This window comes from Gnatocerus cornutus, chromosome 8 (assembly GCF_029298725.1).
Source record: "Gnatocerus cornutus isolate USDA-ARS CGAHR chromosome 8, icGnaCorn1.1, whole genome shotgun sequence".
Lineage (NCBI taxonomy): Eukaryota > Metazoa > Arthropoda > Insecta > Coleoptera > Tenebrionidae > Gnatocerus > Gnatocerus cornutus.
The window spans coordinates 16377827-16926007 of record NC_142240.1 but is presented as its reverse complement, the minus strand read 5'-3'; the positions used below and the strand labels follow the sequence as shown (position 1 = coordinate 16926007).

At 36.3% G+C, this 548181-nt stretch overlaps 91 protein-coding genes, 4 long non-coding RNA genes and 2 pseudogenes across 126 annotated transcripts in view; 48 read left to right on the top strand and 49 right to left on the bottom strand.

Moving 5' to 3' along the window:
* LOC148170514 (uncharacterized) overlaps nt 1-36496 on the bottom strand; it is a 51951-nt gene extending 15455 nt beyond the window's left edge. The window contains exon 1 of the mRNA XM_088043075.1: nt 36210-36496. The gene's annotated coding sequence lies outside the window, so the exon portion shown is untranslated. The remainder of the gene's footprint in view (nt 1-36209) is intronic.
* A 21443-nt stretch (nt 36497-57939) lies between these two features.
* On the bottom strand, nt 57940-164605 carry Yip1d1 (Yip1 domain-containing 1). The gene is made up of 7 exons (XM_088043344.1): nt 164424-164605; nt 160713-160811; nt 157467-157639; nt 156979-157013; nt 63050-63160; nt 58269-58450; nt 57940-58217 (listed from the first exon to the last, which is right to left on the bottom strand). Exons 2-7 carry the CDS (start codon nt 160808-160810, stop codon nt 58055-58057), a joined length of 762 nt encoding a protein of 253 aa, XP_087899470.1. The 5' UTR covers nt 160811; nt 164424-164605; the 3' UTR covers nt 57940-58054.
* kek1 (leucine-rich repeat, immunoglobulin-like domain-containing kekkon 1 protein) lies at nt 125268-128334 on the top strand. Its single transcript, XM_088043767.1, has one exon. It carries the CDS (start codon nt 125656-125658, stop codon nt 127630-127632), a length of 1977 nt encoding a protein of 658 aa, XP_087899893.1. The 5' UTR covers nt 125268-125655; the 3' UTR covers nt 127633-128334.
* Nucleotides 138387-140505, top strand: LOC148170512 (UDP-glycosyltransferase UGT5-like). Its single transcript, XM_088043238.1, has 3 exons — nt 138387-139455; nt 139510-139729; nt 139779-140505. The coding sequence occupies exons 1-3, from the start codon at nt 138420-138422 to the stop codon at nt 140089-140091; spliced, it is 1569 nt and encodes a 522-aa protein (XP_087899364.1). The 5' UTR covers nt 138387-138419; the 3' UTR covers nt 140092-140505.
* Nucleotides 164606-167025: 2420 nt separating the features above from the next.
* LOC148170510 (uncharacterized) lies at nt 167026-169260 on the bottom strand. The gene is made up of 2 exons (XM_088043993.1): nt 169078-169260; nt 167026-169024 (listed from the first exon to the last, which is right to left on the bottom strand). Exons 1-2 carry the CDS (start codon nt 169258-169260, stop codon nt 167450-167452), a joined length of 1758 nt encoding a protein of 585 aa, XP_087900119.1. The 3' UTR covers nt 167026-167449.
* A 54-nt stretch (nt 169261-169314) lies between these two features.
* LOC148170509 (esterase AGAP003155) lies at nt 169315-170413 on the top strand. Its single transcript, XM_088043994.1, has 5 exons — nt 169315-169384; nt 169438-169684; nt 169733-169930; nt 169980-170120; nt 170167-170413. Exons 2-5 carry the CDS (start codon nt 169444-169446, stop codon nt 170322-170324), a joined length of 738 nt encoding a protein of 245 aa, XP_087900120.1. The 5' UTR covers nt 169315-169384; nt 169438-169443; the 3' UTR covers nt 170325-170413.
* Nucleotides 170414-170443: 30 nt separating this feature from the next.
* On the top strand, nt 170444-172001 carry Pop2 (CCR4-NOT transcription complex subunit Pop2). The gene is made up of 4 exons (XM_088043991.1): nt 170444-170965; nt 171011-171237; nt 171284-171560; nt 171609-172001. The coding sequence occupies exons 1-4, from the start codon at nt 170858-170860 to the stop codon at nt 171876-171878; spliced, it is 882 nt and encodes a 293-aa protein (XP_087900117.1). The 5' UTR covers nt 170444-170857; the 3' UTR covers nt 171879-172001.
* A 176-nt stretch (nt 172002-172177) lies between these two features.
* LOC148170507 (heat shock 70 kDa protein cognate 4-like) lies at nt 172178-174452 on the top strand. 3 transcript variants are annotated; one of them, XM_088043988.1, is made up of 3 exons: nt 172178-172270; nt 172453-172664; nt 172713-174452. In XM_088043988.1, exons 2-3 carry the CDS (start codon nt 172460-172462, stop codon nt 174350-174352), a joined length of 1845 nt encoding a protein of 614 aa, XP_087900114.1. In that variant the 5' UTR covers nt 172178-172270; nt 172453-172459; the 3' UTR covers nt 174353-174452. The 3 variants fall into 3 exon arrangements, with proteins under 3 accessions (XP_087900114.1, XP_087900113.1, XP_087900115.1); XM_088043987.1 differs by having other exon boundaries at nt 172241-172332; XM_088043989.1 differs by having other exon boundaries at nt 172244-172332; nt 172443-172664.
* Nucleotides 174431-179837, bottom strand: LOC148170506 (UDP-glucosyltransferase 2-like). Its single transcript, XM_088043992.1, has 6 exons — nt 179740-179837; nt 179577-179685; nt 176713-177013; nt 176292-176665; nt 174970-175405; nt 174431-174925 (listed from the first exon to the last, which is right to left on the bottom strand). Exons 1-6 carry the CDS (start codon nt 179748-179750, stop codon nt 174450-174452), a joined length of 1707 nt encoding a protein of 568 aa, XP_087900118.1. The 5' UTR covers nt 179751-179837; the 3' UTR covers nt 174431-174449.
* A 994-nt stretch (nt 179838-180831) lies between these two features.
* Nucleotides 180832-186342, top strand: LOC148170505 (arylsulfatase J-like). Its single transcript, XM_088043990.1, has 7 exons — nt 180832-181087; nt 184517-184676; nt 184726-184802; nt 184848-184994; nt 185043-185304; nt 185351-186031; nt 186080-186342. Exons 1-7 carry the CDS (start codon nt 180971-180973, stop codon nt 186307-186309), a joined length of 1674 nt encoding a protein of 557 aa, XP_087900116.1. The 5' UTR covers nt 180832-180970; the 3' UTR covers nt 186310-186342.
* Nucleotides 186343-208032: 21690 nt separating this feature from the next.
* Nucleotides 208033-231850, bottom strand: LOC148170504 (cholecystokinin receptor type A-like). The gene is made up of 9 exons (XM_088043241.1): nt 231783-231850; nt 214403-214672; nt 214237-214351; nt 213990-214190; nt 213757-213939; nt 208698-209137; nt 208418-208653; nt 208207-208367; nt 208033-208160 (listed from the first exon to the last, which is right to left on the bottom strand). The coding sequence occupies exons 2-9, from the start codon at nt 214661-214663 to the stop codon at nt 208126-208128; spliced, it is 1632 nt and encodes a 543-aa protein (XP_087899367.1). The 5' UTR covers nt 214664-214672; nt 231783-231850; the 3' UTR covers nt 208033-208125.
* Nucleotides 231851-236912: 5062 nt separating this feature from the next.
* ND-39 (NADH:ubiquinone oxidoreductase subunit 39) lies at nt 236913-238493 on the top strand. Its single transcript, XM_088043068.1, has 5 exons — nt 236913-236986; nt 237139-237338; nt 237385-237812; nt 237856-238017; nt 238066-238493. The coding sequence occupies exons 1-5, from the start codon at nt 236932-236934 to the stop codon at nt 238430-238432; spliced, it is 1212 nt and encodes a 403-aa protein (XP_087899194.1). The 5' UTR covers nt 236913-236931; the 3' UTR covers nt 238433-238493.
* A 193-nt stretch (nt 238494-238686) lies between these two features.
* Nucleotides 238687-239031, bottom strand: LOC148170502 (uncharacterized). Its single transcript, XR_015770548.1, has 2 exons — nt 238901-239031; nt 238687-238842 (listed from the first exon to the last, which is right to left on the bottom strand). It is a non-coding gene; the product is annotated as an uncharacterized LOC148170502 (long non-coding RNA).
* A 699-nt stretch (nt 239032-239730) lies between these two features.
* LOC148170501 (uncharacterized) lies at nt 239731-245286 on the bottom strand. Its single transcript, XM_088043067.1, has 4 exons — nt 244917-245286; nt 244693-244870; nt 244085-244129; nt 239731-243971 (listed from the first exon to the last, which is right to left on the bottom strand). The coding sequence occupies exons 1-4, from the start codon at nt 245159-245161 to the stop codon at nt 239742-239744; spliced, it is 4698 nt and encodes a 1565-aa protein (XP_087899193.1). The 5' UTR covers nt 245162-245286; the 3' UTR covers nt 239731-239741.
* A 2002-nt stretch (nt 245287-247288) lies between these two features.
* LOC148170500 (uncharacterized) lies at nt 247289-247974 on the top strand. Its single transcript, XM_088044291.1, has 4 exons — nt 247289-247334; nt 247386-247444; nt 247488-247917; nt 247965-247974. Exons 1-4 carry the CDS (start codon nt 247330-247332, stop codon nt 247972-247974), a joined length of 504 nt encoding a protein of 167 aa, XP_087900417.1. The 5' UTR covers nt 247289-247329.
* Nucleotides 247975-247984: 10 nt separating this feature from the next.
* LOC148170499 (uncharacterized) lies at nt 247985-248544 on the top strand. The gene is made up of 2 exons (XM_088043981.1): nt 247985-248223; nt 248267-248544. The coding sequence occupies exons 1-2, from the start codon at nt 247991-247993 to the stop codon at nt 248487-248489; spliced, it is 456 nt and encodes a 151-aa protein (XP_087900107.1). The 5' UTR covers nt 247985-247990; the 3' UTR covers nt 248490-248544.
* On the top strand, nt 248456-248789 carry LOC148170498 (uncharacterized). Its single transcript, XR_015770635.1, has 2 exons — nt 248456-248678; nt 248726-248789. It is a non-coding gene; the product is annotated as an uncharacterized LOC148170498 (long non-coding RNA).
* An 11196-nt stretch (nt 248790-259985) lies between these two features.
* Nucleotides 259986-261736, bottom strand: LOC148170497 (cytochrome P450 6a8-like). Its single transcript, XM_088043186.1, has 3 exons — nt 260689-261736; nt 260390-260641; nt 259986-260341 (listed from the first exon to the last, which is right to left on the bottom strand). The coding sequence occupies exons 1-3, from the start codon at nt 261716-261718 to the stop codon at nt 260178-260180; spliced, it is 1446 nt and encodes a 481-aa protein (XP_087899312.1). The 5' UTR covers nt 261719-261736; the 3' UTR covers nt 259986-260177.
* On the top strand, nt 261479-263774 carry TAF1C-like (TATA box-binding protein-associated factor RNA polymerase I subunit C-like). Of its 2 annotated transcripts, none has more exons than XM_088043182.1 (4): nt 261479-261597; nt 261675-262101; nt 262150-262507; nt 262557-263774. In XM_088043182.1, the coding sequence occupies exons 2-4, from the start codon at nt 262048-262050 to the stop codon at nt 263747-263749; spliced, it is 1605 nt and encodes a 534-aa protein (XP_087899308.1). In that variant the 5' UTR covers nt 261479-261597; nt 261675-262047; the 3' UTR covers nt 263750-263774. The 2 variants fall into 2 exon arrangements, with proteins under 2 accessions (XP_087899308.1, XP_087899307.1); XM_088043181.1 differs by having other exon boundaries at nt 261479-261612.
* Noa36 (zinc finger protein 330 homolog Noa36) lies at nt 263768-266226 on the top strand. The gene is made up of 4 exons (XM_088043187.1): nt 263768-264011; nt 264060-264210; nt 265524-265920; nt 265973-266226. Exons 1-4 carry the CDS (start codon nt 263872-263874, stop codon nt 266191-266193), a joined length of 909 nt encoding a protein of 302 aa, XP_087899313.1. The 5' UTR covers nt 263768-263871; the 3' UTR covers nt 266194-266226.
* LOC148170495 (uncharacterized) lies at nt 264371-265485 on the bottom strand. Its single transcript, XM_088043509.1, has 4 exons — nt 265383-265485; nt 265160-265197; nt 265023-265127; nt 264371-264973 (listed from the first exon to the last, which is right to left on the bottom strand). Exons 1-4 carry the CDS (start codon nt 265483-265485, stop codon nt 264371-264373), a joined length of 849 nt encoding a protein of 282 aa, XP_087899635.1.
* Nucleotides 266227-266389: 163 nt separating the features above from the next.
* LOC148170493 (uncharacterized) lies at nt 266390-271431 on the bottom strand. 2 transcript variants are annotated; one of them, XM_088043179.1, is made up of 5 exons: nt 271340-271431; nt 268026-271073; nt 267845-267985; nt 266802-267794; nt 266390-266750 (listed from the first exon to the last, which is right to left on the bottom strand). In XM_088043179.1, the coding sequence occupies exons 2-5, from the start codon at nt 271063-271065 to the stop codon at nt 266635-266637; spliced, it is 4290 nt and encodes a 1429-aa protein (XP_087899305.1). In that variant the 5' UTR covers nt 271066-271073; nt 271340-271431; the 3' UTR covers nt 266390-266634. The 2 variants fall into 2 exon arrangements, with proteins under 2 accessions (XP_087899305.1, XP_087899306.1); XM_088043180.1 differs by having other exon boundaries at nt 267845-267973.
* A 257-nt stretch (nt 271432-271688) lies between these two features.
* On the top strand, nt 271689-272987 carry eIF3f1 (eukaryotic translation initiation factor 3 subunit f1). Its single transcript, XM_088043188.1, has 3 exons — nt 271689-271867; nt 272179-272636; nt 272684-272987. The coding sequence occupies exons 1-3, from the start codon at nt 271759-271761 to the stop codon at nt 272951-272953; spliced, it is 837 nt and encodes a 278-aa protein (XP_087899314.1). The 5' UTR covers nt 271689-271758; the 3' UTR covers nt 272954-272987.
* LOC148170491 (protein croquemort-like) lies at nt 272965-277910 on the bottom strand. Of its 3 annotated transcripts, none has more exons than XM_088043184.1 (8): nt 277727-277910; nt 277302-277413; nt 274618-275058; nt 274359-274568; nt 274101-274312; nt 273659-273826; nt 273405-273602; nt 272965-273352 (listed from the first exon to the last, which is right to left on the bottom strand). In XM_088043184.1, the coding sequence occupies exons 2-8, from the start codon at nt 277368-277370 to the stop codon at nt 273109-273111; spliced, it is 1542 nt and encodes a 513-aa protein (XP_087899310.1). In that variant the 5' UTR covers nt 277371-277413; nt 277727-277910; the 3' UTR covers nt 272965-273108. The 3 variants fall into 3 exon arrangements, with proteins under 3 accessions (XP_087899310.1, XP_087899309.1, XP_087899311.1); XM_088043183.1 differs by having other exon boundaries at nt 277302-277398; XM_088043185.1 differs by lacking the exon at nt 277302-277413.
* A 350-nt stretch (nt 277911-278260) lies between these two features.
* Nucleotides 278261-279504, top strand: LOC148170490 (ubiquitin carboxyl-terminal hydrolase-like). The gene is made up of 6 exons (XM_088043191.1): nt 278261-278425; nt 278481-278492; nt 278544-278806; nt 278855-279011; nt 279055-279186; nt 279235-279504. Exons 1-6 carry the CDS (start codon nt 278393-278395, stop codon nt 279319-279321), a joined length of 684 nt encoding a protein of 227 aa, XP_087899317.1. The 5' UTR covers nt 278261-278392; the 3' UTR covers nt 279322-279504.
* A 226-nt stretch (nt 279505-279730) lies between these two features.
* On the bottom strand, nt 279731-280790 carry RpL27A (ribosomal protein L27A). The gene is made up of 4 exons (XM_088043192.1): nt 280690-280790; nt 280454-280517; nt 280046-280296; nt 279731-279893 (listed from the first exon to the last, which is right to left on the bottom strand). The coding sequence occupies exons 1-4, from the start codon at nt 280690-280692 to the stop codon at nt 279765-279767; spliced, it is 447 nt and encodes a 148-aa protein (XP_087899318.1). The 5' UTR covers nt 280693-280790; the 3' UTR covers nt 279731-279764.
* A 98-nt stretch (nt 280791-280888) lies between these two features.
* Sf3a2 (splicing factor 3a subunit 2) lies at nt 280889-281947 on the top strand. Its single transcript, XM_088043190.1, has 2 exons — nt 280889-280993; nt 281043-281947. The coding sequence occupies exon 2, from the start codon at nt 281053-281055 to the stop codon at nt 281866-281868; it is 816 nt and encodes a 271-aa protein (XP_087899316.1). The 5' UTR covers nt 280889-280993; nt 281043-281052; the 3' UTR covers nt 281869-281947.
* On the bottom strand, nt 281923-282784 carry LOC148170487 (uncharacterized; annotated as a pseudogene). The gene is made up of 2 exons (XR_015770559.1): nt 282723-282784; nt 281923-282676 (listed from the first exon to the last, which is right to left on the bottom strand). The product of XR_015770559.1 is annotated as an uncharacterized LOC148170487 (transcript).
* A 136-nt stretch (nt 282785-282920) lies between these two features.
* Nucleotides 282921-284669, bottom strand: LOC148170486 (cytochrome P450 306a1-like). The gene is made up of 6 exons (XM_088044290.1): nt 284573-284669; nt 284211-284523; nt 284029-284171; nt 283793-283980; nt 283159-283748; nt 282921-283115 (listed from the first exon to the last, which is right to left on the bottom strand). The coding sequence occupies exons 2-6, from the start codon at nt 284521-284523 to the stop codon at nt 282940-282942; spliced, it is 1410 nt and encodes a 469-aa protein (XP_087900416.1). The 5' UTR covers nt 284573-284669; the 3' UTR covers nt 282921-282939.
* Nucleotides 284670-284926: 257 nt separating this feature from the next.
* On the bottom strand, nt 284927-286124 carry LOC148170485 (alpha-tocopherol transfer protein-like). Its single transcript, XM_088043811.1, has 6 exons — nt 285931-286124; nt 285725-285884; nt 285430-285676; nt 285273-285383; nt 285123-285225; nt 284927-285075 (listed from the first exon to the last, which is right to left on the bottom strand). The coding sequence occupies exons 1-6, from the start codon at nt 286073-286075 to the stop codon at nt 284927-284929; spliced, it is 915 nt and encodes a 304-aa protein (XP_087899937.1). The 5' UTR covers nt 286076-286124.
* A 630-nt stretch (nt 286125-286754) lies between these two features.
* Nucleotides 286755-288217, top strand: LOC148170484 (lumican-like). The gene is made up of 2 exons (XM_088043810.1): nt 286755-286947; nt 286995-288217. Exon 2 carries the CDS (start codon nt 287045-287047, stop codon nt 288194-288196), a length of 1152 nt encoding a protein of 383 aa, XP_087899936.1. The 5' UTR covers nt 286755-286947; nt 286995-287044; the 3' UTR covers nt 288197-288217.
* A 937-nt stretch (nt 288218-289154) lies between these two features.
* FucT6 (alpha-(1,6)-fucosyltransferase 8) lies at nt 289155-292073 on the top strand. 5 transcript variants are annotated; one of them, XM_088043283.1, is made up of 6 exons: nt 289155-289207; nt 289263-289747; nt 289794-290241; nt 290294-290766; nt 290818-291145; nt 291193-292073. In XM_088043283.1, the coding sequence occupies exons 2-6, from the start codon at nt 289515-289517 to the stop codon at nt 291526-291528; spliced, it is 1818 nt and encodes a 605-aa protein (XP_087899409.1). In that variant the 5' UTR covers nt 289155-289207; nt 289263-289514; the 3' UTR covers nt 291529-292073. The 5 variants fall into 5 exon arrangements, with proteins under 5 accessions (XP_087899409.1, XP_087899410.1, XP_087899412.1 ...); XM_088043284.1 differs by having other exon boundaries at nt 289155-289331; nt 289390-289747; XM_088043286.1 differs by having other exon boundaries at nt 289155-289747; nt 290294-290480; nt 290529-290766.
* Nucleotides 292074-292146: 73 nt separating this feature from the next.
* Nucleotides 292147-296010, top strand: PolG1 (DNA polymerase gamma, catalytic subunit tam). 3 transcript variants are annotated; one of them, XM_088043281.1, is made up of 5 exons: nt 292147-292226; nt 292284-293007; nt 293059-293790; nt 293841-295808; nt 295921-296010. In XM_088043281.1, coding segments are annotated over exons 2-5 (3324 nt in total). In that variant the 5' UTR covers nt 292147-292226; nt 292284-292384; the 3' UTR covers nt 295922-296010. The 3 variants fall into 3 exon arrangements, with proteins under 3 accessions (XP_087899407.1, XP_087899405.1, XP_087899406.1); XM_088043279.1 differs by lacking the exon at nt 295921-296010 and having other exon boundaries at nt 293841-295889; XM_088043280.1 differs by lacking the exons at nt 292147-292226; nt 295921-296010 and having other exon boundaries at nt 292277-293007; nt 293841-295889.
* Nucleotides 292181-296407, top strand: LOC148170481 (putative RNA-binding protein EIF1AD). Of its 3 annotated transcripts, none has more exons than XM_088043298.1 (2): nt 292181-292226; nt 295921-296407. In XM_088043298.1, exon 2 carries the CDS (start codon nt 295922-295924, stop codon nt 296366-296368), a length of 447 nt encoding a protein of 148 aa, XP_087899424.1. In that variant the 5' UTR covers nt 292181-292226; nt 295921; the 3' UTR covers nt 296369-296407. The 3 variants fall into 3 exon arrangements, with proteins under 3 accessions (XP_087899424.1, XP_087899423.1, XP_087899425.1); XM_088043297.1 differs by having other exon boundaries at nt 292192-292283; nt 295921-296404; XM_088043299.1 differs by lacking the exon at nt 292181-292226 and adding an exon at nt 295720-295808.
* Dbp21E2 (putative ATP-dependent RNA helicase Dbp21E2) lies at nt 296369-297950 on the bottom strand. The gene is made up of 2 exons (XM_088043287.1): nt 296537-297950; nt 296369-296490 (listed from the first exon to the last, which is right to left on the bottom strand). Exons 1-2 carry the CDS (start codon nt 297872-297874, stop codon nt 296392-296394), a joined length of 1437 nt encoding a protein of 478 aa, XP_087899413.1. The 5' UTR covers nt 297875-297950; the 3' UTR covers nt 296369-296391.
* Nucleotides 297951-298337: 387 nt separating this feature from the next.
* LOC148170479 (lipase 1-like) lies at nt 298338-300061 on the top strand. Its single transcript, XM_088043289.1, has 7 exons — nt 298338-298711; nt 298759-298936; nt 298981-299095; nt 299137-299380; nt 299418-299552; nt 299601-299831; nt 299878-300061. Exons 1-7 carry the CDS (start codon nt 298553-298555, stop codon nt 300031-300033), a joined length of 1218 nt encoding a protein of 405 aa, XP_087899415.1. The 5' UTR covers nt 298338-298552; the 3' UTR covers nt 300034-300061.
* LOC148170478 (uncharacterized) lies at nt 300042-301038 on the bottom strand. Its single transcript, XM_088043295.1, has 4 exons — nt 300938-301038; nt 300719-300886; nt 300548-300670; nt 300042-300500 (listed from the first exon to the last, which is right to left on the bottom strand). The coding sequence occupies exons 1-4, from the start codon at nt 300999-301001 to the stop codon at nt 300370-300372; spliced, it is 486 nt and encodes a 161-aa protein (XP_087899421.1). The 5' UTR covers nt 301002-301038; the 3' UTR covers nt 300042-300369.
* A 248-nt stretch (nt 301039-301286) lies between these two features.
* On the top strand, nt 301287-302142 carry LOC148170477 (uncharacterized). The gene is made up of 4 exons (XM_088043294.1): nt 301287-301508; nt 301554-301672; nt 301717-301912; nt 301973-302142. Exons 1-4 carry the CDS (start codon nt 301379-301381, stop codon nt 302089-302091), a joined length of 564 nt encoding a protein of 187 aa, XP_087899420.1. The 5' UTR covers nt 301287-301378; the 3' UTR covers nt 302092-302142.
* On the bottom strand, nt 302013-302829 carry LOC148170476 (uncharacterized). The gene is made up of 2 exons (XM_088043300.1): nt 302534-302829; nt 302013-302487 (listed from the first exon to the last, which is right to left on the bottom strand). The coding sequence occupies exons 1-2, from the start codon at nt 302601-302603 to the stop codon at nt 302147-302149; spliced, it is 411 nt and encodes a 136-aa protein (XP_087899426.1). The 5' UTR covers nt 302604-302829; the 3' UTR covers nt 302013-302146.
* A 572-nt stretch (nt 302830-303401) lies between these two features.
* LOC148170475 (uncharacterized) lies at nt 303402-303654 on the top strand. Its single transcript, XR_015770564.1, has 2 exons — nt 303402-303491; nt 303541-303654. It is a non-coding gene; the product is annotated as an uncharacterized LOC148170475 (long non-coding RNA).
* Tbp (TATA binding protein) lies at nt 303651-305054 on the bottom strand. The gene is made up of 4 exons (XM_088043292.1): nt 304785-305054; nt 304510-304736; nt 304312-304454; nt 303651-304255 (listed from the first exon to the last, which is right to left on the bottom strand). Exons 1-4 carry the CDS (start codon nt 304828-304830, stop codon nt 303736-303738), a joined length of 936 nt encoding a protein of 311 aa, XP_087899418.1. The 5' UTR covers nt 304831-305054; the 3' UTR covers nt 303651-303735.
* A 40-nt stretch (nt 305055-305094) lies between these two features.
* On the top strand, nt 305095-306009 carry Bka (FCF1 rRNA-processing protein Bka). Its single transcript, XM_088043293.1, has 2 exons — nt 305095-305324; nt 305370-306009. Exons 1-2 carry the CDS (start codon nt 305322-305324, stop codon nt 305976-305978), a joined length of 612 nt encoding a protein of 203 aa, XP_087899419.1. The 5' UTR covers nt 305095-305321; the 3' UTR covers nt 305979-306009.
* Tbcc (Tubulin-binding cofactor C) lies at nt 305980-306968 on the bottom strand. The gene has a single exon (XM_088043290.1). The coding sequence runs from the start codon at nt 306966-306968 to the stop codon at nt 306003-306005; it is 966 nt and encodes a 321-aa protein (XP_087899416.1). The 3' UTR covers nt 305980-306002.
* Nucleotides 306969-306984: 16 nt separating this feature from the next.
* On the bottom strand, nt 306985-307278 carry LOC148170471 (uncharacterized). The gene is made up of 2 exons (XM_088043302.1): nt 307174-307278; nt 306985-307125 (listed from the first exon to the last, which is right to left on the bottom strand). The coding sequence occupies exons 1-2, from the start codon at nt 307276-307278 to the stop codon at nt 306985-306987; spliced, it is 246 nt and encodes an 81-aa protein (XP_087899428.1).
* LOC148170470 (uncharacterized) lies at nt 307278-307679 on the bottom strand. Its single transcript, XM_088043301.1, has 2 exons — nt 307459-307679; nt 307278-307408 (listed from the first exon to the last, which is right to left on the bottom strand). Exons 1-2 carry the CDS (start codon nt 307586-307588, stop codon nt 307278-307280), a joined length of 261 nt encoding a protein of 86 aa, XP_087899427.1. The 5' UTR covers nt 307589-307679.
* Nucleotides 307680-308068: 389 nt separating this feature from the next.
* On the top strand, nt 308069-309169 carry LOC148170469 (uncharacterized). The gene is made up of 2 exons (XM_088043291.1): nt 308069-308154; nt 308207-309169. Exons 1-2 carry the CDS (start codon nt 308084-308086, stop codon nt 309090-309092), a joined length of 957 nt encoding a protein of 318 aa, XP_087899417.1. The 5' UTR covers nt 308069-308083; the 3' UTR covers nt 309093-309169.
* A 184-nt stretch (nt 309170-309353) lies between these two features.
* Nucleotides 309354-311163, top strand: LOC148170468 (lipase member J-like). The gene is made up of 7 exons (XM_088043849.1): nt 309354-309640; nt 309692-309869; nt 309913-310027; nt 310072-310303; nt 310361-310498; nt 310545-310775; nt 310825-311163. Exons 1-7 carry the CDS (start codon nt 309476-309478, stop codon nt 310990-310992), a joined length of 1227 nt encoding a protein of 408 aa, XP_087899975.1. The 5' UTR covers nt 309354-309475; the 3' UTR covers nt 310993-311163.
* Nucleotides 311164-311189: 26 nt separating this feature from the next.
* Nucleotides 311190-313042, top strand: LOC148170467 (cytochrome P450 306a1-like). The gene is made up of 6 exons (XM_088043847.1): nt 311190-311313; nt 311364-311679; nt 311721-311863; nt 311912-312099; nt 312150-312739; nt 312783-313042. Exons 2-6 carry the CDS (start codon nt 311364-311366, stop codon nt 312956-312958), a joined length of 1413 nt encoding a protein of 470 aa, XP_087899973.1. The 5' UTR covers nt 311190-311313; the 3' UTR covers nt 312959-313042.
* A 155-nt stretch (nt 313043-313197) lies between these two features.
* Nucleotides 313198-314952, top strand: LOC148170466 (cytochrome P450 306a1-like). Its single transcript, XM_088043022.1, has 6 exons — nt 313198-313285; nt 313334-313646; nt 313692-313837; nt 313888-314075; nt 314130-314707; nt 314751-314952. Exons 2-6 carry the CDS (start codon nt 313334-313336, stop codon nt 314924-314926), a joined length of 1401 nt encoding a protein of 466 aa, XP_087899148.1. The 5' UTR covers nt 313198-313285; the 3' UTR covers nt 314927-314952.
* Nucleotides 314953-314976: 24 nt separating this feature from the next.
* LOC148170465 (cytochrome P450 2J3-like) lies at nt 314977-316607 on the bottom strand (annotated as a pseudogene). Its single transcript, XR_015770651.1, has 6 exons — nt 316263-316607; nt 316057-316214; nt 316015-316019; nt 315843-315983; nt 315191-315798; nt 314977-315146 (listed from the first exon to the last, which is right to left on the bottom strand). The product of XR_015770651.1 is annotated as a cytochrome P450 2J3-like (transcript).
* A 13060-nt stretch (nt 316608-329667) lies between these two features.
* Nucleotides 329668-332216, top strand: Non1 (nucleolar GTP-binding protein 1). Its single transcript, XM_088044095.1, has 3 exons — nt 329668-329842; nt 329898-331628; nt 331975-332216. Exons 1-3 carry the CDS (start codon nt 329795-329797, stop codon nt 332128-332130), a joined length of 1935 nt encoding a protein of 644 aa, XP_087900221.1. The 5' UTR covers nt 329668-329794; the 3' UTR covers nt 332131-332216.
* A 304-nt stretch (nt 332217-332520) lies between these two features.
* Cyp40 (Cyclophilin 40) lies at nt 332521-335287 on the top strand. The gene is made up of 6 exons (XM_088044096.1): nt 332521-332774; nt 332828-332965; nt 333761-333867; nt 334003-334191; nt 334239-334607; nt 334656-335287. The coding sequence occupies exons 1-6, from the start codon at nt 332666-332668 to the stop codon at nt 334872-334874; spliced, it is 1131 nt and encodes a 376-aa protein (XP_087900222.1). The 5' UTR covers nt 332521-332665; the 3' UTR covers nt 334875-335287.
* LOC148170463 (uncharacterized) lies at nt 332972-333754 on the top strand. Its single transcript, XM_088044099.1, has 2 exons — nt 332972-333461; nt 333508-333754. Exons 1-2 carry the CDS (start codon nt 333023-333025, stop codon nt 333693-333695), a joined length of 627 nt encoding a protein of 208 aa, XP_087900225.1. The 5' UTR covers nt 332972-333022; the 3' UTR covers nt 333696-333754.
* A 35-nt stretch (nt 335288-335322) lies between the features above and the next one.
* On the bottom strand, nt 335323-339072 carry Cep97 (centrosomal protein 97kDa). 2 transcript variants are annotated; one of them, XM_088044094.1, is made up of 13 exons: nt 338751-339072; nt 338546-338697; nt 338240-338500; nt 337997-338193; nt 337854-337937; nt 337610-337806; nt 337494-337562; nt 337275-337448; nt 336946-337228; nt 336614-336898; nt 336206-336563; nt 335730-335792; nt 335323-335681 (listed from the first exon to the last, which is right to left on the bottom strand). In XM_088044094.1, exons 1-13 carry the CDS (start codon nt 338752-338754, stop codon nt 335550-335552), a joined length of 2259 nt encoding a protein of 752 aa, XP_087900220.1. In that variant the 5' UTR covers nt 338755-339072; the 3' UTR covers nt 335323-335549. The 2 variants fall into 2 exon arrangements, with proteins under 2 accessions (XP_087900220.1, XP_087900219.1); XM_088044093.1 differs by having other exon boundaries at nt 335323-335792.
* Nucleotides 339073-339155: 83 nt separating this feature from the next.
* Nucleotides 339156-343455, top strand: Mob2 (MOB kinase activator 2). Of its 2 annotated transcripts, none has more exons than XM_088044098.1 (6): nt 339156-339558; nt 339885-340051; nt 342078-342174; nt 342222-342346; nt 342393-342719; nt 342766-343455. In XM_088044098.1, the coding sequence occupies exons 1-6, from the start codon at nt 339554-339556 to the stop codon at nt 342783-342785; spliced, it is 741 nt and encodes a 246-aa protein (XP_087900224.1). In that variant the 5' UTR covers nt 339156-339553; the 3' UTR covers nt 342786-343455. The 2 variants fall into 2 exon arrangements, with proteins under 2 accessions (XP_087900224.1, XP_087900223.1); XM_088044097.1 differs by lacking the exon at nt 339156-339558 and adding an exon at nt 339726-339835.
* Nucleotides 343456-343561: 106 nt separating this feature from the next.
* LOC148170459 (uncharacterized) lies at nt 343562-345081 on the bottom strand. The gene is made up of 5 exons (XM_088043545.1): nt 344963-345081; nt 344520-344919; nt 344328-344469; nt 344056-344279; nt 343562-344012 (listed from the first exon to the last, which is right to left on the bottom strand). Exons 1-5 carry the CDS (start codon nt 345051-345053, stop codon nt 343562-343564), a joined length of 1308 nt encoding a protein of 435 aa, XP_087899671.1. The 5' UTR covers nt 345054-345081.
* A 427-nt stretch (nt 345082-345508) lies between these two features.
* On the bottom strand, nt 345509-348576 carry Hip14 (palmitoyltransferase Hip14). The gene is made up of 6 exons (XM_088043776.1): nt 348126-348576; nt 347539-348078; nt 347324-347491; nt 346913-347275; nt 346459-346866; nt 345509-346410 (listed from the first exon to the last, which is right to left on the bottom strand). Exons 1-6 carry the CDS (start codon nt 348273-348275, stop codon nt 346165-346167), a joined length of 1875 nt encoding a protein of 624 aa, XP_087899902.1. The 5' UTR covers nt 348276-348576; the 3' UTR covers nt 345509-346164.
* A 1401-nt stretch (nt 348577-349977) lies between these two features.
* On the top strand, nt 349978-353367 carry Sardh (Sarcosine dehydrogenase). The gene is made up of 7 exons (XM_088043675.1): nt 349978-350329; nt 350376-350629; nt 350738-351461; nt 351511-351776; nt 351905-352102; nt 352150-352398; nt 352441-353367. The coding sequence occupies exons 1-7, from the start codon at nt 350215-350217 to the stop codon at nt 353305-353307; spliced, it is 2673 nt and encodes an 890-aa protein (XP_087899801.1). The 5' UTR covers nt 349978-350214; the 3' UTR covers nt 353308-353367.
* LOC148170456 (trypsin-1-like) lies at nt 353313-354293 on the bottom strand (the record flags this gene model as incomplete). The annotated part of the gene is made up of 3 exons (XM_088044288.1): nt 353313-353369; nt 353516-354047; nt 354097-354293. Coding segments are annotated over 3 exons (786 nt in total), but the record flags the coding sequence as incomplete, so codon positions are not given.
* A 49-nt stretch (nt 354294-354342) lies between these two features.
* Nucleotides 354343-355268, bottom strand: LOC148170455 (trypsin-1-like). Its single transcript, XM_088044287.1, has 3 exons — nt 355264-355268; nt 355025-355213; nt 354343-354978 (listed from the first exon to the last, which is right to left on the bottom strand). Exons 1-3 carry the CDS (start codon nt 355266-355268, stop codon nt 354432-354434), a joined length of 741 nt encoding a protein of 246 aa, XP_087900413.1. The 3' UTR covers nt 354343-354431.
* LOC148170454 (trypsin 3A1-like) lies at nt 355265-356384 on the bottom strand. Its single transcript, XM_088044286.1, has 5 exons — nt 356339-356384; nt 356139-356292; nt 355546-356088; nt 355477-355486; nt 355265-355396 (listed from the first exon to the last, which is right to left on the bottom strand). Exons 1-5 carry the CDS (start codon nt 356382-356384, stop codon nt 355265-355267), a joined length of 885 nt encoding a protein of 294 aa, XP_087900412.1.
* Nucleotides 356385-356564: 180 nt separating this feature from the next.
* LOC148170453 (uncharacterized) lies at nt 356565-357493 on the bottom strand. Its single transcript, XM_088043986.1, has 3 exons — nt 357479-357493; nt 357289-357432; nt 356565-357245 (listed from the first exon to the last, which is right to left on the bottom strand). The coding sequence occupies exons 1-3, from the start codon at nt 357491-357493 to the stop codon at nt 356565-356567; spliced, it is 840 nt and encodes a 279-aa protein (XP_087900112.1).
* Nucleotides 357494-359058: 1565 nt separating this feature from the next.
* LOC148170452 (cubilin-like) lies at nt 359059-373137 on the bottom strand. The gene is made up of 47 exons (XM_088043418.1): nt 373058-373137; nt 372879-373005; nt 372672-372833; nt 372350-372630; nt 372154-372298; nt 371965-372106; nt 371816-371916; nt 371642-371768; nt 371264-371596; nt 371047-371219; nt 370829-371000; nt 370591-370778; nt 370191-370544; nt 369986-370142; nt 369753-369940; nt 369181-369700; nt 368946-369132; nt 368557-368899; nt 368362-368512; nt 368116-368318; nt 367561-368068; nt 367153-367508; nt 366764-367109; nt 366367-366717; nt 366141-366322; nt 365895-366093; nt 365473-365844; nt 365336-365424; nt 365185-365289; nt 365009-365140; nt 364753-364964; nt 364529-364704; nt 364257-364481; nt 364067-364210; nt 363673-364023; nt 362943-363623; nt 362572-362897; nt 362345-362522; nt 362111-362299; nt 361702-362064; nt 360636-360847; nt 360424-360592; nt 360158-360375; nt 360034-360114; nt 359355-359985; nt 359221-359312; nt 359059-359169 (listed from the first exon to the last, which is right to left on the bottom strand). Exons 1-47 carry the CDS (start codon nt 373135-373137, stop codon nt 359059-359061), a joined length of 11133 nt encoding a protein of 3710 aa, XP_087899544.1.
* Nucleotides 373138-374289: 1152 nt separating this feature from the next.
* LOC148170451 (cubilin-like) lies at nt 374290-386545 on the bottom strand. 2 transcript variants are annotated; one of them, XM_088042992.1, is made up of 42 exons: nt 386446-386545; nt 386295-386395; nt 386121-386247; nt 385743-386075; nt 385515-385693; nt 385297-385468; nt 385060-385247; nt 384663-385016; nt 384458-384614; nt 384226-384413; nt 384014-384176; nt 383603-383962; nt 383368-383554; nt 382976-383318; nt 382772-382928; nt 381985-382728; nt 381577-381932; nt 381191-381533; nt 380795-381145; nt 380568-380749; nt 380322-380520; nt 379899-380270; nt 379762-379850; nt 379611-379715; nt 379436-379567; nt 379180-379391; nt 378956-379131; nt 378684-378908; nt 378494-378637; nt 378106-378450; nt 377376-378059; nt 377005-377330; nt 376776-376956; nt 376542-376730; nt 376130-376495; nt 375885-376087; nt 375671-375839; nt 375406-375623; nt 375280-375360; nt 374604-375228; nt 374464-374555; nt 374290-374410 (listed from the first exon to the last, which is right to left on the bottom strand). In XM_088042992.1, the coding sequence occupies exons 1-42, from the start codon at nt 386528-386530 to the stop codon at nt 374300-374302; spliced, it is 10314 nt and encodes a 3437-aa protein (XP_087899118.1). In that variant the 5' UTR covers nt 386531-386545; the 3' UTR covers nt 374290-374299. The 2 variants fall into 2 exon arrangements, with proteins under 2 accessions (XP_087899118.1, XP_087899119.1); XM_088042993.1 differs by having other exon boundaries at nt 379899-380520; nt 386446-386530.
* A 1307-nt stretch (nt 386546-387852) lies between these two features.
* Dhc62B (Dynein heavy chain at 62B) lies at nt 387853-399680 on the bottom strand. Its single transcript, XM_088043923.1, has 2 exons — nt 394704-399680; nt 387853-394656 (listed from the first exon to the last, which is right to left on the bottom strand). The coding sequence occupies exons 1-2, from the start codon at nt 399678-399680 to the stop codon at nt 387853-387855; spliced, it is 11781 nt and encodes a 3926-aa protein (XP_087900049.1).
* Nucleotides 399681-401922: 2242 nt separating this feature from the next.
* On the bottom strand, nt 401923-402594 carry LOC148170449 (uncharacterized). Its single transcript, XM_088043858.1, has 2 exons — nt 402100-402594; nt 401923-402050 (listed from the first exon to the last, which is right to left on the bottom strand). Exons 1-2 carry the CDS (start codon nt 402586-402588, stop codon nt 402003-402005), a joined length of 537 nt encoding a protein of 178 aa, XP_087899984.1. The 5' UTR covers nt 402589-402594; the 3' UTR covers nt 401923-402002.
* A 37-nt stretch (nt 402595-402631) lies between these two features.
* LOC148170448 (uncharacterized) lies at nt 402632-402979 on the bottom strand. The gene is made up of 2 exons (XR_015770617.1): nt 402792-402979; nt 402632-402724 (listed from the first exon to the last, which is right to left on the bottom strand). It is a non-coding gene; the product is annotated as an uncharacterized LOC148170448 (long non-coding RNA).
* A 1163-nt stretch (nt 402980-404142) lies between these two features.
* On the bottom strand, nt 404143-406258 carry LOC148170447 (uncharacterized). The gene is made up of 4 exons (XM_088043379.1): nt 405719-406258; nt 404641-405471; nt 404447-404587; nt 404143-404394 (listed from the first exon to the last, which is right to left on the bottom strand). The coding sequence occupies exons 1-4, from the start codon at nt 405743-405745 to the stop codon at nt 404296-404298; spliced, it is 1098 nt and encodes a 365-aa protein (XP_087899505.1). The 5' UTR covers nt 405746-406258; the 3' UTR covers nt 404143-404295.
* A 4803-nt stretch (nt 406259-411061) lies between these two features.
* On the top strand, nt 411062-412167 carry Dnz1 (DNZDHHC/NEW1 zinc finger protein 11). The gene is made up of 4 exons (XM_088043359.1): nt 411062-411269; nt 411322-411467; nt 411514-411790; nt 411836-412167. Exons 1-4 carry the CDS (start codon nt 411157-411159, stop codon nt 412095-412097), a joined length of 798 nt encoding a protein of 265 aa, XP_087899485.1. The 5' UTR covers nt 411062-411156; the 3' UTR covers nt 412098-412167.
* Nucleotides 412168-412279: 112 nt separating this feature from the next.
* Nucleotides 412280-415908, bottom strand: Tnpo-SR (transportin 3). The gene is made up of 6 exons (XM_088043358.1): nt 415628-415908; nt 415219-415574; nt 414209-415120; nt 413622-414154; nt 412747-413572; nt 412280-412388 (listed from the first exon to the last, which is right to left on the bottom strand). The coding sequence occupies exons 1-6, from the start codon at nt 415754-415756 to the stop codon at nt 412328-412330; spliced, it is 2817 nt and encodes a 938-aa protein (XP_087899484.1). The 5' UTR covers nt 415757-415908; the 3' UTR covers nt 412280-412327.
* A 169-nt stretch (nt 415909-416077) lies between these two features.
* On the top strand, nt 416078-417956 carry LOC148170444 (serine/threonine-protein kinase 33-like). The gene is made up of 7 exons (XM_088043954.1): nt 416078-416364; nt 416413-416589; nt 416637-416874; nt 416914-417078; nt 417311-417648; nt 417691-417806; nt 417859-417956. Exons 1-7 carry the CDS (start codon nt 416275-416277, stop codon nt 417911-417913), a joined length of 1179 nt encoding a protein of 392 aa, XP_087900080.1. The 5' UTR covers nt 416078-416274; the 3' UTR covers nt 417914-417956.
* On the bottom strand, nt 417954-421342 carry Bacc (nuclear regulator Bacchus). The gene is made up of 3 exons (XM_088043951.1): nt 421100-421342; nt 419162-419321; nt 417954-419112 (listed from the first exon to the last, which is right to left on the bottom strand). The coding sequence occupies exons 1-3, from the start codon at nt 421202-421204 to the stop codon at nt 419051-419053; spliced, it is 327 nt and encodes a 108-aa protein (XP_087900077.1). The 5' UTR covers nt 421205-421342; the 3' UTR covers nt 417954-419050.
* Nucleotides 421343-421991: 649 nt separating this feature from the next.
* On the top strand, nt 421992-422643 carry RpL36A (ribosomal protein L36A). The gene is made up of 3 exons (XM_088043952.1): nt 421992-422085; nt 422250-422423; nt 422468-422643. The coding sequence occupies exons 1-3, from the start codon at nt 422083-422085 to the stop codon at nt 422603-422605; spliced, it is 315 nt and encodes a 104-aa protein (XP_087900078.1). The 5' UTR covers nt 421992-422082; the 3' UTR covers nt 422606-422643.
* On the bottom strand, nt 422627-423388 carry CCDC53 (Coiled-coil domain containing 53). Its single transcript, XM_088043950.1, has 4 exons — nt 423297-423388; nt 423068-423232; nt 422759-423003; nt 422627-422711 (listed from the first exon to the last, which is right to left on the bottom strand). The coding sequence occupies exons 1-4, from the start codon at nt 423345-423347 to the stop codon at nt 422672-422674; spliced, it is 501 nt and encodes a 166-aa protein (XP_087900076.1). The 5' UTR covers nt 423348-423388; the 3' UTR covers nt 422627-422671.
* Nucleotides 423389-423641: 253 nt separating this feature from the next.
* Nucleotides 423642-425248, bottom strand: LOC148170440 (uncharacterized). Its single transcript, XM_088043949.1, has 3 exons — nt 425137-425248; nt 424530-424586; nt 423642-424474 (listed from the first exon to the last, which is right to left on the bottom strand). The coding sequence occupies exons 1-3, from the start codon at nt 425246-425248 to the stop codon at nt 424032-424034; spliced, it is 612 nt and encodes a 203-aa protein (XP_087900075.1). The 3' UTR covers nt 423642-424031.
* Nucleotides 425249-425331: 83 nt separating this feature from the next.
* LOC148170439 (embryonic polarity protein dorsal-like) lies at nt 425332-430430 on the bottom strand. Of its 6 annotated transcripts, none has more exons than XM_088043943.1 (6): nt 430339-430429; nt 430171-430239; nt 427568-427654; nt 427018-427509; nt 426733-426968; nt 425332-426685 (listed from the first exon to the last, which is right to left on the bottom strand). In XM_088043943.1, the coding sequence occupies exons 2-6, from the start codon at nt 430187-430189 to the stop codon at nt 425345-425347; spliced, it is 2175 nt and encodes a 724-aa protein (XP_087900069.1). In that variant the 5' UTR covers nt 430190-430239; nt 430339-430429; the 3' UTR covers nt 425332-425344. The 6 variants fall into 6 exon arrangements, with proteins under 6 accessions (XP_087900069.1, XP_087900070.1, XP_087900073.1 ...); XM_088043944.1 differs by having other exon boundaries at nt 427568-427627; XM_088043947.1 differs by lacking the exon at nt 430171-430239 and adding an exon at nt 427715-427833 and having other exon boundaries at nt 430339-430426.
* Nucleotides 430431-431953: 1523 nt separating this feature from the next.
* On the top strand, nt 431954-434346 carry LOC148170438 (uncharacterized). The gene is made up of 6 exons (XM_088043863.1): nt 431954-432202; nt 432709-432919; nt 433149-433292; nt 433341-433532; nt 433907-434037; nt 434086-434346. The coding sequence occupies exons 1-6, from the start codon at nt 431958-431960 to the stop codon at nt 434339-434341; spliced, it is 1179 nt and encodes a 392-aa protein (XP_087899989.1). The 5' UTR covers nt 431954-431957; the 3' UTR covers nt 434342-434346.
* Nucleotides 434347-434728: 382 nt separating this feature from the next.
* Nucleotides 434729-441215, bottom strand: LOC148170437 (apoptosis-resistant E3 ubiquitin protein ligase 1). Of its 2 annotated transcripts, none has more exons than XM_088043010.1 (10): nt 440896-441215; nt 438432-438794; nt 438243-438382; nt 437747-438193; nt 437482-437698; nt 436855-437066; nt 436454-436805; nt 435795-436405; nt 435470-435741; nt 434729-435421 (listed from the first exon to the last, which is right to left on the bottom strand). In XM_088043010.1, the coding sequence occupies exons 1-10, from the start codon at nt 441077-441079 to the stop codon at nt 435319-435321; spliced, it is 2901 nt and encodes a 966-aa protein (XP_087899136.1). In that variant the 5' UTR covers nt 441080-441215; the 3' UTR covers nt 434729-435318. The 2 variants fall into 2 exon arrangements, with proteins under 2 accessions (XP_087899136.1, XP_087899137.1); XM_088043011.1 differs by having other exon boundaries at nt 435470-435732.
* Nucleotides 441216-441219: 4 nt separating this feature from the next.
* On the top strand, nt 441220-442747 carry IFT57 (intraflagellar transport 57). The gene is made up of 5 exons (XM_088043012.1): nt 441220-441436; nt 441485-441647; nt 441698-441813; nt 441859-442460; nt 442511-442747. The coding sequence occupies exons 1-5, from the start codon at nt 441312-441314 to the stop codon at nt 442669-442671; spliced, it is 1167 nt and encodes a 388-aa protein (XP_087899138.1). The 5' UTR covers nt 441220-441311; the 3' UTR covers nt 442672-442747.
* A 368-nt stretch (nt 442748-443115) lies between these two features.
* Plc21C (Phospholipase C at 21C) lies at nt 443116-451894 on the top strand. Its single transcript, XM_088043996.1, has 12 exons — nt 443116-443591; nt 445048-445194; nt 445240-445511; nt 445559-445744; nt 445793-446167; nt 446223-446482; nt 447145-447326; nt 447385-447598; nt 447650-448179; nt 448227-448963; nt 449367-449874; nt 450004-451894. Exons 1-12 carry the CDS (start codon nt 443469-443471, stop codon nt 450076-450078), a joined length of 3609 nt encoding a protein of 1202 aa, XP_087900122.1. The 5' UTR covers nt 443116-443468; the 3' UTR covers nt 450079-451894.
* Nucleotides 451895-451923: 29 nt separating this feature from the next.
* PCB (Pyruvate carboxylase) lies at nt 451924-457767 on the bottom strand. 2 transcript variants are annotated; one of them, XM_088043997.1, is made up of 10 exons: nt 457656-457767; nt 455751-456235; nt 455604-455698; nt 455032-455559; nt 454499-454991; nt 454265-454297; nt 453761-454158; nt 453454-453713; nt 453024-453409; nt 451924-452974 (listed from the first exon to the last, which is right to left on the bottom strand). In XM_088043997.1, the coding sequence occupies exons 2-10, from the start codon at nt 456232-456234 to the stop codon at nt 452082-452084; spliced, it is 3570 nt and encodes a 1189-aa protein (XP_087900123.1). In that variant the 5' UTR covers nt 456235; nt 457656-457767; the 3' UTR covers nt 451924-452081. The 2 variants fall into 2 exon arrangements, with proteins under 2 accessions (XP_087900123.1, XP_087900124.1); XM_088043998.1 differs by lacking the exon at nt 454265-454297.
* Nucleotides 457768-458407: 640 nt separating this feature from the next.
* On the top strand, nt 458408-460584 carry LOC148170433 (acid phosphatase type 7). The gene is made up of 4 exons (XM_088043881.1): nt 458408-458855; nt 458907-459112; nt 459163-459260; nt 459725-460584. The coding sequence occupies exons 1-4, from the start codon at nt 458561-458563 to the stop codon at nt 460464-460466; spliced, it is 1341 nt and encodes a 446-aa protein (XP_087900007.1). The 5' UTR covers nt 458408-458560; the 3' UTR covers nt 460467-460584.
* LOC148170432 (nose resistant to fluoxetine protein 6-like) lies at nt 460525-463313 on the bottom strand. Its single transcript, XM_088043886.1, has 11 exons — nt 462980-463313; nt 462703-462932; nt 462435-462652; nt 462107-462395; nt 461902-462065; nt 461689-461857; nt 461452-461645; nt 461075-461406; nt 460889-461031; nt 460736-460844; nt 460525-460691 (listed from the first exon to the last, which is right to left on the bottom strand). Exons 1-11 carry the CDS (start codon nt 463170-463172, stop codon nt 460624-460626), a joined length of 2109 nt encoding a protein of 702 aa, XP_087900012.1. The 5' UTR covers nt 463173-463313; the 3' UTR covers nt 460525-460623.
* Nucleotides 463314-463804: 491 nt separating this feature from the next.
* Nucleotides 463805-466729, bottom strand: LOC148170431 (BBSome complex member BBS7-like). The gene is made up of 13 exons (XM_088043885.1): nt 466604-466729; nt 466442-466565; nt 466281-466395; nt 466106-466235; nt 465878-466065; nt 465644-465830; nt 465391-465587; nt 465227-465344; nt 465036-465188; nt 464624-464991; nt 464466-464575; nt 464193-464423; nt 463805-464091 (listed from the first exon to the last, which is right to left on the bottom strand). Exons 1-13 carry the CDS (start codon nt 466703-466705, stop codon nt 463949-463951), a joined length of 2166 nt encoding a protein of 721 aa, XP_087900011.1. The 5' UTR covers nt 466706-466729; the 3' UTR covers nt 463805-463948.
* Nucleotides 466730-466818: 89 nt separating this feature from the next.
* On the top strand, nt 466819-470639 carry LOC148170430 (uncharacterized). Of its 3 annotated transcripts, none has more exons than XM_088043880.1 (2): nt 466819-467011; nt 467225-470639. In XM_088043880.1, exon 2 carries the CDS (start codon nt 467228-467230, stop codon nt 470588-470590), a length of 3363 nt encoding a protein of 1120 aa, XP_087900006.1. In that variant the 5' UTR covers nt 466819-467011; nt 467225-467227; the 3' UTR covers nt 470591-470639. The 3 variants fall into 3 exon arrangements, with proteins under 3 accessions (XP_087900006.1, XP_087900005.1, XP_087900004.1); XM_088043879.1 differs by having other exon boundaries at nt 466819-467015; XM_088043878.1 differs by having other exon boundaries at nt 466819-467160.
* Nucleotides 470640-470658: 19 nt separating this feature from the next.
* Nucleotides 470659-474606, top strand: LOC148170429 (uncharacterized). Its single transcript, XM_088043887.1, has 2 exons — nt 470659-470840; nt 471072-474606. The coding sequence occupies exon 2, from the start codon at nt 471083-471085 to the stop codon at nt 474482-474484; it is 3402 nt and encodes a 1133-aa protein (XP_087900013.1). The 5' UTR covers nt 470659-470840; nt 471072-471082; the 3' UTR covers nt 474485-474606.
* LOC148170428 (toll-interacting protein-like) lies at nt 474448-475919 on the bottom strand. 2 transcript variants are annotated; one of them, XM_088043883.1, is made up of 4 exons: nt 475684-475919; nt 475540-475605; nt 475205-475500; nt 474448-475158 (listed from the first exon to the last, which is right to left on the bottom strand). In XM_088043883.1, exons 2-4 carry the CDS (start codon nt 475582-475584, stop codon nt 474696-474698), a joined length of 804 nt encoding a protein of 267 aa, XP_087900009.1. In that variant the 5' UTR covers nt 475585-475605; nt 475684-475919; the 3' UTR covers nt 474448-474695. The 2 variants fall into 2 exon arrangements, with proteins under 2 accessions (XP_087900009.1, XP_087900008.1); XM_088043882.1 differs by having other exon boundaries at nt 475746-475919.
* Nucleotides 475920-477363: 1444 nt separating this feature from the next.
* LOC148170427 (mediator of RNA polymerase II transcription subunit 25-like) lies at nt 477364-480743 on the top strand. The gene is made up of 10 exons (XM_088044450.1): nt 477364-477569; nt 477759-477929; nt 477979-478198; nt 478248-478899; nt 478945-479129; nt 479176-479345; nt 479396-479558; nt 479608-480339; nt 480387-480506; nt 480554-480743. The coding sequence occupies exons 1-10, from the start codon at nt 477448-477450 to the stop codon at nt 480692-480694; spliced, it is 2676 nt and encodes an 891-aa protein (XP_087900576.1). The 5' UTR covers nt 477364-477447; the 3' UTR covers nt 480695-480743.
* Nucleotides 480720-481821, bottom strand: Vps2 (vacuolar protein sorting 2). The gene is made up of 3 exons (XM_088044448.1): nt 481522-481821; nt 481162-481472; nt 480720-481114 (listed from the first exon to the last, which is right to left on the bottom strand). Exons 1-3 carry the CDS (start codon nt 481687-481689, stop codon nt 480907-480909), a joined length of 687 nt encoding a protein of 228 aa, XP_087900574.1. The 5' UTR covers nt 481690-481821; the 3' UTR covers nt 480720-480906.
* Nucleotides 481822-482144: 323 nt separating this feature from the next.
* On the top strand, nt 482145-485114 carry LOC148170425 (V-type proton ATPase catalytic subunit A). The gene is made up of 5 exons (XM_088044447.1): nt 482145-482254; nt 482700-482791; nt 482846-483186; nt 483233-483370; nt 483429-485114. The coding sequence occupies exons 2-5, from the start codon at nt 482716-482718 to the stop codon at nt 484716-484718; spliced, it is 1845 nt and encodes a 614-aa protein (XP_087900573.1). The 5' UTR covers nt 482145-482254; nt 482700-482715; the 3' UTR covers nt 484719-485114.
* Nucleotides 485115-485228: 114 nt separating this feature from the next.
* Nucleotides 485229-486688, top strand: LOC148170424 (uncharacterized). Its single transcript, XM_088043082.1, has 3 exons — nt 485229-485433; nt 485478-486261; nt 486309-486688. Exons 1-3 carry the CDS (start codon nt 485329-485331, stop codon nt 486653-486655), a joined length of 1236 nt encoding a protein of 411 aa, XP_087899208.1. The 5' UTR covers nt 485229-485328; the 3' UTR covers nt 486656-486688.
* On the bottom strand, nt 486640-488497 carry Sas10 (UTP3 small subunit processome component Sas10). Its single transcript, XM_088043081.1, has 7 exons — nt 488207-488497; nt 488037-488154; nt 487707-487988; nt 487528-487660; nt 487365-487482; nt 486962-487317; nt 486640-486914 (listed from the first exon to the last, which is right to left on the bottom strand). Exons 1-7 carry the CDS (start codon nt 488218-488220, stop codon nt 486685-486687), a joined length of 1251 nt encoding a protein of 416 aa, XP_087899207.1. The 5' UTR covers nt 488221-488497; the 3' UTR covers nt 486640-486684.
* On the top strand, nt 488474-491137 carry LOC148170422 (uncharacterized). 2 transcript variants are annotated; one of them, XM_088043080.1, is made up of 11 exons: nt 488474-488492; nt 488545-488669; nt 488718-488815; nt 488860-489155; nt 489211-489481; nt 489530-489862; nt 489908-490180; nt 490229-490280; nt 490407-490476; nt 490524-490629; nt 490682-491137. In XM_088043080.1, exons 2-11 carry the CDS (start codon nt 488571-488573, stop codon nt 491067-491069), a joined length of 1986 nt encoding a protein of 661 aa, XP_087899206.1. In that variant the 5' UTR covers nt 488474-488492; nt 488545-488570; the 3' UTR covers nt 491070-491137. The 2 variants fall into 2 exon arrangements, with proteins under 2 accessions (XP_087899206.1, XP_087899205.1); XM_088043079.1 differs by having other exon boundaries at nt 488483-488669.
* Nucleotides 491138-491351: 214 nt separating this feature from the next.
* Nucleotides 491352-492390, top strand: LOC148170421 (uncharacterized). The gene is made up of 4 exons (XM_088044284.1): nt 491352-491504; nt 491573-491718; nt 491784-492239; nt 492299-492390. The coding sequence occupies exons 1-4, from the start codon at nt 491352-491354 to the stop codon at nt 492309-492311; spliced, it is 768 nt and encodes a 255-aa protein (XP_087900410.1). The 3' UTR covers nt 492312-492390.
* LOC148170420 (maltase 1-like) lies at nt 492377-497177 on the top strand. The gene is made up of 5 exons (XM_088043276.1): nt 492377-492491; nt 495374-495813; nt 495857-495982; nt 496026-497050; nt 497093-497177. The coding sequence occupies exons 1-5, from the start codon at nt 492446-492448 to the stop codon at nt 497163-497165; spliced, it is 1710 nt and encodes a 569-aa protein (XP_087899402.1). The 5' UTR covers nt 492377-492445; the 3' UTR covers nt 497166-497177.
* A 103-nt stretch (nt 497178-497280) lies between these two features.
* LOC148170419 (maltase 2-like) lies at nt 497281-499338 on the top strand. Its single transcript, XM_088043277.1, has 4 exons — nt 497281-497792; nt 497838-497963; nt 498008-499032; nt 499082-499338. Exons 1-4 carry the CDS (start codon nt 497310-497312, stop codon nt 499143-499145), a joined length of 1698 nt encoding a protein of 565 aa, XP_087899403.1. The 5' UTR covers nt 497281-497309; the 3' UTR covers nt 499146-499338.
* A 42968-nt stretch (nt 499339-542306) lies between these two features.
* The window catches only part of Cph (BCL11 transcription factor chronophage), a 20760-nt gene continuing 14885 nt past the window's right edge, over nt 542307-548181 (bottom strand). For both annotated transcript variants that reach the window (XM_088043304.1, XM_088043305.1), the window contains exon 3: nt 542307-545157. In XM_088043304.1, coding sequence (XP_087899430.1) covers nt 543215-545157 — 1943 coding nt within the window. In that variant the 3' untranslated portion in view covers nt 542307-543214. The remainder of the gene's footprint in view (nt 545158-548181) is intronic.

The following is a 548181-nucleotide window of genomic DNA, read 5'->3' as shown; positions in this document are numbered from 1 at the left end:
TCAAAACATTTTTACTTTTGGGACAAACTAAAAAATGTCAAAATTCTATAAAAAAAAGTAAGTTTGGTTTAGTCGGCGCTACAGCGATAAAATTTGGAGAGATTGCTATTCCTGACCCATTTAATAAATGTGCCAAATTTTAAAGTTTTTAGGCAACAGTAGCACATTTTAAAAATTTTTATTTTTACGACAGACGCACAAGTTTCCAAATTCAAAATAAAAATTTGTATCTCTGATTGTGTTAAAGCCATAGCAATGAAATTTAAGCACGTTGGTACTCTTGACTCATTTATTAACTGTACCTAATTTCAAAATTCTGGGGCAAGAGACTTTAAAAAAAATTATTTTTAGAACAAACCAAAAAGTTAAAAGAAAAGGTATTGTTGGTTATGTTGGCGCTACAGCAATGAAATTTGGGGAAGTTGTTTTTTTTGACCCATTTATTAATTGTGCCAAATTTCAAAAATCTGGAGCAACAGACGCGGCTTTTAGATTTTTTTATTTTTAGAACGGACCCAGAAATTCAAAAGTTAAAATAAAATTAGTGTTTGTAAATCCCGAAGATTCTTATCACTTCTTAATTGTTCCTTAGATACTCAAGATTTTCATTTTCTCCTTTGTAGATCTTTTATCATCTTGAACATTATTTGAATTTATTAATTTTTTTCTAACACTAATATGTTATACTGTTTCTATGGTGCATAAGAACTCACCCTTTATATTGCTCTTAAAATACGCTTTTTTTTATAAAGTACGTCGTCAATGGCAACGTATCTTATAGAGTTATAAAATACGATTCAAAAATTCACTTTATTCATTTTGCTTACATTTTTCATAAAAGTTAAAAGTACACTAATTGAAATTTTGACCGACGTTGTTAGAACTACCACATTTCTCCCGTAACATCGTTATGTTTTCAGCTTCTTCTGCAAATATTTCATTCACAGTTGCTCTTGTAATAGCCGTTTCATTCTTAAACTCTCTTCCAGCATATTCTTCTACTTCGACTACTTCATTCCCAATGGCGCTCGTAGTATTAGATGTTCCATTCCCAAAAACTTGTCTAGATATCTTTAATCTTTCTCCCAGCGACTCTTCAATATAAGATTCTGCTACTTTTGCAGATTCCCATCCTCCATGTCTCTTCAAGGACGTAATATCTCCCCCTACATTGTAAATTTTATTATATGTTCTGAATAATAAACTGACTACTCACCAGCATTAACAAAAAGAGTCGCCGAAGTGCGGCGAAAACAATGTCCAGTGTAACTCGATGGATTTTCTAGTTTAAGATATGTTGCGATTTTCTTAGGAATTGCCCCAAAGGTGTTGATTCCCACACATTGGCAGCTGCACTTTCCCTTATTGTAAGAAAAATCTTGTAGGTGATTATAGGTGTAGATATAACGTCTATATAATTCCATGGGATTAACCCCAAAACCTTCACTAACAATGGTGAATCGTCGTTCCTTATGGGTTTTAGAATCCGGAATAATGACATTTATTGTGTCACCACAATCATGTACGTCACTGAATTCTATAGCGGCCAATTCGGCTTTTCTACAGGCTCCAGCAACTCCGAAGATCAGTGCAACCTGAAAAATTTCATAAAATTTATGTCTAAGTATAATTTATTCCTTACTTTGACAAATAAATATTCTCCTTCATCCGCTTGTTGTAAAAATGTTCTAATTTCCTCTTGTGTCAAGACCTTGGACTTTTTACTGCGATAACCAACATTTAAATTTTTTAAGAAAGGAACTAAACTTGTCAATTTCTATGTTGTCTTTGGCTTTGAGCCTTGAGTGTAGCCTTGAGCATGGAATACTCTGGCCACAATAAGGCTGGTGACAACTTTTGCGACTAAAAAGTAAATGTGTTAGTTTTTCAAAAATGTTCCATTTCTATTTACGCACTTACCCTCATATCCAGGAATGTCAAAATGACATCTTCCGTTACTTCCGTGATGCCATTCTTATTTTTCCAGTCATGAAATGAATGATACACTTTCTCGTAGGCGCCGAAATTCCTTACCTTTTTCCTTAATTTTTTGAGGAACACTCTCGCACATTTTAACGATGCAAATTGTTTTTTTCACAATTTGTTTACTGTTACTATAGGAAACCTACCACCGCACCCTTTACCACCACACTTTGACACATTTTGCTACAACTAAGAATTTTTTAATCAAAGAAGATTTTTCATAAAACAAGCATTAGTGTTAGAAAAAATCTTGAAGACAACTCGTGTTTTATAGTTAAAAAATCTCGTTCTATAAAATCCTCGCTCGCCCCGCTCGCTCGGATTTTAACTACGAACTCGATTTTTAAACTCTCTATAAAACACTAGTTGTCTTAATAGCTATTTTTGACGTTTCATTTTTAAAACATTACTTCTAAAATTCAACAAAACTGAATCTCAGAATTATTAAAGTTGAAATACAGTCTACAAAGAAAATTTAGAAAAATCTCATCTGTTTGCGCGTGAGAATTCCATTTGGGTCTTTTGCAGTGCAAGCAAAAGAAATGCAATACATTGTACTGCAAGACTAATGTAGCAATAAACCCTTCCGTAAGTAAACCATCGATCAATCAACAATCCCAACCATTCGAGTTTGAACGTCAGTCACTTGTCTGTGCTTTTCGAAAAGCATTCTAAGCATTTTCAGGTTAAATGGTCTCGAGGATTCCTGTTGGTTAATTGTGAACCGAAATAAAAGGAAACAGGCGTCCGAAATTCTTCGCCTGTCGATTTTTAATTGAAAAATTTCCCAGGACCGTAAATTAACTTCTGCAGGTAGCATCAGATGGAAACACGGTCGATTAGGCGTTAGCTTACAATAACCGTTTCGACGATAGGTCGCCCGAATACTGAATAAATTAATCTGTTTGCTGTGTCAAGCAAACTGTTCGACACCAAACATTGCCACAACAATCGTCGTGACAATGGCGAGAATTGCGTAGGGTGTGGTCGTTAATGATATATCGCATCAAGATCGTATGGTCGAACTTTGCTTCCGGAAGTGCAATAAACGCTCGTTTGAATGCCGATAGGGACATCCGATGTCCTAAACTTAAATTAGTTCAGACTCTAAAGACTTTATCTCTCTTACGCAAAAATTCAATAATGAGCTTTAAATTTAACGAAGCGCAGAAATCATCGAATTAAAAATGCGTGTGGTGGCAATTTACGTCCCTCATAACCTTCGCTCGGCTAATTAGAAAACAGGAGAGCGCCATGATCGCAACTACCACAGGAATAAACTCAAGTTTTACGTCCTGCACTAAGGCAGCTTTTATGGCTTTATATCCGTATATCACTTTACTTTCAATAAAAAAAGGGTAAAAACGTCCTCTCCGGGCTGCGATACAATGTCGGCAAATCTTGCTCCAATTTGATTTAATTGCCACACCACGTTTCAAAGCAACCGGAATTTTGGTGATAACCGCAACCGGCATATTGACTGATGAAAACTTTTCATGATTCAATTGCGAGGAATAACGAAATGAAAAGTGCTCTTGTTGCAGCAGTATCTCTGCAATATTTTATATTTGATAGCGTCTCGTCAACATTTCCCCTTGGGCCTATGTGCGAAATTGGAGTCGGCGCGGTTTGAAATAAAAAGGAGAGAAAGTTAGGGTCTTGTTTGCATTCTAAAGTGGACTCGTTTGTCCCTTAGGATTTTCTGATTTACAAATAGAATAAATTTTCGAAAAAGTTTGGCGCAGGGCCGTATTATCCCGTTTCTTTCATTGTTTCCAAAACAATGCTTAGCTTTATTGCTTCAATAAAATCAGATGGGACTCTCAGTTCGCTCTCAACAGATTTCCTTTCAATTGGTGCCATCGCACTTTTGATCATTTTTGTTACAATTACGACCTGGACAGGTTTAAGGAAAATTCAAGGGAATTCTGATCACGGCCGAAATTGATTCAATTTATGAAGGATTTCCTTCTCACTATTGTCAGGAGACGTGTTTTATTGAAGCAAAATCGCGTGCGCTGGGTTAAAGCAGCTTTTTTAATACGGATCCATCATTACTTAATATAGAGTTCCCGAAAGAAAAACACAATGCTCTATTTACTCCACAAAGCTCCTCTGGTATTTACAAACACGAGTGGTAAATAATTCTCCCAACACAAAACTTCCAAACTTAACAACGTTCAGTTATTGCATTTTTCAACCGGATGTGCATTTTATGCATCGCTGTCCTTCGCCCCAATAAAAATATTGTTCTGAACGTACACTCTCAAATCAAAAACTGGAAATTTATTGTAAATTGGGATTCCATGTCATTTGTTCGAAAGAATTTGCACGCTTGAAATTAATTTAGCTCCGCGTGCAACTTATAAAAATTTAATTTACACTTTAGGAAATATCTATGACAACATGACATTGAAAATTTTGTAAAAACAAACAGTTTAAGGCAAAATACTCGGATAAATTAAATGCTTTAATGTTTACTCCAAAAAATCCTTTACTGTGTGCTTCAAAGTTTGATATTTCTAGAACGAAACAACACAATTCGATGGTAATTTTTATATTACTCTTTTTGAGATCCATTTTAAATTCTTTTTGTTGTCGCGCGGCATTGTGTTACAGTTAATTGTGTTTCAAATTTTAAAGGGATGGACCTGATTGAGATGGATCCGGACTGAAAATTCGTTTATAGGAAAGGGTGGGCGCGTCAAAATGCATTATGTCTAAAAGGCTTAACAATAATGAGCCAAGTAAACAGAAAAATAGAAAAGATTTATTAAAATGATATTAAATTCCTGTGTTTTATTTCAATTACATTTTCAACACGCAACGAAATTTATAAAAGTTTTCGCTTTTGGCACTAAATATCAGAGTAGCATAAATACAAGAAGAAAGCAAAATGTATATTAAAGCAATAAAAGAAAATTTATTAAATTTCATTTTCAGGAAGTATAAAAAATTCTATACAGTCACATTTAAACATTTTGCAGTCTCTTATGAAACGTTGATAAATATTAAAGTTTGAATATATGCATAACTGTACTTTAAACTTGTATTTAAAATTTAAACACTTAATAAAATGAAAGTATTTTCAAAGCCTTTAATTTTCTAAGATAAAATCTTTATTTCATATTTTAAAATTTTGAGTTTTGGTACAGTTATTAAGGACTTTAGAAGTAAAAACATTCCCAAATTTCTTTGTAATATCTTAAAAACTAACAAAAACGCGAATTTTAATAAAAAAACGTTGAAAATATATTTGGCTACTTCTAAAAGAAAAATTGCTTGATCTAAAAATGTAAGCACTTTAGAAACAATAACTTACCCAAATTTTACCTATAAAAAGTTTAAAATTCTTGATTCGTCCTAAAATACAATTTTTCCTTATTTGTATCTTAAACATTCCCAAGTTGCTATGGAAACAAAGCTATTCTAACATTCCGTATCGAAGTGGATATTCTAGCACTGAAAACGAATTGGAAAATAGCGAAAATAGCTCTGTTACAAGAACAAATTAGGAAAAATAATATAAAAACCTCGTTCATAAGGCCATTTAGGCACTCATCCATTATAAAACTCGCGGCCTTGCCGCTCGTTTTATAAACTTGGAATCGTGCCTAAAAAATTGCCTTATGAAACTCGGTGTTTTAATATACTATTCTCAAATCTTTATTTCTTGTTATAAAATTGTGTATTTTGGCACATTTATTAAAAACTTTAGTATTTATGCCCCCAAATTTCGTTGCAATATGCTTAAAACTAACAAAGATACAGATTTTAATAAAAATTAAATTTTAATAAAAAGACACATTTGGGTCCTCCTAAAAAAAATTCTAAAATCTTAATTTTTGGTTCTAAAATTTTGCACTTTAGCCCAATTAATGATCACTTTAGAAATAGTAACTTCCCCAATTTTTATTGACATAATTTAAAAACCAACAAAAATACGAATTTTAATAAGAAAAAGTTGAAAATATTTGGCTCCTAAAAAAATAAAATTCTATTTTTTGGTCTACAATTTTGAATTCTGGCGCAGTTAATGAACACTTTAGATAGTAATTTTCCCAAATTTTTACAAATTTTAACTAAAAAAGTCTAAAATTCTTGGTTCGTCCTAAAATACAATATTCTAAAATCTTTATTTCTTGTTGTAAAATTGTGTATATTGGCACATTTATTGAGGACTTTAGAAGTGGTAATCGCTCTAAATTTCATTGCAATATCTTTAAACAAATATACAGATTTTAATAAAAAAAACCTTGAAAATATTTCAATTTTAACTTTGTTTTTTGTTCTAAAATTTTGCACTATAGCACAGTTAATGAACACTTCAGAAACAGTAACTTTCTCCACTTTCATTATCATACCTTAAAAACTAACAAAGATACGAACTTTGCCTAAAAAAATTGGGTCTAAAATAACAAACAAAATGTCAATTTATGAAATTAAGTCAACACATATTTTTGTATTTTTTCTACCTAAATCCATAAAATTAAAGAAACTACAAATTTTTAAAATCCTCTAAAAATGGTGGATGCGCCGGGCCACTTCCACCTGATTAAAAAAAATATGGCGACTTCAAGGTTCAGTTTCGTGGAGCGTTGGCAATTTCCAGAAATCGTAGGAAGGAAAAATTGCTTCCTCAAAGTTTTCAATAAAGCCAACACCGCTTCTGTTGTGAAAAACCTTCAGAAATGTAAATAAAGTTTGGTCGATTTTCAACAATAACTCCCGTTTTGATTCAGAAAAAACGCAAAATGGTATAGACCTGGATACCTAACACCCCCATAATTTGTGGCTAAATTAAATAGTTTCGTAGTCGTAGCATAGTTCCTAGAATTCGCGCAATTAAAGCACCGCAGGCAAAAATCTCGTTTCCGTGTCTTAATCCCCTCTTCGCTCCGTTTATTAATAAATATGCTTTGAAGAGTAAAATTGAAATCTGCTCGTAAAAGTGGGTCGAATTGAATATTTTTTTCTGCTTTTGGCCTAACAATGGCTGGGAATTGATCGAGGCTGACCGGAGTAGGGGAGCATTTCCAATTCAAACGATGTCTGGTTCAATGAATAGCCACACAACAGAGAATGATTGCGTTTGGCCACGTTTTTTACATTTTACATTTATTTTCGTTTGTTTAGTGTCTACACGATCCGTACAAGCAAATTTGTACTTCTTCCTCACGTGGCGCAATTGCGGTAGTACACGAAATATAATTTGTCCATAGAAAGGTAGATAATTTTAACTTTATTAAGCAAAAGGAGCACAAAGTGTGACGTTTTAAGCTTTTGGTGAGACACACAGATACATCAGTGCTTAAAATAATGGCTCAGCCGTTCATTACACGGGATTAAGGAGCTGCAGAGGATTTGAAACGGGAATTTTCCCCGTTTTACATAACGTATTAAATATTTCTCGTTTCACGTAATTACTTAATCAAGTGCAAAGTCGGGGACAACAGATGTCGCTCGGAGAAAAACTAATGCACGCTGTGAGAAAATACGACGAAATAATAAAACTTTCACAAAAGCAAAAATCCGTTCTAATAATCCCGCCGGGATTTCAAGAGATTATGACCTCGTGCTCATCTAATAGGGTAAAAGGATTAGCGACAGAATTCTTTCAAACTTTAAGTTGTTGTAAGGCGAAACTTTACCGCAACAAAATGTTTGTATCATCCCCAAACTTCTCGCAGTAAATTAAAATTAATCAGATTCAAATCCACTTTTGATCGTCCGTTTTCTCGTTACTTTTTTCCACGAATAATGGAGTGAAAATATCACAATATGGTGCTGAAACTTTTATCAAGAAGTGAAGAGGTTAAAGTTATTCATCAATCTTTCTCGAACAGAGATCATTGATTTAATTCAGCTTCGGTCGAAGCCATTTCCGCGGAAATTTATCGCACTGCGCTTCAGAATTTTTAGTTTTTAAATTAACAATAAAGGGCACGTCACTCCATGATTGGCACCGTTGCAAAGTATCAGATTTTCCCGAATAAAACCCAACGACGGTTCAAAGCTTGTGGAGACCTCCTCATCAAATATTCACAATAACTGCTGTAGAACCAGGTAGAAAAGACCCAATCTAGAATGGTAAAGCAGCTCTCACGTTATGTTGTCGTGACCAACACAGAGCGACCCTACAAAAATTTGATAGGATAAATCACATTTTCACACAGTGGTTGATAGGAAAACCTTTTGTGCGTGCTACCATAGTGGAAAAAAACTTGTTGTTTGCCACAGAATCATCGTGTGATGTGGCAAATTCAGAGACAGTTTAGAGATAATCGTGCTGCACGTGTAAAGCTCATTATTCCACAAATTGTATCATGGGATCAAACATGGAGCTGCATTGAGCTCATGTGAGATTGTGTCATACATACTAACCGACTCAAATATCAGACTTATTTTATGTTTCTAAATATTGATCCCAAATACCCGGAAGCTCAGCTGGGAGCTGTTAATCGAACGCGTTATCAATCAACTTATTTGTAATACGAGGATAATTGATAATAGCACCTTCCAGGAAAGCACCGAGAATAGCCTTAACTACTTCCAACTTCTACTATCAAGCTGCTTCGAATTTGTAAGAAAATCCTCCCAGATAATTCAGCTCATTTATTTTGACTTTGCGCCGCCATGGAAACCGGAATTGATTTGTGGCTTTATCACTAAATACCAAATTATTGTTGCCGGTCTTCCCAAAATTAGGAACATTGCGCATTCGCTGCCCAGTGATAAAAAATGACATTCTTTTAAAACCAAGTGCGCAAAAGTGACATTAAAATGCCTAAAAGTGATCAAAAGGTGGGTAAAAAAATGTCGCTTTGATAGAAATTCAAATTGAAAGTGAGTAATCGTTTAATACTTTTTTGTTGTTTTTTTTTATTTCCAACCGTTGAATTCGCACCCCAATGCAGAGCGAAAATTCTGTCAAGATTCTAAAAGAAGCACCAGTAGTATCAGATCTGCAACTTAAATTATATATCTGTAAATTTTGCGTTTTGCTGCGCCTGTGGAAAAAATCTTGTACGCTAGATGTTACAAATTGCCATTTCGTTACTTGTTGCAAAAATAGCAATTGTGTCCGATTGTAATTTGGTTTTACGATATTGTTGAGCGTCCATAAAGTTGCTGTTTATGGACGGCACCTGTAATAATAAAGCAAAACGGCCGCTTGTTAGGGTCAAATAATTATAAATAAACGTCAAAATACAATTTACCTCCTGTATGCGTTGGAAAATTGTTCATATACATTTCTGGACTGAGTAAGAAAACACTTTTAACGGATTTTTCAAAAAATGCGTCTAAACAGAGTTTATATGAGGTATTCCATACCAAATCGACTACTTTGACTACGACACTTTTCAATATAACTGAAAATTTTTCATCTTTTCTATGAAATACAGTTCTTAGATTTTTTTTAATCTTTTTTACCCACCTCAAAAAAATTTATGAATTTTTTTAAAAAAATATTTTTTTTATTTTCAAATATTAATAACTTTTTCAGAAATTACTTATTGGGACATTTCATTTTTAAATTTGTGTTTTGAAATGTACTTTTCAGAAAAACAGAATAAAAAGTTAAAATATTATTTTCTCGCCGTTTTTTATTTTTTATTTTTTATTTTACTTTCTCAAAAAATACTTCAATTAATTCTGCGATTATTCCCGCATATCCGAGAATGAGCCGATTGTTTTTTTCAATTTTATCTATTTTTGTATTTAAATAAAAACAAAAATTTTAAAGTTTTTATTTTTGTTTCTTCTAAAAGGTTTGTTTATACATATACAATTTAAATATTGAAAAAGTAAAAGTCCTGAAAAATCTATAAATACTATTATCAACAGAACTGTTAAATTGTGTAGAAAATTCAAGTCAAATAAGAATTCTCAGAATAAAAAAAAAATAGATATTCAGAAAGTCTAAAATGGACCAAATCAAAAAAGAGGAGAAACTGAAAATTTGTTTATTACCTAAATTTTTGGAGATTGCAAATAATTTAAACGATTGAATTTCAATTCATTGGAGAATCAAAAAAACGAATATCAGAAGATTCTAGGGAGAATGTAGATAAAGAAAAGTGTTGCGACAATAAGAACCTACAAAAAATTTAAAGTTCTCTTACACAGAATATACTCGTAGGTATGTAGAAATTACCAGAAAAAAATCTAAAGATTTCAATGAAAACTAAAGAATTTAAAACATTTAAAAATGCAGAAGAGGAATTAATGTGAGAAGAATATAAAAGAATGAAGTAAACAAAAATTTAAACAGAACTTAAAAAAAAATAAAAAAAAAATAATAACAAATCTCCATATAACCAAAAGACCCGAAAGAAATCAAAAAAGTATTTAGAGAGAATTTAAAAAAAATCTGAAATAAACATGCAGAAAATCTAGAAAATCCAAACAAACCAGAAAAAAAAGAATCCCAAACTAAGATTTAAAATTGACTTCAAACTAACATGCCAATGGCGACTATAAATAATTTCATTTTTGCCTTTTCGCTTTATTAAAGAGCCCAATACTGTCTCATAACCCAACCTTGATTTATACTCTTGTTTGTTTATATTTGTTCTCTTTTAGAACTTTGATATTTGTTATAATCTAAAAATCGTTGGATAACTTTGGATCTTCTAGCACCTTAATAAACGCCGGTTTAAAGAAGCTAAACTGTGAGTTAAATATTTAAGATCTTGTTAAAGTGGCATGTGACCGTTTTTCGTTTATATGCAACACTAATTTAATTTCAATTAAATTTAAATTATTATATAAACCGGCCATTGATTTTTGGAGTCAACTAAGCACTTTAGGAGCCGGTTAACAGAAGTTAAATTAAATCTTTAATTTCGATTAAATACTTAATGTTAAGGTGACATATGATCGCTTTTCGCCCAAACAAAATTATTAGTCAGATTAACTTAATTTCAATAAAATTATTCTGTAAATCAGTCCTAGATCCCACAGATTTAACTTTTACTTTCTGATGTTCAATTATATGTTTTTGCCATTTGGCTGAACATTTCGAGAATGCAATGTCAGTTCGTGAAATGGCGGGAAATGTTAGTTTGAAGTGACAGTTTGGACTTATGAATTCTCGAACCGTATATGTACAATTTGGAAATAATGTGTGAAACTGTAAACTTGGCGTCATTTATTTCCTGAAGTCTGACACAATGTGCATGTCAGCAAGGAAGTAAAGCCACAAATATTTAGTCGTAGTAAATTAATAATTCGGTTTCTGCCTCATGAAGTTGCAACTTTGTTTCTCAAACGATCAATTCATTGCACGTCGGAATATTGCAGTTCTTGCGACATACCTGCATACGATCCGTCAAGAGTGGTAACCGCATCATCGATTTTCCCCCTAGCTCGGTATTAATTGAGATACTTTTGAAAGCAACGTAGACAAAGACTGAATAGTTTTTTGCGTGAGACGGCGCATTTCCAATTTTCCGGTGCTTCAAAGTTCCACGAAAGATCAGCTGCGAGTGGAAACGAATCTCCGAAATTTCCATTTTAAAAGTTGGTATTAGGATGCAAAATCTCCGAACCTGGAGCCGTTTGTCTTGGTCGGATTCAAAAAGATATGATATCTCTCTATTTGCACGACAGACATACGATATAGGCGGAATAATTCAGAGGCGGAATTTTAACCTGGAGCACCATCGAAAAGTCATGAAACCGTAACGGCAGAAGGAATTTATTGTTTGTTCAAAACCGGTAACCTGACTGCCACTTGTGCGTTTAAATCAGAACAGTAATAACCTGCTTGTCACTGGCACATGCTCTTGTGAAATCAACCTTTAAGATTAACGTCAAAGCTCTATAAGAGAAACAGCGAAGCTCTATTAAAATACGTCCCATTGTGCAATTGGTATTGACGTTGCTGTTATTGGTTAGCATTTCAACTCCTCCATCATATTCAGTCTGCTAATTGCGGACAGAAGGTTCTCTCAAAAACGAGCGGCTTGATTGATGTAATAATTAAACTCATCCAATAAAGAGATTCGATGAAAATATGCACGTTCTTTGCTCTTTTAATGAAGGTATCGGGTAATCACAGCGTTACGAGACTCTGTAATGATAACAAAAGCGATATCGATTTGGTATAAAGATACGTGTATAAAAGACACATTACAACGTAATGCACTCCGCAAGTTTAGGCATAAACTGCTCTAGAGCTCCACAACATATTCCCAGGGCTCACATCTTAGTTAGTAACCGGGAACCGGAACTTACTTGGTTACTTCGAAAGTGTGTGCCTAATTGTTGCAAATCGTCGAAAACAACTGTTCCCAAAACGGCTTCGTAAAGGATCAAGTCCCAACGCCGTTTTTATTCCTATTAATTAATTTTAATTGCGGACACAGAGTAACGATACTGAGCAAAAGCGAAACTCGCTTGACAAATGATGTAGCACCCATAAATCATCTCAAGTTTTATCTAAATTTTTCATCCTTGTTATCAAACGCTATATAACACCAGTTCGGGTTTACGTCCACAGGCAACTCACAGTAATAATTAAACCGTTTGCGAAAGAGACCCTCCAACTCTCTCGCTTCCTCCCTAAACTTTTCTTACAATGCCTCAAACAAAAAGTAATTTTGCGATCAATATTTGCTTGTAATTATTTAAATAACTTGCAAGATGAAGAAGACGCCGCGGGAATATTAAATTTTCGAAAGAATTGCGAATTACAACTTTCCTTAACTAGGTATTAACCTTTTCGCTTTAGTTTTTATTTCATTTAAATGAAGCTAGGAGAGTGTGAAAAGCGGCTTCAAAAGCACGTTCTGTTATAGACATGTCGTACCACGTTCAGAGTAATGAGTTCGATACAAACGAACACAAAGTCCAGTCAAACGGTTTTGATATGAGGAAATTCCCGGAAAGTCCGGGGGCAAGTCAGAGCTCGCGATTTGATTTTTACCAAAGGGAACGAGTCAACTGTATATGCAATTGCGGAGTTCAAATAGTTACCGAAAGTTTTAATCAAAATTAGAGGAAAATGAAACGAAAAATACGCGAAATTTTTAAAATAGCTTTATTTTCATTCTGATTTTTTTGACTCTTGACGGTTCAGATTCTTTGATCTTCTGGTTTACATATTCGTTTTAACATTATTGAATTAAGACAAAAATGACTTTTGATTTAACTCTCACTTATAAAAAATTCCAGCAGGAATTTGGTTTGATTCAAATTTTCACAAGCAAATTGTAACTTATTTCTCATGTTGTTATTGTTTTAGGAGTCCTATCGCTAGAAAGACTTTACATGTCCAGAATCTTCGATCTCTCAGCTTTCAGATTCTCAGATCCTCCTTACATTCAGAGATTCTAAGTTTTTCCGAGTTTTTAAGCTTATAAATTGTAAATACCTCAGTTTTCAGTCATGTTGTAGCAACCGCTTAGTTAGAAACGGTCGGTTGAGATTCTGGAGGCATCAGAAAATATTGGGACCCTTAAAAAACAAATACTAATATTTTAAGAATTGGATTTGTGTTGTTTATATTCTATTCAGATTCTTTAGATTTCGACTCTGAAATTCTTTACCATTTCCCTTTAGATTCTGTAAATATTTTGTGTTTAAAGTATTTATAGAATTCCCAGTTTCTTAAGGTTATATTGCTTACGCTATTGTTGTGTAGTCATTCCTCTTTCAATAGGCTAAATTATCCAAACTACCCCCATCATAAATTAAAAATTCTTGTCTGGCTACCTAGTTTACATTTGGCTGTTTCCCCGGATTACAGGAGGCCTTTGATTTACAAGCGTCCCCATCATTTTAACAATGGTACAAATTATGGTGGGTGGCTACCTCTTAAACGAAGTTAAATAGGTTTATGGAGGCCATATAACCTTATTCCACTGGGAATACAATATATTTTTTAGATTTTTTGGATTCTTCTTTTATGCACTTCCATCACGTTGGCTTTAGTTTTTTTTTAGTTTTCGTTTAGCTTAATTTTCTCTTATTTATTCTCGATTTTGCGTAACATTTCTAAAGGTGCTCAAATTCTTAGCGATTTTTCTTTTAATCGTCTTTCCTTACTTTCTTCTGATTTTCTGTGGATTCTTTTTAAATTCAGTTGAAATTTTATTTAGTTTTTTCTCTAAATTCCTTTGTACAGCAATTTTTTTTAGATTCTCTTGAATTTAGCCCAATTCTCTGCAGATTTGACAGATTTTCTTTGATATGTTTTTATTTACCAAAATATTATTATAAATACAGGGTGTCCCAATACTCGCGCCCCAGGGAGCAAGGGAGGGTGCCGACAGCAATACAGATGGTAAATTTCAAAACAAAAATTGACTAAGTTTAATAGTATTCGAGAACTGATAAAAAGTTAACAACCAATCCCAAAAGCTTATTCGAGAAGTGGAGTAAATGGCCGTCCCAATTTCCTAGACAACGAGAGACTAATGCTTAACTGACCAATGGATGATAGTATGTGTCCATAGTTACCAATTTTCAAATTCTAATCAGCTTCAGGATTGGCTACAGTTTTTTTGTCTTATCTCGGTTATTTTTTGAGTTAAAAAAATATGGTTTCCAAATTTTGGTTCAGAATTATTGCCTTCATAAGCCCTTTTTCTCTGGGGCGCGAGTTCTGGGACACCCTGTATTTGTTATTTCTTCTTGAATTTTTCCAGATTCAGTGGATTTGCCTTACATACTTTAGATTCTTCTTATATTTGCTTAGATCAATTAAAATTTTTTTTGGATGTTTAAGAGATTTGCAAAATTTTGTTTGAATTTTCCTCAAATTTTTTTCTCGAGTTTCTCTGGATTGAAACGATTTTCTATGATTTTGTTTGTTAGATTTTTTTAAACTGTCCGCTCTATTTTTTATTGATTCTCTACATTTTTTTAGGTTTAGGTCAATTTTTTTTAGATGCTCCAAATTATCTTCAGATTTCTCCAATTCTATTTAAACTTTACAGATTCTATTAAAAGTGCATAAGTTCTTTTTAAATGATTCTGCGTACATTTTTATAAAAAATTCTTCTTAATTTTTTCATTTTAGAGTAGATAAATTATCTATAACTGTATAGATTTCCATTATATTTTCCAGGTTTACTTCAGTACTTCGATTTCTTTCAGATTTTTTTTATCATCTCTGAATTCTCGATAATTTTTTTTAGATTCCCTCTAAATTCCTTTTACAATTTCGATAAAGTCTCCTTAGATTTTTCAGAGTTTTTCTAGACCTTTAAATTTGTAAATTGTCTTTGAACCGTCTTATTTTTGCACAAATTTGTCTTTTAGATTAGGTTTAATTTGTTTTTTTTGTATTTTTGATAACTTTGACTTATAACGTATTATTGTTAAATAAAACTGAAAAGTTAAGAAACTATGAGACTCCATGTCAGTTCATCTTTCAATAGATTAAAGATAATTCAATGTAATGTAATGATTCCAGAAAGACTAAAGTGAAAAAATGTTTAAAAAAAATAATTTGAAAAAATCTAGAAAATCCTCAGACCTCAGAGACATGCTAATTATGAGTTAAAAATTCAAACCAACAGAATGAAGCTAATACAAGGTATGAAAATCAGAAAATTGGTAAGACCAATTAATGTACAAAATTAAGTTTAAAATTTTAGACTTGTGGTTTTAGGCTCTGAGAATCAAAAATCAAAAGATTAAAATTTACAACTTAAATCCAAAGAAATCTAAAATTTTCAAAGTATCGATAACTTGAGAAGCTAGATTGTAAAAATTTTACGACCAAAAACCACTTATCCAAAAATAGAACTCCAAAACTACAAACCAGACAACCTGAGATTTATGTAGGAAATCTATAAATAGATAAAAATTTCTGATCAATTTAACGCATCCATCATTTTTGGTATTTTCAAATATCTTTTCCGAATCCGTTGACGCAGATAACTCTTAAAAAATCGCTCTTCTCCTTAATTCAGCTTTATTATTGAGTATAGATTTCTTTTATTTTTCAGAGGTACGTTAAATTTGATTTATGGCTGTTTTACTACACCGTTCATAAAATTCAAAATGAGAGACAGATATAAAATCGTATCCATTAACTTTATTGACAATTATGATCAATACCGTCTGCAGTATTTGAATTTTATTTCCGTCCAATCATTTTTACATTTCACTAATTTAAGTGGACAAAATAACTCGAAAAACCTTTCACTTCATCCAATAACTCGCCCGATTAAGTTTTTAAATAAATTAATGTTCTTTGAGGCGAAGTGCACCTTTACTGCTCAGATACTTGAAGAGAAGAGACAGCCTGTTTATAACCAACAAGGGCAATATCGAATTTCATCAAGAGTTATTAAATATTGGAGTAATTACAAAAGTTTCGTCAAAGGGAAGACACTGCAGGTTCGACTGTAAAAATGTAATTATCAGGAACGTGGAGATAGATAATTCAATGAATAGAGCGAAACGCAAAACGGTCAATACAAACATGTTTCAGTTGCAGCGGAAAATAATAATTCTATCCCATTCTGACCATTCAGCGCAATAAAATTTAATATCCAATTCCGTCTGCACAGGTATGAAAAAACAAAATTTCAATTTGAGAGAAGACGTGGAAATACAACGTAAATTATCCTGTCAAAAATTTATTGAAATATCAAGTGGTCCGGTGAGAAATCAAACCCGTATTGGAACCGGGTCAATTTATTGATTGATAATATTTTTATCTTGATTTAGTGGTTGTTCAGTCTAGTCTTTTGGGTGGGAAACGTAACGCGTGCATTTGTTATGGAATTAATGCGGGGCAGTTAATTCTGTTTGAGTGAAATAAACAAATCTAGTTTTGTAGTGACCTAATCTAACCGCATGTGTCCGATAAATATCATCCTAGTTGAGCTGATTTGAATCGGTTTACATAAATTACAACACTTTGTTGAGACCCCCTTTCCAATATCGAGTTTAATACTACTTGGTCTCGACACTTACAATATCCACTTCACAATTCAATTAATCTGATAAATCAAGACCCTTGTGCACAACTCGCACTTTAATTAAATATCATAATACTACCGGAGATGGAAAATGAAATTTGTTTAATGTAAAGTGTTGGCGCAAGGTGTACATTTTAGCCCTTACGCAGCTCTCGAAACGATAGCCTGCTAATTGTACATTTTGCCGATAGCATAATAAATTCAGATAATGAACAAACTTATTATGTTTAAAGTGGAAGGATATAAAATTTGACAGTCACCCCACAAATTTATACGTTTAATTTCCGCCGAAGAATTTTTAAAACTTTCCAAATAAAGCGCTGTTAGAAACATCAAATTAGGTAAAAATTATATGTCTATAAATTGAGGTAATAATGTCGCGGACTAGAAAGCAAAGTTTTAAATAGTTTAATTCGACTGAATTATGTAGATGCCCTCGTAAAAGTCCTAAATTTAAAAGATTCCCCACTTTGTCTCATTTAACAAAGATAAGAACGTTACTTAGGAAACAAGGAGTAAGCAGATGAAACATTAAAAACGCTTCTGAATTACAATCTAATATTTTATTCATGTGAAATTTTTCTTTTAGGCGTACTTAGCCGTACATGCAGTGTTTGCCGCTTTATATATTCATAGCTTTTTTAATTTATGGGCAGTCCCCTTTATAATTTCTATGGAATCGCCCCAAAGTACTCGGCAGCTTCTCCCACTTCACCCAATTTATTATCAATAAATCACGAACCGTGTCCAACTTAATCAAAGCCGTATTTCGTACATTTCGGCTTTGTTTTTATTGTGAGAACATTCCTCCTCGTCGCAACTCCAACAAAAAGAAAACTGCACTCCACAATGGTGGCAAACTTTGATGCATATGCGAGGGAGCGTAATAAAGTAGAATACAAGAAGATGAAACACAATCCATTTCCCAGCCAACGTCTTGTTTAAGAGCTTGTTATAATTGTTCGAGATATTTTCGGATAAAAACTCGGAACAAAACAAGACCTCATTACGACAAGAGCAAAATATCCAGCGTAATATCGCTGGCTTCGCGTTCAAGGAGAGAATACTTGCTCGCTAAGCTGCTTTTAGACGATTAGTCGCAAAAATTAAATCAATAGTGCTCACATTCAAACCACTAGCCATGTAAATACATTCTTAGGAATCTTTTATTTTTAAAATAAATACACACAAAGAATAAAAATACAACAAATCGACATGATTTTAGACCCTCAAAGTAACAACTTGGAAAAACTCATAGCAGGAAATCCTAAAATCTAAAATATCTGAGAAACTAGGAAAAAGCGAAATTGTTTTAAAGTGATACATCACAGAAGCTGTTAAAAAATGTGTAATGTAAAAATAACCTTTTTCGAACAATCTATTTTGTGACCTCTTTCTCAGCTTGATTTATTTATATATTTTTCAGTTTCACAATTTGATTATCGACAATTTTTGGATTTTAAATTTAAGTTCGCAAGTTCCTAAAAAGCCTATGTAATAATTTTGTAGAAAAATTCAAAATTATGCTAATGACAATCTATCAAACATCTAAAAAAATCTGGATATACTTAGAAGAGAAAAATCTATAAAAAACGCAAAGCAAAAATTTACACAATCTAAAAATATTCATAAAAAGTCAAAAAGATTACAAAAAAAATAGAAATTAAAAAAATCCAAAGAAGCATCTAGAAAATTCAAGCATAACCGGAGAAGAATCAGATTAAGAAAAGTATAAAGCCCCAATAAAGTTATTTATGTTATAAATACAAAATTTAGGTCTTTGTGGATGAGCCATATAATTATTAAGTCAATAAATAGAGCGAGTCTACATTTATCTACGAATTACATACTTTATTCTCGATCCCAATACAGAAAGTAAAATTGTATTTCAACATTAATTTATTGATAGTTATGTGACACTGACAAGCGGCCGTTTTACTTTATCAAAACAGACGCCGTGAATAAAGAACTACTTTATGGACGCTAAACGATATTGTTAAATATAAATGATTATAAGAAGTTATAAAAAAACACAAAAAGATTCAACAAAATCAAACCGGAATAAAGAGACTCTAAACAAAATCGAAAGAAAATAAAAACACTACCCAGAGAAAATCATTATAAAATAAAATAAAAATTCTAAAAAATTTAAACAGAATTTGAATCCAGAGAATGGATTAAATTGTTGTAAAAAGAACTAAAAGCTCTAAAGACAATCTAACACAAATCGTAAAAAAAATCGAATGAAAATTGATTGCATTTGCGAAAAATCATTAAGAATTATCTACAATTTAAAGAATTGAAAGAAAACTGAATAATAATTTTGCTCAATCTAGAAAAATGTATAAAAACAATGAAAAATCAATAAAATTTAATCACATCTAAAATGTCTAGAGTCTCTAACATAAAAATTTTAAGGTCTTGAAGAATTCTGCATTTATTAGATTGAAGTTTTTAGGATAACTAAAAAAAATCTAAAAAAATCAAAAAATCTAAAAATCAAAGAAAATCGAAACAATTTAATTATTCAAAAATATAAAATGTAAATAATGAAAAGTGATAATTTGCGAAAATTTAAATCTAAAGAATTAAAATCTAGAAAAATTAGATAGTATTTAAAGTGAATAGAATCGAGAAAGAAAATAAATACATATAAATAAAAAAAACTTCAGTATAGAAAGTAAAATCAACAGAAAAGAAAGAAAATTTAAACAGAACTAGAAATTTAGGAAAAACCAAAAAGTAATAGAAGAGCTGGAAGGCTTTGAATATGACCAATCAGGGAACAATTTGCATGTTACAAAAATTTGAATCAGAGTTACTGAAGGAAATTTTTTGTTTGATGTCAAACTGATAGTTCTTATTTTTTATCAGTGGCGTACTTGTTCCATTTTTGTGGACATCACAAATCAAGTTCATCAAAACGAAAATGTGTTGAGTACAATAAAGGCAACATTGTTGCGTCGTTTACAATTATATGTTCAACAAGATGGTGGCCATTTTGAACATCTATTGTAGTGTTGCTTTATTGTCTGTTTTTTGAATAAAATTGCGTTGTTTTTCCCTTTTATTGAAGCCACTGATTTAAAACTTCAAATGTGACGGAAAAGTGACAAATATTCGTTTGGTCCGAAAGCTTGGATATCTGTAAAATTGAAAAATTATTTGAAGCCATTCTATTGGTCAATTTTAAAGCCTTGTAGCTTTTTAACTAAAACGAAAAAAATAAAATTAATTGCGGATTCCAAGACAGTTTGCCTTCCTTAATTACCGATTAGTCTATGGCCGTAACGTTACCTAACACCCTGTATACTAGAAAAAGTCTAAAAATTTAAAATATGGAAATAAGAAAAACAAAAAAATATATCAGGACTACTTAAATCTGAACTTTGAATATTAAAACTCATTGCGTATTACAAAGTCTGAAAGTTTGAAAGTTTCTAAAAAATTGGATCTCCTCATTTAAGATCCTAAAAGACCCTAAAGAAAATTTGGAGATTGAAGGTAAAAACATAAGACGAAAGTTTTCAAAATTAAATATTTCAGCTAATAGTGTCTAGATCCAGAAAATTGAAAATTTACAGTTCTAAGAAACTAAAAAATTTGCAAAATATGTAAATTCAAAAGTCCATATTTAAACACTCCAAATTTTGACGCGAGTATTAATATAAAATCCCCAAAGGCCATACCATAATTTTTGCAGAATTAAACCTGCATCCAAATGCGCACATTTCACATTACTGGTCAACTAGTAAATGTGCATAATTAGATCATGCATTCTAATGTGGCCATCTTTTAAAATTACAAATCATCGTAACGTAATTTTATTACTCTACTCATTTACCACATACTTAATTAACAACTCCCTCGAGCCGTTAAACAAATATAGATTTTTTCCTACTTTTTCTCTGACAAATATTTATTGAAGCAAATTGAAGTATTCTGTTGACACGATTTTAAAACGGTGTCGATTGAAAATTTTTCCAAAGGTTACATGTTTACGAATTTGGTTAATTGAAATGACTCTTGTCAATAAAATAAATTCTAGATAGATGTAAAAAGTCGACACGACCAACGTTTCATGCATATTTAAAACGTGTGGCAAACAAACTAAATTTCCCTGTTTAGGGAGGGCGTTTTATCTCCCAAAAATCCCAGAACGTTCATTTTGATTTCAATGTAAGATTACGACCGTGTGACCTACTTTAAAGCGTGTCTATATTTATCCATTAATTTGCATTAAGCTTAGACTTAATGAATTTCCAATTAAGGGAAGCACAAAATGTTTTCCAGCAACAGGCGAAAATGCTGATGACCGTATTTGTCTTCAATTTGTTGAGCTTATGATGAAACTATAAGAGAATCCTGATTAATCGATTGTGTCTGTACCGCCTCTGAGTACTAAAGAGGTTGACATATTGTAAGCACATTTAGATGGATACAGCAAGGTGTTGAGTTTTGGTCCGGTTAGTAGTTGCTTTGTTCCGGTAATTTCCGGGCAACCTTGTTGCAACAACTGATGAATTCTAAACAAAACGTGGAATCATAAGGGTCTAAACGAGAGTCATTTGTAACTAGCTTCGACAAATTTCCGCCGTAAATTATCCGGTTTAGAAAAGTTCTTATAATGAAGCCCTAAAATTTAATTTCGATGCCCGGAAAAAATTCATGACTGCTCCGGTCGTGTGTGGTTAAATATTCCAACTTACATTAATTGCCTGTGTCCCAACCCCATAAACTAGTCGAAAACCACAGGCAAAATTGTATTATTAATTGTTATTTCGCCAAAAACCATTACCGCGTTAATTTAACGTGACTTCTCTCATCACGAAACGAATAAAATCCTTTAATTAAACAATAAAAAAAGTTAAAACGACCCCTGTGATTCCCGATTTGATTCGCTAATTGCCTAGTGACTCACATAAACAAAACCAGTCATTTGATCAAAAAGACTAATTCGAGTAATTGGATGACCAACAGATACATTAATAGCAAATACTCTCTGCATTAAACAATTGATATCGTAATTAGCTACGTTACGTCAAGCCAAAAGGTTTGTTTAATTAAATCGATTGGAAATAAATAGCCGCCTGGAGAGCAATATTTCAGGCGTTGTCGAGTGTGAGACGCATTAAGAAACAATAAATCGTTTAGAAGTTAGTAATGTAAATAAATTGAGTAAGAAATATGGCTGCTTCAAAAAAAGTACTTATCAAAACTTTTCAATTTTCTTTTATGATCAAAGTAAAAGCTTTTCAGTGTTAAACACAGTACATTGTGTCAAAGAAAATCATTAAATTTTTATCCAAACTTTCGTAATTCCGACGCTGCCAAAGGGTTGACACAACCCCGCTTTGTTTAAACAAAAAACCCGAATACGATCCACACATAAATAAACTCCCCCGATCGATAAAACAGGGACCCTGAGATTTCCCATTAAGATGTTGGTTGGTGCACACAGAATACAAGTCGTCAGCTCCAGGATTAGACGATAAAGACCCTAAGTGAGGTATTATGATGATCAAATATTTTCGACGTACGACTTTGAGTCCTTTGTGAATAACAGATCATTTCATGTTATCGAAATATCTGCTCAAAAATGTAAAGTTTGCTTGACTCTAAACGTCGAACATTTCCGCTCAAAATATTTCGAGCAATTTGCTCGCACGAAATGGGAGAGTAATGTTGTTTTAGATTACGTTCCTCGAGTTACCAAGAGACTAGAAATCTCAAACAAATAACTGTGTGTACTCATGCTGGCATTCCCCACGTGTGTATATTTAAGTTGAGGCGGAAAACGTGAGAAACTTGGAGATGCAACGCAATTAATGACGAACTAAGCGAGGAAATGGCGGAAACATCGTCTAGTCTTATTTTCAATTTTATTTTTCAAACTAATTCAAAAAAAGGGCTCGAAGTTTGTAAAGCAAACTGAAACCACTAAGTAATTACAAGTTACAAACTAATTTGCACAGTTTTCCATTGCAGTTACATACAATATAGGAAGCTGAAACCATATGAAACTAATTCTACAGTTTGTCGATATTATGTATAACGTCACGTTAAATTGAATTTAAAGTTGTTGGAATTACTAATAAATACGTTCTATTACTCCTCGTAATTTAGTTAGTACTAAACAAGATTGTTTAAATCAATTATACAATTTAGAACCTTGCTATAACAAAAAACTAAATTTGTTTTAGTTAAATGTCGATGTAAAAAAAAGTACATTAAATTAAGGTACATTTTTTCATGTTTATTTACACGGGCATCACACCGAATATATTACATATTCAAACATTAGTTTGTATTTGCAGTATTTTGCAGAGTTGTAGTTTTAACCGGCACGTTTACAAATCCAGAGGAATTGATAGCTGATAACTATCGAATTTATTATTACAAGAGCTTAAGCGTTTAATTTTGCTATTTTGATAAATTAACCCAGCGCATCCACCATTTTCACCTAAAAATATTTGAATTTTTTACAAATATGTACTTCGATATTTGTTTTATGGTTTACACAATAATAATAATAAGAGTCTTCAGATTATCTTCTCAGTAATTCAAACACTAAATATCTACAAGAATCTGGAAATTCTACGGGAGATCTAGAGACTTTAAAGAATGAATTCAAATCAAAACATCCAAAGTTTTCAGAAAATCTGGAAAATCTAGATAAATATTTACATTTTTCAAAATACTGAACATTTTTATGAAGACAAGAAAACTTGGAATTATTGAAATTTCGAAACGAGAATATCTAACATTTTGTATTTTTTGGAAAACTAAAATTATTAGGTATTTCAATTTATTATTCGTATCAGGAGAAAGTTTAGATCAATCAGAACATCCCACGATTTATTTTTTTATAATCAAATACTAACAGTTTAAAACATCAAAAACTTTTTAATTAATTAAAGCAAATCTGCAATCCAGAGAGCCAAATAAACTAAATATTTTCATTTTAAGCGTAAATTTTTTGAACGGACAAAAAGTGTCAAAACATAGAGAAAATGGAAAAAAAATCAATAATACGATGACACAGAATTTAAACATTTTAATGCAACAGAATTTGAAAAATGCGATGTATTTTCATTTTTGGTAGAAAAAAATCGTAATTTCTGGAAACGACCAATTTTTAAGTATTTCCACAAAGCTCCGCCTGCAACGCCGAATTTTAATTGAAAACAATCAAAAATGCAATTGAAAGAGAAATTCAAAGACAAGATGTATACAGAAAACATAGAAAATATAAATTAAAATCAAAATTCTAAATTAAATTCAAGACCAAATTTAGACGGTCTAGGAAAGAATCCAAAGAAAATTCAAGATCAAGAAAAAAATGTTGCAAAGTCTAGAAATAGATATTTAGAAAATTGAAGCTCAAATCTAAAAAGAGGATCTATTGAAATTTGACCAAATCCTATTAAGATAAATCTATTAGGTATATAAATCTGAACACAAAAAATTATAAAAAATGTTGGAAACCAAAGTCAGAGACTAAAATTTAAAGTAGTTTATGGTAATTTTAAATAACATTTTTAAAAATGGCTACATTTAATTATATTTATAATGTAAAGTTTTTTCTGAATTCAAGAGTCTAGGAAGACCGCAATAGAATCCAAAAAAAAGAATTGTTGGAGAGAATTTTAACAAGTTCTGAAAATTGGAAGTGTAATAGACAATTATTGTGCTTGAGAGAAGTTCATATCTAAAAATTATTAAAAATGATCTTAAAACGTCTCCATAACTCTAACTTTAGATTCTCTCAAAATTGATCAAAAAGTGAAGGAAATGTAAATTTCAAAATATAGAAATACAAATTTAAACACCTAAAAACACGAAAATCGGAAAACTATACATTTTTTAGAGCAAACAATTTTTATTCCAGAAAATCTGGAAAATCTAGTCATTCAAGGAAATATGGCCAAGACGTTTCTCTAGCATTTTGATCAAACTTCGAACAAAGATTGTCTAGAAGTTCAATAAATTAAAATTGATCAATTTTTGAGAAAATGGTATTTAAAGTAGACTAAAAAGTGTCTAAAAAGATTAGTTTTCTCTCTTAGTGTTTGCGTGATTTGATTAAAATTCAAGAATCAAAATGTAGGGAATGAAAGGTTAAATCGCACAACTGAAACGCTGAGTAACTGAGATTCAGTGAGCCAAAAGCGCCTTTGATTACCAACAAAAAAGAAAGTCTTAGAATCCGAAAGCTTTCACATTAAGTACCAAAAAGCTAAAAAACAATCTAAATAAGACAAAAAAAAAGAAACTAAAAATTTAAATAATTCTCCCGGCGCATCCACCATTTTATCTTAATACAACAAAAACTGTAACTTTATCCCGATCCCAGTTTAACATCATTCACAAATTCCGGGCAACCGGAGACGTAACGAATTTAATTTTTTCCATTTATATGAGTAGTCTAGAATAGATTACATTTCCGAATTACATTTCGTCGTTTGCCAGCTAAATATTTTATCTCTTTGTACCTGCAAACACTAATAAAATAAGTTGACAAACTTTCCGAATTAAAGCTGTCAAGTCTCAAATTTACAGCGGACGCTTATTAGACTCATGACTGCATGATATGTAGTTCTAAATTTCAACATAATATTATAAAAGTTGTGACAGGCGATGCATGTCGTGATTTTTAAACAAAATACGAAACGTGAATTGCTGTTTGCACTACAAATAGTGTCAGCTTGTACATTATTCTGCGGAGATTCGTATAAGCGTAACGAAATAGTTTATGATGCACATACATCGCGTCGCCACCTGCATCACTTGTGTACCAACCTCTTGGGAATTTTTATACTCTCTCTACGCGCTAATGGTATAAATAAAGTATTTATGGAAAATGTGTGTTCTATTGACAGGGTTTAATGGAAATGCGCGCAGTGTCGCTTTCGGTAATTTATTGTTTGTTTATTTAGGGGAAAAATCAAATGAAATTAAGTTAAAGAAAATCTCGCGCTGGCAAGAATCCAATCGTCCACGTGAAAAACGGCACTGACCAAGGATAAAATTAGTGATGCCACTCCAGAATTCCCTTCGATTTCCGATGCATGTAACATCGTAATTCAGTTCACCGCAATTATTTGTCAGTATTAATTAATTTGTAGCACAAATGAGAATACCACCAGGTGCTGTTTGTATCGAAAACACGTCAAATTCTATCCCGGCCACGCATCATGATAAATTCCGTTTCTTTTTTATCGCCCAAGTTTTTCGATGATTTTTTCCTTGCGAATTTAAATCCGAATCGTTTATCATCGAGTGGAGGACGTGCTTGACCCTAAAGTCGAGTGTAGGTATCGATTTCACTGTCTATTTTGAATCGTGAGTGAGTGTGTATGTGATAATGATGCGCTCTCGCGGTTTTGAGTGTGGTTAGTGTCCCTTAGAGTCCCGTATCACCTTCTATTATATCGTCACGTCAACGGCTTCTGTGTTCTCTGCATGGTTGCGTCCAGCTTATGCCCTCAACAATGTAACGTTACCACCGTCCGAACAAGCCACTTTCAATGGTTTCATTATCAAATATCTGCTGACCAAAACTATGTGCGTTCGAAGCGATATCTAATATAGATAACCGACATAATTAACGATTCATATTTCATTCAAGTGCGATTGAGTTGCCTCCATTTCTGGTCCTCCGAAATTCGAAATTTCATTACAAATTTAGGAGTTGCAGCTAACTTTTATAACGATTAGCTAAAATGATTAGGCACTTTCTTTTCAAAACAATTTACTGCCACAATAAATTAGGTCTCTTTTAAAGTTAATAGCTTTTGAGCTTAAATCCTAATAAAATTTCTTTTGATTCCGAAGTTTTCTACAAAATATGCTTTTTAGAGAGGGAAAAATAAGAAAAATTTGGAATCCCTAAACAAGCCTGAAAAAGACAAAACTTAATCTTGTACATATAAATAGGGCAAAAAGAAACCCGAATTTGGGCTTGATCGATATAGAAAGAGCTTTTAATGGAGTTTCACGTGGGAAGTTATGGCAAAGTTGGACAGCAAACAGGAAATTTCAAAGTTGAAATGAAATACAGCATGAAGAGCATTTGGAATAACGGGACTAGAAAATCAACCCAAAATTATACGTTTTACTCGAAACTATAGGGAATTCTACGAACTGTGCTTAAATATTTTAAAAATGTCTAAAAACTCTGAACTTTTTAAATATCGATAAACTTTTGAGGAGAGGTGAATTTATTAGAGGGCGAAGGGCCCCTGCCCGCAAGGTCTCAACTGTAAGTTTTAATTCAAAGCAATAAAAAACGGAAATGTAAGAAATATTGAGAATCTAAAAAGAAAAATCACTTACTTAAATAAATTAGAACAACTAATCATAAAAACAAGATGAGTATGACCAAAACGAATGGCAATCAAAATCTCGAGAAATTTCGGGTGTAATTACAAACGTATGTATTAAATGTGCCAATATTTTAAATCCCCAAAAAGAATCTAAAAAAGTTAAAAATATACTAGAAAGAATCAAGAGAAAATAAAAATCACAATCTACAAAAAAATCTCAAAAATGTAAATAGAAAATATACAGTATGTCCCCGGATTGAGTTCACAAGAGGGAAAAAAAGTTTATTTTTCATTTTACAAAAAAATGACAAAGGAATAACATTTTTTACTTATTTCAAAACAGATAAATCTGCAATTAAAATTTCAAAATTATTGGTTTGTACTCTTAAAATTATTTTTTTTATTATTTTTATTTATTAAATTTGTAATCGTATTTAAATAATAGCAGGCTGTGGATTCACGTTAAAGATTAAAGAAAAATTTACCTAATAATGTGTAAGCATTAAAAAATTGGAAAAGAAATGCAATTGCATTCTTAACAATAATTAAGAAAATTCGAAACAGTCTTAAAGAATTACGAGTTAGAATTGAACTATGTGCTAAAACAGGTAACTGGTCAATCAAATAGTGGAAATTGGTTTGAGTTAAAGAACAAATTTCATTCCTTTGACATTTTTTGCAAAATTAAAAATAAAAAAGTTCCTCCATATTTTGTTTTTTTTCGATTTTAAGAACACAGCTTGATAATATTAAAGTTTTAATTAAAGATTTATTTAATTTAAATTAAGCAAAAAATATTATTCCTTTGTCATTTTTTTGTAAAATGAAATATAACGTTTTTTTCCTCTTGTGAACTCAATCCGGGCACGTACTGTATATATTTTTTCCCTTTTTGACCGCCTCTTTTGGTCAATATCTAGTTTATTGCTAAAGCAAATTTGCGCTACTGTGGCTAATGTTTCGAAAAATTTCACACAAAATTTAAAACTGTGCTAATTTTTTACGTGGGTCAACAAATAACTGAGTTATGGTCAATTAAATTTCGGGTTGTTGCCAAAACGCTAATATTACGGAAAATCTTGGAAACTCCGACAGATAATGAGACGCTTTTCACTAATATTTTTCTTGTATTTTGTTTGCAGTTTGCTGTAGTTTACTAATAACCCGTTTTTACATTGTCTGGAATTCGAAAATTAGAATTTTTCAGAAACAATTTAAGCTCAAACAATGTAAATCTATATCGGTCGAAATCTAGCTTCTTTTTGAAGTAACTTATTATGTCTCGTTTTAAGCAGAATTTTGCACAGATTCCAATTCCGTGCTCGAAATACACATACGTTTTTATTTTCGGCCTAAAGAAATTCAAGATAAATATACAAAATATGGAAATAATCTAGAAAAAATCTAAACTGAATTCGGAAAAATGTAGAAAATTCAAGGAAAATGAAGACCTGGGTATATATCTAAAAAATCGGAAGAAAACTTTAAGCAAATCTAAGAGGAATTTTAAGAATAAACACCAAGAAAAAGAAAAATTAAAGATGTTAGAAAAAAACTAAAAAGAGCTCAGAGAGGATTTATACGCAATCTGGAGAGAAAATCAGTATAAAATCTAAGAAGAATCTAAGTAATTGAAACTAAATTTCATAAAAAGCTGTCTCGTATCAAAAGAGAAAGTTTATTGAAATTTGAAAAAATAAATAAAAAACAATCTAAAATAAATGGAAAAAGTAATTATAGATACTTAATTATAGATCAGACCAATCAAAATTAGCAAAACATGAAGAATCGATAAAAAATAGACGAAATTTAATAAAAATTTAATAAATATCCAAAAAGAATTCAGAAAATCTAGATAAAGCAGATATATGTATTTTAAAGTGCATTTCATGTATAAAATCAAAAGCAAAATCTAAGAAAAATAAAAAATAATACGAAGAAATGTTGCAAATCCAAAAAAAAAATTATTGAAAAGGTTATAGAAGTTCTAGAAGACATAAAAAGAGACGAATAAGCAAATTTTCAAAATTTAATAAAAATGTAGAAAGATGACTTAAAATTACTTTAAAATAATCATAAAAAATAATAATAAACAAATTAAAAAAAAGAACGTAAAAAGGATCTGGAATAAACACAAAAAATTTAAAGAATCCAAAAAACAGAAGAATCTAAAAAAATCAAAAACAATTTATCTCTAAACCAAATAAGAAAATCAAAAGTAAAAGTAAGTCTATATAATCTTAAGGAAATTAAAAAAAACTCAAGAAAACGTAAAAAATTGAAGTAGCATCTACAGGCTCTTTAAAATACATATTTATGAAAATTTTGAAATTAACTGTATCCATTTTTCTAAACTGCCCCTGGTCTTAATCACCCTTAACCCGTCTCTGCCTATAAATCTTACTAATCCTATTAGAATGTAAAAATGACTAAAATCCTAACTATCACATAAAAAAACAATAAAATCGCCTAATGTGAGAGCTTTCAAAAGCATATTTTTATATTTTATTCATTCTAACCTAGATGGAACTAGAAGGTCGCTTCACTTGGTTTCTAATCCTAGCTCTATAAAGCTCAAGCACTTCCATTTCCGTCCATCGCATTCATTTTTTCAACATTTACTCAGACAAATTATTCATCTCCATCGTCCTAAAATAATTTTTTTCATCATTTGAATTTCATAAATCCCCTTTCACGAAAACATGGACAAGTCATCAATATTCATTTCAAATTTAATAGACACATGTCTGTCGCTAATTTGCACGGGTTCCTTTGAAACGAAAATCGGCACAAAAAAACGGATATTAAAGGAGAAACTAAAATATTCCAACCATCATTCTATTTTTACGATGCGAAATAATACATATCTTGATAAATCGCAGCCATGTGCGAAGCTAAAAAACTCCTTCCATTGTGAAAAAGAAGTATATTTACATGAAAAATTCTAGCTGAAGGTGTCGTTTCTATTGATGAATGTATTCGTCTTGAGCCGCGCGTTAGAAAGTTTTTCAATAGCGTTAGTATTGAGAAATATTTTTAAAACCGGGACGGATTGTAGCGTTTGTACCTGAAAGTGGCTCATTACGAGTTCCGAAAACTGTTGGAAGAACGAAGAAAATAAAAAGTCTTGTAGTTGTTAATTTGTTGAACTAAGTTTAAAAGAAAATCAATACTGGAGTTGATTATTTCTGCCCCAGCTCAAACGTTTTGCTACGTTTTGTGCAAATTATGAAACAAAGCAGAGAGAATTGAATATGTTTTAGTTATTTAAATAGCTTGGATGTACGTGCAGTTTGAATCTTTCGAATTGGTCACTTGGGATTTCTAATGTCGGCCCTTGATCCCTTTATTAAAATTTAACGCAGTCTGTTATGGATGTGGCACGCAAACGGAAGACGCATCAAAAGTTCTTCAGGTGAAATCCAATATTATAGAACGAGTATCCACTTCCACTAAGTGATTTTTATATTTGGCTGAGGAATATTTCCCGTCATTTCATTAATATTCATTCAAAGTATGCGGGATCGCGTTTCTTTTCGCCAATAATAAAATAAAACAGCACCGAAAATCTTCCGTAGGTGTTTGGGAAGCGGGGAATCGATAAGAGAGATAAATACGATAAATTGGACTTGCGTTTCGTTTTATTAGTAAAAGTTATAAAGTAATGATATATGGCGTTTGGGGTTAAAACAAATATCCCTTATGAATAGAGACACAGGATTAAACTTTCAGATGACTGCCAAGTTGTAGATTTATGGTTTTAATGACCAGGATTATACCGCCCGGTTCTTGTTTGGTTGGCCCTCGACAGCCCCGTTTTTAATTTAATTATTTAATACAAAAATTCGGTTCACATACACACGAACCATTTGTCACACCGGCTCGGGATCTCATAAATCTATACAAAGAAAAACACACTTAATCGCTCCCGTGTTAACAACAATCTGATTAGGGGATTTACGGATTTTTCATTTGCAAGGGAATTAACAATTTGTCACCCCGACATTCACATCATAATTCTGTTAAAGAAACCAAAACGAAACGAATTGACGGACTAAAAACTTCCTCCTCGAGCCCTTAATAAGACTCCAGAGCAAAATTAAAGTAGATTATACAAAATGTCTTGTTCGCCACGTGACAATTACAGCGACGTGAACGTGGAAAATTCATATCGAACGTGCACATACCTCGGAAATGAAACGATTTTTCCGCCCCTCCCAGTTTCTTAAAATTCTCATTTGGCGAGATAAGCAAGTAAGAAGAAAAGTTTAGTCTGTACGTACAATGTGTTCTCTTCTAAATTTAATAGAATAACTCTATAACCGTAAAGTTCCCCGAAAGATGTTTACGCTCCCTTTGAACAAACTCAAGGAATTTGCCCAAATATGTTAACCAGCGAATTTGTAAAAGTTGGAAGCTTCACGATAATTGCGCCAGATTAACAATGTTGAGATTGTAGTATGATTAGTTTTATTTCCTTTCTGCGAATTTAAAAGTCGGATGAGCCAGATCTTAATATCAAAGTCCAGAAACGTTATTGTAGAAATTCAGTCAGTGTTTATTTTACTAACAAGCAAAGCGAGTTTTCGAGCTAACAAGGGAAATTTTCATTTTACTAAGAGGCAATCGATGCAATATTTGCGCACTTTGTATCATGTACGAGTAATTATTTTCATGCTCGTTAAGCTGATTCAAAACAAGCGGATATTTATAGAGGAGGAAGAGAGATTTTACGTCTGTCCATTAGTATTATTACACTTCTAAATTATATTATTCAGTGCATTATTAATCGGAAAAGGGTTTTCCACAGATGAAACGCTACTAATCAAATTACAAGTTTCTCTTCATCGCAGCTCCAAAAAATCACGACCCCAAAAGTATAATTTAATCAGACGAGTTCTTTAAAGGTCGCTGTTTTCATTGATGCAAAAGTCGAAGTTTTTTTTTTGCACATTTTAAAAGGAGCCATATAAATTGGAATTTGGCAGAATTAATAAACGTGTTAAAAATAATACCGTCTCCAAATTTTATTTGTGTATTCCAAAAATTTCTAAAAAATTTGTTTCTGCTACTAAAATTTTTAAAATTGGCACAGTTAATAAACTTGTTAAAACTAATAATGCATCCAAATTTCATTTGAGTATTTTTAAAATTAGCGAAAATACATTTGGAATTTTGCAAAGTTAATAAGTGTGTTAAAAATAGTAATATCTTCAAATTTCTTTTTCGAATTCTAAAAATTAGCAAAGATATGAAATTTAATTTTGAATATTGGAAACTTTTAGTTTGTCCTAAAGTTAAAAATTTTTAAAAAATTCGTTTTTACTCCTAAAATGTTGGGATTTAGCACGATTAATAAACCCGTTCAAACTAATAATGCCTCCAAATTTCATTCGTATATTCTTAAAATTAGTAAAAATACAGATTTTAAGATTGAATTTTAGAAATTTTTGGTTCGTTCTAAAATAAAAAAATTCTAATAAATCTGTTTCTGGTCCTAAAATTTTAGAATTTTGCAAAATTAATAAGCGTGTTAAATGTAGTAATGCCTAGAAATTTTATTCTCGAATTCCAAAAATTAGCAAAAATATGAAATTTAATTTTGAATATTGGAAACTTTTAGTTGGTCCTAAAGTTAAAAATTTCTAAAAAATTCGTTTTTATTCCTAAAATGTTGGGATTTAGCACGATTAATCCTGTTCAAACTTGTAATGCCTCCAAACTTTATTCGTATATTCCTAAAATTAGCAAAAATACAGATTTTAAAATTGAATTCTAAAGATTTTTGGTTCGTCCTGTAATCATTTTTTATAATAAATCTGTTTCTGGCCCAAAAATTTTAGAATTTTGCAAAGTTAATAAACGTGTTAAAAGTAGTAATGCCTCTAAATTTTATTCTCAAATTCCAAAAATTAGCAAAAATATGAAATAAAAATGTATTTTGTAAATTTTTGGTTTGTCCTAAAAAAATCCGAACAATCTGTTTCTGGTTATAAAATTTTAAAATTGGGGAGAGTTAATAAGCACATCAAAAATAATAATGCCTCCAAAGTTCATTCGTGTATTTCTAAAACTAGCGAAAATACAGAATTTCATATAGGATATTTGAAATCCTAATCTAAAGTTCTAAAATAAAAATTCTAAAACATCTGCTTCTGGTCCTAATATATTAGAATTCGATAAAGTTAATAAACGTGTCAAAAGTAATAATTCCTCTAAATTTCATTCGTGTATTCTTAAAATTAGGCAAAATACAGAATTTAATAGAGAATATTGAAAATTTTTGATTCGTCCAAAAATAAAAAAATTCCGATAAATCAGTTTCTAGCCTTTAAATTTTGAAATTTGGCCAAGTTAATGAGCGTGCCTAAAGTAGTAATGCCTCCAAATTTCTTTCTTATATTCCTAAAATTAGAAGAAATTGAAAATTGAATCTTGAATATTGTAAATTTTTGGTTTGTTCTAAAATATATTTTTTTAATTGATCTGTTTCTGGTTCTTAAACTTTAGAGAATGTTTCAAATACTAAAAATAGTGATAATAAAATAGCATCGAAAGACTAACAATTCTAGCGAATAGAAAAGACCTTAAAGATCTTGTTTTGTAATAATTTAATCAGCACCAGACCAGTACGTATCTTCGTGGCAACATTGCTAACAATTTCACTACCACATTATCTCTAATTAGCTGTAAAATCCACAAAGCAAGTTTCACGACTTTTCTTTCCAAACTCAGAAACAGATATTGAACTGCCCTTGGTGAACTTATGCAAAGTTTTGAGTTTGTAGTTTAGTTCAGTAGCCATAGCTCAGTTTTCTCGACATATGCTAAGAACACGAGAACAGAAATTACAGGATTGTTGCACAGTTTGATAGCACAGTGGTTTATAAAAGATGATCGCTTTTTATCCTTCCTGAATCAATAAAAATTTATGTGGACATGGCTCGGAACAAATTTATTTAAATCGACGAACGATAGGTCGTCAAATGTATCTCCCATTTTTTATTACTTGAGGTTTCAATAAAAAATAACGACAAGAATTTAAACAAACAAGATAAATGTGGTCTCTGAAACCAATTTTTCACTTTCGGTAAAGTTAAAATTGAAAAGCAATCAATTTTAGTACAAAAAAGTATGTTAATTTAAATTTGTTTCTTTGTACTACCGAATAATACTAATAAAAGAGCGAAATTTACCACAATACTCATTTTTGATTAATTTGTAATTTAGTCGTTTCAATTTTATGCGGTTAAAAATATAATTGCGCGAAAATTGATTCATTTTTTATGTATTCTGTTTATTCATTGGAATTTCAAAGGGGGCTTTTGAAGAGGGAATTGACACTAAGATTCTTGAGAAGTTTGCATAGAATATGAAACTTTGATGTGTTATTTTATGGACGCAACTTCAAGCTCTAATAACGTCCACATTGCTGGACGTGTTGATATTAAAGTAAACATGAAATTTATGAGCTTTACAGAACTATTGACTAAATGTAAGCACCACAAATAAAATATAAAACAGTAATGAACGAAGTACTAAAACATGCAAATAGCTCAGAGCAATTCAGTTTGTTAGCAAAATGAAAATTCGTGCAAAATTTTTCATCTTTATAATAATATAAAAGAAAAGATATTGCGAGCTACCTAATCTCGTATTAATTAATCTGATTACTTTTTAAAAACGAAAATGACTTTTTCCTCCGCTCTTTTGTTTATTAAATCCAGCCGTGTTAATCCCCATTTGATTTAATAACGTTGAAACTTCGAAATGAGAACAAGTAAATTTATTAAAGATTTGTAATCCAACGTTCCAAACAACTGGTGCCAGCCCGAAATAAAACTGTAAAAAACGTCTCGAAATTTCTACTTGAACAAGTCCGACGTCTCTAAGATATTGAATCGTACAACAAATTAAATTTCATGTGACCCGATAGAAAATTCAAAAGCAGCCAAAACAAAATTTTTAACAACTGACTGAACAAATCCGGAAATAGCCTGGAATACAAATTGCGGCGCAAAAGCGATCTTGTAAGCAAGAAGCATTCACGCGCTTTCAGAGGAGACAACAGCTTTTCTTGCATCTTAATGAAATTTTATCATTTTTGTTCCTTTAATGTGGATATTTTGTTTCTCGTTGGAAACAAGCGAGTAATTTAATAGTCGGAAAAATTAAGTGGTCGCAGATGCGAGTGCAAATTTCATATTTTTCGATCAGGAACGGGGAAGTACCGACCCTAGAGTGTTCATTTTATAGCGTCATCAAAAGGCTTCATCAGATGGCGTGACCAGAATAACTGTAATCTCTAAAGTCGGGGTAAAAAATTGAGATTTTTTTTTAATCCGAGTTGACAACGGAAATTGCACTTCGATATTCGTTGGGACAATATAACGCCGGATTTATTGATGGGCCCGTTGCCTTGACAAATTGCAGATTTATCGATAATAAAGCGAAGTGCAGCGACAAGTGGAGACAATGGATTTTGGCGAAAATGCAAAATTTTTGATGCCACCTCGCTAAATCGTTTATAATAGCCATTGATTTCAAGAGCGCTTAACTTTTATAATCCGAGCTCTGTCATTAAACGTGCAATCTAAGCACGGCTAATTTATCATCACACGCTTATGCACCTTTCATTCGTAAAAACAGACAGATTTCGCTTCCATCTCTTGATTAAATTACCAAGATTGCCCGTTGACAGCCACTTTTTGAATCATCCCAGCTCCGTTTAAATCAAGTTAATTGCCAACGCAATAAAATTTTATAACCTCTCTCTGGAAAAAATCCCGAAACTGTGCCATCATTATTTATTCACGATGCGTTGGTAGTAAAGAAACTTTCGTCCGTTGTATTGAAAGTTTGCTTGTAAAAACTTTTTTATGATATATTGTTTTTGATACCAGATAAATAGCATTTGTTGGCCAAGTTTACAAACAATTATCGCAAAACTCACCTGAATTATTTATCAACGCTCCGTTTCATTTCCGGTAAAAACTGTCAAAACGCACAATTGTCCATTTGTTATGAAACATGGATTTTGTGGAAACCAAGATCGCGGTAGCTTCAATGCTACCAATAAACTGAGTCGACGCCGTGCTTCTGACGGAGATCGACGACGCCGAGCGTCCAAGGCGCCGGTGCAGTAAGCCGTACATTTTCAAATCGCATGGAAGGGAATTAATTAAGCCACCGATTGGAAGTTTTACAATTATTACTACGGTTATTATTATAACAAGATGAGCTTTCGGTTATCCGATGTTCTGGGCGTGCTATTTTTCCCCGGCACCGATTTCATGTTCAAACAATGTGAGCCAAGAAAATATCTCAAAAATTCCGTTATAAATATAGACGTCCATTTATAATATTCTGTCGAGTGTCACCACTGCATTTCAGCGTTTCTGATACAAGCGACAAAAAGTCTCGTTTGATTAGTGGAACGGTAAAACTTCTTCAATCGTGGGCTCGACAAAAACCAGTTCGAAAGTGCAAAGGACATTGTTGGCTTGAGTGACAAAGTTGGTCTTTGTTGATTACGCAAATCTACTTGTGAAACGTTTTATTGCGTTTGGACAAAGGTTCTAGTTCGGTATATTGTGTTACTAGGACCAGAAGTGGACTTTGTGGGTGGATAATTTCAAAAGCAATCCGACGAGGGAATCTTAAATTTAATTGTTATATCATAAAGAGCCGAAAATTTCGGAAAATATGAACATACTTATGTATTTTATAAGATTTTACCTTTGAGGAAATTTGGGCTCTTTGAAACCTCACCGTATTTATCCTTTGTATTCTGCATATTTCCACAAATAAATGCAATTTTTTTTATTATGTTATTATAAGTTCGTCTTTTTCTTACAAAAATCATCTATCCGAAATTTTGATCGGCTATAACTCAGTTATTTGTTGTCGGCTCTGCATTTAAATCCCAGATTTGAAATCTGCGCTAAATTTTGAGTAAAATATGTTATCATAACGCAATTCTGCGTACACTAATGTATAACAACTCAAGTTGATACATCAGTCGAAAGAGGAGCTCAAAATCTATCTACTGGCCAAATTTAAGATCGATCTGATAAATAATTTACACGCTATGGCCAAAAATAAAAAAAATTAAAAATTTTCATCGTTTGAGTGGGAATTTTTTGTCGCAAAAAATCGACTATCGAATTTTGAGAACATTTTCTAACGTAAAATGAGATGAGAAAAAGAATGGCGTAAACCGCATCTCAATATCTCAAATAGTTTCCGAGATATTTAACTTTAAAAATTAGGAAAAATGAAAATCAACTTTCCGAAACTTTGATTGGCCATACCTCAGTTATTTGTTGTCGGATCTAAATTTAAATCCTAGATTTAGAATCTGCGGAAAATTCTGCGTATACTGATGTATAACAACTTAAGTTTACTCTAAAAAATAAGCGAGATATTGATATCAGAAATTTGGCATAGTTTGTCATAAATTTTTGCGAAAATTTGCAAATTTTGACTTTTGAAAAATCAAAGAACTATTTCTTATGTAAAAAATCGTGGGAAAAACGATGGCGCAAACCGCATCTCAATATCTGAAATAGTTTCCGAGATATCGAACACGAATTGTTTTGAACGTTCAAAAACTTGGCCCTCTGGAGACAACCTAAAAATTCAAACGGCCATAACTCAGTTATTTCTTGACCAAAATTCAAAAATTCTCATGTTTTTGGATTCAGCGTGACATTCTAAGTAAAATGAGACCCAAATTTGTTGAGTTTGCTTAATAAATAAACAAGGCATTGGCCAAAAACTATTTTGAAAACGTCATTTTAGGGTGATTTTCAATCAATGTTTTCAAAATGAAAACGACGTTTCATTGCTTTGAATTATATATTAATCGAAAGAGGAGCTCAAAATCTATTTACTGGCCAAATTCGAGATCGATGGGACAAATAGGTTACAAGCTATGACCAAAAATTAAAAAAATGAAAAATTTTCATCGGAAATGTCGGAATTTTTTTTTGCGAAAAATCGACTATTGAATTTTGGGCTTTTGAGAACAGTTTCTAACGTAAAATGAGCCGAGAAAAAGAATGGCGCAAACCGCATCTCAATATTTCAAATAGTTTCCGAGATATTTAACTTTAAGAATTAGGAAAAATCATGAAAAATAAAAATCAAGTATCCGAAACTTTGATCGGCCATAACTCAGTTATTTGATGTCAGATCTGAAGATTTAGAATCTGCGGAAAATTCTGCGTACAATGATGTATAATAACTCAAGTTTATTCCAAAAAACAAGCGAGATATAGATACCAGAAATTTGGCATAGTTTTAGTCATGAATTTTCAAAAAACACCTTTTGACTTTTGAAAAATCTAAGATCTATTTGTAATGTAAAAAGTTGCGAAAAAAACGATGGCGCAAATTGTATCTCAATATTTCTAATATTTTCTGAGATATTGAGCACGAAGTAGCGTACAAATAATGGTCATCTTTCCGAAATTCGACATCTTATTGGTTATCATTAAATTCGTTGTACAAAATAGTATGGGCCGATTTACATAACAATTTAATTGAAATTAAGTTAATTTTGCAACTAATTTAGCAATTACGGACATTTGATTGACAAATTATTAACATAGAAGTTTAAATTTTGCATCTGTAAGCCACGCCTAGTATTAAATTTTTGGAAAGTAAACGTTTTTTTAAACGAATAAAATTAAAAAACAAAGTACTTACAAATTGCTAAAAATAACTTAAAAATCACACACTTTTGAATTAGAAAATGACCAAAAAATTTTACATTCCTCCTTTTACTTCTTTACTCAAAATTATTTTAATTTCTTAGAATAGAAATTTTCTCAACGCTTGAATTTTATTTGCAGATTTAATTTCTACTTCCCGTTGCTTTTTCCAATTTTTGTTTAAATTACTAATAATTTTTAGACTTATTGTTGTCTTAAGTTATAATTAGAAATTTTATTTTTAGTGTGACGCATCCACCATTTTCACTTATTTAAAAAAAAATTATTTCGGTATTTTAAATTTATGACCGTTGCCCTGGACTTATTGTTGTCTTAAGTTATAATTAGAAATTTTATTTTTAGTGTGGCGCATCCACCATTTTCACTTATTTAAAAAAAAAATTATTTCGGTATTTTAAATTTATGACCGTTGCCCTAGAATTCCTAAAACACAAAATAGGCACATTTCACATAACAGATGGAACAGAGGAAATCGGCAAATTTTATTTAAAGTGTGGTTTGTTCTAACAACTTTTTTTCCATTAACCCAATTTCGGTTTCAGTCTTCAAAGAAATAAAAATATTAATTTATGTTATTTTATAAAATCGAAGCTATCAGAAAGAATTTTAAATTATTTAGAATTTGACGCATCCACCATTTTGCTATCGTCTAGACATTAGCTACATAGTTTGACTCTAATTTACAAAAAAATAAAAATGTAATGTATGTAAAAATTTGCATACAAATAAATAATTATATTGAAGGTGTGAAAATTTTGCGCGCGTGTTAATTGCAAATTTTTGTCCGTTGTCCTGGAATTTCTAAAACACTGAAAATCCTCCGGGAATCTGCGGAGCGTCAAAAACCCTTGATATATTAACATTTCAGTTTGATTCTAGCATGAAACGTTCACGTAAACAGGACGAGTTCGAGAGCTGAAATGGCGATACGATATTTCTATTGAAAGTTAGATCTTTTCATCGCTGATAGAACTTTCGGACATAAAAAGAACCAACATCTTTTACGTCAAATAAAAACAACTTAATAGTTCGACTGTGTTTAGTTTGGTAATCGAGAGTTTAACAAAAACCACAGTAACGTGATCCCGCAATATTTTACGTCTAAAAGAATTACACTTCCTGAAGGAATATCCTAAATACGAGCGCTTCCAGCTATTGTGCAAATACCGCTCAATGAACGAACGACTCTCTCTCCCTCATAGAATCTTCAGGTTACTGCGACAAGTTAGCAAGAGATTTTGTCTCGAAAGATTAAAAACTCCCAGATTAGCGATCTATAAATAAAAGCGCGAAAAAGCACCGAGCTTTTAGAAAATCTCATCACAAATTTCCTTTCGACTAAACATTGCTTCCTCGCACGGAAATCAGAATGAATGTATTTTTTCGATCGTCTTCAATGATATTTCATGTGTGACTTAACTTCACGCCTACAGAATATGACGTTTAAATCTGAAAAATATGGACGGACTCTTACCGGAATGAAAACAACAACATTTCCGGCGGAAGCGCCATCAAAAAACGGGCGTTTACCCAAATTGTTACTGCGAATTTTAAGGTTTCGGTGTCGTTAACTATCATAAATTCCCCCAAATTTCTTCGAACGCGTATAATGTGATTCACCATCCAATAAAAGCGAAGCGTTTTTAAAAGAGGCTGCAATTTTACTGATAGTAACTTCATTTGCGTGGCATAAATAGGGCACAGTGGTCAGTTTTTTACACAACTGCTCGAGCGCAAAGTTAATATTTATTCATTAAAGAAACCGAACTAATTACAAGTTAAAACAAAGCAATAACAGCTGGAAATAACTGCCCTCAGTGGTGCCGGAATCCGTTATTTTTTAAGGGCGAAAAGAAGGTTTATGGAGATAATTACGTTCAACGACTATTTTAGGCAAAATCAAACCAGAAAGTTCCAATCCGTGCCATGTTAACACTGATGCAAATACGCTCCCAACATTGTGTCCGCAAAGTTGCGAGTGCTATAAAATTTCCTTCGCTTTCAGATTTATCCAAAATATGACGGAAAATTAAGTAGCAAACATAGACTTAAATTTACAATCCGTTCACAATTTAACGTGTAAAGTGAAATTTCCCAGCCGGAATTTAAACATCACGGGCTTTCAAACTTAGTTTCGGAAAGCTCGAACTTGTTTGTAAATACAGCGAGACTTACTTTTTTGCATACGTGCAAATTTGAGATCAAGCTTTGATTGAAATCTGCAGATTTTACGACGGCTGCTTTTATTAGAACTTGACCTGACCCATTTTCCTGCAAACACAAAGTTTTAGACTCTTCCAATTAAACTACTGAGGGCGTTAAATTACGAAATATTGCTGCAACCGCCGGAGTTTTTATTTACTTTTTCCGGATTCCGGTCAGACAAACTCGCTAAGTTTATACCTGTTTTTAAAAATGGTGGATGCGCCGGGTTACTCCCATCTTTATATTTTCGAAAGAACATAAAATCGTTGACATCTTTGCCAAAAAAGTTAGTTTGGATCGCGTTTCAGCTCCTTGTTGCCGCTACAAATTGGATATCGCAGATTCTTGCCAAACATTCGGTTTGCAGGAAAATCGAAAACCCGTTTATTTATAACAAAATCAGAAGACTCATTTTTCTTCGGGCTTTCGGGGTAATACGTGACGATTTGAAACTTCGTTAATGTTTAACTTCAGACTCCATTAATTTCCTTATAAATGTAAGTAGATGTTAAAGTCGTCTAAGAAAGTTTAGAACTGTTTCCTCGCCAGGCTGTTCTATTTCGAGATTTCATTGTTTCTGACACAGTCACGCTAAATAATCCCTGAAATGGTTTCAACTTGGGAAAAATTATTATTTCTATCATGTGCATATCTGCATTGCTATTCCAAGTTTGGCAGAGAAGCGTTCTGCTCTCGATTAACTCAAGACGAGATAAACTGACTCAAAGGTAATAATATTGTTCCTATTAACAAGACGCTGTCAAATCCGGATTAGATTTCAGATTGCAAAGCAGATAAAATTAGATTTGCTTTTATTAAATTATGGAAGTAACACGGATTTATTTCTAGACTTATTGATTCGAGGCAGTGGAAAGTACAAAGAGTAGTTGCAGGACAGCAGGAAATTACCTCCTGTCAGAATATCTCCGTAAATAGAGCTCAAGTAGATACAATTCCATTAACAGCATGCAACGAACAATTTGTTTTATTTTTATCTCGTTAACGGATAACACTACCACGTTATTGTCTCCATATTTGCAAGCTATTACTTTAATGTCAGAGAATTAGAGCGTCCGGGGAAATGGTAGAATTATAGTCTACTACAGAGATCCTTAGACCGATACAAACTAATGAATTTATCCGCTATCCCGTTCAAATATAGAGGTTATCGCTATTAGTATCGTATAACATAAAACGAAACATCAAACAATTTACAGAAACTAGCACTAGTTCAAACAGTCTAAACGTCAGAAGTTTCTGATAGAGAAAGCTAATTTAATTTACGGCATAATTTTATTTTGAGTTATTTAATCCAATAATAGTCAGCAGTGGGAGTTAATTAAATCTCACGCCAGGTTCATACATTTGTCTGCGTTGGATCGATAAATAAGAGGTTTTTATTTAAAAATAAACATTTTTAACTTTTGATAAACACGCTCAAAATTGCAATTTTCCAAATGCTCAAAACTTCAAAGCAATGAACGAAAATAGCATTATATTATTGAAAAATATGCGAAAATATGCAAAACGTTTAATTCTTACTTTTGAAGTTTTGAATATTGGTTTTTTTATATGGGCCTAAAACTTTCGTAATTTATTCTCTAATCCTGATTGTTCGGAGTTCAGAGCCTGTTGATGTTTTCAATTAAAATTTTATTCTTTAGATTCTTCGGATCCTTCATGTTCTTTATCCCTTTACTTTAACTTCTTCAAATATTTGCTTGTTTTTTTTATGGATAAGTTTGAGATTTTTTTTTACATTACTGGTCTGCTTTCTGATCACCTTAGATTTTTTAAATTCGCACAAAAAATAAACGAGATATTGATGTCAGAACTTTGACATAGTTTTAGTCTTATCATGAATTTTCGCGAAAAACTGCCACTTTCGACTTTTTGAAAATATAAAAATTATTTTTTACGTAAAAAATCGCGAAAAGAACGTTGGCGCAAACGGTTTCCCAATATTTCTAATAGTTTTCGAAATATTGAGCACAGATTGTTTCAAACCTTCAAAAATTTGGATCTCTGGCGAATATCCAAAAATTCAAACGGCCATAGCCAAGTTATTTGTTAACGAAAATTAAAACATCTTGTGGATTTGGATTCAGTGTAATATTCTGCGTAAAATGAGACCCAAATTTGTTGAGTTTGCTTAATAAATAAACGAGGAATTGGTCAACAACTGTTTTGAAGAGTTCATTTTGGGGTGATTTTTAATCACTGTGTTCAATGTGAAAACGATGTTTAGTACTTTTCTGTATATATCAATCGAAAGAAGAGCTCAAAATCTATCTACTGACCAAATTTAAGATCGATCGGACAAACAGTTTACGAGTTATGGCCAGAAATCAAAAAATTGAAAATTTTTTATTGATTGAGTCGGTTTTTTTTCCGAAAAATTGACTATTGCATTTTGGGCTTTAGAGAACATTTTCTAACGTAAAATGTACCGAGAAAAACAATGGAGCAAACCGCATCTCAATATCTCTAATAGTTTTCGCGATATTTAACTTTAAAAATTAGGAAAAATAAAAATCAACTTTCTAAAACTTTGATCGGCCATAACTTCATTAATTGTCGGATTTGAATTTAAATTCATTCTGCGTACACTGATATATAATAACTCAAGTTTACTCGAAAAACTAAGCAAGATATAGATCAGAAATTTGGCATAGGTTTAGTCATGAATTTTCGCAAAAAACTGCAACTTTTGACTTTGGAAAATCTAAAAACTATTTTTATTGATAAAATCGCGAGAAAAACGATGGCTTAAACCGCATCGCAATATCTGTAATAGTTTCCGAGATATTTAGCACGAATTATGTGAAACCTTCAAAAATTTGACCCTGTGAGAACTACCTAAAAATTCCTAAAAAAAACCTAAAAAATTGCCCAAAATGAGCCAAAATTTGTTGAGTTTGCTTAATAAATAAACAAGTTATTGGCCAAAAATTGTTTTGAAAAAGTCATTTTAGGGTGATTTTCAATCACTGTGTTCAATCTGAAAAGGAGGTTTGAAATTTTTATGTTTACATCAGTCAAAAGAGGAGCTCAAAATCTATCAATTGGCCAAACTTGAGATTGATCGGATAATTAGTTTACGAGTTACAGCCAAAAATAAAAAAATTAAAAATTTTTCATCGTTTAAGTAGGATTTTTTTTGCGAAAAATCGATTATCAAATTTTGGGCTTTTGAAAACTTTTTCTAACTTAAAATTAGCCGAGAAAAACGATGACGCAACCGTATCTCAATATCTGCAACAGTTTCCGAGATATTTAAATCCAAAAATTAGGAAAAATTTGGAAAAATGAAAATCAACTATCCGAAACTTTGATCGGCCATAACTCAGTTATTTGCCGTCGGATCTAAATTTCAATCTCAGATTTGAAATCTGTGGACAATTCTACGTGAAATGGGCCATAATAACGCAAAATTACTCTAAAAACAAGCGAAGTATCAATTTCACAACTTGACATAGTTTTAAACGTATTTTTTTGGATTTTGGGAAAAAAATCGGAGTAAAATTTTTAATAATAAAATACTTTAACAGGATTAAACCAATGTTGAGTACCTATTAATATCGTTATTTTTTTATTTTCCATCCCTTGATTTCCTCGAAAAACCGAAAAATAAATGTTCGCATCAATGACAGGAAGAATTCGAGCCACAGCTTCGCCCCCTTTCAATTTTTGCACCCTTAAATGTTCATCAAACTTCCTTTAGTTGAAATTTGATCCGTTTCGGAGTGTAATTGACGGAATAGAAGTAGCGTCGGATGTACAGTACGAGATAAGACAGAAATTAAACTAATGGAAGGTTTCCTTTAAATGCATAATTAAACAGTACGATTTTCTTAATAATTTCTCAAAGGTTCTTGAAGGTATTCAGAGATTCGGTTTAATCAGTAAAGTTGTGTCAGAATCCGGCCGTGGGCCAAAGCACCGTAAATATTTCCTTGGCGTTTTCTTCCAAGCTCTCGTTGAGCTCGGCCGTTTGTAGACGCAAACTGCGAAAAACTTTATGACAAAATGCTGGTATTAATGACTTATGTCAGCGAAAGCAAAATTTAATAAAGCGCATACAACCCGAGCTTTCGGCTTAGCGAACTTTTCTGTTAATAAAGCCGAGCTTAATATTTGACGCTAATGATTGCTATGGTTCTGTAGCCAAACTACCATCCTAAATTTGTTTTCCGTCTCTTTCTCCAACATTTCATTTGCATAAATGCGTTCCAAAACCAAAAATATCGTATGGATGGCGCTTATTTAAAGCCAGCACGTTTCGTTTTGGTTTCATACGACCTCGCGTTTAATTACTGTTGTGCCCTTAGGTGGTGCACGAGGTAAATTTAGCGTCATTATATTTTAGTTCGGAGTCTCTTCGGCGATGATAAATCCCCGAGTGGCTCATACAACACCGCAATATGGAATTTCGAAATTGGGGAGGATCTTTGATGACTCTTAATCTCTGCGTTTAACATGAATAAATTGCATTTTTGTGACTGTAGGCGCGGAAAGAACATCCGGATTTATCTTCATTTTTATTGTCGAGTTTATCGCTGCAAACGTAGCAAACTCGAGCTTTCATATTCGGTGAGCCATTTGTAACAGCAAAACCTTTTATCGAAATATACAGTGACCGTTGTGTAGTCCACCGAACAAGCATAAAGGACCAGGAAAACCACTCATTTTTCCTTTGCCAACGGGCGCAAGGATTACCGAGCTTTTTCCGAACACTGCTGAGACAAAAACAAGACTCTATTTGTAAACACCACAGCTGCAAATTGCCGTCGAGGCGCCCCAGAAACAGACGACATCTCAACATTTTTTTCACACTCAAAATTCATGTGTTAATTCTGTTGAGGGTGGAAAAACTGTCAGACTGAGCTTTGTAGCTACTGTTGTCGCTTAATTTTTAATCAAAAGATAGACCCTTGCACCCACATTCCACTTTAGGGCGTGGTATAAATCCAGAACCCTATCTACCGCTACAAATCCTTCAAAGGTGCTCGGATTATTGTTGTTTGCTACCGAAATGAGCAATAGAACAAAGTTCTAATTCAGGAGCGGCTTGAATTATTACTCCGCCGATTGACAGCGAGCGGGAAAAATTATAAAGTCCTTAAACCGCTTTCCGTTATCTGACAGACTTACCGCGATATTTCCACACATGACAACAAAACTTTGAAAGAAAACCCTTTCCGCATCACATCCAAGCATTTTTACGACAATGCGACGACTCAACATTTTTCTGCCATAAATATTCGAACCATTAAAATCCAAAACTGCGCCTCGAGGCAAATCGAATGACTACACTTAATATCCAAAATCGATTTTCTAGAAAAGAGGACGTTATCAGGATAGAGGAAACAAAAACTTCCCTAGAATTTATTATGTTCTCGCGATAAAAGCCTTCACGGTAAATACATATTCAGATGTGATCTGTATCGTCGAGAACGTGGAATATTATCTGCCAGATAAACGAAATTAGTATAATACGAGATTCAAATAGTATCTAACGAACGGAAAAAGACACTGCGAAATGAGGTCGATACGAGAAGACCGAAATTCCATTTTGATATGACGTGTCAAATTTAATTTAGCTTTCCGAACAAAATTTTGATTTCCCGCATCTATTATTAAAAATTTATTCGCGCCGCATTGTGCGAACGTGCGCTTTAGGTTAAAGAATAATATTTTCAAAGTTTCATAAATAATATTTGCGGCGGTTTGCTGTATTTGACAATGTCGTTAAAATGCATTGTGGATCCACGAAGGAAAATCAAGTGCTTGTCAATAAAATAGACTAGGATCCAATTAACAAATTTTTGGAAATCAAAATAATGTGCGTTAAATTAATTTATATAATAATAATAATAATAATAATAATAATGTTCCGCTTAACAGCTCCACGTTCCGGGCGGATTTCAAATTATATCTAAAATTTGATCCACATTTTTACGCATGAATTGACGAGTCGTAAGCTAAATTTAACTAGGGAATTGTTATTAGAAATTATGAGAAGGCCGAAAGAATTGAATACATAAAATTTAAATAGTTTTCACAATCTGTATCTGTTTTATAATCTATAGCTCTAGTTTAAGTTTTGATTTCGTTTCTTAAATGTTTTCCACAATTTCTTTTTTTATTGTCTATTTTAGATTTTTTAGCTTACCATTAATTGCTAGAATTTTTAATTCGTTGCTTTTTCTTATTTTTAAGATATGTACTAGAACAAAAGATTTTCAAAACTTTAATTTTTTAAACCAAAAATTTTCGTCATCTTCCTGCACTAAAATTCGTAACTTTGACAACTTTAGTGCTGTAGCTACGAAATTTGAAGAAGTTATTATTTTTGAGTCGTGTATTGACACTGCCAAATTAGAAACTTGTAGACAAAAAGACAAACATTTTAGACAATTTTATTTCGAAGACGAAGCAAAAACGTTCGACCTTCTTCATTTAAATTCGTAATTTTGATAATGTTTTTGCTACAGCAATAAAATTTGGAGAAGTTACTATCTTTAAGTCTGCCAAATTTCAAAATTGTAGCGTAAAAAACAAAAATTTTAAAAATTTTATTTAGAAAACGGAGCAAAAATTTTCGATTTTCTTCTAATGAATTTTAATAAATTCGTTTGTCAATTTTTGTGCCACACCTATAAAAATTAAAGAAGTTACTATGTATGAGTAGTGCATTAACTCTGCCAAACTACAAAATTGTAGAGCAAAAAAAATATTAGAAATTTTTATTTAGAAAACGAAGCAAAAAGTTTCGATCTTCTTCATTAAAATTCGTAATTTTAGCGATCTTTTAGCTATAGCAATAAAATTTCGGAAAATTATTACTAATAAGTCAACTAGTTATTTTGGCAAACTACAAAGTTGTAGAGCAAAAAACAAACATTTTAGAAATATTTATTCTGAAGACGAAGCAAAAATTTTCGATTTTCTTCATTAAAAATCGTAATTTTGGCAATTTTTGTGCCACAGCATTAAAAATTGGGAAAGTTACTACTTATAAGCCATGTATTAATGCTGCTAAATTACAAAAGTGTACAGCAAAAAAACAAAAATTTTAGAAATTTTTTTATTAAAAATGAAAAAAAATTCGATTTTCTTCATTAAAATTCGTAATTTTGACAATTTTGATGCTACACCAATGAAATTTAAGCAAGTTGTTCGTTGTGTATTAGCTATGCCAAATGTTAAACTTGTAGCCCAAAAAAAAAAATTTAAAAATCATATTTCGAAAACAAAGCAAAAATTTTCGACTTTCTTCACTAAAATTCATAATTTTTGGCAATTTTTGAGCAACAGCAATGAAAATTAAGGAAGTTACTTTTTATAAGTCGTGTATTAATTTGATCAATTCTCAAATTTGTAGGGCAAATAACAAAAATTCTAGAAATTTGTATTTAGAAGACGAAACAAAAATTTTCGATTTTCTTCATTAAAATTCGTAATTTTGGCAATTTTTGTGTTATAGCAATAAAAATTAGAAAAATTACTGTCTATAAGTCATGTATTAATTCAGTCAAATTACAAAATTGTACAGCAAAAGACAAAAATTTTAGAAATTTTTATTTTGAAAATGAAGCTAAAATTTTCGACCTTTTTCATTAAAATTCGTAATTTCGACGTTTTTCAGTTACAGCAACAAAATTTTGGGTAGTTACTACTTATAAGCCATCTATTAATTCAACCAAATTGCAAAATTGTAAGACAAAAAACTAAAATTTTTATTTTAAAGACAAAACGAAAATTTTCGGCCTTATACATTAAAATTCGCAATTTTAACAATTTTTGAGCTACACCAATAAAAATTGAGGAGGTTACTATCTATAAGTCATGTATTAACTTTGCAAAATTCCAAACCTGTAGACCAAAAAGCAAACATTTTAGAAATTTTTATTTTGAAACAAAGCTGAGAGATCCAAAATCTCTATAAATTCCAAAGAGTTTTCAGAATCAGATAATAAAAGAAGAATCCAAACAAACAGAATTAAAGATATAAAACACAAGAAAAAAGTACCAACTATTTTTTATAAATGTATTCTGTTACTTCTTCTATTCGATGTTGTCTTCATCAGATTGTGAGATTAAACAATTTTCTTCTTCTTTTTTCTTTTTACTGGTCTAAACGGTCCACCACAATCTCGTTGCAGTTTCCGTTTCTATTTCATTAAATGCGTGCTCGCATTGTTTTGACTCCCTGCAAAATTGGTGGATGCGCCGGTTCCACTTGTCATCCTGGTGATAAATTCTCCAAAAAACACTCCCTGTTCGTTTATTAACGGCAATAGAACAATTCCGTCTTAAAATGAAGGAACAAGTCCTGACAATTCCCTACTTGAGACTTTGTTGAACGATAATAGTCTTGGAAGGAGCCATCAAGAGCCCAATAACGTCAAAATTTTACGCTCACGTGCCATGTCAAAATCATTAGTGAATACGACGTCTGATAATATGTAATATACGATATTTTCGACAGGTCTAGAGCACAAGACGCTTGTCAAACCTCCATGTACCACGTCCCGTTATCTCAGTCGTATTAATCGAGTGAACAATCAAGTCATGTCATCATAGCACTCACTGTAATCAATAGAATCTCAACAATACATAATCAGACATGTCGAGGGAGTCGCATGTCTTCATGGTTGAGTTTGCTATCGATCAGTTTTTGGCAGATATCTATTGTGAAAAATGTTTCTTTCCAACAGTAAACACGATAAATTTTTTATTATTTGGAGTAATGAAATATAAATGGGGCCACGTTGCTGTATTGATACACTTAATTATGTATTTGAAAAGAGATTAAAAATGTACATGCAGTAAAAGCGACTCGTTGGAGTGTAAGCTTTATCCGTTGGTAACCTTTGACCGGTCCAATCGGTAGAGTGTTATCATTTTCGCTTCCGTCGGCCCTCTAATATTTCAGTCAAGTTGTGTTTCTTGTTGTTAGAGATTCCCTGGCGTGTAAACAATCCCAGCAGCGAGATACACACCACATTAGACTACCAAATTATTGTCGAAAGCTGAAGTTAGATAACACAACCCGAGAAGAGACGAATGTTACGGTAAACCGAAAGCGAAGAATAAAAACGCGCTTAAAGTATAATTACTAATTTTTCCGAAGAAATAGTTCCACTTTCGTAAAAAGTCTTATGTAAGACAATCAAAAACAAAGCGAGTTGAAGATTGCCTTCCGAGTCGTACGCTCTGATAAAGTAATAAGGACAGACCGTCCTAAGGGCATTCCCTTTAATATAAACAGCAATAAGGAGACGAATCTATTTGTTAGAAGCGAGCCCGAGATACGAATCGTATATGAAAGTTAAAAACCGCTTCCGAGGAATTGCAGTTGAATTTTAACAATTCTGATTATCTAGAATTTTAATAGCGAAAACCCGTGTCGCACGACGCTTCATTTAAAACTTGGATAATTACTTTCCGATTCAGACAAGAAATTTTCAATTAAAATCCAAGATTTCGTGGATTTATTGTTTCTAATCTCCACAAATATTTAGCCAATAATCGGGGCCTCCACGACGAATTACAATATGAATAAAAGTATAATTGAGGTTGTATTCAATATTGAAGAGCTTTATTCGGATTGAAAGTTTCAACAAAACCGACACGAAATTCGATGAATATTCATATAAGGCCCAAGCGTTGTTTAAATTGGCATTATAGTAAATTAATATTGATTTTTAAGCCCTCGAAAAACATCTGACTAATCTTCCTAGTTTTCCAAAGGAAAAAAACAAAAATTAGAACGTGCCTGCCAATTTCGGTGCAAAATTATGCTTAATTTTAAACCGGCACTTTAATAAAAGTCGACGCACAATTGGAGGACATAAGCTCGCTCAAAACTGGTAATCTTTTTCTGTAAAGCGAAGATAACTTAATATCCTTCAGTCCGGGAGTAATCAAGCAACGTATAATAGCTTTTCTCTTTTTTTTCTTTGATCGGAAAATATCCATTATCAAAGCGCAACGGATAATAACAAATAAAATGGAGCACTGAACGCTTACTCGCCGCAGTTCGTTCAAAATTTCATGTGCACTTTTAGACCACTTACCAGCTCGTCATTTTTTTATGCATTTTGCGAACAATCCATTTATCGAAATATAGAAATAATAGAAAATATTGTGAGCCAATAACCTAGTCAACACATTTTGGAAAGCCAGTTTTGTTTAAAAAAGTCGAATTTTATGTTTTTTGACCGCCTCTCTTAAAATATTTGTCCTACCAATCTGAACTTTAATCAAATGATAGAATTCGTGCTGCTATTATAATTGGTAGTTAACTCAAAAGGAAGTTAAACACGTTATTATCTCTTATCAGGTCCTACATTTTCTCAAAAAACTCCAACTTTCGACTTTTAGAAAATCTAAGAAATAGTTTTTATCTAAAAAATCGCGACAAAAACGATGGCGCAAAGCGTTTCTTAATTTTTGTCATAGTTTCCGAAATATTGAGCACGAATTGTTTCAAACCTTCAAAAATTTGGCTCTTTGGCGACAACCCAAAAATTCAAACGGCCATAACTCAGTTATTTGTTGACGAAATTAAAAAATTCTTCCGGTTTTGAATTCAGCGTAACATTCTGCATTAAATGAGCCTAACGGCCAGTTTCATAATCTAATTTAAAAGCTCCTTTAGCTTAAAGGGACTTTTAACTCAAAAATTTTGTTTCATAATCTTAAATGTTCCTTTAAATCCTCCTTTAACTTAAAGGACCGACATCGACCATTTAGCTGCTAAAAGGCGCCTTTAAAGCAATTCTAACCTCAAAAACTGCTCACATTTGTGCGTTCGGATCTACTAATTCTTTGATACATCTACATAAAGTGACTTTTTAGTTAATACAAATTAAACATTTAATATTTATAATTTCTAGAACCAACCGGTTGCACACTTCATTAAACTTTTTTAAAAATGTATTAAATAGAAAATGCCGCTTCCTTCAACTTTTTGTCTTTATTGGCTGACCATCAAACAAATCTAAAAGATCCGATCTACGATGAGATATTTTCATAAAATTTTGGTCTCACATAACGAAAATCGTTGTGAAAAGTATGAAATTTGTTCGTCTTGCTGTTTATAAGATAATCGGAATACTAAAACTAGCCTCAAATAGCTAAAAACATCCCTTGCATTTTTGCTACAAATGTTGAAGTACCAAAAATTAAAAACAGGTGCCATAAATTTATTATTCCAACACTACATACAAGTTCAAACCTGTACTTAGTAGCTATGTAAAAAAAAATTCACTTACTACTATCCATACTCAAACAGAATTTTCAAAGTTCCCGGTTGATTATGCGAACATTAACACGAAACTCCCTATTTTTAGTGAAGTTTAGAATGTGATTTCCCCTAAAAGCGCTTTTAGTTAAAAATTCGTCTGTCACTGTTTATGAAACAGCGGGCCGCTTTAAAGGAGCTGTTAGCGTAAAGGTACCTTTTGTTAAAGGCGCTTTTAAGGCCCGATTATGAAACTGGCCCTAAATAAGTTGAGTTTCCTTAATAAATAAACAAGGAATTGGCCAAAAACTGTTTCGAAGAGGCCATTTTGGAAAGATTTTCAATCGCTGTTTTCAAGGTGAAAACGACGTTTATTACCTTTGTGTTATACAAAAATCGAAAGAGAAGCTCGAGATCTATCTACTGACCAAATTTCAGATCCATCGGACAAATAGTTTACGAGTTATGGCCAAAAATAAAAAAACTGGAAATTTTTCATCGTTTGGGTCAGAATTTTTTTCGAGAAAAATAGACTGTCGAATTTTGGGCTTTTGATAACATTTTCTAGCGTAAAAAAAGCCGAGAAAAAGAATGGCGCAAACCGCATCTCAATATCTCAAATAGTTTCCGAGATATTTAACTTTAAAAATTAGGAAAAATGAGGAAAAATGAAAATCAACTTTCCAAAACTTTGATCGGCCATACCTCAGTTTTTTGTCGTCGGATCTGAATTTAAATCCCAGATTTGGAATCTGCGGAAAATTCTGCATACACTGATGTATAATAACTTAAATTTACTCTAAAAAATAAGCGAGATATCGATACCAGAAATTTGCCATAGTTTCAGTCATGAATTTTTGCGAAAATTTGCAAATTTCGACTGTAGAAAAATCAAAGAACCATTTCTAATGTAAAAAATCGCCAGAAAAACGATGGCGCAAACCGCATCTCAATATCTGAAACAGTTTCCGAGATATCGAGCATGAATTGTTTTAAACCTTCAAAAATTTGGCCATCTGGCGACAACCCTAAATTTCAAACGGCCATAACTCGGTTATTTATTGACAAATTTTAAAAAATTATCATATTTTTGGATTCAGCGTGAAATTCTGCGTAAAATGAGACCAAATTTGTTGAGTTTGCTTAATAAATAAACGAGGTATTGGCCAAAAACTGTTTTGAAAACATCATTTTAGGGTGATTTTTAATCAATGTTTTCAAAATGAAAACGACGTTTAATAGATTGAATTACACATCAGTCGAAAGAGGAGCTCGAAATCTATCTACTGGCCAAATTTGAGATCTATCGGACAAATACTTTACGAGTTATGGCCAAAAATTAAAAAAAATGAAAAATTTTCATCGTTTGAGTCGCAATTTTTTTTCGCGAAAAATCGACTATCGAATTTTGGGCTTTTAAGCACTTTTTCTAACGTAAAATGAGCCGAGAAAAACGATGGCGCAAACCGCATCTCAATATCTCTAATAGTTTCCGAGATATTTAACTTTGAAAATTGGGAAAAATGAGAAAAAATGAAAATCAACTATCCGAAACTTTGATCGGCCATAACTCGGTTATTTGCAGTCGTATCTGAATTTAAATCCCAGATTTGAAATCTGCGTAAAATTCTGCGTACACTGGTGTATAATAACTCAAGTTTACTCTAAAAAATAAGCGAGATATCGGTATGAGAAGTTTGGCCATAGTTTTAGTCATGAATTTTTGCGAAAATTTGCAACTTTCGACTATTGGAAAATCTAAAGGCTATTTCTAATGTAAAAAATCGCGAGAAAAACGATGCCGCAAACCGCGTTCCAATATCTCAAATAGTTTTCGAGATATTGAGCATGAATTGTTTGGAACCTTCAAAAATTTGGCCATCTGGCGACAACCCAAAATTTCAAACGGCCATAACTCGGTTATTTATTGACAAATTTTAAAAAAATTTCATAGTTTTGGATTCAGCGTGAAATTCTGCGTAAAATGAGACCAAATTTGTTGAGTTTGCTTAATAAATAAACGAGGTATTGGCCAAAAACTGTTTTGAAAACATCATTTTAGGGTGATTTTCAATCAATGTTTTCAAAATGAAAATGACGTTTAATAGCATTGAAGTATATATCAGTCGAAAGAGGAGCTTAAAATCTATCTACTGGCCAAATTTGAGATCTATAGGACAAATAGTTTGCGAGTTATGGCCAAAAATTAAAAAAAATGAAAAATTTTCATCGTTTGAGTCGCAATTTTTTTTCGCGAAAAATCGACTATCGAAATTTGGGTTTTTAAGCACTTTTTCTAATAACGTAAAATGAGCCGAGAAAAACGATGGCGCAAACCGCATCTCAATATCTCTAATAGTTTCCGAGATATTTAACTTTAAAAATTAGGAAAAATGAGAAAAAATGAAAATCAACTATCCGAAACTTTGATCGGCCATAACTCAGTTATTTGTTGTCGGATTTGAATTTAAATCCCAGATTTGGAATCTGCGAAAAATTCTGCGTACAATGATGTATAATAACTCAAGTTTATTCCAAAAAACAAGCGAGATATAGATATCAGAAATTTGGCATAGTTTTAGTTTCATGAATTTTCAAAAAACAATGCACCTTTTGACTTTTGAAAAATCTAAGATCTATTTGTAATGTAAAAAGTTGCGAAAAAAACGATGGCGGAAATTGTATCTCAATATTTCTAATATTTTCCGAGATATTGAGCACGAAGTAGCGTGCAAATAATGGTCATCTTTCCGAAATTCGAAATCTTATTGGTTATCATTAAATTCGTTGTACAAAATAGTATGGGCCGATTTACATAACAATTTAATTGAAATTAAGTTAATTTTGCAACTAATTTAGCAATTGCAGACATTTGATTGGCGGAAAAACGGCCACATATTCATGATGCAAATTAGTAACATAGAAGTTTAAATTTTGCATCTGTAAGCCACGCCTAGTATTAAATTTTTGGAAAGTAAAAGTTTTTTTAATCGAATAAAATTAAAAAACAAAGTACTTACAAATTGTTAAAAATAACTTAAAAATCACACATTTTTGAATTAGAAAATGACCAAAAAAATTTACATTCCTCCTTTTACTTCTTCTGGACTCAAAATTATTTTAATTTCTTAGAATAGAAATTTTCTTAACGCTTGAATTTTATTTGCAGATTTAATATCTACTTCCCGTTGTACTGAAAAAATTTGAGATCGATCGGACAAATAGTTTGCAAGCTGTGGCCAAAAATAAAAAAATAAAAAAATTTATCGAAATTTTTTTTCGCGAAAAATCGACTATCAAATTTTAGACTTTTGAGGACATTTCCTAACGTAAAATGAGCCGAGAAAAATAATGGCGCAAACCGCATCTCAATATCTCAAATAGTTTCCGAGATATTTAACTTTAAAAATTACGAAAAATGAGGAAAAATGGAAATCAACTTTCCGAAACTTTGATCGGCCATAACTCAGTTATTTGTTGTCGGATCTGAATTTAAATCCCAGATTTGGAATCGCCGCAAAATTCTGCGTAAAATAAGCTATAATAACGCAACTTTAAAAGCGATATTAATTTCACAACTATGACATAGTTTTAAGACGGTTTGACACGATCACTTTTCTCAAATTTTTACGAATACAAATTTGAGATTTTTTTTTTAAACTGACGTTCAAGATCTGTCACAAAATTTGCAATGCAAAAATTTTTTTTGCTGTTTGCGGTTTGGGGGTTTATTCTCTTCACTTGACGCAAAATTGTAGTTTTTTGATAAAGCTTGCGTTTCTAAATAATTTTACTGAACAGAATGAAAGATAAAAATTTTGCAGCAACTAAAAAAACCTAAAAAAAATCTTTGAATGCAGCAGACCTGCTAGAGCAAAACAAACTTGAGATTTGGAATTACCACTTCTCCAGTTCAATTGTTTTCCGAAATTTGTGGACTAGTGTAATTTAGAATGTCTTTCCATACAGCGGCCGTCGAACTGTTCCAATGTTTCATGTCCGCTTCATTAACAATGAAAAGACTGCACAACTAACAACTCTGGACGCCAACAAACAGAAGCCACTTCATTAGCAGTAAGAACATAAAACCGAAAATCAAACTCTGTTCTAAATAATGTAAATCACTCTCTGAATCTATGTTAACATTTTAACGAGCAATTCTTCGAGTTCATTTCCATCGACGGAAATCGTAAATACCCGATTTTCTCGCGTCAGCAATCAAGTACTTAAAAAATGCTTCCTCGAGAAAATCACTACTAAGTGCCAGATAACAACAATGGAAAGAACTTACCTTTCAGCATCTGACGTTAATAGGACCATTGACATGATTCGAGCTGGCCTCCAAAAAGTTGATGTGGCAGCAGAACGTAATGTTGCATAAGCGGTTCGTTATAAGATAAATGCGAAACGAAATTCGGAGGGGACAACAGCTTTACAAAAAAAATCAGATGATTGATGCGAGGTAAAGTTCAGTCATTTATCTCGACTAATTTTTGTTTTGGAAACATGTAGAATGCACCAAGAGCGTGTTAGCAAATTGACTACATAATTCGATAAGTCAGGATTGTAATTGGTCGTTTGTGGCTTATAATGCAAGCTGCACATTCATAATCGGGGATTTATAACGTTCTGTCGGTAAATTTAATCAGGGTCTGTTCAAGTCACGCATCTCATCCGCTCTTGTAAATAAACTCGGCTAAGTAAACTTAAGAAGCCCTCAAAGGTCTGCTTCTTAAAATAACAACCACTGAGAGTTGTTAGATGGTCCAGGGAAGACGAAATTGACGTTAACAGTAGCATAACGGTGTGTACACGAGGAGACATAAATTTTATTTACATACCTGGCGTATGGAGACTTACGAGAAGTGAGAGTTATGGTTTTCGAACGGTAAATTCTAACATATTCTCGAGAGATTAAAATCGTTAAAAGAGTTTAAATACCAGAAACTTGAATTGTTTAAAATCTGAGCCAACAACGAAGTGCGCAGCACAAACGACAAAAATAACCTTTGCATTGCATATTTTATGAGCTGAGTTACGTGTACAAAACTTTCGCACAATATTTGCATTATGCGGTTTTGTAAAATCATTAATAAAACACGACATTTAATTTTTCAGTGTGCGCTCACGTAAAAAATTTCTTAGTTTTGGAATCTCAGTCATTACACAGCTAAAAATATTCCTGACTTTAAAGAACAAACAAGAAAAAAAAACAAACCCACGTTATATCAACAAATTATTTTATTGATTTACATAAGCGCCGAAGTGCGAAAACACTTTCGCTTCTTCCCTTTTGATATTTTTCTGCCTTCGAGGTTACTTTTCCCATTGATAAAACGAGTATGATCAGTTTCTGTTATTGTTGTTTATCTGTAAACAGTGGAAAACCATTAAGTGAATGTGCGTTAAAAATTCATGCTACTCTCGTCTGCGTGTCTTCGCGAAATTACCTGAAAAGAAACGACTTGGAGTTAAGAGAATAAAAATTCTGTCATTCTGTTCTTTAATAAAGACTTTATAATCACAGGTGCGGGTACCTGAAACATTTAATTGTAACTCAAATATTGGTTTTTGTGGGTTTATAACGAGAGCCGCCGAGGATTAAAAAATCGTAATCAAAGCGAAAACCCCGTAAAGTAGGGCACAGGGGTAAAGCACCAAGGGTTGTTGATGATCCATTGCCAGAGCAGTGACAAACAATTTCGAGGCTGAAAGACTACACCACAAAATCGCCACGCTGGTCAACACAATACCGATGTAGCCTCTGCAAAAACAACGTAGATTAGAAAAGCTCTTTGGAAATGCCGAAACTTACTGTAAGCTCAGGATTACGTTCACTCCAGAGAGGCCAACCATGGGAAGGAGGCAGTAACCCAACACCGTCACGACAGTGCCTATGGTGACACCTTGAGCTGACATGAGGCTCAACAATGCCCACATGGACAAACAGCCTAATACTCCGATGCCGTAGATGTAGCTGAAGTGGACTTTGCCTGACTGCAACAAAAACAAACTCCTTTCATTTCGGAAATGGAGCAGCGCGGCTTGTAATCATCTCTCATTTTATATTGTCACTATGCTTGTGGGTCAAAAGACTTAAAATTGGGCTCTCGTTCCTTTATGTTAGTCATGCATAATAATATCGCCTAAAACCAGTAAAGGCGCACAAATACTTATCTAATATTTATATCTTCATTACGGAACATATTTGAACGCGTTACAAAGACTGCATAGACGCTTACATAAGAAAATTAACTTAATATTTTACTAATGTGTTTGAGCAATTAACAGCTTCTATTTAGTTATAACAACGCTGTGTCTAACAACCTCTTAACAAGTTTCGCGAGAATATTTAACTAGCTTCGCACTTACATGTCACAATAACTTTGAAACCGAACCACCATTTTTTCCCCCATAAACTCTTCGAGGCTTTATGGTCCAGCATGAATATAATCAATTTTGTAGTGACTATTTAAATTTATATTTATTCGCTTTGAACATCCACTTACGGTTACGACAGTCCCGTGCTATATATTACTTCATTTTACAGCTTTAATAAAAACTTACGCTGAAACAGACATAATACAATACAAAGCTCTTTTGTTGATCAAGTGGAAACGTTACCAACTTGTCTCATATTTTACTCGATCGCTCGAGCTTTGTGATCAATTTTTTTTTTAATCCGCCACTGTCTTATTAGCCCGTTTCCAAAACATTGTTTCCGTGACATGTTCAACAGGTTCGCAATCTTTTGTCGTGTATTAAAATATCGATCATTAAATTCTTTGTCGCGTGTTCAAAATTCCATCATCGAGATTGTTAAAGTTTGGGTGAAACCGCCGAACTATCACGTGTATTATATTATTACGAATGCCTTTGATGCAAATAGGCTCAAAGCAACAATGTTGTTGCATTATCCAAATATTTGAGTTCGTCCAATTTGCAAACCTCTTTAAAAGTCTTGTAATTTCCAATATTTTCCGTTTTATGTTGTGTTGGAATATATCGTTATAAACGAGACGACTTAACAAACTCCGATCGTAACTAAATAAAAATAAAAATCTCTTAACGGGCGCGTTCCTTGAAGCACTGAAGTTTAAGTTAGCAACTTTCAAAAAACGTCAACTTTTACGAACACAAATTCAATTAACGGCGTAAAGTATGAATATGCCAGACGGACGAAAAAATCAATGTAGGGGAGAGGGGGGCATAGTGGGGTACTTAACATTCAATTAGCGAGGCATGTTAAAATAATAGAAATTAACAATTTTTTTTACTAAATATCAGAGACTAATGTGTTGCGGATGATTTTTGTTGTACTTTTTTTGATTACCACAAAAAACTTACGACATGTGAGCATTATTTTAAAAAATGGGATTTGCCCCGCACATAGGGGTAAAGTGGGGTACCCTATGGGGAAATCAAATTCTTGAATAACTGTGTACCTACTTAGAAAAAGTAACATTTTAAAATTACTTAGGCATCAATGCATATGGCACATAAATGAGCAGGTTCATCATATTTAGCCACTACAATTGTATGACCAGATTTGAAAAAAACTTGCTCCCTATCCTCGCGAATTTTTTAACGAAAACACTGAATTTCACATTTTGTTTTATAAAACATATAGGTTTTTACATTTTGTTTTATAAAACACACGTGGTTAACTGTCAACTAACAACCAATCAAAACACGCTATTCGACTTTTTTCACGGCGTTTGATTTGAGTAGCAGGAGTGTTACCCCGCTATGCCCCGGTACCCCACTATGCCCTTCTCTCCCCTACATTTAAAACTAATATATTCTACGGTGTATTTAACAGGACCCTCTCCAAACTTTTATTTTATTCTCCCGGAATTTATTACATTAACTTAAGGTAGCGTCCAACTTTATTTGTATTTATCCCAAATTAAAGTGATCACCAAAAAAAAAATCATTCAAAAGTGATTAATTAGACGCTCCGCTTTGAATGTAAGTAAATATAATGAGATACCGAGACTTTCCACTCCAGTTATTAGTTCATTAAATTGATTTTTGATTTCCGGCGACGTGACGCTTTTCATTAGCGGAAGTGGCATAAGAGTGAACCGGAGCAGAAATAAATTCGCGGTGAAAACTAACAATTTAAACGTAAAAAAAAGATAATTTCCGCTACAAAATTTACAGTGTTTTGACAACGTTTCATCTTGTTTACCGAATGTGTTTATTTGTCGGCTTCCCTCGTATCGATTAAACGTTTGCTTCCAAGTTACGAATTAGCACTGATACTATTCGAAAAACCACCGAAAACTTGCTTAATTCACAATTATCGTAATCGATATCCAGCGAGACGAAAACTGATCAAAGTTTCACAGTTTGTAAAGAAACCGCCCGCTTAAAAAACACAACATGTATTCTGTCCTCCCCCATCGCATTTTTTGTATCACAAATGAGAGAGCAAGTGGATAACAAAATTATATGACATTTCCTATATTGCTGTATTTTGTCACAAAGGTTTCCTCCAGCCAGCGCAACAGAACGTTCGATTTTTTATCTAAGTGAAAAACTCCTCCCTTAAGGTTGAATTTATTAAAAAAGACATTTTTGAGTAAGTTCTGCACGTAGTCCTCTGGGTTAAACCATTTCTCCTTTATTAGTTGGTTCTTTAAAACGCACCGAGAAGTCACCCTTTTGCGCCCTAATGGACTCACTCTGGAGCGAATTATGCGGAGGGATGAAATACAGTGGTTAATAAATAAGGCGTTTGTCATTCAACCCCTTACGTCAATAACTCAGTTTCGGTGGAAACAAACGTTCGCAGGAGCGACGAAAAATCCATTAGCAAGGTTGTTGCGAGGATATTAAAAATTCCGGTTGATTTTAAACCCACTTTCATTACGCAAACGTGTTTCTAAAAAATCTTCTTACTTGAAAAAATTCCAGACTGCTCGAACTTCACGCACAATACGTTGAATTCAATTCTCATAGCAACAATGCGTGAATCGTAAGAAATTTCTGTCTGTCGCAATGCTTTCACCCTATCCGCTAATATACGTTTACTGACTGCCGACAGCACCGAAACCGAATACAATATGAAAATTTAAATATTAGATATTCAATACGCACCGTCGTTTAGCATATTTCAAGAGCTTCGACTTGTCACCCAACAAATGCTTGTAACTCCATCAGATCGTGTAATGGCTTTGTTGCAGTATGTCGTCTTGAGACAACAGTTAAATAAAAATTTTCGGAGCTTTAACCAAACGCGTCCGTAAAATGGCTAATCCCATCCGTTATTACGCTTCTTTATATTTGAAGAGTTTCCAAGTATCTCTCAACGGACTGAATAAATCAGCGTTGAACGCATTTCCCGCGTATTAATCAGATTTTTTTAGTATTATGAATGTAATAACTAAAAAACTCCCATTGTGCGTTCAGCGCACGCCATGCAAATCGTATTATAAATAACAATATTTCCTTTAACAAGGAATGATTAATCACTGATAACAAACATTTGATGTTTAAACCGAGCAATGACACCCAATTCCCCTTTAAAAAGAAACGATATCGTTTTGATTCCCGCGGGAACAAAACTGCGTCTGGAGCAACAATAACAACACTTCGTTTAATTTGATTTCGCCAATAATCGACTATCACGGACGATTACCCTTATTAGTTTTAGTATAATAGAGAGCCAGTGATTCCATGATGGTTCAACAAAAAGTCGCTGGCCAGGTACGGCAGGTTTAATTTAATTCTTTTTTTTCTGGGTCGAAATTAAATTTGCTGGTCAGCGCGTTAATGAAGTGAACACATGGGGAAATTATGACGACATTCAATATTTCATAATTGCGTTCGACACCTGCGGCCGAAATCTTCAATCAAATTACAATTAAGCGAGCACTGTTTTAGTTTTGTGAAAGCTTAGCCCGGCGCATCCACCATTTGTGAAAACACGTACTGGCAATTCTGGAGAATTCTGAAATAATAGCACTGCGACATTAAGATTCAAATCAGGTTAAATTTCAATCAAAATATGAATTCAGCGACACAATAAACTCCGGGAACCAATATTTTATTCCGGTGATTAATATGAAAGACATTATGCAAAATGAAACTCCATCTAATTCAGTCGCGAGCTTTTTTGATCGTTGAATAAATAAAGTTTTCTTCGAGTTATTGTTCCCGGAAAGAACGCGCATAGGAAAATGCAGTTCGCGTCTTAAACTCTCGCGACTAATTAAAAATAATGTAGTACCTCCGTAGATGAGGCGTAAAAGTTTATTACAGGCGAAGAACAATGCATTTTCCTGTGCTTATACAATTCGGTGGGTTCACACTACATCATTTAACATTATTTCCCACCCAACTGATGGGGCTGAAATAAAAATGATTTATTTCCCGAGAGCATTTCATAAAAGAGGAATTTGAGCAATTCTCGCTTGTAAAAAATATCGTCAATTTAATATCTTCACCGTTTAATTAAGTCGAACACCTGCAACTGTGGACTCGTCCGACAAAAATATCACACAGATCGAATGAGGGGGACATTGATACCGATAAATTATTCAACAATGAGTCTCTATCAACAAAAAAGTGTTAAAAATTTGTACTCACCAAAAGAAGAAATCCTCCGAAAGCCAAACAGAACACTAGAGGTCCCGCTAAGTCAGTATCCTGTAAAGCTGCGACTTCAGGAGTGTGGAAAGGATTCAGCACAGTGAGAGTCTGAAACAAACTCCTGTATAAACCTGGAGCTTTGGGGTGTTACTACTCGTCAGAAGAGGGCGCCCGGAAAATCAATATCTCGTGTTAAAATGGAATAAAGCCGCATGACTATTAATCAAAGAATAGCAATTAACTTGCTTGACACTAATCAACCGTCCGATTATTAAAATTGATTTAATGCCACATTTTGCGCTTTTATCCTGCGCCATTATCCTAAAATACTTCGGGTCATACACGATTTAAATAAAGGAGCGAATCTGACTGTAAAAACTATACTCGAAATTTTTTTTTACCCTCCACTTAAAGTTTAAAATCCCAACTCTGTTCGCCTCCGGTTAAATTACGAGGACGCGCTTCAAACTAAAAATTCCATCTTATGCTGTCTGGAGAACTCAGCTTCAAAGTTTGCGATAAAATGCGAAATACGGCCACCGTCTGATAAAATTAATTGCGATTACTTCTCACCTCGTTTATAGAACCAATATTGGTCCTGAAATAAGAACGGTTGAATTTTGAATATAAACTGCCGCATTTCCCGGAGCAAGAATAATCAAACATTGGAAATAACTAGATGAGTGGATTTCCACAAAACAACAAACACAATAATCTTGTCGTGTTGTGACAAAAATGGAAAGTAGCTCCTGATCAATTTTAATATGTTGATATAAGCGAGAAGATGGTTGATTTCAGTGGATTTAAGGATGAAAAATATATTCATCTGCGATCTACATAAAATCAAACTGGATGAATTATTCAGAAATCTATTACATCGCAAACTTGTTAAAACATATTTGAATTTCAGTCCAATTTTTCGGTGTTTAAAGCATCCTACATAATACATGTTTCAGACCGTTGCATTTCAAATAGAAATGAAGCAAATCAACTTAAATTCGCACCTTCGCGAAATTTATAATTATAATTCCCTGATGTGATTGTGTCTCCTGTCATTTTCACCCTGAAACTACCCTGTTATGCAGCTAGTTGGAATTTAGAACAAGTAACCGTTTACGGTCTTGACAACTTAAAACATTACATCAAGAAATATGAAGCTGAAACGTCGGGTGTATAACAGCTATTGAATTTATTCTTTTCATGTTGAAATAGTTGCAGCTACATGTCGTTCCGTTGGAATTTTACGAAGGAAATGAATTTGTAGAAACTGGAATTGTTGGAAAACATATTTGTTAGAATACGGCTTCCGGGAACTACGAAAGACAAACTCGGAGCTAAAATGGTGGATGTAACAAGAGACAAATGGCTTAATTATTTTTGTGTAATTTTCATAGTTTAAATCCGTCTTTTGTGTAATAATTCTTTATCCACGACCACTTACTTACTAGCTTTTATAATAATGAAATTAGTTGGCTCTGATTGGCTAAAAGCCATTTATTGTCGGAATTTTGGTAAAGTTCCACCCACTTTTTGAACCAATAGAGTTCTAGTTGAAAGTCTGATTCACTCAACATTTTTCTATTCTGTTAGAAGACGCATTAGAAGACGAAGCAGCATTAAAAAGGACGAAAATCTCACAATTAACCATACTACAAAGGTTTTTCAAAAAGGGCAAAGTGAGCGACAAAAAGAAATGTCAATTTACATGTTAACAATCATTCCATTCTATAATTTTTGTGTAATTTACTTTTAACTAACCTCCGTACCTTCGTAAGTAAACAAGTTGAAAATGTTTGCACGTGTTTCATCCTTTGTAAAATTAAATTAGTAAGAGAATTTAAGGATTTTTATTTTTCTTTTTAATTAATTTTGTAGATTTTGCACAAAACACACCGACATAATTATAAATCGTCATAATCACAATCGTAAATAAAGCTAGTATTACACTCACCCGTTATGGATCTTATTCACTTTGTTGTTTTTTTCCACGCGCTCGTGTCACAAACATCAAGCTTGTGAATAATGAGCCTCATAACATGCTCGTGTAATTATATACTATTATTAAGGAGTACAATAATCACTACTAACCTATTGCCATATAAAAAGGTCATAAGATAATTCGTCTCGGCAAAATTAGATCAAGCATTTAACATTTGCGACGGGTAAATTATAAATGTTTACTCGTCAAATAGTCTATTTATATAATGTATTTCCGTTATTGTACAAATATTAATTATGCAATAAACTTTATTTAATTATTTAATGTCCAAATTATTAATTAGTAATCAATAAGGTGTTCTAAATATAACAATAATTTACAAAAAAAGTCAAAAATAGCAAATGTGTTTCAATTGTTCGCACAATTGCTTGTCAAAACTATGAAATTGATCCAATAATAAACGTCCTTTGTTAACAGTAGACGCTTGAATGACATTTCACGTTCTAAAAAAATGTCCCCAAATAAAAACCTAATATAAATAATGCCTATATTATCTACGATTGTTTAAAAAAAAGGTTTTTAGAACATATTTTAGTGTAAAAATGTGTCTATTGCACACAGCTAAGTCAAATTAGCTTAAAAGTTGTCATTTAAGCGTTGATCATTTCTAATTACGTTTCATACAATTTATAAATGGAGAACAATCGTTGATAAAACTCTTTAAACTTTTTAAGCGTGTGTATAAAAATAATTTTTCCTTTAAACCATTAACAGCAAGCTTGAACTCTGTTGAGATTTCCGATTTTCACAACTAATAAATGAAAATAATAACATAATTAAAGTTTTCAATTAATTATTTTCAATTAATACAAAACCGCCCTGCAGCTATTTCGTTTCATTTTCCTGATAAACAATAACATAAATTAAAATTAATAATATTGTTATTAATTAAACCCCAAAATTGCCAAAGACAGCTACTTTTACTTTACAGTACATTACAGTAAAATCTCTCTTGAACGAACAGCAACAGTGTTTCCGCTTATGAGAACATAAACGTAAAATCAATTAAGTACAAAGCTTAGCATCAACCAGCACTGTAAAATATGATTCGGCAAAAATAAAGTGAAAATTATGGCTTATGGCCCTAAATTTACCAAAAACAAAATTTCCAAAAAACTACAAAAACCGCAAATTTCTAACTTTCACTTCTTACTGGTTTTCAAAGCACTTCAAAAATTAAGTATTCCAAAAACAGTTTTGTTTAAATAAATGGAGTATTCAAAAAAGCGCTCGCTAAACCAAATTAAAATTTTAATTTTAACAAAATAATTTAAAAAAAATGCCTTCCATTAGACAATCCACAATGTCATGAAGTCATTACTCACCACGCATAAATTCAATTTCACCGTAAATATAAGTTATTATTTATCACAACACTTTTAAGCAAATAATTTTAAACAATTCTGCACTGTAAAGCCAACATACCTCTTGCACGATTAGTGTTAAACTGAGGAAAACTCATATAAAGACGTTTTTTGCCACTTAGGTAATTTCGATGATTTGGAGTGACGTTTTCATTTGAAATGAGCTAACAATTGAGTAACGCACAAGCTTTTCAGCAGAATAAATTAAATATTTTTTTCTCAGAAAAAAAGGTTATGTTATGAACCGCAAAAATTGGTCAACACTTCAAACTCATTGTGAACTATTAACTCCTTTCCGATTCAAGCGTTATAAAAATAATTTGACATTTCCGTGCCAAAAAAACTGTCGGTTTAAGAAAAAATTTGCTGCTTACCACCGATAGTCAGTTTACGTCGCGACGCCTAGAAAATGTATTTTTTGTATTTTTTTGATTTTTTGTGGAAAAAATTTTATTGCAAAAAAATTGGAGAAAAAAAAACTGCCTTATGAAATTAGTTTCCAAACTCATGATGTCACGATTGACACCAAACTGTCAACAACTTCAATCAAAATGACAGGTAATTGGCTTCAGATTGCAACAAATGTCTTACCTCTGGCATCTCTGTTGCTTCAACGGCGTTAATTAATAGTTTTTGGTGTCCACAAACAAAAATTAGTCGAGTAGAATGTGACAATTTGGTGTAAACCTAGTTTTCAAATGTCACGTCATGAGTTTGAAAATTAACTTAACAAAACCGCGTTTTTCCCTCAAATTGTAAACACAATTTGCATAAATTTATAATAAAAACAGGCAAAATTTTAATAGAGATATTAAAAATAATAAATTCTTGTTGGTGCAGAAATACTGTTCTTATTAATAGTTAGTTGAAAAGTATGCAGTAACAATAAGTTAGTAGCAATGTTGTCTAATTCCTGCATTCACCGCAAGTATGCAACTCCCTTGAAAATTGGAAAGCCCAGTGCAGTGTAACATAACGTAAATGCATAATCCGCGTAAGTTGGAGGTCCCAAGTTTGTTATGATCAGTGTTCCAAACACGTCTGGAGCAGCGCAAACTTCATGTGGTCGAAAAAGTTTAACAGTGCAAATGTGACGAACACGTCTTGTACGCTGGACAATTCGCGTGTCCTCTTCCTCTTTCAGAATTCTAATACCAATTTCTGGAAAATCCTTCCAAGTTTGAGAGACCGCGCAGGATGTGCTGAATGGTGCATAAGAGTGTCGAGAGTACAGACCGTGACTGGAATAAAAAATCGGGCTATTCAAGCTGGCCCCGTGCAAACAGGAAGGCAATAACATAGTGGTCACCCGAAATGAGCTACTTGTCCAGAATCATTCGAATCGAATAATATCCTTGTCGTGAAATAACCGCAAAAGATATAAAATATGTAACTGGAGTAGAATACTAATACTTTGGGATACACGATATCGGTTTGCGTGCCTACTGCGTCAGGAAAAACTGCAAAGTCGGAATGCCAACAAAGGAAAATAAAAAGGAACCAAAATCGAATAATTAAGCGGGAATAAATCAATTGGGGCCATTATTCTTTCGCAGGAAATAAAACAGGGGAGCTGATGGGTGGATTTAGCGAGGTGTAAACATAAAAACAATGGAGTGGTAAATCTCAATTTGCCCACGTCATGAGTTCATATTCAGAATCTATCGGAATTTTTAATACAGCGCAATTACTTTCATATCCGCAAAAATCGCTCGGTACGACACAAAGGCAGATTAAAAGATAATGATGTTTCATCGTACATCATATGAGGGAAAATGCGGAACGAGCTTGACGCCCAAGGGCCTGTCAAGACATGTTTTCGTAAGTGACACGCATAAATACTGTCAGTAGTTATGAGACTTACAACCCCCGTAAATCTCGACCCAGAATTTTGCTTTCACGGTGCCTTCATTCTTACCCTTTCGAATAATCCATAATTTCAATTATGGGACGTTGTAATATCATCTCACAATTGAATAATAACACTGAGATTTATTTCAAGCTTCAATTCTTATTAAATTGCTAATATTGCCTATAACGTTTTATAGCCTAGCCGTTGGTGAAGCTGTCATCGTCTCGATTTATCCTCCTTTTTTAAAACAAACGCTCGAAAAGATAATAAACTTTAAATTTCCCTATCATAAAAGGAAAATCCATCTCTAGAAGAGAAAATGAGTTGCATTTGCCTGCAGATGTCTTATTAAACTGAATAAAATCCAGGGTAAGTGGATAGTTCTCCTTGCTTTTTTTCATAAACGAATTATGTCAGCATGTCATGTTTGGGAGCGGTTTTATTAACAAAAGAACGAAGAGTATGGAAGTCCAATCATTATGGTAATTACGCCAAGTAATGCTCCATTTTCGTCGTTTTTGCTTTTTTGTCGCGGCAGTTGATGAGAAATAATTACAAGAATAGAACTTAAAGTTTGCCCATCAAGACCTAACTTCATGAGATAGTTGCAAAACTACCACTCAAAAGAGTTTGAAATTACCGCAGTATATTATTAAGTGCATTCTTCTGAATAATTGACTAGAAGTGTTGCTGTAGCAATGTCCAACTAAAATTTTATAGATTGTGGGAAAGATTTGGCGTGAATAATGGCGCACATAACTCTATGTTATCATAATAACCAACCAAAAACATAAATATGAAACATACATATAACGTAATAATAGAAGACATTTAAACACTTTAAAAAAAAACCTAGAGAATGAGAAAGTTGAGGGTGCATTAAAAGCTCTAGAGACAATTTACACAAGTAATCCTTGTAAGCCTAGAAAATACAAGAATTCAAAAACCTCCAACTTACGAAAATTTTGGATTTTACATTTTCCCATTTTGCTCGTCAAACTGTCAGTTTTGCGTTCCTAATTCCAGTTCATAATAATTCATAATTTTGACGATCCAAATTTTCACAAAATCTCAAAAATTTACTTTTCCATTGTGCCAATTTTTTTTACCTGTATTTGCGAATACAAGAAGTGAAAAATCTTTTTATTGATCAAAACTTGAGAGCATAAACATTCCTGAAAATATGCAAAGCTGAAGAATTTGAAAACTAAAATGCTGGGAAAGTACCAAAAAGCAAAACTCCAAACAACGAGATTTTGAGAATAAGCAAAATTCCAAGATTTCGATCATTTTCACCTATATTAATTTATTATTAATTTTATAATTGCAAGAATATCAAATTTCTTTAAATTTTGTCATCTCAAATTACGAAAATATGAAAGATTTAGCATTCGAAAAAGTCATAGACTCAAAGAATACAAAATTCTCAAATTACAATCCAAAAGATCCAAAAATTCAAAAGATTTTTATATTTGAAGAAATAAAAAAAATTTAAGGAATTCAGGAGTTTTTATGGCAGAAGAAGAAACTGAACAATCTAAAAAATTAGAATATCTAAAAACTCCAAAAATTTTCATAAAGATCCTAAAGCATCCAAGGGATGTATTAAAAAAATAAAGAAAAACCAAAGAAAAAGAAATTTAACTTTCCAAGAACAAAATTTAACGAAATAATAAGTTTATCCAAAAAAATTTAGAAAATTGTATACAAAAAAAAAATACAGGGCGACCCAAAAGCAGTATAAAAAATACAGGGTGATTTTAAAATAAAGGCAAAAAGTCTTTACAAAATGAACAAAAAAAATCTACTTATAGTAAAGTTGTTCTAAAAACTTTATACAATCGAAAGATTTCGAATTTCTATCTGTCATAGTTCCGGCGATCCAAAGATATAAGTTTTAAAACAGGATTCTGATGTAAAAAAGCATGAGCAAATGGATGGTAAAAACCGCATGCTTCGCTCTATATTAGTTTCGGAGATATCGATGTTTATACATTCAAAAACTTAAAATTCACTATCCGCCACTCTAAACGCTCGTCAATCGCTTATTTATTGACGTACGTAAATATAACGCTCAGTTTCGGAATCTGCTTAAAATTCAGCATAAATTGAGCACCACTAATTTAAGATTGCTCCGTAAATAAGCGAGATCTTGACCGAATTAGATTTAGAAAGATTTGAGCCAAATCATCAGAAAAAGAAGAAGAGAAAATGTATTATTTAGGAAAATTAAAGTATCTGAAAAGATAAAAGAATATGTATGTATATGTCAAATAGTCCTCAAATTATTCTATTAGATTTTCCGGTTTATTTCTGACCCAAAAGTTCCACTGTCAATTTATTACCTGAGACTTGTTACGCAACCTACATAATGTCATAGAGAAATCCAAATCGGATAATAAAGTGTAGGCTATTATTAAGCTATTCTGTCCAATTGCTTAAAATAGAAACCCATCAAGTTTAGAAATGAATGATAACAATAGTGTGGAAATGCAGCGAAATGAATTTTCCGCCTCCAGGGAACTCGGAGCAAATAAATTGACTTATGACATCGTCCATTGACATGCTAATTGAAACAGTTCACTAACAATAATTATTATTATTACAACGATCTACTAATGTCGAACTCGCTTCCCATTTGCTCCGTCCAGAGGGTTGCGACTGTCATCAAGATTCTTATCAACTATCACCGCTGGTTATAATCAACAAAAACATCCCTAAAGCGTCCTAACAATGCATTTAATGATTTTGGTCCTTTTATATCCATTATATGCATTATTCAAAAAAGACAATTTGTCACGGTATTATTACCAGAATTTCGTTTCGATTGTCATTAATGATAGCGCTAATTTTTACGTTCAGAAGTGAGCTCCATTTGGAAATGGTTTTAATTACCTTTTGTCCCATAACTGCGACTGTTTGCAGATGTTCCTCGTTGTTTATCGTTGTTATTAAAACTGTTCATATTATGTACTTAAATCTTTCGACTATTGCTGGAATTATTCCCTGTTCAAAATCCTGTGTAGACATATCTGAAGTAATCCCCGCGAGGCATTCTGTGATATTCAGCACGTTCTGCTAAAATCGTGGCGATAAAATTAAGGATATGATCGTAAATATGCTTTAAACGTTGAAGACGTTATGTTTCTAGCCTCGGAAACGCCGACTTAATGGGCGGTGATAAATACAATAGTAAACTAAAGAAAAAACCGGAAGAATTTTACTTTAACTAAACCAAACGCCTAGAATAATTATCCGGTTTTTGCTGAAGAAACTTAAAAATTCCCCAAGGAAGTGAATCCGCGTTTCAGTTCTTTTTGTAGAAGTTTTGATGAGCCCGCATTAATTAATGCGTGTAATTTGATTCGGATGATCAAAAATTTGACGCTCTTTATAAAAGTTGAACACTTTGCCCGAGAATAAATAGTAAAGTAATCTACAACTCCAGCTTTCGTTTGTGGCGCAATTTAAAAAGCAACTTGAAAGCATCGTCAATGATTCTTTTTAATATCCGCCTAGGAAAGCTCAGGTCGAGATTTATAGAGCAGCTTCAGAATCAGAAATGTCAGTAATAAAAGAATGTATTGCTTTCTGACGGAACCGTGATGCCGTGGTAAAAGCTCTGATTGACGTATGTTTTCGTTCCGCCGTAAATTCACCGGCGATTGCTACCACTTTCGTAAATTTCCTTCAAAAATAATATCGGCCGCTCGTTATCGAAATTAAAACGGGAGAATAAATAGTGGAAGTTTTGCTCGAGAAAAATTGAAGTCGTTTATGTGGGTTACAGCGCTGCTTGTGTTTGTTCAAGTGATTACATTATCGATTTTTACACAAAATTGCATTCTTTGGTCCTTGAGGAGCTATTAATCCTGAGATGACCCAAATCAGTTGCAAATGCGATCGGAAAACTTGGCGAATTTATTTATGGAAAACCCACAGAAATTAGACGCGGAATTTAACACTAAAACGCTCTAGGATTTTCGCTCATTAGTTGCTCGAAGAAAAATTGGGGACTGAAATCTCAAGAGGACGATCTCGAGCTTTTTGCGGGAAATAAACCAATTAAATGCTTTTCCCATTTCGATATTATACGACCTTATCACCGCATGAAACTGAAAGTCGCTGTACGCTTCCAATACCAATAAAAAGATAACATTCACTAACAATTTTCACAGATGGTGGTAGCAGCTTTATGACACAATTTTAAACATAAAATCCATTACTACAAAAAAACGTTTGGAATTTAAATATTTTTATTTCATACACAACGGTGTAACAATTTGGGACACGTCGCTGATTGTTAAATAATTCAATCATAGAAATATAATAAATAGTCAGCATTTTCCAACGCGCATCTAAATTATCCCGTTTGAAACTATCAATTAAATCAGTTATGAATTTCACATTTATCGGTGTTGAATAATGAAACTGCGTCCAACGAAATGTAAATATTTAATTAGTTCGGCATACTTCAATTTTACAAAAAATTCCCGTTGAAACTTCGCAGCCGGCACTTTCACTCGTCGAAAATAGCACTCCTCATTAGTGTTATTTTTACCCCAAGTGTTCTTCTTCTTACCCTTTCCTCCCTGTCCGTATTTAGAGAACAAACATAAATAATTCCCGCTCACAAATATCTCTGTATAAATAACGTCATATTAAATTATAAAATCGATGTAATTAGAATCACGTTTCAGCATCGCAACTCGGATAACATATTCATACAGCAGTCACATGAAATCCCTCAAGGTTCCAAACTTTAACCCATCAACGTAGCAGGAGGGTAAATCCGCCAATTTCAACTTTGTATTTGTTGCGCTCCTCTCCTATTCGATTTCTGCATGTTAATAGGAGCAATCTCTTCTAATTGCGTCAGGACAAAGAAACGCGAGTTTTTTAATTTAAGAGGATTCTTCACTAGTTGGGGTCAATAGAAAATGCTTTTAGAGCTCTCCTGAAGAAATTATTAATCGAATAGTGACGAGGGATGACAGAGCGCAGGGTTCCAACACTAACATAAAACATTAACGCCCACTCGTTCTAATTAGACGAAGAAAATTCGAAACAGAAAAAGGAGTTCGGGACACAAATTGTCAACTGATCTGAAATCGCTCAAAATACACATTTTTTCGAGTATCAAAAGCTTTGTAACCAGAATGTTATTTATTTATGCATAAGACGAAAAAACAACCCTCGTGATGTGGGTGGAATTTCGCACTGACAGAGTCGACCTTCCAACCCAATTTTACACCCTCTCGAGCTTTTCTAAATTTATGTCTATTTAATTTAGTAACCAGACTCTTTTGAATTTTTTTACCAAAGCCACAGATTTCTCTGTAGTTTGGATATTATTTTCAAGTAATCCAGCGGTAATCAAATCTCTTGTTTTCTCTTGATTGTCAGCATTGTGTTTGCACTTTATAAAAAAATGTAAAAAACTGAGACTAATTAATTTTTTATGGAGCTCTGAATAATAATATCCTATTAAAAACAGTCGTAAACAACGATAAAGATTAGCACTAGTTTGGAGGCTTAAAAAATGATGATTGGGCGCCTCAAACCGCCCGTCTGTTGTGATAAAATCCCTCGTTCGGTAAAAAATTCCTGCGGCGAAATGAAGCAATAATTGGCGCTGAATCATATAAAACGTTCAAAAACCGGTGGTTTTACGAAAATTGAATTTTCGTGATTCCGTTTTTTTTTGCCTCAAGCCTGACTTCAATATTTATTTTGCGAGGATAAACCAGTAGAGCCAGTTAGCAGCGTTTCACTAACATTTACATCGAAAATATTTTTACCGATTCGAAATTTTATGTGATCATTTAATCGTGTTTTAGTGTGTCGAATAAATTTTGAGAAAAACGGCGTTAAAGTCTTTTATCTTCGTAGACCTCCCGTCTTAAATTTTTAACAGTATCCTAAAGTTTGAGACGGTTTTCTGGAGCTGGAATAACAAGAATTATATTGCCACCCCCACTGTAATAAAGCTTAATATATAGTCTTAGGGTGAAGAATAATAAATAAATCTTGTATCGAACATGAAAAGGGAAAAGATACTAAACTGGCACTTAGCGAGACGAAGGGTGAGAGATAAATAAAAATCCTGACAGAGTTAATACAATCCTTACTTTGTAGCATAAAACAAACCGGAGCTGATAAGAACTTCCAGAAATAAACACGGAGAAAACAGTGACGACTGAATTAACTAATTTAGTTAAAATAAAAACATGATTTATAACATTACAGTTAATTACAGAGAATGCACGCTATGAAACTGTCAGCACATGTAAATTTGATAAATAAATAAACATCGTACGGTTAAATTACACGCATGTTTAGAGGGTAATTAGGCGGAAGATTTGTTGAAAAATCCATAGTCGGTCAACCATATAGATTTGCGCTTCTGAAAATTAAATTTTCCACATGGCAGCTTCGTTCTTGAGGAATTTAATAAAGGCTCCACGAAAGAACGAAATTTAATAGTCTTAATTGCTGTAATAGAACTAACTGATTGTTTCACGATAAAAATTACAGGTTTATAGATTACAGGTTGCTTACAAAGAATTCCAACAAAGGAAAAAGTTCTCAATTATCGCACGAAAACACACAATAAGCCAATTTAGTGTCGAGTTTTCAAAATTAATAATAAAATTCAATTATTTTGTAACAAAACAAACGTAGTATTTGGAGTTTTCAAAGCAAATTTATTTATTTTAAACTAAATGAGATTCATTGTTTTATCGTGATGAAATAGAAATGAATATAAAAAATTAATACAGAAATACGTGCATTACAAACGTGGTGCTCGAATAAAAAATTCTAATTTTATTACTCTCATATTATTTTAATCAAATTTCTCCCCTAATTATCCAAAATTGGCAACAGGAAGTTTAAAGATTATTAAAAATTCAGAGAATCTTTCGAGATTCTGAAAATGAGTTTTCGAAAAAGCGAATTTCTAAACTCATAAAATTTTAAGCTAGAGCTACTTAAAGTTAACCAATCATAAACGTAATAATTACAAGTCCACCAATCACAATCAGAATTTTTGCGAAAAAACTTATGTTCGTAAATAAGTAAGAATTTATATTTGAAATTAAAAATAAAACGGTAGTGAGTTGTTAACTTTAAATGATTCTAGTTTAAAATCTAATGAGTTTAGATTTTTTTGTAAATTCGCTGTTATAATGCAAGATCGAATATATTGTTTGCGAGTTTTGGAACACCTGTAAAAAATACCGTAATCTTCGTATATAAAAATTAGCGTTTTAGCACGTTTTTGACTTCACATTTAAATTCGACGTTCGTTTACGGTACAAAAATTTTATATTCTTTCGCCAAAACTTAATATTAAAATAAAGTTGGATTTATATTTTACAGGCTTTAGTTTGTATATTATATATTTTGCATATCAAAATATGTATATTATAAAGAAAATTGCAAACATTAAATAGTAAACTCGGCTACTACTTGTATAAAACTGTATTCAGAATTTTTATAGCCACAAGTTATAATAGCTTATAGGTATTTTTCAACTTTTAAAAATCATTAAAAATTTAAAAAAAAAGAAAAATTAAAAAATATAACACGGCTACGCCTCGGTTTGTATACTATTTTATTCACAATAATGCCCAAAAATTGAAAAGGCTCATTTTCAATCTTTCTAAGCTCAAAAATATTTGAAAAAATTAAAATTAAGACATTAATAATTATTTTTTAATGCCTGTCTGTAAATCTCGAAAAAGAAAATTAGTCTTATGCTCGAAATGCCTTTTGGAGTCAAAAAATCAATAAAAATAAATTCTAACTAATCGAAATAGCAAGGTGTGTACAGAATTGCCTGTTTAAACATTTAAATAATCCAAATTTGTTGTCTGGAAACAGAAAAGCCTCTTATTATTCCGAAAACGGCTTAAATTCAACCAACTACGTTGTATAAAAACAATTACAGAATTCCTTGGAAAACCGAAAAATTAAGAAAAAATCAACATTTAAAAAATCCAAAAATAAAAAAAAATAATCAGGTTGGCCCAAAAAGTCTGACAAAGAACCCAGAAAATACAAAGAATAGTTATTACCATCTTTTTGAAATTTTTAAATAACCTAGTGCATCTAAAATGTAAAAAAAGTTATATTGCATATTTTGGAAAAATGTGATGCAGAATATGGCAATATTTCCGTGCAATTTGTGGCATATTTTCCGCTCTTTGGTCGTCTCGCGTGACAAAGAGCTAATTTAGCAATGAACACCTTCGCACTGCACTGCTAGCCATTAACATTTCATTATTTCAGTGCAGATAAAAAGGCAATAAAATTGTAGTCGCGACTGATCTATCTCTGTAATAATGTGAATTCGGGCGACACTTTACTGCGAAAGTTCTCCACAATGAATTGAAACTAAAATTTCGTTGAGTTGGAATGATACAGTAGAAACTATGGCAAAAAGTTAGGGTGGAAAGCCGGCATGTAAAATTTAATGAACACACCCATCTAACGTTGTAAGTTGGGCATGAGAGCATAATGTAGTGCTTAATATTACACAGGCCTCAGTAAATGGGACAGTTTCATTACCGCACCGCTATCACAATGATAACTGCGTTATTAACTAGAGAACCAGATAGATATGTAGACCTTTCGACATGAAGCTTATACCAACGCCAAATTGGGACCGCCAAGATAAGGACCAATTCATAAGTTGTTCCCAAATGAACTTTATGTCCCTCTGCTGATGTTATCTTATCTGTTTCTTGCGGCATTCGGGTGTACAGTTTAGCCAACTTTAACACCTTTCTTCTTTCATTGTTTCTAGTTTTTTTCTGAAAACATTACCCGGCGATTGTTGGTATAAATCACACGTATCGCGCCACAACCCTTCGTGGACTGCGTTAATCTAAAATACATGTTTTCCTGTAACATAACCGTCATCTTGATTGCACTTACATGGAAATATCGCAGTAAAAAGAAAAAAGCCCAGAGCACCACAGCTGTTTAATACACTTTCCAATATTTATGTTAATTCCCCCACTTCCACCCTTAACACTTGTTTAAAACAACCTAAATTACAAGGGGAGCAGAAATTAATTTTTGTAACAATATTGCGCTATAAATTGGCTCGGTATATTCGCTTCTTATCACTCGAAATAAATTACACCGAGCCGGTTGACTCTTTTTGTGGATATGTTAATTTATTGTTGCTGCAATATTTTACATTCAAGTCTCACCGGGTTACCTTAATTACTGAAATATGTAAATGGACATATTTGAATATGAAATAACTCCGCAATTTATAGAATTGTCTGTTTAGTTGACTGCGGCCGGATGCACATATGACTCGGTATGTTTTACGGTCGCGTGCGACGATTTCCGTCTTAGTTTGCTTCACTGTTCTAAGAATAATTCCACCAGCAAAAAGAAGGCATTTTAGCGCAAAACCGGTTAAAATTCACGAGACGTGGATGTATCGCATAAATCATGTCGGTGGAGACAAATAACATGCAACTTCATTTTTTTAAAAACAAGACTCGGAACGAATCGATAGCTAACGCACCTGCAAAGACAATGGAAATTTGTAAGAAGACTGGAGAAATCGTGGCGATGAAAGATAATGTTGGCCCGGCGCATCCACCATTTTTCATCCGAATAAAATTGGACACAGACTTTAAGTGTTTAATTCGGTTCGGTATCGAGGAAAAAAGTTCGGACTTGAGTGTATTTCAAAGTAATTTAAATTAGAGTGGTAAGAGACAGTTAAATTGATCACTGAACCAAAACTATGCGCAAATCATTAATTACAGACTGCAATTTGCTCTTTTGTCGTTTGGAAACTATTCGCCGCCTTTATTGAATCTCAGTCATTATTTCAGGCGGCTTACTGTCAGCTTTAACTTAATGGTTTGAGACTTGCCAGGCTTCCGCTCCGCTACTTAAACAGACAAGTCCTAAATATGCACTTTTCGAAATTATCGAACAAAGTGGTATAAAACGTTTATTAGATAAACAACGAGTATGGCAAGAGAAGCTTGGAGTAGTTCTGTTAAAGTTTCCGATCGGGATCAGTCTACATCTTAGTAAAATCCCTTGTTCAATTTAGTCGTGAAATCCTTAAATTCCCTTGGCATGCAGACTTCATTCGGGAGAACCATTCTTAGTAAAATATCTCTAAACCCACACTAATAAAAAATTGCCTGCGTCGGCAAAATATTAATCGGAAGCTATCGGTGCGATTTTTCTCCGCGTAAAGTGTGTATAAAACCAGGAAACACTTCATTAGAAAAGTAGCGGGGAGTTTAATTTGGCGAGGTCAGACCAACTCGCAAACTTAATGGCTCCAAACCAAAAGGAAGTTAATCAATAAAACCTTTAACTCGACTTTCCCATTTCCTAGCAGGATCCGCCGCCTGAAAGTGCTCTCGTTGACAATAACACAGCTTCATAATGTGAAGCGAGAACTTTCGTTTGCGAATTATTGAATTACAAATCGCAAAGCGCTGCTTTCAGAATTTAAGGGAGGCATTTAGAGTGGAATATGGAGGAAACTCAAAGAACGACAGAGTACAATTACAATTTAATATGCCAGCGCCAGATGATGGAATTTTAACATACAGCCACTCTTCACGTGCAAATTTAATTTCACCAACAACTGCAGGATTTCCAAGCTTTTTCTTACGCGCCCCAATTTTCGGTCAGGTTAAATCTGTCGATAAAACGGGCGAAATTTTTTTCAAACTCAATTACACTTGTATTCATGACTAACATTACGTGTTTGGATAACACACTAGATTAACACGTGGAGACCTGACAAGGGTTTGTAATTAATGGCGTGTAATATTGCTGAAGACTCGTACACCACATGCTTCGAATTACCTTAACGAACAGTTCATCACCTCGAATGTTCAGTCCTTTGGGATAAAATGTCGCATCAAACCGAACAAAACGGAAGCGCTGACAAAGGAATAAACCATAATTAAGAAAGCTCATCGTCATTCTGTTATGCTCATGAATTAAATATTTCTGAATACATAAAGCAACTGATTTCTTTTATGAATTCCACCTTGTTTGGAACTTCACAAAAGAAGAATACTAAAGTAAAGCTGCTTTTAGCCACCCAGCATTCATCGACTCTACTTACATTATCATTTTATTGCATACAACAACCAAAGAGATTTACAGAGGAAATTCGGTATGATAAATTACGAATAAACGAAAACAATAAAAGAATTCTAAATTACTACGACCAAAAAAGAACATAACTTTTCCATAATCGCTATATAAAGTTTTAATTGGCATTTTAAATTCAAAATGAATTTAGACAGTTTGACAGGAATTGAAGTTGAAGGTAAACAATTGTTTTGTACTTTCATTTTAAACAATTTATCGACTTTTGACAGATTAGATTTCACGCATTTTCGCGCCGATTTCTCAAATTCCAACTGCTGAATCTGCGTAAAAAGAGAGTATATTCGTGATTTCGTGATAAAAATAATTATCAAAACTGTCACTTAAAGTATTTAAGTATTTATCGTTAAATCTTGCATTTTGCTGCAATTCTATTTATTCTATTTTTTTTCTTTTTGTAAATATTTAGTCTTCTATTTCTGTTTTTAGTTCGCAATTATTAAGAAGGAAATTTAAATTTTAGTTTTTTAATTTTAAAAGCTGTAGAATTCAAAGTATCCAAGCTCTTAAATTAATGAATTCTAAAACATTTAAAATAAAAAAATGGAAAAAACGGGCAATAGTAAAAATATAAAAGTCTAAAAAAAATGCAAAACACCAAAAAGTAAAAGAGGTAGAAAGAAGTTAAAGTATCCAAAGGTCCAAAGAATAAAAAAGGTCTAAATAATTCAGAGTCTAAACGACTTGAAAAGATTCCATGGCACTTAAAAAGGATCAGGAAAATCTTAACCAGGATCTAGTATCTGAGACATTTCCGACACCTTATAAACGATTTAAAGAATCTTAGACGTTCTAAGAATGTTCAAAAGTCCTCACTGGAAACATATGTGGCAAAATCGAAACTAAAAACTTCCAAAATAATCCGATAAACCTAGAAAATAAATTTGAAATTAAAAAATGCAAAGATTAGGAAAACTTAAAATGCAACTCGCTAGACTTAGATAGAAAGATAAACTCTCTAAAGGATTTTAATTTTCTATATCTATTTTGATCTCTTTCCCAGATTACAGAATCCACATTTGACATAAAAGTGTGTAAAAGTGACCAATCAGTGCGTAAAAACATGTCACTTTAGCAGGACTGCAAATTTTAAGTAAGCAATCGTTTTGTTAGATATTCGCGCCGATTTCTCAAATTCCAACCGTTAAATCTGCCTAAAACTCAAAATTTTCATGTCTTCGTAATTTCGTGATATTAAAAATAATTGTCAGAAATGTCACAAGTATTTATCGCTAAATTTTGCGTTTTGCTGCAATTGGGGAAAAAATGTCTATTTTTACATCCCCTTATTTGCACGGCGTCCCACATAACGTTAAAATAAACAATTACATTTAAATTTGAACAAGAACTTAGAAAAACAATTACAGTGGTCTTACAGCTAATTGTCGCCTTTGTAACCGCCCATAAAAGCGAGCGGTTGTCACTTCAAAGGGCTTAAATCAACAGTAACAAACTTCTGAATTGTCCTCCAAAAGTACGTTGTGTACAAACTAAGAGAAGTGTAAAGAAAAATCACCAAAATAATGAATAATGTCACTTCACGGCAAATTATTCCATAGCAAATATTTTATGGTTTCCATGTGTATCCAGAACCGTTCTTGCTTTATGAGGGGTAAACAGAAGTGTTGACTCACACAGTATATTACAATGGATGGATAAAATCCCCACTAAGCGGGTGCAAGTGGCACGTGTCGTTTCGGGGATGAAATCGATTGATTAGAGGGCATAATCACAATGAATTCAAATGGTAATGTTGGGGAGCAAAAGCAATTATAGGAGAAATGTAAAAAAATCTTCAGAGGATCATTATTTTGGTAAGTGAAGTGCGACACTTAAAAATGTCTCCTGACTCAAAATCTCAATCAATATATAAAATACTGCAGTGGATATTTAAATAATTGACTACGGTCTATGTTGGAAAAATTAGCGGAACTAAAAATATACAATATTTTTGTACTGAAAACTGCTTTTAATATTTCATGGTGGCCGCACATATTCGCACGAGTCTGTTTAAATTTTTATTATATTTTTTACGTTTTGCAGCAAGACAAAGCAACACGTACAAAGTCTCCAGTGTCTTCTATTCATATTTTCCTTTTAAACCGTACTGTAATGCAGAGTCCTTCAGACGCAAATAATGCACTTGCATGGAAATAGCAAAGACTCGTTCCTGTTAGAAACCGCGTTAACTTCATAATTTCGCAGTAAAAGTCGCCTTTCCAAAGTATTTTTCTCAAATTGAAGTGCGGTGTTTGACGAGTTTTAATCCCTTGTAAAGTTCACGTATCGGATTTTCTAGATTAAATGAAAATATTGGACGGGTAGAGCATCACAATTTGTTGAAATGAGCAACGAGAGTAATTTGTAACCCTCAGAGAAACAGCTTTAAGAGCAGGACAAAGGAAGCGGCAGGAAAAGCGCGATTTATTCTCGTCGCATTCGTCGTTTTTTATGTTTAGTAACGCAAAAATCTATGCTAACAGAATGCGCATCTACTTGTAATGCCACAGAAATAGTGGAAGTTGATGGTTGCCAATTGTTGGGGCATTCTAGAATGTGGGGAGCAGCGTTAACCGCTAAGCCTCAGTTCGCTCTCACCCTAACCAAGCATCCCCTTTACAAGAGGGAGACCAGCTGAGTGATTCACTTAACGAAATGGTCGAGCCCTTCATGTACATATCTTTCGTTTTCATCCCTTAATCATAGCACTTCCCCGGCTTGTATACACATATATCAATTTTTACCCAAAGTTTCATGAATTTAAATTTAAATTGGACGCGTCACAAACAGTGAAATATGCAACCGACATTCATTAATAATGGAAAAACCGATAACTTTTTCGGGGCAATAAAAGTTTATAGGGAAGCAAATTAAAATTCGTCTCCCAGTTTAATTCGCTTGTTTAAGTTTTTAAAAAGCGCGAGATTTATGTTCTTGTCTGATTCGCTAAATGGTCTGGAGAAAAAGTCGTGTTCGAAGAGCACATTTTACAACACGAATTATTTTATTCGGATATTTAATGGCTGTTCAGAACTTCGTAATAAGTTTTAATTCTTTGAGCAAAGGAACTTTTCGTGTCACTTCTTTCCCGAAAACAAATAATTTCACAGAAAAATTATGTAACGAAATTACTCCATAATTTAAGGCAAAAAACTTGGACCTTTTCGACAAAGAAACACTTTGAGCAGACTGTTCGACAGCCTGTAACTTAATAAAAAAGCAGTCGTAGGTCCGATTTATAGCGAAGCTTTTTCCAAGAGCTCGTGATTTTATTAAGCACGTCCTTTCGATAATTGCTGATGTCGACATTGTTATTAAAGAATTTTGATCTAACATCACTCACTCGCTGTTCAAGAGGACCAAATTTCCGTTTCTTGCTGCTCTATTTTTGTGCACAAACCAAATTCCAGTGTCCTGATTTACATTTACCACAGATTCACGATACGTCGCCGCTACTCCATTGTGAAAACACAACACACAGGAATTCTATAGAGCAACTTTTAACTTTTATTATAGTTTGCTAATTAAAATGTGTTCCAGATAGAGAAAAGTTTTCATTCAGCTTGGGGACAAAAATCGACGCTGATAAATTTACATCAGATGTGAAAATGTGGAGAGGAAATTTACACTCAGATTTTGATCTCTTTCTCAGGCCACAAAATCCACAAATTTTCCGGAAATTCTAGGATTTTCAGTCCTCAAGTTTTCAAGTTACTAAACTTACATTATTCTCCAGAACAATAACATGTTTCTGGGATTAAATTAGACAAAATTTCTAACCATAATCTTCGCCTAAAACCAAAAACCAAATATTTTCAACTTTTTTTTAATTAAAATTCGTATACCTAATTATTAATTTTTAAGCTATGTCAATAAAATTTAGGAAAGTTACTGTATTTAAAGTCATCATTACTTGTGCCAAAGTAAAAAATTTTAGAACAAAAAATAGAGATTTTAGAAAATTTCATTTTAGAACGATTCAAATATTTTCAAATTTTTGTTATTAAAATTTGTATTTTTGTTAGTTTTCAAGTTATAAGAGTAAGATTTGGTAAAGATACTATTTCTTAACTGTTTATAGACTGAGCCAAAGTACAACATTTTAGAATGAAAAATAGAGATTTGGAAAATTTCATTTTAGAACGAAACAAATATTTTCAACTTTTTGTTATTAGAATCCGTATTTTTGTTGGTTTTTAAGTTTTGTTAGTAAAATATGGGCAAGTTACTATTTCAAAAGTGTTTATTACTTGTGAAAAAATGCAAAATTCTAGAACAAAAAATACAGACTTTTATTTTATTTTATTCCAAGACCAACCAAATATTTTCAACCTTTTATCATTAAAATTTGTATTTTTGTTAATTTTTAAGTTATAGAGTAAAACTCAGTGAGATTACTATTTTTAAATTGTTCATTAGTTATGCTGAACTATAAGATTTTCGAACTAAAACAACAGTTTTTATAAAAAAAAATTTTAGAACGAACCAAATATTTTCAACATTTTGTTTATAAAATTCGTATTTTTGTTGGTTTTCAAGTTATGTCAATGGAATTTTAGGAAGTTACTACTTCAAAAGTGTTTATTACCTGTGCAAATATGCAAAATTTTAGAACAACAAATAGAGATTTTAGAAAATTTCATTTTCGAACCAACCAAATATTTTCAAATATTTGTTATGAAAATTTGTATTTTTGTTAGTTTTTAAGTTATAAAAGTGAAATATGGTGGAGTTTCTATTTCTGTAGTGTTCATCAACTAGGCCAAAGTACAAAATTTTAGAACCAAAAATTTAGATTTTAGAAAATTTCTTTTTAGAACGGACCAAATATTTTCAACTTTTGTTACTAAAATTCGAATTTTTGTTAGTTTTTAAGTAATTGAAGTGAAATTTGGTGAAGTTACTATTTCTAAAGTGTTCATCAACTGGGCCAACGTACAAAACTTTAGACCAAAAAATATAAATTTTAGAAAATTTCTTTTTAGAACGGACCAAATATTTTCAATGTTTTGTTAATAAAATTCGTATTTTTGTTAGTTTTTTAAGTTATAAAAGTGAAATTTAGCGAAGTTGCTATCTCTAAAGAGCTCATTGCCTATGCCAAAGTACAAGGTTTAGAACAAAAAATAGAGATTTTAGAAAACTTTCATAATTGAACGAATTTGTATTTTTGTTAGTTTTTGAGTTATAACAACAAAATTTGGGAAAATTACTTCCTTAAAAATGTGTATCAACTGAGCCAAAGTGCAAACTTTTACAACAAGAAATAGAGATTTTAGAAAATTAGCCGAAAATTTTTGACTCGGTATTTAGAACTTTAGGAATTTTGAACAAAATATTGTAAAAACTAAAAATTAAACAACCTAAAAAGCGTGTATGAAATATAATTGCAAATGTTAATTTTTCGCTCCCCGTATTCAATTCAATACATAAGCAAAGTTTCCAAAAAACCGCTTAATTGCCCCTCGCCGCAAATTGGTCGCTGTTTTTAATTATAAGCAATTAGTTTAGCAATGTTTCAATTTAAATCTTTGTTCGGAATAACCGTTAATTGGAAAGCGTAGTTTGTCCACAACAGTAATATAATTATATTACCGCTAAATCAATGTAAAATTTATAAACATTTGGATATAGTTCCCGATATGAGTTCGCATCATGAAATCAACTCTCCTTGTATTAATATAAAATGAGATGCAGAAGCTATCCGAACTCGAACCGATATTCTAAATTTTTCTCGACTTTTGTTATGAGTAGCACGTTCCTGCCATGTCGCAGGATTAAAAACAATAATCGAAGATAGGTCGAGAATCTTCCGAAAGAATGAACACTATGTGAAAATGAGAAAAGACAAAAAATAAAACAATATCTCGAGCAGTACGTTTCAGTTTTATCTTTACCATTATTTTTGATATACATCAATGATCTGTAACAAATGGAAGCGAACAGAAAATCAATACCAAATCGCTGATAGCTGCTGGATTGACATTCACAACAGCGCTGGCCATTTAATATGAGAAAAAAATACGGAAATACACCACTCTGAGAGTGTTTTATCCATCAACAGTTGTTCGTGGTTTTTATTACAGCTATATTGAATTAACGAGTTTTGGATGGAAGACACGTTACAGGTGGTAACACAACTTTACCGACACTTTTTTGAGATGTTGAGTTGCTCAAGTATCGATAAAAATAAAACGGATTCACTCAGACGACGGATTTTTCTCAGATTAATCGCAGAGTGTGTTTACTTCTTTAAGTATGCACGGTGAGAGCCCTTTAAATCCGGCACCAGCAGTAACGGAAGAGAAAAACATCAATAAAATGGAAATACAACACAATGCTTGGCCCGTCTCAGATTTTAGAACCTAAATTGTTATTTACCGTACCCCTGCTTCTGCGCGGGTTTTCGCTATGAGCTTTTCGCGAGAGTACTGTACATGATATTTCAAACAGTTGTGGGAGAAAAATTTAATTTCACAGTTCAAAAGCACGTTTTCTTGCATAAATAAAATCGATTGATCTTGTCTATGTGCAAGTTTTTATGCATGGCCATGGGCTGCTTTTATATTTAAACTTAATTTAGGGCTGAACTCGGGGCGTTTTTATTGACAAAGGCGTCTCGTGGAATTTTATTAATGCAGTTTAAAAGTTTTTGGTCTTTAGAAGTTGGCTTTTAAGAGGTGATTTTGAAATTTGGGGTATTATTTGTGGAGGGCCTAAATCTCGCGCGTTTGATACGTCGGATTTTAAAAGATTTAGATAGTTGTGTAGATCAGGCCATCGAAATTGAAAGTGAGGGAATCCGGTCGTTTTGGTGGATTAAAGCAAAGATTTTGGAGTGAGCACGATCGCGATGTGGCCCTCTTTTAAAGATATCTCGTTATTTATGCGTCGAAGGAAAAATCTACTACGTGAATATATTTGCTACAGATAAACGCTCGTGTAGTATTAAGGAAGTAATTTATTATTCTTTCAATGATTCGTTTAATCTCGGTGTGGGTCTTGGTCGATTTGATGAGCAAACTTAATATCTTGCAATAAAGTTTGTGACTAGAGGGAGGATGCTACTGTATATTGTGTGTGTTTGGAGGTCAGCCGCAGGTCAAGCCTCTCCGGTGTCCTGCCATAATTGCTGGGAGCCACAGGAGAGCAAATACTCTCAATAAACTAACATGCAGAGACAAGACACAAATGAGTAAGTAAACTATTAGACTGATTCCGAACTTGGTATCATAGACGGATAATGTACGGCCAGACTGTAATCGATATTTGCGCACAGGGTCGCATTGCCATCAATTTCCGTTATGTAGAGCAGAGGATATTCTACCATCTTAAAGTTAAAGCCGGATAAGACTTATACTTATTGGCGACTTGAGAACTTGAACAGGAAATATCGTAGATAGACATTAGTTTCAGACAATTCTCCAATGTTGCCTTAATTTTATTTTAAATAAATATTGGAAACGGGAGCCTCATTATGCGCATTGCTTCTACTCTACAACGCGAGTTTCTGTTTTATCAATTTGTCCGTCGTTTATGTGTTTAAAAGTTCTACTTCCTTTGAATTCGTCGAAAAATTGCTCGTCTGTTAAAAGGCACAACCAGTGTCAAATTTTGAAAAAATCGATTTTTTTGCAGATTTCGATAATCTATAACCTTTAAAAATAACATACAAGAATTTCATATAAATATTTTAAATAGTTTTTGAGTTACAGCTGTTAGTACATATAATAAACTGTTAACAGTACGATGACCCTCCAGTTTTTCGATCGTATAAAAAATGTAAATTTGGCGGGCCAAAAATTTTTAAACTCCGCCATGTTGTCAAATTTCTCCACTATCAAGGGTCATCATACGCCAAATATTTTATTTAATTTTATTTCAACCTATTTGAAGGCCGCAATCACTGCAGCAGTGGAGGGCCTTTTTTAGTGACTTGGGAGATACTTAATAACTCGACCAGAATTAAATATTTTGATCAGAAAATTTCAATTTTTATTAATTATTTATGTAAAAATATATCCTCCAAATTTGAAAACATTTAATGTAGTAGTTTTCTTTAAAAAAATCCTAAAAATCATCATTTTTTTAAGTGGTCAAACTAGTTGTGCCCCTTAAACCAAAATCCTTATACTCTCTATTTTTCCAATTCCCTCACATTTGTAAGTGCATTTATGTATTTCATCTTCTTCAGATAGTAATTTTATTTTAAATAAATATTGGAAACGGGAGCCTCATTATGCGCATTGCTTGTACTCTACAACGCGAGTTTCTGTTTTATCAATTTGTCCGTCGTTCTGTATTTCTTTCCATGCCTGTTTCGAGCACCTTATCGCTCTCATTTGCGTAATAATATCGTATTTTAGCTCGTAAAGGCGTTAAGAAACAACTTTACGTTCTAAACCTCTGACTCTGTTAAGCCCCGTCCTCTCTATTCAGAACCGCGGAAAGAAAAAAATCGCACCAAAAACTGTCAACAATGTAATAAAACTCCTTGTGATCCCGCAAGTTTTTAATAATAAAATTCTTAGATAATTGCGACAGTGCCTTTTCATAATTAGTTTTCGTCGAAAACAAACATTCCAGACATATAAATTATTTCTAATTAAATTGAGACGACGGTAAGCTCGTTCGGAGCGGAGTGAATTAATCCGAGCTTATCACATTCTTTAAACGTCGTTTTGGACTAGAGGATATGTTGAAAAGCTCTTTCAATCCAAGCGTACACAAATGTTGATCTTTTCGTGAAGATTTAAGGTTGTTTCTGAATAGATGCAACGTTTGAGAAATTGGCCAACTGACTCGTTATCAAATTATTCCGCGGTTAATGCAATTAAATCGGGAGGGTTGAAAAAAAATCCAATTCCAAATCCAAATCCAAATTCCTAATTCTATCAATTTTCGTTCTAGCGTAATCAAATTTGGATACGATAAATACTTAAAATTAATATTCCTATTAACATTAATCCCCCTATTATATGACTTATTTGACAATGACAATGACAATTTTAAACCATTTATTACTGTACCAAATTGCAAAGTTATAGAGCGGAAGACAAAAATTTTAGGAATTTTTATTTTCAAGATAAGTCAAAAATCTTCAACAATTTCCTATAAAATTCCTAATCCTGTCAATTTCCGTTCTAAAATAATAAAATTTGAGGACGTTACTAATTTTAAATCATGTATTAACTGTACCAAATTTGCAAAATTATAGAGCAGAAGACAAAAATTTTAGAAATTTTTATTTTCAAGATAAGTCAAAAATCTTCAACAATTTCCTATAAAATTCCTGATTCTGTCAATTTTCGTTCTAAAGCATTGAAATTTGGAGCCATTACTAATTTTAAACCATTTATTAACTGTACTAAATTGCAAAATTATTGAGCAAAAGACAAAAATTTTATACTTTTTTTCCAGATGAGTCAAAAATCTCCAACATTTTTCAATAAAATTCCTAATTCTGTCAATTTTTATCCTAGAGCAATAAAATTTATGGACGTTACTAATTTTAAACCATTTATTAACTGTACCTTATTACTAATTTTAAACCATTTATTAACTGTATCAAATTGCAAAGTTATAGAGCGAAAGACAAAAATTTTAGGAATTTTTATTTTCAAGATAAGTCAAAAATCTTCAACAATTTCCTATAAAATTCCTAATCCTGTCAATTTCCGTTCTAAAATAATAAAATTTGAGGACGTTAATAATTTTAAATCATGTATTAACAGTACTAAATTTGCAAAATTATAGAGCAGAAGACAAAAATTTTAGGAATTTTTATTTTCAAGATAAGTCAAAAATCTTCAACAATTTCCTATAAAATTCCTAATTCTGTCAATTTCCGCTTTAAAGTAATAAAATTTAAGGACGTTACTAATTTTAAACTATGTATTAACTGTACCAAATTTGCAAAATTATAGAGCAAAAAATAGAAGTTTTAGAAATTTTTACTTTCAAAAGAAGCCAAAAATCTCCGACATTTTTTTTTTAAATTCTTGATTCTGTCAATTTTCATCCTAGAGCAATAAAATTTATGGACGTTACTAATTTTAAACCATTTATTAACTGTACCAAATTTCAAAATTATTGAGCGAAAGACAAAAATTTTAGACTTTTTTTCCATATGAGTCAAAAATCTCCAACATTTTTCAATAAAATTCCTAATTCTGTCAATTTGCGTCCTAGAGCAATAAAATTTATAGAAGTTACTAATTTTTAACCATTTTTTAACTGTACCAAATTGTAAAATTATAAAGCAAAAGATACAACTTTAAAAAAATATTTCTAATTAAATTGAGACAACGGTAAGCTCGTTCGGAGCGGAGTGAATTAATCTGAGCTTATCACATTCTTTAAACGTCGTTTTAGACTAGAGGATATGTTGAAAAGCTCTCCAGATCCGAGCGTACACAGATGTTGATCTTTTCGTGAAGATTTAAGGTTGTACCTGAATAGATGCAACGCTTGGAAAGTTGGCCAAGTGGCCAACTGTTGAAAGCTCGTTATCAAATTATTCCGCGGTTAATGCAATTAAATCAGGAGGGTTGAAAAAGAAAATCCGAAGAAAGCAATTCTTTCAGTGAGAGGTTTGTTTAGAAATTGTGGCCGATAAATCATGAGAGGGCGTATGTTTATAAAGCCGCTCAACACACAATCAGCTTGACCTATTACGTACATAAAATGCCTGTGTAATCCTTTTAGGTAATGCAATCTAACCTAAGTAAGAGGGTGTAAGGTAGTGACGGTGTGATAAGCGAGCTCAACTAAACATTGAGCCCTTGATGAATGGGGAACTGGGCAGGCTTTCACTGTAAGCTCCGCTTGCACACTTTGTCACCTCGTGCTTTATGTCTTTGATGGATGGCTTCACACTGAACACAGCTGTTTTCTTCGACGCCTCTATTAATGTCATTTTTATTGGGTATTCAACGAATTTTCTTTAAATTTTTCACACAAAATTTAGACATGACGTGACGATAATTGATCGTGAAAACCTACAATCGACACTAATCGATTCAAAATTAAGACAGTCGCGCTTCCATTTTTACTACCTCATGAAATTTTCATACCAACAAGCGTCAGCTGGCTAAAATTGCTAATCAGCCGAGCAGAAGACGATAATAAATAAATACAGGGCGTGGAATGATCAATCGATTGCTTTATATCTCACACATTGAAAAGTTTTTGCTCGTATTCTTGAATTTGACAAATGGTTTCAATAACTTTCTCGACCCGAAACGTGTATTGGAACTCATAGCAAAAACGTCCATATCTCCGAATACATTTCTCTTGTCATGTTGCTTGACTTTCCAGTGATTTATTTTCTTATTGTTCATTGTTTTATTATTATTTCGCACAACCTCCAAGATCAAAGCTGAGACGAGGAATTTTAAATCTGTCCCGGCGCATCCACCAATTTTACAAGCAATTATTTAATGAACTAATTTTTCGTCCACTTCAACCTAATGTAAAATACTGAGCGTTAAATTTATCGGTTTTCACATACGCGGCGCCGAAAACAATTTAGAAATCTGTATGAATAATGTATTATAAAAGCAAAATAAATATGCACTTTCGAGGAAATTGATCTTACTTATTTCTTTTTGATTTGTGCGCTCTAAGCTCTACATACGACATTTCAGGTCAATTTGATCCTCAGAATGCTTCTAATCTTCCGATTCATCATGTTGTTTAAGTCTTTGAGATTCTTCAGATTTTGGTTAATTGTTTATCCTTGAGCTTTCTTAAATTCTTTGGGTTTCTTAACTTTTTAGAATAAAATAAAAGTGATTCCTAATTCTGTCAATTTTCGTTCTGGAGTAATAAAATTTGAGGAAGTTACTACTTTTAAACTATTTATTAACTGTAAAAAATTGCAAAATTATAGAGCAAAAGATAAAAGTTTTAGAAATTTTTATTTTCAAGAAGTCAAAAATCTCAAAATTCTGTTAATGTTCGACCTAGAGCAATGAAATTTGCGGAGTTTACTACATTTGAACCATTAATTAGTTATTAACTGTACCAAATTGCAAAATTCTAAAGCAAAAAATCCAAATTGTAGAAATATTTATTTTCCAAATAAGTCAATGATCTTCATCATTTTTCTATAAAATTCCTAATTCTGTCAATTTTCGTTCTAGAGCAATAAAATTTAGGGAGGTTACTACTTTGAAACCATTTATTAACTGCACCAAATAGCAAAATTATAGAGCGGATGACATTAACTTTAGAAATTTTTGTTTTCCAAATAGAAGTCAAAAATGTTCTACATTTTCCTATAAAATTCCTAATTCTGTCAATTTTCGTTCTAGAGAAATAAAATTTGGAAAGATTACGACTGTTAAACCATTTATTAACTGTACCAGATTGCAATATTATAGAGCAAAAAATCCAAATTTTAGAAATTTTTATTTTCCAGATGAGTCAGAAATCTCCAACACTTTTCAATAAAATTCCTAATCCGGTCAATTTTCGTTCTAGAGCAATAAAATTGGTTAAGGTTACTAATTTTAAACCAGTTATTAACTGTAGCAAATTGCACAATTATAGAGCGGACGACACAAATTTTTGAAATTTTTATTTTCCCGATAAGTCAACATTTTCCAATAAAATTTCTAATTCTAACAATTTTCGTTCTAGAGTAATAAAATTTTAAAAGGTTACTAATTTTAAACCATTTATTAACTGCACCAAATTACAAAATTATAGAGCAAAAAACGCAAATTTTAGAAATTTTTATTTTTAATATAAGTCAAAAATCTTCAACATTTTTCTAAAAAATTCCTAATTCTGCCAATTTTCGTTCTAGAGCAATACAATTTGGGGAAGTTACTACTTTTAAACGGTTTGTCAACTGTACCAAATTTGCAAAATTATAGATAGTAAAACACAAATTTTAGAAATTTTTGTTTCCAAACGCGCCGAAAATCTGTTTGTTGTTCCAATCAAATTCTTAATTCTGTCAATTTTCGTTATAGAGCAACACAATTTCTGGAGGTTATTACTTTTAAATCATTTATTAACTGTACCAAATTGCAAAATTATAAAAAAAGATACCTACAACTTTAAAAAAATATATTTTTAGGAAAAACCAAAAACCTCTATTAAATCTATCTTCAATAAAATTTCAATTTTTTTTAATATGGAAAATGTGAAGCTCTAACTTTTACTGTTAGCATATTTTCGATCTTCCCGGAAATACTCTAAGCAAATATGAGCATTTATAGCGCTGCAGCTTTCACAATATGCAGTTCAAATAGCTCCCCATTTAAGCCCTAGAATCAAAGAGAATTATAATAAAGTAGGATAGAACCGCGTTACGAAACTGTCCGTGGTTTCATTTAGCTTCACAGTTCCTCCCGATTATTATCATTTGTCCGTTAAGAACTTTGAAACATACCTAAGTTGAAACAAAATGAAATTTAGTGGCTTAAATGAAAACTCTGGAATGCCCGCAGGACTCTCTCGTTATTAATTTAAAATGACCAAGCGCTCTTTTGCCTCGAAATAGTTCATCGACTACAATTGCGTTCGCTCAAAATGATAAGTCGGTCACTCGTGGAAAACATTGGAAATCTGGCTCTTCTTCTAAGAAAGTTGTTACTTTATTTATTTTTTGGTGGAGGATCCTGAGAGCAGGGGCGGAGTGATGTGTATCGTGGATAAATAGATCAGCAATCTAGTGAAGCTAATAACATCAGTGCCGACGAAAGTCCAATAAAGCTAATTCAGTTTGGCTGGCAATGCCCAAGGGTTAGCGAAGCAATCGCTCGAAACAACGTTTCACAAAAATACTTTCTATTACTTAAAATAATGGCAAAATGAACGAGGATCGTTATCTTGGTTTTTTGGTCAAAGAGAGACATGTGCGAAGCACAAAAATAAATCTAAACTAACTGCAATGAATGAAATAGTCTCAACAACGCTTCAGACTCGTAGAGCTGTTTAAATATTGAGCGCTTCCGCTAGTCCGCTACAGTGCGCATTATTCAAATCTTTATGAAGCAGAAACGGTTTTTATACGCTGTCATCGAAAATGACAATTTGTGTTTGACTAAGAACAAAATCATGAAATCTGCACTAAATAGTAAAAAAGCTAAATATAGACCTATCTTCGTAGACGTAAATATAAAAACAACGAAAGAAAAGACTTTTCAGGCCATCGCTTTCTAATTTCCCTCGATCCATCGGATCTCGGGAAATATTAACTCTAGACCTATATTACCAAGTTTCTTTTAAAATTCTGTAATTAGAGAAATTTTAATAGAAAATAAGAAAATTTTGGTGCGTTATTAGTCTAGAGCCACTTCACAATTGTGCCAAATTTCAATATTTTGGGAAAAAACAAAATTTTTTTTGCCGTCATACCAAATTTTTTTATAAATTCTGAAAATTTTGAAAGTTTCATCTAAAAATAACAACATTTTGAGGTGTTACTAATCTAGAGTTTTTTACAATTGTGCCAAATTACAAAATTTTAAGAAAACAATTATTTTTAGACATTTTTTTGTTGTCCTCAAACTAAATATTTTGAAATTCTTGTTCAAATTCTGTAAGTTTTTAAGGTTTAATGTGAAAATAACAAAATGTTTAAGAATTAGAGACAAATAACAATTGTGACAATTTACAAAATTTTGGGATCAAAAAGAAAAATTTTAAAACTGTTTTATTTTCAGGAAAACTGGAATTTTAGAAGTTGTCAAGCAAAAATAAGGAAATTTTGGAGTGTTTACTATTCGAAAGTCTCTTTACAATTGTGCCAAATTATAAAATTTTGAGAAAAGAAAGAAAAGTTTTAGAATTTTGATTTTCAAGATAAATAATTACTTCAAAATTTCTTTTTAAATTCTGCAATTTTGAAAGTTTTTATGTGAAAATAACGAAATTTTAGGGCATTACAACTCTAAACTCAATTAACAATTGTGCCAAATTACAAAATTCTGGAACAAGAAAGAAAAATTTTATCCTGACGCAAATAAAATATTTCTAAATTTATTTTCAAATACTGTAATCGTAAAATTTTTGACGTGAAAAAAAAAAGAAATTTTAAAGCGTTACTAGTCTAGAGCCACTTCACAATTGTGCCAAATTACAAACATTTGAAATGAAAACATTTTATACATTGACTAAAAAATTTTTTTCTTCGGTATACCAAAAGAAGCAAAATTTGTAAACGTTTGTTATCCTCAAGCAAACTGAATATTTCAAAGTTTCTGTTTCAATTCTGTAATTTTCGAGGTGTGTAAAAATAACAAAATTTTGAAGTGTTAACAATCCAGAGTGCCAAATTACAAAATTTTGAGAAAAGAAGGAGAAATTGTAGTCGTTTTTTATCCTCGGGAAAACCAAATATTTCCAAATTTCTTGTCAAATTCTGTAATTTTGGAAGTTTTCAACATGCAATATGAAAAAATATGTACAGTACTCTGGCGAAAAGCTCACTCACAAGCAGCTGTTTATTTCGTTACAATATTAAGAAATAATAGGAAACTAAATTTAAGGAAATATACCTAGTTTACCAGGTACAATAGAATGAATGAGTATAGAAACAGAGTCAAGACAACAAAGTTCTCGTAGTGAAGGAACCATTTAACTAACAAGAAGCTAAAACATTTATTTTGTTATTTATTAAGCCCGTCGGTGCCGCTCCTGTATTCCACATAATGCTCCAGGTGTGTATACAATGTTGTATTAACACCTGTAGATTCCAGAAGCATTCCTGAAGTAGTTTAGCGTGAAAATGAAAGGAAAAATGGGTGTGATTTCAATCAGTTCGTTGACGTAATAGTGGGAGGAACCATCTGGGAGACAGCAAATGGAATGAAACATAATATTTATGATTAATGGTGAAAATTCATGGAGATAAGTTACCGAGGCGGCATTATAATCGGAAAACTTGAGCAATTCACCTTATTATCCGCGTATGATATTCGCAAGCATTTACGTTGGTTACCGGTGATGGCTTGAGTCGGCATAACGATGTTTCATTGTTGTACTAATGTCGGTTGTAGAACCGTATGTTGGTTAGGTGTCGAGTAAACAGAGATACCATCAGTCCACAGATTAGAGATATGAATAATTTCGCAACAATTAATGAAGTGCGGTTGTTAGCGAAAGCTCTCAAAGCTCTTTATGAGCTAGCCTGGCAGGGATTTAACTTAAAGTCGGCGCTATTATTGTTTCAGCGACGTCCATTCATCACCATTTTGATATGCATATGACACGGCTATCTATGTTATGCAAATTTGTTCTTGCAGATTGCAATCTTCTTTCTTTTATACTCCCATTAGCATCGTATCTTGATATAAATACGTGCATCCTGTTTGCTTTATGAGAACACCCTCAACTATTTTCTTAAACGATTGTATAAATAATTGAAGCCGCATTAACTCACACAATAACCCTCATTTATATAATGGTCGTTTTATTCGACGCTTTGCCTCGTTACAAAGCTATAAAAACGTCGCATGCCATTACTTTTTAAATTAAGTAGCGGGAGCAGGTAGCAAAAATACCACCAATCAAATACAAAACGGTTCAATTTAACAAACAATTAACATTTCACATTGAAATTGCGACATTAACAGCATCCCTCTCCTTTCGGAATGAGTGGAGGAAAACCACCAATGTTGTAGAGACTAGCGACCCCAATTTTCTGCCCCGTTGTGTAACAAAGTGATGACGAGGATTCGTATCGAACGGAAGCACTCGACTTTTACAACAACGACAGAAAACCAAACAGAACGATAAGGGCCTAAGCCTATCACGTGGATTAAAAAACACTTCAATGACCAATTCGGTTTCTCAACAAAAATTGAGAGCCAAACCAAAATGGATAAATTAACGGCTTTCATAAATTGTCGCCAACTTTTCACTGCTAAAGGGTCAAAATATTTATGAGGAGGATTTCAAAAACATGCAGCAGGAAAGCGTTGAATCCTTTGATTTATTTACCTTTGAGGCTTTGGATTCTCTGAATATTTCACATTCTTGTTGATTCTTCGGATTTTCGATTCGTAACACGAAACTTTTACACAAAGTATAGTTTTCAAGATTTTGAAATTATTTTTTGTTTTCCATTTTAATCGTTTTCACATTTTCAGGTTTTATTTCTTGAGATCTTTGGTATTCCTTTAGATCCTAAGAACTCTCTGTCCCAAACTGTAAAGCTTGAGATTATCCTTTAGATATTTCCCATTATTTAAACGTTTTTGAAACTAAAAATTTCTCTTATCCGTGGAATATTCTTCAGATTCTATACTTAAATTTCTTTTATTTTCTTCGTTTCTTCAGTTTCTTCGTATTCTCGAGTCTTTCAAATTTTTCAAAATGTTTGACAACTTTCACATCTGTCAAATTTTCAAATCCTTTTAAGTCTAACTTCTCAACTCTTGAGATAAAATAAAAATCTCTAGATTGAAGAATCTATGTTACAAATCCGTCAAATCCAAAATTCAGCTAATTCTTGCAATAATTTTGATTCTTTAGGATGTTTAAATTGGTTTAAATTTTTCAGTAATATTTTTAGATGCTTTGATTCCATTCCATCCATTCAAAAACTGTTTTTTATTTTTATAAAAAACGTCAAATTTTCTCAACATTTTTGAATTTCATAACACTTTTAGATTCTTCAGTTATTTATCATTTTGATCTTCTAAAGTTCTCCAGTCTCACCAAATTTTCAAATTTAGATTCCTGAGATCCTTCAAATCCCTCATATTCTTCAAATATCCTTTAGGTCCAGCAGCACTTAAAATTATTCAAGTTTTTTAAATCCTTTAGCTTCAAATTTGAAACATTCCTTAAATATTTAAGATTACTTTTAATCTTTTTTAATTCCTTTATTATCCTTCAACTTTATAGAATTGTTTCAGTTTTTAGAGTCCCTCTAGATCCACTTTAGATTCTTCACATATTTTCTTTTTTCTAGTTTTAAGTTCTTTGTGTTTTCAAGTCCTTCTAATTTTTCAATATTGTTAATATCATTTAAATTCGTGAAATTGTCAAACTCTTATTATTTATTATGTAAAATATATATTATAAAAATTCTGCTAATTTTGCAATCCATTTGATTCTTTAAAATTCGGAATTATGTTTTTAGATGCTTTATTACTTCCATTCTTGTGCTTTATGTCCTGCAAATTCGTCATATTCTTCAAATATCCTTTCGATCCTGCAGGTGCTTAAAAATTTTAAAGTTTTTCAGATTATTTAAATACTCAAATACTCTAAAATTCTCTACAAATTAAAATAATAAACCCGCAAATTAAACAAATGTATACAAAAGTTAACGCATATGCATTTTTCATAAAACGCGCTGTTTATTTATTCTATTCACAACGTGTTTGTTTTGCTGATTTGGAGATATTTGCAGCTATGAAAGCAAAAACCACAAAACATTGATTTTCCTATTAAAAATCACCAATAAAACAATACAATAAAATTATTGTGTGTGCATGCAGCTAACAATTAACAGCGCACCGAGAAAATATGACTTGAAATTCAAACAGATCGTCGCCGTTCCTATAATGACGTATAGCACAGACGTAATTTTTCACCCAGATCCCGTCGTGCCATTTGTCGACGTCGCTGCACTATTTTTAAAAAGATGTTTTATTCTCAAAAGAAAATACACTATAATATATTCCATGTCATTTTCAGGAAGTTTCAGCCCGAAAATAATGATGCAAACTGGGTTTCCGTACACATTTTCAATAGTCGTAGTTGAACAAATGCCCCTATTAATTTTAATAAAAACGGAACATTCAAGATAAGAAAATTTACACTAACTGAAATGTCTCTATTCATCTTGTTGTAATTAAGACTTGTGACAATTCAAATGTCTCTTGTGACCTAGATTTCAAATTCTGAGTACCTGTAGATAGCGGAGAGTATAGATTTCTAGGGCAAACTCAGAGAACTGTTAATTTCGTGTTGGAATGGGAAAAATTGTTCGCACGCACGCGTTTTTTGAATAAATCCTTCGCACAAATTATGAAATAAACACGTATTTTTCAGGCGTTAACATTGCGCTAATTTAATAGCGTTCGGTTAAAATATGAGGTTTTACAATATCAATTTAGCCTCATTTATATGCAAAGTGACCGCTGTTGGGTTGCGTATTAAGGGTTCCCTTTATGCTCTTGTAGTTTTACTATCCCTTTGTGTATTTTATGCGCTCTTTTACAAGCTCGCTTGTAAAATATAATATCTCTTGACATTTGTCCCTGATCTCGCAAAAACAATTTTCAGCCGTAATAGTTGTTATGATTGAATAAGCGTGATAAATCGTTCCTCGGTAAATGTAATTAGGTCGAATTAGGAAGTTTGTGCAAAATTACCAACTGATCGTTACTATCCCATTAATATACATGAAAACGGATGATAAATTTAATTATCATCCATTCCAATTACGTAGCACTAGGCTGACTTTGATTGACGTCAATCAGTAGGCACCAATTGTTCTCCAACTATCAATAAATAAATTTACCGTGCTCAACAATGAGTACGTCCCTGTCACATCAACATGGGATTTCATGAATGAAGACGATCGAGTGATCCACTAGACAATATGTGCAAAAAACGTTTCCATCACATTACGGTCGGTTCACCTCATACATAAATACCCAACATCAAGAATTAATTTGGAGGAACCATCAAGTTTATATAACTTTTTAAGCAACATGTTTGTAGCCCCTTTAGCTGTGTCCTGATTTATCGAAAGAGTGGCCATTCCACAGCGTGAAAATGACCACAGAAGAAAGTTAACTTCTTTAGCAGGCGAGGTAACGGCGTGCGAAATGAGATACTCCATTTCAGAACTACGCGGACGTTGGACTTTATCTTTTAAAGAAAGTGACTACTACCCTTCGTAATGGATCGGAAATAGTCCTGTTTGAATATCTTCAACCTGAACGGATGTTATTAACATGGTCCCGGGTCTATATCGCTTCTATTCAAGCAGTATTTTATGCGTACCGCCCGAATTCCCATAACAAAAACGAAATAAATAAATCGAGCGCCACGAAACACATGTGCTGCATTTAACTAACGATTGTAACTAATGTAGCTTGCGCGACTAATAATGTGTTACTCTGCAAACTTTATTTTCGTCATTAACAAATTGGAAACTATCCGCTTTGAAATCTGTCCCTGAAGGTTTGGAATGGACGCGGTCTTAATATGTTACCGAAGCGCAAAACGACAAAAAACACGCCACAATACAACACAAAAGTCCCCGCATTTGTCAAAATTGCGCTCCAACTTTTGACAGAATCCAATCGCAACTTTTAACGAAAGAACCCCAACAATCGAGGGAAATTTACAATCAATACGTGAAGGAAATGTAAGCTCGAAAATAATTCAAATTAAATCGAGAAACGCCGCCGTATTTCACGACGCAACCATTAATACAAGCGTGAACTGCTATTTTCGAAAAGTCTATCGCACTGAACTATTCTCAATTTGAAGGTACACTCGTTTGAACCCTAACAGGATTCAAATGGCAGAACGCCATACAATTTCACGGACTGCGGATCACATGAACTTGTGCAGTTTAAATGCGACATCGACGATAACCTCAAAACCGCTAAATGTATATTAATGTGAAATATTTTATTCAAACGCGGACTGCATAACAAGATCTGCACCAAAACGGACCCGTTTGCCATGCCGCTCGCAAATATTTAAGTACCCAAAGTGTTTAGTCTCTTTTTTGTTTAAATTTCCGCAAAAAACTCAAGTCATCACTTGATGTTTTATACACTAGAATATAACGATATTTTGAGAGATTTGTACTATTTTTATCTTCAATCGATTAATCGAACATTTTTTGTCTGTCTGGAACTTTCCCAACGAGTGACATTTTTATCGATACCTAAAAATTATACCGCCACTTCCTGTGTTTGTGTAGTAAAATCACAGTGACGGACGTACGGAAATTTTACCAAATTGTTCATGAATATTTAAAAACCGACGTTTTTGTGTGATAAGTTTTAGTCTCATTTCCAATTGTTGAAAATTTGACTTTGCACCTACAGAAAGCCCACTGGAGTTTTTTTAAGTGTCTTTTATAATAAATATAATAAATTAGGTATACTGTGAATAAAACGTTGTACGTACTTCCCAGCGAGTAATTGTGCGTAAATAACTATTGAAAATTTAGCAATCTATAAAACATTTAAGAAATATTTTTTGCTTTAAAAAAAATTCAAATCGATTCCTCAAAGAAACAAATTCAAATTTGAGCTAACTGTACACACTCCCTAAAGTCGGGGCTTCAATAGCAAACGCAATCAAAAGACCCCAATGCACTGATTTAGAGGGGCCAGTTTAAAAATAAAAATTTGCTAGAAGTAAACATTTCCTTCAATATGTCAAGATTTCTAATCAGCTCTTGAAGTGTGAAGATCAAGATATTGTTATTTATAAACCTGTCGCTTGAACTCGCGTTACAAAAATTCTAAAATTTGTGTTACAACTGGCCGAGATACAGATTTAAATAAATATAAAATATAGAAAATTTGCGAACCATCCCTAAAATAAAATTTTATAAAATTGTTAGTTTCCGCTCTAAAATTGTGTAATTTGGGACAGTTAGAAAGCACGTCCAAAATAGTAACCTCCCCAAATTTCATCAAATTCGCGTTAGAACTAGCTGATTTACAGCTTGCAATCCAAAATCTTAAAACTTTTTAACTATTCCAAAAATAAAAAATTCTAAAATTTGTGTCCTTTGCTCTAAATTTTATAATTTGGGACAGTTAAAAAGAAGATCAAAAATAGTAATTTTGCCAAATATCTTTCTACTTACAGTAGGTACAGCTGTCCGAAATGCAGGTTTCAATGAAAAATGTTGAAAATTTGCAAATCATTCCCGAAAAAAAGTTGTTTAAAATTGTTATTTTCTCTCCCAACATTTTGTAATTCGAGACGGTTGAAAAGCACGTCCAAAAAAGAAATTTCATCAGATGCGCGTTAGAACTAGCCGACTTACAGATCTAAATCCAAAAACTAGAAAATTTTTAGTTTATTTCAAAAATAAAAAATTCTAAAATTTATATTTTATAATAAATTGTATTGTGAATAAAACGTTGTATGCACCTCTCTGTACGTAAACAACTATTGGCAATTTAACAAGTTTTTTAAAACATTTAAGAAATATTTTTGGCTATAAAAAAATTCAAAACAGTTCCTCAAAGAAACTAATTCAAATTTGAACTGGCCGTACACACTCCCTCAAAATATCAAAATACCCCAATGCACTGATTTAGAGGAACCACTTTATAATAAAATGAAAATTTGCTACAAGTAAACATTCCATTCATACGTTAAGATTTCTAATCAGCTCTTGAAGTATGAAGATCAAGATATTTTTATTTATAAACCTGTCGCTAAAACTCGCATTTGAAACGTGACCAAAGCGATAGTTTCCACGTCAGCTTTTGTAATCTTCGCCGTACAGACCCTTGAGGTGAAATATCATGAAATTAAACGACTCTAAATATTTATTCCATAAATAAAGAAAAGTAGTCACAATACTCCGAGATAAACTTCATTCGTATTCTTTGTGTTCAGCGATTACAGCTTGCATTTCACTGCGATAAAAACTTGTGTTTATCCCCTGAGCAAGGGTTATCAACCCTCCGTATGCGCACAAACGCCCCATGGGACATTCAAGACAATTGGCATATTCTCTGGGATCGTATCTACTAATCTAGGGTCGATCGTCAGGCAAACATAAATTGAAACAGAGTTGTAGGTGGATTTTTTAGGCATCTAACTCTACTTTCATTGGATTTCGTTAATTTTTCGTGTTGTGGAGAGGTGCGCTTTGTGGGGATTAAATCTAAATTTCAAAGGGTAAACATTAAACCACAGAACTGTGTAAATATTTGCGTGGATAAACTGTGCGTTCGTCATATTTAAGTAAAGATAAAATCGTCGGTGATCTTTTCAAGTATCGAATTAATGGCAGTTGGACTGAAATATTTATGAAAAGCTGGTGATACTATAAAAGCAACCATCACTAAGTAAACAAAAAGAAACTATCGATTCTTGGATACGGCGAAAATCCGAAAAGCTTCTTAAATATAATTTCGTTGGCGAGCTCCGAAAGTTGTCGAATTTTTAATTTCTCAAGTATTATCGTTGCGCGTTTAGTGCCTACACGAACATTTAAGAGATCCTCCAGGAACAGTAAAATAATCATCAAACACAGCTCACAACTATACGCCAAGTCCCAGACATCCTGCAGGAAGTGTGGGAAGACGTGCCTTAGAAACACATTGCGAATAATGTACACAGTGTGCCGCAAAGGTGCACGACAGTTGTATTATACTCTAAATGCCTGATTACAGGGAATTACTAAAGAACCACTATAATTAATTCCGTTTCAATAAAACTAATATCCAAGTAAATCAGTAAAGTTTGGTTCAATTTTAAGGTGCTTTGTAACCCTCCTGCTTATAGATGCTTAGAAAATAAGGATATCAGATCGGGAATTGGGGGGAGGTTAGTTAAGCCTGTAAGTGCTTCTCGTTTGAAGCACTTTTCATTCAGATTCCACATCCTAACAGCCCCATCGTTCGATGTTACAAGCAGCTTGTACGTGCAACGAATTTTGATTACCTACAAATATTCTATTGACAACGTTTATATCGGCGCGGAATGTTAATGTCTTGGGAAAAATGAGCAATAATTATGTAATTCTGCGGATAATTGGGAAAGAGCCCTCTTACGAATGGTGGAGGCGCCTTGAAATAAAAAGACGGCTTCTAACAAGCGCTTGTGCCAAAGTTGCGAAATCAAAGTCTCAATAGTTTCGTGTCGAAGGTGTATTTTATAAATGGCACCTTAATGAGTCCTTTCAAGCTCGGACTGTAAATAAATTGAATCGAGAGTCGTTGACGAGAGACTCGTTTAATTCTATAGAAACGGTAGAAACATGAATATGACATAAGTGCGTAATAAGGAGCGATCTTCGAGGGCATAATCCTGAACACAACCAGGGACGCACATAACAGTTCGTAACAGCCGCAGTGGGTTTTTGCGGTAAAGGCTGCGGCAAACGAGCAAGTAATGTTCACGCTGCGCATCTCAGTCGAAGAACTGTGAGCCACTAATGTGATATTTATGAGTCTTTATCGGATACAGGAGGCCGAGCGCTTCCCTGGATATGTACTATTATTATACATTGCGAGTTCTATCTCTATGCCCTTTTCATTTCCAACACTCTTTCCTCACGACCAGAAAACTCATCCTCGATAATACACCGTTTTCGTTTCGGTGCTCACTTCTTCAGACCATAAAAAATACACACGAGATAAATCACACCGGAAAATTACCGAAAAGTTTAAAAGCCTATGCTTAAATAATGGAAAAGACACTTTACATATCTGCGAAACAATGTGACGACTCGTTGTATATACGAGAGGGGCATTATGCAGAAACACAAGGGTCGTGTATCACTTTTATGTTGGCCAAACTGAACCTAAAGTATATACTAGAGCAGCCATGCGTGTAAAGTATGTAAATAGGCAGATCTGCAACCTCGCATGTTAGATGAAATATGGGGACCTTGATTTAAAAACAAATATATCTACCAAATATGTTAATACCTCCCGGAACCATTTCAATTAAGCGAACTTTCACCGGATAACGCTCCCCAATAGACGAATTTTGGATCTCATTTCCCGAATAAATCAGCGCCGTTGTTTTCCAGTTTAGTGACGATCCCACTCCAAATTCTTATTTACTAAAGAGCGAATTTTATGAACTGTGCCACTTTTACCGATAACTTTATATTTCCATTTTAGTTGAATCCTTTATACATATTTTATTACAATGAAAACTGAGGTTTTCGTCTCATTTTGAGCTCCTAAACTGAGATCTATTATCCAAAAAATTGGAACAAACATAATGAAAGAATGAAACGAGTTGTTTATACTGTTTTTGCTAATTTGTATATTAATTGCAATCTAGAAATGGCTATTAGAGGCAAATTAGAGATATTTTTTGCAACGTTTCCTCTATTTTCTAAGAATTCAACTTAGTCGCGATTAGGTACCAGATTTGGCAACTACAAGTAAAAAAGTTGCTCTGGAATTTAACAATTGAGCAAATTCTTGATTTTTCCATCCAATAGACAAAACCCAACAAAAAAGTTACGCAGCAAATCCACAGCTCGACTTCATTTTTTTTGTCGCAAATTTTATCGCATTCGCATTAAAACTACTAAAATTACAGTTTGTTCGTTCATTCTCAAATCAACATTTTTGAAATTTGTCTAGTCTTTACACATAAAATCTGGTAATTTGGTTCAGTTAATAAGCAATTCAAAAATTGTATAATCCAAAAAAATGTATCCTGTTAGTAATACTGAAAAATTGCCGAAAAAATAAAAAATTTGCTCAACCCATCAAAAATTTTAAAATTTTATGCAGAGATTTGATTTACCGAGAGAAATTAATTCTAAAATTTGTATCTTCTGTTCTTAAATTTTGTAATTTGGGACAGTTAAAAAACACGTCCAAAATAGTAACCTCCCCAAATTTCATTATATTTGCGTTAAAATTAGCCGACTTACAGCTTGCAATCCAAAATTTTGAAAAATTTCGGTTATTTCCAAAAATTCAAATTTGTATCTTCTATTCTAAAATTTTCTACTTTGGTAGGTATAGATAAAAAAAAGACCAAAAATAGTAACCTCTCCAAATTTCAATCCAGTCGCTTTAGAACTGGCCGAATTTCAAATTTCAATAAAAAATGTTGAAAATTTGAGCATCATTTCCGAAATAAAAATCTTTAAAATTGTTATTTTCTGTCGCAGAGTTTTGTAATTTAAAACAATTAAAAAGCACGTCTAAAATAGTAACCTCTTCAAATTTCATCCCTTTCGCGTTAGAACTAGCCCACTCACAGCTTAAAATCCAAAAATTTCAAAATTTTCGATTTAATAAAAAAAATTCTAAAACTTGTGTCCTTTGCTCTAAAAATAATAATTTAGAACCTTTAAAAAGCAGGTCAAAAATAGTATCTTTGCGAAAATTCGTTCTATTCGCGTTACAACTAGCTGAAATACAGATTTAAATAAAAAATGTTGAAATTTGCGAATCATTTCCGTAATCAAATTCTCTAAAATTGTTATTTTCTGTCCTAAAATTTGTAATGTGGGACAGTCAAAAAACACATCCAAAATAGTAACCTTCTCAAATTTCATCACATTCGTGTTAGAACTAGCCGATTTACAACTTAAAATCTAAAATTTTGAAAATTTCCGGTCAATTCCAAAAAAAAATTGTATCTTCTGTTCTAAAATTTTGTAATTTGGTGCAGATAAAAAGCAAGCCAAAAATAGTAATCTCCCCAAAATTTCATCAGATTCGCGTTAAAACTAGCCGACTTACAACTTAAAATCCAAAAACCAAATCCAAATGTCTCGGTTCAATCTAAAATAAAAATTCTAAAACTTATGTCCTTTGCTCTAAAATTTTATAATTTGGGACGGTTAAAAAATAGGTCAGAAATAGTATCTTTGCCAAATTTCGTTCTATTCGCGTTACAACTAGCCGAAATACAAATTTAAATAAAAAATGTTGAAAATTTCCGAAATAAAATTCGCTAAAATTGTTATTTTCTGTCCTAAAATTTTGTAATTATAGACAGAAAGCACATTCTAAAATAGTAACCTCCCCAAATTTCATCACATTCGCGTCAGAACAGCTTGAAATCCAAAAACTAGAAAATTTTTAGTTCATTTCAAAAATATAAAATTCTAAAATTTGTGTTTTGTAATGAATTGCATTGAGAATAAAACGTTGTACATTCAAAAAATAAAAATTCGAAAATTTTTGTCCTTTGCTCTAAAATTTTATAATTAAAAAACAGGTCAAAAATAGTAACTTTGCCATATTTCTTTCAATTCGCGTTACAACTGGCCGAAATACAGGTTTCAATAAAAAATTGAAGAAAAAGAATTTATTTTCTACTCTAAAATTTTGTAATTTTGACAGTTGCATGTTCAATATAGTAAGTAACCTGCCAAAATTTTATCACATTTGTTATTATTTTTTAGCACATCTTTAGCACATATTGGTTTCCCCAAAAATAAAAATTTCTAAAAGTCGCCTTTTTTATTTTAGAATTTTGTAGTTAGGTAAACATATTAAATAAAAACTGAATAAAAAATTTGAGCGTTTAGATTTATAGTTAATAAATTTCTTTTTTTAGTTATAGGGCTTTCAAATCCGATTTTTTTAGCTCTAAAGATCTTAGTCCAATTTTAAGTTTTAGGTTTTAATTTGCCAAGATTTCAAACTTTCTAAAATCGTGCGACAGACGAATTTTTACAATACTGCCTAATTAGATTGTCACTATAAATAAACAAATAAAAAATAATTAAAAATAAGAAATATTGAAAGTACAAAATCCAATAATCTAAGCAACTCTCTTAAAATCTAAAATGTGTCTCATGTTCAAATTCTTGGGTACTCAATTTTGAAATTTTGAAAAGCATAAAAAAAAACTTCCGAACGATATAAAGATTTTCAAGATTGCATATTTGTGCATACGATGTAGCATAAATATTTTCTTAGCTTCGCCTGCATTTTTGCCACTTTTAAACATCACAGCCCGGAAAGTTGTCTACAGCAGACGCGAAGTATAATAGTCCGAGCAAGTGAACTTTATCGACGCGCGACGTCCTCATCTCTGCTACAGTCTGATAAATTTTTACGGTTCTCGGCAGGAAAAAATTACCGTAAGAAAATTCGTCTTGTGTTGTTGACATGACTTCACCGTTGAAAATCTCCCTCCTCAAATCAACTTTTCCCAATTTCCCACTAAACGCTTTAATTAGCGGAATATTTCTTTTTGATTAAATCGTAAAGTTTCATTTCTTTGAGCCCACGCAGTCCAGGTAAAAGCCCACGAAAAAGAGTGCAATTTCTTCCCAGCTGGATAGTAAAGCAAGAACGCTCAAGTTTCCGTTTACAAGTAAATCATATTTCGTGATAAATTTCACGAAGTGGTAAAAAGAAATAACGTGGGGCTGCTCGCGTGAGAAACGCAACTATGGCACCAACGGTCAATAATAGAACTAATCCAGCACGACAACGCACAATCAATCTCAACTCTCAACTCATTTCACAGGTCATACATTCTCAAATTCGAGAGGCACACGTTGGAAAACTATATTTACATGTTGTCACGTTGCAATAAACAGATTTACATATCGACCGGAGTTTTTTTAGTTTTAGCTGCACAACGGCGTCGCGGCGCATTATAAAACTTAAAAAACACAAAGTTAAAAGCACCATTTAGTTACAGTAATGCCAACACAAACGAGCCACGTGTAATATACTCAATCATAATTTGAGCGAACGTTGCAACAGGAACGGACTTAATAAAAATTGATCTGGGGCTGCTAATGACAAATGGACGCGGATAAATCAAAAAGTAACCAACCTGAGGCTTTTTTACCTGAGATACCCACAAATTGATAAATGCGACAATTGAACAGTCACCTCAATGTTATTAGTTCAACCATTGATCGACCCGGTTCGATTAATTCTTATTGTTAAATTAAGTGTGGCTTTACTACGAAATATCTTCATCAGATAAGTGGCGTCAAATTATTTAAGAGACATGAGATAAAAGGAAGCCATTTGTTGTGGTCTTTGGTGTCCTCGGATTCTTTATTGATTTGCTGAACGGCAATAAAGTATAGCCGACAAAATTTTAGTGGTTCAACTTTCGCAATTTTACGCACCAAATGGGGATTTATCCGACTAGCATTGCGTAATATCGTGGGAATAAATTACAGTTTTAAAAATAGTGTTTCAAAAATGATATTGAAATAATTAATGTAACGCTTTTGGAACCTTTGTTAAAGAAGCAAATGAACAAAATTTCACAAACTGTCAGCCTTTGTTCATAACAAATCTTCTGTATGAGACTGACGCTTAAAAAAATTCCAATTATACTCTGCTCGGCTAAACATTAACAATATGAATAATTCTCCAAAGTTTACATTTTGATTACAAAATTGTGGAGAAATGTTTTGTATTCTCGCTAAAACTAGTTGATATAATTAATTCTTCTTTCGAAACCGTACAGGTAATTTCATAAATGCATTATGCAACAGGGTTCTACAAAACTCTTCAAAAGTAAACAAGACAGTTAGAATCGATACATTCAAAGGAAATTATATGTGGAGAATAACGACGATAACAAAATGCAGAGCTGGATATTGATTCGCTGATTTACAAAAGGAAGATCAAAAATACTAGTTCGGAGCATATGAATAATGAGGTAAGAGGAAATAAGGAGTTACACTTTTCAATTTGTAGGCGCAAATACGTTTTAGCACTCAAGTGACTTTCAGACAATATCAACAGTCTGAGCTCTCAAAAGTGAACAGAAATTTCTATCTTTATAACGACATCAAATTTCCAAAATTTCGGAACTTTAATGTTGTAACAATGCAATTCTGAGACAAAAAACAACAAAATTACAACATTGTGAATATAACAACCACTTTTAGAAATTTTATAATTACATGTAACTGTAGCAATTTTGTAATATTTGTACTAAATTGTAGCAAGTTAAAACAAAAAAAAAATATATTTTTTATAACACAAATTTCCAAAATTTGCAATCCCTGCAATCCCAAAAATTTTAATTATACAGGGAATTTTATAAATGGTAGTATGTATTTTCAAGTACCCACCAATTGTGCCCAATTTTAATACTAAAATTTAAGAAAATATCGAAATATCCCTAAAATTAAAATTTTCGTAAAAATGGTGGAGGCGCCGTGTTATCATTTTTCCTGAAAGCAGTCGAATTTTTCAGATTCCATAATAATAAGTATGCCAAAGGTTTTGCTTCGTCTTTAAAATGAAAATTTCACCAAAATTACCAAAATAACGAATTTTAGTGAAAGATGGCGGAAAATTTTCCTTTTACACAAAATTAAAATTTTTAAAATTTTAGTATTTTGCTCTAAGATTTTGCAACTTGGTAGAGTTAATACATGGCTCAAAAATAGTATCTTCCCCAAATTTCATAGCTGAAGCACTAAAATTATCAAAATTGCAAATTTTAGTGAAAAATGTCGGAAATTGTTACTTTTTCTTAAAAAATTTCTAAAATCTGTATCTTTCGCTCTACAATTTTGAAATTTAGTAGAGTTAATACACGACTCAAAAGTAGTAACTGCCCCAAATTTCAAACCGGTAGCAGTAAAATTACGAATGTGAGTGGAAAATGTCGTAAATTCTTGCTTCTTCTTAAAAATGAAAATTTCTTAAATCTGTGTCTTTCGCTTTACAATTTTACAATTTGATAGAGTCAATACACGACTCAAAAATAGTAACTTCTCCAAATTTTATAGCTGTAGCATTAAAATTAGCAAAATTACGAATTTTAGAGCAGGATATCGAAAATTTTCGGTTCTTAAAAATTAAAATTTCTAAAATCGATGTCTTTTGACCTACAATTTTGTAATTTGGTAAAATCAATACATGACTCAAATGTAGTAACTTCCCCAAATTTCATAGCTGTAACACCAAAATTAGCAAAATTACGAATTTTGGTGGAGGAAGTCGGAAATTTTTGCTTCTTCATAAAAATAAAAATTTCAAACATAATTGTTTTGCTCTAAAAATTGGAATTTAATAGAATCAATACACGACTCAAAAATAGTAACTTCTTCAAATTTTATAGCCGTAGTATCCAAATTACCAAAAATACGAATTTTAGTGGAGGAAATCTGACATTTTTGCTTCTTCTTAAAAATGAAAATTTCTAAAATTGGTGTCTATCGACCTACAATTTTGCAATTTGGTAGAAAAAATACACGACTCAAAAGTAGTAACGTCCCCAAATTTCGTAGATGTAGCACCAAAATTACCAAAATTTCGAATTTTTGTGGAGGATCTCGGAATTTTTCGGATTCCGATGTCAAAATACAGTAAAAACAAACAAAAATAATATTAGATTTAAAAAACTGCAAGAAAAGAGAAAACTCTGTAATTTTTGCCCTGTCGGCCGTGCTTCCATAAAATAACCTCTAAAGCCCCAAACTTGGCATGTAAACCTCTCAAAAAAATATTAAAAAAAAATACGTCCCCACAATACATAAAAACAGTCTAAAACAAAACGTCACGACGTATGAGACGAAGCAAGAAAATAAAATAAACTGGCTTTCATGCTACAGCTGGAAGTAGATAAATAACGAATGAAGAAAAAATACAGAGTTAGTGCAGACTCCAGACGCGACTCTAAAAGAAACGAAAATAAATGATGGCGACCAAATAAAGCAGGACTATTGAGTGTTTGCAGGAGCAAATAAAACAATAACAAGAAAAACTATATCAGCAATTCGTCGTAGGAAACCTCCTGGTAAAATTTATCATTCTGTCAATGTTTATCTCGACAATAAAATTATTTCCACCTGTTAAAAAATTCAAGAACCATCAACGCCGTCCTCATTAAAATGTCAACCGCCATCAATCTGCTACGACGATCGACGGTGTCTGTCACACTAAACCGCTTACTTTAGAATTTGATGAAGATAAAATTGCGAGTTAAAGTGTGCGATGTGCAGGTATGTTCTAGGAGAAATCAACACCTTTAGACGAGCCGGTCCTGTATTCCAAAAAAACTTTGAAACTCACATGTGTTTATGCAAGTTGAGCTATAACTTTATTTAATATCCGCTTGTGAGCGTCCATGTCGCATTAGAAGTCCACATTTTATACAGAAAGTCTGTTTCGTTTGGTGGAAAAAGCGTCGGATTAAAAAGTTGCAGATTTAATTCGGACGAAAATATTAAGATCATTCACCTCATCTTGAATGCGCAAATGTTTACTTGAAAGCTCTTGTATTATATTTCGATTTGATGACGTAACGAAATTGAATTTCTTAAAGCCTTTGCCTTTATATTTTAAGAAGATGGAACGAGTTTCCTAATAGCACTTGGAGCCGGTAATCCCTTCCAATAAAAATTTAAATGCCTCTGAATAGAAGTGAAATTTGAAAACAATAATTATAAAGGATATAATGTTGGGTAATTACGTGGGTGCGGAATCGCGATAAATGGTGTATTGTTGTTCGACTCGGCGACAAAATTCTTAAAAGAGGATCGACAATAAGATGCCTGCATATAATGGAGATATAAGTATCGTTATTAATTCCGTATCGCGTGTAGCAGGGAAAGCACTCGCTTGTGCTTCACGCCTCGTAAAGTCGGGACAAAGAACCGAACTCGACATGCTATAGTCAAAGGCTTACTTTATGCCATTATTTCACTACAGAAATGTATAGGGCATACTAATCGCAAAACAATCCATTCAAAATGAGAAAATAGCGGTTTTTTCCTTGTCGCTTCTCTGCTAAAACGATAAATTCACCCCAATACATCAACCGAAATGTGAAAAGATACCGAGAGAAAGAGTGGTTCTTCTAAATCTAAGCAACTTTATCTACGTGACAGTCTCACGGGGCCCCCGACAAGCAGTGTTAGTTAATTCAATATTTTCTCCCAGACTGCGATTCCGAATTGCGCAATACAACATAAATAGATTTTCGGGTAAACCAAGAAAGGGAGTTTAATTAAATTCCTGCATTTTCCTGCGACATATGAAAAGTCCTTTTATAAACATCGCAAACAAAAAAAAAACAAAACATGAGTCAATAATTGACAAGAACGGAAAGTGGATACGATGCTTTCTGGGGGCATTTTCTGTTCTTCTCAATAGCAGGAAAAATAAAAGCATTTTATTCCTCCGCCATACGTACAAATTCCGCCCTTGGGAACCGTGAAAACATGGCCGATAATCAACAATTAGCCACTAATTTCGAGGGGAAGCTATTTTGCGTTGCCGGAAAACGAAGTCGAGTCTCCGGAGTCTCCGGAGGTTCGGTCCGTCCGAGGACGAAGTAGGCTTGCAAAAACTTGTCGTCGCAAAAAGACGAGCTTACATATGCAGCTTATGCCACTAATGAGATAACGCATGAGCAAATAGCTCCCTATAATTGGATATTATCCCAGAGTCGTGGGGTAAGCCCTAGAGATTTGTACCCTAACTGGCTTAACAACCCGAAAAGCACCGAATCATTAGAACGTAGCCTCCACATATTGAATAAAACGTAATAAACGTTGAAAAACATCTTTATTTTCAGTGGTGAAAAAATCGAACGTTGTTTCGTAAAGCAATTTCATCGCAGCTCTGAAAAATGTCGTGAATGAATCGAATGTTTCCGCAAGCTTTGTTCTTGTCTATTGGGAAGCAGGATATCATAAATTGAAATCAACATATATAGGATTTATATAAGTACTGAAAGTCAAGAGTAACAAATCTCTCTGGCGTGGATTCGAGAGAAGGCGTTGCTTCGGTTTGGCTGACAGACGCCGCAGTTTCACCAACCCTCGTGTACTTCGAGGTGACATTTCATTTATAAGAGTCTGATTCCAACGTCAAATATCAGCAGGAACAAACTGTCTCTGACTCAACACTCTCTTGAATTCAAAACTGGGGGACAGTTATAAAGATTTCACATATTGCTTTCACGAGTGAACCCCCTCATTGTTAAACAGACAGTTGGTAATTACGGCAACAGCGCGCTTTCCCGATCGCGGATGAACAAACACATCACGAAGTATTGGATAAATGTCACAAACAAATTCCTCTTCTGGGAAAGTGTGTAGAATTAATATCATTCGGATAAATTCGTAAATCTCCACACAAAGCTGCCAGTACTGCAGATTAATTACAACCCACATGGATAAACACTAAATCTATATTAGTAATTTCTAATTAGAACACAATTTCATTGTTGCAATTAAATTATTCATAAACAGGCACGAATGGTGGAAATTATGTGCTTTGATGAACGAGAACCTTCTTCGCCAACGGTATATAGAGAAGTCGCGCCAAATCTAGATGCCAAAAGTGCGAAATTCAAACTGACTGCTTCATAAACACGTAAGAAATATACCGGAAACTGTATCGTCACGAGGAAACAAAATTGAAGTCGACTGAATCTCCTACAGTGGAGAGTTGGAAGCTTCTCAACTGACAATACAACAGCAGCGGTTAGAATATTTAGGTTTTCCACTTCCCAAATTCTGAAATTTCTAGATTCATAGAATCTCAGCCTTGAAATCCAGAACCTAAATACACAAGTGACTCACATTTAAATCGGCGCTAATCGATCTTAAATTTCCTAAAATTTAATATTTGTAGCACTAAAATTACCAAAATTACGAATTTTAATTAAGAACTTAAAAATTAAAATTTCTAAAATATCTGTCTTTCACTCTACAATTTTGCAACTTCGTAAAGTCAATAGATGACTTAAAAATAACAACTTTCCTAAATTTCATAGCTGTAGCACTGAAACTACCAAAATTAAAAATTTTAATGGAAAATGTCAAATTTTTGCTTCTACATATTAAAAATAAAAATTTCTAAAATTTGAGTTTTTCGCACTACAATTTTACATTTGTAGACTCAATACACGACTCAAAAACATTAACTTCCCCAAATTTCATACCTGTAGCATCAAAATTACCAAAATCACGAATTTTATTGGAAGACGTCACAAATTTTTGCTTGCTCTTAAAAATACAAATTTCTTAAATCTGTGTCTTTCGGTCTATAATTTTGCAATTTGGCACAGTTAATACACGACACAAGAATAATGACTTCCCCGAATTTCATAGCTGTAGCACGAAAATCACCAAAATTACGAATTTTATTGGAGGATGACAGAAATGTTTGCTTCTTCACAAAATAAAAATTTCTAAAATTTGAGTTTTTTGCTCTACAATTTTGCAACTTAGTAAAGTTAATACACGACTCTAAAGTAGTAACCTCCTGAAATTTCATAGCTGTAACATCAAAATTACCAAAATTACAAATTTTAGTGGAAGATATCGAAAATTTTTGCTTCATCTAAAAAAAATAATTCTAAAATCTGTACTTTTTGCTCTAAATTTTTTAATTTCATAGAATTAATACACGACTCAAAAGTATTAACTTCTCCAATTTTATAGCGCTAGCACTAAAATTACCAAAATCACGAATTTTATGGGAAGTCGTCACAAATTTTTGCTTGATCTTAAAAATAAAAATTTCTTAAATCTGTGTCTTTCGGTCTATAATTTTGCAATTTGGCACAGTTAATACACGACGCAAGAATAATGACTTCCCCGAATTTCATAGCTGTAGCACGAAAATCACCAAAATTACGAATTTTATTGGAGGATGACAGAAATGTTTGCTTCTTCACAAAATAAAAATTTCTAAAATTTGAGTTTTTGGCTCTACAATTTTGCAACTTAGTGAAGTTAATACACGACTCTAAAGTAGTAACCTCCTAAAACTTCATAGCTGTAACACCAAAATTACAAATTTTAGTGGAGGATATCGAAAATTTTTGCTCCATCTAAAAAAAAAATCTAAAATCTGTCCTTTTTGCTCTACAATTTTTCAATTTGATAGAGTTAATACACGACTCAAAAGTAGTAACTTCTCCAATTTTCATAGCTCTAGCACTAAAATTGCCAAAATTACGAATTTTAGTGAAGTATGTTGGACATTTCTGCTTCTTTTTAAAAATAAAAATTTCTAAAATCTTTGTCTTTTGACCTACAATTAGTAGAATTAATACAAAACATAAAAGGAGCAAATTCCAAAATTTTCATAGCTGTAGCACCAAAAGTACCAAAATTTCCAATTTTAGTGAAGAATGTCAGAAATTTTTGCTTGGTCTTAAAAATAAAAATTTCACAAATCTATGTGTTTGGCTCTACAATTTCGCAATTTAGTAACGTTAATAAACAACTCAAAAATAGTAACTTTTCCAAATTTCATAGCTGTAGCACTAAAAATATTTCTTCCATGAGACCTCAAAATAAATTGTTTCTAATCCATCACTGCGCATATTACTAAAACTTATAGAGGCAATAAAAAATCCATCTTTATGCCGTTGATAGATTATCTTAGTTAAATCTGCAAATCTAAGCATAACATAATATTTCATTCAAATTGAAGAAGGTCAAGTCAAAGAACGGCAAAATAATGTTATAATCTCACATTCTTGCATGTTAAAACAATCTGATTCAGATTTTATTATAAATAGCCATTATCGTGGCTCGGAATGGATGAATACTCGAATATTCCCAAGATAAAAAATAACAAAACAAAGCAGAACAACGTCGTTAAATATGTTTCTAGTAAAAACCAGTTGCTTCGCCCCAATCAATACCGCTATGAAAAATTACTAGTGCAAGTAATAAATTTCCCCCAAATCATTCCCAAGCCGCGACTAACTCCCCAATAAACGTGCGAATTCAAGCTTTTGTCGAGCATAATGAGGGAAAGGGATACAAATTAGGTACCTTGTACTACGAAACATTGTAAGACGATCAGGGTATTATTTCGAATTGAATAGAGTCGAAAACCTGTTCTACTTTATAAATCAGTTTCGAAGTAATTACGGCAAGCCAATTCGTGATCCTCTATAAAAATAATTTATTTTATTTATACTCACTCCACAATTTCCGTCGTCAATAAAATACGAGCTTACCTGCAACGGAAAAAAATTAAGATAAGTAAAACGAAGAACGATATAATTAATGGAAGACGCTGACAAGGACGAGTTGGAAAAAAGTTCGGGTCGCAAGCATTGATTTCTCAAATTAATTATTAAAATGGGACACCAAATAAAGCAATAATGATGTGTTACTGATTATTATATTAATGCTTTAATGATCGTTTTAGATACTTCCTTAAGTTCCTTTCTTCGAAATTTTCGGTCTGATTGTACCGATAACGATCAAAATACTGCGGACTAATTAAATTCAAACAACAATACAAAAATTTTGATTCAGTTCCTGCACTTGTTGCCATTTGCAGTAATTTCGAATGAGATAAACACCAAACTGTAATTATGCAAATGCCCCAACATCAATATCAGGCCAATAGGTTTCATCAACTAATTATAGCCGATAAGCAACCACTGAAAATACAATATACAGAGTGATTCTTAAACCAACTAACAACGTGAAGACTTCGTTAAAATCACAATAACACCAAAATCCAGACCAGAAAATTTCGTTTTATTTGGTGGCGACCTTCGTTACCTTCGTGCCTTTAGGCGACCATCGATTTGTTTACGTTCGCATTTGAATTTTTGTTTCGTAAACGAACAATCATTTTTTCCATGACAATATCAGAAGAGTTGTAAAGTCACTTGAGCTTAATATTTCCGATAAACTGGAATTGTTTGAACTGTACTCGACGTCGAAAAGTACGAAAAACCGCAAATTTATTATTAAAAGTCGTCGAGGTAAAAAAACGTAAAAGATTAGTTTTCTTTGATGTGCAACCCAAGTCGAACCATGACATCATAAAATAGCTTTCCCGAACTGTACCACTTCCCACTCCTTTCCCGTTGTAATGTCACAATTTAAATATTTAGAGCGGTATGAGCGCTTTACCGATTCAGGGCAAAAATGTGGGAACCAAAGGCCTGGAGCATAATAATACGTCGTGCTTGTGACGTTTTTCGCGTTTGATTTTGGAATATAAAAAAGCGAATTCCAGTTTAATTGATCTGAAGAACTATTACTGGTTAGAAATAGAGCAAAATAAAATGGAGCCCGCTCCCTGTAAAAAATGATTTAGCCCAATCCCGTATTTTCCAAAATGGACAGTACTCGTTTGATTTCCGATATTCCGATTCGAGCTCCGGTCGCTCCGGAAGTCGCTACTTCGCCAGGTGCAGTTTTAGTTAAAAATCTCGTTCTAAACATAGCTCGATTTTCTAATCCTATTGGTTGAAAGTGGGCTTAAGCCGCTTCAATTATTTCATGCAGGGTGTGCTTTTTGGAGCTTAGTAAGCGCACAGTGCATGCTGTGCTAGCAAATGTCTCCAATCTCATTTGGCGACTGGTTGTGATTGGAGGGGTTGGTTTGGGGCTCATCAGTGCATTTCAAGCGTGCTTCACTGGATTTCAACCCGGAGAATTCGCCCCCACGGTTATGGGATGTTGCGAGAGCGCGATATGTGATGTGCTTATGGTTTAATACCGTGTGGAATAGACGGTTCCAACATTATTTACATTCAATCACGGAATGAGTCGGTGAAGGTGGGACAGGAAGTGACGTCCGATGTCTTATTATCGCATCTTCGTCGCTGAACAAAGCGAGGAGTTGCCGGCGTCATGCTTTGTAAATCTACTGTCATTAATTTTTGTGCAACATGCTCTGGAGAAAATCAGTTATTTAGACGTTTCAATCTGTTATTTAAGTTTAATTGCACGAAAAGTTCTTTTACCAGGAAACAGGGCATAAAATAAGGAACAGGAAGTAGTTTTGTTTAGTCGCGTATTGTGTACATACGACACTCACTGATAAAGTCGCCGGCGAGGTTAAATTTTACGACAAATTTTTCAATTTATAAATCAATACTTGGAGTTATTGAATTATAGAATACCCAGCGAGCAATAATACTGCGGATTAAAAACACAACCAAAACAAACTAATTTCGTTGTTAAAATTTCTCTTAAGTAAGATAAATTACGGCGTTGCGTGTGATGATTTGATTACAGTAATTCAAAGTACTCAAAGGCCATTCATCTTTTAATACCACGATCAATAGTCTCGTATCATTCATGCCGGAGGATAAAAATCGAAAAGCAGCCGCTATTACCACAGTTATTAAATTTTACGAGTGTGGCATAAAGAATCTCGGACGCTTATGTATATGGGGTTGCCTACAACATAAAATTGGATCTCCTCCTCATAAAGAAGCTCGAAGACGAGCCAAGAACCACAGTTACGTTGTCAGGTTGTTATTGTTAAAACAGAGAGATCACGTCTACTGCAAGTTTGGCTAACATATCATATTACATGTAATTCCATTAGATCCGAACACGTAAAACTTTCAAAACAAGTTAAGAATTCGGAAGAGTTCAGGAAGAGGAAGTATGTGGTGACGTCACCAGGGCACATTTATCATATTTACAAGACATTCTCTAGAGGAACAACGGTTTTAAACGTCATCCAGGGATGAGACTTAAACCGCGTATTTTGATTGGGGTCGAATAATGTTTCGAAAAGTGCTGTCAGTCACGTAAGCTCTCTGAAAATTTAATAATTGCATCCCTTGCCGACAATCATCCCTACTATGATAGCATTGTTCCACAGATAACAATGCTCATAAATCTATAACTGTAACGATCTGTTCCGGATTTCAATGTCCCACTTCCTACATATTGAATTTTTCGCTAAACCACCCTCGTTCTAACGCGCTGTTTCAATTATATTGTTCACTGGCGATTGACCACACCACATGAGTTTTACTACACTGTGTCAGCGACTCGCTAATTCAAAGGTACAATTCGATTATTGCAATAATGCACGCACTTTCAACCCTGTTAACAAACTAACAGCGTCGTGGTCTCTTCGACAATGGGAACACAAACGGCTAGTTTGCACCACCAGAAATGCATTTGATCAAATATTATTATTCATATCCGACTACAAATTACTCATTCTTCAAATATTTCACGCATAATCATCGATCAGATCATAATTATAGATAAAATAGTATGTAAACTAAACCATTTTTTAATTTGGTCAAATCATTTCTATATTCTTTTATCTGACAGATTTCAGAAAATTAAGTATTGCGAAATATTAATGTATTCGAAATAAATGGGGCCCTCAAAAAAATCTTTACCCTAATTGGTTCAACTTTTTCCGACTCGCTTTGTGAACCAAAGTAAAATTTTAATTAGAAATAAAATAATGAAAAAGTTACCTTAAGTTATTACGAAAAATGACCAAATGCCCATTGGACAAAATATCCACAATATCAAAGTCAGTTTCACCCGTAAACAAATCACTTTTTTAACTTTTTAACTTTAGGATTATCACAACACGTTTGAAGAAACCACTGGCAAAAAATATAAATTATAATTCAAAATAATCCAAATTTAAACAATTTGACACTGTAATACCAACATTTCTCTATAACTATTACTGCTAAACTGACGGGAACTCAGATAAAGACATTTTTTGCCACTTGTTTATTAGCGTTTTTAGTTCCAACTTCCAACGTTTCGATGGCCTGGACTGAAATAAAAATTTCGATAATTTGAGTTTTTCGACCTAAAATTTTGCATTTTGGTCGAGTCAATACACGCTCAAAAATGGTAACTTCCCCAAATTTTATAGCTGTATCATCAAAATTACCAAAACTACGAATTTTGGTGGAGAATGTCGGAATGTTCTTCTTAAAAATGAAAATTTCTAAAATCTGTGTTTTTCGACCTACAATTTTGCTACTTGGTAGAGTCAATACACGACTCAAAAGTAGTAACTTTCGTAAATTTCATAGCTGTAGTACTAAAATTAACAAAATTACAAGTTTTGGTGGAAGATGTTGGAAATTTTTGCTTCTTTATAAAAATTAAAATTTCTAAAATTTGAGTTTTTTGCTCTACAATTTTGCAATTGGATAGAGTCAATAATAGTAACTTCTTAATTTATTTTTAGGTTATCAAAATCTCAATTTCTCTGGACTTTTTAGAATGTTCTTACAATCTTTCAGATAATATCTATTAATAGTTTAATTAGGACTAAGTGTATTATTATTCAGATTCTAAGATTTTGATGCCATGAATTTCCGCATTTTTTAACCGAATCGAACAACTTTGAAACCTAAGCCACAAAAGTTTATTGAATCGGGACATTTCAGGTTCCAGCATGTTTGTGTCAGTAGAAGCTAGAACTTGTTAGTTCATGTCCGGACCCAGCAAACGTAAATTTTCCAAATGCAGTGGTATTGATCCAACTTCAAGTCTGGTTTTTCTGTCGTTCGATTGAAATCAATCGAATTACTTCTAGTTCAATTTTGAATTTAATCAGCCACACTTCAGTTGAGTGATGTATAATAAACCGCTCATTTTCATCGGTAAATGTACTCTACAATAGTATACATAAATAATCATCCCCTTTAAAATGTCAGCCACCTCAGTCGGAGCACGTCAAATCAGAGTTTAATAAACTCAATTTATTTAGCTCCTGTTTTTTATTTGAAATAAATTTTAATTTCGCTCAAGTTGTTGCAAACAAAGCAAGGAAAAAGCACTCCAGAGACGAAGAATTTCCTTATTTTAATTAAAATAATTAATTTACGGCAAATAATAACATCCCTTTGTTTCACATTTTCGTAATCAATCACTTCATCAGCGGAATAATAACGCAATTTTTCAATGTAATTCCTGGCAGTGGTTCAGTTAATTTGACGATCGTAAGGTGTGCAGATCGAAAGGGGCAGTCTTAATACAGATTTAAGATCATTGTTTCTTCGGCAATCCATAAATTAATTCTGGGAAAAAGTCCAGACGAAGGAACAAAGAAAAGCTTAATCGTGAGTGATGTTTTCCGCGGATTTTTCAAGTCAATCATTGCGAATAATCATGTTACATTCCGTTGAGAAATCAACTTCCCCTTGCATTATTAAATTTCCGAGGTCTTTTAAATACTAAATCAATTAGGGAGCTCGTCAGGCTAGAAAATTTCATAAAGAACCGGTCCACTCCACACATGGCTTGGAGGTTCAACCCATGTCGAGCTTTTCCCCGAAGCACCACACACCATCAACTCTTCACTAACAGCACCTCTTAATTAAAGGCTCTCGATAAGTGAATCAACTTCATTTAAATACGACGCCATTCAGAATATTAATCAGCAGTGGCTGAATAAAAAGATGAAACGAGAGTTTGAAAGTAATTATAAGTTGGACACACGCCACTTTAAAAATTGGATTTTGCATAAACGTAATTTAAGAGGTACTTAAGTTGCGGTTTGGGAGACTAAATATTTACAAAGAAAAATCCGAGTTGCATCGTATTGATCATACAGTTAAGTGACGAGGCGATGATGATAATATAATAATCCTCACAGGAAACTTTGCGAAAAATATGTATTCCGGTAGCTCATTTTAATGTTAACGTAATCCGGCACCTTGTACTTAGGAAACAAGGTTAGCCAGTTTGATGACTTTTGTCGAGTTATAAAAGAATTTTCGAATACGTGATGCGCTGGAGGAAGATTTAAAAATTCTGAAGCACTGCGAGACTAAACCAAATCAAAATGCGACAAAACGACAAAAGTAAGCGGACACGGTCTTATTTCGTTTACAATTTGCCGGTTGATGGCTCACACACCTGCTGAACACAAACGATTATTTTTTTCATTTCCATCTTCACTCGATTGCGTGTCTCTTAAACCTTGGATAATCACGCTTCTTGCTTGACTTAAACGCGAAAATAACGTAATCGCCGGGGTCAAAGTTTCCGCTACTTTTTCTGCTTCTGTAACGCAATGCTGCTTCTGCATATCGATTTCTTCGACAGCTTTCTAGTTACGCAACCCGAAAGCTCGTGGTCGCGCGTCTTACCAAATAAAAACTTCATACTTGATAAACCTGCCGGTATTGTGCGCTAAACATATTTTTGAACATATGGTCGTGAATATAAAGAGCGCTTCCAACCGCAAAACCTGGCAATTTTGCGCTCAAATGAATTCGGGGCTTCATTGGAACAATCAGATTTAAAACTATTCAAATTTAAAAATGTATGCGCTGTGAGAGTTTCCACGTTCTTTTCAGTGCGCAAATACCGAAATCTCTTCACAGCTATTTGTCATGTCATGTTTTATCAATGTTATCACAAAGTCAAATAAAGTTATTGTTTCATTGACCCACAAAACTTGCGAAAGAAGCATAAAACCGAAATTTCATTAGTTTTACATCTCCTGTCGTTCGTTGGATTATAACACCAAACTCGGGCGAGGCAAAGTGGCAAACTTACGAATCGGTACTTGTTACTTCACCGATTACCGAAATCCTCTCTCTTCGATTTGGTAATCTATTTCGGCATTAAACTATTAAACCGATCGCTTTTACTATTGCTAGCCAAAATCCCGCCGACTACAAACTTCTCGAACTGTCTAAACTCGAAGAAGATGACACACAGAAAATTAAATGGAAAGCTTTCGTCTGGCACTTTCACAATCTCGGCGTTTGAATTAATTTCTGGAATATTTTTTCCACTCCCGTTGTTTCACTGACATGAAAAAACCTCGGCATGGCCACAATGTGATCTCAAGACGTGTGACAAAGGTCTCTCTAACGAGTGGATGTTATTAGTAGACCGTACTTCCTTCGGGTTTTTCAAGCGAAACCGCATCTGAAAGATTGCTATTGTTACTGCGATTACCTCAGCGGTGTATTACGGTCTTCAACGAACGGATGTTTGACAAACAATCAGCCAGATCGGATTGGAAACGAGAATACTTTAATTTTACCGAATTAAACAATACAAGAACTCGTTTTTGGTGAAATCTGGCTTGAGCTCCGTTCGGTCGAATCCCCCATTTTTCTCCGTCCTGAATAATCGATGGGTTTTTTATTGGATGTGCCGGGGGGTTAGTTAGTAAATAACTACTCCGAGCTTCTAATGGTGCGGTTGAAAAGATGAATGAGTTGAAACATTGCGAGAAGGAGAAAAGGTAAATAATTAACTTGAATGGCGGTCGCTGTGGGTCTTTTATAAATTCTCTTTGCATCGCCCTCCGGAAGCACAGGTAGAATACCTTCTGGCTCGGGTTTGTTTGCCGTTTCCAAATTGTATTAGGCCGACACTTTTAAAATCGATGCAATGGAAAAAATCGAATCGAGTTTTCCTTCGTAAATAATTCCGGACCGTTATCAAGCCAGTTCACAAGAAGTATCCTCCTGGAACGGATGTATTGTACACCACTTGTTTTATAAAAGAGAAAAACTGTATTCTCGCGTTATGAGATAAGCGCATGCCACTGAAAAGCTAAAAACACGGGTCAGGGAAGCAGATGTTGGAAGGTCGGCATTTGCAACGTCTGGACACAACGCTGATGCGCCTCGTTTCACACAAATGCGACTCCTATTTTGCAATATAGCGCAGATTCGGCCCTGCACATATTTAAAAGTATATTGAAACCCGCACTGGTGGAAATTAGCACACCGCGAATATCAGCCAAGAAATATGCTGAATATATTCCAAATTGCTCCATTATAAAAGTCATCAGTGCGTGCCTAACGCGGCTCCACATTTTAGCGACCTGCCTAGCGAACCGACAGAATCTTCGAATGTATTCCGCTTTAATCTTTAAATAAATGCAAGTTCGATCAACTGCGCATTGACGTATCCACTTCCTGCTTAATTAACAAACTTTTCCCTCCAATATTTCATAAACATTCTGCGTTAATTTCGTTTTAATTGCATCGAATTAACCTTGTGAAAAACGAAGATGAATGGAAACACCGACACCTACAAGAATGCTTTCTGATCATTAAAACAGCGCGCCAGGTTTACAACGTTGTCATTCCAGCGTTAAGATTTCCGTTTCCTTTCGGATAAATACCTCCTCGTATGCGTGCAGGACCGGCTCGGCCACCACTTTTCCACAAATCAAAGAACAAGTGAAATGCAATTAAGCTAAATCATTCATCAAAGTCGGAGCGGAGTGCGTTCAGAGCAAAGAAAAAGTTTTACTTCGTTTTAAACTCTTAATTAATAACATCTGTTCGCGCAGACAAAGACAATAACTAATGTGAAGCCACGAGTGCATGGCGGAATGAAAGGAGAAATTGCATTTGTTTGATGCGTTTGCTTAGCCAGACGAAAAAACAATTGGAACGGCAACATTCTATTTTTAACGCAAAAATTTCTGGGCTAACTCTAACTCAAGAAATTTATTGGATCAAATCTTGGTGTTGGCAAAAATTATCAAAAATACAATTTATTCCCAAACACCAAATTTCGTCAAAAATATCCTGACGCGCGTTTCGATAGCAATTTTAATTTTTGATAATTTTAGGTCAAGAGTTAGTAGTGTTAATATTGAATTTACGTTTACGTTTTGCGTTAAAATTGACAACATTAATGACCATTAAAATATAAATGAGACAGACACCTCCAAACCCGCCTAAATTTTAGACGAGTTTAAATCCGGCCCACTCTCCAAGTTAAAGTGAATATAAAATAGACAATTGTGTCATAAAAATTGCATTGAATTTACAGTCAATACCACTTCCCCAGTCACTTTAAATTTCCCTTGGTTTAAAGCCGAATGTAAATATTTACCTTCGATTTTGATATTTATTACGGTAAAGAGTGGTTTAATCTGTATTGATTATTTTAAGTGCCTTTTTGCCCTAATAAGTCTCGCGTTGTTATACTGTTATTGTTTCCACGATAGCTGAAATTAACCCCATGTTGGAAATAATAGTTTCTTCATATAAAACTTGGGGAAAAGCTGCTTGACGTAAAATAAACCGTCCTGAATCACTTAAGTTTTGTGATAAGAACTCTGTGCACGAAATAATCTAATACAATTAACCCAAAAATAGCTCATCCATAATAACAGTAATTCAGGCCAGAAATACAAGCATGAACGGAAAGAAAATGTAAATTCTAGTTTTCGTAGTAAAAATTGAAAATCCGGCCCTGTGTCGTGAGTAAAATAGCCAAATACCTCCGACACAACAAAGGCCCGTTCGGTGTCCTGTGCATTGAAGAAATAAATTAGTGAGAACTGGTATAGTAACGGCACGACAAAATAAAATCCCTTAAAGTATTGAATGGTGTCAAAAGCGTTACCTTGAAACTTTTCTAATTGGACATTTCACACAACAATTCTTTGTTGATAAAGCGACAGCAGGTATGAAATTCGACCGTGACCGTTCATTCTTGGAGATACTTAGCGTAAATCCTCCGGCAGCGCGTTGTGTCAGTTCCACGAAAGTTCCCGGCAATAAAATTTGTGTGGTCGTGGCAAATTGTTTTCGGAAAGTGAGGATGATTCGTGGTTTTGATTAAGTTTTAAAGATGTTATTAATGAGAGCATGTTGTAGGGGCAAAGCAAAAATCAGTACGGTGATGCGGTGGTTACTTGTGAACCAGTGCGCAACGCCGAGATGGTGACGGGGCCGGAGGCGTGAGGTGAGGGTGCGAGACAACGAGGAAGGAGTAGATAGCCCTCTCATTCAGTCAACGTTCGGCGTCCGTGATGTACGCGCTAAGGGATGGCATTCGCGCACCCATGGGGCTAACCACTTAATTAGTGCTGTCGACGCGTCTATGAACAATTTCTTCGCGATGGTGACAGTGATGGTACTCAAGTTCGACCCTTTGCGGTTGTTGGTGGCATTGTTGGTGTTTGTTCCTTGTGGCGGGTTAGGGGGCAACTGCCCTTCGCCGTGCACCTGTAAATGGAAAGGTGGCAAACAAACGGTTGAATGTATGGAAAGAGGACTCATCACTATTCCCGAGAGTGTCGATCCAGAGACGCAAGTATTGGATTTGTCGGGAAATAATTTGCAGATCCTCCCGCGGGAAACTTTCGTCAGATCAGGTCTGCTTAACCTCCAACGTGTGTTCTTAAGACGGTGCAGGATAGGTCAAATTGATGATCTCGCATTCAGGGGACTGACGAATCTAATAGAACTCGACTTATCGCATAATCTGCTAACGGCCGTACCTTCGGGAACTTTTAGGGATGTACCTTTCTTACGCGACTTGGTCCTTTCCCATAATCCGATCCAAAAAATTGATAGTCACGCATTCAAAACGATTCCTGGACTTATTAAACTAGACCTCTCTGACTGCGAAATCCAAGTAATAGCATCCAAGGCCTTCGAAGGAATTGAAATGTTGGAATCACTCAAGCTCAACGGAAATCGTCTCTCCGAATTAAGACTTCGCACGGTGGAGACTCTCAATCGCCTTCACGGAATCGAAATGCACGATAACCCCTGGCATTGTGATTGCCGTTTAAGAGCCGTCAAAGAATGGCTCGTTACCAATAACATCCCTTATCCGATAGCCCCCATCTGCAGCGGAGGTCCGGAAAGAGTCATCGACAAGACTTTTACAGAACTTCACATCGACGACTTTGCCTGCAAACCCGAAATTCTCCCAGTCAACCGCTACATTGAAGCGACTTCCGGACTAAACGCTACGATTTTATGTCGGGCGAACGCCATCCCGGTCGCCAACATAAATTGGTACTGGAACGGTCGCCCATTACTCAACAACTCAGCTTTCAGCTCTCACCAAAAAATCCACGTCTTCGAGGAAGGCAAACAAGAAAAACGCAGCGTCCTAGTGCTAACCAACGTCCAAGAGATTAACTCGAGTGAATTTTATTGTGTCGCGGAGAACCGCGCCGGTAACGCAGAAGCTAACTTCACCCTTCACGTATCGATGCGCGCCGCCGGCATTACCACCCTCGGCAGCGGCCAAATCGTCGGTCTAAGTGTCGCCCTTGTCATCCTAATCATCTTCATACTCTTCGTAATTTTCGTGCTCCTAGTCCGCTTGAGACGGATCCCATTCTCCGAAAGCAAAACCTCGGGTCAAATTGAAGTCGTTACTGTGGTCAACGGCACATCCAAAGTCTCCACAGTCCCCGCCGACGAAACCTCCACTTTTAACGAACACAATAAACCAACGGAGCTAAATTTCTGCAATCCCGTGCAGAAACCGCCTCGAATGAGCGAGGTTTCTTACACGACGGCGAACTACAACGGCAACGGCAGCGTCATGCCCGCTTCCTGTTTCGTCTCGCCGTCATCAGCCTCCGGGAACAATCCCGACCTAATTAACGACACCAAAACGTCGGAGGATTGTTATTCAGTCGAAATTCCTGAAAGACCCGCCAGCGGCGAGTACAGTCGAAACGCCGACTCTTTATATCCTTCGGGGCTGTGGGAGCACGGCGACGCCGACTACTCGAGACAGTTAAATTTCTACGACGATAAAACACCCATCATGGACGGAATGAGCGGAGGTGGGTCCGTCGAAGAACTAGCTTTCCGCAACGCTCAAGGATATCCTGCAGATTACGGTCTTCCTATAGCCGAACAGAAACCTTTGACGGTGGTAGCGACGGCTGCACAACAAATAAACCTACCAACGAACGCAAAAACATTAAGGGTGTGGCAGAAGGGAGGTGTGCCCGTTTTACCTCCGGTGACGGCACTCAAACGGGCGCTGACTCACAGCAGAAACTCGCCTGATGAAGGGTATCAAGAAGGATGCGGTACTGACGTTTAAGAGTGTGCGTACTTTCTTACCAAAGACTGTTTGTTCCTAATTACCCCGTTTGTGGGGCGCAGCTGAGACTGTTTGTACATAAACTTCTTTTCTTTTTTACCACTGTGCTGTGAAGTACACCGGAAAAGGGAGATTTAGATAAGTTTGTATTTCCGTATGTGATATTTATTGTTTCGTAGCGAAACTTGTAAATACTGTGTATAGAGATACTGTAGATAATGTTGTTTATGGCGTTATGAATTTCTAGGTTAAGTATAACACGCTCAAAAGACTGAACATTTATAATTAATAATTGCAAAATCGTCTAATTATCGGTTCTCTGATTCAACACTGATAATTATAATTTTATACGTAATCTAAAGAAACTATCAATCGAAGCGCCAACATTATCACCCTTGGCTTATCAATGGAACTAGGAAAATAGACCCAGTATTTATTTCAATTGTAACTCTTGTGTTTATCTTAAATGTATCATTGTCAGCTGCTAGTGATTTTTATGTAAAAATAGACAGTAAACATGTAAAAATGTCTTGTTGTTTGCAACAAAGGTGTAATGTTAAACAATATATTACAATGTTATACCCTAAATTAACGGTACCTAATATCAATTAACAATAATTCAGTATTCTTAATGTTACCAAGATGTATATAAATGTCAACTGAAAAGGTGCGAAATTTTTGGTAATAAACAACTTAAGGATGCCACTGCATTTTATTTCCGGTGAATTTCTCACAGCATAATATTTGTACCCGAATCAATTTATACGAGTTTTTCACGGGAAACAGGATATCGGCGCCTCAAACGACGCACAGGATATGAAAACCGTGTGTCAGTCCAAGTTCGTGTACAGAGGGACTAAAAGAAAAACGCCCATTATTGCACTGGTCGGCAGGATACGTGTTTTTGCGGAATATTGATATCCTTAGCCGTTGGTCATTTTGCAACGGGATTGCCGACCAGAGTAATAATTTATCGTTTCATCCTGTGTGACGTTGCGACTATTTTTGCACTTTCCCACCACAATTTCACTTGTTTTCTTAAAACCGCGGGGATAATTACTTCGACCTTCGTATTAATTCACAACAGTCTTAATTTTAATGAAAATTTCGGGTATTACCATTCAAATACTGCATGTTTATTCAATTTTAATTAATTTAATTCCGACAGAATTCTAATTCAGGAAGTAAAGTTCTGGTCAAATATATGAAAGAGAAGAAGCGTCGTAACACTAATTACAAGAAGAGGTAATGAGAATCTTAACGGAGCCGTCATTTGAGAACTCGGGATTAGTTTTTTTAGTGCCTTGTGTGTAAGATTTTATTTTTTCGACGTGGAATTAAAGAAAGTTTACGTCCTTCCAATTAAAGCCAACTGGCCATCCGAACTTGGTTTTTAAATGGTTTCATTGTCCAAAGTTTGAGACTAATGCAATTTGACGCAGGAAATAAGAGGTAAAAATAACGTGTCCTGCCCACAAAAACAATTATAAAAAACTTAAGATCTCCACGTTCCATTCAAATACACATTGTATTTACTTTCGTCGCGGATGGTTTGCTGGGAACAATAAATCGGATGGTATAAGTTTCGCTGTCTGCTCGAAATAAAAACTTGCCTCGATTTTTATTTTATTTTTCAGAAATTCAGTGTCACGTCTGATTGAGATTCTCTGACAATGGATCAGACCCAAAGATGTTGCATTTTTAAAAATCCACCCACATTAAAATCGTTAGTTGTAGGTCAGAGCGGCCCATGTTGGTGCAATCAATAGTCTCGTGTTAAATAACGGCGTTTGCTAAATAATTTAGCTTCATAAATACTTACATCGATCGTGTAGGAATTAAATTAGAAATCCATAATGTAAACTCGGTTTTACAGTCGCAGCAGGAAGTAAATTAAACCGACCATTACGACGGACATTATTTTTCGATATTCCGTCGAATCCTCGGCTCGTGAATAAAACATGTGATAAAAAACTCAAAGTTCTTTGCACCCCGAAAATGAATCGCTTTAATTGTTTTAGTACTAACTGTACCGTAAATTTGATTTGAAACTTTTGCATAACGAGGGTGTAACAAGCCGTCGTGAGTGGCGCACGTGCTACTTCAAAACTTTCAACGACCTGACCAACAGTTATGTCACCCTAAACGTGATAATAATGATAAATATGTTTTTCACGCAACTTTGAAATATGCTTTTTTAAGTACACTTGGCACTAAGAACAGACTGTGCGTATTTCACAGACGTATTACTGGTTGCGTCTCAAGGAACATAAATAACAGGTATTTAGGAAGGCAAAATTCCACGATCAATCATGTTGCGTCAAATATTCTTTTTGTTTCGGAACGTTTGCATGTGTGGACTTTGGACAGTTATGAAAGGGTTAATGTCGCGAAACGTGAAATTACGAAATTCATAAAAAATGCACGTTTTCAAGATGAAACTTTTTATCTAGCTTGGTTCAAAGCGCATAGTCCAAATTTAAAATTGGACCTAGACCTGTGAAATTTGTTATATCAAATAGCGGAATTATTATAGCTCGAAAACGCGCTCATGTTAATATGCCAACTTTGATATTAGTGTATATGTAGGTATGTACCATTTGGTGCAACAGAATTTTAATTTTAGATAACGTTAGTTAATTTTCAGTCGAATCGCGAAAATAAATTTATCATTGCCAAAAATATATTGAGTTTGATGCAATATTTCAGTAATAAATACAAGAAAACATGTTATGGCTTTTATTAGTTCAGAAAATTTACATTGTAACTGCTCATAAAGGTCAGTTTTATTTTTATCGTATTGATTGTGTGCACTGCTAGTTTTCCATGGGTAAAATGGGGAAAATAATTTATCCACAAAATTAACTTTTAAATCGAATTCCTCCCACACTTATGAACTGTTTTAACTAATATTTTTTCCACTAGTGGATTAAAAAAACCGTTTTATCCACATCACGGAAAATACATTTAGTGTGACATTTAAATGTAACCTTTTTAATTTTAATAATTTGAACTTGTAATTCCGGATAAAACATTATATTGCAATCGTGTTTTATCCACTTAAGAATATTAAACTCTCGAACTAAGATCTCGCCTTTAAACATTCTTGTGTGGATCAAAAATTGTCTAAGACACTTATACAATAAAAAACTATAATCTTCAATACTTATAGAGTCTCAAAATTAGAGCAATTGTTAGATAAAAAAGATCAAAGGCTGAATTTAGAATTTAGAAAATAGTTTAATTAAATGTCAGGAACAGACGAGTTTTGTATTAAATTTTCGCGGAAGTCAAAATATTCTAAATCTGGCATTTAAATTTCACAAATCGACACGTAAAGTTGACAATAGGTACGGTAAGGATTAAAGAAGTGTCAAAAAAATTCAATTTCTTTGCATTTATAATTTATATTAGTAGTAAAATATTGCTTATATGACGAGTTTGTAAAAATAAAATACTGAAAAACTAGCAAATAGAAAATTTTTAGAATTAGAGGATAGGTACAAGTAAATTTTTTTTTCTGTTTCAGTTTCTAGTTTGCAGTTTAAATTCGATAGAAGAGTAGTTTTTAAATTTAAATTCTAAGATCTATGATGAAGTTGAGTATCCACCAAAAGCTAAAAATACGAAACTCTTGAAACTTCAAAGATTGAATTTAGGCTGCTAAATTCGAAGTATCCGAATCTCCGAAATAAAATTTCTACAACATTAGAACACAAAAAAACAGCAATAATAGGAATATGAAAGAAATCCTAAGAAAGTGCAATATACCAAACAGTATAAGGGAGGGAAAGGAGTTTAAGTATCCCAAGGGCCCAAAGAATGAAAAAGGTCTAAATAATTCAAAGAGTTTAAACGACTCGAAAAGATTCCGTGGCACTTAAAAAGATTCAGCAAAATCTTGAGCAGGATATAACATCTAAACATTTCCGACATCCATAAAGGATTTAAAGAGTCCTGAACGTTGTAATAATTTTCAAAAAGTCCTGATTGAAGACAAATTTGAGAAAATCGAAACTAAAAATGGGGATGAACTTAGAGAATCGGAAGTATGCACCACAGATTTGACGCATCTAAAGAAAACAGGAAAACAGAATGCAGAAATAGTGAAACATTTAGAATTCAAATATGTAGATAGATTTAGGTAAAAAGATAGATTCTAATACATTATTTTATTCTACAATAATGTAAATATTTTGATTGTCATTTTAATTTGGAAATGACATTTTTTTAGAACCAAGTGCGTAAAAGTGACATAAGATTGCTGTAATAAATTTATTTAACTTTGGAATATTATTATAGTTACTTTACTTTGTCAAAAGAATTTTGAAAAATAAAAACTAACGTTTACGCCCTTTAAAATCGTTGATTTCTACAGTACGTAAAAGTGATCATTCGAGTGCGTAAAAGTATGTTACTTTGACAGGAATTGAAATTGTGACTAAGCCATCGTTTTGTACCCCCATTTATCGATGATTTATCGCCTTTTGTTAGATTTCACGCATATTCGCGCCGATTTCTCAAATTAAAATTGTCGAATCTGCATAAAAATTCAAGATTTTTCTGATTATTTAATCACCGCACCCCAAAACAGTTTAAAAATTCAAAAATAATTGTCACTTGAAGTATTTATCGTCAGTTTTCGAATTTTTCCGCGATTGTAGAAAAAATCTTGTTTGTCACTTGTGCAAAACGGATGTTTCGCACACGACGTGTAGTAATACTTTTGTAGATTTTGAAATACCTGTACGAAAACCTCATCAGTGTAATTGCAAGGTATGAGGCCGCCCCTGTCCAAAAATGGATTAAACGCGAACTACCTGAAATCCCGTCGCTCTTTTAATGGCAATTCAATATTTGACCAAGTAAACATAGCCCTCACTTGGAGTAAATGAAGTGAAAATTAGAAATATAAAACAGAAGCTGGAAAATTTGTAAATTTCAGGCATATAATCAGAAAGGGTCCGTCGACAGAAGTGAGATATATTAACAAATTTAGAAATCGGAACGAATTCATTAGATAAATTGGGGTGCGGCACTTGGGATCGCGTCCATTACCAAGTCCATAATCGGGTTATTATCTACAATTGGGCCCATTATAAATTTATAATCTAAAGCAGACTTTAAGCCCGTTGAATGTAGTGAAAATAGGTAGCAAATTCCAGGTAATGGCTCATTATTTAGTTCAGATGGTGTACGTCCCTAATCTATATCTAAATTGTGATTTGTGGTGACGTTAGCCAGGTCAATAACAGTCCGGCGAGCTGAATAGAACGAGCAGGATCGTGACTAGAATGACTAGCAAGTGCGCTAACTGCGATCTATCTATCAAAAGTTTATCCTGGTCGATAATGTAATTTCCAACAGACCGGAAACGGATACAAACGGCATATTTACCGAGATGGTGAGGACCGGCCCATCTTCCTATTGTTCCATAATTTTCGCGTTTCATTTATGAAAAGAAAACGGGTTAATCCAGTGATGGGACAGGATAATGGCTGACAGCGTAAACCCTAATTAATGGACGACAACGATGGATAGAAAGATAACTTACAGTTCCAAATCCTTTGCGCACAATGAGATACGACGTTAATTTGCATACGTTTAGATTTTAGTCCGATTTAATACAATAAAGCGACTGCTTTCACTATTCAAATTGAATTGAATTTATATGCACATCCGACACGAAAAAACCAAACATCCTGTAGAATTAATCCCAAATACCTCAAAGGCGAATTTAAAAATTCTACTTCCGCTCATTTTTTCCGTCGTTACCGAAGATTTCTTGCTCGTGTACATGCGGGCTCAGATACACAGTTTAAATGAGCAGAAAAAGTAAGCCATTCTTCCATCATTCCTCTTTTGTTGCTAAAGATCTTTTTACTCACATCGCCCGCCTGGAATACAAATATTCCACAAGGAACAAGCTACACTTTAAATTAGAACTTTTGTTTTTTGTTAACTAGATATATTTACCGAAATTTATGGAGGAAACTTTCTCTATAACTCCTAAAAATTGCATCTTTTATTACAATTTCGTTAACTCAAGTTCCTCAAACTTTAATACAACTTTACAACACGAAGTTGACTACAAGAATATGTAAAATTACAAAAAGCAGCGAACATTAGTCATCGCTAATTAAATTAAAAACTGTTTCCAGAAACTCGGGGTGAAGAGCCAAGGACAATATGTTATTGCATTGTGAATCATGATGATGACGAATGCGAGTAACATGTCCTACCAAAACGCATAAATATTGGGGGTTGAAATCAGGCTTAACTTGATTTATGAATAAATGGAGGGTGCTCCACTTAGTAAGCTTTCGTGACAAGTTTTAGAAATTGCCGTAAAAAATTGCTTTCTGGTCAAATATAATAGAAATTTCGCCTCAAAAGCGACGAATTATCGACCCAAATTAACTAATCGTCGTACATTCAGATTAATAAAATACTTCCGCTCTTATAAATAGTTCCGTTCAAAGAGGTCTTTGTGGGCTAAAAACGTAATGACTTTCCTATAAAAGCTTGTTTAAAAAATTATAGCTTGCAATTTAGTGAATTTTCGCGTAAGCGGTACACTCTGTTAGTACAAAATGTTTCCATTAAGTGTAATTATACTATTTTAGCGCTTCTGCCTCGAGTATATAAACCCCAAACTCTCTTCGCAACATAAGCTCTTCTATTAGACGCAGAATAGTGTTCCAATAAAAAGACGAGCAATTAAAATGATATTATCAAGGGATTACACAAATAACACCCACACAGAGACAAAAGACGCAAAGTGCAGTCGTCGATTCAGAAAAAATTGAATCAACATCGCCGCTCCCCAATTTAAAACTCTAATTTCCCGAATCTGTTCAGTCCAATTCTGGATCAAGTCCAATTAACCAAGACTATCAAATGATTTAGCACCTCGGCAGTTCATGACGTGCCGCATTCCCAAATCGATTGTTGCAGATCCCGAAAAACTGCAGGTTAATAGACTAAATTTAGTTCCGATCAAATATGCAACGCTGTGTGCTCAAAAGGCCAGAATATTTCCGCCCGACATTTTTGCTCAATTACCGACCCTTCGATGTTTGCCAACAAAGGAGATTTTTCTCTACATCTGTCATGTATTTATTCCGAACAGATACACACGTAAAGAACTAAAGAATTGATCCTTTTATCAAATTAGATAATTATGTTCTAAACCATCCGAATCAGGAACTGCTCATAACTCAAGGCGGTGTTCACCAATAATGAAGATGCAATCAAGAATCACGAAGATAATATTGATATTCATTTCTGAGCTGACTACCAACGTGGAGGTTTCGTCTAATGGAGCTTCAAATTTCTTCGCCCAGAATTTCGCTCGCTTTGTGCCAAGTTTTTGTGACACAACAAAGTAATTAAATAGAATTTAAACGCGTGTAACTGTTATTTTCATAATCTAATTTACCCCGTACGATTACGAAAGTTTTAAACAGAGCACACGTATCATCGCATTGTGGAGGTGCTTACAACTCTAAAACAAACTCCAGTTGACGAGGGCTCCGGTTTACTCAAATTTACTAATATTCTGTCACTGCGGCAAAATGCACAATTTCAAAGTGTCAATTTAAAATTTTACCCCAAAATCAAGATTAAAACCTGTCTGTTATACAATCTATTTATTGTTTGATACGGCCGCCAAAATTAAAAGGTTTCACCTTCAAATCAATTTTATTATTTCAATACGACACTCTCCAATCAGATTATCTCAGATCGAATTAAAATTGATTGTGTGTATGTTACTTTAATTTCAAGTTTCTAAATCTGAGATTTTTAATAATCTTTGTTATTATAGGATCTTATCTTAATCCGCGTTGGGGCATTAGTATTCATTGCAAAATGTCTTCCTACAATGCAATATCAAAGTTTCATTCATTAGTCATTCATTGTGCGACTTTGTAGTTTGGACTTTGATCGCAACTTCCTACCTGAGTGGTAAATTTTTTACCACGTTTTAATAAAAACTCGAAGGTTTATTTTTTGAGCCCCGTGTTATAAGAAGAGATTTATTAATTATTCATTGAGTTATTTCGCATTTACGTAGTCTGCGATAGCTGATGAAAACGTCACTGCGAATTTAACGTCGCAATATCGGAATATATTCATGTATTGCTAAGTGTATTATTTACTTTCTTTCCTGACTAGTAGATGTTTATTATACACAGGTATTTTATATTTCAAAGGAAAATGATACGGAAATAAGTAAAATAGAAAATGCAGTTAAATATGAAAGGAGTAGATAAACCAAGGGAGGAATAATGAATGAGAGCTTAAGCGGATTACGCCGGACAAAGAAAGTTTCACGCGAAAGTGGTAATTAATGTAAGCTGCAATACAAATAAGTGCAGCAAAAAGTTCTAGTAATGGTTCTATTTTTGTCGGCAATGATAATAATCTAATCTACGCATTCTAAGTTTTGTAAATAAATTTATGAGGCATTTTAATTCTTAATTTTTTTTTCAATTCCAAAGAAATCAATCAATTCCTATCAAATTGTAAAAAAATTCAGAAAGCCCGAAGTAGCTAAGAGTTTTAGGGACCCACGATGGCGCAACCGCATCTCTATATCTGAAATAGTTTCCGAGATATCGAGCACGAATTGTTTTAAACCTTCAAAAATTTGGCCCTCTGGCGACAACCCAAAAATTCAAACGGCCATAACTCAGTTATTTGTTGACAAAAATTCAGAAATTCTCATGTTTTTAGATTCAGCGTGACATTCTGCGTATAATGAGACCCAAATTTGTTGAGTTTGCTTAACAAATAAACGAGGCATTGGCCAAAAACTGTTTTGGAACCGTCATTTTAGGGTGATTTTCAATCAATGTTTTCAAAATGAAATCGACGTTTAGTAGCCTTGAATTATACATCAGTTGAAAGAGGAGCTCGAAATCTATCTACTGGCCAAATTTGAGATCGATCGGACAAATAGTTTACAAGCTATGGCCAAAAATAAAAAAAATGAAAAATTTTCATCGATTGAGTCGGAATTTTTTTTCGCGAAAAATCGACTATCGAATTTTGGGCTTTTGAGAAAATTTTCTAACGTAAAATGAGCCGAGAAAAACAATGACGTAAACCGCATCTCAATATCTCAAATAGTTTTCGAGATATTTAACTTTAAAAATAACGAAAAATGAGGAAAAATAAAAATCAACTTTCCGAAACTTTGATCGGCCATAACTCAGTTATTTGTTGTCAGGTCTGAATTTAAATCCCAGATTTGGAATCTGCGGAAAATTCTGCGTACACTGATGTATAATAACTTAAGTTTACTCTAAAAATAAGCGAGATATCGATGTCAGAAATTTGGCATAGTTTTAGTCACGAATTTTTACGAAAAATTGCAACTTTCGACTGTAGAAAAATCAAAGAACTATTTCTTATATAAAAAATCGCGAAAAAAACGATGGTGCAAACCGCATCGCAATATGTGTAATAGTTTCCGAGATATTGAACACGGATTGTTTCGAACTTTGGAATTGGAGAAAATGTACTAATATTTCTTTTAATTCTGCCCTGTTATGGACACTTGCTTCTTATTCCCAAAATAATTAAATTTGTGTACTAAATTCTCCCACAACTTGTTTGTTATTTCTAAACATTTGTTGTTTCTGTTGTCTTTTTTCTTTGTTATTTCCCTATTGTACGTTGTCTTTTGTTCATTTATTTACATCGTCTTGTCCTTCGCTTTTCTTATACACCGCTTATAACTTTTTTTGTTTTCTTTCTTTCTACTTAAAGCCTTCTACTGATGTCGCATTCTGCTCATTCTCTTATCTTCTCCATTTGTTTTTTAGCTATTTTGTATTGTCTTAGTTCTCCGTATTTCTAGACAAAATTCAAGTCTTCTATTTCTCATAATTTCACCTTCAAATCCTGTAGGATATTTTCTAATCCTCGTCATTTCCTCGTATTTTTTTACCTTCTGTCTGTATTCATTACCAAACAATGTGTTCCATTTTTCTTCTTCCATCTTTTAACTTTTCCATTCTTTTAGATCTTTTTTGCAGAAATGCGTTAAACTAGACCTGTTTTTTTTAAGATGTTATCTCTATAAATATCAATAAACAAAATTAATAACACCTGTTTACGTGACAAAAGAAACCTTTTAGAAACTTGCATCACTAATTGTTTGACCCTTATCTTGCTATTATTTTTATATTTCTCCATGAAACTAAATTAACTACAAAATATTTTCAAGTGCGTGTATTGTTTCACCCCATTAGGCACAAATTGGGAAAATCACAATCAAATTAATTTAAGACAATCGCAATTAAAATCAAATGATTGGTAATTAAAGCCACTTGAGATTAATCTGTACGTCAATTGTGCAGGTGTTAGGATAAAAACGCCTCGTCCGTTTGTTGCTATAGAGATTTGTTTGACCAACAATAATAATCCACGCCCTTTTGACTCCGAAATTTTAAACATACGCTTTTCCTCTAGTAATTTTCTTAGCATCCAACAAAAAAAAAACAGAAAAATCTCCGAACTCTTCCATCTGAGGAATTACACAATGTGTGTCAAAAATGCAATCTCCGTTCAAAAGAATGGAAAAAAACAATCCACTTCATTTCGCAATATTGATTCTTTCCCTAAAATTCAAGTTTATACATGACAATAGGTACGTGTGCCATGTGAACAAATCATGACCACTTGAAATAGCGACAAGTACCACTCGAATGTTTCGAATGTCACAACATTCAATATAAAAACGCGACAATAATCGATGATATTCACACTATTCAAAGATGTTTGCTTTGTTCCTGTTGTGCACACTCGTGTCGGTGAGCCACAGTGCCCGAATTCTTGGTGTCTTCATGACACCAAGCTACAGCCATCAAGTTGTGTTCCAACCAATTTGGAAAGAACTCTCTCTTCGTGGCCATGAAGTAACAGTGCTAACACCAAATCCACTCAACGATCCAACGTTGACGAATCTCACAGAAATTGATTTGAGCTTCAGTTACAAGACATGGGACAACTACAGTATCGCCACTTTGGGGGCGAAGGAACACTCCTCGTCTGAAGAAATCAAGAAGTTGTCAGAAGCGTACTTCGCCGTATCCGAGGTCCAACTCAACCACCCAGAAGTTCAAAATTTGTTGAAAAACAACACAAAGTATGAGTTTGATCTCATCATGGTGGAGTTCTTGTGGCCCATGATGTACGCTTTCAAAGACGTGTTCAAGTGTCCAATGGTCGGAATTTCGTCTCTACCTTTAACAGCGACAGCAAACGAGGCTATTGGTAATCCGAGCAACCCAGCGTTGGAACCGGAGTTCACTCTACCATTCTCCACGAATCTTTCGTTCAAGGAAAGAGTCATCAGCTCGGTTTTTAAATTGCTGTTCAAAGTTGGTGCTCAAGTGAGTTTGCGACCCAAGATGAACAAAATGGTCCGAAAAATTTTCGGGGAAGTTAGGAAATTAGAAGAAATCGCGCAAGATGTTAGTTTGGTGTTAGTGAACTCCAATCTTGCTCTTCAGAACGTGAAACCTCTAGTACCCGCTTATGTTGAACTCTCAGGAATTCATATCAAAGAACCAAAACCGTTACCTAAGGATTTGAAGACCTACATGGACACTTCGAAAGAAGGAGTGATCTACTTCAGTCTTGGATCCAACATCAGAAGCGATATGTTGCCGGAGGAGCAATACAACAAGTTCATGAATGTCTTCGCGCAACTCCCTTATAAAGTCTTGTGGAAGTTCGAGAACGAAAATATGCCCAACAAAGCGAAGAATGTTGAGATAAGGAAGTGGTTACCACAACAAGATGTTCTAGGTAAGAAGTTTTAGCTTCTGGTAGTAAAGATAGTGTTGACCCATTTTTTTGCAGATCATCCCAATACAAAACTCTTCATAACTCAAGGTGGTCTTCAGTCCCTCGATGAAGGCATTCGCTCAGAAGTACCAATTTTGACGATTCCATTCTTCGCCGATCAAAGATACAACAGTCACCACTTGGCCGAGAGTGGCAGCTCTCTCTCGATAGATTTCCACTCCTTCATGGAGGAAGAACTTAAAGAGAAGATCATTCAACTCATCACAAATCCATCGTAAGTTAATCGAGTTAAAACGCAACCAAATCTAACAGTGCTTTTAAAGGTACAAAGAGAAAGTCTCGAAGCTCTCAAAAATCGCAAGCGATCAACCAATGCCAGCGTTGGAGAAAGCAGTCTGGTGGATTGAATACGTTATAAGACACGACGGCGCCGATCATTTAAGATACCCAGGAATTGACATGCCCTTCTATCAATATTTCCTCCTTGATGTGATTGCTTTTCTTGCTGGCACGTCGGGACTACTGGTCTATATTCTTCGAAGAATTTACAAACACATCATCTTGACGTATAAAGTCTTCAGCAACCTTCTGGCGTCCCTCAGCAACAAAATCTCCACAAAAAGCCATGTAGAATAAGCGGCGAAATTCATCTCATATTTATTAACCTCGTAGGTTAGGTTTTTATACGAAAATAAAAGTTTGCATCAAATTATAGCCGTGGTTTGTAGAAAAATGTAATTAAAAAAATTCCGGCATAATTGAAATTGCGGGGGCATAAAAGAATTCGGGAGACGTCTGATTTATTGAATGAAGGGTCTTGAAATACATAGATAAAGCTATATGGTGGATAGAACAAGTTATACGTATAAAGGAGCAAGCCACTTGAAGATCCTGCCTGAGGATATGCCATTCCAACGATGGTCCCGACAGAGATGATTTTATTTTTTACGGTTTTATTAGTCGCGATCGGATGGAGACAGACGGGCATTGCATAAATTCTTAAAAATGTTAGTGGTATTATTTTAAAGAAAATACAATTGTGCTACATTGTCTGTGACTTTTATTGCCCTTTCCGTGAATCTCGGTGTAATAATTGCAAATATTTGTAAAAGCCAGCATTTGGAATAATGGGTAACACAACAGCTGTTGCAAGTTCTGTGCAGATTTTTATTACAATAAATTCGCACCGACATCCTCCATTTATTACATAATGTAATTTGAGCTTGTGTTCGATGTTCACAAGCTTTACACTCCATCAAAGTTTTGAAAGAAAATATTACATTAGGAAATTTATAGCATTCAGGTAGTAAACGCACGAGTGTTGCGACAGAAATTCTACAGATTCACCCTTGCTTCGAGTTAATCAACAGCAAAGTTTCGTTGTTTAGGAGAAATATCGTTTTACAAAACTGGCGCACGATTTTGCCCCCAGCGAAAACAATAACAAATTAAGAGGGAGCAGCACATGCTAATAAGATTGGAAGCAAGCAATTAGGAGTGTCAGGAGTGGTCGTGTTTGGGGTAAAAATGTAAATGTCTCGTGTATGGTTGTCAAGTCGTGATTTGCGATGAGGCTCGTATTTCTCGTCGTGTTAAGACAACGTTGGGGGTTTGTACAAGGTCCTGGATATAAATCTAAAGGGGTGGTGGCTCGACAATGCGGGAAGAGAATTGATTTCGAGTGAGATCGGAATGCTTAGATGCGATCTGATATATCGCTTCGCCATATCGCAGACATTTACAACAACCCTCATATTGTTGGATTCATTATTAAACATGAGAAATGCTTATTAGAGTTTCAAGTGGAGCACTTTAATTTCTATCAGCGTATAAAAAAACGAATCAAATTTGGCGGATGCGACGTGGCTTTCAATAAATTCAAGAATGAACGTCATGTTTACGTAATTTTTTTCACTCTGATGGTAGAGATGTCAGCGTGGCTTAGGTCGATTTGGGCACTTTCAATTGATTGAATGGTTTGGCAAGCGGTAGTCCGCGATTTCTATTGAGAGGGTCTTTGATTTATTTTCTTATCCATATTCAGTAGATATGCGTTCTAGCGCCGACATTTCGTGTTGATGGTGACGCAAACCGAAGACTTTTTTTCAAACGAAATCCTTTGCATGCGCCCTTTAAGTCAATCCCATTTATTCTGATGGGGCCACAATCCCCAGTTCGCACCTTTTCTAATCACACCACAGTCGTTTCCATTTTACGATCTTCAACCTCAAAACTAAAATAACAACTCGAGATCATAAATTATAGCGCTTATAAGCTAGACAAAAGTGCGCAGTAAAAGAACTTCCATCAATCTGAAAAGAAATCTCTGTGCAAGTATCGCTTACGAACCACTCTTTTAAAATTTTTATTCTCTCCATTATCCGTTATCCTTCAACAATAAAGTATTGTTTATTAGACTACCACATCCTAATGGACCTAATTTACAACCCCCTTGTTACGAATCGTTCATCACAAGACTAAAAAATTACACTATTAAACTCTTCCACATGCAACAATGCTAAATTATTCCGCATGAAAATGTGGCGACAGCAACGGATTCAATAATACCATAAAACCGAATGTATAGTTCAAAACAAACACTACAAATCAAAATAATTTTTATGGAAATTTATTTACACTGGTATCTATGAGAAAAAACGCCAGCCAATTATCCAGCAGTGTTTTTTGCTTGCGGGATCAACTAGGGATTTGTTGGTAATTAACAACCGTCAGAATTATGAGCAGAAATTAGACACTATGTTGCGGTCTTCTAAAATGAATAGAACCGCGAAAAAGTTTGGAAATTGAAATCAAGCTTTGTAATTAACACTGCCCAAATTAACCAGAATCGAGCCAGTGATGCCTGAAATCGCATTATCTCTTAAGGCGACAAAAATGTAACAAAGAACAAATTAAAAAGTTTCTTCTTCGGCGTTTTAATAAAGTTTTTGGCACTATTTGGCTCAGGGAAAATCAACTCATTACTCCTCCATTATGTGAAGAAAAATGAAACACTCGACGTACTTTTCACTTGAAAGTTGAGGGCATGGGAATGAATGTGGAGATCAGCGCCGATGATCATTAATCAAAATTTAGATACAATGTCAAAGTTATTAAGTCAATGAAAACCATTTGTTAGAGAAAAACGATTAGAGGTAATAAATAACTTATAAGATCCATTAGCAGAAAACGAAAATTAATAGAGCTTAGCTTGCAATGGTGGGAAGATTATTGGGGCAAACACGAATTCGCAATCAATTAATTGTGGCCGAAGCTTGCATATTTTTGTAGAGGTGTTAGATCGAATGTATAAAACTCGATCCAGATCGTCGGGAGCAAACTGGGGGCTTGAGCGCGAACAGAGTAATGTAGCGAGTAAAACTGATGGGTGAATTTCAAGTTTCCTACATCTTAATGCAACGAATTCATCACGTGTGCTATGCTCGACTATTATTACGCCCCCAACCCTACCGCCCCCATCATACGAGACGGCTTAACCGATTCATCCCTAATTTTCCACGAATACACAGTTGAAATTGAATCGCGGATGTTTTATATGCAAAGCCCGACTTTCCAGGACTATACTAGAGCTTTTCCAAAATTAGAGAAAGAAATGGGGGATTAGTTGTCGCGTATTGCATTCTTACTAGCTCCAATTTCACGCGGCCTGGCCATTTGCCACTTCAATTTATTAGATCGCACTGCACGTCACCATTTTTACATCAACGGCTCTGCTGAACTCGTTAATCACCTGCGTCCAAAAAGGAAAAAACCCCGAGCTTGTTGCAGAAAAACAGCTTGCTCGAGAATAAAACTGTTTCGATTGGCCGAGACGACCGTGGAAATCCATTTGCATGTCGCGGAAATCTCCAAGAAATGAACTCGGAGACTCATTTAGGCCAGATCATATCACTGCTGTGTTCTATGCTTTATCTGCTTCTGAAGTAGCTCGGGAAAAATTAATTTGTGACCCGCTTTGTTTCCAAAAAGTACAAAAATAGAGGATAATTTATTGGTACCCCATCAAGCCGGCAAATGATAAAGAAAAGGGAAGAGGGTGGACAATGTGGTTGGCATTCGAGACACGAGCCTGGAGTGAGATTTATATCGCCTTTGGTTACTGCTTTTGTCGCTAGAGGTGCTCTATTTTATCGCCTCTAGTATTAAACAGGCAATACAATCTCTCGCCGCCCAACTCGCACAGATCAACAATATAGTGGTCGGCACAAACCTTATCTACAACCAAGACTGATGCTCGACCATATATACCAGATGTTCACTGGATGTTATTACACAACGTGCAACCAACCCCTATTACTGAAGGTTATCGCAAGAAATAAGACTGATGGCAGACAGGAAGATTGCTGCATAAATAATGCGCTCCCTTCACTTCAAATTATACACTCCCATCTGACAAACCAATCAACCCAATAAATGAGCGATTTTCAACCCACCAAAACATTTTTTCATTATGTCGACTACTTCCGAACTGAAATTAAATTTCTCTCCCACAAGAAAATTAAGAAATGCGTTTGCCTATAAGATTTTCCCCCTTGCGTTGCATAATGATAAACGCACCCTAATTTTTTATTATTTCTTATTTTTTTATGAAAAATTTGGTGCTTTAGCTCTGTCTGGAATTATTTTAAGAAAAGTTTATGCCACTAATAAGCAGTATTATTAGACGGAAAATTAAAAACGCGCCATAATTGCAGTTTCTGAAGATTTACCACAAGATGTTTTGATAAATCTATATAATTCTTTGGAAAACAGAATTATTTAGTTAATTGAAAAACCGGGTTATATTTAAAGTTGTTAAATTTAAAAGTAAATAAAAGTAAAAGCAGTTAGTTCTATCATTTTTCAACGACCGAAAATTTTTTGACTCTTATTCAATATGAAATGCACCTATTTTTGTAATTTTTAATGTGTAATATTATTTTAGTAATACAATTATTGCAGCAAAATTAAAATCCCAAATACCCGCATGTAAGTTTTAAAATAATAAAAATTATGACTTCGTGTATCAATTTGCAACGGACTGTATAATTACTATTATAAAATACACCCTCCTTCCCTCCCCCTTTTTAAAGTTTGAGAAAGAAAAAATTAATCACCCCCTGCTAAAACCGTCCAGGGACAACTTTCGCCACTTGTCACCGCCCTAATGGATTAGTGGCCGAGATGTACATACACATCCCCTCGGACAAAACTGACACTAGAATGAAACTCTCTCGCATCCATTTTCCACCCTTTAACGGCGCTTTGACAAAAACTAAAATAAACAGAAACTTGTACGTGTCATCGCGTATTGATCTTTGTCCGTCAATTTATTTATATTAGCGCGATTCATTCTACCTTTTAACGATTCTGTTTGTTGATCAATCCGTTAGTGCCATTCGATATTTTCATTTTTCATTTTTGCATCAAAGGGCTGTGTGGAAATTTCAAGTGGTGTCGGTGATTTAATTTGGAGCGAAGCCTCCTCGTCTCTTCTTAAAAGTATAAAATCATTTAGTCTTAAACAGAGATAATTTGCATGATGATTACGCAACCTTTGGGAGTATTTTTATTTCCGGGAGCGCAAAAGGAAATTACCTTTATAACGATGATCATAGTCTGTGTGGCCAAATTAGAGTTATCTTGTTGGATAATGTGAATAATAATTATACACGATCTTTTATTACCCCAAAGTGGCAGTGTCGGTGGTGCTTTTAATTTTCTCGGTTTCAATCTATCTCTCATAATTGAATCCAGTAATTTCGACAATTTCTAAAGAGAATAAATATATATTCGTTAATTTAACTTGTCTAAAAGTGAATTTAACTAAGTAATGGTTCAAGGGACACTGACAAGATTGTGTTGAACTTTACGTCCAAGTTCGGGAAAATTGCTCATCAACTTTCGGATAATTCTTCGTCACACTCAAGCACCTGCTTGCGCATCACAATGAGTTCATTATATTCATCTTGTGACAAACCTCTTTTTTTATTAATTACCTGCAGAGTACACTCGTGCGGGAAAGTAACTTTTTCGAAGTCATTAATTATTTCGCGATTGAGCAATGACGTATCGCGAAATGGTAATCCAAAGTCCTCTTCCATTCAGACGCGTTTCGTGAACTCGACTTACCGAGTGAAATATCGGCAAAGTTTGGTTAAAACGCCGGACATGGCAGCGAAGTGCTTTCGGTTCGGAGAAGGGGGGAAAACGGATATACAGACGCCGCTAAAAGGACGCTCGAGACGCTCATGGTTCAAACGAGATGCCTAATTCCAAAGGCGATAGGTCTCCGTCGCACACGAAACGAGCACAATAAATATACATTTTTTATCTAGCTCGAACGGGCCTAAACAAGACGCTCCAGATCTATTTCTCCCCTTTACAAGTCGCACGGCTCGGAATGAACTTCCATTAAATGTCTGATGAAGCACGAGAACATACGAGGAGCGAAAGGTATAAATCTAAGTAACTGAATGAACTTTGAAACAAAACAAGAACTTTATTTTTCATTCGGCCTCTCCAAACGATGAGTTATTAGGCCTAGGCCTACGTTTATTACAAAGGTTTGCGTTTCCATTAGCTGATCGCACGCTTGGAATTAAAGGGACATTCAAAAACACGAATTAGGCCGCTGAGCGATTAACGCGTTTTACCGAAGATTCGGATGTGGAAACGCTTTTTTCTTCAAGCGTGATCAACAACATCCCATTATTTCGCTTTTTAACAGTGGTTACATTATATTGATAATAATAGTTATTTGTGGTATAAGTGGGTCCATTGTATATCAAATTGCAAAATTGTAGAGCCAAGAACACAAATTTTAGAAATATTCGTTTTGAACTCCAAGCAAAACTTTCCGACATCCATCAGTAAAACTTGTAATATTGGCTATTTTAGAGCTACAGCTACGCAATTTGGAGAAGTTACTACTTTTGTGTCGTATATTAACTCTACCAAGTTGTAAGATTGTAAAGCAAAAAACTCAAATTTTCGGAATTTTCATTTTAAAGACGAACCAAACATTTTCGACATTTTTCACTAAAATTCGTAATTTTGATAATTTTGGTACTGTAGCTATGAAATTTGAAGAAGTTACTATTTTTTTGTCGTGTAGTTTGGTAATTTTGATGCTACAACTATGAAATTTGGGGAAGTGACTACTTTTGAGTCGTCAATTAATTCTACTAAGTTGTAAGATTGCAGAGCAAAAAACTCAAGTTTTAGAAATTTTTATTTTTAAGACAAAGCAAAAATTGCCGACATTCTTCACAAAAATGTGTAATTTTAGTAATTTTAGTGCTACAGCTGTGAAATTTGGGGACGTTACTACTTTTGGGTCGTGTATTGACTCCACCAAATTGCAAAATTGTAGAGCAAAAAACTAAAATTTTAAAAATTTTCATTTTTAATAAAAAGCAAAAATTTCCGACATTTTCCAGTAAAATTCGCAATTTTGGTAATTTTGGTGCTATAACTATAAAATTTGGGGAAGTGACTACTTTTGAGTTGTCTATTAACTCCATTAAGTTGTAAGATTGCAGAGCAAAAAACTCAAATTTTGTAAATTTTTATTTTTAAAACAAAGCAAAAATTTCCGACATTCTTCACAAAAATTCGTAATTTTAGTAATTTTAGTGCTACAGCTATGAAATTTGGGGAAGTTACTACTTTTGAGTCGTGTATTGACTCCACCAAATTGCAAAATTCTAGAACAAAAAACCAAAATTTTAGAAATTTTTATTTTTAAGAAGAAGCAAAAATTTCCGACATTTTCCAGTAAAATTCGCAATTTTGGTAATTTTAGCGCTACAACTATGAAATTTAGGGAAGTGACTACTTTTGAGTCGTCTACCAAGTTGTAAAATTGCAGAGAGGAAAATTCAAGTTTAAGAAATTTTAATTTTTATTCAGACGAAGCAAAAATTTCCTAGATCTGTCACTAAAATTCGTAATTTTGGTAATTTTGGTGCCACATCTATAAAATTTGAGGAAGTGACTACTTTTAATTTAATGATCAATTATCTCAACCACATTGCAAAATTGTAAAGCAAAAGTGTAAAATTTTAGAAAATTTTATTTTTAAAGCGAAGTAAAAATTTCTGATATCCTTCACTTGAATTTTAGAAATATTCAAGAAATGACACTTTTTTTTGATTAACTAAAAAATCTATCCAATAAACAACAGTTTTGGACATTCAACCAATGAATGATGATAAGTTACGTTCTAACTGGTTGTCCGGGAGCGTTTTTTATTATAAAAACTTCTTTGATAACGAATTCTTTTTTTAGTTTTAATCTGATTTCAATCAAATTCCAAATTTCCGAAAAGTGTCTATTTTGCTGTAAAAGTTCGTAATTCGACACGACTAATAAACATGTTAAAAATTGCAAATTGAAAGTGAAGGTATTTACAATTTTTTTAAGATCTTCAAAATTTACAACAATAAAAGCAAGCATTCAAAACACTCAAACGACACAAAATGTAATCGAATCTAAGCATCAATAATAAATCAAAAATAAGAAAGAATCCACTTCATCAAATAATTCAATAGACCGCTACACACAAATTTTTTTTTTAATTTATCGTCTGAAAAGTGTTGAAATCAGTCTACAAAGCACCAAAATAGAAGAATTTCTAAAATGTCAGCAAAACTTTGAAAGGCCATACACATCGGCAGCTCTGTTATCTTGTAGAGTAAAAAAAACAGATTTTAGAATTTTTTATTTTTAAGTTTCTGCCCGAATAACAACTCACGCAAGATTTAGAGCTTACCTACAAGAGTAGGTTTAACACCTCGAATAAGTAATCTCCAATAAATCCACGTATGACATACAACGTTTTATCCAATATGTGGCAATTTCCAATTAAATTCAAATTAAAAATTCAAACTGAAAATGCTTGAAGAAAAACTAGTATATGCTACTCATAACAATGTGATATGTAGAGTTCGGACAAAATATTCAGCCTAATTCGGTCCTAGGCACATCACAGCGCGATCGAACCCCCACCTTATCAATACCTTATTATGATAGGGAGATCTAGGCGGAGCAAGACAATAGTGGTAAAGAGTGAGGGTGATCTAAGCGATAACCGAATATTTTGTCCAAACTCTAGTGATATGTTAGTATTTTACTCGTGCTTGAAATTTTTGAAAAAAAATCATTGGCATAATAAAGAAGTAGGTAGGTAAGCTGGTCGTAAGCCAGATAAGAAGTTGTAGACCAGCCAAGTAAATTTAAAGTAATACAATGTTAGCATATAGTAATTTAGCAGTTATAAGAACGTCTATATGTAAATAAGACGGAAATGGTAAAACTTGAGTTGTCGGAACTGGTGTGTTTCCTCTAGAGAGGTCGGTGTCAGTCTTATCAGCAAGGCTGCCACACGCACACTTTACAAGCCCACATTTCCCTATCATACCGCTAGGGACAAGTCTTGTATTCGTATGCTCAAAACACCGCCTCTCATGACGGTCTGTACTTTCTAATTTAACTTGTTCTTCCAACTCGGACTAGTTGAGTCTTGACTGTAATTATTATTAGTTCAAATGGTGCCGTTCCGGAAACACCACTCCCTATAGACAATGACGTGTTTACCACGACATCTTTTATTAATGGGCGCAATCTAGTGTAATAAGATAGTAACCCTGTTAATTAACTAACAACAGAACCAATCTCGACTAATAAAATGGAGCGCTGGTGGCTCGCTGTCATCGCAAAGTTTCAATAATTTAAACCGGCATGGTCGGTGTGTTTAGAAGATTAAAGCGCATATAATAATTCTTTGCGCGCTATAAATTTGTAAGAATTATTTTTATTTCTTTGGATTATAGCTACAGGCGCTGTTAATAGAACTTCTGACGCACTTTCTTCATAACTCAAAGTAATGGGGGGATTGAGGCACAAACGACCCTCGCAAAAGTACACCGTTTCAAACCTCATATCTAATATTTCCCCGGCTTTGTTTTTTTGCCCCTGCAATCAATTGCAAAGTTAATTCGGAAAATATCGCTGAAACTTGACTTGTACCTATATTAACATTATGTAGCCTAGTTTTTGATATCGTTCCGGCGCCGGCTGGCAAAGAAATTGTGACAAATGGCATTTAGAGAAACAGTTTGTTCCCTCTCAACTTTTCTCAATGTTGCGCGTGTTGGTGGCCATTTAAAACCGCGCAAACTTCTCGAACACCGTCTGGCGAAAATCGGATTACCTGTCACGCAGATCATTTCTCAGTTTTATGTTTCCAAAATTACATAATTTCTTTGGTAATCGTTAGTGGAAATTCTTCCATATAAGATTTCGCATTGAGGTCAATTATGCGGGGGCTTATCAAGCTATCGTTAATCTCATGAGGGAGCTGTAGGTATTACTACCCTAAAGTTTGGAACTCAAGGGTATATTTAGCATACGTGCAAGTCAACCAAGAAGCTTAAAGCTACACCGCCTCATTCTCATCAAACTCTTTACGCCGCGAAGATAAGTTATGGGAGATTGTTCTTGTAATTGCGAAACTTGCTGGAGTTGATGGAAGATAGATCAGGTTTCTCCACTTCATAGATCAATAAAATGAATAAAAATATCCTCCATCAACTTCGCCGCGAGAGACGGATAATGTGTTAATAATTGATCGACAACTTCAATTATTCTTATTTAATAATTTCCTGGCAAATAAACAATATTTTTAATTTCCTCCAAGTTATTCATTACCGAAATTGGAACTTGAAGCTTTAAGCTATCAGAACATTGAGTTGAATCAATCTTTCACTCTCACTGCGAAGCTTCGAAAGAATTGTTGCCTCACGTACAGAACAACCTTAATCGAATATTTCCGTTAGTATGATCACGAAAGATTTGTAGTTTAGCTGACACCAAAAGTTGAAAGTCGTGTCTCTGATTTATAAGCGAGACAAGATAATCCTAAAAATATTTTTTTATTGTTCCAACTACCTTCGTTGATGAAGATTCAAAGACGAAATTCGTTCGATAACGCGACAAATTGTACGTTTCCAATTCCGCGTTTTTTAATATCGTCGTCACAAAACAATGAAGACGTTTTTCGGAAGAACTGTCATTGTTTATTAGCAATTCGGAGGCAATTTGAGCACATTTCCCGAAAATCTAGGTTATGCGAATCATTTTTCTTGTACACATTTTTCTTAGGGGCTATATTTCAAGTTGAAACGAACACAACACTTGGGTCGCGTTTCAGCTTGAAAAATGTTGCTAGTGTCATTTATTGTTCATGGCGAATTTTCTCTACGACGTTGCCCGTAATAAGATCTCCGGTCTTCACTTATGCCCGAATGATTATTTATTGCTGTGATTAAACATTAATAGTAGTTCGTCCTGTTTCAACTAAAATTCCAAAGGATTTCCTCAAATTTAATTACATCCTGGATCAAGTTTCGCGTGCACAACTCTTCAGATCAACACGCTAAGCAGATGACAGCAATGTACGACAGCTGGTTGTAGTAACACGGTGGTAATTGCACGTGTCTGGTCGACCTAATAACGCAAATACCCCGTGGTAATTTTCAATTTTTCTTCGCGTGATGGAGCACAGGGGCGTCGTAAGACTTCTTAATGGATTAAGAAAGTTTTCAGGAATTAGCGCCAATAAGCTGTCTTTAATTTTTACATAAATCGAGGTATAACTGGGCAATCTTCGTAATTTTTCAATGCTGAGTTTAATTTATTTTTAATTAAGGAAAACGGTGTGTATGGCACTGTGCCAGCAGCGGCTTCGTAGTTGGAAATTGAAGCGATTCAGGAAAGCTAAAGAACACTTTGAAGGGTCTCCACCTCCAATCCAAAGTTTAGTAATTACTGCAGTGTAGAACAGTTTTTATTAGGCAGCTGTGTCAAATAGACGACCGCCTACCGAATTAGTTGATTCCTTCGATTAGTTTAGTGACATTTTCTTGCTGCCGGATTCCTACCTCGTCATGCTTCAACAGACACCAGAAATTGGGGAATTTTACCTCACCACCAAAGAACTCTTCTTGCTGTTTTCACTGTTCAAACACCGACAATTTAATACAACCTCCACTCACATTCTAACGTGATAGCAAACCAGCATGTTTAGTTCATAATATATGCAATATGTGACATATTGCGATGAGCTCACGCACTAGATACATCCCCTAATTGACTTCCAGATCTTGAACTCGATCTGCATGAAACACTAGCTGTTTCCATAATTACAGCACGAGTACTGACATTCAGATGGGTGATAAAATCAGTTTTAGTGATTACAGACAACGACAATATTCTGTCTTATAATGTGAACACTGCAAAGTCATTACATTCTCACCCATTTGCAAATTGAAAAGCTCAAAATACACGACAACTCCAACAAGAGATAATTGAGCAGGTCACACTTTGACTCTATTTACTATTACAATAAGCTCTTTTGAATCTAGATGAAATACAGAAAACAATTCTGCTCAAAATAATATTAACTACTCCTATTTTTATAGTCTCAATTTAATTGAACTCAATTTTAAATTGAATTAAAAAAGCTTTTATCACGTTTATCAATAATTATGCTAAAATTAACAGAAGACTAATGAATGCTTTTATCACTTTTATCGATATTTGGACTTAAATTAAGATCCTTTTATAAGTAATATAATGTAAACATAGTTTAACTATCAAATAGCTGCGAGAAATCGACCGAAAAAAGTTTACATAGTTTTAGTCATCAAGTTTTTCTCCAAAAGATCAAATTCTCGCACTCTGAAAAACCTAAGAACGAATTCTTAGCTAAAAATTCCGAGAAAAACGATAGCCAAAGCAGTTTCTTTCAATCTGTCGTATATTAACGCAAGTTTACTCCAAGAAAAAAAGCGAGATATCGATTTCAGAACTTGGCCATAGTTTTAGTCATAAATTTTCGCGAAAAACTGCAACTTTCGACTTTTGGAAAATCTAAGAACTATTTCTTACCTAAAAAAACGCGAGGAAAATGATGGCGCAAACCGCATCTCAATATCTGAAATAGTTTCCAAGATATCGAGCACGAATTGTTTTGAACCGTCAAAAATTTGGCCCTCTGGCGACAACCCGAAATTTCAAACGGCCATAACTCGGTTATTTATTGACAAATATTAAAAAATTATCATGTTTTTGGATTCAGCATGAAATTCTGCGTAAAATGAGACCCAAATTTGTTAAGTTTGCTTAATAAATAAACGAGGTATTGGCCAAAACTGTTTTGAAAACATCATTTTAAGGTAATTTTCAATCAATGTTTTCAAAATGAAAACGACGTTTAATAGCATTGAATTATACATCGGTCGAAAGAGGAGCTCAAAATCTATCTAGTGGCCAAATTAGAGATCGATCGGACAAATAGTTTACAAGTTATGGCCAAAAATAAAAAAAATGAAAAATTTTCATCGTTTGAGTCGTAATTTTTTTTCGCGAAAAATCGACTATCGAATTTTGGGCTTTTAAGCACTTTTTCTAGAGTAAAATGAGCCGAGAAAAACGATGGCGCAAACCGCATCTCAATATCTCGAATAGTTTCCGAGATATTTAACTTTGAAAATTGGGAAAAATAAGAAAAAATGAAAATCAACTATCCAAAACTTTGATTGGCCATAACTAAGTTATCTGTTGTCGTATCTGAATTTAAATCCCAGATTTGAAATCTGCGTAAAATTCTGCGTACACTGATGTATAATAACTTAAGTTTACTCTAAAAAATAAGCGAGATATCGATATCAGACGTTTGGCCACAGTTTTAGTCATGAATTTTTGCGAAAATTTGCAAATTTCGAATGTAGAAAAATCAAAGAATTATTTCTTATGTAAAAAATCGCGAGAAAAACGATGGCGCAAACCGCATTTCAATATCTGAAATAGTTTCCGAGATATCGAGCACGAATTGTTTTAAACCTTCAAAAATTTGGCCCTCTGGCGACAACCCGAAATTTCAAACGGCCATAACTCGGTTGTTTATTGACAAATATTAAAAAATTATCATGTTTTTGGATTCAGCGTGACATTCTGCGTAAAATGAGACCCAAATTTGTTGAGTTTGCTTAATATATAAACGAGACATTGGCCAAAAACTGTTTTGAAAACGTCATTTTAAGGTGATTTTCAATCAATGTTTTCAAAATGAAAACGACGTTTAATAGCTTTGAATTATACATCAGTCGAAAGAGGAGCTCAAAATCTATCTAGTGGCCAAATTAGAGATCTATCGGACAAATAGTTTACAAGTTATGGCCAAAAATAAAAAAAATGAAAAATTTTCATCGTTTGAGTCGTAATTTTTTTTCGCGAAAAATCGACTATCGAATTTTGAACTTTTGAGAACATTTTCTTACGTAAAATAAGCCAAGAAAAAGAATGGCGCAAACCGCATCTCAATATCTCAAATAGTTTCCGAGATATTTAACTTTAAAAATTACGAAAAATGAGGAAAAATGAAAATCAACTTTCCGAAACTTTGATCGGCCATACCTGAGTTATTTGTTGTCGGATCTGAATTTAAATCCTAGATTTGGAATCTGCGAAAAATTCTGCGTACACTGATGTACAATAACTTAAGTTTACTCTAAAAAATAAGCGAGATATCGATATCAGAAATTTGGCATAGTTTTAGTCATGAATTTTCGCGAAAATTGCAACTTTAGACTTTTGGAAAATCTAAGAACGAATTCTTAAAAACGATGACTAAAACTGTTTTTCTATTCCTGTAATAGTTTCCGAGATATTAAGCTTTAAAAAATTGAAAAATTAAAATAAACTCTCCGAAACTTTTATCGGCCAAAACTCAGTTATTTGTCGCACGTGGATTTGGAACTCAAATTTAGAATCTGCGTAAAATTCTACGAAAAATGTGCCCCAATAACGCAGGTTTGCTCCAAAACTAAACTAGAAGTCGACCGAAGAAGGTTTAAAGAGTTTTAGACATCAAATTTTCGACTTCCGGAAAATCTAAGAACGAATTCTTAGCAAACAAAACGCGAGAAAAACGATGGTACTGCTATAACGTATTTCCGTTCGAAGTGCAACTCTACATAAAAAAACAACATTGGATAGAAAATTAACTAAAAACCAATACAATAAAAAACAAACAACGGCGGCAGGGAATGTGGAAACCAAACTAATAACTGTCAAATAATTAAAATTTCCCGTCTGGGTTAATCCGACTGGAATCTAAAAATACATCATTTAACCTCGCATTGTTTAAAAAGCAATGATGGATGTAAATATAAAACAAAAAAGCCATGCCAATTAAGAATGCATTCTATCAAAAAACTGAACAAAATCAAAGTAATGGATATCCAAAATCGAATTGAATTTTATTGTACCATCGGCAGAAACTCTGGTTTGTTATTTTTATTTAAAAAAAGTCTAAAAAAAAGCAGATCACTATTTATTGATGGCATGGTTAAACAATGCCATGTAAAATCCGGTACATCAAAAAGAGAGACAGAAATCAGAGACATCAAAAACTGCAAAAAAAAACTGAACTGGCTATACACATTCATAAAAAGTTAAAGGGGTGAAATGCTAACAGAAAAAAGAAATGCAAGACGGAAAAACTCTCATTCTAGAAAAAACTTGGAGAACAAAAACTTCAGCAAACTTGAAAAAAACAGATGAAATGATGAAGAATGTTGAAGTGTGTTAATGTTAACTTTAGATTATTCGGATTCTCCAGTTCAGTGTTGTAATTCTCCAAATTCCGGAAGCCGTTCCGACAGACCCTGAAGATTCTATCACAGATATTTACTAGAAACTTTTGTAGGCTAAAATTTTTTAGATTCTGTAAATTCCTCCGAACGAATTCTTTCAAGTCTTCTAATTTGTCATATCTTTACGATTCTTAAGGTTCTTTAGATTCTTTAGAGGTTTGGAGTTTCATATTTCATGTTTTTTACATACTTTAAACCTTTTCGGTCCTGTCAACAATTTTTTCTGTGATATTTTAAGTATCAAATTTTTTAATTATTTATAAAACGAACCTATTTAGACAAAGTTTCCTAAAGAACTAAAGCTTTGAATTTCCTCAATTTCCACATTTTCAATTTAACTATCCTTGAAGAACTTAAAAGTCTTTATAGTTTCAAAATTCCTGGCCCTGCGTGAAGTTAAAAATTGCTTGCTTTCAGAAGCGTTCAGACTCCCTTCATATTAATTAATTTTTTCCGAGTCTAGACATGACAAAAAATGACCTAATTATCCATTTTCATCAAATGAAATCCGACTGATGAGCATTATAGAAGTACACGCTTAAATCTCAGGTGAACAATGAAGAAGCGTGTAAATCAGTACGAACAGCCAAAGTTATCTAATAACAATCTTAATTAATATCGGCGGATGTGATCTAATATTAGAGGTAAGACGACAAAAAGATGAACCATCTCCGTGCGTCATGTGTATCAGATATCAATAAAAATAATAAGAAAAGTAGGCGATAAAAAATTAAAAAGTATAAATAGACAGGCTAATCTTTTACTTTAAAGAGCGCTCTTGCATTGGCATTGGAAAACAGATCAATATAAAGTGTATAATTAAAAAGCGACACAGATGTAAGCAGGGTAGTGTTATCGCAACAAATAGACACTTTCACGCAATTTTTGCGAAATTTGAATATTCAAATTTTCCAAAGTTCCGAACATCAATTTCACTTTTTACTGTCGTACGAAGGAAATATCGTGCACGTATCCAAAGGTAATTTCTGGGTCAGCACGTAAAGTTAAATTTTAAAAACATTTACGAGGAAGAAATAAAAGTTTAGTCTCGTAGGCAGGCAGCAGAATGCTTCTACGTATCCGATTTGAATACGACAAAAGAGCATTAGATAAGAGGTGGCTTTCAGAATTTTCTGATGTATTTATATAGTGCGGAAGATTTCACGGGGACTCTTAAGGGCGAAAAAATTTGAATTCCGTCTGTTACTTTCAAATCAACAGAGAAAACCAAAAACGAAGGAAGTTAAGACTTTGATAAAGCAAACAAAAGCTTAAATGTTTCCCAGGAGGAGCGGTGTAAAACTACAACGCTCTCTTTAGAAACAGTGAACAACAACAGCGGCTGAACAACCTGTTTAAGAAATATAATAAAAACAAGAGAGCCAACACGCGATTTACTAATTGTATTAAAATATTCCGTTCGCTCGCACAAATTAAAGCGACGCCAGAAAATCGGGTTTTTTACTTCTTTTTTGAAATCATTGTTCGGAGGCAGCACCACCTTCATGAGGATTTTAAAACGTCATCGGATTTCCGCGATTGCTCGGAGTGTGCTGTTTGTTTTGCATATTTTATTAATCGCTTGGCACGAGGAAGGCCAGAAACGTGACGAATTTCGGATAAACTGTTATAATAAAAGGCAAAAAGCGACGAGAATCGCAAAAACTTCCCAATTTTTTCTCGTTATAGCCAAGGGGAGCTCCCAACTTTCCGATATTAAAGCGGCTACCAATCAATATTTTCCGTTGCTATTAATTTTCTCTATCTTGGCTTATTCAAAAAGAAATCCGTGGAAACTTACCTTTTGTACGATGAACTCGGGATTAATTCCCAGCTCTGAAAAAGAAATAAATACTCTAGTTGAAACGAAATTTTTCCAAAACCAATAACACCAACAGACTAAATATATTACTTGTTAGATAATAACGCACGTCAACGACATAAACCCGGCTTTGAATTAAGCAGGATTTGATGCTTGGCAAAATTAGAATAAACATGGATCTGGTATTAGCGGATACCGAATTTGCTCTTCGTAAAAATGAATCACCGGATTTACATTATTTTCCAATAATTACGTGTTTCTTTGTAAAACATTTTTACATTTTAATGAGTTTTTTCCTATGAACGAGTAAAGTGATTTATATTTGGGGAAATTTTAATTTCCCGTCCGATTTAAGATGGTAATGAAAAAAGTTGTCGTGGACATGACTAGAAATTCTCTTGTCTCCCTCGACGGAGTAAATACCGATAAGTTTTTATTCGCGTTTCCGATAGCTCATAAAAACTCACCCTCAAGTAACGGAGGTTCATCCTCAAACTCTCCTGCTGTACCACCAAAACGTGTTTCTTGTCCGGAACCTGAGTACATTTCACCCCCATAAGACCCCGGATTCAAGTACGGATTTGCTTCGTAAATATTACCACCAGCCACGTTAGCCTTCTCTTCAAACGATTGGAAATTCCTGGAACAAAAATCAAAACCCAACTTAACAAAAGTAACTTCAGTGTTGTTATCCAACAACTCTATTTGGCGAACCCGAAAGCTCCCTCAAGCTCTGATTTTAAGTCACAAAGCGTACACTGCAAAGTTACGATACTAGTTTTCAGCTACATTTCATTTGGCGATAGAATTAATTCCGGAGTGCTACCAACCAAACAAAACAACGGTGTGATTAACAAAAAAACAAAGAAATCAAACACGAGCTTTCAGGCGGCTTCGGCAATAATTATAAAATCAGCTACAAAGCTTTACCAATTTCAAAAGCTCAGGACGTGTGCTTTTTAGTAATGAGAGAATTCCCATTGTTTTCATGAGTGCAAAAATCATGTTACTGCCCAGAAAATCGGGAAAATGAATAAATATGAATTTGGAATTAAGTTTTACCAATGGATGACAATAAATTCATAAAACGTAAAGTTTATATTAACTGAATTTAAATAAAAGTATTACACTGTCCTGCAGTGATGTCATAAATTGCAATGGATTTTTTATTTTTCAATCCCATTTAAAAGCAGTAAAAAATTAGCCCAGCGCATCCACCATTTTTATGCCTCTGACAGTAAAAAACCGCAATATAATACCAAAAAAGTTTGGTAAAATCGAAAACAAAACTCAAAATAATTGTGTCTTTTTAGATTTTTTAATCTGCCTCTTCTAATTAATTTCACAAAATTTCTGCAGTTAGTATCCATACATTTCTGAAGAGATTCTAGAGATTTTGGTAAATGTATAGAATTTCTAAAGAATGCAACACTAAAAATAATCCTAAAAAATCGAAATAGTCAAAGTTTACAAAATTAGGGTCGGTTTACAGAAACTAAATTAAATTATTAAATATGAAACATCGTTTTAAAGTGACATGTGATCGTTTCTCCGCCAATCAAATGTCACCAATCGTCAAATTAGTTGCAAAATTAACTTAATTTCAATTTTTGTGTAAACCGGTCTCTAGTGTTAGAAATTCTTCCGCAAAATCCTTAGAGTCAAAACAACTTCGCAATTCAAAGCAGTCTTTCTGTAAAATTCTGAATATCCTAAAGTACCTTGCTGAATCCCATAGAACCACAAACAACTGTGGCAATTCTAAAAAAATCTCATAAAATCCTATAGAAACTAAAAACATCCAAGACAGTCCATAAAATCAATAATCGATTAACAAAAATCGCAAAACACAATTAGCTTGTAAAAACTCAAAATTCCGTGAATTCCCCATTTTCAAAATCGCCTGTTTTCCGGAAATCTTCCAAATTAATTCCCCAAAATTCCAGCAGCCCCATCCTAATTCCATAAACTTCACATTTGCGAAAGAAATTCAGGCCGCACCGCGCCGAAGGAATTTCGTCTTGAATCTTCGCATTTTAGTAGAATCTTAACGATCCCCCGGATTTGTATAACTGTTTTAGGGTTGGCACCTTCAGTTTTAGCAGCCCACATTAAAAAATAACGACTTGTTGATAATGCCAGCGATAAAATAATAATAAAAGATGATAATTAATTTTAATCTCGGTGAGTTTTGTGGAGATATAACTCTCCAGCAAAAAATACAATTTATCTGCTTCTTGAAGATCCGAGAGAATGTTAATTTATGTTTCTTCATTCCGTGTTTACAACTCGACGTAAAATTTATTATTTAGTTTTATGGATGTGACAACTAAAGACGTGTTTATTTAAATGCTGGGAGGTGGGAAAAAAATTCACGTCGTGTTTATAATGGGTGTCTCATTTGCGCCCCGCTCCGTAATTTTTAGGGTTAGTATCGCACAACATAAACTAGTTTCATCTGCGTTAAACATATTATAAACTTTATAGTCTCTAAAATTTTGGCTACACATTCACCGTCATACCCGACATCATGCATAAATAAAAACGCCAAATTTAAGCATGCATAATTAAATGATCCATTTTGTCGTAAATTCCCTTCAATGCATGTCAACGCCTATTTTTCTTAATTAAATGACATGGCTAAGACGTCGACTATTTCGACGCCCACACATTTTCCAATTGATGTCAACTTGCACGTCCAAACAAATTAATATAAACATTCGAAGTGTCTGAAAGTTCCGGAATGGAAATACCGGAACAAAAGTTTGCTATCTTCATTTTTGTCGTGGAGTTTTTATGTTTAGAGGCCACATCATGGAAGTTGACACAATATTGAATAACTTTGGCGGTATCGGAAGGAAATCATTAAATTCGAGGCACAAGTTTACGGCGCTTTTTACTAATTTCAAAGTAATAAAAGTTAAATGCAGATACGACGGTTTTACTAGCATTGACCCGGCGCATCCACCATTTCGAATTTTGCATTTTTAGTTTTGATGGATCGCTCTTCCATTCTCTGATTAAAAATCCGGCTAAGATGAATTTGTAAAGTTCTAAAGTTGTGCTCCGAGTCAAATTACGTAAATTACTCCTCAACAAGCTCGTAAAGGGCCCAATCTTCACGTATAAATTAATTTGTAATTTTAAATATCCACGTATCCGGGCAAACTCCAGATATTGATTACTTTGTGATTAAGGAAAGGGAAATTAATAGCTTTTTACTGTCGAGCACTTGCCGAAACGAAATGTGATATATAAAGGAGATGGATAATTTTCGAAGGAGCGCCGTCATCTTAAAGCTACAAAATTCTAACACTTTAGCATCAATCCTCCACCTATAGTAATATAAGAGATGGCTGTAAAATGTCAGCTATCAAAAAACCCTTGGCACGACTGTTTTTTCAATATCCCCTTTGATCGTGAAACGTCAATGATTTTGAGGCCGCCAAGTGAAATTCTCATACCTTCTAAGGATTAAGAGGCGAGTTGATCACGATAAGAAAACCCAATTAGACGATACAAACGGCCTGTGTCTTGCTAAGTGGAGGAAGATTATATTGCTCTGCTATAATGTGGGAAATGAAGCGAATTACGAGGGTTAATCCGGAAAATACAGACGTTGAAAAAATTCTATTGATTTATAGTACGGGACACGTTAATCATCTTGTCACAGCAACAATTTATGATCCGAAAACATTGAAATGGGTACTCACAGCTCTTGTTGGAAGTCCTGTTGAGGCGGCATTTCAAAATTAAAAGAAGCATCGGTTTGACTGAAATAGTCCTGATTTCCGTAGTTCGGCGTCGCCATTCTGGAAAAAAATATAAAAGCATTCATACCAAACAATAAATCATTGTGTCCGAGAATAAAACAACATAAAAACCAAAAAATATTTCAAATGAGCGTCAGGTGCTAATTTCGATTAATTTCGTCGAGTGTAAAAATTGCCTTTTAAGAGATTACTCGTTTATCGACTAACACGCCACGACATTTATACATTAAAAGTAACGTTAAGAAGATCGAGCGTCATCCATCCACGTGGTAAATTTAATGAAATTAATCATTCATGGCTGCACAATTATCAGTAATTAGAACAAACGCGTATTGCTCGTGGCAGAACATGAATACAGTATTAAGCACTTCGTATTGATCTTGAGGTTTATTTCTTTTTACCGACGCTAATTCGATCAATATCTCATTAAATCAATGCGTGACGTTTAAAGGAAAGATCAACAAATATTTACTTCAATTAAAAATTGATTTAGTTATTAATTCAAACAACATGAATTTTGTATCGAGAACGCTGATCTGTGTTGGATTTTTTGCCCTAATTAAAAACGTTGGACGTTTTATGAAATTAGGGCCGTTCCGCTCCTGTATTTTAATTAGAGGAAAAGGTCCGTATTAGAAAATCTATACAATGCCCTATTGTACTCAAATTCCTAAAGTTTGTGCATATTAGATAAGATTAAATAATTTCTTCAGGTCGTTCATTCTTTTATTCCGGTTTTTCATTTTGCCCGGATCAGTCGACTTAGGATAAATTGGACAACTTATGGGAAATGTTGCTAAAATCGCACACGAAAGTTGTAAAGAAATAAACCCAAAAAATACGTCAATAATTTTTTTTTGGATTAGTAATAACAAACTTTTTCAGAAGAATCTGCGGATCCTGGATATCCTAGAATCCCAGTGAAAATACCATTCTATAGACAAAAATCGGCAGAATTCTCGAGACTTACTGAAAACTTCGTGAACATCAATCGAAACTCCAGAAAATTCTACGAAATCCAAACAAACTGAAAAGAATAGAAGAGAATCTCAGAAAATCTTACTAAATGTCAAGGAATTTTCACAGGAAAAAAAATAGACGCACGTTAAAAAATCTAACTAATGAAACTATGGTAAATGTGGTTATTATACAGCAGTTCCACACGAACTGAACCTGACACATTAAAAAATAAAACACCTTGCAGAAACATAATTTTGTTAAAAATCGAATATATAAATCTTAAATTAACCAAAATCATGAATGGTTGAATTGTTTGGTTCTTCATACTTTAAATAACCACCTTCTTTTAACTACACTTTCGTTCATCTATTTCAATTAAATTTTTCGCTTCACTTATTTTTTTCACTCAAAATATAAATTCCAAGAATTTAAAATTAGTGGACAAATCAATTTGAACTATTTACTTAACACATCAGATACTGAATACATAAAAAAGTAATTTCATAATTTGTTTTTGAATCAAAACTTTTTTAAGAAAATTTGTCACACCCGTGACAATATTTTAACAAAAGTTGGCAAAACTGGTTGAAATTTGTGGAGTTAAAAATTGATAATTTGTATACAAAGTAACAAATTGATAACGCAGTTTTTACACTAATTAAAGTTAAAATGAAAATAAATGTCACGGGTGTGACAATTGTTAGATCGGACTTTCCAAATTTGATGATTTAAGGCTTAAACATGTACACACAGTTGGTTTTAACAACTCCTATTATAATGCTCACATGTTAAAGAAACTCTGGATAGTATGGGAGGCACAAATAAACGTATCGTTCACAGAAAGGTAATCAACAATTCTGCTAAGGATTTCTTCTTGAAAGCAAAAAATCAATTAATAATATAAATATTTTGTATACTGGTGAATTCAAAGTCAAAATATCTGAATCAACTAAGTAAAAATATTGAAGCAATCAATAACAAATATCCAACAAAATCTCATATTTTGTCCAAATAAAGAAGTTAGTTTAGGGTGGATGTAGGTATGTCTAGCGGATATAAGTACACTCGACGAATTTGTGAAACCGAAACTGGGGGCTGTGGGCGCTTCCCCTGTGTAAAATATAACTTACTTTGTTCAAAATGTTACAAGCATTAATAAAATTAGTCTTTCTGCTACATTATTTTCATTTTTTAGCAACGTTTATTTAACAAGTTTTGCTTTGTCACGCCCGTTACAAATGTATGTCACACCCGTTACAGTTTTCTAAAAAATACAGTCCACAATTGAATTGGTTATTCTAATTGCAAAGAGGCTATAAAATGTGTGCCTATAGTTCATATATTTGTGTACTAAAAGAGAAGGAATCTGACTTTTGTGATTCGCAGAAATATAGAAAAATGTTATTAAAAACAATAAATTTACTTTGTACGCGTCACACCCGTGACACCACAAATTAATTTGCTGCTCTATTATCTGCAATCGTAACTTAACAAATTTTATTTGGATAATTTGCAGCACTTTAACCTACCTGATAACAATGTACTTCTGCTTGAAAAAGCTCTTAGTCGTAAATAAATTAAAAAACTGTTGTCATTTTGTCACACCCGTGACATATGGAATTGCTGTATACTTCAACAGAATAAAAGTTTCGAAAAATTTTTCGAAAATTTTCTATTGCTTGTTCTAAAATTTTGCACTTTAGCCCAGTTAATAAACACTTTAGAGGTATTAATCTCCCCAAATGTCATTGTAATATCTTAAAAACTAACAAAGATACAAATTTTAATAAAAAAAAATTAAATTCTTCGTTCGTTCTAAAATAAAATTTTCTAAAATCTCTCTTTTTTATTCTAAAATTTGACACTTTGGCACAGATAATAAACACTTTATAGATAGTAACTTCCCCAAATTTCATTGCCATAGTTTAAAAACTAACAAAGATACAAATTTTAATAAAAAAAACATTGAAAATATTTGGTCCCTCATAAAATAAAATGTTCTAAAATTTTTTATTCTAAACTTTTGCACTTTGGCAAACGTAATGAACACTTTAGAAATAGTAACTTCCCAAATTTTATTGTTCTAGCTAAAAAACTAACAAAGATACGAATTTTAACTAAACAAGTCTTAATCCTCTAAATGGAACCTTTTTACAGCGTATGAATCTGAAAAACTGAAATTTAGATAAAAACATATATAATAAATTAATTGACGTATAATACTGCAAAATCAGAAAAGTTTAAAGCGCGTGCCGACATCTCCAGGCAGAGACCGGAACCGGCGAGCTGTCCAATTTAGGCGCATCTCCCCTACCCAAATTATGCACTCATCGACCTTTCGTTATTTACCTGCCGGCAGACAATATTTGTGAACGTGGCTCGCCGTCGAATAAAAATAACCTCTCGCAAATACTACAAGAATTCGGGGTAAAAATTACACGAAGATAAGTTATCGAATAAATCTTGTTTGACTTATCTTTCGTACAAATCAAAAACTGCCCGTTTGCCCGCAATTTCGTATTCTGTAACACGCATGGTATCCTGCACGCTGCCATATAAATATCCACAGGCAGCAGGAATTGTACTACGCAAACGCGAGAGCAGGAATGTAGCGCTTAATAACCAAAGTAACCTAACAAAAGTTGCAGCAGGTAAAATGACAGCAGGAATGTGAAAATTGAAAGTACAGACCTGTTTACTAGAGTAAGGGTGAAGGGAAATTATGTGGGGCGCTTCGTTTTAAATAACTGTGGAATCACTGACACAATTTGTTGTTTATGTACTTCCACGTTGGAGGAACTTAACGAGGTCGACGTCACTAGATAATGTCAAGAATGGATTGTTATTTTAAAGTATTCATTACTGCAGGAAAGTGATGGGATAGAAATAAAACAAGCTCTTAAATTATTCCAAAGATGCCGACTATCTAATTAAATTGTCACAGGAATCAACCAGTCATTGTACAAAACAAACCTGTTTTTCTTGCACTTTTTATTTCGGAAACGTTACAATGTTACAATTTCAGAAATGTAATAGCTGTGGCTCGATAATTGCCGCAATGAAGTGGATTTTTATTTTGCATTGCTGTCGTGTTTACAGTCAATTCATTTTCAGCTCGTTATAAACTCAATTACACAATTTAAAGCAGTTGATTTTAATATCAGAGCACGAGGCGGATTTTCATGATGAAAAATTCAAAGTTCCTCTGATTTTTACACCGAATTAGTGTGGTTCGAGTTAATTATTACAGTCAATACGACCATTGATAGCGGTTCAAAGTATAGTAGGCAGCTTTTACCATGGCGTACCTGACTTTTAGAGTCGAATATTATCTTATTGCACTCATAATGTGGAGGGTGTAAACAGGCTATTGTGTCCGAAAATTCAAATTTACGACATCTTCAACTAGGTAGAAAAATGTGGACCCGTGCCTCTTCTAGGTATTAGCGCGGGGGCTCAAGATGATTGTTGATCCCTTCAGCGTGTTTTTTTTTAATTACGTTGATAAGCTTTTAATTTTTGTTTATTAATTTAAATTTTAAATAAGTTAAAAAAATCGAGGTCTATCAAGTTTTCAAAATATTACAATGAGAACGAAAAAATTAGCATCATTTTAATGTTGGAACGTGTATTTTACATAATTATAAAGAATTTTTGAATCACTTTTTGACATGGCAATGTAAAGCAACCTTTATTGTCATTGTGACTGACATACAAAAAGTAAATGTCTGACCCTTGCTGTGCCGTTTATAAATTTTAAGGTTATAAAGACAAAGGATAGTTTACAATTTTTAAACATCAATCAATTTGATGTGCGAAATTTTAATTTCGCGATAGTAATTCAAAATTTAATATCAACAATATGTTTCTGAATTTGCAAAATAAATTATAAACATTCGTTTCCTTCTCATTGTTTTTTCCCAGAACGGTACCATTTGCACCCGTATTTGACATACGCAAAATTAGATTTCTATCGCAATCCAATTTTGCTGTTTAATTAATCCACAAATAGGTACTTTCCAGAATCTTTTGTAAGAAGTCTGTTAAACTATTTGTTCTTAATTCTTTAATTTTTAGAAAAACTGGGGACTTTAAGTCGAACATTAAAATGTCGTTAAACTAAAAGGTTTTTTTAAACAATCTATTTGAAGTGGTAATATGTATAAAGACGACCGGTAAGTATGAAAAATCATTTTGATGTTAACTGTTTGACGAATTTTGTTCACTTTGTTTTCTTTACAACCTATTTCATGATGTGGCAACCTTGGTTAGATCAATCTAATGAAGAAGTTTAAAAAATTGATGTCTCTCGGTTTTTTCAAATTAATAAACAAAAATTAAAAATTTAATAACGTTTTTAAAAGAAAATATTGAAGGGATCAATAATAATCATCTTAATACCTGGAAGAGGCACGGGTAAACCTTTTTCTACCTACTTGAAGATGTCGTAAATTTTAATTTTCGGACACAATAGCCTGTTTACACCCTTCACATTATGAGTGCAATAAGATAATATTCGACTCTAAAAGTCAGGTACGCCATGGTAAAAGCGTTCTACTATAAATACGCGCATTTTTGCAAATTTCTAATTAGTTATTGTAGAATCTACGGAATTTAAAAAAAAATAATAAAAACGTTATTGGGATTAAATCAGAAAAAATCATTTAAGGGTTTAAATAAAATATTGCATATCAAATGCGAATTGTAAATGTTTATTCACAGGAAGAAATTAGCCCATGCGCCCTGTGAGCTCAAGGGCTAAACTTTTCTTCTCACGAATAAACATTTAGGTAGGTATATGTATAATTCGCTTGTACAAATATCTGTTAGCTACATCCAACAATAACAGAGAAAATAGCTATTCGTTTCTAATTAAGTATCTACCCATGAATGTATTTTTGTGATATTTACCTAACTAAAGTAGAAAATTTTGTGAATTTAAAAAAAAAGAGAGCAAAGAAAATCGAAAGAATTCTCGCATCTTTTTTGTGTAAAATTTCCTTCTTTTTATTCAAACGTTAAAAACAACGACTTTGTCCATTAAAAACGCAGTAAATTCCGCCTCATTGTTGACGCAGTGCTAGATAAAAACTCTCCCTTAGTGGGAATTTTACCACCATTCCGTCGCGTTTTATATGGATAGTACGTTTAACGCTGATCATTAGCAATGATAGCACCGTTCCATTATATTAAATGGTTGTTTTCACATATGCAAGTCATCGGAACGTCCTTACATAGCGACTATGACCCCAGGGAGCAATCTGAAATAAAATGTGGAAGCAGTGAAAGGGAGTGTTCCTAACAGTTTATTTTTAAAAAATACTGACAAATTAAAGTTTTGACATAAAATAGTACGACAAATTCAGACTGTTCAGATCTTTCATTTAACTAAAGACGAGTGTCGATGTGAACGGAATACAGTATTGAAGCAGATTAATACTGAAGTACATGCGACACTAAATATAAAAATAAAAAATGTACAAAAGAGCGAAGCACGAAGACAAAAAAGCGAACACTGTATTGCTAAACGGAGCGATCTACTAAGCTTTCTTACATGATTGCATTTTGATATTTCATTATGATTCTAAGGTTACAATGAGTGTTTTTTGTCAAACGATTTTTATCACAGTTCTGCTACTCCGCAAGCTGTTAAAAACGCAGCTATCACGAAAACGATCTCCAATTTCAGACACTCAGTTACAATTCAGCTACCTACATTACAAATTTATATACTTTTTGTGTTTCTTATTGTGAGCTGAAAGATCCGAAGATGTAGTAAACCTCCTATCACAAATAGTACAAGAGTACGGCTTCTCCCCTGTGTGTATCCTTATATGGACTTTAAGCGACGAAGACTGCGTGAACCGTTTTCCACACGTGAAGCAAGTGTACGGTTTCTCCCCAGTATGTGTCCGCATGTGTTTTTGTAAATATTGATGTCTTGTGAATTGTCTATCGCAAACGGGGCAAGTCGACAGATTTTCCCCAGTGTGAGTCCTCGTGTGCTCTTGCAAATATGCAGCTGTGGTGAATTTCTTGTCGCACGTGACACACGTGAACTTCTCCCCAGTGTGTTTCATCATATGCGTTTGCAACTCGGAAGCATAATTACAAATTTTGTCGCATATCGCACACTTGTACGGCTGCTTTCCGGTGTGCTCCCTCATGTGGACTGTTAATTGGGACGAATGCGTAAATTTCGCGTCGCAAACTTTACAGCCCACTTTTTCCCCAGTGTGTTTACGCATGTGGACGTTTAGATGAGACGACTGCGTGAAAGACTTGGAGCAAATGTTACAAGTGTAGGGTCTTTCCCCCGTGTGTGTCTTAATATGCGAATTGAGGATATAAGTACTCGCGAATTTTTTCCCGCAAGTTACACAATTGAAGGGTTTTTCCCCGGTGTGGGTCCGCATGTGGACTTTTAAATCTGCCGCGGTCAAGCATCTCCGATCGCAGCAAGTGCAAGCGTACGGTTTTTCCCCCGTGTGCGACTTCATATGCATTGTGAGCTCGCCTTTAATAGTGAACCTCTTGCTACAAACGGCGCATTGAAATGGTTTTTCCCCGGTATGTCTCCGGATGTGTTCCCGCAAATGGGATGAATGGTAAAAGCGCTTTTCGCAGTATTTACACTCAAAGGGTTTTTCCCCGGTGTGGGTCCGCATATGTATCCGCAAATTCGCGTTTTTCCGGTAGTTTTTACCGCAGACAGTACAAGTAAACGGTTTGATATCAACCCCTTCTTGGTCTGTGGACGTGGGAGTTGGGGGGCGCACTTGCACCCCCGTCGTACGCTTGATAACCTGACGCGGTTGAATCTGAATCTGTTGGATTTGCGAAAGCTGAACCGTTTGGATTTGAATTTGATTTATTGGTGCTAGTTGGGGCTGAGTCGGAGCCTCGTGGACTTCCTGATTTATTATAACTATCCCTGGGGAAGCTGAGTCTGGGCTAGCGGTATTCGACCTCGCCACCTCAACCAGAGTGTCGTTTTTCGCCAAATCTTCGTCGTTATCAAGGAAGTGTTTCAAGTGGAGATACTCCGCGTTTTGGGGCTCTTCCACACTGATAGGAATCTCATCATGGTTTGTTGTGGTGATGGTAAAATCGAATTTCGTCGGTGTTGTAAGTTGCCTAGTTCCTAACGTTTTATCGTCTTGAAGATGAGTTATGTACCGATGGAGCGTGTGGTCTGATTGAAGACAAATGTTCCGAAAATCGTACGCCACACGGAGGCGGTCTATGCAAGTCGCGCATATCAACGAAGGAAGACCTTCTTTCTGCCACATCTATGAAAGAACATGCAAAATAACCACAGAAAAGGTGTAAAAGACGAACTTACAACTTCCGAAACGCACGACAACAATTTGTCGCAAAATTTTATAGAATCATTATCTTGGGCACTTGTGGGTGTTAATGAACAATCAATGCGAAGACATGCTCTACAGCAGTCCGCGACATTTATTATGTTTTCCATTGTGATTCCATCGGAATTTCTGTCTTGGAAAGTGATTTGGTCTGACATGGAATCAAAATAATTTATAACCTTAACACTTGCGGATTACAAATGTCAAAACTTGTTTGGTAACAATCGCAATGCCAACCTAGAAATCCTAGGGGAAACAGTAAGGGGTACCAATCCAAATCTGGTTATTCTCAAAAGAGGTTAGATCCGCTAATTTTTGTAATAATATAATTTTAGGGCGAAATGACCGACCCAGACAAGTCTTGCACATGCACCCAGACCATGCCAAGTGAAAAACTGAAGATTCTCGCTATACATGGCTACAGACAAAACGCCGAAACTTTCCGCCAAAAAACTGGCTCTTTTCGGAAAATGTTACACAAGTGGGCGCAATTTACCTACATAACAGCCCCCCATAAAGTCATTTTAATAGACGACATTAACCAAATTGATGACATTGATATTGGTCAAAGCAAAGATGATGGTTAGGTAATGTTTCTTTGTGTAACAAGAACTATAACAGAGTTTTTAGAACAGTATGGTTGGTTTTTCAACCGCGACGACCACACGTTTCGTGGCATACGGAAAGGGGGCCCTGCTATTGGTTTTGAGGACAGTGTAAAATTAATTGAGGACGTTTTTGAGAAAGAGGGGCCTTTTGATGGAGTTTTCGGGTTCTCACAAGGGGCGTGCTTTGTGGGACTGTTGTGCGATTTACAACAAAGGGGATGTTGGTTAGAAAATTCGTCTTAAAACGTTGTTACAATTTTTTATTGCAGTGTTGAAGGCTAAATTTGATTTTGCCATAATGGTGGCGGGATTTAAATCAGGGAGTTTACCCCACATGAAGTACTTTGGGGAGCCAGTAAACTTACCATCCCTCCATGTCTTTGGGGAGACAGACAAGATCATTCCAACTGGTAAACTCAAAACTTTCTTGAGTTGTTTGTGAAGTTAGTGTTGCAGAAATGAGTGAAGCACTATCTGAAGGTTTTGTCGAGCCTGAAGTGGTGAAGCACCAAGGGGGACATTACGTCCCCGCGTCAGCTCCACAGAAGCATCCATACCAGAGTTTTCTGAAAGCGAGATATCAGAACAAAATCAATAATATACAAGACGAATAAAAACTAGACCGTTATGAAGTTAATACAATTGTTATAATAACGTTATTATTACCTAATTTGTGATAATAAAAACAGCTCGTTTTTAATAACTTGGTTTCAAACTGGCGCACTTCACACTGGTTTTCTAGGGATTTTCGCCCGTAGATTCCCGTCGGTAAAACAGTTCTCCCGCGTAGCGACAACGTCATCGATTGTTTTGTTACGCGGTTTGACACATGTAGCAAAAAATGAAGTTCTATACGTCTCTTTGTACAAAACTCGCATAATTCCACAATTAAACTAATTAAAAAGACACGTTTTTAATTAAGTTTACAGGTAACACTAGTAGTCTGGCTTTACCGGTGGAGTCTGCCACAAAACGCCAAGTTTGTTAGGTTATATTCCCAGTTTTTTAAAAAATTGTTGGTTGTTACTCCCCTACAACTCCCCAGACGATACTTGAAGAGATTCCGAGGGGTGTTGGCCCCCATGATCGTCACCATCGCCAGTAAACTTCAATCTAGTAATAGGCAAACACGGAAGGAAGAAGTGAGATGCCAGCTGCTGTAGGTGGCATTAATCATTCAACAGCGAACGAAGAATGCGGAATTCGGGATGTCTGGGCACACAATTTGGAAGAGGAATTCAGAACGATCAGACAGGTGCGTGATACTTGTAGTTTTGTTGGTTTAATTCTGTTGTTATAGATTGTCCAGAAATACCATTATGTGGCTATGGATACTGAGTTCCCGGGGGTCGTAGCGCGCCCCATTGGGGAATTTAAAAGTTCAGCGGACTACCAGTATCAGATGTTAAGATGTAACGTAGATTTACTAAGAATTATTCAATTGGGGCTCACATTTCTGGATGATAATGGAAAGACGCCTGGAGGTTCTTACACAACATGGCAGTTTAATTTCAAGTTTAATTTACAGTAAGTCTTACCAAAATGAGGGAATTGGAATCACTCTGTGTTTTAGAGAGGACATGTACGCCCAAGACAGTATAGATCTGCTCACAAATTCAGGAATCCAGTTCAAGAAACACGAAGATGAAGGCATAGAGCCTTTAGACTTCGCTGAGCTGCTAATGACATCAGGAATTGTCCTCATGGACAACATAAAATGGTTGTCTTTTCACTCTGGCTACGATTTTGGGTATCTAATTAAATTACTGACGGATAACCACCTGCCTCAGGATGAAAACGAGTTTTTTGAGCTCCTCAGATTGTATTTTCCTGCCATCTACGACGTAAAAGTACGTTTGTATTGTTTATACCGACAGGTTGTAACGTCTCACTTTTAGTACCTAATGAAGTCTTGTAAAAACTTGAAAGGTGGTCTCCAGGAAGTTGCAGAGCAACTAGACTTGGAGAGAATAGGTCCCCAGCATCAAGCAGGCTCAGATTCTTTGCTAACAGGAATGGCTTTCTTTAAAATGAAGGAAATGTTCTTTGAGGACACCATAGATGATACGAAATTTTCGGGACATTTGTACGGTTTAGGCACGTCGTTTGCTGTTAATGGAACTTCCAACAATTACGCGTCAGATAATGGAGAAAATACCAACTCATGAAATTCTGCTTTTTTTATTTTACTTATTGATCAGAAGTATGTAAATAAGATCGGCTGGCTTCTCTTTGTATTGTTTTATAATAATTTGCCACGATATTATTTAGTAAGAAAAACAGTTTAATAATGAGCGTATTATTTCAAAGTTTTGTAAATATTACCAAGTTTGGGGATTTTGATATTTGTCACCAATTCTCTCCGAATAAAGTAAAAAGTTACTTTAATTGTTGCCAACCGCGCAACAAAAAACTACTGCGTATTTTTCTTTTATCTTATTTTTACGGGTGTTGTTATCAGTTTTCTAGTAGAATACAGCATTTCGCAATATTTTTCTTGTGCTTTTTAAGTCTTTCATGTGGAGTCAACACAGCCTTACATCAAACCCAGCAATTTGAGGTTAGGAATGTGTCAAGTGGAAAAACAAATAGTTATTTTTTCGGCATAAATTCAACTATTTAGTAAGTACAATTGGGTTTATTTAGCTTGTCATTTACGTAACGCCACCTCAGTGTGATTGTCTAATTGATTTTCCCCTCATTGGGGGCTTCATCTCCTTTAAGTAAACTAGTTTTTCCCAGAGCTACAATGAGCGAAATCGTCGTCGGGATCGACTTGGGCACGACGAACTCTTGCGTCTGTGTTCACATGGGCAACAAACTAAAAATCTTGGAGAACAAGGAAGGAGGAAGGATAACTCCTTCTTTCGTGTTCTTCACTGACCAAAACGTCGCCATTGTGGGGCAATACGCCAAACGCATGGCCGACTCCAAGCCCGAGTACGGAATCTATGGTACCCCCTTTCTATAAAAACTACCTAATAATCATCTTTCCCTTCCAGAGATCAAGCGACTCGTCGGTCGAAACTTCGATGACCCCTACGTGAAAAACAACCTCAATTACCTTCCTTTTCAAGTAAAAAATATAAACAACGAACCCTTGGTGGTCGTCCAAACCAAGACCCAAATAATCAAGAAACGACCCCAAGATTTGTGTGCTTTAATTTTAGAGAAAATCAAGACGGACGTTCAGGCTAAACTGGGGCAGAACGTGAACAAAGCTGTGATTACTGTGCCTGCTTATTTTACTATAGCGCAACGAGAGGCTACTTTAGCCGCCGCCAAACAAGCGGGTTTCAGCGTGTTGAAGTTGCTTAACGAGCCGACAGCGGCGGCATTAAGCTACTACTATGAACAATCCCCAGTTTCTGAAGAAGAAACGTACTCTCTTGTGTACGATTTAGGGGGTGGTACGTTTGATGTGGCGATTTTACGACGAAGAGGGTTGAATATTGATATCGTGGGGGTTGACGGGGAAACCCATCTTGGAGGACACGACTTGGATAACAAGTTAGTCGAGTATTGTTGTCAGGTGCTCATAGAAAAGTACAATTACAATCCAAAGAACGATCGGCGCAGTATGAGGCGATTGAACAACGAATGCGAAGAAGCGAAGAAGATTCTCTCGGTGGTCGATGAAACTAACGTTATTTTAAACGCGATGTTGGCGGAACCCAATACTGTGGAAATCCCCATCACCAGAGTGAAATTCGAAGACATGGCGACGACTTTCTTTCAACAAACCATCGAGATCGTGGATCGCTGCTTGAAAAAAGTTAATCTAACGAAAGATGATATCTGTGAAGTCATTTTAGCTGGGGGCTCCACACGAATTCCAAAGGTTCAGACGTTGTTGAGCTCTTACTTCAACGGCAAAGAACTGACGAAATTTGTGAACCCCGACGAATGCGTGGCTGAAGGTGCTGCAATTCAAGCCGCCATGCTTTCAGCAGATGCCCAACAAGCCATCACCAAAATGAAAGTAACAGATGTCACCGCGTTATCTTTGGGGATTAGTAATTTCGTTGATGTAATGACGTTTTTAATTCAGCGAAATACTCCGATTCCTGTTAGCAACACAACGAAAAGAATCACAGTTTATAACAACCAGACTAACATGACATTTGATGTTTACGAAGGGGAGCGTTTGGATGCGAAGAAGAATCATTATTTGGGGGTTTTAGAAATAACGGATTTGTCTCCGGCGCCTCCAGGAAAATGCACGGTTTCAGTGACCATGAGCATCGACGATAACGGGATTCTTACAGTCAGTGCAACGGAAACGGTAAGCAATAAGACGAAGGATTTGAAGATTGCTTATACGAGGGGTACTAGGAGTGAAACAGAAGTCACCAATGTTGTGGTAGACGCAAGAGAAAACAAAACTGAAGATGAGAGATTCTCTCGGTTCGCTGATGTTAAAGGACATCTGATCAAGTACTGTGTCCGAGCGATGTATAATTTTGAAAAGAAAGGTCTTACGATAACGTTCAAAGAGGCGTACGATAAGTGTGCCGTTGTCGCCAAGGTTTTGAAGAACATGGACTTAGAAAAGGAGCAAGAAGTGCGCAAGCTGCAAAAAGAGGTCTTTGATATGTGCAAACAAGTCCAACAGAAGTACGAATTTGTCGACATGCCCTAGGAGATAAAACAATTTCTGTTAATATATCATTTATTTTTTACATTCTGTTCATATAAGATTATTTCTTAAGTACTCAATTATATTATGTAATATTTTATCACTTCTCTGGTTTTTCTGTGCGCCCCCGGAGCAACCATCTCGTTGATATTACTCCAACGGTTGTAACAACCCCAATAGTACCTAGAATATCAAGCAGATACAGCTCGTACCATCGGAGATCCATCCCTGAAAACCTCAAGTGTTGTCCTGTCTTGTACTTCAACACGTGTTCAATCCAATACATCGCCAACTCCATGGGTTTTACAACGCGGTCGTGGTACAACTCCGACCTCATCTTCACAGTTTCTTTGTACTTTGGATCCTCCAGCATTCTAGTAATCGCTCCGTAAAGATTCTTTTCGGATAATTGAGAATAAGGGAGAGTCAACGCGAACCCCAAACGCTCTGCTTTCGCTAGGTTCATCTTCTGGTCACCAAAAATGGGAATCCCGAGGATTGGAACAGCAAAATGTACAGCTTCGGTGGTACTGAGCAAACCCCCATGACTGACAAAAAGCTTGAGGTTTCTGTGGGCTATAATTGCACGTTAAAGTGATTTGGAAGTTGAGATGTTTTACCGAGAATTTCGTTTTGGGGTAACCACTCGGCGGCCATTACGTTTTGGGGTAAATCAGCAGAAGGTGCGTCACACTTCCAGACTACTCTCTGTTCTAATCTCGCGAAAACTCGAACGATTTCTTGAAGAACGTCGCGTTTTAAATTCGAAGTTTTTAAGTTGGTTCCCATGCTGAAATAAATAACCTCTTTAGTAGCCCCGTCTAAAAAGTCTTGTAGTTTTTGTGGCAAAAGCCCTGTAGTGATGTGAAAGCCCCCTATCTCCACCATTCCAGGGACTAGCGGAAAAGGGTCTGAAATACTGTAGTGTGACCCTAGCAGCATTAAACTAGCATTGTACATGACATCCTCCAGGTCCATAGTCTTCGGAAAATACTTCTTAAGGAGTCTATCGTGTTTTGGAAACGTAACGTAGTGTTTATACAGGGTCCGGCAACACTTGTGTCCACCCCCAAAATCATCTTTAATTTTAAAGATAAAACTTTCAAAATTTGCAAACGCTCACAGTTAACAAAGCTCTAGAAGCTGACGCCAAAATTTGTTTTTTATCACTGATAGTTTTGGCGTCGCGACGCTTTGAAAATGTAATTTTTAGTTAATTGTGAAAGTTTGTGATATCAACCCCTAATTTAATTTTTTTTCAATATAAATATATTTAAAATATCTTAGTTGTTATATTAGATTTAATGCAAATTGTCTTCAAAATTTGAGAAAAAAATGCTGTTTTATCAAGTTAGTTTTCAATTTCATTACGTCAAAATTGGGAACTACGTTTACACCCATCTGTCAACATCTTGTGTCACAAATGACACCTATTCTTTAGCTCGCTTTAGATTGTAACAAAAGTCTTACTTGGTGAAATTGTCGCTTTTTCGATGTTAATTAACGATTTGTGGTGTCCATAAAGTGCAACATGCCCGTGTTAATCAAAATTAGCCTTTATAAAAGTGAATGAAGTGACTTGTGAAATTTTGGTGTAAACGTAGTTTGCCACTGTGCCGTCATAATTTTGAAAACTAACTTGATAAAGCAGCGTTTTTTTCGCAAATTTTAAACACAATTTGTATTAGATTAAAACAAAAATTCAAATATTTTTGTTACAGTTATGTCGAAAAAAATTTGAATTCGCGAATATTTCCGCAAAAACTCAAAAATCGCTAAAAATTAGGCTTCTTGGGCGTCGCGACGCTAAACAAACCGTGATAAAAAACAATTTTTTTTGTCAGCTTCTAGAGCTTCGTCAACTGTGAGCGTATGCAAATTTTCAAAATTTTGTCTTTAAAATTAAAGACGATTTTGGGGGTGGACACAAGTGTTGCCGGACCCTGTATAGAGCATCAAAAAGGTAAACCACCGCGTTTTTCGCTCTTTCGCCCAACGACATGCTCGTTGAAAACGGAAGTTTCGTAATGGGCATATAAGAGGGTAGATTTGGGTTCCCCATCAAGTTATTATTCCACTCTGATGGTCCTATTGAACTAAACAGTACCAAAGGAGCTCCAAAATGTCGCGCAAAACCCATTAAAGCCTCACAAAAGAACTGTTCAACGATGACAAGGTCAAAAGTTGCATCAGAATGCAACAAATTTTGCACATTAGGTTCCTTCAAGACTTCCTCAGTGATGGCCAGTCCTGATTTCTGAGTTCCCATCAAAGTCGTGGTCGCAGGAAGATTCTCACTTTTGAACATATCAATGTCTGGGAGCAAAAGATAAAGTTTTATGACCTGAAAAGCATTCGCTTACCTTTGTAAAGTTTTAGAGGACCCTTTGCGAAGATTGTCTTGTAATTGCTGTGGTTTATTGAAGGGGCGTATGGACTTATGACGGTGACTTTGTGGTGTCTTTTGGCGAGTTCTAACATCAGTTTTTCTCCGAGAAAAAACTGGCTGTAACCTGGAGCTGGGAAGACTCCCAAAATGTGGGCGCAGTTTGTTGAGGAAATTATAAATAGCAGGAAAAGAAGAAAAAGTGGTCTGCGGGACATGGCCAGGAATGAAATTGCAATTGTTGTTTGGTTATGTTTATCTTTTTTGATAGGGGAAATCTGGAAGAAATAGTAAATAAAATAAATAAATGAGATTATAAATTAATAAAATACGTCACTGATTCGTGTAATCTTCAATTTTTTGATGGATGCTTTTTAAAGGGTGTTTGGAGTTTAGGCTACCAATTCAAAAATCTAAAATTTTTTGTTCTAAAATTTTGTAATTTAGTGGAGTCAATACACGACTCAAAAGTAATAACTTCCCGAAATTTCATACCTGTAGCATCAAAATTACTAAATTACGAATTTTAGTGGAGGATGTGGGAATTCTTTGCTTGGTTTTGAAAATGAAAATTTTAAAAATTTGGGTCTTTGGGTCTACAATTTTGCAATTTGATACAGTTAATAAACGACTCCAAACTAGTAACTTCCCTAAATTTCATAACTGTAGCACTAAAAATATTTCTTTTCTGAGACCTAAAAATAAATTGTTTCTAATCCATCACTGTGAATATTACAAATTTTTAAACAGGTTTCTAAATCTAATTATTCAGTTGATTTCTTTCTTATTTACGGCACAATCTGTTACTTATTAGTGCTCATTTCACGCAGAATCCAAAACTCAGCGACATTTTCACGTACGTCAATAAAGAACCGAAGTAATAGCGTTTAAATTTGTGAATAGTGAATTTTTAGTTCATATATGTAAAAACCTCGATAACTCCAAAACTAAGACGCGGTTTTCACCATCGTTTTTCTCGCGCTGTTTTAGATAAGAATACGAATTCGAAAATTTAAAAAAAATAAGATAAGAACTGGTATAATTGTATAATTTTAGACCCGCATTGTTAAAGTTTTTTTGCCCTTTGCTTTGAGAATTTCTTTACCTAACTACCAATAAATTCTTCAGTTAAGTGCCGTCTTTCGTCCGGACATGATTGTCTCATATTCGTGACGGATTATCGCAGTTTTTCTGTGGCCCAAACGGCACTAATTTTAGTGTTGTTTTTGACGGTGTGCAACGAGTTGGTGAGTTGACATTCTCTGTTTACGTTTTTACCTAAATTGTTTATTTAATGAGCTTCGCCTCGATTAAAAATATCATGATTCGTAAAGGAAAATACCACTTTTCTTAACACGTCAACAGAATGTTATTATACGCGAGTATAATACAAGATTTTATCCAAAGAATTTGTTGGCGTCAGATAAAACATTACACGAACTGGTAGAAGTGACCAATTTTTGGCATTTAAAATGCCAGAATGCCCGCATTGTTGTCATGTAAATGTGACATTACTTTATAGCTCTAGAGAAATTATAGCGTACTTTACCTGTCTCAAATGAATGAGTAAAAGCACTTTATTAGTGCATTTTGCATAAGAGTTATATTTCTATTATTGTATTATTATATGTACATCTCCATTTGGGTAGAACTTTTTTTCTTTTTTGGCTCATAAAATGAAATGTTTCATGATGGCGACATCATGTTCACTCCTGTCGCTCGCAGCAGAACACGTTGTAAAATTCTTACAGCTTTTTTTTTGTCAAGCACTTTTAAATATTTTTGTTGTAAAGTTGGTCCAATGAAATGTATTGTATATTTTTAATTTTTTGCTAAACATAGGACATAATTAAATTTATTTTTTTTAGGCAATTAAATTTTATTTTTATTTGTTTATTTGGGTCTCATTTTATATGCACTGGGCGAGTAAAAGGTTTTATGTTTTTTGTATTTTTGCTGCAAATGTATGCAAAAATGAGAATTTCAACAAAATATTTGGGGGAGGTTTTTGACGACTCAAATTTTGCGCAGTAATAAAAATAGTGAAATTTTTTCATGTTTATGATTTTATTATTAGAGCCTCGGTTTCTCTTATTCTAGTTCTTCGACTAAAAAAAGCCAAATATTCCCAACAGTGAGAACCTGATTATTTTGGATCCGTTGCCACATTTTGAATTAATTAATTCTTTTGATTCCTTTTTCTTATCGAATTCAGAGATCTTTAATTAATAGTTTTAAAATTATTTAAAAATGCAAAATGTGTCTATAAAATATGGAGAGAATCACCACGAAACTCGAATATCAATTTTTCCTAAAATCCTGTTCACTAACGAGCATACCTTAAATTTCCGAACTTTGAAATGCGCCAAAGAAGTGTGAAATTCAATGTAAATTTAATTGAAAATAAACTTTAAGTGAAATAAGTCATGCAAGAACTGAATTTCATTACGCCACGTAAATTTATTAAAAATATTGCATCCTTTGTGCTTGTCACGCAAGAAATTACTGCAAAACAAATTATTTCTTTCTATAGGAGCTGTAATAGGCTACCGGACCGTTTTTTTTTTATTTCAAAAAATAAATCTGTCCAGTCTGAAAACATTAAAAATCAGTGTCCATTTTTTTTGTGCACTTTATTTATACCAAAAAAAATTATTTAAAAAATAGATAGTTTCAAACACGCGCCTTGGTGACGTAACAACTTCTTAGTCGACGCCTATTGGGTGTAGGTAATGCCGAGGTCATTGGTGAAAACGATGAAGTTGAGTTTGAATTGAGGTTATGAATGCATAAAATGTGTGTGCAGAACGTGAATTGCTGTAGTTTTTGTATCTTTCTTACTTTAGGGCTGCAATAATCGAAAAGCGAAAATGGACAGATGACGTTCGGTGCAGATGATTCCTGAGCTGACTTATGAAAACAAAACTTCTGATTGGTTGACGCAAGTGTGCTATAAATCGGAAACCAGTTAGGAATTATAACGATTACTCTATCTCACTCTCACCAATGCAACATTCCGTTGACGTATGCGTTTTCTCAATTCATATGCATAGAAAGGAGTTATGACGTAGTCACTAAAGACTTATTTAAACTAACAGCGCGAAGCTGGATTTCAAACGAATATTTAGCTAATAATTCCGACCTTTGGAGAACAAAAAATCTGTTTGGTAATTGATTCATGTGTATACGTAACTCATAAGCATAATAAAGTGCATCGATTTTTCTGGTGTCCGGTAGCCTATTTGTCCATGATATTGAAACCACCTTGTTTCCAGCCAACTTGAAGCTGTATACATTACAATATTTTTCTCCGAAGACAAACAACTTAAATTACACTGGTAATTAAAAATGTACCGCATCGTCTCCGCTAAAATAATCTTATAATTATTTTTCTATTAAACTTGAGAGTTTTCAAGTTTTTTTATACGCGTCACGTAAATTCAGTGAAAATCTTCTGTGCCATTGAAACGGTTCAACACATCATATAAATTCAGCACGACTGTGCCCAGAGTGCTTTTTCGCAAGCTGGGGAGTGGAAAGTATCAGATTTGATTTTGTGTTTTTCTTAAAACTGACGAATTGACCTTATCTCTGATTGATTTATTATGCATTATTGTAAATTAAAAGCAAACAATTCAATGAGAATTTACGTTAATTTCAGCAAGGTTTTACCACGAAGTGTAATTTTTAATTTAGGAAAACAATGCAGCTCTGATCGGCTATTTCCCCACGAAATAAAACAAAATGATATCTTTAGATAATAATCTCCTTTACCACAGCTGTACCGCGCGATTTTAATCTCCGTTGTTGTCTTCTTAAAATAAATCAACTTAAATTACACTATAAAAACGGTTTGCATGTTGGATAAGTTATAACCTTCATTTCTTCACATAATTAGGAATTTCCTAATTGAACCGTTTACTCATGTTACTGTAACACATTCGTTTCATGGCTCCTGACTTCTTCAGTCTCCTCTTTCATGGAAATTATCATAACCCGGCTACAATACCTTTAAATTTGGATGAAATCATTAGATGCTGTTTCGAAACAATAAAAAACTTGTTTATCTTGAATGGAATGTCCGCAAATCAACGAACTTCATAGGCAGTTGAACATGGTAACGAAGTTGACCGTGGCTGATTCTCACTTTAATTGATCATCAGATAAAGGTGTATAAATTAAGCTGAAGTTTTATTTGTGGACTTAGTCCCGGTCTGGTCACTTGAGGATAAACAATGTCGAGATCGCAGTGGCTTTTTATTATCGGCTGTGTTTTGTTTTGTGATCTTTGGAAAAAGGACCAATGTGCCACAGGACAACCAAATATTGTGTTTATTGTCGCCGATGACTTGGTAAGAAAACACGAATTTTCCCGGAAGCTGTTTATTTGCTACGCAAACAGAGATGAATTACTAGGTAGCATTGTAAAGCGATTTTTTGTTGCGATGATGGAAATCAGGTTTTTTGTAAACATTGTATTCGAGATATTAAATGACAAGTTTTCGAGTCTTCGGTGCCCAAGGTTAAAAACAGACATTTTGTGTAAGCTTTGCAAGTTGTTTCTTACCTCCAGGAAATTTTCACTCAAGTTAACTTTACGACTTGTTCGTTTCAAAATTTATACAATACTATCAGGTATCTTACAAGTACTCATTAAATAAAATTAATTTCTTCATATGTGGTTTATAAAATTTCTTGTGAATATTTCAAAACAATAAGTTAATGTTAATTGTTTTAATAAAATAGAAAACTTGTGTTATGATGCGCTATCTAAAATGTTCATCGGTAGTTTTATCTGCCCATTAAAAATATTATTTCATGTCCGAGTTCGAAAAATCCCAAATTTATTAGCATTAATTCAAATCGTTTTTTACCTTGTTGAATTTCTAATTAATTTTAATCAGTGTAAATTGGGCATTTAATTACGTCAAATATTAATGACGTAACGAAGTGTCCAACCGTGAAAAGTAATAACAATAACATTAATTTGGAATAATTTTCATAGAAATAATAATAAATTATTAATTGGAATTCATGTTAAAAATAAAGTGATCAATATTCATTGAAATAATTATTATGATTCTCTTTTCAAAGAATATTTATTTTAATGAATAATTACACATCTGACTTTTATTAATCCGAAAAGAAGTTTTTTAAGCTTTGACATTTTTAAAAGCTTAAATTTTAAAGAAGGTTTTGACTAAAAATATTCAATATTGATTAAAAACAGAATTTACAAATTTATATTTTTTAAAGGTCGTGATTTATAATAGTTTGAAATTTAAACAATGAAACAATGAATTTTTATGTGTTGTAGTTTTGAAGATTTGAAGCATTAAAAATTTGACAAATAAAAATTGTAATATCTTAAAAACTAACAAAGATACAATTTTTTATAAAATAAAATCGTTGGAAATATTTGGTTCTTTGTAAATGAAAATTTTCTAAAATCACTATTTTTGGTTCTCAAATTTTGCACTTTGGCACAACTAATGAACACTGTAGAAATAGTAACGTAGCCAAATTTCATTGTCGTAGCTTAGAAACTGACAAAGTTACGAATTTTAATAAAAAGAAGTTTAAAATTCTTGGTTCGTCCTAAAATATATTTTTTTTAAATCTTCATTTCTTGTTTTAAAATGTTGTACTTTGGCACAGCTAATGAACACTTTATATATAATAACCTCTCCAAATTTCATTATCACAGCTTAAAAAATAGCAAAGGTATGAATTTTAATAAAAAAAAATTAAATTCTGGTTTTGTCCTTAAATAAAATTTGTTAAATTTTTTATTTTTTGCTCTAATATTAGTACTTTGGCACAGTTAATGACATTTTAGTAATGGTTTTATCTCAAAATTTTATTGTCATAACTTGAAAACTAACAAAAATATGAATTTGTAGAAAAATTTCTTTATATTTGTTATAGTTCTGGAAATAACTAGGTTCAAAAATCTAAAAAAATTCTTGAAAACCAGAAACTTTTTGATTCTGCTCGAAATTCAGCGTAAAATGAGTTAGTACGGAACTTAAATTTTCAAAAACTTTTATTAAAATATGGTATTTAATGCGGCACTGTTGCACATCTAAAAGCTTTTTATTGGTGTCAAATTTTAAACCAGAAAAATTAAAAAAAATAATTTTTAACACAAACACAAAATTGCTAAATTTCTCTTTAACTCCATAACTCATTAGTCATTACATCAGTCAATAAGGTTTTAATACTTTCGAAATGGGAAGTTATTACAAAGTAGAAAGACCTCCTGACTCCGAATCTGAAGTCCATTTTGCTTTATCAGGTCTTGATTCAAAGATTTTTTTGAAACATATTTTTTTTATTTTATTTATTATCTTTAGTTTTTCTTAAAAATGCTCGAGACTCTCTTGGAAGCCAATTTATTAGGCTTTCCAGCGACCTATTAAAATTTTCGCTAGGGTCAGTAGTTCTCATAATATTTTTGAAAAATTGATTTCACGTCCCAAAAATCGCAGTTTTTAAGGATTTTTATGTGCTATATTGCAAGAATTATTGTATCAAATTTTAATTACTACAAAGATTGAGATTAAATTTTTTTTAAATGTCAATAATTTTTCGACGATTTCATTTAAATATTAATGCGATTGCTTACAGAATAGTAATTTCTAAACATAATGTTCGCTGTTATAAAAAGAAACGAACTAGCAAAAAACCCAATTTTATTTAAGTGAGATAAAATTCGCAGTAGTTTAATACAAGTAGGATAGCATTAAATTCAAACTTTAAGTATTTGAAATTTACAAAAAAACGTAAATGAACTTTTCGCGACGATACCGTGTAAAATAAACAGAACTTTCCGACATTACCGAAAACTCGAGCACGTCTGCAAGGACATTAAAATCGGAGACGAAAAGTATAACTTATGAAGTTTCACAATGAAAGAAATATATTCCGGACTGGGAACTTCCCTCTACTTCATCGAATGAAGCGCTCCGAAAAAATATGAGACAATCATGACGAAGTAGCTGCTAATAATAATAATTACAAATAAAAATAATTTGAGCCATCCCAAGTGATATAGACACTAAATCACAGTTTCGTGCGCTTTATATCTTCCTTCCTCAAACAATACTTTCGTGATGGCAATCTTCACGGAAGTGCAAGCTGCTGAACGTTTAAACACTTCTTTATTCTTTAACCTTAACCTCGTCTACGGTTTTGAACAAGGAAGAAATTCAGATAAAACAATCTTGAGCATTGTATTGTGTTCACGCGAGGAGGGAACGAGTCATAAATCAAACCTCTTTAGAATCCTGACGAGTTTAAGCTGAAATTTGCTCTAATTAGGTTGAAGTTAGATGACATTGCGTTATTTTTTGGTACAACGGTTGTGATAAATCATTAGGAAAGTTTTCACATAAATATAGATGCGGGAATAATTGTTTTAATTTGGATGTTTCCCGAAAAGGGTTGTTTTGAAGGGGGAATTGTAACAAATGGGTTTTATATTCTGTTATGAAACAGGCTTTATGGGTCCTCGGTGAAGCGAAAAATACGAACAATTTCTGTTTGAAGACGATAACCATCGACCCACATTCTTTTTTTTTGTCAATCTAACTCGTTTGAGACGGGTTCAAGTTTTAATTAGTTTTTTGCAATAGAGATATACCTGAATTAGCGTAAATCTGTCATCAACTAACAGTCTTGACGTCGGTGAGGTCAATGTTAAGCCAATTATCTTTTTGTACACAAAAGTCCGAATTTAATGAGACTCCAAACATCTTTTTTAATTGGGACTTTTTTAGGGATGGAATGACGTGGGATTTCATGGCAGTAATCAAATCCCCACTCCGAACATCGACGCTCTTGCTTACAACGGCATTATTCTTAACAGTCACTACTCGCAGTCCTTCGGGACTCCCTCAAGAGCCGCTCTTTTAACAGGGAAATACCCCATGAAGTTAGGTTGGTATTGTAGAGTTGTAATTGTTTGAAATTGCGGGAAATTTTCAAGGGATGCAAGGACCCTCAATCACGCCAGGGGAATCCCGGAGTTTACCCGAGGGAAAGCTCATTTCCGAGTATTTCAAAGTATGTAACTTTTTTGCAATAAACCGTACCAATCGCATGTGTTAGGAAATGGGGTATTCCACCCACCTCATCGGGAAATGGAATCTCGGCCACTCTCGATGGAACGACACTCCAACCTCGCGAGGCTTTGACCACTTCTTAGGTTTCTACAACGGTTTCACCAGTTACTACGACTACGTTACAAACTGGAAGGTTGATTTTTATCTTTCGCCGCTCTGATGATCACAGTTCTGGTTTTAGTTAAATGGTAAAGAGTACAGTGGGTTCGACCTCCGTCGCGACACTTTACCTTCATGGAACGACGCCGGAAAGTACGCCACTGACCTTTTTACGGACCACGCAGTTGAAACAATACAAAAGCACAACGTCAATACGCCTCTTTTCATGATGATTGCCCACTTGGCTGTTCACAGAGGCAACGAAGGAAAATGGTTAGAGGCGCCTCAAGAGACTATAAATAAATTCAAACATATTCGAGATCCCAACCGACGGACCTATGCAGGTTGGATTTATTCGGGGATCTTCTTATCTAAATTAACATTTTCCAGCTATGGTTTCCAAATTGGACGACAGTGTCGGTGCCGTGTTTGAAGCTTTAGACGCTAAAAACATGCTACAAAACACTGTAATCGTTTTCATTTCGGATAACGGCGCCCCCACAGTTGGCCCAACTCATAACTGGGGCTCCAATTACCCGCTTCGTGGTATAAAAGACACTTTATTCGAAGGAGGTGTTCGAACAGTGGCGTGCATTTACAGTCCACTCTTAGTACAATCATCACGTGTCTCCACTGATCTTATTCACATAACTGATTGGTTACCAACTCTCTTTACAGCCGCAGGGGGGGATTTAGGGGTTTTAGACCCCGAACTCGACGGAATCGACCAATGGTCTAGTATGGTCTACGACTTACCCTCAGCAAGAAACGACGTCCCCATCAACATCGACGAGAAAACAAGAAACGCAGCGTTGAGATTCTCCTACTGGAAGTTAATAGTCGGTACCAGCGAAAACGGTACTTACAACGAGTACTTCGGCGCCCCTCTTAACGAAGACATTGAGCCCCAATCCTACAACACCTCTGCAATCAACGACAGTCCAGTTGGTCGCATCGCTAAAAAAATCAACTACAATCCTCTCACCGACACCGATTTTGAGGGTCTTCGCACGGTTGCCACCTTAAAATGTTTAGACGCGAAAGCCAAGAGGAATCCTTGTGATCCTGCAAGTTCGTATTGTGCGGTGGTTACTTAGAATATGCTTATGAGATTTTCAGGTGGGGCTGTATGCTTGTACAACATTCCGAACGACCCTTGCGAGGAAAATGACTTGGCGAAGTTCTTCCCGAGCGTTGTACGAAGAATTAAACGGACTTTGGTCGATTATAGACAGGGGTTGGTCCCTCAGATTGAGACGATGAGTGATATTGATAATGCTGATCCGAAGCTTTATCAGTATGTTTGGAATCCTTGGCGCGATTGCGCCGATTCTAGTTGCACTAGTTAGGGAGATAAATAAAGAGTTTTTTTACTAATGAAATGGTGTTTTTTTGACTGAGAATAAATATAAAAAAATTACCTGCCTTTTTACTGATTTTTCATTTGTTTTTTTTTTATTTGAAAATATAAAAATGAGGTAAAGTTTCGATATTTTTTAAGTATTCGAAATTTTTTTTTTTTAGTGATTTACTATTTCCAAATTTGGTGTTTTTAGGAAACAGTCGGAAAAGAACAAGCTGACTAAATTTTACAGTTACCGACTGTGAAATACTAAAATTATAGTTGTCAAAGTGAGACTGTATTTTTTTTACGACTTTTAAATTTCAAAATTTGTAAAATCTGTGTTATTTCGTCTACAATTTTAAAACTTGGCGCCCTGAAGAAACAGTTGAAGAGTAATAAATTGACCAAATTTTACAATTATCGGCAAAGAGGTACTCAAATTATGGCACTCAGAGTAGCACTGTCGAACTTCAAATGACTTTTTCATTAAGATTCAACGGCTGAATTGCAAGAAAACAGCAGAATTCTGTACGAAATCATCAAAATTCTTAGAGAAAACCGCATATTTCGATGCAAAACGACGATTTCTCGCCGATTTTCGTTGTTTTCTGGGTTGAATTCGCAAAGAAGAGCACGAAGTCTACAAAATCATCACTTTTTATCAAGATTCAACGGCTGAATTGCACGAAAACAGCAGAATTCTGCACGAAATCATCAAAATTCTTACAGAAAACCGCATATTTCGATGCAAAACGACGATTTCTCGCTGATTTTCGTTGTTTTCTGGGTTGAATTCGCAAAGAAGAGCACGAAATCTACAAAATCATCACTTTTTACCAAGATTCAACGGGTGAATTGCAAGAAAACAGCAGAATTCTGCACGAAATCATCAAAATTCTTAGTGAAAACCACATATTTCGATGCAAAACGACGATTTCTCGCTGATTTTCGTTGTTTTCTGGCTTGAATTCGCAAAGAAGAGTACGAAATCTACAAAATCATCACTTTTTACCAAGATTCAACGGCTGAATTGCAAGAAAACAGTAGAATTCTGCACGAAATCATCAAAATTCTTAGAGAAAACCGCATATTTCGATACAAAACGACGATTTCTCGCCGATTTTCGTTGTTTTCTGGGTTGAATTCGCAAAGAAGAGCACGAAATCTACAAAATCATCACTTTTTACCAAGATTCAACGGGTGAATTGCAAGAAAACAGCAGAATTCTGCACGAAATCATCAAAATTGTTAGAGAAAACCGCATATTTCGATGCAAAACGACGATTTCTCGCCGATTTTCGTTGTTTTCTGGGTTGAATTCGCAAAGAAGAGCACGAAATCTACAAAATCATCACTTTTCATCAAGATAGCCAAATAACATAGATTTTACAAATTTTGAATTTTGAAATTTGCCGCTCTGAAGAAACATTCGAAAAGTAACAACCTGACCAAATTTTACAATTATCGGCAAAGAGGTACTCAAATTATGGCACTCAGAGTAGCACTGTCGAACTTCAAATGACTTTTTCATTTGAAAAATTTTTATTTGAGTTTATTGGTTTATTATTTTCAAATTTGGCGCTTTTAGAAAACGGTTGGAAAGGAACAACCTGTCAAAAAATTACAGTTATCGACGGAAAAATGCTAAAATTATGGTAGTCCGAGGTTTTCAATGTCTTTCAAATTTCAAAAATTTGTAAAATTTGGGTTAATTGGTTTACAATTTTGAAATTAGGCGTTCTGAAGAGACATTTGAAGAGTAACAACTTGACCAAATTTTACAATTATCGGCAGAGAGGTACTAAAATGATGGCACTCAGAGTAGACTTTTATATTTCAGAAATTTATAAAATTTCTGTTGATTGGTCTATTATTTTTAAATTTGGCGTTTTTATAAAACAGTTTAAAAAGAACAACCTGTTTAAATTTTTCAATGATTGACTGAGAAGTACTAAAATTATCATACTCAGAGTGTGACTATCGATTTTTCAACTTGTTTCAAATTTCTACATCTATAAAAATCTGTGTTAATTGGTCCACAATTTTTAAACTTGGCGCTTTAAAAAAACAGTTAAAGAAAAATAACCTGACTTAATTTTACAATTATCGACTGAGAGGTACTGAAATTATGACTTTTACATTTTAAAATTTATAAAATCTGTGTTTATTGTTTATTAAATTTAGCGCTTTTAGGAAACAGTTGAAAAGGAACAACCTCTCTAAATTTTACAACTATCGACTGGTCGATACTAAAATTATGGCACTCTATATCTATCTTTACTATTTGTTGTCAACATCCAATAAATAAACTACAGTTCTGGACATCTCTCCAATGAATGAAAATCTTTAAATAAATATTTCAAATATTTAACCATTAAGTTTTATAATTTTGTAATTGGGCATGGATAATTTCACTAGTTAATAATTTTTGGACGAAATTTGTTATGGAGCAGTAGATGAATTACTTTCTGATTCTAATTTTAGAACAGAAGAGTTTTGAGGCTTCATAGTTTCCTGAAGTAGCTATTAAATCTACAGGAAATGAAAAACTGAAACGAGATTCTTGAGTAGCTTCCCTTTTAACATCCCCTTTTATCTGAAGTCGCTTGAATTTAGCTTGTTTTGATTGTAAAATTACAAAATAAATAAAACAGAAAATTAAAATAGAGCACATTCTTCTACAATACGAATTCCATACTCCTTTGAGAAAACTCGCCCTCCTGCTGCACTAAGCATATTTGAGTTGTAAGCCGCTCAAACTGCACCACAAAACTATTTGGTTAACAGACTTCACCACAGGCCAGTGGAGATCGTTTCAGCACTAGTCCAATAACATATACAAAATTGAACCCTCAAAAGACTTTTTTTCTTTATCATAAGAACTCTATTTTAATAATCCCAGCATAAACATAAACCCTCCTTTATTTTAAACAGGCATTTTCCATGCTCCATTACAGAAAGTTACGGCGCCGGTACATTGCAAATAAACCGAGCGAACAACCATACAAAAGTTTGATGCCGATTGCATTAAAATGCAGCTGGGTCGTTTGAAATTTGTCAGAAAGTTTGAAGTCAGAAACACACATTTCGGAGGCACTTCCAGCTTTTACATCTATAAATTTCAATAGAGTGGTCTTTCCTTTTCAGATGCCTGTTTTTTACATAAATATCCAGAGATTTTCGTGTCGAATTATGCCTTTTACATCCGCCAAGGAGGTTTAATCAAGATTTAATGCGTATTATCCCATATTTCATTCAACTGGATTTGAATACAATCGTAAATTGATCACACCGTTGAATTATCGGTTGTTGGTTCTACGTGTTTAAAAGCGGAACGTTCGTTTTCGTTTATTGTTGTAACAACTGGAGTAATGGTTAGTTTGGCACAACTCGCATTATGGAAATGACAGAATTGTAAATGCTTTGGGGTTGAGTTGGTTGTTTTATCCAACATTACTGCAGCAAAGGATTCATTTCCTTCAAACACTTGTTTACGGTTGTTAGAAAATTAACGGATTTTGAGATTAGATTAGATAAGATTAATGGCCTTCATGGAAAAACCTCGCGAAGAAATAAACATTGTGTAGCAAACAAATGTAAGCAGGAATCGGAAGCAGTTTTTGTGCTTTTAGTGCGTGAAAGAGGTTTTCGTCGAGTAACTCAAAAGCTGTAATTTTAAAGAAGCTACAGAACCTAAAAAATCTTAAAGAAAGGATACAAAAAATCAGAAGGATATTAAAGATTCATTTATTATTCCGTTTTAAATAAAACTAGAAAAAAATTTAAAACTTTCTGGGTATTAAATTCCCAACCTACTTTTACCTCTACTAAATTAAATCCGCTTGTTTTTGCTCCCCATAATGGAAAACCTTACCAATAAGAAAATTTCGCGGAATTCATGAAAAATAGACATTAATCATCCAATCCAGCTTGGGTCGCACTTTTTGCGCCAAGTGGCTCGGACTAGACGTCCCCAATAAAAAACGCCCCTAACTTCATTTAAAGCAGTGAGTTTGATTAAAGTGGACACCCCTGAAAATATCATATTTTAAGATTTACGTATGTAGCGCGTGAAAAACAATTTAGAAAAGCTTTCAGTTTTAGTATTGGAAATGTAGCAAATTTGGTTTGGAAGACAATAGACGCGCATATCGAACATTCAATTCCAGCTAAAAAACGTGCTATTCTTATGAATAGCTCGAACTAGAACTGCGTTTCGTGCGATGTTTATCGTTTTTAGGATTTTTCGTAACCGATTTCCATGACAGTTGTTGGTATTGTTAGATTAGATCGACACCTACATAAAAAGTGTTTTAATCCAGAGCCGCTTTTGAAATTGTTTCAATAACGTCGAGTTTACTGCGGCCGCAGCCGAGATAAAGAAATACATTTTTGGGGTAAGATTTTATGTCGGTCGTTTTGACACCCCAAGTGTTGCCGACGGTTCAAAACGGAAGCTAATGCAGACCGCCTTTGAGTAAAATTTTCATTTCGCTTGCTAACAGGTAATTTACAGAGAAAGAAGCATCAGCTTCATAAATAAACTCGTGTGTTTTATTCAGACTCTGAAACAGGAAACAAATTCTCCTCTAATTCCGCACTAAATAAATTGAGTTGTGTACTATATTTCCGCGTACGTGAGCCGCAGAAATCTTTCCCCGTTGATTGAGAGCTTTGAATTCACTCTAGATGTGGCTGTGTAGGTTGACCTAATAAACAAAGGGAGCAGATTGCGCGCGTGTAATAAAACAAGGTTTTTTAACGTCAAAGAAAATAGATTATTTCTTTTGACCGGCAATTTATCCAATTTTTATATTAAGCGGGTAATAAATCCCAGAGATAAAAGGGCAGTCGCTGGTTTGTGGCCAGAATAAAATCATTTATAAAATCACCAGAACAACAAATTTTAGTGTCTGGGAAAATCGTTTAAGCGATCCAATATTGGAAATCTCGAAACGAAACTAAATCTTTCTGTCTCGGTTTTGGAGCAGTTTGTCCAGAACCGGACAAATTAAAATTTAAATATGAAACTTAACGAGTTTTTTAATGTTCGCACATTGTGATGTTCCATGCATAATTCAAAGTAAACATGGCAAAAAAATTCTTTATGATTCTAATTTGGCGGGTCGGTTTTCAATCTAGTTTTTTGCATACAGGAAAATCAATTACTAAAAACGGTTTTAATGGGTTAAGTGTTTGAACAAACAGGCTGCGTGGGAATGGTGGATGCGCCGGGAAAATTGGAATACATTAAGTGCTATTTTACTGAATTTTTAGGACATGAAAGAACTTTTTCCACTGGTGTGGTTTAGGTACATCTAATTATAAAAAGGCAGAGATGCGTGTCCTTTGATGTTTATTAAAACAAGCGTTTTCAGTTTGAATTGGGGTGGTTTCCGGTCGTGTCTTGGTCATTATTGTGGATTACACAATGGTATTGATTAAATTAGAACAGAATTACTTTCTTTTTGTGTGGGGAATTTTTCGCTGTTAGTTTTAATCAATCGTCACAGCAACGTCATTCTTTGATTCGCGTTTTTGTTGTTGGCAGACCAAAGTTTAATCAAACACAATTTCAATGAGTTATTCCACATGTTGTCGATAATAAATTACTAATTCTGGGTCTGATTCTTTGAAAAGTCTAAGAATATTTAAAATTTGGTTAGAATATTTATAAATTTAACGAGATTTAATGGGAAATATGCACAGAGAATCTAAAAAAATGATTGAATTGTCTTAAAATAAAATTTTCTAAAATCTTTATTTTTTGTTCTAAAATTTTGTACTTTGATACAGTTAATGAACATTTTAGAACTAGTAACTTCTTAAAATTTCATTGTCATAACTTGAAAACTAACAAAAATATGAATTTTATTATAAAAAAGTTTAAAATTCTTAGTTCATCCTAAAGCGAAATTTTCTAAAATCTCTATTTTTTGTTCTAAAATTTTGCACTTTGGCACAAATAATAACCGCTTTAGAAATAATAACTTCTCTAAATTCCATCCTAAAATCTTAAAAATCAACAAAAAACAAATTTTAATAAAAAAATGCTGTAAATATTTGGTTCCCCCTAAAATGAAATTTTCTAAAATCCTATTTTTTTGTTTTAAAATTTTGTACTTAGGCACATCTAATAAGCATTTTAAAACTTACAACTTCTCAAAATTTCATTGTTATAGCTTAAAAACTGACAAAAATATGAATTTTATTATAAAAAAGTTTAAAACTCTTGGTTTGTTCTAAAATAAAATTTTCTAAAATCTTAATTTTTAGGTCAAAAATTTTGTACCTTGTCACATTTAATGAACATTTTAGAAATAGTAACTTCTCGAAATTTCATTGTCATAGCTTAAAAACCAACAAAGATGCGAATTTTAATAAAATAAATGTTAAAATTCTTGGTTCGTCCTAAAATAAAAATTTTTAAAATCTCTAATTTTTGTTCTAAAATTTTGCACTTTGGCAAAGTTAATGAACATTTTGAGGATAGTAACCTCCTTAAATTTCATTGTAATGTCTTAAAAACTAACAAAGACACGAATTTTAATGAAAAGAAGTTTAAAATTCTTGCTTTGTCCTAGAATAAAATTTTCTAAAATCTCTATTTTTAGTTCTAAAACTTTGTACTTTGGCACAGTTAATAAACATTTTAGAACTAGTAACTTCTTAAAATTTCATTGTCATAACTTGAAAACTAACAAAAATATGAATTTTATTATAAAAAAGTTTAAAATTCTTAGTTCATCCTAAAGCGAAATTTTCTAAAATCTCTATTTTTTGTTCTAAAATTTTGCACTTCGGCACAAATAATAACCGCTTTAGAAATAATAACTTCCCTAAATTCCATCCTAAAAAAACAAATTTTAATAAAAAAATGCTGTAAATATTTGGTTCCCCCTAAAATGAAATTTTCTAAAATCCTAATTTTTTGTTTTAAAATTTTGTACTTAGGCACAGCTAATAAGCATTTTAAAACTTACAATTTCTCAAAATTTCATTGTTATAGCTTAAAAACTGACAAAAATATGAATTTTATTATAAAAAAGTTTAAAACTCTTGGTTTGTTCTAAAATAAAATTTTCTAAAATCTCAATTTTTAGGTCAAAAATTTTGTACCTTGTCACATTTAATGAACATTTTAGAAATAGTAACTTCTCGAAATTTCATTGTCATAGCTTAAAAACCAACAAAGATGCGAATTTTAATAAAATAAATGTTAAAATTCTTGGTTCGTCCTAAAATAAAAATTTTTAAAATCTCTAATTTTTGTTCTAAAATTTTGCACTTTGGCAAAGTTAATGAACATTTTGAGGATAGTAACCTCCTTAAATTTCATTGTAATGTCTTAAAAACTAACAAAGATACGAATTTTAATGAAAAGAAGTTTAAAATTCTTGCTTTGTCCTAGAATAAAATTTTCTAAAATCTCTATTTTTAGTTCTAAAACTTTGTACTTTGGCACAGTTAATGAGCATTTTAAAAATATTAAGTTCTAAAAATTTCATTGTCATAACTTGAAAACTAACAAAAATATGAATTTTATTATAAAAAAGTTTTAAACTTTTGTTTCGTCCTATAATAAAATTTTAATCTTCATTTTTAATCTTTATTTTTTGATTTAAAATTTTCTACTTTGGCACAGTTATTGAACACTTTAGAAGTAGTATTCTCCCCAAATTTTATAGTCATAGAAGATTAATGAAACTCATTTTTTTAATATTCTATTTCGACTGTCTTCTAATAAAATTAAAATCGGGCACCAGAGAAGATAGTAAATAACAGCGCTCGAAACAACATTATCTTTTTGGTAAAAATCCACCAGCGAGTTCGATTTCCTGTAACTAAAAACTGACCCCATTCTTCTTGAAACATAACTTCCAATCCAGTGATACACTAATCCGATGAGTAATATTCCCCATTCCAACGAACAAGCAACATTGTTGATTTCCGGAAATCTCCGACAATGTTGTAACCAAAACACGCACTCAAACCGGTAAACAACGTAATTTTGATCAAACAAGCTTGCTTTTATAGCAGATTTTGCTTGAGGATTATTTCTTTCATTTTGAGAATCTCGCGTGCATTGTTCGAGTTAAAATATCCTGTTCCTGTTATTAAAGAAGAAACCGAGTCATACTTAAAACGGTCATGAATTTCAACATCAAGCCAAGTATACAGCTCTCTTGAGGAAACTCTCCGGAGATACTAATGTATGGAAAGAAATACGTTTCATGTTTCAAGGAAGTGCCAGAGAACCTGGATAAAGTATGAAAGAAAATAACTATTTACGTCTCACGGAATGTAAAATAGAAAGATGGCTAATCCTTCGAATCAATTCTGAGCCACATATTTAGGTCATTTCAGAAGAGCTAGTGGACATGAGAAAGCGGAATTTTGCTTAGGCAACAGGTGCGTTCTCACAAAAACAGTTTCTTCCAAACCCCTAAACAAATTTAAAATGAAACAAGTCGGGTTTTTGCTTTCATTAAACACGTTTTGACAAATAACTTTTTTCGTTTCGAGAATATGAAAGATGCAAACCGTCGTTTCAAAGTTTTTACGTTGATCACAGTGGAAATGTTTTTGCTCGTAAAACTTTTGGCTTTGTAATGCTAAATTATAAGGAGGTTTTTGTAAAATTTAAATGAAGACAAATGTAAAAACAGTATTCGTAAAGTTTGCTTTTAATATTTAATGATATAAAACTCACTTATTTTGACGCCTTCGGCTGGGTTTAATAAATTACCTCAATTTCTAAATTGAAGAATTAAACATTTGCGCTCATTTCTTGATTAGGTGTCACAACGTGATTTTTCAAACTTCAGTTAATTTAGTTTAAAGAGTCATTTATATGCAAGAAACGCCACTGGTTCAATAAAGCTCCCACGTTTCAGCGTTTCAGCTGAAACAAGATATGCAAAAAATGTGGTTGTTTGGAGGTTGTAAACACCGCTGATTACAGAGAATCAGCAAAATGTGCGACAGATCTGTCGAGATTAATTTAATAGTTTTCCGCGGATTTGGGTCAAAGTTCACCTTTGAAATTTGATGAGAGTTTCTAGCGATTCGACTCAAATTAATCAGTTTATCGTAATATTATATAGATTCCATTCATATTCAAGGGCTTCGGGAAGATCCGGGATCAATCGAGGCGTTTCTACTGTAAGTTTGTCAAATTTTATCCGGAGCATTTTTCCGGAGATTCCCGGAAATTTATAATAACGCCGACTTCATACAAACTGCAATTTTATCAATAAATTGCGCGATAAGTCATTTGAAACTCGGGAATTCGTTCCCGGTGACCGAGTTTCTATTTCTAATTCCGAGATCACAAATTTTCGCAGTCAAGTGCAATCTCGGCTTTCCGTGATTGTAGGTGAGATTTAAGGACACGATTGAGTTCCTCGTGGAACTCTGCGTGATATAACGCCACATTTTCCACGATTGAATCGCAGCTACTTCAATGAATATGCATTTCGTTAATAATGAAATACGAAACTGTTCAGAATCAACGTCCGGAAGCTGTCGAAACGTAAAATCCGCCACTCACCTGTCGATGCCCATATTTTACTCATGTTGCAAAGCCCGCAAATCAGCTTGGGTTTAATCGAAATTTATTGCAGGTTTTAAACGGCTAATCCGTTGTTTTGCCCGTGCGGAATACTTAACGAAAGAGGGACATTCTTGATAATTCGAGAATTAACAATCCGGGGAAGTTCGACGTTTACGGAAATTTATCAGGCTTGACCTGGTCCCTTGCGATCAACCTGAGACTTTAGAGAGACGGTTATCTTGCGTGAACGTACCGGGGTTAAATATAAAGAGCAAAATGAGGGTTAAAGAGAATTACGAAATAAAAAGGTATCGAGAGCTCTCGCACGCTCGCAAAGAAGAATATTTTTTCAGATTTATTGTTTATCACCCCTGCGCGTGCACGTTATAAATATTCATCGGATTTTAAAACTAACATGTTTTCTTACTTACAACGACAGCGTAATAAAAGTTATCAATAAAACTCTTGAAGTGAGACAATTTCGAACACGATTCGGTTCCCACGTGGAACATTTTCTGTGTATAAGAAATTAAATCGAACTTCTAAGGCTCCGTTCTATTGCAATTTCCTCTGTATTTATAACCTATTTCTCCTTGGAAAGAGCACTTCTAAAATGAATGATATTTCTTTGGAAAATCGATCCGGCACACGTAGCCACGAATAACTTTATAAAAGTGACAAGGGTTTTTGATCCACAATGAGAATCGGACGATTTTATACGATACGTTGGAATATCTTCTTGCATGTGGTGACGACTAGATCTGACACTTCGAATTATATTCTGGCTTAATCTGCATCACTTCAGACTTCAGACAATCTCTGTTAAATTTTTTATTTAAAAAATTCAGGTTTAAGCAATCTTGAGGCTCAAAGGAAAATCGAGAAATAGACGAAATTAAAAAAGCCATAAATTTGGAAGACGAAGGGTTGAGCAGGAAAATCTGCAAGAATCGCAATCTAGTCCTGGAAAATCTGAAAACGTGCAAATCTGCTGTAAAATTTAGAGCAAATGAAAAATGTCAGATCCTGCGGTAGCCGCTTTCGTTGGAACCTCTGCATGCGATAATTGTTTCGAATAAACTCTGGGAGCGCATCCCAGGAAATGGCTTCTATAAAATTCCATTTGGAGAAAAAAACGAAGTGATACAGTAAGGTTCAAAAGTCTTGCATACCCAACCAAAAACCAAATATCTTCAACTGTAAAAAACAAGTTTAAATTCATATCTTTGTTAGTTTTGTTAGTACTTTTAAAGTGTTCAATCAATGTGTCAGTGTACAAAATTTTATAATAAAAAATAAAGATTTTAGAAAAATTTATTTTACGACGGACCAAAAGTTTTAAACTTTTTTTATTAAAATTCATTGTTAGTTTTTAAGCTATGCCAATAAAATTTGAGGAGGTTACTATTTATAAAGTATTCATTACTTGTGCCAAGGTGCAAAATTTTAGAACAAAAAAATAGAGATTTTAGAAAATTTAATTTTAGAACGAACCAAGAATTTTAACATTTTTTTTATTAAAATTCATATCTTTGTTGGTTTTTAAGATATGACAATAATTTGGGGAGGTTATTATTTTTAACGTGTTCATTAGCTGTGTTAAGGTGCAAAATTGTAAAAGAACAAATAGAGATTTTAGAAAATTTAATTTTAGGACGAACCAAGAATTTTAACATTTTTTTTATTCACATTTGTATCTTTGTTAGTTTTTAGAATATTGCAATGAAATTCGTGGAAGTTACTATTTCTAAAGTGTTCATTAATTGTGGTAAAGTGCAAAACTTTAGAACAAATATTAGCGATTTTAGAAAATTTCATTTTAGGACGAACCAAATATTTTCAATGTCTTTATTATTAAAATTTGCATTTTTGTTAGTTTTTAAGATACTACAAGAAAATTTTGGAAGGTTACTATCCTTGAGCTGTTCATTAACTGTGCCAAACTGCAAAATTTTAGAAGAAAAATTGGAGATTTTAAAAAATTTTATTTTAGGAGGAACCAAGAATTTTAACATTTTTTTATTAAAATTTGTATCTTTGTTAGTTTTTAGGCTATGACAATAAAATTTGGAGACCTTACAATTTCTAAAGTGTTTATTAACTGTGCTAAAGGGCAACATTTTAAAACAGAAAAAAGAAATTAAAAAAAAAATCATTTTGGGAAGAACCAAATATTTTCAACGTTTTTTTAATAAAATTTGCATGTTTGTTAGTTTTGAAGATATTACAATGAAATTTGGGGAGGTTACTAACCTTGAGATGTTCATTAACTGTGCCAAAGTGCAAAATTTTAGAACAAAAATTACAAATTTTAGAAAATTTTATTTTGGGAGGAACCAAGAATTTTAACTTTTTTTAAATAAAACTTGTATCTTTGTTAGTTTTTAAGATATTGCAATGAAATTTGGAGTAGTTACTATTTCTAAAGCGTTCATTAATTGTGCTAAAGTGCAAAATTTTAAAACAGAAAATAGAGATTTTAGAAAATTTCATTTTAGGAGGAACCAAATATTTTCAAACTTTTTTAATAAAATTTGTATCTTTTTTGTTTTTTAAGATATCACAATGAAATGTGGGGAAATTACTACTTCTAAAGTGTTCAATAACTGTGCCAACTTGCAAAATTTTTAAACAAGAAATAGAGATTTTAGTTTAAAGAACTAAAGACTTTCGAAAAAGCTTGGTAAACTTTCGTTTTATTAAATGAGTTTAAAAGTACACTTATGCCCATATTCAAAATTTAACATTTATCATACTTATAAGGAGGTGCAAGATTTTTGAACGAGAATGTATTTGTAGTTGTGATTGATCCCAAAAGTGGGACACAGATCGAATATTTCATAACTCTAATAGAAACGCAGGAGTTTGATGTTCCCGAATAAATACCCGATTCTTTTTTGGGATATTTGCATGAAAAAAGTTAATATAGCAGTTATTGGGAGCGATCAAAGTAATATGTAAAGTCAACAAACAAAATATTTGAAAAAAGTGCTCCATCGCATCCACGAGTTCAACTCGTTTTAATTTCTTTGTTGTGGTCTTAATAAATTGAAGTGAACTAAACAAACAGACCATTTGCGGTGAACCGAAACTTCTACTAGTAAATCAATAAATAAATGCAACAGAATGAAGTGAACGTGTTTGAACTTCAGCGAAGTAAATACTAAGTTGGAAATTGAATTCGGAACACAAAATGAAGTTGATTTTTTGAAGTAAAACTGCAATCGCTTCTGATAATATTACGTGAAGTAATTCAATTTTTGCATTCGCGTGGGAATGTTTGTACACGTTTACATAACAATCGTGTTAGTTCCGTTACTACAGGAAAATCTCTGTCTGAAACTTACACGACTGCGTTTCAAATAATCTCCATAAAGAGATTGGAACTAATTTAGCACACTAAACTTTGGAAAAAGTCGCAGCGCTGCAAGAACCGAGTCTGTGAAATGCAATCTTGAAGATGACATCGCATAGAAATTTACACAATTTGACTATTGTAAGCTGACACGGCAATTGGAAGCCATGTGTGCTTTATAACAATTACTGTAGCTGTAGAGATAGTAATTTTCAGAGCTTTGGAAGGAGAGGGCAAATGTCAGATAAGCAGCTTTGGGGGTGTTTCAGAAGGGGAAATGGTGTGGATACATTACGTAAAGGGTTTACTCTTCCTGTTTATAGCCCCACAGTTTCTAGAAGCTTGAATTTATTACTTAACGATTATTTTTACAGCTTGTATGCACCGCGGATTGGGGTAATATGGAAATATGCCGCTCCTCCTGTTTTATGTCGTGTCATTCTAATTACATTTACGATCCTCACAGAATGTTACCCCTAAATTTCAATTTTATGCAAAACAACACTTCTTGTCTCAATAAATGAAAGCACCGGACAAGTCATTGAGCCACACGTGATTTTATTATCCCCAAAAGAAAAATAATAACAGCAGCAATTTAATTACACCCGAGGGTCTTACAAGAGTTCAATTCTCTTGATGATGGGCAGAGTTCAAAGAGCTGTCCCTGGCAGAACGATGCAATTTAAAACGCAATTAAAAAGTCTATGCTTTCAACCGTAATTAAATTAAAGCTTTGCGTGTGACGAAATTGTTCCAAATACCAAATTTACTTTGAAGTTTTTATAAAACAACGTGTGATTGTTAACGGTGCTAATGAAAGTTAATTATTAAACTGTAGCAAACTTAAGTTGCGAGTTTGAACTTGCTAACGAAGGTTTGGGGTTTGCGTAATGTCATGTAAATATGACTTGACGTGCTTAAGCGATCGTTAAGTAATTTGAACTTTTAGAAGTGCTAATTGTTTACTGAGCCGAATTTAAAACTCAAGATACAGCAAGTAAATTCCAATCATTGATCACGAACGGATTATACTATTAACTTGGACACTTGAACTTCACCATTGACTTAACTGAGATATTTATATTTGCAGAGTTGTGCAAATTGGATTAACAGAATTGCGTGCGGTCTAAATTAATTAAACAGTTTATAGTGAAAAAATGGTGGGTGCGCCGGGAAATTTTCCAAACTATCGATTCGTTATATTGACGAACGTAGGCTGAATTTTCTCGAAATTACAGACAATAATTTACTACAGCTTTATGAAGCGCGGAAGTTGTAATTACTCCAAAGGCGAGATTTAATTAAACTTGGTGAGGTATCGTTTAATTTGCTTTTTTTGAACGTGTATATTTTATTGCCTGGGAATATTACTCGTTAGGCTGCAACTTTGATTTAAATGGATTAAGAAAGTTTTTATTTCAACCAGAGATCCGACATAAATAAAACGCTTATCATTAAAACTTTTATCGTTTCGACTTCCGAAGCAACAAGATAAGAATTTCATGTCTAATAAAAAGTTACGAGAGCTCTTCGCGTAATTGTTAACTACACGATTAAATTATGGCCACTTAAAATTTGAGCTGGGAAATTACAACACGAATGCGGCCATTGTGTGTTTTAAATCGAAAAAGTAAATTTAATTAAGTACTTAAAATTAATGAAAAGTCTTGTTTTGTTCTTAAATTGGATTCAAGCGCTGAGTTTCTTGTTTTTTTAGCCACAAGTAACTTACGCGGTTACAAAATATGTGAATGTGGAGTGTTTTTAAAAAAGTTCTTTCGCACAAAGGAAATATTTGTTTTGAAGTTGTTATAGTTCTGTTTCGATTTGCCTTTTTAATGGTGTAAAATTGCAACATCGTATCCATTAAAAATTTATAAAAGTTCTAGCGGGATGGGATTTATGACAGTCACGTTTTGTTCAGAAATAAGTGCTTTGTAAATAATAAAGTACCACTTTTTTTCAAGAAAAATGCGAAATGAAAGTGAAAACGCAAACACTATGTAGTTAACAAGGGTTCGGGTGGTCTGTCTAAAGTGAAAATTATTCGATTAGGTCGAGAGTAAATGGATTCGTAACTTTCAATTTCAAGTTGTTCGTAGTTTCCAAAACGCTCTTTTAATTGTACATTATTGAAGTGTTGAGATTGTGTTGATCCTTAGGTTCGCTTTAGTTTTATGAGTCTCCTTGAGTATGGTCTTCAAAAGCTTGAAGGTTCTTGAAGTTTATCGGATTTCTTGAAGTCGAGTCATTCAATTTATTGGTGCTTTAAAGTGAATCTATCTTAAAAATGTGCAACTTTTATATTGTTGCTTTTTTGTGTTCTCTATTCATGGTACGTTTTATCAAATGCATTTCGATTTTTTTGGTTTTTTTTATTTACATTTTTTGTTCACGTCCAAAGCCTTTTTTCATTTTCGCAACTTTTTTAGTGCAGTCAATAAACAATAAATTCCACAATTTTTTTTGTTTAATTGTTGAAACTGCCAATCTTACAAAAGTTAATAAATAAATTTTGAATTTGAGTTTATGCCAATTATAAAAATTTATAAAATTCTTTCTTATTGTTCTAGAATTCTGTAATTTAGTACACTCAATTGGCGCATCAAAATTAATGAATCCACCAAGTTTCGTTGCTTTAACGTTAGAAATATAGGATTTACAAAATTTATTAGAAAATTTTGAGTTTAAGATCATCTTCCAAATGGAAATTTCTAAAATTGTTACTTCTAGTTCTAAAATTACAAAATTTTGCACACTTAAGCGACTTTCAAATAATGAATCCACTAAATTTCACTGCTTTGTCGTTAAAAGTGTCTACATTAAGAAATTCCAAATTTTGTGTTTGCCTTACTAATAAAACATTCTAAATTTTTTTTTCTTATTTTAGAATGTTGTAATTTAGTGCCTCCAATATAAACGCTCCTAAAATAATAAATCTACCAAAATTTTATTGTTGTAATGTCAAAACTGTCAAACTTACATAATTTAATAAAAAAAAAATTGAAATTAAAATTGCCCCAATAACAAAAAATTTCAAATTTCGTTCCTCTTGGTTTAAAGTTCTGTAATTTGCTACACTCAATAAGCGCGTTCAAAATAATAAATTTTTTAAATTTTATCACATTAACGTTAAAATTGTTGGATTTACAGAAATAAATAGAAAATTTAGAATTTAACATTTGTTTTTCCAAATGAAAATTTCTAAAAATCTTAGTTCTTGAACTAACATTCTGGAATTTAGTACACGAATTAAGAGTCTTTAAGCTAATAAATCTGCCAAATTTTATTGCTGCAATAAATAATGCCAAACTCCCAGTAATAAATAAAAATTTTTGAGTTTGTCTCGATACTAAAATTTTTAAAATTTCTTGTTCTAATGTTCCATAATTGAGTAAATTCAATAAGCGTCTCCGAAGTAATAAATGTCTTAAATTACATTACATTATCGCTAAAACTATTGGATTTACAGACTTTAATAGAAACTTTCAAATAAAAAATGTAAAAATTCTTATTTCTGATTTTAATAAATCTCCAATTTACTACACTGTATAAAAAGTAATAAATCCGCCAAATTTTATTACTTTCACCCCAAAACTGTCCAAATTTTCCTGACTTTTCTTTATAAAACTTTAATTTGATTTCTCTGATCTTTTCTTTCTCTCGATTCTTTGAACCATTTTCAAATTTCGTTTTTATCTGTCTTGATATTTGATATTATGAATTTATTATAAAAGATAAGCTTTTTAACTTTGTTCATTCTACGATAATGAAGTTTTAAAGAGAACTGCGGCATCTACATAAGAACAACATGGTAAAGTGGAGAAACCGCGTAAACTCTTTGTTTGTTTCGCCTTGAAATTATAATTAGCAATCAGCTCTGAAAAAACCGCCATTGACTCCCTTTTTATACTTCACTCAACAATTCGTCATTTTCTTTCCTCGCGATTACATCCCCATAAAATAATTCATTTACCGCTTTTAAGGCTCGAAGAACGAGAAGAAAGAGAACTGACAGGATATCGATTCCTTATTATGGAAATCACGTTTACCTTCGGAGTCATTTCTCAAATCTGCGGACTAAACCAAACAATATTAAAGCGTCAGGATTTGTAATTTGTCTAGGAAAGTGACATTTTAGGAGATCTGTTATTTCCGAGATTAGTGCGTTATTGTGTTAGTAGAGCAATTTCAACCTCTTGGAATTGTTGATTTAGGACTGCGTGAAAAGTTGTTTTGAATTAAAATTCATCGCCACAAGCTGGTGGGAAGGCTTTGATCAATTCTGCAATACTTAATAATTGAAGTTATTGATTTCGAAGAGGCACAATGGCGAAGCGGAACCGGAAACGCTGATAATGTGAAGTTGTGCAAATGAATCATGTTTGTTGTTCCTAATTTGCGTCATTTTTGTTCCAAAACAGGGAAGCAACCCCATTTGTTACGGGGGTCAGGATTAATTATTAGATAATTAGTTAAAGGACGCCCTAACTCTCAATTTATAGTTTCAGTACAGCAACTACAAGTCCCATAAATAGATGCTCTATCCTAAACCTTTCTACTTTTTTTTTCGGGGTTTATTTTGCCTGCCGGGTCATAAAACATCTGATTAATGAGAGCACCTGCTTCCTAGTAATTAGAAATATTAATCTGTTGTGTAACAGTAATCAGGTGGTCATTTTTCTTCAGGAAGATTTAAGTCCGTAAATAAATTCACTGGCGTCTGGAAAAACGTGATGACGGGAAGTTTAATAAAAGATATGTTTCGGAAGTGTGCAAACCACTTAACTGGGTATTATAGAGACAAAAATTAATTTCAGAACGGTCCCATTATTGCCGACATGCGTCGTTAATAAAGGTCGGTTATTGGAAATTCTTGTCTATATTTAGTCTTTTGACAAATCCAACGTTTCCACGATTTATTGTAATACCCAAAGTACGATCCTGTAAGAGGATCAGACTCGTTAGATAAATATTTAATAATCGTTTGTTTATTAGCCGATTTCGGTGAAATCAGATTTCAATTAGTGCAATTCGCGCAATTGCACACAATTAAAGCCCTCAAATATATGGATACAGATAAAATCGATAAACCGCTAAAATATAGCCATAAAGGTTGGGTAAAATTGCTTGATAGTGATAAACTATCTGTGTAATTTCCTGATGTAATGTGAGCTATTTGCTCGGTAAAATAATCTCTCATCAGGAATATCCGTGGATCAAACATAAAGCCGTGACATAATAAAGTTAATGAGCTAAAAGTGCTTCCTCTTCTACCTGTTTAATTAAATTTTTACGCCGTCAAACCGATGATGAATAACGCAAAATGAGAATTACGCAGCTTTCGAGTCTCATTTGAGATATAGCTCACAAATAACCATAAAGCGAAAGAGAACCATCAGCATTTTTTCCCATTAAAGTCAGAGTGCTCCTGCGTTTTGACTAATAATGGCTAATCAATACTCCATCCGGAAAATGCAAGCTATTTAAACTTTATAAGAGGATGAGAGTGTTCGTCACGAACTAAGACAGATTCTTTCAACAGTTTATTAGGTTCGATAGGATAATCGTTGATTAAACATTACATTTACTTACTGAGTAAAGATGAGGAAAGCCTTGTTACGCAGAAAATTTCACTAGGACACACAACATAACTACTGCAATAAAAAAATATAAACATCTCTTACATCAGTCTTTAAAACATCAATTCCGTCTTAATTTTAATTAAAGAGGTACTGAATAGGAAGTGGCGATGTGCATGTTGTTCCTGAAGTAAAAATATGAAGTGGAAATTAGTTAGATAAATTATTATTCTAAGCTCGCGAAATTCGATGATGTTGAAATTTTTAGGAAGCTTTGAGTTACAATAAAGTTCTCGAGGTCATATTTTCATATTTTAAGACTCTTATCAATTTTCTGAATAAGTAAAAACTAAAATTGTTAGATACATTTACGAAATTGAAAGATCAGGATTTAGAAATATTCTTTCATATTTTTCGTTATAGAGTTTTTGAATGCTTTATATCTAATTATTGTAGATTTTCCGGTTTTCCAGTTAAACATACTCTTCAACAATATTTTAAAATTTTAGATTTGACATATTGTTATTAGAGTTTCAGTCCCTCAAATTCCAAATCATTTTAGATTCATATGTTCTACATTTTTCAGATTTTTGCTGTCTTTCGAATTCCTTACATTCTTTCAGCAAACTATTGCAATTTTTAAATTTTATTGCATTACAAAATTTTATTTTTAACAGTCAACAAATTTTGGAAAAAGTTTTGAAAAAAAAACTAGAGAAGTGGAAAGTCATGTCTGAAGCGGAAATATGATGATGATTAATATATTTAATGATTTCAAATCTGAAGTCTGTTTTCCATTAGGTCCGGATTCAGAAATATTCTTGAAAAATGATTTTTTGATTTTACTGTACAAAAAATTATTTTGTTCAGTTTTTCATAAGTTTTGGTATTATTCTATATTGTTTTACTCGCTAGGGTTAACCGTTCCCATAATATTTTTTAAAACTGAACTTATATTCCACTTCTCTCTTTGGAAAGATTGAAGACTCGTTTTTTGGGGCACTATCAAATGCATTGCTATCTATTGCTATCGTTTAGAAGTTGCGGGACAAAAAACATTGAACACTTTTTCAAAAAATTCAAAATTTTTTTGGAAATTTTATGAAAAAATCAATGCCATTGCTTGCAAAAACATAATTTCTAGACATGTATTAAGTTCTAAAATAACTTTAATGCTAACGCAGGCCAGAATAATACGTTGTAGAAAACTTTTTGTTGATGAAGAGTTCTTAATTTGCTTATAGACCGACAAAATTAGAGGGTGGAAATCTTTGAAAGAAATTGTTCAGAATTTTCTGGGAACTCATTAGGTAACTATTTAACACAAATACTCGCCAACCTGTGGGAAAGCACAAAATGGGGAGGTGGATTTTAGTGAAATTGTTTTTTTACTTGAACTTTTTTTTATCTAGATTTAGATACGAAAACGTCTTTAAATTTCTTTGGAATAAACAAAACTCGATCAACGACTTTTTAGCAGTTGCTGCATAATATTTATCTCTACAATTCTGTGGGCATTCAAATTAAAATTTTACAAAATCTTTGAAGTTAACAAAATGTGTGTTATTTCTAAAAGCACTTCATATTCTTTGTCATGTAACTTTTAAATTGCCAGAGATAATAACGTGTTTAACACCACGTTAGGAAACAGAAATCCCAGCCTTTAAAATTACGTATAACATTAAAAAATCAAAGTATCAATTTGGCAGTTATGTTCAAAAAATTACCAAAAAGTTTTTAAGAACCGCTTGTTTTTCAATATTTTCATCCATTTTTCTCAAATTTTTTGGCAAAAGCTGACTCTCCAGGAGACGTTTATAGTTCGATGAAAAGCTTATTTAATTACCTTTTCAACAATGCACTTATACGGTTTCATGATTTTGCAAGTTGTAAAGTAAAACTAAGAAAAAATAGAAGTGAACGCGATGTTCTCCAATGTACTTTTTAAATATCTTGAATTAGTCTATTCAGTTCACTTTCCACTTCTTCAGTACAAATATTCTCCAAAAATTGTTAACTACAAACCTAATTTATCAAATTTCGTAGAATTTTGGATATCAGAGTCTAATTCCAGGATCTTAGACCATGAAATTTTGAAAAACTTGAGAATTACGAAATAGTCGAATAGACGACAAGACTTAACTACAAGAGAATATTGAATTCTAAAATTTTAATTTTTTTTTTCGTAGATTCGTCTTGAATTTTTACATTTTTAAATTCCATTCTCACGTTATAAGATTGTCTGATTTTTAAATAATTAACTTTTAAAATTAATCAGTTTAGATTCTAAAATGTGTTGATCCCTTCGAGATTGTCGCCTTTGTATTTTTCATCTAAGAAAATTGAGAACTTGAGAAATCTGAGAACGTGTTTAAAAATTTAAAATTTCACAGAGAATCTATAAGTTTAAAAGAACACAAAAAATTGTCTCCCAACTTGGCAGCTGCCAAGTGCCAATTCACCTCATTCCCATATTTTGGTTTCGAAGTAAATTTTGCATGAAACCAATTTAATTCAGTTCGTAAAGCAATTAAAGTCCACTATTCCCACTCAATTTTTGATATGTCAGTGCATCGTAACCGTAAAATCAAATATTTTTCTTCAGTAATTGCAGGTAAACGAAGTCAGTACTGCGGCGGATAATTTCATAAATGAAAAATGAACGCTCCACATTCTTACAATTTCTTTATGACATGAAAATTCGATAAACCAAGCTCAAGTTTCTTTTTGTTCTCTCCGACGGTTTTCCATTGCGGCACTAAATTTCCCCAAAATGAGAACTTATTAAAACTTGCAATACCCTATGATCGGTTATAAGGCGGAAGGCACGCTCGGAATTGCAAATCAATGAAGCTTCTGCTGCTGAGGTAGAGTAAAATTCGGTAAACAATAAGCAGCTAAATGAGTTTCTCGCCGCTATTTCAAAGCACACAATTTTTCAGGAACAAAATGCACTGCAATGCAAACTTATCTAAAATCCTCGCAAACTCAGGATATTTACATTCCTGCGAGTCATTGATAAAGAAGTTTACATTGAGTTTAGAAGAAGTCTTATTATTAACGATACATTATAAACACGATTTGGTCTTTGTACTTGAATATTTTGAGCAAAGCGTTTTTCACCACCATCACGTATTGCTTAATTTTGGCACCTTGTCACTCTAAGAATACAGTTGGTTCTGTGAGGCTACCAAAGAATGCGAATTTGGAGGTCGCACCCATGTGATTCTATACCGAAAGGTTTCGTCGTCAGGATCAGCTGCAACAACTTGAGCAAGTCGACTTCCACTCGTTGATGAAGACACACATGCGCACTCTGAGCCGCTGCTAAACACGATCTTCGGCTTCTAGAACGACTACTTCTGTGGAGGGGCGAGCTAGTTAAAGTAGACAAAAAAACGGACTTACCAGAGCGTCCAAGAATACTCTGCCGCCCGATGTAGATAGTTGACTCGTTGCAAGACACGTCGGAGTTGTTTTGGACGACTTTATGAATCCCGTTCATTTGGGTGGTCTTCGTCCTGGTGCGGAGCGAGTCGGAGTTGACACAAACGCAGCAGTAGCACACGCTAACACGACTTATCAGACTCTTCTTCATTTTAAAGTGTTGGTTTCTTACCTGTACCAATTGAAGACGGCGAGGAACGCCTGTCGGAACTTCCGATTCATGAAGCAATACGTGATGGGGTTGCAACACGAGCTGATGTACGCCAAAAGCTGCACCAGCGAGATTCCCGTGGACCCAACGTACAGATAAACATCTTCAGGGTAAAATAAATACCACGTGTTTAAAATGTGGAGAGGCGCCCAACAGATGAAGAATTCCGCGACCACCACAAAGAGCATCCGGATGACCTACACTCAGTTTTAACACTCCTTCAAACGTTGAACTAACTCACCTTCTTTTTCGCTTCAATGCTTTTATCCATGTAGTTCGACCTGATGGCGTGTCTTGTAAAGTGGTAAGTTGTCTCATCTACAGACGACGTGGCGTAACTACCATCCGAAGGACACAGTCCGTTGTACGAACAGTGCTCTGAAGACGGCGTGGTAAGTTCACACCTCGGCACTAAAGTCGTTTTCGTTGTACTTTTACAAGCGTAACCTTTTTTGATCGTTGAAGGTAATCGTACTTGAACGATACTTTTTTTGAACCACATTTTCATAGTTCCCGTTTTTGTCGCTTTTTTGGCACGGGATGGTGTCTTCTGGGAAGGAGGAACAAGACGGTTTGTTGGTCTCAATAAGTTTATGTTTGCCGGCTCCGATTTACTTTGGGCGTTGGAAGATTTGTCCGCGTCGCCGTTGAGAGTCGGAGAACTATTCGAACGCTGAATCACTGAAAAAAATTATTTTTGGTTCGGAAATTATAGCACAGTGGTCTCAATGGTCTAAAAAGTTGGTCAAAACTCGAAAAATAATTATTTCAAAAAATTAATAAAAGTGACTATATTTTGCGTAGAAATATTCAGTGCATCTTAAAATAATTAAGGTCCCAAAAGGCCCTAAAAGGCCGCGAAAGTTACAAATGTTTGTGGTTTTGAGAATAAAAGTTTTAATGAATCATGAAGAATAAAGTAAGTAAATCCTAACGGTAAATTTCAGTTTCGAAGCAACTATGCATCGGTCTCACTCGTCTCACTTCTGAGGAGGTAAAGTTTGGCGTATGGTCAAATGGAGGGTCAGATCATAAAATAGTAAATAAACCATAAATCTAACGGAGAAGAAATGCAGAATTAGTTTGAAAGTTCTTTGCACAAATATTTCACAAACAAAAAAGGGACACATTTTTTAAAACAAATGTTTTTTATAAATAAGTTTTGCTCACATAATAAGCAAAATTAGTTTCAGGTGTACGATCAAAAGGAATTTGAAATAGTAATAAAACTTATAAAAACAAATAATATAATGAAAAAAAAAAACAAAAAAACTACAAAACCAAAAAAAAATCTACTAAAACAGAAAGAAAATACAAAGAAAAAAATAAAAATATACAGAAAAAAACATGAAATGTTTACTCAAACATAAAAACAAAAAGAAAAAACAAAAAATATGTGAAAAGCCCATTAAAGGCATTTCTTTACCATTTCGGGTAACATACATGACATATAAAAGTCTTTTAGTTTGATTAACATTACATCACAAAATTCTTCATCCTTGAAAATAATATCATATAAACACCCCTTTGGAGTCCAAACTATGAAAAAACAGTATCTTCTTCTCGTAACTAGTAATTGTCTTTGGACTTGATAAAAATACTGATGGTTTTTGTTTAGTGAAATCGTGTTTGTTCCAGCGATCAAACAAAATTTTATTTGTGCGCCTCCGTCACTTTTCATGAGATTTGTGATACTAATTTGCGGCAAGAAAATCACCTTTTGAATGTCTAGGCAATCAAACGTGACATTTCGAATAGTTGGTTTTATTTTACAAGTTGGCATCGCTGCATAAATGTCAATTGTGTCAATTTGTGTGTCGATTTGGAGACCAATGACCTTCGAAAATAATAAAAGTAAATTAATTAAGTAAAAGTACCACAGAAATTTGCTGAAACACATTTGAATTTAAATTAATCTGCCATCGTTTGATTAGAATGAGATGCTACCAACCTATTTTCCATCTGATGAAATTCCCCTAAATGAGGGAATGACGTTTCAAATTCAAACCAAAAGTCAAAATAAATAACTATTAATAATTGTCGGCGCACAAAATTTCGTGTTTGACACGGCTAGAAAATGTTTTGGAAATACTCGGAAATTGCAATCCTCGCCCTCCGGGCTCGGATTTCAATACTTTCCTTGCATTTCCAAAAGACCATCTTCTAGCCTAGTGAAACAAATAACTATTTTTTGCAACAATTCTTTCCTGCGGTGTCAAATTTTCGAGCCTATTGTCGCCTATCAGCCCATCTGGTGAGACTGCCAAAAATGGATTGTTCTGACATATGAAGAGTCCACCCGGGAGAAATTTTGTTTCATGTGGGGGTGAATCTCTACAGTGAATGTCCAGGTTCAGATTTTTTTATTGTTCTGGACAACATCCTTTCTCCTTTTCTTCTAATAACTTATACGCGCAAGCCACAGCTTTGGGTTCGTTTTCAATGCCCCAAAACGTGTATTTGTTACCCAAAAATTTGATTTCTATTATTCATGCTGCCACCTTCGCTCTACTTGTACTTGGTCGTAGTTTACAAATTCTACCAAAATTACTAGCCTCAGTCTTTGTTCTCGTTTACAGTGCCACAAAACACTGTTTCTTTGATCCGTCGTGGCCAATGAAATATTTAAAACTTTTTCCGGTGTTTTCCGCAAGTCATTTAAAAATTTTATCTACTTTTCCTCAAAATTAAATCTTTTTAATACCCAAAAAGGTAGAATTATAGTTTTCGATCCACGCCGTGCAATAACGAGATTTGTGGGGCCCTTAAGGGTCGTCTTTGCCTGAGGCGAAATAAAAAGACAGACATCATTCCGAAATCGCTAAAATTTCAAAAGTTTAACCAAACTACAGCCGCCCTAATTAATAAATTGACTTTTTTCTTGCGCCAATCGATTTGTTTTGAAAATGTGTAGCGTTGTTACTAAGTCAAATTTTAATAAAGAAAAATATAACTTTCTAAAATCGAAAAAAAATATTTATAAAACCAGGATATAAATCTCATAGGGTAACGTCACTACAACTTTTTGTGCTCTTTCAAACACAAAAAACCGCATTTAAATAGCTCTTTTCGTTTTCGTGCAATTTTGTACGAACTTTTACATTGAAACACCCTATCTTCAAATATGGATAGTTCAACCTTAAGACTTATATTTTTGTAATTATATAAAAGTTGAGAATTATTAAAAAAACAACTCGTTATTTTTTGCTGAAACGGCAGCATATTTTCCATAATTCGAAAATATTTCTTAAGAAACAAAAAAGGTTCGAATAGATTCCACCTACAATTGCATCTTGTTGTCTTATCTATTCTTTACAAAGGATTTTCATTTTTAGGTGTCCACTTCATTGTACTCAAAATAAAAGTAATATTCCGCCCCATTTTGAGTAAATGTTCAGTATGATCCAAGTTAATTTCAGATCAACGTGAAAATTTGCATTATACATATTGTAGTATGGTTTTCAATTATACAGGGTAATAAAAAAAGGCACCCATGCTTAGTGTGCAATACTGTTTCCATTTTTTTTAATTGTTTAAACTCATTTGGGTTAATTAATTTCCATCTCTAAGTTTTGTCTTCGTAAGCTCTAGATTTTAAAATTTTTGATTTGTTTTTTTGTTGAATTATTTAGGTTTCTGTTAAACTCTCAAATGTTTTCTAGAATTCTTAAAAATTTTCTAAGGTTTTCTAAGATTTTTTTTATCAATTTTAAGGTTTTTGTAAGAATATTGAATGCGTGGGCTCCTAGGAATCTTCTCCTACGTTCTCAGTTTTTACGATTTACCTATTTTTTTTAGAATTATCTTAGAAGAAAAAGATGGTTTAAAATGCAAATAACGAAAAATAGCCTAAAAACTCGTGCATTGGTGTTTTAATAAGATTTTTGTCAAAACTTGTTTTTAAGATACTATTCTTAAACTTTTAAAAGTGATTTCACTTGTGTCAAAAGTCCCCAAAGATCCCATGTATGCTAAAAAAGGGCAAAATTTTCGGTTTTTTGGCTTGTTATTAAAAGTATAGCTCAAATAAAAATTAGATTACAACATTATCTACAAAAATGGTCATTATACTTTTTTCTTAACGATCATCATTCCTAAAATATCGCCGTTCTAAAAGTTGAAGAATTTACATTCTATCTGATTTCCATAAAAAATGCAACACCTAGAAGCAGTAATCAGATTTCGATGAAATTTGCAGAAAAGCTTTATTTGAGCATAAAATTGAAAAAATTAAAATTTCATTAAGATATTTTAACTAGTTATGTTTTCCTGAGGGCTTGTTGCTTCTTGATAGAGTACTACTTTTAGGTGTGTTTTTATTGCAAAAAAACAATTTTTAACAGTTGTATTGACACTTTTGTTTATTATGAACAAATAGAACCTTTGTATAAATTTCACCACAAATCACCCCGTTCTTTTTTATAGAAATCAGTATATTTGTGTGCATATCATGTAGAATGTAAATCCTTCAACTTTTAGAACAGCGATATCTTAAGAATGGTAATTCTGAAAAAAAGTACTAAAACCATTTTTGTAGGTAATTTTATGATCTACAATTTTTGTCTGGGCTATATTCTTGATAAAACTTACCGTTTTTAAGACAAATCAAAAAAAACAAAATTTTTGATTTTTTACCTTAAATAACTTTTTTAGCACACAGGGAATCCATGGGGACTTTTGGCACTTTATTTCTACTAGTGTACCCGAGTTCTGTATCAAAATTCAGCTCTGTCGGAATTTTTGTTATTTGATCACTATTTTAAATAAAAATTAAATGTAAAAGATTTTGTTTATATTGTTTATTATAGATATTTTTGTTTTTATTCTTATAATATTTATTTTTATAATATGAAATTTAAACAAAATTTTGAATTCAACAAAAATTCAAAGCCATTGTGTTCAGTAAAATTTTTGCAGTATTACATATTTAGAATTCATTTTGATGTTTTCCGCCATTTTAAAGATGCCATTTTAAAAAGCTTTTTAAAAAGAAAACTCGAAAACCTTATACTACGAATTTTTGAAATTGAATCAAATTTGTAGTTTTGTCCAACTTTTCATACAATTGGGACCACTGTGATTTGGTCGGCAAATGGCGCACCGAGCTAAAAACTGCGCGAATTTTATGATCGCCGAGTGGGAACAATAATTACAAATTTAACAACCGTGTGGTGCAGCACCGGGAATAAAATACAAAAGTAATGGTCGGAAATTCACAGATTTATTAACGAGGATAGATAAGATTAGAATTATGGCATGCACCTCCAGACTCCTGAATTTTGGCTGAAATTTTTACTCACTCTGTTGCTGAAAAGACGAGTTGTGCTGAATTTCCCTGCGGAGACCTTTCCAGAGTTTCGTCATAATTAGCGAATATGCAAGACTCATAATCAAAACTGGTATTAGCAGCAGCGTTGCATCCAGAAACAAGTTGAAAACTTGTTCGCTGCTCTTGCTAGGCCACTCCTCTCTACATTTATGCCCTGTAAAAAATACTGTGAACGTGTAAAGTTTCATAAACTTCAAATTTTACCTCGTCCTTTCATGGCTTTTAACGAAGAAACAGCTAATACTGGCGCGCTCCAGAATAAGCTCGCCAGCCAAACTACTGCTATCATTTTATAAGCGTGGAACTGAGTCTGCCAACGACGGGACTTTAGCGGTCTGCAAATTGCAAAGTAACGCTCCAAGGAGATTGCTACTAAAGTCCAGACGCCGACTGACACAGAGACGGCTGAAAAAAGCAAATCAAGTTTGATCATTTTTTGCGAATAAATTACCTTGAAAGTACGGGATGAGTTTGCACATTGTTGCTCCGAAAATGAAGTTACGTAAAACTTGCCCGACGAGAGTGAAGGGCATGCAGAAGACGCCGAGGAGCAAATCGGACACCGCCTATAGAATAAAAATTTCCATCGCACGAAATTCTTTCGCTCGTCAACTTACCAGATTCAGGAGGTAAACATTCGTGACAGTCCTCATCCTCTTATTCCTCATCAAAGTAACGAGTACCAACGAATTTCCGACAATCGACAGCACGAAAATGATGACATAAAGGGGTATGATGAGCTGACTTTCAAAGACTCCAGAAGTCGATGTGACGACAGTCCGATTAAAATTTTCGGTTAAATTGTAAATATCAGACGTCGAAGGTTGAACAGTCATAAACTCGAATGCATTATTTGTTAAGTTCATTTCCAGTGACATTTTCCTCACCTGAAATGAAAATGGAGCGATAGAAAAAAATCGGGTGGGTGTGCTTAAATGATTATTTATTTGCAACGTCGGGGGTTGACGGTTTGTGGCGTTGGCAATAGATGTTGAAGGCGACTAAACTGACGGGAATAAATTCCTGGCAATCAGAAACTAGCGCTGAATGGGACGATGTTAGTTGTTTTAATGGATGGCAACTTTCTCTTCATTTCCATAAAAGCTCGTTTTTTGTACAAGTAGATAAAACATAATATAGATTTCCGGAGAGCACGAAAACATAAACCGTCTCGGAAAGTTCGTAAAATATACAGAATTATTATGTTCCGTACACTTCCTTTCCTGCGAGGGAACTTTGTTATAAATTTTGCTAGCCTAAAAAAAAGATAACTGAATTAGAAAGAAGAGCCTCGTCTTAGACAGGAAATATTGGAAAATTTTAACAAAACTGAGTTAAAAATCGCTTACTACGGTCTTTAGTAGGTGGTAATTTATCAAATCTCTTCCACAACATGCAACAGCTTGTTTCGAAAGTTCGATCATTACATTCTTTTATTCTTTGAGCGAAAGCGATAAACACAGGAACTTCGGTACCCCCATAAAAAATTATAGTAAGATAACAAGTTTCTTGTGAAATAATGAAATGTTGACGGAAATCCTCCCAAGTGATTTTTCATGACCCACTAGAACCTGAAATTCCTATTTCACTAAAGTCTGCTTTTTATTCGATTCAATTTTACCTTGATTTATCGTAAAAGAACCTTTTTTAAATTTTCATGGGGTATTAAACTCTCGATCACTTTTTGATGGTTATTACACCAATTGTTTCGGGTAAAACGGTCGAAAAAACGCTTTTATGCGAAGAGAGACATTCATTAATGGTAAAACTAGTTCTAGTCTGAAAGGTCTGACGCTTCTGAAACGGCAGATGTTCCTTGAAAGTTTACATTTGAATGCACCTGACGAGTTCAGACTTTATAAATTAACTTGTCAAACGACGATATCTTATGACCTACATAAATAAATCAGCATGATATGACGACACAATGTCGCGAAATGAGGGTCTAAATCACACACGATTGTATCTCAAAAATCGAATATATCTTACTTCCCGGAGATAAGAGTATGCAAAATGAATCATGTTTCTTACAGAGTCTGAATTGAATTCCGGCAGCATAAAAGAGTCTATATGATCAAAAATCGAGGGCTTTTTACGTGAATTAAATTTTAGATGACAACGTTTTTAATTAAGGGTGAACTTGCAGGACTAAAAACCCGGTATTCCGGTAAGTGAGATTTGATGTTGGGAAACGATCGAACAATAAAAATTCTACGTGAAAGTGCTGTTCAATCTCCAACACAATGTTTAAGCTCGCTTCTTCACTAAGTTTCTTAATTCCTCTCTGGATTTTGTTGTTTTATTAATTTCCGCAAATTAGTCTGATGCTATTATCCGGAGTTTGCCAAACCAGTTGCAGTGTTAATTCAGTGGCAGACCAATTTCACGTTCAGTTCACGTTCATGCACTCCTCAGATCCAATTTTTTACATTATGAAATGGAATGGGTTTCACTATCGGCATCTGAGTACGTGTCCTGCAATATCCTTTTTTCTGTGGTAATTAAATGCATTGATAAACCTCTGCATCAAATTACAGGAATTGTTTTTATTTTCGTTATTATTGCCATAATATTGATAACTATGCAAAAGATTAAAATTTCTGGATGCTTCTTGTTTATTTTGTTGTTTTATTAATCTCCGCAAATTGCTCTGATGGCATTATCTGAAGTTTCACGGAAGCCCCAACTTGCAATAAAAGTTCCCCAAACCAGCTCGCTTAATGACAGCCCAGTTTGAGTTTCAGTCCACGTCCCCAAATGCAGTTCTCAGATCGAATTTTTCTTCCATTTCCGAATTGAGTGGGTTTCAGTATTGTAATATCAGAACGTGTTCAGCATTTTTGTTGTGTTAATATACGCAAATAAAATCACAGCAGTGCATTCTTTGTGGTTATAAATGATAGATCAAAGCTAATTTCGGAGCTTTGTAATTCCACCCACATTTGATTGTTTTAATAAGCACACATACAAATGAGGTTTGATACAGATAATAAAAAGAACACGCCGCATTTCCAATCGATCCTCAGAATTCAATACGAGCATTAAATACACAATTAATTTATTCTTTGGACGTGCTAAATCACGGTAAATACCTGTTTTAATTTATCAGGAGATAATGTGGAAAAAGGTACGGTTACTGTTCCCGGAAGCGATTACTCGACTAAAAATAGTCCTAGTCCTGTGGGATTGGATATATAAACCTTACGATGTTGGCTTAGCCGTAAAATGTAAACGGCTTCAGTGTGAGTTTCCTCTCATTCACGAATAGCGAAAATCGTTTTCGCGATATGGCGCATCCACCATTTTTCACGCATCTAGTGGACAAAAAACAGCGGCGTGCGAGGTCGTTTTTTATCGTAACTAGCTACATTTATCGCCCCTTGAGGAAAATTAAGGACGGTAATATCTGCCTACGTATTTATGTTACCTTTTGAGGAAATATCAAAGCTGTTCAAAGAAGATAAAAGTCTCCACTTTTCAATGTGTTCCTTTGCAGATTTAATCGTCTTATATTGAAACGTTAATTTATATTCATCTAGCTGTTACGTGGGATTAAGCGCCTTTTTGTCAAGTTTGCACCGAGTTTCCAACTTCGAATATTTACGTCGTAATAACACTAGTTTAGCTTAATGGCTCTTCCCCATAAATGGAAATTTTCGGAAATCGATTTATGGCTGTTCAGTTCTTGTGTTTGCACCGCCCGACGTGTTGTTTTATATTAAAAATTAAGGGCTTCATTTGCATTTTAGATTTTGGAAGGGACAGCTTATGGCCGATGTTTTGATGTCAAAAAAGAATTAACAATTCAAATTCATGAATTTCGCCGCAAAGTTTTTTTAGTTATCGGAAATGTAGTTTCGGACTGTTTACATTTAATGATCAAACAGTGGCGGCGCTGTTAGGACTTCAGGGAGTATGCCGCCCCGGAGCGCTGGGGTTTAGAATAAAGAGCTTGACATGTAAAGGTTTAACGTCTAAAACTTGTTCGTGAGAGAAAACAAGTTTCAGGACTTGACCCTACTGAATTCTGAGACATTAGACGGGGATATTAGAGGATTTTGTTTTTGTTTACATGTCACAAACAGAAACGTCACAGGAATTGCAATATGGGGGCATCAACCAGTCGTGGAAAAAAAATTGTAGCAGCTCCACACCTTTTTCTCAACTCTTTGTTTTATTGACAAATCTGTCTCGCGTTTAACGCAAAAATGGTTTTTCAAACGAAGCACAAGAAGCGCTGGACCGATTAATCGAAAACGAAAATGTCACCTCAGATAGAACGAGGTAGTTCTAACTTTTATTTCCTTTTACGTACTCTGCAGAGTCTTGCAATGTTAAAATCATCTAAGAGTTGATTATCTTGTTTTTTCTTTGTGTTTGATTTTTATCCCTCGCTTTGGTAATTCGTGTTGGGACTTAAATTACTTCGTTATCTCGACTACATTTCAAAAAAGATAACGTCCACTTTGTTTAATTGCAACGTTCGTTTAGAGTAATTGAGATAACTCGTTTTAATTAGCGAAAAAACATTGCGCACTGCATCAACTATCGACGTGCTCTAAATTTCCCGACTGGTCACTGAACCGGGAAAAAATCTCGTGACTGAAAATCGCGATTTCAATCCTCGTTTAAACTAGTTGACCTCATGCCAAGATGTAAAAACTGGCGGATTCCCACGTGCCAATTCGCGAAATCGATTTGTCTGCACATCCCCGGCTTAAATAGGCGAACGGGGAATAAAACCATAAGAATATAAACGAAATGGGAAAAGCATCTAATCGACACTGAATCGTTTATTGTACAACACTGCCGCGAGATCAAAACCCCAATCGAGGCAAGAAAGCGCCCCAAAAAGTGGATTTAACGGTGAAAAATTACTCACAATCTTGTCATTTTAATTCAACTTAGGAAGTTTTCACAACGAAAGCATCGATAAACTGTCGTCGGTGTTCCTGGATGCATTCACACGCAAAAAGTGCATTTCGTGAGCTTGGGGATTTTCAGTCTGTTGAAAAATGCATGACATGGGATTTACTTGTTTAGCGGAAAATATTGAACACGTGGACACGTGCTGAAACATACGGTGCATGTCATTTCCATCAGTAAATTCTTCTGGGTCAAAACGTGATTCTTAGTCCGGCGCATCCACCATTTTTACCCGAAATAGAAATCGTATTTTAAGGATTTTTAATTCCGTAACTTTCCGTTTGACGTGCAAATGTTCCGGCTCAAAACGTGATTCTTATCTCCAAAAAGACAATTTTTATGTGGCAACAATGAAATTTTAGGGGCAGTAAAATTGGCACCCCGAGGGAGTTGGGGATAAAATACAGCCGCGCGACACAATGACGCGATTAATGGTTTTCCGCTAACAATTAAAACTGCAATGTGGCATTTTATCCGATTAGTTCAATTAAACGATATGACCCCAAAATAACAGATTTTGAAACAGATAACACGGTTTAAAGCTCCGAAGAAGAGATTTATATTCCAAAGCAGAGTTTGTTCGAAATTGAAAATTTATTGAAGTTCAAGGTGACAGATTAAAAAATCGATCAACTTTGTTTCATTCCGTTCAATTACTCGAAATAAGTCTAGACTCGTTTCGAATATTTACGAGCGAAAGTAAAATTAGACCTTTTTTGTGGTAAATAAAAATCACGCGCTGCCATAAAATTTCAGGATGGATTATAAACCGCCGCTTTATGGCATGTGGAAAACAAGCTGAAACTTCATTAAATTTATAGCAAAATACAAATCTGTGCAACTGTGGAATGCTTCTTTCAATTTTAATTGAAATCTCCCTTTGAGGATTTTTTGTGCGAGCGTCGATATTTTATGAAAACTGACGCCCAGAGAAGTGTAAGATTTTCTTTTGAGCTAATTTCCTTTCAAACTTAATTGGGTGAGATTTATGAAATGCGCTCGTGTTCATTTTATTTGAGCATTCAGAGACGTTTCATAAACAACCGACTAGACAGTTTACAAAGAGCGGTATTACGGTTTTTACCTACTCTTTAAAAAACAATCTTTCACTTCCTGTCATCTACAGACCCACATTACTGTCGCCCCAGTTTCAAAAGGTTTTTTCGTATTGACCGAATTCCTTATGTTATCTCATGTTTGCAATCAAAGTAATATTTCAGATTCTTTTTACTACCAATTTATGAAGATCGTGAGCTTCCTCTGGCGTAATCATGTGTAAAAAAAGTCACGTCTTTGGGTCCTTCGGGCAACCGGAGCTTCAGTAAATAATAAATTTCTCTGTTGTCCACCTTCCGGGTATTTTGCGTAGGGAAAAATGCTCGAAATGAGACACGTGCTTAGTATTGCCAAACTCTGAAAGTGTTTATAATTCATTTCGCACCCTTTCGGGTGTAACGAACAAGGCCAATTAGCTGGAAATCCATGTCAAAGGTCACAATTTTTTCGTGAACCTAGGCCAAGTTCCAAGAGGTTGAATGGAATTTAATTTCCCGTCGTAATTGGCCCTGCGATTTGTAACGTCCCTCCACGAGACTAAATTATTGGGATAGTTAGAAATTCATCACCAAATCCAGCCAATTTACAAGGTAAGCCATAAATACTTTTTGGGGTCTCATCTCTGACATTTCATTTTAAATTCCCTACAAAAGAGACTTTCTCATATCCACACGAAAATGCGTTTAATGAGAAGAAAAGCGAGTTGCCGAATATCGAATCTATTGAAGTAAGCAAGTTTTGATAAGGCACCGTCAAAGGTTTTTTTATAAGTCATCTTTTACAAAAAACTTTAACGTTATTACAGTAAACGATGCGTATGGGAAAAACCGTGCTTTATGATAAAAGGGTGATAAAAAATAAATATTTACGTTGGCATTAAAATTCAGTGATCTTCTAACGGAATTCCAGCAGATGCTGGACGTAATTCATGCAAATAAACTTTAGTTTTTAAAGGTGCAAGCATTATGATTAAAATCAGAATAAAAGACAGTAATTACGGCTCTTATCGTCTTGTCCCTTTGTTTCGTGTTTTGAGAAAGACATAAATAAAAGGCTCAAAGCGAAAGATGTTTTGAATTTAATTTAAAAGTGAATGGAAGGAAATTGGGCAAAGTTTTGTGTATTCACATCCAAAAATTAAGTTAGCATGCCGGCAGCGTTTGCGAATTTATTTATCGGGCTTTGTTTAAAGAGGTGTTGACCTGAACTTGCCTAGAAACTAGCATTTCAGAATTCTAAACCAGTTATGCTAAAATAAACAACCAAAAGTTTATAATATTATAGAAGTATTAAATATCAAAACTCGGGTAGTGAAGATTTTGTTTTTAATTTAAACCAAGTGATCAAGGCAACGCTTTCCTGTGCTAGAGTAAAGCCGAAAATTTTAATTAAATAAAAGTTGAAACAAAAAAAATCAAATCCTGTTAACCGGTGTAAATTAGCCCGGCGCATCCGCCATTTTGTTCACCTCCTATTCGAATTGATTGTACAATTTTAATAAGAGTCTTACGTCTCTCTCCGTTTGTTGAGAAAAATTACTTCAATAAGAGCGATTTCTAGCTGGAGTCGTTTTGTCAGCCTGTGCATTACTTCTAATGAAAAAATGTAATTTTATATGAGTAATTCCATGTGAAGAATATTTTTTTATATAACGTATTTCAACGAAGCGTTGCTACGTATTGTTATATAAATTCCTTGTAAATAATTTTGGCTAGAATGCTTTAGATTGTAATTTACTGACTATTAAAATATCGCATTTTTCGCATTCATGGACAAGAAAATATAAAATAAAGAAATGTCTGCAAAGAAATAAAATTTAAAAACTGTGCCTTCTACATAACAACTAGCTTACTTTGTAGATTTAATAAACATGTTCAAACTAGTATACTGACTAAATTTTATTGAAATACCATGAAAAAAATAAAAATTGTTTTTGTACAGAACAACTCGCTTACAAAAATTTCTAAAAACTCTTCAGTTTTCAAATTTAGTGGATTTGGAGAACGTTTTGATACTAGTAAATTAAATATCTAAATTTTATTGCCATAGGACGAAAATTACCAGAATAAGAAATTTTTATTTTAAAAGTTAAAGTATTTTAAGCTTGTCTAAAAAATAAAAATTTCTAAAAACTGTCTTTTTTACATTATAATTTCCTAATTTGTTCAAACTAGTAAGATATAGATATGCAAGATATCGACCTCAGAACTTTGACGTAGTTTAATACCTTTTGTTTACATGAGTTGAAAGAGGAGCTCAGTTATTTGCTGTCCAATCTGAATTTAAATCGCAGATTTGAAATCTGCGGAAAATTCTGCGTAGACTAATAACTAATAATAATTTAAGATTACTCAAAAAATTAAGCGAGATATCGATATCAGAATTTTGGCGTAAAACTCCAACTTTTGACTTTTGAAAAATTTAAAAACTATTTCTTATGTAAAATTTCTTTTAGAGTACAACTTGCGTACTTTGCAGATTTAATAAACATGTTCAAACTAAAAAACTGCCTTAATTTTGTTGAAAAACCGTTAAAATTGCAAGATTGAAAAATTTTGATTTCAAAAATGGAAAATTTTAGTTCGTCTAAAAAATAAAAATTTTAAAAAATCATTTCTTCTACACTAAATCTTTCTAATTTGGTAGATTTAAAAAACATGTTTATACTAGCAAAATATCTAAATTTGATCGCCATAGAACGAAAATTACCAGAATAAGAAATTTTTCCTACAAAGCTGGAAATTTTTAGTTCGTTTTTAGAATTTTAAAAACAACCTAAAATTTTTCCTCGTTTTGTTAAATTCCTTTTTTAAGCCAAGTGATTAAGGTAATGCTTTCCTGTGTAAAGCCAAAAAAATTAATTAAATAAAAGTTGGAAAAACACGCAAATTCCGTTAACCAATGTAAATTAGCCCAGCGCATCCACCATTTTAGTTCGTCTCCAATTCGAATTGATTGTACAATTTTAATAAGAGTATTACGTTTCTCCCCCTTTGTTAGGAAAAATGACTTGAATATAAGCTCTTTGCATTAAACTTAATGAAAAATTCTACTTTTCTTAAATAAGAGAAATGTCTTTTTGAATAACCCGTGCAGTTAATTTTCCATATTGATCCAGTGGCTGCACGCAGCTGCTAACAATCCTCTGTTAGTTTAATCCCCACACTTGAATAGACACAACTTGTAACAAATTATGCAAACATTCTGTTAATAACCATAACTTGAATTTCTAAATAACGTATCTGAGACTCGTTGGAATCGTTTAGCTACTTAACTTCTCAATTAATTTTCCTAACATTGACGCCGGATTTTAACGTTACACTAAGAGCTCCCTGATGCATTCAATACAACTCTAATAAAACCCACTCATTTATAGCCTCTAGAATTCTAATTATGCGCTGTTATTCTCTCTCAAGTCATTTTGCCGCCATATACTCTCAATTTCATTAACTGAATACGTTGTGTATGGCAAGCTCTCAGACTTTAATTAAACCGTGTAAAAATAAACGAAGGACAATAAAGAACTCTAATTTCAGGTGTAAAAGTGGAGACAATGACCTACATTGTGTCTATACAATACCAGTCAAAATTACATACTTTTTTTCATTTCGACTCAAGCGTTTTAACTTTACACTTGAAAGATTCTGGGGAAAATGACAACGTCTTTTATCCCGTCACAACTTTCTCAGCGTGGGTGGCGTTACGACCGTTAATTCCAACAAAGCTAATCTTCTTTTCAAATCAAATTTCGGGGGCGCGGATAACGATTTTATTACAAAAGGAATCGGACACTTTGAAAACATATTGATAGTTTTGGGGCGAAAACAATTACATAAAGTTATCCCTGAAAGTGTTTCTATTGATCCCGAATCCAGAACTAGCAACAAGTGCAATATTTGATTAGTCAAAGTGCGAACTGAGTTTAAAATTTCTGCTGCCTTCGCAGATGTCGCTCATGGATCATTAGAGCAACATGTAATTATTTTTAGGCAACTTTATGGATTACTAACTCGGGAAAACGTGATGTTTCAACACGAGATATTGCGTTCCAAGCCGTTTTTTTTCGGACACGAAACTTTGATTGTACGGAATTAGGGCGTTCCACGAAAAATTTAAACATTTGTTATAAATTTTACAATTGTGTTCATTATTTTACGACAAAACCGCATCAGCAGGCACAATAAAATCCCCCGGCAGCTGTTGCCATCGAACACTTTATTCTCTGTACTTTTAGCCCTCGATTTAAAGCGGAACCGTTTTACGATCGCCCAGCGCATAAAAATTAATCTGAATAAAGCTTAGATTGTATTAATTGAGGACGAAATGTTTATCCCGAGCTGCAGGTAAGCGGCTTAATTTTAACGTGATTGCTATAAAACGAGGGAGTTTCAAATTAAAACAGTTAACTGTGTCCACGAAGAATGTAAGGAAAAAGTGGGTAATAAACTTGACAATGTAGTTAAATGAGAGAAGTTTTAACGGGATATAACTAATTTTCTTCTTACAGAATGAGTCATTTATTATGTAGCACGCAATCAGACTGCAGTTATTGAATATTAATACTTCTAAAGTAGTTGCTTAATTTCCATTTTGTTGCGAGAAAATTTGCATGGAAGCGAAGAGAAACTGCTTTGAAAGTGAAACATGCGAATTTTATACAGCTATCGCCGCATCCACCATTCAAGCCAAAATGTGAGCCGATTGTATTTATAGTTTGTCACTGTCAAGATCGAGTATCTTCACTTGTTGGAATATGTTGGTTTAGGATCCCGAAACTCAGTCAGACGGAACTATTTTAATTTTTCTATCGAATACAAATAGTAGCTGAACGAGCGAGGGGGAATATTCATGATTTACCGTTAATTCAGAGGCTGTGATAAAGAACGAAATTATGGATAAACACGAGGTAATTTCGATGCTGTGTCAAAGGAAATAAAGCGAATTTATTTCAATGTAGCGAGTCTGTTGACTATTTTATTGCCCATCAAACACAGTAATGAGAGAGTTGCATAAAACGACGCTTTCTAGTGCCATTGCTGTTAATTCTCCGGTGATAACGTTTTGATCAGAGATTTTAGAGGGTGATTATTGAAGAGGTAAAACTGAACCTCTGCATTTGTAATTAGGTGGATAATCACAGTCTAGACTAAATTATGATGTTGCTACTTGACAATGTACGTCTTCCAATTATTGTACCTGAAGATCACAATTTGTGATTAAAGCTCGGATTATAGGCAAATTGCATTGTTTTGCAATTTTGCATATTTCTCAGGTGCATAGCTGTTAAAACCGGATTAGTTTAATGCGTGGTATAATTAATCCAGTCAAACAATAGATTGGCCGAACAAACTAGAAGTGATTGTTTTTTAAACTCCGGAAACAACAGAGCTGCGGAAACAATTTTCCTTAGACAATATCGCAGTGCAGTTTGTCAAAAAATATTAATTTTTTAGTTTTTAGGCCACTAAATTAAATGGGTCGTTTGCGTAGGACGGCATTTTTGGGGGTGTTTGTAACAGTTAATTAATTTTAACTCGTAATTGTAAATTAATTACTTATTATATTTGTCAACGACAGTAAAAGCAAGAGTGGGCTGGAAAATTACAGCACACTAATTAGTAGGTACTCCTATTAATTTTACTATGGTAAAAAAATAATGCATGAAATGTTTTGTGTGCATATTTTGTCAAATGTCACTGCATTTAAATTTTATAAATTTTAATAAGAGCTTTATTTATTATTAAAAATAATGAGAATTAAATATTTTAATGCTTTTAGTGTCAATTTATAGGAGTTTTAAACATAAATAAGTAATGGAAATCGAAAGAATCCAAGCCTGCAAATATCCTACAAGTTTAAAATTTGTAGGCTTTAAATTTCACAGTGTAAAATATCCTTTTTTTTTTGAAAAATTTGTTTAAATACCGCGATTTAAAAGCAATATTAAAATATGCACTGTTTTTGACACTTTTGTATTGATAAAGGACATGTTCGGGCATTTTTAACATAGTGTTTGCAATTTTATATTCACTTTAGCACAATATAAAATGTAAACACAAACTATTTCACAGGCCATTTTAATTTTCAGAATTTACAAATGACTAGAACTTGATTTTTTCAAATGGAACCTCTTGTAAATTTTAAGTGTAATGAATTTAGTTTTAAATTCTCATCATTTTTGTCTTAATGTTTAAATGGATAGAATAGTCATTGGTTGATTCATCCAAAAATGGAACAAAATACAGGGAGTTGCATTTGAAATTTTTGAGTTTTGTTTCTGTCAAATAATTTGACATTGTCAAACTAAAAATTTTGTGGAAATTTTAAAGACAAATTTTCTGAAATCCGTTATGTTTGAATCGTATTCCATATATTGCGAAAAGTTCTCTAATGAAAAATTAATCACACCACGTTCTCTTGCTTCCCTTTTTTTACATTTCAAGACAGTTCCCATCAAACAACCTAAAGTACCAAATAAAATAACTAAATTTGGCAGCTGTCAAAGTGAATTGGAATTCCAAAAGTAACTGAGGATAAATTATTTGATCGCTCGATATAAAAATTACAAAGTTAACAGGCATTTCCGGTACAACTAACAGCCACCGGAGGAAGTTGATATTAAAACCATAAGTTGATTGATAAGAATAATCCATCTTGCTAAAATTTCAAACGTCAATTATTACCCTTCCCCACTTTTAGTCGTGGTAACATTGAGACTGTACAGAACGAATTATAAAAAGAAGCTTTTCTCTGTAAAAATTCAACATTTGACCTTTTTTTCAAAGAAAATTTCAGTTAACAAAAGCAATATTATCGTTACCTTTTGAATCATTACTTTCCTGATGTAGCGACAATCTCCTCAACCCCCTCCCTCTTTAAAAATTACTCATTTCCGCAACGCGATATTTAATTATTCCAGTAGAGGAAGGTATTAAAATCTAGTTTATTTACTTCAGTCCTTTTGCCTCCTTTTGTTTGCTGAGTTAAAGCTCCAGAGGTGGTGGTAAATATAAAAAGGTTAAAAGTGTCCGCTTGTATAAAGTGAATTTTTAGTGGAGTTTTTGCCTTTAGAACATGTGGATAAATGAGTCTACAAATCTTATGCCTTGGTGCTTTTAAAGGTCGTAACGAGCGTAACAAACAGGATATCTAAGATCTTGAATATTTTGCAATATAAATATTTTCATGCTATTTACTGGAAACTTTTTGTAACTCTGACATCTTTGTTAAAAGACTACTTTTCTATCTCTTCAAGTTTTCTCCATTATTGATGAAAACTCTTCCAAGCCCATTTCACAAATTTATAGTCTTATAACCTCTCGAAGCATTTATAGACTATCGATTTCCCTACTTGAAGTACGCGCTCTCAAAGAAGAAATTACTGCCGCAGAACGAAAAATTCTACAGTATTATAGACTCATTTCACGCGATACACTATTCGTGCATCAAAATGCCAAATAAAACGAATCAACTAATCATGAATTTGCATGAAGCACTGAACGGCCAGAAGGGCTTAAATTACTATTGTTAAGACAGAGAATGCGTTGTTAAGCTCTGGGATTCCCTGGATTTACTTCCCTTTTGCCTACAAAGCCCACCCCAACCAAATCAGTGAAATATTCCTTTTATCGAACAACAAAAGCTTTTAGTTTTAATTTGAGCGCTTTCATCTTGTTCGGTAAATATTTTAGCGGCGTGACAGAAACTCTAAACTGTCTCATTTTTATAAATGTAATTGTGGTTACCTCTAAATTGAATTGAAATGTTCCCATTGATTGTCATCAATTCCAAACGCCAATCGCAGCTTCTGTTGATAATTGCAAGATTATCGGGCTGTCTACTTTAATTAATTCGCTGCAGCAAACACTTTCGACAGGTGAATTTGTGCTAATATACTCACATTTGCTTTTCATCATGCGAATAAACAAATTTTAACTCAATATTTTACTAACAAACTTCAGGTTTTATCAAAACATTTCAAAGGATGGAAAAGCGAGGCTGTCATTAACAACATTTACAAATTCACGCCTGAAACTTGGTCTCAATTAATCACCAATTTTTGATGTTGATTAAATTAGGGTAAAATAATTTGCATTTAAATTACCGAAGTTAAACGTTCAAGGTGGCAACAACCCCAGCTTGTTTTCTTGTAGTAAATTTGTAAAATCCGTCGATATTTCATTTCCGATCTTTGTAAAAAATTCTTTTAATTTTCAAACTCAACCTCAAGCATGTTTATCTTTCTCACACACGGGAATTTATATTATAAAACATGAATAAAAAGCGGCACTTCATCTCAAGTTTTTTCACCGAGATAAAATTTGCGATCGTACAGGGAATAAAATTGATAAGTTTTGAGGGCTGACGTAATTGCATTTCCCAAAAATGATAAATTTAAGTGGCACCAAACGGGGAATAAATTGTTGCTTGATTTGGCTGAGTCATTTTTATAGAGAGAAAATTTAATCAAGCGACTTTTCATTTGCTAATGCGTCTGTTGCTACGTCTGGAAAACTGTTATTCGTTGCGTTATCTGTATAATTATCCAGAAATTATATCAGTTGAAGTATCAGAACGTATTTTTCCATCATCAAAGGACGTTATTCAACGTGAAGTGAAATCAGAAAACGCTGTGTCACACACATTCAGCACGCATGAAATGAAATGGGCCCTCATTGTAATGTGCTTACAGTTTGTAAATTCGAGTTCTTGCAGCGTTTATTGGAAAACAGGCTTCACTCACTGAATCTTGAAGAATTTCCGACTTGTCGGATCTAATTAGTATTTCCTAGCACAACATTTGACATGTAATGAATTTCGCCTCGAGCGCAAGTTTTTTCATCGATAATCCCCGAGCCATCGGTAATCTTACCCTCCTCTTTATTTTGACTGCCGAATTTGACTGGAAACGCACCTGCGTCGAAAAACAATTAGAAATATTAATCTATTTTCAGTGAGGAAATCTGTTTAGACGTGGAATTTTCTTTCGCATTCGGAAGTGACGGATGAAATATATCCGGAACGCGCTGGCTTTCCATCATGAAAGGCGAAAGTGCGTAAATAAGTTCTGTGTTAAACGACACGTGCCGTCAAAGAAACGCCAGTCAGGTATTTGGAAATGGTGGATGCGCCGGGATAAATATTTCGTTTTGGACTAATTCACCCGACTTAATAATTCACCACGGAAGATAGAGCATATCTATACCAAACCAAAGTTGTGAAAGTGCTTCCTCGGAGTTAACTCGCGCTAATATCTCCACAATTGCGTAATACACTTCTTGTGGAAAGTCAGTGATGAACACATCCGCACTGTAAAACGTCTGATGTTATTATTGTGGGAGAAAATCGAGGGTAAACGCTTGGCTAAACGTGCTAATATGAAACCTCGCTTTAGAAATTCCGCGTGACACTTTATCACTGCGGAAAAAGAAAATTATTGCTTTGAAGTTGGGCAAAAGTGTATAGTTTTAACGCGTCGAATTCCTATTTCATGGCTGTCAAACTGAAATCGTTACCTGAGAATTTTGGGATTAGCAACATTGTGCGGATTATCTCGAAATAACGCTTCACAGTTTTGTAGATGAGGAAGTGCCATTTCATTACACGGGAAGATTAAATCGAGTTCTGTTGAATGAAATGTATTTACGACAGCATTTCGTTTTTATCCGAATTTTATCTTAATCTCTACATTTTGTATTCGCAACGGTGTTTCAATTTTGTTTGAATTCTTGCTGAATTTTTATAGCGTGCGCTTGCAATGAATATCACAACATTTTCTTTGGATTTTTTGGTATTTGTTTTTAATAACGGCAATGAAAAGAAGATTTACTCGGCAACATCTGTTAGCAACAGCAATTGTCGGTTTTAACTGTAACTTTAAACATCCGAAGTTGATTTTTCCAATGTACAGATTAGTTTTTAATTAATTCCGCGCCGGGCTGTGGCAAGTGAAGTTGTGCCAGCACCTGAATCTCATCGAAATCTGCTCCGACAGTCCTGTTTTATTTTCTTCTCGCTGAAAGCATTATTTAAGCTAATTAAGTTAGACAAACTGAAGATGAACCAGCAATTACATGAGAAAAGTTTGTTACTTTCAAAGTGTTTACTGAATAATTCCATTAGTCTGCTGGCACAATTTACTAAATTAATTAAGATTTAATTGACAGATACTTAAATGTAAGTTTTCATAGCAACAATAAAAAACCACCAAGACTGTAAAAACGTGTCTCACCTTAATTAATGCCGAACAGTCATCGCTCAAAGTGATGAATCGCACGCAACCAAACAGAAAATTGCTTCTGTGGATCTATGGAAATAAAGCTTAGAATATCCAGAAACGTTTTTCTTGAAAGTTGGATCAGACTTAATCGGTGATTTATAAGTTTAAGGTTGTGACTGACAGGTTAACTTTCCCAATAAACTGAAGAGAGTCAATGAATTCTTAATTGTGACTTTCAAAGCTTTAGATCGTGTGACAAACAAATTCCAGACACGTAGTTTCGACCAGAGACGAATATTAATTGTCGACGTCGAACCACCACAAGAGTCGTCGTCCTTTGTTTTAAACATTGTGGTCAAATCCTGAGGTGATATTGATGCCCACAACTCGTAACGGAGAAATAAAGACACTTTTTGTCATGTTAAATATGAAGCTTAATTCTTTTACCCTCATTATGGAAGTCCAAAGCAAAAACCATGTCGGCGCCAAACTTTCTAAGTGCTTTAATTGGAGGCGGTTTGGCATCAAATCCGATTTTGTGGAGTAATTTTTTGTTGTCCACATCTCAATTAAAGATTCAAGCTTAATCGAGCAGAAAAAGCTAATTTCGCCCCAACAGTAAAATAAACTAAAAATCTACAACTTTTTTTACCACCCCGCCTAAATTGCTTTTTGATGTGTTGTATTAATCTCGACGGAATCTGCTTCTTCGGTCTCGGAGGAGTCCGAACTACAGCCCCAATTAAACCGAATAAATCAGAAACTTTTTCTGACGCCATGAATGGAGTGTTCTTTTAAGAGACCCGTGTTGAACGTAACATTCTTTCGGAAATTGATTAAGCCTGACCCGGTCTCTTTCGTACTCGAAAACGCTCTTAAATGTTGCATGAAAAACCAATAAACACGTCGATTTGATAAAGTTACTAAAAACACTCAAATATTTTTGAGATGCTTCTTGACAAACAAAACGTAGATTCTTCGATATGTAAATATTGATTCTAACTTGATGAATCAGAGGATCGAAAACAGCAACTTGTTTGTTCTAGATTTTATGAATATTTTGCATTAAAATAACGCTGCGATTGTTTGTAATTAATTATTCATTGATGGTTGCACCACACCGGATGCACTGAACATACATAAATATTATTTACATTATTTGATGTGAAAACAAAAATTGAATTTATTACGCTTGATAAAGCGATTTTGTGGAAAGGGCTAATTATAACAAGCAGTTTTGATAAGGGCGACAGTGAAGGGCTTTGCTTATAGCGAAAGGATGTTATCTTGGGGTTCGTGGAAATGCACCATTTGACAAGTTCAACCATGTTAATTGGGTCTTGGAATCCTTCACGTGAATGACTGTAATCAGTATTTAGACTAATTTTCCGTAGTTTTTAACAGCTCCATCCTCTGGAGACTTAATTAGAAGCTAAGAAAAATGTAACAAAAGCCCTACAAATGTAATAATTTAGGCTTTGCTGCTCCAACTTCATTACATGACGAAATTGACACAGAAAAATGGAGAGAACTCCTTTTAGTATCCAATAAAAAATTTTATTTTTAATGTTTAATACTGCACCCACCCTTAAAAATAATATAAATGTGGAAACCCGACAGAACATGCATCTCCCACGCAAACAATTTGTCACGTAAGAAACACGTTATTTTATCCAAAAACAAACAGTCTGTCTCTGAAAGTGATAAGACAGGATCATAAATCGCCCCTAAACCCCTTGCATTATTTTTAGAAGCATGCACTTCATTGCAATAACAGAAAAAGACTTCACACTTACGTTATTTTCGTGTTTACGAGTCGGAAAAAACTGGCACAAGTTTAGTTTTTTTTATTCGCACTTCACCCCGTTCATGGTTGAGCGTCTCGTTTTCAGAAATCGCTGAAATGTTTCACGACATGCGGCTTTCAGGATACTGAAGGAGAGCGGTCGCAGATTCAAAAGTTTGTTGACATGCGCTTCTTATTGTTCACTAGTTGAATAAATCGAATCTTTCTGAGATTTACTACGATGAAAGGGTTAATTATAATGCGAGATTATATCCAGTCACAAGTTGACGTCTTTCCGAAAATTAAGTTTAGCCTCTCTTTGGGCGGATACACAAATTAACTAAGCGAGATTTTAGTTGAAAAACTAGCTGAATTCGGTTAATTCTAGAGTAATTCAGTTATTTCAGAATTTACTGGTAATTTCACATCTCTGCATTCTTTTTGATCGAAGTTTTTTGGGTCAGTTACCATCGTGTTGAAATTATTCTCTTCTCTCGCGTTTCGTCGTAATTTAAAGTCGATTTGCTCGTTATATTGCTCTAGAGTTGACACTTCTAAAGCTCGTTCCAGATATCTGAGATGATGGTAAAAAATTTTATCTTCTTGCTGGAGCTGCTTTTAAAACTAATTTTTGAACCAGTGCGTTCTAAATCGACTTTTTTCAAAGTCTCTGCTGGAAGTAATGGCTGGATCATTTGATAATCTTTGACTAATTTTCGCAATTTTTGTGCACATTCATCGCGTCTCGCCCCTAAAGCATCACATTTTATCGAATTTATTTGAAGGCGGTTTTCCTCCGAATGATTCGCACCCAAACAATAATGGTTCTACGCTAACTCCGACATTTTTGTTGCCACTGTAATTCATTTTGGGGAGGTTACTACTTTTAAATCGTTCATTAATTATTATTGTCATTCATTAATGACAAAATCGTAATCCCAAAGACACAAATTTAAAAAAAAAATATTCTTTAAATGCACCAAAAAAAATCCACTTTTTTTACAAAAATTCTTAACTCCGAAATTTTTGGTGCCACAGTAACTAAATTTGAGGAGGTTACTATTTTTAAGTCGTTTGTTGACTCTACTAATTCCCACAATTGTAAACCAAAAGACACAAATTTTAGAATTTTTAATTTTTTTATCGCACCAAAAAAATTCAACTTTTTTACAAAAATTCATAAATCCGACATTTTTTGTGCTACCGTAACTAAATTTGGGGAGGTTACTACTTTTAAGTCGTTTAATAATTCTATCAAATGCTAAAATTGTAAACCAAAAGACACAAATTTTAGAATTTTTCATTCTTTGAATACACAAAAAAATTCAACCTTTTTTACAAAAATTCGTAACTCCGACATTTTTGGTGCTATAGTAACTAAATTTTGGAAAGTTATTATTTTTACGTCGTTTATTAATTCTACCAAATGGTAAAAGTGTAAACCAAAAGACACAAATCTATACGTAATTTTTCCTGCAGAGATAAGTAACTGACAAGTTTCTTAGTAATTATGAACCTATTACGACCAATCACAAAACCGTATTTTAAATTTGCCGCCTACAAAAATTCTCTGCAGGAAAAATGTTGTTTAGTTATGGTATTAAAAACACGAAATTTCCTCAACTGTCGACGTCTTTCACTTGGAAATTAATTGAAAAAAAAAATACACATCCGATAATTCGAGCTCCCATAATTTCGCTCGCTTTGAAATAAATCACTCGTGTTAATTAGCAATCAGAATGGACTGTGATGACTCTCATTAAACCTTCCATCTCCTAGAGCTCAACTTACTGAATTATTCGACAATTCTAATCCCAAAAGATTTCGTATAAAACATCTTTTCCTCTAATTGGAGTTCAAAATTTTCACTTTCAAAAATTAGGGGCGCACAATTGCAAATAGCTTCTGTTTAAAATTAAAGCTAAAGTACACTTAATTCCTCGCATTGTTTCCATTTAAGTTCATTAAGAATTTTCAGGTTTTTCAGTAGGTAAATACTAATTAGAAATGCGCATCGTTGCGTTGTATCGTGTTCAATTGATCGGCCCCTTGATGTTTTACCGAGTTCCTAATTATAATTTTAAATAAAGTTCCAGCGAAGAGACTGCCTCCGATCTAAAGTCAAGTCAGATGCTAAAAGAGGTAATGTTTCAAATAAAAAAGCGTGGAGTTTTTAAATCAATGTTAATGAAGGATGTTCTTGATAAGCAAAACTTTAGCTTTTTGCTGAAATTTTTATGAAGGCTAAAGCATAAATTAACGATGAAGTCATTAAGTGGAAGCCGCTTGTTAATTTTCTCAGTCGATTCGTTTGCAGGAAAATCAGATTTTTCACAGCACATCTGCACTTCCGTCACCTGTCTATTTTCGTATGCACACCTCTGGGAAATTTTTAAGAAAATGTCGAGATTACACATGCATCACGTTCTTCGCATTTATTTCCTGGAGCACGTAGAGAAAAATGAACCAACAGAACATTTTCTTTTAATTCAATTTCTATCGACTCACATTTCTCTTCGGATCGTTATGGGAAAAACTAATAAATTAACTCAAAGGGTTCGATTTCACGAAACTTTCTCATTAGATGCTTTTCTTTGGTTGCAATGGTAAAGTTTAATAGCTTTCATGAAGATGGATCGCAATTTGAAGAAACCAAACATTTTTTACTTTTTTTCAAAAATTTATAACTCCGACATTTTTGGTGCTACTGTAACGAAATTTGGAGAGGTTACTATTTTTGAGCTCTTTATTAATCCCTCAAAATGGCAAAATTTTATAAGACACATTTTAGAAATTTTAACTTTTTGGACGAACGTAAAAATTTCAACTTTTTTTACAAAAATTCATAACTACGATATTCTTCGTGCCACCGTAACTAAAATGTAAGAGGTTACTATTTTTAAGTCGTTTATTAATTCTACTAAATGTGAAAATTGTAAACCAAAAGACACATTTTAGAATTTTTTATTCTTTGAACGCACCAAAAAATGTCAACTTTTTTTACAAAATTTCGTATCTCCGACATTTTTGGTGCCACCGTAACTAAATTTGGGGAGGTTACTACTAATAAGTTGTTTATTAATTCAGGTAAATGCGAAAACTGTAAACCAGAAAACACAAATTTTAGAATTTTTCATTTTCTGAATACAAAAAAAACAACTTTTTCTACAAAAATCTGTAACTCCGGGTTTTTTGCTGCTATGGTAACTTAAATTTAGGAAGTTACTATATTTGAGTTGTTTATTAATTCCGCCAAATGCCAAAATTGTATACCAAAAGAGACAGATATTCAAATTTTTTATTCTTTGAACAAACCAAAAATTTTCAACTTTATTACTGGAGCAACTGGAGGAAAATGAACCATCAAAAACATTTTCTTTTAATTCAATTTCAATTGACTAACATTTCTCTTCGGATCGTTATTGGAAAAACTAATAAATTACCTCAAAGGGTACGATTTCACGAAACTTTCTCATTAGATGCTTTTCTTTGGATACAATGGTAAAGTTTAATACCTTTCATGAATATGGATCGCAATTTGCATATTAATACAAGAATTTTGGTTTGTCTTTCCCGAAACTTCCGGTGTTGTGTATTGTTTAACATCGTGTACCAATTATAAGCCTCTCAAAGTGTGAAGTTTGATAACTTACTCAGATTACACTGTCAAAGGACGAGTCATTTAGGAATGTCATCGGCCGTGGACACAGTTATTAACTCGAGGATGGAATAATTTCGAAATGTTCGCTAATTTACATATTTTATAGAATTTCAAAGAGTTTTTAAGTTGTCTGGAATACTTTTAATCACTCCCTTGATCTCCAGAAGCCGTATCAAACTAACTTTGCGGAGAAACAAAAATTAAAGTTAACACGTGTATTAGAGAAGTTCCCGCTTCTTAGAAACAGTTTTAAAAATAGAAGGAAATACAACTCTGAAGTTTGCTAGACAGAAATCGATAACAAACTCTTACGAAGATAAAGCAAATATTTGAAATTAAAACATAATGTTTGACTCTCGTTCAACGACTTATTTCCAGTATTTGTATTATTACGGAAACGTGACTTTGGTAAAATTGCTTGTTAACATGTAGTAAACTAATGTACACATTTTCCCTTGTTCCATTCTAATTAATTAATTATTTAGGGTTGCGCGAACATAAATGAAACCCACCAAAATTATTGGGGTTACTTTCAACAGATCCGTTATCACGGCGAAAATTACTCAGAAAGATACTTTGTGAACACAAAAGAAGAAATTTGATAAATTATAAAAGTATAATTCATCTCCAACACTTAAGAAAGAAAACCATTTTTATTTCCATTCATTTCCAGGACCAATCAATACTGAAACACTCGTATTTTTTATCGCATCTATAACTCCAACAAGTTTTTTCCTCAATTGTCATTTGGCGAAAACTCACGACTAGCACGTCCTTAATTCCCTTTCTTTTGTGCCTCACAAATATTTTCACCGTTGTTGCTAAATTACTTTCGTGCTGCTTTAAACTTCGAATCCACGGTTTTTATTTGCACTAAGAACCGATTTTCGTATAAAACAGGTGTCTGGGTTCTTGGATAATTTCAATGAGACGATTGAGGGAAACACGAGTGGTTGCCAAGCGTAACGTCTTTCAATTCGAAGAAACTTTCGCGAAAGTTAAATCTCATAATTTCGTTCCATTCAAGGTGCGCTGGCCATTGACGAGAAATATTTTAACACAAATAGTTACAATGAATTACAAATTTTGGGGAAAATTGCCGCTTGTAAACACGAACGGGATTACATAATGAAACGATGTCGTAAAAAGTTATTGTCTATGTTGGATATACCCGGCGACTACCCAGAATTGTTATTTATGACATTACAATGTAAACTTTAATTTCTGTTTTTATAATTTCTTGCATCATAAAACTCAAAAAAAAAGTGCTTCATTTTTAATGAGCCTGTAGCACAATTTTGGACTTCGATAACCATTAAACTTATATTAAATCTCTAATTAGTTTGTTTACTAGATCCAACAATGACTATTTTACTGTAAATCATTTAATTATTTGTATTATTTGAATCAAAAATAAACTTTTTTGAATTTCAAAAAAAACGGCGACATCTATTGGTGTCAATATCAAACCCCACTAAATGACTTCTGACAGAGCCAAATGTCAACAACGTCAAAAATGGCTGCGGTCGTATTTACAGGTGCCCAAGCACTAAGTAAGTAGTTAAAAACACTCAAAACCGTTTATAAACACCACGAGCCCTCTTCGTTTTCATTTCCTGCACCATAATAACGGCACCTTTCTCCTCATCCTTCATTTCCAGACGTCAATCATTACATAACATAACCTCAAAATCTCCTTTTTCAGAGCAACAAACTGGAATAATCGGAATCGCGTACATCCGCACATCGAACTACAGCACGGAAAGTAACTCCTACAACTTGGCGGCGTTAAAAAGGGGCACAGGAGGTCGCAGCAGTTTCAATGGAGTCGTGGCGACAGTGTTTGGGGCTTCGGGCTTCGTTGGACGTTATGTTTGTAACAAATTGGGCAAAATTGGCTCACAGGTAATTGATTCAAGTCCATAACTTGATCTAAGTCAATTCGCTTTAGATGATAATCCCATATCGTGGCGATGCCTATGATGTTATGCGCCTGAAAGTCTGTGGAGACTTGGGGCAAGTTTATTTCCATCCCTATAATTTGAGAGACGAAGAATCGATAGAGAAAGTCGTGCGGTACTCCAACGTTGTTATTAATTTAGTGGGGCGGGATTGGCAAACGAGGAATTTTAATTTTGATGATGTTCATGTGAAAGGGGCACAGACTTTGGCTAGACTTTCTAAAAAGGCAGGAGTTGAGAGGTTTATACATGTATCGGCACTGAACGCTGCTGAAAGACCTCCTCCTGTTATTTTAAAGAATGGATCACAATGGTTAGCTAGTAAATGGAGAGGAGAACAAGCTGTCTTGAAGGAGTTCCCTGAGGCTACAATTATCAGGCCTTCTGATGTTTATGGACAAGAAGACAGATTTCTAAGGTAGTGGTCCAAGTCTTAGGTTGCTGCTCACTGGAAATTTTAGGTACTACGCCCACATTTGGAGGCGCCAGGGCCAATGGATGCCTCTCTGGAAAAATGGCGATGCCACGATCAAACAACCAGTATTCGTCTCTGACTTAGCCGCTGGAATTATCGCTGCCATCAAAGATCCTGACACTGCAGGAAAAGTCTACCAAGCTGTTGGGTAAGTTTCACTACACTCAAATTTGTTGCTACAGTTTTTTTTTTGTAGTCCCAAACGCTACCAGTTATCAGAATTAGTAGATTGGTTCTACAGACTCATGCGAAGAGACAAAGAATGGGGCTACTGGCGATACGACATGCGTTTCGACCCTCTTTTCCAAATAAGAGTCACTTTAACCGAAGCTTTACGTGTTGCCTGGCCTATTGGAAACCTCCATTGGGAGAGAGTGGAAAGAGAACACGTCACTGATGACGTTCATAATGATATCCCAACACTGGAAGACTTGGGAGTGCATTTGACACAGATGGAAGATCAAGTACCGTGGGAACTCAAACCTTGGATTTACGGGGCGTACCAAGGAATTGATGTGGATGAGCCCTACACTGAGCCCGCGCCACCCAAAGTTGTGGCGTAGATTGTATATAACTAAACTGTAAATTATTTGAAAGGTTGAATAAATTCACTGGTACTGTAAAGTCGCACTTGCAGGTACAAATGAAAAAGTCGCCTGGCGCATCCACCATTTTTATAATTTGGTAAAATTACGTTTTTGGGTCTTTTAATTTGCGCGGATGCTTTCTGTTCTCTTTTGTCTTTAAAAGCAATAACTTTTAACTGTATTTTTTCTACTTTTTGTGACAGACAACCAGCAAGACACAACTACACAACTTTCAGGTAAGAAAATTTTATTTTTTTTACAGAAGCAAATTGATAATTCTTCAACGAACAGCAGTCGTGGCGCCCAAAAAGCAAATTATTCTGTTTCTCTTCTCCAGTATGCAACAGCAACATCATTGTTCACTCTTAAACACAATAATGGCCTTCCTGAAAGAATAACAATCCTAGCTGAATACGTCTCATGAATTACTTATCAACAGAATACCTGAGCTGATAACTTTTTGTAACTTTTTCTTCCACCATGACAGCGCGGATTTTCATCCCCAAAACTTCTTCCCATCTAAGCGAAGAAGAACCAGGAGGAGGTCGTTCATTCAAGACATCAATTTGCACCATCTTATGTTGCAATTATAAAAGTTCTATAAACAAACCAAATAGTTTCATTTGAAAAACCGGTTTACCGAAATTAGTCGATTATCGAAGCCCTTATGACTGCGCGAACAAAAATTACGCAGGTGTCTTATGCTTGGGCTCTAGAATTTACATTAGATCACGAAACACGCAGTATTATATAAATAAAAAAGAGTAAAAACTAGAAGTTATGTGGGAATAAACAATAAATAATTACTACGTTCACTGTAGCCCGTTTTTTGTTGTCGAACCCTCAACACCGCGTCACTCTTTTTTTTCAAACCAATGCCAAAATTGGTACTTTAATGTGTAATGATACTAGCGAGAAATTGTTTCGCCGCGTTTCAGTTATTGATTTTTTACCTTCGCTGAAAAGTTCTTGCGGTTAATTCTTAAACTGTTGTGTAAGAAAAAAACACAAAAAAAAAATATGGAAATTATAGTATATTGTATAACAAGTGTTGAAAATGGAAGATCTCACCCGAGTTTGCAGAGCTTAAGCAAACGAGTGTGAAATTGAATTTTCAACACATGTTGTACACGATATTTTTCCGACAACCACAAAACACACAGATATTTATTTTTTTAATTATATTTATAGAGGTCGTCAGAAAAGAGCATTTTATAAATTTTTCAAAAAACAAAGAACTCAAAAAAGAGCCCACAAAACTTGTAGCTATTATGCAACGCACGGATTATGAAACAATTTCCAAGCCTCGACTTTTGAAATAGTCTAACATTTTTTTCTGTTCACTACTATCAAAAGATTTCTTTGCGTTTCTCCGGGCGTAACATATCACATTTTTTTGTTCATTGTCGCTGATTGTTATATCTGCATTCTTTTCACACAAATATTTCACGTTTATAAATACACCAATTTCGCAACCCAAATGCAGAGGAGTTTGACCAGACTCATTACGAGCGTCAATGTTTATCTCCTGTTCCAACAAGAAATCTATCGTTTGAAAATTCTGATGTTTCGACTGTAGCGCAAAGTGCAAGGCACTGTTTCCGGCATTGTCTAAAATCCGGAAATCGGCTCTGTGATTCCGACAATATTCCAGTTTTGAGGACGATCCGATTTTACATGCCAAATGCGCTGGTGTCATTCCTTGGTGGTTCGGACAATTGGGATCAAAACCTTTTTCAGCCAATATTTTTAGAATTCCATAACGTTGTTGCTTTCTAAAGCCGCCAAATTCTTCGCAAAATTTCACCGCAAAGTGGTATAGAGTGTTACCTTGTCGGTCCCGAGCCTCCAAATTAGCATCATTAAGCATTAGATATTTGAAGCTTTCAGTACAATTTTTAGTCGCTAAATGCAAAGCTGTTACTCCTTTATCATTCTGTGCGTTGACATTCACACCATTTGTCAACAACAATTTCGTCATCTCTACTGGATCATTAAAATACCTCATGCAATGCAAAGGAGTATTTTCATGATTGTCCACGATTGTGGCATCCGCGGAATTTTCCAACAAATAACTCGCGCTTTGGACGAAATCTTTAGACGCCGCGAGATGCAGCGCGGTTTTTCCGTCATCATTCTGTGCGTTTATGCTTACTCCGTTTGTTATTAACAATTGTGTTATCATCACCTCTTCACGTTTTGCTTCCATTGCTTTATGAAGAGTAGAATTTTTCTCGTTATCAACACCATTGATATTGCTTTCAGAGTTTGTTAATATTTGCAGATTTTCAAAGTTACTTTTTACGCAAGCTAAATGTAAGGCAGTTTCACCTTTGTCGTTAGTTCCATCGATTGGAATTCCGAATTGTTTTATTCTCTTTAGAGCGATTCTTGCCTTTCCACTTGCTAGTTGGTGTAAGATTGAGTTACCACCACTGCATTTTGCTCCATTTTGGATCAAAGTTTCAAACATATCGTAACATCCATAGTAGCAAGCATAATCAAGAGGATTTAAATTACCGTCTTTATCATTCTGGTAGACGCTGTTCATATCTTTGATATTTTCTATTATTTTTTGGACAACCACAACGTTTCCTTTTCTTTCTTTGGAATAATCGTCGTTTCTGCATCCTCTGATAGCGATATGTAATACATTCTGTTGGAAAAAATACGGAGATAATCGAGTAGTTGCACGTGCCAAGTCTGGGTTTTGATCCATAAATAACGAAAATAAATTGCAATGACCGAAACCTGCACAGTACAACGGCATATGGGTACAACTGATCTTCTTATCATCTCTTATTTTTAAAATTTGATCACATGTCAAAAGATTGTCTGCAAGACACTTCTCTAATAACTGAAGACAGCCCCGCTTAATTGAGTAATCGAAGCAATCAAACCGAAATAGATTGTCTTGTTGATACAAGTTTCCTTCTTTTCCTGCCAATAAATCAATCACTTCTAAAGCCGAACTTGATCCTCGTTCTAACCAGAAGTGGTCTATATTCTTAGGGAAAAGATTTGAACTGTTACCATACGTACAAGCGACATGCAAAGCCGTCCGACCACCTTCGTCTACTTCATGAAACTTTGTCTCTACGTCAGTTGAAATCTTCTCCACGTTTCCATAAATAACAGCCAAATGGAGAGAATTCTGTTCAGCCAACATAATGTCGAAAAACCGCCGCAAACTATCGTACTTTCGAGAAAAAAACGTGTCTTCTAAAACGACGAGTTTTTCTTTGTTTTTCGCCAACCACACACAAGCGAAGTACTCAGCAAAAGTTTGATGCATGAAAATAGGATGGAAATCAAAACTGAACGACCTAAAAACTCGAGTTATTATGCCGTACTTATCACCATTCGTTTGAAGTCCAGTCAAAAAACCCTCACTTTCGCTTGTAGTCAAACCGAGTTTCGCATAGTCGTCAGAATCCAGACACATCATTAGTCCCGGATTTTCGTACTGCTCTAAATCTCTTTCGAAATTCATCCCGAGCTGACTCTCTAAACTTTCATCAATGCCAAGTTTACTAAACTTGAATCGTTTCTTCCCTGAGAAAAACAATTTGTACATGCGTGTCAATACGAACATGTTTTTCTCTTCAACGCCGTCGTTGTGGAGGAGGATTTCAGTCAAAATGTACAATTGAAGAGGAATTCCGAGGAGTTTTTGACTGTTGGCAATATCAACACTCGCAAAAACTGCAGTGACGACGTTTTCTATTTCTTCTTCGTTGAATTTAGCTGCGAGCTTGTCGTGGATGTACCGCGTTTGTTCTTCTTTCGTCAATTCTTTAATTTCAATCGGGAGGACATCGAGGGTTTCGCGTAGCTTTTCTTGGAGGTTTTCGCGAGATGTCAACCAAATCTTGAAGCCATTTTCCGTCAGGTGCTGCACAAATTTTATTACCAGAGGGACGTGTTTACTGTCTACTTCGTCTAATCCGTCTAAAAAAATCTCAACCAGTTTGTGTTTTATCAACATTTCTTTAACTTTAGTGGTTAAAGCGTCGTTTTCTTTTCCTCCCTCGAGCTTCAGAAGTGTCTCAGGATCAAAGTGTCGATCTGTGGTAAAAAAGCAGTTACAATTAATCAATCTCACAAAGATAGTCCAAGACTCTGAAGGACAACTGTTATTTAAAGACCGCAAAAGTGTTGATTTTCCCATGCCAGGCGGTGCGCAAAACACGTTTAACTTATCCTTGAAATGGTGAAAAATGTTCTTTTCTTCAATGACGTGCGCAGATTGTTCAACGCTTCTGGGAACATGGAATTTTGGTAGTTGTTCCCCCGGTTCACCAATTAGATAATCTTTTTGAGACATTTCAAACAGTTGTTGCGTCTTGATGTGCGTTGAAATCTCTTCATCGACACCAAGGAGTTGTTTCAAAAGAACCGCTCCTCTGCCTTGGAGTGACACTTTAAAAGTGTTCGTGATGGGGTGGTGGATACCTTTGGCCATCAAATCCGACACGTTTTCAAAAATATCCCAATCGTCGAAGTCCTCTCTCGTCATTTTTCCAATCAAGATAATTTTTTTCTGTCGAAGATCCTTCTTCAGCAGTTTTAGAACCGCGCGCACTGTTGATTCATGGGTGTTTTCCACTTTTACAACGAGTGGAACTTTATCCAAAAACCATAACAGTTTCGAAGTGTCGGTTTTGGTCAGAGCGAAATTCTTTGCACAGTCTCCGAAATCGCTCGTTTCTTCGATGTCCCAGATGGAGTTGACTATGTCCCCGTTTTCTACTAGTGTCATTTCAAACTTCATGATCTCTTCTTTAAGATATTCCGTTTTCGGGTTGATTTTCTCGTTTGAAAGAGACTTAATAAAAGGGGAGAACGCTAGTTCGGTTAATTTCGCAATGAAATCGTGTTTGGTCAACACGTAGTTCTGAGACCACCATTTGTTCATGTAGTATGTTAAAGTACCATAAATGTCGCATTGGAGGAGATTGGCCAACATTTTTTTTAACTTGAATTCAACAGTGCGCACGTTGTCTTGTTGTGCGAAGAGGTAAATTTTCTTTTCTGCCGACTTGAACTGATAAATATTGTCCACGCTTCTTTCAGTGCCTAGTAAAATATCTTTGTATTCCAAGTCAGAACAATGTTCAAAGGCAATTCCGTCTGATATAACTGAATTATTTTCCAAATTAACTTTGTTGTTCGTAAAAAGAATATAAGTCGCATCATCGTCTTGAAGGCCAGGAATCGATTTAAAATATTTCTTAAGAAGATAATTTTTATTCATTTCAAAATCTTCTTTTTTCAAGACTTTCACGTTATCTTTGTGTTTTATTTGAAACATAAATCTCTTATTCCTTCCATTTTTTAATGTGATTAGAAATTCTAGGTCGTCAAAATCGCCACAGTCTTTATTATTTGAAGTCATTTCGAAGTTTTGAACATCATCGTTGATACTCAAAGTTAAGGCATAAAAAGCAGACAGGAGTTTTTCATATTCTTTACCAGAATCGACGGTTTCAGTCCGTTTAACGTACTTGCGAAACTAAAAGAAAAAAACTAGAACTAATAGAAAGAAAAAAAGTGGAAATGGTGCGGCGAAAAATATTTTAAAGCATCAGGAAGTAAAAAATCTGTATAAAATGTTCTAAAACTCACTTTTGAGGTCTTGGGTAAGACTGGTGAAGGCACTTTTTTCTGCATCTGGTGAAAAATATACAAAAAAAAATAAAATTAATAAACTTTGAAATTGAATTAAAACAAGCATTCATTACACGAACACCAACATTTTTAGCCAATCAAATTTGACTTGAATATAGCGAAAGCACTGATCACATTGAAACCACTTTTCCCATTCTTTGTTCTGACGGCCGGTGACGTATTATTGTCTTTGTAGAACGGGTAAAAAATTAATCTATTGATCTACTAATAAAACCTCATTAGAGCTACTAAAATTAAGTCGGAATTTTAGCTTCCAAAAAACTAAAAACCACCATAATAATCATTACTGTTTACACAGCTAAATTTTTGAGAAAATAGCGTTCAAAGTTTGTACCAGTTACTTTTGGCCGTCACTGTATAATAAAAAAATTCTCGTAAATCTTATAATATTTGTTTCATAATAAAATTCAATGAGGGCAAAAAGTGGTCCTCAATTCGAGCCAATTTTTCCCTTGCACAGAGATTAATTATGTAATATTTAATTAGAGGATTTTTTCTACATAAATTTACTGCCTTATTATTCAGTATAACAGAGAAAGACTTACATCTTTCTCTTTAGACATGTCCACATTCTCCATCAGCAAAGACATTTGTGGGTTGGATGAAGAAACAACGTAAATTTCTAATGCTACCAACTCCACATTCTGTTGGGGAAACCCAGCAATGGTAGTCCCAACTTCAGTAACTTTAGCTTTTACCTCAACGACACTACCTTGAAAAATACTACAATAAATGTAAAAAATATTGCACAATAATTTGTTATAGTTACATGCTTGAAAACTCGCTCTGTGGCATATTTACTAAACTTGTAAACTCCCCTTGTCTCAAGACTAGAAAACATTCCTTCCTTCTAATTCCAACAGTGTGCACTTCAGCTCTTATCCAAAGAGAAGAACCTAATGGAGCCTTATTTAAGTCTTGAAGACTTGTGAACTCATATTTAAGATTGTTAGGCCGCTCTCTAATTGCTTCAGGTTCTCTTCCCCCGGTATTTTTCTTTGGCGTTGCATGCATTGTTCCACAATGAAGTAAAATAATTCTATAAGAAAAAACACTTCAAAATTTGACGGCATGAACATGCCAATTGAGGTTAGAGTAGTAATCGTAATTAAACGTCAGAATTCTACCACCAACCTTTTAGTTATGTATTGCTGATTGCATATAACCTTTTTTTTAATTAGCGGTACATTTTATAATATTATTTATAACTAATTACAATTTTACAATAATCCTGTTTATAACTGAATTTTATTTTTTTTTGGTTTAAAAATGGTTTATAATTAAAATTTATTTTTCTTGTGGGGAATTTTTATAGGCGCCAAATTCAAAATAAACTTCGAAATTAATGTAAGTCAAAGATCTTACATTAAAATGTAATCAAAACACCAATTTATAGCTGTTTATTTAAGAAGGATATTAAATAATTCTTGATGAACGAGGACGTTATTTGCTAAGTTACTTGCTAGTTTTTTATGAATTACTTAATATTCGTAGTAAATACAAAGCTTTATCGAAACATGTACGAAGGTGGCAATGCCCAACAGTTCTGCAAATTTCCAATTTTTGACTTAAGTTTTGAACGCGATGAAACAGCGAGGAAAGCATTTCCCAAGAGATTTTATGTTAAAGTTAATATAAATAAATGGAAAGCTTTCATTTCCGAAAATACATTGAATATTATGCATTAAGGGCAGCTATGCTATTATGAAACAGTAACTATGTTATTATGAATTATTTGTATCATCACTAATATGATGGACTTTACATGTAACCATAGAAACGTATTAGGTACAACTTAATGTTCATGTTTCGATAAAAACTTAAAATATTACGTTCATTCACGACCATGTTCAAGAACTGAAAACTTCTTGTAATTCGTTTAACTTAATTTACACTAATAACAATAATTGAATAAATGATTTTCCCTAATTTGATCATTAGAGTTCGGACAAAATATTCGGTTATCGCTTAGATCACCCTCAACTCTTTCCCACTATTGTCTTGCTCCGCCTAGATCTCCCTATTATAATAAAGTATTAATAAGGTGGGGGTTCGATCGCGCTATGATGTGCCCAGGACCGAATTAGGCTGAATATTTTGTCCGAACTCTTTTGATCATGTCGTTGAAGTTAGCAACCTCCCATAAAGACAATGAATCCTTTGGAGTAAAATACACAAAAAGAGGATAGTCAAAGGGGGTTGTAGTGTCGCCCTTTTTCACCGTTACCGTAAAAATGTAGCATCTACCCCGGTGGCAGTATCCCCAAAAGTAGAGAAAAATTCACTGATAAATCTCCCATTTTGAGTATGTCTCCACTAACCGTCAGAGGGTTGTAATCTCGCCCCATTTTGATTCACTCTCTGAAAATTTAAAAAATCGAAAATGTACCCTAATGGCTTTAATTCCAAAAAATATAGCAAAATTTACTGATAAATCTCCTATATCAAGTATGCCTCCACCAGTTGTCAGAGGGTTGTAATCTCGCTTTTCTTTAGTTTACCCTTTGTAAATTTGAAAATTAAAAAATGTACCCCAATGGTATTAGTGTCAAAAATTAGAAAAAAAATCCTAATTAACCTAACAAAGCGCTTCATTGGTTTCCACTCAATTTTTATATGTCGCTCTTGGTAGTGGGAGCTTGACTCCAACCCTTTGAGTAAAAATTGAAAATTTTCCTGTAGTGACTCTTCTTGTAAATGCTTGTTGTAGTGGTATGCAAACTAAGTAATGAAGTGAAAGCAACGGCACAAAACATTGTTCATGAGGTGCGAAAAGTCAAGCTAGAAACTGGTTGAAACTTTGGAGAAAACACTCTTTTATTTATTTTCGTTTGAATTTATTTTTGGAAGTCACTTGAATAAGATATGGAGTTATTTAAAATGTACAATTTTTCCTTTAACCTTTACGAGAAGATTAAAGAAACGATTAAACTTAAAACTGGAAACACGTTTTTCCACGACCTTGTCTATTTAATAAAGCTGAAAACTTCTTATAATTCACTTAAAATGATTTACACTAATAGTAGTAAATTATTGAATAATTGATTGATATTCATTTGCTTAGTTTGATCGTTATGAGTCGATGAAAAAGACCGATTAACCTGAGAAAAGCCATTAAATAACTGACCGTTTATCCTTCGAACAGAATAAGTTTAGAAGCGCAAAGAAGTCGACGTGCTGCAATGACGTAAGAGACTTTAAACCTTCTTTTTTATTTTCTTATGACCAACTTTAACAGAGCCAACGCATCCAAAAAAACTAAAAATTTTGGAATAGAAATAACTGACTATCCTAAAGGTAAATCTCACGTCGTTTAACACACACTGAGTTGTCCTTGCAGAAGACACATTAGAATATCTTCGTTACTTTTCTTTCGACATTTACAAAAATAAGTTTCTCCACTTCTTGGTGATTGGGAATCTTCAAATTAATCTGTTAGTCGTTTTGCCACAAGTGTACTTATTTATGAAGAATTTTGACGGACATTACTTATTACGTTATGGTCCCAGTACCTTTCTACTCGTTTTCGTACGTCTCCGTGCACGTTTCCGAGAAGTTACATGTAGTTTTCAGGCGATTTTAAGCTTCGCAAATATTTTGAAATTGGGTGATTATCTATTGCAATGTCTCATAGAATTAAAAATATGGATGCCGAGAAGTAAGACCGGTAAACTAACACAAAAGATACGGGAAGAATCGACACTTCTGAAGTATTCTCTCTTTATTAATTGTTTCTGCTCGATTATTAGTGGCTTCATTTTCTTCATTCCGTCGGAAGCTGATGAAGAAGTGTACATCGCGTACGTTCTGTTGAAAGATTTTATTAATCCTCAATGGAAAAACATGGTGGCGATTATTTTTGGCGTTTGTTGTGCGTTTGCAATTTGTGTCAGCCTCGGCACTTTGTATGAGGTGATATACTACATGTCTCACTTGAAACATCAGTATCAAATTATGATGAGTCTTTTGGAAGGTATAGATTTTGATACTGCTGATGACGTGTACTGCAGAGAGCTTCAGGAGGAAATTAAAACAACACTTATGATTGTGGTGACACGACACAACCAGCTCCTTAAGTATCTAACAAATTATGAACTCTCTTAAAAACGACATTTTCAGAATCTTAAATCAAACTCTCAAAAAATTTTGGAGTTTTATGGCATCTTACATGCTTCTTGGCTTGTTCTTCACAATCTGTTTGATTTTTTTCATCTTAAAATTTAAAGGATTATATATTATATCTTTAAGACTTGTTCCTCTGTGTTTGACCAGTGTGTCTGCAGAAGCTCTCATAATACTTTACGGACAACGATTTGAAGATGTTGTAAGTGTTTGTGTGTAAAGCAACCGCCACGTTTAAGAAACTTTATCGCAGACAGGTGAAATGTTCCACACTTTTTACTTATTGAAATGGTACAAATGGAACAAAGAAAATAAACAAACATATGTAATCATTCTAGCGAATTTAATGCGACCTGTTCGTATGAGAGTAACAGAAAATGTTGCTCTTAATCTCGCATTGGGAATCAAAGTAAGGCAGATAAAATAGTTTCAACTAAATTTATGATGTTTTTATAGATTGCTCAAACCGTTTACTCTATGGTTTCGGTACTTTTACAAATGCAAAATTAATAACCGGCACCTCCACCATTTTTAAATATGCTATGTAATATGTACTATAAAATAATTAATTATTTATTGTAACAAATATGTAAAATTAACTATCGCATATTTTCAAGAAATTGCACTGTTTTAAATTAGATTTAGATTATTTCTGATCTGCATCTTTGTTAACACTTGCTGTTGCAAATATGTCACAGTTAAACGTTCAAGAAAAATATCTTGAAACACTCTATGCACAATCGACATTTCAACACGTTAAATAATCTCATTTATAGCTGGTTCGTTTTGACCACATTTCTCTTTACGGTGTTGAACCTTCTGATCATTTTAGATGTTGTTATTAAGAACGCTTCATTGGTTACCACTCAATTTTTATACGTCGCTTTTGGTAGTTGGAGCTTGACTCTTTGGGTAAAAATTGAAAATTTTCCTGTAGTGACTCTTCTTGTAAATGCTTGTTGTTGTGGTATGCCAACTAAGTAATGAAGTGAAAGCAACGGCACAAAACATTGTTCATGAGGTGCGAAAAGTCAAGCTAGAAACTGGTTAAAACTTTGGAGAAGTAGTAAAAGACCTGCAACCATCGTTCAGTGCAGCTAGATTTTTTTCGATTGACAAAACGACAATTTGACAAAGTTTTTAATTATTATACTTCAGCTAAAATCAAAATAAAATAAACACTCTTGTATTTATTTTTGTTTGAATTTGTTTTTGGAAGTCACTTATATGAAATGGAGTTATTTAAAAATGTACAATTTTTTAAATAACCTTTTTGGCCTCATGAATTGTAAACGTCAAATTACCATTCAATTGACATCTTTGGAAACATTATATTTACAAGCGCCCTGGACGTTTACACACGCCGTGCGGTAAAAATTGCCCAAATCGTCTGCTCTTCAGATGCGTTTATAAATTAAAATCACTTCACCATAATGAAGATTGATCACCAAAGTGGAATCTACCTAAATTATTATCTCAATTAAGACAATATTTCTATTTTTAAAGTCATGTTAAAACTTTTTTTATACAGCGCCATCTTGTGTACTTTTTGTGCACCAACTACAAAATTGACAGAATTGACAGATGATAAAATTTATAAATGTCAGATGTGACAGTCCTCATGAATTTTGAAAAACCCAATTATTTAAATTAAAATTTTTCGGCCAAAAAGTTTAATACAACTCTTATGCGTTAACCACTTTACAGCGCTTAATCATTAAAGCACTCCGGCTACGCCGTCGTGCTTCAAACTGATTTCGCGCTGTAAAATGTAAGTTACCGCACGCTCTGTAAATAACTATTACGAGAAGATTAAAGAAACGATTAAACTTAAAACTGGAAACGGACGTTTATCCACGACCTTGTCTATTTAATAAAACTGAAAACTTCTTATAATTCACTTAAAATGATTTACACTAATAGTAGTAAATTATTGAATAATTGATTGATATTCATTTGCCTAGTTTGATCGTTATGAATCGATAAAAGAGACCGATTAACCTGAAAAAAGCCATCAAAATAACCGACAGTTTATCCTTCGAACAGATTAAGTTTTGAAGCGCAAAGAAGTCGACGTGCTACAATGACGTAAGAAACTATAAACCTTCTTTATTATTTTTTATGACCAACTTTAACAGAGCCAACGCATCCAAAAAAACTAAATATTTTGGAATAAAAATAACTGACCATCCTAAAGGTAAATCTCACGTCGTTTAACACACACTGAGTTGTCCTTGCAGAAGACACATTAGAATATCTTCGTAACTTTTCTTTCGACATTTACAAAAATAATATTCATAATATTCATGAAGAACTTTGACCGATATTACTTCTTACGTTATGGTCCGAGTACCTTTCTAGTTGTTTTCGTACGTCTCTGTGCACGTTTCTAAGAAGTTACATGTAGTTTTCAGGCGATTTTTAGCTTCGCATATGTTCTGAAATTCGATGATTATCTATTGCAAAGTCTCATAGAATTAAAAATATGGATGCCGAGAGGTAAGACGGGTAAACTATCACAAGAGCTACGGAGAGAATCGACGTTTATGAAGTATTCTTTGATTTTTAATTGTTTCTGGGCGATTATTAGTGGTTTTATTGTCTATCTTCTAACAAAAGCTGATGAAGAAGTGTACATCATGTACGTTCTGTTGAAAGATTTTATTAATCCTCAATGGAAAAACATCGTGACGATAATTTTTGGCGTTTGTTGTGCTTTGGCAATTTGTGTCAGTCTCGGCACTTTGAATTAGACGATCTACGTTGTGTTTCACATAAAAACTCAGTATCAAGTTATGATGAGTCTTCTGGAAGGTATAGATTTTGATACATCTGATGACGTATACTGCAAGGAGCTTCAGGAGAAAATTAAGATAGCTCTTGTGGTGATACGACACAACCAAATGCTTAAGTATCACGAATATTATAAACTCTCGTAAAAAGATTTTTTTCAGAACCTTAAATCACATTCTCAAAAAATTTTGGATTGTTATAGCATCTTATTTACTTCTTGGCTTGTTTTTCACAATCTGTTTGATTTTTTTCACCTTAAAATTTAAAGGATTATATATTATATCTTTGAGGCTTCAACAGAAGCTTAATAATATCCATAATGCTTTATGGACAACGATTTGAAGATATTGTAAGTTTATTAGTGCAAAGTAGTTTAAAAGTATTAGTATAAGAAACTTTATTGTAGACATATGAAATGTTTCACACTTTTTATTTATTGAAATGGTACAAATGGAACACAGCAAATAAACAAACGTATCTAATCATTCTTGCGAATTTAATGCGATCAGTTCGTATGACAATAACAGAAGATGTTGCTATTAATTACGATTTGGCAATCAAAGTAAGGCAGATAAATGCTTTTAGCAAGAATTATAATATTTTTGTAGTTTGCTAAAACCGTTTACTCTACGGTTTCGGTACTTATTCAAATGCAAAACTAAAAAGGTTTTACCCGGCACCTCCACCATTTTTAAATATACTATGTAATACTAAAAATAATCAATTGTTGTAACAAATATGCAAAATTAACTATTGCATACTTTCAAGTAATTGCACTGTTTTAAATTTTTTTAGATCTGCATCTTTGTTAACAATTCCTGTTGCCAATATTTCACAGTTAAACGTTCAAGAAAAATACTTTAAAAAATTCCACACCCTACACTCCAACACTTTAAATAATCTAGTCGTTTTGATCACATTTCTCTTTACGATGTTCAATAGTCTGATGATTTTAAATGTTGTTAATAAGCATGTTTTATTGGTTTCCATTCAATTTTTATACGTTGTTCTTGGTAGTGGCAACTTGACTCCAACTCTTTCGGTAAAAATTAAAGATTTTCCAGTAGTGACACTGTTTGTAGATGTTTGTTTTAGTAATATGTCAACTAAGTGATGAAGTAAAAGCAACGGCACAAAACATTGTTCATGAGGTACGAAAAGTGAAACTAGAAACATGTTGAAACTTTGAACGATTAGTAAAAGTCTGGCAACCATCGTTGAGTGTAGCTAGATTTTTTTCGATTAATTGAACGCCGATTTTTAGCATGTTGGAGTATTTGACAAAGTTTTTGGTTATTAAATATAATTTAGCTGAAATCAAAATAAAAGATAACTCTTTTATTTATTCTCATTTGAATTTGGTTTTGGAAGTCACTTAAATAGTGGAGTTATTGGGAAAAATTCTTCAAAAAACCTTTACCAGAAGATTAAAGCAACGATTAAATTTAAAACTTGAAATATTACATTTATCCACGATGATGTCCATTTAATATAACTGAAAACTTTTTGTAATCCACTTAATTTAATTTATACTAATAACAACAATTATTGAATAATTGAATGATATTTATTTGCCTAGTTTGATCGTTATAAATCGATCAAAGAGTCCGATTAACCTAAGAAAACGCATTAAATAACCGACCGTTTACCCTATGAACAGATTAAGTTTAGAAGCGCAAAGAAGTCGACGTGCTACAATGACGTAAGAAACTTGAAACATTTTATTTTTTCATCACTTACTTTAATAGAGCCAACGCTAAAAAATTTGGAATAGAAATAACTGATTATCCTAAAGGTAAATCTCACGTTGTTTAACACGCACTGAAATGTAATTGCAGAAGACACATTAAAATATCTGCGTTACTTTTCTTTTGACATTTACCAAAATAAGATTCTCCACTTCTTGGTGATAAAGAATCTCCAAATTTGTCTGTTAATCGTCATGCTACAAGTGAACTTATTCATGAAGAATTTTGACGCTGTCATGTGGCTTTCAGGTAATTGTAAGCTGCGCTAATATTCTGAAATTTGATGATTATCTATTGCAACGTCTCATGGAATTAAAAGTATGGATGCCGACAAATAAGACCGGTAAACTGGCACAAGAGATACAGGAAGAATCGACGCTTCTGACGATTTTAATGTTTTTGAATTGTTTCTGCGGGGTTATAAGTGGCTTCATTTTTTTCATTCCGACGGAAGCTGATGAAGAAGTGTACATAGTGTACGTTCTGTTGAAAGATTTTATTAATCCTCAATGGAAAAACCTGACGTGGATTATTTTTGGAGCTTGTTGTACTTTTGCAGTTTGTGTCAGTCTCGGCACTTTGTATCGCATGATATACCACATGTCTCACTTTAAAACTCAGTTTCAAATTATGTTGAGTCTTTTAGAAGTTATGGATTTTGATACAACAAACATTTTAAACAAGACTTAAGATTTTTGTGATACGACACAACCAACTCCTTAAGTTTCTCAAATATTATAAACTCTCATAAAAATATTTTTTTCAGAATCTCAAATCAAACCATCAAAACATTTTGGAGTTTTATGACATTTTACTTACTTCTTGGCTTGTTCTTCACAATATGTTTGATTTTTTTATCTTAAAATTTAAAGGATTAATTATTATATCTTTGAGACTTGTTCCCCTGTGCTTGATCAGTGTGTTTGGGGAAACTCTAATAATGATTTGTGCACAACGATTTGAAGATGTTGTAAGTTTATCAGTGTAAAGTAGCCGCCAAGTGTAAGAAACTTATTGTAGACAAATGAAATATTCCACACTTTTTATTTATTGAAATGGTACAAATGGAACAAAGAAAATAAACAAACGTATGTAATCATTCTTGCAAATTTAATCCGACCAGTTCGTATGAGAATAACAGAAGATGTTGCTCTTAATTTCGAATTGGGACTCAAAGTAAGGCAGATAAAATGCTTTCAGCAAGATTTATTATGTTTTTGTAGTTTACTAAAACCGTTTGCTCTACGGTTTCTGTACTTATACAAATGCAAAAATAATCAAAAGGTTCTACCCGGCACCTCCACCATTTTTAAATATGATATGTCATACCAAAAATGATTCTTAATTGTAGTAATTATGCAAAATTAACTGTTGCATACTTTCAAGTATTGCACCGTTTTAGATTAGATTTAGATTATTTCAGATCTGCATCTTTGTTAACACTTCTTGCTGCAAATCTTTCACAGTTAAAATATTTAAGAAAAATACCTTAAAACACTCCACACACTCCAACACTTTAAATAATTTTTATAGCTGGGTCGTTTTGACTACATTTCTTTTTAACGGTGTTAAACGGACTAATCAATTTAAATGTTGTTATTAAGAATACTTTATTGGTTTCGACTCTATTTTTATATGTTGCTGTTGGTAGTGGCAGCTTGAGTCCAACTCTGAGGGTAAAAATTGGAACTTTTCTAGTAGTGACATTTCTTGTAGATGTTTGTTTTAGTGATGTGTCAACTAAGTGCTGAACTAGAAACAACAGCACAAAAATTTTCCATGAGGTACGAAACTTGGAGCTAGAAACTTGTAGAAACTTTGGAAAATTAGTAAAAAACCTGCCAATCATCGTTCAGTGCCGTTAGATTTTTTTCGATTGATAGAACGACGATTTAGAGTATTTGACGAAGCTTTTTGTTATTATACTTCAGCTGAAATTAAAATAAAATAAAAATACTCCTTTATTTATTCTCATTTGAATTTGGGTTTGAAAGTCACTCGAATATGAAATAGAGTTATTGAAAAATGTGCAATTCTTCAAAAACTTTTACAAGAAGATTTAAGGAACAATTAAATTTAAAACTTGAAACATTACGTTTATCCACGACATTGTCCATTTAATAAAACTGAAAACCTTCGTGTAATCTACCTAGCATAATTTACACTAATAGCAGTAAATTATTGAATAAATGATTGATATTCATTTGCTTAGTTTGATCGTTATGCGTCGTTGAAATAGACCGATTAACCTGAGAAAAGCCATTAAATAACCGACAGTTTACCCTTCGAACAGATTAAGTTTAGAAGCGCAAAAAAGTCGACGTGCTGCAATGACGTAAGAGACATTAAACCTTTTTTTTTATTTTCTTATGACCAACTTTTACAGAGCCAACGCATCCAAAAAAACTAAAAATTTTGGAATAGAAATAACTGACTATCCTAAAGGTAAATCTCACGTCGTTTAACACACACTGAGTTGTCCTTGCAGAAGACACATTAGAATATCTTCGTTACTTTTCTTTCGACATTTACAAAAATAAGATTCTCCATTTCTTGGTGATTTGGAATCTCCAAACTAATCTGTTAGTCGTCATACTACAAGTGTACTTATTCATGAAGAATTTTGACGGACATTACTTTTTACAATATGGTCCCATTACCTTTCTGCTCGTTTTCGTACGTCTCCGTGCACGTTTCCAAGAAGTTACATGTAGTTTTCAGGCGATTTTTAGCTTCGCATATGTTCTGAAATTCGATGATTATCTATTGCAAAGTCTCATAGAATTAAAAATATGGATGCCGAGAGGTAAGATCGGTAAACTAACACAAGAGATACTGGAAGAATCGACGCTTCTGAAGTATTCTTTTTTTTTTAATTATTTCTGCGGGGTTATTAGTGGTTTTATTTTCTTTCTTCCGACGAAATCTGATGAAGACGTGTACATCGTGTACGTTCTGTTGAAAGATTTTATAAATCCTCAATGGAAAAACATCGTGGCGATTATTTTTGGCGTTTGTTGTGCTTTTGTAATTTGTGTCAGCCTCGGCACTTTGTATCGGACGATCTACGTTGTGTTTCACATAAAAATTCAGTATCAAATTATGATGAGTCTTCTGGAAGGTATAGATTTTGATACATCTGATGACGTGTACTGCAAGGAGCTTCAGGAGAAAATTAAAATAGCTCTTAAAATTGTGGTGTTACGACACAACCAAATCCTTAAGTATCTCTAATATTATAAACTCTCGTAAAAATATTTTTTTCAGAACCTCAAATCACCTTATCAAAAAATTTTGGATTGTTATGGCATCTTACATACTTTTTGGCTTGTTCTTCTCAATCTGTTTGATTTTTTTCACCTTAAAATTCAAAGGATTATATATTATATCTTTGAGACTTGTTCCCCTGGGCTTGACCAGTGTGTCAACAGAAGCTATCATGATGCTTTATGGACAACGATTTGAAGATATTGTAAGTTTATTAGTGCAAAGTAGTTTAAAAGTATTAGTATAAGAAACTTTATTGTAGACATATGAAATGTTTCACACTTTTTATTTATTGAAATGGTACAAATGGAACACAGCAAATAAACAAACGTATCTAATCATTCTTGCGAATTTAATACGACCTGTTCGTATGAGAATAACAGAAGATGTTGCTGTTAATTACGATTTGGCAATCAAAGTAAGGCAGATAAATGCTTTTAGCAAGAATTATAATATTTTTGTAGTTTGCTAAAACCGTTTACTCTACGGTTTCGGTACTTAATCAAATGCAAAACTAAAAAGGTTTTACCCGGCACCTCCACCATTTTTAAATATACTATGTAATACTAAAAATAATCAATTGTTGTAACAAATATGCAAAATTAACTATTGCATACTTTCAAGTAATTGCACTGTTTTAGATTATTTCAGATCTGCATCTTTGTTAACACTTCTTGCTGCAAATCTTGTACAGTTAAAATATTTAAAAAAAATACCTTAAAACACTCCACACACACTCCAACACTTTAAACAATTTTTATAGCTGGGTCATTTTGACTACATTTCTTTTTAACGGTGTTAAATAGTCTGATCAATTTAGATGTTGTCATTAAGAATACTTCATACGTTGTTGTTGGTAGTGGCAGCTTGAGTCCAACTCTGAGGGTAAAAATTGGAACTTTTCTAGTAGTGACATTTCTTGTAGATGTTTGTTTTAGTGATGTGTCAACTAAGTGCTGAACTAAAAACAACAGCACAAAAATTTTCCATGAGGTACGAAACTTGGAGCTAGAAACTTGTAGAAACTTTGGAAAATTAGTAAAAGACCTGCCAATCATCGTTCAGTGCCGTTAGATTTTTTCGATTGATAGAACGACGATTTAGGGTATTTGACGAAGCTTTTTGTTATTATAATTCAGCTGTAATTAAAATAAAATTAAAATACTCCTTTATTTATTCTCATTTGAATTTGGGTTTGGAAGTCATTCGAATATGAAATGTAGTTATTGAAAAATTTGCAATTCTTCAAAAAACTTTTACAAGAAGATTTAAGGAACAATTAAATTTAAAACTTGAAACATTTCGTTTATCCACGACTTTGTCCATTTAATAAAACTAAAAACTTCTTGTAATCTAATTGGCATAATTTACACTAATAGCAGTAAATTATTGAATAATTGATTGATATTCATTTGCTTGGTTTGATCGTTAAAAGTCGATGGAAGAGATCGATTAACCTGAGAAAACCCATTAAATAACCGACAGTTTATCCTTCGAACAGATTAAGTTTAGAAGCGCAAAGAAGTCGACGTGCTGCAATGTCGTAAGAGACTTTAAACCTTCTTTTTTATTTTCTTATGACCAACTTTAACAGAGCCAACGCATCTAAAAAAACTAAAAATTTTGGAATAGAAATAACTGACTATCCTAAAGGTAAATCTCACGTCGTTTAACACACACTGAGTTGTCCTTGCAGAAGACACATTAGAATATATTCGTTACTTTTCTTTCGACATTTACAAAAATAAGATTCTCCACTTCTTGGTGATTGGGAATCTCCAAACTAATCTGTTAGTCGTCATGCTACAAATGTACTTATTCATGAAGAATTTTGACCGACATTACTTCTTACGTTATGGTCCGAGTACCTTTCTACTTGTTTTTGTACGTCTCCGTGCACGTTTCCAAGAAGTTACAGGTAGTTTTCAGGCAATTTTAAGCTTTGCAAATATTCTAAAATTGGATGATTATCTATTGCAACGTCTCATAGAATTGAAAGTATGGATGCCGAGAGGTAAGACGAGTAAACTAACACAAGAGCTACGGAAAGAATCGACGCTTCTGAAGTATTCTTTGATTTTTAATTGTTTCTGGGCGATTATTAGTGGCTTCATTTTCTTCTTTCCAACGAAAGCTGATGAAGAAGTGTACATCGCGTACGTTCTGTTGAAAGATTTTATTAATCCTCAATGGAAAAACATCGTAGCGATTATTTTTGGCGTTTGTTGTGCTTTTGCAATTTGTGTCAGTTTCGGCACTTTGTATAGGGTGATATACTACTTGTCTCATTTGAAAAATCAGTATCAAATTATGATGAGTCTTCTGGAAGGTATAGATTTTGATAGTGCTGATGACGTGTACTGTAGGGAGCTTCAGGAAGAAATTAAAACAACACTTAAGATTGTGGTGATACGACACAATCAACTCCTTAAGTATCTCGAATATTATAAACTTTTTTAAAAACAATATTTTCAGAATCTTAAATCAAACCGTCAAAAAAATTTGGATATTTATGATATCTTACTTATTTCTTGGCTTGTTCTTCACAATCTGTTTGATTTTTTTCATCTTAAAATTTAAAGGATTATATATCATATTTTTGAGACTTGTTCCTCTGTGTTTGACCAGTGTGTCTGCTGAAGCTCTCATAATGCTTTACGGACAACGATTTGAAGATGTTGTAAGTTTATTAGTGTAAAATAGCCGCCTCGTTTAAAAAACTTTATCGTAGACAAAAGAAATGTTCCACACTTTTTATTTATTGAAATGGTACAAATGGAACAAAGAAAATAAACAAACGTATGTAATCATTCTTGCGAATTTAATGCGACCAGTTCGTATGAGAATAACAGAAGATGTTGCTGCTAATTACGATTTGGGAATCAAAGTAAGGCAGACAAAATGCTTTTAGCAAGATTTATAATGTTTTTGTAGTTTGCTAAAACCGTGTCCTCTATGGTTTCGGTACTTATAAAAATGCAAAACTAATTAGGTTCAACCCGGCACCTCCACCATTTGTAATACTAGAAATAATTCCTAATTGAGACAAATATGAAAAATTAATTATTGCATATTTTTAAGTAATTGCACTGTTTTTGATTAGATTTAGATTATTTCTGATCTGCATCTTTGGTAACACTTGCTGCTGCAAATATTTCACAATTAAACGTTCAAGAAAAATCCCTTAAAACACTTCACACACACTCCACACTCCAACAGATTTAATCAATGTAGAAAATCAATTTAAATTAAACAGATAAAAATATTTGACCTTTGTTTTAACCACAACTCGTTTTATCGTGTCAAGATTTTAGCTCATCATCGATATGGTAGAGTACCGCTTAAACTGAAATCAAAAATGTTCTTCTATACTTTATTTTTATTGTTTCTAAGTGCAGCTACATCCTCGTCTGCACTTAAGTGTAAGTACAGTTTGTCTTATTTTAAAGTACGTAAATACAAAGTAAAATTTAGCTTGGTGCAATTTCGATCGCGAAATTCCGGCGAATGCTATCCGCGCTGGAAAAAAAACTAATGGAAGTGACATTTACATCGTCCAAGCTTATGTTGCTGAAAGAGGTATAATCGTGGGCGAAGTATCTTCAGATTCTCTTACGGATGTTTACGTGGAGTACGACGGAGCTGCACATGTCACCCAAGAAATTAAGGTATTTGAACAATTTCAATTTCGTATTCTTTGAGCTGTTAAATTTAGATTTTATGTGGAGAATTAAACGAATTTACATGGCTTGGTACTACGACTTCAACGTTTCTAACTGATCTTGAAGGGAGACGGCCAGTGATCGGGGATTTCAAGGTGAATTCTGTTCTTGAATTACTTATTTTAAAATTAGTTATATGGTTTTAGAAATAACAACAGTTCTTTACATTGCCCGGATTTATTACCAAGGAGATGTATATGTCGGAAAAGTGCCAACGGAGCGAACTCTTGTTGGTAGTTTTGTGGGTTTAGACAATAATAGAGAGCTCATCATAGTCGATGCTGATTATTACGAAATTTTGGTTTTTAATCCCTAATTGTCTTTTTTTTTATTAAACAAACAAGTTTTTGTGACTCTGCAGACAATTTTATTATTTATTTACACTTTTTCAACATCCATCCACACGCCACCATCAGCAAACAAAGACACAGACTCTGTTGCAAACTTCAACGGTTTTTTACACTTCTCGTTCAGCGTAAACTTGTATTTTTTTAACAGAAAAATAAGACTGACTTTCATGGCCACTAGCCCAAATCGCATACCTGTCAATAAAACATAGATTAATGCATAGGAAAGTTTGAAAAATTTACCGAAACAATTTCTGGGGCCCTCGCCGAAAGGAATGTGAGCATATTTCGGTCTAAGCCTACAATTCTCTTCATTGAAGCGGTCAGGATCAAACTTGTACGGATCAGGATAATATTCCTCGTCGTAATGGATTCCCATGATAGATACTACGACTCGCATTCCTTTTTCTAGTGTTACATTGTCACCCGGAATTTTATAGCGTTTTGTGCACTGCCTGGTTATGAATGGTATAACAGGATATTTCCTCATGGTTTCTACAACAAGAATTTATCAAAAGGAAGTAAATAGTGACAATAAGAACCATTGAGCACTTGATCCATGTACTTCATCTCCTGAAGCCCTTCATAAGTTACTTTACCACGATGCCATTCTAAAGTCTCATAAACTTCTTTTCTGAGTCTCTCTTGAATAGCTGGATTGTCTACAAGCTCGTATAACGCCCACATCAGTACAGTCGAAGGATTTTCAACAGCGGGAATAAACAAGGCGAAACATTGCGCAATCACTTCTTGAAGCTTCAACTTGGAATGTAACAGTAATTGCATGTAGTCACTGCTGTTTTCTTTGTTTCTAATACATTTTCCAAAAACGTCACTAAAAAAGTCGGAGGTTTCTTTAGGAACAGCTCTGATTTTCAACATTCTTGCTTCTTCCGGAAAGTTTGCGGCAAAGGTGATCTGTGACAATCTCAAACGATTGAAAATTGAGAACTGTTTACCAAAACGCCGGAAAGGAGAGTTTTCATTTTTTAAAGTGTTACATTTCAAATTAAAACCACAAGATCCGATAACGTCGGTGTTGAAACACGCGAAGATCTCACGAGTATCAAACGGCTGGTGACTCTTGGACAAGGTTTCCATTTTCTCCTCCAAGGCTTCTCCACAAGTGACTATGAGAGGAAACATCTCTTTTATTCTTCCGGAAGAAAAAAATGGACTCAATGGGACTCTGATGTTCCGCCATCTTGTACCACCTAGAGTAAAGAAGTGGGTGCCAATAGGATCGTCTTTTTCGTTGTAGTACAGTCCACGCTCAGTGAAATATTTAAAGTCTTTGACTAAGATGTCTTGAACGCATTGTAAATTTACCAGAAGGTGGATGGGACGAGTGAAGAAATACACACCACCATAGCGACATTTTCTCTTCTTTAGTTCGTCGTAGAGGTGTTTTATAACAACTCCTATTGGATCGTTTGGTGATAATGGATTCTGTAAGTTACCAAATGGTATCGTTGGCTCCACAAAAGGGACGCCTCTTCGTCGCCAATATGTAAATCTCCATTTGTAGTAAAGAATGAGAACTACGAACAAGATCACGCTGATAACAAACATCTGAAAGAAATTAAACTATACAACTGGTTTTAAAAGGTGAAAATGAAACAAACATTCTTAAAAACCGATTAATCAACAGGAAATAATAAATATTCTAATTGCTAGGTGAGTATGCAATTGTAACCTAACGACTTGTTTACTCTTAACAATGAGAGTGAATATTTACATTTCCATTTTATTTTGTAAAGAACAAGGTTGCATATTTATATTGATCGATTTAGGATTTTTTTTTATTTACTACGAATTTGAATTACGCGCTTAGTGATAGGATGGTTGCATAACATCAGCTGTCACACGTTCAAAAAGTTAGGTTAGAGCAAATTCAAAAAATGAAAGTGGACGATGATTTGTGCCCCCATTATTTAGATCTAAACTTCAGCACAGTAAGTAACCTCCGTTGGTTTAGCTCCCATTTATTTTCACAATTTTAGAATTTTTTCAACAATGAGGACACCAAATCCAACATCCAACTTCCGTACCCAATTTCCAAGCCCATGAAATACTCGCAAACAGACATAATTAAAGAATTTAACGACAAATTAGAGGAGTATAACAGTGAACTGGGGCTCCTTCACAAAGACTTTGGTGCTGTGAGAAGCAGAATAGATCAAACTTTTAGTGGCTCACACGCTACAATAACAAGGGGGCTGCTGAATGTGTGCAATTTGGAGAGAAAGGAGGCTCCATTCGCTTGTGATTATAATCCGTATTTTTCAATGGGGCGCCTTGAACACCTCAGATTTGGTGGTCATAATTATTTAGTCACACCAGACATCAAAAATAATTTATGTAAGTTCCACTGCGGAGTTTAATTACTTATTCTCTTACGTACTTCTAGATGCTACGGACCTGTCAAACCCTTTAAAACCTCAAAAGTTACAAAGCGAGAAAGCCTCGACGGTAATCACAGGAATGTCGTCATGCAACACCAATGGAAACACATTTCTCTTACTTAAACACTCCAATGACTTAACTCTGCTCAAATTTACAAGCATTGACGACCTTACTCAAGTTGCTCTAACGAAAAAGTTTAAAAGAGACATTCTTGAAGCAAAAATTAATGAAACTACTTTGGGGGTAATTCTACCTGACCTAAAACTCAGACTTTACGACATTGAAACTAGACAAAAAACTTGTATTGATAAAGTTGTTCATTTTGAGTTTATCGACACCAATAGTGTCGCAATTTTAAATAAGAAACTTCGAATTTCTGATCAACGTTCTGAAAATGAAAAAGTATTGGATCTGGATTTGAGCCCTTGCGATTATTTATGTTCTCTAAAAACGGCCGGGAATGTCTTATATTTGGCCACGCGCCATCATTTGATCAGAACGGACCTCAGATTTTTCAAGACTGTGGAATTCTGTAGTCATTTAATGAAGTCTTCGCCTTGTTTCATGGATTTAGATGGGAATTATTTGTGCCTGGCGTCTCAGAGTGTTAAAGAAAAAGTCGTCTTCAGTGGAGATCCCATCGGGAGCTTACCTACACACGTACCGAGTGTTTTAGATACTTTAAATCGATGCAGACTAAAGAAGGATCTTCTTTTGAAGAGAAATCTTGGAGAGCGGTTACGAATGTCTGTTGGAGGAGTCAAACTCATTGGGGATGGTGGTAAAACGACCCTTTACACAGCGAATAGTTTGGGTGATATTTTTAAACAAGAAGTCAGCGGGTTTTCAAGTGAGGAGACTCCAATTGAGGCTTTGTATTCATGGATAAACATTTTACCGAGTAGTCCGAGGCCTCTGCACTTGACCAACGTCGTGAACGCAAGCGAGATAAAATTCTCTTTTAACAAACGAATTGAAGAGAAACATTTAACCAAATTCACGCAGAAACCGAAGAAAATTGGTTACTTTTTCAACCACTTTAAAAATCGTTACCAGAAAGACAACATGGGGGAGTTGGCCACGAATTTCCTCTCAATTTGGGACCAAGAGGAGGAAGACCGCGAAGATGTGATCGTCCCAGAGGTTGCTCCTCTTGACAAAGTCAATGATTGGATAGACTCTCAATATTTTTTCTGAATAAAACCGAAAACTTCTCTTTCAATATTCAAATTTACCGCCACGCTGCCAACGCAATTGAGGTTATGTTCAGTAAGTGTCAACCTCAAACCTCATGACAGTTTCTCCGTGACAGCTTGAAAATGCCAAAAAAGAAAACGGGACAACGAAAGAAAGCTGAAAAGCAGAAACTCCGACAGAAGGAAATTCGAACTGCCAAAGACAACGTGAGTTTGGCTCAGCATCCTTGCAATGTTACGATGGAATGTGAAAAATGTCATCGGTGAGTGCTTTTTGGATGTTTCTCTGAATTTTATTTTGGCGGTTTTAGGAAACAGAGGAGTAGAGCGTTTTGCTACTTTTGTCAGAGTGTGCAGAGATTGCCGGTGTGTGCTCAATGCGGCAAGGTGAAGTGCATGCTGAAGACAGGAGACTGTGTGGTCAAGCATCCTGGAGTTTTTACCACAGGGATTGGGATGGTGGTAAGAACACCATGCGGCTTTGGAGTTTGAAATATGTTGGTAGCACTGATTGCACCAACACATCAGTATTAGAAATAAGTAGAAACAAGTATAAGCTGATTAACTTTATTCAATTTCCAATTGTAATTACATTCCAAATGCTACAATGTTAGCCTGAAGACTAATAAGAGCAAGTAGGAATCTTGCTCAAAGCAAACTCAACATTAGCAATGCTCCTGCTGCCACAAGCCTTGATGGCCTGTACTTGGACTTCCTTGTTGTGGTTACTGATCTTCACCTCATCATTGATTACATGAAGAACTTCATCCATTTTATCCTTGATGTTGGCCACAGCTCCTTCCAAGCAGTGTGGTTTCCTACCACACACAATAATATTCTTCTCTTCTTCATAAATGGCGTTCCAGACATATTCCACCAAATCCATTCTTTGTTTGGAGAGAACATTTACACTTCCACTTCCTTGTTGGTCCACACATTTCACCAACTCATCAGAGTGCAATTGTTTCAAATGAGCGTAGATATGGTCCCTGGAACCACGACATCTGTGAGTTAGAGCTTGATCAGCTTTGAGTTTCGCCTGGACTTTGTCGGTTTTCTTCTCAATTTCCTCCAATCCACGTTGCTTGGTTTTAAGAGCTACTTCATCGACTTCGTTGGACATCCTCGAATGTTTCCCGAAAGCTTCGTCAATGCGGCGGGTGGTTTCGTCACGGAGGAGTTTCAGTTGGAATTCGGCGTCTTCCACGGAGGCAGAAGAGCTCACCTAGAGGGAAAGAAAACGGTGTTAAATACACAAAAAAGTAGAGACTTACTTGAATGGTAGCGAGAGCTGCTAAGGCGAAGGCGATGAAGAATTTCATTTTGTTGTTGCTTGAGTTGTTCAGGAGATGAGAACACGATTGAGTTTGGTTTCGGTTCTGTTTCACGCGGCTTTTATAGTCGAGGAAACGCCACTTGGTCTTAGATGCAGATTATGATAATCCAACACTTAAAATAATTAATAAATTTTTCTAATCGATAATATTATGTTATCGCTTATTTAAATTATAGTACGATTAGGTGCAGATTAATTACATATTAATTGTAATCAAATAATTCGATAACTAACTGCAGGTCGTAAATAATTAACTTTTTATTATACAGTATTATGGTGCGTAATTTTTAGAGATTACATGAATCAACGGAATTTCCATGCTCTTTGAAATAAGAAGTATGTTTGTAACACTGCTTCTTTTGGAATTGGAGGACAAAAGCAGTCAACTGTTGCCAACCCATTCAGTATCAAAAATTTTATAATGAAGCCGTTTTTTCAGGGCGCGATCTGCGACTTCTGCGAAGCGTGGGTATGCCACGGCCGCAAGTGTCTTCAGTCCCACGCGTGCACGTGTCCTCTGCAAGACGCAGTCTGCATCGAATGTCAACGCGGGGTCTGGGACCACGGCGGACGCCTCTTCAAATGTTCGTTCTGTGACAGTTTCCTCTGTGAAGACGACCAATTTGAGCACCAAGCCTCATGTCAAGTCCTCGAATCGGAGAACTACAAGTGCCAGTCGTGCAATAAGTTGGGACAGTATTCTTGTCTCAGATGCAAGACGTGTTATTGCGAGGACCATGTGAGGCGGAAAGGATTCAAATATGATAAGAATAAGGCGATTCCATGTCCGAAGTGTGGATATGAAACGTCGCAAACGAAGGATCTTAGCATGTCGAGTGAGTCGAGTTGGAAAAATTACTGGGATTTGGTACAAAAATACTTTTTTAGCGAGAAGCCACAAGTTTGGACGACAGGGACAAGCCGCGTATGATGATGACGACGATGATTATTATGGTGGAGAAGCGGGTGGATATGCGTATTATGGAGCTGACGACTCTGATGATGACGAAGATGACGACGACGACGACGATGATGACGATGATGATGAAGAGGAATCGGAAGACAGCAGTGAAGACTCGGAGAAAGAAAATGAGGAGAAACAATCGTAAACCATTTTTTCAATAAAGTTTCATTTAAAGTCATTTTTTTATCACCGTGACGAATTTCAGTTTTAGTTATTCCCCAAATGTCGACCAAATTAAGTTGGTATGACAGATACAATTGTGATTAAGGAGCCTTGAAGTTTAGAAATCTGTTGGTAACCCTGACAGTTCGGCATTAAAATCATAAAAGTAAAAATTCCCCTTTATAAAAAGGTAACCTAAATTTATTAAGTTTTTTCTTTCGTAGTAATGCAGCTACACATTCATAAATTATTAAACAAATTACCTACTTATCACTATTACAATATTTACATCACAAAAACCAGAAATAAATAAAAAATGTTACAACCAGGATCGAGATAATTTACATTGAGTTGCTTAGTGTTTTTTTGTTAAAAATTGTTACACCTATGAATACATTAGTAATCAAACTAAAACATATTTACATTAGTCTGACGTTGTTATTGCAGGATCCGTGCTTTTTTCTGACGTGCTTGAACTGGTTGCTGCCTTCACCACAGTGGGGCTCATAACTCGTGCAAAGACTTGCCGACCTTGAACACCTGAAAATCCGTGAATTTAAAACAATTTTTCAACATCTCCCAGAAAATTACCTCTTCCCTGTCCGTGTGCTTGAGCTAGTGGTATGACCTTGACGCCTTGCAAAGCCTTGATATTTATAGCAGTTCCTTGAAACCCGGCCGGTAATAAAATCTGTTGTGCCACAATTTGACCCCCTTGTCCTTGACTTGCTAAAACCACCCGCTGCGTGTTGGCTGCCGTGGAGGTCTGTAACCGAACCGGATGTCCTTCCAAGACGATATGTCCTTGAGTCATACTTTGGTTGGGCGCAGTTTTCACCCCCGAGCTGAAAACGACTTGTTGCGGCGTCTGGACTTTTAACTGCGGTGCCAACACGACATTCTGTTGATTTATTATATTTAAATTTTGCGGGGTGCTTTGTTGGGTGGTTGGTAGTGCTTTTACGGCGTTCTGCAAGACCAACGAGCCGCCGCTGGTGTTTGGTTGCGTTTGTAGGATGACGTTTTGGCCTTGGATGTTTTGGATCGTCGTTCCTTTACTCGCCAACAGCACCGGTTTGCCTCCTATATGCGTTAAATTCAGATTAGCAGCATTGACCATTCGTATCGTGTTAGCATTTGCTGCCAACGTCATCGGTTTTGATGTTAACGAGATGTTTTTAGCGGATGTTAATTTAACTTGACTCTGCTGACTCATGAAGATCTTCGGTTGAACGATTTTTTGACCATCGGACGTTATAAGTTTGGCATTGATGAGTTGCTGAGTGAGTTTCTGAGGGAACTTGTTGGCATTAACAGCCTGTGGTTGAATTTTATTAGCGGTGACGCGCGCTACTGGTTTCGCGTTGGTGGTCGTCATTGTCGTACTAACTGCAAGAGTGGCCGTTGTTGTTGTCGTCGTTGTGGTTGTCGCCGTAGCAACAACAAGTTTCGGTTGGCTCGTTATTATGATGTTGTTTTGAGAGGCCACTGCGAATTGGGCGATCGGACTTTGTTTCGAGGTTCCTGTGAGTTGGATGATGTTGGTGGGGCCGCCTTTCGCACCGGAAACGCGCAAAGTCGTACCTGAAAATTAAAATAAAAAAACGGACAAAAGCAGAACTAAATATTTATACCTTGAGGCAGCGATCCGTGTTGTTTCTGATGCGCCAATAAACTCTCCACTGAAATGACTTGTCCAGCGGCGTTCGTCAAGACTTTAGCCACCACAGGGCTCTGTGGCGTCAACCCGGCTTTGGCACCGTCTGCAAAACGACCTATTAAACAAACTTAAATCACGCCCACTTCAAAACGTACCAATCGTAACTTGTTTAGCTTGTTGTTGACTAACCAACTGTTTCTGCAACGCTTTCTGCTTCAAAATAATCTGCTGTTGTTGTTGAGGATTAAGAACTGTGGCTTGAGGGAGAATCTTCTGTTTGATTGTCTGTAAAATCTGCTGTTGTTGAGCAGGAGTTAAAGTCGCCTGTGTCTTAATTTGTATTTGCTCCGACAGAGCTCCGCCTATTTTGGTTGGCTCCGCCTGCGTCACTCCTCTTACCAACGTGACGTTCTTTATATTTTGCAATTGTTGAGGTGTGATGCTTTGGATGAACTGCGGTTGGCTTGTTTTTATCTCTGTCTTTTCTTCGTTTTTATGTTGATTGCTTTGTTGTTTTTGTTTGGCTTGTAAAGTTTGAAGAAGCTGTTGAGCAACTACTTGTGATTGGTTAAATTGTTTCGGAGGCGTGGCTCTCTGTTCTTGAATTTGTTTAATAACAGCGTTACTTGAAGGAATTATAAGGGATTTCCCTTGAGTGGGTGATATTATCTTCACTAAGCCTTTGGGCTTTGCAACAGTGCTCTGTTTTACCGTCGGACTAGACGTGGCGACTCTGCTTTGCACGATGGCTTGTAGAGCGTCGGTAATTTCTTTTTCCTCCGCAGTGGACGTCTTTTCCTGATTTGTAATAAGCAGAGAATTGGTTTTTGGCGTGACATTTTCCCCGGTCTTAATTTTATTGAAGCTCTTCTTCTCTTCGTTTTTGATTACTTTATTGGCGACTTTATCAGACTTGGGTTTGGGCTTGGGCGTCGCTTTCTTCGTTGCAGCTTTCTTTGACTTGTTCAAACCTTGGTACTGTTGATGAATCCGTTCGAAATCTTCTTCGCTTCGATTTCTGTGCAAATATATCCATATTTTCCTTTTGGGATCGTATTTCACGCACGGGTCAAATTGCGTGTGCATCCGATCCAAAGCTCCACTTACCACAGATTGCAAGACATTATCCGGGGCTGTGCTAGAAATATACTGCGAACTTTTCAAAAGCTCGCAGATATCAGCACGTGTCCCCTCGCCATTGGGTAATCGCGCGGTGGCGTCTCGAACCAATGACAATATCGTTACGAAATTCGGCCTATCAGCGTTAAGCATAGTGTGACCTCGAGCTTTTGTGTTACCAACTGAAGCATTGTAAATACCCTTCAAAGGTCCCACGACACTCTCGTACCCGTTGCAACGGTACGTGAACGCTTTGTGAGGATTGTCGTATCGTTTCCGTTCTTGTTCCCGGAAATCTTTGATTTCGTCACAAGTGGCTTTGCGGACGGTCCAATTGGTCGGACAACGAGGTGGGGGAGGAGTTTGCGATCGGTCTGATAGTTCCACGTCGATTTCTTCTTTGTCTTTTTCCTTGGTTTTTCCATCGCTTCGGTGCTCCAACCAGTAGTTACAAAGTGGTGCCAAGAGAGCGTCTGAATCGCGCCCTGCACCGATCCACTGGTACATATCTAGGGAAATTTTGTACTCCATGTATGGTACGAAATCATCGGGTTGTTCCGGGGAATTCCCGCAGAGGAAATTCACCGCACTCTTGAGCAAACTAATCCAATTGTCTGAGAAGCTATACCAGTCGTTTAAGGGGCTTATCGGGTTTTCCTGCCACGATTTTAATCGTTCTTCTAATGTTACGAGACTCATCCGATGCTCGTTCGTTGAACAGATTATGTCTCTTACTAAAGATAAGAAGTTTGAGTGGGTTTCTTGCATTAGTTCAGGTTTGTTGTTCAATTCTAGAATGTCTATATCTGAACTGTCCAAATCAATGGGGATATCCATCATATCAATGACCTCCAGATCTGAAATAGTAACCGGAGTGACTTTCCCGTATTGCGGAAAAGTGCTTTTTATCACGGGGGCTGTGGGCACTTCAACTTTCGGCGCCGTAAACAACTCCGTTTTAACTTCACTCTTTTTCTTTACGTTTCTGTTCGTTTTCACTTTTTTCACGTGATTTACGCTTACAAAAGAGTCCGAATCTGACTCGAGCTCAGAGTTGGAACTGTGGGCGAAGCTCGGGGATTGCGTGCTTAATCGGACTTCTTTCTTCTTCTTCCTTACTTTTTCCGTGTGATGCTTGGGAGTAAACGTAAGATTCTTAATGTAAGGCAACTGTGTCCTATTTACAATGTCTGATAAAGTGAGACTTTTCGTATTAAATTCGGGGTTATTCCAATGATCGACTTTCCGGCGCTTATGCTCCGAAATTAAACTCTTGTACGTGTCGTCAGTGATGTAAAACGGATTACGCAATGGAGTTATGAATCTCTCCAAGTCAAGTCCGGGTTTTGCTGATACTGTCGACGTGAAAACATCAGAGGAGTGGCTGTTGCGGATGCTGTTGAGATGTCGACGTTGTTTCCTCGACAGCGGGACAGGGGGGCCCTCCGGGTAGTTCTCATCCGGGGAACAGTAACTGTCGTCCGTTTTCGCTTGGATTGAGCTTAGGATTTGAAAGTACCGCCTTTTCGTGCGATGAACTATGTAATTTAGATTGGGGTCATGGATTTTCTCTACTTTCGGTTCCACTCCTGGAGGGAGATTGTTCACTTGACTGACTAACTTCTTCTGAGATTCCAGCACGTCCTGTTTTAGCTTCTCCCTGAATTTCTTGTATCTATAAACAGCTTCCTTCTTCTGCGCCTTTTGGATGAACCTTCGCATGTTGGCAATGTCTGGGCGGAAATAACCAGCTTTGAGGTCTTCGTGAAACTTCTCCAGGGGGCTTCCAAACCGGAAGGTTTCACAATCAAAGAGCTTCTGTAACGTCTTGTTCTTCTCTTCATCATCGTTCTCTGGGAAATTGGGCAGGAAAGTTTGCAGGTGTTGCTTGTTGATTTCCGATAACGAGTTCCACGTCTCTCCTGAGAGGACGGAAAGAAAGATGTCTTTTCTTTCACAGAGACCTTGAGGTAATTGAAGTTTAGTTCCGTGTATTTCAGCAGTTTCCATGCCATCGTCGTCTGAGGATTCCGTTGTGTAATCTGAAGAGGTGTCATCTGTGGTGTCTGAGTCCATTTTCGGGCCTAAAATCAAACACGAATGAGCCTCATTAGGGTGTTTGACCTCTGCATTTTTCCCTCGATTTCGAGGTTATTTTGGGTTATGATTGGCGAGATTGACTTTACGACGGTCGAGAGCCCCCAAAATGAGGCACGCTAAACCTAACACCCAAGCAAATTATCTACAATGACAATCTAGTAGTGTCGCTTGTCAATAATAAACAAATGAATTCGAATCGTAAATACGCGGGGGAGGGGTGAGTCCCACAATTTCTGGCTTGAATACTCACCAGCGTTTTAAGTTTTATCCAGAAATATCCAGGATGCACTCACTACAAGCTGGTATAAATCCGGCACGCCTGCATTGCGGATATACCAAAACAACGCATACACACAGCCAGTGGTGGGCCGCGAAACCATTTTGATGCGAGCCATCAATACTAAAAGTCAAACTTGGAGGTGCCGATTTTGCATCAAACACAAATGTAAATATTACAAGCAGCACACCAATCGAAACATTGAAGATTTTCAGTGGTTCCGTGCGAAAACCCGGAAAAAAACGACAAAATTTCGACGATTTATTAACGAAACAAAACGGAGAATTTCACAGATTTGAACGGAATGTAGGGAAATTCAGCTAGGTGATATTGGCAGACATGAATTTTGACAGCTACGCGCATGGCAAATCGTTACTCGTTCACACGTCAAAATGGCGCTTAATTTGCACGTGAGAATCCATCCGGTAGTGCTTTTCCAGATCGTGGATGCTTATGAAAGGAGGAACGCCGACTCCCATCGAGTCATCGGAACTCTGCTTGGTGAGTTTGGCCATTTTTTCGTGATTGAGACCCACCGAAACAAGCGACAGAACCTAACCTAGAAACGTCAAAACTGAACTCCGTTTGAAGTTTTCTTCTGAAGTCTTTGGGGCACGCCGATCTCTCCTCGGTTATTCGCCTTATTTTGCTGCATTTATACATTCAGAACGTGTTTATGATTATAATTTTATAGTCATAAAAAGCATATGTTGAGTGGACCTAACCTTAAATGTCAACTTGGAAACTCTCACTATAAATACATAATTGTTTAAACTTTTTCTTTGTTGAAATAACTAAACTTTCATCTTCAGGCAATGTCGACAAAGGCATCGTCGAAGTCATCAACTGCTTCTGCGTCCCCCACAAAGAAACGGTTGACCAAGTTGAAGCTGAACTGAACTACGCCATGGACGTGCATGATCTGAATCGTCGTGTGAACTCCAACGAGAGCATAGTGGGCTGGTGGGCAACAGGCCATGAAGTAACCAACCATAGCTCAGTCATCCACGAGTACTACGCCCGTGAATGCAATAATCCCGTTCACGTGACTCTGGATACTAGTCTGCAAGGGAGCCGCATGGGGCTCAAAGCCTACGTGTGTGTCTCCTTGGGAGTCCCGAACGGGAAACAAGGTTGCATGTTCACGTCGATACCGATAGATGTGACTTGTTATGATCCTGAGATCTTTGGATTGCAGTTGTGTCAGAAGACTATTGGCACAGGAGGAGGAAGATCGAGGAATGTACACCCTATGTTAGATTTAGCTCAAGTAAGTTGAAGAAAGGGGTTGTCGGTTTGTCTTAACGCCAGTTATAGGTGTCAGAAGCTGGGACTAAGATGGGGGTATTGCTTGATCAAGTCCTGCAGTACGTCGAGGACGTATTGGCGGGGAAAGTCCAACCTAATAATGCCGTGGGAAGAGCTCTTCTGGATCTAATCAACTCCGTTCCTCACATGACCAACGAACAGTTCTCGGAAATGTTCAATAGCAACGTAAAAGACTTACTGATGGTCATTACATTATCACAGTTGATTAAGACGCAGTTACAACTTAACGAGAAACTTACTTTGTTAACATCAGTGTAATTTTAACTAAATTATATGAAAACATTTTTTTAGATTTATTTTTAAGATATTTACAATGCCCGCACGTAAAAATGGTCAAGTAGCAATATATCACAGCACAATCACTTACAATTATTGCTAAACACTCCGACAGGTGGCGCTATTGAAACAGAGTATTAAAAATTGTCTTGGTTTAGCAAACACTCTTGGTCACTACCTTTCCAGTATTTCTTCCACGTAAGAATACCAAAAGTTATAAAGAGGAGACACCCCAGACCCAAAAGTCCAAACCCTGTATACTGACCAACCGCTGGTAAAAGAATTAGTAATTTTGCTTGATTAAGCAGCTCCTGGTTGATGGTAGCGTACTGCTTGAACCACAGCACGGGAAAGAAGTGGGTTTTAATCCCTTTCAACAACCTAAAATCAACAGTTTTTCATACTACATGTTACTTCAACCGTGATAAATTACTTTATTCGATCGATCTCCTCAACTCTCAGACTTAATTGAGCCGCAACTCGGGCTTCTAGGGGAATCCCAGTGGTGGGTTCCAAGGCAACTACAATTTCGTGTTCTGTTTTGTTAGGAACCATCCCATCAATGGCGTCTCGGAACGATGGATCAGCTAAATAAAAATGAGGCTGGGAAAAGAAGGCTGGGGCGCCGAATCTACAACAATTTGTTTTAAAAAAAAACTCAATAGATGTGACATGTGGTAAAGTTACTTGCACTGCGAGACGTTTCGAACTCCGGTTGGAAGAACTTCCCCAGGACTGAAACAGGACATTTCTGGATAAGCTGTGCCATTGTCCAGCGTTCTTCGGTCTGCTACGTATTTGTTGCCTTCTACACCAAACATTTCTTCATTTCCTTCTCTGACTAGAGTTATTGTGCTAAAATAAGGAAAAAGAAATTAACGAACTAGTTTTGAATAAAGGGAGCGGGAAAAACTCTTGTAGGGGCGCGAAATTTGAACACTCAACTTTGGATAATCAATTGTAAGATAAAACATATCTAGACAAGCAGAGCTTACTAAAATCAAACAGTAGCTCAATAACACAATTGATTTTCTCTTATCTTTCCCCCTGTGCGTATAGGTATAAATAACAATTAAATTTTTGTACAATTATCACTAGAATCACCGCGTATGATATAATTAAACACCACCTGCAGACATCCGGAGCAAAAATTCGAACATTCTCATCGTCTCCAACGGGGTACCACAGCTCTCCGCTCGTACCATTAACTCTCCCACATTCACCTCCGTAATATTCAGTATGGCTTTCGTAATTCCAAGCGGTGAATCTTCCCAACTTCCTCATGTCGTCGGTACCATCAAACATGTTGTAGGTACCATCATAATCAACAGATCCATTTCGCTAAAAAAAGATTGAAATAACTGCGAAAAACGATAAAATTCCTCACCTCTGCGAACCAGCCGAATTTCGTGAACGGGATCTTGAGATGTCTCAAGTGCAAGTGTTGTAGCAAATCCAACATGGGGTCTTCATAACCGTCGAAAATGAACTCTCTTGCTGTTTTTGTAACTGTTAAATTCACTCGCTTCTCTTCGAGGAAAAAGTTGACTCCCATTTTCACAATTGGGTGCTTGAACTTGACCATATTCCCCACAACCTACCACGCGTTGATTAAATTTAAAAATTTGATAACAGGGAGAACTTACGACAAGAATCGGATTTATGGTTGTTATCAAGTCATCTAAAGACCCCGTCGTTTTCTCCGGGGCAAAGTGCCAGATTCTTTGCGTTTGGTAAGTCAGAGTGCGATTGTCGTTAAAAACCACGTTTTTCCGGTAATGTTTTTCGTGAAAGCTATAAGGACCCATTTGGTTGAAGCTCGGTTTCGCCGTCCAATTGGACTTGATGACTTCTTCGGAGTTGTTCCAATTCCAGAGATAGAAGTCTATGTACATAGGGATGGGGGTTTCCACCCACATTTTGTATTCGGTCGTGTCTTTAGAGCCTAAATTTAGTTGGTTGTCCTTTATCGCTGCCACGATGGTGCTGGTAAAGATAGCGAGGACTAGACCGATGATTACGAAGGCTACGGCGAAGCCGAACAGGGTCCATTTTTGACATTTAGGCGTACAACAAGGCATCGTTTTCTAAAAATTAAACAATTTTACACTGGAATTGGAACTAAATTACTGATGAGCATTATAGCGGCTGGTTCTTGTCATGCACTTATCAACATTATTATCACTGCAACATTTTTAAAACTTTGTCCACGAGATGTTAGTCATTGAATATATCTAATTATAGTCATTAGTCATTTGCATTTCATGAATAATTGAGAAAACAACACGAACTTCGTGGTCAAGACATCTATCTGAAAAACTTGATAAGAAAATTGTTACTCGTATTTTTTATCTACTCAAGTTAAATGTTGTAGTTTAGGTAATTTTATATTCACAAATAAAATTAAGATAAACTATAAAAACAAATACCCCGAAGAAGACAGAATTCAACTAAATTAGGTCAGTAATTTTTAAACAAAATTTTACTTACTGTTCAGTTGAAGAAACGAAAAACTAAAAAGTCCTAAGTTAGTCTCTCTATATTTAATTCCAATTGTTACTGCGTGTATTGTAGGAGTATTTTTTTTTAATAAAGACAATGCACACTCTTCAACCTATCACAATATTCTAAAACTGTATTACTCAAGTGGCCTTTAAGAACATGCCTATCTTCTTTTTTATAATATGGCACGAGAAATGATTGATTTATCAGACAATGAATTTAAGCAGTTTAATAAGCATTATTAGGGAGGTTTTCTAGTTTGTTTATGCCCGATCTCAAAAACGTTAAATTAAAAAAAAATAAGGAGATAAATGTGAAACGAAAAACAAAGAAACTTAACAATGTATGAACAAAGAATAATAAAAATACAAAAACAAACAAAAGAACATACAAAAAATCGAGAAGGAATAAAAAAAACTTGGAACAATTTTAGTCGCAATAACATAATAATTAAATAATTAAACGTATTTTAGTCATGTCAAATAAATAATGAATGCTTGACCACGGAAGCTGAGAGTCCCAAAATAATCTGATAAGAAACGTCTAGTTATAGCTGGTATCAAAAAGAAAATTTAAAAAAGCGACAACATTGTACTTGCTTTATCGATAAAAGATAAAATAGTATCAGACAGTATAATTTAAATTTTTACGAAAACCTCATGTGTAAAATCGTGCCATTGTCAATGAAGAAATAGCTATAAAACTAGAGACAGAAATGATTCATTTTATCACAAGACGAGCTATTGTCCATCGAGTCAAAAGATGACAACACACTGTGATAAAAGATGTGTGTTTTCCACGAGATTTTGTTTTAATTTTCGAATTTAAAATCCAAGTGAACCGAAATTATTGACAGATAGACGAAAATATTCGTGTTATTTAGCCAACAAAGCATAATGTTATGCAGACGTTAGTAAAAGCATGTTACTATTATATTAGTATGCCATTACATAGTAGCTTACGATAAAAAAACAAACATGTTTTTATAATTTTTGAATTATAATTCTACATACAGGTGTCAAAACAAACAAACGCTCGCATTTAATTTTAAAAATAAATTATTCGTTGTATTGCAATATGTGCAAGGACTTATAGTTTTTGAGTTACAAGCATTTGAAATTGACTAATCATAACGCATTTTCCTTGATGTATCGCTCATTTCATATTCCCTGGAAAAAACTTGCATTGCATGTAAAAATTTTTAGCTAACAAGGCAACCAAATATTACATCATAGTTCATTATGCAAAGGTGTGCTCGTATATTTTGCAGTATTAAAATTAAGCGTTCTGGGACACCTGTATAGGTAGTACAGTGCCGGTCAAAAGTCTTGGGCGCTATTTTTTCAAAAATTTAGTTGTGTAAATCTGGATGTCAATCATTAAGTCGTCAAAATGATTGTTATGGTAGGTTTACAATGACATTAATAAAACAGATAAACAAATTGACAATCGGCACCTTTAATTATTGCCTATTTAATCTTAGTAGATCCTATAACATCCTAACAGTAGTACAATAAAGTAGTTTTTAGCCCACTCTACAATGACGAAAAAATTGTAGCAGTTATTTTTGGCCGCCAGTGTATTACATTTTGGAAATGTAAATAAATCTAGTCCAATAATTCTACCAAATTTCGATTTAATGGTATTCTAGAATTGGGTGTCATTCTAAGAAATAATTATTTTGTTATTGATTGTAACAAAGAAATGACGATAATGGCAAGACAGTTCCCAGAATTGAAGCAAGTCATGACATCATGACAGTTTGTCATGGCACTCTGGAGTAGAGTTTTTCCATTATATTTAAAGACATCACAAACACAATTTTTACTTTATTGAGGATGGGAATGGTTTCATGGTATGTTGTATCACCCTGGACATTCAATAATGGGTCCTCCATATTAATGGTTTGTAATTTCCAAGGAAAACTGTAAAAATTAATCCTGTTTTGATGAAATAATTGTAGATCAAGGTTAAAATTAAGCAAAGGCGAGAGTGAAATAGGAATTACAAACTTTTTAAATTTAATATCGACTTCTTCATTAAAAAACAAACTCAAGGTTAAAGTCTGAATCATAAATCGATGTTTGACATACACATAATTACAATTAATCTGTTGTTATTCTGTTGTTATCACTAACGAGCTCCTGATAGATAACATGAGTAGCATTGGCCAGTTGAAAATTTCATGATTAAAAAATTCTGACATAACCTCATTTGATAAAATTTGCAAATTGCGCGTCAATTAATAATTACCTTTAAGTGGGAAGTGTATCACAGAACGTTCACATCAAAAACTATCAAGTAGTAACAAAAAACAAAATCATCACAGCACAAACAATTGTATTCTGTACATAACACGTTACAAGCAAAAGTCCAAAACAAACGCAAGATTCGAACATATGGGAATTCGAACATGCGCAATCGCATTTCGAAAAGTTGTTTCCCAATTAAAGAGAGAGAAGAATTTCCTTACATCGAAAGAGAAATGTTCAAAAATTGCTTTTAATTAAATAATATAAAACTGCAAAGAATGTCGAGGTTTTAAAAACCAGGAAAATCAAAATTTGGGGTCGGGTATGGCGCTCCAACTGGCCAGAAAATCAATGAAAAAAATTTCCCAGCAGTACCAAAAGTGGGATCTATTTGAATTTAATACAACTAGGAATACTAACTAGACAGTGAATCTTATTATAAAAAACGGTACATAGGAAAAGAAAACGTTTAATTGGCTGTTTTACAAAAACAAAACTTGCTTATTGCTCTCATTGGGTGTCGCCACCCCTCCTCTACGATTTTTATTTTTCCAATAATCAAAACGGCGTTTGCGCTAAGTTTGAAGTAACCTAAAATTCGACGTAAACGCCGGTTAAACTGCTGATTCATTAAATTTACGTTAGTAATAAAAAGTGCGATAAAAACATGTCTTTACTGCCTTTGGAAGCCAATCCTGATGTAAGTCACAGTTTAAATATACATAATACGATAAGATTTTGCATTTTTTTTGTAGGTCATGAATAAGGTTCGTATAAGGAAAAATTCGCATCGTGTTTCCGAAATTTCAAAATTTTAGCTCCTCCACTTGTTAGGAGTGCCAAAGAAATGGAATCTAGTTGATGTCTACGGCTTAGATGACGATTCTTTGGCGTATATCCCCAAGCCAGTGGCGGCGTTAATTCTATTATGCCCAGGTTCTGAACAGTTTCATAAGCACGCGGAGGCGCAACTAGAAGGAGACCAAGTTATTGATTCTGATTTATTTTTCATGAGGCAATGCGTTACAAACACTTGTGGGACAGTGGCGTTGATTCACTCTGTGGCAAATAACATAGAAAAGTATGCAGTCTCGCTGGTTTATTGTGAAAATGACGTTATTTCTTCCAGGCTTGGTCTTCAGGATGGACCATTTAAAAAACTCCTAGGAGAGATTAAAGAACTGACACCGGAAGAAAAAGGTCTTAGACTCTTCAAAGCGGGAGAGAATGAGGCGTTTAATTTAATAACCGCACATCAACAGTTATCAATGGAAGGACAAACTGAGGTTGAAAAGTAGTTTTTGTTTCGTTTTCTTATTTTTTTTTCAGGTGAATCCCAACGACCAAGTCAACAATCACTTCCTAGCTTTGGTAGAGAAAAACGGAAGTCTGTATGAACTAAACGGATCTAAAGAAATTCCTATCAATCATGGGCCAACAACTGCTGAAGGCTTCCTAGAAGTACAATCTAACTTTTATTGTTCTCTAAGTCTAATTTTTGTCTTGTAGGATGCCGCAAAGATCTGTCGCGACTTCATTTCCAGAGATGCCGAAAACGTGAATTTCACTGTGTTGGCACTAGCTGCAGAAAACTAAACTTTCTATTATCAACAAACTTCATTATTGTATCTGGAAGAGCTCCAAGCTTGGACCAAATTTTAAGTAGTGGCGATCAAAATTACTCTGCATGGCTTTAAATGTGCCTTGCTTTCATTGTGATATTTTTCACTTATGCGCACAATTTTCTATGTGGCACTGAAATAAAACAGTGGAGCAAGATTTGTTTTTTTGATGTTCAAAACCCCAAAAGCAAAAAACCAACTTCTGCGCATTGAAATCTTATTCAAATTTTCCCGCTTTGTTTTTTGTGTTAACATCAAATTCCCTAGCAAAGACAACGTGAAGTTTGGATCAATATGACATGTAATTTAATGCGAACTGTCTCTAATTCCTACACTAATTATCAAAAAAAGTGAGAAGGGTTTTAAAGTAAGTAAACGCCAAGTAAATTATAAAATTTATTTTCTTAATCTTACAAATCAAGCTGACAAGACGCAAGCTCCTCCAACAGCTTTGATTTTCTCTTCAGCTGACTTTGAAAAGAACTTGGCTTTAACGATAACGGGTTGGTCGGGAAGACGCCCTTTACCCAACAATTTGTAATACCCCTAGAAAAACAGATTATTACTTCTAAATAAAAATAATTATATCATTATATTAAATAATTAAATCAGTAGTCAACAATCAACAAAAAAATCAGACCGCCCGTTGACGTCTCATCATAACTGCAGTAAAGAAATTAAACTCAAGAAAGACTTACAGCTTTGACAATGTCAATAACAGGTGCTTTGCCTTCTGGATGGTCTTTATATTTTAGTCTCGTTTGATCACTAACGAGAGTCCACAACTTGTCTAGGTTAATAGCGGGGGACCACTTTGTATTTCTACGCAAATGGTAGTTCCTCATACCCAACTTTCCAAAGTATCCAGGATGGTACTTATCAAAGTTAATTCGGTGATGGTGCATACCACCGGCATTACCACGACCTCCAGGATGCTTCCTATGTTTACCTGAAAAAAGAAACTTGAAATTTCACTCTCTAATCTTGAATAAAACGAAAAATTAAAAGAAGCTCAGATTCTTACAATAATCAAGGTATATCATACCGCCCGTAAACGTATCATCATTGAAATAGCAGAAAACTCATTAGAAGTGGTGTGTACTCACCAATGCGACCATGGCCGTGGCTCACGTGGCCCCTCAACTTTCTTGTCTTCTTTCTGTGGGTCGACTAAAACATAACCTTACATTAGTGTAAACATTGACTAAAATGGTAAAATATGAGTTAAAATATTTGATGTATTGCAACGTTTTTTAGGATGTGTTAAATTCAAGTGGTTACAGTAACCGATGGCCGAGATTTTTCATAAAAACATGTAAAAATAAACGGACGATGCACTCACCATGTTGAAAAGAACTTGTCAAAATTGAAAAGGTAATAGGTGGCGTGCGCGACGATTTAGTGGGATTTTACAAGGATGCCAACATGTTATTAACATCTACAAAGACATTAATTAAAATTTAATGATCCTAACAGTCTTCTTAGAAATTGTTGTTGTGCTTCTATTAAACGTTACACGGTGAAGCTCTCATCTAACAATCAAGTAATTTCGCCATTTATGCAAAGTGAGTTGGTAACAACTAAATCACTAACTTAAACGTCAAACGTCAAATTTGTGTCCATCGTCAACGATCGTCAAGAAAAAGGTTAGATTTTGTTTTGCTTTTCGCCGGTGTTGTTACAGTATTTTTTTAGGCCCGAAACGATGGATTTCCAGAACCGCCCAGGCGGTAAAACCGGAGGCGGCGGCGTGGCCTCCTGGTCCGAAACCAACCGAGACCGCCGCGAGCGTCTTCGCCAACTGGCCCTCGAGACCATCGATCTCCAAAAGGATCCGTACTTTATGAAAAACCACTTGGGCTCGTACGAATGTAAACTTTGTCTTACTCTTCACAACAATGAAGGAAGTTATCTCGCCCACACTCAGGGCAAAAAGCATCAAGCCAATTTGGCTCGTCGCGCCGCCAAAGAAGCGAAAGACGCACCAACACTGTTACAACCAGAAAAGCCACGCGTTGAACCGAAGAAATTCGTTAAAATTGGAAGGCCTGGATACCGGGTGACGAAGCAAAGAGATCCAGAAACAGGACAACAAAGTCTGTTGTTCCAGATTGATTATCCGGAAATTACTGATAATGTTATGCCAAGACACAGATTTATGTCGGCGTATGAACAGAAAATTGAACCTCCAGACCGTAAATGGCAGTATTTACTTTTTGCGGCGGAGCCTTATGAAACTATAGCATTTAAAGTTCCAAGTAGAGAGGTTGAAAAGATGGATAATAAGTTCTGGACGCATTGGAATAGAGATACTAAACAGTTTTTCCTGCAATTTGCATTCAAGAATGAAGCAAAGAAACCAACGACGATCATCGCAAGACCTGGGAATATGATGGGCGGAGTGCCACCGCCCCCGATGATTCCAGTACCGCCCCCGCCGAGGCCACCAATGTTCAATGCGATTCCACCTCCGCCCCCGTTGATGGGGGCCGTATTGCCCGTTCCTCCCCCACCCCATTAATTTTTCTGAATTATTATAAGTATGATTTGTAAGAACATAAAAATAATTAACAACAATAATAAAGATTTATTATTTCTCACTTCTTTGCAATAATTTATACGCTACCAATATTGTGGGCGGCTCCATCTTCACATTTTCCGTATTTTCAAGAGTCTTTTCAACGGCGCGTTCAAATCCCAAGTCTCTGGAAATCCTCTGGGAAATCGGAGAAGTAAAAATTCCATAAATAGCTTCAGGCACCGGCTGCAAATCCAAAGTGTTTCCATCCACACTCTTCTTTACATTGATTCCATTTCTCAAGTTCTGAGCGACATCAAGAGAGATCTCTGACAGCCTCTTTGCAATCCCTTTTTTCCGATAATTCGGTAAAGTCCCCAAGAATAAAAGTTCCATAACGCAATTAATTCCGCAATGTTCGAAAATATCACACACGCTGTCTGTTTCGACTACAAATTCGATGATTTTTCGCGCCTTTTCGTTTTTAAAAATAGATCGGAATTGTTCAAAAAATGGCTGAGATTTGATCTGGAACCGCTCAATGGTGAAGAAAGAAGAAATTAGTTGATAAATACCAGAAACTTGTTGATAGCCACCCCAACCACTCTATCCGTGTTTCTATCGACCGCTATTATAGAAACTCCGTCTTTTATTGCTGAAAGGGAAAGTTGGTCGAGTTCTTCTTGTGCTTCAGAGTCATCTGGAACTCCAAGAGCTCGAGACACGTTTCCAGAAGTAAAAAGAGTTTGTCTAGTAACTCTACAAGCTTGTTCTACGTATTTAGAGCTGAGTTTTTCATAAACGATTGTTCCTAAAGAGACAGAAATTAGACAAGTTGAAGCAAAGTTGACGCTTACCATCTTCGCTTGTGGATAAAATATTGTCGTTCATTTTTAATTAACTTCTCGGAAGTAGTTTCAACTTTTCGATTCAAACTCGTGATGATTTAATTTACTCGACTTGGGGAATAACACTGAAAGATTATTTTATCTCTTAATTATTATTAATAGATTGTTTTGAGTAAAACCCGTGATTTGCAGAGAGGCAACATTTTTATTTATTTAACAATTTTATCTAAATCTTCACAAACATCAAACGTTGGTCTTTTGGTGTCAAAGTTAGTCCACAAACACCTTCCAAATCTATCGTTTCCCCTTCTTTCCCGTGAATTTCAAAACTTGTAAGAACAGTGGTGACAAACAAGACTACCATCATTTTGGCCAACTCTTCACCAACGCACATTCTCTTTCCTGAAACCACCAAATTAAAGAAGCTCCTCTGAATAATTTTTACCTGTTTGAAACGGAAGGAAGTGTTTAGGTTTATAGAATCTCCCTTCAGAGTTCAAAAATCTTTCAGGTTCGAACTCTTCAGGACGGTCCCATGTTTTCGGATCCATGTGAATTGACCACAAAAGTGGCATAATCATTGTGCCTTTAGGAATGATAAATTCATCAATTTTCACGTCTTTTAGTGCACAATGAGGGAAACCCAGCGGAACCAGAGTTCGTATTCGCATAACTTCAGAAATCGTGGCGTTTATATATGGTAAACTCGCTAAATCCTCCAGTTCAACGGGTTTTCCTTGAAGTACTTCCCGCAGTTCTTCACGGACTTTTTCTTTAACGTTTTTATAAGCAGCTAGGTATAAAAAGATCCAAGAAATCGTGTTCGTTGTAGTGTCAATTCCGGCTCCAAAAAGGTCAATAATGAGAGCGCAGAGTTGGTCTTGGTTACATTTAGTTCTTTCAAAGAAGCTTTCAATAAATCGGAAATTCTTTGTGTCACCTTTACTTTGTTCGATAATATCGTTGGTAGTATTATGCAAAGTGTTCTGCGCCTCATATAGAAAATTGAGCAATTTCTTGTACCTTGGTAGGAACCTACAAGTATAATGAGTGCTAGTTTGATTGATTGATTTAGTTACCTTAAAAATGGTAGAAAATTCAAAGGTCCTGATATCGCAAGAAGGGCTGAGCCGTCATGAATCAGACGTAGTAATTTTTGAAATGTTTGATCGCTTCTTTGGTAGGATTTCCCCATGAAAAGGACACTGACCACGGAAGCCACACTATAGTCTAGTAATTCCATGAAGTTATCATTTTCATTTATACTCTACAAAAATTAAGATTCAACTCAGAGTTAGTTTACAAGAAAGACTACTTGAGCAAAATCACGAGCGCTCTTTGTTATTGTTTCTTGCACAATCTTCCTGTTCGTAGATTTAACAGCTCCACTTTCTCTAAGAAAATGAGCAACAAATTTGCGTTGTTCTGACCAAAAATCGCCTTGGGTACACAAAATTCCTAGAAGGAAAATGAGATTGTTTTATAGTTTTTTTTTACCTTTTCCTTTTGATATAATGTCTAAAAGGAACAGAGGGGCTCTTCCTGCGCAGTCTTCTTTAATTAACAATCTGTTTAGAATAGTAGCGTCTGAGACTACGACAGTAGGGAGACTTCCGAGCTGCAAAAAGAAAATTGGTCCGAATTTTTGTGCCAGTTTTGTGAGGGAAATGTGAGGGTTTCGGGGATCCAACCAGAGGAGGGAGCCCAAAATTGGAATATTCCATGGTCCTGGAGGCGAACGGGTTTTCCCACGAAAAATAATAAAGAGAATCAAACTTAGAAGTATGGGGACGACGAGATACAAGATCATCTACAAAAGAACAAAATTTTAAAAAATTAATTTAGTGCGATGTTTTTACTTTTAAGTGTAAATTACAAATAATGCAAGTAAAAACAAACAACTTTATTCGATTCCAAGGCGAAGAACTTTAATCTATTGAACTTCTATTATATAAATTGAAATATTCAAGTTGTTAATTTTGTAGAATAACCTGCTTATAATTATATAAAAGTGCTGCAATTTCCACGTAAACAACTTTGCTTACCTTGTTTGTTTACAACAAACAATATCAAAAGCAAAGACACAAATATTTGCGTACCCTGAAATAATCATGTGTCTATCACAGTCCAACTTCTAATTTTATCGAAATTTAACAAGGACATTACAATATCAGGGTCAATAAACGTGCAACAAACTATTTATTTAAATAATTCTAATCAAGATTCAATTTTATAAAGTGTCCCAAGAACCCAAGAATCTCTTCTTTGTTGAGTTTTTCGGGTCGCAAACTCTCATTCGTTCTTAACACATCCAATTCGTCGAACCTTTTCTGGTAAACCGCAAGTTTGAGCTTTAATGTTTCTTAAAAAAACCTGTTAATTTGAGTTTGGGGAAATTACAGATTTTACCGTTCATTTCGTACAGGGATGGACCTGTCCCTCCGTAATCTCTAGGAAGAAGATCGTCGGATAAGAGTTGTTTTACTACCGAAGTGTCGCTACAACAGTGGATCTAAAAACGAGATTCTACATCTAAATAATTCCAGACCATGAACTTACTCGTTTAAAGATCTTGGGCTTAAGCGCGGACTTCAAGATTGATAGTACTTTGGAGAGGAAAGAAGGGCTGTTGATGATGTAAATCGCTTTGGACCGTATTGAGTAGACTTTCTAGAATTGAATTGCTTGTAACTATAAAAAAATAGTGATTTTTTACCTCGAAAATGACCAAACTCTTCACAATCAACGTCGGGGTCAACTTCTTAACATCACCTAAAGAAATATTTGTCATGTCGAAGATCAAGATTTCTCCAGCGGAAAAACAGTCCTCGTACAATCTAACTTCAGTTAAATTCGTCGAGTGAACAACAAGTTCTCGTGGTCCGAATTCATTTCCAGGATTCACTTTTATAATAAACACTCTGTGGATTGAGTCTAGGGCTTTTGGAATGACACATAAGTACCTTAAAATTGAAATTACTGGAAAAAGTCGTCGTTGCATTTTTAATTACACTGATTCCATCACTGCTTGCATTAGAGAGGTTTTCGGGTTGCTTCTTTCAAAAAAGTCGTTGAACAACCCTCTGACGGTATAATACATATCGATTTTCTTCTTCGTTTTCTCAACACTGAGTTTGTTTAAGAGTAGAAAATTCTTGATTTGTACCTCGGCTGGATTTCCACGTAAATAAACACGTTGGAGGGAATGGAAACTTACCCATTACTTCAGGAAGGTGAGGTTGGCTCCGGACCCATTCTTGTATCGATTGGACTATTTCATCTCCTTCGGCTTCTGTTTTATTATACTCCGCGAAAGCTTTCTCGAAAGCGTTTTCCTGTAGTTCGAAAATATTTGGATTCATTTAGACACAAAGTTGGTGTAAAGCGACTCAGTAATTGACCTAAATGGTGACTACTTATTTCATAGTTTACTTTATGTTATGGGCTGTTACCGAATTTAATTACGCCACTAAAAAGAGATTTACTGTAAGCAAGATAGTGCGGTGTTGAGATTTACGAGGACAACATACCTGAAGGAAATAGGAAACTTTATTGAGCTTTTTGGATGTTGGCATCCAGTTCTTGCACGCTGAGGTACCCTTTGTACAACGCAAATGCGATAAACGCGGTGGAAAGTAACATCCAGATTACTACCAAGTGTACTTTGCGTATAACTCGAAGTTTCTTAAAGATGGTAAATATTTTGCATTTTAATGACATTGTCATCAAATATTGACACAGTTTTATAAGCCGCGATCAAACTGCGTACAAAATTTCAGGGGTGGTGAACACGAGAAAAAAGTTTTTAGATCCAGAATAGTCCAGTGATGTCATCATTGCGAGACAATAAAAAAGCTTCAATGTTAGCAAACTTTTCCATTGATGATATTTATGCACTTCTTTATTTTATCGATTCTCTTGCACCTGCTGGTGAGAAAAACAAGCTGACAACTAATTTTCCGCGGTGAAAATATTTCTTGTCTTTAAAGACTCTTAGGCTCTTCGTCAGAGCTCAATCTTCTTAGGATTTCTCCAGGCTTTTGGCTCTCCCGACAATTTTGCGGTTCTTTTAATCCGAAAATGGTGCGTCATTTCTACTCAGTAACAATTACTGGAGTAACAAAAAGAAAATATCCAATAAAACCGCGATAACAATTCGCGCTTGTATCCATCGCTTCGCAGTTTCTTTAACACGCTCAATAATTAGAAGACTTTCATAACACTTTTGGGCAAGGTATGTAACAATAATCCGAATAATTTATTAGTAAAAATCTATTTTAGACCGTGTTTGTTCGCACTCAACATCACCTTGAACTTTGATTAATCTGGCCATGATAACCAAACTGTTAATCGTAGCTCTGCTAAAAGAAATCGTCTGCTTTTGTGAAGAAGCACACATTGTTGTTTGCGACGACATTATAGACATTAAGAACAATGACACCACTTCTTGGAGGCACGTCCAAATCGGTTCTTCAGGGTACAGGAGTGATGCACTGAACCAGGTTTTACAAAGATCAATTTTCTTCGAGTTATCAAAGACTAAATCTTTGACTATTATAAACAGACTGAGTAGATTGGACACTCCTTTTTTGTCAATCGGACCAGATGGTATTCTGTTAAAATATTTAAATCTTTACAACAACGATATTATTGAAATTGCTGATTACACTTTCGATCGTTTCCCAAGGTTGAGAGAAGTTTATTTAGAGAATAACAATATTCAACATTTAGGGCAAGGAATTTTCAGGAATGGGAATTTGGAAGTTGTTAATTTGTCGCGGAATCGCTTAAGATCTATTACTTCAGGTTTCTACAACAGTAAGATTGATTGCATTTTGTTGAATCACAACAGAATTACCTACATAAAAAACGAAGCGTTCCCCACAAACTTGAAGCAATTGGAGATTAATGATAATCTCATTGAAACTTTAGAGAGTCGTGTCTTTAGCAATTTACCCGAATTGCAGGAACTGTACCTGGAAAATAACAGACTCACTACTTTTCCAAACATTCTCGACTTGAAAAAAATCCAGTATCTGCATTTGGCTCATAACAATCTAAAAGAAGTTAATCACTCCTTCGTACAACACCCCGATTTACAATTCATCGATTTGAGCTCAAATTCTTTGAAAAACGTAACGATTGATGCGTTTTCTTCACTTACGACACCTCCTATAGTGGTACTCAGCTTCAACAGACTCACTAATGTTGCAATTGAACATCCTGAGAAGAAAACAGATCTTGTTCTTTACGGAAATCCTTGGAATTGCGACTGCTTGTTTAACTTAGAGAAGACGTTGAAGAAGTACAATCATATGAAGAGTTGCGAAGTTCGTTTCTTTGATAAGGGAGAGATACCTTTGTGCATTGAAAATGGAAAATGTGGGGTCATTCCAATTAGAAGCAGTGATATTGAGAATTTCCACAAAAGTGTCCGGAGTTACGAAGACAAAATCTATAAGCTTTGTAATTTTCGTTTATAAATATACTTTTTGTCTTCGTTATTTTGTTATTGTATTCTTCTTTTTCGTTTTAAAACATTTTTATTAAGTATTAAGTCAAGTGTCTTTTCTATTGTACAACTTATTATATAATTTTGCTCAACTTTAATTTTATTTTAAAAACTTTTAAGTTTAAAACTGTATAATGTCTTTAAGGATCAAAATATCCGAGCATCTTTTTGCTAGCAAATTGTGGTTTTATTTGAAATATTTAAGAAACTTGGACGTATGTATGTTAAACCTTTATACATTGTATTTCTAAAAAGCATATAAACTTAAAATATAATGTAAAATATTCCAAAAAACAGTGAATTAAAAATTTCAATGCAATGCCTCTGCGCACTTCGTTTATTTCTTAACTCTTCATCTGTCAAATGTCAAATGGTGGTTTTGAATGGAGTTTTTTAGCTTTTGTCGGCCGTCCAGACTATTTCAGTGGTTGCATTAGGTATTTTGAGGGATTTTAAACAAAAATAAACAATGGAATTTGGTTTCTGAATATACAGCTACAATTAGCTGCATTCTGTGTGGTGTGTCTAACTTTGTTACGCTATTGGCTACTTAAATTTCTCCGCTAGTTCTCATTGGTCGCCGTATGACCTTGCATGACAGACCAATCTTATTTCGGAAATTGCAATCTAAACTAAAATTGTTTCTTTCTTTTACAATTAGGACAAAGTAAAAAGGTTCCAGAATCTGGGAGAGGCATTTTCATTCCATAAATATTTATGGAGGAACAGTGGTGTTTGAAAATGAGACCTTCTAATTCTAACCCTTAAGAGCAGATACAATAAAGTCGACTTTTTTTTATGAAACTGCAGTAGGAGAGTGGTTTAAAAGTCAACGCTTCTTGTGACGTCGCATTATTGCACCCTATTTATGCACAGAAAATGGGCATTATTTGCTGTGAATCCGGCCCTGTCTCCTTTTAAATGTCAAATGTCAAGTGTATAATGGGTTGCCTACCTCGCCCGCATTCCAACAATAAACTTTGTTGTCTTTCCTGCCAGGTTATCACTATTATCAGTGTTAATTAATCTTGTTGTAGTCGTTAACAGTCCCAGAAGTGAAGACATGTGAAAATCAGATGGAACTCCCCGTCGTGCTCCCATGATTCGTAAATCAAACTTAATGTCCCATTTCCTGTGACCACTTTGAAATGCATTCCTTATCAGGCACACATCAGAAGTATCCTTGATGATAATGCCAGTAGTCTTCTAATCTTGTGGTGTACCTCAACGCCGATAAGCGAAGGAAATGTGGCAGTGACCAAACATAACCTTACAATCAAAATTGGACAATGAGCGCGATATTAAGACAAATACACGCTGTGGGATGGCACAGGATCCTGATCGCGTTTCTTTTCATCTGGTTGGTGATTCTTGTATTCACCGCTTTTCCCATGTTGGGGACCCACATGTCGTCTTCTGATGGCAGGACTTCAGAGAGGCTCACTAGGGCTCTGGCGGATTTGGAGGCTTTGAGGAGGCAAAACACGGAATTACAGGAGATATTTAGAGATATTAACTTAGAGTGAGTTACTTTTAACAACTTCAGAGTACTGAAACTTGTATTGTAGCTCTTTGAAAGGGGACCAGAAGGAGGCAATTGAAAACTTTCAGTACCGCCTAACCAAAGCTGAGCACAGTTACACCAAGAGTCAAGTTGGTTACATCAGTCCTAAAGAAGAGCCCAACACTCAATATGAGCTTTTGAGGCGCAGAATTCACACAAACACCAAAGAATTTTGGTACTTTATACATTCAGGGTTGTTAGACATACATAAAAAGGTCCATGAAGCAGCTCCCGAGGTTGCGAATTCTATACAGTATTTGTTGACTTTGGGGGCTGAGCACAAGAGATCTCTGATTCACGATATAGAAGAGTTGAGTGAGGTGGACGGGTATGCAACTTGGAGGGAAAAAGAAGCCAATGACTTGAGCGAGCTTGTACAGAAAAGGTTTCAATATTTACAAAATCCAGCTGACTGTAAAACTGCCAGAAAACTAGTTTGCAGTTTGAACAAAGTAAAAACTGCCCAACTTCAATTTTTTATTACTAAAGAAAAATCGTTTTAAGGGTTGCGGGTACGGCTGCCAACTACACCACGCAGTCTACTGTCTTATGGTCGCTTATGGTACCCAACGCACGCTTATTTTAAAATCCAGAGGTTGGCGCTACCATAAAGGTGGATGGGACGAAGTCTTCAAGCCCGTGAGTGACACCTGTAAAGATCCCTCTGGAGAAAGCGCAAGCAACTGGCCAGGTCGTACCAACAGTTTGAATTGTCTTGAAGTAACTAAAATTGTTACAGGTCACAGCGACACACAAGTCCTTACTCTTCCAATAATAGACTCGTTATCACCACGTCCTCCATTTTTACCCTTAGCAATACCTGAAGACTTAGCCCCACGTTTGACGCGGTTGCATGGAGACCCCATAGTGTGGTGGGTTGGTCAAATTTTAAAATATCTCGTAAGACCCCAGGTGAAGACAGCGGCGGCAATTCAAGAGACGATGACGCGAATGGGGTTCAAGAGGCCTATCGTTGGGTAAGGCGTAAATTCTCTGTTTTAATCAGCAGTTTCACGTTTTTTTTGTAGAGTCCACGTGCGCAGAACCGATAAAGTTGGTACGGAGGCGGCTTACCACGGCATCGAGGAGTACATGACCGCAGTAGACGAATATTACAAACAATTAGAACTGAAGGAGTCAGTTGATAAAAGACGAATTTATTTAGCTACAGATGACCCAAAAGTAATCGTGGACGCTCGGAATAAATATCCACAGTACGAAATCATCGCAGATCCAGGGATTTCAAAAACTGCGGCGATTTCGTCGAGGTATTCCGACTCGTCTCTTTTTGGGATCATCAATGATATTCACATGTTGGCAATGAGCGACTTTTTGGTCTGCACGTTTTCTTCTCAGGTAATTTTAAGTTTGTTTAGTGTGGTGATGTAATTTTTTTTTGGCAGGTTTGCCGCGTGGCCTACGAAATCATGCAAACGTATTACCCGGACGCCTCCGCTCGCTTCAGGTCTTTAGACGATATTTATTATTATGGGGGTCAAAATGCTCATAACACCATCGCCGTGCTTCCCCACGAGCCGAAGAAAACCGGCGAAATGAGTATAATGCCTGGTGATCTCATCGGTGTGGCGGGGAACCACTGGAACGGCTTCAGTAAGGGCCGGAATCTAAGAACTAATCAAATTGCTCTATATCCTAGTTTTAAAGTAAAAGATAAAATCGAAACGGCCAAATTTCCCACATATGTCGAAGTGGACAAACGTGACGCTGAGGAACAATAATTAAATGTGATAGATTTTATCTGTTGTTGATTTTGTGTGGAAGTTGGCAGGTGCAGTAGCAGTGTACTAGTCTTATTTTTATAATTTCAAGTTTCATATGTTTAGTTGTGATATTGGCATTTAATGCCTTGGAGCACATTTAACGTAGTGAAGTTTGCTCATTTGAACGTGCAACTAAGAAAGGCGAGTGCAATACAATAACAACACTAACGAGCTTAACAGAGGTTTTGTTGTATATAATGACGTAATATTATTTATATATTTTATGGTGTTACAAAAACGGCTACATTTTATCAAAAGACATACCAACTAGGCTATGATATGTTTTAGGCACCTTGTGCCTAAACAGTGTTCATTTTGCTTTTATTGTGAAGTGTCACATCAATATCATAAGAATTTATTTTAAACGACAGTAGAATGATGTAAAATGTATATAGATATAGTGGAAGGATGTGTTGTTTTTGGGGACTACAAAGTACTCGTTAAAAACGCCACACTTGTCGCGCCGTTATTAGATTCTTTGTAATAAAATATTTTCACAAAGACTTCTTATTTATTCATAACGTAATGCGCAAAAACTGGACGGTTATTTAAAAATAAAAACTTTTGAATTTTTTAGAAATGTGAGGTTATGTAACGTGAAATTGATACCTGTCAAAACATAACCCAAATGTCAATACGTCGATTGAAAAACCAACGTGAGTCTTTTAAAACCGTTTAAATTTCCAGAGAGTTCTCATAAATCTCATTTGCAGGTGAGTTGGACCACTTCTTACTTCTTTTTTCTCACCGTACTCTCCTCTATGACTTTGTAACCATAACCTAAAAACTTGCACGTGAATTTCGTAAAATCGCGATGTTTTCACGAACTTCTCACCTATTTCACCGCAAAAACTTACACGTTACTAGTGCCAACCATGAATATAAACAAGTCCTTCAAAAAATCTACGCCCCCAATCCTAACAAAGTGCGTTTATCTATCAAAAAACCGCCCCCGAAGTCGTCAACCTTCGAACTGAATTTGGGTCCCCGTGTCAACAATCTCAACATTCAGATGTTGTCACCAAAGATGTACGAACAAGTGTTTTCGAATGTAAATGGGGAAAGGTGCGATCCTAGTGTTTTGGAAGAGTGTCGGAAAGTTCTAGAGAAGCATAACATGGCGAAAATTAAAGACTACATGAAAGATGTGGAATTTAAACTTCCGCCTCTAGAAGGGAAGAACATTGAGGAGCATTTTCTAACCATCGGCAACAGGCAACTGAAACCGTACCGAGATTTAGTGGAGGCGCTCCTAAAAGAAATGCCTAAAGCACCAGACAAGTGGCTCATGCAACAGGGGTGGACTCGATACGCTCCAGGGTTGGAACCAGAACCTGTGGCGTATCCCTTGGAAGAAGTGCTCGTTTTTGATGTGGAAGTCTGCGTGAAAACGGGGAAAGCGCCCACTCTCGCCACGGCCGTCAGCGATAAGGCATGGTATGATATTTAAGATACCCAATGAAAGACTCTAAAACTGGTAATCTGTAGGTACGGTTGGGTAAGCCAAACCCTGATCGACGGTACCAGCAAGCCGGTAACAACCCACCAATACTCCATGAGTCAACTTATCCCCATTGAAAGCACCCCCGGTGACTCTAGTCTCAAGTTAACCCCCCACATGAAAAAGCCCAAAGTCGTAATCGGTCACAATGTCTCGTACGATCGTACGAGAATCAAAGAACAGTACTGGTTACGACAGACAGGGACTCGTTTCATAGACACCATGAGCCTTCACGTTTGTGTCAGTGGCTTGACAAGTTACCAAAGAGCAGTTCTTAAGTCTGGAAAAGAAGACGAAGAAGATGAGAACTGGACAAAGTATAGTTCTCTCAACAGTTTAGACGCGGTGCATCAACTCTATTGCGGCAAAGAATTATCGAAAAAGACCAGAGATCTATTTGTTGAGGGATCCTTGAGCGATGTCGTTAACGAATTTCAAAATGCAATGAAGTACTGTTGTGATGACGTTAAAGCGACTTATGATGTCTTAAAAGTTTTGTTTCCGTTGTTTTTGGAGCGGTTTCCGCATCCGGTTACGTTAGCAGGGATGTTGGAATTGAGTACCGCTTATTTACCCATTAACAGCAATTGGAATCGTTACGTAGATAACTCTGAGCAAGCTTATGAGGATTTAGATATGGAAAGACAAGTTTTGTTGGCTCGGAGGGCCGATCAAGCCTGCCAGCTTTTGCACGACGAGAAATACAAAGAGGATCTATGGTTAGTACGGTTTTACCTGCGACCTCTCAATGTACGCTCTTTTTTAACAGGCTATGGGACCAAGACTGGGAAGTGAAGAATCTCAAATTGAAGAAAAAGTCTTCTGTTAAAAAACCGGACGAACCCACCTTACCGGAAGAAATCGAAGAAGATGCGCTTGAAAAAAAATTCTGTTACTTAAAGAACACTCAGGATTTAGTATCCAAAGTGAATCGCCACCTTCCGGGGTACCCGAATTGGTACCGGAAACTGTGTACAAAACCGGACTCGTCCCCAGAATGGGTCCCCGGTCCCCACCTCATTAGCACTTCCATGCAGATAACTCCGAAACTTCTCTCCTTAACATGGGAGGGTTACCCTCTACACTTCGTTCGAAACAAGGGTTGGGGTTTTTTGGTACCATTCACCGACGACTTGGCGAGTACTGCTAAACTTCCCTTGAAACAACTCCTGGAAAGGTGTCCACTTCTCGTCGACAAACCCAAAGAAGGGAAGGCTAACATGGCCAACATTTCGCGTATAGTTGATGACCACTTAATGCGCAAGGAGTTTTACTCACGACTGAAAAAAGACAAAACTGGAGGCCACTATCAAGGCTCCGGTATCTGGTGCAACGTTGAAATCGAAGACTGCTGCTTTTTCATGAAACTCCCCCACAAAAACGGCCCATCGAAGAACGTCGGTAATCCTCTAGCTCGCGACTTCTTGAATAAATTCTCCGAGAACGTGTTAGCAGGTGACACGGAGAGCGCCGAAATGGTACTGTCCATCGCAAGAACGTTATCTTATTGGCGCAACAACCGCGATCGTATCTTAGACCAGATGGTAGTTTGGTTGGACGAAAACCACCTCCCCAAAGACTTACACAACGGTGTTCAATACGGCGCTATCATTCCTCAAGTTGTCGTCTGTGGTACTTTAACACGCCGCGCTGTGGAACGGACATGGATGACTGCCTCCAACGCCCAGAAAGACCGTCTTGGGTCCGAGTTGCGGGCGATGGTACAAGCACCTCCTGGGTATAATTTAGTCGGTGCAGATGTCGATTCGCAGGAGTTATGGATCGCTTCAGTGATCGGTGACGCGGATCATGCGAAGATGCACGGAGCTACTCCGTTTGGTTGGATGACTCTGAGTGGTAACAAAGCTGATGGTACTGATATGCACAGTATGACAGCTAAGGCAGTGGGAATTTCACGCGACCACGCCAAAGTCATAAATTACGCGAGGATTTACGGAGCTGGGCAGAACTTCGCCGAAACTCTTCTCCGACAGTTTAACCCATCAATGTCCGAGTCAGAAGCTCGTTCTAAAGCGACGAAGATGTTCGCGTTGACGAAAGGCAAACGCATTTATTATTTGAAACCGGAGTTTACCATTGACTTCGCTGATCAAGCGTACACAAAGTGGCAAGCGATGGAAATCGCCAAAGCACATGGGAAACATGTCAACGACATGTTTGTGAGCCCCAGTTGGGTTGGTGGTACCGAATCTGCGATGTTCAATCGATTAGAAGCTATCGCCAATAGTAAAAATCCATGCACCCCCTTTTTAAACGGTTGTTTAAGCAGAGCCTTGCAACCCACAACCGAAGATCGGTACTTACCAACGAGAATTAACTGGGTTGTTCAGAGTGGGGCGGTGGACTTCTTACATTTAATGTTAGTTTCGATGAAATGGATTATGGGAAATAACGCTCGGTTTTCTTTGAGTTTTCATGATGAAGTGAGATATTTAGTTCCAGAGAAGTTTAAGTATCAAGCGGCGCTTGCTATGCATGTTACGAATCTCTTGACAAGGACGTTCTGTTCTGTTAGATTGGGTATCAATGATCTGCCACAGTCCGTCGCGTTTTTCTCGACAGTTGAGGTTGATACTGTGTTGAGAAAAGACGCGAAACAGGACTGTGCAACCCCTTCGAATCCTCATGGGTTAGAAAAAGGGTATAATGTGCCCAACGGGGAGTCTCTTGATGTTTACGAGGCTGTGGAGAGAGCGGGAGGGAAATTTAGTTATTGGTACGAACAGTTAAGAGATTAATTTGTTAATAAACGTTTTAATAAAATTACTTGTTTTATTTCTATTCCTTCAATCTTCATAAACTCTTTTATAAACCGAATTCTTTTTTAGAATGTCCCGCAAGACCAAGAGAAAGCACGTCTTCAAGGAAGTCCTCGAAGACGACATGTCTCTCCCTGCGGACAACCAAACCATCGTCCGAATTTTGAGCACAAAAGGCAATAATCTCCATGAAGTCCTCGCCCCTGATCAGTCCACCTTTCTGGTATCTATGCCCACGAAGTTCCGTAAAAACGTCTGGGTGAAGCGCGGGAACTACGTTCTGGTCGAACCCATAGAAGAAGGCGACAAAGTCAAAGCCGAGATTGTAAGAATACTAACAAACGAACACATCAAGTACTTTAAAGAAGATAAAGTGTGGCCCTCTGAGTTTGAAGAGCGCAAGAAAGAGAGTGATGATGACGATTTGCTTGTGAACACAAACAGACTTCACTTAGCTGTGAGCAGTGATGAGACAAGTGAGAGTAGTGATGAAGACAGTGATGGAAATAAAACGTAATTTGTACTTGAATAAAATTATATTTACATAGCTTGTCGCATTCCTTTCATTATCTTCTTTTGGACGATGTTGGTAATGTTGCCATCGACGTTAGGAAGAGGCTGGTTTTTCCGAATCGACAACTAAAACAAAAAGTGAGTTTCGCGTCTTACGTGGTATTGAAATCACCTCAATTTGTTGTACCAATCGGATTTCTTCAGGCCCTGAGATGAAATTCGTCGCTTTGCAAGTAAGGGAGCTGCCTAATCTCCCTACCCTCCCAATTCTGTGCAGATAATCGGCAGAATACAGAGGGAAATCGTAATTTAAAACGTGTTCTACTTGTGTCGTATCCAATCCTCTGGACCCCACATCCGTGGACGATAAAATTTTCGTTTCGCCTTTGATGAAGTTGTTCCATTGTTCAACTCGAATTGCATGATTCATATCGCCGTTGATGTTAGAACAAGGCACTCCGTTCTCTCTTAAGAACATCGCCAGCCAATTACTGGTTTCATTGCGGTTACTAAAGACCAACATTGGGTGTTTATTGTTCTTCGCGATTAGTAACAGAGATGAAGGTTTGGCGGATCTGGTAAGTCTCATGAATTTCTGTGTGATTTTAAGTAAAGGTTTGTGGAGTCTGGGTGACACCAACTGGTGTAAAGTCGGTTCAATCGGTTTCAGCGACTCTGGAAGATTCTTAGGTAATGTCGCTGAAACTAAGACAATCTTAGATTGTGATACTCGTCTATACAACGATGAGACTCTGTCGTTGAAGCTGTCGTCTACCAAAGTGTCGGCTTCATCTAAAACCGTGAACAGGACTTGATTCAATTTGTAGACTCCCACAGTGCTCAGCTTTCCAATAGCTCCAGGAGTCCCTACTAAAATATCAATCTCGCCGAACTCCGGATCCATCATTAGTTTTTTCGTGCGCCCCCCAACAATTACCTTCACGTTTAAATCCACAGCTTTTGCGAGGGACTCCGCAACTTCCCCAACTTGATACGCTAATTCTCTGTTTGGTACCAAAATCAGCGCCCTGGGGCTGTTCAATTCTGTCGTTTTATTATCAATGAGACTCTGAATGATGGGTAATAAATAAGAAATCGTCTTTCCGCAGCCTGTCTCAGCAGCTAAAAGCAAGTGTTTGTCGCGGCTCATCAACGGAATCACCTTCGCTTGGAAATCGGTGGCTTTTTCAATCCCACGTTGTTGTAAAGCCCCAACTAGTCTACTATCAAGATTAAGTAAGTTAAATGGAACCATTTCCTCAATTTTCTCCGGGAGCGGGTGCACTGTGAAAGCATCCCCTTTGGATTTGGAGTGGTTCCAACCCTTGGATATCAACGGTATATCATCGAGGTTGCTGTAGATCATATTCGCGTAGTGATTCAAACGGGGGCGTTTCGAACTTATGATACATTTAGCTTCCACCTGTTTTAATTTGGGGAGGCCGGAGAGGAACCGAATTTGGTGTTGGCAAAGGAGTTTAGATAAGTGCCTTGTTACGCGGAGGGTCATTTTTGGGGACTTACATTGGCAGTGGAAAAAGATGCTTTTGTGATAAACCTAACCTCAATTAACCTCAAAATTTGACGTTTACAGAAATTTATGACAAAGTTAGGGATATTTCGTTTTCCCCCAGATTACGTTGGTAATTTATGGCGTCAAAAAATTCAAATATTTGTAAAATTTGTGCAACTTTGGTTTTCACGGAACTAACTGATCAAACCTGGTTAATGTCGTACCATTTAACTGATCGCCTTTATCAATTCCATTAGTTCAAAATGTTTGGGGATTTGGGTGCTTTTCAGAGTATTATAAACACTAAACGTGCTTATTAATCTACATTTTTTGTTCAGTAGCTCGAAAAAGACACTCTGGTTAAGTTTAAAACACCCTGTATCTCATATCTGGTTTGATGGCCGAGATTCTAAAAAACTTTCAAAAATGGTGGATGCGCCAAATTTTGTATCGCTCCCATTTACGAGAATTATTTGGTTCCACCCAAAAATCTAATCTCTTCAAGTGTTTACCCAAATCTGGATCAAAAATAACGATAATCTGACACTGATAACAAAACTATTAGTTCTTTAATTGCACATTTTCTGCAAGAGAAAGCCGTGACCTTAAAATCTTTGACATGCATTTCCAATCTTACCACTCGTCTCTATTCTTACTTTACTCATTACACTAACAATGGTGAGTCGAAAATATCTAACGGGTACTTTTCTAGCCATTTTGGCCCTTTTTCTCATAAAAGTGACCCCTAAAAACTCGTGCACTTCTTTCTTCGATTATTTTTTGATCAACTTTGGCGGGAACTGTTTCTACAACCCTGACGTGGATCTAAGTGTGGTATGTAGTAAATTCGATATAAAACCCATTTTAATTTGTGATTTTAGCCCGAGATTATAAAAAAATATGCGACAATACCGGAAACATACAGTGTCACCACTGAAGACGGCTACATTCTCACAATTTTTAGAATCCCCACATCGAATCCTGTGGGGGTGGTGCTACTACAGCCCCCAATGTCAGCAGGGGCGATCACGTGGCTTTCAGATGGAGCGCAATCTCTAGGTTCAGTTAATTTTTTTTATTTTTTTTTTTAACTTTTGTTTCAGCTATTTCTTTATGGAACGAAGGCTATGATGTTTGGTTGAACAACCATCGAGGAACTTCATATTCTCGTAAACATCTCAATTTATCAGAGACGGATCCAAAGTTTTGGGATTACAGGTAAAAACAGACCTTGATCTTCAGTTTTGAAATACTTTTAGTTTTCATGAAATGGCGCTCTATGACCTCGACGCCCAATTCGAACTAATTCACAAAAAAACTAATTCACGAGTCATTTTTATCGGTTATTCGATGTCTTCCACTGTTGGACTAACATATGCGGCGGTAAAACCCGAAAATTCGAAGAAGTACGTGAAGAGTTATATTCTCATTGCTCCGGTGGTCCACATGAAGAGTTTTTCTAGTCCCTTTAAGTACATTTTTTACTTGATGGCACCGTTCGAAGTAATTTTACTTTAACCAAGTTTTTTAATTTGTACAGAGTGTTTTTAGGATGGGAGAGTTTTTTACGTTTGAAGCTATGCGGTGGTTAGGTCAGTTTATAAATCTAGCACCAATGTTAATGAACATTGCTGGGTCTATTGTGATGGGGTGGACTTTAGGTGAAATGGATCCGGTAAAAATCAAATGATATTTGTTTTGGTACAGCGTTTATTGCTTTCAGGTACTTTTTCCTTACATTTTTGCCCATCATGGGCGTGGAATTACCAACAAAATGTTGTACCATTACGGCCAGATTTTTTTTAATCAAAGTGGATTCAATATGTATGATTATGGAGCGACTGTGAATTCTAAAATTTACGGGTCAGAGTGGCCTCCTATTTATCCACTGCATAATATTATCAGCCCCATTTATTTTATTTATGGTACATGTGACTATTTAGCGTCTCCTCTCGTACGTTTTACAAACGACATGAATTTTTTCTATGATTGTTTTTTAGGATGTGGACTCATTATGTGATGTGCTACCTCAAAAAGAACTCGGGAAGATTCAGTTAGCTAATTTCAATCATATAGATTTCGTTTTTGGCAAGCGAAGGAAAATATCGTACAAAACGATACACCAAATTTTGAAATATGTGGAAATAAAGACATAGAAACGAGACAATGTTTAAATATTTTATTGTATTCTTTGCCATTACCTGACGACACTTCATTTAGTCTGATGATTAATTAAATGCAAATGTAAATCGATTAAGAAGTCAGTGAAAGTAAAATTAACTTGTAACAAAAAATCTTCAAGTCAATAAGTTGTTTACTTTATAGAAACTCGTCCATAAAATAAGACATCGAGTGCTACTTCTAAATTAAACGAATGAAAGGTAAGTACTCTCACCTACTACCTACCTACACGACTACTTTTAAAACGGATTTTTAAAGATTATTTCTACTAGGTACAAAACTCTTAATCTACTTTTACACTAAAGTTAAAATTAAATCAGATGATGTTCATGTTCAAGACCACTTTGATGATGTTTCTCATGCACCTGTTTGTGCTGCTTTCGCTCGTGCTTCTTTTTCTCGTCATGCTCGTGTTTTTTCCCATGCAAATGTTTATTACCACCTTCAAATTCGAAATGAAGATCTCTTACGAACGAAAAGAAATATTACCTTTATGTGAATGTCTCGCTGCAGGATGACCTCTATTACTGGAAGACTCCTCTGAGCCAGAATTCTCAGAAGAGGTGCTCAATTCAGTAGTGGTAGTACTGCTTTCAGAGTTTTGCCCACACCCTGGATTAAAAAAAAAGATTTTTTCGGGAGTTTAAAGCGACAATTTACCGGAATTCTGTCCGTTTTGAGATTGTGTCCCAGATCCGCTCTGAGAGAACGGATTAAAGAAGTTGCCACTTGAAATGTACTGCTGAAATCCCTCCACAAATCGCTGAAACAGAGAACTGATTTCTGGGGGCCAAAAAATCTCCGACCCGGGCTTAGATGACGAAGGATCTACAACAATTCAATCAAAAAGTGGTTTTTAATAAGTTAAGAAGCGCAGACCATTCTGAGCCAGGGAAGAGGCGCTAAAAATAGCGAAAAAGCAAACAACAGTTTGTACAATCATTTTTCTACTGTTGCAAACAATTAAAGTTGCGTGACTTATAACCAACAATTTTGGAATTCAAAGCGTTCGCGTTATTTGAGTTATCTGCTAATTTTGTTATTCTAGAGGTGACACTCATTTCAAGAATTTTAAGAGTGAATTTCCGTCCGTTATCTGCAATATCTCCTATCCTTGAAATTGTGGCCATACTTTTCTTGGGAGTAATACAAAAATATTGATAAAAGGAAAATTTTCCAAGATACTTCAAATGTAGCGCCTGACAGTTAAATCGACCAATCGCAGGCCCGGTTTTCGTCTAGCCTGGATCAGAACGAAACTCCCTAGATTCGAATCGAATCAACAACGTCGTTAAAAAGAAGTGTCACAAAAAGTAAACAATGTCTGCAGAATTTTCTCAAATAGTTGAGTGCATTAGTGAAAATATTTGTAATGAGATATTCTCATTCACAGGAAGTTTGAATGAGCTCACAAGTAGCGCGTCGTCCTTGGAAATCTACAATCCTCAAGGTACTACTGCTCTGCCCATCCTTTCAACTTTTTGTGTGTTTTTAGACCCTACATTACAAAAAATGTATAGTAATCTAGAACCCACTTTGGAGAAACACATTTCTGATGTACATGTGGTGCTGCGGAATCATTTGGATAAAGTGCAGGAAAAAGAAAATGATATTGTAAGTTAGTCCTGTACTGGCAGTCTGTGAGTGTTTGTTTGTAGGTAAAATTAAAAACACAGCGTCAAAAGGCGGAAACTAAGATTGGGAATCAAGAGAAATCCATTCAGAGACTTCAGAAGGAATGTGAATTGTATGAGCAAAAGTTGGCTGAATTGCAAAAGAGTAAGGATTGTGTTAAAGCTTGTAAAGTGCTAACAGGGTCAAACTTTGTCTTGAAAAAAGACAGGACATTGGGATGTATCCTTTTACGCAAAATTTTAAGAGTCCAGCTTAATGCAGATCCTTATAAAAGAACAGATATCAAAACAAGACAGACTTATGAAGTTTTTGAGTATAATAATAAAATAGTAAATCCAAATGATATAACAACGGCAGTGTGGAATCTTGTGGAAAATTTTGTAACAGAAGACAAATGATTGGCCCTTAAAATAAAGTGTTTTTCTATAATACATAACTTTTTATTTAAACTATTCACTCAGTTTTCTTAACTTTAACAGGCCTTCTAATCTGATATGAATGGAGAACACTTGCACTTGTAACAACACTAAAACTAACAATAAACAAAGCTACAATCACCATAGCCAACAACAGTCCCTGGATAAACACATTATAAGTTATAAACAAAATTCCTTGTGATGCTAAAACGCCTGAATAAGTGAGTAACATTGCCATGGGCATCAAAGTTGCAGCTGTAACAAGTGGAAGAAGCGTTACCGTCGCTAGAATGACACAAGTCATGGATAACATGGGCCTTTGCACTGACCATTTCACAAAGAGTCTCCAGATTTCTTGAACAAATGTTTTTACTTTTTCTGAAATTAATTAGTGAGAAGGTGGGGCTATAATTTTACTACTTACCAGGCAAGAATTGCATGTCTGTGGAGATTCTGTGGTTTAGAATGTCCTGTTTAGTTTGAAGTGAGTTCATAGTTCTAGGATTTGATAATTTATCAAGAGAGAAAATGGAGTTTGTACTTGGTGTGATTGTTTAAGATTTCGGAAAGAATTCAAATAAACTGAGTCACATTTCTGAGTGGGAACAGTTTGTTTTAGCTCAACATTTCTCTCTGGGGGTACATTTTAAGGTTGTACACTCACTTGACAAATGAGATTGAGGTCCTAGATAAAGAAGCAAAATAGATAGACCACTCTCTTACACTTATTGTAACCATATGACTTTTACCGCCATCTATGAGATTGACGCAGACATTTAGTGACCCAGCCGCGACACGAACCACTAATGCAATGAGGTTGTTGTCGTAACTTATTTATTGTTTTGGGGTTTGTTAATTTTTTGAAATAAAATACAATATCGATTTAGAATTGTATTTACAGCACAAGATACATCCTGGAAATAATAAAATCTGTACAATTATCAGTAACATCACACTACTCTTCACACATGTTCAATGAAAAAATATCGATAAAACACCTTTTAAAGCACTAAGCAACACTAATTCAACGAAATTTGTAGTCACCGGTACCAAACAACAGTTCAAATAAAGAAAACATAGGCTGACATGACACTTTAACTTGTGAATTTGCAGAACTTGTAAAATTTTCAACGGTTGAACTTGATGCTCGAGCACACGTGCTTGAAACTATGACTTGTGGCGGCACCTATGCGATTGAATTTGAAATAATTGCAAAATTTATTTATGCGTCAATCTCAGAGAGGGAGCTCCGAAACGTGGTTTCAATTGGTTCATAAGAGTGACCACCCCACGATTGAGGTTATGTAGAAATGTCAAATGCGATATGTATTTTTAAAAATGAGGAATTGAAGTCTTCAAGTGGGCCCCAAATGTTCTTGGATGTACGCTGTGTCCATTTATTAGTCTTCTTTTAATTTTTTTTTCTTAAAGGTGCAGCCTTTACGTTTTCTGAGGTTATGTCGCATTCAAATTATCAAGGATTACTGGATTTGTAGTTGGATTGAGTTAGAAATGTCAAATCGATAGAAATGGGGCACCCCAAGATTAAAATCGTTTATTAACAGTAAAAAAGTCGTTCCTTAAAACTATGGGCCAAAAACTAAATAAGACAAATGCAAAACAATTTTACTGCTTCTTGAAGCTTTTCAAAATTGGATAAATATTATCAAACGCTTCATAAATCTCCTGCCTTACTTTAGCTCCCGTTAAGACAACCTTCCCAGAGACAAAAATCAATAATACTATTCTAGGTTTGACCATTCTGTAAATGAGACCGGGAAACAGTTCAGGTTCATAAGAGCTGAAAGAACTGTGGGTCAGAACAAGCCCCTCCAATCGAATAGGGAACTTGACATCGCAACTGCCCACCATGTTCTGTATTTTAAAATCTAAGAACTTTGCCGGGAACCCCAACTTTTGAATGATTCTAGCGTATTTCCGCGCAGCTAATCTAGAATCGTCTTCACTTTTAGCCCCAGTGCAGACCATTTTTCCGGATGAGAAAATAAGCGCGGTGGTTCTGGGTTCTCGAATTCTCATGATGACGGCTGCGAAACGTTTTGGGTTGTATTCGGCGTTACGTGCATGGAGAGCGATTTTTTTCAAGTCAAGTTTGCAGCTGAGATTCACTGTTGACACAATATTCCTAAAAAATGAATGGATTTATATAAAATCGTTATTTTTTTTAATTTGCAATCTTACTGTAGCTGGGGTACAATATTAGGATCTGCCGAATGTGGCGTCATTGGCGTCAGAGGCGAGGGGGTAGCGGGCCCCATTGAAGGAGTAGTCGCAGCTCCACTTGTGCCCCCTAAATTGACCATGGGGGACATCATAGTATGTTGCTAAAATTACACGTCAAGTCATGTTGCTATTTTTTTTAACTCTCTTATAAATTACCGGTGTTTGTGATTGTATGCTTGTAATGGGCAGTGCAAATCCTGGAACATATTTAGTGTGGGGCATGGAGATCCCCATTCCCAACCCCAACGTTGGAGTCAGTGCCCCCATTGGAGCCAAAGGGGGCACTTGCTGTGCTTGCGCTGTTGTGACTGGTTGCTGTTGCTGCTGTTGAAGAGCGTTAGGTAAAATAAGTTGATCTTCTTCAGGCTGATGCAGTGGGGTACCTAGTAATCGCTTTTTAGCAATAATCTAAGTTTGTATTCTAAACTTACCAATGCTGGGGATACTAAACCCGGGACTTGGTAGCATTTGATCCATGTTGAATGGGGGTAATGCGAAACGGTTCTTTCAAATGAAAAATTTTGTATTACACTATGCACATGATGGGGATAAAACCTGCAATAACCAAAGGAACTGTATTCCTTGGTCCGGCAGTGTAGGCGTAACGACTTTAAGGCTAAATTAATTGTTTACTTCTCACAACAAATTAACTTTTGCTGATAAGCTAGTTATCAGTTCTACCAATTAGTACCAACGTGCTAACCGTAAAATTCCCAAGAGTTTCTATGAACGGGATTAAAAAACAGTGCTCAGTTACAATAAACGGAACTATTACTCCAATATTACCTTATTTTTCTCGATAATAAATCAGGGCTAATTGGAATTTTTATGCGCCGATTAAACCCAGAATTTTATTAATTAATGTCTTAATTCCAATACCAACCTAAGGCATGTAATTTCCTAGTGACGAGTCAACACACCTAACCTCAAAGTGGTCAAGTATTTAGCGAGGTGCTTCAAGATTTAAAATGGTTCGTTTATTTCTCTTATTTTCTTATTTACAACTTATTTTATAGGGAAAAACTAAAAAGACGAGAAAGATTGCGCAAAAGCGCTTCGCTAAAATGAAAACCATGATCAGTCTGAGCGATCCCCGCATCAAAGCAGCCCACCGTCAGCCCCCTAGAAAGAAAAAACCGGAGGACCCCCACGCGGTGAAAGTGCACGAGGCGCCTCAAGCCAGTTCCGCCCTTTTCTTCCAGTACAACACACAATTGGGACCGCCTTACCACATTTTGGTTGATACAAATTTTATAAACTTTTCTATCAAGAACAAACTGGATATAATTCAGAACATGATGGACTGTTTATATGCGAAATGTATTCCGTATATTACCGACTGTGTTTTGGGGGAACTTGAGAAGTTGGGGCAGAAATACAAAGTTGCGCTGAGGATTATAAAGGACCCAAGATTTGAACGGATTCATTGTATGCATAAAGGGACGTACGCGGACGATTGTTTAGTTCAGAGAGTGACTCAACACAAGTGTTACATAGTGGCGACAAACGACAAAGACTTGAAAAGAAGGATCAGGAAGATTCCGGGAGTTCCAATAATGTATGTGGCACAACACAGATATACCATAGAAAGGATGCCAGACGCGTATGGGGCTCCAAAAACATGAATAAAACTGTTACAAACTCTATTTCTATAAATCCCAAGTTTCTACATTTTTAAGCAGTGCCCAATTGGGAGACTTTTTCTCAACATTCAACCAATTGAAGTCGTCCACACACTTCCAATTATTCGTTTCCTTATCCAATCCAGACTCTTTAAAATCTTTATCAATGTTACTATAGTTGAGATTGTATGGTGCTAAGAAAATATTGTGACAATCCTCCATGATGGCCCTACTGGTGACATGAAGGTAAATATTCACGTTTTCAGAAGCATGCAGACGCAGCTGTTGACACGCTATGACAAGAGTACAATTTTTACAGTTTTCTGCGAAGATTGAAGTCGAGACAGGTCCCGTAAAAACGTAGCAATTCGTCAAAAAATTCAAGTGTAAAGTGGAAGGACTCCCTAGAATTTTAACCTTGCAATTCTCCAAACTCTCAACAGTCACATCCTTCTTAAAGATATCTTCTCCTGTAATTTCCAGAGTTTCCCCCATTTTATTAGAAAACCCGCAGATTTGTTTGGGGGCGAACGCGGTCTTTTGGAAATCAACTTCATCATCTGTGGGTTTCTTCTCACATTTTTTGACCTTGTTCTTATTTTTGAACCCAAATTTCTTTTTTGGCAACAACTGTTCTTCTGTTTCCTTAAGTTTAGTGGTGAGTTCTTGTAAACTTTCGTGACACTTCTTTACGTCGTATGTTCGGAGGAAAATGTTGGAATTTGCTACGTATTTTTGGAGAAGAAGAATATCTTTGGAGATGTTGTTTAAGTGCTCAGGAAGAAGTTGTTTATCCACATCGCGTAATTGAAGAAATGCGTTTTCGATTTCGGTGCGTTTTTTGGTGAAGGTTTCCTCAAAGTATCCTAATTTTTCGTTATCAGCGGCTAAGTTATCTTTATCTTGTTTGCGTTTTTGTAATTCTAGTTTTCTTTCAATGTCTCGTTTTGTTATTAGGCTAATTTTGTCCATCCCGCTCTCCATGACTTCCATTTTTTGACAGTTAGTTTTACTTCTTGATTGCTTTATCTATGCCTTCTTTGTCTAAACGGTACAAGGGTTGATTTGAGTTGGCAGCTGCCTGCAGCACATTGACGAATTGTTCCTTTTTCTTGAGTGTTTCTAAGCGGGGCTCTAAACCGGGCAAATCCTACAAAAAACAAATTAGGGCTTGAGTTCTAAAATTTAAGAAATTTACTTTTCTTAATTTCTCTTCATTGGGGGACACTGCTACAAGTACACTATAACCTAAAGCTGAAGCGCCAACGAGCCACAACACAGACTTAATTAATTTTTGGGCCATTAACTCTGCTTGGTGTTCCAATAAGCGTCATCAATTTGACGCACTTTGCAATCTGAATTTATAGTCTCTCCGATGTTATAATAGTACTCCAACAATGACGGATAGTTATCGTGCAGATATTTTCTATATTCTGTAAAAAACGCAATTATTTGAACGGAAAAACCCCAATTTGACACTCACCTCGTCTCGTGTTGACACCGTACCAAATGCCGTAACTAACAGCAAACAAAACTCCCTCAGCAACAAACAAAATTGCTGCTCCACGTTTTATCCACTTTCTTGAACTCGGTTTGGGATTTTTTATTAACATTGCACCGAAAAACTAAATTTAGAAAACATGTGTGACGGGAGACAAAAGTGCCAAATGTCACAATTTTGAGGTTATCGCACTGGACAACCTAAGAAAAAAAAATCCCAAGTTTAGTGAAGGTCACGCAGTTGATCAGCTGATCTAGGTCACAAAGTGTCCATTCTTCGCGTTTATCTTTAAAAAGGGCCAAACAGTGTTGAAAATCGGCGAATTTTGAGTTTGATGGAACATTTTGGTTGCGATTTCAAAAATTTTTTGTCTTGCTGCGAATTTCAAGGGCGCGATCGAAAAAAACGGAAAATTTCAACTGTTTTTCTAGTGTCGGTAGTTCCGTCATCAGCAGTTTTTTCGTTTGACGTTTTGGATTTGTCACGTGGGACATTTCCACCAATGACGTTGCTTCAACTGTGAAACAGGGCTACCAACCTACTTTTAAATTTTAAAGTTTTTTTTTTAATATTACGTCCAAATACTGGATGTTTGAAAAAACTCGACATGGTTAATTCGTGTTGTGCCTTCAACTGCACCCAGCGCTCGAAAAAAGGGAGCGGAATATCATTCCATTCGTGAGTGCGGCATTTTTATTAAATCCCTTTAGACTAATTTAGAAAATTCTAGTTTCCCTAAGAACGAAGAACTGAGAAGAAAATGGGTCATTGCGACAAGAAGAGAAAATTTTGTCCCCACAGTTGCAACAACGATCTGCAGCCTTCATTTTCAAAAATCCGATTTTTGCTACAATTTCGGACAAAAAAAATTACGCGCGGGTTGCGTTCCATCAATTTTTAATTTCGTACCACAAGCCGCAGCACGATCAAGAAAGCGGATTTTTAAAGTTGACACCAACGCACAAACTGAAGAAGTAAAAAATGTTGAAAACTCTTCTAGAGTTGAAGAAGCAACACATTTGAACGTCAAAACGTCCTGTAAAAATACTCAGACAAGTTCACCACCCAATATAGACCCTCCTTGTGAATTAAGAGCACGGAATGAAGAAATTTCGATTCAATCTGCAAGAAAACCACAAGAACTACCCCCTAAAGTCGAACGAATATATTGCCAAATAGACGCTTCAACCCTTCAGCTGCCACGAGTGAATTTCATTTTCGTAGATCCCATTGTTAACTATGGCACAAGATCCCGCCGGACTTTTTATTTCGGCGATTTTAGAGAGACAGACTTGCAGAACCCCGAAAAAGTCAGAAATATGTGGCTATCAGCGAAAAGAACTATCGAGAAACAGAAACGCAAAATAAAATTTCTACAGAGTCGCACGTATAAATTAGAAAGAAAATTTAATAAGTTACAAGACAAAATGCAAGTTTTGAAAAATTCAAGAAAACCTGCAGCTGGAGATTTGGCTAAACCGAAGATTTTAAAAAGTAAATCGGAACACTCTTACGCACTCGTCCGACGCGCCAGAAGTTCCAAAAAGAAATTGAATAAGTCAGCCGCGCAGAATTGCAAAGACAGATCGGACCATTCTTATGCTCTCCTGGAGTAATTTATTTTGCGATTGGCATTTGTATACGCTTTTGAATAAATATAAATTCGTTTTTTAATTATATTTTTCCAAAATTATGTTGTATTTGATTACCCCCGCAATCCCACAATAAGAATCGGAAGTATCCCACGTCAGCTCTTGCTAATTAAAACAGACAATGGTTAATGGTAAATTTGCGTGTAGTACTCATGCATATCCTAAAACATCGTTCTGTAAAATGCATTTTCCCTGTTTGCCTTGAATGAGTACTTTATACTTCGCTCAGTTAATTCTCAGGCAATGTTCAACACGTTTTACGATAACCTTCTTGGACGTTATCTTACTAAAAATGATGAGTGAACAATAGTCTATTTAGTAAAATAAAATCCTACAGTAGCTTCAACATGTTTGGCACCGAGAAATCTGTTTCTGTGTTCATATTTTTAGCTCTAATTTTACCATTTTTAGTTAATATAACACCAAAGAATGGCTGTGCGTCTTATTTCGACTACTTGTTAGTAAATTTCGGTGGAAACTGTTCTAATAATCCTGACGTATACTCAAGTGTTGTAAGTATCGCTCTGTTATCTCAACTTGGGTTTTGATTGCTAAAATTCTAGCCGCTGATAATTGAAAAACATGCGAAAACTCCTCAAATTTATGATGTGGTGACTGAAGATGGTTACGTCTTACAAATGTTTCGAATCCACCGAGAGAATCCCATCGGTGTCATTCTCTTACAGCCTCCAGTCTCAACGGGTTCGATGGCTTGGCTGTCGGACGGAGACCAATCTTTGGGTTAGTTCTCCCAAATAAGTTTTTCTCTGATTCTTCTTTTTAGCGTTTGAGTTGTGGAGGAAAGGCTACGATGTTTGGTTGAGTAACCATCGAGGAACCACATACTCCCAAAGACATGTTAAATTGTCCGAGGAAGACCCCCAGTTTTGGAATTACGGGTACTTTAAACACACTTAAAACGTCTGTAATTCCGCATTTTTAGTTTCCACGAAGTCGCAGTGTATGATCTCGAAGCTCAATTTAACTTAATAGCGAAAGAAACGAAGTCAAAAATTGTTTTTATTGGGTATTCTATGGCTTCCACTGCTGCTTTAGTTTATGCTTCGCTTCAACCAGAGCGCGCTCAGGCGTTTGTTCAGAGTTTCGTTTTGATGGCCCCATTGGCTGCTTCGGAACATATTTCGAGTCCTTTCAAGTATATTTTTCCCATAATGGTAGGACAGTAAATTCTTACATGGAATGGAAATAAGTACGTTAATTTTTTTATACAGAATTTTCTTAAAATGGGGGAAGGAGAGTTTCCAACTGGGGAAATTGTAAGGTGGTTAGGGCGAGTCACTGTAGTTCCTTACGTTGCTAACATTATAACTTCATTGCTCATGGGGTGGACACTCACAGAAATGGACCCAGTAAGATCACATATTTTTTATAATTACTCCTTAATGATTTGTCAAGGTGTTGTATCCATACATTTTTGCCCATCATGGACGCGGGATGTCGAACCAGATAATGAGGCATTACGGACAGATTTTTAGCAATAAAACCCATTTTATTATGTACGACTATGGAGAAAAAATAAACCAACAGAAGTACGGAACTTCGTATCCTCCACCTTATCCTTTACAGAACATCAGAAGCCCCATTTATGTAGTTTTCGGAGAAAAAGATCGGGTGACTTCACCACTGGTGAGTTTTTAACGGTAACCATTTTTAGAAATTGACTCTTCGTCCGTAGGATATAAAAAAGTTATGTGAAGAACTGCTACCGAAAGATACAGTTGCTGGAGTGTTTGCTATTGAAAATTATAATCACGTTGATTTCATGTTTAGTAAACACAGAAGAAATAAAACGTATTCAACGGTGTTCAAAATTGTAGATCAAATTCAAAATCAAAAGCCGTGACGGAGTGGGGTCATTATAAAAGATTGTAGGCAAATGAGGCTGTTGGCGTTACTGCATTACTTCATAATAGACGAGTTGACTACAGTCTTTTATTATGATTCTATTATTATCACATTTGAGGATGATTATCTAGAAATTATCATTAGTTAAGTAGGAGAATGCGCGCATGTAAATAACAGAAAATGAATAAACTTTATCGAAAAAACATGTCTTTGAATTGACCTTGTTATGATTTGCGGTTAGTAAATTGAGTGGTGCTTGTATAGTTTTTATACCAATGCTTCTTTGAGCTTTTCGTGTTGTTTGTTGTAACTCGTCAAGGTAAAAAGGTATTTAGATTTTTTTAGAAAATACTTTTTATATTGTTGTAGATGACCTCATATCTCATTATCTTAACAGTCCTCACTCTCTTCCTCTTTTATATTTTTCGGAAGAAAAACCTTTTACCGCCTCCTGGTCCCTGGAACGTTCCAATCGTCGGCTCCCTTTTGTGGTTAGACCCGCAAAAACCCCACATCTCCCTTTCAAAATTAGCACAGAAGTTTGGACCAATTTACTTTTTGCAACTAGGAAAGCTCCCCACTGTTGTTATCTCAGATGCCACTATCTTAAAAAGATTGCTGACTAAAGAGGAATGCGCAGGAAGGCCGCCTCTGTTCCTCCCGGACCTTTTAATAAAAGGAAAAGGTAAAAATGAACATTACAGAACAAACTCATTTTTTCCCTAGGAATTTTATTCACTCAAGGCGATTTATGGTCAAACCAGCGAAAGTTGGTCACTCATTTTATTAAAGAAAGTGGAACTGGGAAGGTTACTAACAGAATAAAGATGCAAGAAGCCATAGAAGAGAGGGCTTGTGATTTTGTTCAAGTATTAAATCTCGGAAACTCACTCCAAGTTGAATCTTAATTTTTGTAGAGTTTGAACGAAAATGAAAATTTTTTGGAACTACTAGATCATAGCGTAGCTTCCGTTTTCAGCGCCCTTTTCATGGGAAAAACTTATCAAAGAGACGATCAAACATGGCAGAAATTGCTACGTTTTATTCACGAATCCTCAGCACTTATTGGAATTGCGGGTCCAATGAATTTTCTTCCGTTTTTAAGGTAATTTCACTAGTTTTCTTAATCTCATTAAGTACTCATTAAATTTATAGGTTCGTACCAACGTATAAAAAATTGCTCGGTGTTCTTTTTAAGGCAAAAGACACTCTGTATGATACAGCCAGCAGAATTATTAACGAAAGTAAAGATGGTTCTGAACATTTCCGATTTATGGAAACTTTCCTAGAAAGAACAAAATATGACCAAGACCAACTACGCACTCTCATTGTTGATCTTTTGGCTGCCGGAATTGACAGTACAACGAACACAATTAGTTGGATCTTTTTATACCTAGCTGAGCATAGGAACGTTCAAGAAAAAGTACGCGAAGAACTACTTGAGGTACTTCAAGGAAAATCTTTCGAATTTGAGGATTTAGAAAGTTTACCTTATACAAAAGCCACGATTTTCGAAGTTATGCGAATTCGAACCGTTGTTCCTTTGGGTCTTCCTCTATGCACGCTAAAAGACGTGGAAATTGATGAATTTGTGATTCCTAACGGGACCATGATTATACCTCTTTTGTGGTCAATCCACATGGATCCGAAAAAATGGGATCGTCCTGAAGAGTTTGAACCTGAAAGATTTTTGACTCCTGAAGGGAAGTTCAGTGTACCTAAACAGTTTCTTCCGTTTCAGACAGGTAAAACGTGATCAGGATGAGCTCCTTTGACTTGATCTTTTAGGAAGAAGAAAGTGTCTTGGTGAGGACCTGGCTAAAATCATAATACCGTTGTTTGTCGTCGCTGTTCTGACGAGTTTTGAAATACAAGGGAAAAAGGGAGAGGCGATAGACTTGGAAGGCTTTTGTGGACTAACTTTAGCCCCAAAACGTCAAGATTTAGTGTTTGTAAAGATATAGATATAAAAGTCTGTAATTGAAATAGTTGTATAATGGTTGAGGAGAATAAATTTTACGCAAATAAACTTAAGAACTACCGAAATACTTTTGATAATCCGTCCGAACTACTTGCAACATTGATATTGATATGTGATCCTTCTTATGTTCTGCGGTTGGTAAATTGAGCTCGCATGACTAATTTAGAAAACGCATATATCAGTTTCGTAGGTTTTCGTGGTAACAAAAAAGATAAAGAAGTAATTTATATGTATGTTTTTGTATAATCAAGACAGTGCCAGTGGTTTGAACACATTATATCATTCAGTACTTTCTTTAAATATTTTTTAGGTAAATGTGTTATTTTTAGACTTCTTGTTGTAAATTAATTCATTTTAGATGGCGTTGTATCTTGTCTTCATAACACTTTTCACTTTCTTTCTCTTATATATTTTTCGCGAGAAAAGCCGCCTACCTCCAGGACCATGGAATGTCCCAATTTTGGGCTCCCTTTTTAGACTACACCCCCAAAACCCCCACATTTCTCTTGCAAAACTGGCCCAGAAATTCGGACCAATTTTCTCCATGAAACTTGGGACGATTTCCACTGTTGTGGTTTCAGACGCCACTATTTTAAAAAGACTGTTAACAAAAAAAGAGTGCGCAGGAAGAGCCCCTATGTTCCTCCTAGATATTGTAACGAACGGAAAAGGTGAAAAAATATGAACTCTCTAGAAGGTCTTCATTTTTCTTTTAGGAATTTTGTTCACTCAAGGCGATTTCTGGTCAAAACAACGCAAGTTTGTTGTTGATTTTCTTAGAGAAAGTAGAGCGGATGGTAAGATTACGAGCAGAAGGATTGTGCAAGAAACAATAAAAGAGAGCGCCCGGGATCTAGTTCAAGTATAGTATTTCTTGTACACTGACTTCGAGTTGAACTTTGAATTATTTAGAGTATACATGAAAATGGAAACATCTTAGAATTACTCGATCATAGTGTGGCTTCTGTGGTCAGCGTCCTTTTCATGGGAAAATCTTACCAAAGATACGATCAAACGTGGCAAAAATTAATACGTCTCATTCATGAAGGATCCGGTCTTATTGAATTAGCCGCACCTTTGAATTTTCTCCCATTCTTAAGGTGATTTTACTATATTTGTTATCAATTTAGCGCACTTATTTACTGAATTTGTAGGTTTTTACCAAGGTTTAAAAAATTGCTCGGGCTTCTATTGGAGTCCCAGAATGCTTTGAAAGATACAGCCAAGAAAATTATCAACGAAAGTAAGCCCTTCGGGTTTATGGAAACTTTTCTGGAAAGAACAAAATATGACGAAGACCAACTAGGCGCTCTCATTGTTGATCTTTTTGCTGCGAGTTTAAACACGACAACGACCTCTCTTTATTGGATTTTTTTATACCTAGCGGCGCATCGAAATGTTCAAGAAAAAGTACGCGAAGAAGTACTCAAGGTGCTTCAAGGAAAGTCTTTCGAATTGGAGGATTTAGAGAGTTTACCTTACACCAACGCCACGATTTCCGAAATTATGAGAATACGAACTGTGGTTCCGTTGGGTCATCCTCAGTGCGCACTAAAAGACGTGGAATTAGATGAGTTTCTGATACCCAAAGGGACCATGATCATGCCTCTTCTGTGGTTAATCCATATGGACCCGAAAACGTGGGAACGCCCTGAAGAGTTTCGTCCTGAAAGATTTTTGAACCCTGCAGGGACGTTTTATAGACCTGAGCAGTTCCTTCCTTTTCAGACAGGTAAGAAATGATCAAGAAAAACTTTTGTGATTTGGGGTTTCAGGAAAAAGAACGTGCGTTGGTGAAGAGTTAGCCAACATGATGATAGTTTTGTTCGTCGCCACTGTTCTTACAAGTTTTGAAATCCAGGGAAAAAAAGGAAAGACGATAGACTTGGAGGGTGTTTGTGGGCTCACTTTGGCCCCAAAGCGTCAAGATCTGGTGTTTGTAAAAATCTAAGAAAAACACGGAAAAGTCTTCAGAAATGATTTATTTTTATTCCCTTTCCATTATAGTTTCCTGAAAACAACTTCTTGTGGCTTCGGCACTAAAGTTATCCCACATTCCCCTGAAAAGTTAACAGGTGCACAGCTTTCAATCTTAAAATTTTGCACCAAGTTAGTCACGAGCAAAAATACGCTTAATTTTGCCAATTCTTCGCCTATTCACACCCGTTTACCTAAAAATATCCATAATTTCATTACTTATACTGTTTTATTTTACCAGTTTGAAAAGGTAGAAACGACTCGTGTTGAGAAAATTTGCCATCCACAAGAAACCTCTCGGGACGAAACTCTTCTGGATCTTTCCACACGGCAGGATGCATGTGAATAGCCCACAATAGCGGCATGATCATCGTATCTTTTGGAATTGTATAATTCATAATGTAGAAGTCTTTTAAAACGTATCTGGGAGTCCCCAAAGGAACGATAGTGTTAAATCTAGCAATTTCAGCAAGTGTGGCTTCAGTGTACGGTAATTGTGCCAAGTCATCAAATTCAGGTTTCCTGTTATGTACAACAACGCGAATTTCATCACGAACCTTGTCTTGGACTTCTTGGTACTGAGCTAGATGCAAAATTATCCAAGAAATTGAAGTAATCGTTGTTTCAGTGCTCGCACCAAATAAGTCGGCTAAAACCATTTGGAGTTGCCCCTGAGTGTAAACTTCTGGGTTTGTTTTCATTTGTTGAAAGAACTCTTGGACTAAAGAAGTATTCTCATTGTCACACAACTCTGCACTTTCTTCAATAAGTCTGTTTTCGATGAACAAAAAGTCTTGTTTTGATCGTTCAATTAAAGATACAGTTTTGTTAAACGATGGTAAAAATCTGCAAAAATGTAAAAAAAGGTGTTCGGTTTAAAAGGCGTTTACCGTAGAAATGGGAGAAAATTTATGGCTCCTCCAAGAGTACATTGCCTTGCCACTTTGTTTACTTCATGGACTAACAGGTCAAAGTCGTTGTCATTGTTAGTTTTCCCCAAGAAAAGGGCCCCAGAAAAACTACTTATGTAACTACTATTGCAGGTAATGGGTCAAACTTAACTTCATCTCCAATTTCCTATAAACGATAATAATTTAAAGTTACGTATAATGTATGTCTTACAGAAAGGAACTCATCGATATAATAATTAAGCTGAGTCTCCAGAATCTTCCGTTTCGAGTCTATTTTAGTGACTGATCGTAAAAAGTTACTAACAAATTTGCGTTGATCTTTCCATAAATCTTCAGAAACATAAGTTAAACCTAAATTGATATAAATTATAATGGATTAAAACCATAATTTAAATTCACCTTTTCCTCTACAGACGTACTCTAAGAGAAACAGTGGTGGCCGCCCCAACGCCTCGTCTTTCATTAAAACTTTTTTTAATAATTTACCATCTGAAATTACCACAGTGTTCATTATTCCAAATTTTACCATAAAAATTGGGCCGTATTTTTGGGACAGTTTCGTTAAGCTCAAGTAGGGTTTCTGTGGGTCCAGCAATGGTAAGCAGCCTAGAATTGGGAAATTCCATGGTCTGGGGGGTAGATTTGTGTTTTCTCTCTTTGAATAGAAGTAAAAGAGAATTGGCAGAACTATTGCTATCAGAAACAACGTGAGCATTGCACTAAATTTACTAAAAGGAGTTTGGTTTAGGTGTACGCTTATCACACCGTCAGTGATTTAAACAAAATAATTTTGTTGATAAAAAATTTAATGTATTGGTCACGTTTTTGGCAAATCATAACAAGACAATATGCATAAGGTATTTTTCATTTTTTGTTTATTTGAAACAAACAGCTATCTACCCAGACATAATTTATAATATACTTATTAGGGTATTTTTATTTACAATAAGTATTAAAGGTCAATAGTTTATTTACTCAAATAAAATTATAAATTTTTGCAAAAATTTGCAAATTTCGATTGTAGAAAAATCAAAGAACTATTTTTTATGTAAAAAATCGCGAGAAAAACGATGGCGCAAACCGCATCTCAATATCAGAAATAGTTTCCTAGATATCGAGCACGAATTGTTTTGAACCTTCAAAAATTTGGCCCTCTGGCGACAACCCAAAATTTTAAACGGTCATAAGTCAGTTATTTGTTAACAAAAATTAAAAAATTATCATATTTTTGAATTCAGCGTAAAATTCTGCGTAAGACGAGACCCAAATTTGTTGAGTTTCCTTAATAAACAAACGAGGGATTGGCCAAAAACTGTTTTGGAAACATCATTTTAGGATGATTTTCAATCAATGTTTTTAAAATGAAAACGATGTTTAATAGCATTGAATTATACATCGGTCGAAAGAGGAGCTCAAAATCTATCTACTGGCCAAATTTCAGATCTATCGGACAAATAGTTTACGAGTTATAGCCAAAAATAAAAAAAATGAAAAATTTTCATCGTTTGAGTCGTAATTTTATTTCGCGAAAAATTGACTATCAAATTTTGGGCTTTTGAGAACAGTTTCTAACGTAAAATGAGCCGAGAAAAAGAATGGCGCAAACCGATCTCAATATCTTAAATAGTTCCCGAGATATTTAACTTTAAAAATTAAGAAAAATGAGAAAACATGAAAATCAACTTTCCGAAATTTTGATCGGCCATAACTCAGTTATTTGTTGTCGAATCGGAATTTAAATCTGATATTTAGAATCTGCGGAAAATTCTGCGTACACTGATGTATAATAACTCAAGTTTACTCTGAAAAATAAGCGAGATATCGATATCAAAAATTTGCCATAGTTTTAGTCATGAATTTTTGCGAAAATTTGCAAATTTCGATTGTAGAAAAATCAAAGAACTATTTCTTATGTAAAAAATCGCGAGAAAAACGATGGTGCAAACCGCATCTCAATATCTGAAATAGTTTCCGAGATATCGAGCACGAATTGTTTTGAACCTTCAAAAATTTGGCCCTCTGGCGACAACCCAAAACTTTAAGCGGCCATAACTCAGTTATTTGTTAACAAAAATTAAAAAATTATTATTTTTTTAAATTCAGCATAAAATTCTGCGTAAAATGAGACCCAAATTTGTTGAGTTTGCTTGATAAATAAACGAGGTATTGGCCAAAAACTGTTTTGGAAACATCATTTTAAGGTGATTTTCAATCAATGTATTTAAAATGAAAATGACGTTTAATAGCATTGAATTATACATCGGTCGAAAGAGGAGCTCAAAATCTATCTACTGGTCAAATTTGAGATCGATCGGACAAATAGTTTACTAGCTTTGGCCAAATATAAAAAAATTGAAAAATTTTCATCGTTTGAGTCGCATTTTTTTTCGCGAAAAAACGACTATCGAATTTTGGGCTTTTGAGAACATTTTCTGACGTAAAATGAGCCGAGAAAAACGATGGCGCAAACCGCATCTCAATATCTCGAATAGTTTCCGAGATATTTAACTTTGAAAATTGGGAAAAATGAGAAAAAATGAAAATCAACTATCCGAAACTTTGATCGGCTATAACCCAGTTATTTGTTGTCGGATCTGAATTTAAATCTCAGATTTGGAATCTGCGTCAAATTCTGCGTTCACTGATGTATAATAACTCAAGTTTACTCTAAAAAATAAGCGAGATATCGATATGAGAAATTTGGTATAATTTTAATCATGAATTTTCGCAAAAATTTGCAAATTTCGACTATTGGAAAATCTAAAAACGATTTCTTATGTAAAAAATCTCGAGAAAAACGATGCCGCAAACCACATTCCAATATCTGTAATAGTTTCCGAGATATCGAGCATTAGTTGTTTCGAACCTTCGAAAATGTGACCCTCTGGCGACAACCCAAAATTTCAAACGGCCATAACTCGGTTATTTATTGACAAATTTTAAAAAATTATCATATTTTTGGATTCAGCGTGAAATTCTGCGTAAAATGAGACCCAAATTTGTTGAGTTTGCTTAATAAATAAACGAGGTATTGGCCAAAAACTGTTTTGAAAACATCATTTTAGGGTGATTTTCAATCAATGTTTTCAAAATGAAAATGACGTTTAATAGCATTGAATTTACATCAGTCGAAAGAGGAGCTTAAAATCTATCTTCTGGCTAAATTTGAGATCTATAGGACAAATAGTTTGCGAGTTATGGCCAAAAATTAAAAAAAATGAAAAATTTTCATCGTTTGAGTCGCAATTTTTTTTCGCGAAAAATCGACTATCGAATTTTGGGCTTTTAAGCACTTTTTCTAACGTAAAATGAGCCGAGAAAAACGATGGCGCGAACCGCATCTCAATATCTCGAATAGTTTCCGAGATATTTAACTTTGAAAATTGGGAAAAATGAGAAAAAATGAAAATCAACTATCCGAAACTTTGATCGGCTATAACCCAGTTATTTGTTGTCGGATCTGAATTTAAATCTCAGATTTGGAATCTGCGTCAAATTCTGCGTTCACTGATGTATAATTACTCAAGTTTACTCTAAAAAATAAGCGAAATATCGATATGAGAAATTTGGTATAATTTTAATCATGAATTTTCGCAAAAATTTGCAAATTTCGACTATTGGAAAATCTAAAAACGATTTCTTATATAAAAAATCGCGAGAAAAACGATGGCGCAAACCGCATTCCAATATCTGTAATAGTTTCCGAGATATCGAGCTTGAATTGTTTCGAACCTTCGAAAATGTGACCCTCTGGCGACAACCCAAAATTTCAAACGGCCATAACTCGGTTATTTATTGACAAATTTTAAAAAATTATCATATTTTTGGATTCAGCGTGAAATTCTGCGTAAAATGAGACCCAAATTTGTTGAGTTTGCTTAATAAATAAACGAGGTATTGGCCAAAAACTGTTTTGAAAACATCATTTTAGGGTGATTTTCAATCAATGTTTTCAAAATGAAAATGACGTTTAATAGCATTGAATTATACATCAGTCGAAAGAGGAGCTTCAAATCTATCTACTGGCCAAATTTGAGATCTATAGGACAAATAGTTTGCGAGTTATGGCCAAAAATAAAAAAAAATGAAAAATTTTCATCGTTTGAGTCGCAATTTTTTTTCGCGAAAAATCGACTATCGAATTTTGGGCTTTTAAGCACTTTTTCTGACGTAAAATGAGCCGACAAAAACGATGGCGCAAACCGCATCTCAATATCTCGAATAGTTTCCGAGATATTTAAATTTGAAAATTGGGAAAAATGAGAAAAAATGAAAATCAACTATCCGAAACTTTGATCGGCTATAACTCAGTTATTTGTTGTCGGATCTGAATTTAAATCCCAGATTTGGAATCTGCGTAAAATTCTGCGTTCACTGATGTATAATAACTCAAGTTTACTCTAAAAAATAAGCGAGATATCGATATGAGAAATTTGGTATAATTTTAATCATGAATTTTCGCAAAAATTTGCAAATTTCGACTATTGGAAAATCTAAAAACGATTTCTTATGTAAAAAATCGCGAGAAAAACGATGCCGCAAACCGCATTCCAATATCTGTAATAGTTTCCGAGATATCGAGCATGAGTTGTTTCGAACCTTCGAAAATGTGACCCTCTGGCGACAACCCAAAATTTCAAACGGCCATAACTCGGTTATTTATTGACAAATTTTAAAAAATTATCATATTTTTGGATTCAGCGTGAAATTCTGCGTAAAATGAGACCCAAATTTGTTGAGTTTGCTTAATAAATAAACGAGGTATTGGCCAAAAACTGTTTTGAAAACATCATTTTAGGGTGATTTTCAATCAATGTTTTCAAAATGAAAATGACGTTTAATAGCATTGAATTATACATCAGTCGAAAGAGGAGCTTAAAATCTATCTTCTGGCTAAATTTGAGATCTATAGGACAAATAGTTTGCGAGTTATGGCCAAAAATTAAAAAAAATGAAAAATTTTCATCGTTTGAGTCGCAATTTTTTTTCGCGAAAAATCGACTATCGAATTTTGGGCTTTTAAGCACTTTTTCTGACGTAAAATGAGCCGACAAAAACGATGGCGCAAACCGCATCTCAATATCTCGAATAGTTTCCGAGATATTTAAATTTGAAAATTGGGAAAAATGAGAAAAAATGAAAATCAACTATCCGAAACTTTGATCGGCTATAACTCAGTTATTTGTTGTCGGATCTGAATTTAAATCCCAGATTTGGAATCTGCGTAAAATTCTGCGTTCACTGATGTATAATAACTCAAGTTTACTCTAAAAAATAAGCGAGATATCGATATGAGAAATTTGGTATAATTTTAATCATGAATTTTCGCAAAAATTTGCAAATTTCGACTATTGGAAAATCTAAAAACGATTTCTTATATAAAAAATCGCGAGAAAAACGATGCCGCAAACCGCATTCCAATATCTGTAATAGTTTCCGAGATATCGAGCTTGAATTGTTTCGAACCTTCGAAAATGTGACCCTCTGGCGACAACCCAAAATTTCAAACGGCCATAACTCGGTTATTTATTGACAAATTTTAAAAAGTTATCATATTTTTGGATTCAGCGTGAAATTCTGCGTAAAATGAGACCCAAATTTGTTGAGTTTGCTTAATAAATAAACGAGGTATTGGCCAAAAACTGTTTTGAAAACATCATTTTAGGGTGATTTTCAATCAATGTTTTCAAAATGAAAATGACGTTTAATAGCATTGAATTATACATCAGTCGAAAGAGGAGCTTAAAATCTATCTACTGGCTAAATTTGAGATCTATAGGACAAATAGTTTGCGAGTTATGGCCAAAAATTAAAAAAAATGAAAAATTTTCATCGTTTGAGTCGCAATTTTTTTTCGCGAAAAATCGACTATCGAATTGTGGACTTTTAAGCACTTTTTCTGACGTAAAATGAGCCGAGAAAAACGATGGCGCAAACCGCATCTCAATATCTCGAATAGTTTCCGAGATATTTAACTTTGAAAATTGGGAAAAATGAGAAAAAATGAAAATCAACTATCCGAAACTTTGATCGGCTATAACTCAGTTATTTGTTGTCGGATCTGAATTTAAATCCCAGATTTGGAATCTGCGTAAAATTCTGCGTTCACTGATATATAACAACTCAAGTTTACTCTAAAAAATAAGCGAGATATCGATATGAGAAATTTGGTATAATTTTAATCATGAATTTTCGCAAAAATTTGCAAATTTCGACTATTGGAAAATCTAAAAACGATTTCTTATGTAAAAAATCGCGAGAAAAACGATGCCGCAAACCGCATTCCAATATCTGTAATAGTTTCCGAGATATCGAGCATTAGTTGTTTCGAACCTTCGAAAATGTGACCCTCTGGCGACAACCCAAAATTTCAAACGGCCATAACTCGGTTATTTATTGACAAATTTTAAAAAATTATCATATTTTTGGATTCAGCGTGAAATTCTGCGTAAAATGAGACCCAAATTTGTTGAGTTTGCTTAATAAATAAACGAGGTATTGGCCAAAAACTGTTTTGAAAACATCATTTTAGGGTGATTTTCAATCAAAGTTTTCAAAATGAAAATGACGTTTAATAGCATTGAATTATACATCAGTCGAAAGAGGAGCTTAAAATCTATCTTCTGGCTAAATTTGAGATCTATAGGACAAATAGTTTGCGAGTTATGGCCAAAAATTAAAAAAAATGAAAAATTTTCATCGTTTGAGTCGCAATTTTTTTTCGCGAAAAATCGACTATCGAATTGTGGACTTTTAAGCACTTTTTCTAACGTAAAATGAGCCGAGAAAAACGATGGCGCAAACCGCATCTCAATATCTCGAATAGTTTCCGAGATATTTAACTTTGAAAATTGGGAAAAATGAGAAAAAATGAAAATCAACTATCCGAAACTTTGATCGGCTATAACTCAGTTATTTGTTGTCGGATCTGAATTTAAATCCCAGATTTGGAATCTGCGTAAAATTCTGCGTTCACTGATATATAACAACTCAAGTTTACTCTAAAAAATAAGCGAGATATCGATATGAGAAATTTGGTATAATTTTAATCATGAATTTTCGCAAAAATTTGCAAATTTCGACTATTGGAAAATCTAAAAACGATTTCTTATGTAAAAAATCGCGAGAAAAACGATGCCGCAAACCGCATTCCAATATCTGTAATAGTTTCCGAGATATCGAGCATGAGTTGTTTCGAACCTTCGAAAATGTGACCCTCTGGCGACAACCCAAAATTTCAAACGGCCATAACTCGGTTATTTATTGACAAATTTTAAAAAGTTATCATATTTTTGGATTCAGCGTGAAATTCTGCGTAAAATGAGACCCAAATTTGTTGAGTTTGCTTAATAAATAAACGAGGTATTGGCCAAAAACTGTTTTGAAAACATCATTTTAGGGTGATTTTCAATCAATGTTTTCAAAATGAAAATGACGTTTAATAGCATTGAATTATACATCAGTCGAAAGAGGAGCTTAAAATCTATCTTCTGGCTAAATTTGAGATCTATAGGACAAATAGTTTGCGAGTTATGGCCAAAAATTAAAAAAAATGAAAAATTTTCATCGTTTGAGTCGCAATTTTTTTTCGCGAAAAATCGACTATCGAATTTTGGGCTTTTAAGCACTTTTTCTAACGTAAAATGAGCCGAGAAAAACGATGGCGCGAACCCCATCTCAATATCTCGAATAGTTTCCGAGATATTTAACTTTGAAAATTGGGAAAAATGAGAAAAAATGAAAATCAACTATCCGAAACTTTGATCGGCTATAACCCAGTTATTTGTTGTCGGATCTGAATTTAAATCTCAGATTTGGAATCTGCGTCAAATTCTGCGTTCACTGATGTATAATTACTCAAGTTTACTCTAAAAAATAAGCGAAATATCGATATGAGAAATTTGGTATAATTTTAATCATGGATTTTCGCAAAAATTTGCAAATTTCGACTATTGGAAAATCTAAAAACGATTTCTTATGTAAAAAATCTCGAGAAAAACGATGCCGCAAACCACATTCCAATATCTGTAATAGTTTCCGAGATATCGAGCATTAGTTGTTTCGAACCTTCGAAAATGTGACCCTCTGGCGACAACCCAAAATTTCAAACGGCCATAACTCGGTTATTTATTGACAAATTTTAAAAAATTATCATATTTTTGGATTCAGCGTGAAATTCTGCGTAAAATGAGACCCAAATTTGTTGAGTTTGCTTAATAAATAAACGAGGTATTGGCCAAAAACTGTTTTGAAAACATCATTTTAGGGTGATTTTCAATCAATGTTTTCAAAATGAAAATGACGTTTAATAGCATTGAATTATACATCAGTCGAAAGAGGAGCTTAAAATCTATCTACTGGCTAAATTTGAGATCTATTGGACAAATAGTTTGCGAGTTATGGCCAAAAATTAAAAAAAATGAAAAATTTTCATCGTTTGAGTCGCAATTTTTTTTCGCGAAAAATCGACTATCGAATTGTGGACTTTTAAGCACTTTTTCTAACGTAAAATGAGCCGAGAAAAACGATGGCGCAAACCGCATCTCAATATCTCGAATAGTTTCCGAGATATTTAACTTTGAAAATTGGGAAAAATGAGAAAAAATGAAAATCAACTATCCGAAACTTTGATCGGCTATAACTCAGTTATTTGTTGTCGGATCTGAATTTAAATTTCAGATTTGGAATCTGCGTAAAATTCTGCGTTCACTGATGTATAATAACTCAAGTTTACTCTAAAAAATAAGCGAGATATCGATATGAGAAATTTGGTATAATTTTAATCATGAATTTTCGCAAAAATTTGCAAATTTCGACTATTGGAAAATCTAAAAACGATTTCTTATGTAAAAAATCGCGAGAAAAACGATGGCGCAAACCGCATTCCAATATCTGTAATAGTTTCCGAGATATCGAGCATGAGTTGTTTCGAACCTTCGAAAATGTGACCCTCTGGCGACAACCCAAAATTTCAAACGGCCATAACTCGGTTATTTATTGACAAATTTTAAAAAGTTATCATATTTTTGGATTCAGCGTGAAATTCTGCGTAAAATGAGACCCAAATTTGTTGAGTTTGCTTAATAAATAAACGAGGTATTGGCCAAAAACTGTTTTGAAAACATCATTTTAGGGTGATTTTCAATCAATGTTTTCAAAATGAAAATGACGTTTAATAGCATTGAATTATATATCAGTCGAAAGAGGAGCTTAAAATCTATCTACTGGCTAAATTTGAGATCTATAGGACAAATAGTTTGCGAGTTATGGCCAAAAATTAAAAAAAATGAAAAATTTTCATCGTTTGAGTCGCAATTTTTTTTCGCGAAAAATCGACTATCGAATTGTGGACTTTTAAGCACTTTTTCTAACGTAAAATGAGCCGAGAAAAACGATGGCGCAAACCGCATCTCAATATCTCGAATAGTTTCCGAGATATTTAACTTTGAAAATTGGGAAAAATGAGAAAAAATGAAAATCAACTATCCGAAACTTTGATCGGCTATAACTCAGTTATTTGTTGTCGGATCTGAATTTAAATCTCAGATTTGGAATCTGCGTAAAATTCTGCGTTCACTGATGTATAATAACTCAAGTTTACTCTAAAAAATAAGCGAGATATCGATATGAGAAATTTGGTATAATTTTAATCATGAATTTTCGCAAAAATTTGCAAATTTCGACTATTGGAAAATCTAAAAACGATTTCTTATGTAAAAAATCTCGAGAAAAACGATGCCGCAAACCGCATTCCAATATCTGTAATAGTTTCCGAGATATCGAGCATGAGTTGTTTCGAACCTTCGAAAATGTGACCCTCTGGCGACAACCTAAAATTTCAAACGGCCATAACTCGGTTATTTATTGACAAATTTTAAAAAATTATCATATTTTTGGATTCAGCGTGAAATTCTGCGTAAAATGAGACCCAAATTTGTTGAGTTTGCTTAATAAATAAACGAGGTATTGGCCAAAAACTGTTTTGAAAACATCATTTTAGGGTGATTTTCAATCAATGTTTTCAAAATGAAAATGACGTTTAATAGCATTGAATTATACATCAGTCGAAAGAGGAGCTTAAAATCTATCTACTGGCTAAATTTGAGATCTATAGGACAAATAGTTTGCGAGTTATGGCCAAAAATTAAAAAAAATGAAAAATTTTCATCGTTTGAGTCGCAATTTTTTTTCGCGAAAAATCGACTATCGAATTGTGGACTTTTAAGCACTTTTTCTAACGTAAAATGAGCCGAGAAAAACGATGGCGCAAACCGCATCTCAATATCTCGAATAGTTTCCGAGATATTTAACTTTGAAAATTGGGAAAAATGAGAAAAAATGAAAATCAACTATCCGAAACTTTGATCGGCTATAACTCAGTTATTTGTTGTCGGATCTGAATTTAAATCTCAGATTTGGAATCTGCGTAAAATTCTGCGTTCACTGATGTATAATAACTCAAGTTTACTCTAAAAAATAAGCGAGATATCGATATGAGAAATTTGGTATAATTTTAATCATGAATTTTCGCAAAAATTTGCAAATTTCGACTATTGGAAAATCTAAAAACGATTTCTTATGTAAAAAATCTCGAGAAAAACGATGCCGCAAACCACATTCCAATATCTGTAATAGTTTCCGAGATATCGAGCATTAGTTGTTTCGAACCTTCGAAAATGTGACCCTCTGGCGACAACCCAAAATTTCAAACGGCCATAACTCGGTTATTTATTGACAAATTTTAAAAAATTATCATATTTTTGGATTCAGCGTGAAATTCTGCGTAAAATGAGACCCAAATTTGTTGAGTTTGCTTAATAAATAAACGAGGTATTGGCCAAAAACTGTTTTGAAAACATCATTTTAGGGTGATTTTCAATCAATGTTTTCAAAATGAAAATGACGTTTAATAGCATTGAATTATACATCAGTCGAAAGAGGAGCTTAAAATCTATCTACTGGCTAAATTTGAGATCTATTGGACAAATAGTTTGCGAGTTATGGCCAAAAATTAAAAAAAATGAAAAATTTTCATCGTTTGAGTCGCAATTTTTTTTCGCGAAAAATCGACTATCGAATTGTGGACTTTTAAGCACTTTTTCTAACGTAAAATGAGCCGAGAAAAACGATGGCGCAAACCGCATCTCAATATCTCGAGTAGTTTCCGAGATATTTAACTTTGAAAATTGGTAAAAATGAGAAAAAATGAAAATCAACTATCCGAAACTTTGATCGGCTATAACTCAGTTATTTGTTGTCGGATCTGAATTTAAATCCCAGATTTGGAATCTGCGTAAAATTCTGCGTTCACTGATGTATAATAACTCAAGTTTACTCTAAAAAATAAGCGAGATATCGATATGAGAAATTTGGCATAATTTTAATCATGAATTTTCGCGAAAATTTGCAAATTTCGACTATTGGAAAATCTAAAAACGATTTCTTATGTAAAAAATCGCGAGAAAAACGATGGCGCAAACCGCACTCCAATATCTGTAATAGTTTCCGAGATATCGAGCATGAGTTGTTTCGAACCTTCGAAAATGTGACCCTCTGGCGACAACCTAAAATTTCAAACGGCCATAACTCGGTTATTTATTGACAAATTTTAAAAAATTATCATATTTTTGGATTCAGCGTGAAATTCTGCGTAAAATGAGACCCAAATTTGTTGAGTTTGCTTAATAAATAAACGAGGTATTGGCCAAAAACTGTTTTGAAAACATCATTTTAGGGTGATTTTCAATCAATGTTTTCAAAATGAAAATGACGTTTAATAGCATTGAATTATACATCAGTCGAAAGAGGAGCTTAAAATCTATCTACTGGCTAAATTTGAGATCTATAGGACAAATAGTTTGCGAGTTATGGCCAAAAATTAAAAAAAATGAAAAATTTTCATCGTTTGAGTCGCAATTTTTTTTCGCGAAAAATCGACTATCGAATTGTGGACTTTTAAGCACTTTTTCTAACGTAAAATGAGCCGAGAAAAACGATGGCGCAAACCGCATCTCAATATCTCGAGTAGTTTCCGAGATATTTAACTTTGAAAATTGGTAAAAATGAGAAAAAATGAAAATCAACTATCCGAAACTTTGATCGGCTATAACTCAGTTATTTGTTGTCGGATCTGAATTTAAATCCCAGATTTGGAATCTGCGTAAAATTCTGCGTTCACTGATGTATAATAACTCAAGTTTACTCTAAAAAATAAGCGAGATATCGATATGAGAAATTTGGCATAATTTTAATCATGAATTTTCGCGAAAATTTGCAAATTTCGACTATTGGAAAATCTAAAAACGATTTCTTATGTAAAAAATCGCGAGAAAAACGATGGCGCAAACCGCACTCCAATATCTGTAATAGTTTCAGAGATATCGAGCATGAATTGTTTCGAACCTTCGAAAATGTGACCCTCTAGCGACAACCCAAAATTTCAAACGGCCATAACTCGGTTATTTATTGACAAATTTTAAAAAAATAATTATTTTATTGGATTCAGCGTGAAATTCTGCGTAAAATGAGACCCAAATTTGTTGAGTTTGCTTAATAAATAAACGAGGTATTGGCTTAAAAACTGTTTTGAAAACATCATTTTAGGGTGATTTTCAATCAATGTTTTCAAAATGAAAATGACGTTTAATAGCATTGAATTATACATCAGTCCAAAGAGAAGTTTAAAATCTATCTACTGGCCAAATCTGAGACCTATAGGACAAATAGTTTGCGAGTTATGGCCAAAAATTAAAAAAAATTAAAAATTTTCATCGTTTGAGTCGCAATTTTTTTTCGCGAAAAATCGACTATTGAATTTTGGGCTTTTGAGTACATTTTCTAACGTAAAATGAGCCAAGAAAAAGAATGGCGCAAACCGCATCTCAATATCTCAAATAGTTTCCGAGATATTTATCTTTAAAAATTACGAAAAACGACTATAACTACCCGAAATTTTTCCGAAAAACGTAAACGCGACTCCGAAAGAGATAACATACCCCATCGCGAGATCCATCCTCTTTCAAATTCCGTCACCAGAAGGAAAGAAATCCTACCTTGTGAGATCCAACGTCGCCATCATCTTCGAACACGGACTTACTGCAATAGAAATTTTTTATTAGAATTTTGAACCAACATTTTCAAACTAGCAGTTAACTTACCCTTTAATCCTGATCCCTGAGCAGTATCGTCATGCACGCTCCTACCACTGCATCCCCCTCTAGGAACCAGAAATCACTCACACGACTTTAATTTAATTTAAGACACTTTTAAATTATTTCGCGCACTAAAATTACTTCGGTACTGTTTTGCAAAACTCGACTTTGAATTTGAACCCGTAGAAGTTTTTGGTCATACACATTAAAATCAATTTTGATTAACCGTGTAGCACGTCTTTCTTGATCAAAACTTGGAGCACAAGTAAATTGATGATGGGTTTATGGGCTTTTTTAAATAACGATTAGAAAAAACTATTCCTAATTTATGTGTAACTTGTCTGTCCTTCCACTAATTAGTTGATATATAATTTTGATTACATGAATTCTTAAAGGTTAACACGGTGACGAAATAAAACGACCTTTTTTCAAAGACAAATCAGTATTTCAATTTTTTTTTTTTTGGCCAAAACTCATAACCTATTTGTCCTATCGATATTTTATTGAACAAAGGTAGGTGGAGTTAAACCAAAGTTACGAAATTCCGACTATAATCACAATGTCGTTTTTATGAGTTTTTAGGTAGGTATTAATAATTATAAACCAGAGCAACCGGCATCGCTACTTTTGCCACATGTGAAGTGGACAACTAGTATTAGTGATTTAATTTTTGTCACTAAAACATTTCACACGTGTTGTCAACCTAACCTTACTTATTCCATTTCCCGAAGTTGTGCAATTAGTTGAAGTTTACGGTGCTTTTAATTAAAAATCTCCAAAATGGCACTGTACAACTTTAAGAAAATAGCCGTGGTGCCGTCCTCCAAGGTAAAAAACTTTCAATTCCTGTTTCTTTTGCTAATCGTCTGTTTCCATTCACCAGGACTTCATTGATATTATTCTATCAAAAACCCAACGCAAAACCCCGACAGTTGTCCACAAGCAATATAAAATTACGAGAATACGGAATTTCTACCTCCGTAAAATTAAATTCTCCCAGCAAAGTTTCCACGATCGCTTGACTCAGATTTTAACTGAATTTCCAAAATTGGATGATGTTCATCCTTTTTATGCAGATCTCATGAATGTTTTGTATGATAAGGACCATTACAAGCTGGCTTTGGGTCAGATTAACACTGCTAAGCATTTAATAGATAATGTTGCTAAAGAATATGTGAGATTGATGAAGTATGGCGATTCTTTGTATCGTTGTAAACAATTGAAACGGGCGGCTTTAGGGCGAATGGCCACGATAATGAAAAGACAAGCATCAAATCTCACGTATTTGGAACAAGTCCGCCAGCATTTAGCACGTTTACCGTCAATTGATCCATATACCAGGACTATCATCATTTGCGGTTTTCCAAACGTGGGAAAATCGTCGTTTATGAATAAAATTACAAGAGCCGATGTTGAGGTTCAGCCTTACGCTTTCACAACAAAGTCACTCTATGTTGGCCACATGGATTACAAGTATTTGAGATGGCAGGTGATTGATACTCCTGGGATTCTGGATCATCCTTTGGAAGAGCGCAATGTTATTGAAATGCAAGCTGTTACAGCACTTGCACATCTGCGAGCTTGTGTTTTGTATTTTATAGACCCTTCAGAGCAATGTGGTCACGTTCTGGAGGAACAAGTCAGGTTGTTTGAGTCAATTAAGCCTTTATTTGCGAATAAGCCTCTCATCGTTGTCGCCAACAAATCAGATATTGTTCAGATCGCTGATTTACCACCTGAAAAACAAGAAGTGGTGAAACCTCTAACCGAAGATGAAATTGCAATGATGGAAATGTCCACCGTTAACGACACAGGCGTCATGGAAGTTAAACAACAAGCTTGCGAAAAACTGCTCGGTTTTCGCGTGGATCAAAAAATGCGCTCAAAGAAAGTCGATGGTTTGTTGAATCGTGTCCACGTCGCCGTTCCCAAGCCCCGCGACGGTAAAACACGGCCCCCTTGTATCCCCGAGGCCGTTCTTGAAAAACGCGAAGCTAAAGAATCCCGCAAACGCAAACTCGAACGTGATATTGAGATGGAAGAAGGTGACGACTACGTCCTCGATCTCAAGAAAACCTACGTGGAAATCCCTGAAGAAGAGCGCCATGATATCATCCCCGAAATCTGGGAAGGCCACAACGTCGCCGATTATATCGATCCCGACATCTTCGCCAAACTCGAAGCTCTGGAGCGCGAAGAAGAAATCCACGAACAAGCTGGAATGTACGTTATTCCGAAAATTGAGCTCACGGAGACTATGCGCGAGATTCGCGCTTTGGCATTGCAGATTAGGCACAAGAAAGCGATCATTAAAGATGAAGCTAGAGTTAATAAGCAGAGTAGGAAACCGGTCATGCCCAGGACTACAAGACCGAAGGCTAGGTCCAGATCTGTGACGAAACTAAGAGCTGACATGGAAGAACTAGGAGTGGATATGAGTGGTTCTAAAGATGCACACTTCACTAAGACGAACGGAAGGAACAAGAGCGCCGAACCGGCGAGGAAGAGGATGAAGAAGGACGTGGAGAAAGGCGAGAGCAGCACTGTGGCGACAAGAGTTACGGGGGCTTTAGTGAAGAAGTCGAGGAACGAGATGGGGGTCAAGGATCCTGCTGTAAGTTAAAGATGAGACACGATTCGCCGGAAAAGATTTTTATTCGAAGAAAATTGCTCTTGAAAACGAAAACCAACAATGTATTCTAAAACACCCCCTTTTTCAAAAGAAGTCAAATTTTAATTCATCGTAGGTTGCATTAATTACATTTTGAAAATTTATGTTTCAATAATTGCATATTTTTAATTTTTTTAATTTTTGACTTTTTTTGAAAAAGAAGGTGCCCTAGAATACATTGTAGGTTTTCGTTGTCATGAACAATTTTTTTCGAGTAAAATTTTCTTCCGCCGAACTGTGGAGAGTTGTGTGTTCGGATTTGTCGGTTTTACTAACACGTTAATTTCAGATGAGGAAGAAATTGGCGCAGATCGCACACAGAGCCATCGCGAAGAAAGTCAAGAAGTACGGGCTCAAAGGGGAAGCGGATCGCTTCATTGGGAACAAAATGCCAAAACATCTTTTTACTGGGAAGCGTGGAATTGGGAAAACAGATCGTCGTTAAAATTCATTGCGTTTTGTTTGATACTAATTTATTGGGATTATGTAAAGCGTTGTTTTCATTTATTATAATATACAGTGTGAATAATGTATGTTCTACCCCACTTCCCAGATTTTAGTGTTGTTTGAGTGCTAGGTACAGTCTGCTCTAAAAACTATAAGTAAAAGTCATGTAAGGTCATTCAAAACCGTCATGTAATTGCCATTAATAATAACCACGTTATCACCAAAGCAATTATTTGTAGGCATGTGCAGTATGCATGTAAACTCCCGTTGCACCGGCTCAGTACACATTTCCTCCTGTTTTGATCGAGTTTGAAACTCCTTGTTTGTTCGTTTAAATTTTCCCGCCCGCGCCCAGTCAAACTCCCGCCCTATACCATAAAAAAAACCAAAATCCCTAACGCTTATCACTAACATTAAAAATGTCAAAGCAGAAAGTGTCAAAAATAGAATGTGCATTTTCAATGAATGTTGCTGATTAAAATGTGATTAGTGATAAAACACCTTTTTTCGTGCAATGTACACAACACCGGTCGATGCAATTAACAATGTTTGAAAAATTCGTGGAAATGAACAGTACAAACCACCATGATGTCGAGGAGAACCCGGTCGTATTTTTCGATATTAAATTTGGGGCGGCAAAAGGTCCACACCTCCGCAATCCCAAAACCATAACTTAAGCTCAAGTTTTTTTGCAGCTGGTAGAGTCGTGATCCAATTATTCAACGATAAAGTCCCAAAAACCGCGGAAAACTTTCGGGCGCTTTGTACTGGCGAAAAGGGGATCAGCCAGCATGGAACGCGGCTACATTACAAAAATTCGAGGTTCCACAGAGGTAAGTTGGCTGAATTGTCTCACTGACATTTCCGATCGTTTCAAAATTTGCTGTAACATGTCGTGCTGTAACTGCTCAGCTTGTTTTCAAGAATGTTTTCCTCAAGACCACGACTCTCTTGATAAGTGGCGGAAAGACTTTCGTAATTTACGAAAGCAATGGTCAGACTACTTGGCTTGTGGCCCCACTTCAAATACATGTCGCTGTTGTTGTTGTTGTGACGACGAACCGAAGTTAGTAAAAGGCAGATTTGGGCTAGCGTGGGTCTCTGAAACCCCCAATAAGAAAAGCTGCACCCCTTGTGGGTGGCAGATTGAAATCTGTGACACCCCTTCACGGGTTGAACACCAGTGCAGGAAAATGGAGCAATGGGCTAATCGCCCCCCTATTAACAAAAAGTGTCGCCCCAAATCTGTACCAAAGTGTTGTATGACTGAGCCCCCTTGCCTTAGGATAATACCGTGTCAAGTCGAACAAGAGAATTGTTGCTCTAGTGGTAACACCTACTTTGTGTTTTCATAAAATAACAAATTTTCATCCAGAATGCAAATGCAGTGATAAGGCTGTAGCAACAGATAATCAAAACATAGACGCACCTCAAGATAACAAAGAAAAACATCAAGATAACATTGATGGCGTGAGTGATATTTTAAAGCCGAATGATCAAACGCCGGAGCCTAAGACAGCTGCACCTAGAAATCGCTCGCGAGGGAGACGGGGCAGAAGATAAATTTATTTGATTTAACTTTTATAAATAAATGTAAACGAAGAATGTTTGTAGTTTCTTTTTTACAGTCGTTTCCATGTTCATGGTCCAAGGAGGTGACATCACCAAGAAGGACGGGGGAGGAGGAGAGAGCATTTACGGGGAAAAATTTGACGATGAAAATTTCACAGTTCTGGTAAACAAATACAAAAGAAAAAAATGATAATTACAGACTGACCTTCCTTTGATTCGTAATGATAGTTCGTCGTAATTATTGTTTTTTTTTTGCATTGTAATCGTTAAATTACCTCGTTTTACTTTATTTTTTTAGCATGACCGCGAAGGCGTCTTGGGCATGGCTAATAAGGGCCCCAATTCTAACAACTCACAGTTTTACATCACCACAGTCCCTTGTCCGCATTTAGACGGGATAAACGTTGCATTTGGAATAGTGAAAAAAGGCTTAAATATAATTGTAGAGATGTCAGATATGCCTCTAGATGGCGACGTTCCGACTGAAGTACAGCCCCAAAAACATTCAATCATTATTCTGACTCGTTTTTTTAGCCAATTGTGATAGAAAATTCTGGTGAATTGCTACCAGGAGAGAACTGGTGTATAGAAGAGAACGATGGAACTGAAGACGTATTCCCTCCGTGGCCCAACGACTGGGATCTCAACAAAGAACAGAGGCAAATGGAAAACGCAATAAATAAAATCAAAGATTCCGGGAATTATTTTTTTAACAGGAAGAATTTTGTGGACGCAGAGCGGAAATATGTGAAAACATTGAGGTACATAGACTGGTTTATAGGTCTCAATAAAGCGGAAAATAGAAGTAGAGTAGGAGAGATAAGGATAAACACGTTGTTAAATCTAGCTGCAGTTAGATTGAAAAAAAATAAACACAGTGATGTTATTGATTTATGTAGTCAGGTACGTTGTGGCCTCTGCTATGGTTGAAGTGTACACTATTTTTTCCAGGTCATAGACAAAGATTCGAAAAATGTGAAGGCTTTTTACCGACGAGCCCAAGCCCGATTGGCACTTAAAGACTACGACAAAGCTCTGAAAGACTTGCAAGTCGCGATTATCCTGGAACCAAATGACTACAACATCCAGGCAGTATTAAGCATGGCCAGGAAAAAGAAACTCAATTACCTGCAGCTGGAAAAGCAAATTTACGGGAACTTGTTCAAGTAATTCTTACAGTTGATGTCACGTGATGTTACCTTTTGTACATTTCCAACATTGTTACTTTAAGCTGTTGCAATAGTCTAGTTTACAACTTTAGTTTTCAAGTTTTCCCTGCACTGAAACTTTGTGATTGTGAATGTAAAGAATTCCATCTCAGTATTTTCTAAAGGTCCAAAATATTTGCCAGGAGTGGAATTGATCTCATTATTTTTGACGGTATCTAAATTAGCAATAATTCGATTGCATTTGTGACAATTTCAAAATTTGGGTACTTAAGAATGTCAGTGCGTTTTATTAGAGAACGACGGTATTAAGAAGCGTTTGATCAAAAGTTTGTAACGACTGAAAAGCTCAAATATTTTTTTAGTTAAGTTTGTATTTTCATTACTATTCTGTTATTTAATAAATTCTACAATGTGCGAGCGTGTGATTCGTGTCCCAAGCAAAATCAAAGTGAACACATCTCAACATTTATTAAAGCTTACAAATTGCATCACTCCAAAGAGGTGTTGTTAACTAAATTTGTACTTTTTGCACAGAAGAAAAGCTCGGTACGAAAGCTAACTGTGATTGTGTAATAATTAAAGCTAAATTCTGTGAAAGTAAAACCTATTACATAGTTGCACATTGTTAATATACACACCAAGACAATTTCGTTCTAAATAAATAATAACAAAAACGTTAATTCGACTGAATCTCTTGATTTTTTGCCGTGTCCGTCACGGTAATTTCCGTTGTCGATTCTCCAAAACAATCCGCTTTTGTTTCGGAAACGGTTTTTATAACCCCATCCACTAAATTGTCGGCGTATTGCTGCAACTCTGTGTTTACGGGGTGCGCGTCCTTTTTGCGCTGACTTACCGGCAGGGGCAGTGAAGAGGGTCGCGTTTGCTTCTGGAAAGGGAAAACTTTCCCCGCTTCACCCTAAATAAAAAGTGTAACGTATTGATTACAAATAGTCCAGACAAAATAGACACGAAATTTTCAAAAGAAAATTTTCAATTTATCGAGAGAAATCGAGAGGACCGGGGAAAAACTTTTGTTGCAAATTTGATAAGGTACAATTTTTATAATGATACAATTATAAATTTACAATTTACAATTACAATTTTTATAATAGGTGCTTTTGCCGTTGGAATCATCCGTTACGAGATATTTGCAAAGAATTGTTTTCTTTGACATTTACCACCGCGTAACTTTTTTAGCAGCACACCTATCGATTGGAACTTTTGACAATTTGTTCAGAACAACAAAATCAAAGTCCAAAAAATCAGCATTATGCGAATTATTCCGAGGTTCATATTTATTTTGCCTGGACTAAAACTAATTTTTCTTACTTGCGGCGTGTGCACTGCGACAATTTCAGTCTGAGTAGCAATGCCGTTCTCCAGAAGCGGCGGGTTTATAGAAGCTGCCTGACTAAAAACCGTCATAACTTTGATGATATCTTGCATCGAACTCTGCAGTTGTTGAATCTGATTCTGGAGCACCGAGCATGTTTTAGCTAGTTCTTTAACAACTTCCGCGTTGTCCGCCGACAAACTTGTCATGTTAATATTACTGGGTTGACTCCCGCTCGGTTGCAGCGCCGACATTTGCTTCCAGAGAGCGCTGATTGCCTCAGTTTGCAACATTTGGATTTTCCGTTCACTTTCCAGGGCGGCTTTCGTCGTCTCCATGTCACTCGTGAGTTGCCTGGAACTTAACAGATAAGAAATCTTCTGTTAATTTATCGTGGGAGTTACTGTATGTATTGACTAGCTCGTTGTGCTTGTAACGTCCTGAAAACCTCTTGAACTTCCTTGTTCCTGTTCCTGGTAAAGTAACCCCTCCAGATCTTCTGAATGCAGACGGCGGCTTGCTCCACTTTGTCTTCCGCGCTGCTGTTGCTGACGACCTCGGCGTCTTTCTGGTGGCGTTTTTCCTCCGCCCGCATTTGAATCATTTGGAGTTTAGAGACGCACACTTCGGATTCGTCGTCGCTGCTCACCGATTTTCGAAGAATTGAGGCTTTGTTGCAGTTTTCTTTGCTGTTAATTAAACTTGAAGGGTTTGTCGTAGTTTCAATTTTCCTTACTTTGAATTGTTTTGGTTGGTGACGACCCTCCGCGTCCTCGCCGGTGATGAAGAGTTGCTCTTCTTCCCGTCACTTCCCGTGGGTGTCTTATTCCTGGGCAAATTCCTCGCCATCTTCGGCGACCTCGTCATTTGGGGTAGTCTGTTTTTGTTATTTGTGACAAGATTTGAAGTGACTGGCTTCCCCACGATGGGAGCTGGACGGTAATCGGGGCTCATCAAGGATTCTGGGACCGGCATCATCTTCGACAGAGCTTGAAGGGGGCTATTCACGGGCTCCTCATCTACAAGTCTCTTTAAGTCCACTCATCGAAACCAATTAGAATTTACCTAAACACTTCTCAAATTGAGGATCTGGGATTTTCGAGGGTGTCACACTCTGCCGAAGAATCGTGGGGTCCAAACTCTGGGTCATAATACTTGAGTTTTCCATGAGGTTGGCGCTTCCGTAGCAACTCGAGGACATGCGATCCGGGGATTTTAGCTTACTGTTGATGCGAGACGCTAGAATAAGAAGTTAGATTTTGTTGGGTGATTGGGCGTACCCACAATTTAGCCTTGGGGAGTGTTTGGCCCCGTGCAGCTTCTTCCTGGTTGAAGGTGACGGATTTGGGGATTCTGCAAACAAAACTGTAACGACTCCCAAGGGATCATTACCGAATTACCGATTGATTGTTCTCTGAGTTGTTGTTGGTGGTGCTGCGCTTTGCTTAAAATAAGGCGCAGTTTTCTGTCTTCTTCAGTTTCTAGCGCTTCGCCTGTTAAAGGGCAAACGCTCGCTAGGTACTGGGCGAGATCCTTTTGATCACCAACTCTGAAATGGCGCCCCCGTCCCTGCGAGTAGAGCCACTCTGCCCTCAGACTAAAACAATGACATTTACAGTGAGATCACGACAATTCTGACAATACCTCTCGATTGCGTCAACGACGTAGCCGTCAATGGTTTTAATGTTCAAGCACCAGTTAATTACAAACGGACGGTAGTCGAAGCCACTGTTTTATTAAGGAAAAACATGAAATTAGTTACTTTAAAAGTCGCGCTGAAAGGATACATGTTGCTGTTACCAAAAATAACGCAAGGATTGTTAGCAATGGAGATGCTGGTCAGATTGGTAAGATTAACTAACTGGGAGATTTCATTCAGATCTTCAATGTTATTATTCGCTAGTGTTAGAGTAGTTAGACTAACAGGTAGAAAACGCTCACTTTGTCTTAAATGATTAATCTTATTATTATGCAGAAAAAGCTCCTGAAAATTATGATAAGCACCCATGAAAGCAACACCCAAATCATACCTTCAAGTTCTTTAAAAACGACAAGTCGCTCACATGAGTAATGTTATTCTCAGACAGATCTAGATGCTCTAAATTAACATTAGTATTCAAGTGTTCTATAGTCTTTATGCTATTTCCAGCCAAGCAAAGCCACCTCAAGTTAACCAACTCCTTTAGCCCTTCTATGGTAAGAATCCCATTGTGAGCAAGATTTAAAGTATTTAACGAATGGAGCCGGCATACTCCATACATACGCAAGAGCTGGTTTCTGACTGCAGAAAGCTACAAAGACTCATTCAAAAACCATCCTCAACCACAAGATTCTACCTTTTGTAACCGCAGAAATGAGTCAATATTATCGAGACGCTGAAGCTCGTTATCATCGAGTATCAAAGTTGTGCATTGAGTCTCCTGGGGGGTGCATTTATTGAGTTTTTTGAGCTTCTTGTTTGACAAGTCCAGGGTGTCTGATCCTTCCTCTGGAAGACAAAACGAAACTCAACAATAAAATTAAACGTTGCACATCACGTACCCATTTAAATCAAATCGTTGGCATTGTCCAAAATCGAGTTTTATTTAAAAATCATCATGGAATTTTGACAAGTTTGACAACTCGGGTTATGTGTTCTAACAACAGGACGCTGGTCAAACCTTCAGGATGTCCAATCAAGCACTGATTTTAAGTCCGTCGACAATTAAACATTCAATGAAACATGTGAGGTGAAACACGAAGGGGTACACTTTCAATTTTGCGAGTTTTTAACGTGGAAGGTCGTGATTTCGTCCTTTGGATAGTCGTGCCTGACAGTTGACAAGACGCGTCAGAATGGCCAACGTTGGAGAATTTTTTAATTAAAATATTTTAGTCTTGCAGCACTGCCCGTTTGTGTATTTATTTCCGGGGGCTTTCAGGCGGTGTTTGTGTTGTTCGTTTTTTAATTACGCGTTGTATTGTGAGTTGAAATAGTTTTATAAGTGTCAGTTTCGTGGCGTGTGGTTGGTAACAATGACGCCCAATAAATATGGAGTTATTTGCAAATCAAGAAAATGACTTAGTTTTTCTCAAATGATTAAAGTTTGTTGATGGACGCGGTCTAAAGTACGCATGGTGCAGCACCTCGTCCGTTTCGTGGAGTTTGGTGCAATATAAACGTCCCTCCAACGTGTATTAGTGTTGACATTTGTTATTTGGTCTCGGAAGACCGAAGAAAATCCATCTGATTGTGGTGCAATTTCTGCTTAGATTTAAAAATTACTTGTTGGTTTAAAAGTGGCATTACATTCTTCAAACTGGAGCGTCTACCGGAATATCTTCGCGATACCGTGGACTGGTTTATGGGGTGAGTAATGAGCAAACATTTTAACTAGATAAATCTGGAAAACGACTCTGATTTCAATTACGTCTTTACGACCCTCAGTTCTAATTAAAATTGATATGTCTCTAACAATGCGTTTATGAGGTTTCGCATTTACGACATCGAATCTCATTAAAACTGAACTTGACATGTAATTCGCCCTTGTAATGTGGCTAGGTCGGGTGGTAGGTAAGGCCAAGACCGTGGAAAATGTTCGGGTTTTGCCCCTAGAAGCTGAACAAACTATTACCTGTTTTTGCAGGTACTTAACAGTGGTAACCACAAAGGTAATTTTGAAATTTTCTTTTTAGGAAAGCAAGACGAAAGGAAAAAGAAGGCAATGATTCTTCGTCGTCAAGCGACTCCAAATTGTACCTAGAAGCCACAGTACTTGAACGAAAACTTCCAGAAATGGACATAAGATTGTTAGTTGATTTGCCTGCAGGACTAGACTATAATGAATGGCTAGCATCACATAGTAAGTAAAAACAAGTTGAAATTGGGCAACCAAGGACATCTTATCACAGAGGTTTCTCAATCTTGTTTTCTAAATTTCTCGGGAAGAACAAAACCAAATGAAACCACTTCAATGCTAAATGAATCATTCTTATCAGGACGCAAGCCTAAACGAATTTCATAAATCATAATTAATGACCGGTTCTTTTGTTTCTACTTATAATTTCAAGTATGGGAAGATAATGCTTGTTTTTCTGTAGTACGTTTGGACCACTTCAAATTTTTCTCAGCCACTCCACTGCAGTTTTACACAGCTGTGCAAACAGTCAAGTTTTATTACAAATGTTCCACTTTAACATTGAATTTCCGCACACTTTTGAAACTTCGAGATGTTATCAAAACCGCTCCAACACCTGATTTTTGTCGTGATTCATTCTATGACTAAGCTGCGAAAAAACAATTCGTTGATTATTTACAGTCATTGGAGCGATCATTCAATTTATTTCGATTTTAGATGTCACTGCGAAACTAATGGATCTGCCACCAAGCAATTTCAACATTACTGGGAATCATAATACTCTTAAGCGATGTCATAACATCTCTTTAATTGGAGAAAAATCGCCTTACAACGTCAGATTATGTCTCGATCGATGTCTCTTCTAGTCTATTCCGGGAAAACAAATTGATTTTCTTTTATTAGAGTGTATATATTGAAAATGATGCCTCACTGGCGGAGCTAAAAATGGAAACCCCCAGAAAAATAATTGTGAAAAATCCAAGCGCAGGTGTCAATCATTTTTCTTACGTGATTAAGTTTTATCGATACGAAAATATGCGTGGACGTGCTAAAGGTCATTTATTTTTGTTCGATATTTCTTATAATCAGCACGACTCCAATTATTATCGAAATCTAATTGTTCATTCTAATGGGATACCACGAAGTTTGCGTCATTTTTTATGGAGACATCTTTTCATATTATATAATGATTGCTAATTATTGCGCAACTGATATTGGACCTGCAAAAACTTGACTTTAATTCGATTTTAATTGATTTTTCTTATCCATCACTGTCCGGAAGTCGACACAAATAACGTGAAAATTTTGCGAGTAATGTAAACAAACTTGACCCAATTTCTGGACGATTGTTTTCTTCTGTCTATTCTCATGCAAAAATATGGAAAACTAGTTGAACAAGGTTGTATAGATTAAGGAAATTACTACGATTGACGTACGAAAATGTGTGAAAATTTTTGTTTGTTAGAGCGCCTGGAAACTCGTTTCTGGAATGAAGGGTCCCACGTGTCCTATTCCTGTTTTATCCTGTATGTAGCATTAATTTTGACAAATGTGGGCTCTTTGGGGGGATTTTTATTATGTAGACAGTCTGTGTTTTTGTGCAAATTGCATAGATAAGTTTTATTTTTTATTTTACTTCTTAAAAATCGCTACACCTGACTTCCCCTGATTTTCTTGTGATTTCGTCCAACTTCCTCTTATTTCCTTGTGATTTCGTAAAATTTCCTCCGATTTGCTTGTGATTTCGTCTTACCTCTTCTTTTTTTTCCCCTGATTTCTTAGTGATTACTAACGATTTCCCCTGTATTCCTAAGCCTAAAACACCAACTTTCCAGGGAAATTAACCCCTCGTTTTCGATTATTGTCAAGAAGTTTTTATACATCTGATATACAGGCTGTGTTGTTGCAGATGAACTCGGAAAATCAGCCCTAAAAATTCGATTTTTTTTATTTCTAATATTTTTGTTGCGACAAAATGGTGATAAGATTGTTCTGAAATTAAGTCTATAGCATAAAACAACCTGACAAAACTAACGCGTAAAAAGATTTCGTAATTTACGCAATAAAATTAATCTATTCATGAATCTGTTTTGCTTTCTTGGTAGCGTGAATCATAAACGTAGCTTATTACTTTAGGAACGTCATGTATATTTATACATCTATAATAAAAAAAGGAAAACATTCGGCGGGAAATTTTCATCATTTCCTAAAATAAAAAACTTCCCACTCAATTTGAACTGTTCTTTTGCAGCAATGGCCCTATTTGATCACGTGAATTTAGTATATGGTACTGTTAGTGAATTTTGCACTCAAAGTGGTTGTCCCGACATGACAGGTCCTGGTCAAAGGTAAATTTTCTAAAAATGAAAAGAAAATCGCTGAACTTGTATTTTAGGACCTACTTATGGTTCGACGAAAAAGGAAAAAAAACAAAAGTAGCCGCTCCACAATATATAGATTACGTAATGACGTTTATTCAGAAAACAATAACTGATGAAAATATTTTTCCTACAAAATATGGTGAGTTGTTAGTTTAATTCGAGCATGTATTGATTTTCGTCCGCAGCAAACGAATTTCCCTCATCATTCGAGTCAATAGTACGGAAAATAGTCCGTTTGTTATTCCATGTTGTGGCCCACTTATACTCGGCACATTTCAAAGAAGTAGTAATGTTAGGTTTACATGCCCATTTAAACCTGACGTTTGCACATCTGACGGCGCTCCAACATCGTTTCTCTCTGATAGAACCTAAAGAAACGGAAGTACTGAAAGATTTGGAAATTGCGCTTAGATTAACAGAAGACAGTAGTCAAGAATCGGCGAATAACAATGATAGGGGAGGCGAGACGTCCACAGATAGCGACGCAAAGACACATTTAGACGATACAGCAAGTAAGTGATCAATCAACGAAAAAACAAAAAGTAAGAGAGTTTCTAGGTGGGGACAATAAGTCGTAGTTTGCCGTGGTGGTAGGTTCGAGTTTTCGAATATGAGATTGTGATGTAAAACGACGCCCCAAACAACATACTTTGAACCACTTAGCTCATGTGATTATGACACAATAGTGACTTCTTTTTATTTTATTATTTCGTTTTTAGTGCGCATTTTATTTATTGTTTTATCTCTTTATTTATGTCAATTGATGCATGACGACATGCGTTTTCTATACTTATACGCTTGAGTTTCTGGTTAGAGTCAAAAGTTGAACGTAGATTCTATTCGTGAAACAATTTCTGTAGAAATTGAAGAAACAATAATTAAAATTAATAAAAATAGGCTGTACTTAAAAGAAGCACTGACCTTCTTCCTGAGGTTCTTTCGTTTTTTGCTTTCACGTTATGGCTAAGATTCCACAATGAATTTGAGATAAATGTTCATTGACAAATTGTCGGGTTTTATATGATACTCGACCATTATGCACAGTCGAAATTTTTATCCTTTTTTTCTTCATTATGTGATCTATAAAGAGGCATTTCAATTTATTTTCTGTACAGTGTTAAAATTGTTCCTGAAGCTGATTGTATATAATATATAAAATTTTAGTTTGTTATTTATTAGATTCTGTAATGGCTATAGAACATAGCATTTGTTGAAAATGATAAATAATAAATCACCTAATGTTACATATTTCCAAGTTTTTGTGTCGTTTCTCAAGACCCGGCGCATCCACCATTTTTATTATTAAAACAACACAAAATGTATTTTCAATATATATAGTTAATGTATTCTAGTTTCAGCATTCACACTTCTTATTCTTATCACAACCGCAACTTTCTTCATTACCATTTTTCTTATACGTACACAGTCTGATGGCCCTAAACACCACCGCAATCTCCCTACAGAAATAACCGAACGCTTCCGCTATCGGATCGCACAAATCCCTCACAGAAGTCGCAATATTATAGTAGAAAATTAGAACTGGTTGTATCACCCCATTGAAAAACGTCGTCAAAAAAGGTTTTAAAAAGTAGTCCGACCCCATCTGAAGAATCCCCACAACCAGCGGCCGGATTATACTATACAAAAGAAACTTAAATAACTGTAGAATGAAAGAAACACAGAAAGAGACAACGATGTGAATCGAGGCGAAGAACTCCGCCCAAAATCTGGTCGTATAACGCTCAGTTTTTTCAGCGATGATCTCGCTCTTTAGAACCGGAGGAGTGTCAGTGGTGTGGAAATATCTAGAAGATTAAGTTGACAACGAATCGTGGTGGAGTAACTTACTGGGCGTTGCCGTGATCGAAGTAATAAAAATCCACTCTGGCATTACCATCGCTGTCGTAGAAGATGTTTCTTTGGATTCTACTCGTGATGGGTTCGTTTTTGGACATGGAAATCATTTGTTCGGGGTTGGTTTTACATTTCTCGATGGGGTTGCGGATGGTGTTAGTGGCCACTGTTGTGGAGACTGGTTTAGGGATGCCTTCCACCAGGTCGAAGACGACGCGCTGCGGAACAGAATAACAAGAGTTGGTTTGGAGTTAATTGGGGGGCACCTTTGGTGCGCCTAGGTCGTCCACTTGCCCGCAGATGTTGATTTTGTAGAGGTCGCAAGGCACCGACCGCGGTTTTTTCATTTTGAGTTCGGAGGATTTTTCTTTCAGCCAGTGAATGACGCTGCGTCTTTTAACAGGGGCGCTTTTAGGAGTTGAGTAACAAACTACGGAAAATCCAGTAAAAGTACCCACGTTCGACCAAACTTACTCTTCGAGTGGGTTGGAGTAACGTGTTGCGCACAGAGACATTCCGGGGGTAAAATGAACCGAGTGTGGTCGCAACACGACCGGTCATAGTCTTCAAAAGACCCCATATCAGCAACGAGGGAATTTCTAGCGCTGGTAGCTTGTGTTTCTACACTTTTGGAAACCGCCGTTGGCTTGTCTGTGTATCGTCCACGGCGACTCGACATGGATGTGTGGCGGCTTCTTGGAATTACCACTGAACTGTGCGAGTCTTCGTTGTCCGCGTCACTACCATGAGATATTCTAGGTGTGCTTGTCCCCATCAAATCAAGAACAGTTTGGATTTCATTCTTGATCTGGGTTACGGATCTGGGTTTTGAATAGGAAGAAGTTTCACTTTCTTGATCTAAAAACGAAAACTGCATTTGGAGGAGCGAGGAGGGACTTACATTGATGGACTGCAGCAGGTAAAGATTCAGAGTGGACGTTAACACCTTTGTTGGTGGTGCTTAAATCCTCACTGGTACTGTCATCCACCATTCTAAAAACTTATTGTAAAGGGTATAAAGTAAATTCCATAATGTGGTAAGAATGTAGTTGTCAAAAGTGACAACGGGTGTATAATTTTAAACAATTTCAAGTTGGTTGCGTCGAAGTAGTTGCGATTTGATTGGTGTTGCTATGACGCAACTCCATCAGTCTCACAAGGGGACTATTAAAGATGGGAATCACGGATCTTTTTAATTTTTAAATATGTTGTAAGGGACGATCTCCTTAGTATGTACCTGAAAGGATTTTACGCGACGGGCTCTGGTTCTTAAGATATGGGGGTTTAAAATTTAAGAACATTTTAAAACTAGAGCCCGTGGCGTAAAATCCGTAAAATCTACAGCATATACATTTTTTTTGTAAGTCTGTGATTCCCATCTTTGATAGTCCCTTTGTCAGTTTCTTGAAAAACGTAAAAATTCGGTAGGATTTATCAAAACACGAGCTCAGTTGCAATTAATGTAATAATTACATATAAAATATAACAGTACAATATACAATTCAATGCAAAATAGTGCTTAAATATAATAGTATCGTAAAACGTGACGTTTCATTTTCACTTGAAGCTTACACACAGAGCAAGCAAGCACCAAGCACATCATACGAAAATACTTCTTTTTGATAAAAGAAAAGATAAAGGCAAGTTTTTGCTATCCTACGTAAAATCAGAACAGTAGCAAAAGCCAGTATTGTTAGAATTTTGATTTTGAACTGCAACATCCGAACTATATATGTACAGTCTAAAACACACAGACATTGCTTGGAAGGACACGAAAGTATTAAAAAATAAATGATCAAGTTTTACCAACTCTCGTGATTGGTAGCTTGCCGGTACCGATCATGCCACAACCGTAAATACACTGATTTAGAATGGTGTGAAAACCGCTAATCTACGGAACTGGAAGTGGTTACACTTATAAATTTAGGTGCACTTACTCTGAGCTAAGTACGTTCCCAATTATTGACTAGACGTGACATCTGAAAAATTGCTCAACAATTATTGTACTTGATCATTTAACTGTGTCGCTAATACGTATTTACAATTAAAATATATACACTATTTGAAACTGGAAAGGAATGTTTGTCGCCTAGAGAGCTAACTTTACACGTATTGGAAATTCTCTTTGTTCTTCAACAGAGGTTGGTGTTCGATATTCTTGTCCAACTCGTAACTCGTCAACCAATCCTTGTTCTCTGGTTTGAATAACCCGAAACACGTGCAATCGAAAAATTCGAGAAGATTCTTCACCGGTCCTTTGGAGAAGGGACTTTTACCCCCGTTGCTCAAGATGTAAGTGTAGCGACCACGATTCATGCGTTCGTTGGTGGTCATTCCCAGACACGATATCTGAAATGTTCTTCTTTACACTGAGAAATAAACAGTACAAAATCTTACTTGATACAACTGACATATGAGCAACATGAAGACCCACACGCAATGGAAGAGAGTGTTCGCAGCCACCCATGCGACCCACGTGTCGCACTGACCAATGGACAACACAAACTTCCAGTAGCCTTCAGAAGTGGTGACATTGCAGGTGCTTTGGTTTTGCCAGAACTTCACGGAGCCGTACAACATCTGACAACACATCATAACTAAACTGGCTAAGAACCCAATAAAGTACTTGTGGTTTTTAGCGCCTATGCAGTTTGCAACCCATGGACAGTGATGGTCGAACCTTGCAACACAAGTATTGCATACTGAGCAATGTTTGGACCTCAGTGGTCGTCGGACGAGGCATGAAGAACAGAACGTTGAGGGTTCGAAGCCGCCGGAGCCTTGTTCTGCTAATTCGATTATAGTCTGGAATTGATTTGATTAGATGTGAATTGGGTTTGGGGGTACCAACCCGAAATCTTAATTGTTGTGATGCTGATATGACGCCAGCGTCCCCCAGCCATGATTTTAGGAAACAGTACCAGAGGATACCTGAACTGCTGAGGAAGACGCCGGTTGTTAATATGCCGGTGACTGGCATGATGTAAATGAACCATGTGAAGTACATCCATAGTTTTGTTGATAAATAAATACTTAGAGGTAGAAGTGCCATTAGTCTATCGTCGTATAAAATTTGACCGGCGTAATGTAACACTATGTATAAGCAGACTAACATAAAGAGCTTGATTAAGATTATTAAATTTGTGCCTAGAATAGAACCGGCGATGTAAAACGCCATGAAAGGTGTTCCAACCATGCACCACCAACGCAATCGCTGGAAAAGAAGTTTCAGGTGATGACAAAACAAACTTGAGAACCTCACCTTGTCTTTTGTAATTTTATTTAAAATATTCCTAGAATGGCCGTTGTGTACAGCCTCTTTGATCCTTTCAGCGACTTTCGTCCCTATCCAGATCGCCCCTAATTGGGTTTGTAGCATCGACAGCGGCGTGTCTCCTCGATGATTAGGTACATTTAAACTGGCTTGTCCCTGCAAAAGACCATCACCACCTTGTCCCCCATCTAATTTCCCTCTACCTGAAGTATAAGTGTGGATATTGCTGAAGTATTTCTAGCTAATATGGCCCAATGTAAAGCAGTGTTCCCTTGCTGATCCGTTATATTCGGGGAGGCCCCCAACGTCAATAACAACCTTGTAGGATCCAAACTACAGATTTTCCAACAAGACCACATTAGAGGTGTCATCCCTGCTCTATCAGCTAAATCAGGACTAATTCCTCTTGCTATAAAATAAGCTACGAGTGCGGTGTGCCCAAACTGCGCCGCTAAATGAATACACGAGCATCCTTCAGCGTCTCTAAGTGTAGGATCAGTGCCAGCATTCATTAAAATAACTACAGCATCTAAATGCCCTTGCCGCGTGGCCCAATGAAGGGGCGTCGCGCTAAGTTCGCCCCCGACCGCATCTACTTCAGCTCCTCTTTCAATGAAGAACTTGATGATATCTTTGCGGTTGTTGATAGCCGCCCAGTGGAGGAGTGTAACAGTTTCACTGTCTCTTTGGTTGACATCATAGCCAGCGTCCACCAGCTCTTTCACTCTTGCAAAAGCACCATACTGAGAACAAGACGTTAAGCACTAATTTTACAAAAGTCGAGACTCACCTGAGTGGCTTTAACTATGTCAAAACCGCTGTAATCGTGCTCAATCGCTGGAACCGCAGGTTCTTTGGAGATTAAACTGTGGCAATCACGTTCTGTCCCCACACAACCTCCAGCACTTGCAGCTGCGGCCCCGCAAGCGTTCTGGTACATTTTTAATAGAACTTTTTGGGAATTCTCTCATCAAGTTTGACAGGTGAATGACGGCAAAACATCAAAGCTTGCAGGTTAAGTTTTCGGGCTGGTGAAGTGACGAGATTGGGGACATTTTTCGCAGTTTTGTGACTTGAAATCGGTAATTTAACCAACAAGGGGCAAAAATTAACGAAATGTGGTTGATTAAGATGTTTAATAATGGTGAATATTTAAACGCCCACGGCTAAACTCATTCGAACTGGGGGGAATTCGGAGTAATGCAAAAGAAGACTTCAGTTTCTATCGACATAAATAATAGAAGATAACATTTGTGTTTTACTGGTTGCCTAGTATATTAGCAATCTATAGTAAAGAGAATAGTTTTATAAAAAATATATAATGCGTTAGATATTTTTTTTGTTTTATAAATAACCGCAGTTTTAAAAATCTACTGACAAAAAAGTGTAGAGACTAATAAGTTGCTCTATTTTGTTTTGACGTAGAAGCTTCATAATCTAAAGGATCTAAAGACCCTAATTAATTCACTAGTTTACAAGGTTTTATATCCCACGATAAAAAGGGTTAAATCTAGAAGAAGCAGAATTCAAAACTGAAAACAAAAAAAAAATTATTAAAATATCACTTCACTTATACAGGGTGTCTCTCTTAATTGACTAAAAGCTCATATCTCGGTTTATTTTTGGAGAAAAATTTTGAATTTTAGCACAATCATAGAAGGCCATATGGTGCATCTTTTAAGACTACTACGCTTACTGTAAGTTGCAAACTCAGCCTACTGCGATTTTTTGAATAGGGGGGTTTTTCAATATTTTGCTTCGCATCAGATATATGGATTAAAGTTATTAAAAAAAGTTGCTTTTAATCAAATTCTTCGTGATAAAATTATACCCAATGGATTTTTGTGATCACAGTGGGCCCCCGCACCAGAAAATTATAATTTAATCTAGGGATACAAAAAAAAAATTAATTTGTAAACTAGTGCTTTTTCTGATACTTTTATGGCGATTAAAATTGGTACTAATTACTCTGGTTTTAAATGTGTTCTAGAAAGGAAAATTTAGAAAACAGCTTCTGATTTTATTGTATATTTTTGGCTTTACAGTTATAATAATTAAATTTATCAAGAATTGATAAAAAAGTCATAAAATAAGTTACATATTGGAATTAATAAAACGAGTTCTTAGTGCCTTTTAGAATTAATTTTTGACCAAAACAAGTTAATTTTTATGAGGGCGTGGGGTGCTTATTTTAATAATAACTCCAATTAAGTAATATCTCATATTAACACACAATAGAACTACATATATTTATTTATAGACTTTAGTGATAAAATTTGATTGATGTAAACAATCTTGCAATTATTTCTTTGTTTTGTTTTTTTCTTGTTAATTAGATAGACCATGATTTATATTTAACTTCAAATGATTACCTAAGTAATTTAACCTTTAATGTACCAAGCAGTCCCACATCCATTTGATTAGATTAAGCATCGTAAACAGCGATAACGTCACATTAATTTGAATGTTTCTACATTCTTTCATAACTCGTGTCCAAAAAAAAACTTCTTTGGTACGAAATCTACATGTGACTGATAATAATAAACAACAAAACAATTAAGCAGCAATGTTGGCAATAATTGTGATAGGAAAAATAGTTCTTCAGTCCCCAAACTGATACTCTTCTAGAAGTAATAACAACCGCTTGAGTTACCTCCTATCAGTCATCACGATAAGCTCAATATAAACACAGTAAGCAAACAAGTCGTGAGATTTCGTCCAAATATACGAAGTATTTTAAAGCGTCACGAGCGATAATGGACAATTAATAGTTTGAACAAATAACTTAGGGTCAGAGTTACGAGAATAAACACTTCTAATCACAGTCAATTTATCCAGCGCAGGACGCACACCATTTCGATGAACTTGTAAACGCGAACATGTTGAGACTAACCGGTTGCAATGTCTTGAAATCAAAATCTCTCAAACTCCAGCAAGTGTTAAAATACAGCACTGAAAACAATCTTCCTCAACAAGCAGATGTTGTGATAATTGGTGAGTAAGAGAGCTTTAACTAAGAATCGAACTAATGAGTGGTAAGGCGGCGGCGTCGCCGGTTGTAGTCTCTTGTACCATCTTTCCAAAAGAGGCGTCAGTGCGCTTTTGCTGGAAAAAGCCAAAATTACGAGCGGGACGACATGGCACACCAGTGCTCTGTGTTGGAGGTTGAGGCCCAACGAAACCGACGTCAGACTCCTCAATTCCACGAGGGATCTTTTGATTAATTTGGAGGAGGAGACGGGGTTGAACACCGGGTGGATTAGCCATGGGGGCCTTTTCATCGCCAAAACAGAGGTAAATTATCAATATTTTTGGGTTCAGAGTCTATTTAATGTGAAGTTTATTGACTTGCGATAAGAGTTCCGTTCGAAGGCCAAGCACAAATTAATTTTCTCCCTTTAGGATCGAGTCGAAGAATACAAACGCCTGCACACCTTCGGCCACTATCTAAACATCGAAAGTCACGTCATTTCGTCCAAAGAAGCCTCCAAGCTTTCCCCCATGCTTGACCCGACAAAATTCAAAGCCGCTTTGTACTCTCCAGGTGATGGTCATACTGATCCCACAATGTACTGTGCTGCGTTGATAAAAGGAGCCACCACAAGAGGAGCTAAAGTTATTGAAAACTGTGATGTTACGAAAATCTTGGTGGATTCATCCTCGACTGTTAAAAGAGTCGAAGGAATCGAAACAGACAAAGGAAGTATAAAAACAAGTTGTGTGGTCAATGCCGCTGGAGTTTGGGCGAGGAACATCACTCAGCTTGTCGGTTTAGACGTCCCTGTGGTGCCCATGAAGCATGCTTACATTGTTACTGATACGATACCCGAAGCCAAGAACACGCCGAATATTCGCGACCATGATGGGTCGGTTTATATGAGAATGCAAGGAGAGACTGTCTATCTAGGAGGGTACGAACAAAACCCGGAAATTATCAAAGACATGCCGAAAGACTTCCAATTTAGTTTGTTTGATCTGGATATGAATATCTTCGAGGTGCATATAAAGAACGCGATGGACATAGCACCGGTTTTTGGACAAGTTCCCATCAAATCCAACATTTGTGGGGCGGAGAGCTTCACGCCAGATCACAAACCCATCATGGGTGAAGACCCCAAACTCAAAGGTTTGTGTTTTTTCCAGCGCAACCCTCAACTTACGGGGATATTTTCCAGGTTTTTACTACTCCTGCGGTTATAATTCCTTGGGAATCAACTTGAGTGGAGGCTGTGCTGAACAATTAGCCATCTGGATCACTCAAGGGCGTCCGGATATTCCCATGTACAACTACGATATACGAAGATTCACGCCGACTCAAAGAACGGACAAAGCGTGGTACACTGAAACTAGTCAAGAATGTTACGCTAAGAATTACAGTGTTGTTTATCCACACGATCAGCCGTTAGCTGGACGAAACCACAAAATTGATCCTTTCCATGAGGTGAGAGGTCGTTTTGTTGTTATCACTGCATTTTAAAGACGTCTTGTTTACTTCTTCGGGGTTAAAGTTCCGTGATAGACGTAAATAATCGTGATCAAAGGTGATGCAAAACAAAATTACATTTTTAGGCTCTCGTGGCCAGCGGCGCCGTGATGGAGCAAGCTCAAGGTTGGGAGCGACCTGGTTACTTCATCAAAGACCGGACAGCCCCCGTCAGAGGTTACGATTGGGGTGGTTATTATGATCACGTCGACAACTCCGATAAAAGATACGAAAAAGAACTAGAAGGAGATCTCACTTTTGGTTTTTCAAAACACCACGATCTTGTTCGTAGTCTCATTCTTTTAATTCAAATCTAAGTCGTTCTTTATAGATTGGGGAAGAAGCGGCGGCTGCAAGAAACAACGTGGCTCTCTTCGATCTCTCTTACTTCACCAAATTGTATTTAACAGGTCCTGATGCTGAAGAAGCTGCCGACTGGTTGTTTACCGCCGACACAGATAAAGAACCAGGGCGTGTGGTGTACACCTGTGCGCTTAACAGTAAAGGAGGAGTGGAGGCTGATGTTACTGTCACTCCTCTGCAAGAAGGGAAAGGCACCCTCGTTGGACCAATCCTCAAGGTAGTTTAAATTAACTTTGAACTCAACTAACGTTTTGTGCAGGGTAAGGGTTACTACATCGTAGCCGGAGGAGCTTCAGGTTACCAAACCGTTTCTCACTTCCGGAAAGAAATGAACAAGAAGAAGTTCAAGGCGGTCATCACTGACATCACCGACAAACTAGGAGTCCTTTCGATTCAAGGCCCTAAAAGTCGGGAACTTGTTCAATCCATCACTGAAACTCCAATAACCGACGAGAAGTTCCCTCCAGGCATGTCTCACATTATTAAAGTCAGCGGCTACGACTGCCGAGCCATGAGAGTCAGTTTTATAGGAGAACTGGGCTATGAACTTCACATTCCCTTCAGCGGTTGCGTCCCTGTCTACAACAAAGTTATAGACGCTGGTCGCGGTTTCGAACTGAAACACGCAGGCTTCCGCGCTTTGTACTCTTGCAGTCTTGAGAAAGGGTACCACCTTTGGAACTGCGATCTTAGGATGAATGATAATCCCGTGGAAGCCAACTTACAAATGATTTGTCGTAAAGATGGTCAATACTTAGGCAAACAACACGTGGAGAAGATGAAGGCGAATGGAGTGAAGAAACGACGAGTTTTCTTCACTTTACAAGATCGCGTGCCTGTTCACGGTTTGGAAACTATTTGGAGAGACGATACCATCGTGGGTTACCTACGAAGAGGTGGTTACGGTTACACTTTGGATTGTAGCATTGGTACTGGATATGTGGAGCACCCCAAAGGACAAGTTCTCACCGATGAGTTTCTGAAGAGTGGAAATTATGAGATTGAAGTGTTGAACAAGAGGTATCCTGCCACTTTGTATCTTAGGAGTCCATTTGATCCGAAAGGAATGAGATTGTTGGGGCAGTATGAACAACAGTTTGAGGAGCAATCGCATTTTGAAGACTGATGTGTTCAATAATTATTTTTGTTGTTTTCTAAGTTGATGAATAAAAGACTATTTTCTTTATACTAACAACTCACTAAGAGTTAAAAGCGAAACGAAAACAATGATGACTCAATGTGAGAGTAAAAAGTGATAAAAAAGATCTAATCGGTGGCGGTGGCGTGACACTGATAAAGTGTTTTGTTTAATGCTTTTATTAAAGACCGGTAACATCTTCTATGAAATCTAAAGCTAGACTAATATTAGTGTAAATATCTGGCCGCGCCCCGTCCCCACACCCCCACCCAAAGGAGAAAATCCCTGCGAGCACCCCATCAATCTGTAAAGCCCCCCCAAAATCATAAGTACATTGCCCGATCCCTCCTTCAAGAACTCCAGCGCAAAACATTCCATCTTTAAGAAGAGTTTTATACGCTTCCTCACAAAAAGCGCGTTCAACGATTTGCACAGTAGCACCCTGCAAAACGGAGGATTTTTCACGAGAACCGTAACTTAAAACGCCCCATCCACTTATAGTACCGTTGGTACCAGGAGACCACCATGTTGTTCTTGTAGGAAGGGCTATTTGAGCTGCAGAGAAACCAAATTCTATGTTTGTTTCAAGTTCGATAACGGCAACATCATAGTTTCGGTGCTCTGTGGAGTAGTTTGGGTGGTTGTAATATTTTTTTACTGGAAGGAGTTGACCACCTTCTTCAAGGGTTGTGGTACCGGCGCGGATCTTGAGAAGTTCTTCAGCGGCTCTGTTAAAGGTATTAGAATAGGTGGTAAGAATAACAAAAGGGGACGTACTCTATTAAACACTCGGCTGTGGCAAGGACGAATTTTGGGGCTATAATAACACCGGCGCAGAGTTGGGCTTCGCGATATTCTACAGCTACTTGGTATGGGACTTGGTCGATGGTAATGTTGTGTCCACCGATGATTCGGGCATCTGGAGTTGCTAAGAAGAAGATTTTTGAAGTGTAAAAGAGCACACTCACCAAGTGTTAAAGACAAAAGCGACACGAAGATGAGGACCCGCATTGTCAAAGAAAGTTACACAAACAATCAATTTTATTGTATTTTACTACAGTACTAGTAAAAACTGATAACAAAGATCTAATCGGTGGTGATAAAAGTGACAATCACTGTTTGGTGATGCTCTGAATGAAGTCCAAAACCACCGAAACGTTTGTATAAACCCCTGGATATCCTGGGGTTCCACACCCACTTCCAAAAGAGACGATTCCAGCTAGAATCCCATCGATTTGTAGAGGACCTCCAGAGTCAGAACTGCAAGAATCAACACCACCTCCATTTACTCCAGCACAGAACATGCGTTCTGTAATTATATCACCGTACGCTTTAACACAAGATTTTTGCTCGATTGTTTCAACAACAGCACCCTGTAGATTAACGGGTAGTTGTTGATCCTCATAATGAAGGAGCCCCCATCCACTTATAAGAGCTTTGGTACCGGGAGCCCACACTGTATTCTTCTTCGGTAGCGCAATCTGAGCGATGGAAAAACCTAAATCTAATGGCGTTTCTAGTTCCAAGACAGAAACATCGTAATCTATGGTCTGTTCGCTAAATTCGGGATGGTTGTTGATTTTTTTTACGTTGAGGACTTCACCACCAAGTTCGCGCGTTGCGGTACCAGCGCGGATTGTAACGTTTCTTTCACTTATTCTGTAAGATTTAGTTAGGACAGAAAGTTAAATGAAATTAATTTTACTGTTGGAAACAATGCGCTGCGCTGACTATGAAAGTTGGAGATATAATGGAGCCCCCACAATCATGACCACCATTTATTTCTATAGAGACTTGGTAAGGGACCTTCTCAATGGGGATGTCGTCACCACCAACGATTCGGCCATCCTGGTTGAAACCTGAAGTAGCTACAAGAATTATGCTAGTTGTAAGTCAAACTCACCAAAAACTCTGGTTGTTAAAGAAAGGAAGAGGAGTACAAACATCATTGTGTCATCGAATTTGGGGATTTGGACAAGGCAACGATAAGACAGTGTCTTGGAGTGCACAGTTCCGTCCTTCTATTTGTTGTTTTTAAGGAGATAACATTAATACCACTTAGAACGTAGATATGTTTCTATTTCTTTTATTGGAAACCTATTAAAAATCTAGATAAGGGACTTGGTATTAACCAAGTGTTAAAGACAAAAGCGATACAAGCGAACTACTGTATTAGTAAAAACTGATTACAAAGATCTAATCGGTGGTCATAAATGTAATAATTACTGCTTGGTGATGGTCTGAATGAAGTCCAAAACCATCGAAACATTTGTATGAACTCCTGGATAAATAAAGGTCCCACACCCATCTCCCAAAGAGATGATTCCTGCTAGAATACCATCAATTTGTAGAGGACCTCCGGAGTCACCAGTACAAGCATCGACACCACCTTCTTTTAATCCAGCACAGAACAAACGTTCTGTAATATCACTACCGTACGTTTCAACACAATACTGTTGATCGAATGTTTCAACAACAGCAGACTGTAGATTAACGGGTAGTTGCAGATCGTAAATATCAAGAAGCCCCCATCCACTTATAACCGCTTTGGTACCTGGAGGCCACACTGTACTCATTTTCGGTAGCGCAATCTGAGCGATGGAAAGACCGAAATCTAGTGGCGTTTCTAGTTCCAAGACTGAAACATCGTAATCTATAATGTCTTCGCTGAAGTCGGGATGGTTGTTGATTTTTTTTACTTTGACGACTGTACCACCAGCTTCGCGTGTTGTGGTACCAGCACGGACTGTAACGTTTGTTTCGCTTATTCTGTAAAACTAAGTTAGGACAGAAAATTCATTGAAAGAAGTTAATTATACTGGTAGAAACAATGAGCTGCGCTGACTATAAAGTTAGGAGATATGATGGAGCCTCCACAATGATGATCACCATTTATTTCTATAGAGACTTGGTAAGGAATCTTCTCAATGGAGATGTCGGCACCACCAACAATTCGACCATCGTGGTTAAAACCTGAAGCAGCTCCAAGAATATTTGTGTTAATTGTAAAAAAACTCACCAAAAACCAGAGATGTTAAAGAAAGGAAGACGAGTAAAAGCATCATTGTGGGATGACGATCAGTGTCTTGAAGTACTCATTTCCGTTCTTCAATTTGTTATTATTAAGAGATAACATTAATACCACTTAGAACGTAGATATGTTTTTATTTCTGAGAGCCCATTAAAAATCTAGATAAAACATCTTAACAATTGTAAAATTCCCTCAATTTATCTAAAGATTCCAACTATGGTTTCTTCGGATGAACCGGTTTCGTAATCCCGACGTACCCCAAAACCTCAATCGGTCTAATTCCTGGTATCGTCTCTTTAACTTTAGTTAGTTCCGTCTGTATCCTCCTGGCTTCAGCCGCTGCCGCTTGTTCCATCAACTCCGGGGGAGCATTCAACGCCGCTTCTTCAGCCGCTTGGAGCGCCTCTGTGTAATTCGACATGGTCTCAGCTTTCACGAGCTTTTCAACAGCATCCGTTAACTCAGTCGTAAAATCTGTTTCTAATTTCGCCGCAATTTCGATTCGACTCGCACTGGTTTCGGCCATCCGCTCTGCTGTTCCTTTAGATAATTGCATTGTGTGTTTGGTTTTGAGAGGAGATAGTGCTGGATCTGCTTGGAGGCCTTGTGGGGAATCTCTTCTTTTGCAAAGCTCTTTTTCGACTTCGCGGTCAAACCATTCCATGAGACTTTCTTGGGTTGCTTTAGCGGCTTGTGGGTTCTGTTGATCCATTTCGGTCAGAGACTGTCGCATTAAATACTGGTTTGCGGAACTTCCAGGAGTGTTTCGTGGCGATCGGGATTTTCTCCTGGCAGCTTCGGCACCCTGCGGCGTCCATGCAAGCTCCGGCTGCCAACCCGCCGCGCCGAAAGGATCCTGTTCGAAGACTTCTTGCCCAGCAATAGTCGCGGCAAACTTCAACTACTTTTAGTGCTTGAAACAAGAAATTTTAACTTACTTGCGGGTAATCCAGAGGCCCGAACGATTCTATCATTCTGTGTAAAGTCTCATCGTCTATGTAAATTTGTTGTCTGTTAGTTCCGGAGATGTCAGTTTCTCGAGTTGGAGTTGGAGATTTTGACGGATACGGTGGTCTGTAACGCTGTTTTACGTTGGTATTTCAATTGTTTTTGAAACCAGAAGCTTACATGGTTGGGGTTCATCTTGGAATGATTTGAAATGTGGAAGATTTTGTGCTTAACCGAAAAATTTTGGACGAAGTTGTCAAATGACAAGCACCTACTTTTGGGTATTAAATGAAACACTTTGATAACAGCATTTTTTATTTATTTCAGGCGGGAATTGAAGGACCAATGGCTTTGAATCTCTTCGCGATCTGTTCTTCTTTTTATCTTGCACATTTAGGTCTACGGTTTAATTCTCGAATAATTTTCCATTTATTTACTTACCGATTGCTTTATTTTGGTCCTGTATTAAAAATTAAAAACAAAGTAGCAAAACCTCCAAATTTCAGTGTTTGAGGATAAAAACTGACGAAGTTACGGATCGAAATAGTTAACTAAATAGCCTTTGGATATCAGTAGGTCTTTATTTTTTGTGGGTCTCGCTTTTTGTGATCCGCCTAGTCATAATATCAACAATTGATAGCTACAAATTTGAAAAAAAAAGCGAAACTGTGTGAAAATTTATAAAAATTCAATTTGTTGCTCTAAAACTTTGGAATTTAGCACAGTAGATAAACAAATGAAAAGAAGTAAAACCCCCAAATTTTACTGTTTTAGGAGTAAAACTAGTTAAATTACGGAATTTTATACAAGTGTCTCAGAACTCGCGCCCCAGAGAGCAAGGGAGGCTGCCGACAGCAATGCAGATGGTAAATTTCAAAACAAAAATTGACTAAGTTTAATAGTATTTAAGAACTGATAAAAAGTTAACAACCAATCCCGAAAGCTTATTCGAGAAGTGGAGTAAAAGGCCCTCCCAATTTCCCAGGCAACGAGAGTCTAATGTTTAACTGACCAATGGATGATAGTGTGTGTCCATAGTTACCAATTTTCAAATTCTGTTCAGCTTCGGGATTGGCTACAGCTTTTTTGTCTTATCTCGGTTATTTTTTGAGTTAAAAAATTTTGGTTTCAAAATTTTGGTTCAGAATTGTTGTCTTCATAAGCCCTGTCTCCTGGGGCGCGAGTTCTGGGACACTCTGTATAAAACAGTAGAAATTTTTCGTTCGCCTTCCAAACAAAAATTAAAAAAAAAATCTAATTCTTGCTCTAAAATTTTGAGATTTAGCACAGTTGATAAACAAGTGAAAAGTAGTAATATCTCCAAATTTTACAGTTTTAAGAGTAAAATTAGTAAAATTACGGAATTTAATGAAAAATAGTAGAAATTTTTGGTTCGTCTTCAAAACAACAATTCCAAAAAAAATTCAATTTTTGCTCTAAAATTTTGGAATAGAATGGAAAACCTCTAAATTTCACAGTTTTAGGAGTAAAATTAGGAAAGTTACCGAATTTATTATAAAAAAGTAAAAATTTTTTGCTCGTCTTAAAAACAAAAATTTCTAAAAACATCTAATTTGACCCTACAATTTTGAAATTTAGCACAGTTGATGAACAAGCGAAAAGTAGTAAAACCTTCAAATTTTACTAAATTAGGAATAAAACTAGTGAAAAATAGAACTAGTGAAATGAGTGATTTAATAGAAAATTCAATATTAAAATCTTAAAGCATTTTGTGTAAGAAATATTATTACTATCGCGGATTATTTAGCCACAGCTTGGAATGAAGCCATCCATCCTGTTCCCCCGTTGTCCATAGATGACTGGTACTTAACCAGAAGGTGCAAGCTTGAATACAAGACCGCTGGGTTGCTCTACAAAAATAAAATTGATAAAAAACGAAGCGACATGAAACTCAATCTTACATTTTTGCAGAAGATATGTTCATTTCCTTCCGAACTCTCGTAGGTTGTCACTTTGACGTAGTTCTGTTCACAATCGTCTTGGATATCGAAAACTAAACAAAGACGTGTAAAATGTAGAAAAATTACCGTTTTACCTGTAAATTTAAGGGCGAGTCTCATCCCAATAGGCACTCGCACGTCCCATTCACAAGGAGTGCGGTTTTTGTAAGCCATGGGGTACAAAGGACTAGTGAAGATCCCTTTATAATCATACAGGACGCCCCCACAGCCCTTTCCTTTATCTGAAGCAGTATATACCAAATCAGCTTCAACATCAAACCGGGCCTTTATATTCCACAGATGTATCCACAACGTATTTCCACTCGAAAATACAGGATTTGGTAACACCATTTCACAAAGTCGCAACAAAACAGGTCCTTTTTCTAAACCATCTCGGATTTCCATTCCTGCATTCGCACAATTCTCGGATCTATACATGATAAACTGCAGAAAAGCAACAGCAATTGTATAGTTTTCTGGGACTGTGACGGAAAGATAACAATCATGATGTGTAGGTATGACTTCTGAGATATGCCCTTGCAAGGACGTGTAATTTCTGTTACAACCAACGGTGTGATACTGCAGTTTGAAACCTTTACCGCGGTTTTTCTCGTCGTTTCCACTTGAAAATTTGATTAAAAACGCATTACTGTTACTGTAGTAATCAAAAGGCTTCTCGGATTTACCGCAGAATTGATGAGTGCTTACCAAGGACGTATCGTAACGCTAAAAGTCAGATTGTTATCAAAATGAAAAATTGATATCAAACGTTACGTAAAAATTTGTTTTTCTATTATTGTTGCCTGATAAAGTGAGCAACGGCCCATAGCCATCCTCCAGAATGTGGTTTCCATGCTAAAAACAGACATTAGATAAAAACACTCCATTACAATAATACCTTCTCGTCCATGATTTCCAGTCTGTCTTCACCGCAAATATTCGAGATTCGATGATCACCTTCATTTAGATCAAAATCGATAAATCGTACGACAAATTTAGTACTGTCTTTGAACACCCATGAGCATCTTAAATCGCTCGGGTACTGATTGGGGTAATCGGGAGAAACCAAAGTTTGAACTTCGTCGGTGGCGTTGAGGAACACCGGACCACATCGAGCTTAGATAATAAACATGATGAAAGTGTTGTTTTAGGTGCGGAACTTACGAGGTTGTATCTTCAACCTCACTTGGAAGGCTTTATTAGTGGTTCCTCTCGTGTACAATCTGATTCCTAACAAATTCCTGGACGATAAAAGTTCTCGTCCGAAATTTTTACCACTAATACCACAGAAGCTGTCAATAGTTTCGGCAAAGCCAGGATGACCATTTATGATCTAAAAAAATTGTATTATCGTTTCTTATGATACTTTTAAGTACCTCTAAGGATGCGCAGCTACAATTGTGATGTGTTTGATTGAAACCGCACGTTTCTGGTAGGTTCAGTTCATCAAAATGTACTCTAATGGTGGTGGCGAGCGGGGACTGAACCGCCCAAACACAACCCATGTCTGCTAAGTCGGGGGCTCTTATCACCGTGTCTGTCATATTGTTTTCAATTTGAATGTTTCCACCACAACCTTCTGCAGGACCTAAAACGACAATTATTACAAATGTTTTATTTTAATTTGACTTTTTCAAAAATACAATTTATTCCCAAACACCAAATTTCGTCAAAAAAAGGTAACGCGCGTTTCGATAGCAATGCTACCATCATCAGAGGGATGATTAAACTAAAAACTAACAAATAAATCTTTGGCGCAGGTAGAAGGGAGTAGAGGGAGGAGGACGGAATGGGGCCGTTGTCTAAGTTCATTATTACATTTTTGTTCCTAAATATTTCTTCGCCATTTTATGTTGAGGACAATAATGGGAGTCTGTAGTGATGTAGCGAAGAGTACTGGTTCTTTCCTATAAACATCAAACTTTAACCTATCCTTATTTTTTATTACAATTGTGTCTAAAAATAGAAACTTTCCGTCTTTCTATATTTTGCAAGTAAATTGAATCGTTGGATAAGGTTTATTTTTATTAAAAAGTCATAAAGTCATCAATATTTGACTTGTTTGTATGAAAATGACAAAAATGTCGTCCACATACCTAATCCAGATTTTTGGAAAATATTCAAGCTCAGATTCAAGATTCTTTTCAAAACGGCTCATGAAAAGGTCAGCAATGAATGGAGACAATGAATGACGAAAAAGAAATTCCCGAAAAATTAAAAAATGTTTTGTTTCATGCAAAGATCTGTGAGTTGAATATATTCCTTGACAATCCCCGGGTTGAAATTGTTTTCAACTAGGAGTTCTTCCAACCAGAGTAGTGTTTGTGGAACGGGGACACTTGGAAATAGAGAATTTACATCGAATGAAACTAATAATTCACCTTCTTGCAGCGGTTCGTTTTTGATTTTATTAATTATATATTTTTGATTTATTTGACCTACCATCGGTGAAATCAATTAAAGCTGTGAATCCTTCTTGTGGCACTGTCCTATCCACTTTTAGCATAATGAGCGCCGCTCCATTTTCTACGGTAATGACGGGTGGATGGTCGTTTAAACTACCACACAAATTTACTAAACGAGAAGAGCTAAGACTTTCATATCCACTGAAAATTTCTAGAGAGCCATACTGACACCAACTATCGTAAATCATGTCGAATTTTTGAAATTTGATGACGATTTGTTTCTTAGGTGGTGCAGTTATGTTCCAAATGCAGTTCATGTAACCGTAATATAATGCATTTCCTTCAAAGCCCAACGGTGGAGTTGTTATCATCGTTGGAGAACTAATTTGTTTACCACAATCTGAAAGAAACTTTTATAACTGCGCTCTACATTTAATGGTGCTTACTATCCAGCTGGTACGACAACTTAAACCCAGTTTTTTGTACCCCTTTGTCATTTTGAAAGCGAAGTTTTATTTCGTTGAGTAAGCGAAAATTTAACGGAATTTTTGAACCACAAAAAATATGCTCAGATGTGGGGAGAAAATTGTCTCTTCTGATGATGGTGAGATTGTCGTATTTACAATTACTTCCACCTGAGAAATGTCATGTAAGGTTTATATAAGAAGTGATAAACTTACTTCCTTCGAGATCAAAACTATAGATTTTCAAATTAATGTATTCATAAATAGAATCAGTTGTAATTTTGTACAAGCAGTTCATATTTTTCGGATACTTTCCGGGAAAATTGGGACTTACAATGAAACGTTCTGTTTTGTCAGCAAAATACTGGCCGCCACAATTCCATTCCCATTGTGCCTACGAAATTATATTACAAAAATAGTAGTTTGTGTACTAAATTTTTTACTCTAAATCCTTTGCCTATAATTTTGTCGTTGCTTCTAAATAACACCTTCAAGCGAGTGCTTGTCGAGTTGATAGCACCAGGAAGTTCTCTCCCACATTTTTTACCCAAAGACACCCATTCGTCGTGTTTCCAATCCCAAATCTCCACGTAATCATTTTCGCAATTATCGCTCTCCTCTATTTGAAATCTCGTTGTGAAAACAAGTCCGATGTGATAACCTCCGTCGCTTCTAAGTTCCCATAGACACTCTGCGTTGTTCGGGTAGTCATCAGGAAACGAAGGAGTCTCTATTATCCTCGTGCGGTCGTGGAAGATTCCACCACATCCTGCAAACTCGCGTTAACTTACTCTAGTAACGGAATTTTCATTACCTTGTATTTTCGGTTCGTATTTGAGACTGAAGCCTTTAGAATTTGAGTCATTGTCAAACTTGTATTCGATCCACAAAGTGTTAGTTTGGGATGTTAACGCACTAGGTTTGTTTGATTGGCAGTACCGGTCGATTTTTGGGCTCTTTGGGCTTCCTCCGTTATAAACATCTAAGTAACTTTTCTCGCAATTGTCGCCCAGGTTCAGATCTTCAAAGGTCAAAAGAACTCTTTGTTCTGCGGGTAATTTGAGAAACCATGAACACTCCATCGATTTCGAGTACTTATTCGGATAGCCGGGGCTCTTAATAGAACCCGTTTCACTGCTTAGAATACCTCCACATTGGTACGTATTAAACGAAATTGTATAGTTGATGGTATGTCTCTTAAGGAATTCAATAAGCGACACTTTTAAATGCGAGAACGGAGACCTAATGATTGTGGTACTTGGTACACACTCTACCACGCAAATAGGTCCTTCTGCTTCATCCGATTCTATTTTAATACTACCCGGATAGGTTAGACACCCAGTTTTTATGCGAGTTGCATTAGTAGTCATGGTAAGTATCATTACAAAAGTAGTACCCAGAGCCTCTTTATCTCGTATATAAGTACAGTAAAAAGGAAACGCTGCGTTTGGTTGACTGATCAAACCACTATCTTCATTCAAATCGCCTTCACAATCTAAAAACTCAATTTTTTAGTACTAGAAATAGTACCTTCAAAACCCTACATGAAGGTTCATCCGACGTGAATCTTAGTTTAAAACCACGTCCACCGTTCCCGTGGTTCCAGTAGAATAGAAAAGCATGATTCTGCATTGACTCAATTTTCTTATCTTTGTTTGAATTAACAGTCCTATGAATGAACCCTATAAACCGTCTCTCGTTGGAAAATATAAGACCGTCCGGCGATAGGGGAGAATCGTAACTATTTTTTATATCGAAGTCTTCCACTGTGAAAGTTATGCGTCGACCTCGTGGTACTTCAATAAACCAACTACATCTTTGGAAGATTGTATGAGGCGCTGGGTAACCGGGAGATTGAATAGTGCCTTCAGAGGCCTCGATGGTACCACCACATACTAAAATACTGTTAGATGGTGAAAATCGAGATGAAGAACTCACCATTCCTGCTTGCGTTGAACTTCAAAGAAAACCCATTGAATCTTTTCTTCTCTTTGCTTGTTTGGAAGTTCACTAAGACTTCGTTACCTTTAGATTGGATGGGGTTGGGTACTTGTTTCCCACAGAAGGTACCCAATGAAGATACTACAAGTGGAGAGTTGTAATGGCGGAAACACAAAGAGACGGTTACCTCCGTTGCCAAAATTGTTCGGTTCGTAAATCGACACATGATCGACTAGCGTACAATTCTCAGACTGTTGCAAATCAATCTTATCAAATTTTATTTCGATGGTATAATCAATTGGGGCTATTAAGTGCCAAGTACAGTTAACACCAACTGGGAATCGCGATGGGACGTTGAAAAACGGCGACTCGGTCTCTCCTTGCGTGTCATGGATCGTACCCCCACAATTCCCTGAAATGGTACCTTGAAATACCAAGTAAATCGGAAACGGCACTCACCAAACGTTACTCGCGCTTTGAATCCGTTACTAGGTTCATTAAGCTGAGTGAAGAATCTTACGAGCATCATGTTGTCTGTCGTAAACTGAGAGTTTGGTTTTTTCCCGCAAAAAGTACCTACTAATTTAGAGTAAATCGTGGCACCATCGCGAATTTGAACAAACTCGTTCGGACACCTACAACTCTTGAGATAAAGAAGAAAAAGTACAAAACCTAGTTTTTACTCTTTTTCTTTAGTTTTTATATCAAATCTATCGAGAAAATCGATTCTGATTATATCTCCAGGTGGTCCACGAACCCTCCAAAGACACTCCACGTGTGGGGGTGGTATCAAAGGGTAATTAGGAGAAGTAACCACTGTGGTATTCTCAAATTGAGTTAAAATAATGTCGCCACCACAAAGATAAGAGATTTCGCGGTACCGCAGTTTGAAGTTCTAGAAAACATGTGAGATGAAACTTACGATCTTAAATTACTCACAGCTAAAGAAAATGCTCCGAAATATTTAATATAAGCGTTGTTGCTGGTGGTTTTAAAAACTTGAGGTAGTTCGTTCCCGCAGTATTTACCATGGCCTAAAATCGGGGAATCGGGGAATTTGCCGTTTCGTAGCTAAAACACGACGGTCATAAAGGTAAATCTAATGTTAACAGTACCAATAAATAGTTGTTGCAACGTTTATCGCTGTCGTGGGGAATATCAAATTCGAGAAATTTTATTTCGATTGTTTTTCCAGGTCCGACAGTGATGTTCCATTGACACTAAAATTTCTTCTGAAAACGAACTTTAAACTTGAACAGAACTTACCGAAATTGAGTATCGTCCAGCGCTACCTTTTCTAGTGATGTTGTTGTGAATTATATAGTCCGAAGGTGCAGTTAGAGTTCCTCCACACGCTATAATTAAAAATTTTAGTATGGAGGTTTTGAAAAAGACAGTTTTACCGTCACTGATGACGGCCGAAAATCCTGTTTTATTCCCATATGTATCACTCTTAAATACAATCTTCATCATATTTGAAGTATGTGTGACAACTCTTGTCTCATTGTCGCGGCAAAACTTTCGCACGGTAGTCCAATCTTCATTTAGTTTTTTCTCAAAGACTTCAATGTAGTCTCCATAACACGAAATTCCATGCGATGGCGACAAATCTACCTCTTTGAGATTGAAAACAAGGTGGTTCATAGGAATCGTCGTTAGAACCCATTGGCAGTCAAGATTTTTATCGTACCCGTTGGGGAAACCGGGTGATTGAATTTCAGTTTGATTCATTAAAACATGAAGATCTATCGGTTCTGGGTTTCCGCATGTAATCTCTAAAATCTCATTGTCAGTTGGAAAAAGTAAATTTCTAAAGAAGTATTACTTGGCGTTTGTTTTAAAATCGGAAATGTCTGTTGCCCGATTTCTATCCAGTCAAGAATGAATCTCGCGGAGATTCTCGACGAACTATATCCGCTAAACTTGATGAAGAGAACATTGGTGGCGCTTTTGATAGCGTCGGGTAGGTAGCTACCGCAGTACTCTTTGATTAAAGGAGCTTCATCGTTAGCTCCATCGTAGATCTATGAATAAATCAGAGAAATTCTAACTAATTAAATTAGTCACTTACATAAAGGGCCGCAAAGCAGATTTCTTCTCCGTTTTCAAGAACCATGTCTTTGAAGGTTAACATTATCCGTTTTCCGTGGCTCACTGTAATGGTCCAAAAGAATTCCCCGTAGAGAGGATATCCTAGTTTGTAAAGAGGTGACACGATTCTCCCAGAAGGTCCAGTTAACTGATTGTCATGATCTACAACTAAAATTAAAGACAAGAAGACGTAAAAATGACAGTACTTAAGTGGTACTCCGCACGAAACCCTTTAGAAGTGATACCAGAAAGATCGCCTTCCACGCTACTCGTTTTCAAGAAAATCCACAAACTACCAACATTGGTAATGTTAGTTGGTTCTTCATCACCACAAAAAGTACCCAAGAGTTTTCCAGTTCCGTTATTTTGTCTAATTTCGAGATAGTCAGTATTACAATGATCCGACTGGAGTAAACCAAAGTCGCTGAAACTTAAAGTTACATGGTTCCCCTCTGTGATGGCTAGGGTCCATTCGCACTCTGTATCCATGGGATACATTCTGGGGTACCCAGGAGACGCAAACGCACCCATTAATGATGTTAAAATACCACCACAATCTGAATTACTTTATTAAAATATGGCCCCACTTTTCAAAGTACTTACGAGAATCAAAAACTGAGTATGTCGCGAAGAAAGCAGAGGACGATTTTATAAAGACATGCAGGGCTGAACCATCACTGGTGAGAGTGGGCGGCATTTGAGGGCCACAAGATGAAAACAAAAGAGGCGAGCTAGAAGAGTCCCCATTATAAATTCTGAGAGATTTTACCAAATCATTGTTTGGATCACAATGATTCAGTAGATCCAAATGAGTTATGGTCAAAGACACATGTTTGCTTGGATCTTTAGAAATGATGGTCCAAGAGCAGTTTATTTCTTCATATTCTAGATAATTAGGATCCAGTCTTATAATGCCAGAGCCATCTGTTTCGATGAGAGCTCCGCATTTCTAAAAACAAGTTAGTTCAAGCAAACACACGTTTTTCACGTACTTGGCGATATTTCGCGACAAAACCTTTGGCAACGGTATCAGTTCTGGTCACCATTTCAATAAACATTTGGTTGGTGGTACTTAAGATGGTTCCATAGGGTGAATTTTTACCACAAACTTTTGCTAAAAGGGGAAATTTAACCGAGGGACCATCGTAGACTTTAACGTAGCTGTTATTATTAGCGAAGCAGTTAACATTGTCGTCCTCAAACAAGTCAATGTCTTCAAAGTTCAAAGCAATAAAGTGTCCTTCTGTTATTTGAATTTCGTAACCACAGGTGTCATTGACGTCGTAATTTTGAGGGTAATTTGGAGACATGATGGTGGCTCTATCTGCTATATATTTTCCTCCACACTCTGAAAAAGTTACAAAGAGATTTAATGAAAAATGCGTTTTGTCATGTTTTACTTGTCGACTTGGAGGTGTAGTTCGCTCTGAATCCCAGCCCTTGCATGGACTGATCAGCTCTAAACTCGATGTACATGACGTTCCCTGAACTCCTCAAAGTCACTGGTTTGTTCTGATGGCAGATAGTGGCGATTTCGGGATACGTGTCGTCTTCACCATTGTAAAGTCGTATGTAATCGAAATAACAGTTGGCAGATTCTTCTAATTCCAACTGAGGAAAAGTGATCTCGATGTGTTGACCGTAATCAATCATAATTTTCCAGTTACAAACGACGGAAGGAGGGTAAGCACGTGGATAATTAGGAGACTCGATAGTACCATTAGGGTGGGTGAGTACTTCGCCACAACCTTCAATTTGCCACTCAAGACGAAAACCATTGCCGTGTATTAAGTCATCGGTAACAAAACGGATTTTAGTACGGTTCGAGTTAAGAGTGATTAGAAGTGGCAATTCCGCGCCGCAATATCTTCCGTGTTTCTGAAATTCGTTCTTGCGTTCGTATAAGATCTAGAAACAAAGAAGTTCATTGCTGATGGGTGAAAAGTCTTTCGTACTTCGACGAAGGTATTAAGACACTTGTTGGAATCGGACTGTTTTAAGTCAGCTCTTTCTAAATCAAAATGGGAAAACGAGATGTTTATCTTATTTCCCGCAGACACTTCAATTTGCCAGTTGCAATTCATGGCGTTTGGATACAAATTGGGGAAGTTAGGGCTCTCTATAACTCCACCGAAACCCCTCAAAGTGTTGTTACAAACTACAAAAAGTAGTTATTGTTGGATTTGTCCACTTCCACTTACTTGTGGTGTATTGCAAGTGGAAGCCTCGACCATTCCAACTATTATCTGATCGGAACTTGACGGTAATACTGTTAGACAGTACGAAACGAGGACGACTGAAGGAACAGAACCGTCCCACTGACTTCGCGTTTAAATTTATACCATCCAAAATCTACAAAAGTTAAATTGTTGAACGAAAAACCAAAAAGAACTCACCTCAACATAATCGATTTTACATTGCAGGTCTTTCTCTAAATCTAAATCTAAGAAGGCTCCTTTGATTAAAGAACCAGCACTAATGGTAATTTTCCACGTGCATTCAGTGTTAACAGAGTACGGCTCTGGGTAATTTGGGGAGATTATAGAGCCTGTGGGGCTACTAAGCGAACCACCACAACCCGTCGCTGTAGCTTCCCATGTGATACTGAAACCACGCTCCGATTTATCCTCATTAGATCGGAAATAAATGTATATTTTATTAGTGTGAGATGGTATAAATTTGGGGATGGTAGTGCCACAAAATCGCCCAATTAATGGTGAGTCCGAACTCCCTCCATTTCTAGAAAAATATTTTTAAAGAGAATTGTATTAAAAGACTTTGGTACCGTATTTCCAGCCAGTCGTAGCTGCAAGGTGAAAATTGTTCAAGCCGGAAACCGAGAACTTTTAACAAAATTTGATGGCCAAGTGGAGCTTTAATGGTCCAGATACAATCAAGATTTGCCGGATAACGATTTGGAAATTCTGGTGATGTTAAAGCTCCACCTTCGGAATGGTAGTTTCCCCCACAACCTATAAAAAACTTAATAATTTTGTTACAACCTCACGTTATAGTCATACTGTTGGATTTTGGGATGGTACTGTAAGATGCCAGAAATCCAGTGAGATTTTGACTCCTTTCACTGAAAAATGTGACTGTGACTAGACTCGATGTGCTTGAAAGCCGTGGTGGAGTCGCACCACAGAACTTCCCAATTGATGTCCCCATTCCAGTTTCTGTGTTGTTATCAAAAACTTCAACGTAATCATACAAGCAATTTAAACTTTTTTGGACATGGAAGTTTGTCCAAATTAATTGAATTATATGTTTTGGAGGAGCTGCAATGATCCACTTGCAAGTTGTGCCAGGAAGGTACATCTCAGGGTAGTTTGGAGTAGAGAAAGTTCCAGTGGCGTCTTTCATTATTCCTCCACAACCTGTAGTCTCCGTGGTGTAGTTTGCTTTAAAACCTCGCTTTTCGCTATCATGATCAGTTTCGAATTTAAGGTACAAATAGTTATAATTTGATACAATTAAAGGTGGGAAAGTACGACAGTATCTACCCACGAGAGTTGAGTTTTCATCGTGACCATCTCTAATCTAAAAAAATGTGAGAACTACGTTTTGTTTTTTTGATTAGATTTTTTCTTACTTCGAGGAAGTCATATATACAGTCAGGAAGAGAACCTGTCTCCAAATCAAAATCTACAATTTTTAGTTTGATGATGGTTCCCAGAGGTTGTGCTATTTCGAAGATGCAATGTAAAGACTTTCCATATTTTAGAGGGTATCCTGGAGAGTTGAATGCTCCGGAAGAATCGGTGAATTTGCCTCCACACACTACAATACGCTCTTTATTTATGTTTAGTGAAAATTAAAAGCAACCTGTTTCGTATTTTAGCACGAATCCACCCTCATTATTATTCAAGTCAGTTTTCAAAACCACCAACAATTGGTTATCGTCAGTGATATAGGGCGGCGGTATGGTACTACCACAGTACCTTCCGATTAACAACGCGTCCACTGTACTGCCGGCATAAATCTAAAATACGCGATTTTGAAACCATTGGTGCACATTTGGAAATGTTACCGCGACATAGTCAAAATGGCACATTTCGGATGACTCCAGAGCAAATGATAAGAACGTGAGTTTGATTCTGGAGTTTTCGGGAAGCTGGATTTTGTATTCGCACTGTATATTATTGGGGTAGTTTGCATTGAATGACGGTGAACGAATTTCGCCGTTGGTTTGGGTATAGACACCACCACAACCTGGCATTCCTTCTACGACCGAGTATGTTATTTGGAAACCGGGGTAGTTTAGAGTGGCGTCTGAGTGGAAGTGGACCAGAACCTCAGAGCCTTGAGAAAATAACGGCGTTGGGTGAGAAGTGTTGCAAAATTTGGCGAAGACAGGATCTGAGTTCTGCGTCCCTGTAATAAACTGAAGAAAACGTCTTGGTTTTTTATTATGCGACAGCAATAATCACCTCTAAGTAGTCGGCATTACAGTCCGAGTTACTCCCAATCATCAGCGTGAAGAAATGGAAGAGAAACCGTTTGCCGGCTTGAGTTTGCAGTGGCCAGTAGCAATCTCTACTGTTGGGATAATTACCGGGAGACCCAGGATAGTGAATAGTTCCATGCGTTGTTACATAATTCAGTACCTCACCGCAATCTGGAAACCTATTTTAACACGAAAATTCAAAAACTTTCCGGTTTAATTACAAGGGGTTCTTGAAGTCCATGTTAAATTAAAACCAGACGAACCCAGAGAGACGGCAGACTCGAATCTTAGGTAAACTACATTACTAGATGAAATTATAGTACCGCCATTTGGTAAGTCACTACCACAGAAGCTACCAATGGAAGGCGACATCGTGTTTACACCATCATGAATCTGAAATCGTTTCTAACATTCGTAGTCTAACACTTTTCATTCTTACTTTTAACCAATTAGATTTACATCTGACATTAAACGTTGTAAATGTAATGTTAAGAATTTTAGTCTCATTCGTCTCTATAGTCCACGCGCAACTTAACAAATTCCCGTAGTTTTGGTCATTAACTTCGGGGAAAGTCAACGTGCCATTTTCACTAATCAGTTTTCCACCACAAACTGAAAAAATGTTTAATCGTAAAAACAAAGTGTTCCAATTTTACCTTGTCTTTCACTCTCGCAGTGGAATCCTGTGAAACCCTCAGGACACACGCACTGGTAGTACATTCCTAAAATTGATCTACAAGTACCACCATTTTGACATAAACTGGGAGTACACAGATCTCGAAAAGAACTGCAGTTGCGACCTGTATACATGGGGTAACAGTTGCAGGTGTAATTGTTGGTACCGTTGAGCCTACAGGTACCATGCCAACAAGGATTTGGGTTGCAAGAGTTAACAGAAGGAATGTTAGTTTGGGTGCAACCTGCAGGACCGATGCCGTCACCGGCATAACCGGAGGGGCAAATGCATTCCACGGATGTGGCGCTAATTCCTAAAATTTCTTCTTGCTGTTAAGGTAGAGAATTGACAGTCATACTTGTGTTGCTTTTACACGTGGCTAGAGGATGACAATTCCCGTTGTTCACACCACACACCCCTGAATACGAGCAAATTTTTCCGTCACCTGTGTAACCAGAGGGACAACTTCCGCACATCCTGGACCCCTGTGAAACTACTTTAAGACGAAAAACAACATCAAATTTATTGTTACAAGAGTGTTGATGCATTGGACCATGGGGTTGGTGCTGCACCCTCCATTGGAAGTCGTGCATTCGTCTACATCTATGCAGTGGTACCCATTTCCACTATACCCTAAAAATTTTTGTTCTAATTCTTTAGCGTCTATTTATTTATTAATACCTTGAGGGCAGCTGCCGCAGTTAAAAGTACCCGGGAGATTTATGCAGGGAACTGGGGGATTCACCGAACATGGAGGTTCGTTCATGGTACATTCATTAACGTCGGTGTTACAAATTGGATTTGTTCCATCGGTCGTCCATCCCTACAAAACGACACCATAAATTGCCCAATGAAATAAAGAGGACGTACTTGGTCACAGATGCATTTGTACCCAACCTCGTTGAATTGGGCTACGCAAGTCCCATGACCACAAAGTTCTGCGCTGGAGCCTAATTTGCAGTCATTTGCGCGTGCCGTGCAATGAACACCGAACCAACCACGAGGGCACTTGCATCTGAAGGAAAATAGTTAAAAATCGCTCTGATATGTACATACAAAGTTATACTCGTATGATCCAGGTGTGTTGGTACAAGTAGCTCCATTCTGACACCCCAAATCTGTTCCTGCAAATCGAGCACACTCATCCACGTCTTTGTCGCAATTTGCGCCTTCCCACTGTGGAGGACACTGACAAGCAAAGCTGTTGAACGAATCCAGACAAGTAGCCCCGTTTTTACAAGGGTTACTTGAGCACTCATCTACTGTTAAAAGTGATGTTAATGTTCGAATGGTTTTCTGTAAACCGTTGACTTTCCGGGTAAGTAATATAATGCGTCGCTCTACGGACTAAACTTCAGTTAACAAGTACTTCGAGGAAAGATTCTTACTAATGAACCAACGGCAATGTTTGTACTGTTCGAATAACCGATTTTATTAACTTTAAGTAACAAACCACCCTCATCTATGAGATGTTCGAGTTTTGAGATTTTCGTAAAAGAACTCGCGAAGTTTGTTTGGTACGTCTTAAATTCTTGCAGCGCGTTGTTGGACTAAAATAATTGTACAGTTTTAAGCCTGCATGTCTGTTGTCTTACTATTTTCGTTGATTGCAGAATGTCTATTCCATTAACGTGCACTCCTTTTCCAGGAGCTATAAAACTGATATTTTTATTTTCTGCGGAGTAGAAAAGCAAATGACCATCTTGAGCGACAATTCTTGGTCTAGACGAACGGAGAAATTAAATACTCCTAATAATGATGGAAAAGTACTTACTGGTATGACTGACTGTGAAGATACTGCGAGTACACAACATTAAAAAACGTGTAAAACGAAAGTATCTTAATTAAAGTCATCGCAGTTTATTGGAAGGATCATTTTTAGAAATGAATTGTTTTCAAGTGGTACTTGCCAGGCATACATTTGGCGTCGGAGTTTCGGGGGGCGTACCACTTATCGTATTTTAATAATTAACATGAATTTGATATGAAAAATTATTGGAATCGAACACGTTAATAAATGCCAAATTAAAACTAACTTTTATAGAAAACGCACTAATAAAATGGTCTTTATTCACTCATTTGAGGCAGATAAAGTACTCTATTAGGTGTACTTTCTAGAGATCATAAAGACAACAACGCAGACATAGTTTTCTAAATAGTAAAAATTTGTCACTGCTGTCTCTTCTATCAATTCTTTTAGTGTAAAATCTAGTATTACATTCGAGTGTAAGGGCAAATTATTCACGACAAAAATCAGTTATTTTCGAGATCGTAGATCAAGAGTGTAAGATTTTTGGAGTGAATAATTTGCTTCCTTACACTCTTTTACATCGTGTTTCAAAAAGATTTTCATCTAGTCACCTCTGATTTCCCGTACAAATTAAAAAATGCCGCTCTGAGAAGATAATGATTGGAATGTTGGTTGAATAACTTTAAAATACTTTTAAAAAATTATAAAGTATACAGTGATTTAGGACGGCTGGATCGCTGAGGGGATAAAACTGACTCAATCTTTGCCTAATTTTGCTGTTTGTTGTTTAAATAATTTCCCTATTGGCAATTTTAACGTTTGCCAAGTAACATCATTGACATGAGTCCAAAGTGACAGAACTAGTAAAAAGCGAGCGGAACAATATGATTTCATTCCAAAGGCAACTAGATGAAAATCATTTTGAAACACGCTGTATAATAAATTTCAAATTATTTATTGCAAAATCAGCGCGCTGAGTAAAGTAGATTTAAATATGTAGAAGTATTTAGTACTATTTACCACTTACAACTGATTAATTCTTTTAATTCTTATCTTTATCAACTGTGGTCCGCCCACATTCCAAAATTCTACTTTTAGTCAAATTTGTACCCCCAATGTAAATCCAAATAATAAACTTCGTTTTTGCAGATATTTTTTATTCAAAATACAATATGCAATTATAAAGCATACAAGCAATATGCAATTGTTTTGATATTGTGGATGTTGTTTGAATTAAAAATGAATACAAAGTTGAATATTATGTAATTATTGTGCCACGGCTTGGAATGAAGCCATCCATCCTGTTCCCCCGTTGTTGACAGAAGACTGATATTTAACCAGAAGGTGCGAGCTCGAATACAAGATCGCTGGGTTGCTCTACAAAAAAAAATAAATAAATAAAAAGTGGAGATAAACGGGACTAAACTTACATTTTTACAAAAATTGTGTTCATTTTCTTCAGAATTCTCGTAAGTGATCACTGTGACGTAATTTTGTTCGCAGTCGTCTTGAATGTCGAAAACTACAAAAAAAAGGCAAAATTTTTAAATAAAAGTCTCCCTTTTCTCACCTGTAAATTTAAGGGCGACTCTCATACCAATGGGCACTCGAACGTCCCATTCGCAAGGAGTGCTGTTTTTGTAAGCCATTGGATACAAAGGACTCGAAAAAATCCCTTGATAATTATAAAGGACGCCTCCACAGCCCCTTCCTTTATCTGAAGCAGTGTAGACGAAATCAGCTTCAACCCTATACTGGCTGTTTTTATTCCACATATGTATCCATAAAGTATTTCTACTTGAAAACACAGGATTTGGTAAAGCGATCGAACACATTTTTGATACCACCGGTCCCTTGTCGGAACCATCTCGGATTTCTAATCCTGTATTCGCACAATTCTCGGAACTGAACGCAAGGAGTCGTATAAAAGCAACGGCAATTGTGTAATTTTGTGGGACTGTAATAGTGAAATAACAATCCTTTTTTACTACTTCAAAGATGCGTCCTTGTAAGGAAGTGTAGTTTCTGTTACAACCAATGTTGTGGTACTGCAGTTTGAACCCTTTACCGCGGTTTTCCTCCTTATTCCCACTCGAAAATTTGAGGATGAACGAATTGTAGTTACTATAATAATCAAAAGGTTTCTCTGATTTACCACAGAATTGATGGGCCCCTATCATGCCCGACATGTAGGGCTAAAAGTCAGATTGTTATAAAAAAAAAGAAAAATTTAAACCAAACATTACGTAAAATTCGGTTGTATTTCTCTTGTCGCCTGCTATAATGAAATTTGGTCCTAACCCATCCGACAGAATGTGCCGTCCATGCTGAAAAAACAAACTGAAGCAAAGAAAAATCTACCAAATTCTTACCCTTTCATCCATGACTTCCAGTCTGTCTTCACCGCAAATGTTCGAGATTCGATGATCACCTTCATTCAAATCAAAATCGATAAAACGCACTACAAATCTGTTATTGCCTTTGATCAACCACGAACACTTTAAATCGCTGGGGTACTTATTGGGGTAGCCGGGCGAAACCAAAGTTTGAATTTCGTCGGAGACATTGAGGTAGATCGGACCACACCGAGCTTAAGTAAAAAAATTAAAAAAGAGTCGTTTTTGGTACGGTACTTACAAACTTGCACCTTTAACTTCACTTGAAAAGCTTTGGTGGTGGTACCTCTCGTGTACAATCTGATTCCCAATGAGTTCCTCGACGAAGAAAGCTCTCTTCCGAAATTCTTACTGTTGATACCACAGAAACTTTCGATAGTTTCGGCAATACTGGGATTACCATCCTTGATCTAAAACTGACGTTCGGTTTTGATTCTTTTGGTACTTTTGGTTACCTCTAAAGAAGCGCAGCTACAATTTTGATGTGTTTGATTCAAACCGCACCTTGTGGGTAAATTGAACTCATCGAAATGCACCTTGATGATGGTACTAACTGGGGACTGAACCTCCCAAATACAATCCATGTCTGGTAAATTAGGAGCAGTTATGGTGGTGCTGTCTTCAATTTGAATAGTTCCGCCACAACCTTCCGCGGGTCCTATAAGAAAAGTCAGAGGAATTTACAACAATTCTATCTTACCATCGGCGAAATAAACTGAAGCTTTGAAACCAGTTTGTGTCGTTGTCCGATCCCCTCTTAGCGACATGAGAAGTGATCTGTTCTCTGACTTGAAAACAGGTGGATGGTCATTTAAATTTCCGCACAAATTTGCTAGACGATTACTTCTATATTGTGCAACTCCTCTGAAAATTTCCAAGTTGTTTAAGTAACATCCAGGGGTGTAAGCCATGTCAAATGTTTGGAATTTGATGACGGTAGTTTTTTTAGGTGGAGCTGTTATGTTCCAGAGACAATTAACATAGCCAAAATATAAAGAAGGATTTCTCTCCATGCTCATTTGTGGAGATGATATCTCAGTTGGGGTGGTAATATCCCCGCCACAATCTAAAAGGTACTTGCAAATTTATTTCTTACGCTAACATAGGCTTACCATCAAGTTGGTACGACAACTTAAACCCAGTTCTTTGAACCCAAGCGTCGGTTTTAAAGTGAATTTGTATCCCATTACTCAAACGCATGTTTAAGGGGATTTTTGAACCACAGAAAATATTTCTTAATTGTGAATATGAATTATGGATGTGCGAGACGGTGAAGTTGTCGTATTTACAATTAGTTCCCGCTAAAAAAAATCATGTTATGACAACACTATAAGTTGCAAACTTACATCCTTCAAGATCAAAACTGTAAACTTTTAAATTAATGTAATCGTAACGAGATACATTTCCAGAAATTTTGTACAAGCAGTTCATACTCTTCGGGTATGTTCGTGGAAAATTGGGGCTGACGATAAAACGTTCCGTTTTGTCTGCGGTAAATTGGCCCCCGCAGTTCCACTCCCATTGTGCCTATTTATTTAGGATGAGACTTAAATGTTATTTATTGTAAATTCTTACCCTAAACCCTTTTCCTCCAATTCTCTCGTTGCTTCTAAACAGTACCTTTAAGCGGGTACTCGTGGAGTTGATAGCACCAGGAAGTTCTCTTCCACATTTTTTGCCCAAAGACACCCATTCGTCGTTTTTCCAATCCCAAATCTCCACGTAATCATTTTCGCAATTATCGCTCTCCTCTATTTGAAATCTCGTTGTGAAAACAAGTCCGATGTGATAACCTCCGTCGCTTCTAAGTTCCCATAGACACTCTGCGTTGTTCGGGTAGTCATCAGGAAACGAAGGAGTCTCTATTATTCTAGTACGGTCGTGGAACATTCCACCACATCCTGCAAACTCGCGTTAACTTACTCTTGTAACGGAATTTTCATTACCTTGTATTTTCGGTTCGTATTTGAGACTGAAGCCTTTGGAATTTGAGTCTTTGTCGAACTTGTACTCGATCCACAAAGTGTTAGTTTGGGATGTTAACGCACTAGGTTTGTTAGATTGGCAGTACCGATCGATTTTTGGGCTATTTGGGCTTCCTCCGTTGTAAACATCTAAGTAACTCTTCTCGCAATTGTCGCCCAGATTCAGATCTTCAAAGGTCAAAAGAACTCTTTGTTCTGCGGGTAATTTGAGCAACCATGAACACTCCATCGATTTCGAGTACTTGTTCGGATAGCCGGGGCTCTTAATAGTACCCGTTTCACTGGTTAGTATACCTCCGCATTGGTACGTATTAAAAGAAATTGTATATTGTATGATGGTATTTCTCCTAATGTACTCAAAAATGGTCACTTTTAAATGAGCTAACGGTGATCGGACGATTGTGGTACTTGGTATACAATCCACCGTTCGAACGGGCTCTTCGACTTCATCTGATTCTATTTTAATACTAGCTAGATATGTAAGACAGCCCGATTTTGGTCGAGTCCCATTGGTAACCGTGGCAACTGACATTACAAAAGTAGTACCTGGAGCCCTCTTGTCGCGTGTGTAAGTACAGAAATAAGGAAACGTCGTATTTGGTTGTGTTATAAGTCCACTATCTTGATTCAAATCCCCTTCACAATCTAAAATGGAAATTTAGTACCAAAAAACGTACCATCAAAACCGTACATGAAGGTTCATTTGACGTGTATTTAATTTTGAAGCCGCGTCCGCCGCGACCAGAGTTCCAGTAGTACACAAAGACATGATTCTCTGTCGACTCAACTTTGTTATTAGTGTTAGAACTAATCTTCTGGATAAATCCTCGGAAGTGGTTGTCGTTGTAAAATGCAATACCATTGTACCACGAACCTGACATGCGAGGGGTTAGATCAATGTCCTCCATTGTGAAAGTTACGCGGCGTCCTTGTGGTACTTTAATGTACCAACTGCATCTTCGGTAGCTTTTATGGGGCGCTGGGTAGCCGGGAGATTGAAGAGTCCCTTCGGGGGCTTCGATGGTACCACCACATACTACGAAACTATTAAAAGGTGAAAATTAAGATGAGGAACTCACCATCCATGCTTGCGTTGAACTTCAAAGAAAATCCGTTGTATTCTTTCTTTTCTTTGCTTGTTTGGAAGTTTACTACGACTTCGTTCCCTTCAGATTGGATGGGGTTTGGTACTTGTTTCCCACAGAAGGTACCCAATGAAGATACTACAAGTGGGGAGTTGTAATGGCGGAAATATAAAGAGAAGATTACCTCCGTTGTCAACATTGTTCGGCTCGTAAATCGACACATGGTCGACTAGCGTACAAATCTCAGACTGTTCCAAATCAATCTTATCGAATTTTATTTTCGTAGCATGATCAGCTGGGGCTATCAAGTGCCAAGTACAGTTAACACCAACTGGGAATCGCGATGGGACGTTGAAAAACGGCGACTGAATTTGTCCTTTCTTATCATGGATGGTACCACCACAATTAGCTGAAATAGAACCATGAAATTCCAATGGAATCTAATACGGTACTCACCAATCGTCACTCGCGCTTTGAATCCGTTGCTTGGTTCATTGAGCTGAGTGAAGAATCTCACGAGCATCATGTTGTCTGTTGTGAACTGAGAATTTGGTTTTTTCCCGCAAAAAGTACCCACTATTCTAGAGTAAATTGTGGCACCATCGCGAATTTGAACAAACTCGTTGGGACACCTATAAATCTCGGGTTAAATAAGAAATAGTACAAGAAAAAGTTTTTACTCTTTTGATTTTGCTTCTATATCAAATCTATCGAGGAAGTCTATTCGAATTATCTCTCCCGGTGGTCCACGAACCCTCCAAAGACACTCCACGTGTGGGGGTGGAATCAGGGGGTAATTAGGAGAAGTAATAGCTGTGATATTCTCAAATTGAGTTAAAGTAATGTCGCCACCACAAAGATAAGAGATTTCACGGTACCGCAGTTTGAAATTCTAAAAAACATGTGAGATGAAACTTACGATTTTAAATTACTCACAGCTAATGAAAAAAGTCCGGAATATTTAATATAAGCGTTGTTACTGGTGGTTTTAAGAACTTGAGGTGGTTGGCTTCCGCAGTATTTGCCATCGCCTAAAATCGGAGAGTCGGAAAATTTGCCGTTTCGTAGCTAAAACACGATGTTATAAAGGCAAATTTAGTGTTATTAGTACCAATAAGAAGTTGTTGCAGCCTTTATCGCTGTCGTGGTGGATGTCAAATTCGAGAAACTCAATTTCTATCGTTTTCCCAGGTGAGACAGTGATGTTCCATTGACACTAAAATTTCTTCAGAAAACGAACTTTTAATCTGAATTGAACTTACCACAGTCGAGTACTGTCTACCGTAACCTTTTCTAGTATTGTTGTTGTAAATTATATAGTCCGAAGGAGCAGTTAGTGTTCCTCCACACACTATAATTGAATATTTTACTATGAAGATTGCAAAAATGACAATTTTACCTTCACTGATGATGGCAGAAAATCCTGTTTTGTTCCCATACGTATCACTCTTGAATACAATCTTCATCATATTTGAAGTATGTGTGACAATTGATGTCTCATTGTCGCGGCAAAACTTTCGCATGGAAGTCCAATCTTCATTTATTTTTTTCTCAAAGACTTCAATGTAGTCTCCATAACACGAAATACCATACGATGGCGACAAATCTACTTCTTTAAGACGGATGAGTAGGTGGTTCATGGGAATCGTTGTTATAACCCACTGGCAGTTTAGATTTTTATCGTACCCATTAGGGAAACCGGGTGATTGAATTTCAGTTTGATTCATTAGAGCATTGAGATCTACCGGTTCTGGATTCCCGCAAGTAATGTCTAAAATCTCATTGTCTGTTAGAAAAAGTAAATCTACAAAAGAAGTATTACTTGGCGTTGGTTGGAAAAGCGGAGATGTTTGTTGTCCGATTTCCATCCACTCAAGAATGAATCTTGCGGAGGTTCTCGAAGAACTATATCCGCTAAACTTGATGAAGAGAACATTGGTGGCGCTTTTGATAGCGTCGGGTAAATAGCTACCGCAGTATTCTTTGATTAAAGGAGCTTCATTGTTAGCCCCATCGTAGATCTATGAATAAATCAGAGAACTTCTAACTAATTAATGTAGTCACTTACATAAAGCGCCGCAAAGCAGATCTCTTCTCCGTTTTCAAGAACCATGTCTTTGAAGGATAACATTATCCGTTTTCCGTGGCTCACTGTAATAGTCCAAAAGAATTCCCCATAGAGAGGAAATCCTAGTTTGTAGAGAGGTGACACGATTCTCCCAGAAGGTCCAGTCAACTGATTGTCATGATCTACAACTAAAATTAAAGACAACGAAGACGTAAAAATGACAGTACTTAAGTGGTACTCCGCACGGAACCCTTTAGAAGTGATACCGGAAAGATCGCCTTCCACGCTACTCGTTTTCAAAAAAATCCACAAACTACCAACATTGGTGATGTTAGTTGGTTCTTCGTCACCACAAAAAGTCCCCAAGAGTTTTCCAGTTCCGTTATTTTGTCTAATTTCGAGATAGTCAGTATTACAATGATCTGACTGGAGTAAACTAAAATCGCTGAAACTCAAAGTTACGTGGTTCCCTTCAGTAATGGCGAGTGTCCATTCGCATTCTGTGTCCATGGGGTACTTTCTGGGGTAACCAGGAGACGCAAACGCACCCTCAGTGGATGTTAAAGTACCGCCACAATCTGAAACACTCTTTCAGATCATGAAGTTTTTTGCAAAGTACCTACGGGAATCAAAAACTGAGTAGGTTGCAAAGAAAGCCGAATTGTATTCTATATCAATGTGCATTGCTGAACCATCGGTTGTGAGAGTCGGTGGGATTTGAGAGCCACAAAACGACGCCAAAAGGGGCGAGTTTGAAGAGTCCCCATTATAAATTTTCAAAGGTTTAAAGTCACTACCGTCGCAATAACTGAACATTAAATCTAAATGAGTTACAGTGAGTGAAACATGTTTGCTAGGATCCTTAGAAACGATGGTCCAAGAGCAGTTGTAGTCATCGTAGTCTAGATCGTTGGGGTTTAGCCTAATGGTACCAGTACCCTCGGCTTCAATGCGGGCTCCACATTGCTATAAAAACGTTATTTCGAACACACACCCACTTTTAACTTACTCGTCGATATTTTGCAGCAAAACCTTTGGCGACGGTATCAGTTCTGGTCACCATTTCAATAAACATTTGGTTGGTGGTACTCAAGATAGTACCATTGGGTGCATTTTTACCACAAACTTTAGCTAAAAGGGGGAATTCAATCGAGGGACCATCGTAGACTTTAACGTAGCTGTTATTATTAGCGGAGCAGTTAACGTTTTCGTCCTCATACAAGTCAAAGTCTTCAAAGTCTAAAGCAATGACGTGTCCTGCTGTTATTTGAATTTCGTAACCGCAGGTGTCATTGACGTCGTAATTTTGGGGGTAGTTTGGAGACATGATGGTGGCTTTATCTGCTATATATTTTCCTCCACACTCTGAAAAAGTTACGAGGAGATTTAATGAAAAATGCGTTTTGTCATGTTTTACTGGTGGGCATGGAGGTGTAGTTCGCTCTGAATCCCAGCCCTTGCACGGACTGATCGGCTCTAAACTGGATGTACATGACGTTTCCTGAACTCCTCAAAGTCACTGGTTTGTTCTGATGACAAATAGTGCCGATTTCTGGGTACGTGTCGTCTTCACCATTGTAAAGTCGAATGTAATCAAGATGACAGGCGGAAGTTTCTTCTAGTTCCAACTGAGGGAAAGTGATCTCGATGTGTTGACCGTAATCGATGACAATTTTCCAGTTACAGACGACGGAAGGAGGGTAAGCATGTGGATAATTAGGAGACTCGATAGTACCATTAGGATGAGTGAGTACTTCGCCACAACCTTCGATTTGCCACTCAAGACGAAAACCGTTGCCGTGAATTAAATTGTCGGTAACAAAGCGGATTTTGGCATGATTCGAATTGAGAGTGATTTGGGGTGGCATGTTCGCGCCGCAATAAATTCCGTATTTTTGGAATTCGCCTGCTTCTTCGTATTCTTCGACGGGCTCGAGGTATAATACCTCGACGAAGTCATAATTACACTTGTTGGAATTCGACTGGTTTCCAATTGGATGTACAACAACTTGTTCCAAATCAAAATGAGAGAATGAGATGTTAATTTTATTTCTATCAGTCACCTCAATCTCCCAATTACAATTGACCGAGTTCGGATAATTATTGGGGAAATTTGGACTTTCTATAACTCCACTGAAACCTTTCAAGGTGTTGTTGCACACTACGAAAAAAAGTTATTTTTGTTTCGGCCCATTTCGACTTACTTGTGGTATATTGCAACTGGAAGCCTCGACCATTGCGACTAATATCTGATCTGAACTTAACAGTAAGAGTGTTGGAAGTTGACCGTATGAAAGAAGGATGAATTGAAGAACAGAACCGTCCCAACGACTTTGAATTATAAGTTGGGCCATCCAAAATCTACAAAAGTCTTCGTATTCTGAAACCTCAAACCACAAAGTGCTCACCTCGACGTAATCCAAAGAACAAAGTGTGTGCTCCTCCAGATCTAAATCCGAGAAAACCACTTGGATTACAGAACCAACACTGATGGAAATTTTCCACGTGCATTCAGTGTTTACTGAGTACGGCTCTGGGTAATTTGGGGAGATTATCGAGCCAGTGGGGCTTGTAAGCGAACCACCACAACCCGTCGCTGTAGCTTCCCATGTTATCTTGAAACCCCGATGGGATTTTGTCATGTCTGATCGGAAATAAATGTACATTTTGTTGGTGTGGGAGGGTATTAATTTAGGGATGGTAGTCCCACAGTATTTTCCAAGCAGTGGTGAGACTGAGCTCCCCCCATTTCTGCAACAGCAGCTGTAGAAAGAGTTCTGTAAAAAAATCGTAGTCGTACCGAATTTCCAGCCAGTCGTATCTACAAGTTGTGTATGGTTCAAGTTCGAAGTCGGTGACATTTAACAGAATTTGATGGCCCGGCTTCACTTGGATAGTCCAAATACAATCCATGTGGGTCGGATAATCGCTTGGAAAACCTGGAGATTTTAAAGTACCAGCTTCGGAGTAGTAGTTCCCTCCACATACTATAAAAATGAAAATAATGTTGCTGCAACTTCACGTTATAATCAAACCGTTTGTCTCTAGGATGGTATTGTAAGACGCCAGAAATCCGGCCATATTTTGACTCCGATCGCTCAAAAACGTCACCGTGACTAAATTCGACGTGCTCAACAGCGTTGGTGGATTAGTCGGGCCACAGAACTTTCCAATTAATGTCCCTTTTCCAGTTTCGGTGTTGTTATCAAAAACTTCAACGTAGTCATACATGCATTCGAAACTTTTTTCGATTTGGAAGTTCATCCAGATCAACTGAATGACGTGTTTTGGAGGGGCTGCAATGATCCACTTGCATGTTGTACCAGGGAGGTACATCTGAGGGTAGTTAGGGGTGGAGAAAGTACCAGTGGCGTCTTTCATTATTCCTCCGCAACCTGTAGAAATAATTAAATGATGCCAGATACTAGAAAAACTACCTAAAATACCTAAAGTTTCACTGGTGTAGTTTGCTTTAAAACCGCGCCCTTCGTTGTTATTGTCAGTTTCGAATTTAAGGTACAAGTAGTTGTAATTTGACAGCACCCAGGAAGGGAAACTGCCACAGTACCGCCCCACGAGAGTTGAATTTTCATCATGACCATCCCTAATCTAAACAAATCGTGAAAACTACGTTTAGATTTTTGTATAACTTTCTTACTTCAAGGAAGTCGTACGTGCAGTCTGGGAAAGAAGTTACTTCTAAATCCAAATCTAAAACTTGTAGTTTAATGATGGTTCCCAAGGGTTGGATTATTTCGTAGATGCAATGCAAAGAACTTTCATATTTCACTGGATATCCAGGAGAGGTGAATGTTCCAGAAGACGCGGTGAATTTGCCTCCACACACTACAATACACTTTTTATATTTTTAGTGGAAAGTTAAAACCAACCTGTTTCGTATTTCAACACGAATCCACCATCAGCTGTAGCCCAGTCGGTTTTCAAAACCACCAACAATTGGTTTCCTTCAGCGACATATGTCGCCGGTATGGTACTACCACAGTACTTTCCGATCAACGGTGCGTCCACTGTACTGCCGGCATAAATCTAAAAAACGCGATTGTGAAACCAGTGGTGCTCATTCGAAATTTTTACCGCGACATAGTCGAATTGGCACCCTTCCGATGATTCCAGAGCAAATGATAAGAACGTGAGTTTGATTCTGGAGTTTTCGGGAAGCTGGATTTTGTATTCGCACTGTACGTCATTAGGGTAGTTTCCATCGAATGAGGGTGAGCGGATTTCGGCTTGGTGTTGGGTGTAGACGCCACCACAACCAGGCATTCCTTCAACGACCGAGTATGTTATTTGGAAACCGGGATAATTTAGAGTGGCGTCTGAGTGGAAGTGGACCAGAACCTCAGCGCTTTGAGAAAATAAAGGTGTTGGGTGAGAAGTGTTGCAAAATTTGGCGAAGACAGGATCAGCGTACTGCGTTCCTGTAATAAACTGAAGGAAACGTTTTGGTTTATTATCCGACGACAATAATCACCTCTAAGTAGTCGGCACTACAGTCCGAGTTATTCCCAATCATCAGCGTGAAGAAATGGAAGAGAAACCGTTTTCCGGCTTGAGTTTGCAGTGGCCAGTAGCAGTCTCTACTGTTGGGATAATTTCCGGGAGACCCAGGAGAGTGAATAGTTCCATGCGTTGTCACATATTGCAGCTCCTGGCCACAAACTAAAAACCTTTTTTCCACAAAAAAAAATTCGATTTTTCTCTGACTTACAAGGAGTTATCGATGTCCAAGTTAAATTAAAACCAGATGAAGCAACCGAGTGGTCGGATCTAAACCACAAGTAGACGACATTATGAGTTGAAATGATGGTACCACCGTTTGGTAAGTCGTGACCACAGAAGCGACCAATGGAACGCGACATCGTGTTGGTACCATCATGGATCTGAAATCAACTCTAAGATTGGTTGTCTAACACTCTTCGTTCTTACTTGTAACCAATCGTATCTACATCTGTAGGATTCCTCTACACTAAACCTGTCAAAAGTGATGTTAAGAATTTTAGTTTCATTGGTTTCTATAGTCCATGCGCAACTTAAAGAATGTCCGTAACTTTGAACTGTTGGAAACGTCAGAGTGCCATTTTCACTATTAAGTTGTCCACCACAAGCTGTAAAATTGTGGTCACAAAAACAAGGTTTTACTGTAATATTAGGTACCTTGTCTTTCAGTGTCGCAGCGGTACCCAGTAAAACCAGTTGGACAGATGCAACGGTAGGATATTCCAAGTATTGACACACAAGTACCACCATTTTGACAAGGGCTGGAGTCGCATAAGTCTCGAAACGAGTTGCAGTTGCGACCTGTATATCTCCTGTAGCAGTCACAGACATAGTCGTTGGTACCGTTCAGTCTACAACTACCATGGGTACAAGGGTTGGGGTTACAAGCGTTTAGGGTGGGAATTAGAGTTCTTGTGCAACCTGCAGGACCAATACCGTTACCCACGTAACCAGAAGGACAAATGCATTCGACGGATGTACCGCTAATTCCTTAAATATTCAGTTAGTTTTGACAAAGAGGGTTGATGGTCATACTTGTATTGCTTCGACAAGTCGCTAAGGGATTACACCCGCCGTTGTTGACACTACACAGTCCTGAATACGAGCAAATTGTTCCGTCACCTGTATAACCAGGAGGACAACTTCCACACATTCTGGAGCCCTGTAAAACAAAGTTAAAATGAATAACAACCCCAAAATTAGTGTTACAAGAGTGTTGATGCATTGGACCATGGGGTTGGTACTGCACCCACCATTGGAACTCGCGCATTCGTCTATATCTATACAGTGATACCCATTGCCACTGTACCCTGAAATTTCCTTTTACAACTCTTTGCCGTCGATTTATACACTCTGATACCTTGCGGGCAACTGCCGCAGTGGAACGTCCCCGGGAGATTTATACACGTAACTGGAGGATTCACAGAACATGGAGGTTTGTTCATGGTACATTCATTAACGTCAGTGTTGCAAGCAGGACTTGTACCATCAGTGGTCCATCCCTACAAAAACGAACCATTAACTGTACTATAGAACGGAATAAAACGTACTTGATCACAGATACATTTGAACCCACCCTCGTGGTACTGAGTTATGCAAGTACCATGACCACAGAGTTCTGAGTTGGAGCCTGATTTGCAGTCATTTGCGCGTTGGGTGCAGTGAATGCCGAACCAGCCACGAATGCAGATGCATCTAAAAAAGAAATAAAACAGTTAAAATCTCTTTAGTGCTTTAATTTTGTCTGTACTCGTATGATCCAGGTCTGTTAACGCAAGAAGCGCCGTTCTGGCACCCCAAATCCGTCCCTGCAAACCTAGCACACTCATTCACGTCTTTGTCGCAGAGAGCGCCTTCCCACTCCGGAGGACACTGGCAAACAAAACCATTGAACAAATCCTGACAAGTAGCTCCGTTTTTACAAGGGTTACTTGAGCACTCATCCAGTGCTAAAAGTAAAGTTAATGCTCGAACGGACTTTTGCAAATTGTTAACTCTTCGATTAAGTCTTCGGACACTGCGCACTACGGACTAAACTTCAATTAACAATTACTTCGAGGAAGACACTTACAGGAGAGCTAACAGGAATGTCTGTACTATTCGTACCACCAATTTCATTGATTTTACGTAACAAACCATCATCGATGAGACGCTCGAGTTTGGAGATTTTCTCAAAAGAGCTGGCGAAGTTCGCCTGGTAAGTTTTGAATTCTTGTAGCGCGTTATTGGACTAAAAAAAAATAGTCACTTTTTAACGCACGGAACCGCACTCTTACGATTTTTGTTGATTGCAGAATGTCTATTCCATTAACGTGCACTCCTCTTCCTGGAGCTATAAAACTAATATTTTTATGTTCAGCGGCGTAAATGTACAGATGGCCATCTTGAGCAACAATTCTTGGTCTGCAACGACGAAGAAATTAATTACTTTTAATAAAAACAAAGAAGTACTTACTGGTACGACGGACTCTGTAGATTCTGCGTGTAGACAACATGAAAAAACGTGGAAACTAAAAGAACGTTAATAAAAATCATGTTATTTCAGTCGAAGAACCATTTTCAAAGACGAATCGCACTGAAATGATGCGTGTTAGAGATCCACTGGGCGTCAGAGTTTTAGGGGGCGTACCACGTATCATATTTGGGTAATTAACATTAATATGATATGAAGAGTCACTGGGAGGTACCACAATGATAAGAAAAACTGCAGTCTTCTAACATTTATTTTATTACATAATTAAAATGTAAAATCAATATAAATTACTCTTCAGTTCAACTGGCAGAGTAGCGCCACACTTCTTTTGATCCAGTGGGCGGGGTTAACAGAGGTGTTCAATAAAATCGGGAGCACATAATTCGTTGAATGTCCCGTCGTAGATAACACACCTCTTCGCTCCGAAGTTTTGTAAACCGGAGACTTATATCTTCTCTTTTCATTGTAATCAACCTCTTTAATCGGTTTTAGTAAAATCATCGGCATGTCATCGTACAAAATCTTTGGAAGCAACTCTGCAATCTCCCCTCTAGCTTTATCCCATCTTGCCCCATCCATAAACAACCCATAAATATAAGCCCCATCTCTGGCCGCTTTGTCACTTCTGTTAATTTTCATTATTTCGAAATCAAAAGTCAACTTATCAATCGGAATTGTGTACTTCCGCGCGTAGTTCTGTTTAACACCCGTAAGAAACGCTTGCGTGAAGTAAAAACCCGAGATCCAATAATCTTTAGGTTTGCCTTCCTGGAACCACTTATTCAAGAACTCGATTCTTTGTAAAAAGTCGGCAACGTAGTGTGGTAAGTTCTTGAGACTGGGATAAGAATTGGCGGCCCAGTTTGCTGGAATGCGGGCAATAAGAAGAGAAGCTGCGAACGCCTCCAGAGCTGGAGTTATCGAAATGAGACCTTGGATCGCTTTCTGCATGTTAATCAAAGAGTTGCGAATAACTCCTAAGAGTTTGTTAAACCGCTCCATTTCCTGCACAAGAACTGTGTTCATCGACTCGGAATACTGAATAGGGAAACGTTTCATTGCTTCTTCTTGATCGAATGCTTTTGGTAGCTTCGACAAGATATCCGAGCAAAGTATCATGATGTACTTATCGGTTTCTCCAACTCCTCCTGCTTGCACCTCACCATAAGCCATTAACACCGAGTTGAGAAGCTTCTGCGAATTCTGCAAATCTCTAGTAATGCCAGCGTTGGTATTGAGACCAAAAACTTGAGGAGGATGGATGTGTGGTAAACTCTGAATATGATTAATAAAATCTTGATAATCGATTTTCGCCGGGAGGCCGTAACAGTCACCGGCGTCGCTAAAGAGGTAATTACTCGACGCCACAATGTTTGGGTTGAAGAAGTCATCCAGGATTGTTGTAATAAGACGACGATCCCAATCATCTGTGACGCGACCTCCATAGTTGCACTCACCAATCAAATACGAAAGGGCTTCATAGGGATTGTCGCTCTCATTAATGAACATCTGCAACTGTTGAACGGAGATGTCAAAATCAGAGTCGTTGAAACCATAAGGGATGTTCCATCCCAAAGCTCCGAAAGTGCGTCGCTCTTGGACCACAGCATGGAAGAACGCGATGCCGTACAACAACTTTACGAACATCTCCTGGTTGCCAGGACACCCGTTGTAGAAGTCGTGATTTTTAACAGGATCGTTGAGATAAGACTTGAGAAGATTGTCTTGTAAACCTGATGGGGGTTCGTTGGTGATTTTAACTCCTTTTTGTAAAATCGACACTGGGAATTTCGCGGAAGGATAACTCGTTAGCCACAGTCTGAAATTATCATGCGTGTTTGAAAAGTCCATGTCTTCAAAAATCTTCTCTAAACTCGGCATCCACGAGGTTGCTAAATGACAGTTCTGCAAACACACCCAGAGACCTTCGATTTGTCCTTGTTGGATTAACGCAGAAGCGCGGGGGCCTTGTCCTTGTCCCAAAGAAATCGATTGGAATTGATCGGTGTAACTTTTCTCTTCGGCGAATTTTACCAAAGCGGCCATAGGGTCAGTTCCTGGTGACAATATAAAAATCAAAGGACAAAGATTGTAGGATTCGTTGTAAGACACAGCGATGTTAAATTGCGGGGGCGTTATATATTTAACCCCCATTTCTGTAGAAATGTAGTTTATGGCCGCCACTAACAGTTTGTCAGGTCTTAAAATTCGCGTGATGATTAACTTTCGGAAAGAATTGAGATTATCTTCCCATGGAGAAGGTAGTTTCTCTTTTTCTGGATGTTGGCTATCATAAATCTTCTGCCACTTCTCCGCGCTTTTCGTGAAGGATTTCTTCAAGTGTTTGAACGCAGATAAGTCCTCGACTCTGCAAATTTCATCCCATGATTGTTTCGGTAGCCACGCTAACGGATTTTCCAGGGGATTTTCCACGTTAACACCTCCAGTTAACAGAAACATGAAGTCTCTCTCGTCTAGCTTCTTCTGGAAGATCAGGATCTTCGAACACAGCAAGAACGAGAACAACAACTTGTCTTTCTCGAACAAAGAACGTGTTATATTAGAATACAGATCAAAAGTAAAAGCTGTTATTAAATTCTCGCATCTTTTCACCGGGCTCTTGCACTTTTCAGCTCTTTGGATTGAACCAATGTAGAGATTGATGAACCAGTCAAGTGAGTATTGGTACATTGGGTCCACGTTCCCCAAGTCGCAGATGCAGTAGTATAAAACCGCAGAGTGCTCAGCAACTCCTTGGTACATCACTCGGAACTCTTCGATGGTTTTTTCGATCTCAAGAGATTTGCTCTGTTTTTCGCGAATACTCATAGAAAGAAGTTTGGATTCATCCAAAATCTGTATAGCTGACTCGTCTTCTAGAATGTCGCCTTTGCACTCAGCCAAAGTCTTCAAGATGTTACGTTCAACATCGTCAAGAGCGGCTTTGTTTTCAGCCTTTTGAATGATTAACTCTTCTTTGAGTCGCTGTAGTTCTGGTTTTTCCACTGCGACGACGATGCCCAGAAGTTGGTCTTGGAGACCTTCGAGAGTTAATGCGAAATTGATAACAGTGACCCTGTTGAAGACTTCTGGGAGGTAGTGAGGGTTTCTGAGGTTTGATGACAAGTAAAGACGGAACTTCTTATTGTATGGTATTACATTTTCGCCAAGACTTATAACTTCGAAGCCTGCTTGCTTGAAGACCTTTTTGTACAAAATGGGGTCTATTGGAGCCTCCAAGTTCTCACCGATTCCTTCAATGAGCACTGGATACCCGTTCTGAACGCAATTCTCAATTTTCTTCATATAGTCATGGTGAGAAAACTTGACGACGTACAAAGAGTTCTGTTTTTCCATTTTTTTAATCCAGTTGGAGGCTTGGTACTGAGGGTCTATAAACAGAGACCACTTCCGCGAGTTATCTTGAATAATACCATTCTCCGTGGAGAAACTATCCCGGGGAAGCCCACTAATGTACCAATTCTGTACCTTCACGTCGTCTCCTAGAACCATGGCAAAATCAAACGTTTCTGAGCACGGAATTTGTAACTTCTTCACCATTCTATGCCAGTCTGCAACAGTTTTTTGCCGATAATACGCCGTCAGAGGCGACAAATACGACATAATTCCACTAGAAATCAGAATATCACCAGCAAGAGAATCGTGCTGGACCTGAAGAGCCCCTGCAGCAGCCGTCCATCGTGTTTTCTCACCTCCAAGACCACCGATTAGTTTCTGGGCTCGAATTAATTTATTATTGCAGAGATCCACGTCTGCTTGGAGCTCTCCTTGCTTCTTCACGGCCTCCGCGAGTTGTTCGTTTAACAGTTCAAGTTTCTCCTCCAACTGTTTGACTTCCTCGCGTTTTCTTCTTAGAATCTCCATCGTTTCGGCGAACTCACGTTCTGCAGCTGCGAGTTTTGCCTTTTTTGGAGCGACGATTTTGTTTACATCGTCGTATTTATCTAAGGCTATGATCCATTTGCAGAGGCCTTCAGCGGCACTTGAAGCTTTTGCCACAACGTGTGGTTTGAAGTCTGGGTGTGGGATGTATTCTTTGCGGATCTTCACCATGATTTCTGGTTTTATGTTGTCTTTGTCGTACTCTTTTAGACCTTGGAGGAACGTCATTTCACCGAGGAGTTTAACACTTGGACCCCAGAAGTCTAGTCTCATGCGACCGGTTGAAGGATCTGGGACTCTTGCAGGTTTTATGTCTTTCATAATACACACTGCTGCCATTACTAACTTGATGGCTGCAGGTGGATTCCTCATGGATTTGACCAAAGTGATGTCTGAAGGTTTGAGAGTGTCCAAAGCTTTGATCGCTTCTTCCAAAATTGGAATAGCTTCAGCCAAATCCGCTTCACACTCCTTCTTTAAAGCTTGTGCCATTGCGGCTTGCACGTTCGCGACTTTCTCGTCTCTTTTCACGAGTTCTGAAGCCTTTTCAACTTCCACAGTTTCAGTTTCGATTTGTTTCATCATGGCGATCGCCTTCTTGTTCATGTCCTCCAACTGCGGTCGCAGATTTGCCAAGTTCTTTTGCATTTCAGCGATCTGTTCCGCTGCAAACAACAGCTTCTGGAGACCTCCAAGATACCGACTTTGCTTATGAAGAATCTCCGTCTGTTTCGTGTTGGTGAGAACAGTAAAAGACCTGATGAGCTCCAAGTATGACGCTGAAGTAATGTAGATTTTTCGTGCAACTGCCTTGAAGAACTCATCGGACACTTGGCGGGCCGCCACGTGAAAATACTTGCATGCCACTACTGCTTGGTTCTTTACTTCTTCGGATAAGTTAACTTCAGCCATCCAGTTCTGCGCGACTTCTTCCAACGCGTTCTCCGGCCAATCCTCGAACCAATCAATGGTACAACAGTTGATGAGCGCCGGGTAAAGTCTAAGACGGTTTCTAAACGTGGACCCCACCGGACTGAAGCACAAGATAATGTGGAGTTTCTCCCGACATCGTTTCGTAAAGAAGTAGAAGATTGACAGCGCGCTGATGTCGAGGTTGCGGTTACCGCCTTGAGCCGCCAGTCTTACCATATCAAGAATCTCTTGTTTCTCGTCGATTTGGTAGATGTTCGGGACTTCGCCAGAGTTGAGAAGACAATCCACGTCTTGAAGAAACACTTCTTCTTTGATTTGACCTTCGGTGATGAGAAAAACGCAGTGGCGCCCACGCCCTCCTGCTTCTTTAAGAATCTTCTTGATGTCGTCTCGCCACTCATTAATAGAGTAGTTATTGGTGATCTCCGGTTGGAACAGCGCTTGTCCGTAGATTTCGGATGCTAGTCGAGTTAAAGACTGTCTTCCAGATCCGCTGATTCCGACCAACAACGCGCTACCACACGCCATCGACAAGACCCGGCAGATCTTCGACAAATGTTCAAGAGCGTAATCGAACAGCACCACGTCCATTTTCGTTTTGTGAGTTGCATTGAATTCATTCAAACAAGCTTCACAGACATCCGCGAAGCTCTTAATGTTCACTGTTTCTTCATACCTCCGCTCATCGTCGTTGGAGTCTTGATCAAAGTAAGTTCCAAACATCAACTTCTTCATTGATTCTAAAGTTAGACTATCATCGGTTTTAGGTAAGTTCTCAAAAACGGTTTCAAAGTGCTCTTTGAAGAAGTCACGAACGACTGTTTTTATCTTCTTGAACAACCACTCTTTGTCCTCGTTTTCAATCAAACGGTCGTAGAAGATCCTGAGGACCTCGTGCACCCAAATCTTCGAGAAAGTTGTCTTTGTCTCCGCGCACTCTTTGCGCAACATTGCGCAACCTTGAATCAATCGTGAAAAGTCACGCAAATTGAAAACATAGTGACTTTTCGAAGGCGTTGGCCGCAAGTTTTCAATGGCGGACTTGTAGATCTCTAAACTAGCCCCCACAGTCTGAAAGGCGACGGAAATAATATCGCTAGGAAAACCGTTGTTTTTCCACCCAAGATGTAAGACGTTGGTGTAGATCTTCGCCATGGTTTCTTCGGAAAACTCGTTGATAGAAAAGATACTAAAATGTCGTAAGAATCTTGGATAAATCTCTTGTCTGCTACCACCAACTAACCCCATGGCGGCTAGGAAAATGACGTTGTGCAAAAACACCGGTTCGGTGGTCTTCAAATCGTACCAGTTCTTGTGGTCGAAAAACTGTCTCAAGAGCTCGATGGGTGGTTGAGCACCGTAAGTTTCCTTCTGCGGCATGTTAATATCGTCGATGAAAAGAACGCACGTTTTGCCTTTGGGGGCTCCATAGTGCGAACGTCTTAGTTTGTTGAGTTTGGAGATGATGAGGTTCTGTGTCTGGTTTGCGGTGATCTTCACAGTGAATGTTATGAATGAAGGAAGGTACAGTTCTTTATCTAGTTGGTTCATGAGGAGGTCTTGGATGTAGAAACTCTTACCAGTGCCTGTGGGGCCAACTAACAACACTGGTGCGCTGTTCTGGATGTGCAAATCTACCAAATTCATATATCTCGCTGTGTCAACAGTGGGAATTAATGCCTGGAGGATGTTTTTACATTCGTCCACTCTTTCGTTTTTTACCACTTCAGGCCAATACTTCCACGAGCCTTTGAGGCGAAAGAAGTAAAAGTAGTCGTAAAGAAGTCCTTCGATGGGTATAGAGACTTCAAGCTTCTCCAATGATGACGGTATAGGATGGCCCTCGACTTGCCCTCGCCACAGTTGCTTGAAAAACGTATCGAACTTCACTTTGGAGTCGGAATCCAGCACACAACCCAAACCCCAAACTCCAGCTTGGAGGAACGTCGCCTGTATCCAAATCAACAAGTTCTTGGTGATATCCTCAGGTTTGTTAGCTTCGCCACAAGCTTTATTTAACGACATTTCAACGAGCTGCATCATGTTCTTTACCAGGTTGATGTTACCAATGTTGCAGTACTGTGTGCAATACTTCCGGATGAAGTAAAGACATGGAGGGACATTCCAAAGAAAGATGTCCAAAATGAGAGTTTTGTAATCTTCGTTACACCACGTTGGGTTGCAATTGACGATCCAAGAGTAGAGGAATGGCTGCCAACCTAAAGTCACCGCCTCCATGTAGATCATGCCGCAGCGAGAAACCTAGAAATTGATGTTGATGGTCTGAAATGAAAGAAATGGTGTCGTACGGTGGCAGGAGATGCTTGTTCTAAATCCATGACTTCAAAAATCAGCGACATGGTGCTGGACAACGTCATGACTTCACCACTCATCAAGCAGAGTTTCTTGTTGTCATCCAAGACGCTGTTCATGTTTTCAATCCACACCGCATCCACGGGACCATCGAAGATTATCCATTTTTTGTAAGGACTGGGGCTGTTGGCGTAATTACGAAAACACGTAGCGACGACTCCATCAGACCATTCGTACGAAATTGGATCAAATTGACCGTAGAGTTGCCCCATTGTGATGGCTTTCGGGTTCAAAATCGTGTACTCAACTTTAGCTTCACCTTTTCCTTGCTCATTGATGTAAGTTAGAGTGTCGGCTAAGATCTTCAAAGTCGAGGTTTTACCAGCGTAAGGTTCGCCTACAATCATAAATCCCCATCTGACTATCATCATTTCGTACGTCTGTATGATTTTAAGCAGAAACGAATCTTTGGGTTGTAAATTTTTCCTTGTGCAACACACCACCATGGAGTCCGTCAACAATTTGTAATCAGCTTCTGGAAGAACGACACCTGGGAACAAATCTGAGATGATCCCTTCAAAAAGCGGTAAATCGTGGTTTAGAAACTTTGGAAGATTCACATCCAAAATCGCTCTCAAAAGAAGAACATCTTCGCGCTCATCTGGAAAGTTCCTCTTATTGTTTCCAGCAGCCGAAAGAACAGATTTCACAGCTCTCATGCCGTAGTCATAATGATTCTGAGACGACAACTGTTCCGAACACAGTCGATAAGTGGTGACAATCTTTACTGATAAGTTCCTGGCGTCAATGAAACCAAACGAGTACAAAGAAATCTCTCCGATCATCGCATAGTCAGGTACCATCATTGCAACAGTACGAAACAACACTTTTAAGTTGTCTGGGAGCTCAGATCTTCCAGCGTAGCCTGGGTTCATGGTTATGCAGACATAACAAGATGGATTCAACGAAATTTCCGTTCCTTCAAACATGAATTTGCTGACATTAGCTCTGACTGCCATGACTATCGAAAGGATTTGTTGGGCTACCACTGACAAGACTTCGATGTCGATGCGGTTAAACTCGTCGAAACAAGCCCAAGCGCCACAAGACGCAAGACCTTTGAAAAACTTGCCCATGGCTTTGTAGTCTAAACCGTCGGAGCAGTTAAAGACAACGCATTGTACAGCTAGGGCTTTTGCCAAGTCTTTTGTTGTTTCGGTTTTTCCTGTTCCTGCAGGACCTTCGGGAGCTCCATTCAGGTGTAAGTGGTACGCTCCTATTAAAGTCCTGTAGCACCGATCAGTGAGAGGGGTGATAACGAGACGATCAGTATTGCCTAAGTACTCATAAGCGTATTTCACTGTTGCGTTGACTAATCGGACTTTACATTCTTCGTCGTCTAGATAATACCGCAATTGCGACAACCATTTGAACTCTCTGTCGTTTTGTACGCGCTTTACATGCAAATCGTGGACTACGTCTTTGGCGTGCACGTCAATTACAATAAGAGCCTTGATGGTAATTCTTGAAAGATTAGTGAGAGTTGGATCGCGGATCAAATCAACAATGTCTTTGAGTTGAACCTTTAGTTCGTCAGAGAAGGAGTGGATAGTCTTCCCGCCTTCTCTGTTAAGAGCCTTGTGGACTTGAGCAGTCCAGTGGACCTGCGAAACGGCCAACACGACTTGTCCTGGCCACTTTTGCACCCATAAAGTCCGAGGTACCATGAAGTAGTTCTTGAAGCTCTTAATTATTTGCTCTCTGACGGACTTTACCATTTGGTCTTCGACTAAAATCAGCCACTTCTCCACGCTTCCTCCAAATTCTTTAGTTTTTATCATGTCTACAAAAGCAATTTCTTCGCCTTCTTGGCTGTACATGGCGTGAATTTGGAGTAGACTATCGAAGTTCAAGCGATTAATCGCTTCAAAGCACTTCTTCAGGTGAGGTTGGACGCGGAGTGGGTCTTTTGTTTCTGATAGAATCTCCAACATCTCGTCATTGGATAAGAAGAAGAAGCGTGGGAAGAAAAGTCGCTTTTTTTCGAGGTAAGCTACCACACCGTCGTTGATCTTCTCCAAGAGCTCAATGCAGTGTAGCATTGCTTCAAGAACACCGGCGACTCCTGCAGTTTCTGTGACTCTGGAGTCTCTCAACACCATGTCGATGTATCTCTTATACGTGTCGTTGACTTCTTTGAAAAGTGCACCTTCTTCGGGCATCTGGCTGACGATGTCTTTGGAGGAGAAGATCGGGAGGAGATAAAGCCATTGCTGTTGAACTTTTCCCCACTCGTCAATCGTACTGTTGATCCTCAGCAATTTATCGTAGAAAGTCCTCACTTCAGTTTCGTATGGTTTGACAAAGACTGAGCCTCTCATTGTTAAAGTCTTCATAATGTGGTCATCGAGAACAACCTGAATATCGTCGAGTTGCGTTAAAATTGGAATTCCCGTGTCTTTGTAAGTTCCGGTTTTAAAACGAATGTCAATCCATTCTGCTTGCATTTTATTCAAGTTCCTCAAGAGTTCTCTTTCTTTAGTAGCGCTAGCACTGATAATCTCGTACTTATCAATGTCGGCGTCCAATCCCATGTTCATCAACTTGCGCAAAGAAGTCCCAGCATTGGGCATCATGTCAAAACCAGCAATCTCAGACATTTCCTTCCAGTGTCGTTTCAATAGCGCGTCATTACACATGATCTTCATCATGGTTAACGCAGGCCTGAAGTCTTTGATGTTCTGTATCGCCCTCATGGTTAACTTAAGAGGGACCGGCCAATTGACCATCTCTGCATCATCAAGTATACCTTCAAACCTCAACAATTCACCCTCAGTTTGACCTTGCCTCAACTTCAATCGGTACGTTTTCTGGATTTTCTGCAACTCCTTTTGGAACTCTTCCAAAAGAGTTTCGCTTTCTTCAGCGTTGAGAAACTCAAACTGACCGTCCAACCACACGGAAATTTTTCTTTCAAGGTTCAAACAAACTTTTAATAAATGATAGAAAGGGAAAAGAAACGACGACATTTCTTCGTACTTCGTGAAGACAGTCAGATTGAAACCTAGACTGGATTCTTCGTGGTTGCTCCAGATTATCTTCTTTCTAACATCTCGCATGACTTCTAGAAACGGCGCCATTGTTTGCACGTACTCTCTCACGTGAGTAACATCATCCATATCGTTCAAAATCACCAAAAACGGAAGAAGTTTGGACAGAGTTTGATCGATCTCTTCTTTGGTATGCTGTAACGTTTCTTCTGCTTCGAATTTGAGTTGTTCGTACATGCTGGAGTTGATTTCCAATATGGGTTCTATGTTTTTTAACCAGTTGACAGTGTCGGAGTTGAGCTCCATGTGGTCTTTGGAAATCTCACCAAATTCTATGATTTTGGTGAGGTTGTACAACATCTGTTGAATTCTTTCTCTGAGGTTTTTGAGTTGGACGGTTTTAACCCAAATCATGTACTTCCCTTGCGCTATTAACTCTTCAGTGTTGGCAGGGACTTCCAACGCTTTCTCTTTGACGTCTTGGAAGCACTGACAAATTGCTTCGTCCTCCAGACGGTGTAACAAACTCAACTTATCCAGAATACCATTAATGAGCTCTCGGAGAGACTCCTTCAGACTTTCAACATACTCAGATAGTATCAATTGACCGATAGCGAAATACTCGTTGGTTAAATCAGTGTTGGCTTTCTTCACGTAGCTCTTGAAGTACATGATTTGAATAAACCCTTTTTTGAAGATAAGATCTTTGTCTTCTTCGTTGTCGTAATCAAAATCTGCATAAACTTCCCCAAATTCCCCCTCAACGTAGTGAAGATAGTCGAAGATGGGCTCGTACATTTTACCAATGTTTTTGCAAACTGTGGCAATGCACCACTGAAGAAAATCTTCAGTTACATTAAGTTGCATGTAATGTTGTTGGGGCTCATCTTTCTTCCCTTCTTGCAAAGTAAAAAAGTTACGTCCACTCTCTATAAACTCTTTTAGGAAGAACACGTACAAGTCGATGACGTCTTGCATTGTTGGTTTTAAAGAAAGGCCGGTTTTACCAAAAAGAAGAGTTAATTTGAGGTAGGGTATCAACTCTTCGTCACCGGTAACTCTGACGATGTACTCCATGGTCTGGATGATGCTGCGACTCAGATGAACAGAAAACAAACCAGTGCAAGCGTTTAGATGGTCTTCGTTCTTACTCTTATCTTTCTGTGTCAACACTATGAGTTTCGTGTAAAGTTCTTTGAATAAGACTTTAGCGTCTTTGATGTAACTTTTAAAATGGTCTTTTAATGTTGGAAGATCAAGAGGATCGTTGCTTTTCCCTCCAAAATCAAAAAGTTTGTCTGGTAGCAATAGGACACATTCTCTTTGTATAGCCCGGATGAGCGGATGGTTCAGTCTCCACTTCTTCAACATGATTTTTCTGTTTCTCAAGTAAACGTTGTACCGTTTGGACTTCCCGAAGAATCTGAAGGATTCTAAATGAATATGACCATCGGACAGATCCAGAGGTTTCGCTTTTACGTTAATACTGACCCCATGGATGGTTTCGATGAACTCATTTCTAGCTTCTTCCAAAATCGTCTTTGTAACGAGTGAATACTTCTCTTCTAATCCTCCAGTTTGAACTTTTAACATTATTTCATTACCCAAAAACATGAGCTTCATGGTTCTTGGACCGGCTTCAGCAAACGCGCGGACTTGAGAGTGTGACGTGTTTAACACAGGGATTTCAGGATAAAGTTCTTCGAGTTTCTTCTCCGATTCTTTCTTTTTTATGTCTTTTGTTCTTTTACACTTGTATTCTAGGAGGTAGTGACGTTTTTTCGCGGAGATTTTGAAGCGGTCGAGGAGATCTTCCGTGACTGTTGTCCCTATGATTTGCTCTAGGTCTGGGATTCCTGAGATGTGAGGATTCTTCCCGATTTTGCGGCATTTTCGGAACAGTTCTCTTTGTTGGCGATTCATAACTGTTTAGAGTTTTGTGTTAAAAATAAAATTGACGTGTTGTCAAAATGACTTTATTAATAAATAATACTGACATGATGGAGAAAATAATGGGTTTATTATTTATTACTAATCAAATCTTGGTCCTAGAAATAAAAAAAAAATATAGTGAAGTTAGGAGTGTTACTGATTACCTGGCACAGCACTTGTAACTCTGAGGGGCAATACAGCTTCGAATCGAACTGTCTCGGTTCCAAATAATCCTCACTAACCTCTTGGAAATACTTTAAATGGTAATCGCTCCCCACACTTAACTTGCTTTGTCTTTTAACATTCATATATCGAGGATCTTCTTTGAAGACTTCAGCACGATCGGAGTACAAAATATAATCATAATCGTTTTCGCACTGGTCGTACTGTTTCACCGACTTGTTAATTTCGTCATAGAAAGTACTTTCCACATCTGGAGTCATCTTCTGATTCGATACCTTTTCGTAAACTCTTGCAAAAACATTGAACATTGTTTCGACATGCTGTTCTTGCACAGAACGCGCTTGTTTCTTCTTTGTTGCTCGCTTTAAAAGAAAATGAAGGAGGATGCTTATTGAAATGAAGATAAACACTAGAGATAACACTGGGATTATAATGTAAATTTGATTCATTTCGTTCGTAAAATTACACGGAAACTTGTAACAAAACAACTTTCGGTTTAGCTTGGATTTGAGAAATCTGTGCCACTAAGATTGAAGAGAAGTACGATAAGAAACGTGTGTGTTTGGGAACAGTTATCTCAAATTATCTTTAAAAATAAATATAATCAGTATGTGGGATTTCCAAAATTTAGTTGAATTTTTTCTTAATTTTGTCGAAAATTAGAAAAAAGGAAGATATTCCGTCGTAAAATAATATTTTGGATGCGCCAGGCTCTAACTTTTACTTTTTTCGAAATATCAGAAACAGTCGTGTTAAAACCAAGACAATAAGAAGATTGATTATTAGTTTATTAGTTGTCCATCCAAATTAAATATTCAGGAACTTGAAAGAATCTCTTGGGAAATTTTAGAAAATCCTGGAATTCTCCAGAGAATTATGTTAACTTTAGATAAAATAAGTTATAAAAAAATATTCAACCGAATAAACACAATGTAAAAATTAGTTAACATTTACAAATACTTCATAATCATTACTTTTTCTATTTAGATCGCTCTATATACTTGACTCGCTTCCGCTCCACAAACTTAACTCGCCTCGTCTTTTAACATTCATGTATAAAATATTCTCTCTGTAGATTTCAGTCCGTTTGTAGCCTACATAGTCATAATCATGTTTTCGCACTTGTTGTACTGATTCACCGACTTGTTAATTTCATCATAGAAGATCTGGTGTCATCTTCTGATTCAAAACTTTTTTGTAAACTCTTGCAAAAATATCGAACATTGTCTCAACTTGTTGTTCTGGCACAAAACGCGCTTGGTTTTTCCTTGTTTTTTTGTTTTAACAGAACATGCAGAAAGATCTTTATTGCAGTGAAGATAAGCACTAGAGATGACACAAGGATTATAATGTTAATCTGCGTCATTTTGTTCCTAAAATAGCACAGTAAATTTTTGGATTAAAACAAGTTTCGATTTATCCTAAATTTGAGACTGCTGCCACATTTATATCAGAGATTATCACGATAAGAAAGATGTGTTTGTTGTGTCGAGTTATCTATAAAAATAAATGATTAATATATGGGAGTTTCACGCAATTTTCTTTAAACTTGTGGGTCGAAAACCTCAAATTGAAGACAATAAATTATACCGTCACAATATAAAATTGGTGGATGCGCCGGGTTGTACACTGATTTGTGATCTGAGTACTGAGTGACAAATGTACCTACTCTTGAAAATTATGTGAAAAAGTTTGGATAAAAGAAAATGTATTCAATAAAAATTCAATTTAACTAATAAATCAAATACAAGTTGCAACACAACGCGTGGCGACACTTTTCTTCGACTTTCCATCTGAGTTAACATTCACAACTTCTTCAAAACTTAATGTCTTCGTACAAATGCTGAGAAGAGTTGAAAGTCTTAGAGAGATCTTCGCAAAATCTGCGTCGTTTTGTTCGTTACAAGTTCTTGTTACTGAATTTTTATAAACAGTAAAAAAAAATGTACAACTTGTCGTACTAATGGTTTTGTACTGAACGGGTTTTTTTTTAAAAGTACCTTCCAGAAGCTGCAAACATGAATAACCAGGACTTTGAGACCTAAGCAGATTTGGAATTAAACATCGATTTATTTAAAAAAACATATTTTTTAAGAACTTATTACAAAAATAAATATTTGGGTATGAAAGTCAGTGGAAACGATCCATTTTTACATACATGTCACTTTCTTGCGGGTCCTGCAACTAAAATTCATAAACTCATTACCATAAAATGAAACTTAAAAACCTGCTCATTCGGACAATTCGCATACATCGTCTCATTTCTTCCGAGATTCTCATACACTGGATTTAGATCCTCCGTCAAACAATTCACGTACAAAATGTCTTGATTACTTGACACAATTGTACCAACATTCTCATAAACTTGATTTTCCTGAGGGCATGCAATCGGCGGCGTCACTTTGATGTAGTCATAGTCAAACGGCTCAGAAGACGCGTTTTCACTCGCACACCTTCGATTATACAAATCTTCATTTTCTACTTTCTGAGACAATTCTCTTGTAAAATCAGGTGGAGATGCAGGCGTCGGACTATAGATATTCAACATTGCTTCAGTCACAGAACTCTCCACTCTTGGTTTTCTTTTTGTTTTTTTGTTGGAACAACACTTTTTACATTCCCAGAAAACTATGAGAAGAATTATAGCACCGACTACACCAATAACGAGACAAATAGAAAATGTCACGGCATACACAAGCACCGGCGACATCGCCATGTCCTGAAAAAATGTATTATGAATTGATAATTGAGACAAAAAAGTTAACTCATTTTAGTTCTCTAGATAAGATACATTCGTAAAGTAAGTTGATTTAATGATAACATATTAATAGTTTAATAAATACAGGAGGGATCTGAAATCGAGAAATTAGGAACTTCCATTAGTCTGTTTGGTTCATTTTGAGAGGTGTTTTCACTAACCTTCGCTTTATCTTCATTTTTGATTCTCCTCTTGGGCTTCTTGATTTTGCGCAACAAGTAAATTAGCCGGAAGATAACACAACTTATGATTACGGAGACACTGCTCCAAACTAACACGCATATAATAAGTGCTTCCATTTCTAGGGGAAATAGATTGAGCAGAGGTTGCTACTGAATTATGTACCTCTAAAACGAAAAATAAACCGACATTTAAAAATGATAAGATACTATTCGATTGAATGAATTGAAAGTAAACAGCCAAAATTGGAAAGTAGCAGAAAGAAGATTATGATATTTGCTCAATTAAATACATTTTTTGGGTTGTTTCCAAGTTGTAAAAATGGTGGAGGCGCCAGGTCAAACAGATTCAGAAGCAGTGAAGCTTTATTTTTGAAAGGATTTTTGCAAGACAAATAAATTTATTTTTTCCTCAGTTAACTTTTATTTATAAAGTGTTTTAAATAACATTTTTTCCACTACTGAACTAAACTTCTCGTGCGAATTCTTACTTACCTGTTTAGATTGCAAAATTCTGTCGCTAGTCTGGTGAACTCTGGCTTTTTGAATTTTTCACACATCCGTTTATACTAGCAATGAGGAGATCTCAGTTGCTATTTACTATTTTTGAGTAGTGGATTAACTCTACCAAATTGCAAAATTGTAGAGCGACAAACTCAAATTTTAAAAATGTTCATTTTGATTCCCAAACAAAAATTTATGACATCCTCCAGTAAAATTTGTATTTTTGGCAATTTTACAGCTACAGCTACAAAATTTGGGCAAATTATTAGTTTTGAGTCGTGTATTAACTCTACCAAATTTCAAAATAATAAAGCGGAAGCTTCCAATTTTAAAAATTTTGAATGAATGGCACTTTTTGACCAAAGAAATCGATTTAATAAACAACAGTGTTGGGCCAATGAATGATAGCTAATATGATAAGATAAGTTACGTTCGAATTGATTGCTCGGGTGCGTTTTTTATTATAAAAACTTCTTTGATAAATAATAATCCGATTTCGACACATTCTCCATTTTGGGAATTTCTAAAAAGTGTCTTTGTTGCTCTAGAAGTTTGTAATTTGGCACGATGAATAAGCATGTTAAACGTAGTAACCATGGCAAATTTCGTTACTGTAGCATTAAAAGTAACAGAATTTACAATTTTTTAAGTCTTTCAAATTTTCTAATTTCTTGCAATACTTTATTGTTTAGTTTTTCTTTTAATCTTCATTCTTTAAATTCTTCCAACTGTATTTAGTATTTTTAGTAAATAGTATTTTTAAATTTATTCACAATGACCAATATTTACATTTCGAGAAATTCACCTTAAGAAGCAAAAAACTATAATATTATTATAAATTTTAGCTATATTTTATATAAACTCGTAACTTATGTACAATTTCTATCACACAGACTCTTCCTCGTCACTTCTAGTCAAAACTTGGAGCAGATTCCATCTCCAACTCCACAAGTTGATAATAACTCGTACCAACTAAAGCACATCACAAAATATCTTCAGAGCCACTTGAACTAGTCGAGATTAATCTAAGTTTCTGGGGCAGTGGCGGTGGTACCTTCGGATGTTTCAAGCACTCCTCAATCTGAAACCAACTTATTTTAATCAAAAAATCATTTAGAGATGATTGCTTTTACCTGCAATTTCTCTTTTTCCGACAACGGTTTAGGTGGTGGTGTTGGGCTGTAAACCGACCGACTTCTTTCTTTGCGTGGAGAGGAGGTCGTGGAATCAGTGATGCGGTCTTTTTCGCTTGTATATTCTAGGTGTTCGGCGCTCTGGAAGGTAGATAAGGTTAATTTGACACGTGTAATTATTGTTATCTCCTTACTTGATGTTCGCACAATATTCGTAGCGCTTCTGGGCAATTAGAAGCGGCGCTGTAGCGATTGGGTTTGAGGTACAAAGTGTCTTTATCCTTTTGATCAGGTTTTGTACTCTCCACCAAAAATTTCATGTGATCGATGGATCCAAACGTGGATCCCTTGGCGACTTTTTTTTTCCGATTCAAGATCATGGATTTGCTTTTGACCAAGTCATTTTTTGAAGGAATGTAGGTTGCATATGTGCTCTCTTCATCAGAATCGCGCTGTCCACTGTCTTCCAGTATCTCAGTATAGTGACTCTTTTCCATAGTTGTGTAGTTTTGAATAGAATTATAGAGCTCCGGACTTTTCATCCTAATTCTCTTAATCAGTTTAGATAAGAACGTCTCATAAATATCCTTTTGGTTTTCATTAGGCTTACAATAAACCTCTGATAAAGTCGTAGCAACTTGTTCCACGATGGTATCATAATGACGTGGATCATCTTTTGGTAGTTCTTTAGCTGAGTCAAGTTCATCGTAACTATTCAAATGTGGCCCCTCATCAGGAGGTTTCGGCAAAGGTAGGTCTTGACGTGGCACTGAACAACCCGTAAAAGAATCATATTCGCTTATCACTTTTTTGGCTCTAGCAAGCTCGAAAGGAGCTGATTTAGATCGCTGAACTTTACGTCTCTCGACCTCCTCTTCGGCTTCTACTAGTAAAGAAGAATTTTCAACCAAAGAAGTAACATCTTTGTTCTTTTCATTTCGGCGTTCTTTGAAGTAGTAATGGTATATTGCATAGGAGAAGATAAGGTGACTAAGACCAATGTAGGCGCCCAGTCCTATTGAAACCTAAAGAAACGAAATTATGAAATTGTAATCTCAAACTAGTTCGTGGTTTTCCAAATGATTGCGTTATCAACAGGTTTTTATTGGCGCAAAAAAGCTATTTTTAACGAACATGGAAGAGTTTCTAAAAGTTCTTTTAACACGTAAACTTCTCCACAAGTTTTGGTAGTTAAGTGTAGTTTTAATTTTATATACAGGACGTTTTAAAGGTATCATCAAACGACTAATAGATAACACGAAAGAAACTTACCATTAAAAATGTTTCCGCCATGTTCATAAAACCGAATAAAAAAATATAAAGCCACAAGACGGCCCTTGGTAACTGTTTACTTTCACAGTCAGCCAACTACTAAACTGAATAAATATGTCCCACAAATCTAATCAAAATTATCTGATTATAGATCTTGAAGTTTTCCACATTACTGCGTTCTAAAAGTGTGCATCAGAAAGAAAATTTGATGATAGAATTAACCGTTGTACGTAATTATTATATTTAGGTTTGATTTGTATCTAATGTTTAGCTCGTGTTAAAAAAGTAGCACCTAAAAATAAGTGTGCAGATTGACTACTGTCAATACAAAATAAACATAACTCAACACATGTTTACAATCGTTTCCGTGAGAATCATCAAAGATAAATATTTAGTCAAAACAACCATTTAACCCACTCCCAGGTGTGATTCAAATTTGCATTTAAATTTATTTAATATTAACAACGATAACCGAAACATTTCGGCTGTGGATCAAATTCACGGTTCTTGTCTATGTGGCAGTTCCTGAAGAAATAAATACCATAAACAGCCAAGCATTAAGGTTTGTTATTTACGAAGATTATTGCGTAAATACAAATTAAGTAACATTTATTTTTATAATCCAAACTTTATTAAAATGTTATCAAATATAATCTCACAGACTAATAATACGCAGGTATAGACTGCCCTAAAAATAAGCGAAATATCGACGGCAGAAGTTGGATATAGTTTTACCTAGTCATGACTTTTTTTCGAAAACGTTAAATTTTCGACTTTTAGAAAATCTAAAACGATTTTTTAGCTGAAAAATCGCGAGAAAAACGATGACAAAAAAGGTTTCTTTCGATCTGTCGTATTGAGCACAGATGACACAGATTTTAAACTTTAAAAATTACGAAAAAAGAGGAAAAATGAAAATCAACTATCCAAAGTTTGATCGGCCATAACTCCTGTTATGCCATAACTTATCTGTTGTCGGATCTGAATTTAAATCGCAGATTTGAAATCTGCGTAAAATTCTGCGTACACTGATGTATAATAACTTAAGTTTACTCTAAAAAATAAGCAAGATATCGATATCAGAAGTTTGGCCATAGTTTTAGTCATGAATTTTTGCGAAAATTTGCAAATTTCGACTATTGGAAAATCTAAAAACGATTTCTGATGTAAAAAATAGCGAGAAAAACAATGGCGCAAACCGCATCTCAATATCTGAAATAGTTTCCGAGATATCGAGCATGAATTGTTTCGAACCTTCGAAAATTTGACCCTCTGGCGACAACCCAAAATTTCAAACGGCCATAACTCGGTTATTTATTGACAAATTTTAAAAAATTATCATGTTTTTGGATTCAGCGTAAAATTCTGCGTAAAATGAGACCCAAATTTGTTGAGTTTGCTTAATAAATAAACGAGGTATTGGAAAAAAACTGTTTTGAAAACATCATTTTAGGGTGATTTTCAATCAATGTTTTCAAAATGAAAATGACGTTTAATAGCATTGAATTATACATCAGTCGAAAGAGAAGCTCAAAATCTATCTACTGGCCAAATTTGAGATCCATAGGACAAATAGTTTGCGAGTTATGGCCAAAAATTTAAAAAAATGAAAAATTTTCATCGTTTGAGTCGTAATTTTTTTTCGCGAAAAATCGACTATCGAATTGTAGGCTTTTAAGCACTTTTTCTAACGTAAAATGAGCCGAGAAAAACGATGGCGCAAACCGCATCTCAATATCTCTAATAGTTTCCGAGATATTTAACTTTGAAAATTGGGAAAAATGAGAAAAAATGAAAATCAACTATCCGAAACTTTGATCGGCCATAACTCAGTTATTTGTTGTCGGATCGGAATTTAAATCTCAGATTTGGAATCTGCGTAAAATTCTGCGTTCACTGATGTAAATAACTCAAGTTAACTCTAAAAAATAAGCGAAATATCGATATGAGAAATTTGGTATAGTTTTAAACATGAATTTTCGCGAAAATTTGCAAATTTCGACTTTTGGAAAATCTAAAAACGATTTCTTATGTAAAAAATCGCGAGAAAAACGATGCCGCAAACCGCATTCCAATATCTGGAATAGTTTCCGAGATCTCGACCATGAATTGTTTCGAACCTTCGAAAATTTGACCCTCTGGCGACAACCCAAAATTTCAAACGGCCATAACTCGGTTATTTATTGACAAATTTTAAAAAATTATCATGTTTTTGGATTCAGCGTGAAATTCTGCGTAAAATGAGACCCAAATTTGTTGAGTTTGCTTAATAAATAAACGAGGCATTGGAAAAAAACTGTTTTGAAAACATCAATTTAGGGTGATTTTCAATCAATGTTTTCAAAATGAAAATGACGTTTAATAGCATTGAATTATACATCAGTCGAAAGAGAAGCTCAAAATCTATCTACTGGCCAAATTTGAGATCCATAGGACAAATAGTTTGCGAGTTATGGCCAAAAATTTAAAAAAATGAAAAATTTTCATCGTTTGAGTCGTAATTTTTTTTCGCGAAAAATCGACTATCGAATTTTAGGCTTTTAAGCACTTTTTCTAACGTAAAATGAGCCGAGAAAAACGATGGCGCAAACCGCATCTCAATATCTCTAATAGTTTCCGAGATATTTAACTTTGAAAATTGGGAAAAATGAGAAAAAATGAAAATCAACTATCCGAAACTTTGATAGGCCATAACTCAGATATTTGTTGTCGGATCTGAATTTAAATTCCAGATTTGGAATCTGCGTAAAATTCTGCGTTCACTGATGTAAATAACTCAAGTTTACTCTAAAAAATAAGCGAGATATCAATATGAGAAGTTTAGCATAGTTGTAATCATGAATTTTCGCGAAAATTTGCAAATTTCGACTATTGGAAAATCTAAAAACGATTTCTTATATAAAAAATCGCGAGAAAAACGATGCCGCAAACCGCATTTCAATATCTGGAATAGTTTCCGAGATATCAAGCATGAATTGTTTCGAACCTTCGAAAATTTGACCCTCTGGCGACAACCCAAAATTTCAAACGGCCATAACTCGGTTATTTATTGACAAATTTTAAAAAATTATCATGTTTTTGGATTCAGCGTGAAATTCTGCGTAAAATGAGACCCAAATTTGTTGAGTTTGCTTAATAAATAAACGAGGTATTGGAAAAAAACTGTTTTGAAAACATCATTTTAGAGTGATTTTCAATCAATGTTTTCAAAATTAAAATGGCGTTTAATAGCATTGAATTATACATCAGTCGAAAGAGGAGCTCAAAATCTATCTACTGGCCAAGTTTGAGATCTATCGGACAAATAGTTTACGAGTTATGGCCAAAAATAAAAAAAATGAAAAATTTTCATCGTTTGAGTCGGATTTTTTTTTCGCGAAAAATCGAGTATTGAATTTTGGAGTTTTGAGAACATTTGCTAACGTAAAATAAGCCGAGAAAAAGAATGGCGCAAACCGCATCTCAATATCTCAAATAGTTTCCGAGATATTTAACTTCAAAAATTGAGAAAAATGAGAAAAAAAAGAAAATCAACTTTTCAAAACTTTGATCGGCCATAACTCGGTTATCTGTTGTCGGATCTGAATTTAAATCCCAGATTTGAAATCTGCGTAAAATTCTGCGTACACTGGTGTATAATAACTCAAGTTTACCTCTAAAAAATAAGCGAGATATCAATATGAGAATTTTGGCCAAAGTTTTAGTCATGAATTTTTGCGAAAATTTGCAACTTTCGACTATTGGAAAATCTAAAAACTATTTCGTATGTAAAAAATCGCGAGAAAAACAATGGCAAAAAGGGTTTCTTTCGATCTGTCGTAGTTTCCGAGATATTGAGCACAGATTGTTTCGAACTACATATTCTTAGAAGCAGAAACACGTTTGGATATTTCTAAAATGTAAGAAATGAATTAATTTCCCGTAACAAAATATCACACCTGACCTTTTGTGACATAGGCGCCAGGTATTAATCAAGTTGAACAGTTTCGCAATGGTCCTTAGATAACAGTAGATATTTTGTAGCGGCATTTAAATTTTTGCACAGATCGGCACAAAGGACAATTTGAATGTTTTTATAATATCGTATATTATAATGATTTTATGGTTTAAGATATTTATATTTCATAATCATAATATACCCTGTATATTTATAATGCAGGTATAAAAAGGGAAAAAGAAAAACATTTCAAATCCCAAACTTCCTATTTTTTGCTCTCGATTTATCATTCATATTTGCCTGGAGTGTTTCTTCATGAATGAATCATTTTTCTATATAATAAAAGTTAAACAAACAGAAGATAAAAATGCAAAATTGTAAATATTTGGCTTCCTTAAATTTGTAAGTATGTAATAATAAATATTAGTTAAGTACGATCAACTTTTCTTCCATTAAAAACGTCAGAAATTTATTTTAAGATGATGACATGACTATTGACGACTATCGATCAAACTTGTAATAAGAAATTTATGTATCTTGATCACAAAGATGAAAAACATTTGATATTTTGCTGTCACCGACCACCTATCATTAAAAAAGATAAAAGAAACAAACTACCGAATTGATAAGAATGGAACACTTTCCTGTGTTGATTAAATCAGTTTAAAGACAATAGTAATTCCAAATAACTGTACTAGTGACTAACTTTATCAGAAACTCAAATAGCAGCAGTCACAAGAATGCTTACATATCAAGATTTTTGATATAATACGACGCCAAGTAAATAAAAAAAATGCAGTGGCAATCACAAATATTCATAATATATTTAAGTCTTGACAATTGTTACGCACATGTACGCCATCGTACTACAATGTACTACAAGATGTTTACTCTAGCCAATGAAAACCCGCACTCGAGGTCACCACCAAAGAAAACATGTTGATGACTCCTCCCATTTTCTGTAAAAGTATGTCAGCGAAAGTGGTACAGGTTGATTCCTCGTCGACCTTGAGCACCTGTTGTGCTAAAATTTGTCCGTTGTAAAAATATTTCAAAAAAAAGATTCATTATCAGCACGGAATGAGAATCGTACTTTGAAATTTGCGCCAATAAAATTAAAACGTTTTGGGGGATTTTAACATTTTGACGTTGACACGTCAAACAAAATTTAAGGTTATAACAAAAGTGCTTCTTATAAATACATCAAAATGAAGTTGGAAGACGAAATAACAACTTATTGGAGCTTTTTTGTGTCCAAGAAGTCTTTTTATGTTAATGGTGCATGCGCCTGTCACGTCACCTCGGCGACTGTGGCGCCCTCTGTCGTCGCCGACCTGTCTAGTGCTTGTCAAGAAAGTGTTATTTCACCAATTTCGCTTCCGAAAAAATGAAAATATTCGAAAAATGATCATTGATCAAGTTACACGAAGACCCAACAAATCCGAAGCTATGACGAACCAATAATGTGAAATTTCGCTCGAAAATAACCAACACTGAAAACATGTTCTTGAAGGATCCTTGTGGTGTTTGCTGCATCTTCATTACATATTTATCCGTATTTTATGCCGATTACGTTATAGTAAAATGGGTAGTGTTACAATCAATGGTGCACAGGTAAAAACTGGTTTAAAATAACCTTGAACGTAATTATTTTGTTGATTTTCAGTTTATGGGGCTCTTTCAATGTTGTCATGTTCAATACTGTAATTTTATTCCTATGTATGGCTCACATCCGGGCCGTGCTAACAGACCCGGGGACTCTGCCCTTGTTCCCGAGTAAACTGGACTTTTCTGATATGCATTCCTCTGAAGGTCTGGAATTTCCTGTTTTTCTTCAAGCAATGACTAATTTTTGCAGGCTGTGATTACGTTGACTGGACGGTATGCACCCGCTGCGAGATTTACCGCCCCCCTCGGGCCCACCACTGTCGAATCTGCCGGCGGTGCATCCGCCGCATGGACCACCACTGTCCTTGGATCAACAATTGTGTAGGAGAAAGAAACCAAAAGTTTTTCCTACAGTTTCTAATTTACGTTGGAATGTTATCAGTCTACGCTATTGCGTTAGTTTGTGCTTCATGGTTGTCAGAGTGCAAGGAGTGCAGCCAAGACATTATAATCAAACAAACGAGAATGTAAGTCCGTCTATATGAAGACAATCTTTTATTGATTTTTTCTAGCATGCACTCGGTGATCCTCGTGTTGATATCCACGCTGTTTGGGATGTTCGTCATGGCGATTCTTGTAGACCAAATCCAGGCGATAATAACCGACGAAACAGCGATAGAACAAGTACAAAATCAAGGACCATATCGTCCTCATAAACCAAAAATGACGCTGTTGAGCGAAGTGTTTGGAAGGGAACATCCGGTGTTTTGGTTGCTTCCGTGCTCGTCAACGATGAGGAAACTTGATACTCCACTTATCAATCATCATGTGTAATTTTTTTATTTATTTAGAATTTTTTTCTAGTCTTATGTTAATGTTAAGATAAAGACGATTTTATACAGTATTTACCAAAGTTTTATTGTAATTTCAGACCTGCTTAGCTTAGACCTGCAGTCAATAAAAAAGGAGAGGAATCCGACTTTGTGAAACACTCCTTCACATGAAAACGAAACAACCAGAAACTACACACTTATATTTCAAAATATTACTATAATTATTTATTATTAACGATAAAATCTTGCAAGATCTTTTAACGCGTGCGTCACCGACTTCGACGTGTCCGACCTGTAAAAAAATTACGAATTACAAATCTTGACACTTGGAAAACTAGATAGTTCAGACAAAATAAACATGAACCTCGGAATAATTGGCATAAGGCTGATCTTTTCTACGGACCTTCATTTTATTGTTTTAAACAAATTGGCAAAACTCGTTATTGATAGGTGTGCTAAGTTACACGGTGGTAGATGTCAAAAAAAAAACAATTCTTTGCAAATATTTCGCCACGGATGATTCCAACGGCAAAAACACTTATTATAAGAATTGTACCTTATCAAATTTGCATGGGAATTATTCCAAGCTTTTGAAATTTTTGTGTATTTTGCCTGGACTATAAAGGAGCTCTCCATCAAGTACAACTCACCTAGTTACTGATACGTGTATGTCATTTAGTTGTTGAGGCGTCGCAGCCATGATCCCCCCATTGTTTTCTTTCGGAAGTGTGTCCAAACCGTACGCCAGCCACTTCCCCGTCATTTCCCTATTAAACTCCAAGAGTTCAACAAAAACGTCCGCGACTTCACTCAACATATACGAATGTAAATAAAACACGCAGGCGTGTAACAAATTAGTCACTAGTTGTTGCCCGTATTCGTTTAATATACTCGTCACCAACACTTCTCGTTGTTTAAAATCCGCCTGATTTTTCCCGCACTTCCCTGTATTAACAAAATCATAAAAAAACTTCATCACCGATGTGTTCGCTTCTTTATGATCTAACGTGCAAGCCATGAGACCGCACTGAAGGATATGCACTAGCGCAGCGCACTGCAAGAACGCCACGGGGGCTCTCTGCATGAACCGCGCACACAATCTGAAGAAATCGTCGACGGTGTCTGGGTGGTTCCTCAAGCCGTTCTCTTCTTGGAGGAGGTGGAACGTCGGTTCGATGAATGCTTGGAGCATGTCTAAGAGGCCTTGGACGCAGTTGGGATTAGTCGCGTACTCATCGACGAGGATGCTGCCAACGTAGAGGAAACAAGAGTGCTTGTAGGTGGCGTAGATACGGACTATTTGCCCCACGAGGCTTTGGAGGATCTCGCAGACTTGTTGGCTAACGCAGCGGAGCATGAAGCGCAGACTCCTGCAGCAGCGCTCCATGATGCGGATTTCGGATTGGTACTTGTCGAACGTGCGGGAGATGACGGGCCACACCTCCAAAATCACGGGTTTGCATGGGTGCGGCTGGTCTAAAAAAACCAAAACTTTGAATTTGTCACAAGATTTGTTACCACTTACCCTCAACCACCTTCACGTTGACGTTCCTCAGCACCGAAGACAGCCGATCCAACCACAAGACAGGGTCGCTCTTCGTCCCTCGAACCGGCACGACGTCTTGCTCGATAAGTTGGACCAACGGTGTCAACTGCATTAAGCACAACTTCTTCATAGCCTCTGTTAACTCCGAGTGCGGCATACACCCAACTATAGCGCTAACACCCTTCAACAACCCGATGACCGCATTGTTCGTGATGGCAAACGTGTCCACTTGTTGCAGAAGTTGTAACAAAATTGGAACGTGTCGAGGCATGTGATCGTTGCACGTTGCGCAGATGTTTTGAAGAGAAATAGCGGCCGCCGCCCCCACCCCCGGTTGGTGTAAACAACAAACTAAGAAGTTGAGGACCGGATCTAAGGTATTCGGGTGTTTTTCAATCCATTCGCACAATTCTCCAAGTAACATAACGGAAGTGTATTTCACGGCAATGTGGGTAGTTTCGGGGAGGTTGAGGATGGCCTCCACGACTTTGGGGACGACTTCATTCTCCGTTCTAGAAAAAAAAACCATTGAGCACTCAAGGGGTGTGGTTACAATACAAACTTACGGCAAGACGTTCTTGGCAACCGCCTGCATTATGAATAAAGCCGCTTCGCTGGAATCCCACGTCACTCCCGGGGCCTGAAGATTCATAAACATTTGTCTAAAACAACTGCTGCTTCCCACAATAAAAACGACGTCTTTGACTAAATCAGAGACTTTCAATCGGAAGTCTTTGAAGTCATCACCGTCTTCAAGGAGTCCTTCATGGTCCGGCTCCATTTGGCAATGTCTGCAGAGAGCTGTGATAAGTCTTTCCACGTACGGCCGGAACAGCTCCGTCAACTCCTTGCTATTTTTCTGGTACAACTCCTCGCTCAAGACGTACCAGAGGTTAAAAGTAATTTCAGCGACTTCGTACTCGTGGTGCCCCACGCAAATTAGAACTAAATCCAACACTTTAATCGCGTAGTGACACGATTTTGAGCTATTTATGATTTTTTCTAAAAACGATTCGCCCAGTTCCGTGAAAATTCTACAGTAGTTTATGGATTTTTCTTGGTCTTCGTTCGCCACGGATAAATGGTAGACGAGCTCTAAACTGAGAACGTTGTTGAAAAGATACATTTCTAGAGCTTGTTGGTTATTGTTGTCTTCCAGACTTTGTAAAAGAGTACAAATACAGTCAGATGCGGCATCGTGGAGCGATCCAACCACGCTAGGGGGTTTATCACCCTCAGGTTTATAGTTCAGAATTGAGAAGGCTTGCGATATCACCACGTTATTCGTTATATCACTTAGAGTGATGGCACCAACTGACACCCACGACGTAAAGCAACGTAGGATTTTTACGTTGATTTGGACGTTCTCTTGCCAGTTGGTACCGTAAGTAGTTGCACAGTGAGTGAGGAGCTCACTGACTGTCCCAGCGCAGGATTTCAGGTCGTCTAGCATGCCCACCCGCCGGTTCTCGCCGAGCCTAAAAAACGAAAATTACTAACAAGAAGGAAACTAGTCCTTTAAGAAGCAGTGGCTGTTTTAGGTCTTAATTTGAACATAACCTCACTTTGGCCTCACCTCACAGAACGGCTCTCCAACTCCTCAGGCAACACGGTTAAAACTTCGAGCAAAGGCCACATATTCGTCCCCGAAAACCTGCTAATTAAATCTAAAGCCGCCTGTTGCCAGGTGGGCATTTGTAAAATCAAATCTGCTAACGCTAAACATAACTGCGTTACAATCACAGTGTTAGTTTCCTGATTAATCTGACTTATATGATCTAATAGAGAGTTCCGTAGAGATTCGTGAGCGTCTGGGGGCAACTCGTGAAAAGAATGATGGATTTTTGTCCTCATAGTCTGGGCCCCAAAATAACATGATTCCAGATCACGTTTGTGATGGAGTAGCTCGTCGGCGATTGTCCAAGCATGGACCTGCAATACCGGAGTTCCAAGCAAAGTCAGGGGGCAAACGGGGGGCTACTTACGGACTTCTGGAGGTCCCCCAACCACTGCGAGGCTCGTTCTTTCTCTGTAGTGTTTGGGTTGTTGTACAGAGCCGAAACGGCGGCGTGCACCAAATCTAAATTAGGTTTAGTATCCATGTCAGAACTCATCGTAGAAATTAGTTAGTAACAATTGCAACTATGAAAAATGGAAGTTCCACATCGTAAAACGTATCAAAAGTTGTTGGAAATTAAATTCTTCACTTTGCTGTAAATACGAGTAATGTCACTAGGACGCAGGTCTACCAACATTAATTGTTATTGTTACTAAACATGATGGGGTAGGCAACCAATTATACACACACCTGAAAATTGTGGGATTCGAATTTATTTCTGTTTTATCCTATTCTATGCCTCATGACCTTCACTGCTTTGGTGTATGTTGGAAATCACCGATTACTTTCCTAGAATGTTTTGTTTGACAGAACAAATAGCAATGAGTAGGGGTAATGTGCCCACCTACATTTCAATCAGCCTCCGAGACTACCAGATCTGACACCAATTGATATGATTTCGACACTACACCCCGTCACTTGTCATTGTCACCCCCTGTTAACACAATTTCGGCACTGTATCTAAATTAAACGTAAATTATCTCTGCAGACTAAATAAAACAATTCACTGACAACATGTCATTTGCTTCCAAAGACCCTTTAATGATAAACGCTGCTGTCAACACGGATCCACTACAATTTCTAATGGTCGACGAATCAAAATCGGTAAAAAATCTCTCTATTTCTACTCCTAAAATTCACTTCAAAACGTAGCACTACGGTCTCAAAGAACGCGACATCCCCCACATCAAAATCCCAGATTTTAAAGAGTTAGAAGCCTTGTTCACTTTTGGTGAGAAATTGGGAGAAGGGGGCTTCGGAACAGTGGTTGAGGTAAATGAAATCACCACGAAGAAGACATGGGCTATGAAGGCAGTCTCTAAACAGAGGGTTGGTATTAAAAATGTCTTTTTATTTCACCACGTTCCTTTACAAAGCCTGGAATTCGAGTCAAATTGGTGCAACAGGAAGTTCACGTGTTGAAGATGATCCGACATCCTCACATCATCTTCTTATATAAAGTTTACGAAACGAATAAGAACATTTATATGCTTTTTGAGAGATGCAGAACTGACTTGACGACAGTTTATAAAGAACGTAAACCGTTCACGGAGGCCACCGCGAGAAAGATTATTATTGATCTAGTGGATGCTGTCGCATATCTCCACAAATATGGTAATATAAAATGAACAGAGAAGTGAAACGAAAGTGTAGAAATTGTTCATAGAGACTTGAAGATGGAGAATATTCTCCTAGGGAATAATCCTGATGATCCTGACGATGATTACTACATCAAACTTACCGATTTTGGGTTGAGTATCTCCAAGTATGGAAAAAGCTTCATGCTGCACGATTTCTGCGGAACCTTGTTTTACATGGGTATGGTGGTAGTACTGTACTGTCCTAACTGCACAAAGGGACGAAACAACCACAGTACTTGATTCTTAAATTTTGTCATTTATGGCAAATACCTGCCGACATCACCCCACACCCCTCCATACAACTAAAACCGACCATCAGAGAGGGAAAGTCGGGTGATCACTTTTACAGATGCCTGTCATAAATTACAAGATTTAAGAATCAGCATTAAACAAAACCATTTCTTTTTAAGCTCCAGAAATTATCACCAAAAGCTCGTACAGTCAAACCTGTGATATGTGGTCAATTGGAGTCATCCTGTACATGTTGGTTGTGGGGAAATTTCCTTTTGACGCCTCAACAGAGAAGGACATTCAAGACATGATTTGTAACTCTCAACCGGATTTTAAAGATGTCCAATTAAGCAAAGAATTGACGAATTTGATTATAATGTTACTCGAGAAAAATCCAGTGACTCGTATTAGAGCAACTGAGGTGTTAAAACATCCTTGGGCTCTCAATAAAAAACTATCATCGACCATTGAATTCAATATTATGGAGAAGATGAAGCAGTGGAAGGCGGAACTGAGCGTAAGTATGGTCAGGTTGAAAGTGACACTGATTTTTGGGAAGGTTGAGAAAGGAGCTGCGTCTGATTGGGTGGCGCCTTCTCCGGACAATCTAAGCAACAGAAAGATGAGTATTAGAGAACCTCTGAACGTAACGAAAACCAACATATTCTTCGATAAGTGAGTAAATGAGTTTTTTTTTAACCATTTCACTCACCAATTTGTCCACTAGGACGCACAGAAGCAAAACAAGCACCAAGTCACCCGTCAACAAAAATCACCAATGAAAATGCGCGATTTTTAGGGTGTCTTAAAAAAACTAAGTGGTATGAAACAATTTGTATCCATCGTTTATAGTTCACTCAAAAATCATACAACACTGTTACAAATCAATTTCTACAGATCATTTTTATTGGGTAGACAAACATTTTTTCCTGTAGTAAAAATATAATATAGAAGTGAAGTGCGATCACCCGGCTGTCACAAACAAATCAGTTGGAATGAGTTCGGCCAAATATTTCAGGTTAATTACTTGGAGAACTCATCTCCGACGTAACTTTTGTCAAGGTACTGTGCGAAATAATACAAAACATTAAAAATGTAGAAATAAAATGCGACGGTATGATGCGATGAAATGTGTTGAAAAGCGAGTAGCTTGACAAAAGTTGAAGTACGAGTTGGCCATGTAATTGAAGATGATAATTTGGCAGTGTAAGAGGCGACGACTAGCACCGCAAAAACCGTATTTCCTTAATTAAAATACATCTCATAAAAAAAAGAAATAATAATTACAATGTATTATCGTACATATAGTAAACACACGGATCTAAAAACATATTAGACTATGTTCTATGTTAGCCTACAAGTTAACACCTTATTGCCCTTCTGCGCTCGACAAACTGGTACAACCATTACACAATAACGGTCGTTGCCAAATAGAAATACATTTTTTGAAGGCTTTCGTAAAGAAAGCCGCGGGTTCAGCGACATCTTCAAAAAACATTTTTGTACAAGTATCGATTTAAACAAAAAAAACACTGTTCTCAGAAACAAACTTAAACTAAAATTTATACCTATTTTTACATAAATTGGACAATTTTTTTTACAAATTGAAGGGATACGTAGTAATAAGTTAGAAGAGTCAGGTACCGCGGATTACACGCAGTTCACACACGGTCACTGAACAGTTCTTGCTCAAGCAAAGGTCGCGAGGTAGCCTGTGGCCGAAGGTAGAAGATCCTGCTTCTAAAGTGGCTGCGCTACTGATAACAGTTGACGGTCGGACAATGGCTAGCATGAAACGCACTTGCTTTAACAGAATTACTTTTAAAACTTAAAAATTAGTTTGGCCACAAAGTAGCTCGAGACTTTGCACTGAGGAGTCCGTCACAGGTCGCACATGGATTTGTCGGCCTTGTGCTCCATTATGCGTCATCCTCTTCTTCGTCTACCCCTTCTTCACCTTCCACGTCTTCCTCGTCTTCATCTACAACAATCCATGTACACACAAGAAAACATCAAATTTGAGTAATCACCTTCTCCTTCGAGTTCTTCGTCGTCACCTTCGGGGAGTTCTTCTTCCTCGTCGTCTTCCTCTCCTTCAACACCCTCTTCCTCTTCTTCTTCGAGTTCCTCTCCTTCTGAACCCGCGCCGTTTTCCTCCTTTCGCGCCTTTTTCACTTCCTCCGTCTTGTCCTGTCACCAAAAGTCAACTTGAACATTTTCCAAGAAACTTACTGATAACGCAGGTAAGAAATTTCATTTCAATTAGAAAAATCTCATTTAGTCATTAAGTCACGAATCGCGGCAAGATAATAATGTGCTACGATAACAAGAGTGACAGCTTGAAATTTTCGGAAAATGACGTAATAATGGAGTTATCAAACAATCGATGAAATTTTTCATAGTAAGCACTGGAAGCGGAAAATCTCAGAAATGGACCTTGAGATTCTTGCTACGATTGGGTCAACATTAATGTTGGGAATTGCTGCTTCCAACGCCGATTCTAATTAAAAAATTTACAATTTGTCGATAAACAGTGAGATAAAAATTTTTACATTTTAGAAATTCGAATTTTACAGCGTCTTCCTGGAGAGCACAACTTTCTTCTAATTAAATTTAAATACACATTTTTTACATGGGGAAACACAAATGGGAATTGGGCCAACATGCTAACTAATATTTTTGTACAGTAGAACCCCTTGACAAGTATTTCCTACTGTATACAAAAGTGTAGCGTATAAAATGGCAACTTTACTATTTTTGGAAGATGACACCTGTCGTATTTGTGAAACTCGACCAAAGTATAGAATGCAAATTTCTGCTACATGCATCAGGTGCTTAATTGTAGCCATCAACCCCCAATGAACTGTGACCCCTTTTTCCGGTAAAACTGCTTGGCGTACGTGTGGCATAATAACCCGAACGAGTTTTTAATACTCATCAAATTATGGCGGGGTCAGTTTAATTTTTCGCATGAGTTCTCAGAAAACCGGTAAAAAATCAACTTGTCCATCCTGTATATGCAAGAGGTGACAGTTTGAGTGCATAACATGGCATTTCAATCTCGAAAGGACATTGTACTGGATTCCAAGGTTAAGCCTAATAAAGATGAATTATTGACGTTGAAGGAGTTAAAAATTTGAAAATTGTGAAATCTGCCAAGTCCCGATGAGTCAGGTAAATTCTCGCCAAAATAAAGATGCTCGCGGTGTTATTTACCAAGTTCCCAACGGAAATCGCGTCGAATAACGAAAACAAATGAATCAAGGACAATGGCGGGAAAATCTACAGAAAATCCGAGTAGGTCTTGGAAGCGCGGCCACGTTGATTTCAAAGACGAAAGCAGTGCGTTCGTGCGAGCAAGGCTTTAATTTAGAGGAAGAGTTTCCACGCGGTTTCGAAGCGCTGGCACGCATTGGCCGACATGTTGTGACGATGCAATCACAACGCTGACGGAAGAAAACAAAAAAACCAAAACAAGCGGACATCGTGCGGGTTATCGTCGATTCGTAACCGAACGACAATCAGGTCGAAATCTTCTAGAAGCTGATGTTATTAAAACATTAGAGTGGCATCTAGCCTCGCTCTAGGTCGCCATCTAGTTGCTATTGATTTCGCCATATTGAATCGAGCGAGCGATGCTAGCCTCGCACGGGGACGCCTGGTATATGGCGGGACGGTTTCTCGGCGTGTTTACAACACATGCGAGCATCACGATACCGAAGGAATGCCATGGCAACACGGAATTTCGCATCCCCTGGCCTTTCCGCGCCGCCCCCGACCTCTTCGCGGAGGCGGCCGTGTACGTGTTCACATGGTGGAAGCTCCCGAAAGTCCGAAAGCGTGGAAACCAACGGAGCATGGGAATGACCTGTGGCCACCTAACAGCCCCAAAACCGAACTCAACAACATGCAAACGCCATGTGACCTTATCGCTCAGCAACGTAAATACAAGAAACTGTTACACTCACCTCTGCCGCTCGCTTCGTTCCTTTTAACTCACATTTTGCGTCGCCCGCACTTTTGTCGTTGTCGATTTTTTCGACAGCAACTTCGTTATTTTCTTTCGAACTCATTTTGTTTATGTTTGTGGCGATAGTTTTACTCTTTCGTAAAAGTGACGTTCACCAACGTTGAACACTACTGACCGGCTACTCGTTAGCTTTGTTCAAAAATTAAGATGGCGCCGCTCAAACCGACTGAGCACGGACTTGGACGATTGACCGGCTTTTAATACCCGGCCACTTTTATATTTGCGGCTGACAAAACGATCTTCGACAATCTAAAACATTGTTTTTTAACCGAAGAAACACCACATTCTTACAGTAATTTACCAGAAATATTTTTTACAATGACTAAAAATGAGGGTTCCGAGAGTACGAAGAGAATTTTGCGAACTACTCCGAGATTAAAGCTCTGATTTAGGTATGCGCCCGCTAGAGGCGCTATTCAAAAAATTTCCCACGCTTTCTTGACCCGGCCGCTGAAACTTGGAGCACTTTGCTCCCAGTTCGGCCGGCTCATTTCTTATTTAGAAATTCATGGAATACAAAAACTCGTTCCAATTCTTATCGACAATTGGATAAATTACATAATTGCCCAAATGAACGAGCGCGATTAGTCTAAATACCAATTCTGTTGCTCGTTTTTGGGTCACTTTATAAATGTTACAAGACGAGCTTTCCCTAGAAAATTACGAAAATCGTTTTTTGAACGTTGAATCCAAAGTGGTCGTAGGATCTTTATTTATACGATAATTTAATTGAAATAAAGAACAGTGCCCCTTTGGCGCACTTCTTGGAATCACCCTAAGCTTAACGTCCCATCCTCAAGTTTAAATTTAGCGCCTTTTCAGTGACGTTGGTACGTCTGCGTCATAGTTTGACTCCAGCGCCATCTCAGTCTCGAAATCTCACCATCTCTCTCTTTCGGTGACAAAAAGGAGAATTTGACGATGGTAAGTCCGAAAATCCATAAAAATCCCGGAAATTAGTAACCATCGGTCCTTGAAATGTTTATTTTTCGCTTTAAACAAGATCACCGCGCCCGGCCATCCCTATTTTACCCCAAAAACCCTCGAATTTCGGAGATGTTTATTTAAGGTTATGTCTGATCTTGCAGGTTAACGTTCCGAAGCAACGGCGCACCTTTTGCAAAAAATGCAAAGTGCACAAGTTACATAAAGTAACTCAGTACAAGAAGTCCAAGGAACGTCATGCTTCCCAAGGTAGAAGGCGTTACGATAGAAAACAACAAGGTTTTGGTGGCCAGACCAAGCCAATCTTCAGAAAGAAGGTTAGTACTTACCTTTAGTGGGCACCGCTGATCCTGTCTTGTAGGCTAAAACCACCAAGAAAATCGTACTCAGGATGGAATGTACTGAGTGCAAGTACAGGAAACAGATTCCGTTGAAGAGATGCAAACACTTTGAATTGGGAGGTGACAAGAAACGCAAGGGACAGATGATCCAATTCTAGTTTGTTAACTAAATAAACCACTTTTTGTAAATTTACAATGATTTTTATTTCAATTCTGTACATGAGTTAGTGGTTGTCTTCAGGTGGATTTGAAGAGTGAGGTGAACTAGAAATACACAATGTGGATATGACAAGAAAAAAAAAGTGACTTACTCAAGAATGTTGGGATCTATTCCCTCTGACTGCATTTTTAACTTAACAGCAGCTGGAGGCACCCCAACTTGCAACATTTTAAAGAACTTCTGATATCTGGGATCTTTACTTAAGTCAACTTCAACATGTTCTTCTGTCTTCTCCTCCTCATCTTCAACAGTTGGCAAATTCAACTCAGTGGTGCTTTCATTCTGTTCTGACTTTTGTACCTCTTCAGATTCACCTAAATGAGATATTGATGCTAGCTATAAGAATCACTGAATCAAATCTGTCTACACCTCAATTACGCCATAACTTCGTCTTACTTACTTGCGATTCAAGAATTAACAACGACGCTTCTACTTCTTGCAATTTATACTCAAATTCCATTAAGCGCGATTCACAAGATTGTGCAAAATGATTTAAAAATGAAACGGTATTCATAACAAAGTGGTTAATAAAAGCGATCGTGCGCTTTTGTTGAATGGGTAAAATCTATTTGGAGAAGTTAAAAAAAACTTCATTCGATTTTAAACGATTTGTATTTATTTCAACATACCTGGGTGTAATCCACATTTGGATCAATTGACGGCAAATCGTTCACTTGCATTTTTATGGCATAGAAAACATGCGGGGGTTAAATTAATCATTGCATGGCACCAGGTCCCGTGGGAACACAATGGGGGCTATTAATTACGAGTTGTCAATGTGACAGGTCAGGTGACAGCCAGCGCAGCCAACCATGACTCAAAAGACAAATCCTTCAAAAGCTGCAACTTCGGAGTCGGAAAAACCCCAGAACTTGTCCACTTTATAGTTACTTTCGTTTTCTTAGGTTGGTTAAAATTTTGAATCAGAGGAATTTCTTTATTTTTTCGAACTTGGCTCATTAAGAATCTGGGCATAAATAACAAAGTTTATTACACATTTAGAAATATGTGAAAATATAAAATGACATTTTTACAAAAAATATAAAAGAATTTAAAAATCACAACATGGCGAAGTGAGCTCGAATTTAATATCTCTGAAATTGTGTCATATTCTAAATCTACAATCTAAAAATATTCTTCATGATCAATACTTGCACTTCATTTAAATAATATATCGTAAAGACCAACATACTAAACATAAGGAGTAAAATCAACAATAGAACGATTACATCGCCAACAATATTTCTCTATGAGACGCCGCAACATGCAACAAAAATATTGCTATTATATATTAACAAAAACAGATCATTTCTTGCACCACGCTGCGTCCTGTTTTAGCACCTTTCCGGTTAGCACGCCACCATTCAATGTTTATAAATATCATCCTGACAAATCTTATCAAGTTCGCTATTCGCCAGCCGTGTCAAACTATCGGTCATATTTTGATCCACACGCCCGATATCACTCAAAGACACATTTTGCATGAAAGTGTCTGATAAATTACTCGCTTCAAGAGCACTGAAGTCACCCGAATTCAACTCAATAGGTTTCAACTCCGGCTGTTGACTGTCCAAGTTAAATAGACTGGTAACATTAGATAAATCATTTTGTTGAGTAACATTCCAGCTAATATTAACAGGAACAGAACTTGGTGGCAAGTAATTGTTGAGGGCCTCTATGGAAGGGAGGACATTTGGGGTAAAAACAACATCAACGGGAGGGGGAGTGGCTCCCATATATTGGGGGGAGACATGGGCGGAGCTTACAGCCTCAAACATCTGACCGCCGTACGGAGAAGGCGCTTTGTCTGAAGAAAAAACACAATAAGTATAAAAAAAGTTAGAAAATTAAAAATTTATTACCTCGGGGCTCCACTTTGATGCCGTCCATTGGAATGTTCAGTAAGTACGGTTGGTTTCCTACAAAAACAAACGATGTGAAAACTGCATAAAAATTAATAATTAATGTTAGTAATAAAAAACGTTAAGTGGCAATCATGCAATAAGTGAAAAAAGTGGAAATTCATGCACTTTATGATATACGCAAATCACACAAATGTACCTTTTGATCCGTAAATGAATCTGCTGCAACTTCAAGACAATAAAACACTTTTTACTGGTAAAAAAACTTTAATATTCCAGCTGATATAAAGATATAAAGCTTTTAAAAAACTCTAACAATCTACCTTTGCAACTTTCCGAACAATAAACAACACACTTGAAATTGTAACTGTTGATAATCATTCCAGTGAAAATAAACAATAACAGTGACTAGAATTTATAGGGACTAGGAAAAAAAACAAACACCTAGTAAATCGTAATAAACGTGTCAAAAGTCCAACGCAGCCAATAAGAATTACAAACAATGTCACATGACTAGATAAATGATTGGTGATTGGTACAGAACAGCCAATCAACAACCAGTCTTTAAAAATGACCCCCTTCACCGTTATACAATAAAAAAACTTACTCTGCTGATCTCTTTCCTCAACCTGTCTCAACAGTTGGCTGGGGTCATGAAATTTTTGCCTCTTTCGTTTAAGCATACCCGGTTCTAAAAATATACTCACATAAATAAACATGTCAAAAAAGTGGATATTGCATCAATAACTTAATCATGCAATTATCAAAATAGGTACAAAAGGTAACAAGTGTTACAAAACAAAACAAAAAACTCTTCACGTTTTCGACGTCAGTCTTGCCAACATTTCACTACTTGTGAGAATCTTTCCTCCTTCAACTGGCGCATAATAGCACGACATTTCATCGAATTCGCTTTGCGTGGCATGTGGGGCCATCGCGGTGTACAAAGCGTAATGTTCAGCTTCTGTTAGATCTAAATTAAGAGTCACATCTTCCATCTCTGCGTCTTGGTTGACAGTTTGGTTGAGATTATTGAGACTCGTAGGGGGGCTGTCTTTCAACGGGATTCTTATGCTATTCGCCGAAGCAGTGGAAATGTTCCCCGCGCTGCAGCCTAAATTCTCAGTTCGATACGACGGCGACAAACTCGTCTCTCTTGACGCACCAGGCGTTTTACTTTTACGACCAAACAACTTGGAGAAAAGTCCCTTTTTCTTAGGGTTTGGTAACGTGGAGCAAGGAGTTGGGGGTAACTTCGCCGGAAGCACCAACTCTTGCGATTGAGGCCGTGTTAAATTGAAAGAATGAGAGCGACTTACTGAAGCTCGGGGAGTACCAAACCGATTAGGTTCATTCAAATCTTGAATCGAGTTACCAATGTAGGTTTCAATTTTTTTCGTGCGTTTAGGCGGCAAGGGTGGTTTCTCCGGCTCGCTCTCTCTTTTGTTCCGGGCATTGAGATCGATAACAGGACTCGCAGGTTCGATTATTTCAACATCGTTGGTCTCCTCGATTTCTACGGGGTTTTTAAAAGCGAGCTGCAAACTCGAATAGGTTTTACCATCATCGAAGGACTCTTCAAATTGGGGCTTTTCCACGTCTTGCAAAGCGTCATTAAGAAGACGCGCTTGAGTCTCAGAATAGATTTCGTCAAGTTCCGCGACTTGGCTGATCAACTCATTAAACGACTTCTCTTCAGTTTGTTTGGGGGCCTCCGGGGGTTTCTCAGGCCACGTTTTTTCGTCCTCAATAAAAATATCGTTGTTGTTAGTCTCTACGATTTCAACAGACTTTTCGATTTGTTTTTCTTCCTGCGGTATGGGGGGTTTGGACTCGCCCGCCAACAGCGCGTTAAACAAGTTATAATTCCCCTTTTTCGCGTAGTTTCGTCTAAACGACCAGTATAAAGGCCTACCTGAATCTAAAGGTAAAAACTCAAAGGGAAGAGCTTCGCTGGTGGCCCCATCTGACGGTCTTCTTAACTGAATGAAGACTTTCACGGGCTCGGTGATGTCTAGAGTGTGATAACGCGGTGCTTTGAAAGAGATCGCTGTTTGTTTGTGGACTTGAGAGGGCTGGAAGTCGCCGAAGCCTTCCCAACAGATCTTTCCGTTCCTCTCTTCGAAAAACCGGACTTGGATGTCCTCTTTTGCTACCTGAAGAAAAAAGTTAATTGTGTCGGGGGTTGAGTGAAGTTACCTACTTTTTCGCAGAGAAGAATGATTTCGTTGCGGCCTCCATCTACATAACTGTTGCAGTGTGAGAGCTTGACTATTAGGAGATCGCTCATCGCTTTCTTGTCGTAAATGGGCTCGCTGACCACGGGGGTTAAAGGAACAGTGAATTTACCCCTGCGCTCACCTTCCAAGAACACTTGGAAGCACAGTCTGACGGCGTTCAGGTCAATAGATGTGGGTTGATTCCGGTGGTTGAAACCAGCTGGAATTCAAGTGTTATAGTTGTCATTGATTTTTTTCGATCGCCTTACTCATGAAAGGGTCAACTTTGATCTCCTCCCTCAACCTCAACGCACTCTCAATGTCCTTCTTCTTAACACACTGAATTCCCAGATTCGAGAACGTCACACACATAGTTTCTGACGAAATCTCCATGGTGCAAACCCCCTTCTTGCACCCTTCCCTCCCGACCAAATTATGGGGATGAGGTTTAAACGGTTCATCCTTGGTAACGCAAGAAACGACAACTACAGCTCTTCCTTGGTATCCCACGACCTGGATTGAAGGAAAAGTCTTGTTTTCTGGAGTGCTGGAAGCTCCAGGAATCGATCCAGCTGATCTTCCTTCACACTCATATCGAAATCTCAAAGCTTTGGATGCCGGTTGTTCGATTATTTTAACGAAGGCGCGACGGCGACTCTGATGGGGTTGTTGCTGTTGTTGGACGACTGGTTGCAGGATTTCACCTCCTCCGTTGTACATCGTGGACTCTTTGAAGTCCGGATCAGTTTCGATAACTTCAACTGGAGGAAGGAAAAGACATGAGTGGGGAAAAGTAAGATGATGGAATTTGGTACTTACTGACATCACTTATGTTGATAGTTTCATCGCGCATCCCTCCGGCATTGTCGACGGTTTGTTCTAAAGAAACAAATTCTTGAATTGGAGCTACAGTGAAGGTGAGTTTTAATGGAAATATGAAAAATGAAGAATGAGAAAAAAACCTACCATCTACGCAAGCTTTGTTATTGGCGGAATTCAGAGCGACTTCAGGTTAAGCCTTAAAACAACCTCCACACATTAGTAGTTAACCAACAACCCATCTATGGCATGCGTAATCTGTGTACCTACAGTAAACAATAGTATTTGCAAATGAATTATATAATTGTCTCAGCCAAATTAAAATAAATATCACTTATCAAACAATTAACATAATTTCTAAATCGGGACGTTACGTGTAACTCCATAAAAAAAAAGGATTAAAAGTGTTTCAAGGGTTGAACACGAGGGGTTAACCTCCCTGGGAAATCAGTGTATCAGTCTTAGGAAATCAGGGGAAATCGTTTGGAAATCTCAAGACAATCAGAGGACATCATTAAAACATTAGGGGCAGTCAATAGGAAATCAGGGAAAGTTTTACGAAATCACAAAAAAATAAGGGAAAGTTGGACAAAAACTAGACGACATTACAAAAAAATACGGAAAAGTTGGATAAAATCACAAGGAAATAAGGGGAAGTTGGACGAAAACACAAGAAAATTAGGGGAATTAAGACGAAATTACATGGAAATAAGTAGACGTTAGACAAAATCACAAGAAATTCAGGAGAAGTTTTACGAAATAACAAAGAAATAAGGGGAAGTTGGACAAAATCGCAAGAAAATAAAGGGAATTTGGACGAAATCACAAGCAAATAAGGGAAATTTAAACGAAACACAAGAAAATCAGGGAAATTTAGACGAAATTACAAAAAAAATAAGTAGAGGTTGGACGAAATCACAAGGAAATCAGGAGAAGTCAAGTGTAGGCCATTTTTGAGAAGCATTAACCCCTGGATTGAACACCAGCCGAACGCTGTAATATTACAATACAATTACATAACATGTACGCACTTTTCGATTTTTCTGGTATTTCGCCGACACATTTTCAATACGTGCGTCAGCAATCAATGCAACTTTCTAAATTTTAATGGATTTCAGCAAACAGGTTGCTACCTTTCTTTCTCTGTTTGACGTCATTGCTTACCTCGAAGCCCTATTGACTTCAAAATTTTATGCAATAACGCAACGGTAAAAGTTGTGTTTACTAATAAACAACATTGTAAACGAATTCTGGAAATTCTCGCGCGTTTCGTTCTAGCGACCGAGTTAATTATCGCTAAAAATTATTTTGCTAATAATAACAATAAACGGCAAAAAAACTAATCGCCGGTTGCTTCTGCGAATTGTGATATTCTCGTAATTGCAAGCGAGCATGTAATTACGGGGAATGTGATACAGGTGCGTGAAAAAGTAGAGGGCCAAGGAAAGGGCCTTGAGGGATTTTTGCACAAATTTCGCGCCAAAATATTGAAATTAAATGGTTAATTTTCTATAATTTTTAAAAATTGATTATTTAGCGCTTTATATAAATGATATTAATTGTGGAAATGGAAATTAATTAAAACTTTGGTCGTCAAACTCAAGTTATCTAATTATAATTGAAATGTAACCTGAAGCTCCAATGAGTCAGATAACTCGAAATTTTAAGTTGTTTATCAATGTGAATCACAAAAAATATTTAGGTTTAGTAGCTAAAGTTAATCGCAAACTGATTTTGTGTATAAACTTCAGATTTTCACTTAAAAAATTGAAATCTATCAAATTTAAAATAAATGGTCGATAAATGTAACAAAAATGTGCCCCAAAAAATATAAACATCTTCAATAGTCGCAAAACTAATCATCAGATATTTTTAGTCTCTTAAAACTTAAAATGATTTTGCATAGTCCGTAAAATGGACTGAGCCGAAAGAAAATATTCCATTCATTGCTCAAAATTTCCACGAAAAATGACCCTCGTAGTGCCAAAAATTTGTTTTCTTTCCCCCGTCAAATTCTTTCATAAATACCGATAGAATTAATGAGACTAAAATTGTTCGGGCGCTAAACAGGAAACAAATTTCAAAAAAAAAATTGGAACGAGGTGTTAGACAATTCCAACGCCTACAGACTTGGATCTTGGATTAGAGTACGTATATTTAAAAATGAACGATGATGCACGCTAAAAAATTGTTAATTCTTCGATAAAAAACGCCTAATTTTAAGAAATAGAGCGATGACCCATGATAAAAAATAGAAATCTGCAATTAACATTTTCTGATTCATTTGTTTTGATAGTGTTATCCGCGACGACTAGATGTTATTATTTGTGTTAAACATTAGTATCAAAGTTTACGTAGATATTAGCACGGAAACACGGGCGATATGGAGCTGCATTAGTCTATAAATATAAAATTCGCGTCGCTTTTGATCGTCCCGTCAAACTTTGTTTCCCCGAAGCGTGCGATTTCGGCGTGTCTTCATTGTTTGGCAAAGACAGAACTTTCTCTATGAGACAAGTAAGCGCAACAAGTCTAGCATGCGTCGCAAACAAAACAAAATCAAAAAGAAGAAAAAAAAAAGAAGAAACACTGATTTTACACACCTAAATTGCTCTCTTCCATGATTGACTATTTATACGTAAGACACGGCGACGCTTCTCCCGTTACAGATCCTTGAGGAGAAAAAGGAGCGATTTTTATTTAATGAGATGCGGACGTAACGAAAATTACATGATGATGCGAAAAGTTGAAACACTTGAACACCAACTCACCTCACGCATAATACCGATTGGTCACACTGAAATTCTTGAAAACTTTCAAGGTCATCACTAACAGAACTCCACGTGCACTGTCGTCCTTCCAAAACCAGTCTGATAACACTTTGAAGGAGCGATTTTATCCTGCCACCACACCTCGGAACAAACGAGAGCAAAATGAAGTCCGAAAAGACTTATTTTAAGAAGCGATGAGCGCACAGCAATTCGCGGAACGGACCAGCACCGAGACTGAACGTGATTGGACGATGTACACGTGATCAACGACTGGACGTCATTGGAACCACCGCGCAAGTTCAAATCCCGATCGACAGCAGGAGGTGGAGATGATAACAGCAGGAACAGCTGCAGGACTTTCTCCAACGAGCGCAATCACGGGGTTTTACCACGACTGACGTCACGGAGGCAAGCCCTGCGATGACGTTTTTACCATTGGTACAAACATGCTATTTTTATAATTGGTACCACCTGAGCTATTTTTAGAATTGGCACTGCGGTTATTTTACAATACGCAGCTCAAGATCAAGTTTACACTTATGCATAATTTATCGATGGAAACGGTTCTGGGAACTTATTACACTTTTATTTAAGTGGTAACCACATTTTGTGGAAAAATGGAGGAATATTGAAGAACTGGAAGAAAAGAGTTCAGATAAATGAACATAATAACGCAATTAACTTGGAATACAAAATAGACAAATTAAAACGCACTTAACAAACATTGTCGCGTGTTATATCACACTCATTTCCACAAATGGTAAACATTTCACGAGTGCTTCCGACACTTTAACGTTATCAGAAAAAATAAACAGAAGAACATTGGAGATATTTAACTGTAACCCAAACAAATATAATTGGATTAGTTTCACGACCTTGGGACGAACACAGGCCCCAAATGCCTTTACAAGAGTCCCAAGTCCTTCAAGGAAGAACCTTTTTTCTCTAGATTAATATAATTTTGAATAAAGTTCTTAACCCATTCACTGTTGTAAACTGTTGTAAACTCTCGATAATTTTTTTCGATAAGACTTTTCTCGGTCCTTTCAATTTCTCTCGATAAATTAAAAAAATTCAATGCATTTTGGCCCCCTCGTTAATTTGAAGTAAAATCGAAAACTTTTTTCCGCCAACACTCTATAATTTGAATTTCTCTCTGAATCACACTATATTTTGAATTCTCGATAATTTGAACTTTTTGCCACGTCCCTTGAGTTTCAAATTATCGAGAGTCTACTGTATACGTTTTGCCATTTTTCTCAGAAAATGCAAATGATAAGAATTTGAAATTTTGAGGACAAAAGTAAGCGAATAAGACAAATCGAATGACACTATTCACATTTACATACACGTCAAAATTGTAAAAAAAACAGTGCTACCAACATGTCAACAACTTTAAAGCCTCTCAAACTAAATGTGCTCTCTGCTCCCAATAAAAAACTATCAAAGCCGCGGAATATTTTCGCTTTCTATTCTGTGACAAGTGCGTCAAATAGCGACCTAATCACAAGCAGGTTCGGGGAAAGTCTCGCCACTAATAAATTCTAAAAATATTTCGCTTGAAGTGATCTTGGAAACAAAACACCTCTCTAAAAAAACTTTGTCAAAAAATCGCCCACATGTCAAAGCTCAGTCGCGAAAACACTTTAAAAATGAAGGGTGCAGGGGATGGTATCAAACCCACCCCCAGACCGGAAAGAACCCCAGTTCCATCCTCCCGAAAGTTCACCGCAACACTAGCGCGTGATGAGAGCGTCCAGATCAAACTGAAGAAAGTCCTCGATGATATGGAGGCCAAACAGAGGACACTGAAGAAATCCAAAACTGTGGCTGAGATAACACCGACCAAAAGTACACAAAAGAAGTATGTATCTTTTCGGAATTAAATGTCAAAGTTTTCCATTTTCAAACGAACTTTTTACTGGTTTTGAGACTCTGGTTGACCTTCACGTCATTGTTATCATACTAATGAAGTGGTGGTTCACCTAACAAGAAAGTAGTGGGTTTGTTTGTAAAGTTAACAACAATGAGAGTGAATCACTGTCCGGAAGGATAAATTGTGGGAAAACCCGCGCTTTTCCCGATCCACCTTACCTATCCTATATGATTATTCACTTTGGGTACTCTACACATGATCATGGCAGGATGTTAAAAATTGATTCTATTAATAATTTTAAGGCCATTGATTAAATTATCACTCAGCACGGGACAAACCACAAGCTATTCATATCCATAAAAATATATGTTAGTAGGTGGTACTGTTATAACTTACTATAAAATGCACCCCTTCTGACGTCACTCTCTGTATATTGAGTTGCCAGAATTCAGGGGCGCCTCCCCCTAATGACCCTCTAATAACTTTTGCATTAGAGCCAAGCGTCCCGTCGGCGGTGCCTCGGTGGTGTTGCATGCGACGCCTAGACCTCCACTGGTTGACATGCAAGAGACGCCGTCTGGACGCGACGAAAAGGAGCGTCGGCTCGAATTATTGGTTTACCACCGTATGCTTGTGTTCGTTTGGCGCCGTAGCAAAAAACGCCTCGCGATGGTATCTGAGTCATTACGGCGACGCCAGGAGCAGGTTTGTCACCCCACGATACATAATTAAACGTCGGGATTATTACATGAAGTCATCTTATGTCATTTCGCTATTTCTGGAAAAAGAGATGTAACTTTTCGGGAGAATTGGGTTATCGCTGTTTCAATAAAGCAGGATTTGTTTGTTTTGTTTGCGCGCGGTTATAATAAACAACAGTTTATCCACCTTGTAAATCATGTTAATAAAAATATTATCGAAGATAATTCAACAGATCAGCAACTTGGAAAAACAAGTCGATTGCCTGAAGGATCTCAACCATTCTGAGTGTTCCAAACGTGTGGAAGTAATGGGAGAGTACCAACGAATCGAAATTGTCTTACAAAATGTCCGAATGGAAAATAACTCATTATTAGCCGTAACGTCTCACAGACACGAGAATAAAAATACAAACAAGTTTTTGTAGGCAAAAGTTGTCCTACAAAAGGAATTAGACGAGCTGAAAAACAAATTCGAGAACTCTTGTACTGAAGTCGAGAACATGAAGAACGAAATTAACACGAAAAATATCTACATGAAGCGTTTAGAACAAGAGCTCTATAAACATAGAAATGAGCTAAAAGCAATAAAGGAGGAAAATAAGAGTCTGGTAGATAAAGTAAGTTGTAATAATAATGAGATACGAAGTCTGTTTTATCTTTTTCGTTTAATCCATTAAATATGTGTCACCGAAAGGCCCCCTTTCCCCGGGGCTCTTATCTAAACTTGAAATCTTGATCCAACGAAATTACAGCAAGGTCATATTTCGTAGCGTCGTGAGTAGGAATTCCCCATCTCGTCTAGGTTTATTCATAAATGAAAAGTGACTGGCAAAAATAGAAGAGGGTCAGCCGCAGCATCATATTATCAAATTTGATATCCTCGAATGAGTCACGCGTTTCCACGAAACGAGAATTTCGATTTGCGGGGTGGCATGAGTCACGCTACCCTTACACCCCATCCCCTGATGACTAACTTCTGTTTATTTTATAGGTGAAAGAGAGAGAATGTGAGATAAAAAGTGCGGAAGGAACAACAAACACATTAACCGAAACCATCAGATTCTTGGAGACACAACTAGAAGACGCAGAAGACGAGAAAAAAGCGCTGAATAAATTAACACAGTGGGTTCCCATAGATTTAGTATGTACCCAATTTTTTTCGGTTTTCAGGGATTATAAAATAAGAGCTGAAGGTTACAGTCGCTTGAAACAAGAAGTCAGTCGAGTTTATTCCCTCAGGGATGAGATGAGCCGCAAAATCGATAGTTTAGAAAATCAATTAGCGGAAATGAGCGAGAAATACGAAAAGGTGTGCAAAACAAACAAAGATTTGATGAAGAATTGGTGGGAAAACACGAAGGAGTTCATGCAAGTTTCGTGGGCCGTTTTGCAACATGCCGCGTACTTGATGTTGCCAGCATTGTAATTTTACAGGAGTTTTTTCGGATTTTACACGATTAAGATTTATTGCATATTGTATTCAAATAAAGATTTAATTCAAAATGCCGCGCTTGCGTGCATGGAAAGGTCGGAGGGACACTTTTGTCAATATTCTGGAGCTGAGATAACAGAGTGTAGTTTTGAGAAGTGATTGTTTGTGCAGATTTTGTAAAGATAATTAATTCGGGACTTTGACAAATAATTTATCGAGCGTTAAAAAATCTCACCCTTGAGTCACCTCTGAAATCACACGTCATGTCTTTGATTGAAGGAGCCTGTTTTGTTCATATCAACGTTCAGCTGTTCCTGTATTTTTTTTTATCAAAGACAAACTTCCGTTTTTTTTCTGGTTGTTGGTATTGAAAGTATTGGCTTCTTTTCAAGTATATTTTTAATATTTACATCGTATAATCGCAGAATCGTAATGGGTAATATAACGATACTCTTTCTATGGATAGAATTTAATAGACTACGTCAAGAATTTATGAGTTATAAAACGTTCTAACAGCACTGAATCTGCATCTTATGTCTACAAGGCGTTTTAAATCTATTGTCATCATGTAAGCACTATGTTATAAACAGTTGAAACTCACTGGTCCCAAGAAAAATAGAACTGTTTTAGTTACAAGTCAAACAATCGTTCAGTTTAATGTACAACAAACATACATTTGTGATTAGATAAATTAAATTAAGTCAGGTACGCATTAACTTAAGTACAAATGAATACTGCGTTACAAATGTTGAAAGATCGTAAGCTCTAAATCTAAAAGCGATGACTGCGCACAGCCTAATAACCTAAATTAGTACTTTAATGAACACCATATTACAATATTATCACAATCTGTACACTAATTCGTTCATACTTTGATTATATTTTACAGGAAACTGTAATATATCACTGTGTTTGTACGAGTGAATGATAATAAAATCGCTAAAGAGTGCAATGACTAATGTAAATGAGACCTAGACCATGCCAAATCCTTCAGTTCCTTCGCTTATAGCCAAAAGAAGTGACTTTTCGAAATGCTCGTAACAGTCGTAGTCCGGCAGGCAGAGTTGGTTGAAACTAAAAAACAACCAGTCAAAACATGACAATCATCGTAAAAGATTATACCAAGTGTGCGCGGTCGGAAGATTCCCAAACGTCGGCGCCGCCGTTATCTGAAACTTCGGCGTGAGCTCCTTAAACCCGCCGGGTGGCAACTGGGAGCATCCCGTCGTAAACTGCAGCAGTCTCGCCATTTCTTCCTGCGTGAAGTTTCCTATCGCTGCCCAGAACCATCCGACGATTCGTCGGAACTCTGCTGAGTTTCCGTTGATCACATGATGTAATTTGAAATCGGCAATGCTGTACTGCCCCGTTCCACAAAGCAACAACTGGAAGGCCAATTTAAACAAATATTATTAAAATTACACGCTTCTGTTTCGGGAGTGCTTACTTCCAGTTCGTTTTCGTCGAAAATGCTTAAGAGATTGTCGGGGATGAGCTCGTTGAGGCCTTTGAGGAAAGACTCCATTTCGTCTTTGATGCTCGTTGCAAGACGGTATTGCGCTAACGCATCTAAGTATTGAAGTTTCGTGGCGTTGCGGACGCGAAGTTTAGAACCGTTAGGAATGAGTTCGACGGTTTTAAGGGGTTGACCGGAAGAATCGTATTGTTCTTCGACGAAATAGAGTTCGGTTTCGATTTGGTCGATGTCGTTTTCAAGGAGGTATTTTATTTTGGATAGGTAGAGATCGGGGTCGTCTTGTTCGAAGTATTTGTAGTGAACTCTTAGACCGATTACTTGGGCTAAGAAAGAGCGGGTGAAGCGCGCTCGTACCAATTGACGATAGGATCCCCCTAGAGCGCTTTCGTACAGACATTTACCAACTACTTTCCCGGCGAATTCGTAGTGGCGCAATTTTAAATGCGAAGGACGGTTAGGATTAGGATGCACCAAAGACTGTTGGCCTTCGTGGAAACTTGTAAAAAGACCATTCTTGGCGTCGAAGAGCTGAGCGCAGATTAGTTCAAACCACTCGCGACGGAGGCCGCCCCAGTCAATACCTATAAAGACAGAGTCATTTTCACAAACAAAATAAACCCCCTTTTTACCTTGCTCCCCTTGGAAAGTTATCTCAAAATTGCGACACCATTCGCTCACTGAAAAATTCTTCGTCGCCTTCATACTCGACTCCAACAGTTTTTCTCTGTTAACTTTCATAGACAGCTTCTCGTGGTAGTGCTTCTGGTGGTACTTCCGCACCTCGTGGTAAAAGAAGTCCTGCTTGTCTTTAAACGTTTCGGAGCCTCCCATATTTTTGAGGAGAAACTGCGCAAAAGTGGCAGCGATAACATTTCGCTCTCGTGAAAGAAGCTCAATTTTGGGCTGACAACCATCATCTACCATGAAAAAGCCCGTAGAGTTGTCAAGAACCTTAGAGGGGCTGTCAGTTTGGAAACTAAACTGAAATCGAAGCAAGGATAGGTAAAGTTTAACTTTCCAAGAAGAGTACCTTAGTGGATGGACACAGCCTAAAAGTGTACAACCTCTTCGGAATGAACTTCAAAATAAACTCTTTGACGATGAGTTGTTTGGGTGAGACGTAACACATGACTTTCTTCGGTTTCGGCAATCTCTCGCTGTTGACTCCGATCAGTTTTGCTTCGTAACAAATATTGTGGTTCTTGGACGCCACGTTTTTATTGACCAAAGTAGAGTCTATACCTTTAAAGTGGACAAAATAAAAGTTAAAACATGTCGTCTTCATAAAAATTAGTGTACCCTATGTAATTTTGATCGAAGAACACGATGGTGACCTTGAAAATTTAGGGGGACGTCTATTTTTTGAGACATAAAAAAACTTCTAATTTGAGTGCAAAATCATCTCAAGATGAAGGTATCAGAGTAACAAAAAAATATTCTGTTAACCGTTTTTTTTCTTTGTTGATATTTTTCTTCATCTAAAAGATCTTTTAAATTGAAATGAGTGATTATTTTGTATATCTCAAAAACTGGGGGTCCTAGAAAATTTTCAAGGTCACCATCGTGTCCAGTGAATCAAATTACATAAGAATATCAACTTTTACGCCGACGACAAAAATCGTGTTGCCCGGTGTAATTAGAAGAGTGGTGGACTTACTATTGAGAACGATAATGTCAAAATCTCCATTGTGAAGCTCAGTCCCTTTATATTTGATGGTGGTGTGGTAACAACCTTCGTAGATGAACTTGAGTTGGAGACTCACTCGCTGACTTTGCCAATCGTAATCTAAAGCTGTCGTAAAATTATTGTCGTCAGTGTCCAGGTTGGATTCTTTAGAATATGTGCCTAGTTGAGTGATGTGCACAGTATATCCCTGTGAAAATTGGGATAAAAAGTGTTTTTATCATCAGAATGGTGGTACCTCTGTCGGATCATTCTCAGAACCGTAACTACAAATATTTCCGTACTCATCTCGTGGCTCTATGTACAACAAATGTGCGACGTTAGCTGTGCAGACAACAGTGCTGCAATGTCTCACTACCACAGTTCTTTGGGCGTAAGCCGGTCCGGCAATGAAAGTCCTAACAAAAGGACTTCCAGCGACATGTTGGTTGCTGACCATAATGCTAATTCTGTACTGTCCCGCGTGCCGTACCGTAAACTTGACTTTGGCTATGTTTCCACTGTTGGGGTCTGTCGGTGAGCCCAACTCCGTCATAACTACCATCTTCCTTGTACCTTCAGAAACGTCTACGACGAAATTGTCTGTATCACAGATCGGATAAGGCTGTCCATTACGTTGGTAGAACTGTACGGTGAAGCAAACTGTGTGACCTACAGGGTGAGGGTCGGACCAATGGAAAATCACCTAAAGATCTCCAATATTGAAAGTTTGAAATTGAAATTATAAGGCTAACCTTGCAATTCGACGGCAGAAGATATTTCCCCGTGACGTACTGTAATAGTGAATGTTTGGCTTCTGGGGCTAGTGATGGTTGTGTCATTGCTGCTAGCGTTACCAACCCGGCAACCGAAACAGAAACGACCAACATACCTCCTAAAACACCCATTAGTGAATGAGTAACGTGCGTTAAAATTCAACCAACCCCATGTCCACGCGTCTTGGTGGCTGCTGGACTTAACAACCTCAGACCAAAGATCAGCTTTCAAGGTTTCAAGGCGGGGCTTGGAGGTGGGTAGGGATTGTCTTGCAGCAGACCACTTGGCGAAGTCTTTCTGCAAGATGGACTTAGCTTTGGTGTCTTCTAACCAATACACGTCTTCCAAACTGGTAACTTCGAGGTTTAGAAGGCGGGGATAGTAATGTTGGAGGTTGTGTTTTGTGAGCCACTGGCGGAGGACAAGGCGCTGTTGCAGCAAGGCAGCCGCTTTCTGGAGACGTTGTTCGTCGGGGGCGGGGAGTTCTGGCAAATCGCCCAGTTGCCCGCATTGGGCCAGCTGGGATATGCCTGGGATGACAAAGCAAATTTTTATTATAATCACATTTGTTATCTAATTGGCATTTCAATAGGAAAGAAACAGGTGGCTTCGTCGTGATTCAACACCAAAAGCATGCGGATTGATAGCGCGGTTTTGAATTCCCTTGATTAACTTGAAACTTTTATTGCGCCATTACGCACTGATAAGATTTTTAAGACCGCTTCACGTGCACGCGCTAGCAATGTCGATATCGTGCGAAGGAGCGAAGGCCACTTTTAAATAATTTCCTGAATAAAGCGAGTCATAAAAGTTATAGTTGTTTCCACTTTTAACAGGAGTTTGTTGGGAAAGTGGGATACTTTGTTACCGGAGAAAGTTAAATTGTTGTGTTTGATACGACTCCTCAAAACACGCCGAAAATCAATGCGGCGCCGCTGACGACTTTTGTTGCAGCTGTGGATTTCATGTCACTAAATCGAGAAATAATGGTCATAGATAAAACAAATCCATTTCGAGGTCATTTACTTCTTCATTTCATTTCATTTCAATACGTGTTGCCTTGAGCATTTATAATTTACTCCTCATAAAATCAATGAAGCACAAAACTCAACAGAATTCTCAGCTTTGTCAACGTCATTAAGAGTTATTCATTATGCTGAATCAACCGAAACATGCATTTTCATGTGCTGAGAATCTGTTCGCATGGCAATATTACTCGACCACACTTTGCATATTTTAATTTGCATGAAAATCCCGAGGTTTATACATGCGAGGCTTTAGTTTATGACGCACTAAGTACATAAGATTTATTCGAAAAACGTGGAAAACCCGCTTTATTAGGAGATTTTGGCTGTTTTTTCTGCGCGTCAACCGAAAGTTGGTAATAATAAAAGCGTTCGAAAGAACTGAACAAATGAAGGTAAGGGTGGTAAAGACAAAAGCAAGTTTCTTGAAGAGATTAAAAGGGGGATTTTGGGGTCGGAGAATACAAAAAGGTGCCTCAACTGAGAGCGCAAAGCGAATGAATGAATTCGCGCGCTCAAAAAGTGCTTAAAAGGTCTGTATTTGTTGGTAGTTCTTTCAAAACTGACGATCATGTGAAAAGTGATAAAGAGAGACGAAGTAGAACTACCAACTAAAAAACAGAGCCTCTTAGACGAATCAAGAAAAAAAGGAAATTAAATAAATTGAATGCGTCAAACACTAATTTCTACTTAATCCTAATTAAACTTTCTTATCTTCCTATCTTATCTTCTAAGTTCTAAGTTCCATTGCTATCTTGAGAATGAATAATAAAATTTTTATTTAGAGTAAACAAGGAAATAACGAGTTTCTTTTAAGCTGCCATTAAAAAGCAAATCTAATATTTCGTAGGTAATGTAGTTGAAAGCACTTCTATTTTTAACTAAACAAACGGATTTAAATGATGTATAAAACCGCGCGAAGCGCTTATTTACCGTGCATAATTTATCCGCGAAAACGACCCAAGACATGTCGTGACTGCAACCAATCAATGCCCAAAACCCCATCAAAAGTTATAACGCACACACTTAAAGAAACCCCCTTTCGTCACCCCCTCAAATTTATAAAAATCGAATTTTTCTCTCCCGGCGCATCCACCATTCTCGTTATCAGTGGCGTGTTATCAATTTTTTTCTTACCAGAGGAGGCACTAGCGGACGGCTGCATGGTCATGCCAATTGAGCAAATTTCAGTATCGTCATCCCACATTTTGCGGCCACTTAATAAAACCGAAACCGAAGCAACAAACCCATTTTAAGGGTCGAACCATCGTTTAGGGGTTCCATGGTAAAAATTGATGGGGCGAAAAGCAGCTGGGTCTGTGGGAGTTCGGCTGCGACTGCAGTCACTCAGCAGTGTTAGCTAGCTTTGTTCGTAACCCTGGGCGACTGAAAATGGACGGGGTGATACTGCGCCTTACGACCCTTTATTCCCTGCACCCCTGAACATTTGCGCTCGGCCTAATTAATCGCTAATCGCTGGAATCTAGTAGGTCGCGGTAATGGGTAAACAAGTGAAGAATGACGGGCGATGGCCCGACTATTAATTTAAACCAGAATTTGCGGTTTTAATTGAAATTAATTAAATTAGAATTAAAAAACGACCCACCTCGCTGCAGGAAGACCTCCCGGAACTGCTCCAAATGGTTCTGTTCTAACCATACGTCCACTTCCTTTGAATTATGATGAGAATCTAGCAATCCGGTCCAAAAACAAAAGCATACTTTTATCACACTTGCCACACTAACAAAAATTAAAAAGACAATTGCGAAAACTTTGGCACACCGCTTCATAATAATTTAGAGGTTGTCGTTACATTTTGGCTGATTTAAGGTTTAAGAGACACCCAATGTGCGCGAATGCCGGATGTGCCTGTGCAAAAACAACCCGGAGCCGCCATTGCTGTTGTTGTCGATTGTTGCGGTATCTGGTGGCGGCACAGGAAATCTCGACGTTACCATGGTGACTAGCAAATAAACAAGACGCCAAAACGAAAATCTCATTGTAATTTTCAATTTTTTGACAATGTCAGAAGAAAAAGAACAGATTTTCCCGGCTTATAGTGCCATGGAAAGCCTTCTGGACAAGTTAAAGTTGCTGAACTACGAAGAGGAGTTTTTCAAACAGGCAAAAATAAAACCGATTCACAGGTAAAATAATCCGACGATTTTTTCTAATTTTCGCTAATATTTCTTCAGGTTTTATTTCGTCGTCACGAAGAACCCTGGTGAACAGTTCTACTTATTTGCACTCTTGGCCTCGTATTTAATACAAAAAATTGGGATGAGTTTCCAAAGACCCCAAGAAGATGACGATCCTAACGACACCATCGAGAAAATTCTGCAGGCTGTTCGCGAAAATGTATCAAACCCATCACAACTCGATTTTTTCTTGTTGACACTCCTTTTTAGGACATTCAAGTCTCTTTTTCTGCCAACAAACTAAAGCAAGGCGTCGGTGAACACGTAGTTTACATCTTAGATCGACTCGCCGACAAAGCTCTTGTGAGAAACTTCACGTGGAAAAAGTAACGTTTCCATGCTCCTACATCCTGTTAAATATCCTTTTTTAGACCGTTTCCTCCCGAGGAGCAACAAGAAGAAAGCGAAGTGATTAACGACGAGTCCGAAATAAACCTCGATCGTGTTGAGGAAGAAATGATGGCGGCTTACAGCGACGACTCCGATGAAGAAAACTTGTTTCTTTTAGATAACGTGAAGCCGAAGCGTAAAGAGCCTCAATTATCCGACATCAAAATGAACATCAATGAAGAGACGTGGAAGTTGGAGCTCGAGCGCGTTTTGCCTCATCTCAAAATTACCATCAAGAATGAGAGTAGAGACTGGCGCACCCATTTGGAGCAAATGAAACAGTATAAAAGCAACGTCGACTCCTCCTTAGGTGTGGTTAAAAATCAATTAGAGAAGCTGCACAAGGAGATAAGCGCTACCTTGGATAAGGTGGGGAATCGGGAGAAATATCTCAATAGAGAGTTGGAGGGAACTTTGGATGAGTACAGGATGCTTCAAGATCAACTTTCTAAAATTAAGGATGCTTATAAAGGGATCAGCGAAGGAGTTGCGGAAAGAAATCGGGAGTTGTTCAGGTTGACTGATCGATTGGAAACTGTCAAGCAGCAAATGGAGGAAAGAGGAAGCTCAATGACTGATGGGAGTAAATTTTCCAGGCTTAGGTTTGACACTGATTTACAGGGTGTTTTGTAGCTCCACTGGTGAACATAAAGAAGTACATGGGAAAAGTCAAAGCGGAAATTGTGGATATGGACGTCAGGATTGGAATTTTAGAGTGTATTTTACTTCAATCAAAAATTCGAGATGAGAAGAGTTTGGAAAGCGAGTTCGGACAAGCTATCTCGGTTTTCTAATTCTAAAGATTGGAAACTAATTAAAACTATAATAGGCTTCTAACTTGTTGGTTTCAGAATAAAACTCTTCGCGAGACAAGAGGCTATTATTCCTTTTCGCTGCTTTAAATAAACAATGTTCATTGTTTCCAGGTTTTGTGAGTAAATAACAATGCGCGAGATAACAGCATTATCGCGCACGATTTTGAAACATTGTTGCGGAGTTTTCTACGCTTCAACATAATCAAATATAATAAAAAAGATTTCTCAACGCTGCCATAAAAAGGCTGAGGATTTGGAGTATGGAGAATTAAAAAACAAAATGAGAGGAAGAGGAGTTTTTCTAGTAGAAGTTTGAATCGATACCGGGAAGCGCTCTCTGTAAAACAGAAGAAGAACCAATTTTCACCAGCACGTCGTGTCCGCAGCCAAGTCGCGCACCTCGCCTCTGGTTGACAATGGTTGTTGACCCAAATCAGCTATTCTTGTCATGCGCCGCTGCCACCAGACCTGGTAACAGGCAAACAGCAGCAGTAGCAACAGCAGAAGTGTGGAAAGTGCAACTTCCAATGCAAAATTGTCAAATAATCTAGTCCGAACAAAATGGTGAGGTATCGAGAGTATCGCTGGTCGACTCCGACCACTCAGTCCAGTTAACCGGAACCGCGTCAACTATTACATTCCGGTTAGGCCGTGTTCAAGAATATTGAAAAAGAGAACGATGAATGAACAGCGCTAAGCAGCGTTGTTCCTCTTGTTGTTCCGTCAGTGTCAGTGGTTAGTGTCGGTGCAATGCTGTGCTGAAGAGATTTCCAGCGATGTCGGCTGCTCCGGGAGGCAGGACCGGAGTGGCACCCCCTCCAACGAATGCTGTCTCCCTCAAATCTATAGAGGTGCCCCAGGCCCTGCAGAGCGGAGAAAAATTCATCAAATGGGACGAGGTGAGGCGGATGGCTTTACGTTTACCAGCACGAGTGGTAGCAACCACCACACCCTAAGAAGTCGGAAGAAATCCGGGAGAAAAAAAAACAAGAACGTCTTACTTAAAGTCATTTCAGGGTGGTTTAATATAGATGTGTGCCAAAAGAAAAATTTGTATAATCATGAAATGTTATTCTTGGCCGGAAAATATGTTGCATTTCCGTCTGTCTGTTCTTATTTGATGTTTGATGGACTGATGTTGATGAAGCCTGTCAGGGCATTTTATGTCCTATATATTTTTCCATTTAATTTCCTTTTAATGTGTATTCAAGAACTATAAAAGGGGTAATTGGCTGTAGGCTTAAAATAGCGACTGAAAAAATACTTTGCAACTTTCTCACTAATAAAAAACGGATTTATTTAAATTATTTCAAATCACCCAGTTTTTTACACGGACCGTTATTCAAATATTTGCACCAAGACAATACAATTTTTTCGTTCATTTGGTAAAGCGCCACTTCTCGGAAGTGATTTAACCTTCAGAAATTCTTTCGCACGGCTTCCAAGAATCGTGACTAACCCTTGGAAAATGTTTTTATTCTTGACCCATTACAATAGTTCTTTTAATTATCTTGCAGAGACGCGATAATTGTAGTTTCTTCATTCTAAAGATATTCAATATTGACCCAAGCTACACCCCCTCATTATAAGAACGTTATCTACTTGATTAGCCGCTTAATTAGGACAATGTGGTTTCTGCTAAGTAGTTAAAAGAGGTCAACGATAGTGATGAAGATAAAGCGGGATAAAGTTTTAGAAACTCGTAGCAGAGGGATGATAGTTAATTCAAAATGCACATAAACAGGATGTCGTAAAAGTTTTATATTTTGTGGATTTAGTTCGACAGCCAAATTCGTCCATTCACAATAGGTTTAAAAATATACCCTGCAAACCGATAACCTCTCGATAAGGTTTGTTTTTAAATCTGCAATTTGTTTTACACAGAATTCGCACTAAAAGTGATTGGTGGCGGTTCTAAAGTCGTTACCGAAGTTCGGGCATGCGAGCATTTTTCAACGTTTGTTTGTCGAGTTGATGACTTTGCTTCCTACCGTCATAAATAAATCTTTCTATAAGAAACAATGTTTGTTATGAGGAATAATGCCACGTGGAAATCTGAGAAAATTATTTTAAGGTTTACACACGCTGTGTATTTTTATTCAGTCTTAATCGGTGATAAATACTCATAAAGCTATCAGATTAATGACGGAGTCTTCATCATTGGGCGCTACCGTCAATCTCATAAAATCTGCGAAATTTCACGGTGCTAATTTCGTGATTCGTGAATCTGCATAAAGCACACCTACTTTCCTCGTTCAGAAGTTATTCATAGTCCCCGATTGCCGTGGGTGTCGTTTTAATTTCCAGCGTCATTTGTATTGTACTGAATCGACGCCAAATCGGACTTTTTTTCAGGATTCCGGAGTGGGGACGCCCGTTACTTTGCGCGTGGATCAGTATGGTTTTTACTTATACTGGGTGGATCAAAACCACGAGATGGACGTCTTGGATATTGCCACTGTCAGGGATACTCGGACGGGGCGTTTTGCGAAAATCCCAAAGGTACCCAACTTTCTAGGAAAGTCGTTGCTTTAACAAGTTTTTCAGGATGCAAAGTTAAGACAGATTGTTACCATGGGCTCCCAAGACACGTTGGAAGAGAAAACAGTGACTGTATGTTGTGCCAATGACTTTGTGAACATCAATTTTGTAAATTTTTGTTGTACGAGGAAGGAGATCGCGCGGTTGTGGACGGACTCGCTCATGAGTCTAGCATACAATCTTAACCAAATGAATGGCACAACTAACATGTACCTCCAGAAAGCGTACACTAAGTTGATTCTGATCACGGACAAGGCTGGGAAAATTCCAATAAAAAAGTATGCATGTGTGGTTTACAAACTCGGAGTGAACGACTCTTTTTCAGTATTATAAAAATGTTCGCTCAGAGCAGAGATGACAAACGGCGGATCGAAACGGTTCTGCAAACAACCGGACTCCCGTATGGCAAAAATGACACGATCAGCCCCGAAAAGTTCCAATTCGAGGATTTTTTTAATTTTTACAAGAACTTGACGCAGCGGAGCGAGATCGAGAAAGTCTTCAGCGACATGTAAATTCGGAGTGTTCACATATCTCGTTTTTCACATTTTTGTTTTAGTGTCGGTTCGAAGAAGCACATGACAGCAGCGCAATTTGTCGATTTTCTAAATAAAACTCAACGAGATCCTCGTCTAAACGAAATCCTACACCCTTACGCGAATACGACCAGAGCCAAAGACATCATCGCGCAATACGAACCCAACAAATACAATGCTCAAAAAGGCCAGCTGTCCTTCGATGGATTCTTGAGATATCTCATGTCCGAAGACAACAATATTATTGCGCAAAGTAAATACGAGCTCTCCGATGAGATGGATCATCCGTTGGCACATTATTTTATCAATTCTTCGCACAATACGTATCTCATAGGCCATCAGTTGACCGGCAGGTCCAGCACTGAAATGTACAGACAATGTTTATTAGCCGGATGTCGGTCTGTTGAAATTTCAACCAGGTGTTGATAATAAATTTAACGGAGATGTTTTTAGGTGTGTGGAGTTGGATTTCTGGAACGGAAGAGAAGAGCCCGTTATTGTTCACGGCTACACATTTGTACCAGAAATCTCAGCTAGAGAGGTCTTGGAGGCCATCGCCGAGAGCGCCTTTAAAACATCAGACTTCCCTGTAGTTTTATCATTTGAAAACCACTGCAATCCGAGACAACAAGCGAAAATCGCCAACTACTGCAGGGACATCTTCGGTGACATGCTCTTGGAGGTGCCGCTAGAAGGCTTCAAGTTAGAACCGGGTAAAACATCCACATTTTATCAGTTTCGGTGACGCTGTAATTACGCGATTTACATTCACCGCGTGCTGCTGACGCAGTTTTACACAGGTAATCGCCAATCATACCGTCGAGTTTCACTTAACGTTTCAATTAACGTCAGCGATTTCGTTTATTGGAAATACAATGCATTTCCTTATCTGGACATTCTGCCGGAAGAATCCAATAAATATCCTTGTTGGTATTTTTACCATTACAAGATGTGTTAAACAAGACCTTACTGATAACGAAAGTTTTCCAAACAAAAATTAGTACGTGCATGGTAAAATTTATAATATTTTCTTGCGTCATAAATTATTACTTACTGAAATTTCGGGTTAATACAACTGTTAATACTTTAAACTTATGGCTAATAAAAACGTAAACTAATTGCAGCAACGTAGAGTTTATTTTAGCAATTAATTTAATTATTAACACAAACACGCAACTTTTAGTAAAATAAATATTATCCGCTTTTTATTTACTAAATATTTAAGTATCATAAAAGAAATGGGTTTTCGGTGGAGATTTTACTTTCTTGGTAATAGTTTCACTGACCCATGACATTTTCTATCAAGATCACACTAAAGTTCGTGTCTAGAAAGTGGGTTTGGGCGACGCCTCATTAATCAAGCGTCTTTTTGAAGGTCAGCCGTTGCCTCCACCTTCAGTTTTGAAGCGGAAGATCATCATAAAGAATAAAAAAAAACACCACCACCATCACCATCACCACCATAACAAAAAAAGCGCACAACCGGAAGCTCCGTTGTCTGAGCCAACAGGAAATGGTGACGTGCCCCATCACGCTCCTCCGCTTCAGACGAGACAAGTAACGTGAATAAAACATTAACGTTTGGCGTTTCAATCGATTTCTTTATTTATTAAAGGGTTCTAAAGACTCCACTGGTACCGAGGATGAGGATACGTCGAGTGAAGAGGACGGCGAAACATTGGAAGCTGATAATCCGACGGAAGCGGCGAATGAAGGAAGCGACCATAGACCCGCGAGTACCGCCAGTGAAACTGAAGCGGGGGCTGAGATATCAGCTCTTGTTAATTATGTTCAGCCCGTACATTTCTCCAGCTTTGAAAACGCGAAAAGTTTGTTGTTTTGTTTGCGTTGTGGCTGTTTGTAAAGTCTTTGTTTTATAGAGAAAAATCGCAGCTATGAGATGTCCTCATTTGACGAAAAACAAGCGACGAATCTGTTGAAATTGTATCCAGTGCAGTTCGTCAACTACAATAAACACCAGTTGAGTCGAGTGTATCCATCTGGAACGCGGTTCGACTCGTCCAACTTCATGCCACAGGTGTTCTGGAACGCTGGATGTCAGCTAGTCGCGTTGAATTTTCAAACTTTGGATTTGGCCATGCAACTCAATCTCGGCATTTTCGAATACAACTTCCGGTGCGGTTATTTGCTCAAGCCCGAATTCATGCGAAGAACCGATCGAAGGTTTTATCCCTTCGCTGAATCCACCGTCGACGGTATCATCGCTGGTACAGTCAAAGTAACTGTGATATCTGGACAATTTCTGACTGACAAGAGAGTAGGGACTTATGTTGAGGTGGAGATGTATGGCCTACCAGCGGACACGGTGAGGAAGACCTTCCGCACCAAGACGGTGCCCAGCAACGGCATCAATCCCGTCTACGACGAGGAGCCCTTCGTCTTCAAAAAGGTGACTCCAAAAACCACCAAAAACACGTATTATCAATTTTTTTTTAGGTGGTTCTTCCAGATCTCGCGTCCATCCGGATCGCCGCCTACGAAGAATCAGGCCGGTTCATCGGCCACCGCATTCTCCCAGTCGTAGGTCTCTGTCCGGGTTACCGTCATGTGAATCTTCGGACAGAAATCGGCCAACCTCTCCCATTGACCACTCTTTTTGTTCAAATCGTCGTTAAGGACTACGTTCCTGATGGTTTGTCGGACTTTGCAGAAGCCCTCGCAAATCCTATAAAATACCAAAGCGACCTCGATAAAAGAGCGCAACAGTTAGCGGTCCTCACTGACGACATGGAACCGAGCGAAGGAGGCGAAGACATGAAAAAGAGCATCCTTGCGAAAGCAGCCAAAGAACACGCTACTAACGGAAGTCCAATTCAGAGGCCTCTGGCAGCGACCAGTTCGGCCTCCGTGGACATCGCGTCGGATAACGAAGGACCTGTGACTGCCACCAGTATAGAAAAAAGCACCACACCGGAAGTCAACTCTGTGGCGAAACCCGTGGAAGTTAAAGAAGAGAAGTTTGAGGAGTTGATCGCTGAGCCTGTAGATAAAATTCTAGACAATAAACTAGTGAAAGAGAAACGACTGGAGTTAGATAAGAAATTGGATACTTTAAGGAAAAAGCACGAGAAGAAGAAGATGACTTTACAGAGTCAGAAATCGGGCGACTTCTCGGAGAAGAGATCGAGATTGATACACATGAAGTTGGTTAAGAGGTTGTCCAGTAAGAACATGTAAGTTTTGTGTTTTGATGAGGATGTGCTGGCTTTCACTGTTAGTAAGAGCGATAGTTACTATGTTACAAGTTGTAACTTTTAAAGGGCGGAGAACCAGACCAGTTGTTCTGAACAACCAACTGGTATGTGGGGACTTTGCGCAGTATGGTGAGTTTTGGTGTCACACTAAATTTATGCACGAACTATTGCACCGACGAAAAACTACCGACGACAATATGCTTGCCATGCATGTCTGACTGTTCTTAGCCAATTATAGTCAACAATTCTGAGGACATTGTTGTGTAACATAGTAATTATTACTGACAGTGAAAATAAGTAGCCAGGCATGCTTATAATTTAAATATCATCACGCATGATAAATCAAAATTTTAGACACGTTTTCATAAAAATTTCTTTCCAGCGTGAGCGGTGTCTTCTCCACGGAGTCACCTAGCGCGGAGCCTCTCACCAGCGTCGCCGACGGTCCAGAAACCAGCAGCGGCGAAAGCGACAAACCATCTTTACCCCGTAGTCACTCCGAGCGTCTCCTCTCCGTAAATCGCGAATTCGTGTCCCAAGAAAAAGAACTCCGAGAAAAATACCACGAGTTGATTTACAACACCGCCGAAAAAGTGATGAAGGTGTCGCAAACCAACCAACTGAAGACTCTTAAAGAGCAATTCGACCGTGAAACCGCGGATTTGATGCGAAGGTTGCAGGCCGACCATCGCGAAGAAGTGAAAGCTCTGGCGAAGAAACACAGGAATCGAGAGCAGTTTACGAGGGTTAAAAGAGAAGCTGTGACTGCGGTCGTGGGACGAGGAGTCTCGGAACGGGGGAAGTTGGAGCAGATTTTTGAGACTCGGAGGGAGGATTTACAGAGGCAGCACGAGGCTGTCAAAGATGCCTTAGCGGAGTGTAGGAACAAGGTAAGCAGGGACGGGGGGTGCTAATGCACTAAACACAAATTTGTCACGAGTTTTTTGTGTTTGGTCCATTAAGGGTGAAGTTTTTCACTGCGGTTGTGGTGTGGTGGTGAAAGTGGTTGTGAATTGCAGGCGAAAATAGCTCTTTTGAAAGAGTTCGAGACGCGGATGGCGAGGGTGGAATCCGAAAGCAGCGGAGTTCCGTGACTGTTATCTTAAACAAAAACAATCTTTTTTCCACGTCTTACTGTGAGTTACCTGAAGAGAACCTTCAATCTCTAGTTGTAAAGTAAGCAAAGTGCAATATTTATGAATATTGTCGTAATTTATTTAACGAATACTGTCTTTGATACTCTCGACAATCAAAATGTTAAGGTGGCCCAGATGTTTTTAAGTGCTACAGTCCTTTGGTCTTGTTACTATAATAATTATAGTCTGTATTGATGTTTATCGTTTATTGTGATAGTAGATATTAGAGAAAAAAAGTAATATTAGAGAGCGTTTAAAGTGATAAATGAATTATTGTTAATTTGCAACGTAACGCAAGTTTACCGATTGTTTTATTTATTTAGGTATCCCGCGATTATGTTTGCCTCATCGCCCATGGGGAAAGTGGTAGGAACAAAATATGATAAATGGCTGTGAGAATTCGGTCAGGCCATGCATTTCTTTTAATTTTCAGACTAGTGACGTTAACTGCAAGGTGGAAACTGCGTTACCACTTTCCCTGCCCGGTCTGCCCCAATAAGTGTCATAGTATTCGATAAAACATACCAAACTAAATCAATGCCATTGTATAGTTTATTTTTGATACATCTCAGTTCTAAAATTTGGTATTACTGAGCGGGTTTAATGTATCTAGTCATTTTGAGTTAAGTTGAAAGTCCAAGCTACTTTTCCAGTAGACGCCTCAAGAATATTTAGTGACCTGATCTCATTTTTTGTTTTTCTGTACAATCATTCAGTCCCCACTTATTTAATTCGGTGATCTACAGGGTTCTGTTCTGGGACCAATTTTTAGATCATGCACACTTCTCGAATATCGTTGGAAAAAAAAGCATTTTAGAGAGTCCCTCTCTGGAAAATTAGCTTGGACGTTACGTTTGCTATGTTCTTAACTAACTTTGTGATATTTATGTGGTGGATAATTCGACAAAGTTATTTTGATAGGCTTCCTTTCACATGTACAGCACTTGGTGCAGCATTATCGATCAAATCATTACCATAAGAACTCTTTGTTTTCTGTGTTTTTGCTCATTTCTGTCAAGTAAGATAAGTGGGTGCACACTTCCCATGATCCTGCTCTTCCATAAACCAGAGTATGTTTTCCCCCCGCTTTCTTATGCTTTGAAATGAAGAAGAAAACGGCCTGATCCTGACTTTCGTTCCGACTTACCCGAATCGCTATTGAATCTTCGATGTTGCTGACTAGTGTTTGTTGCTACTAATTGTTAATATAACTGGTTGTTGAACATGTAGAATAGACAAATTGTTAGGTCAAACTGCCGCTTGTCCTTGCCGTGGGAAGGATCTGCGGGCAGTTGGAGTTACGCGATAGATGTAGTAAGATTATTTCCCTCATTAGGAACTGTACTCCGTATAAAATATACTCAAAAACGGCCTATTTAGTCTATTTAGAGTTTGTTTACTCGTGTTAACAGAATTGTAAGTTTTTCGTTTGATTGAACTCTAGTTTTGTTTTCTAGTTATATAAGTACTTATTTTTTGTATATAAATACAAGTGCTCAAAGTATTTCTGGCCAAGTTTCTATTTTGTTGATTTTTGTTTGTGTTAGTTGTAAGCAGAGCCTATTTATGTACGACTTTCTCATTGTTTGAGACGATTTACATTCCATTGGTTTCTTTAGAGTATTGTTGAGACATTTACGAATTTCAGCATTTTGTATTTTTCCAAGTCGTGCCTTTTAACCATGAATAATTTTACTTGTACACTATTCTTACTCATCTATGTATTAAATGTGTTTACTATGAAGTTTATGTCAGAATAGATTTATGTGCTCCACACTGACTTTTTATCAACACCTCAACACGTATAAAATATCAAGTTTATTAATAAAATGTAACAAAATATTAACAAGATCAACAAAGGCAATAACAATAAATAATTTCTAGTGGAGGTTTCCAAAAAATATCCAACGAATGTAAAAATATGCTCTTTTGTACACGACACAGCCTAACTATCGAAATTTCTACTCCACGGTGATCATCAAGTCTTCAGCCTCTAGTTTCATTCCCATGCTAACGTCCAAAGTCTTAACAATCCCAGCGACCGGACTTTGGACGACAGTTTCCATTTTCATGGCGGAAAGAATGACCAATGGCGTTCCTTTCTCGACTTTCTCGCCAACTTTTACTCTAATATCGATGACTTGTCCAGGCATGGGGGCTCCTACTTGTTTTTTATTTGCTTTGTCTGCCTTTGGATGTACATGAATCTCTTTTCCTGCGTCTTTGTCTCTAATATGAACCGACCGCAAGGTTCCGTTCAACTCGAAGAAAACTTCGCGTTCGCCGTTTTCAGTTAAGTCTTCAGCCATTGCTAGTGTTTTGATTCCCAAATTTTTACCTTTCTCAATAGTTACTTCGAATTCTTCACCGACTTTAGGTCCAACGAGGAAAATCCTAGTGTCGAGTTTATCAACAGGACCGTAGTCTTCTCTGAACGCTAAATATTCGTTGGTTACTTGAGGGTAGAGCGCCGCGGACATTACATCTCTATCAGTGACATGGGGGAAACTTTCTTGAAGATCTTCCTTAATTTTGGAGAAGTCCAATGGTGCCAAAGAGGCTCCGGGACGTCCTTCGATTCTCGGCATGTCTCTTAGGACTTTCGAACGAAGTGGTTCAGGAAACCCTCCGTAGGGTTGACCAATGTGGCCTTGTAAGTACTCCACTACTGATTTGGGGAATGAGAGTTCTTCGGCTTTGTTAAGGACGTCATCAGGAGTGAGTTTGTTTTGTACCATGAATTGCGCGAGGTCTCCTACAACCTTCGAGGACGGTGTGACTTTGATGATGTCGCCCAGAAGGATGTTGGCTTTCGCGTAGGCCTTCTTTACGTCTTCGAAAAAGTCACCAAGACCTAAAAGAACAACTGTGACCACTGATTATTACTTCTCTAGGTTACTAACCGAGCGAGTAGGCTTGGAACTGAAGATTAGTGTACTGTCCTCCAGGAATTTCATTGTTGTAAACGTCAGCATTACCAGATTTCATGGTGGTGGTGCATTCGAACGGCGCATAAAGAGTACGAGTTTGTTCCCAATAGGCAGAGTACTCAGAAACTTTAGCTAGGTTAAGTTTTGTATCTAAAGGAGTACCCTGAAGACTCGCAACGATGGCACCCATGCTGGGTTGACTTGTAAGGCCAGACATGGAGTCGACGGCGACGTCCACGACGTCAGCACCAGCTTCAGCGCAGGCTAACATGGCGGCGACGCCGGCGCCACTAGTATCATGGGTGTGGATGTGGATGGGGAGATCTGGGTACTTGTCGCGAAGAGCCGTTACCAACAATCTAAACAGTACTGTTAAAACGGTTACAAGGCATCGATGACATACCTTCCAGCTGCTGGTTTGAGCAAACCTGCCATGTCTTTGATGGCAAGCACGTGGGTGCCGGCTTTTACGAGTTCTTCAGCGATCTTGAGGTAGTACTTGAGGTCGTATTTTTTCTTGTTGGGGTCGCTGACGTCTCCAGAGTATGAAATTGCGGCTTCCACGATACCACCAGCTTTACCTGCAGCTTCCATCCCCACATACAAATTAGGGAGGTAATTCAAAGAGTCGAACACTCGGAAAACGTCCATTCCAGTTTGGACCTAAAACAGTCATCGAGTTCTGTTGCAACAGCAATCAAAGACCTCACCGCAAGCTCGCAGAACTTGAAAACAACATTATCAGGATAGTTGGTGTATCCGACCGCGTTAGCGCCTCTAAGCAACATCTGGAAAGGAATATTGGGAATCAATTTTCGCATATCTTCCAATCTTTCCCAAGGGCACTCGTGCAAAAACCTCAAGGCGACATCAAAGGTTGCCCCACCCCAATTCTCCAAAGAATATAATTGATTAAAATTGTGTGTAACGAACGGAGAGATTTTCAGGAGATCGTGGGAACGGACTCTGGTGGCTAGAAGAGATTGATGGGCGTCTCGGTACGTCGTGTCCATCAGGAGAAGACCTTTGTGGTTCCTCACCGCCTTTGCGAAAGCTGCAGGACCTTGCTGTTTATAAATGTCGCGGAACCCTTTCGGCGGGAGCACTTCTGTCGAAAGCGCAAAAAATTCGCATTACAACAAGAAAAGAGCAGAAAAACAATGGCAAGTTTAATGATTGTTAAGTTAAAAAAAAAAAGAAAAATGATACTTTACTTGAGTCTCTGTGGGGGGTGACGGCCAGGTATTCTGTCGAACAAAACAAAAGGCGTGCAATTAATAAAGAAAACAACAAAACAAGTTAGAAAGTAAGTAAAAAAGAAAGAAACAAGTGTGATTAAATAAATAATTGCGTTGAACGTTCTGAAGTTTTTTGACATTGGGCCAGTTTTTGAAGTGACCCTGACTAGATAATTATTAGTAGTTAGCTTCTCTTGCGCCATGATTTACCTTCAGATACCTCCGGTACGTGAGGCTTAACTTCCGCCGGTTTGTTGGGAGTAGCCAGCGGCGTCTGAGGCCCATTAACCAAAACTTGTCCTAAATAATTCAACAGCTTCTGCGCCCGGTTTCGTGTCGGGGCGAAATCAAACAGCTGTGGATTCTCATCGATAAAATACGTGTCGACGGCCCCATTTAAAAACTTCTGGTTTTCCAAAACGTTCAAAAGGAATGGAATGTTGGTTTTAACACCGCGAACTCTGAACTCTCGTAACGCCCGGTTCATCTTCGCACACGAGGCTTGCAAGTCCTTGGAATGTGCAATAACTTTGACAAGAAGAGAGTCGTAATAAGGGGAAATTATCGCTCCTGCGAAAGCGGAGGCTCCATCGAGACGGATACCCATGCCCTCTCCTGAACGGAACACTTCTATTCTTCCGATGTCGGGTTGGAAGCTCTTCGCCGGGTCCTCCGTGGTGACCCTGCATTGAATTGCGAAACCCTAAATTTGTGTTAGTTGTGTCAACTTCAAGACTGCTTACTTTAGGGCTGATGCGCTCTTGTTGGATTCCCATTTCCGGCAACGTCATGCCTTCAGCAACCCGGATCTGGGTTTGTACCAAATCAATCCCTGTGATCTCTTCAGTTACTGTATGCTCCACTTGTAACCTAGCATTGACTTCAATAAAGAAAAAGTTGCCTTTTTCGTCGCACAAGAACTCAACAGTTCCTGCATTCTCGTAACCTACATGTCTAGCTAATTTCACAGCCAAATCAGTCATTTTGTCTCGCACTTTGCGATCCAAGTGTGGCGCCGGCGCCATTTCTACCACCTTCTGGTGTCTTCGTTGAACTGAACAATCACGTTCATACAAATGGACCACGTTTCCAGCTTTGTCGCCCATAAGTTGGACTTCGATGTGTCGAGGACGTTCGATGAATTTTTCTATAAACATAGCACCATTACCAAAAGCACTGAGCGCTTCGGAGGACGCTCTTTGGAAGTTTTCTTCGACTTCTTCCATTTTACGGACTACGCGCATTCCGCGGCCACCACCACCATAAGCAGCCTACAAAAAAAAGTAGAAAACGACACTTCGAGTTGAGGGGTTACTTTGAAGATGACGGGGAGACCGTGTTTGATACAGAATTCTTTAGCTTCCTCTTTTGTCGTCACGGGACCGTCAGTTCCAGGGACGATCGGGACTCCTAAGAAAAGTATTAAAACCCAAGCAATGTAAGAGAAAGGTTTTTTAAGTACCTGCGGCTATCGCCGCCTCCCTCGCCGCCACTTTGTCCCCCATCTGGTGCACCACCTTCGGCGAGGGCCCGATAAACCTAATCCCGGCATCAATAACAGCCTGCGCAAAGTCCGCTCTCTCCGAAAGGAAACCATATCCAGGATGCACAGCGTCGATTCCGTTGTCTTTACAAATCTTGATAATTTCAGGGATGTTAAGATAGGCCTGAACTGGAGGAAGTCCTTCGCCGACTAAGTAACTCTCATCAGCTTTAAGTCTGTGGATGTGAGCTCTGTCTTCCTTTGAATAAATCGCCACTGATTTGATCCCGAGTTCCGTACAAGCTCGGAAAACTCGAACAGCAATTTCTCCTCTGTTAGCCACGAGGACGCTTCTTATAGGCTTGTATTCGATTTTCGTGGAGTAGTTGCATGTTTTGGAGAGGAGAGCGAGGTGCTGGGAGGAACGCAAAAGGGTTTTTGTATAAACGACTCGGAACAACATTCTGGAAAAACAAAAAATAAGAGAACCAAGCGATATCAGTTTGTGATAAAAATTCTCGTTAATTTCTTATTATCAGGAACGTGAGATCTACGTGAATTTACGACGCGTCTAGCTCCAAATTGCCTCTAATTGAGTAAATAATTCAGGAAAACACCGTAAGTATTTATAACGATACAACCGATAACCTCGTCAATTATGTTTACCAATTTTATTTCTTTGGATTTGGAGTAAAAATGTACACGCGTTATCTAATCTGTTTTAGTTATTTAAGAATAAGATGAGGACGGAACGTGTATACAAAACAAATTTCGAAATGTTTACAATGAAAATTCTAATAGTTTACCAGCGAAAGTAAAAAGTGTTTAGAACGATAGCAATGATAAAATTGCACAGATTTAGACCCAAAACGTGACCACAGGATCAGTGCGCTATCGATTTTTACGTTTTGGGATAATAAATCTGCGCGACCCTGAAAATCTGTGTCAGACAATTTAACTGTGTTAAAAAAAGAAAAACAGTTTTGTTATATCCATTAAACCGCAGTTATAAACACCTGTCTGTATGCAAAACGTATATTGCAAATATTGACAATAAAAAATCAATTGCAATAGTAAACATTGTTCCTTTCGCTTCTAGTCTAGGTAAGATAATCGTGGAAACCTGCCGTGGACGTAAATGCTTCTATTTTTGAGAACTGTCACGCAACAAACATGTGACCATATGGGCATCGCTCATCATTTTTCATTACATAAACGTGTTAAAAATACAACCTTTTACGACGATTAGAAATGAGGCAATAGAACGATGTCTGGGACAAATTTTATCGATATTTTTGTCTCCGGGGTCAGATTTTCTATTAATTAGATAACATTAATTAAAAGCGTGTGTTTCACCTGAGTAAAATACTTCGTTGGCTTAAGCTAACAATGAACTTATTGTTATTGACCGTGTAATTAAAACGACGAACTCTAAAATTATAGTCGATGGATACTTTGGACTTTAGAATTTATCGGAATCACGACATCATTGCGTAACGATGCCGAAGGAGAAAAACAATAACAGAACTGAGATTTTTGAAAGTTCAGAATTGAAGGGGCTATTTTTAGACCGCATTTATGGCAGAGACAGTTCCGTTGACAATTATGCAGTAAAATTAGACTTGTCCAGTAAAAAAAAGAGCGCTTATACAAACTCGTGAACTGTATCCAATTAGGCCTGTTTTGAATTAAAAACAGTCTGTCTAATTTATGATAATTAAATTCCATGTTGGTCTACACGGTTATTAAAACAACCCAAAAAACAACCCATGACAAGGTTCTTCACCCATCTCACAGGTAAATATTTATAAAACAAATAAAAATTAATATTTGCGAACTGGGACGATTTCGATTAAATAAACAGAGGATAAAAAAAAAACTTACATTGCGTTGTAGAAAATTACTGATTGACCCAATCTCACCTTCGACGTTTCGGTCTTTTTCAGGCTGCAGTGCTGTGCTGCAGTGGAAGACCGGGCCGACTAAACCAATTTCAAATGAATGTGTAGAAAGCAAAGTCACTATAAAATGAACACGAGGCGCATGCGAACTTTACTCCCAACACATGATAAGAATGGAAATCTGCGGATTAGACGGTGGCTTCCGATGAAAGATCAATGAATTTATGAGTCCAAACGACAAGATAAAGTATCTTTAATTAATTTCAAGTGCTTGGCAGTCTCAAGAGCTCCCGTGGCAAACGCCTTAATTGCCGCACTTTTTTATACTTTTTATGGCGTTTATGTCGCAATGCTATCGTAAATTAGTTTGTCGCTCTAAATAGCGATAATTTGCGTAATGAACTCGTCTAATTAACGCTTTTAAGTGCTGGGGTCAGGTTCTGCACTAATGTGGTAGAATTCGGAAAATGTCCAACGAAATGCATGAGCACAAAAAGAAAAATTTAAATAAACACGATTAAAGCGATTAAGGTGTATAATTGGTTGCCTATTAATCGTGCGTTTTTTTCTATTTTTGTCAACAAATTACGCAAATTGGCAGAAAACCAAAACAACAACATGACATTGAAAACAATCTTTTTCCTATTTTCGTAGATAATTCAAAATTTTTTAAAAAATCACGTGCCGTTTCACCTTGACACGCGCTTTTCCGATTGGCTGATCGATGACATAACCTCCAGTTGCCTAGTAACCGCTTTTTTTTATTAATCTGTCATCACATGTACGTCATCGTTATGTCAAGTTTGTTTAACAACAATGATTGATAAAAGATTATAGTGCGAATATATACGATTGAACGGACGCGCGTAATTTATTTTTGTAATCGCGATGTGGTCCTTTTGCTTCGTGCTTCTTTTGATTAAGTTCGGTGTGGTTCATAACCAAATTTTTTATTATCAACCCGAACAAGTTCATTTGGCTTACGGAGAAACTGTTGATGAAATTGTTGTTACTTGGTCGACATTCAACGATACCGGTGCTTCTGTTGTTGAATATGGAATTGGGGGGTTAATTCTAACAGCCACAGGGTCTTCGAAAGTGTTTGTGGATGGGGGCGACAAACAACGCAGGCAGTATATTCATACTGTGGTGCTGGGGAACTTAACACCGGACGCCCGTTATGGTATCCAATCTCCTTATTTATCGTTCTAGTTTGATCATGTTTTTTTGTTAGTTTACCACTGTGGAAGTAGTCTTGGATGGTCTGAAGAATTTTGGTTTAAAACAGCCCCTAAAGACAACTGGCAACCTCATTTAGTTATTTTTGGCGACATGGGCAACGAAAATGCGCAATCTTTGGCGCGGTTGCAAGAAGAATCACAAAGGGGGCTGTACGACGCTGTTTTGCACGTTGGTGACTTTGCTTACGACATGGATTCAGTTAGTACTTGTCATGCTGATCTTTGGGGTCACTTATTGTGTTTTTGTAGGAGAATGCGGAAGTTGGTGACGCGTTTATGCGTCAAATTCAAGCTGTTGCTGCATATTTGCCTTATATGACATGTCCTGGGAATCATGAGGAAAAATAGTGAGTGCTATTTCTGCATAAAAAGTAGATTTGATGAATATTTATCCAAAAGATAAAAAATATCAACATCAGGCGATTGATGTGATGAAATTATCAGAGTCAACAGATTTGTTGATTTACGTGTTTTAAACTCTTACCAAAATATTTTTAGTTTCCATAAGACATAAGACAGAAAAATAGATAAAAATCACGTCTCAATTTATCCATTTTTATCTTTAATATTTGTATTATGTTTAGTTTTTATTTATTTAAAAGATAAAGTAATAACACTTTTTCACGAAACTCAAATACGTAATCTGCGAACAATATTTGCTTGCCTAAATGCGCAGTTTTTTCTGTACTTCAAACCATCAATTGGACCTAAAAATGCAGATTACAAAATTTTATATTACCGTTTCTTAATTGTCTATTGTACGAAAATCAATCGAAGGTGTATTTGTAGTACCTTCCCACTTCTTTTCCAGCAATTTCAGCAACTACCAATCGCGCTTCAACATGCCCGGCGACGACTCCTACATGTTCAGCATCAACATCGGCCCCATGCATATCATCTCCATATCAACAGAAGTCTACTACTTCCTCTACTATGGTATAAAACCCCTCGTTTTCCAGTACGATTGGTTAGAAAACGACTTAGCTACCGCAAATCTCCCGGAAAACCGCGCAAAACAGCCGTGGATCGTCGTGATGGGTCACCGTCCCATGTATTGTAGTAACTCTAACACTGACGACTGCACCCATCACGAAACTCTAATTCGCGTGGGTTTACCATTCCTCCACTTCTTTGGCCTGGAGAAACTGTTTTATGACTACGGAGTTGATTTGGAGATTTGGGCGCACGAACATTCTTATGAGAGATTGTGGCCGATTTATGACTACCAAGTTTATAATGGGTCGTACGCAGCGCCTTATGTTAATCCAGGGGCGCCTGTGCATATCGTTACCGGCTCGGCTGGGTGCAAAGAAGGAAGAGAGGACTTTAATGTGACTAGACCGCCGTGGTCTGCGTTTATCAGTCGGGATTACGGCTACACCAGGCTAAAGGCGTACAATGGGACACATTTGTATTTGGAACAAGTTTCCGATGATAAACAAGGGGCTGTGATTGACTCGTTTTGGATCGTTAAAGATAAGCACGAGCCGTACAAATACGCCAAGATGGATTGGGCCAAAGTTGACAGCTTGAGGCTAAGAAACTTGAAGTAGCTGCTAATATAAAACGCTTTGTATTAAAAGAAACCAAAAATTTAGTTATAAAGTTCGTGATATTTGCGTACAAAGTTTAGTTTCACTTATATTTACATTAAATAATTTTCCTCTCGAACGTGTTATTTCTCTTGTCAGACTTTTACACACTTAAATTCTAAAACCGATCGATAATTTTAATTTTGGGAGCAGCCACCGTCTTTTTCTCCTCGTCTCTTGTGACATCTGAAAACCAAAGTCATTTTTTTTCCGGGCTTCTAAATATTTACCTCTTCGTAAAAGAATTTTTTCTAGGCTCAAAATGGGGGCTTCGAATAACATACTAAGAATCAGACCGCACGTGTAGGCTAATGTGATGTCGGCAGCGGTCTGAAAGACCTGAAAACACGTTATTCTAGTCTTCGGATGTCATAATAACTTACTAGATTAAATATTCCTGCGTACGTTGCATGTCTTAACGTTGCAGAAGTGTACAACTGGATAGCCCCATGGCAAAGAAACGCAGTGTATGTTATCCTGCTAAGGAGCACCACCGGTTTCCAGCACAAAACTGGTTGGATCCAGGCTGAAAGAAAGTTTTAACATTTGAAAGAATTAGCAGGACGCACCTCCGTTTCCTTCAGAAATGGCAATGATCATCCAACTGATGCAGATGCTCCAAGTAACGTGATGCATTGAGGAGTAAATAGCTGACATTAACGGGTCGTAGGGCTTCTCGGGGATGTAGAAAATAAAAGCGGAATAAACGGTTGCTTCAATAACCAAAACGCTCATGATCCAGCCCATGTAGACCATGGCTTTGGGCATTTTATACTGGCGAGATCTCATTACGAACTTTATGTAACCAGTAACCATTCCGATGAAATACGGACTGGCTCTCATGTGCGTCGGTATGTACACATTCTTGAAGGTATTGTTGATAACTGGGTCTTTGAGGAACCTGAAAAGTACCATGACTATGACCATCAGGAGCTACGCGACTCACCTCATGTAAAGTAACAAAATCGCGTCTTCTTCGTTGAGGTAGACCGTGGTAAAAACAACAGACACCGACACCACGATGATGATGAAAAGAGCGAGGAGACCCATGGCGGGTTTTCTTCGTAACAACCATATTATTATGGGTGCGATTAAGAAGAAGTGCATGTCGCAGGTTAGGTACCATGACTGGAACATACACTAAAAAGCGGCTGGAAACTCTTCTTAGCAATTAAAGACTTACGATTTGATCTTTATTGATGTAGTTATTCAAGTAGAGGATGTTGGCCCACCAGCTCGAAACGCACCGCTCTTGCTCCACTTGCATGCGCTCCAACCACAGAGGACCGGAACCGGTCATCACGAAGATGGTGCAGTAGAACGCGAGAACGACAGCATACGCCGGAGTTAATCTACAAGACCATCATCATCCCGGATCAAATTTTTGATAATTTACCTGATGAATCTGTGGATGTAGAGGAAGAAAAACTTGACTTTCTTCTTGCGGTTCTCGAACTGATTCAACAACAAGTAACAAACCAAGAACCCGGAGATGTTGAAGAACGTGTCCACGATGATAGGGCCGTTGAGCAGCACCGTGGCCTCTATCCTTCCGTACAACTAAACAAGCAATGAAAAGAGCGACAATTGTGATAACTTACACCCTCTACGAAGTTGGGGTTGAGCAGCGGCGACCCGATTCCAAACATGATTCTGTGCCCCATAATCACGTTGAACATCGAGAAGACTTTCAGGCCGTGGATGCACTGAAGTCCCTCGTCGTTCTCTTGGTCATTAGTTAGTTTCTTCAGGTTCGTCCAAACAGAAAAAGACATCAAAAGTCGGTGTTTATTACCAAGAAGTTTGTACTTCTTCAAATCGTCCAACTTCATTAACCAGTCGTAACACGTGGCGACCACGGCGATAAGCACGAAGAATGCTACAACAGAACTGGAGAAAATAACAAAAATTCTGCTTTTGGTGACTTACATGAAGGAGATGTCGGCGGTGGAAAGGTACGGCGGATTCTTCACCTGACAATTCCGCGGATTAACTGTTGCCGTCACCTTAAAATCGGTGAAACTGTTAAATTGTCGGGTGACCTCCTCGAGGGAGTCCTCCAGGTCTTCAAAAGTACATGAAGACGGGAGACAGTAAGAAAAGTGAAAGTCGTTACGCGAATTCCGACTGCGGTCCTTGGAGAATGCCTAAAATTTGTTAATTTAGCTACAAGGTAATACGGAAATCTCTTTTTTACCAGAATTTTTTCCCACGCTGACGCATTTCCTGAGAATTCCGAAACGCGACACAACGGCCGCTCTTTTTCCGACTCGGGGGGTGCGATGTGAAACCTCGCCATGCAGTATCTTCCTTGTAGTTCTTCACCCCCTAAGTCCACTTTTACTCCCATACACTCATCAAAATTGCCGAAATCCACAGAAGAACCGAAGAGAACCCCACTGGGAAACTTTGACGACGCGTCGAACACTTAAAGGAAAAACTTAGTACACAATTAGTACACTAATTCCACGTACTTTCGGTAGCCCACAGTCTCATCTTTTTCAGCTCCTCGACGTAGATCATGGTATGGTTGCGACATTGCGGGTTTTTGGAATTAAGGGTTGGTACAAGAATTTTAATAACTTCTTCGAGGGGAATGGTATCGAACTTGAAAGGAAGGACACTGGTGAAGAGGGAGCACAAGACTATGGTTTTGTGGAGGGTCATTGTCACATGCTACTGAAGAGTTTGTCGCTTGATCTGCACATTTATCTGGAAAATACAAATGCATGGATTTTTTTGTGGAATGATTGGTCGAGTTCACGAGGTCCTTGGAAAATGCGGATAATTGGGTGGGTAATGAGATGGGTTGAGTTGGTACAATTTTTTGATGGATTTATGAGACGTTTTTGGTTTTTACCAAGGAGGGACTGCCTCCGGCGGTTTAGAAACAACAGGTTTGTGCTGAAATTTATGGGAGTGTGTTGATTGATACGAAAAAATTCAGTTCCTTTTCAAGCGTATTTTTGTAAAAGAACTGATTGTTTCTGGTTTGAAACATTTTAAATACCTCGCCATGTTGTTTTGGGAATTTTTTGAAATGGTCAAATTCGAAAATTTCCGATAATTTTCACGTGGGAGTTTCCTTTGGGTAATAACACCGATAACGATAAACGCTTTTGTAATTATGATTATTAATTCTTATTGAAACTTGACCTGTTATTAATTGGTAAATTTTTGTTGCAATGCGCTCATTTGCGTGTCAGGAAATTGATAAATGATTACAGTACGATTTGTAGTATTTCAGGTTTTGAGTACTCACCCGTCATAAAAAAACACCGCAGAATCTCACAACAGACGCACTTTTAAAGACTTTTCGCGTCTCTGCTTGAAGACCACAATGAAAACTATTTAGTAAGCAAACTTTATTTAAAAATAAACAGAAAGACGACATTGACTAGAATTTCGATTGAGTAATCATTTATTACCCAAACATAAAACAATTATTTAGATGATTCTGGGCGAAAAAACTGCACCAAGGCGTCGTAAGAATAATTGTCAAGGATTTCCTGAAGACGGACCAACTTGGATTTAACATTCGAGCCCTTGAATTTGTGGTAGTCGACGTACAGATCGTTGATAATACCTAAAATTGCGCACTGTTAAAATTAAACTTTTACAAGTAATTTATATGATCCTCCTCCACAATTGTAAAAGAATTACATCGAAGGTTATGGCAAGAGTTACCGTAAAGTCGCTCCAGGAGGTTCGGCTGCGCTTGAAACTCCCTCAAAGTGTCCTTTTCGTGGCTGAGCAACTCCCGATACTTCGTGGTCAGGTACGCGACATTCTCCTCTTCGGTGATTTCCAGCTCGTTCAAAGCCCCCAAAAGAGTAACGTTGTCGTTCAAATCCTTGATCTTAATCAATTTCGGTTCTATTAGTTTAAGCACCTCGTTGATGGTCTCATCGGAAATGCCTACAACTTAAAAATCACGTCGTTCTAAAGAGTCGTACTCACTTGAGTTCATATCGATTTTGATCTTCTTTTTCGTGGCTTCTTTAGTCAGAAACTCCTTCAAAATGGAAATTGTAGAGATGTTATCCGATCTGAAGTTCGCTTCCCCTTTCCTGCAACACTCTGTATATTTTCCGTTAGCGCGGGTTTAGAAAACTGACTGATAGGAGCAGTGTAGAATAGTCCCTAACAGCGTCGATTCGAAATAAAGTTGCGTAGTCTCTTCAATTTGGGGTTTTTCAGGGACTTCCGGCAAACACTGGGAGATCCAAGTGTGCATTTCCGCCAAGCTGAAGCTCCCTTTGATGGTCAAAGAGTTAAACAACCTCGTTTCGTCGAAATTATACGTTCTGTAATGCAAAGAAAGAGGTTTGATTTCGTACTGTTGTAACCTGCTGCATTTCGGTTGCACCAGGGGTGTAACGTAGATTTGCAACACCCCGTATTGGCCTTCGATAGTCCTGATTTTAATCTCCAGGCGATTTGTGTTGATTTGACAACGGTAAGTGGCCAGGAGGTGGTTTCCAATCTACAAGAGAAACTCATCGGGGGTTGCAAAACTTGACCACTCACTGATGTGTCCGCGTTGCTGTAGCTAATAACAGCGGAGTTTCTCTCCACGTCTAGGAGGTCGAGGTGGACGTTACTTTGCAAGAGGACGTTGTCGATAGCCGTGGGGACCTCCATCGTGAGGGTGTACGTCGCCGTCTCCTTCGACAGAACAAACTACACCAAATTAAATCAAAGAAACTATAGAAGCGTACGCTGTCTTTGATGGATAACAGCGGGATTGCTGACAGCTCCTCGAAGAACGACTGTGTGGAGCTCTGGTACTTCTCCCTTTCCTTAGCGACTTTCATTTGGAGATCGTCAATTTCGCCCCTGCAACCAGTGTTAAGTAAAATATTAGAATAGTCTCTCCATTCACTTTAGCTTGGAGATCTTGTTGCTCGCATCTTGTGAAAAAATGTACCCTCCGACGGTACTATCACCCCCAACATTCTTATCGATGGCTTCGGTGGTCAATCCAAACACTCTTCCTGTGTATGTGACCACCAGGATCTCGTCAAAACCGGTGGTACCAACGATCCCGCATTGCAGTGATGACACACTCTCGTTGCAGTTCTGGAAAATGACAATGAGCTTGAAAACCAGTTGGTTCAGGGTCGTACCAAACTTACATGTGTGTAAATGAGGATGGATGCATCCATTTGGTCGTTGACGTTGATGACGTACACCTCGATGGAACCGTCTTGACGGCCAAGAATTAAATTTTTCGTACCATTGTTCGTGAGATCGTAACTGTCAATGCAAGAGATGGTACTGGAGTTGGAAGAGGTGACTAACCAGCGGTCAAAGCCGTGTTGTCTACAAACCAACGCTTTCAAAGTGTCTAAATTTGAGAAAAATAATACTTTTCAACGTCTAGTATGCCGACACGACCATCCACAGTTCCAAAGAGAATAGTCTTGGTACTGTCCTCTTCCAAGACGTGAAGAATACTCGGGGAACTCTCCACTTCCATACTTAGAGTTACCCTCGCGTGTTCTAAAGCGCGGATCATGCGGCCTTCGCAAGCAATTAAAGACATGAGTCTACGGGTCTGATTGTCTGTTATTTTTAAAATCCTGAATTGATAGTACCTTGTCTGCATAAAACGCAACAACATCCACGATACGATCTCCGCAAAGATACGACCCAACGTCCTTACAATCCCGGTAATGGTTATAAATATGCTTGCCGCACAAAAAAAGATCGTTACCAATCACAAACCTAAAAGACAGACGTGGATGTAGATTCAAGACGCGATTATCTTACATGGCTGATATAGCCTCTGTCATCCCGGAATCAAAAGTAAGAAACAGCTTCCCTTTCTTTGTGTAGCCACGGACCTCGTTTTCTGAAGCCACGAATATTTTATCCGTTGTGCTTCCTTGAAATTTTTAATAAACAATTTGAATAACACGAAAGGGGTTTACCGATCGCTCCGCCCAGTTGCACTGATAGTATCTTAGGGCCTGGTAACGTCTTGAAATGTAGTTGCATGTCTTCTTTTTTAACGGAAAATATCTGCAGGATGCCATCGGTGTCGGCTACTACAACCTTTGAGGAGTTATTGGTTTCGTTCTTTTAAGTTTTACCTTTTGGGGTTCTTTCGACACGTTGGAGGGTAGAAGTTTGAGACAGTTGGGGGATGTAATCCCAACGACAGTGTAATCCACTCTTGAAAGTTCGAGCTCCATTTTTATGGTGGAGGCGATCGATTGGGAGTTGCTAGGTCTCGGATACAAACAAAAAGGGAAAGAAAAAAGTTTCAAATTATTTAAAAGTTCTTTACTTGTATTAAGTTGGAAAAATGTTTACATGTTTTGATCGCCCATTTGGGTACAGTTGAGTCAGAGATCATCCTTTAACCGTTAGAGCGGCGTCGGCTATTAGTATTTTTTACCATTAATTCATATTTTTTTTTAAGAAGAAGACTTTTAAACTGTTGTGGGAAGTAGGAAGAGTGACTGTTGATTGTGGAAGAGGTCTAGTTTTTCCTTTTCGTAGGTAAAAATTAACACCCACGAATATAACCTCAATTTTGCGTTTGTCGAATCATCATAAAATAGTCAATTCTTAGTTTAGTCGCAAAGTAACATGTCCTGTTACCCTATTGGCTAATCAAACGATTAAGTTAATGACGATTATTTAGGTAATTTACCAATTTGCAAAAATAATTGATTTGGGTGTATAATTGGTTGCATACCCATTTTCAGACCATGGACATCACCACTTTTATCGCAAAATTCCACTCCTTAGAAGGCGAAACTGTTAGTGAAAAACAAAAAAACTTCAACGCCCTCCTAAGAAATGTTCCTTCAGACCACGACAAACTCCTTTCAGCGCTCATTCCAAAGAACCGCTTTGAAAATCTTTTGAAACTGAAGCTTCTTCTGAAGTTACAAAGACTCCCCGACCTCCTGGAAGTACTTAAATCTGAAGAAGAGTACATCCCTGCTAAACTCCTGAAGAATACATGGTTTTGTCAACATCTGGCGTCCGTTCTCGACCAGAACAGCGCTGGTTTCATCGAAATATTACCATTCCTCTCGTACGTCACAAGAAAGAGATTGTTAACAAAACTGGCGATTTATGGAACCAACTTGGACTCACTTTTTGACGAGACGTGTGTCAACTACGGAATCCACTTTGCGACGAATTTACTAATTGGTTGCACTGCGCAGAAAATCGAAAGTGTTATCAAAGAGTACAACGTGGAGTTGTCGAATCAACACGCGAAATATTTGTACCAGAAGCACCCCCAAGTCTTCGTTCAATACGTCAACAAAGTCTACGTTGAAGATTCATGTTCCCTCTTCGTGGCGAAGGCTGATATTCACTTCTACTTCGATTTGGTCAAAGACACCAATCGTGTGAAAGGTTTGGGGAAGCGCCTCACTAAAAAATTCGTCTCTTTGTTTAAAGACTTTGTCATCACTAACGCTAAGCGGTTTGCTTTATCCCTCCACTTCAAAACGTTGATTAAAAGTCTGAATGACGATGATTTACGCCAGTTTGTCTTCAACTATTGTCCTCCAGTTGTGGACACTCGCAACTTCTTCTGGACTGGGGACTTCAGCAGGTTGGAGCTTGTCTTAGGCAAGAGGTACTACAAACTCGTGAGTGAAACTCTTGAAAAGAAGTACAATCGAAGTATTTACGACCAGCCTGAACTAATTTCTGAAAAAGTTCTGGAGATGCTAGACGTGGAGGAGCGCCAGAAGTGGGTCACTATTAAGAAGAAACGTGGAGATGATGAGAACGTCCTGATTCCGTTCATGAAGGACGCAATTCCTTTGATTAAGAAGAAAATTAACGTGACGTCTTCAATTGCCGAACGCGAGGAACTCATCAAGCTTCTTGTCAAAACATGTAAAGTCAACAACGACTTGGACGCCCTCGCTGAAGTTGGCCGCTATGTCTGTGGACGTCACAAGAATGATAACGAACAAGTCCTCGTGAATTTTCTGTACACTATGATGAACTGGTTTGAATTGGATCTCCTGGAGGAGCGCCACTGGGAGAGTATCGAAACAATCTTGAAAGTTCTTCAGCGAGATAAAGTCTTTTGTGCCTACGACTTGTACATAAAACGGATTGAGTTCTTGCATAGACAAGGGAAGTTGACCGATGAGGAGATTTTTAAGTTTCTTAAATTTGTGCAGTCGGAGCCGCTCCGGTGGTCGTACAAGATGGACTCCAAAGACCTGGAGAAGATTATCCTCATCAAATCCATTACTTTCCTGCCTCAGCTTAAGGAGAAGAACTTGAATTACAGCTACGTGAAACTGTTAAATTACATTCTTAAGCGCAATCAAGAGCGCCCCAAAGATCAAATTTCTATCCTCGATCACCCTCCTATTATTGAGTCTTTGAAAAAAGCGATAAAAGACGCGGAGCGAGAGGACTGCATCCAAGAAATTGTGGGGTTGAGTTCGATATTTCAAGCTCTGATTTGCTCAAAAGACAACTCGGAATTACGAAATGAGGTCATCAACGCATATTTCTCCGTGCAATTTGCGCATTATAACATCGAAGTGGATTTGTGGCTGCTGAAGAACCAACCGGAAGTTATTCACGCGTTCATCGACAAGTTCCTCGACCACGTCTTCTACGAATCAAACTTGTCAATTTTGATTTACGTGAAGACTTTCACTAGTGCCGAGTTTCAACAACGAGTCATAAAAAGAGCTTTGGAAAAAATCTCAGCGAGGGAAGATTTAGAAGTAGCTGTTGCCGTCTTAGCACTGCTGGAGGGCCCTACTGATTTCCTGGGGCACATCGCTCCGTTCTACCCCACTTCGAACAAAATTGACGTGGAAGATTCTGCAGCGTGCGAGCTCTCAATCGCTATTGTTAAAAGTTTTAAATACACTAGCAGTCCTCTTGTTCTTCCGGCTCTCGTGAAGTTTTGCAGAGGAGACTACTTGAGGTACGCTCTGGAATCATTGTACTACCTCTTTTACCACTTCCCAGGGAACCGCCTGAGTGTCTTCCTGAAGGAACTGTCAACTAAGGCAGTTTCGGTTCGAAAGCACTCTTTATTTTTGACGTGCATCGTCGGTAACGTCTCTGATGTCCAGGATCTGTTGAAGAAGTTCGCAAAGAACGAACGGAACGTGTCTGTGTTAAAACACGTCTTTACAGCCACTCTCAAGTACTTCATTAAGAATCCTTCGGACGAGTTTTGGGAATACCTCAAGAACTGCATGAAGAACTTGGATGAAACCGACAGCGAAAGCTTCAAACTGTTGGTAAACGTCCATAAGATCCCGGAGAAGTACCAATCGAGACACGTGATTTTCGTTTGGGATGTTCTGAAGAAAGGCAACAACGTGGAGAAGAACCAAGAGCGGCTTTTAAAGCAGACGCCGTCCTACGCCTTCAAAGACTTTCCCCTGGAGTTTATCTTGACCGTCATCAGCGAAAACTTCTTAAGTAGCGACGCTGTTAACGACTTCATCGTTTCCTGTCTCACCGAGAGCCCCCACAAAACCGCCGTTACAACAATGGTCTTTGAAATAATCCAACGCACTGATTTCTCCGACTTGGATAAAGAAAAAGAGATGATCAAAACCGTCTTCAACTTCGTGGAAACGTTAGTACGAAACCTTGAAAGAGACGTTGGGAACCTCGACACTCTCCGTCTCTTCCAGGCGAAGTGGAGGACGGTATTTGCACCAACTCAAGCTTTCCGGCAACATCTTCAGCTGTCTTTCACTGTTTTTTATTTGGAAGCGAATAAAGACTCGGGGAAGTTTCTGGAGCGCCTCGCTCAGTTCTTGGGAGAAGTTATCGCTAGTTATGGTCTTACGATTCTTGATATTTTTGCGGAAGAAGTAAAGAATTCGCTACAGAGTTTTCTGAGTATTTTTTCAGAGGAGGATGACGAGTTCTATAAACTCTGTTGGAAACTTCTGCAGAATCCTGGACTAGTTTACAAGTTGCTTGTGGTGAAGTTGTTGCCGTCGAAGAAGCCATCCAATGATTGTCAGGAGTATCGTCAAGTTCTTACGTATTTGAGGGAGGCTCCTGAAGAGGCGGTTCGGGTTTTGATGAATCTTTATATCGTAGATGCGTAGTTAAACATTGGTAATCCAATCTTATAACAATAAAATAGACTATTATTAACGTTTTTTATAATTTTTGTACGGAAATTACCACTTCAATAAAATCTGCGTCGTAAATTTTAATTCCTTGTTTTGCACTCGTATGACCTTCAGAAGAAAAGCATCAAATGAGTAACGTTCCTGCTATAATTCTTGTTGAAAATTAAGTAATTAAAAAGGTGCATAAAAGCAGTGTGAGTGGCGCTCCAATTGCTCTTCAGAGGTAGTTTTTATTTATTTTAAGAGCGAAAATGTAACCTCACTTACGATGTCATGAAAAGCATGATTTTAATCCCATCCACTCCTTCATCTATGCATTTTTTGATGGAGTACATCATCACGCTTATCATAATAATATCAAATTACCAAATAAATCAATGCAGCATGCAGTTGCACGAAAAATGCATACACGTGTATAATTGGTTGCATAACCAACACATTTATTATCTTCTAGCTTGAGGGAAGATGGATTTGGCCACTTTCAATGAAAAGTTTCACTCTTTAGAAGGACGAACTGTTGGTGAAAAACAAAGAAAGTTGAACATTCTTCTGAAGAACCTCTCCATAGAGTACGACCAACTCTCATTAATAAAGCCCAAAAACCGCCTCGAAAAGTTCTTTAAACTTAAGCTTCTCCTCAAACTAAAGAGGAGCGAGGACCTCCTCCAAATACTAAAAACTGAAGAAGAATACCTCGTTGCTAAACTCGTGAGACATAAATGGTTTTGTCAGGATTTAGCGTCGAACTTAGATGAGAACCGTTCGAATTTTGTCAACGATGTCTTACCATCCCTATCGTTCGTGATAAGAAAGAGGCTGTTGATAAAACTGGCGACTTTTGTTACCAATTTAGATGAAATTTTTGACCAGATTTGTGGGCGCTACGGTCTTCACGTAGCCACGAACGTATTAGTTGGTTGCAGCTCGTCAAAAATCGAAAATGTGTTCAATGAGAACAATGTTACTTTGACTTGTCGTCAACTCCAAATTTTATGGGGGCGCCACCCCCAACTGTTTGCTCTTTATGGAAAAAATGAAGGCTTTGGAAGAAAACACGAGTCGTGCTTTAAATACATCGCCCGGAACGACGTCCACAACTTTATCCAGTTAGCGGAAGAATTCGGTTACATCGGAGTTGATTTTGGTAAACGATTAACACGAAGAATAGTCGCTCTGGACAAAGACTCTGTCATCGCGAACACCAACCGATGGAATAACTGTCTTCACCTAAAAACCGTCACGAAGATTTTGACACCTGAGGAGTTGTACAAGTTTGTCTACAATTACTGTGGTCCGACTCTTGATATAGACCCAGATTGTGGCCGTGGTCTCGATTACAACGCTCTTGAAAGTGGACTAGGATCGAAGTACTACCACCTCGTCGGCGAAGTTGTTAAAAATAAATACAATAAAAGCATCTACGATCTTCCGGACTTAATAACGGACATCGTTATGGAAACGATGGACGTGGAGGAACGACAAAAATGGGTTGCTATTAAGAAACAGAAAGGAGCGTCCGAAAACGAGTTGCTACCATTCATGAGGATCACCGACGCTGTCTTGTTTGTCAAAGACAAGTTCAATGCGAAGTCTTCTAGAGACGATCGCGATGAGTTGGTGCAACTCCTCGCCAAAGCGTGTAAAGTCAACAATGACCTGGAAACTCTTATGGAAGTTGGTCGGCACATTTGTACCAAAGATGACTTGACAAGTTTTCTTAAGAGTGTGGGAGAGTCGTTCAATATGGACAAGTTTGAAGACAATCACTGGGAGTTTATAGACGAGATTTTGGAGAATTTCCAAGAGGATTACGAAGAAGTCCGTTATGACTTCTACGTCAAGAAAATGGAGTTCTTGTTCCGAACGAACAAACTCTCCGATGACGAGTTGTTTAAATTTCTGAAAGTGCTAATGTGTGATTACCGGTGGAAGTTCCAAACTAAATTCAAAGAACTCAATAAAACTCTCTTAATCAAATCCATTGATTTTGTTCCGAAGATATACTCTGACAGGACCTGGGAGTATGTTCATATCGAAGTCCTGAAGGACATCTTCAAATGGAACAAAAACAATCCGAAGGATCGAATTTCAGTCCTGGAGCCCTCTCTTATAAAATCTTTAAAGAAGAGTATGGACGATGCACGGAATGACGAAGAGTATATTCATGATCTAGGAAGTTTAACTGGGGTCATGGGGGATTTTATTTGCACTGAGAAAGACTTGGAGGTTCGGAACGCCGTTCTTGAGTGTTACTTCGCGCTTAGTCAAGATTATTACGACTTTGAAATCGATTATTGGTTGTTGAGGCACCAACCGTACAATCTCACGCTCTTTGAGAAGTTTCTTGACCACTTGTTTTATCGTCCTTCACGAGCGGTGGCACTGTTGAACTACGCGAAGAGTTACGCAAGTTTGGAGTTTCAACAAGGGATTGTTAAACGTGCTTTAAAAATAATAGAAGAGAATGAGGACACTGAGGATGTGGTCTGTGCTGCTCTGGCAATTCTCGACTCACCTGGAGAGTTTCTAGAACACATCGCTCCCTTTTACCCATCGTTTGATAAACTCGAAGATGTTGACTACGACAAGAGTGGTAGTATTGCTATTTCTATAGCAAAAAGTTTCAAATACGCCACTAGTTCTCTTGTTATTCCGGTGCTGTTGAGCTATTGTAAGGGTGACTTCTTGAAGCACGCTTTAAATTCGCTTTACTATCTCTTCTCTCATTTACCGGAAGAAGAGTTGAGAGGGTTCTTTAACGAGGAGTCCATGCGAAAATACTCGTTATCTTTGGCTTGTGGCGTTGGAGACGTGGCCGTCACGCGACACCTCTTAAAGAGGTTTACAGAGACCGAAGAAAACGTCCCTAGGGACAAAATTTTAAGAGCGTCTCTAAAGTATTTCGTCAAGAACCCGACGGAGGAATTCTGGTACTACGTTAAGGCCTTTCTGCAGACTTTGAATAAGATTGACCACGCGACTTTCCAACTTGTTGTCGACATTCAAAAAATCCCAGAAAAGTGTCAAGCGCGTTATATCATCTTCGCCTGGGACATTCTCAAGAAAGGAGAAAATTCTGAGATGGACCGGACGGACCTCTTAACTTATTCATCTCCCAAAGTTCACAAAGATCTTCCTTTGGAGTTTATCTCGACTGTAATTAAAGAAAACTTCTTGAGTGGTAACCTGGAGGAGTTCATTGCTTCTTGTCTCATCGACCATCGATACAAAAGCGAAGTTATGACTACCATTTTCGAAATTATTCAACGCACGGATTTCACCGATTTGTGCAAAGAACGAGTCGTTGCTAAAACTGTCTTCAATTTCGTGGAGGTTTTGGTCCGTTCTGTAGAAAAGGACGTGGGGAATCTTGAGACTCTTCGTTCTTTTGTGGAGAAGTGGAGGACTATCTTCTCACCAATTCAAGCAATGCGAGAGCATCTCAAATTGTCTTTTGCTATTATTTATTTGGAAGCAAACAAAGACTTAGGGGTGTTCTCTGCACGGATGGCTCAATTCTTTGATGATGTTGTTGCCATGTATGGTCTTGGTGTTGTTGATGTTTTTGCTGAAGAAACAGAGAAGTGTTTAAAGAATATTCTTTCATCCAATGAGTTTGGAAGCGACTTCTATGCGTTCTGCAAGAATGTCATGGCGAAAGGGGGCCCACTCCATCGCGTTTTAGTGATCAAACTGTTACCACCGCAGAAACCATCTATAGAAACCACAGAACTTCTTCAGTTTGTAAAATTCTTGAGGAGTATTCCAGAGGATTCCGTGCAAATGTTGCTGAACCTTTACATTATGAAGTTGGAAGGAAACCAAGAAGATCAATGGAATGCTTTATTTCAACAATTGTTAACATAGCAGATAAAATGTATTAAACCTAACAATGGAAATATTGACAAATCATAACTAAAAATGGCAAACTAAAGAAAGGACAAAGCACGACTATTTTGGCACTTTGATGAATAAATCAAACAAAATTTCGAAGTCTTCAGATCCTTTTGGTCCTTTAAAAAAATTAAGCTACGACTAGAAAGTTACGCAACTAAAGAATCATGACGCGAAAATTAATTTATTCAGCCATTTGGAGCAAGGAGTTGATGGTACCATCTTTGTTACCCCTATTCGCCTCGTACACCGTTTTAATAACTTCATTATCGATATTCGGGAACATTTCCTCGATCTGTTTGAGCTCAGATTCGCTCAATGCAGGCACCGCGACTTCAGCAGCTGGTGCCGTGAAAACTTTTAACGGTGTGACACCACCACCTGCTGCTACGTTAGGTACCACCATAACAGGTGCAGGGGGTTGGTACTTGTAATGGGGAAACCCTACGTAACTTAGGACGAGATTTATCATTCCTTCTACTCCTTCCCCTTGTTTTCCATTCAGAGGATACCAATCTTCATGGGTTTCTCCCGCTAGAACTTGCTGGGGGATCTGGAACTGGGTCCAGGCGATGAGCTCGTCCATGGTGAAGGAGCGCTCGTCGAAGATTTCCAGCGTGACGGTGTTTATGCCGTGGGGCAACAAACTGCAAGAAAAACGTCATTTGTGGTAAAACCAACTGAATGATTTACCAGTGGATAACTTTGTTCCATCGCGGATTTTTACCGCCATTGGGATCAGTGTGTGTTTCGTAAACACAGTGACCCACGCGGATCCGTGCATATGGATCCATTCTAGTCATTCCATAATTCTTTGCAAGTTTTGCTTGAGCTACTGTGATACTCAGTCTTCCCACGGCATTTGTGTAGTGCCCACCGGTGAGTTGGTGGTGTAAGGCGATGGCTGTTTGGCGATCTGCAGCCTCCTGTTGTTGCTGGACCGAGACATTGACGCGCAGAAAATCTTCAGGCAAAGGGCCTAGCAACACCTACTTTGGGTTAATAAAAATTCACAAAAAAATACTTACTCGGTTGCGGCGTTCTTGGACTTTATCTGTGATTGCAGAGGCCATTGCGTTCTTCGAGGAATTGAGCTAAAACATTAATAATTAAAAGGCGTGATTTGGGTGACAATAATATTTTGATCAGCTGTTGATGACGGGCACGCCTACCGGCTTGGGATAAAAGTCACTAAGAGACCAAAGAAAAGCTCAATTATTTTGTGAAAAATCACCTCACTGTTTAGATTTTAACTCGGTTGGGATGTTCGTAACTTTCTCTTTTACCGGTTTTTAGTAAAAATTAGAAATTGAACGAAAGTAGGAACGATTTTTAAAAATGTCACTGGTTGACAGATATATATAAAGTCCCTAGATTCTGACATTGACATTATTGTGTGAAGCTAGCTCTCTGCATTTTAAGAATTACTCCCACCACGAAGACCGGCACACACCGCCATAAAAAGTTATTCCATGGTGTATTGTTGGTTGCATTCAATAAAATAAAATTATGTGCTTATTGTGTATAGGCAACTAACAATACACTATTTACCGTACAAGTACAGTTGAATTTCGACTCCTCTAACAAGCTAGGCTGAGTTCATAAAAATCACTCTGTGTAAAATGTGAACCTGAAAAAAGGTCTCCGCACCCCGTTAAAAATTGTGCTTTAATTTTTTTCGTCATGAATTTTTGCGAAAATTTGCAAATTTCGACTGTGGAAAAATCAAAGAACTATTTCTTATGTAAAAAATCGCGAGAAAAACGATGGCGCAAACAGCATCTCAATATCTGAAATAGTTTCCGAGATATCGAGCACGAATTGTTTTGAACCTTCAAAAATTTGGCCCTCTGGCGACAACCCAAAATTTCAAACAGTCATAACTCAGTTATTTGTTAACAAAAATTAAAAAATCATCATGTTTTTGAATCCAGCGTAAAATTCTGCGTAAAATGAGACCCAAATTTGTTGAGTTTGCTTAATAAATAAACGAGGTATTGGCCAAAAACTGTTTTGGAAACATCATTTTAGGCTGATGATCAATCAATGTTTTCAAAATGAAAACGACGTTTAATAGCATTGAATTCTACATTGGTCGAAAGTGGAGCTCAAAATTTATCTACTTGCCAAATTTGAGATCTATAGGACAAATAGTTTACGAGTTATGGCCAAAAATAAAAAAAATGAAAAATTTTCATCGTTTGGGTCGTAATTTTTTTTCACGAAAAATCGACTATCGAATTTTGGGCTTTTGAGAACATTTTCTAACGTGAAATGAGGCGAGAAAAAGAATGGCGCAAACCGCATCTCAATATCTCAAATAGTTTCCGAGATATTTAACTTTAAAAATTACGAAAAATGAGAAAAAATGAAAATCAACTTTCCGAAACTTTGATTGGCCATAACTCAGTTATTTGTTGTCGTATCTGAATTTAAATCCCATATTTGGAATCTGCGGATAATTCTGCGTGCACTGATGTATAATAACTTAAGTTTACTCTAAAAAATAAGCGAGATATCGATATCAAAAGTTTGGCATAGGTTTCGTCATCAAAGAACAATTTTTTCTTATGTAAAAAATCCCGAGAAAAACGATGGCGCAAACAGCATCTCAATATCTGAAATAGTTTCCGAGATATCGAGCACGAATTGTTTTGAACCTTCAAAAATTTGGCCCTCTGGCGACAACCCAAAATTTCAAACAGTCATAACTCAGTTATTTGTTGACGAAAATTAAAAATTCTCATGTTGGTTTAGAATTAGACACATGGAAAATTTTGCGTTGGTTTTCAGGTGTTTACATTCGGCTGTGTGCAACGGACTTGATGGTGGGGATTTAGACAGCTAAGTTCACACAAGTATTGACATTGACGTTGACGTTTACTCATGGCGGTCGGTGCTCGTTGTGTTGTTTATTTCAAACTTTGAAATAAACTATGGTTGTGTGCCCGGCAGATCACGGCCTGCAAGCCGACATCATTTTCGTCATCGAAGGGACTGCAGTCAACGGGGCTTACATCAATGACTTAAAAACTAGTTATATCATTCCATCGCTGGAGTAAGTTTCTGAACTTTTCCTCATTTTTTCCTGTTTACATGATGAACAATGAACGGATAGTTGATTGAGTTTGAGGTACTGAGAAATCAGTGTAACCTTGCTTAGTAATGATAAAGATTACACTCTGAACAAAAAATTAGACTTTTTATTCATAGCCGCATTGTTTTGGTTCTAACGCTGTCTTTATAGATATTTCAGTCAAGGGAACATCGATGAAAGTAGCTACTTATCTGAGGGTGTTAACTCTTATTATGGTATTGTGGTGTACCAAGCTGCTGATTGTCTCCCTCATCCTAGCAGCGACACAATTGGCCCCTTTTCAAGCCCCAGTAAACTCCTGAACGCTATTGAGAAATTGGAGTAAGTTATTATTGTCTTTGGGGCTTCTGAAACAACAAGACAGTTGTAGACTCATTGGAGGAAAAGGAGAATCCCACGCTAACATTGCTGAAGGTTTGGCAACCACACTCCAGTGCTTTGAAGAGTTGCAACAAAAACGAGACAACAATGGAAACGTGCAACGGCACTGCATCTTGGTTTGCAATTCGCCCCCTTATTTATTACCCGTGTTTGAGACTCACGCCTATTCTGGAAAAACAGCGGAGCAGTTAGCAACAGTTTTGCAAGAAGTAACTCTTTTGATTGTATTGTCTCTAAATTAATGACCTCACATTTAAGAAAAACATAAATCTGTCGATAATTTCCCCACGGAAGATCCCGTCACTCTACAAGTTGTTTGAAAAGGCCGGTGGTGATCTCTCAGCTTCGCAAACGAAAAACTACGCGAAGGATCCTCGCCATCTGGTTCTTCTTCGTGGTTTTAGCTTGAAAGAGCGTCCTTTGAGTCCTCCCCCAGGTACATCCTCTCAAACCCAAATTCCTAATCCTTCCATACCCATTACTTCCCTTCCTAGTCCACTGGCTGGAAACGACAGTCCCATTTCGGCCGCCTCCCAGAACAACACGACCAACAGTGGTGTTCCTCAAGGAGTCGGCCCAACCCCTGTCTACCGTCCCCCAGGAAATCAAGGTATAAACCAAATTCCTCAACATTCACAAAGTTTGGTGACACCCGGCATGGTAGGTATCGTCAATGCCCGCAACACCATGATGGGCAACAACCCTATGAACATTTCGCAATTGCCGGCGCCACCAGGTTACCATCAGACTAACAGACCCAGATGGCCGCCCATGTTACCACCGACGCAGCCAAGGTCTTATCTTCAGCCGAACCAAGCCACCAACACCACGCAGAGTAGTGCGCTGATCGCGCAGTTGACTCAGCCACCGAACTCTTTAGCAGGGACGGGGGTTAATCAGTTTGGACAAAGTATGTTTAAAGATTGGTAAAGAATGGAGTTTAAAGTTGTTTTAGTGAATAGCAACGCGTCGATGAACACGCAGCAGCAGCCCCCTGGAATGAAAATCAATCTGATGAATCAAGGCAATGCTCAGCAGAACGTACAGACTTCAATGGCACAGAATCAAACTGGAGGGATCCAAACCACTTCAATGCCTCAAGTTTCGCAGCCCAATCAAGCAGTGACGTCCGCGGCTCAGGTGGTGTTAGAAAAAAAAACGATTTGTTGTGATTTTGGGGTTTTAGAGCACTTCTCAAGCTGGGCAGTCATTGGGACCTGGACGAGAACGTCACTCAATATGGCAAGGGCTGCTTGAGTGGATTGAGAAGCCCAAGAACCCAACTGATCAACAAAAGGTCATCAAGCACGTTCCTTGCCAGGTTTCGGCCAATTCCAAAGATGGTGAACCCGAATTGTAAGTACCGCAATTACTTAATGGAAGTCTTAAACAAGGGTAATAAGCAGGAAAGCAGACGGTTGGCCTTCAAAGCTAATAATGCAGCTGATGCCAAAGCAATTGATCGGCAACATCGGTGGCGCTCATCTCAAAAACTCGAAGTCTGTTTTATTCCACCCCCAGCCCTGCGAAGCTCTAGATTCTTTAACAAAAGTCATGAGCTCTGGCTTCGTACGTTGGTATCTCCCCAGGAGCTCCCTAATAATTAGTGTTATTTTAGGCTGGTTGTGTCCACTTTAACAGCGTTGCCAACCCCGCAACCTGTGAAATAAAAGTCTTAATTTTACTTTACACGGCCGAAAAGCGCGCTTATTTAGGTTTCATCCCTAACGACCAAGGAGCGTTCGTTGATCGTCTACGGAAAGTTATCCAACAGCAAAAATCAACTCAAATCATGCGCCAAACACAAGGGGGTACAGGTCAACCTCTCAACCCCCAAACTTCAGGTGCTTTGACGATGGGTGGTACGCCTCCTCAGATGGGCGCTGGTAATCCAACGACGTCACAAACGAGTCAGCAAGGTTTGATGATGTCACAAACCAACACCATGGCGATGGGTGGTGGACAAATCACCCAGAATGTCGTTACGTCCAGTGGGCAAGCCGGGATTTTAGGACAGAACGTCCCAGGAGGGGCCATGCAACCCAGGATGCGGGTGCAAGGAATGCAGCCTAATATGGGACAGAGTTCACAAGCTGGTCCTAATAACAACATGGGGATGGGAATGATGGGACAGCCGCCACAAAGAGCGCCGTTTGAAAATCAGCTTCAAGTGGAAAGACAGCAGAATTTAGAGAAAATCAATCAACTGAAGCAGACTTTAGAGGCGGCGCAACAGCAAGAGCAGCAGTATAAAAGTCAGTTGGAGAAAATTAGTCACATGAAAACGTCGCAACTGCAAGAGGCGTTGCAGATTTGTCAACAAAACGAAATCAAATACAAAATTCTTGATGTAAGAGTGCTATGAGTGTTTACATAACGTGAAGTTTTATTTTGTAGCAACAGCAAAGAATGGCGAATCAGGCAAACCAACAGGCTGCAACAGCGCAACAACAGCCGAGGATGATGAGACCTGTTATGGGGGGTAATAATCCGGGCCTGCGACACTTATTACAACAGGTTAGATTAGTCAAAACCACGAATTTTTGTTTAAAGATAATTTTTAGCAACCTCAGTACCGGCAGCAGATGATGAACATGCAGCCAATGGGAGGTAACGGGCCTCGTCCCCAAATGGGGCAACAAATGCCAAATTCAGGAAACTCGCAACAATCAGGTTTTGATGATGTTTCTTACGACTTTATGTAAATACTGACTTGTTAAGGGTCACATGAAAATATAACGATTTTATTGTGTTTTTACATGTTTACAAAATGTTTATTTATTCATAGTTAAGCACTTTCAACGGCGATAAAGCTTTTGCACAAATACTATAAGTTATTTAGAAACAACAAAAATAAAGGTATAAATTGTATAAAAAAAGTGGTGTATACAAGGCGCTGCCACACCTTGTGATGAAATTATTCTCTACGCAAATTATCCAATCTCGCTTGTAAATCGGCGTCAGCGTCCGATATGCTGCCACCGCCAGCTCCGGCCACGGCGGCGGCTGCTGCTGGTTGTTTCGCCCCAGTGGCTGGTAAAGTGCCTCCAGTTTGTGGTAACCCAGATAATTGGTCGTTTAGTTGTAGGCCTAGCTCATCAAGGACTTGACTGACGACAGCATCACTGAAAAAATATGTTAGAAAAACAGTGTGTTGTGGGTCCTCCTGTACCTTTCTTCTTCGTCCCCGTCATCCTCCATCGCGTCATCGATCGCATCATTCATTATCTCTTCTTTCATATCCATAATCTCTGACTGTTTTTCAAATTCTTGTAAAATCCTTTGGATTTGAGGCAAGTTCAATTGTCTATTCATACTTTGCATAGCTTTAGTGACACCTTTCATAGCTTGTGCCATTGCGTTCTGCGACCTGAGAGTTTGAATTTTCAAAGACACTGCTTGAATGTTAGCTTTCATTAGCATAAATTTCTTGACATAGCGGCGGGTGCGGACCAAATCGCGAGCCATGATTTTGACAGCGTCCTAAGCACAAAATTACAACCAACAGCTTATGGTTGAGGACGCAACTCACCATTTGGCCCTCTTTTGCGAGCTTCTTTATATCGTTGATGACTTTTTTCTCCTGTTGTTCCATCTTCATTTTTTCTCGATCCAAATCCCGCATCGCTTTATTCAAGGCGCGTTGGTTCTTCCGAAGCATTTCTTCGGGGGTTAACCGTTTTCCGAACAGCCACTCCATTTTGGGGGGTTGAGAAACTAAAAATTCAGCGAATTATCAAATGTTTTGCCTAAAATTGTCGGTGACTCATTTGTGTTTTTGACAAGAATGACAGATGTCAAAACATTTGGGTACTAATGAGAGGACACGTGCGACATTTTTACGAAATTAATGAGTTGACCGTGTTCGTTCATTTTTAACAAACTAAAATGTAAAATAAACGAGAAATTTCGTATTCGAAGTGATCAATACTATCAATTAATTTTTTTAATGGGAAATTCGCAAAAAAGGTGGGGGGAACTTGTCCTTTCCTTAGAAAAATTCTAAAACTTTGTAATCAAGTTCCTATCTGTATAACCAAAATTAATTCAATGAAATTAAACTAAAGCCGAAAATTGTAACTAAAAAATTTAAATTCAATTAAAAACATCCCCTAATCAAACAAAGAGATAGTTTGACGTGGACTAGTATTAAAGAGTTTCGCTTTTGATACCGATTGTCAAGGGGCTGTCAGCTGACCGTCTTGTGACATTTCGACAATTTGATAATCTTGTGAGTTGGGTTGGTGAGGTTTCCAAAGAAGCACGTAAGTGTTTTGTAGACTAATTATTGAACTTTCCCCCTGAAGACACTCCCAATAGTTGCCCCAACTTCAATTTAACAGTTGTAAGCATGCACTATCAAATATTTGCCAAAATTATCGATTCATTTCGACCTAGTTTCGGTGCCATTTTTCCAATCAGATTTTGCGACTTTTAGGTGCTACTAGCTCTTCGTTTAAAACTACCCCTTTTCTTGATCGATTATCTTATAAAGTCGTCGTTTTTCTTGCTAGAAATTGCCCTAAACTTGTAGGCGTATCCTGTGCCAACAAAACCCGCACCATCATTTTTATCGAGCGGTTGACATTGTCTTACATCACATTCACGTGATCGATTGTCGATTGTTCCCAAAGCTCCATCGAAATAGTGGTCCCGATTAGTATTATTTTCACGTGACTGCTCGAGAGCTGAATTTATTTTATGTTTTAGTTGAAAATTCGCCACAATGACTTCTTTGCAAAAGATTGGCGATGAGGAACGCGAGACCAAATTTGGATATGTGCACGCCGTATCCGGTCCTGGTAAGTTTTGCTTCTTTTTTGAAAATTAGGGTGTTCATTTTTACTTTTTCATAGTCGTTACGGCCGAAAAGATGAGCGGGTCAGCTATGTACGAGCTGGTGCGTGTTGGGTACTCTGAGTTGGTCGGGGAAATTATCCGTCTGGAGGGTGAAATGGCAACCATCCAAGTATATGAAGAGACATCAGGTGTCACTGTTGGAGATCCGGTGCTGCGAACGGGAAAACCCTTGTCTGTGGAGTTGGGCCCTGGTATCATGGGTTCCATTTTTGACGGTATTCAGAGACCTTTGAAGGACATTAATGAAATGACCCAGAGTATCTATATTCCTAAGGGTGTTAATGTACCTTCACTTTCTCGAGTCACCAAGTGGGATTTCGCTCCTTTGAACATCAAGGTTTGTTGGCGAGCGGTGTAAACACCTTTACAATTTTTTTTGTTAGATGGGGTCTCATTTGACTGGAGGCGACATTTACGGTATCGTCCATGAGAACACTTTGGTCAAACACAAGATGTTGTTACCACCCAGAGCCAAGGGAACTGTCACCTACGTCGCCGAGCCTGGAAACTACACAGTTGATGTAAATTCAATGATTGCAAATTAATTTGTATCACTCTTATCTTCTTTTTTTCCTGCAGGAAGTGGTCCTGGAGACCGAATTCGACGGCGAGCGCACCAAATACACCATGTTGCAAGTGTGGCCTGTGCGTCAGCCCCGTCCCGTCAGCGAGAAGCTCCCGGCGAACCACCCCCTGTTGACTGGTCAACGTGTCCTTGACTCCCTTTTCCCTTGTGTCCAAGGAGGAACCACCGCCATTCCCGGTGCTTTCGGTTGCGGTAAAACTGTCATCTCGCAGTCTCTTTCTAAGTATTCCAACTCTGACGTCATCGTCTACGTCGGTTGCGGAGAACGTGGTAACGAAATGTCTGAAGTATTGCGGGACTTCCCCGAACTGACTGTCGAAATCGACGGCACAACTGAATCCATCATGAAACGTACCGCTCTTGTTGCTAACACTTCTAACATGCCTGTCGCTGCTCGTGAAGCCTCCATTTACACCGGTATCACCCTGTCCGAGTATTTCCGTGATATGGGTTACAACGTATCCATGATGGCTGACTCGACATCTCGTTGGGCCGAAGCCTTGAGAGAAATCTCCGGTCGTTTGGCTGAGATGCCTGCCGATTCTGGTTATCCAGCTTATTTGGGTGCTAGATTGGCCTCTTTCTACGAACGTGCAGGCAGAATTAAATGTTTGGGTAATCCAGACAGAGAAGGTTCCGTTTCTATCGTAGGCGCCGTGTCACCTCCTGGTGGTGACTTCTCTGATCCCGTCACTTCGGCCACTTTGGGTATCGTACAGGTGTTCTGGGGGTTGGATAAGAAACTCGCTCAACGTAAACATTTCCCTTCAATCAATTGGTTGATTTCCTATTCCAAATACACTCGCGCTTTGGACGACTTCTACGATAAAAACTTCCAAGAGTTCGTCGCCTTGCGTACAAAAGTCAAAGAGATCCTTCAAGAAGAAGAAGATTTGTCTGAAATCGTGCAATTGGTCGGTAAAGCGTCGCTCGCTGAAACCGATAAGATCACTCTTGAGATTGCCAAGCTTCTTAAGGAAGATTTCTTGCAACAAAACTCGTATTCGGCCTACGACAGATTTTGTCCCTTCTATAAAACTGTAGGGATGTTGAAGAACATGATTGGGTTGTACGACATGTCCAGACACGCCGTTGAAAGCACCGCGCAATCTGAAAACAAAATCACGTGGACCGTGATCAGGGACTCCATGAGCAATATTCTGTACCAACTGAGCAGTATGAAATTCAAAGATCCCGTCAAAGACGGAGAAGCCAAAATCAAAGCCGATTTCGACCAACTGTATGAAGATATTCAACAAGCCTTCAGAAACTTGGAGGACTAAATTAATTGTAGGCCATATTTAACCTCACTAAAGTTGCCGTCTTTCGATATTAAATGTTCAATATTATGTTAATTAGTTTATAGGAATACAGTCCTATAGATTAGAGGTGAGGGTTAAATTTTCTAAATTACGTCCCTTCATTCCAATTTTTTAGGGAATTTTATTTTTCATTGTTTACGTCAACCTTCCATCAGCTTTCCAGTATTACTCGGGACATTTCTGTTCGTTTTATTTTTGTTAATTTTTCGCATTTTACGTTTTTCAATGTTGTATATTTTATCATTTATTCAAACGGCTAATTGTACAGTTATCTATATGTAAGAGTGATTTAGCTATTTAGAGAATAGCACAATAAATTGTTTTATTGTAAACAGTAATAAAAGCATTGTTGTTTCATCAGGATTTAACTAACAAACTTTTCGGAAAATTTTATTCGCGGGCAAAATTCAAACTTACTAACACGTGATACCAGATTTCACACATCTTCATTGGTCCGTTTGTGTCACTCACAAGTCCAGTGTGATCCGAAACTTTTCCTGTCAAGTCGCTTTTTAGGTTATGTTGTTATTTACAATTTTTTAGAACGAAAATATCAAAGATTAACGAAATAATGGTCAAGAAACAGTTCTGCAGACTGTGTCTAAGTCAAACCCTCATTGGTCTTACGATTTTGGACCGCGAAACCCAAATGGTGGAAGCCCTAACCTCAATAAAGGTGCCCATATTTTAAAACGGCCCAAATTTAACAATTTTCCGTAGTTATCTAACGAAAATATTTCCAACGTAATCTGCGTAAAGTGTCGTCTCAATCTTAAGCTTGCTTACAACATCCAACAAAGTATAATTGAGGCTAACAAAAATTTCGTTCATTTCAACAAACCAGACGTTCCTACACTTGAAGAAGTTATTATAAAACAAGAAGACGTTGAAGGAAAAGAGTGCACGAACAACGTCTCCAAAAATCTCTGTTTTATCTGTGGTTCAAGCACTGATTTTATCAACAATCATTTAGAGAGACACTTCCAAGAGGAGCAGTTCTGTGATTTCTGTGATACAACATTCCCAAACGTGCAATCATATCGAAGTCACCTCGACAATCATCCATTTACAGATCTCTATCACTGCTCACAATGTAATTTATCATTCCAGTACAAAACATTCTATGATAAGCATCAGAAAAGTTTTCACAATGAGCCCCCAGTCACAATGACAACCGATAAACCGCCACAAAGATCATACACTTGTAAACTTTGTATGAAAGTTAATTATTCAAAAAGTGGCCACAACCACCACATGTTGAATCATAAGACTAGAGAATGTCCAGTTTGTCAAAAAACCATGTTAGCAGGCAGTTTGAAAAGACACATAGAGATTCATTCGGATTGCCCCCAGATGTGTGAAATTTGCGGGGCTAAACTGAAAAATAAATCGAGTTTGAGGGTGCATTTGAGGTACTCGCACAAAAAAGAGCGATTTCCCTGTGAAGAATGCGGGAAGATCTTCAAGAAGAAGATGACGCTGAATCAGCATAAAGTCACACACGGTGAGAAAAAGAAAATCGGGGAAAAGCGGTTAATTATTTTTTTTTAGGGGATCCAAAGTACATCTGCGAATCCTGCGGCAAAAAATTCTATTCGCAACACCGTTTGAATATTCACACAAGAATGACCCACATGAAATTGAGGCCCTACAACTGCGAATACTGTAAAAAGGCGTTTTCCAGTAAATTTGCGCTGACCACACATAAACGACAACATACGAACGAAACTCCTTACAGATGCGAAATCTGCGGCGAAGGGTTTAGACAGAACGTGTCTCTAAAGGGGCACAGAAAATCAAAACATAACATTGAGGAACCGAAAACGTGCGAATGTGACGTTTGTGGGAAAGGATTTGCGTCGGAATGGGCGCTAAAGACTCATTATAGAACGCACTAACTTTTTTTTAATATAAAACTGAAGACTGCTTAACTTTTAAGTTTTATACTCTTGACGACGCTCGTTTTGATACCCGAAATTTCTCCTGCATATCTCTTCATTTCAGTTCTTGGTTCTCTCACAGCTCCCCGACGACGAATCTTGGCTTTCCTGAATTTATTTCGATGTTTCACTCTTGGATTCCTCTGTTCCTTCTTTCTGTGAGGCGTCAAACCTTTGTTCTTCGCAATTTTATAAGTAATCGCCCTTTTACCGACTTCTAAAAACAGACAGTTAATTCAAACACGTACAAAAGTATTTTCCTACCGTTTTCTGGGGCTTCTAATTCCTCATTAGGTTCCTCAGCTTCAACAAGTTCCTCCACTTTGTCATCAAATTTAACTTTCTTCTCAGGTTTGATACTCTCAGGTTCAGCAGGCCTCTTTTTCTTTTCACTTTTTTTAGTTACCTTCTTGAGAATGTTTAATGTCTTTTTGGGCTTTTCAGGTTCCTCAGGTTCTTGTAGGAGGACTTCAATTTGTGGTTTAATTGTCTCTTCAAACACAGGAGACAACTGAGACAACAGTTGTCTGTATTGGTACAAACGTTTTACTATAGGGTGGTTCTGAACGTTAGTTCTTGACGCTTTGAGAAGTAGATACATGTAAATGTTAACACAATAGCTAAAACTTGTTATTTAAAAATACGTTTTAAAAAGTAATGTATTTACTTCATGATCAGTTGATGGTGAGTTGTAATGAACTCCATTCCTGGATGATTCTGGATTTGTCCTTTCTTATACTTTTCCAAAACTGGACTCAAAAAGTCTTTAATAATCACCATCTTGGCTAAAATTCTATAATTATGAATGGAAAAATGAGTGGAATGCAAACCTTCAAAGTCCTCCACAAGCCCAAAAAACTCAGGTGACTCTTTTTGTAAAATCTGAAGCTTCTGCCTCTTTGTCAACGTAGAAATATCGCTTTTGATGACTTCCTCAGACACTTTCTTATCTTCTTCAATTCTCTACAAGACTAAATAAGTTAATTGTTACCGAACGTCTCCCACAAACTTTTGAAGGAATATCCAGCTGGAAATCATCATCATCCAACTGTTGCGCCAGCTGCTGTTGCAAATTCCGCGCTTCTTCCTCTTCCAACTCTGCTAAATGAGCATCTTTGCTTTGGAAGCCCCCATAATCCTGATCTACATAATCAGTGTGGTAAAACTTATTTTTCTTTTTGCCCCACGCGCGGGCATCTGGCAGATCATCTTTCTCTTCTTGTCCCTCAACATCACTCACGGCAATATCGCTCTGGTCATCGTCGTCTGAACCAACCGCAAAAACTTCACCCTGCATACAAATTTAGCAACCACGAAGCTCCAAGTTGGAAATACATACGTCACTGTCAGAGTCCTGAGACTGTTTATTTCTCACTTTGTTCAGGAGAATCTTCTCGTTTTCAGTGTAGTCTTCATCGGAGTCTGAGGGATCGTAATCGCTGTCGTCTTGGTCAAAGCTAAAGAAATGTTGATGGAGTTTCACAAAACAAGAAATTAGAAGTTACGTACCGTAATTGAGACATTTTCGGTCCTAAATTAAGCGAAAACCGAGCACATGTTTTGAAATAAAGTGAGGTTATGTTAGGCAAACACGTCAAATGTCATCAAAACTCCGCGCGAAATTCAAACTAAAACTGTTGTAGCACATCTTTGGAGCTTCTCTGTTTACTTATTTATAATGAGTAACTTAAAATATACCCAGATCGGCCCAAATCGTCTAAAATTTGTCCAATTTTCTTGTTTTATTACATTTTCGGCCGTTTTTGACATAACCTCAATCCGCAACCGTCCTCGCGTTAGTTGACAGGACGCGCGTTGACAGATGTGATAAATGTTTTATTTTTCAGCCCACAATCCTTTCTAGTTTCCCAAAATGTGGCACGAAGCGCGAAGGCAAGAGAGGAAAATCCGTGGCATGTTGGTGGACTACCGGCGACGAGCAGAGCGGCGCCGGGACTTCTACGAGAAAATCGTGAGTTTTCCTCGATTTTCCGCAGTTTTCTCTCATTTCGTGTTCTAGAAAGCTGACCCCACGCAATTTTTGCAAGTGCACGGTCGACAATGCAAGATCCATTTAGATCCGTCGATTGCGGCAGCTGCCGACAGCGCCTCTGCAATGTAAGCCCCCTTGCTCTTGATTTTTATTTGAAATGTGGTTGTAGGATGCCGTGGCAAGGACAGGCGGATAATTTGATTGATCGCTTTGATGTGAGGGCGCATTTGGATTATATTCCTCCTGTGAAAAAGGAGGAACAGGAAGAGTTGACTTTTGAGGAAAGACAGATTAATTATGAGCGGTACAGGATAATTGCACAGAACTCGTTTTTGGCGATTAATGAAGAGAAGTTTCTTAAGCAGTTGCATTTAGAGGAACAGTTTGGGTACACTGAGAGCAAATCAAAGAAGGATCAGAGGACTGGGGGCACTAGCATTGGTTTTAACTATGAAGACAATACAGGTTGGACGATCTACTATGAAACTTCACGTCTTTACATTTTTATCGCCAATTATAGCACAAACTTTGGGACCAGACTACCACGACAATGACTCTGAAGGTAATTCCGACAGTGATCTGGACGTGGATTTGTCCATAAACGTATCAAAAATGGACTCCACGCAAGCCCACGAAATGAATCGTCACGGTCGTAATTTTGGCATGAGTTCCAACGATTTCTACTCATTTTTGACCAATGATCTTGAGGAGGCGGAGAGTTTCAGACTTGCCAAAGAAGAGGAACACGAAAAAGCGTTGTTTTCAGGGCGGAAATCACGGAGGGAGCGCCGGTACGACCTCCAAACTCCCCCAAGAAAATCTTCATTGTGTTTTTGCAGGGCGCACCGCGAGAAGCGTCTAGCCAACCGAGTAATCAGCCCCCCGAGTTACGCCGCTCGAACTTCGCCCACATATCCCTCCTTCAGGAAAAGTAAATCTCCTTCAAAATCCCCATCGCCGGAAAACGCCGGAAAAATCACCTACATCACCTCTTTCGGCGACGAGGAAGAGAGCCCCTCCACCAGCAAACAAACAAAATCCAAGCGAAGAAGAAACTCGAGTACGGAGCGCGTCGTCTATATCAAGCGACGCAGCTACAGCAAAGACCGAAGCAAGAGAAGAAGAACCAGAAGTCGCTCAAAGACGAAACGGCGCAGTTGGTCCAGAGACAGGTCCGCAACTTCTTGTCATTTCCGTCTTCAAATTTGTGGTTTTAGGTATAGGAAATCTCGCTCCCGATCGCGAGGTCGCACCCGCTACCGCCGTCGCCGCTCCTCTACATCTTCGTCTCCTTCTTCCTCTTCGTCCTCATCTTCATCGTCTTCATCGCGGTCTGAAACTCCGGTGAAGAGCAAATCCAAGAGTCCAGTGAAGAACGAGTCGCCTCCGAAAGTAGTCGCGCGGTATTACGGAAGAAAGAAGAGCGATCAGAGCTCGTCGGAATTGAGCGATTCGAGTCTCAAGGACGATTCGAAAGCGGCAAATAGCCCGTTAGTACTGTCTAAATTTCTCGGTTCTTTTCTACTGTTTTTTTGCAGGGTCAACAGTGAAAAATGGTCTGGCTATGGTAATTCAGGCAACGTGACCAAAGTCAGTAAGAATCACTTAATTATTGTTTTTTCCTAGATATTTTGTTTAGTTTTTGTTAAGAGTTGATTGTATGGTGTGGATAGGTTTTAGGGTGATTTTGGGGTAATTTTTGGGGAATTTTTACAGAAACCTCCACAGAATTTGAGCATTCAAGAGCGGCTTAAGCGGAAGAGACAGGCGCTTTTGAATAAACAATGTAAGATGGTTTTTTAATTTTCGGCAAATCTTAAGTTTCTATTTCAGTTAAAGCTGATAAGATCGCGGAACAACTCAAGACGGAGCGCGAGAAGCAAGAACAACAAAACAGAGAAGACGAACTAAGAGAAATGGCAATAAAACTGCGCCGACGGTAAGATTCCCTAGTGTGGGGAAAAACAAAAATTTTTGTTGTTTTTTTTTAGGCAAAGAGAGAAGCGACATGCTTACGATAGCAACAAGAGTTCGAGCAGTTCCGATTCGGACTCCAGCAAAAGTAAGAGTCCTCCTCCGACTGTGGAAAATAAACCCAAAAGTCCTAGTCCTCACGTTCGAAGAGAAGAGCACAGAGAAATTCGGAAATTTGAAAGAAGAGACAGTAGAGAAAGAAGAGAACACAGTCGAGATCGAAGAAGTTCGCGATCACCACGAAGATCCAGCGAAAAAAGAACTGTATACAGAGAAAGGGATAGAAGGGAGAGGCGAAGGGAGGATTACGAAAGGGACAGGGATTATAGAAGGGACGGATATGATCGGGATCGTGATAGAGACCGACGAGAAGAACGCAGCAGCAGATCTTTGGTGGATTACTAATTTCAATTTATTGTAATAAAATTGTTAGATTCTTTGTTGCGGGTGAACAAATAAAGGTTGAGGAAAACTTCCCGTCGTTTATTACAAAACGCGGAGTTAGACTGTGATGATTTTCGTTTCGTCTCGGGAGCAAAAACTGGCAACACATGCCAGTTGCCGGTTTTATATTCCTTCCACTAATTCTGACCAATCAATAATCGTAAAAGCGGCAATAAACCCACGTTTTATTTTTTCTTATTAAACTCCTTTGAGCGACCGGATCGCATCGTTCACAGTCTAAGCATGTGGCCGAGACCGGACTGTTTGCAAAAAGGGAAGACCGCAAGCCCTCAGGGACTCGTCCTGGCAAAATTACATTCTTCCAGATCTCCCCACCCACCTCTGGTCTCCGATACGCCGCAGGACTCGGGATCAAACAGGACAACTATACCACAGGTAACGCTACATTTACAGTCGACTTTATTATTTGATATATTTCCTGGATATATCCCGGATGCAAATAGAAACAGACCAACATAACTTGGACTGCCGCATGGAATAATAAACGGAAAGAGACGCGCCTCGATAGAAACGGAGCGACAAAAAAGGAGCATTTATTGGGAGAAACAAATCATAATAATAGAAACGCGCGTAATAATTTTTTTAAGCTGTTTTCCAAGAAATCGAACTCCTTCAAAATATCACGTTTATCTTTATCTTACCCCATCCATTAAGATCAGTTTTGGCGCCGCCACAGATAACACAACTCTTCACATTAAATTCAGTCTTCAAAATGAAGTTCCCCATCGCCTTGTTCTTCTTCATTTTCGCTTACGAAGCCACCACCACCGATTATTCCAACATCTACTGCGATCACTTCCCTCAGCCATCAGACGTAGATGAAGGAAACTACGGTGATGCTGTTTGCTACCTCGATGGAGTCTACGAAGAAAGACTTTTGGTCCGCGAGATTTTGAGCACCGACGGACAGTCCACCTTGAACAAGACCTGGAGTTTCCCATTAATCAAAGTAACGCGTGTTAATTTGTTGAATTTTGGCCGTTTTCATGGGGCTACTAAAGCTATAGGAATTTTGAATGGTGACGATTCATTGGGACAGGTGGAAATTCTGGTGGAAATTTTTTCACGGAAAGGAATTAGAATGATTGCCGAGATTTATGGGTCTGAGCTGTAATGACAATAAAAAATGCGCATGGTAAAAGTCTCATTAACCTTCCTTGTGTTTTTAGGCATTTGGTATAAATACTAAGTTATTCTAACGTTTTTAATAAGGTTGTAAAACTAAAACTGTTTACTTTTGTAATGCGAAACTATTATAATAAGTGTATATAAGTGGAGCACATTAACTTTAAGCGATTGTGCTAGTGTGACCAAGAATGACGACCAGTTTAGAAGACAGTGTGAGGACACTAACTCTGGAAGGTATAATTAATGAATTACCAGTTTTTTTCTTGTTTCTTTCTTCGCTTAACACACTGCTATCCCCTAAATAATATGTCTATCAATTCCTATCTTTTCTTAAGATTTATGCGCTCATTAAAAATACATCTCACCATTTCCTCGTCTGTTTCTTCCCTCCATAATTACCCAATCCGCCATCCCAGTTATTTATAATCCATAACGGCTGCAGTCGTACGACCAAAGCGGCAAACTTTCGAAATTATTTATATAAACGCGCGGGATCAGGTGGGCAAGGCCAGTAAGAAAAGCAAGGATGGGGTTTTTAGTCTCGGAGTGCGAGCCAAGAGCAGGACCTCCGAGCCCCCCAGGGACTCGTACGGCCTCCTTGACAGCCCCATTCGCAAACATACACCTTCCTTTCCGCGCCTCTCACACTGAGAATGTGACACGCGGTTACATTCGTGCATTTTTCAACTGATAGTAATTACAAGACGTTCACATTATTACGACGGAATTCCGAGAGTGATGGTTTCGACGAGAAAAAGAAAAACTCTCGTGTGGATCGAAAATAAAATAAATTTATTAAGCACACACGTCAGGGGCGTCGATTTCCGCATCCTGAAAGAAACAAATAGCTCAAGTCCCTCCGTCCCAGCACAATATTCGGCTTGTGCCGTCGCGGCCCATTCAATTATATCGCTGTCGGAGCCGATCGGAACGAATTTGTTATCAATATGGTTTATTGTTTATGCTTTTACGCTTGAAGCTCGCCTGTAATATATGCGATAACAACGACACAGACATTAGCATGTCTCACTAAAACTAGCTTTTCTACATAAACCGCACATTTTGAATAAATGAGCTGATAAGCTATCTATCTATACTGGCGGTTCAATAATCAATTCCTTTCCACAAATACACCCACTTCTACAGGGTGTACTGAACAAAAAGTGTAAATAATTAACCTATTAACGCCCGCTACCAGAAATAATATTTTTTTTTGTAAAAGCTGAACATATTGAACATTTCTTAATCAAGAAAATTTGTACCTTCTAAATTATGAAAAATAAAGGTCTCAATTTAAAATAAGATAGTTGAATATTGCCCAAATTATACTAAGACATTTAGAAACATTCTAAAATAATCAGCTTATATGTAGTAAAATAAAAGCCATTCAAATCATTTTTAAAAATTTTGAAATCGGTTCATAAATAAAAATTTGACAACGCCTGCCGTTTTAAAATTATTTTTTTAAATTAGAAATTACCCTGTATAAGACAGCTTAGAAAAAATAAAAGATTTTTTTTTTCAAGATTTTTATGTAGAGTTTTTTATCACTCAGGTATTCAAACTAAACAACATAATTATGTAAAATTTATGAATAAATAATTATTTTTTAAAAAATATCAAAATTGAAAAAAAGATAGGCAATAAAAGTTAATAAAACCTTCAATTCAAACTGAAACAACCATCTGCTTGAAAAAAAATGTTATTGGAAAGACATTTATGGTAAAAATTAAAACATCAGAAAAAACAATTCTAAAGTACATTAAAAAAATTGTAAATTGGCTGTCCTATAGGTATATTATAGGACACTGGGCGGTAATGGGTTAAACTGATGGTTCTAGTTACATAAAATCTCAAAACAAAGTAACTAAACAAATTGTCCTCAAGCTATGGGTCTAAAAAATGTTTACTGCGCCCGCCCACCCACTGTCCATTTTTCATCCCTCTAATCCCACGGATTTGGAATTAATCAAGTCGCAGCCCCCCGATTGGTCGATTCATTTTATACAACCGGGTGGCACGTCAGTGGCCATTTAGCAGGGGTTCGATTTCTTGTCCGTCCGTCGTTCCAGACAGGGACATGCGGTGGAGGGCTCGAAACTTAGGACAGCGGCCAGGCCGGACATGAATAATGCATACCGCAGATGTGGAATACGTGTAAGCCCCAAACCCGACCTTCCGTCCCTTGCCCCGTGGCTAACTTGCCCCTTCCTGCTTGCTTGACAACCCGTCTTGGATGTTTCAGCCACGATTACACAGGAGAGGGAAACTTTGCCAAAAACCGACGAAAGTTATGGCAAAATTGTTAAGTCATAATGTGGAGGGTCTACAAACTGTTTTAAGCCTATTAGGTGAAATATTTTGCGTTTTCCAGTTGCGACGATGTGTGGAGTTTCATAAGAGTCAATACTTTGTTTTTAGTTTTGATTTTCGCGACCACTTAACAATATTGTGGTGGTAAAAATTAAGCGCGAGATTTGAAAAGCGCGTTTTTAAGTAATTTTGCAGTGTGATTCCGTCTGCTGTCTCTAAATAGAGCGGATTCAGTGTAATATTTCGGATACTGCTGCCCGATGTCGTCTCTGACGGATCTGATCTAAATTAGTTAAATTTGCATGGAATTTCTCACACCATTCTATGACCAACAGCTTGTTTCGTATTGGCGAATTGTCAGGTTTGATAAATATGTATAACTAGTCCTGAATAATTTAATCTACATTTAAAATCAGTATCGGGAATTTTCCGTTTTAATGAGAATCGCATAGAAAGGGCCTCATGCTTCTCTTTAGGCGAAAAATAATTAGCTTTCTTCCACAGAATTAATAACAAGATTTGTCTTCATCAAAATTCATGACACAGTTATATGAGATCAGGGGCGGAATGAAGGGTGATTTTGTTTCTTGTTTACGTCTCTTACATAATAAAATCCAAGACGTGTTGTGCGGTACTTTAATTGATTTGAATTTTGTCGTTGCCTCCTTTGTATTACTTGGGCTGTCTGTTTGGGGATCAAATTCCCATTTGTTTCCAAGGACAATGTCGTGAAAGCGACCCATCAATCAAATTTTTTAACACAGGATGCTTACCATCAAAAGAATAAAAATCACTTGTGTTAGAGAATGGTACCGACTGGGACTGGTGGAAACACGCGTCTTTCTACCAAGTCTACGTCCAGTCTTTTAAAGACAGCAACAACGATGGAATTGGGGATCTTCGAGGAATATTAGAAAAAATACACCACTTTGTAGAGTCAGGAATTGACGCTATTTTCTTATCCCCGATATTTCCTTCGCCGAAAGTGGATCAAGGGTACGACGTCAGCGACTTTACTGGTGTAGATCCAGAGTTTGGAACTATGGAAGATTTAATGGAACTCACCAAAGAGTTACACGCCCGAAATATAAAGATTCTTCTGGATTTTGTTCCGAATCACACGAGCGACCAACACCGGTGGTTTCAAGAGTCTGTTAATGGCACTGACGAGTACCGGGATTTTTATATTTGGAACGAAGGAAAAGTCGATGAAATGGGAAATAGACACCCGCCAAATAACTGGGTAAGTTGCTTGAATATAACACGAAAAACTATCAATTTGATAGCTGAGCGTTTTTCACTACTCTGCATGGACTTGGAACGACAAAAGACAACAGTTTTACTTCCACCAGTTCCATCATACTCAACCTGATCTTGACTTTCGGAACCCCAAAGTTGTAGAAGCCATGGAGGTGAGATTTCAACTAGTCTTCCGAAAGTAACTTCCACTTCCAGGAGGTGATGCTATTTTGGTTGGAGCGCGGAATCGACGGGTTTCGCGTCGACGCCATTCCTTACATTTTCGAAGATCAAAACTTGTACAACGAACCACTTTCTAACTGGCATGGAGTCCCCAACCATGAATTTGAGAGTCTTGAGCACATCCATACTAAAGACCAACCGGAAACTTACGCCCTCCTCCACCGATGGAGACAACTCATCGACGACTTCAGCGCAAAGAAAGGAGGACCTTGTCGCATTTTAATGACCGAAGCGTACAGTACCATCGACAAAGTTATGCTCTACTTTGGTACTCCTGATGGTACCCACTTAGGAGCTCACTTCACTTTCAATTTCTTTCTTCTTGGAGACGCGCGACCGTACGTTTCAGTCCACGACATCGTTGGTTCTATCAATAAGTGGCTGGAAGCAATCCCACCCATTTATATCTCGAGTTGGGTCTTAAGCAACCACGACAACCACAGAGTTGCTTCCAGATGCGGTGCAGGAAACGTCGATGGTTTTAATATGCTCAAAGCAATCCTCCCAGGAATCGACGTGACTTACTACGGCGAAGAAATCGGGCAAGAAAACGGCGAAATTCTCTACGAAGAAAACCGAGATCTGAAAGTAAAAAACCGAGACATGTTTGAGTCGCTGTGTCGCGATTTTGAAAGAACGCCGTTTCACTGGGACGATAGTACCAATGCTGGGTTTAATGATGGTACTAAACCATGGCTACCGGTCAGTAAGAAGTACCACGAGACGAATCTAAAGAAGCAAAAGGAAAGTCCGAGGAGCCACTTCAAAGTGTTTCAAAGTTTAACACAGTTGAGGAAGAATCCCGTGTTGGTACATGGCGACGTGGCGGTTAGAGCAGCGTCGGATCAGACCATCGTGGTCAAGAGGAGCTACCACGGTAGTTCAGTGGTGTTAGTTTTCAATAAAGGGGGCTGCGAGGTGGTTGTCGACGTCTCCGGAGAGGTACCACCTCAAAACCACGTTGAAATCACCAGTGTTAACTCTTCGCGGGATTTGAGGTAAGAACAGTGTTTTTTTTTTGTGGTAATTTAGTGTTGCAGGTGCCACGTGGACGCTCATCAGTTACGACTTGATGGTCACGAGGCTCTCACAATAATGTGTGATTCACAATAGAAATAAAAAGTTTCCAGTTGTTTTATTAGATATCCTCTATCTAACAATAGTTCTCGACATGAGTGTCGCCCAAGGTTTAATCCATCATCCTCTAATTATATATAACTGGCGTCGAAAAATTTTCACACCTTCATAGCAGTGATAATGCAGCTACAGTTCGTGTTAATTTCCACATTTCTTTGTTTTGTTTCCTCCAGTTCTGACGACTGGTGGAAACACGCGAATTTCTATCAAATCTACCCTCGTTCGTTTGAAGACAGTGATAACGATGGAATTGGTGACCTCCAAGGTATAATTAACAAAATTGAGCATTTCCCAGCTTCTGGAATCGACGCAGTGTGGTTATCACCAATTTTTGAGTCCCCACAAGTGGACCAAGGGTACGACATAAGCAACTACACTAAAGTCGATCCTGATTATGGTACCAATGACATTCTAAAAGATTTAATAGACAAAGCGCACGAACAAGGAGTTAAAGTTATCTTAGACTTCGTCCCAAACCACACGAGTGATAAACATCAGTGGTTCCAAGACTCCATCAAAGGTGTTGAAGAGTACCGCGATTTTTACGTTTGGGCGAACGCGCAAGTTGATGGTGATGGAAACAGACTACCACCCAATAACTGGGTACGTTGGTGTGGTACATTTGGGTTATTCTAGCTTGATTTGCAGATCAGCATCTTTAAAAACTCGGCATGGACGTGGAACGAAGAGCGCGGGCAGTACTATTTGCACCAGTTCGCTTCCGCACAACCTGATTTGAACTACCGCAACCCCAAAGTGGTGGAAACCATGAAGGTGAGGAGTGGTAAATTGACCACGCATCACTCTTGTTCTTGTAGGAGATCTTAACATTTTGGTTAGATCATGGCGTTGATGGTTTCCGGGTAGATGCAGTACCTTTTCTCTTCGAAATCGCCAGTTTGATCGATGAACCTTTATCTAATCTGCCTGGGTATAACAGTACTGATTATGAGTACCTCGACCATATTTATACAAAGGATGTGGTGCTTACCTTTGATATGATATATCAGTGGCGCCAACTTGTCGACGATTACGTTGAAAAAAATGGAGGCGACGCACGTGTACTAATGACGGAAGCTTACACTGATATCAACCACACAATGCTATATTATGGCACTGCTAATGGAGTCTTATTGGGGGCACACTTCACCTTTAACTTCAACCTTATTACTGATCTCAACATCAACTCCACCGCTCAAGATATTGTTGATTCGGTCAACAAATGGTTAGATGCGGTACCCGAGATTTATACCTCAAATTGGGTTCTTGGAAACCATGATAACCACAGAGTTGCCACAAGATTTGGTCCTGGCAACGTCGATGGTTACAACATGTTAAAATCACTTTTACCAGGAGTCGCCGTTACGTACAATGGTGAAGAAATCGGCCAAGAAAACGGAAAAGTCTCGTACGAAGAAGGTCAAGATCCTAGTGCTAGAGATCCTAGTATTTTCGAGCAAGTCAGTCGAGATTTTGAAAGAACTCCCTTCCAGTGGGATGACAGTGTTAACGCGGGTTTTAATACAGGAGCTAAACCGTGGCTGCCCGTCAGTGAAAAGTACCAAGAAACAAATCTGAAGAAGCAACAAGAGGATGAAGTTAGTCACTATAAGATTTACCAAGAGTTGGCGGAGTTGAGGAAAGATCCAGCGGTCTTGTCTGGAGATGTCGAGATTAAAGCTGCTGGAGAGAACGTGGTGTTGTTGAAAAGAAGTTCGGACTCGTCGTCGGTGGTGCTGGTTTTTAATGTGGGGGATGAAGAAGCGGTGGTTGATATTAGCGGGGATGTTTCCGGAGACAACACCATTAAGATCAAAGATGTTAATTCCGGACGGAAATTGGGGTAAAAATGGGTATTATTAATAAGTTTTGAATAAAATGGGGATTTTAAGGTCGAGTTTGGAAACTTCGGACGTGCAGCTGGCCCCGCATGAAGCTCTGATCGTTGCTTTTTAATCAAAGAAATTTTTTTTAGGTTTTATATTAGCGCTCATTGAAAAAACTGTTGTAAATTTTCCGCAATTTATGTATATTTCTGCAGTGAATTCTCCGTTGCTGGAATCGGTTAAACCCCCACAAATGGGGTTTTCAACTATTAATTGAGTAATTTATTGTAGAGATCGTCAATAAAGTTGGTTCGAGAGGTGCAGCGGTTAGTGCTTAGTTCCTCCAACGTCCCTAAGTGGGTTTGAAGACCTTAACTGCGACCTCAGTGTGCGAAATCCCTTTATAAATTAGTATGCGGTCGAAGAGCACACTAATCTATCCTGGACAATGCGGATGAGGCAGTGTTTACTTTGCGGTCCTGCGTCTCTAAGATCCGGAATAGTCCGGGTCTGTTGGCCCGAGATTGACGAGTTACATTAGCAAATGGCCGTCCCTCACCCCAACAGCTGCTTCGGACAATGAAAGTTCTCACTAGACGAAAGAAGTGTGCATCACAACTTTTTCCGAACTATTTTAATATGGTTAAAAATCCGACATGTTTTACATTCCCCTAGTCGTTTTGACCTCGGCACGGGTGACCACCCCGTTCTGAATTTAATCTTTGCACCCTCCAGTCGCTGGACCACTTGTTCACCGCTCTCGTTTTGATCTTGTTTGTTGACCCTCGACGCGACCTCTGACCGGTGTGTCAGATCGTGCTTTTTTCTCCCAGATAATTGAGTTTTTTCTGGCGGTGATAAAAGTTTTATGTTTGAGTAGGGGAGAGGGGAACAAGGAGGACATAATAACGCACTTCTCTGCTTTTATTAGCTTGCACGCCATACTATAATGTGGAAAGAATATGTGAGGAAACAAATCCGTGTTGTTGGGATTTTTATAGGACATCTGTGATTCCATAAGAATAAAGCGCGGCGGCGGTGAGCGCTAAGGACGACCGGACCAATAGATGCGGAGGTGGTAATCCTGGCGGCAGATCCTGTCACATTGTTTAGCTTCTTCGGGGGATACAGCGCGATCAGGCTGCGGGATATCGACCATCAAAAGGACACCAAAGAAATATAAACACCGCATTTAACTGTTTTTTTTTGCGCCCTCAGCACCTAAATTTCCGCTAATTCGGTGCATCTGTACGAAATTCGATTTCCTGAATATATTTTGTAAATTTTTTCGTTAATGACGGCGTTTGCAGACATTGTATCTTCGGGTTCTTTGTCCCACGAGTCACGAACGTAATATCAGGCGTGGAAATTTCGTTTATCGCCTGATTATCTTTTAATGTCAGTCACAAAATCTCCTTTCTTGCAGTGATAGCGCTGTAAAAGGACACAACACACGCCCAGAACATTCCAATATAATGTTATATTCTGATCAAGCAATAAAACTGGATGCCACATCATTGTGCGCGCCTTTAGCATGTGAATTAGGGTGTTACGTTCTTTGATTTCTCGGATCCAAACTCCCGAGCCCATTTTTACTGACCTTCTAGAGATACAAGAGTCGATGAATTATGCATCGTTTCTGCTGTTCCCGGTTATAGAAAATGCAATGATAAATTCGCCATTTCCATACAAACGCAGTTGTAAAAATTATTGGAGGAGACATTTTTTGTCCAATTCGACCGAGCCTGCAAAGTAACGCCATTAGGAGCATCCGTGACCGTTTGTCATTCTAGCCACGAAGCGATCATTTCGTGGGTAGAAGCGTGGCCATTAGGTTGGGGGTGTCGGGGGTGGCCATCGATTCCGCCTCCTGAAACCTCGTTCCGGCAAAGGAACATAACATGTGTTCCGCATGCCGGACGCGCTAGACGCGCCGTTTGATTTCATGGACGTTTTTCCGCTATATGTCATAAAAAATTGCCGGAATTACATGCCTTTGTGGGGAGACGCTCTGGCGGACGAAGGATATTTGACCTTTAACCCATTACCGCCTATTGTTCTATTTGTAGGACAGCCAGTTGACAATTTTTTTAAAGTACTTTAGAATTGTTTTTTCTGTGTGTTTAAATTTTTACCATAAACTACCGTCATTTGACTTTCTTCAAATTTCTTTCAAATTATGGCCGTTTAAAGTTTTGGGATATTTGATTTTCATTTTTCAAATGTTTAAAATTTAATATCTTCAAAACCACAACAAATAATAAAAACGATTAGCGCCACCGTTTTTCTCGCGTTTTCCACATAAAAAAAAGTTTTAAAAAACAAAAAAAAATACTTTCGACCTTTGGATTTAATTTTTCCAAATCTAATTCGGTCTATGTCTCGCTTATTTTAGGAGCAAACTTGCGTTATTTGGTCTCATTTTACGCAGAATTTTTCGCAGAATCCACAACTAGGCTCAAAATCCGCGTTCAGCGACAAATAACCGAGTTATGGCCGTTTAAGTTCTCCCGGAACTTTCCAGGATTCTCTAAATTCCCTGTGGATTAATAGAATTTCGGAGTTTTTTGTAATTCTCAGGGAGTCTTTACAATTTGCTAGAATTCTTTAAGAATCTCTCTGGGCAGGCCATGCAATTTGAACGCACGTCGGCTTATCGCTCGAAACCTGTCAAATCTCTCAGAACCTCAGTTTTCATTGGTAAAAAAATAAAACATTTTTTTTCAAAATTTTTATGTAGCATCACTCAGGTATCTAAACTAAACCTCATGTAAAATGTAAAAAAAAAAAAAAAATTCTAATTTATAATTTTTGTAAAAATGGTGGATGCGCCGGACTAGGAAGTTTGTTTGCACGTCGATACTTCTATTATTTTTCCAAGTTCGAGTCCGTAATTCTCCGGCTTCCTCCTCGCTCTTTATTTTATTACGCTTTCCCTTCTCTCCGAGTATTTTAGTTCCCGTCTTGGAACTTCCACAGTTTCACTTTTAATTTTTGTTTGCAAGGACGCATCGGTTCCGGTGGAAGGCACACAATATGGCCTGGCGGAAACTCCCGGAGGGATCGGAAACTCATTACAGTCGTCTTTGACCCCCAGTTCGGCCCCAGAGACTGGATCAAACTGCAAAGAACGGTCTCCGCAACAGACAACGGGCGAATTACAACAAAGAAAATAACGAAGAATGGGCCATAGAAAGTAGTTTTATGTCGGTAGCACCGGACGGGCCAACTTTGGAGTTTGGAAGTTTGGTGCATTTGTTATGTCGGTGGACCTTACACGGCTGATTTATGCGACGAGCAGCTCGATAAAACTTTCGGAAGTTCGATTGCGAACTCGGCGATGTATGTTTTTAAATGAGTTCGATTATTTCCAAGGCGGACGGCTTGTTTTTCTTGTATAATGGGACAGTGGTAAAGAGAGGTGGTAATCGAGGGATGATTGATGAAAGAGGCTATTAACGTAATGAAAATAAGAAACATTGTGCGAACGGGTTACACACCAAATTGATCAATGCCTCAAGGCGGATTTTCTTCATTCTTAATGCCTCCTCGTGTTTGAATTTTTCATTTCGCGTCTTATCAAATGTGAATCAGTTCCATAGTCGTCCGTTTTATGGCGATGGACAGAAACACTCCCCGAAATTGCTTCTATAAACAAATTAGGTTTTGCATTCAGATCAGTTCAACGTCTTCGTCTGTTTAGATACAGTTTTTGTTTAGATAATAGAGCTCCGGTCGAAACGTATCTCGTTCCACTTAAGTACACAATAAATATCTGGGAATAGGCCAACCCGAACATACATCAGCCGTCAGGGAACTGCCGCACCATCTTCGCCTTATTTCCTTAGGGTCGAAACGTAATGCGAGCTGACCCGCTCCGGCCCGGATCTCCGGACTTTCCAGAACCTTATTACACGCTTTACGGCCCGACTTTAGTATCCAGAGGTTTTTCTGGAAACGGCTTACGTTCACCAAAGCACGCGTAATTAATACGGGGCTAAGAGCGGAGAAAATGCGTAACAGCAGGAAGTTAATCGGAGAAAATTTTAGTCAGGTCACTATCTTTGTTCGGTGTGATATATTATGCACTTTTTGTGCCCTCGTGCAATTTCACTTACCGCCGATGTTTCCGATTGCTGAAGCCCGAGATTGTTGCTGTCATATTCATGTATATTTACGGGTAGGCCAGCGTCGCATTGTGGCGTCAGAAGCTATCAGGCGTCTCCAAGGCCCCTGATTTAAATAAGCCCGGACTAGGGGCGACTCGAGGGAATGGGATTTGGTTTTTGTCGCCAGCCGAAGTTTATATGTCAGTGTCGGCTACAACTACCTAATTTAGCCCGATATATTCTCCCCGAATCCTCCCAAATCACGGGTATTTTTCCCGCCCACGTGACCGGTAAATATAACCAATTTTTGACTGTTATGATCCCTAGTTATAAATGTCTGGAATCGGGGGAGTAATGGACCAGGGTGTGGCCAGTCAGCATAAAACACACCCTCTTCGACCGTCCACTACTAAAGGAAATCGCGATCAAACTGATAGAAAAATGACATCTGCACCACGTTATCCCCCTCTTCAACCCTTTAGGTCCCCGCTGCGTCCTTTCGTAAATAATACGCGACACTCTATAAGGCCACAAAACCCTTCAACGATCCGATTATTTTTTGTACGGGTTTACCCCTGAATGGGGTGGTTCGTGTATGGAAAAAATCACACTGAAAATCTTCATGTCATTATTAGCGTGAATAGATAAAGTGACTCAGGTTTTTTCACGGACGTTTAGACCCAACAAATTTATTGCGGACTGACTGTACTGTCACGATTCTCACGCTTTAGTTTTTTACCTGAGAAGTCAATAATATTGATACGTTCTTAGGGTTGCTATCGATTTTTTAGGGTCGGGATTAGGTACCTGGCTATCTTTCAATTTCACCCCGTTTTCCAACGGTAATTCGCATAACAGTATTTTCCACCAATTTGGGCACTGCTTCTGCTAGTTTTGCCATATTTTATATTTTATCAAGTGGAATAACAAGTTTTGGACATGATTTAAAGTTTGGTTTTACGTTTTAGGGTTGTTATTTTATTACCGAATTTACGACGGCTAAAATCTAATATACAGAATTACACTCCGAGACAGGCACATTTTATACCAATCATTCTTGCAACTGCAAAAATTTGAAAAATGAATCACTCCGAAAAATAAATTACATCGATTTTAGTTTTGATTAAAACTGCCGAAATTAATATCATTCGCTTCTTACGGACGAATGCAGACTCGTTTAATTCTTTTGACAAAATGTCTGATTTATAATTTTCTTTTAATTACATAAAAAATTCACAGAATGTATTTCAAAATTCCATAATTTTTCAACTATCTGCATCTCGTTTTTTAATTACAGTAGGATCTCAGTAGGATACAATGTTTGGCTGCAATATTTCACTGAAATATTTTGAAAAACGAAATAATAAGGACTTCACTGTAGAAAAATAAGATTATTTAGTACACAACAACAAATCAAGTTGAATGAATTTTTTGAAAAACATGTTTAATCCAAGTTTAAAAATGCGATTTTAAAAAATAAATAATTTAAATTTACTGTGCATTTTATTTTTCCTTGGTCTGCCCGAATGATCTAGGTTGTACTGTACTTTTAACCATTGCTTGAGGTTGCAAATATTCACCCAAAGTCACAAATTTGTTGTTATGTAAATCGGATTTTGAGGTGCAAAAAACAATCGTGTAAGTACTGACAATGTGATATGTCAAAATTCAATTTCTTAATATACCGTTTTGAAGCAGCGATAGCATCTGAAGGGAATTTCACTTCAGGTGGAACTTCTTTAAGGGTGCACTAATTATTACGTAACCTAACTTCAAATTTTATGTCAAATTGAACATTGTAATCTGTCGCAATTAAATTTGTTTCTTACCGTGTTCAGCAGACGCATGTGAGAAAAATTTCACTTCACTTGCACTTCACTTGCACTCATCAATTGCGTAACCTTGACGCATACCAATTTGTATGTCAAAATTTATAAATGTCAAATTCTGTGGGGGACAGTGTTGCCAACCTTGACATTTTAAATTTTTCAGGGTTAGTTCATCAAGATTCCAACCTTAAATAAACAAGTATTTAGCTGTTAGAAAAACCCTTTCAACCTAAACCGTCTGTGTCAAAATTCATTCATCTTTAAGAGTTCGCACTAATTATTACATAACCTAAATTCACTGTAAATTCAAATTGGACAATTGTCAATTTTTAGAGATACCAACTTTGTAGTCTTAAAATTACAATAAAGTTAATTTATCAAGATTCCAACCCTAAATAAACAAATAACTTTCGAAATTGACATTTGCAAATCATATCGATTAATAAAGTCCGTTTTTTTTAAACCACCTACACCGCACTCTCCCATCACTTTACAAACGGCAATGCTGACTTAAGTCGATGGTGACTTTTTGGTGATAGAATCAAATAGGCTAGTTGCTTAATTGACAATTTGATTACAGAAAACGACTTTTCGGGCAGTGCCGAGTCTTTTCACTATTTAATCCTTTGATTTGCAATTCACCAGACTGTAAAAAAAACGTTTTTATTGGAAATCCTGCGTAATTTTCAGAAATGTCACAAATTTGACATTTTTTTCTCACCAAAAATCTCCCTAGGCAACGTTGCCGGTTGTAATGTAAAGGAAGATTGCGGTGTTGTGGTTTAAAAAAAAAACAGACTTTAGGACTTTAATTTTTTACACGTTGGTAGTTCTGTTTTTAATAACTTCACATGTAACCTATCACAATTTCTAGGTATGTTTCTGCGCGGCAAAATTAAACTTGCAAAAGCCTGAGAGCCTATCTTTGAGCCTAGAAACTTGAATTTAGGATGATCGTAATGGTAAAATAAAGAAATGTGCGCATTAGGTCATGAAACCTTGTCCACATCCTGCAAAAAATAATGACGATGCAAAACTAAACTGTTCCATTTCTCCGTGATCCACCCCACTGCGTCGTCCGGATGAATTTTTCCGTGCGAGGGTTGTCAGAGGGTGGAAATAGTAGCGACCCTCTGTTATCAGCGAGCGGCCAGCTCCGCGAGGTATTACCATACCGACCCGGGAATAGCCGATATAACAGGGCAATAGCCCCCATTCTTTGCACAGACATCAATCCTGAAAAATCGCCCATCCATAGAATTTTAATTGTAGCTTGATCAAAACCACATCCACCTGTACCTCGTGTAATCCACACCCTTATTCCACCCTATTTTTGTTGAAAAACACTATTTCGGTAAATTCACCGGGCGGACTGTTTACACGAAATATAAAAAGGGTCGTTTTGGGGGAAATAGGGATATAATAATATTATTACAAGCGACTTCATTTCGAGATTTTTTTACTTTATTTGATCGTTTTGGGGTACAATGGGATTAATGGGGAGACCTTTAGGTACGGGTGATGGAAATAATGTGATAAGGTTGTGATTTTATCAGGTGCTTGAGCGGAGGGCTCTTGAGGACAAGTGGTACAATTAAACTAATTTGTTAGAAAGTTTGACGCCGCAGCTAATATTCTTTGTTTGTGGTCTAAATCTCGCGCCCCTAAAAATCGCCTTTCTACAATATCCTCAACGAGATTATCCACCCCCGTGCAGCGATCGCCTATAAATGCGAACCCAGACCGATGGAGATCGAAGGTTTTGCATTATAGCTAGTTCAATTTTGAATTTATAGCCGCCGCCGTATCAAATGTAGGGTCGTATATTAGAAGTGATGGACCAACGGTCACAGACATCAGACGAGCACCAATCAATTAAAACTTTCGCCCTATCGATCACATCTGCTGCATATGCAGAATATCTACCTGGAAAAGGTTAGCACGGTCTAAAAAAAGGATTAAGTGTCCCAATTTACCTAACACGCATCCGATCAGATTACTTTTCAACAACAAAACACTTGAACACGTTGTCGACTTATCTTGATGACTGGACGATGTGACATTTGAATATGAGACCGATTGCGCAAGCTGGACGACCAAGGGGTGGAAGTGGTGGGTTTTGATTTTTTAAAATAAAAATGGTATTATAACGCAATCATCATTTTCTATAGAGGTCTTATTTCGAGCTAGAATCCGACGTCGAAGACGGAAAATATATAATATCGGGCATGGGATTAGGTGTAGCCAATCTGTCGCGAGCTCTGATGCGAACGAGTCCTAAGCTTTGGTAATGCAAGGACACAAGTCCTTTCTCCGATTCCTGCTTACTTCATATCACTTCTTCCCTCGTTTTACTTTGCGACTCGTCAATTTTTAATACGTTGTTCTAAACACGGTTGTCGGGCTAATGGACACGGGACGAGAAGACAATGGCTGCCAACAATCTTACAATATTCGATGATTTTGAAAAAATTACGCAAATGATTGATTAATCCGTTGACGGCACATCTCGCTGCACTAATTAAAATTTCACGCCGCGTTCTCGCCGCCAGTCCCAACGGAAATGCGCCCTTTGTGCCCTAATATATGCCATATGTGGACAGGTAAAGTCTTTTGTCCAAACCCAGTTCCTAGCATATTAAAAAGTGCCAACCCTTTTGATCCCCGCGACCCGGAAGGAAGAAAAAGGGTATTGCAGGTAGATTTTTGCCCATGTTACCCCCAGACCACGAAAATTCCATCAGTTGCCCTTTAGACGTTCACACATTCATATCTTGATTACACAAGTCAAAAAGTGCAAGTGCCTCGAACGGTAAGTGCGAAAAAAATCAATTTTTCCCTTCAAAATGGCCGAGTTGGGGTGGCCACCCTCTGGACAATAATTAGTCATAGAAGGTGGGGTTGCGTAATCCCTGCGACGGCCATACTGCCTCTAATGCACTGATGTTTGTTGAGAATTCTTCGATTGACGGCTTTTACGACAAACGATTCAAACAGACTAATGGCTAGTTCTTCCGAGTAATTTATGGGAGCACTTTACTGCAAGTCAATGCAAAGAAAGGTCCTGCTCTTGAATCGAGATCGTCCTTTTCTGTCGCCTGCCAAACGCGGACGCTTGATAAATTGCGACGATGTGTGAGGAGAGTCGGGCTTGAAATGTACGAATGACAAACTATTTTTGATTACCAGGAAATTTAGGCTAAAAGGAGCTTTTACAGCGTTTTGTTGCCGATGCCTCCGCTGCAAAAATGGGAAATTCAGGGAAAATTTTTGACAGATTTAATACGCATTTCGCTAATATTGCTAAACCACCAAATTCATTTCAAAAATTTAGACTAATTTGACCAAGTTGTGCTCAAAAATTTGATGTCATGTCATAATATTTTTATTTTTTACTTAATTTTAAAGGTTTACTTCCAAAATAAGTTTACTGCTTCTTACTTAGTTTCATCGACCAAATTTTGACTTCAAAAAGTTTGCAGATCAGTTTTTAAGAGACAAAATTTATAAAACTTTAAAAAACTTTTACTTATTTTTAGAAAAAAAGCTGAATTTATTCTTTAATTGAGATTAAATATTTAATGCGATGTTAAAGTCAAATTAGATGCGAGGTTAACTTAATTTTGATCAAATTATTGAATAAATTGATTTTTTTATTTTCAAAAGTTTTAAAAATCTGGTATATTGTTATTTAGAATCAATTTACTAATATAAAATTAAATAATATCATGATAATAAAAACTCTCATATTTTCATATGTTCTTATTTCCGATTATTTAAATTAAAAATGCCCATTCAAGGTCATAAATTTTTAAAAAAATTATCGTGTAATTCGTTCTTGTTGTATAGATTGCAATTGTAGTGTTATGTGAACTTGGTTTTTGGACAACAAAAGATAATTGCGAACTGTCAATGTGATCAATTAATTGCAAATTTTATGTCAAATTAGACAAATCCATTTCTAGGGAGTTAATGATCCCAGCCTTGTCAGATTAAGTTACCGAAGTCAAGATTCCAACCTTAAATAAACAGTTGACATTTAAACTAAATCGATTGTAAAAACAATAGCATTTGCTTGGCCAATTAGTCAATTAGGAAATTTTCAAAATAATTTAACAAGAAGTAAAATACGTACAGCTTTATTTTTTTTACATGTTGGTAGTTCTGTTTTTCAAAAACTTGATATTTAACTTAATTTAAAATTTTTAGGCTCATTTTTTTAAACGATTGTGAAACTTGAAAGTATCAAATTTAATTAAATTTTAGAAGACGAAAAAAAATTGTTAAACAAAACTACCAACAAGTAAAAAAATCAGAGCCGTTTATTTTCAGTCAAAATAAAAAAAATAAAATAGCGGCTCTAATTTTTTTTACATGTTGGTAGTTCTCTTTAACAATTTTTTTTGTATAAATTGTTTTAAACCTGGCAAACGGATTTTCAAAATGTATTTATAAAAAATTTAATTGCGTCTTAACTTACAATTACAATTATTATGAATAAAACTGAAGCGTCTTTTTATTTCATCTTGGTAGGATTCACGTCAAAATAATAAATGGGCAGTTTGGATTATAACGAAGAACTACCAACATAAATAAAAATTTCATTGCCTACTCAAACACACTTTTTTTTTAAATTTGTTTGTATCTGTATCTTAATAAATAATAAAATAAAAAGAAATAATTTTATTACCTAAAATATTATTTTACAGTTTTGGTTAATTTACATTCATCAGAGCTACCAACACACATATTTCAAAGTTATAGAGTTTGTTTAGAAATTTTTTCCACAAGTTTTTAAATATTATTGATAAAATTTTAATCTTTAGACTTATTTCTAAGTTTGTTATTTTTTTCTAAGCAGGGCTACCAACATATTTCAAAATTTGAGGAGATATTACTTTATTTTTCTCAGAACTTGATTTGCATTTGATTAAGACGATTTTTCTGACGGCACAAAATAAATATTTAAGATTCGAAATAATAATTCGTGCTGATTTTCTTTCCACCCCTAAATGACTCAATACCCTCCGTGTAAAAGACGCGTGCCGGCCAGAGGGTGCGGTCTGCTTGACTGACCACCCTCAGTGGTCAGTACTCCCCTCAAGCATGCGCCTCACCGGTAATTTTTTTTCCAATGGAGGAACGAAAAACTCTTTCCGCTACATAAAACCAATCAATAATTTCCAAATTGATTAGTGTAGCGGAAACATATGGTTGGTAGGTTCTACCGTTATGATTTTTTCCCTTATTTCACACATTAACCCTTTTTGAAAAAGGTCCCGTTTGCATACCTGCGCAGGTAATTGTGTAACGTGACGCATATGGCCCATTTCCGAACTGTAAAAGGGTTGCAATAAATTTCTCATGGGTTACAATAGTGTATCTGTCTGATGGGGTGCAGCGCAGACCCATCAACCGTTGGGGCAAATTTGCACCGTGGGGAGGAAAAAGTAAATAAATAAAAACGTGTAAAAGGGTGTTTTTTCAAGGTAGAAATTTCTGCAACGCGATGAGTTAGAGTGTCTTTCCCCTTTGTCTCAACTAACGAGGATGCAAAGAAGGGAGCTTTCATTAATGTAAAGTAGGATTGATTCGAGTATCTACCTACGTCCAAAGCTCCCCTGTCCTAAAGCTCGGACTATGCGCGCGCATCTGACCGCTGGACACTGATCAATAATAAGAAGATTGCAAAGTAAGCAAAAGTTTCGTCCGCCTTAGGTCGTTATAGCCGCAAAACAAGCTGTTACTCGAGCAGGTCTAGTCAGCAGGAATTCCACGTAACTGCAGGAATCATCATTTCACCCAGAAAAAAATTACTTTGAGCTTTTTTCTCGTCAATCTACCGTCTGAGAGAAAGCGGTTTTTTTGTCGCAATCGGAAATTAATTCGGTTTGAGCTCAGCTCTGCACAAAAAGCTTGGTTCGTGTGGCGATGTCCATTGTAAAGTGGTCGTCTTTATTTTATGCGTGGGCCCGTCTTGTTTGAAATGTTTGTATAAGATGGGGGATTCAAGTTTGAAGGGAGGATGTATAATGCCGAATGAGATGATTAGTTTAATGTACAGACCTGACTGTTCTCGACTAATATTGATTTAGATTTTACTTATTGTTTTGGGATTCGAAACTTGGCCAAGATAACCATTTACCTGGAGACCCTTAGCGACGAGAATAATTAATTAATCGAAGGGAGGAACGGGACGAAACTAATTTTTTTAACCCCTTTGAATTTTCTGGTTTAAAATTTGGAATAATGCGCCCACATCGCCGTGATATTTATAGCTTTGAAATTAAACTCTTCAGCAATTGAAAGCAACTAACTAAATTCTAAAAACCGGCACACAATCGAATGATTAATAGATTTTAAACCGAAATAACTCTCAAATCGTCGTTTAATTCAATACCGAATTAACCAAAACATTTTCGGATTATCGTTGTAAGTCAAGTAACAAAATAGAAAGGGGACAATTTAAAAAAAATCGTCATTGATTCACAATGCGCATTCCGGGATTAGACCCATAAAAAATCTCTACTATTGTAAACAGTGTTCCCGTTATGGCCAAATAAAGCAGGTATAAAAAGTGCAAAAGGGTCGTTAAATTTTTTTCAATCGAACAAATAACACAAGTGGGGCTAAAAATCGGATTTCTCACCCTCAGACTTCCCTAATTATCCAATGATTAAAATCGTGTTTTCGCCCGGTAAAAAGCTCGATTTATCAAAAATCTTACAAATGTTCCCGATGATATGTCATTGTGAAATCTGCGATATTTCAACGTCCGCTCCGGCGTTCCGGGCAATATTTCACTGGTCCACCATAACGACTCCCCACGTATGTTTATTTGCATACATACTTTCTTTGAGAAAAATATACCCACTCAGCCTTTCGTATACAACACATCGCGCTGATATTGATGGCCCAGAGAGCGTCTGTCAAAATCTCTGACGGGCATAATATATAAATTTGTTTATTTACACAAACAACTTCAACAATAGGAAAAAATATTCGGAGGAGAAGGTGCGGGGCGCGAAAATCAAGGGGGTGCATGTGCTGAGTCAGCCGAAAAAACTACAGATGACTGGGGATATTTTCCCAGAGATTGATGGCAGTTTTTTCAAATCTACAAGAAATGGTAAAAATAAACCAGAGGCTTCAATCGAACCGGCAAACGTCGGCGATGGATTATAAATGATCACAAACGAATAAATGGAGAACATTTTATTGACTCCGCGTTTTCTGCTCAATTTTTAGACATGAATTAATAAAATAAAACTCGGGTTATTTTTGTCGGGAAAAAATGCTAAATTAGCAATAAAACGGGACTCAAATTCTTAACAGAATTTAGAATTTTTCTTCAAATTTCTATTTGATCAATTTTTCTCGACTTAGTTTCGCTCATTATTCAATTTTTCTCCAAAATAATTGGTAATTTATCAACAAAAATAAATGTATTGAACTTAGTAAATAATTTGGGGTTGATTTGTTTTTTTTAGGATGTGGGAAGTCATGCATTCAAAAGTTATGATTTTTTATAGATGTGGGTGCATTATCTTAAATTTCAATTTATAGATTTTAAATTTTAATGGATTTATAATAATCAGATGATTGTATTTTATTCAAAGTATTAAAGCACTAAATTTCGAATAGAACATCATAAATTTGATTATTACATTATTAGAGTGTTATTGAAATATCTATAAAAAATTAACTGCTGGCAAAACTCCAACAATTTCTATAAAATTTTGTTTTGTTTACATTAATAAATTTCCGAATTCTTTAACATCTTAGAATGTAAATTTTTGTTAAAAGCTTAAATTCCTTTAGGTTTTGTAAATTCAATTTAGATTCTTATTAGATTTTCAGTAGATTTACTTTATATTTTCTTCAGACACTTTAGACTTTTTTTCTAGATTTGTCTATTCTGCGCAAATTATTATAATTGATTTTCCTTTAAATTACAGTTGGTTTTTCCTTAAATTCTATCGCGATTTTCAATGAATTTTCGATTCTCTATAATTTTTTGTAGATTTTTTTCAGATGGCTTTAGTCTCTAATTATTCTTAATGTACATTTTAAATTATCTCTATTTTTTTTTAGATTCAATGTATTCTTTTTAGATTCGGTCCAATTTCTCTTAGATGCTTTGGATTATCTTCGGATTTTCCTTAAATTTCGTTTAAATTTTCTTACCGAATTTTCTTTACAATTTATATTGATTTTCTCTGGATTATACATAAAGTGCTTGATGAAGTCTTTTAGATTCTTTTGAGTCTATTTAGATTGTTTCTTAGATCCTCCAATTTTTTTTTGCTTTTCCTTGAATTTTTTGGTCTTCATTTTTATTCCATTTTATTTAGACCTATGTTTAGAACTTCTATATTTTCTTTGGACGTAGTAGATTAATTCTTCTCTATAGAATCTTTTTAGTGCTCACAATTTTTTTCAGATCTTTTTAATTCGCTTTGGAATATTTCTAATTAGATCCAATAAATTTTATGTAAATTTTTCTTTAATTTTTTTATTTGGCTTATTTAGGCAATCATTGGATCCCGTTTAGAGTCTAAATCCTACTATAACTTTACAGATTCTCCATTTTCTATTAACTTTACATATTTATATTTTCTAAATTCTGTTCAGTGTTTTTACATTTCTACAAATTCGAATGACTGACTAATTTAATAAGTGGAATTTTAGAAATTTAAATAAATCTTAAATAAGTTATTTCTGCAAAAACTTTCTCTAAAAGTTGAAAATTTCATAAAAATTGTGTAAAACCTTTAAATATTGATAAAGCTACGTTAAATATTTGAGTAGCCACAATAAAAATTAGAAATAAAAGATCTAGACAATTGATTTTAAAAAAAATTAAACAAAATCAGTTAAAAACTCCGTAAGTGAATGAAAAATATGTTTGCAATTAGTTTTCGAAAAATGGCAAAAGCCCAATCTGTTAAAATGACAATTGGAAATTTTTACTTGCCTGAACGACCTGAAACCTGGAATAATAACGCAGTAAAATGGGCAAAATGAAATTAAAAATGAATGTAAATTTAAGGTATTACTTAAAGCTTGGACTTCCACCCTCTCCGTCTCAAATTACATAAACTCCACCTCGTCCCTCCTTAAAAAATTAAACGAGATAATCTTAACCGAAAGCACGCGCAAAGCTGGACTGACCGGTCGCAGCCACGCGAAGCCTAAAAGCTCGTTCTAGCGGCAGCAGCGTAATAAAAGCACGCGATAAAACCAGCGGTAAGCAAAATGTAAAGTTTTTAACATTATCGTGAATCTTTAGTGGGTAGGAAAAGCAATAACGGAGACGATAGTGGACCCGAGATGGGATCCAAAGCGGTCGCTCGTTTGCTCGTTATCAGCCACTAACGGGATTGACCCGTCCGCAATGGCCGAAAGCTCCAGGGGTGGCTTTGTGGTTATCGCAGTGCCATTAGATTCGTTACTTTGTTTAGTAATTACTAATTAACAAAACGAGAGGGAGAGAATAAAATAACGTTTCCATCGATCGCGTCCATTTTGTGCGCCCAGGTACCCTTGCAAGCCCCCCTAAAAATAAGGGTGTGTGTCCAGCACGAGTCCGAGTAGGGGGAGCCAATCGCTACCGGTTTTCGACACTCGAAAACAACTGTTCGAGGGTGCTCAACACAACCGAGAAAATATCGAGCGCGTTATACTAATAAGCAAAATTCAAACCGTAAAGAAATCTCACAATATCCAAACACATCATTTTCACCCCTCGCAAACGTTTTGCATTTGTCAAGTTTCACCCTCCTTATCTCAAACGGTTTGGGGGTGACCGGACAATGGTCTTCGCAAGTCTGCTGCGTTTCCGGCTGAAAACGGCCGCAAAAACTTATCGTCTGCCAGAAGAAAGGACATTAATCATGACGTTGGACCAGGGAAAACCTCCCCAAGGAGACATTTTAATATCTTCTTTGGTTTGGGTATATTAAATTGCTGGGATGCGACGAGGTGTGCTGCGAAGTCTCGACGATTTTTATTTCGGTGGCTACTTTCAAGATTAGATTTCGAGGTTGAGGTGACTTGAAAAAATACAATGCCGACTCTGGACACAATTGACTTTGTAACCGATTTTTTTATTGACACATAATTTTACAGCGATATCGATCAAATTTGGGAAAGTTAATGATTTAATTATGTTTATTAATTGTATTAAATTGCAAAGTTGTAACTCAAACAAGTAAAATTTTTGAATTTTGTATTCTGAAAATAGACGAAAAATTAAACAAAAATTAAAGCTTGTAACTCTGGTAATTTTGAAGCCACTACAATCAAATTTGGGGAAATTACTAATTTAGACATAGTTACTAACGTAGCCAAATATCAAAATTATAGAGCAGAAACAACAAATTTAAAAAATTTTATTTGATTCTTAAACCAAAAACTGCAAATTTTTTTATTTTATTTTAAGTGTTATTGTAACAGTAGTAATTTTAACGCAAAAGCAAAATAAATTTGGGGGATTTACTAATTTTGATATGTTTATAACACATGTCGAATTACAAATTTATACATAAACTAGAAGAGACAAAACATAAAAAATAATATTTTGAGGATAATAAAAAAAACTTCAGAAAAAATTTGTTAAGAGCTGTAATTTTGGTAATTTTAAAGCCACATCAATCAAAGGGGAGGTTAGTAAATTGGAGTTGCTTATTGCCTGTATCAAATATTAAAATTGTTACTCAAACAAGAAAAATTTTAGAATTTTGTATTCTAAGGATAAACCAAAAATTAAAAAAAAATAAAAATATTAATCCTTGTAACTTTGGTAATTTTATAGCCACAGTAATCAAATTTGGGGAGCTTACTAACTTGTATTTAGTTACTAGCTGTACAAAATTTCAAAATTATACAGCAAAAATTACCGATTTTGAAAATTTTTATATTTTGAATGAACTAAAATCTTCGATTTTTTTATTAAGGTTTTACTTTAATATAAAATATTAACGCTACAACAATCATATTTGAAAAAGTTACCAATTGAGACCTTGTTATTAACTGTGTGAAATTGCAAAATTATAGTGCATACAACACAAATTTTGATATTTTTTTATTTGGACTATGCACAAGTAAAAACATTTTTTTATTAAATAGCGTGTAACTCTAGTAATTTTAAAGCGACAGCAATCAAATTTGGGGAGGTTAGTAATTTGGAGTTGCTTATTGCCTGTATTAAATTCCAAAATTGTAACTCAAACAAAATTTTTTTAGAATATTGTATTGAGGATAAACCAAAAATTTCAATAAATGAATGCTTGTAACTTTGGTAATTTTAAAGCTACAGCAATTAAATTTTAGATTACTAATTTGGATTTAGTTACTAACTGTACCAAATATCAAAATTATACACCAAAAACTACCGATTTTGAAATTTTTTATATTTTGAATAAACCAAAAACCTCATTTTTTTATTAAGGTGTAATTTTAATATACAATTTTAACATCACAACAATTATATTTGGAGAAGTTACGAATTAAAACGTTGTTGTTAACTGTGTGAAATTGCAGAATTATGGTGCATACAACAGAAATTTTAATTTTTTTTTTGGACTATGCACAAAACAAAATATTCTTTTTATTAAAAGAGTGTAATTCTGGTAATTTTAAAGCGACAGCAATCTAATTTTTTGAAGGATAGTAATTTGGAGTTGGTTATTAACTGTGGCAGATTTTAAAATTTGTAACTCAAACAAGATATATTTTGAAATTTTGAGGATGAATCAAAAAGTTCCAAAAAAGTTATTAATGCTCGTACCTAACTTTGGTAATTTTACAGCCACGGAAATTAAATTTGGGGGGTTACTAATTTGGACCTAGTTCGGAATGTTCGAGATTTTTTTTATTTTTATTATGTATATTATTTTTTTATTTTTCTGGAAATATCTAAACTAGTGTTATTATTTAAATCTAGCAAACTAATTGTGTGATACATTAAATTTCTATTCGAAGTTGGCTTTGAGAAAAAAATTTATGTCGTAACTAACACCATAACAGTAGTTTCGACGTATGAAATCTTAATATTTGCGAGATTTGATACTTATAGGGCAAGAAGTCAACGCACGTCCAAAATACACGGCCTACCTAGAATGGAAATTTAATGGATCACACGATTCTCCATTCACAGTTGGCTTTAAGAAAAAATTTCATACCATAACTAACACCATCGCAGTAGTTTTGACGAATGAAAAGTAAATATTTGAGATATTTTATAGTTTTCGAGTAAGAAGCCAACGCACATTCAAAATACAAGCCGGCCTAGAATATAAATTTAATAATTGGGCTGATGATTCTTGTTTTTTTGTTTGTTTTATTTTTAAACTATGCACTACCTACAATTTTGTTTGTCTATTTAATAGAAGAAGTTTCGAAGCTTTGCCACATCTTTGACGGCACTTAAAATGGAATAAACTTGACGTGACTTTCTCACTGATAATTACGCAAAATTCTTCAGAATGTATTCCTCCTTTCGTTCGTCATAGCGCCGTTTCTCTGGCGTTCCGACGTGACGATCGCCAAGGGACGCCTCCCTCGGACACTTAGAAATTTTCAATGTCTCCTGTGGGATTCTTTTAAATTTTTGACACATAGTAAAGTGAAGAACGTGGTCATCTCGTGAAACCCGATCCCTCCCATGATACAACGTTCGTCAATAATTCATAGAGCGTCCGTTTCAGGAAGTTAACTCAAATATTGAAGTTGCAATAATGAGAATCCGTGGATTTAACATTGGGGGCAGTTTGAGGAGGCGGCTCTGACCCGGTGGAGGCAAGGTCGACCACAATAAGCACGATTACAGTTCTATGTCACATTTAATCTGCCTGTTCAAACATAGCTGTTTAATTAAGGGATATGTTCAGGACCGTAACTTAAACACAAGTGTCCGTGCACGACGGGCTTAACACGACTTAGGCAAATAACCTCCGTTGGAAACTGCAGCGTCCATTGGAAGTTTGTTGCAGGTGCTTGGAAAAGCGCTTTTTTTAATTTGTTAATTCGCTGAAAGCTTCCATAAACGTCGAATTTCGGACGCTATAAATTTAAAAGGGGTCCGTATAGAGAATTTTCCAATTTCAGCCCTTGGGTATAAAAATGGCATAAAATTAAAATAAGTGGACCGTGCAGGGAGACGCGTCGAGGGTTAGAAGAGGAGAAATGGTCACACACCGAGCTTTTAGCCGATGCTGCCAATATTTTAAAATAAATAACTTTAAAAGGAATCTATGGTCCGTAGGGTCGAAATTACTGGTCTAATCCTTATTTATAACATGGCCGTGCGTCTGATGGGACTTAGTCACGACTTACGTCCCCACTACCCTAAAGGGGAGACCGAAACAAAAACTGCAATTTTAATTCATGCAAATTCTAAATAATACAACTGTTTGATTTTCTAACTTCAAGGCAATAAATACCACGTAACGTGCTCGTAAATTTCGCTCCAAAACTAAATTCATTAATTATTCCGCTAAAACAAACGTGCTCTAGCTATGAATATTTTACATTCTTTATGTCGCGACTTTTAAATTTAGAAAGAGGGAGAAATTTTATATAACACACGATAATTCTACCTGATAACCGGTTCCTAAATACGTGGGGTGAGTTTTTATGGGGTATAAAAACAGTGAGGGTTGAAACGTAGCGAGGACACTCACCTTGTCTACAGGGGTTGATTTTTAGCCCTCTAGTGATGAGTAGAGGAGATAGAGTGGTGAAATCGGCGGTTTGGGACGAGGATGATGTAATTACATCTATTTGTGGGTTAATTAAGAAATCTACAATTCAAATTAATTTTTTATTTTCCACTTGGAAAATTATTCAGGTCTTTACTTACAACGGTTCGGAGCCGACGAGCTAAGTAAAAAGTGGATTAAATGGAACGTTTTATTATTACAATTAAACAAACTAGAATTATTTGATCGTTAATATTTACAATTCACAATATTTGTGAACGACAATTTGCTAGAAATTGGTACCTGGAAATGTCTGCAGAACACAGACGATTTAAATAAAAACTAAAAATTTCAATTAAAACTTAGGCACAGTATATTTGGAAGAATCCGATCGTGCGCATTCACCATTTTTGCATTTTAATAAATCTAGTTTCCTTTATTGTGTAGAAAAAATTCTTATTGCAAGGGATAATTTAAAATCCTATTTAAAAAAAATTCCGTGTCGGTTTTAAGTAGACAAGAAAAATAGCTACATTTCGTAAAATTAACATGTTTGTGGAAAAATTTGCTTCTTTAAGTAAAGATAATCTTCTAGAAAATATGTAGTTGTGAGTATAAATTTGAAAATTTTATAGAAAACTAAATCAGGCGCATCCACCATTTATGCAACTTTTTTATTAGTTTCTAGTTTTTTCAAATCTGTAGAAATATTTCTTCTTGCTTATTTAGTTAAAAATAAATAGCAGTTTACAGCAAATATTGGTTCGTGTTTGTTTTAAATAGACCTGAAAACAGGCACATTTCGTAAAAGTGAAATATTTGTGAAAAAATTTGCTTCTTTCAGCAAACATAATCTTTTAGAAAATAGTTGTAAGTATAAAATTGAAATTTTGTGTAGAAAACTAAATTAAGCGCATCCACCATTTATCCAAAATGTTTATAATAAATTTCTAGTTTCTTTAATTTTGTGGATATATTAAAAACATTTTCCTGCTTGTTTAGTAGTTTAATTTGTTTTTTTTTTTATAAATGACATCTTTCAGCAAATATTGAATTGTTAAATTAAAGCTTACCTATAATAACGAAAGCCAGAAATTTTATTAAACATTTAGGTCGATAAAATCAAAAATCTAATGTAGCAAAACATTTCTGCAATTTTATACATTTTATTTATTTTAATTTTATGATTATTCGAAAAATTTTCTGTGTGTACAAAATTAATTACGCTTGTTTGAATTCTGCAAAACTAGAAAAAAACATTTTATTTGATTCTTTGAAATTTCCTACAGTTTTCTCACAGTTCTCAAAATTTATTACAATTTTCTAGGATGTTTTGGAATTTTTTAAAATATGTTTGAAAGGCTTGCCTTCCAAGATTCAGCAAAATTTTCAACATTTCCTACAACTGTCTGAGATTCTTCAGAATTATTGTATTCAGTGAGATTGTTAGAATCCTTATGATTTTGGAATGTCTCGACTTTTTTTAGAAATTTCTAAAATTCTTCTTAAAATTTTGCAGGAATGACTGTGGCTTTTTTAGACATTTCTTAAATTTTTGGCCATAAAGGCTATTCTTTAGGATATCTAACGTTTTCCAGGACAATCTCATACTTTAAAGAATAATTAATTAATATTGTATTTTTTTTGTGTTTATTAATTTTTTTGTTTATTTTGAGTTATTATTTTCTTTAGGTATATGTACTAGGATTCTTTAATTGAGATTTTTGGATTCCTCTGGATCTCTTTGAAATCCTGTAAAAAACATTAGATTATTCAGTGTTGGCCTACGTTCTTCAAGATTCTCTATGATTCTTAAATTTTTATGGAATCATTTAAGGTTTTTTTTGATTTTCTCAAATCTTGGTTTCTTAGGATTGTTGAGAGAAAACTCCTAGATTTTTCATAATTCTTAAGAATTATTTAATAACTTCTGTGACTTTAAAAAAACACACAATACGTAAAATTTTTTGTCTTCAGAAAAAAATAGAAATTTTAATTGAAAAAATTAAATCGATATCAAGAAATCTAAAAATTTTAAATTATCTGAATTTTCGGAAAATTTCTTTTCTGTGTTTAAATAGATGAAATTTGTAAAAAAATTACACAAGAAACTTCATCTTTATTTAAAGGACATTGTATAATTTATACAAAATTTCCTTTTCAGTGTAAAAATTTACACAAAAACTAAAACAATTAATAGAATTTTTACATTCAGAGGAAATTAAAAATCTTTTATTTATAGAAAATAAATAAATTTTTAAAGAGCAAATTATAATGCATTTATTTTCCAGAATTTATAAAAAAAAATAATTTTGTTTCTAGATTCAGAAAATCTACAAGAAAATAAATACAATTCATACATCTAGGCGTGGAGAAGAATTAAAAAAAAAATACTTAAAGATAGGATATCAAGCCCTTCACTTCAATATACAAGACATATCTTAAAAAATCGATAATATGTTCTTAATTTTCTAAATACTACATACATTTTTCGTTTCTGCATTTAGTCAAAATAAAACTGTAAGATTCCTTGGAATTTTAAGCATTTTCTTTAGTGAAGTTGCGTTTCTACTATTAAAACAGCATCTTTTTTCTCGATTTTTTAAGTTTCCATGCTTTTTTAGTTTTTAGTACGTACAAATTTTCATTCAACATTTTTCTTCATTATTTTCCAGAATAAATAGATTTATATAGGATCCTCCAGGATATTCAAGATTCTAAAGAAGTCTTTAAATGTAATATTCTTTGGATTATTATTTTTTGGTCTGCATTCGATTATTTCATACTTTTGGTTTTTTGAATTCCTGAAGATCCCTCAGAATTTGATAATATTATCTGGACTTCTTCAGGAGTCACTGGAATTCTTTGTACTAATTTTCTGCTGCAGGAATATGAAATAAACTTAGAATTCAATGTCAGTACTTGGCCCTTGCTGTAAATGTTTGTCTTTCCTTTCCATCTCCCGTAACAAGGCCTCTCCTCTCAGACAATACTTTAATTCCCCGCGTTAACTGCCGAGATATTTCATAAAATGTTAATTAAATTAAGAACGGGATTCTCGGCGTGTGTAAACGTAACCGAATAGTCGAGTAGCGCATCATCCCTTACTGGTCTCTGGAGGTCACGCTGCTCGGTAATTATTCAGAGAGGGTCCGTCCACAGCGGCCGAGGGAGGGTCTAGAACCCCGAAATTACAAGGTTGAGGGCGTAAAGGGTTGCAAGCCGACCTCCCAACATCGTACAAGTAAAAATTCTGCAGCGATTGATGAAACTAATTTCGCAAAGTTTCGTAAGGGAATGCTGCTGCGTGATTATTATTAGCCATTTATAATAGAATGTTAGTGAGGAAGTTGTGAATAATAAATTACGGGTCCGGGAGGGTTGGCGGCCATGCTGGTCCGGTGGCGCGGACACCATCCTCGAGCTTCGCCTCCGGCTAAAGTCCGGGTTTTGATTAACGATTCAGATTCAAGATTATGCCGTGCTTTGTTCAGCTTCGTTACACCATCTTTGTCTGCCTGGAATTACGTGGATGACGGGCGACAGTCGAACACAACACAAAACGGGACGAAGAGGTAAAGGAATTTTTACAAGAATAGTGAAAATTTGAAATTAAAACTCGTCTATTTTTTTCATTAATTAGTTTAAAGTTTAAAGACAAAAATAGTTGCTGGTTGAAAAGAATTGTATAAAAATTGCTTCCCTTCGTTTCGTCTTCCGGAAATGAAAACGCGTGAATAAACATTTCCTGGGCGTGTCCTTTCACCCAAATGAAATTTAGTGAAATTTTCGGAAATGAGTCTGGCTTCGTCGTCTCCTCAAGTTAACTTTTTGGTGTCGTCCTCGTGGGTATCAATTATCCATAATAATGACTATGCGAATATTCAGATATATTCGGAAAGGGTTAATCCATGATGGAGAACGTCCCTGAGGCATGATGGGGTTAGAGTGCGAGATAACATGGTGTGAGGGCGTAAGATCGCCGATTGGGCAGAAGGGCGAAATACACCGATATAACCCTTCAGATACGGCCGATAGGAATTGTTAACGACGTGATTATGAATGAAAACGTTGTCTAATTAAATTGTTAATGTGATGATAGAGTCATTGGGGTGCGCAAAAATGGCCCCATTCATGAAAACGAATTTGCATTATGTATTTTTCGCGTGATTATCTAAGTTTGCCAAGTTGTCAATACGCCGATAATTGTCTCGCTGCCACAAAACGAAACGGAGTGAAGTGGAAGGAAGAGAGTTGAAATCGAGTTATCTAGCTTTGAACGCCTGCGGTAGCAAATGCAAGATGTTCTACATCTTCCAATTGCCAATATGCATGCATTATTGCAATTTGTACAATAATTTCCAAAGGCAATCTAACGCGCCAAATGAGGCCGACTTCTAAAATCTAGTTTCAGTTTGACTCTATTAGTGTTGTACGTACTAGCGCTCTAGTGGATGCTGACGGGATTTGTTCCTTCCTACTATCGCCTATTAGAATAATTATACAATTAAACGCAAAATTCTTATTTAAATTACCGCACCGAGTCAAAAAAACTTCTGAAAAAGAAATTAAAATTTGAGTTTTGCTCTGGCGCATCCACCATTTTTTAAGTTTTTTTTAGACTTTCGTTAGATCCTAGTTTTTTTCTATTTAAATACACTTTTTAAATTGAGTTGGAGTCGCTTTCCAAGAAATGATAGTGTTTTGCAAATTTATTATTAAATTAGTTAAAAATTACAATTAGAATTCGATATTTTGCATTTTTTTATTAAATTTTTAGATTTTCTGGATTCCTGAAAATTCCTGGATTTTTTGGATCTTTTGTACACTTTAGATATTTTAGATTTCGTCTAATTTTCCAAATTCTTTTACTAATTTGCTGTTTTTTTATCTCGGAGCTTTTAGATTCCATAATTTTTTTAGTAGATACTTACCTTTCACCTTAGATACAATTATATTTACATTTATACAAGGTAAACTTAAATAAAAAACAAAGCTTTTAACCACAGCATCAGCTAGCATTGTTGATTATAAATATGTCAAAAAAAATAAAAATTCTAATGGAACAAAACCCACTGAGACACTAAAATTACTGTTTTTTAGAATACTCCAAAAACCACCACTTCAAACTCATTGTGAACTACATATTATCCCCTTTCAGCTTTATATTTTAGTCAAGTTCACACTATAAAATTTTTCTTGAAATTTTATATCTCAGTAGACCTCTGAATTTTGGAGGTTTAGAACTCTTTAATTAATTAGATCCTGTATGAATTTCTCTACATAGTTTTTTTTAGATTCTTTCAATAAATAAATTACATGCTCAAAATCTGTAGAGTCAAAAGAACAAAAAATATCTGGCGAAACTGGAAATAACAGTATGAAATATAGAAAAAAAGTCAGAAAATTTACGGAAAATAATAATTTAAAAAAAAGCTTAATTTTTAAAATTCAGAAAATCAAGAAATCCAAAAGCCAAAAAAAATTTAAATGGTCTAAGCCGATTGCAGAAAAATCAACTAAAAAGCGGACTATGAAATCTTTGTTTAAACTTAGTCCTGAATTCTTAAAAAAATATCTACATATGACTGTAAAATAAGGAACATTTACAGGAAAAGAAGCCACAACTAAATAAAAGATTTTTCGTCAAATTTGTTCTACATTTTATTTTTAAAATACTAAATTCTTGTAAATTTAAATTTTGTCGTTATTATTATGTAATTAAAAATTAGAACCCTCTAAATATTTCATCCATTTTATAAATTCTATTCATCTGATTCGGGGATAGAAAATTCAAAAATATTCCTTTGAATTTATAGAACATTATGAATTAATAAAAATGTTAAGAGATTTTATGTTCTTTAAGAGTCTGTAATTATGTAAAGTTGTTTTTAGATAATAGGTATTCCAAAATTAATTCTATCCAACTGTCTAAAAATCTAGATTCTATGAGAATTCCGAAAATTTTCTGGATTTATTTTTCAGAATTATGAACTAAAATTTCCTATCATTTCCTAACTTCCTCTTGGACTTAGAGGGAGATAATTCAGGAAAACCCCTTTTTAAGGAATCCGCCGATTAATTAGTGAAATTTTCTGGAATTCCTAAAATAATCTATCTGCCTATTCAGGATTTTTGAGGATTCTATTATTTTGTAAGGCTCTATTCAATTCCTTCGGGATTAGATTGTCTTATTTTTTTAGGATTTTGCAGACTTTTCTACGAGTTCCAAAAATTCTTTAGATCTGGAATTTGAATTTTTCAGTATTCTATCTATAATTCTATAATATTTTGTCTGATTTTGAGATTCTCTGTTAAAAATTTGTTTAAACTTATAAGAATTTCCTGGATTTAATTTATTGAGATGCATCTGGTATTCTTCAAAAAACTATCTGGAAATCTCTGAAATCTGTAAGAATTCCCTAATTTTTAAAATAAATAATAATAAAATCAAATTTAGCAAAGAAATCAAAAACAATGTATTTTTAATTTTTATGTTTTACAGGAATCTTTAGATATTTTAAAGATTTTATAAAAATCCTGTATTATAAGATTTCGACTTTTAGATGCTTTAAATTTTCTAGGATTGTCTAGTCTTCCTTGCAGTTTGTGAGATTTCGAATTCTTTGAAGTCCCGGAAAAAAAATTTTTAGTGTCTAGAGTTCGGCAGGATTCCCTAAAATTCCCGATCAACTTGAAATTTTCTAGGATTTCTAAGATGTTCGAAATTTTTTAGTAAACATTGACCTTACAAAGACTGAAATATATTCACAGTTCTAAAATATCAAAATTGATAATGAACAATTAATCCTACGAACACTTTAAAAATAATCCCTAAAGTTCAACGATTTTAATCGACGATTTTTCCAGCCCCCTGAGGATGATTACCTAACAAATGATCAAAAACATAAGACCAAATTTAGAAAAACGTTTACAGGAAGTTAGCCACCCTCACCCTTCTTTCGCTACCCTTCACATTCTATGAAACCACATCAGCCAACTAATCCATGTTTTGCGAAACTTGCAGTGGACCAAACAACCCTTTGTAGCCCCAAAGGCGAACTTTGCAATCTGGGACCGCTTCTGTGACCATCCCTCCAGCTCAGTAATGTACCTTCGAGATGACGCATGCGTTTACCACCTGACCACTGTCGTCGTCCCAACCATAAACTCGGAATCAAACTTAATTGTAGCGTAATTCTGTTAAATAGCGACGTCAAATTTTATGAGCACTAATCCTTGTCGGGTGCAACGTGCACTTTCCCGAACAGCCACAGCCGGCTTGATTTATTAAGTTGCGGCTTTGATTATTAAATGAAGACCGTAATTGGCATTGTTAATGAATTTCGCGCGGGTTTTATGGCAGGTATAAAAGTGTTTTCGACATTTTATTGCACGTAAAAACTACTGGAGGCAGGCTGCTTACATTAGCGGTGATGGGGACGAAAAAGACGAGAGGGTGGGAAAAGTTGCCTCGTTAAGAAGTTGAGAAAAATAGAGAATAGTCGAGAATTGAGTGCCATTTTATTAATAAAGTCTCAAAGGAGAGAACTTTCTCTTTTTTTGTATCAGGTTCAATCATGAATTGTAGCTCTCTTTTAGTGGCCATTTGCGTCCACAATTCAACATCCCCGAAGAATTTGAATAAGAATGCGGGCTGTAAGAAACGGCACGAGTAAAACACGCAGTATAAGGAATGTAAATAGTCGAAATTCCGAGTGGTAATTCTGAATAGCTCCGTTGATGAAGCGTCCAGTGCTTGGCCCTCATTCAAGCAAGTATTTCGAGTGAATTTCCTACATTGTCTTAAGACATTTGGAAGTGTTGGGAGGCGTTGTATGTCGGCCCAAGCGTTTACTGAATATTCTCCTCTTCAAATGCTTCTAGTATTTGGTTGGAGGATCTGTCAAAAGGACAAGTTGGAGAAACTCAGTCGCCGCCGGCTTCTCTCTCTTCTAACTTTACCCGCCTAAACACACTTACTGTTCGCAGCAGTCACACTAAGCGCTCTACATGAATTAGTTTTGGACCTGGAAGTTTGTTTTGTATATAGTTTCGTTTACACAGCTTCTGCACTAATATTTTCTTGGTGCTAATTATTTTCAGACATATAGAAAACAGGACGAGGGTTCGCACGAGGCTAAGCAAGGGTGCAAATCTCCAGTAGCCTTAACTCGAAAATTGAAAAAAAACGAACAACAAACGTATCATAAAATTTATTAAACTTTCTCCGCCATGAGCTTAATGTAGACAATTTCTTGTTCCGTGTTTAAACAAATAAAACTTTCAAAAAAGTTCAAATTCTGTAAAAATTAGAAACAAACTTTTTCTATAAACCGATGAAACACTTGACATAAAAATTGGTTCAAATTTCCAGATCTTTAGGAGAAGGAAACTTTGCTAGTCATTTTTTTTCGCACCTTTATTAATTATAGAGATATTTGTAAAAATTGACATTTTACCAATTGGAAACCAAAATTGTGAAATTTAATAAAAATTGTTAGACGTTTTTGGTTTGTTCTGACAATCAAACTTTTAAACTAAAACTTTGGTAATTAATTAAGTTTTTGAAATTTAGCATAGTTAATAAAAAAAAATAAAATAGTTAAACTTGCAAATTTTACTGTCTTATGATAATTGAAAATTTTTAAAATTTAATAGAAAATGGTGGAAACATTTGGTTCGTTACAAAATATTTTTTTTTGATTAATTTTTTGGTCTAAAAGTCTAAAATTTAACAAATTTGATAAGCCAGCCGAAAGAAGTAAAACCTCTAAATTTTACAATTTTGGGATCAAAACTGTCAACGTTCCGACATTTAATAAAAAATGGTAGAAAATTTTAGTTTGTTCTAAAAATAAAGATTTCAAAAAAAAATTGTATCTTGCTTTCAAACTTTGGATTTAAGCACACTTAATAAACAAGTCGAAAATAGTACAACCTGTCAATTTTACTGTTTTATGATCAATAGTTTGAAAGATACGCAATTTAATAGAAAATGGTGGAAATATTTGATTTGTTAAGGAAATAATGTTTTTTTTTAATAATTTTTTTATACAAATTTTTTGCTCTGAAGTTTTGAAATTTTGTACAGTTGATAAACCAGTCCAAAGAAGTAAAACCGCCAAATTTCACTGCCTTGGAATAAAAACCGTCAAAGTTACGATATTTAACAGAAAGTGGTGAAAATTTTCGGCTCGTCTTTAAAATGGCAGTTTCTAAAAATTCTATTTCTTGCTTTAAAATTTTGAAATTTACTACAGTTGTTAAACAAGCCAAAAGTAGTAAAACTTCCAAATTTTACTATTCCAAGATGAAAATTTCCAAGTTTGGGCAACTTAATAAAAAATGTTAGAAATTTATTACTTACAAAACTTTTTTTTCTTGCTCCACTATTTTGGAATTTAGTACAATTCATGAACAAGTTAAATGTAGCAAAATCTCCAACTTTTACTGTTTTATGATCAAGAAGAAAAAACTACATTAAAAACAAAATTGGCGCATCCACCATTTTTGTGTATAAAAATTTTGAAACTTGTAGAAACTTTTAAATTGATCATTTATGTAGGTACTTTTTCGACCACTTGTTCGTTTTTGTGTTTATTTTTAAATAAGCTTATAATTTTAAAATTATTTTCTAGAAGAATTTTGTGTTTAAATAACCAAAATCTGTAGTATGAAAACATTTGCAGACATTAAATTGAAGTTTTAAAACTTTATTTTTCCTAATTTTATGAATTTTAGCAACATTCTTTGGCTTTATTTTTGAACTTATAGAACGGAAAAGTAACCGCATTTCACAAAACTCAAGCTTTGATAAAAATCTACAAATTGGCGCATCCACCATTTTTTTTAATTGGTATTTGTTTCTCAATTTTGCAAATTCTTTGATAATACGTTTTAATAAATAAAATTTAAAAGAATTTAACTCGGTTCCATAGAATTTTATCTCACAAAAGATCTGTTATAAAAATTATTATTATCAATTTGAATTTCTCTTAATTCTCTGGATATCTTGTGCTGTTTGCTGCACCTGTGTTTAGACATCAAATTACAGAAATATACCTAATTATTAGCTTTCGGCACAAATTGCCGTATTTGATCAATTTAATTTTCAATTTGGTCGATACTAACATAATTCGTCGTTTTCATGTTTACCACTTTAAACTTTAGAACAAGAAACAAAACAACAAATTAAATTTAGAAGTAAGAAATCGTCACGTTGCACCATTAATTAGTAAGTACACCAAAAGAAATTTTCTCCGCGATTTTAATTTGCTCATTCGTTTCCAACAAATTTGTACTGTTCTCTAAAATTGAGATTTTTGAAGAAAGAATCCAATTTTATGCAATTGTTTTTTCGACCGATTTTGTAAATCCCATAATTGATAATTACTCCAACGTAATTTTTATCTCCAAGTCTAAAAATGTTTTCCATTTCAGATCTCTACGAATGGAGGTCCAGACTATTCCCGACTTTAGTAACCATTTTAGCGAAGGACCTGAGGCACCGCTGGAAAGCAACCGACCCTCGCTTGATGCCCAAAGAGTCATTAGCAGAGCGCCCCTGATTGCGCTGACCACATTTAAGTAACACCAGCGAGGAAATTTCGCAGTTTACTTGCTACAACTATAATAAATTCCGCTGAGTTTACTCCGAGCGTTAATTAAATTGATTCAGCTGCAACCCTGTCTATCCTCCACTAAATGCACTCTTCAAAGAAAAATATTTACAAGTACATGTTGAAGGTAATTTAATTAGATCCTACTCTTTTTAAACGCTCAGTACATGTCTTTTTCGTCGCGGCGATTTGTCAACTTCGCTTCGGATGTAATTAATATTGAAAAAGATCTCTCGTTACTGAAATGTTAATATAAATGGCTCCCGGAATATCCATCTTATTTATGATGGAGAGTGTTTTGGTTTAAGGGTTGTGGCAGGAAGGGGGATCAAGGCAGGCGGAGGTGCTACTGTCAACCCACGGCTAGCTTGATCTCCGATTGCAATTAATTCGGCCGGCTTGAGCACTAATTTACATCTGCGGACAGCGTTAGGAAATCTTATCATGACATGAATGAAGCGGCAAAATGTCATTATCGACTGTGAATGGCGGCGAAGAAGACGCTTGAATTGGATATTTGGGGGTGGGAAAGAGAACGTGTGGGAGGGCAAACACACTTCTTTATTTATTTTATTGTTTTTAGTAGTTAAAAAAAAATCAAACTTATGTCTTTAATCTTGTTTTATTAACTCATTACATGAATACCGATAAATTAAGTTTAAGTGCAATTCAAAAAGAAAAAAATTCTGTCTTTAGAACCGGCATCATGAAGATTCCTTCGCAGAGTTAATTTCGAGGAAATCATTGATTTTCCGATGGCCAGTTAATTCGGCACTTGTCGTGCAGTTTCAAAGTTTGTTGATATTTGAACAACGTGTATAGTTTCTGAAGCTTTAAAGAGGGATCAATAATGATGTTCTCTTTCCATGGAAAGCGGCCGCAAATGCTGTTTGCATCTTGACTCCTCCATCCAAATGTGCGAACTTATCAAAAATCTTTAATTATGGCTGACCCCGTTTAATAATCCAAATTGTTTCTTCTCCCCCGTGAAGTAAACAGGGCGAATTTGCGAACATTCCGAGTACATTAACAATTAAGCAAATGAATAAGAGCCAGTATGGAATTGCCCGAAGCGGTATAGAGAACGAGGACCGGCACGCCATTGGTCAACAGCCCTATGGATTATTCCGTCTTTTGTTTCACCCCTTGAGAGAGCGGGCGAAAGGGATGAGGAAGCGAGGGGGGTCCAGCTATGGCCGCTGCTTGTAATGACACTTGGACGGACCGACTTGCCCTGAGTTTCATGAGTTGCCGCCCCCGCCCTCGCCACCCCTCATCCACAAAGTGACAAACGCAGAACTCCAACAGTGGGGACATTGTTCAAGTTCTCTTTGTGTCTTTGCGAAGAACAACACAGCTAAAAACTTGCGACATGTAAATAGGAATGGGAAAAAAATGTGGTCAGATGGAGGAACGACGACTCCAGGCAGAGAAGCATGTCAATAATTTAATAAAGAGAAGGAATGCGTGTGATTTCTATATTTTAATATTGTATCTTCCGCGAGGTATTTAAGTAACAGAGAGTCGGCAAAGTTCTCGATCTAAATAGATTAAAAACTAATTGTGTAATAGGAAAGACTTGCTTGTGCGATTGCTTTGATATGCAGATACGCTGAGGATGAGGGATTCGTCTCTTGGCAACACACCCTTTGTGACGTCACCCAGGTAACACTGAACGGCCCGGTAAACCCATACTGTAGTCAGCGACGTCTTCGTACTCATCATTCTATATTTTTATTGAAATATTTCATTTTGGAGCGAACACAATTGGAGAATCGCGTCCGTTTTCTCACAACGACGCAATAAAAGAGTCAAAACTGGCGGAGGCGCACACTTTCAAACCTGTCCTGGTGAAAAAATGCGGTCCAACCCTTGCATCCCCGTGTCGGATTGCTCTCAAAGGTAAGCATCCCCAATTAGCGGGTCAAAAGGCGACAGCATCCACATTCCACATTTTGAAAACATGAATAGGGAGATGGTCACACGACCACATTTAACCTTCGACCTATCATCCCATCGCCATTCAAGAGATGAAAGAGATATTACTAGAGAGGTGATGAGGGTTAAATTGACTTATAATTGCCTCATAATAAAAACTCTGAGTTTTTTCCACAAGAAAACGTATTTCTGTGCTACGTCATGTATGAGTTGGGAGATATGCTTTTCTCTACTAACGTCTTTGACACTCGAATCATATGCTTTGATCAAATAAATTCTATTTGGTTGTGTCCATTCGACTGCGAACAATAATGTCTCCTTTCCCTGCCGTCGTATTTTTCCTTTCGGGAAAATAACGAGGGAAATATTAACAATTTTTCCTACTTCTACTCTATTATTCGTTACTATTTACCCAACGGTTGCCGGGCCGGATTAAGCTTGTTTTTAGGGCTTTTATTACCGGTTGGACGAGTGGACGCCGGGTGGTCATTCTGTCACCTGGGGGCAAAGTTCACAAGGTCATAGACATACAAGGGAGTGAGCACGCCGCAAAAACCCTAATAGTAGTAAACTGTCAACACATTCCAGATATTAATCATAAAGAGTACACAAATATTAAAATCGAGCAAAAATTTTCGGGAAAAATTCAAAAACTTGGCGATTTTTAACGGATTCTTACTCCACGGGATGATTGTATGCAAATCAGGGTTGGAGGACCTTTTAGGGATCGGCTACCTGGAAAGGGATGCGTAGGTATAAATTGCACCCCTTCGGAAAGGTTTCAGTTGTGAAGACATTGATTTTCTGATGGACAAAACTAATTCAGGGCGAAGAAGGGAGGCAGTGAGATAATTTTACAAGTTGTCATCAAAATAATTGATGGCTTTTTTTCATATTCTTTATTATGTTTGGAGTTATCTTCATGGAAAAATGGAAAAGAACAGACACAAAACTTTATTCGTTTTCATGGTATTTTTCATTCGTTGTAAAATAGTTTTTATTAAAAATTTAATATGCACTGAAATCTATGGAGTTCTAGCCATATAATTTAACTGGAAATAAAAATGTCTAGGTTATAAGTTTTTACTTCGATCAAAACTAAACCATCTATCAGCAAAATTGAACTAAAAATCAAAAATAGCATTTGGCCATTGGAATCGTGCCGTTCAATAGCAGCTAAATTATTTTGGATAGCAAAGTGTAAAGCAATTTTAACGCAATTTTTGTCAAATTTTTTATGATTGTCCATTTTTTTAGTCCTTTTAGGTTGCAAATATGAATTCCAAATGTTCTGCTTGACAGTTATTTGTTTATTTAAAGTGAGAATATTATTGAGTAAACTTTGAAAATTTTTAAATTACAAGGTTGGCATAATTACCTAGAGGTTAATATTTGACAATTTTGACATAAAATTTGCTGCGAATTTAGGTTACGTAGTAAATATAACTTAGTTCGTTGTAAAGTAAAATTTACTTTAGTAGCGACTGCTGGAGAAATTGACATTTGACATATCACTTTGACAGAACTAACACTATTGTATTTTGTACCCTAAAACTCTAATTTTCAATTTTACAGTTGGTATAGGTGACATATGTCCAATTTGATTATTTTTGTATTTAAAGTTAGAATCCTGATGATGATGTAGTAATTGATGATAAGGTAGGTATCATTAACCCCACGATTTGACAAGACATTTATTTTATTTATTTGTAGTTTATTAAGGTTACGTAATTATTTAGCAACGGTAACAGTAATTTTTTATTTAAAGTTGGAATCTTGATAAATTAGCTATGAAAATTTTAAGATCACAATGTTGCCATTGTTGTTCATTGTTGTTCCCTAAAATTTGACGTTTGTCAATTTTGACATAATAATTACCATCCATTAAGATATAATTGCTTTAGGCTGCAAATATCTACTTTGACAGTTATTTTTTTATTTAAAGCTGGAATCTTTTTGAATTGGCTTTTGAAATTTTAAGATGACAGGGTTTTGACATCATTATCCCCCCAGAATTTGACATTTGACAATTTTCACATAAAAATGTGGTCCATTAAAATCAATTGGTGGGAGCTCTTAAAAAGTTCCAAGTAAACTGAAATTCCCTTCAGAAGCGACTGCTAGAGAAATTTAATTTTGACATCAATTTGACAGAATTTACAGAAACAAGTTACACGATAGAAATTTAAGAAATTTAAAGATTTATGACCTTGGATGGACATCTGCAATCTGAAGCTACTGTACATCACAATTTTCTCCTGATCATCTCTGATTGCGTCCTTTTTTTAGGCCAATTTACCGTAAAGTCAGTAACGTCAAATTAATTTTATTAAAAATTTAGAGTAGGTTGGTATCTCTGTCTGTCCCTTTGACAGCTTGATAAACTGTTAAAATAAATCATCTCTGTTGCCAAATGTGAAAGAAATGAACATTACAAATATTTGACAATCTCAATTTTCAAAATTTTCTGATCGCGTCCTTGTTTTAGTTAAATTTACCCTAAGATCGTCAATTAATTTTATTGCAAATCTGGAGTAGGTTGGTATGTCTGTCGGACAGCTTGACAGAATGTCAAAATAAATCAACACTGCTGCCAAAATGTTAACATGTTTAAACAAATAGACATAATTTTAGGAAATTTGAAAGACTTTTCTAGCAAATTCCTTGTTTCCTCTCTAAGAAAAAAAAGAAATAGAATAAGAGAATTTATTTCCGTAGAAATAAAAATGTGATATCGACGTTTTTATCAAAGTCCGCTCCATAAAACTCCCAGTGAATCAAGGCCGATTATTTATCCTGGCAGGATAATAACGCGAATAAATTAGACAACGTCCAAGCGATCGATCGTTCTCCGAAGGACGAAATTCCTGCCATTTCATTGCCAAGTATTAAGTTAATTACCTCAGCCCCACTCATTAAAACAACACAAAAACAGTCTTCCTCTTTTAAGCTAATTAGCAACATCCACAAAATAAATTAGAATTATCTCAAAGGTGCAACGTGATATTTTACTCTCGAGCTTTGCCCCCAATTAATACAGAGTCAATATTTACCGACCGATGCACAGACTTTATGCTAATGGCGGAAAAAGCCGACTCATAAGAAAATTTTCAGCCGGAGACGTTGCAGTTTTAATTTGGCAGCGGAGCACGAAGTACGTTTTTCTTCGAGTGACACGGTCTGATTCATTTTATTTTTGCTCTAGTGTGAAACGGGCGAGTGACCGATGACCAGTGACCACCAATGAGAGACAGCGTTGGAAGGACGGACCTCCTCTGAGTTTTAGAGTGGGGAGAACAGGGGAAGGAGGTGACCCCTGTTTCTTGATGCGTGAAAGGGTAATATTATTAATTCATGAGGGCCGAAGAGTGTTGGTTTTAATTGGGACACGTTCTAACAAGCAAAATGTCCGATGCTTTGTGAGGGCGGATAATGGAAGACTCAGATGATTTATTATTTTTTAATTTAAAAATCTTTAAGTGGGGGAAGGGGGTAAGTTTTTGTTTTAATAAACGGTTTTGTTTTTTGGTTTTATTTTAAGTCACCTTCGTCCTTTTTAGTTCCTTTTGTTTTCTCCACACCAAAAGTTCTATTTACTGCGGCGAAATTTTGTTAGATGAAACTTGGTCCCACCAGGTGTAGAATTTCTTCTTCAATGATTCATGCAACAGTTCGGGAAATAGGATTAAACGTTTACATTTGATGACCTGTAAATTCAGGAGACGACAAATATTATTTCAGAAAGATGATACACCCCCGGACACTAAATAATCTTGAAATTGGTCATAAAAACGGCTTCAAATTTTAAAATATGTTGGTAGTCCTGTTATTTACCAAGTATGAACTGTGGATAATGACGTGTACGTGATGTATGCAATGTGTTGATAGCTGCAGGGCGTATAAAATAAAATGAATCGTAAAGAAAAGTAAAATAATAATATAAAAGCGCAGACAACGCTTTATAAAATATAAAATTATAAAAATTTAATAATGGCCCAGCGCATCCACCATTTTTTTTAACTTTGAAATTGTTTTACATACCTAATTCAATTCAGTTTAGAGCACAAAATGCAATTATAAATAGGTAAGTGCCCAAATTTTAGGTTATTTTCGAAAAGCAAAACTTCAAAATGATTTTCGATGAGAGTTTGGTAACCCTGAATAATAATTGATGACTGACGTTTAAACCCATTTAAGGTTAGGTCCAGGGAAATTTTCCTAAACTATAGGGAGTTTTGAAGGGATCTAGGGACGTTTTTTTAATCTAGCAAAAAAAGTAGCTATTTATACTAAACCTAAATACTAATAATAATTTCTTAGAATTTAATAATCGTTTATTTTTTCTTATAAATACAAAAGAAATTCAATTTTATTATTTTAAAAATTAAAAAAGTAGGTTAAATTTGGCGCAATATTAAAGGGAGCCCAACTAAATAGCAGTGTTTCCAACAGAGAAAACCCAAAAACTTGAAATAGAGATAATGAGTGTTGATTTGAAAGTAAAAAAGTAAAAGTTCGATAAGAGTTTGGTAACCCTGAATAACTGATGACTGACTTTAAACCCATTTGAGGTTAGGTGTAGGAAAATTTGAAGACATCTAGGAATGTTTTTTTATTCTAAGGAAAAATTGGCTATTTATACTAAAGCTAAATACTGATAATATTTTTTTAGAATTTAATAATTGTTTCTTTTTTCTTATAAATACCAAAGGAATTAAATTTTATTATTTTAAAAATTGAAAAAGTAGTTTAAATTTGGCGCAATATAAAAGCAGCCAAACTAAATAGCAGTGTTTTCAACAGAGAAAAACCAAAAACTCCAAACAGAAATGAAGAGTGTTGATTTGAAAGTAAAATAAATTGTTTTAAATTTATCGAGGTTATTATTATTATCGGCAAATAAAATCGATCCACGGAAATCATAAAATTGTACTAAAACTTTTGTATCGCAAAATAAAAAATTTACGAAAATTTCTCATCGAAAATCGAGACCTTTAAATTAGAGAAAATAAGAAAATCTAAAGGAAAATTGTGTTCAGCGTAGGGAAATATGCACAATGCACAACGAAAGTTGGCAACATTGAGAGTAAGCTACGTAAGAAACGTCATTCGATACGGTGAAATGTGATTGCGGATGTCATTTTTTAATTGTTTTTCAGTGCTACCAAAATACGAAACAAAGTCATAGCCTATCTAATTTATTTGTTAAATGAAAATTTGTTTAATTAATAATAGTAATTTTTCTCTAATCTTTTTAACATTTTTAAAGTGAATTTAAAATGTTTAGGGTCGGTTTACACAATAATTTAATTGAATTTTAGTTAATTTTGCAACTAATTTGACAATTGCTGACATTATTATTATTATATTGGCGGAAAAACGATCACTTGTCACTTTAACAGGATGTTAAGTAGTTAATCACAATTAAAGATTTAATTTTGCTTCTGTAAACCGCCCCTTAATACATTATTTAAATATTTTGGGTACAAAACTTTTATTATTTTTTTTATATTCTTTAAATTAGTCATTTTTTAAAATTCTCAGTTTTTTTTTTAATCACAATCAAATTTTAATCACAGGAAAAGTTATAAAATGTAGATCAAGAATTCAGACCTTTATAGATAGAATTTAGAATCAGAAATTTTGTACTGCTAAGGTTTAGAGATGCTATAATTTTAATTAAATACTTAACATCATGTTAAAGTGACATGTGATCAATTCTCCGCCAATCAAATGTCATCAATCGTCCAGTTAATTGCGAGATTAACTAATTTTAATTAAACTATTGTGTAAACCGACCCTAAGTCTATTTACTTTTTAGAATATTTAGATTATTAAAATGTCTAAATTTGCTACTTGATTTTAAAATTTACTAAATTTTTGGAAGATTTAGAAGTTTATGGAAAAAAGTCGAATAAAAGAAAATAAACGTTTTTACTAGGAAATATAAAAAAAATTACTAAAAACTGGAAACTTGACATTCAAAAATCAAATCAAAAATTGGCTTTGAAATTTGAAGTGTTGTGGTAGCACTAGATGGCCTTTCCTTGGCGTAAATTGTGAAATAATAATGTTATTTTGACATAATGTCGTGGACAATTCAGTGCTGCCAACTAAACTATCACTAGTCGCCGTTAAAGTCAAGATTGGTTGATATAAAAAATTCTTAAAAATTTTTTTCTTTGTCTCCTTTAGCAATTAATCTCCTCATTCTATCTTGATAATCTCCATTCCACACATGTCTTTAATCAGTCAGTCGCAGGAGCACACGCAAGGGGAGTCAAGCGGCAACGGCTTGATAGGTAAACAAAGCTGGAACAATCAAACAAGAGCTGCAAATCCATCTCGCAGTCATCAGACATAATAGCTAGGTGTTTTTACACTTCTGGCCACGACAGCTTCAGATTGAGTAGCGCTCGCTTCCGCCTCCGCCTCTTCCTCCAATCGGCGCGTTGTTGGTTGCCTGAAACTCAGGCGAAACGCAATGTATATCGGCCTGTGGTCTTTTTTGGGCTTTCTCTAGTTCTAAAGTCACAGTCTGAGAGAGGGCGGTCGCTTCCTTGATGGATTAATCTCGTTCTAATGAGTGTAAGAGCGATAAGTCTCGCATGTGAATGCTCCCAAGTCAGCAGCAATCGCTAATTAGATGAATGGTGCCTCACAATGCCTAAACTACTTGACTGGCATATCGTGTGGTTTGTTGTATAACCACTTGCACTTATTCCTGCTAAATCTCTGCTGCTACTGCTGTGCCCGACTTGCTTACTATTAAGATTAATGAGAAGGATTTTGGGGCGGTTCGTGTTCTGGGTTCATATTATAATGGAGAATTTTTGGAAGGAGGAGGAAGGGGGAGAATTAATTGTTGACGGGTTGGGCAAACTCAAAAATATTCATTTATTAACTGTTTATTTTGAGAAAATATTAACTCAATAACAATTTTTTTCTTACTATTTTGAGTTAATAGAATAAAATAAATAAAATTAATATTCAAGTGATCTGGAGTAAATAAATAAAAGTGACAATATTAGTAAGAGCAAAACGCAAAATTGCTATTCAACTAGGCCGCTACTATTTCTTGAGGGTCGAACGGAATGAAATATGAATAAAAACGCGGTGCGTAAAGAGCAAGAAATATGTGGCAAAATGTATGATGATATTGATGATTATATGCATAACTTTAGCAATTGCTATAAGTTTAAACAAATTTACAACAGATTTCTTTTTTCGAAGATTGCAGTTTACATTATCACAGTTTTTGATTGCAAGCCCATTTTTTAATCTTTTGATATTTTCTCAGATTTTTGTATTCGTTCCTTTTTATACGTCTTCCAATTTTAATAAATAAATAACTACATAATTAATTTAACAAATGTTACAAAACGGAAATTATAATACTATAATTATAAACAAAATTAAGAACAAAAATAACATTTTCTTAAATTTATCAAGTTAAAAAATGGCGAAAAATAAATTTTGGATTAATCTAAAGTGAGTAATTTAAATTAATTAAATCGAAACAAGATACATACTTAATTGACAAATTGACATAAAATGTTTGAATTTTCACTTAAAAATGTTCATAAAATTGTGAAATAAATCGAAAAATAAATTGGTGAAAATACAAAGTAAATCCTAATATAGCTACCATTGCAGATTATAATTATAATATTATAAACTACAATTCTGCAAAAATTACATATTTTTTCGAGAATTCAACTCACCATAGATTCGACCAATAAGAGACATTTATTTTTTCAAATAAAGCAATCACAGCAAACGTTTCTTGAAAATTTTCACTAGTGAAATTTCCAGTGACAATTGCATGCGAAAATACCACGCAATCTGACAGTTGCTTGTCAGTTCGTTAAATTCTCATGACGAATATAACTCGGGAGCTCGAATATGTGGGAATTTTTCCCTCCAGTACTCGTAGTTTGTTTCTCCAGACAATTGGCACTCGTTCGCTACGCTCACTCGTGCAATTGATCGTCGAAAAAACTACTCGTGTGTCGGAAAAATTTTCGACAATTTCGAGCCCGCTCGTTATATTACTTATGAAAAAGTAATTTTTTGGATCTATTTTACCCCAATTAGGCCTTGTATTTTATTCGGGTTCATTCTGTATGTAGGTATACCTAGTGGAAATGAATGTAATTATGGAAAATGCAAATCCTGTCACAATTTTTGTCAATTTAAAATAAAGAAACTCATTTAATAAATGAAATAAAATCGTCGGCTTCAATCGCTAAGTTGCCAAGTTCGTTTTTAGATAAAATGTGTTTTCAATCAAAAACAAAAAAGTATTTGATTCTTTTATGTGTTATTATTTTAGAAACATTTTATTTTCAGTCACCAAGTTTTCAGATCTCAGATTTGAAATGATTTGAAATATGAAAAAAATAAAAATTTCTCAACCTCTATTAAAAAAAATTAAAATGGACAGCAACTGACCTGACCTGACGAAATGAATTGAATTTTAAATGACACATAAAACATACTTTACTTATACATATGTACTTATAAACAAAAAATAGATATAAATTTAATTAAAAAAAAGATTTAGTGAGAATCCAATAAAAATAAATGCGAAAAGACAATTTCTAAATTATTAAATTGCAAATAAAAAAAACACATAAACAAGATAAACGTTTAGCAAAAATTTTAATATTTAAGGGGATATCAAACAAATTTCAGTATAGGGCAAATTCAATGTATTTTTCCAAACACGATTACTCGAAAACTATTTGAATAAATTGCTTTCTGTTTTTTTGCATATGAATCTGTTCAACGTGTACTATGTTGAATGCTATATACAATTTTTGTAAAGTGAATATTTAAGAACTTTTTGATTAATTAAATACGAAAACTTGGCACATACGTATTTTGAGAACAACCAGACAGTAGTATAACGTCCTGTTGTCAAAATTATGACTTTGGGGTCGTGAAAAGACTGAAAAATTTCTCGTAATTTGAAGGTTTTAAAAGATAGATCAATCACTAAAACAACAGAATATAATTATTATTTATAATTTAATTATTTATAATTATGTTCACTATTTTTGTTACATTTACAAAAGTCTTGGACAAAATTCGAAGATCTCAGTGCATCTATTAATTCTTCAATTTTTGCAATTACACAAATCTCATCTTTTCGGGAAAAATTTAATTTATTTATGAAGATAAACATTAAATAATAATAATGAGATATTGTAATTATTAAGTTTCATGGGTGTAATTTGTAAAGTATCGGACTCAACTATCAAAGTATTTAAGATTTACTGCCCATGGGCAATAATAATTTGGCCATCAGTGCAGTCAAAACTATTAGCTATTGTCCTGACCGCAAGATGATGGAAATAATAATCTAAACCACTCGGAGACTGGGGTTTTAAGAAGTAGTTTTTATGTATGGTTTTATTACCGTAGTAAGCAGACTGACCATGGGTAACTCACTAAAAGAGTGCCGTCTACAAATAATGAGGGTTGAAGGGAGATGCTGCATTTAACGTTTGGATGTTCAAAATGTTTCATATAATTTTTCCTTTACGCAGAATTTTGAAGCAGAATTTACGGTTACAGTTTGTTAGATATCCCCTTAAGATGACGAAAATATGAAATTTAATAAAAAAAAAAACGCAAATGTATTATGTATTATAAACATTTTTGAATTATTTCAAAGACAGAAAGAGAATTTGACAAAAATTTTAATAAAATGAATAAAAAACGTATAACTAGAAGATCCGTCTGATGTCTCTTCGAAATCAATAAATCTTTAATAAAAATAATTTTTGGCTCTTTTTTCAATTTACATTCTTTAAGGCGGTTTGACACGATCACATTTTTTCTCAAATTTTTACAAATAAAAATAAAAATTTGAGGATTTATTTTCAAACAAATATTCTCGTGACAAACGAAATTGGAAAAAATATGTTTGCAACTCAGTTTAATCATTGCATGATTGCTATTGAAACGCAGTTAGCATTTTTTGACGAAATCTGGTGTTTGGGAATAAATTGTATTTTTGATAACTTCGTATTTATTGAAATACTTCAGTTTCTTGAATTGGATTTTGATTCTGATTCTTCAATAATCATCTTAGATTTGTATAATATAATTTATAATTATTTTTTACATTATTACAATGTTACACTTAAAAAATTTTACAAATAAATTGTTTTTATTTTTTGATTCATAAACCGTGGGTAGTAAAATTATTTAAAATTAAATTTTTATTACAAAAAGTTGGTCTATTTGTTTATATTTTTTCCACATTTCTTTATTTGCAGTCGCTCCTCATGTTGACGTTTGTCTTAGATTTCCGAATTTTACCAATTTTAATAAATTCTGATCAAAATTTCAGATATATGTATTTTACCTTTGTTTTTAATAAAAAAAACAAAACAATCAGAATAATCACTTTTCGTAATAAATAGAGTTCAAGTTTCTTATCATTACTGTTTTAACTTTTTTCCCGTTGCATTAAAATTAATTAAGTAATTAAAAAAATAATCAATAATATTTATCATAAATGATGTTATTTATCCTATACCGAATCATCCTTTTCCTTCATACCAAATCAATAAAATTATCACATATGCAACCAAACCATCACACAGGTAAGAAAGGTAAACAATTCACCTGCTCAAACAGTTCATTTTCTCTCTGAATCGTTTCACTGCCTCCCCATGCACCCCGCTCCGGTGCTGCCCTCTAGTAAACAATAGCTCGTACAGTTCCCTGTAAAAGCTCAACGTGGGTTGCATAATTTCACGTTCACGTTTCTCACTCTCCCCTCTGCTTTCGCCAATAATGCGTCATAACTCACGTGCACTGTCTTTGTTGCCGACGTTTGATTGGTTACTTCGTAATAAACAGTTAAAATTGTAATTAATAATGTAATAAGTGAATTAAAATAATCGCATCGTGGAATTTAATAATAATTCAAAATGATGTTTAAATAAATTAGACGAGGAATAGACAATGCGAATGTCGGAGGTGATTTAATTGTGTCCGATCCCACGTGTTATTTTATCGGTGATTGTGAAAGTCGGCATTGTTTTTTTGGTTTTGGGAAATGAAACTCGAAATTCAATATTGTAATAGATTTAATTTAATACACACTGAAATGGGAGTTCAGTATAGGAACACGATTATATTAAGTGTAGTGCAGCCCATACGAACACCGTAGTGCTACAGCCATATCGTTGAAATAAATAAAAATATTCGAAATAACATATTATTAACATTAATACAGTTACATTGAATTGAATCCGGCGTTGCGGCGAATACTACAAGAACAGACCCTGGTCCACTGTTATTACTAGTATTGCATTACAAAATGAAGAGCATCCATGACGGGTGTCTCGTGGGGAAAATGCAGATATGCTCCTATAGATTAATCTGACCCTGAATTAAATCTATAAGACGACCCTGATGACGTACAGGGGCAAATTTCTCGATTTCTAACACCAACATTAAAGAGTAACTTTGAAAAACATGTATCTATACAATTTTACTATACATTAAATGGAAATAATTTAGTGGGAGACATTTGTACAGTACAAGTGGGTCTACACGGCAATAAATACTGTTATGTACAGTCAAGGCTACTGGCCATCAGAAATGATATGATCGGGAATGTACAGTGGGCCCGAGACGGCCTGAAGAAGCGCCATCATGCTATCCAGGGCCCTCAGTCTCAAACAACAACCTACAACCTAATTCTTACAAATATACATGAATAATAAACTCAATAATCAATAATAATTACGAAAGTTAAACATTGCTTTGGTATCGGTTACATCGAAGGTTCGACGACGTGGCCCTTCCGCGGCGAAAGAGCCGCTTCGTCGCAACACTATACAAAACTGGGCCACCCGGAGACCCCATCGATGGAGCCTCCCGATGTCCTAAAACGTCCGTCATCACGTGCGACTAGTTAGTACGTAAGACTGGGAGGTGGCGGGGGTAGCCTCATGCCGCCCCAAGGAAAGAGTCATGTCGCTTCTTTCGAGGCGATGCTCGCAGAAGAATCCTCATCACCGGACAACATCGGCATCGTCGACAACAAATGACCCTTCCCTTGGTTGACCACGCACTTCCTCATGTGTTTTTCCAAAGTCGACGGCACCGAAAAGGGCATCTCGCAGAATCTGCATCTGTAGACGTCCTTTCCTATCCTTCCGTGCGTCTTCATGTGTCGCGTCAATTTGGAACTTTGCGCACACGCGTACGAACACAGCTCGCACTTGTAGGGCTTCTCGCCGGTGTGAGATCTTCGATGGACCGTCAAATTCGAACAGTTCTTGAACACTTTACCGCAGAACTCGCACGTATCGTTTCGTCTGCTGGTTTCCTTTTTGATTAGAGGGTTGGGGAGAAGGGCGCTAGGGCCCGGTAAACCTTTACTTTCGCGCGGCAAGCCCGGCAACCACCAATCGTTTCGTTCGAGATCGAGTTTCAACCTTTTCGACGCTTCGTAGGAGTCGTTGAACGGCGGAAACAGCGGCAACGGCTGCGGTGGAGGCCCTGGAAGCAAACTCTTGGCGAACTCGTCGCGGAGCTTCAACTGGTTCGTCAAACTCGTACTGTTGTTGTTGTCACGGTCTTTGCTCGCGAGTTGGAGCTTTAGAGCAGAATTTGATTCTTGCAGAGCTTGTTTATAGGCTTCACTGTATTGCGCGATGTTGCTTAATCCAAATTTATCCATCAGCTCCCCTACCAGAGAAGCTGACTGGTTTGCGTTTTTTGGCGGCAACTGAGAAGAAACCCTCAAATCTTCCGCTTCTTCCTCTTCCAATTCCTCTTCATCTTCTTCCTCTTCGTCGACTTCTTCGTCATCCTCGCTGTCGTCACCGTCGAGGGTTTCTACAGACCCCGCGTTGCTTGTGCGATCCTCCGGAGTTCGATGTATCTTCATGTGTCGCTTCAGCTTTGAACTTTGTGAACACGCATGATCACAAACCGTACATTTGTACGGCAACTCTCCAGTGTGCGTCCTCCGATGCGTCTCAAGATTATTTTGGTACCTGAATTTCTTTCCGCAGTACTCGCACGCGTGTACCGCTTCCGCCGTCCCCGAATTTCTCGGAGATTCAGGTTTACCTGGGGGAGTCGACGCCGATCTCGGTGTCGTTATAGCGTCATCTTTAACAGGCGGCGAAGTGCTCGCCGCCCTGCTACCACCACTGTTACTGCTGTTGTTGTTGTTGTTGTTGTTATTGTTGTTGTTGCTGCTGCCGCTGGTGTTGTTCGAAATGGTTGTGGGCGGCAGCTGTGTAGGCGAGGGACTGGCGAAAGGCGGTGAGTGCTTCCGTGGAGACGGCGAGCTCGCCTGAGCCGCTCCCGGGCTGGTTGTACCAGCGAGTTGCCTCAACCGCTGCGAGTAAAAATCCAGTTGCGGTTCCAAAGATAGAGGTTGGTTGGGGGTGGTTCTTTCCCGCGACGGAACGCTCGAAGTGGAAGGGGCGCGTTCCGCCGGCGAGGGAAAACTTGCATGGGGCGGAGGAACCCCTTGGGCCGCAACAGCGGCCGCCGCCGCCGCCAGGTTGAGCCCGTGGTGTCTGAATTGTTCGCTAACTAGTTGATCGATGCGATAATGATGCTCCGGTCGTGAAAACAGCGGAGCTGGAGGAACTGGACCGTGGTTGAGCGGCGGCAGCGGGAGACGCAGGAGCCCCCCGACACCGAATGGGTTGTGCAAGTCCGGTGGCGGCAAGAGGTGGTGGCGCATGCTGGGTGGCGGCGGCGGACCTCCCGACGAACATCCGGAAGAACTGCTGCTCGCACTGCTCGAACTGTGATTGTTATTGTTTTTGCTGCTCGTCGGCGAGCTTTCGATGTAGATTTTGATTCCGTGGGAGTGTTGGACGTGCTGGACCAACCTCCATGCTGAGTGAAGACGCGCCTTGCAAGTACTGCAGACGTAGTTACTCGGTTCTGGAACAAAGAGACGTCGTTAAGTGGTGTGGGGTGGAAAGCAATTTTGGTGTCCATATCGCAGCGGTGGCGATCTGCATGCGGCGCGCCATTACCGCCCCCGCCGCGACAAAATAATAATACAGTGAAAATCGGAATGAAAAATTGCTCGGACATTTACGTTGGAAATTCGCGGCGAGGGTGTGCCGTACGTGTCCCGACTTTCAAAGTCACAGTCCGCTCCTTTGACAATGTAGAGGAAGCACGGATAACTGAACACATCTCGCGAGGTCAAACTTGAGACGGCGGAAGTAATATCGTAATGACGGGCTCGGTGATCGGACAGAAATCGCTTCTTTCTGCATTGTTCTGCCACCGTAATTTCACCAAATCGATTCGCTTAAACGCTGGCCCGCTCTCGCCGGACGTCGTGGAAACGGAAATAGTAGCGGTTTCCGGTTTGCGACACGGCTTCAGGGACCGTAGATTTTTTACAGAAAGCGCAATCATCAAGCCGTAATAAGATAGCTCATCGTAAATAATGAGATGCGAGCACGTATGATGATGCGAGATGAAAAGGCGCGTGTAAGAATAACCATACAATGTAACATTAGCATCGTGCAAACACGACACAAAAAATCGAATCTATCGATAAATCCTGGCTGACTTCATACCTGAATTTATCGCCAAGGATTCAAGAAAGTAAGGTCGCGTTCTAACGCGATAAAATTAGAAGCTCACTTGTTCCTTTTTCTTCCTTAAATTTTCAACTAACGAGCCACCGTAAATCATCAAAGTGTGCAAACACGGTGGTCAAAGGCGACCTTCGACCCGTCTCATCCATTAAACGTTTTACAAGTCAAAGATAAACACCAATAATGCACTTGCTTGCCATCAGAACGTCGTGATGGGCCAATAAAACATCTCTAATAACCGCCCAGTGTCGACAATAACCACGCTGCCGTAATTGTTTTGCTTCGATAATTACCCCTGGGCTGCGCATACGATAATTTCTAAAGCACCTCTTAATTGCGAGAGATCTTCGCACCTGGACGCACCTTACCGGAATTGACCGCAAAAAAAGAAGAAAGCATATTTTGCGGCGAAAAAATCAGATTTTAAACAAGAGAAAGCCTTTTCTAAAAACAAAAATTTCTTAAATTTGTCGTCCGAATTGCAAAACCGATAAAATTAACTTTTTTAGTAGATTGTAAAACCGACACTTATTGATTCCTAAGTCGGCGTAATTCCGCCTTCCACAATTACGTTTTTCTATTCATTTTCGCAACATCGCAACATTAAAATTTATTGTGAGCTGTTGGAGAGGGCGAAAAGTCTTTTAATAAAACAAAGAGCGCCCGGGGCGACTGTCAGGAAGTTGTTTCGTATTTATTAAAAAGTAAATCTCAATTTTGATTGATTTACAGCCTATCGATAACAGTTGCGACTGTGGTGAAATTCATAATCGTGTATTGTGTTTCCCTTTTCTAAATTTAATATCGGGGCGAGTTTCCGACTGAAAAATGTGATGATAGTGTGTGATTGCGGCACACCGAGAATACAGATGAGGGGTGTGTAAATATCTCCAAGGGTTGTTTCAAACCGAAATTTTAATTACCAATTACAAGAATCGACAGATTTTCTCAAACGATGAGCACAGCAGGGTTTTCAATTTTCGATCGATGATGGGGGATGAGAGCATTGTCCAGCTTTCTAACCCTTGCCATGTGTCATCTAATAAACTCGCTCGAGCGTAGTGTAAAATTTTAAACTTCTTCAACCCCAAGGGTCATCGTGTAATCTCGACATATGCGCCGTTTTTTGTTGTTTCTTTGTTGTGTCGATTTTTCGACGGAGTTATTAAATATTCCCGTCGTTTCTGAAGGGGACGGGTTGTGCAAGAATGACAGTTTGTTAATTTAAACGCCGCTGGTTGAAGACATTTGACACCGACACCGAAGGAAATACGATTTGGTTACACGGAGCCAATACGTAAAGAACGTCAAAATATTGTCTTACCGCTGGAAGGTTTTCACGGATTCTTCTCATTTTATTGCTTTCATCGAGTCCTGATTAAGGATTCTATTACACGAAAGGTATGATAAATAATAGTTACGTTTCTATCAACCCATCATGGTAATCTCGGGTTGAAGGCGCGACCAACGCGGAAAACATGCGTCATGTGAAATGCCCATAATTCAAGAAGTAGGACGTTGCGACACGAAGGCATTAAATTCACAATAACAAACCGTAAATTAAATCACACGATTTTTGCGGATTTTTATGGTCGCGATGGGAGATTCATATCGCCGGGTTTCATTAATGACGTTTATATTAAATATGCAATTCAAATGCAACGATAAAAAAGTAATTAAACACCAGCGGGAATGTTTACGACTGATGTTAACAAATTGGAAAAGAATTTTATTAGTGGGACAATGTCGGCGAGTGGTGAAGAAGTTTTTCCCGCCGCGCCGCCCTAAGCCCATAATCGGCTTCCTGGTCCAGCCGTCCGCAATCCATAGAATTTCCAGTCACGGTCATCACAGAAGGCTTAGAGCATTTGCATATGTTTAAAATGTGGCCGCGAAGTGAGCACAAAGGACTCCACGAACTCGCGATTATTTATCACGAAGGGTCGGGGGCGGTTGGAAACATCTTGCAAGATCTTTAAAGTCTCGACGGAGCGGCACATTTCACCATCCTTTAATAAAATCGAAGAAAGGGTGAGCAGCTAGTTGACGATGAGGGTGCGAATGAAAGTAGCCCCAGCCGCGTTGAATACGTGATACGGCTTTTGGACAGCGCACAAAGAAACGGAGCTTAAAAATTTGAATATCGCGGTCATTTCGCTCTTATCGTGGCATTAAGGAAATAATCTATTGAGGCTTATGACGGATGGTCCTTGAGGATTTACGACGTCACCGGTGGAAGGACTCGTTTAACAGCACGCGCAGGAGGAGGTAATAAAACCAAGACGGAAAAAAAGGAGTGAGGAGGACTGATTAATGGGACGAAAGAGGGTACTTACCGGCGTCAGGTATT

Coding starts and splice junctions, on each gene's coding strand:
- LOC148170506 (XM_088043992.1), bottom strand. Junction 175,406..176,291: donor TTTTTGATGCTCTATACAGG/GTCCGGCAACAC, acceptor GGTGGACACAAG/TGTTGCCGGACCCTGTATAA. Junction 174,926..174,969: donor ACCCCAAAACGAAATTCTCG/GTAAAACATCTC, acceptor GTGCAATTATAG/CCCACAGAAACCTCAAGCTT.
- Yip1d1 (XM_088043344.1), bottom strand. CDS start 160,810: ATGGCGACGCCGAACTACGGAAATCAGGACTATTTCAGTCAAACCGAT. Junction 157,640..160,712: donor CAGGACTTCCAACAAGAGCT/GTGAGTACCCAT, acceptor TTTTTGTTCCAG/GAATTTCCAATCGTTTGAAG. Junction 157,014..157,466: donor TGAACCTCCGTTACTTGAGG/GTGAGTTTTTAT, acceptor TTTCTTTTTCAG/AGCTGGGAATTAATCCCGAG.
- PolG1 (XM_088043279.1), top strand. CDS start 292,385: ATGTTTTCACGAACTTCTCACCTATTTCACCGCAAAAACTTACACGTT. Junction 293,008..293,058: donor GCCGTCAGCGATAAGGCATG/GTATGATATTTA, acceptor GGTAATCTGTAG/GTACGGTTGGGTAAGCCAAA. Junction 293,791..293,840: donor AAATACAAAGAGGATCTATG/GTTAGTACGGTT, acceptor CTTTTTTAACAG/GCTATGGGACCAAGACTGGG.
- TAF1C-like (XM_088043182.1), top strand. CDS start 262,048: ATGAAAGTGGACGATGATTTGTGCCCCCATTATTTAGATCTAAACTTC. Junction 262,102..262,149: donor TAGATCTAAACTTCAGCACA/GTAAGTAACCTC, acceptor TCACAATTTTAG/AATTTTTTCAACAATGAGGA. Junction 262,508..262,556: donor AGACATCAAAAATAATTTAT/GTAAGTTCCACT, acceptor ACGTACTTCTAG/ATGCTACGGACCTGTCAAAC.
- LOC148170485 (XM_088043811.1), bottom strand. CDS start 286,075: ATGAATCCAAATATTTTCGAACTACAGGAAAACGCTTTCGAGAAAGCT. Junction 285,226..285,272: donor AGCCCAAGATCTTTAAACGA/GTAAGTTCATGG, acceptor TCTCGTTTTTAG/ATCCACTGTTGTAGCGACAC. Junction 285,076..285,122: donor ATCCCTGTACGAAATGAACG/GTAAAATCTGTA, acceptor GGTTTTTTTAAG/AAACATTAAAGCTCAAACTT.
- LOC148170467 (XM_088043847.1), top strand. CDS start 311,364: ATGACCTCATATCTCATTATCTTAACAGTCCTCACTCTCTTCCTCTTT. Junction 311,680..311,720: donor CCTTTTAATAAAAGGAAAAG/GTAAAAATGAAC, acceptor TTTTTTCCCTAG/GAATTTTATTCACTCAAGGC. Junction 312,100..312,149: donor AATTTTCTTCCGTTTTTAAG/GTAATTTCACTA, acceptor TTAAATTTATAG/GTTCGTACCAACGTATAAAA.
- Pop2 (XM_088043991.1), top strand. CDS start 170,858: ATGCCAGCTGCTGTAGGTGGCATTAATCATTCAACAGCGAACGAAGAA. Junction 170,966..171,010: donor AATTCAGAACGATCAGACAG/GTGCGTGATACT, acceptor CTGTTGTTATAG/ATTGTCCAGAAATACCATTA. Junction 171,561..171,608: donor CTGCCATCTACGACGTAAAA/GTACGTTTGTAT, acceptor TCTCACTTTTAG/TACCTAATGAAGTCTTGTAA.
- LOC148170470 (XM_088043301.1), bottom strand. CDS start 307,588: ATGTTAATAAAAAATCCCAAACCGAGTTCAAGAAAGTGGATAAAACGT. Junction 307,409..307,458: donor CGGTGTCAACACGAGACGAG/GTGAGTGTCAAA, acceptor CGTTTTTTACAG/AATATAGAAAATATCTGCAC.
- LOC148170432 (XM_088043886.1), bottom strand. CDS start 463,172: ATGACCCTCCACAAAACCATAGTCTTGTGCTCCCTCTTCACCAGTGTC. Junction 462,653..462,702: donor CAGCGTGGGAAAAAATTCTG/GTAAAAAAGAGA, acceptor AACAAATTTTAG/GCATTCTCCAAGGACCGCAG. Junction 462,066..462,106: donor ACCCCAACTTCGTAGAGGGT/GTAAGTTATCAC, acceptor TTGCTTGTTTAG/TTGTACGGAAGGATAGAGGC.
- eIF3f1 (XM_088043188.1), top strand. CDS start 271,759: ATGGCGCTTAATTTGCACGTGAGAATCCATCCGGTAGTGCTTTTCCAG. Junction 271,868..272,178: donor AGTCATCGGAACTCTGCTTG/GTGAGTTTGGCC, acceptor TTTCATCTTCAG/GCAATGTCGACAAAGGCATC. Junction 272,637..272,683: donor CTATGTTAGATTTAGCTCAA/GTAAGTTGAAGA, acceptor CGCCAGTTATAG/GTGTCAGAAGCTGGGACTAA.
- LOC148170440 (XM_088043949.1), bottom strand. CDS start 425,248: ATGTTTATTTATGTGAGTATATTTTTAGAACCGGGTATGCTTAAACGA. Junction 424,587..425,136: donor TGAGGAAAGAGATCAGCAGA/GTAAGTTTTTTT, acceptor TTGTTTTTGTAG/GAAACCAACCGTACTTACTG. Junction 424,475..424,529: donor CATCAAAGTGGAGCCCCGAG/GTAATAAATTTT, acceptor TTTTTTCTTCAG/ACAAAGCGCCTTCTCCGTAC.
- LOC148170493 (XM_088043179.1), bottom strand. CDS start 271,065: ATGGACTCAGACACCACAGATGACACCTCTTCAGATTACACAACGGAA. Junction 267,986..268,025: donor AGCTAAACAAGTTACGATTG/GTACGTTTTGAA, acceptor TTTGTTTAATAG/GTCGTTTTGCAGACGGTGCC. Junction 266,751..266,801: donor AGCACACGGACAGGGAAGAG/GTAATTTTCTGG, acceptor ACGGATTTTCAG/GTGTTCAAGGTCGGCAAGTC.
- LOC148170490 (XM_088043191.1), top strand. CDS start 278,393: ATGTCTTTACTGCCTTTGGAAGCCAATCCTGAT. Junction 278,807..278,854: donor GTGGCAAATAACATAGAAAA/GTATGCAGTCTC, acceptor TATTTCTTCCAG/GCTTGGTCTTCAGGATGGAC. Junction 279,187..279,234: donor CTGCTGAAGGCTTCCTAGAA/GTACAATCTAAC, acceptor TTTGTCTTGTAG/GATGCCGCAAAGATCTGTCG.
- Dhc62B (XM_088043923.1), bottom strand. CDS start 399,680: ATGAATCGCCAACAAAGAGAACTGTTCCGAAAATGCCGCAAAATCGGG. Junction 394,657..394,703: donor AACAAGCATCTCCTGCCACC/GTACGACACCAT, acceptor ATCAATTTCTAG/GTTTCTCGCTGCGGCATGAT.
- LOC148170501 (XM_088043067.1), bottom strand. CDS start 245,161: ATGCATGCAACGCCAAAGAAAAATACCGGGGGAAGAGAACCTGAAGCA. Junction 244,871..244,916: donor CAGAGCGAGTTTTCAAGCAT/GTAACTATAACA, acceptor CATTTATTGTAG/TATTTTTCAAGGTAGTGTCG. Junction 243,972..244,084: donor TCTTACCCAAGACCTCAAAA/GTGAGTTTTAGA, acceptor TTTTTCTTTTAG/TTTCGCAAGTACGTTAAACG.
- LOC148170420 (XM_088043276.1), top strand. CDS start 492,446: ATGACGACCAGTTTAGAAGACAGTGTGAGGACACTAACTCTGGAAG. Junction 492,492..495,373: donor GAGGACACTAACTCTGGAAG/GTATAATTAATG, acceptor CACTTGTGTTAG/AGAATGGTACCGACTGGGAC. Junction 495,814..495,856: donor GACACCCGCCAAATAACTGG/GTAAGTTGCTTG, acceptor TCAATTTGATAG/CTGAGCGTTTTTCACTACTC.
- LOC148170491 (XM_088043184.1), bottom strand. CDS start 277,370: ATGGAGGACCCATTATTGAATGTCCAGGGTGATACAACATACCATGAA. Junction 275,059..277,301: donor CCATTCCCATCCTCAATAAA/GTAAAAATTGTG, acceptor TTTAATTTTTAG/AAAACGATGCCTTGTTGTAC. Junction 273,827..274,100: donor TTTGCTCCGGATGTCTGCAG/GTGGTGTTTAAT, acceptor TCCTTATTTTAG/CACAATAACTCTAGTCAGAG.
- PCB (XM_088043997.1), bottom strand. CDS start 456,234: ATGTTGTTCCGAGTCGTTTATACAAAAACCCTTTTGCGTTCCTCCCAG. Junction 454,992..455,031: donor AAGAGCGCATCAGCCCTAAA/GTAAGCAGTCTT, acceptor ACACAAATTTAG/GGTTTCGCAATTCAATGCAG. Junction 452,975..453,023: donor GTTCCAAGCCTACTCGCTCG/GTTAGTAACCTA, acceptor TTGTTCTTTTAG/GTCTTGGTGACTTTTTCGAA.
- Noa36 (XM_088043187.1), top strand. CDS start 263,872: ATGCCAAAAAAGAAAACGGGACAACGAAAGAAAGCTGAAAAGCAGAAA. Junction 264,211..265,523: donor CCACAGGGATTGGGATGGTG/GTAAGAACACCA, acceptor CCGTTTTTTCAG/GGCGCGATCTGCGACTTCTG. Junction 265,921..265,972: donor GAAGGATCTTAGCATGTCGA/GTGAGTCGAGTT, acceptor ATACTTTTTTAG/CGAGAAGCCACAAGTTTGGA.
- LOC148170459 (XM_088043545.1), bottom strand. CDS start 345,053: ATGGTGGATGACAGTACCAGTGAGGATTTAAGCACCACCAACAAAGGT. Junction 344,280..344,327: donor ACGACCTAGGCGCACCAAAG/GTGCCCCCCAAT, acceptor TCTGTTCCGCAG/CGCGTCGTCTTCGACCTGGT. Junction 344,013..344,055: donor TTCGATCACGGCAACGCCCA/GTAAGTTACTCC, acceptor TTAATCTTCTAG/ATATTTCCACACCACTGACA.
- LOC148170444 (XM_088043954.1), top strand. CDS start 416,275: ATGTCATTTGCTTCCAAAGACCCTTTAATGATAAACGCTGCTGTCAAC. Junction 416,590..416,636: donor AGGCAGTCTCTAAACAGAGG/GTTGGTATTAAA, acceptor TCCTTTACAAAG/CCTGGAATTCGAGTCAAATT. Junction 416,875..416,913: donor CGCATATCTCCACAAATATG/GTAATATAAAAT, acceptor ACGAAAGTGTAG/AAATTGTTCATAGAGACTTG.
- LOC148170500 (XM_088044291.1), top strand. Junction 247,445..247,487: donor AATAACTGACTATCCTAAAG/GTAAATCTCACG, acceptor TTGTCCTTGCAG/AAGACACATTAGAATATCTT.
- RpL36A (XM_088043952.1), top strand. Junction 422,424..422,467: donor AGCCAATCTTCAGAAAGAAG/GTTAGTACTTAC, acceptor CCTGTCTTGTAG/GCTAAAACCACCAAGAAAAT.
- LOC148170425 (XM_088044447.1), top strand. CDS start 482,716: ATGACTTCTTTGCAAAAGATTGGCGATGAGGAACGCGAGACCAAATTT. Junction 483,187..483,232: donor TCGCTCCTTTGAACATCAAG/GTTTGTTGGCGA, acceptor TTTTTTTGTTAG/ATGGGGTCTCATTTGACTGG. Junction 483,371..483,428: donor CTGGAAACTACACAGTTGAT/GTAAATTCAATG, acceptor TTTTTCCTGCAG/GAAGTGGTCCTGGAGACCGA.
- IFT57 (XM_088043012.1), top strand. CDS start 441,312: ATGTCAGAAGAAAAAGAACAGATTTTCCCGGCTTATAGTGCCATGGAA. Junction 441,437..441,484: donor AAAATAAAACCGATTCACAG/GTAAAATAATCC, acceptor ATATTTCTTCAG/GTTTTATTTCGTCGTCACGA. Junction 441,814..441,858: donor AGAAACTTCACGTGGAAAAA/GTAACGTTTCCA, acceptor ATCCTTTTTTAG/ACCGTTTCCTCCCGAGGAGC.
- LOC148170454 (XM_088044286.1), bottom strand. CDS start 356,384: ATGATGCTTTTACTCGTCTTCCTTTCTTTAACATCTCTGGTTTTTG. Junction 356,293..356,338: donor TTTAACATCTCTGGTTTTTG/GTGAGTTTTTTT, acceptor GAGCTGCTTCAG/GTTTTAACCACGATGGTCGA. Junction 356,089..356,138: donor GCAGCTCATTGTTTCTACCA/GTATAATTAACT, acceptor TTAGTTTTACAG/AATAAGCGAAACAAACGTTA.
- CCDC53 (XM_088043950.1), bottom strand. CDS start 423,347: ATGCAAGTGAACGATTTGCCGTCAATTGATCCAAATGTGGATTACACC. Junction 423,233..423,296: donor CAAATGTGGATTACACCCAG/GTATGTTGAAAT, acceptor TTCTCCAAATAG/ATTTTACCCATTCAACAAAA. Junction 423,004..423,067: donor TGTTAATTCTTGAATCGCAA/GTAAGTAAGACG, acceptor TGATTCTTATAG/CTAGCATCAATATCTCATTT.
- LOC148170505 (XM_088043990.1), top strand. CDS start 180,971: ATGTCGAGATCGCAGTGGCTTTTTATTATCGGCTGTGTTTTGTTTTGT. Junction 184,677..184,725: donor GAAATACCCCATGAAGTTAG/GTTGGTATTGTA, acceptor GAAATTTTCAAG/GGATGCAAGGACCCTCAATC. Junction 186,032..186,079: donor GAATCCTTGTGATCCTGCAA/GTTCGTATTGTG, acceptor TGAGATTTTCAG/GTGGGGCTGTATGCTTGTAC.
- LOC148170495 (XM_088043509.1), bottom strand. CDS start 265,485: ATGGGTTGGCAACAGTTGACTGCTTTTGTCCTCCAATTCCAAAAGAAG. Junction 265,128..265,159: donor TGCATCTAAGACCAAGTGGC/GTTTCCTCGACT, acceptor CGCGTGAAACAG/AACCGAAACCAAACTCAATC. Junction 264,974..265,022: donor CAGCTCTCGCTACCATTCAA/GTAAGTCTCTAC, acceptor CTTTCCCTCTAG/GTGAGCTCTTCTGCCTCCGT.
- LOC148170463 (XM_088044099.1), top strand. CDS start 333,023: ATGTCGTGCTGTAACTGCTCAGCTTGTTTTCAAGAATGTTTTCCTCAA. Junction 333,462..333,507: donor AGAGAATTGTTGCTCTAGTG/GTAACACCTACT, acceptor ATTTTCATCCAG/AATGCAAATGCAGTGATAAG.
- LOC148170439 (XM_088043943.1), bottom strand. Junction 427,510..427,567: donor TATCAACATAAGTGATGTCA/GTAAGTACCAAA, acceptor TCCTTCCTCCAG/TTGAAGTTATCGAAACTGAT. Junction 426,686..426,732: donor TCATTCTTCTCTGCGAAAAA/GTAGGTAACTTC, acceptor TTTTTTCTTCAG/GTAGCAAAAGAGGACATCCA.
- Tnpo-SR (XM_088043358.1), bottom strand. CDS start 415,756: ATGAGTTCTGACATGGATACTAAACCTAATTTAGATTTGGTGCACGCC. Junction 414,155..414,208: donor GTTGCCAAGAACGTCTTGCC/GTAAGTTTGTAT, acceptor TTTTTTTTCTAG/AACGGAGAATGAAGTCGTCC. Junction 412,389..412,746: donor ATACACGTATCAGTAACTAG/GTGAGTTGTACT, acceptor ATTTTTTTACAG/GTCGGACACGTCGAAGTCGG.
- LOC148170437 (XM_088043010.1), bottom strand. CDS start 441,079: ATGAAGCGGTGTGCCAAAGTTTTCGCAATTGTCTTTTTAATTTTTGTT. Junction 435,742..435,794: donor TCGACGAAAACGAACTGGAA/GTAAGCACTCCC, acceptor TTGTTTAAATTG/GCCTTCCAGTTGTTGCTTTG. Junction 435,422..435,469: donor CTTCCGACCGCGCACACTTG/GTATAATCTTTT, acceptor GTTGTTTTTTAG/TTTCAACCAACTCTGCCTGC.
- Bacc (XM_088043951.1), bottom strand. CDS start 421,204: ATGAGTTCGAAAGAAAATAACGAAGTTGCTGTCGAAAAAATCGACAAC. Junction 419,322..421,099: donor GAACGAAGCGAGCGGCAGAG/GTGAGTGTAACA, acceptor TTTTGGTGACAG/GACAAGACGGAGGAAGTGAA. Junction 419,113..419,161: donor CGAAGAACTCGAAGGAGAAG/GTGATTACTCAA, acceptor GGATTGTTGTAG/ATGAAGACGAGGAAGACGTG.
- LOC148170430 (XM_088043880.1), top strand. CDS start 467,228: ATGGACATCACCACTTTTATCGCAAAATTCCACTCCTTAGAAGGCGAA.
- LOC148170499 (XM_088043981.1), top strand. CDS start 247,991: ATGGTGGCGATTATTTTTGGCGTTTGTTGTGCGTTTGCAATTTGTGTC. Junction 248,224..248,266: donor CGACACAACCAGCTCCTTAA/GTATCTAACAAA, acceptor CGACATTTTCAG/AATCTTAAATCAAACTCTCA.
- LOC148170466 (XM_088043022.1), top strand. CDS start 313,334: ATGGCGTTGTATCTTGTCTTCATAACACTTTTCACTTTCTTTCTCTTA. Junction 313,838..313,887: donor GCGCCCGGGATCTAGTTCAA/GTATAGTATTTC, acceptor TGAATTATTTAG/AGTATACATGAAAATGGAAA. Junction 314,076..314,129: donor AATTTTCTCCCATTCTTAAG/GTGATTTTACTA, acceptor CTGAATTTGTAG/GTTTTTACCAAGGTTTAAAA.
- LOC148170478 (XM_088043295.1), bottom strand. CDS start 301,001: ATGATTGTACAAACTGTTGTTTGCTTTTTCGCTATTTTTAGCGCCTCT. Junction 300,887..300,937: donor CTCTTCCCTGGCTCAGAATG/GTCTGCGCTTCT, acceptor GAATTGTTGTAG/ATCCTTCGTCATCTAAGCCC. Junction 300,501..300,547: donor AGCGAGACATTCACATAAAG/GTAATATTTCTT, acceptor TCGAATTTGAAG/GTGGTAATAAACATTTGCAT.
- LOC148170424 (XM_088043082.1), top strand. CDS start 485,329: ATGGTCAAGAAACAGTTCTGCAGACTGTGTCTAAGTCAAACCCTCATT. Junction 485,434..485,477: donor AAGCCCTAACCTCAATAAAG/GTGCCCATATTT, acceptor AATTTTCCGTAG/TTATCTAACGAAAATATTTC. Junction 486,262..486,308: donor TCAGCATAAAGTCACACACG/GTGAGAAAAAGA, acceptor ATTTTTTTTTAG/GGGATCCAAAGTACATCTGC.
- Dnz1 (XM_088043359.1), top strand. CDS start 411,157: ATGTTCTTGAAGGATCCTTGTGGTGTTTGCTGCATCTTCATTACATAT. Junction 411,468..411,513: donor TGATATGCATTCCTCTGAAG/GTCTGGAATTTC, acceptor TAATTTTTGCAG/GCTGTGATTACGTTGACTGG. Junction 411,791..411,835: donor ATAATCAAACAAACGAGAAT/GTAAGTCCGTCT, acceptor GATTTTTTCTAG/CATGCACTCGGTGATCCTCG.
- LOC148170477 (XM_088043294.1), top strand. CDS start 301,379: ATGTCTGCAGAATTTTCTCAAATAGTTGAGTGCATTAGTGAAAATATT. Junction 301,509..301,553: donor GGAAATCTACAATCCTCAAG/GTACTACTGCTC, acceptor GTGTGTTTTTAG/ACCCTACATTACAAAAAATG. Junction 301,913..301,972: donor AAAAGACAGGACATTGGGAT/GTATCCTTTTAC, acceptor ATAAAAGAACAG/ATATCAAAACAAGACAGACT.
- LOC148170433 (XM_088043881.1), top strand. CDS start 458,561: ATGTGGTCCTTTTGCTTCGTGCTTCTTTTGATTAAGTTCGGTGTGGTT. Junction 458,856..458,906: donor AACACCGGACGCCCGTTATG/GTATCCAATCTC, acceptor TTTTTTTGTTAG/TTTACCACTGTGGAAGTAGT. Junction 459,113..459,162: donor TTGCTTACGACATGGATTCA/GTTAGTACTTGT, acceptor GTGTTTTTGTAG/GAGAATGCGGAAGTTGGTGA.
- Cyp40 (XM_088044096.1), top strand. CDS start 332,666: ATGCAATTAACAATGTTTGAAAAATTCGTGGAAATGAACAGTACAAAC. Junction 332,775..332,827: donor TAAATTTGGGGCGGCAAAAG/GTCCACACCTCC, acceptor GTTTTTTTGCAG/CTGGTAGAGTCGTGATCCAA. Junction 334,608..334,655: donor TTATTGATTTATGTAGTCAG/GTACGTTGTGGC, acceptor TATTTTTTCCAG/GTCATAGACAAAGATTCGAA.
- LOC148170449 (XM_088043858.1), bottom strand. CDS start 402,588: ATGGCGATGTCGCCGGTGCTTGTGTATGCCGTGACATTTTCTATTTGT. Junction 402,051..402,099: donor CGAATTGTCCGAATGAGCAG/GTTTTTAAGTTT, acceptor TTTTAGTTGCAG/GACCCGCAAGAAAGTGACAT.
- LOC148170479 (XM_088043289.1), top strand. CDS start 298,553: ATGGTGAGTCGAAAATATCTAACGGGTACTTTTCTAGCCATTTTGGCC. Junction 299,553..299,600: donor CTTTAGGTGAAATGGATCCG/GTAAAAATCAAA, acceptor TATTGCTTTCAG/GTACTTTTTCCTTACATTTT. Junction 299,832..299,877: donor ACTATTTAGCGTCTCCTCTC/GTACGTTTTACA, acceptor ATTGTTTTTTAG/GATGTGGACTCATTATGTGA.
- Tbp (XM_088043292.1), bottom strand. CDS start 304,830: ATGGATCAAATGCTACCAAGTCCCGGGTTTAGTATCCCCAGCATTG. Junction 304,737..304,784: donor GTTTAGTATCCCCAGCATTG/GTAAGTTTAGAA, acceptor AGCGATTACTAG/GTACCCCACTGCATCAGCCT. Junction 304,256..304,311: donor AATATTGTACCCCAGCTACA/GTAAGATTGCAA, acceptor TTCATTTTTTAG/GAATATTGTGTCAACAGTGA.
- LOC148170497 (XM_088043186.1), bottom strand. CDS start 261,718: ATGTTTGTTATCAGCGTGATCTTGTTCGTAGTTCTCATTCTTTACTAC. Junction 260,642..260,688: donor CATGGATCAAGTGCTCAATG/GTTCTTATTGTC, acceptor TTCTTGTTGTAG/AAACCATGAGGAAATATCCT. Junction 260,342..260,389: donor GGGCCCCAGAAATTGTTTCG/GTAAATTTTTCA, acceptor TTTTATTGACAG/GTATGCGATTTGGGCTAGTG.
- LOC148170509 (XM_088043994.1), top strand. CDS start 169,444: ATGACCGACCCAGACAAGTCTTGCACATGCACCCAGACCATGCCAAGT. Junction 169,685..169,732: donor TGGTCAAAGCAAAGATGATG/GTTAGGTAATGT, acceptor CAGAGTTTTTAG/AACAGTATGGTTGGTTTTTC. Junction 170,121..170,166: donor AGACAAGATCATTCCAACTG/GTAAACTCAAAA, acceptor TTAGTGTTGCAG/AAATGAGTGAAGCACTATCT.
- LOC148170453 (XM_088043986.1), bottom strand. Junction 357,246..357,288: donor GGCCTCTGGATTACCCGCAA/GTAAGTTAAAAT, acceptor AAGTAGTTGAAG/TTTGCCGCGACTATTGCTGG.
- LOC148170507 (XM_088043988.1), top strand. CDS start 172,460: ATGAGCGAAATCGTCGTCGGGATCGACTTGGGCACGACGAACTCTTGC. Junction 172,665..172,712: donor GCCCGAGTACGGAATCTATG/GTACCCCCTTTC, acceptor TTTCCCTTCCAG/AGATCAAGCGACTCGTCGGT.
- LOC148170429 (XM_088043887.1), top strand. CDS start 471,083: ATGGATTTGGCCACTTTCAATGAAAAGTTTCACTCTTTAGAAGGACGA.
- Hip14 (XM_088043776.1), bottom strand. CDS start 348,275: ATGTACCAGAACGCTTGCGGGGCCGCAGCTGCAAGTGCTGGAGGTTGT. Junction 348,079..348,125: donor ACATAGTTAAAGCCACTCAG/GTGAGTCTCGAC, acceptor TCTTGTTCTCAG/TATGGTGCTTTTGCAAGAGT. Junction 346,411..346,458: donor TCATATGTCAGTTGTATCAA/GTAAGATTTTGT, acceptor AGAACATTTCAG/ATATCGTGTCTGGGAATGAC.
- LOC148170451 (XM_088042993.1), bottom strand. CDS start 386,530: ATGAACAAACCTCCATGTTCTGTGAATCCTCCAGTTACGTGTATAAAT. Junction 385,469..385,514: donor GTAGATACGATTGGTTACAA/GTAAGAACGAAG, acceptor AGTTGATTTCAG/ATCCATGATGGTACCAACAC. Junction 379,716..379,761: donor GTAGACAGTACTCGACTGTG/GTAAGTTCAATT, acceptor AAGAAATTTTAG/TGTCAATGGAACATCACTGT.
- Mob2 (XM_088044097.1), top strand. CDS start 339,741: ATGTGGCTAGGTCGGGTGGTAGGTAAGGCCAAGACCGTGGAAAATGTT. Junction 340,052..342,077: donor TGAATGGCTAGCATCACATA/GTAAGTAAAAAC, acceptor GTTCTTTTGCAG/CAATGGCCCTATTTGATCAC. Junction 342,347..342,392: donor TATTTTTCCTACAAAATATG/GTGAGTTGTTAG, acceptor TTTCGTCCGCAG/CAAACGAATTTCCCTCATCA.
- LOC148170452 (XM_088043418.1), bottom strand. CDS start 373,137: ATGACTTTAATTAAGATACTTTCGTTTTACACGTTTTTTAATGTTGTG. Junction 371,917..371,964: donor CTGCGGCAGCTGCCCTCAAG/GTATTAATAAAT, acceptor AAAAATTTTTAG/GGTATAGTGGAAATGGGTAC. Junction 367,509..367,560: donor CTACACCTCCAAGTCGACAA/GTAAAACATGAC, acceptor TAACTTTTTCAG/AGTGTGGAGGAAAATATATA.
- LOC148170468 (XM_088043849.1), top strand. CDS start 309,476: ATGTTTGGCACCGAGAAATCTGTTTCTGTGTTCATATTTTTAGCTCTA. Junction 310,304..310,360: donor AGTATATTTTTCCCATAATG/GTAGGACAGTAA, acceptor TTTTTTATACAG/AATTTTCTTAAAATGGGGGA. Junction 310,499..310,544: donor CACTCACAGAAATGGACCCA/GTAAGATCACAT, acceptor TGATTTGTCAAG/GTGTTGTATCCATACATTTT.
- Sardh (XM_088043675.1), top strand. CDS start 350,215: ATGTTGAGACTAACCGGTTGCAATGTCTTGAAATCAAAATCTCTCAAA. Junction 351,462..351,510: donor TGAAGACCCCAAACTCAAAG/GTTTGTGTTTTT, acceptor GATATTTTCCAG/GTTTTTACTACTCCTGCGGT. Junction 352,103..352,149: donor TTTCAAAACACCACGATCTT/GTTCGTAGTCTC, acceptor CGTTCTTTATAG/ATTGGGGAAGAAGCGGCGGC.
- LOC148170476 (XM_088043300.1), bottom strand. CDS start 302,603: ATGAACTCACTTCAAACTAAACAGGACATTCTAAACCACAGAATCTCC. Junction 302,488..302,533: donor AGACATGCAATTCTTGCCTG/GTAAGTAGTAAA, acceptor AATTAATTTCAG/AAAAAGTAAAAACATTTGTT.
- Plc21C (XM_088043996.1), top strand. CDS start 443,469: ATGTCGGCTGCTCCGGGAGGCAGGACCGGAGTGGCACCCCCTCCAACG. Junction 445,745..445,792: donor GAGAAAGTCTTCAGCGACAT/GTAAATTCGGAG, acceptor TTTTTGTTTTAG/TGTCGGTTCGAAGAAGCACA. Junction 448,964..449,366: donor AGGTTGTCCAGTAAGAACAT/GTAAGTTTTGTG, acceptor ATTTCTTTCCAG/CGTGAGCGGTGTCTTCTCCA.
- LOC148170438 (XM_088043863.1), top strand. CDS start 431,958: ATGTCAAAGCTCAGTCGCGAAAACACTTTAAAAATGAAGGGTGCAGGG. Junction 433,293..433,340: donor AAAATAACTCATTATTAGCC/GTAACGTCTCAC, acceptor AAGTTTTTGTAG/GCAAAAGTTGTCCTACAAAA. Junction 433,533..433,906: donor ATAAGAGTCTGGTAGATAAA/GTAAGTTGTAAT, acceptor TTTATTTTATAG/GTGAAAGAGAGAGAATGTGA.
- LOC148170504 (XM_088043241.1), bottom strand. CDS start 214,663: ATGTCACTGGAAATGAACTTAACAAATAATGCATTCGAGTTTATGACT. Junction 213,940..213,989: donor AAAAGCCATGAAAGGACGAG/GTAAAATTTGAA, acceptor TATTTTTTACAG/GGCATAAATGTAGAGAGGAG. Junction 209,138..213,756: donor CTCGTCTTTTCAGCAACAGA/GTGAGTAAAAAT, acceptor AATTTTTTTCAG/TGATTCAGCGTTCGAATAGT.
- Dbp21E2 (XM_088043287.1), bottom strand. CDS start 297,874: ATGACCCTCCGCGTAACAAGGCACTTATCTAAACTCCTTTGCCAACAC. Junction 296,491..296,536: donor GATTGGTACAACAAATTGAG/GTGATTTCAATA, acceptor TTTTTGTTTTAG/TTGTCGATTCGGAAAAACCA.
- Vps2 (XM_088044448.1), bottom strand. CDS start 481,689: ATGGAGTGGCTGTTCGGAAAACGGTTAACCCCCGAAGAAATGCTTCGG. Junction 481,473..481,521: donor TCGCAAAAGAGGGCCAAATG/GTGAGTTGCGTC, acceptor TTTTGTGCTTAG/GACGCTGTCAAAATCATGGC. Junction 481,115..481,161: donor GACGGGGACGAAGAAGAAAG/GTACAGGAGGAC, acceptor ATATTTTTTCAG/TGATGCTGTCGTCAGTCAAG.
- LOC148170427 (XM_088044450.1), top strand. CDS start 477,448: ATGGTTGTGTGCCCGGCAGATCACGGCCTGCAAGCCGACATCATTTTC. Junction 477,570..477,758: donor TATATCATTCCATCGCTGGA/GTAAGTTTCTGA, acceptor CTGTCTTTATAG/ATATTTCAGTCAAGGGAACA. Junction 479,130..479,175: donor CAGTGACGTCCGCGGCTCAG/GTGGTGTTAGAA, acceptor TTGGGGTTTTAG/AGCACTTCTCAAGCTGGGCA.
- LOC148170510 (XM_088043993.1), bottom strand. CDS start 169,260: ATGTCAGACCAAATCACTTTCCAAGACAGAAATTCCGATGGAATCACA. Junction 169,025..169,077: donor TGTCGTGCGTTTCGGAAGTT/GTAAGTTCGTCT, acceptor GTTCTTTCATAG/ATGTGGCAGAAAGAAGGTCT.
- Tbcc (XM_088043290.1), bottom strand. CDS start 306,968: ATGGAAGTCATGGAGAGCGGGATGGACAAAATTAGCCTAATAACAAAA.
- LOC148170455 (XM_088044287.1), bottom strand. Junction 354,979..355,024: donor GCAGCGCATTGTTTCCAACA/GTAAAATTAATT, acceptor TAAATCTTACAG/AATAAGTGAAAGAAACGTTA.
- LOC148170428 (XM_088043883.1), bottom strand. CDS start 475,584: ATGGCCTCTGCAATCACAGATAAAGTCCAAGAACGCCGCAACCGA. Junction 475,501..475,539: donor TCCAAGAACGCCGCAACCGA/GTAAGTATTTTT, acceptor AACCCAAAGTAG/GTGTTGCTAGGCCCTTTGCC. Junction 475,159..475,204: donor TGGAACAAAGTTATCCACTG/GTAAATCATTCA, acceptor TTTTTCTTGCAG/TTTGTTGCCCCACGGCATAA.
- Non1 (XM_088044095.1), top strand. CDS start 329,795: ATGGCACTGTACAACTTTAAGAAAATAGCCGTGGTGCCGTCCTCCAAG. Junction 329,843..329,897: donor CCGTGGTGCCGTCCTCCAAG/GTAAAAAACTTT, acceptor TCCATTCACCAG/GACTTCATTGATATTATTCT. Junction 331,629..331,974: donor TGGGGGTCAAGGATCCTGCT/GTAAGTTAAAGA, acceptor CGTTAATTTCAG/ATGAGGAAGAAATTGGCGCA.
- ND-39 (XM_088043068.1), top strand. CDS start 236,932: ATGTCAACAACGTCAAAAATGGCTGCGGTCGTATTTACAGGTGCCCAA. Junction 236,987..237,138: donor TACAGGTGCCCAAGCACTAA/GTAAGTAGTTAA, acceptor CTCCTTTTTCAG/AGCAACAAACTGGAATAATC. Junction 237,339..237,384: donor TGGGCAAAATTGGCTCACAG/GTAATTGATTCA, acceptor AATTCGCTTTAG/ATGATAATCCCATATCGTGG.
- Sas10 (XM_088043081.1), bottom strand. Junction 487,661..487,706: donor AGCTGGATATTCCTTCAAAA/GTTTGTGGGAGA, acceptor TTAGTCTTGTAG/AGAATTGAAGAAGATAAGAA. Junction 487,483..487,527: donor GCTTGTGGAGGACTTTGAAG/GTTTGCATTCCA, acceptor ATAGAATTTTAG/CCAAGATGGTGATTATTAAA.
- LOC148170447 (XM_088043379.1), bottom strand. CDS start 405,745: ATGAACATGGCGGAAACATTTTTAATG. Junction 404,588..404,640: donor GAATATTGTGCGAACATCAA/GTAAGGAGATAA, acceptor TCTACCTTCCAG/AGCGCCGAACACCTAGAATA. Junction 404,395..404,446: donor CGGAAAAAGAGAAATTGCAG/GTAAAAGCAATC, acceptor AGTTGGTTTCAG/ATTGAGGAGTGCTTGAAACA.
- LOC148170481 (XM_088043298.1), top strand. CDS start 295,922: ATGTCCCGCAAGACCAAGAGAAAGCACGTCTTCAAGGAAGTCCTCGAA.
- LOC148170421 (XM_088044284.1), top strand. CDS start 491,352: ATGTGGCCGAGACCGGACTGTTTGCAAAAAGGGAAGACCGCAAGCCCT. Junction 491,505..491,572: donor ACAGGACAACTATACCACAG/GTAACGCTACAT, acceptor GGATGCAAATAG/AAACAGACCAACATAACTTG. Junction 491,719..491,783: donor CGTAATAATTTTTTTAAGCT/GTTTTCCAAGAA, acceptor CCATCCATTAAG/ATCAGTTTTGGCGCCGCCAC.
- LOC148170419 (XM_088043277.1), top strand. CDS start 497,310: ATGCAGCTACAGTTCGTGTTAATTTCCACATTTCTTTGTTTTGTTTCC. Junction 497,793..497,837: donor GACTACCACCCAATAACTGG/GTACGTTGGTGT, acceptor CTTGATTTGCAG/ATCAGCATCTTTAAAAACTC. Junction 499,033..499,081: donor AATTCCGGACGGAAATTGGG/GTAAAAATGGGT, acceptor GGGGATTTTAAG/GTCGAGTTTGGAAACTTCGG.
- LOC148170431 (XM_088043885.1), bottom strand. CDS start 466,705: ATGGAGCTCGAACTTTCAAGAGTGGATTACACTGTCGTTGGGATTACA. Junction 466,066..466,105: donor TTGCGTTTTATGCAGACAAG/GTACTATCAATT, acceptor ACAGACAATCAG/ACCCGTAGACTCATGTCTTT. Junction 465,588..465,643: donor CCATCCTCATTTACACACAT/GTAAGTTTGGTA, acceptor GTCATTTTCCAG/AACTGCAACGAGAGTGTGTC.
- LOC148170422 (XM_088043080.1), top strand. CDS start 488,571: ATGTGGCACGAAGCGCGAAGGCAAGAGAGGAAAATCCGTGGCATGTTG. Junction 488,670..488,717: donor GGGACTTCTACGAGAAAATC/GTGAGTTTTCCT, acceptor TTCGTGTTCTAG/AAAGCTGACCCCACGCAATT. Junction 488,816..488,859: donor GCCGACAGCGCCTCTGCAAT/GTAAGCCCCCTT, acceptor ATGTGGTTGTAG/GATGCCGTGGCAAGGACAGG.
- LOC148170471 (XM_088043302.1), bottom strand. CDS start 307,278: ATGGCCCAAAAATTAATTAAGTCTGTGTTGTGGCTCGTTGGCGCTTCA. Junction 307,126..307,173: donor ATGAAGAGAAATTAAGAAAA/GTAAATTTCTTA, acceptor TGTTTTTTGTAG/GATTTGCCCGGTTTAGAGCC.
- kek1 (XM_088043767.1), top strand. CDS start 125,656: ATGAACAATTTCTTCGCGATGGTGACAGTGATGGTACTCAAGTTCGAC.
- Cep97 (XM_088044093.1), bottom strand. Junction 338,194..338,239: donor CGTTTTTAAAGAACTTGAAG/GTATGATTTGGG, acceptor CATAATTTTCAG/GAGCTTTTTCTGCATAATAA. Junction 337,563..337,609: donor ACTCAGAGAACAATCAATCG/GTAATTCGGTAA, acceptor TTTTGTTTGCAG/AATCCCCAAATCCGTCACCT.
- Sf3a2 (XM_088043190.1), top strand. CDS start 281,053: ATGGATTTCCAGAACCGCCCAGGCGGTAAAACCGGAGGCGGCGGCGTG.
- FucT6 (XM_088043283.1), top strand. CDS start 289,515: ATGAGCGCGATATTAAGACAAATACACGCTGTGGGATGGCACAGGATC. Junction 290,767..290,817: donor TTCAAGAGGCCTATCGTTGG/GTAAGGCGTAAA, acceptor TTTTTTTTGTAG/AGTCCACGTGCGCAGAACCG. Junction 291,146..291,192: donor TCTGCACGTTTTCTTCTCAG/GTAATTTTAAGT, acceptor TTTTTTTGGCAG/GTTTGCCGCGTGGCCTACGA.
- LOC148170512 (XM_088043238.1), top strand. CDS start 138,420: ATGTTTGCTTTGTTCCTGTTGTGCACACTCGTGTCGGTGAGCCACAGT. Junction 139,456..139,509: donor ACCACAACAAGATGTTCTAG/GTAAGAAGTTTT, acceptor ATTTTTTTGCAG/ATCATCCCAATACAAAACTC. Junction 139,730..139,778: donor CAACTCATCACAAATCCATC/GTAAGTTAATCG, acceptor GTGCTTTTAAAG/GTACAAAGAGAAAGTCTCGA.
- LOC148170469 (XM_088043291.1), top strand. CDS start 308,084: ATGGTTAATTCGTGTTGTGCCTTCAACTGCACCCAGCGCTCGAAAAAA. Junction 308,155..308,206: donor AGCGGAATATCATTCCATTC/GTGAGTGCGGCA, acceptor AGAAAATTCTAG/TTTCCCTAAGAACGAAGAAC.
- LOC148170484 (XM_088043810.1), top strand. CDS start 287,045: ATGATAACCAAACTGTTAATCGTAGCTCTGCTAAAAGAAATCGTCTGC.
- LOC148170486 (XM_088044290.1), bottom strand. CDS start 284,523: ATGATCTTGTATCTCGTCGTCCCCATACTTCTAAGTTTGATTCTCTTT. Junction 283,981..284,028: donor GCGCTCGTGATTTTGCTCAA/GTAGTCTTTCTT, acceptor TAATTTTTGTAG/AGTATAAATGAAAATGATAA. Junction 283,749..283,792: donor AATTTTCTACCATTTTTAAG/GTAACTAAATCA, acceptor TTATACTTGTAG/GTTCCTACCAAGGTACAAGA.
- RpL27A (XM_088043192.1), bottom strand. Junction 280,297..280,453: donor CCACGGCCATGGTCGCATTG/GTGAGTACACAC, acceptor TTCTTTTTTCAG/GTAAACATAGGAAGCATCCT. Junction 279,894..280,045: donor TTATTGACATTGTCAAAGCT/GTAAGTCTTTCT, acceptor CTGTTTTTCTAG/GGGTATTACAAATTGTTGGG.